Here is a 576716-nt window from a genome sequence, read left to right as displayed (position 1 = left end):
TCATCCTTATATATTTACAAGGGCAGCTGTAACTCGCAAATGAAACTGATGAGACCAGGAAATGCTGTTCTCGTGAGACGGGTATATATAAAAGCTCAGGATATGTGAGTCTTCGTTATTTCTTTAGTCGATTTTGCCTTGTGCTGGGCAAAAGATGGCCGCCAGCGTCTTACGTCATGTAGTGGAAGTATCAAGGTGTGACATATGCAGAAGGGCTTACAATTAATTCACTTTTGTTTCAGAAGCCAGAATAGAGTACATAGCTGTTTAGATAAAGATTGGTGCTGAGGGATGTCTCGCAACAGTCTAGCAGTGTTATTGTGATTGAGCTGCAGTCAATTAAGCAAAGTGGAGGTGAACCCGATGTACAAAATTACAGTAGTCCAGGCATGGCATAATCACCGACTGAGAAAGTGTTTTATGCTGCTCCATTGAAAGAAAGGGTAATGGATTGCGAAAAAGTAAAAGTTAGCAAATACAATTAGCAGTAACTTTGATTTGAGCACAAAAAGTGAGATTGCAATCAATGATCACAAGATCTTTTTCAGAGTCCAGACACATTAGAGGTTGACCTAGCCTCACCGGGCACCATTTGGAAGGCCAAATAGAAGGGGACCCACCAAATATGATGCCCTCTGTTTTTCCCCCATTTCATTTCAGAGAGGTAGTAGTCATCCAATAGGAAATTTTTGCATTGCATTACATACAATTACATTCTCTTTCACGGCACTTTCTGCCCGTCTTCCATCACCAGTAAGCAAACATTTCCACCATCCAGTGGCTGAGCGTTTACACAAAAGTGGGTAACTCCTGCACTCTGAGCTCATGCTTAGTGGAGTTTTTGGGGCGCTGACAAGCTCTCTGCCCTCACTAACAAATACATGATGATTATCCCCCACTGTCAGTAAATTCATTGTAACTCAAGTGTCCCTCGCTGAGGGCGAGCCAGGCCTGCTTCTCTCAAGCACCCACTGTGAAAATGTCCAATCTATTATCCCTCTCTTTGACAATAACTCATTCTGTTTAGGACCTGGCCCAGACCTTCCTGAGTGACTCTAGACATTGCTCCATGTATGTAAAGTTAAGGTGCATTTTATACATTTCATAAAGAGTGTGCCATGTCATAAGAAGAACAGTCTATATTAATCAAAGAGATCTTTTGGCGACTCTCCCCAGCTCTGCTGGAGTGAGAGAGCTGCCTGTCCTGAGTCCTGGTATGTTTGACTGTCCCACACATCTAGTAGACATTTAGAGACAAGGGGAACTTTTAGAAAGGCAGACTCTTCTTTGCATGCAGTATGTTTATACTGTGGCTATAGAGGTGCTCTGCAGGTCCATTCAGAAAAATGTTCCATCTCTTCTAGACTTTCAAAAGCACTAGTTTGGCACAGGGCACAGTATGTCTTACTGTGCCTTCGCACTCATTAATTTTTAGAGGCAACTGCCTGTCACAGACTTAGCTATGTGAGTGACTGCTCTGTTACGTTTGCCCTCACAAAGGGACCAGTTGGTCAATAATTTTCCCAGTTGCTTTAGTCTAATCCATCTCCTTACAAACAGGGTGACCGCCAAACTGTTGAGTTGGCCAATAGCAAAATTACACTTTTCCGAGGCAACACTGTAGTGCTGAACCCTATCATAATCTTACAGTCAGAAATGCATGAATGCATAGCCGAGCACTTGGGGAAATTTTTGGGTTGTCGCACACTTCGGATGATGTGCTTGTTGCCTGCCAAGCTTCTCTCTTTCACTGACAAGCTCCTCTGTTGACACTCCTGGATAAGACTGCTCCTCCACTGCTGCAATCTTTGCCGTACATAGATGTCTATTGGCATCATTGTCCAAATCACTTCTCCGTTAATACCGACCTTGCCTGATCCTTGACTGGGTATTTCTCAGCCTTCGCACTCTTACAGTGTATTTCTTTTGGGCCAGCCCCTCCTCCACAGGCTCATTCTCCCAGCATGCTCCTCCATTGACACACTCCTTACCTTTTCTCTCTCTCTAGCACACTGCTTGCCAGTCTCGACTCTGATCAGACTCTTTGCTCCACTGGAAAGGTGTTGACTCTGCTCTTAACCTTGTTTGGTCCTATTTAGACATTTTCCTACCCCAGCTCCTCGAACTCTCCTTGCTAAGCGCATCTGTCCATTTCTGCACCCTTTGTCTAGCCCTGTAATTGATTGTCCTGCTCAATTCCTGGTCCACCTAATGATAGGAACAAAGTGACCTTTGCCTGGTTTACTACTTATGAGGTATGCTCTTTCCCAATCCGGCTTCTTGCAGTTTTTTCCCGTTTCACTATTCTCATTGTGTGCTTCTTACTATCCTTCTACTCCATTGATGATATCCTTGTGTGGGCTTGGAATGGTGCCAGCTCAGTTGTTTAAATGGTGGGCTCCTCTCCTGTTCTACTTCAAGTCACCCTTTCTCTTTTGTTTGCACTCTTCCACCTAAGAGCATAAAGTAATAAAAAAAAATTGAATCAATCACAACTGTTGGTTATCACTATGTCCCTGTGGCTGCGGTGAATTAAATCATTCCATCCATCACTTTTTGTCCTCTCTTCTATCTGCCCCTCCCCCACCATTTGTTATAAAGCTGTTTGCAGAGTCTTCATCTGTACTACTCCTCTGTTGTCTTGCTCCAGTTACATATTGGTTCTTGTTAGAAATTGGAATTCTGGTTGGAAGCAGCATGTACCTTGTCCAAGCAGAAACCACAATCTTATTAGGGGTAAGTCACAACCACTGTTCCCACTAACGTGCGCGCGTGCGCTGGCGCGCACCTATATCTCATGGGGCGCGCACCTTAAAATACAACGCGGGCACAGGGAACCGTGGACAGTGCGCCGCCGCTTTTAAAATGCGTGTGGCGCGAAAACGGTCGTATTGAGTGCCTTTGTTAAAGTAATCATGTTAATCACTGCGCCTGCCATGCGCTGCAATTAAGATAATTACTTTAACAAAGGCACTCAACTGCCCTGTAGCTGTGTCCTATCAACAAATGAAAGCCAGCAAGTCTACAAGCATGACGTGTGCATCACACGTCGTGCTTGTAGATTTGCTGCCTTTCATTTGTTAATATAGAAGTGCTGGTAATTGCTAGCGATATCATTGGTGCCTTCTTGACCCGCCGCCAGTGTCTTCGTGTGTAACCAGGTCATCAATAAAAGTAGGAATTCGTGTTTTAACTCGATCATCCCCGCAATGTGCAGAAAACGTAGTCACTACAGATGGCCCTGGGAGTTTTTTCTTGCAAGCAGGTGGGAAACTCAGTATTCAACTTTTCAGACGAAGCTGTTGCACTGACTATTTTAGACAGAGTGAACTCTGTTGTGGTTCGTCGCAGGAACAAAAGAAAAAAATAGCTTGGAAAAGTAGCAGAGAATAAAAGGACTGAGTGTGTTAAACCGTGTCTTTGTTTATTACTTTATTTGCTGCTTAAACTGCTATTGCTGGCCTGAGTACCTTTCCCTGAATAGTTGTCTAGGAATGTTTTATGAAGTCTTCCTGCTGCAGAGTTGGGCTCATATTCTGTGCCGGAAAAGTCATTTTTTAGAGCACAGCAGTGACACTATTCCATTCCAGCGTGACCACAGTCTCATCAGCACTAACATTCATAGGGTGAACTCGACCGTAATCCGAGGCGAACTGGCAGAAGGCAAATCCTGCAGGAAGGAAGGGAGGTCAGTCAAAAGCAGCGTGGTGGACTCGGGACTGAGTTGTGATGTCCGCCGCATAAACTTTGAGAGAGTGCTGCCTGCACATTACCGGGCCTTGGACCCCGGACCGCAGCATCATGAACCAACACGGACTATCTCGCAGCATCATGGCTGTGCCTGAGAGGCCTGTTGGGCGCTCAGCTAAGGGGAGAGCTGCCTGCAGCTGTGCTGTGCCAGTGTGGGGCCGCGACCGACTGGACACGTCTTCATTGCTTGATTTTTTGCTCGCGAGAAGTGTCACTCATAGTCTTCGAAATGTCACTAATAATTTCACTGAATTATGAAAATGTCACGCATGGCAATCTGAAACCTTAGCAGCTATGGCACGTAGTTAAATTGTTTGTATTTCATGTGTTCTGGCCATTTAGTTAAACGAGTATTTTTTTATTGCAATTAACTTCATGGTTATTTAACCTTTACTATGGGTGACTCGCACTACTGGAGTCTGACACATGGTAAATTCATGGTAAGTGGAGTGAGCGGGTTTACTGCGAGTGTCTGCCGTTTTTAGTGTAAGAGGGACCAAGCTGGCTAAACGTGAACACATGTGAACACATGTAAACACATGTGTGTGGGCTTCACGTATGAAACTACAGTCATACACAGCCTTGTAATTGCACATAGCCATTCTGGCACAGAAGGTACTCTGCACTAATAGGTGCTGACCTGGAGTAGGCCCTATATTATTAGTGGGCATTCTTACTGAGGTCAGTAAGTCTTATTGGAAAATCTGTGGTGTTTTCATTATGTATTCATCTAGGCCAAATCTGCAGTGAGTTTCACTCCAAACAAGCTTCCACAGTCCTGCAAGATCTCAAATTTGTAAAACTCATACAGTGAGTTTGAACATACAGGGCTTCAACATAATACATCCACATCTTATGGCACTACATGAATTGTTTTATTTACCATACTCTGCTCCTCATCAGATTCCCAGCATTTGTACCCCCCCAACCAACTGGGGTAAGTAATTTACCCTGCTACCCAGCCAAAGGAACAAAGACCCCTCCACACAAAATGGTTGCTCTGAATTGCATTTCTTTATTGACAGTATTAATAATGAACAGTGAAATGCCTATACATTTTATGAACACATTTCAAAATGTTTATTAATTCCATTGGTTTAACTTATGATACAGGGGTAAATCACAATATAATGCTATTTTATAAACATGGTGAAATCGTGACAAACCTTTAGGCCTGCCTCTTACCTATTGACATCCCTTGCTACTTTTAATGTATAGCATTTACACATTATTACATAGTTTCAGTTATTAATTTGGTAAAGGTAATAACCTGACCAGACCAGTCATCCTGCTTTATAAATAATGATACTACCTTATAATGTGATATTATAACTGATACAAGTGGAGGTGATTCTGATTATGTGGTTCAGTACCCACTAAGGGTGAAATGTGATATGAGAATGCCACCGAAGTTATTTTTATCTACCGGATGTATCTATTCATCAGTTAATAGTTGCGTATGGTTGTGAAATAAGTGTACTTTTCCCTTTTAAAAGAAAAGGCACTAACTGGAATATTTTTGGGAGTATTGTTGTTGCGTGCCAGAAAATTGGTATTGCTAGTCCACACCATCTCTTCTAAATAGGCCTAGGACTAATCAACTTTGCTACCCTAGCCAAGTGCTACAATAGGGAACTTGGCTCCGAGTCAAAAGACAATTGCAGACTTATTACTTTCATCCTTCCCAACTAATAACCCAGTTTCTCTCAGTCTCTCTTAGTAGTTTTGACATGTTTCAGCCAATACTGATTTGCAGACATCCTCTGGAAAATCCTGCTGGGACTTATACCAACATTCTTTACTATACACTTGAATATTTCTTGTCTGTGCACAAACGAGTATATTATATGCGTGTGTGTGTTTGTGTGTATATATATATATATAAACATACATACATACACACACAGAGAAAGGGAAGGTGGCTGGGTATGTAGGCAAACACAACTCACTCAGTACAGGTAGAATATATTCATACGTGTCAGTTTCTTAAATGTCCATGTATCATTTGGTGGCCTGAAAGAGGGAGAGCCACCTAGTCTTCCTCTATTGGAAAGAGAAGTTTCCAAATTGAATTCAAAAGGGTTCTCAGAGCATTTAAAGAATGGATTTGAGGTCGCTGTGCCAACAGTTCATGCCCTGCAGGAACTAGGGGTGCATGCACACAGGGGGGGAATAACATGTGCCCCCCTGCATGTTTCCCCAAGTTATGCGATCATGTATAGGCTCTCAACATTTCCCCACCCTATGAACAGAGCTCTAGTTGAGAATCTTTAGTAAATCTTATCTTTGTACCACCGTTGGAGCCTTGTGCTTTTACTAAAGCCGAAGTGAGCTTGCATGTGTAACTAATTCATGTCATAGTGTGTGTATGTAAATTGCAAACCTGTCTTAAAACCCATCATGTGGCGCTTAATGTCTGGAAATGCAGCGTATTTTCACTTTTTAAGCAAAACGTTTAGGGGGATTTTTGCACTGATATTTGTCGCTGCACCCACATGCGCGGTCTGGTTCTTGGTGCACATAGCATTGGCTGCAGCGCACAGAGACCTTCCCCTGCCGCACATAGAGGAAACAAGTTAGAGGGAACATTGGTCACAACACACCCTAAATTAATCTATGCTCACCCTCTGGTAGCTTGGCACAGAGAAGTCAAACTTAACTTAAGATTGTGATTTTAGGCTGACCGATAATTGGCGCCACATGGTGTATAGTGTCCTCGGGGGCGTGGCTTGGCGCTGATGTAGGCGGCAGCGGGCTCCGGAGCTCCTCCGCGATCGCCTTCTCCCGCATTGATCCTGACACTTATACCAGGCCCCGACCCAGGCCTGAGAGCGGACAGCCTGGGGATCGTAGCAGATAGTGCGGAAAGCGCTAACAAGCGCTATTACCGGAATAAAATAACTTTTTCCCGTGAGCGCTGAGGCCAGCGACATAAGCGCTCAAAATGATGGCCGGCAGTGGCGAAAGAATTGCCTGACTAAGAATCGCCTACCGCCATGATAAGACCCCTGGGAGCACCCTACTAGTGCCCACGAGACCCGAACGAAGGGAGGTAGGGCACCTGGTACCTACTAGCAGTGGGGAAAACTGAAATTGGGCATTTGGACTGTGTGTGATGCCCGGAGGAGCTTTGCCTGACCCCAAAATGGCGGCGCCCACGCTGTGAGCTGGTGCCCATTTTGCTGGAGCTGGAGAAGTGTCAGGTTAGCGCCTGGAGGGTAGTAACCCCTGATTTATGCCTGGAACAGGAGGGAACGGACTGGTGTCTACTCTGTAGCTGGAGAGGAGAGACAATTAACTGACCCTATGCCTCCACACTGCCTACGAGCTTCTCCTGGGGGGCCTCATGACAGAGCTGACCTGTGTTATGGAGAGTGGCCCTGGGTGCAGGTTGCGCACCCCCAAAGCAGCATGATGCCCAATGTGACCACCTCAGTGACAAGGTTAAGGGAGGAGATCGGGGGTGACAATCCGAAGAGGTGCACTGGATAAGGGTGCAGGAAACTCCCTTGAGAGGCTTTTATGAGGAGGGGCACGAGACCTATATGGCTGGCATGATCTGAGGGATGCTAGCAGCCTTTACTGCGCAGTGCGGAGCTGAGGGAAGTGGTGATTCTGGGAGGTAGAGCGTTTAGGGACCATTGACCACTGGCATGCTCCCAGTTTGCCTGCGCTGAGAACTGGAGGGGAGCACTCAGACGAGAACCCCGCGCAGGACTGCTGGGACCTACGGAAAGAGACCAGGATCCCCGCCCGGAGAGAAGTGTGTGCATAGACTCTGCTGGGCTGGCCATCTGCTGCCAGCTGTGGTCCTCAAAATGGGCAGAGTGACCATAAGGAAAGGGTTTGAGGTGTTACAGGTCAAGGAACCGGGACATAACATGGATGAAGAGGAATCTGCACTTGGGGGTAGCCTGCCCACACAACCCCGGGACCCTTCCTTGGGTGACATTATGCAAGCCATCATACCCTCGGGAGAGGCTTTGGAGAAGAGGATGGATGCCATAGGTTCAGACCTTTCTCTGCTAAAGGATGACCATCGGAAGCTCAAGGAGCGAGTGGCGGCTAATGAGACCACCATGAACGACGTCCCAGACACGGTCACTGCCCTACAAATGACACTGAATGAGGTGGTGCAGAGGGTCCATGTGTTGGAGGTGAGAGCGGAGGACAGCGAGGAGCGCTCCAGGTGGAACAACCTCCGCATAGTGGGAATGCCAGAGCGGGAAGAGGGATCTGATGTGGTTCAATTCTTGGAGGCATGGATAAAAACAGAAGTGGCACTGGAGGGCCTATCTCCATTCTAATTGCTGGAACGCGTGCATAGGGTTCCGGCTCGCCCACTGAGACCTGGGGCCCCACCTTGCCCGATGGTGGTGAAACTCCTTCATTACCGGGACCGGGACCTTATCCTGCGGAGGGCCAGAGAGCTACAAAATTTGTGTGTTGGGAACAGCAAAGTAATGATCTTTCCGGACTACACCAGGGAGGTGCAGCGCCAAAGAGCCTCTTTTTAGCAGTTAAACGGAAATTGCGTCAACTACATCTCCCTTATGCAATGCTGTTCCCGGCCCGGCTACAAATGACTGCTGACGGGGGTACGCACTTCTTCCTCAAACCGCAGGCCACCTGGGACTGGCTAGAGACCCGAGGGGAACCTGGCGCGCGTTCGCCGCCTGCAGCCTCTCCTCACAATCGCTCCCCTGCCGCACTGACGATGCAGGGGCCCGTTTCTCCCACAATTTATAATGTGTATTGAATTTGCCGTTACACTGCTGTTATGATTGCTTTTCCATCAACAGTTACTTTCAGATGAAAATTTCATCTTTTTTAATTTTTGGGAGCTCTCGGTGTTATATATATTACGTTGACAACCCCTTTCAATGGGATTAGACAGTGTTTTAATTACTAATCTGTTATTGCTTTTAGGGTACTCAAAATATGAATTCCATGTCCTGAGGATGGTCTCCTACACGAAAGAATAGAGACCGAAACATCGACTTTGGCTTTACTATTGAATTTATAATTTATTTTGTAATAGGTAGAAAAGCTTGAGCAATTGATGCAGCAAGGGTTGTATAGATCAATGTATTTTCCCTTCTGCGTCATTGTTGTCTATCATGTACCCGCTAATATTTTAATTTGATTTGAAAAAGATTAAATACAAACCTTTTCTATATACACCTGCTTTTTACTTCTTTTTGCTCTCTCCATCTACTGATCACCAGTGAGTGACAACCTTGAATCAATAAAATATCTGTTGTTGCATAGCTAGCATTAGTGGGATCAAATCAGTAAGCCCACATGCTTTCATTCTGTAAGTGACTTTAAAACTTTTTTGTTTACTAAAATCCCTTGAAGGTATCTTTACCCTATCATATTCTTTGCCCAAGCCCTCAAGGGTATATTACCATCTCCCACAGACTGGCGTCAGGAGCAAGTCAAGGCGGTATTGGCGGTGGCTGCCATCAGCCACGGAGCTCTTAGCCCAGCCAGTAATATGTCGGAGCACACGAAGAGTGGAGCGGAGAGCCCCAGTTAAAGCAGCGCCCATGGGCTTTCGGATGCAGATCTGCCAGTGGTTACCCCGCAAATGGCGGATGGGGTGTTCGGATGAAGGGGCACCGAGAATAGTGTGGCTGACTTCAAGAGGTATCTGCGCTGCCTATTGGACCTTGTGATCTCTTACCTGTGTTGGGGCAGGCTGACTGGGAGAACCACAAGAGACATGAGGGGGGTCTGAGTGGAGGTATTAGTCTATGGGGGGCGGGGGCAGGAGAGTTTCTGGAGACATAGAATTGACAGATCAAGCAGCCTCCACTGGGTATGTTTTGTAAGCACAAATTTGTTGTTTGGATGGGGTTGCCTCGTTGGGTGCCTGTCCTGGGGAGGGGGAGTTGTGGATGTATTACTTATGAGGTTTTGTTAGGGGGAACCAGGCATGTCATGGGGGTAGGAGTAATGGAGTATTGGATATGTCATTGTAAGCAATGGGACCCACATTAGGCTACACATGTCTCACTTGGAATGTACGGGGTATGCACACAATGCATCGGCGCTACAAAATACACTCATTCTTAATCCTCAGGGGCGTACACATCGCATTCCTCCAGGAAACCTACCTCATTGCGACAGTAGGGAAAGCTTTACAGCGCCGTTGGAGGGGTCAGGTCTATTACACTACATACTCTGCATATGTGAGGGGGGTATTAATCTGGATTAGAGCAGGGGTTCCCTTCCAATGTACGACGCAATTAATTGACCCGGAGGGCAGATATGTGGTGATCCAGGGGAAGCTAGATGGTAGGGATTTAACGCTGGGATGTCTATATGCACCTAATGTGGACCAACCTGCTTTTTTCTCCCATCTGTCTCACAAGCTAGCGACTGTCCTTGCAGGGCCACTGTTATTTGGGGGTGATTTTAACTGTGTCACGGACATTGACCTAGATGCTCACATCCTCCCCTCCCAAATGCACCAGCACATACACTAGCAATGGCGTGTTCTACCTGGCAGCGGACTTGGGGTTTAGTAGACACTTGGCGAGCCCAGCACCCATTGGTTAGGGATTACTCCTATTTCTCTGCCCTGCACGAATTGCACGTCTGCCTGGACGCCTTCTTAAGCTCCCCAGAGGTGCACAATGAGATTTGCAATAGCGAGTATCTCACTAGAACTATATGGGACCATAATCCATTGCTGGCCCAGCTGGGTTGGTCGCAAGTTCGACCCAGAATCCCCACCTGGAGATTTACGACCCGAAGCGCTTGATGACCAGTTCTTTTGAGCCACCATTGCCACGGCTATTGCAGAATACTTCCAGTTTAATGAGGGGACTGCGGGGCTGTGACTGTGAAGTGGGACGCCTGTAAAACAGTCGTGCGTGGGAGATGTATTTCGGCGGTGGCTGGGTCTCAGAAGGCCCTCCTACAAGACATCCAGAGGGACGATGATCGCTTGCGCGTCCTAGAGAAGGAGCGCCCGGAAAATCCAGCTAAGCAAGATGACTTATTAAAAGCCAAAGAGGCAGTAGCAGCGAATGTGGAGCATCTGAGATGCTTCGATTACAAAAAATATATCACACGAGCGCACTCGGAGCGGGATAAGTCGGGGACCCTTCTGGTCTGGTTGGCCAATCAGGCCCGTCGCGGCTCAGTTATACTGGAGCTGAGGGACCAGTTGAGGGAGGCCCGCTATGATCAGCAGGGGATAAACGAATTGTTTTTCGACTATTACACTGAGCTTTATCACAACTGTGTTCTCCTGTCCGAGGAAGACTTACAGAGCTTTACAGAGGGACTGGACCTGCTGGAACTGGATGATGAGGACGCAAAACTGTTGGGGCGGAATATTGAGGTGGGAGTAGCCATCAAAAGTATGGCCCGCAATAAAACTCCAGGCTCGGATGGTCTTCCGGTACAATTTTATCTAACTTACGTTGACCTTCTTGCCCCTCGCCTCGCTAACCTATATAATGAAGCCAAAAAGATAGGTAGATTGCCAGACTCCACCAGGGAGGCGATCATTATTCCTTTACTAAAACCGGGCAAACAACCTTGGGATAGAACGGCTTACCGCCCGCTATCCATGCTCAACTTAGACTACAAAACCCTGAGCAAAATACTGGCCACTCGGCTGCTGCCCCACATGCCCATGCTAATACATGCCGATCAATCTGGGTTCATCCCAGCCCGCAATACAGCGCTTAATATACGACAGCTCCTTCACATTTTGGAGGCCGACTCCTTTGTGGTGGATACTGCGGCGGTGTTTGCAGTTGACATCCAAAAAGCTTTTGACAGTCTAGAATGGGAATACCTATTTCATGTAATGAGACAGTTGGGTCTTGGCCCTGACTTTGTACAATGGACGACACCACTATACGCGGATTCAACTGCCAGAGTCAGAACGGGAGGGGTGATTTCAGAGGCATGCAAGGTGGGGAGGGGCACGCGGCAGGGGTGTCCCCTCTCCTCTCTGCTATTCACTATAGCGGTGGAGCCTCTGGCTGCACATGCTCGATTGGAGCGGGCGTACCAGGGCCTAGACGTTTATGGACAGGTTCACCGTATTGTAACATGACAAGGAGAACAAGTTTCCCTTACCTAGAACATAGTTTTAATGTAGTAATAAAAGATTAATCAAATATTGGTGACATAGACTGAACCATGACTTACAATATTTCAAAAAATATATATTTTATTCCATGTTTATTAATATAAATTCCATAAATTTGCATCAATTAACATTCCTTTGTAAGTTCATCAAATATTATGAGATTTGCAATTTTTTATAAAGACAAAACATTTTTTCAAATATAAAAAGTGAAAACAAGGAAAAACATAATAAAGTGCAATTAAATCAGACATATATATCAAAATGAATGACTGCAAATTAGTACATAATTCAGTAAACCCCTGGAAAAAGGAAATAATACTAACATCTACACACATTCATAGCAATCTCTACATTCTCACTCAGAGTCCACACACTCCCACCCCATTTGAAACAAGGAAGTAAAATCATGAATACAGGTCTCCAAGATCAATGTGAGACCCCGCACTTGGTCGACGCGCGTTTCGGCAGCTCAAGGCCACCTTCTTCAGGACCACTCCCAATAGAACAACCCAGATGTCCAGGGGGTCTACAATATATAAAAGATTACATTGTCACCAAACAGTAAAAGACCATATTTACATATTTACATTTCACATTGTTGAAAGCAACAGAAAGACATCCCGATAATATCGACCAGAAGAACAGTTTAGAGAAGACAACAAAAGTAACACATAGTAACAGTGCTAATACGCATAGGAACAACAACACTGACAAATTAAAAAACATTTACTATCTTGCTCGATCAGATATTCAGTGGTCCTATCATTACTATCAAAAATCTAACCTCAGTATAGAGATCAAGGTCTCCCTGTTATGAGTTATACGTGCATGGGTACTTACACAGAGAAGCAAGTGTTGGCGATTCAGAAGGAATTCTGATGGAATAATCCAAATGTAAGGTTTCAGATGTTCACTTTATATCTATCTTCCAAATAACAATCTGAAAGTAGAATATGCAAAGAACCATGCCATAAGCCTAAAGCGTAATTGTACTATCATTTCAACAAAAGATGAACAAAATATGCACGGATAGCTCTTACCCCTATGTAAGTAGATGTTGGAGTAAGTTGGAATGTCCGTAGTTACTGCATGCAACACGATCCTTGAAATTCTATTTTTTTAAAAACAACAATAGTTGGTTCCCAGCTAAAGACAAAAATAAAAGAGGACTAAATTGAAGGGTCTTTGTTGATTTCTGACTATCTAAGCTGGTCTACGAATATCTTTTAGTACTTACCTCTGGTAGGTAACAAATATGTCCACAGGGTATTTATAAGTCCATGTTCTACTCAGAATCCTGAAGGTACGCCAATAAGACCTTTAAACTGTGGAAAATTAGGAAAAGTGATGTACATAAGCAGTGTTCATTTGCCCTTTTTTTCACTCCTCTCCCTGTAAGCACCATGAATACCATAAGATATTGACCGCATCACTCCGCCAGTAAAAGCCCGTGCCCACGTGTACATGACAGCCATTCTAGGCACCCTGGCCTTTTTCCCGCTCATTAGAATCACCGGCTTCCCTTCTGCGCGTATTTGAACCCCCCCCCTCTCTCACATGCATAGACCATGAAACCCTCTCCCTCTGCGCGACCCTGCCCTGAAAGGCAACCCTTCTGCTTGACCCACGCAAACCCCCCATTTCCTCTTGAAGAGGCGTCCTTCGCCTCAGCTGACATAGCCCTCCCCAGCTGCACCTGACTGCCCCCGCTCTCTCATGTACGGGTCATAAGACCTCTCTCTGTGCAACTCTGTGCCTGTGTACACCCTGGCTTCCCCCCTCCCCTTCTCCCTCACACGGGCAAGTCATAAACCTTCTTCTTCTGCAAGACCCTGTCCTTGGGAGTCACGGCCGCGCCTGACCAGCACCTCCTTTCCTTTCACGAATAACCCCTCTGTTAGTAAACCCTCCCTCCGCGACTGACTGTCCACACATGTCTGAGGTCATCGCCTAAGCCAGGAGATACTGTTTACTGCTTATTGAATGGAGTCACTCCTCTTCAAAGGACCCACTATTGATCCTGGCCACCCTACCCCCTGGGCTACGATCAGGCGCACACATCCTAAAAATTGGCGGAACACTCAGCTGCGTGATTACCCTCCCCTCTTATCAACAGGTCAAGGGTCCCTATTGTGAACATATGTGGGGTAGGATTGACACGAGGATTATGGGGATGTCTTTTCCTTGTTTCACAATATCGTGATTGTAATGCCAAGTGTTTTGTAAGGTATAAAAGACGATGTCTCAGCTCACTTGTTAGAGCACCTCCCGATGGCACCTTGTTTCGTGTCTGAAATGACAGGCTCTCCTCATGAGTAAATAAATCCTGTTCTTGTGATTCCTGCTCCCAGCGCCCGTCTCTTTATTTGGTAACTATTCAGAATGGGAACTAAGAGGCGCACAGCGCCAACAGCCTGGGCATCGATACTGATATGGGCTCCTGTTCCACAATTGGTGTCCCAACGCGGGGTCCATCAGTGACATAAGGTCCAGTAAGAGAGATCCAGACGATGAGGTGAACATCTAAATGATCGGAGTATACCTGCCTTGAGAGGGCCCTCGTCCGGCTACCGATTGAATGAACTTCACCGATTCTGAACGGACCTCTCTCGAGTGACCTACTGTCCTGACTGGAATCCCACAGGACTGCTGCGGTAAAATCATGGAGTAAGAGAATGATCGGGCGCTGGAAGGAGGAAGGCGAAGAACTGCCACACGGTCCGGTCCGGGTAAGGTCGCGTAAATGCGACACATTGTGAAATGATTGTTTGATTTGGATAATACTAGTATTACGCTTTGTTGGTACCTCTGGAGATTCACCGTCTGCAAACGGAGAAACAACAGGCTCTCCCTCTGCAAGCAGTGAAGGATAGGTAACGCAGACTTTTGTCCCTGTTGTAATCCGTCGTGCCTATCTTCCTCCCCCACTGTTTTCCCGAACTGTCGTTCGTGGATTATTGTCTGGAGATTCTTTGTCTGCAAACAGGGAAGAACAAGGTCTCTCTTTGCAGGTAGAGAAAGAGTGGGTAACGCAAACCTTTTCGCACCCACTTATTCTCCCCACTGATTGTTTGATTGACCGAACATTGATTGTTCGGTATTGGTTCTTTTGAGGTATTCACCGCCGGCAAACAACGGAGAATAGAAATATTCTGTCTAGTCTTTGCCCGCCGTGATAAGATAGGTAGTGCAGACCTTTGTCCCCGTTGTAACCCGTCATGCCTATCTTCTCCCCACTGATTGGTAGCCTATACAGCCCGGACCGCTTATTAGAGATGAACCATCCAGCTCCACTGGAGGGCACACCTAATAAGGACATGTTCATTAAGTGTGGACTAGTCGCTATAGCTCATAATAGGTTATGGCATAAAAATACAAGAAAAAGAGTTGAGCAAAATCAGTAGGCCACTGATGAGTTATCAACTTCGCTAAAAATAAAATAAGAAACGTTAGAAATAACCTGCAATAAGAAACATAAAAATGGCGAGGGAAGACAAGCTTGACACCAAGGCAGCCACGAGGTAGCTAGGCTCCGTTGTCTATTCCTGCCCCAAACATGTCTGCCTCATTGCCCACCACGCCCAAATAACGGTCACATGAAATAGATACAAATCAATAGGTACCTACCCCCATTCCGGAAGCTCCCAAAGTGCAACAGGTCCGCGGTTACGCCCATCCAGAAGGCGAGGCCTTGATGCGTGCAGGGCTCGGCTGGCCGCAGTCGGAAGGGGAGGCTGTAGGGTGGACGGCCCGAGGAATCATGGAAGTCTCTCCCTTTCCCCTCTTCTGCTGCCCTGCAGGCCACAGGGGGGGGGGGGGAGCTGTCTTGCCTCAGCCATCGACCACCCCCCACCCCCTCTCTTGCCTGATCTGGCCATCGACGAGGACCGGAGCCAAGGCGAGGTCGGACAACCCTGAGAGTTGCAGATAGTCCCGCCACATGACCACGCCTGAAGATTACAGGTAGTCCCGCCACATGTCGACGCCTGAGAGTGACAGGTAGTCCAGCCACACGGCAACGCCTGGACAGTTGCAGGTAGTCCCGCCACACGTCAAAGGGGGGGGATGTCTTGCCTCAGCCACCGACCCCCCCCCCATCTTCAATAGCTGGCACGGCCAATACCGAAGCGCTGGAGCCGAAGAACGGCGCGGGGTCGCTGGAAGGGGGAGGCGGCGCGAACGACCCTCCCCCACTTCCCTCCAGGTGGAGGCTTCCAGCGACACCCCAACGCTCTTGCTTAAAGAGGGTCAACATCGAAAAGCGGTCTTTTGCCCAGGACGGGCACACGCCCCATGCCTTCTCTCCTCAACTTTGAAGATTCTATGAGAGCCGGGGGGCCCCCCGATCCCTCCGCATGGGCGCCCCCGTCCCCCTCACTGGGAACCGCGACATCGGTGCACTCCTGCCAGCGCCAGCCTCAGTTTGGAAATGGCTAAAATACAGCTAAGGTACAGACTTGTTCAGTTCCGGTGGAACACCAGAATGACCCGGTAGGAAAAAATTGTTGCCGCCCTCCCCACTCTTTGACTGATGGTCCATATTGTTAGACTGTTACTGCATTGCGAAAAACTTTTTGAACTACCAACGGAAGGTTCTGGTCCTACTACGAGTCAGCGGAGGCAATCTGACTATACAGGGACTTGCCTGACCTCGCCCAAAATGGCGCCGACACAAAATGAGACTTTTTAAATAAACCTTGTTGCACCCTGATTGCTCAGCTTTGATGCCCGAGATATGTATGCAGTTTTTGGACAATGAAAGTAGATAAGAAGGATATTGAGTATGTGCTTGGAAAAGAAAGCGATATAAGATGAACATTGATTATGTGTTGGGATGATGAACTGATTTAGGGTGGGTACTAATTATGATTGGGAGCAATGAATTGGTGTAATGTAGGCACTGAGTGAGCATTTGGATAATGAATTAATGAATTAATTGAAAAACTGAGTTCTTGACATGCATCATGCTTGCCCTGTAGGAAAGTTCAATACGATTTTATTGCACTGCTGCACTTTATGCAATAAACGGCCACCAACTTCGTTCCTCTTATGTACAGTTCCAGTCTGCTCCGTGGCCGGTCCACTGGGTTGTAGGCCCGTATTTGTACATCAACACTTTTTATTAAAGGTATTTTGAAAAAGAAAGTATAATTGTAGCGGTTGCATTAATGAGTTTTGAATGTATTACTACTGTGAGCGAAGAATAAGTATAATTAAGGCTGAAGGTTAAAAAGGGCCCAATATTTAGCAGCTACATTATGTGTCACAGGCAGCCGGAAAAGTGTTTTAGACGCCCTTAAACGACACCACAGAAATGCCACCTGACCGCCACCCTTGCACGCAACCTAAAGGGTTCCCGACCAAGTGACTCATGTAGATACGCAGATCGTCAATGATTATCTATCTGACACTACTGGTCCCACTGGGCTTAAACGCCGAGATGGTAGAGAAATGCACTACATTGAGATAGGTCGAGTATGTGGTAAGTAAAAACATTTTCGGACTACTGCATGCTGATGTGGTTTGAATGCTGCCCCCACCCCCTTCTTTCTCCTCCCTTCTGCAGGTCGCGTCGGAACGACGACTGAAATGTGGAAGAGCGATGATCAAACAACTGACGAAAAGGGAAGGAGGGAATATGAGCATAGCCTTTATATTGATGAGTTTTTAAAGAAAAAGACGTAGACTTAGACATGACTGTTCCTCCTTAGAATGTAGCGACTGGGAGGATGGACTGACATAGAAACTTGACGGGTACTGTATGACGAAAATTGACTCGAAATAGCATGTTAAATAATGTAACTAGACGTTTGACTAGATAGGGAAAGGACAAAGAAGAGTGCCGGGGTAAGGATTACCAAGGCACCACCCGTCTGGGAAGTTAGGAATGTTGCTGATGTTCAAAATGTACCGCCTCCTTCTCACACTCTTATAGATATAACCAAGCTGTCCGACTGTTCTCCCGATCCATACCCGCCGTTGCCTCAGCCTGGAGAACTTCCCACCAAAGGAAGAAACTGAAAAATGGTTTAAGATCCAACCGTGGGTAAATAGCCCGACCAGGTTAATTTCTGACCGGCTGACCGAGGCGTAAGTATTGGCAATTGAGAACGTTAGCAAAGATAGCAAGCGAGAGGGAAAAGGAGGGAAAGCTAAAAAGAGCTAAGCACGTAGGTAAATAGGATATTAAAGATACGCAGGATGTAAAGATAGATCTTTCTGGCCAATATTTGTTTTATGTTTTGTCGTGAATGTCTTATATATGTAATACATGTACTGTCTTCCTTCGTCTGAGTTTGTGTGTGTGTACTGTAGGGATTTATGTCCTCCCTCTGTTTGCATCTCTCCGTTACCTGACCCCCTGCTGTTCTGTGTTGTGAGCGCACTAAATGACCTATTTTCGTACACGTCTCTCTCTCTCTCTCTCTCTCCCCCCCCCTTATCTATCTCTCTCTCTCTCTCTCTCTCTCCCTCTCTCTCTCTCTCTCTCTCTCTCTACATGTCATACGTGTACCGAATGGCTCGTTTAGATTGCGGACGACTCTCACTCTCTATGAGAGTCTCCCTATTTCCTCTTCCTTTTTGCGGTAAAATTGTGCCCCACCGGCACCAGTCTGATTGGATACTTATTGAACGCGAAGGTGTTCAGCGAAATTGACTGAAACTAAAATGATCGTATCTCGCCATATTACTACCTCTCCTTTCTGCAAAATGAATGAACTCGAATTGGCTGAGAAGGAAAGGACAGGTAAGACGACTAAAGTCCCCCAATCTGGCCTTTTATAGGGGAACTGTACGTCAATGGCACCTTATATTTTTAGTTCATCAGAGACGAACGCCAACGTCTAGATTGACCTCCAATGCCCAGATTACCCCACCCCCTTTGCACCCAAGCGCGAATGCCCGAAGCATCCCCGCCCCACTTGATCGACCCCAGCCGCTGTCCCGGATATAAACATGATGACCATGAGTAACTGTCGTCCCTCGAGAAAAACCTGTTTTACCCTGACTCTCGATGATAGCGCACCCGCCCTGTTTGAAAAGGTTAGCCAGCCTTGAAGGGAAATGTTAGACTGTTAAGGCTCAGGTTAGAAAGACGAGTCTACCTGGAGGTTCCGAAATGTTGAGTTTGATGAAATGCACAGTTGATAAGAGTCTGACTTTTCTCCATATGTGACATGTATAGACGATGAATAAAACTTGGCATGAACTCAGTAGGAATGCTGACATATGCACTGCTTGGTAATGAACCTCTGACTGTGACCGATGAGCGTATCTCCCAAGTGCGTAGGATTGAGGGAAGAATTCACATGCATAAATGTCTTCCCCTGACTAGTTCTCTAAAGCTTGTTTTGTGCCTATTTCAAAGATATACGATCACCGGAGGAGAAGGGTCGGACGTGACACACAGCCTGGCCGCAGATCATGGGACACATGCGACCTCGACCAAAGGTGGAGCCCCAGCACGACAGGAATACGGGACGAGGCAGCACTCTCCAATGTGGTAAACGAAAGGATGAAAGGCTGCCCTGAAGCCCTCTGTCCGCCTACCCACACGTGCCTGAAGCCTCCGTCCCCCCCCTTTTCAAGCCCGATTGATGGGCCTGCCTGCTTGTTATCCTTTGCTCCCTTGGTCCCATTGGTGTGTCCCAGGAAATCTGACCCCACTCCGCCCTCTCTCCTATCGACTATTTGAACAACATACCCTCTTTTCCATGTGACTTCTTGCCAAAAGGAAGAACAGCATTCAGGTGGGAATAGGGTGTTGCCACGGAAATATAGGGGCCAAGCATAAGGCGCCACTAAAGGGATTGGTTAGGGAACAGGACTGTGGTCTAACAGCAGAGGACTGACCGCACCCTGCAACGCGTAAGGATAGATCCGAGCTGGACCTATAGCTCCACCGCCGGTGCTCAACAGCGCCAACTGAAGGACACGGACTAGAGCCTACCAGTGATGGCTCACTGCTAAAAAGACACTGGGACGAAAAGATCTTGTGTATTGAACTGAATTCCGCCCTCAACTACTTGGTCAAAATGTTCATTGGTCACATTTTTAAGTCAGAAACATTTATGCTGTGTAGTGCGTTTGAATGTTAGGAACTCGACAAATGCAATTTCCTATGTGCTGCATTCTGGCCATCACATCAACTGTCCATGATTATATGCCAAATGTTAGTATTGACAAATGCTAATTCTTCAACCGCGCCTGTTTATATGTACCCCCATCAATTACAAAAATGAACTCTGTTATGTAAAAAGGGGCGACTGTGGAAAATTAGGAAAAGTGATGTACATAAGCAGTGTTCATTTGCCCTTTTTTTCACTCCTCTCCCTGTAAGCACCATGAATACCATAAGATATTGACCGCATCACTCCGCCAGTAAAAGCCCGTGCCCACGTGTACATGACAGCCATTCTAGGCACCCTGGCCTTTTTCCCGCTCATTAGAATCACCGGCTTCCCTTCTGCGCGTATTTGAACCCCCCCCCCCCTCTCTCACATGCATAGACCATGAAACCCTCTCCCTCTGCGCGACCCTGCCCTGAAAGGCAACCCTTCTGCTTGACCCACGCAAACCCCCCATTTCCTCTTGAAGAGGCGTCCTTCGCCTCAGCTGACATAGCCCTCCCCAGCTGCACCTGACTGCCCCCGCTCTCTCATGTACGGGTCATAAGACCTCTCTCTGTGCAACTCTGTGCCTGTGTACACCCTGGCTTCCCCCCTCCCCTTCTCCCTCACACAGGCAAGTCATAAACCTTCTTCTTCTGCAAGACCCTGTCCTTGGGAGTCACGGCCGCGCCTGACCAGCACCTCCTTTCCTTTCATGAATAACCCCTCTGTTAGTAAACCCTCCCTCCGCGACTGACTGTCCACACATGTCTGAGGTCATCGCCTAAGCCAGGAGATACTGTTTACTGCTTATTGAATGGAGTCACTCCTCTTCAAAGGACCCACTATTGATCCTGGCCACCCCACCCCCTGGGCTACGATCAGGCGCACACATCCTAAAAATTGGCGGAACACTCAGCTGCGTGATTACCCTCCCCTCTTATCAGCAGGTCAAGGGTCCCTATTGTGAACATATGTGGGGTAGGATTGACACGAGGATTATGGGGATGTCTTTTCCTTGTTTCACAATATCGTGATTGTAATGCCAAGTGTTTTGTAAGGTGTAAAAGACGATGTCTCAGCTCACTTGTTAGAGCACCTCCCGATGGCACCTTGTTTCGTGTCTGAAATGACAGGCTCTCCTCATGAGTAAATAAATCCTGTTCTTGTGATTCCTGCTCCCAGCGCCCGTCTCTTTATTTGGTAACTATTCAGAATGGGAACTAAGAGGCGCACAGCGCCAACAGCCCGGGCATCGATACTGATATGGGCTCCTGTTCCACAAAACATCCTCATGAATAAAGGTACAGATATCAGTGGACTAAAAATCTCATATAAAGTGATACCCTCCCTTTATAAATTGTCAATTAATAAAAAAAAAAGGGCTCTGAGCGACTGTTACCAACACCGGCAGCTTCCTAATTCTAATTGTGAACTGGTAACTCATCTCTTTCTGCGACTGTGTAGTTAGAAATATCTTACCTACTTGTGCCTTGCCAATAAGTGAATATACTATTTTCAAGGAATGGACCACAGAGTACCCGTGCAGCGTTGAACAAGGAAAGGTAACTAGATGTAAACCTATTCGGCAGCTACCTAGTTCTAACTGTGAACTATTAACTCATCTATTACTGAAACTGTATGATTAAAAATTCCTTAACTCATTTTGCCTTGCCAGTACACAAATATACTATTTTACAGGGAAGGGACCGCAAACTGACGGTGCAGCGTTGAACAAAGGATAGCAACTAGATGTAAACCTATTAGGTCATTTACTAAATATCAGCAAAAACGTAGCGCACATAGCTATTGATTACTTAATAAATCGTGCCATTCCGATTTAAAGATAAGTGACGTTGGTAAATGAAAACGCAAGAGCCCATCCCAGGGGAGAGCGGTTACATATACAGTTATACAGTTATACAGTTATAAAAGCAATCGGAACAGTATAGACGGCGCCCGTCGTCAGTAAGATTTACTGCCGTCCTAGAACCCGGAGTTCTTGTGCTCACCTGAAACGCAAAAACCCGTCCCAGGGGAGAGCGGCTTCATAAATATTATAAAAGTAATCGGGAACTTAGTATAGACGACGCCCGTCGTCAGTAGGACGTACTACCGCCCTAGAACTCAGAGTTCTTGTCTCACCTGAATCGAATAGGACCTCTGTTCTGGCGTATCCATAGTCCGTTCCAACAGAGGGAAAGAATAACGGGCATATAGATTCTGTTTTTAAACATACGCATTTACAGCGTATTATCGCGATATGTGGTATGATCCCGGGAGAGGATGACGCGAGGCACGCTAAATGAAAATGAAAAACGCACTAGGGTGCCAGAGTGGATCATGAACACGATTCAGCATACCTAGCAAATGCACGAAATAAGCAGTAAGTCCCCAAGGTAATATGATTGAGAAGCCACTAAAATAAGTGGCGCTCACAGCATAATGTCGCGCTTGTTATATGAGCCCGGCAGGGATTAACAAAAGACACGATGAATAGACTTAAAAAACGTACTAGGGCGCCACCATATTGGAGTGGGCACCGGAGTGAATAATACTATGGTCCAGCATACTTAATAGGTGCAGAAAAAGAGAAATAGTCAGTGCCATAAATATATAACTGGATAGCCATTTAGAGTAAGTGGCCTCAGTGATACAATAAAAGAAGAAAGTAAAAATAAAAAGATATGAGAATATTGAAATATAATGATTGATCCTATATGTAGATAATGTACATGTGAAGATTTACAAAACAGATTCCTGAAAGACAAAATCTATAAATAGTTGACTACTTTATGGAGAAAGTGACAGGTAGAATCAAAGTCACATAGCATGATAAAGATGTGACTCCAACAGATAGCATTGTAAGTGTAGACTGCGAAACCGCAGTTATCTAGTGACATACCAGTTTATTTCTTCGTTGAGGCCAGGTTTTACGCAATCAAGATGGAAAATCCAGAACGTTTCTCGTTTTTTGCGAGTGACTTCCACTGGTTGTCCTGGTAGAGATTGAACTTTTCCCAGAATTGACCATCTTAGTTCTTGTTCATTATGGTTCATGTCTACGTAGTGTTGCACTAGTGGTGCTGACAACTTCCTAGTTCTAACTGCAGACTTATGCTCACTAAAGCGTAGACGGAATTCCCGACCAGTTTCTCCTATATAGGCTAATCCACAACTGCAAAACAGAATGTATATAACATTATTACTGCGACAGTTGGAGAGATGACGTAGCTTGATTTCCTTTCCATTGTATGAGATACCATCTGCCTCACAAGCGTGGCAGGAGCAACACCTATGATTGCCTTGTATTATTGGTAGGCCTGTTATGGATGGTTGGTTCACGTGTAGTGGTTTCTTACTGGGGTGTGTATGAACCAACATATCTTAAAGGTTCTTATTACGTCTATATGCCAACAAGAGCAATGGTAGGGCTGGAACATTGTCATCATAGTTCAGGATCTTCCAATTTTTGTTGATAACATTCCTCATTTGAAATTGAGCGTAGAATGGTTAATTACGCATGTTATCCGGTCTTGTTTGGGGCGTATTGACCCCTGTAGTAATGCTTGGCGGTCATAATATTTAGCTCTCTTATAGGAATGTCTTACAAGCCTATGGGGATAGCCCCTCCTCAGTAGCCGCTCTTTTAGTGCATCTCCATGTATGTGAAAAGAAGTCATATCCGTACAGTTACGGCGGATCCGTAAGAATTCGCCAAATGGGCTAGATTCCCGTTGGCAATTCGGATGGTAGCTGTTGAATTCTAAGATCGTATTCTTGGCCGTACTTTTCCTAAACAGACTTACCTTTAAGTGTCCACTAGTGCCATCGATCTTAATGTCCAGGAAATCCACCTGAACCTGGCTATAATTCACCGTGAACTTCAAATTGGGGTCACTGGCATTGAGCCAAATGATAAACGATTGCAGCAACTCAACAGAACCACTCCAGATAAAAAAAATGTCATCTATAAAGCGTTTCCATATAGATTCATTTTCAAAAAATGGTGCCATTTCATTATAGATGTTTTGTATCTCCCACTCTCCCATGAACGTATTAGCCACACTTGGGGCACAAGATGCCCCCATTGAGGTGCCTTTAATTTGCTTAAATAAAGACCCATTGTATTAAAAAAAGTTGTTCATCAGTACCGTTTCCAGGCACTGAAGAATAAAGTTGTCAGGCCGATTGTCAGGGAATCTTTGAAGTAAGGCCGACACCGCAAGTAACGCTCGACACTGAGGGATGTTGGTGTATAAGGCCTCAATGTTGAGCGTCAACAAGATGTCAGTCACTTGATTGAATGGGATACCCTCTATTTTATTGATGATGTCACCGGTGTCGCGAATGTAAAAGGTGTAGTGATGTAGAGAGGTGTGGCTCACTGGTTAGAGGCGGCAGACCCGAGTGCAGAGAACGGCCCGGGACCAGGGTTCGATTCCCGACACGGCATGGTCTTGGACCAGGATCAGCGGACTGATAATTCTCGCAACGGTGCCTACTCCGACCAGGGAGCACACTCGGCAACTCTGGGCATTAGCTTGCCTCATCTCCACAACGGCCCCACACAAACGCCGGGGATGCCTGGTTTCACCTTGGAGACCCCCAGGAGGGACTATCTCACAGGGAAAGCCAGGACGGGTTCCCCAGCGGTCTATAGCGCTACGAGGCCTCCGGGTAGAAGTGCGCTTTACAAGACACAACAATTTACAACAATTTACAATGAGTTAGAGGGCACAAAAATGAGTCCACATATTTGGATAATGGTTCGGTACTGGAGCCAATAGTTGATATAATTGGTCTCATGGGGGGGTCAGTTTCTGATTTATGGGTCTTGGGAAGACCATAGAGTGCAGAAGCAACTGGACAGGTCCTGTTGAGAAAAACATATTTGTCATCACAGATATATCCCTCTGTGAGGGCTGCAAGTGTCATGTCACGAATCTGAGCATTAAGTCTGTCAAGCTCCCAACGCTGAGTTGGTCTATAATAATCGGTAATGGCAAGCATACCCGTCATTTTTTGATCATAGGTGCTTTTATCAAAGATGGCAATCCCGCCACCTTTATCGCAAGGTTTAATCATTAGACTGGAATCCTCTTTCTTTTTTTTCAAAGACATATTTTCTGACTTAGATAAGTTAAAGGATGGTTTGTACGGGTTGTTCACAATGCGAGCAGTATCACAAAGTACACTTTGTTCAAAGATATGTACCTCGGGACCCACCATATCAAGGGTGGGAGTAAAAGTGGATGGAGGTTTGCATCTGGATAAGTTGTTATCTTCCTCCATGGGGGCCCGGTCAAGGAAGAATCTGTTGAGTCTGACCTTCTTAAAGAAAGCAAAAAGGTCTTCATATAATTTAAATTTATTGAGACTGGTACTGGGAACAAATGATAAGCCTCTACTCAACAACTGAATATCTTCTGGTCTCAATATTGTGGATGATAAATTGTAGATTGGTAAATCACCCTCAGTATCAGTGGTAGAGACAGTGTTGTCATCTACCACCAGTACTATTGGTTGCGAGTCCTTACATATTGCTGTGGAGGTTGAGGGCTCATTTGTTGCTGAGCTCCCTGGTCCTGCCATCTTACATTCCTTCCTCAATATGGGCCCCTGGGTAAAAAACCCCTCCATGGAATGTTCTTTGAGTAGATCTAACTCTAAAAGGTCTAGAATTAAATTGACCACTGCCTGTATCTTGATAGTTATCACCATCAGACCCTGATGATCCTGAGTCAGAAAAATTAGTATACCTCCTGCGTTGATACCCATTATAGTTGGTATTATAGTTACCTTGACCTCCATCCTGATAATAGGTAGAGTTGAGGTATGGGTAGATTTTTTCTTTTGTGAACCATCTCACGTCTTTTCTTAGTTTTTCTGTTTTCTTATTTGTGAGATAGATGTCAAAGTCTTTCAATTCTGTTTGGATTTTTTCCAGACTGTTCTTAGCTTCTTCGACTGCTGTGGAGGTATTTAATTTAGCTTCTAGGTCATTAATTTCTTGCATGAGGGTAGATGCTATTTCCTTCGCTGTTTCGATAATGAGCATCATCCATTCCCTGGAGCAGCGGTTGGAAATAAGGGACCACCGCTCCAGGAACTTTCTGATCTCAACAAATAGTGCAGGGGCATTACGTACTCTCAATCCAGTTGGAATGACACCTTCCTTGAGGTACTCAAACATATAAAATGCATGAGACTCAATACGTTTGAGTTTTTTGCTCATGTTTATTAGGTTCTGCCATTCACTGTTATCAAGGTGATGAGAGGTGACAGCACCTGTATCCCCAGTGACTCTGCCCATTAAGGAGTTAAAATCATCATCCGTGAAACCAAAGGTTTGAAATTTATCCATGATTGTTAAATGCTAGCAGTGACAGATATTCTACTAAGCATATAAAGCTTACCTTAGTTAGAAATCAATCCAAATCCTGAGGGAATATAAACAAAAAAAGAAGAGGAAAAGAAAAAAGTTATAAACAAGAAACAGATACTAAACCCCAATCACCAAGTGCAACATGGAATAAGAAAATGTGAACAACTGGTCTTACGGGAATGTCAAAGTTAATATCAAAAAGGTAGTGATAAGATATCTACCACCTACAACATAGATCAAAAAATGAAAACAAAAACCAATTTGAATCCCACGGTTAAAAAACTGCGAATGCTATTAGCAAAAATGAAGGGACCCCCTCAAGACTTGTTCAAGCCAGGGAAGGAGGGGAATAAAGTAACATGACAAAGAGAACAAGTATCCCTTACCTACCACATAGTTTTAATGTATTAATAAAAAGATTAATCAAATATTGGTGACAGAGACTGAACCATGACTTACAATATTTCAAAAAATATATATTTTATTCCATGTTTATGAATATAAATTCCATAAATTTGCATCAATTAACATTCCTTTGTAAGTTCATCAAATATTATGAGATTTGCAATTTTTATAAAGACAAAACATTTTTTCAAATATAAAAAGTTAAAACAAGGAAAAACATAATAAAGTGCAAATAAACCAGACATATATACCAAATTTAATGACTGCAAATTAGTACATAATTCAGTAAACCCCTGGAAAAAGGAAATAATACTAACATCTACACACATTCATAGCAATCTCTACATTCTCACTCAGACTCCACACACTCCTACACCATTTGAAACAAGGAAGTAAAATCATGAATACAGGTCTCCAAGTTCAATGTGAGACCCCGCACCTGGTCGACGCGCGTTTCGGCGGCTCAAGGCCACCTTCTTCAGGACCACTTCAAATAGAACAACCCAGATGTCCAGGGGGTCTACAATATATAAAAGATTACATTGTCACCAAACGGTAAAAGACCATATTTACATTTCACATTGTTGAATGCAACAGAAAGACATCCCGATAATATCGACCAGAAGAACAGTTTAGAGAAGACAACAAAAGTAACACATAGTAACAGTGCTAATACGCATAGGAACAACAACACTGACAAATTAAAAAACATTTACTATCTTGCTCGATCAGATATTCAGTGGTCCTATCGTTACTATAAAAAAATCTAACCTCAGTATAGAGATCAAGGTCTCCCTGTTATGAGTTATACGTGCATGGGTACTTACACAGAGAAGCAAGTGTTGGCAATTCAGAAGGAATTCTGATGGAATAATCCAAATGTAAGGTTTCAGACGTTCACTTTATATCTATCTTCCAAATAATATTCTGAATGTAGAACATGCAAAGAACCATGCCATAAGCCTAAAGCGTAATTGGACTATCATGCCAACAAAAGATGAACAAAATATGCACAGATAGCTCTTACCCCTATGTAAGTAGATGTTGGAGTAAGTTGGAATCTCCGTAGCTACTGCATGCAACACGATCCTTGACTTTCTATTTTTAAAAAAAAAACTATAATTGGTTCCCAGCTAAAGACAAAAATAAAAGAGGACTAAATTGAAGGGTCTTTGTTGATTTCTGACTATCTAAGCTGGTCTACGAATATCTTTTAGTACTTACCTCTGGTAGGTAACAAATATGTCCACAGGGTATTTATAAGTCCATGTTCTACTCAGAATCCTGAAGGTACGCCAACAAGACCTTTAAATGTCCTAATGAATAAAGGTACAGATCTCAGTGGACTAAAAATCTCATATAAAGTGATACCCTCACTTCATAATATAGAGGTAACCTCTATAAATTGTCAATTAATAAAAGCTCTGAGCGACTGTTACCAACACCGGAAGCTTCCTAATTCTAATTGTGAACTGGTAACTCATCTCTTACTGCGACTGTGTAGTTAGAAATATCTTACCTACTTGTGCCTTGCCAATAAGTGAATATACTATTTTTAAGGAATGGACCACAGAGTACCCGTGCAGCGTTGAACAAAGAAAGGTAACTAGATGTAAACCTATTCGGCAGCTACCTAGTTCTAACTGTGAACTATTAACTCATCTATTACTGAAACTGTATGATTAAAAATTCCTTAACTCATTTTGCCTTGCCAGTACACAAATATACTATTTTACACGGAAGGGACCACAAACTGACCGTGCAGCGTTGAACAAAGGATAGCAACTAGATGTATACCTATTAGGTCATTTACTAAATATCAGCAAAAACGTAGCGCACATAGCTATTGATTACTTAATAAATCGTGCCATTCCGATTTAAAGATAAGTGACGTTGGTATATGCAAACGCAAGAGGCCATCCCAGTGGAGAGCGGTTACATATACAGTTATACAGTTATAAAACCAATCGGAACATTAGTATAGACGGCGCCCGTCGTCAGTAAGATTTACCATATTGCTCTTTATGCAGATGACTTTTTAATGTTTCTGGCAGATACCGGCTAGGCACTGCAGGGGGCGAAATCCCTACTGCGAGGCCTGAGCGCAGGAGCTGGATTGAAAGTCAATTGGATGAAGTTGTGCCTCTTTCGGTGCGCAAAGGCAGGCTTCGCCCCCAGAATGCTGACGGGGTAAACTGGGAAGAGAGATTTCCCCCCTACCTGGGCACAGTGATCTACCATTATTATTATTATTATTATGTTTCTTATATAGCGGCTGAATCGACCCCCGAAGGGGTATCTCCGCGCTTGCCTTGGGAACCCGTCCTGGCTTTTCCCTGTGAGATAGCCCCTAAAGGGCATCCCCAAGGTGAAAGCCAGGCATCCCGCCGCGGGGGGCCGTTGTGGAGATTAAGCAAGCTTAATGCCCAGAGTTGCAGAGTGTGAACCCATGATTAGGTCAGGCACCGAAGCGAGAATTATCGAGTCCATGGACATTTGAGCTCAAGACCCTGCCGCGTCGGGAATTGAACCATGGAATTGAACCGGGTCTGACCTCTGCTTCAGGGTCTGCCTGCTCTAACCAGTGAGCCACACTTCTCCACTCCAGTAACAGAAAGATATACTCGAAGGGAACATCGGAAAGGCGATCAGGGGAGCCAGATCTAACTTTGAATTTTGGGATACCTTACCAGTTGCGGGACGTGTGGCTCTACTCAAAATAGTGACTCTTTCGAGATTGCTATACTTCTTCCGAGCCCTCCCGATCTGTATCCCGGCAGCTTATTTTAAGAGGCTTAGGGAGATGATCAGCTCTTTTCTATGGGGGACGGGCAGACGCAGAGTGGCTCTTGGCACACTAATGAGATCTCAAGCGGAGGGAGGACTAGCGGTCCCTGACTACGAAATGTATTGCATTACATTATGTATTACATAGCAACCCAGCTCCAATGGCTTACTCAGTGGGTGGCGAGAGCCATTAGGGGTGAGGGGGAATCGAGCGAACTGTCGGGTCCCCTGTTGGCGTTATCTCGCATAGTTTTGCGCCTCCCGCTCGGAGACTTACATCTTACCCGGGAATTTGCCACGGCCCGCAGGTGCTGGAATAGGTATCTGCAGAGAGGGTCTATAGGGACCCCCTACGCACCTGACATACCATTGAAGATGTCCAGGGCTCTACCGCATGGGGCACCTGGCAGAGGTTGGAGAACTGGGAACAGCAGGGGTTGCAAACGATCGGTGACCTGTATGAGGAAGGCGCCCTAATCCCGTTTGATGACCTCCGAGACCGCTATGAGCTACCGGGAGGGGAATTTTTGCTACACACCGCTCAAGGCGGCGGTCCGGAAACACTGGAAAGCAGGCCTCACGGAACCACCTACTTCCAAGGGTTGCCAATATGTTGTGGTTGCAGCGGGCACCGTCAAGGCAGTAACATGCTTATACAGGCGCATGACGCAGGAAGCCCTGACCCCTTTGACAGCCCTAAGGATGAAATGGGAAACTGACATAGGGGAGGACATACCAGACACGGCATGGAATGCCATAGTGGAGAGGGCCTGGAAAAGTACGAGAAATGCGCGCTTCCAGTTAGTGCATTTTCACATTCAACACAGGGCATATTTGACACCAGTCAGATTACATAAATACTTTCCGGCCCAGTCAGCGTCCTGCCCAAGGTGCACAATGTCTGAAGCTGATTTCAAACATATGTTATGGGAGTGCCCGGCTCCTGACTCTTTTTGGAAGGGGGTGACAACCTTGTTGATGGATGTGACAGAAAGGGACCTACAACCCTCCATGGCCCATTGTATTCTACACTGGTTTCCCCACACCTCGAAGAACAAGATCACTAGTAAATTTATAGACCTGGTGTTCCTCCTAGCTAAGAGAACTATAACCTCTCAGTGAAAATCAAAAAAGGGCCCCAGCCTGGATAAATGGAGGACTGAACTTCGAAAATGGGCTGACTGTGAAGGTACTATCCGACTTCAAATTGCACACAGAACGGGTAGCGAGCAGGCGATGGAGAGGGCGAGAGCCTGGGGAAGGCTGGTCATGGAACTTATGCCCCCTGAGAATGAGGATGTTTAGGCCCCAGCTTATAGCCCTAAGACTCGCCCACTATAGTATATTACACTGCCTCTGGGGCTTCCTCATAAGCCGATGACAAACTGCTGCCCCTACCCGTGGGTGGGACACCTCATTCCACAACATAGTACTTGGTCACATTGCTAGATATGATCAGGAGCATAGTCCCACTTGTGTCCTAGGAAATACATACAATGGCACGTCTGGAGGTGGGAGGGAGTTGGGAGATGGGGAGGGGGGTGAGGGGGGAATGGTTGAGGGTGACTGAAGTTGGTTGGGACTGGTGAAGGCGGGGAGTAATGGTTTAATAGATACTGATACGGCGACCACACATGGATTGCACTGAAACTGAAAGGAAGCACGGAGACAGGTGGGACAATGGACTTTCTTATAGGAGAAGATGGTGTACCTTGTGCATACCTTGTGGAATGCGGATGACTATGACTGGGATGACATTTATATGTACGGCGTGCTATTTTGTTGTGAAACCAATAAAAATGTTTTTTTTTTAATGGTTTATAGTGTCCTCCAGCGCTGTCATGGCTCCAATAATGAAACAGTTTAATCAGCACCAAAAGACCTTTTTGGTGCACGTGCGCTGAACAAATGTCCTTTAACATAAAAATACTGAATCTCCTCTGATGCAATACTCGGGTGCCAGCACCTTGTTCCCCATTTAACAGTCACTGTTGTAGTGAATAATCAGGTTTATCAGTTGACGGTAACCAATATTCACCCTACATTTTATGATATTCCCAGGGTTACTGAGTTCAAGCTGTGGCGATGAGTCTTTTGCATCAATCGTCCGGGGAATTACTTTACTGTTGATCCCAAATTTGAACACCAACTACACCTCCTTACCACTTAATTCTCAGGATAGAGGGGCAGACAGGTCAAAATATTACTCTGGGAGATGGTGTGTGGTGGAGACTCGAAACCCAATCAAGCATTTACAACAGATGAGTGACAGTCCAGCCAATGTTTTTATTTGAAAAGAAAATGCACTTCAATCCTAGCACATAGGTTGAAACTATACAATAATGGCAGAGGATGAAAAAAGAGTATACACAGATATCACTTTGGAGTGGTGAAAGGAAGGGGGTTAGCTAATCCTGAATGTCGTCTACTGCCAGATATAAAAAATTCTTATGTGTTATGACAAGATAAATGCAGAATGTTTTAAGCCACTCTAAGACCAATTTGACAGTCTCCTTTCATGTCGTTTAGAATGCTTACACACCAATGCTTAAACTGTCAAGTTATGGCTCATTCTTACCTACCTATGTAACTTTCATTCTGTCTTTTACATTTACAGTAATCCTGGCACCTATGGTTACTCACTGTATCACAAAATGATGAAACAGGGTGTTCCCACTGTATATTGCCACCTGATTCAGAAGTGGTGTGCATGTTCTCACACAGTCCCTGAGGAGCAACAATCCTGACTGCGCCAGGCCACTGTTTATATCAACAACGTCCTGTAAGAAAGTGTCCCGTTCTGACTTGGACACTCCCATTTTGTCCCGGTCAATTGATGCAGTTTTGACAGAAGTGCACTGGGTTCCTGCTATCCAGGTCCACAGTGCCAGGTCCATTTCCCTAAATCTGTGCCATTGTGCCCCCAATTGACAATTCCTTTAGCACCCCTGTTAGTCCCTAGTAAATGGTACCCCTGGTATCTACGGCAGGGCTACTAAAGATGGTCTGTAAGGCCTGTAGCATCTATTTGACCACCCTAAGGGACCCCTCAGTACGCTCAGGCAGACTGCTATTGCAGGCTGCATGACATGGTGCAGACAAAGGTGAAGACACAACATGGCACACCTCCTGTGTGCAATGCCTGCAAACACTGCATGTAATATATGTAAGCCGTCCCTACAGCTGGCCTTACAGCTCTAAGGCAGGGTGCATTATAATTAGGGCTCCCGGTTTTATGGTATTTATTTTTCTCACATTTCCGTCTGTATTTATCCATATTTATTTTTGACGCAAGTAAAAAAAACACTAACGCAAGTATTTTTCCACATTTATTTAAATTGACATGCACACTTGTTTAAGCCACACCAGGCTCCTGAGGTGAGCACGTGGGCCTCGCCGAGCTAGTCCCACGGACAGGTCTATTCTTGTGGAAAGGCAGCCCTTCGCGCGCCCTCGTTGTTTCATCACCCTCTTCGCTCTGCTTCTCTCTGAACGGGCAGCAGGGTCACAGTTCATCATTTAGTGTTGATGCATACCTCATCTGTACTGCTTAGCCTGCTTGCATCTCCTCCAAAATTGGGTCATTCACAGGGCGGTTATTTGTTATTTTTACCCTGGTGACAATATACGGGTTTCATTGTAAAGAATTCTGTGCCATCCATAATGCTGTGTTTGCTCCAAGACACAAATATATTCCGATCATGCCACATGTAACTATAAAAAAATCCAGGGCACTCAAAGTACTTTGGGGCATATTATCAAGGGGGTTTATCTCCGCTTTTCTGGCTTTAAAAGCCAAGAAAGCGGAGATAAAATCATCTCCCTATTACCTAGCTGTCGCTAACACCAGTTAGCGACAGCTAGTAGGAGATAGCGACCATCTTGGGCCCCGCTTTGCATGTCAGTGATATTTATCCCTAATGACATGCAAAGTGGGCGTGCCAAGATGTTAGCGACTGGAAACAGTCGCTAACATCGCTATCTCCTATTACCAACTTTTGGAGATATTCGTGCTAAGCGCGAATATCTCCAAAAGCTAACACCTGACCTGAGCAGTTCTTAGCCATGTTATCCAATGTTAGTTGGATAACATGGCTAAGAGCATTAGCTCGGTAATGCATGAATATCGCTAACTTTTCAGCGATATTCATGCATTTCGGCCGATTTTTATCGCTTAGGAGATAAACCTTGATAATAGCAAGGTTCCTAAGCGATAAAAATCACCGCAGCTCGATGATAAAAATATCGCCGCTAAACCAACATAGCAATAATTATCGCTAGTTGTTGGTAATATGCCCCTTTGTTTTACGGAAACTGAATACAACAGGACTGTGTGCATCTGAAAACTAGTTCTTGTAGAACGTATTCGATGGGAGTAGGTATTTTTGAATTCCTGTGCAACTGTGTTCAGTGACTTGAGGTCACATTCTTTCGAGATAGTAGGGTAGGCATATGCTTCTCGCTATTATTCTGAATAGCTACTCCTTATAGACATATTTTCCAGTGCAAGGCGGACTGGTGGCTTCAAACAGCCGGACTGCCAGAGACTAATGCACTGTTCCGCTGGGAACGTCTCACCCAGTATAATAAGGAACACTGCCCGGTCTGTGCCTGCTGCACAAAGTCTGCGGTGCAGATCAGGGCAGTGCACCTTTTTGTGATAGTGTCCTTATACGATGCCCCCGGGGCGCTATCATGCTTGCTAAATGAGACGGCAGGGGTTCTGAAATAAACCAAGATTCTTGCAAGTTGAGACTATTGTTTCAGCTGGTGTTGTACACTTATCCCCCAAATAGTTTTGTCCTAAAGTTTCGGTACCTAAAGCCATGTCTGAGCCTCTTAATTTTTTTTCCTGAAAAGACTACTCCTGTAATGGAGGGGTTATGCGCGACTGCTAAACAGTTATACCCTCCCAAATGCCTTGTCTACTACCATCAGTACCGGTCTTCTCTCTGGGGCCTATTTCCCTTGAAACTGTGGTCCATTTTAAACCTATTAACACTCCTTTACCCAGTTCCAGTTTCGCTTCTAAAAGAACGTACCACCGTTTTTTTGCTTCTCTGGTTGTTCAGAGTCTTATAAAGTAATCCTTCTTTGAAGGGATAGTTCTGCTCAACATTAAAGCAGAATGCTGTCACAATTGTAAGCAAAGAAAAAAAAAATATATATATATATATATATATATATATATATATATATATATATATATATATATATATATATTCACAGAAAAAACCATAGGTTATAGTGGATATATAGTTAGGAATTTGCATTTACAAAACCTTGAAAATTCAATGAAAAAACCATAGGTTATAGGCCATATATAGTTAGGAATTAGCATTTACAAAACCTTATTTTACTCGCATAAAACCATTGAAATTCCATATATAGTTAGCTAACTATAAGCGCTAACTATATATCGCGCACCCGCAATCCACTGCTGATGATGTCACATATTACATCATTCATGACATGGTCAGTGACATCACTGATGACATCACTGATCAAAACAACCAGTGATTGTATGTGTCTGTAAAGTTTAAATATGTTTCACATATTGAAGAATGAGTGGATGTATAAGTGTCTGGATGAAGAATTTAGTAGGTGCATGACTGACTGTATGAGTGAGTGATTAAATGTGTCTCACTGAGTACATGGGTTAGTGACTAAACTGTCTTAATTCCTGCATCAGTATGTTTGTTGTTGTGTAAGCTGCTGCATGTGTTGATCAGTAGCTATAAGAGTGGCCATATGGGTTATTGATTGGTTGCCCAAATATTTGAATGGGAGGCTGAGTGTGTGTGTGGGTGGCTGGGAGGTGCATGACTCTGTGCATAGATGTGTAAGCAGTTGATTCACTAGGAGTATGAGTTCAAGAGTGCATGTGGAAACAGCTATATGGGCGATTGACTGTGCATGGGTGTGTTGGTGAGTGAATGGATTTCTCATTGCTACATGTGCAAGTAAGTACGTATGTAAAACACAATACATGTGAGAGTTGAGATATATAAATAACTGAACATAAGAGCCAGTGAATGTGTGAGTGGCTGTATCGATCACTGTGAGCTTGTATCAGGGATTATATAAGAGAGTAAATATGTGTTATTATATGTTTGAATAAGTAAGATGTGTATAACTGTATAGTTGAGGAAATGGAGGTGTGATTGATTCTTTGCATGACTGACTAGGTGTGTGAGTAACTCCATGGATGAGTGACAGTCTGTGAGTGTCTGTTTATACTGAGTGTATGTAAGGTTATATTAGAGTCTGAAGAGGTTCATTGTATTATCACATGAGTGATGTGATCAGTGATGACAAATGAGATGTCATCAGTGATGTCATTTGAATTGTCATCAGTGATGTCATCAGTGATGTCATTTGAGATGTCATCATTGATATCATTTGAGTTGTCATCAGTGATGTCATTTGAGATGTCATCAGTGATGTCATCAGTGATGTCACTGACCATGTCATGAATGATGTAATATGTGACATCATCAGCAGTGGATTGCGGGTGCGCGATATATAGTTAGCGCTTATAGTTAGCTAACTATATATGGAATTTCAATGGTTTTATGCGAGTAAAATAAGGTTTTGTAAATGCTAATTCCTAACTATATATGGCCTATAACCTATGGTTTTTTCATTGAATTTTCAAGGTTTTGTAAATGCAAATTCCTAACTATATATCCACTATAACCTATGGTTTTTTCTGTGAATTTCATTGGTTTTTTAATAGCAAATATGAAAAGCTTTAAAATGTCAAGTACGTGATAGATAAAAACATTTTCGTATTTATGCACGCTGATGTGCTTTGAACGCTGCCCCCCCCCCCCCTCCCCTCTTTTGCCTTAGTAGTACTCTCTCTTTGCAGATACAGAAGGGTAGTTAACGCAGGCCTTTACCCCCGTTGTAATCCGTCGTACCTCCTTGTCTCTCCATTTGATTGATTGTTGTCCAAGCATTTACTGTTTTAGAATTGGTTCTCTTTGGATCATTCTCTATTTACAAACAAGCACAAAGTCGCAATACTCTGTTTAGTCTTTGCAGATAGTGAAAAATCGTGTAAAAAAATAAAAGTAATCGAGCAAAATCAGTAGGCCACTAATTGGATCTCTTTTTGACCTCGCTTAAATAGAAATATTAGGAACAACCCTTCTTGAGAAATACGAAAATAGTGAGATGAACTGAGCTCCACACCATGAGGGCTGCAAGACAGCTCGGCTCCATCACCCATCCCGCACAAAATAATGACAAACCCTATGCAAATATTAAAAATATAGACAACACACCAGCAAAGAAACAGGGTAAAACATTTTATTAAAAAACTATTTACATAACGTTGGTTTATAAGATGATGTCAGTAGTGGACCGATGTGTGAATAGATCGAAAACAGCACAAGGCTCCAAGATCCGGATAGCAAGCTCCTGGATGTTGGGTGCCATAGTTTAGAGTTCTGAATTTCAGCCTTTTTCAATGCCTGTGCTTTGTTGAATCAAAATGGCGGCTTGACACAAAGCTGACTCAAGCGTTGTTACTGATGCTATGCAGACCAAAACTGGTTTTCAGTTTGTACATTTTTCTAGATTTTTCAATCCAAGTTTGGTTGACTTTGTAGAACGATGGCTTCAGATTTTCAACATACGGTGTGGTGGCGCTGACTGGGAGGGGGCGCTTCGCTCCTGCCCCCTCCCCAAGTAAGATTTTCATACGTGAAAGTACGTTAATGGTTTTGGTCCCTGAGATGCTTCGATGTCACTACCATTCTCAAATAGCATAAGTTCTGGATGTTGGGTGCCATAGTTAAGAGTTCTGAGCAGCGCTTGTAACACTGTCTGAAGCTTATTTCCACCTACTGCAGCTTCACTATTCTCAAAGTAAGTGACTGTCGTTTGTGGACCTGACTGCATTAGAAAACAATGTGATATGTTACCTTCCTAAACAGCTTGACGGAGGCCCCTGAGGGGCGCTGTGATGGCCATGGACTCGGAGAAGACGCTTGGCTCCGACACCCTCCCCAAGTCTTATAGCACTGGTGTAGCCTGAGATCGCCCCCGACATAGGCGGCCGGCTCCCGGGGTCCGGCGGTACTTTTTGCCTTTTGATGACTCTTCAATTCTGGACCTTGTCCCACAATCCGTTTGACCTGAAGACAAGCTGTAGTGAGGCGCCCCTTTATCGTTTTAGTTGCCATTCCGCCCGCTTTTGCTACACTGTGCCTCTTCCGCCATTCAGCTGTTTTCCGCCCGCTCTTGCGACTACAGCGTCTCGCTCACCATGTAGTTGAGATGCGCCCGCTCTTGCGGTGCAGCGATAGGCGGCTGCCACAGGACTCTCAAAATGGCGGCCGGCTCTTCGGTTTTGGGCCTGGTCCACTAAAATGGCCCTGGGACACCTTGGAACTCGGACGCTTGTCTGCTAGGGCTTGGGTCCCATTCTCGAAAAGCGTCCCCTCAGCCGTGAAGATTCTACAAAAGTCTTGGGGGCCTCCGACTCCCGCAGGCTTCTGGTTGGGAGCGGCTGCCATGATTGCTCGTGGAATGGCCACGACGGAGCTACGAGATGGTAGTGGTCTCATGCTGACGCCAGCTTTAGTCTGAAACATCCAGAAACACTGTAGACTACCAATTCGATCAGTTCCGGTAGCGCCCCAACATGACCCGGAAGAGAAGAACTTGCCCTCCCCTCTTTGACTGATGGTTCTTGTTGCCTGTCCCCTCTGTTGTCATTTAACAGAACTTTTTGGACTGCTGAAAGGGGTTGTGTTCTGAACGCTGGTTGGTGGAGACATTTAGACTATATTCTTGACCTACGTTGTCGCGTAATGCGTTTTATGACACGCCGCGTTAGCGCACCCGGAAGTGATCCGAGGCGCGGCGCGCAGCGCGTAACGTAAGCATAACAGGTCATGTGACTTGTTAATAAAACTTTTCATTGGTTCATTTTACTTTTGTTAATTTAATGATGAAAAGCTTGGTCATATGACCTAAAAATTACGCTTTTTATTATTTTCGAACAATATTTTTTTTTCAAACATATGTTATAATATTCCAGGCTAATGTACTTTCCCGGAAAATTTACAACTGTCTTGCAAGTAAAATATATTCCTTTTTCGAGAAAAAGGGCGTTTCTTCCTTCCATGACGGAGCCGTTGAGTAAAAGAGATTCGGCCTGCTGTCTTAGTCGCCGATACGCCTGATTATCAGATTCTTATCGATCACTTTATGTTGCAGACATGAAAAACACAACTGCCCTTGACCATTTATCTTTACTGCGTTCCTACATATTATACCTTTTATCCGTCATGTAATTGGACTGCTTTATTTCACTTGCCTTTTACTGATTCGAAAACAGTCACTAAAAGTAAAAACTTTACAAATGAAAATACTACTACCGTGTTTTGTTTTAAAAACCTTTATTGTGAAAATGTCAGTATACAAATACGGGCCTATAACCACGTGGGCCGGCCACGGAGCAAACTCAAATCGTATATGATGAGGAGACATTTACACTGTAGAAGAACGTAACGAGCGGGCCATTAGGTGACAAGAACAAAGGTGTCTAACAGTTGCGGAATCGGTGGACGTACATTTTGTAATTAAAATACGACAGGGCCACTTACAATAACATTTTCTAGATATACATTTGCGGGCAAAGAGTTACGAGTCCCATTTATACCGGCGCCATTTTGGGCGAGGCCGGGCAGGTCCAAGATATAGTCAAAATGTCTCCACCAACCATCCGCCAGACCAGAACCCCTTTCGGCCCTTTATGTTACAAGATGGTGTCTTCCATTCAGAAAATATTGGTGGCAGCATTTTGAAAGGAAACAGAAACAGCCGTTCTCCTAGTGAGTTTCACATTGTTACATTTAGGAAGAATGTTGAAGAGTAGTATGTGGAAAATCTGAAGCCATTTTTCTACAAACTCTCAATCAGACTTGGATGGAAAAAAAAACCTGAAGAATGTACAAACTGAAAACCAATTTTTGTCTGTATAGCACCAACAGTAACGCTTGAGTCAGCTTTGTGTCAAGCCGCCATTTTCATTCAATCAATAGCGTCCCCCTGCACACATTCAGGGACCTGGTCGTGTCTTCAGATGAAACGCATTGTAGGAAAAGAAGCAGAAAGGAAAAGGAAAAAAGTTCCGCCGGACCTAGTGAAGCTGCAGCAGGTGCAAATAAGCTTCAGACAGTCTTACAAGCACTGCTCAGAACTCTCAACTGAGGCACTCAACATCCAGGACTTGCCATTCGGATCTTGGCGCCTTGTATTTTTGTTTTGTTTTTGATGGAGGGGAAAGAACAAAAAACAGACATTGAAAAAGGCTCAACAGTGCAGGGCGCCTTGTGCTGGTTCCGACCTATTCACACATCGGTCCGCTACTGACATCACCTCATAAACCAACGGGGCACCCCACGCCGACTTTCGGCGCAGCATTGTAGGATGGCCACACCAGTGCGGCAATTTGCTGGACACCACCTCGGTGCCATCCAGATCTCGGCGCGTTCATTCATTCAATAGCGTCCCCCTGCACACATTCAGGGACCTGGTCGTGTCTTCAGAAGAAACGCATTGTAGGAAAAGAAGCAGAAAGGAAAAGGCAACAAGTTCCGCCGGACCTAGTGAAGCTGCAGCAGGTGCAAATAAGCTTCAGACAGTTCTACAAGCACTGCTCAGAAATCTCAACTGAGGCACTCAACATCCAGGACTTGCCATTCGGATCTTGGCGCCTTGTGCTGGTTCCGACCTATTCACACATCAGTCCACTACTGACATCACCTCATAAGCCAACGGGGCACCCCACGCCGACTTCCGGCGCAGCATTGTAGGATGGCCACACCAGTGCAGCCACTTGCTGGACACCACCTCGGTGCCATCCGGATCTCAGCGCGTTCGAGTCACTGTGCCGGAAGAGTGACCGGAACTCAGCTGAACACGCCGTCTTTCGGCGCAGCATTGTAGGATGGCCACACCAGTACGGCAATTTGCTGGACACCACCTCGGCGCCATCCGGATCTCGGCGCGTTCGAGTCACTGTACCGCAACAGTGACCGCAATTCAGCTGGACACGCCGTCTTTCGGCGCAGCATTGTAGGATGGCCACACCAGTGCGGCAATTTGCTGGACACCACCTCGGTGCCATCCGGATCTCGGCGCGTTGTGCTGCCTTCGGCCTATTCGCACATCGGTCCGCTACTGACGCCGCCTCACGTGCCAACGGATTTTCTACGCTTTTTGTAGCCCTATGTCGCATAACAGGTCATGTGACTTGTTTATAAAACTTTTCATTGGTTCATTTTACTTTTGGTTTCCTAAAGATGGAAGGCTTGGTCATATGACCTAAAAATAACACTTTTCATTGGTTTAGAACATTTTTTTTTCCCAAACGATGAAAGCCCCACCTTGTTTCTGGATCATTCAGACTGAAGCTGGCGTCAGCATGAGAGCACCACCATCTCGTGGCTCCGTCGTGGTCATTCCTCGAGCAATCATGGCAGCCGCTCCCCACCGGAAGCCTGCGGGAGTCGGGGGCCCCCAAGACTTTTATACAATCTTCACGGCTGAGGGGACGCTTTTCGAGAATGGAGCCCAAGCCCTAGCAGGCAAGCGTCCGACTTCCAAGGTGTCCCAGGGCCATTTCAGTGGACCAGGCCCAAAACCGAAGAGCCGTCCGCCATTTTGACAGCCATGTGGCAGCCGCCTATCGCTGCACTGCAAGAGTGGGAGCAACTCCACAACATGGTGAGCGAGACGCTGTGGCCGCAAGAGCGAGCGCAACTCAGCTAGATGGCCGCCACCTGGGGAGGCCCGTTCACGCCGCCCCCCCCCCCCCCCCGGGCCGCCGCACGCCAATTTTCGGAGCAGCATTGTAGGATACCAAAACCAGTGCGGCAGTTTACTGGACATCACCTGGGTGCCTGTCGTACATGTTGTGTCAGCCATGTGACACTGGACACAGACCGCTACTGACGAGGCCGCACCACCCGGGACGCCCCACGCTGTTTTTCTGTGCTGCATTGTAGGATCCCTAAACCAGTGCGGCACCCAGGCGACATCACCTGGGTGCCGTCCAGAACTCTGCACGTTGTGCTGCCTTGGGACTATTCGCACAACAGACCGCTACTGACGAGGCCTCCCCCCGCCCCACCCGGGACGCCCCACGCCAATTTTCGGAGCAGCATTGTAGGATCCCTAAACCAGTGCGGCACCCAGGCGACATCACCTGGGTGCCGTCCAGAACTCTGCACGTTGTGCTGCCTTGGGACTATTCGCACAAAAGACAGCTTCTAACCATTGTTGCTTTTTGTGTTAATAAATGTTTAAATGTTTTTAGTTTTTGTTCTGTTCATTATCGTTAAAAGTTAATAAAGTTTTATAACCTTAATTTGTTGGAGTGTTATCTATTTTTTGAAAAACGGGTGAATGGGGCCTTGAATCGGGTTATTGTCATGTGTGGGCTTTGGAAGTGTGCTGCTGCAGGATCGGACATTTCAAACTCAAATGCACGTTCTTTTTCTTACCTTTCCGAAGCATGGAGCGCAATAGCAGGCAGAGAAAGGGTGATGCACGTGTTGAACACTACCTGACCTGGCAAGTTGCTGGCAGTGCCCCCCCGCCCGCTCCTGAAAGAGGGCACACACACACCGCCGCCCCGAGTACTTCACAAATCTTTAAAAGACCATGCGCTTGTTCATGAGGCTTAAATGGTTTATCACCTCTTCTAGAACCCCTACATCGACCCTCTGACGTTTCATGGAAAAATTACCATGTAACACAATACCAAGCCATGTCAGCTGAAACCCCCAAGGAATCGTGGGGCATATTATCAAGGGGGTTTATCTCCGCTTTTTTGGCTTTAAAAACCATGAAAGCGGAGATAAAATTATTTCCCTATTATCAAGCTGTCGCTAACACCAGTTAGTGACACCTAAAAGGAGATAGCGACCATCTTGGGCCCGGCTTTGCATGTCAGTGATACTTATCACTAATGACATGCAAAGTGGCGTGCCAAGATGTTAGCGACTGGAAACAGTCCCTAACATCGCTACCTTCTATTACCAACTTTTGGAGATATTCGCGCTAAGCGCGAATATCTCCAAAATCTAACACCTGCCCTGAGCAGTTCTTAGCCATGTTATCCAATGGGAGGTGGATAACATGGCTAAGAGCATTAGGTCGATAATACATGAATATCGCTGACTTTTCTGCGATAATAGCAAGGTTTATCTGCGATAAAAATCGCCGATGTGCGGCGATAATTTTTGTCTCTAAACAAGTTATAGACAAAAATTATCGCTAGTTGTTCGTAATATGCCCCCGGGTTTTTGCTTGCAGAAATCGGGAGGCGGGAGACTAGCACTGAAATCAGTACTCACACGCCTGAATCAGGAGGATTGGCATGTCTGAATTCTCTACAGCTGGGGCCATAAACTACATCCGCAGGGGTAGGTGATAGCCTGGGACCAGCCTGGCATCTAAAATGGCTGCCGTGCACGACAAAATTGTGGCATTCGAAAAAAGGCAAGATGGCGCAGCCGCTGGAAGAGATATATCAACATATATCAGCCTCCTCAGCCACCCTCAGGAAACATAGGGGATTAGGATATGTCTCCCGCACCCCCTTATACCTAGTACTTTAATTAACGAAGCACAAAATGGCGAATTCCCGTTTCGCTACCAGTTTGCGGCCCAGTTCGCGGCCCGTGAAGCGCTTCTACCGTGAAAAATCATTTTTTTTTTATTTTCCCCACGGGACCCTTTAATAACCCCAACAACATTCCTAGGGGGTCAAGAGGGGGATACCTTGCCCCCTTTCATTAAATTCCCCCTTAGTTTTTCACCTTTTCTTCTCTCTCGATCCTACCGAGAGACAAGATGGCGGCCGCTCCGGACTGTCACGCAGCAAAAAAAAAAAAAAAGCTCACGCACAGCCGCTGGAAGAGATGTATCAACATATATCAGCCTCCTCACCCACCCTCAGGAAACATAGGGGATTAGGATACGTCTCCCGCACCCACTTATAACTAGTAATTTAATTTACGAAGCACAAAATGGCGAATTCCCGTTTCGCTACCAGTTCGCGGCCGCGCTTCTACCGTGAAAAATCATTTTTTTTTTATTTTCCCCACGGGACCCTTTAATAACCCCAACAACATTCCTAGGGGGTCAAGAGGGGGATACCTTGCCCCCTTTCATTAAATTCCCCCTTCGTTTTCCACCTCTTCTTCTCTCTCGATCCTACCGAGAGACAAGATGGCGTCCGCTCCGGACTGTTTAGAATGTTGACAGACACCGGAGAGCCAATCAGCTTTCTGCGCGCAAAGTTCCGATAAGCGAAAAGTAAGCGGACCGGATCGCTGCCCAGAGCGCTGTTACAGATATATATCTTGGTTTGAACGTTAATTTCTCAAAAACTACTGGAGCACATATATTGAGACCTAGCAAAGGCACATCGGGCTAACAGTCCCTACAATTTTGCCAAGTTTCGTGCAAATCCATTCAGCCGTTCGAGCTAAAAGTGAGTCCAACCGCCCTATGGAAAACTCAATGCAAAAAACGCGTTTTGGGACCCCCCTTTTTTCTCAGCCCCCCCTTGACGAAACCCCACCAAATTTTCAGGGGCTGCTCAGAAACAAAATGTGCCATTTTCCTGAAAATTTCAGCCGATTCCGTGCACAAACGCCAAAGTTATTAGACATAGAATTTTCAAAAGTCCCATAGGGAAAAAATTCTAACTATATATACCTACTGGCGATAGCCAGTAGGTAATATATATATATATATATATATATATATATATATATATATATATATATATATATATATATATATATATATATATATATATATATATATATATATTACTATTCTACAGGCAGTAAGCCCAGAGGATTACTGGGCTGCCAGTACTTACACAGAAATCCATGAAAACTGGTGGTAACCCAACTATCACCTGTCTTGGATATCCACTTGGGATAGTCATCTTGCAGTCCCGCTTTTAGTCTTAGCATGGAATGGGGATGGCTCTGCTGGGTCTGTGGAACAAAGTTGTCAAGTGTGTGGATGAGGGAAGTGCTGCATTTTGGTCCTGCTGCACCTCTCTGCAAGTCTCACTATGTGGGCCATTCTGTTGTAATTGAATGGTTAACCACATTGTCGAGGGCAACTCCTGCAACTTTCAACTAGTTCAAATAGTTTTAAAAAAAATGAAATAGTCTGCACATGATTCAACTTGGCTCTTTTTCTTCTTCATGCATCTTCATCTGTACAGAATAGTGCTTTGCTATGGACACTATGGAGAAAACGCAGGGCATCAGGTGTTGCAACAGTCATTTCTATTCTTAATTTTATTTTTGTTTAAGTAGCACTTAAATAAACTTTAAATGGAAAAATGAAGTCATGTTAACTGACTTGCTCTCCTCTCACTCAGCCTCACTGCCCAACAGCATGCATAGTGACTGAGAGAGGCAGCCAGGCTTTATGCTAATGGTTGTTGTTGGCTTTCTGCCCCCCTGCCCTGCCACATCAACCTCCGTCACCATCTCATACAACAAGAAACAAAAGGTTGCTGGAGCAGCAGCCAATGTCCTGGGGTGTTTTCACACCTCTTATGGACATCAGCTGCTAGCACTGCTCCAACAATTAGATTGCGTTAACTGCCGCTGTGAGGGGTGCTGGAGTGTCTCTGCAGACCCAGCGCTGCCAGTTCCCCCGTCTCTGGAGCAGCTTCAGGACAGCCGATTCCTGTTTCTTTTGGCCGCCCCTGTGCATCTTTGACTCGTATTTTACTGAGAAGCACAGAGGCAGGAGGAGCATTTGCTTTGTAAGTATATTCCTGTTTTTATATATAAATACAGACAAAAAAACAAAACGTTTTCCGTCTGTATTTATATGAAAAAATCTGTTTAAACAGGAAACCGGGAGCCTTAATTATAATATATGTAAGGACATATCTGTATGAGCGGATATGCCCCTCTCTGTGATGTCCAAGTCGATTCTTGGACATTACCAGTGAGCAGGGAAACCATCTTGAGTATATGTACTCTGGCACTGGTGAATTCAAGTTCACTAGCTACATGATGACTTCACTGAAAGCAAAGATATTTGGTAGCAAATATCTATTAATAACCCCCCACCCACAACCCGCTGGTCCACTAGTGTAATAGCTGACTGTTCCAGTCCAGCCTGCCACCACTGATCAGTTTCTGACCCCCTAGGAGGTGATAGCCCCGCTCTCAGAGGTCAGGATCAATTCCTGCTCTGGCAGGAGGTGTTTACACCTCTTTCAAACAGGATGACTAGCAACCAGCATATCTGGGATGGAGGCTACAAAGCCACGCCACTTTTGATATGTGATTCTGGCATCCCCCAGACCAGGTAGATGCTACCCACTGCCCTGAGGCCCATTTTTCACCAAGACAGGTGGGAAATTAATATATGAAGTAGGAGTGGAACACACCCAGGTCAGTCAGACCCTAAGGTGAGCTGCCAGATGTGCCCCACTCTAGAAAAATATCACCTTCTCGGTGATGGCAGAATTTAGGAAACTGAGACAGCGTTATGCCCACTTCCCACAATAAGTGGTCATATAGGCGGGTAGTGACCCCAAAAGAAGGTAGCCCATTGGCTACTACTCTCCACTCCCCTAACACCCCTAAATTTAATGGTTAAGTAGATCCCTGAATCCAAAACATCAGATTCCAGAGACTCTAAAGAAGAAGAGGACACTGAAAAGCTGACACAGCAAGAACTGAGGACTGCTATGGACTTTTGGTTCCAACCCCTGACTGTTGCACAGAGACTCAATAATTGCAAAGACCCAACTCATCCTGCAGCTGTGCATCATCCACAGCTCCGGAGGGTGCCAGAACTTTTTCCAGAACCAGCATCTCCCTTGGAGTAGAAGACCTACTCACCTGCAGGCACTGACAGCGATGTCTAGTTTGAAGAAGCTGCTGTCCGCTGCCCAGGAGAAGGTCAGTGCACTCAAGGAGGTCAGATCCGTCTTTCTGACAAGCCTGAAGATGCAAGTGCCTCCACAAGCCCTCCTGCACCAATATCCAGGGTACCGGGCCCTTGCCTTGACCAAAGCTTGTAGGAAGTCCAGTCTGGACTCCAATGACAGCACCGATGACCAGCCGACAAGAGATGTCAGCACTGCAGAGGCCAGCACTAAAAGTGCCCCAGCTGTCCTGTTTTTTACTTCCTTGCTGGTCTTGACCGACAACCATGAGAGCCTTGATGCACAAGAGTCAACCGACCACAATCACTCTGCACTTGAGTTGTCTGGTCCGGGCCTAAAGGAAGTGACTGCTTCCTGGACCCTCATGACCCGAGCCCACGTTGGAAGCCCCCAGACTTATTCCCAAGTCCCTACTTGCAGCCTAATTCAAAGTGGCTCCTTTCCATCTATCATGTAGCATGCAAGGCTACCAACCCATCCATCACTGCTGCACCCGGACTCACCAGGGCAGGTACGACTGATCTGCTGGTGGAACTTTGGTCCTTGTCCCCCCACCACCTCTTGACCAAAAGGGGTCCCACGGAAACGCATTGCAAGTATATGTATGCAGTAAATATTCTTTTTCCGATAGGAAATCATTACGCATAAAAACGCACTGCTGGTTAACTTTGCTAAAACCAGTGCCTAATTCGTAAAAAAAGAAGTGTTCTCCTCAGGAGACGGCTGCAGCTTACACCACCCCAAACCCCTGCCTGCCCTGCCAATGACAGTACCAACACAGCTACTAACCAATAACCATCACACTCCTACAAGAGTGACAATTCAGATTATTCCAGAACCCAAAGCTACGAGAATGGCTGTTGTGTGCTCAACTTTACCTCAGACGAACAGCGCCACCATGTGGCAGACTGTCATAAGTACAAGTGTTGGAAATTAAGTGCCAGTGCCGAGCACTGGAAACCACCAGCTCAAATTAAGCACTGGCTAAAGCTGTAAAAAGACTATTCGAAAAGTGTACCTACCTGATTACGAAGTTCTTGGGCTCAAAATATATATAAATATATCTGTTGTATTTCTAAATTGGTTGGGTCTCCTTTTTGAGTGTGTGCATCATTTGTTGACTGTGTGTTTGCAACAAATGTCTAACACTCCTCTTTGTTTACCCTAAGGCTGTTGAATCACACTACCCTGGAAAAAGCACCTTGGGATTGCTAGACCAAACCCCTGGCCACTCATAAGGGATACCTGGGGCCGTATTACAGAAAGTGCCCCAGGGGCTCAACTGGCATTTGCACCTGCTTTGCATGCCCCCGGGGCTCTTTGGTATTAAAGCAGAGGCTGCAAACGCTTGCGCAGCCCTTTCTTTAATACCAATAAGGCTGGCGCACATAAAGTGCCAGCGCTATCTTCAGGGGGCATTCCCCATGCAAATGAGGGAATCCCTTTGCCTCTGTGCTGATGCTGTATTACAGACGTGGGCGCAGAGACAAGAAGCTCTCAGGGGGCACACTCACAGTGCGCCACGTAGAAGGTGGCGCACTGTGAGTGCACCCCCGTGTGTGTGCCCACTGTGAGTGCTCCCACTGTGAGTACGCCCCCTGAGCAGCCCTCTGGTGGGTGGAAAGGGAGTCCCATGGACCCAACCCAGACATCCTCTTGCAGGCGGGTGCAGTCACTGACTGCACCCGCCTGCAAGATGATCTCTAATCTCCTTTAAAAGTGCAGGCAGGGGAGCGTGGCCAAGATGGCGGCCGAGTGAGACGCTTCTTCAAGTCTCTCTGGCGCCATCGTCAATTAGCTTCTACATAGCTGCCCGGTGCCGGCCATTATGACTGTGGGAGGTAGGTCACAAGGACACCTTTCAGTCCGGTGCGGAGGCTCAGAGTGGGGGTTAGTGAAACTGCTGTGGTGGATGAAGGGTTATAGAAGCTGGGACCGCATCATGGTCCCAGAACCCGAGAGAGAGAGAGGAAGACCTACTCCGGCGGGCGGCCTTGTGTAGGTCAATAGCCATAACGAGGGCAGCGGGAGCCTGTCAGGTAAAAAGGAAGACTTGGGCTGCTGCTGGACGACCAGAGATGCACCAAAGAAGGTGAGGCCACATAGCGATAGAAGCCTGAGCGTGACGGTGGAATCGCCCTGTGCAGGACCCGAGTGAGCAGCCGGTGATAGGCAGAGTGGGGGATGCTGCAGCGGACCGAGTCGGCATTTAACCAGACCAGGCACATACACCGGTGTCAACAAGAGGGGACGATCTTGCGGCGATTGTGGCCCCAGCCGAAAAACCCCACACCCCTGCGAATGCTTGGCGAGGCCTGGAGATATCGGACGCCCCTGCCGGGGAAAACCAACTTGTCTAATCCGACAGAGGCATCCCCCTGGACCCCTGAGAGTGGTGAGCTCCACTAAAAGGGACCAGAGCAAGTCAACGGACGACTGAACTGCAGCCATGGTGTGGCACTAGCGGTCGCGTGGAACGTCGGGGTGGTGAGTCACCCCCCGGGGGTGCCCAGCACAGGTGTGTAGTTAAGAGCGCTCACCCTCTCAAGATGGCGGGATTGCGTGCTGTGTGCGGGAGTAAGGAGTGAGAGCCCCAGGATCACAGAGCTGAGGTGCAAGGTCAAAGAGTCAGTCCCTGAGGCCCAGCGGGCCGCGCACCTACAGAGAGGAGCCTTGGAGGCGAGGTATCCGCCCACTGGCGGAGATCTGTCTGCTTAGGCGAGAGCCAGGAAGAGGACTGGCAATTAAAACAGCCTGTTGGTACCCGGGATAACTGGAGGGTGATTGCTGCGTGAACCAAGGAGCCTGGGAGGACACAAAAGGGCCTATAGCTGAAAGCTTGGTCTGCACTGACCCAGGTTGCGGCAGGCACCTCCTGCGCGGCCCATATGCAACGCTCAGTGGTTGGTCCAGATTTAAAATACAGAGAACCAGACAGTGCTGAGAGGGGGCCTCTGGAACTAGTACTCTACCGCAGACATCGCTGTTGCTCCCAACCCGGGATTGGACAGGGACAGCCCCAGGAGGCCTAGAAAAGATATTTGGGATCAGCCCAGCACCAGCTCTCAGAGAGGCTGTGAAAGGTGACACCGATTAGGGCTTCCAGACCAAGCCAACATCACCGATTTCCTCCCCCCATACAGCCGCCACCCTCCATGCGTGCGTGGGTGAGGAGCTTGAAGGTGATCCTCTTGTCGACTGGGAGCCAGTGTAGGTTTCTCAGGTGGGGGTGATGTGTTTGCAGCGGGGGATGTTGACGATCAGTCGGGCGGAGGCGATTTGGATGCGTTGTAGTCGTCGTAAGTGTTTGGCTGGAATTCCTGCGTAAAGTGCGTTTCCGTAGTCCAGTCTGCTGTTGACGAGGGCCTGGGTCACCGTTCTTCTTGTTTCGGTCGGGATCCACTTGTAGATTCTGCGGAGCATGCGAAGGGTGTTGTAGCAGGAGGAGGAGACGGCGTTGACCTGCTTGGACATGGAGAGGAAGGAGTTGAGGATGAATCCTAGATTGCGGCATGGTCGGTGGGTGTTGGTGCTGTTCCCAGTGTGGGCGGTCACCAGGAGTCATCCCAGGCTGAGGGGGTGGATCCGAGGATGAGGACCTCCGTCTTGTCCGAGTTCAGCTTCAGACGGCTGCTCCTCATCCAGTCGGCGACGGCCTTCATTCCTTTGTTGAGGTTGGTTTTGGCCGTTTGTGGGTCCTTGGTGAGTGAGAGGATGAGCTGGGTGTCGTTGGCGTAGAAGATGATGTTGAGGTCGTGGTGGCAGGCCATAAGTGCGAGGGGGTCCATGTAGATGTTGAACAGCGCGGGCTGAGGGATGAGCCCTGGGGGACGCCGCAGATGATGTTGGTGGCTTCGGATCGGAAGGGTGGGAGGCGGACGCTCTGGGTTCTGCCGGTGAGGAAGGACGAGGTCCAGTCGAGGGCCTTCTCTTGGATTCCGGCTTCTAGGAGGCGTGTCTTTAGAGTGCAATGGCAGACCGTGTCGAAGGCGGCTGACAGGTCCAGGAGGATGAGGGCTGAAGTTTCGCCTTTGTCTAGTTGGCGCCTGATGTCATCAGTGGCGGCGATGAGGGCAGTGTCAGTGCTGTGGTTTCGTCTGAATCCGGACTGGGACGGTCCAGGATGTTGTTGTCTTCCAAGTGGCGGGTCAGTTGCATGTTGATGATTTTCTCGATGACTTTGGCCGGGAATGGTAGCAGGGAGATGGGCCGGAAGTTCTTGAGTTCCTTGGGGTCTCCTTTGGGCTTCTTGAGGAGGGCGTTGATTTTGGCGTGTTTTCAGCTGTCAAGGAATGTCGCTGTTTCGAAGGAAATGTTGATGACCTTCTGTAGTTGGGGTGCGATGGCTGCGTCTGCTTTGTTGAAGGCAAAAAAGCCCCCCCCCCACCGGGCATACTTGTGTGTGTACATTATTTCCAGCTTAAAGAAACCATCCTCCGTCAAGCTAGAAAGGCACTCCCAGTACAGTTCAGGGGGCACACGTTGGTCTTCTTCCAGGACCTCACCTTGACCACACTCTTCAAAAAGAAGGCGTTTCGGGCTGTTACCACACTTCTGTGAGAAAAGGGTACAGCAAATTCCTGGGGCCACCTTTTTCGCATCATCTTTCAGCTTGAGAACAAGCTATGGCGAATAAAATCTCTGAAGGAAGCCTCTGAGGTACTGGGCCTCCCAGAAGAGTCTCCTCATGAAGAAACTACCAGGTGCAGGAGGACCATGAAACCCATCGATTCAAAATGGTGGTGTAATCATCCTGATCTTCTGCTGATTCTGACTTAGTTCATTTTTATTTCTAGGTCTCAAAGTATCTTCTCTCGTAAGCTTCAAAGCTTTTTGATATGCTTTATTTATAACTTTTTCTTTATATCCTCTGTTCTTGAATCTTAAAGTCATATCATTCAGATTCCTTTTAAAATCCATATCATCCGAGCAATTCCGTCTGGCTCTCAACATCTCGCCAAATGGAATCGCCTCAATTTGGCTTTTAGGGTGGCAACTATCTGCACGTAAAAGTGCGTTACAGCTTGTTTCTTTGCGATACATTCTGCTTCACAATTTATTATCTTGCACAAATAATTCAATATCTACAAATGTAATATGGGATTGATCAAAGTGTGTAGTGAATGTCATATTTTGGTCATTTGAGTTTAGGTAAGCGAAAAATGAGTTAAATTACAGAAAGGAATTGAATTTTTCTTTGGTAAAGGTAATTTTACTTTATTTCTCCCTCAATCTTGGGACTTTTGGGTCTCCTCTTGTGATTTGGTTTAAACACCAGGGTATGCACCGCTATTTTAGGTGAATCTTTAACTGCTTTACTATGAGTTACACGGTATCTTTTGAGGGTGACCCCACAATTGGTCTATCCTCTCCCTTTATTATATTATTATTTTTTGACTATTAGTTTTGACGAATTATCAAATGTTAAAAATATTAAGTATTACTGTTCTCTTGGCTTGCAGCCCTGAAGAAGTCGAAAGGCATGACATTAATGCCCGATGAAACACGTGTTGGCTGTGTTTTTGGTTGATGGAAAACAAACAGAAATAAATGGCTGTGTTTTTGGTTGATGGAAAACAAACAGAAATAAATGAATATGATGATTTGACAACAGACCTTGGTGTTGCTAATGAGAAGAGTACATCACTTTGGATACAAAGTTGCACACTTATCAATTTACCATTGTGATTTATATTTGCATTGAGATACAATTTGGACTTGTTACAATAACTACAATCTGCTCAGCTAAAGAATCCTGTGTATGTTTTAACCGGGGGGTTCCTTGGTGTTTGTGAGGAAGATTGATGACCTTCCTCTTCTAAGCTTTGTAGCAGAACTTTCTTACAAAGGATTTTCTACTGTGGCCATAATTTTTGTTGAGCGCCTGTACATTACCTGGTCATCACAGTTTATCTGTCACTATTGCGGAGATAAAGGGGCGGTTACTGGCTGTCAGGATTCAGTGGGAAACCTCGCAGTTTACGCTCACCAACATCTACACCCCAAATACACAGCAGGAACAATTCATCTGCAAAGCCCTGGGTGAGGTCTTATTGTCCACAGATGCAGAAATCTTAGTGGGTGGAGCTGTTAATCTGGTAATGGACTCAACTCTAGACCGCTCAGGATAAAGACACACACATACGGGCTCCCTGTTGGGCGACGGTCTGCGCTGGCTAAGGGAACATGGTTTTCTTGATTTGTGGCACAATCATTACCCGGATTTCAGGTAGTACACACACTATTTAGCAGCACACAAAACATACGCACGCATAGACCACTTCCTGGCCTGGTCATTGCTGGCCTCGACTCTATCGGATGAGGATCCCACCATAAAACCCCGCTCTCTGTCAGACCACGCTTGGATCATAGTCACCTTACAGAAGAAGACAGATACCCCCCACCTGGCGGGATGGAGACTGAGGGATACCCTCCTGCAATCCAAGTCAGTGGTAGAGGCGGTTCGCACCCATATCGTAAGCTATTTGCAGATCAATGAAACAGGGACTGCTTCCCTTGCGGCTGTGTGAGAAGCACTAAAACTGATGATCAGGAGGGAGTGCATAGCGATCTCTGCAGGTGAGAAAAAATTGTGCCAGGAGAAAAGGCAGAGCATAGAGTAGGCAGTGAGGGAGCTGGTGGCAATACACAAGAGGACTGGGGCACCGAGAATATGGAGGGAACTGGAGAAAAAGAGACTCTTGTTGTCCCAACTAGATCTTGATAGAGCAGAATATGCACTTTTACGATCCTGACATGAATATTTTATTAGCGGTGACAAGTACGGCAAAATGCTGGCGCAAATGCGCAGAGCAAAGACCTTAACAACTACGATCCGCTCCATTAGAACGTCATCAGGGAATTCGGTGCAAATAGATAGAGACATAGCAAGAGAATCAAAAAAATTCTATCAGTCCCTAAATGCGGAGAAAGACATGCCTCGGCCGTCCCCCTACTTGATTTTGTGGGACATACATGTCACTAGGCTGACCAAGATTATTGCAGAACAATTAGACTTCCTATCCGTACAGACAAAGTGATCGTGGCCATTGCACACCTCCAAAGACACAAAGCGCCGGAATTGGACGGGTTCACGGCCCAATTTTATCAATTATTCTGCCCAGAACTGGCGCCCCTTCTGACCCAAGTCTATAACTCTTTCCGAGAAAACGGCTCTCAGGCAGACCCGATGCTGGAAGCTTCGATCTCTGTTATCCTAAAACCAATGAAAGACCCAGCTGATTGTGCCTCTTATCGCCCGATCTCATTATTGAACATCAATGCTGAGATATTCGCTGGCATACTAGCGGCCCAGACCAATTGGGATTTATACCTACCCGGAAGAGCAGGGACAACACGAAAAGACTGCTACACCTTACAGATGTTATACATAGATCGGGCAGGGAGGCGGTACTCCTTGCAATTGACGCTGAAAAAGCGCTTGACCGGGGGAGGTGGTCCTATCTGTTTGACACTCAGCGACATTTCGGCTTTGGGGAAGGCTTTAGCAAATGGGTTTCTTGTATATTTAGTGCCCCTAAAGCTTTTGTTAGGGTAAACGGAGAGTCCTCGAATCGGTTTCCTATAGCAAGAGGCACTTCACAGGGATGCCCCTTGTCGCCGCTCCTTTTTACGCTCTATATGAAGCACTTCACACAGAAGTTCCGGAACACCCCTCAGATTAGCAGCATCAAGTTCAGTGTGGACACACACACTATCAGCTTATATGCAGACATTGTGATCCTCTCGTTAACGCAATTACAATCCTCACTACCGGCCCTGCTATCGTAGATGGACCATTTCGGAGAGGTGTCGGAATTCAAAGTCAGCCGGGGTAAATCCCTTATTTTAAGCATCTCGGTGGCCCCCGGCCAAAGGGACCTACTCGAGAGAACCTTCCCACGTTCCTGGGCAAAAAAGTAAATTGCATACTTGGGTATTCCACTTGCCTCTTCAGTTCCTAAAACCTCGACATTAAACTACACAGCACTGCTGGCACAAACAGGCTCTGGACAGCTGGAACCGAATGGACCTATCCAGGTTTGTTTGGGTGACCGCAGTCAAGATGACAGTCTTACCACGCATCCTGTACATCTTTCAGACCATTCCAGCTGCTCTGCCCCAAAAGCTATCCGCTCGTTGCAGTTAGCCATCAACAATTTTGTATGGGTTGGCAAGAAAGCGCGATTAGCAAATACCCAGCTGACCCAGCACAAACGGGAGGGGGGAGTGGGCCATCCCCTGATCCACAGATACCTTCAAGAAATGCACCTCAGGTATATATTTGAATGGAACCGGCCCCTTTCCAAAAAGTATTGGTCATTCATGGACCAAACGGTTGCAGGGGTCAACATCTGGAGGGAAATCTGACTTCCTCGTAAGCATAGAGCTTGGGGAATATACTCCTCCCCAGTGACCTCCCACACAATGAAAATTTGGGACAGTGTTTTGTGTGCCAAATACCTGACTACATTTCCCTTACAAATGACTCTAATCACGGGAAACCCTGACTTTCCGCTAGGCACATAACTCAACGATCTTCAATAGATGGCAAGGTCTGGGCTGTAAGCAGGTCAGTTCACTATTTGACCTTGACGGCCTAATTCCCTTTGACCGACTGAAACAAGACTATGGACTCTCTCAAGCAGACGCCTCCCAATACCACCAGCTACATCACTGGGTTACAGGGCCCACTTATCTAAAGGCGGCATCACGTAAGCTGACGGTCTTTGAGAAGTGGATAGTTTGCAAACTAGATGATAAACACCTAATCTCAGAACTTTACTCAATTTTAAAAAAGCGTGTGGGATGGGGGTTGCTCCAAGGGTCAACAATGGTGGGAGGAAGAACTGGGGCGGGCTCTCTCAGACAAAGACTGAGAGGACATACATTACAGGGCCACGCACACAGTGCATAGCACCGCAGGAGCAGAATCTACGTACAAAGTACTTTCATATTCGTAACTCACCCCAGCACGCAGTCCCTGTTGGAACAAGAGTAGGTCTGAGAAATGCTGGCGAGGATGTGGCCAGACTGGTCACTTGTCCACTTGCTCTGGCACTGCCCCAAGCTGGACCACTTCTAGGGGGCAGTTCTAGATGATATTGATAGAGCCTTCAACACTACCATCCCACGCTTTCCAACTTACACGCTCCTGGATTTGCAGAATCCGCTAACATTTCCCCTACGCTCCTTGAGAGGACGCCAAATCGCCCTTGCCCTATTAACTGCACGTCAGGTATTCCTGGCTAGATGGGGCACATCGAAAGTCCCAGACCATGTACACTGGCTACATAAATTATGGCTAACCCTAGCAATGGAGCTCTTATCACTAGTGGCAGACCACAAAGAGGAAACCTGTAGCGACCTCTGGTCCCCCTTCATTTAGATACTCTCAGTTAAACTACGGGAGGTCTCTTGTCCTCAATATCTAAGGATCCTGAGACTTAGCCCAAGCTAATTGGGTTTTGTTGTTGTCATGTGCTTATCTAGGTTCCTGATCGATACTGTGACCTTATGCCCCTATTCGGCTATAAAGCCCTTTATTCCCTATATTGGCATAACCGTTCAAGTACGATTTTCTGTAAAGTCATCTCTGGCCTCACACGAGCAGAGCCACAGAGCCACATTCCAGCATGACTCTCTGCTACTTCCTTTGCGACCAATTAGTGCAATGACAGAGCAGCAGTCACTATCTGATATTCCTAGATAACACTCCGAGTTCTTCAACAAGATAAAAACTTAGCAAACCTGGAAATCCCCGCTTGCTATGTTTTGATTAGTAATAGAACTCTAATGAGCAACTGATAGCTGCCACTTCCTAGTGACATCTTTAATTGACGTCTTATGTCCAGCAAACTTGCGTCAAACCCGGCACCTGTCAGGTATAAATATTACCAACGTTGCCTTAAGCAAGGAGCGAACATGTTGCTGATGCCAGCTGCCTGCATGACCCCGTGTTGGTAAAAACTAGCACTCTGTCGCTGCAGCCTGCTATCCTGTGGTGGTGAAGCTACTGATTACCATTATCGCCGCTACAGCGCGACCTATGGTGCAGTACGCTTGAGGAGCCGTGCAGCCGTCCTCTGCGAAGACATCCAGCCCAGCTGCCCGCGGACGCTGTCACCCCTCCTTCCTCCAGACGCGCTGAGAGAAGCCGCTGCCTTTCTCGTGCAGAGAAATCCAGTCCCGGCGCTTCCAGTTTACCCTCGCAGGTGACTGGAATATCGAGAGAGACCCCTGAAGGAGATACCAATCCTCCATCATTCTATTCAGAGGTATGGTGTTGACTAAACCCTTAGAAGAGAATTCTTGAAACAAACCTTGGCAAAACCAACTTAACTTAAGCTACTTACTTACTCCCCCTTCTCACGTGTTAGGCCTAGGTCAGGCACACTGGGGTAGGCTTAGTTAGAAGCACCAGTTGAGTATGTTAGCCTAATGTATATATGACTGTATAAATGTTTTATTACTTTTAAACCATTGTATGGCTAAGAAACCATATCAATGCTTTTACAGTTCTATTTCGCTATTCTTATCTTACTGTACGTACTTTTTATAATAACAGTTATTGCAATTGTGGCAATACATTTCTCTTGTACGAGAAGAAAGACTGTTCAATAAATGTTAACCTTTATTGATACACGCCCGTCTCTCTATTCTCTACATACCGTGAAAGTAAACTGCACTAGACTGACTGAGTGAAATCTATGTCTATTGTTTCACACGACCCTAGAGATCGACTCTTGATCTGAGGAGCAAAGTTGTCATGTTGCACGGTTGTTGGAAAGCTGAATCCCTTCTTGTCTGTGCCAAGGAAGCTGATCACTTCCTATGCAGAGAAGAAAGTTTCCAGTGACCTCTGAGCTAGTTGGTAACACAACCCAATTAAGTTTAGCATAGTCAGTGGAGGCCTGGAATATAGCCAGTTCCACGTCGATACTACTGTTTATGTTATTCCAATGCGCAGGGCCTAGTGGGAAACTAGGAACTACACTACATGGCGCCCTAACGTTTGGTAAGGCGATAAACTAACGTAAGACTTGTAGAGTAACTCAGTCGTGCATATTTCACACCCCTTTCTCCCTTAAATACTCCAATAGACGTCTGGAGTGGGTGAAAGGTTAAAATCCGCCCGACCTTAGTAGGAAGAGATTCCTATGTAAAGCTCTGGTTTATTCAACGTTGAAGGATACAGTGTTCCAAAATATTGTGCATCTAATCTTTGTCTCCTTGGAGACCTACTCTGCAAAACCTGCATTTTTAAAATGACAGACAGTGAAGAAGAAAGGGAAACAGCTAGGCTGGCTTCCATGCTAATAGAGGAGGACTCGAGTCTCCTACAAACAGACCCGGATGCTATAATCATCCCGGTCCAGTTAAGAAGATCTATAACTTTAAAACTTATAGAACACGGACTGACACCTCAAGGTGGTACAGTAATTTTCGTGATAGAGGCTCACGAGTATCGGCAGACAGAGGTATTCTATTCATGGATAAACTTTCCAGCGGTAAACGCTATAACACAAGAGTTTCACTATTACAAAATAGAGGAACCTCCGGATGAGTATGCCCCTTTCGAGGAGGTTGAAATTCCACTTAAATTTCAAGAGCACCTGCTCTGGTTTAATGGCGCCCTAAAACACAATGATCACATAACTAGGCTCGGTCCACTAGGTAGACCAGGAGCCACGTGGCCGGTTCTAGCCAGCTACACACCACATCCTGACATTACAAGAATGTCTAGAGAAGAGCTGTTAGCACAGCTAAACACATTAATAAAAATACATAGGCAATTAGTCCAATATGTAATACGGACTGCAACAGTCCAGCCAGCTGTTAATACACCACAGCTGACCCCTCATCAGGGGAACACAAATAAAATTACACCACAGAACATACAGTCATGTCTTGGTAAAACACCCGTAAAACGGGAACAAATTCCTTTCTGGTTAGCCCAGAAAATCACTCAAATAGAGGCAGTATTTCCTGATACTACCCCTATTGAGAAACACAGAATCTTGACCATCTGCCTTCCTATGGGAATCGCACCACACGTGGAGGACTGCGACACTTGGGGTACAGTCTTTGCTTCCATTTACACAAAAACACACGGTGTTCCGTCTATGGCGGTAATACCAGACGTGCTAAAACAGATTCAAAATGAATTCGGTCCAGAACCAGCTTTAAATCTAGGTATGAAATTACTGAAAGACTTCAAGCAGGTCACGGCTATATTATTAGCCAATGTAAAGGGAGAAGCAGCATCTGTGGCGATTCGCCAGAAGTTGAGGGAAACAGATATAAAAGATCCTGTTGAGCTTGCAAAAATCATAGAAAAATGCTATGAAGAATTAGGTAGAGACAGCTTGGGTGGGAAACCAGTTAAGCCCCAACTGCTCGAAAATCCAGAAAAATTATTTATTAAAAATAATTCAAACACTCCTAAAAAGAGCTGGGATGGAAATAAACAATCCACTCCCAAGGAAAAAGTTTTCCAGTCCAGAGGAAGGTCTCCTCGACGGAGGGAAAGAACTCCGACTCGAGAACGCCAGTCTCCCCAACGGGAGCCCTCTGAGAAAAGATATAACCTTAGAAATAGGGATAATATAAAAAGACCTGATAGATATCAAAGTATTGATACACGTCCCTCTCGATCTCTTCCACAGAATTCGGAAAGAAGAGGACGGTCAGACCCAGGAGAGCACACCAAGTCCAAAGACAAGGAACCTGCTCAAAATAAGAAATCTCAATTTCCTAAAAAGAAGGTAGCCAGTATTAGAGTAATCAACCATGCCGAGAATACTGAGGACACAGTTGAAAAACGGGGAGTGGGCATTGACAATGTTGGACAGTGCAGCAGAAATCAGTATAGCACGCAAGATCTTGATGAGTCATCTGGAGACAGTGGACACGAATGAATACATTCAGGTTGAAACTGCCGACGCCAGGCTTAGCGAGCCCCATAAAATATACGAAATAACATTGCGTATAGAGGGTGATAAGACTAGGAAAATTAAGGGTCTATTTTGGGATAAGCTCTCGAAAGGCTATGATATTCTGTTAGCTGAAAAAGATTGGCCCCCGGAGTTTGTCAGGGAGTGCCCTCGTGGCGAAGAAGTGATTATGCCTGCCTTCTCGAATCACATACCGATTCACAAAAAATACACATATGCAAGGAAATGGGCTGTAGCCCAGGCACCTGCATTGTATAAAAATCATGTAGGATGGGATGAGGATTCAACGCCTCACAAAATCCAACTAAAAAGTGAACCAACTGCCCAACGGCAGTATCCCATAAAGCAAGAAGCTAAAAAACAGGTCAGGGAGATCTTAGATCAACTTGAGTACCAGGGGGTGATTGAAACATGCACCTCTCAGATGAACAATCCTTTGTTTCCTGTCTCCAAGCCAGACAATTCATATCGTCTAGTTTTGGACTACAGACATCTTAATACATGTTGCAAAACCTTTGCAGTACAAAACTCGCATAGTGCAGCCCTAATGAATAACATAGTTAGGAAAAAATACAAAACGACATTAGACATTTCTAATGGTTTCTTTTGTCAAAACATTGCACCAGAAAGCAGATACTTGACCGCTTTCTCCGCATTTGGGTCACAGAAAAAATTCTGTCGACTCCCACAGGGGTTCAAGAACAGCCCAGGACTATTCTCAGCTAGGGTAACAGAGTTACTACAAATCTATGATGATGAAGCATTATCTTACGTAGATGATATTTATCTCACAGACGACGACTTGGATACTCACTTGAAAAGAGTGAACACCATCATACTTGGGTTCGCAGCAGAGGGTTACAAATTCAACTTTAAAAAGTCCCGAATTGCCCATCTGACAGTACTATTTTTAGGGTACGAATTATCAAGTGAAGGGAAAAGCCTAGCGGACAACTTCTTAGAGAAGTGCGCTGTACTCCAAGCTCCAAAAACGCTGAAGAATTTACAATCAATACTAGGTTTTCTGAATTTCGGAAGAACTTACATTCTAAATTACGCAGAGAGGGTTAAACCTCTCTACGAACTAATTAAACCTGATTTAAAACAAATCAATTGGACTCAAAAACACACAGAAATTTTGAGATCACTGCAAACAGACATGTTAGCAAAAACAAAATTAGATACACGTGACAACACGATCGATCTTGTAATCCGAGTCATCCCAGGAAGATGCGGATTCACATACCTAACCTCTAATGAGGGAGAAAAGGTACCTATTTCAATAAAATCTCACTTGTACACACAAGCAGAAAGAACATTCAGTCGCACAGAAAGAACTGTGAACGCAGTGCAAATCGCATTAGCAAATGAAAGAGAACTAGCACACGGCAAACGGATTAATATCCTTACAGCGGAATCCGCCTTCGAAGCGCTATTCAGCCCGGTAAACCTGCCTACAGTGTCACTGGATCCAAAATGGATACAGTGCATAGATTCTCTAGGAGCGGAAGATGCGAAATACTATTTCGCCCCGCAATACGAAGAACTGAATGATTTAGAATATGAAGAAGAATATCCTCTGCCAATCGAAATCCTGCCTCTCCCACTATATGCCTGTATAATCTATACAGATAGCTCTGTACAGCATTTCAACGTAGAGAGAAAATCCTACGATGCAGCATGTGCGATCATTAAATGTCGTTGGCTGTGCGGTAAAATCAAACCGAAAATAACAAAAACTGAATCAGTGAAGTACTGTTCGGCTCAAAGAACTGAAATCAGATGTTTAAAGATGGCGCTCGAAAATGCAGAACGCGAATTCCCCACACTTATCGTGTGCGATTCTCATTTTTGCGTCAATTCTTACAATAACAAACTGCAGAGTTGGATCGAAAACGACTACAAAGATGACACAGGTGCCACAATAAAGCATAAAAAGCTCTGGAACGAGGTAGCTCTTTTATGTAAAGAACTACAAAAGACTCACGTGATTCACGCACAGAGTCTTCAACGTGATGGCGTTCACGTTGCAGGGAATTCATTGGCTAATACAGCCACCGCGGAAGCAACTAACCCGGCTTCCGTAGCCACAAAAAAGCGTACAGATAAGTATATAGACGGGGAAACTATGCTAGCAGTAAAAACGACCGTAAAAGGCGACTGTGCAGCACTACCCGTAAACTATCCACTCAATTATGCATACATAATCGATGCAAACTCCGTTCCTTTTGCTCGAATCCCTGGAGTGGGGGATAGAGTAATTCCAAACAGGAGCAGGAGGGGCTTCCTCCTACTGGAAGCACACATGGGGTTGGGTCTGAAACACCAAACAATCAAAGCCTCTCTGAAAGAATTGCAATCAGAGTACTGGTGGCCAGGAATGAGTATAGATATTCAATGTTTTGCTCAAAATTGTGAAGACTGCAATAGAGATCGCAGTAATGAACAGGCCAGTGTAGTTTCAGGATCCCTTCTAGACAGCATAAGGCGGTCTATCTGCGCAATCAAAGAAGAGAAGCGCGTCCCAGTGTACAACGTTTAAGACGAAATGCACTTAAAATAATGAGGCCACCAGCACTCGGCTGACGCCTAGAACGGTTATAAAAGATTCGCGAGTCCATATCGGCACATGCGCAATTACCACGTTCCATTCTGACCAGGGTCCTGCTTTCAGCTCTCGAGCCTATAAGGAGGCCATGGCCAGCATGGGAATTGGGTTGCGGTATTCTTGTCTGTCGCACAAGTGTGGTAGAAAGAAAAAGCCGGGATATAAAGCAATCTATAACAGCGAAGGTATTAGGTTCAGGCGCTGGGTGGGTCAAACATTTAATAAGTGTCCAGACTAGTCTTAACAACATGCCAAGAAATTCTCTAAAAGGTTTCAGCCCATACGAACTATTGTTCGGAATAAGAATGCGCGTTCAGGACCTCGATAGTCAGATGTCAGTGGTACAAGCAGAAACAAAGCAGTTTGAAGTAAAAGACCGTTTGGCTGTTTTACAGGAACTGAATGAAACAAGAAAATCATTAAGCAACATAAAGTTAAAGCAACAGCCAAGTACCACTGACGAGGCACCACCCGCAACAGCCCCAGCAAGGCCTGTCTGGATTCCAAAGATTGGGGATCTAGTCAGAGAAAAGATCGCGGTTAAGAAGGAATTTGGGCCTTCTTACAGAAAAGCAGTACCTGTCTTAGCAATCACCGGAACAAGATCAGTTGTGCTACCGCCCCTTGCTGGTAAAAAGGAGAACAGAGTCGTGTCCATCGATCTGGTAAAACCACAAGCATGTGGCCTATAATCAACAGTAGGCCCAGTGGACTCCCAAGAAACAACAGAATACCCAAACTTGCAACAATACAAGAGGTTCAAACTGAAAGACTAATCACATTCGATCAGCCTGCAGTGCACAATGAAGGACTATGCAATACAGCCATGGAACTCGTGCCTCTTGAAACACAGATTGAAACAGTTCGTCAAGAAACAACACCAGTCTACAATAATGTGGCATCAGAAAGTGCTACCGAGAGACAGATTGAAAGAACAATCCCATCAATTGACAGAACTGCCTCTGGTTATTTCATCAACTTCGACAACTTCTCTGAAGATGAAAATGAGCCCGAAGTGATGCCAGAAACAAAAAAGTCTTTTAAAGAAAAAGCAACGAAACTCTTTCATCAACTGAAGGAAATCTACCTTGTTTCCCCTTGGCTAGAGTTCTGGTTCGGTCTAGGTGTATTTTTCCTCCTGCTTTGGCTCATCATGGTACTATGTTTGGGAAAATTCATTGAAGGAAAATATATTACAATGGACACAGCAAGTCAGAACATCAACCTAGTCCTGAAACCACACAGATCATCCCACGTGAAGAAAAGAGAACTGTCAACAGTAAATGTCACAGCAATTCCAATACCTGGTGGGGTAGTATGGGAGAAAACAGACTATGAGATCTATGGTCCGGTCGAAATCCTGAAGTATCCTCATCAACTAAAGGTTTCCTTAAGTGACTTTGTGACACCAAGTACATTCTCTGATAATTGGGACTTTAACAGTATTAATGACATGATGTCTGATTTAGTAATGTCAGCTAGATTCACAGATCATGATTATTTACAAGGTTCATCTAGTTATGAGCAGTTATTCTGTTATACCCACTATGGGGATCATTACTTGCATAAATCTGCACAGCCTAGAAATGTTTTTATGTATAACCAATGGGAACATTGTTCTACACCACCTAAAAGCAGTTCTAAAGCATTTTTTGAGAAATTCAAATATTTTTCAGGGTTTAACACCAGTGATGCAGAAACGTTTTATTATAAACTGTTAGATAAAACAGGAATGAAAACAATGCTGACAAATTCTAAATTGATATATTCAGAAGCATTTTATGACAAAATGATGACATTTGGTTTTGATTATTGGAAAAATAATATTGAAACGAAATCAATTTGGGGTACAAAAGATTGGCAGGTGCAAGGCATAGAAGCACTGTTTAGAACCTGCATGATACCAGAACAAATGTTATTTTTAAATGACACTGTACACCAAACATCTTGTCTTGGCCTAGCCAAAAACAAAGAAATGAAAACACCGTCTATACCAAAGCCAATAGCTGAGAATACAACTGCAGATAATGAGTTAGACGTGTCACACATTTTACATTTCAACAGAACACATCCTGATTGGAAAAAGTGGTTAATCTGGCCTACAGACACAAATAGCTGTCAAGATAGGTTCCTGAACAAAACACAGGGTTTAAAAATGACCAGATTAGACTCAAGATATTCCCAGAGACAACATCCAGGAATTATAACCACATACAGTGTAGGCAAACTCTGCCTAGAATGGCTAACTACATCCACACTGGCTGAAATTAAGCAACACTTGTCTTTATTAAAAGATGGTGCTGATTTGCGCGATTTCATTCTTGGACCACGCAAACAGCGTCAAAAGCGTTTCATAGCGACCAGCATCTATGCAGCTTACAACGAGGCTTGGAAAGTAAAGCAAATTGAAACTGCTGAAAAAATACGAGAAATTGATCGTATTAATTTGGAAAAATCACTTTCTGTAGTAGACAATGGGTTAATGACTCTGTCTTCCAGAATATATTCTTTGGACAATATTGTATCATCTGCCTTTGATGTGATAGACAGAGATTTGCTAATGTTACAACATGGCCAATCTCAATTACGCTCTATTATAGAATTAGGCTGGACGCTGCAAAATCTTCGTTCAGGCTATGTGCCTTGGCGTCTGATAAACACAACGTCATTATTTTCCATTTTTAACCTTACTGATAAACAGATCAGTTTGGCACAGAAAGGAGCAGACTATACAATCTTGAGCATCGAGAAACTCGAGAGATTACCATTGACAATGTCAGAGAGCCCTGTCATTGAATGGATAATACACGGAATTATCACAATTCCGATAACAACTTTCCGCTTTAAAAAGTGCCTTGAATACATACCTGCTGGCCAGTATGAACAATTGGGTAAGGGATATGTTAAATCCGAATGGAAATTACCATACACTCATTCTTGCTATAGTGACAGCGACAAAAATGTATTTCTTAGTGGTGACAACTGTAAACACTCACTAAGCGGTATACTTTTGTGTCAGGGTATTAATTTACACGGAGCATGTGATGGCAATTCAAACAACCTTTCATGCCACCAGCTAGTCACACCTGCAACTCAGATAGAGCCCTTCTTTATGCAACTCGCAAACGGGAGTTACATTCTAAGAACGGATCACAGGTGCTGTGGCCTCGCGCCCGGACTAAGTTATCTAGTAGAAGTAACGTCCATGGTCAAATGTTGTATGCAAGCATTGTTTCCGAGCGGGCCTCCAGACACAGTGACTCCCCTCTGGCCTCGTCTGAATCTCTATTCTATACGAATTGATACATTAAGCAAAATGAAATCTGTGCTTTTACAGACAACAGTGCCTATAACGTCATCTAAAGAGACGTATGATCTTCTAGTCGCAAGGACGGCTACTGAGGTCCATGACCTTTTATCAACAAATTGCCCCGTGCATTTCGTACAAATACTCGACCAACTCCTTAACATGTCTAGTGCTACGAGCATCCCAGGCATATTTAAGACAGTCTTTACGGGACTGCTAACACCCTTCCAGGCAATTTTGGGAATCTTTCCTAATTTTGTGCACTCCATCTTTGGTGGTATTCCACTATTTTTGGGACTCATCGCAGGGATTCTATTTTTGACCATCCTGCTACGTTATGGCAAACCTCGGCTCAGACATAGCTCCCATGGGAATGGAAGAAACAATCCTAGCAATGCGCTACAGGGACAGGATAACTAACGTCCTCGGATTGGCCAGGCTGAGAGATCTAAACATGACCTGGTTCCTTTCATTCAGACCGATATGGCAAAATTGCATTTTACCTGTGCTACGGTGTATGCTTTGCGGCGAGGAATGCGTGTTGGACATCTGTCTTTCACTTCCATCAGCAGTACCAATGGACGTCGATACTTTGCTAAGTCCAATAACGGCTCACGCATTGTGTTGTCCCCAGCGGCTACCAATCCTGATGACGGCATTCGTGGAGACTCCTGTACTACAGCCAAGTGGTAACAGTGGAGCGAGTGACAAAAGCAACATCATCCAGGTACAACGTTCTGTGAGCATTGCTGATCCTGCCTTCGATGACAGCAATCATTCTCACACCTGCCAAGTTACAGCGCTATCTAATTTGGTTGAACTATCACCTGATTTTGTAGACCAATTCTTTGCGAGCCTGTCTGATACGATGTTCTCACCCACAGAGAAACAATAACTTTTGAGAAGCTTTCCGACACACAGCGTTCCCATGAACTCTGAATTCGGCCTTCAGTTTTGATCAACATAAAACTGCCAGGAGCTTTGGTAAACTGATTTTTCTTTGAATTGGACAATTTTTCAAATATTGACCCTTTTCTTTTTGGCACGAACAATTCTTTGCTTAACGTAAAAACTATTCTTAGAGAACAGAAGCTTCACACTTCTATTTCTAAAAACACTTCTAGAGACATAACAACATAACACCAGCCTCTAGCACACATATTATTACAATGCATTTTTATGTGATGATTTATCTCGCATTTCTTCTGTCAGAGATACTTCATGTGTAATTCTTTATGCATAATCGTTCATTGACTTCATATGCAATAATTTTTGAATGATTACTATGCTTTTAAAACTACGTACAGTACCTAAATTCCATGTATTACAAGTACGCCTATTTCGAATGCATTTATGTATTTTGGGGTGGGCTATGTTACACAATGTTACACATGCATCTAATTGCTTAGTTTTAGTAATTTTGATGGACATGAATTCGTGGAGTGGGTGTCATGTGCTTATCTAGGTTCCTGATCGATACTGTGACCTTATGCCCCTATTCGGCTATAAAGCCCTTTATTCCCTATATTGGCATAACCGTTCAAGTACGATTTTCTGTAAAGTCATCTCTGGCCTCACACGAGCAGAGCCACAGAGCCACATTCCAGCATGACTCTCTGCTACTTCCTTTGCGACCAATTAGTGCAATGACAGAGCAGCAGTCACTATCTGATATTCCTAGATAACACTCCGAGTTCTTCAACAAGATAAAAACTTAGCAAACCTGGAAATCCCCGCTTGCTATGTTTTGATTAGTAATAGAACTCTAATGAGCAACTGATAGCTGCCACTTCCTAGTGACATCTTTAATTGACGTCTTATGTCCAGCAAACTTGCGTCAAACCCGGCACCTGTCAGGTATAAATATTACCAACGTTGCCTTAAGCAAGGAGCGAACATGTTGCTGATGCCAGCTGCCTGCATGACCCCGTGTTGGTAAAAACTAGCACTCTGTCGCTGCAGCCTGCTATCCTGTGGTGGTGAAGCTACTGATTACCATTATCGCCGCTACAGCGCGACCTATGGTGCAGTACGCTTGAGGAGCCGTGCAGCCGTCCTCTGCGAAGACATCCAGCCCAGCTGCCCGCGGACGCTGTCACCCCTCCTTCCTCCAGACGCGCTGAGAGAAGCCGCTGCCTTTCTCGTGCAGAGAAATCCAGTCCCGGCGCTTCCAGTTTACCCTCGCAGGTGACTGGAATATCGAGAGAGACCCCTGAAGGAGATACCAATCCTCCATCATTCTATTCAGAGGTATGGTGTTGACTAAACCCTTAGAAGAGAATTCTTGAAACAAACCTTGGCAAAACCAACTTAACTTAAGCTACTTACTTACTCCCCCTTCTCACGTGTTAGGCCTAGGTCAGGCACACTGGGGTAGGCTTAGTTAGAAGCACCAGTTGAGTATGTTAGCCTAATGTATATATGACTGTATAAATGTTTTATTACTTTTAAACCATTGTATGGCTAAGAAACCATATCAATGCTTTTACAGTTCTATTTCGCTATTCTTATCTTACTGTACGTACTTTTTATAATAACAGTTATTGCAATTGTGGCAATACATTTCTCTTGTACGAGAAGAAAGACTGTTCAATAAATGTTAACCTTTATTGATACACGCCCGTCTCTCTATTCTCTACATACCGTGAAAGTAAACTGCACTAGACTGACTGAGTGAAATCTATGTCTATTGTTTCACACGACCCTAGAGATCGACTCTTGATCTGAGGAGCAAAGTTGTCATGTTGCACGGTTGTTGGAAAGCTGAATCCCTTCTTGTCTGTGCCAAGGAAGCTGATCACTTCCTATGCAGAGAAGAAAGTTTCCAGTGACCTCTGAGCTAGTTGGTAACACAACCCAATTAAGTTTAGCATAGTCAGTGGAGGCCTGGAATATAGCCAGTTCCACGTCGATACTACTGTTTATGTTATTCCAATGCGCAGGGCCTAGTGGGAAACTAGGAACTACACTACATTGTCTGCTACTCATTAATTGCGTAGGCAACAGCCCTCTGCAGGCTGAGGGAATGGTATAGACTTGCCCAAATGTCTGTGCTCCGCTCCTGCACAGAGGGAGGGTGAGGGGTAAGGGGTGGGGGAGGGAGTTATGCCCTTTTCTTGCCGGGTTTCTTCTCTACTTGATTTTGTGTCTTCTTATGTTTTTTTTTTCTTCATGTTAACCTTAGTTCTACGAGATTCCTGATCACTGCCTGCCCCCTGGGTTGTTGGAATTCAAGCTGTGCACTCCACTTAATGTTGAGATTCTGCGGCCCCAGGGTTGTAGGCGCATAGCTGTGTTTATCTCGCGGATCTCCTAATAAAAAGAATGGTTCCATAAAAGATGGGCTGGTTGCCGCTTGCACCGTGAAAACACAGAGTGGCTGTAAAGCAGCCATTTTTATTTTTTCAATGAATGCGCTGCCACAGGGCAGCGCAAGTTCGTGGCTGCCCTAAGGGGTAGCGCATTCATCATAATAGGGCACATTTTTATTGTTTGCCCTGGGTGCACCCTTCAAAAGGTGCACCCAGGGCAAACGATGAAAATGCGCCTTGTCGGTAATGCAACCACTGAACTCTTTACACAGCATCCTCTTTTTTGGTATACTATATAAAGAGCCAGCTTCCTACATTTCCTATATGTGACTCTGTGGCGTTGTGTGCCTCTGGTTATGTAGAGGAGAGCTGCACTGGACCAAATACGCACTGACTGTCGGATTTCAAATGTGCATTGTCGGATCTTACTATATCACATCCGCTGGTGTTCCTTGGGAACGGCATGATGCTCAACATGTTTCCACCTCCCGGCAACACCGAGGTTGGGAACTCTTTTCCAAAAGTAATAAGACATGAGGGTATCAAGCGAGAGGCTGAGTTTTGGGATGGTTGACATCCAGGACGGAGATCCGTAAGGACAACATATATTCTGATATACTCTCATTTCAGATACCAGTTATTTTCCCTCTAACATTACAGGTATATACCTTTCTTTTATGAATTTCCTGTGAAACCCTTGATGTGAATATTATACGACTTCCCTCAATGGCTCATTTTAACAGGAAAGAATCCAAATAACATAATGTTATACTCTATAAGCAATCAGTAGTGAGTACCTTGAGTTACAAGTACATTCTTATTCATCAGTTTACCTGAAATCAATATCTTTCCTTTTTAAAAATATCACTGGCTGTCGAGGTTTCTTGCACAGGTTAGTTTCTCTCGGTTATATCTTTACAAATGTTCCCTCTTTTCACAGGTTATTTTACATACCCAAGCACCTAATTCGAGTTCATAAGGTAAGTTAAATGATCTTATAATATGTTAAATGGTTTTATAATTATAATGTTTTTGTATTTTAAGATGTTCTCTTTTCATTGCTCCATTAGTTTACAGTATTTTGTTTTGTGTTTCTAGAAGTTTGCCTTTGAGGTCCAGTTTTTCAGAGCAGATTTATTGCTTTGGGTTCGTGAAAGGTTAACCTTAAACTACAAGAAGAGTCATTTTCCTTCCTTTGGTCATAAATAATTTTTCTTGCTTTTAGATAAGTCATTTATGAGGAGTGCAGTTGCACCCTTACCTGCTTGATGTTTCTTCGCTTTTGAAGAATCTTTCTCTTGAGAAAGCTCAACCCCTTCCAAGATGCACTACAGTGCTTGAACCTGAAAATTCCTTTTCCAGCTCCCAGCAAGGTGTGATCTTCACTGTTGCTGGACTTTAGAAGCATGCCTGGATAGAGCAAGAATAACAAGCTTGTGGTCCTCTTTTTATAATGTGAGCCACCCAAGATGGCCGCCATTGAGGTATTGCGGGACAAGTATAATTTGCCATGCATGTCCAACAAGGATGGTGCAAAGAATCTGGATTTTGAGAGCTGACACACGATTTTAGATAGGAAAACGCAATAGATTACTCTCCATGTGCAATAAGTATACCATGAACTAATTCAATCTATAACATATAGTAAAACAGAATTTTTATTTAAAGGAACAGAGATAAAAACAATTCACATTTCTACAACATAAGGTTCCTACACAAGACAATAAAATGCTAACAATTAATACTATCTATTGTGACCTGCACAATATAAAAGACAGACAGAAATGTGTAAAACATAAAAAATTGTAAATTACAATTGGTACATTCAACGTTGCAGTTTGATCACAACCTTGTTGTATAACCACAAATTTCATATAAACAAGGGAGGAAAGAACTTGAATTGTACAGTAGTTGTGCGTTGACGCGTTTCGGTGGTACTGGACAGGAATTTGCTCCACCTTTATCAAGACTAAAATTTGTTGTCTGTCTGGTTACTGGGTCTGAGAAATTACCCTCTGCAAATCCAAAATCCTTGATTGGACAATTTGGAATGGGGGCCTGAACTCAATCCTGTTTCTTCTTTGCCGTGTAGGTAAAGCAGTCTTCTGTTTAAAACAAGGATTATTCAGAACATCTGTGTAGTCTGATGACTAGATTGAATAGAGGTGCTTTTCGGGATGTTTCGTGGATGTTTCCTGTGGGGTTAGGCTCTTGTTCTGGCTCCAAAGTCATAAAATACGTTCTCTCTAGATTACAGGAGGAGAAGGATACTGCACGATATCTGCAGTCTTGTGTGGAAAGAGCGAGTTTGGTGCCTGTAGCTGCTGTAAATTGCAGGTTGTTTAAGGGCTGAGCGCTCTGGTATTGAAGATAGAACTCTCTCCAAACAGGATTGGCAGGCCCTAGTTCTGCAGATAAATCTCGCCGTCTCGGGGGTTCTGAAGGAAATCATCACTGCAGATATCGTGCAGTATCCTTCTCCTCCTGTAATCTGGAGAGAACGTATTTTATGACTTTGGAGCCAGAACACTTTTGTGGTGTTTCTAGGCATATCTTTGGACCCAATCTGACATTTGTGTTGTATGTTACAAATTAACTTTAGCAGATGCAGCAGTATAGGTGGGGAAAGATGTTGAGTTATTTAGCTGCCAGCATGAATATGACATTGATTACGTTTCCTAGAGAGGGAAGGAAAGTACAAAATTAGTCGGGAGGAGCAGGAAGTGAATTAGAGGAGAAAAAAGATGAAAGAAAGCCTATGAACTCAAAGGAGGCATTTTGAGTATGATTATGCAGAGGAAAGAGCACTGGTGGAAATAAATGTGACATGACTGACATGATAGACTGGCAGTGAGAAGGAGGACTAGATTTGAGCGGTGGAGTGAAAATGAGAATTCCAAAGAAAGTAAATCATGACGAGACAACAAAGGTTGTAAAGGATGCACAGCAAGTGAGAAACACACATAGACATTCTGCTTATCTTGGCCATAAGCGAATAACCCCAGATTTATCATTCTACAAGAGGAAATTTGTTGCAGTTCTGATATGTGTTTCACATCAATATTTAGTGCACACATTTCCAATGGGATAACACACGTCATGTGAATATATGCCTCCGTGTCAAATCAGTGATATCCTTTCCTTCAAACTAGATAGCATTGCAGGATGTGTGACTTGTTGAGTAAATTTCGTTAGAATTACCAACTACTGTATCAGAAGTGTATATGAGCTAACAATCTCCACGTGCTGACAAGCCTCCACCTTTGTATAACTCACAATTGACGTCTTCAACAATGGCCAACGGTTTACAATATTGGTTATGATCTCAAAGGACATTCATGATAATGCTTGTCTGCCCCCTCTCACAAGTTATCCCATTTGCTAGTGAGGGATTGTGACCTTTCCTCATACAAGGTTGGTGAGAAATGTCACACACGCTGTGTCATGGTTACTGTGCTGTATTTTATTTCAAAAGGCTTCAAGACCTGATGAATGGGGTTGAATTGAAATAAAATGTGGTGCCTCTTATCAGAAGAACACAGATGTTTCCTTACAAAAAGGAAACAATAAAGGGATTTAGCAGACTAAATGGAAAAAAGGAAAATACACAAATCCAAGGTAAACATATATGATGCAAGGCTGAAAGACTTGGAAAACTTTGTCTGAATGTCCAAATCTTTTTAACAGTTTGTCCATCATATTCAGCAAATGACCACCTAATACAAATGCACCAATACATACATGAGAACTGATCACTCAACTAAAAAAACACACATCAACAAATATCACAATTATCAAGACTTGCTGCAAGCATCCGTTAATGTAATTAAAATATTTAAGAATAGTACCCCCCCCCCCCCTCCGTTCTAACTGGCAAACATTAAAATTGCTACCCACTTGACAAACATTGAAGCAGATCTTCCCACTCAAAGATAAACCAAGTCTTTAAACCCAGAGACGCACCACTTACAAGTTGTGTGTTTTCATTCCAAGTCATTAGTAACAGTTGTAGAATACTCTTGCATGACATATGAGCACACTGAAACATGACTCAACAAATTTCCAGGAAAGACATCAGGATTATCATTTTTAAGAGAGCTGATTGGTCAGCACCTCCCATAATTAATGGTCATTTTGACCAGGATCTTATTACAGAGTCTATCATCGACCAAGAAATTCAGCCCACCAGTGCAGTTGAGGATTACTGGGATCAAGTGTTGGAGTCTTGATTGATTGCGGTCTGCCTACCCTACTAGAGACAAGTTTGTCCTGCTTCCATATTGAAATGCTGCTAGACTGCTAAGAGAGAAGAGAACTGCATGCTCTTGAGGGAGATGCCATATAGCTCTCTCTATAGGGAAGAAACCTTCTACTATTCGAGTTCACAAGCACAGCTGCCTGCGAGTACCTGCAAGGAATTGATACAAGATCTGTGTCACTCCAGAAAATGAGGTTGCCCACCTTGCATTAATGAGGATATCCAAATGTCATTATCATTTTCGCGAGAGCCCAGGGCCCGTAGGAAGAGTTTTGCCTCCAGCATCTGTTGGTGTGATGCCGGCTGTCATGCAGGAAAACCTTTATATGAGTTGAAGCTACATCCAGGAACCTAGAGGGACACTTCAGCTACAACCACCAGTCTCAAGAGATAGCAGGAAGAGAGCGTCCTAGGTCTGGACATATTGAAAATATTCAGAAATGTCAATGAATTTTGGAAAAATGTACATTCAACTCCCTAGTCAGTAGTGTCTAGCTTGATCACGAGGGAGAGCGAGCTAGAGTCTGTGCCTCTGGTTCTCTGGTCACCCTTGGCACCGTCAATGTTCGAGGAATGAACAATTATCCTGTGAGGACCTGGAATAGATACTTGTTATGTCAAACTATTTCTCCACATAACTTAGCGCTTTTAACAACCATGAATATAGATTACTAGAGACAAAGAATATCACCAAAAGAATGAGATAGCATCGATAAAGATAGCTTAGTAAAAACATGTATCTAATGTCTCAAGAATAAGATAAAAAACAGAAATAAATTTATAGATCAGATTTAATAACAAGTGAGATTGCAAAGAAAACCACACAGCACATGAAATTTCAGGTTCAGTGATGCTCATACAAACCAAATCAATGTTGTATCAAGTTCTGTCCTCAAGAAATCAGTTTGTGTCTGTTATGCAGCTTCGATTGCCTCATCAGGAGTCAAAATTACCCCTCAGCCAAGAAATGTTATCTCCCTGCGACCGATTGCCAGCCGTAAATAGCACAGGATAAGGTCTCAGTATGCTTAAAGTTCAGTTCATTAGGGTCTGTGTCACTCAGAACGAGTGATTAGGGGCAAGGAAACAGGAAAGTTCATGACAAGCAACAAGCGTTGATTAAAGGAAAAACCAGCAGCATATCGAGCAGGGAAAGGTCAGACAGAGAGCCAGTCAGCCTGTCAGCAGCTCAACCTGTCAGCCTTTGACTCCTCCTTAATTTGATCAATTATACTCCAATGCATCCAAGTTTACACCCCTTAAACTAACAATTTCATCAATCCATGGGGGTTTCATTGGTCGCTCATGATAGTCTGTTATGTGGTGATCTGTAAAATATAAAAATCCAGAAGAATGAAGTAATCCTTTTCTCAGATTTTCTTTGGGATCATTATATTCCATTTAGTTAGTATCTAGTAACATCCTCGGAAGTAGGCAGTACATTTTGTCATAAGTCTGTTCTCAGGCGCCTTTCAACTGGGTTGCAACAGAGTTGTTACAATGTCAATAGAACGTGCTACATGTTAGAAACAAGACCATTGTAATTGAGAATTCCGATGGAAACCTTACAGAAAGTTCCCAAAGGGCTTGGGTGACAGTTTTCACATGACTCAACATTAGCTAAGGAAAGAAAACCTTTGATGCCTAAGCAGAAAACAGTGAAATAACAAAATATGAATAATATTAAAGAGCACACATTTCTAAATGCATTTAGCTTTTTCTTAATATTTCAAATAGAATTTGCTTATGAAGTGCATGCCAGTATTAAGCACTACGAAAAATAATTCTCTCTCTTAAGTCATTATTCCTACATTACCTTGTGTTAGAAATGGGATCTCTGGTTGGCTAAGGCTCGCGCCAAAGCCAGGCAGAGACCACCACTCTAGTCAGGGCAAGGGAGTTACACGCCAAGATAACCTCTGCTCACTCCCTTGGTAGCTTGTAACGAGCAGTCAGGCTTATCCCGGAGGCAATGTGTAAAGCGTTTGCACAACACACACACACACAGGTGCAACACACTAGGCGCACCACAACAGGATATATCAAAAATAGCCTTTGTATTATCATAAAACACATTAGATGGTAATCATACTATATACACTGTGCTAACTGGCACTGGGCAGTATCTACATGGGATTATATACACATGACAGGGCCACATGGACCACTATCAGAATCATCACTTAGTAGAAATAGTAGATGTCGAACATATAATAAATGTAATCAATCAGTAATAACAGCCAGTCGTTACTGGTAGAAGAAATTAACTTAGCATCATCCACTTAGGATAAATCCCATTAAGCATAACATCCTAAGCATAAATACACTACACATTAGGTATAAAATATATCCTGTACAAACCTCAGGGGCATAAATACATCATGCATAAGCACCTTGGCATCACATTAGGCATCACAAGCGTAAACACCCTAGGCAACAGATTAGCATAAAAACAGTGTGCCCCGATCGGGGGCACAACACACTGAAACTGGCCTCTCACAGGGGCTCAAATGCCCAATGTCCAGAATGTTCGGGCTGGCTGCGCATGCAGCAAAAGCAGCAAAGCAAAAGGGCTCAAATGATCAGGCCTAAATGTGGCAGCTGTCCACTAATTGCTGGGCAGCTGTGAAAATCAAAGAAAAGGCCTGGCACTTACTGTGCCCTCTGAACCCCTGTCCAGAATGTTGTAGCTGCCCTCTGTCCTGGCGCGACAGCTGTGAGTATGCAAATAGGTCTGGGCACACCTGTGCCCTCTGGGCCTCCCTGGGGCTCTCCAATTAACTATGCCCCCTCGTTTGAGTTGCCTGCGATCTCGCAGGACAACTGTGAAAATGGCCACCTGGGAGGGAAGGCACGGGTCCCTCTGGGCCCTTTAACTATAATTACGCACTTCATTGGAGTAGCCCGTTGCCAGGTGGAGACGCTCAGAAACTTAAGCACCGTTCATGTACCCCTTATGCAGCACCTTTCGGGGGCTCTTTAAATGAATGTCCCCAAGTTGGAGCACATGGGCTCTCAAACAAATATGCCTCCAAACGTCAGAGCGCACTGGATTTGAAAATGGGAGATGCCCCTTTCGCGGGGGTGGTAGTGAAATACGGTCATGGTCCTTTCTCAGCCCTCACTCACCGGGACTGTCTAGGGACGCACTTCTGGTCTCCAGACTGGTGCTTTCTTCTTTCCCAGTGCAGCTTGAGGCTCTCCGTCAAGATGCAGGGCTCTCTCCTAACATGGGAGCCCTACCAACAAGCCTTCGCCCGGCCTCACCTCACTTCATTCGGACCCCTCCTGGGGACCAGGGTTTTGTTATGGAGCCCGCCTCATCATGCCCACAACCAGGCAGGGCCGCCTGACTTCCCTGTCACGTTGGCAGCGGCCCGGCAACGTTGGTGCAACATCTGGGCTGCGGCGGTGACGATTTCCACGGCTAAGATGCGGGGTGGGCACCCGCGGGAAAGACAGCAATGCGGGGTGACAACCGCTCAAAAGTATTCCCAAGGCAGCACAGAAATACTGGGTGGGCACCCGCTTGCAAAATGAGCATACAGCGGGGTGGGCACCCGTTGTGTGAATTCCAGGCAGCAGAGAAATGAGGGGTGGGCACTCACTCGCAAAATGAGCATACAGCGGGGTGGGCACCCACTGTGTGAATTCCCAAAAAAATAAAGCACTCTCCAGAAATTAAAAATAAAGTGCTCCCAAGGTGCTAGAGTTTAAGTCCGGAGGGGGGCAAAGGCTGGACCCAGGCAGGACAGCACATAGGGCCCTCCAGCGGGGAGGCAGTCCCTTGTGATGGTTCCTCCTGGGGCCCAGCAGCAGCAGGCCCCCCTCAAGTCAGGAGCAACAGAGAACACCACTCTGGCATCACAGCCCCTACATTTATACACCCCTTTCCTTTGTCACACACAGCACAGGGCTGGGGGGAAACCAGATGGTTTGGGGGAGCTTTGGAGCACTTTGTTGTGCTCAGCTCCTCTCTTTTTTGTCAGGTGGGGGCTAGGTGCTCAGACGCACCACAGGGTGTGGAGCCAGGATTGTGGAGAGAAGGCACAACCCTATTCAGGTCCCAGGTGCAACTCCTCCCACCCATCTACATGCAGATCTCCCTATTCACCACTGGGCAGACTCATCCTGGCTCCTGGAGCCAACCACCCCATCCAGCACCTGTCAATCACAAGCCAGACATGCACTCCACATCAGGCAGGCAGACACACTGCACACAGAAATGCCAATTTCTAAAAGTGGCACTTCTCCACCAGTCACAGTAAATCTGCGCACACCATTGCACAGCATTTATTCTCACGAGTTCGCACATACTAAACTCGCTCCTGCACTCCTCTCATACCAGGAATTACCAGGCACACCCATATCCCCCATGCATTCCTTTAGTAGGGCAGGCCAATCTCACCACACAAACTCAGAGTGCACACGCACTTGACACTGGGGCACAGTGCTAAAGTGCGCAGAGGCCAAGAACTACTAATATCAGGTCATATAAAAGGCAAAAAGTTTAGGGGTGAACGTGCCAAAAGGGCCAAGTCCAACACCTTGCAAGTTTGAATTTCAGCATTTCACTTGTCAATACGTGTTCTTATAAGTAGGTTACAGAAGCTTCCTTAGTTAAATGCATTCTTTACACTCAATTACTGCCAATACACGAGTTTCTAGCGCAGTTAAAGGTAATACACTATTTAATGCACATTATTTATTTGTCAATGTAAGTTATCTCTTAATGTTACAGTTTGATTTTTCATATTTTCTTCCATGACATGTAAATACTTCAGCATAACTTTATCGTTTTCTTAGCATCATTTCTTATTGCTACATATATCATATATTCAAACATTCTGCATGCTATTACGATGCAGTATCGAAAACATGAGTGTGCAGATTAAATTTCTCTCAGCAGGTAAAAACATCATTTATTTTTTCTCATCCCTTTAACCCCCTTCCGCGGCCGGAATGCCGCTCCTGTGCGGCACATTCCGATCGCGGCGTGGTCGTGAAGGCTCCCGGCCGTCATCAGCACACGAGCACTGTGTGCCATGACGGACGGGAGCCGTCACCAGCACACAAGGGGTTAAAAGGTGTCCTAAATCGATTTGTCACATGTGGTAATTGGTGAAGATGGATGCATAATAGCATCTATGCTCCATCAGTGGCACCTGAACAATCTTTAGTTATTTAGCGACTGACACTTCAGCAACTGGACTCCAAGAAGACTGTTCTTCAAGATTAGACATAGGAAAGTGCCCCATTTATGTCCAGCAAGTGCCATTTTTACTTGATAAAGCTTTGAGTAAGTACACCGTGCTTTAGAAGGAGGGGCATGTGTAACTCTTTGGGTCTGGAAATGTTCTGTGGTAGACGCACCAAAATATTGTGAAAATTCGTACAACAGCACCTGAAACTGTAAAATGTGATGTACAAACAGATATGCTTTGCTTTGATGAGTAGCGAAGTGATTTTGTAACTTTTTGAAAAAAACCTTTAATGAAGCCTAAAATTCGATACTGTTTAGTGTTCAGCATCCTTTTGGAATGACTTTTGAGGACTAAAGATATGAACTTGTGACCATGCTCACAACTCGCCTCCAGTGAACCAAATGGTCATCTGCCTGTGTGCCTGGGTCCCATGTTCACAAGTTACGGACGAACTTTGGGCTACAAATGCCTAGCCCGCCCGGCTCAGGGAATATTGCTAGATAACTACCCTCGGTCTCTCACCGCATGGTCCTCGCCAAGGACGATTACACAGACAACCCTTTTACCACATTTTAAGAAACTGTTTTAAATGTACCAATTTACCATGTTCACAAGTTGGGCTGCTGATCATGAACACTTTGATACAGACACTGGTTTAGAATACACTGCTAAAGCAGTAAATAATTCTGAGCTCATTATTTCTATTATAGCATTTGGGGTCATATCTCCAGCTAGGAAGGAGGTTTTCTTTGATCAACAGTTTTTCATATACCTTATTTTGACTTAATTGTAGGATTTTTCAACTTTTTTTTAATAAAGTGAAGTGCTGACTAGGCATTTAATTATCGTGAGGTAATATTGTTTTTGTAAAGTCTAAACCTACACCATCCTCTTGAGTATGTCTTTGCCTGCTCTATGTACTACTCCAAGAGCGCCAAGTGCTAAAAAAAAGGGTAATTGGTTATAAAGTTTAGGGTCCAAATGTAATGCAGGCCTAGCTCATCAGGGATAAATGACTCCCAATTGTTACGGTTGCAGCTGAGTGGACTGGTCCACTAGAACGAGGTTTTCATACCCTGCATAAACATAGAGACGTATGTCATAGAAAGGAGATCTGATGAAAAAGAAATGCAGACACTTGTAACCTGGCAAGAGTTTTAAATTTAAGGATTCAGTCAGGGCAAACAAGAATTTACTGGCTGACACAGAGGGTGATTATATGTTGTTGAGAGTGCTGTAGGAAGGTTGTGAAATTTTATTTGCCCAAACTCCTAACAGTAAACATGGGGATTTCACGATGGATATAATTGTTGACTTCCAGAGTAACCTTTTCCAAATTTAATTTAGTTGGTGAGGTGAATGTGTTTTGTAGCCAAGTCCCCTTGTTTTCTAGGCTGTGATAACACATATAAAATAAATATATAAAAGGTTACAAATCCTGACAATATGACCTACACTTTGTCCTACTTCCCTTCTTTAGTCAAGCATGGATGCCCTGTTTTTCTTCTGTCACGTTTATGAATGTGCAGAGTCGAGGATTTTTGGATTGGGATATGGTTATTTCAGACTATGCAACTCTTTTCCTCGACATTTTCTCACTTGTTTCTGTTTGTATCTGTGCAATGGGGGCATCTTCACATCTATTTACTTTAGAATCATTCTATTTTGACTACATAAGGCACTGGTGACATTTTTCCTCTATAAATATATTTTACGACTCCGTTAAGGTCAAGGGATAATGTCAATTGTTTTTCCTCTAAAAAGAGAAGAAAAACTCCATAGGACAATTTGGTCTTGAATAGAAGGTTGCTCAAGTTAGAGAAGCAATGTGCTCATATTTGGAGCAATGAGGCTCTGTGTAATGTAGTTCACCTCAGAGTAGCTCATAATGACTTCCTCAAATGCAAAGCAGATTTTGCTCTGAGCAGAACCAGACAAAAATTGCTAATATTAAGTGCAGCACTCAAATAGGGCACTCTACCATTTGTCTGGTGTATAGGCATGGACAAGTGTTAAGTATTACCCATATCAATGTTATTCACTTTACTGACCTCACTAGGATAAAAGGAGTGCCTCATTGGGTTTCAAACATGTGACCATAAGATTACACACAAATGGGGGCGCCAGAGAGCCCGGAGGCAAGATGACTGCTGTTTAACCAGAATTACTGTCTATAGGGCACAGCAGACCTAAAAAAAAAGTGCCCGCCGTTCCTTTTTGAGACTGTGTATATGTGGCAAAGAGCGTTGAGCAGATGCTGGCGCCTGTCTGTGGCTGCCGTGTGGGCCTGCCCGGGGCACCCAAAGGCCGTGCATGGCACTGTCCTACACAGATGCTACTGACCAATAGGTGTGTCTGATGGAGCCCTGAGCTGTGTGGGAGAAGACCAAAAAGGGAGTCTTCAGTCAGACGTGCTATTGGACCAGTGCCAGTATTTATTTATTAACGTAAAGGCATATGATGCCACGGTAAATCTATTCATTAATGATTAGATATTAAAGAATAATGTCAGAAATATGCCATTTTTGGGTACAGAACTTGGTAAAAAATGCTAACCAACTTTCATTTTTTGTTGATGTTTAGATATTGCTTTCAGACTCTGGAGTGATTCCAGTGCCAGGAGCTGTTGGATTTTGCGGCAGGCGGTGGTTGAAGAGAAGCTTTGGCTGCCTGAGTGAAAGCACTGGGACATTGTTCAGAGCGCAGGTATGCTCACTCCCTGTGTGCCAGCTGCCTCTAATCTGGGGATCCATCCTTCCTTTGAGAGTTCGGATAATTCCCTCGTGTGTTTCTTTAACTATGCCTTGTCTGTGTTTCAAAATGATGCTTTCAAAAAGATGCCCCTCTTTCTAGGCCCAAAGTACAGCTTTATTGAGTTCACCATGTGAGGTGTCCATGGCTAGGACTAACCAGGCCCTGCCGTCCAAGTCAATGCCTGGGCAATTCAGAGAAGTGCAAACGTGGGAGGTAATTTTCTTTTGCACAACTGCCACAATAGGAAAATTGAAAGGAAGGGCATTTGGGAGCATTTCTGACATGTACAGCTGGGCAGCCAGTCTGCACCGAAGAGCATGCAGAGGGTATATGAGAGGCCAGAGCCCTGCTGCATGAATGCAGGAGTTTAGCTTCCATTGCTGGCCCTGATGCTGATGCCAAGGGAGTCAAGGAGGTGTCTGCAACTGTTGATTAGGATGTCCAGTAGTGGCTGCTACCGGTGGTGGTTGTGCGGGGGCAGGGGGTGGGGGAATGAAAATAAAAAAAGACTTACTTTTAACGCCATCTGCTGCCTCTTCTCCCTCCTCCATCTTCCTTGCTCCTGTCTTGGTCGGCAGCAGGAAGCACCCGGGCACACAGGCTCCTCTGTGACAATCTTATGATAGGCCTCAAAGCCGTGGTTCGGTGCTCAGATGGGGACAGGGCGCCTGTGCATGTTCTTCACCAGGCTGTGTAATGCAGTCAGGTGGGGAAAATGCAAAGTGCGCATAAACTGTTTGGTCGGACCAAGAGGGCCGGCTAACAGTTCATGTGCACTTATGGAGTACAAAACACTCCTTCCCTGGCCAGCCCCGCCCACCACTGACTGCAATATAAAAAATAAAATGATAGTAACAATACGTTAATTATATTTTATTTTTCCTTTTGAGCAGTGGGGTGATGCTTTAGTGGAGGAGCCGCTACTGAGGCTGTCCCCTGTGCACTTTTTCCGTTAATGTTCCGGGAAAGGAGTGCCGAGTTCACAGGGTTCAAGAAAATGAGCCACCCCTCTGTTGATCAAGTCACTGACTTCAAAAGAATGCCTTGGCCTCGTCTGCATTCAGTCTCAGGCTACTGGAGATGTGAGCCCACCTGTTGCAGACCTTTATTCCGATATGCAATCACCCCCTCCCACACATCTGCAAGAAATAAGATCACATTCCACTGATAGTTCTTTTTCATCTTTGAGCTTTTGTGCATCGCACTGGCATGTTTTCCTTTGCTGTAGCCTGGAGGAGGTGAGAGGGAAGAGGTGCTCCAGAACTGACAATCAACAGATGTGTTTTGCTGCTGCCAGAGGCAAGGAGGCTGTGGCTGTGACCAGGGTAAGGCTCAGAGGATACAGGTGTCTGCAGTCATAGTTATGATTACCATTTGCACCATAAATGTGGATGTCCCACTGCTTTCATTTCACTGCTAATCTGGACAACTGTATATGGTATTTTGGCAATGTTCCTAGCTGCTAAGTGGGCTCATGTTTTGTGAGAGACACCTTTCCTCAATCTCAGGTTTTAAGCAAACAACACTCTGCTTGCTGAGGTATTGAGCCAATCCGTACAATGATATAATATAAGCAATACGACATGACCTAGGACACAGAATGCTTTTTTTTTAGGGGGGGCGGGGGAGCTACAACAGTAGGGTGACCAGACGTCCCTGTTTTCCCAGGACGGTCCCTGTTTTTGGAGAAGTGTCCCGACACTTGTCTCCAAGTGACTCAAATGTCCCTGTTTTCAAACAGTGTCCCAGGTAAACACAGAAATGTCCCTGTTTTTCATTGGCTGCCCTTCAGCAATTTAGCATTCCGCAGTTTACCTCCCATGCTTTTCTGTCATGAGCAACTAAGCAACATAAGTGAGTTGTACTTTATGGGGTGCTGACGCGCAGCTATAGAAACGAGCATTATTAAAGCTAGTAAGTCTGGCGTTTGCTAGACTGTGATGTTTTATTGATTTTGGCAAATATATGCTATAGTCCTTCAAAGTGTAAATGTTATAAAAAGTACTAATGCTGCTGCGTAAAGGAGAGGGGTGCCAATAAAAGACCTCGGATTTGTTGTCTGTAATGCTTCATCTCGGTCTGTGGAGGGAGCTGTCATTGTAGTCCTTTTTCTATGTCTGCCAGCTATCAAATAGTCCTACTTTGATGTCGTTGGTTACTGCAAACCGTAGTCCCACTTCTATGCCAACTACATGTCCCCGTTTTTAGGTCTCGACTGGCGAACGCTGCGCAGCAGTGTCGCACAGCTCAAGAATTTTTGTTTTTCAGATACTGGGGTTGAACCCGCCTCTCTCTTCCATTGGCTAGCTCCATAAAATGGAGGCTAGCCATTGGAAGCAAATGATGTCAATCATTCTTGGAGCAGATTCGTGGGCGTTTCTGTCTTTTTTAAGCCCCGTCCCCTTTGTTTCGCCATTCAGAGGTGGGCCATTGTGGGCGTTTACTTTTTTTTTTTACACCTATGTTTTTTGTCATTGCTAACCTTGTCCCGGTCCCGCGTGATCATATCCTGCCCCCCTTCCCGCTGTCCATGCCCCCTCCTGCTGTCTGTGTCTTTGTTCCCGCCCCCCCCTCGCGGATCACTACAGTCGCCGCTTCGGGCAAGAGGTGCTATTAACATAACCGTGCGGGGAAAGCGGGGGGCGGGGGCTTGTTCTCATTACGGCTTCCAGATTCCGGGCGCCATCTGCAGCGTTGCTAGGATACAGAACCCAGGCGAAGGGGCTGCTCGGGCTCCCGGTACCCAGCACTCTCGGCTAATAGCTTACCCAGCGTAGCCATTGACTGGCCGCCATTTCAATCTTAAAAGCGTGCCCCTGGGTCTCTTTCAGGTAAAGACCAATAACGTTGAAAGAAAGGAAATAACCCCCCCCTTAGGGGATGCGAGCTTCGTGCGATGTCCAATATGGCGTGCGTATGATCGGCAGGGTGAGCGCATTTTCGTTTAATTTTCATGAAAACCATATTAGTGAGCTTAACAATCCCCCCGGCGCATAATGCTAATTGCTGCAGGGTGATTACCAATAAAACACTTCTCTTGGGCTGGCGGGAGCATGAAATGGAGGCCACATTTGGTTTATTAAGGCACTTGTTGATTAAGAACACTTCAGCAAGGGCCAATCAAATTTAAACATTGTAAGTGTAGGACACATTTAAGTAATTCCCGCTTTCCTGAGAACTCGAACTACTGGGATTTCGGAAGTTACGGAGCTGGTCCTCTCTCATGTCTGTCAAAAAGCAACTTTTGACAGGCAGATCCAATTAGAGTTCAGTTGCCTTCACAACTCAATGCAGGCGCACATTTGCCAATCTCGAACGCAAGTGCCCTTGTGCAATGACGTGTGCAAACATCACGTGCAAAGTCGGGAACTGCCCGCCTCCTGCTACCTCTTCCCACCCGTCCTGTAGGGTCCTGCCAAGTTGTGAGCCCCCCTCGTATATTAGACAGGAACCTAGCTTTGCCCATATGTCCTGCCCCCTTCGGCGTTCTCTCGGTTTCTTCTGCCCCTCCCTAACTGCAGCTCGAGTCTCCCCCTTCTGACCCTACCTTTAAACCAGCCCGCTCTTTATTTCTGCTGCCCCCTCCCCTTCTGCTGCCGTCCAACTTCAAACTCTCATAAAGAGGCTTCACCTCTACACACACAGCACACCGATGCTCCCTTCTCTCCGTCCCGCTCTCCCTTAGTTCACTTGCTGCCTCCCCCTCCCACCCCACCTCTCAGCCTCTTCCAAACCCCTTCTCATTCCACACCCACCTCACTACCCTCATTCGCGGTTCTCTTTTCTTCCATTCTCACTCTCTCTTTTCTTCCATTCTCACTCACTCTTTTCCCTAACATCTTCCCTATTGCATTCTTTACCCACAATCTCACCATTCACCTTATAGTACGCTCCATTCCTTTACTTAAAACCCACCACCCTTTCTTCCCTGCTCTTCCATCACCTTTAGGCTTCTCTGCAGTTCATCCTCTCATATTTCTTCGAACACTCCCCTAGACCCTTAGCCACTGCCCTTACGCCGCCTTCTCCAGTTTCTCTAGTGGCACGCCCTCTCTCCTATCACTCTCTCAGAGCTCACCTTGTTTGCGTATATGCTCGCGGTAAAGGTGGCCATCTGCAAAGTACAGACCACCGTGTCCAGAAATACAGCCACTGATAGGATGGCCTCACATGGCATAATACCCTACAAGCCAGTAGGCAGTATGCCAGTGGTACCACAGAAAACAAAATACTTTGCGCCTATTAAAAAAAAAGAAATATACAAATTTAGCAGAGGCCGAGGTCATCTGGAGAGAGACACACACACCACACACACCCCCACCACCCACATCCCCCCTTGCTGTCCCAGCCCTTTCAAAACAAGCCCCCTATTAACATATAATAGCCGCGCCAGGCCCAGGTCAGCGTGAATAGGGCATTGTCTGTGGGTGCAGGAGAGCGCCGGGGCCTGCGGCCCTTAATAGCATTTAAGGCGCAAAGAGGCCGCCAACGGAGCAGCACTTATAACCCTGCTGGGTGGCGGGGAGGGGCAGAGCGTCACCTGCAACATCCAGGGCTCCATAATGCACTTATGGTAGGGAGAGGGGCCTCTCCTGTGGAGGCTGGGGCAGCTCCCGCCTGCACGGACTGTAACACCGCCAGGCTTCAGTGGCAATCATTAATTCATCCTTGCGTCGCCTCTTCCTTCACTGCCGACAAGCTCCACAGCCTGAAAACAGGGGAGACCCAGGCTAGGCACCCGCGCCACACACATACCAAGGTTTGGATGCAAGCATATATAATCTATTTTGATATTCAAGTTTAAAACATGTTCTCAATAAGATTTTGCTGTCCATTATTCATTAAATTGTTTAAAAAGTTCATCTCAATTAAATAACAGATGAGTGTCAAAAAGCGCAAAAAATAAAGACACATTACATTCGCCTTTGGTTGACAAGTGCCAATTTTATTTCTCATAGTCTGTTTTCTTTTCATCTACAAAAGGAAAACTTATCTTGTACCAAGGAGGACTTTTCCTTAGTCTATACTACTATTATAAAGAGAGAACACAAACCTTTTGGCAAGGTAAACTCGGGAACCACAGCGCCAATCCACACACCCGATACATTGTAGAAATTGTCAGGGTGTGCAGATGGACATAGGCTACAAAAAATAAAAATAAAAGGTACATTTAAAAATATAACTTTTAAAAAAAAGTAGTGCCCTGAAAGTAGCGCCGGCCGCGACGCTGCTCTGGCCGTGACGCAGCGCTGGCGACGTGCGTGATGACGAGGAGGAGAGACATGGAGCTGCGGTGAAGTGAGGAGCGTGGGCGCGTCATGGCGAAGAGGAGCGGCGGTGAAGTGAAGATCGCGGGAAGGCAGCTCAGGTAAAGTAAATGCTCATTGAAATCAGGGCGGGAGGGAGTCGGGCCGGGAGGGGGGCGGGAGCGGGTGTGCACAGAGGGACAGGCGGGAGGAGTGGGGGCGGGAAGAGTTGAGGCGGGAGGGAGTGGGGGCAGGAGGGGGTCGGGGCGGGAGCCCAGCCCCTTTCTGCCCCAGGCAACGCTGGGGCGGGCTGCTAGTATAATATAAAAACAGAACTCCAACTTCAACTATGCTAATTTCACTTTGGTCGCAGTTATGTTTTCATCTGTTGACTTGTTTTAATGTGTCATCACTTTCAATCCATCCAATACCACCACCTTTTCTTCCTCCTCGCTACTAGGTTTTGTGTTCTTGTTCTCTTTGCAAACTTATGCCCATCCTAAGTAGTCTCTGTGTGTGGCTCTGTGTGTGTGTGGTTGTGTGTGTGTTTTGTGTGTGGCTCTGTGTGTGTGTGTCTCTGAGTGTTTGTGGCTCTGTGTGTAAGTGTGTGGATCTGTGTGTGTGTGGCTGTGTGTGTGTGTGTGGGCGTGTGTGTGTGGGTTTGTGTTACTATCCTTGTGGGGACTTGGGCATGATAACACACTCACGCTGTGGGGACTTGATGGCACTGTGGGGACCTGAACCCAGGTCCCCACAAGGCAATGTCTTCTAAATGATATAAAATGACTTCAGGAACATCTGTGTCAATTTTTACAACTTTTTAAAAAAATGCCTTGTGGGGACCTGTGTTTCATCAAGTGTGTTTATTTTTTTGCTCAGGTCTTCCCCCGTAGACCGGAGGTGGTACTGCAGCCTTAAACACACTTTGCATTTAAACACACATTGCTCACTAGAAACACATGCTATCATCAGAAAAGGACTGCCAAATTTCAATGGGAAAGCTGAATGATCCTGCATTTACCAACACTGGCAGACCCGAGAATGCATCAGTATTGTAAGCCCCCCACCAGAGGTGCACTGAGGAGAAATATCTTTATTTCTCCTCGTTATTTCCTCTTTTTAAGTGTGTTGCATTGTGCAGCACAAGTACAAAGAGGACAATGCCTCTTAGGATTGTTTTTATGCCAGGTAAAGAGCAGGAATGCACCATTTTATGTTAAATACAGTGCATTCCTGCCCTTTCATGCAGTGCACCGCTGCAAGATGACATATTTCATTGCATGAAATATTGATAGAAACAGGTGAGATTTACTTAGACTCACAGGAACCCAAATCTGGTTCCCCGGTTCCAGTGTTGCCAGCTCGGCTGTTCGACATAACCTCCTTAAATTATTCTTGCTAATATAAACAAAATATGATATGAGTCTACAAGCTGAAATGCGTATGTTTGCACAATCTTTTCATTTATTCAGCATTAGATTGTATAATTTCTGTAACATTGTTGAGTTTATTATGCCCAAATATTTAAATTACATTAAGCCCATTTACCAATAAGTGAATACTTTTCTCTATCTAGTTTAAAAGTAGATAAAAGTGTACCTTTTTTTCTGCTGAAAAAGACTTTCATACTTATTAAGAGGCACAATCGAGAGAAGTCCTGCTGAGGTGACACAGGATGGAGGGCAGTTGAGCTAGGGGCAACTTTTACAAAAAAGTATGTGAGAGAGGGGCTGGGAGTAAACATGCAGATAAAAGTGGAGGGGTTGAGGCAACCAACAACATGGGCAACATGGCGTCCCTGGTTTAGTAATGTGAAAAGTAGACAACCTATAATCGAATGCTAGTCTGTGCTTGTGAAGGAATGGTTTTGCAAATTTGGTATTATGTTGCCTTTATTGTGTTCGATATCAGCATTGTAAGTATGCAAAAATGTTTTCCAAAACATTTTTATGAAAACGAAATAGAGCATTTCGTATTTTAGATTAACTTAAACATGTCCATGTTTGTTCCTGCTGATAATAAAGCTCCACAGACATCGGCAGCTTACACAGGACTACTATCTCATGGTTGGAAATGTTCACCCCTTTTCTAATGCCACAAATATTAATTAACGAGTGCAAGATGAGTGAAAGAGTTGTATGGTGTCCAAGTGCACTTTAAATGCATTTGTCATATCTATTTTAAAATGGTTTGAGCAGCTAATGTATTTTTACTGAAATCAGTCAAATATGCGAGGAAAATAAAAAAACTATGTTAAGCATGAGCACTATGATGCAAGAAAGAGTGGTACTTAAGAAAAACACATGGGATAAAGTCTGAATAGCACAAAATGAGAACCCCAGTTTATTCTACAAAAAAAAAAAAATACAGCAAAGAGGGAGGTGAAACGATTCCGAAAGATACGGAAGGCTCTTCCCACAGGTTAAAAAAGACCTGCCAGCAGCCGGGAAAGTGAAGGTCTTTGTCATGCGGCATTGAGCTGAGCTCTTCTTCACACCTCTTCCTCGGCCACGGGCATGACAATAGAGGCTGACTTGCTTTGCAAGGTCCCCACCCTGCACACCCATTAGGGGGAAGGGCTGCCAAGGAGAACGGGCAGTGGAAGGGCTCTTCTCCGAGGTAGGAATAACATCTGCAAAGATACATGAAAAGAATCTACTGCCTTTTGTCGAAGGCACATTCCATGCATGCTATAGTTAAGAAAAGGACATTTGAGTTCCTCTGTTTTTCAGATCTCTATAAACTGGAATTTCTGCACTTTGATGTACTGGCTAGGAAATTTAATGCGAAAACAAACCAGCTACAAAACGCCAATGTAGGTAAATGTTTAAGCGTACATAACTCGAGGAACGCAAAATGCCTCATTTCAATTCTGCAAATAGTTGTATGTACTTCTGCATTACAGAGGGAGTGTTTTGAAAGTCACAGACTGAGAAATGTTTAGCATATGCTGGTGAGCGTTCACTTATTTTACTTGCACAGGTAAACTATCTGACTTTGTTTACAAACTTTCTATTGTGTGTTGCATGACTTCTCGACAGTAAGTTCTCGCAAGCAACTTCTTGATTAATGAGGAAAATTAGTACAAAAACACTGAATGCCAAAGAGTAGCACATCCAATTCTCCTTTTTTTCTTTTTGATTTGGGAGCTTTGTTTTATAACGGTGTATATGGGAACGATAAGCAACAAAATAAAAAAAAACCTGAACATTCCTTGAACACAAGAATAAGGCTATGACTTTGCATTGACCCAGGCAACAGATTGACTTAAATGGCATTGCTCACACAGGTAGAAAACACAGACAATGTGGCACAAGAAATTGAATACAATGATGGGCTGCAAACTACTTCTGCACGAGAACACATGAAAACTTGCTTCCTCTGTGTTCAGTTGCCCTTCTCTAGAAAACCGAACAGGTCCTAAATTTTCTGAAATTTGCAAGATAGCTGGTGAAAGGCCCCCAGATAGAGGATGCCTGGTTTCCCAAACAATATTTGATTTGTGAAATTAACATGCTCACTAGGCAATTTAATTCATTTTCTAGAAGGCACTGCAAATGCAAACCTGCATTTAATGAAATTGGCCCTTTGTCACTGGAAATTAGCTCATAATGAATCCCTGAATTTTTCCCTGGTGAGCTTGGAGTAACCAGTTTAATATACTATGGGGCATATTATCAAGGGCCCTATCTCTGCTTTTTTGGCTTTAAAAGCCAGAAAAGGGGAGATAATATTTTCACCCTATTTACAAGGCGGTGCTATCATGCATGAGCACGTGTTAGCAGCCGTTCTCAAAACGCCTCACCTCGCATCGCTAATGAGATGCAAATTAGGCGCTTCTTGTCAAAACACGGAAAATATCGCTAACTGCACTATTCTGTATTAACAAGTTGCCCCAGGACACCCATAGCGATATAAAAAGCTGCGCTAACCGCGGTTATCACCGTAAGCTAACGTCTGCAATATTTCTGACTTAGCTATATTTATAAAGGGAGGTGGATTCTAAAGCTAAGTCCACATCTCCCTATTACCAAGGATTCCCTTATTGCTGCAGTTGTATCTCTGTATTTCCAGCGATGTTCCCTCATTTCGCCACTATCGCTGGATTTTATATCGCTGTGGAGATATGCGTTGATAATAACGAAATATCTCTGTGATTAAATACAGCGATAGCCGGCGTTGGCCAAAATTGCGCAAAGTGGGAAATGCGATATTTATCGAGTTTCCTTGATAAAATGCCCCTATGTTCAAAGTTTCTAGAATTAAAGGATAGGGGAGGACCACATTTTACAGCAGGTGTGACAACATTTTGTGACAAGAACATGCACAATATGCTGCAGTGTGGGGCACATTTTGCGAGAGCATTACTTAATTGTTTTGTCATTTTTACATACTAATACAATCTGTGCAAAAGTTTCACTTCATTGGTACCAATTCGATAACCAAATGCCTCAATATTTTAAAAAGGTGACCAGTCACATTTTGCGAAGGGCCTTCTACTGCGATCCAACACGTGTCACTATGGAGCAAATGCATCAAGCAAAATACTTGTCGCAAACGGACCGGTTCGCAGAATTGGCACCATTGAGACCGGTATTTTGCAATTTGGGATGCATCAACCCAAAAGCAATTTGCAAAATAGATAATCACAAAATTTGCAATTACCTATTTTGCAAATGCAGTTAGGGAATAGCAAATTGGGATTCCCTCAATGCGTTTTCGCAATTTGGAATCGCAAATCACCATCAACTCCAAGTTGATGGTAATTTGCAATTCCTTTGAAAAATGCAAAATAATGCATTGTTCAAAGTGCATTGTGGTGCATACACATATCTTTAGGGCTTGCCCGTAGGGCATGTGTGTGCATCACATGTGCACACTTACCTTTTTTGTGGGTGCAGGAAGGCCTTTTGACCCCCTTGCACCCTTGAAATTGCATGCACAATTTGTGAGTACCTATTTGGTACTCGCAAATTGCTAATGCAATCCCATTCATTCCTGTGGGCCTCTAGGCCCATAGGAATATATGGGAAGCTATTCTCTAATTGTGAATCACAATTAGCATTTCGCTATTAGGGAATATGTAGGAATCATAATTTTTTTAGCAATTCCTACATGCATAAGGAATTGTGATTCCTTATTAGTGATTCCTTAAAAGCGCTATTAAGGAATCGCATTTCCTTACTTTGCTGCATGTGCCCCTATGGTTTAATTACTTTTGGATCGGTTTAAGCTTGAAACATTGTATTGTTAAAATCTGCAGATTCATTCAGCAATGAAGAATAATGGGATAAATGGGATTAATCCATAATATGTAGATAACGCCATGGTTTCAGAATCTCGTAATTTCTTTGGCCCTGACTATAATGCATAAGTGAATAGTCCTAGCATTTCCACTGATCTAGGTCTCCATCACACACATTTTCAAAAAGTGTTTAAGTGACTTTTGTTTTCGGAGTGTCCAGACAGGAGAATGCCACATTTCTGCAGTCTGACTTTTGCTGTAATGAAGGAAAAGAGCTGTATGCCTGGTCTTTCTTTGGTACGGACAGCCAAGAAGAAAACATTGATAGATTTTAACAAGGTGCAGCATGCCCTAGACCCCAGCTTTAGAGGCCACGCTTGTTTCTTAGTGGACTTTGTCACTACTTTCCTTTACGGTGAAATACAATATTCAATGTGCGAGCCTGGGACAGAGTCTCCTGTATCATAAATGTGAGAAGTGTATGACTGGGATATAGGCAAATATCAGGATCAATGATAAAGCAGCAGCATTTTACTTACCATCCTTTGGTGATACTAAAATGTTATAAATCTGGTAAATAAAGGACATGTTTCTTGGCTACATATATGCCCAATATGTTGTCTTTTGTTGAAAGTGAAAATTGGTGAGCATTGGTTATGGGTCACACTGTTCATGCAATTGCAAGACGGAAAACGGTTCAGTTTGTATCAAACCCAAATGCGGCCATGGTTTACAAGGAACAATACATTTTAAAGTACATCTTTAGGAAAAAGTAACCAATACCTCTATTTATCAGTGGAATACAAAGTCTTATTAATACACAAGCCTCCACTTGTTGAGTTCCTATGTATTGACCTACCTATGGTTTGAAGAGTTTCCTTCTTTTTCTATGTCTGTACACTTGAGTAGTTTACTCTTAACATGGTTAGTTTGCACTGCAAGTAGGTGAGTGCATACACTAAGGGCCATATGTATGACTCCAGTTACATCATGCTTTCACCACGCATCTGGGTTAAGCATGGGCGGAAAATCCGTTTCGCTCGCGGATTTTGCGGATTTTCGGTAAATTTGCAATCCGCGAGATTCGCGAATCTCCCGCAAAATCCGCAAATCCGCGAGCAGCGGATTTTATGGCTTGCTCGCACTGTTCGCGTGAGTTCGCGGCTTCCCAGTACAACTTCGCGCCCCGCGAATAAGCGCAAAATTGCAGAAATACGATCTTAGCAAAACTGAAACTACTTACCAGGTTCAAAAGTTCAGGCTCATCATTAGTAGCCATTTCCCGTAGTGCTTCCTGAGGGGCCCCTCCAGAGTTCAGTTGCCAGTTGCAACTATTATGTGACCCTGCTCTGAACCTCAGAATAGTTACACATATGCCACAAAGGTCCTGAATTACAGCTAAGGGAGACAAGCAGGAGCCAGGCTGGAAGTTCAAATCCATTAATCAGCCCCTAATTCATTATTGTCAGTTGGGGCAGGGCAGGTGTTGTAAATAATTTTGCAACAATGAAAGCACTTAGCAAGTGCAAAAGATCACTAATCAGGAAGCACTAAGGAAGCAGGTGCCAGCTAAAAAAATATTCTGTGACACATTAATCAGCCCCAAATTAATTCAGGTCACTTGAGGCAGGGAAGGTGTGCTTGCTTTGCCACAATAATGTACACTGACTGGACAACCAGAGGGTGCTGTGATGAAACAGATGGTGGCATGGGTGGGCCAGAGGGTGGCATGAGTAGTCAGAGAGTGGCAGTGGTGACAGAGAGTGGCAGTGATGAAGAAGAGTGTCCCAAACAGGCTGGACACGTAGAAACAACAAGTTCGCGAAACTTGCGACCCGACAGGTAAGTTCGCGTGTTGCGAAATTGTACAAAACCCTCGCGAACTGGCAGAAACCCGCGCGAACACAAAAAAAACCCCGCAATTTCGCGAGAATTCGCGGATTTTGCGGATTGCGAGTTCGCAAATCCGCAAAATTCGCGAACGCAAGATTCGCAAAATTCGCCCATGCTTAATCTGGGTGCACAACTGACGCAACTCTTAACGCAGGTTTATGAAGCCACACAAGAACACACCTTAAGGTGGCCTTGCATGGCTTCATAAATCTAGAGTAAAGCAGCACAGCACAAATTGCTGAACTTCCATCACCCTGCGCTAGGGAGGCGTTCCATGGGTGTTGCACGGGTGTTCCACACAACTCCCATGGTTTTAAATACATTCCACCCAATTTAGACACCCTTGCACCAAGGGTAAATGGTGCCTGCATTGCCGCTAGGCAGCCAAAAGGGCTCCGTATTGTTTTATGAAGGGCACATTCTTGCTCTTTCCCTATCACGCAGCATAAGCAAAGTTATTTGATGTGCTCACCTGCGTGACTTTGGCATAAATATGCTCCTTAGTTTTTTTCCTGAGTGACTTAGTCAACACAAATAATACACCCAATAAATGTATCAGGAAACTTTTTTTATTCACTTGGAATGACCCCTGTATTGAGTTAGAGGTAGTTTTTGTAATTTTATGTGAATCACCTGTACTTCACCAAGGTAAAAAACAATGTAACGTTTCCAGATATTACTCTAAAATACAACCAATCTTCAAACACTGTCATAAATGATTACAGCATTACATAACTTGGTGCTAATTTTATAGATCTCAGAAGCATTAAAGGTGGAGTCAGGGGAGCGTTATTAGGTAACGTGGCCAACAGAGTAACCATGGCCCTGCTGCATCCTGGGCAGAAATGGCGGTGCATTGAATATGAGAGTGCCTGAAATGCAAAATCGAAAACGCTACAATATAAATCTGCCAAAATGCATGGTTTTGGTCCTGCAGCTGCGGTGTGGAGAGAGGCTTCAATGAAAACGACATGGTGCTGTATCCCTCCCCAGGGCCTTTGCCTACCTGTGCCGTCCAACAGCTTTGACAGAGCAAAGCTGGCGATCAGTGCTGCTTGGGAAGAAATCTCTTTATCCAATGCAAAATTAAGTTATTTTCTAGTGCCGTACATATAGCGCTGAACTATATAGAGGATTTTCTAAAATAATGCGCTTTTGAACTCCATAATTGTACTCTATATGTTAGGTCACTGCTGCTAAATGAGTGATAGGGTTCTGAAGCTAGGAGAGGGTCAAGATTCGCCTTTTTCTAAAGAAGAAATAAAATGCCTTCTTAAGAGGTTATGTTTTGAAAACAAAAGGTCTTGGCAACTTGATGGTCAGGAGTGTGCATGGCTTCATGTCGGTAGGAATGAGGGTACTGATGCATAGGAAGATATATTGCTTGTACTGCATAACATGATGAGTTCCCTTGTGTTAAGTAGGTGCTTTCTATCTTAGATGTCTCAGCATCAATGTACACCCTGGTTGTTCGTCCTTCCTACATTCTCAGCACCTGATGCCTGAGGGAAGTTGCCATCCCCTTTTTACGTCACTTACTGGGTGAAATTCCCCCATTCCCAATTGTGTGGACGGGGATCTGACTCCCGAACTAGCATCCAGATATATAGTAGATACAGTTTTGTTAAATCAGATAGATAGATTGATAGATTGATAGATAGACGACACACAGGTACATAGATAGATGGATAGACAGATAGATAGACGGATAAATAGATGGATAGATAGATGGTTAGATAGAAGGACGGATAGCCAGATGTAGATATAGACAGAGGGATACATAGATGGACAGGTGCACATATGTAATACTAGGGATAGATTGAAGTAGAAACAAAAATAGACAAAGCTCGATCTATTTTATTTAAAGATGGCTATGTTACATGAAGAGGGATAGATACAGGTCAGATAGAGGTAAATAGATAGACAAATAGCTCTGAATAGACATGCATTTAGATTCGGTTCAGAGTATCTTTCCTTTCTTTCTTCCTTCTTTACTCTTTCCTGTCTTTCTAGTATGTCTCTTCAACTTGTCCCTCACCTTGTCTTGCACTTTTCCTGTCTCTCACTGCCTCTCCCCATTTCTATTTCATATTTCTCCCTCTCTTTCTCTTTGTCTCTCTTCCTGTCTTCTCATCTGTTTCTGTCTTTTGTCCACTGTTTTTGTCCCCCTTCCTGTCTCTCCCTCCTTATGACTCTGTCTAACTTTATTTCTCTCTCCTCAATTCTAACTGTCTTTCCTCGACTCTCTCACCCATATGTCTCATATCTCCCAAGATATCCCTATTTTCCCTCTTTCCTTGTCTCCGTTTCAGTCTTTCCTTTTCCCTGTCTATTCCTGTATACCTATCTTTCGATGTCTCTCACTGTCTTTTATGTATCTGCCTCTCCTGTCATTCCTGCGTCCTGTCTATCTCTCTCACTCGTTTTGTTTGACTTTGATTATTTCGAAATCTCTCTCTCCTGTTTATGCCTATCTTTCTATTTGTCTCTCTTTCTTTTACTTCATCCTTCTCTACCCAAATCTGACTCACCTTGGTTCTCTCACCGTCTCTCTCTCTGTTTTTTTCCCCTGATGTTGTCCATTCCTCCCCATGTTCCTTTTACTTTATGTGGCTGTTTTTTCTCCCTCTTCATTCTCTCCCCATCTTCCTTCACCTGTGCCGTTCTTACTGTCTTGGGCGAAATGCACATTAGAAGCTCAATGCTTTATTTTCAGGTGTTCGGTCATTTATACTAACTGAAAGGAGATGAAGAGGATGTGACATTACTGCCAGAGCTGCAGATTGCAGATATGGGAAGCCAGGTTCAACTCTAGGCGTACTCTTAACATCATGTAATTATGGACAAATCACCTAACTTCCCCATGCCTACCAAAAATGAATGAGTCTTTGTGTAACGTAACTGATGGTCATTTAAAGCACTCCAACACCTCACGGGCGAGTTCGTGCTATATAAACCTGCAATGGTTTCAGCCCTGAAAGGGTAGAACTGCAAAGGTTTGATTATAGTTGCTCTATATATGCGTCACACATAAAATGAAACACAATGACTGTTTGTAGGGGTACCAGATTTATTTGTTTGTCACTTTGTTTTCCGAGAGTTGGTCCAGAGTTGCGGGGAGCATGGGATAGTGGACAAGTTGCAAACAAATATACGTTTACATTGAAGGATGAATAACTAGAGTCTTGAATTATGTATAAGTATGTATTGCACCAAAGTCTTCCATCTCAATTGCTTCACTAACAAAAAGTACCAAAAATACAATTTATCAATAACGTTTGACTTTAGTTTGAGCGTTGTCAATCTTGGCTTTGTAGTGCATAATCATGTGGTTATTGGTAGACTGCAAAGAAATGAACAAATTGCAGTTTCTTGCTACTGGGCAGCCCTTGTCAAACACCTATTAATTGTGCAAACTGTCAAATGCAAAATAATTTTTTGTAAGGGGTCTTCCATGGTTGCGTTGTTAAATTCAGTGTCCGCACTTTGGGGCTCATTTACAAGTCCCTTGCGCCATCGGTGCATCACTTTTAATATGGAAAAGAGTAAGTACCGGCGGCGCAGGGGGCTCGTAAATAAGCCCCCTTGGTTTCAAGAGTGTTTCTCGTTGCTGCAATCAACCTGTGTTTGGAGGTTGGGGGAGGGGAGGTGTTCCCTTCATTCCTAACTTGAGGCTCACCTCTGTGATCAGCCGAAACACAAAGGCTGCGATCTGCATACATTAACACTTTGACGGCTACCCAGGAAAGTGCTCTGCCCAGAAGGAACTGCTAACGCCCTGCTCTTGAACCTGTCGCCTGAGACAGGATGGAGTTTTCATTTCTTAATTTTCTCTAAAGCTGATTTGTAGGGCCCATTATTACGGCCATGTTCTTGCTGTTGAAATTATAACGTGGTTTTACACGGTGTAGCATGAGGCAATTTTGCAGTTTTAGTGTTTGTAAACATGATACGTCAGTTTGTTTGACGTAATGTAACTATGAAAGGCAATATCAAGTACCCTCAATGTATTATATTTTAATTTTTTCAAAATATGCCACCTACAGTTATTTAGCATTTTAAAGAGAAGAAGACAGATGTTGGGAGGGGGAGGGGGGGTCGAATTGTCTCTTATGAGTGATAATGCCGATTTTGAGACCAATGCTACACACCCCAAGGCCTCACATTCTGTGGGAAGTGGATATAACTGTCTTTTTTCACCCTTTGAAGTACAGGCTGTGGGTCTGACAGCACAAGTCCACGGAGCACCTTTCAGCTCGTGATAGAGATCATTGTAAATGTTCTGAAGAAGCTTGCAGCAGGTCTGGTAAACATGTTTGCAAGGGTTGTGTAGAATAGATGTTTACTTTATGAAAAAGCTGTGCTCTGCAAATGGCACACTTCTCTCAAGGCACAGATTAGAAAAATAATTTGCAAATATGTAGATGTATTTTGGACGGAGCGCTTTTGAAAAACAGCACTGTTAGTTGTGTAGCTCAGATGTGTTGCAAGCGATTGTTTTGCACAGCCTAAATGGTAGACTGGTAAGATAATTCAGAGGGTTGAGCGTCTCTCCCCAGAAACGTACGGGTCACTGCTGGTTTGACATGGACAAGGATGTCTATACAAATATCTAGGGTTATGTTAGCATCTAGTAAGTGATAGGTTCGTTTTTTATTGTGCACTACATGAATAAGAAATATTGGTTACTGTTCCAATATTAAAGCTATGATTGCCCCAACAACAAAGGAATGAATGATTGACTAAGGCACCACTATATCCTTTTATATAGTAATATTGCGCCTAGCGCTTATCTCATGCACACATGATCTGAATAATTTATCTCACAATTCGCAGGTTCAAACTGCCCAAATAGCGAAGCCACAAATAAGTGTTTCCCTAGAGCATAGTACTTATTGGTGTACAATTGCCATCTATTTCTCATGTGCATCACCCAGAATAGGAAACTATACCCAATGTGCATATAATTAATCAATTCCCAGGTCCACAAACTGAAATTCCAAAGATGTACACACCTTGGACAATTTGTGTCAGGTTGTACCTAGCACAAATCACAGGTGCAAACTCTTGCTTCATGACCATTTAAGAATTGTTCCCAATGTGCTTATGGCAGAAATAATGTATGGAATTTGAATAAATCGGCCACATAAATACTATACCTATATTGGCCTTTACAAACAAAATCTTAAAACTATAACTTTATATGCACTGCGAGATATGGACATATGTGATTTTTCCTAATTCACTGAAAATTCCATTGTTCATTTGTCAAGCTGCCCAACGTGCAGGTTTCAGGCATACGTCTGTACAAGTTATGCAACCTTTTTTTGCAAGCCTTTCACAAGTACATACGTTTACACTCAGTACAATCTGTATTGGAAACACTTTTTTTTCTCATCTATATAGGGGAAACAATTCTCCTTGTGGCAAAACTTGCACTGAACCTAAATGATCACTGTGAATCTGCTCCAGTGTGTACAGTTCTAGATTGGAATTAAATGGATACCTCTTTTTCTATTTCAGTCATTTATTCGTATGTAGGACAGAATACGAAATACAGGCTATTTCAAGAAGAAAAGTACATGGCAGTCATGCTCATTAATGCATTTTTACACAACAACTGTTATGTTATGTCATGTTATTTGAGTTTATAACGCACAGAGATACTCCATGGAGTGTCCCGGCGCGAGCCTGGAGAGGGAGAAGTGGCAAAGGTTAAACAAAAAGATGAGTCTTAAAAAAAAATTTTGATAGACGAAAGTCTTGAATACTGCGGAGAGCCAGAGGAAGAGTTCTAAGCGGTAGCAGCTCTGACAACAAGTGTACTGCCCCCTACTCTTGTAAGCCAGAAGGGAGGAATGTGGGGCAGAAACTGGGAAGATGAACGGTGAGTCTGGTGGGGGTGTAGAACAGGAAACACTTCCGTAAGTAGGTGGGGCCGCAGGAATGCAGAGCATGATCGCTAGGGTCAGGGCTTTAAACTTGACTCGGTCGGCCACTGGCAGCCAATGGAGTGAACGCAGATGCTGTCTGATGCTGCTTCTCATCGGGATGTTAAAAACAAGTCTCGCAGCAGCATTTTGGACAACTTGTAGTTTATTAATAAGGAAGCCCAGCAAGCCAACATACAAATTATTAGTGTAGTCGATCCAAGAGAGTATAAGGGCCAGAGTCACGGTTTCCATAGCTGCCCTGGGGAGAAGTGGGAGAAATTTCCTAAGGGTTTCAAGTATTCCAAAGCAATTCCCGCTAACTTTTTCTTCTGGGTGGTAAAGGAAAGATTCTCCTCGAACCATAATCCAAGATTCTTAGCGGGTTGCCCCATTGAGGCAGGCATGAGAAATTCTGCTGGCCATAAGGTTTCTCTAAACTGAAGGGAATAAGTGCCTTAGTGGAGAATTTCTGAATTGTCACTGTTGCATTTGAGCTGTGCTGAGGAAAGCCATTGAAAGACTGTTGACAGACAATGTCTGGCCACTGACGTGGAACCCTCTGATTTTCTCTGGGTAAACAAGAGCTAGGTGTCATCAGCGTATGCTATAATATTGTCTACCAACTCTTCAGCCAGGTAAATCAGAGGGGTGACATAAGGATTAAAAAGGGTGCTCAAAGAGGACCCCTGAGGCACCCCAGTAGTCACCTCCTGAGGTAAGGAGGAGAATGGGGAGAGCCAAACCTGTTGAGTACTCCCTTCTAAAAAGGATTTCAGCAAACTCAGGGCAGCACCTGAGATCCCCACGTCCGCAAAGCAGGTAAGCAGCAGAGCGTGGGGGAAGGTATCAAATGCTGCTGAGAGGTCCAACAAAATGAGAGCTGACCTGCCGCCCGAATCCAGACACTGCCGAATAACTTCAGAGACTTCCACCAAGGCCGACTCAGTGCTATAGGAGGCTCTGAACCCAGATTGAGCTGGGTGAAGTAGGCCAGCACCCTCGCCAAAATCGGTAAGTTGTTTGTTTATTTATTTATTTATAAAGTTGTATATAGCGCAAACTTAATCCCTAAGGATATCAGAGTGCTTTACAAATTTAGGGAATGAGGTAACATCAGTACGAGAGTCAAATAGGGAATATACATAGGCAATGCAAAAATCGTGCACAAGAAAAGACCCGATATAGGCTTTGGCTTAGGTGTATGATGTGTTAGGCATTGAAAACATAGCGGAAAGGGGAGCAAAAACAATAAAAAAATTGCAGAATGAAATCCATTCTTGAAGTGTGTCCAATGCGCTAAGAGCTGACAATCGCTCTTCTTATGACGGTAGGAATTTGTTCACGAGAAATCTTTTTGCTTCCAGTTTGAAAACAACCTTGGGGGAGATTCTCTGGATTTCTGGTGGTAGAGAGCTCCAAATTTTTGGAGCAGATCCCGAGAACGCTCGTTTACAAATTTTCTTTTTGCAGAAGATCTGGGGTTTCAGGAGGAAGGAATTAGCACTCCTTGACGGTCTTCCCCCTCCGGAAAGTTTTAATTTCTACGCCAGGTAATTGGGGGTTTTGAAGTGGAAAAATGCATTTATAAAATGGTTCGTAAATACAGAAAAGAAAAGGTGCCGAAACCATTTCAGAATATATAAAACTGTTTGTTCTTAGGACAAGGTCAAATATTGTCTCTGGAAGTTTTCAAAGAATTCTAGTTCTCTATGACTAGTTCTACTTTAAGCAGATTACTTTGCCAAAAAATTAAAAATACAAATTAGGAAAAACAAAAAGTTAATCATAGGAAAAATAGAGTTCCGAAGTTAGAACTTTGTTTTGAAAAAATGAAGGTCGAATTCAGAGTCTCTCAGAACACTGTGTGCCAAATCAAGTCAGTGTTATTGTTTGGAGAAAACATAAAATCTTCTAAGTCTGTAAATAATTTGTCTCCCATTGTAGATGAGAGTTGGATTACCTCGTTGATCAACCGCACATAGATGTGAAGCATCGCCGTCAGCGTTGGTCGTATTAGAAATGTTCGAATTGGAAGGTACCTGTGGGCCTGTTTCCTCTCGTACCTCAGCAGTAGAATTTTGCGTCTGTGAGATCTCAATGAATGCCGTCATCAGAATTGGTAGCCGTTGGGGACAACACTGTGCATGGGCCTATACCGGGTCCCGCAAAGTATCAACATCCGTTGGCATGACTGATCGGAGTGGGAGACAGGTGCCTAACACGCTTTCTTCTCCACATAGCAGGCATCGTTGAACAGGTTAGATGCAATCTTGCCTAATTGGTCTGAAGGATAGAAACCATGTGGTATTCAAATCTCTTAGACGAGGTAGTCCCAAAATTAGGATGATACGCTCACAGCACTTCATAGCCAGTACAGTGGTCTCCACGGTGAACTGGGTGTCGCTGGTGACTTGGCTTGCCATATCGAAGCAGTAGGAGCAAAAATAGTATCCCTGCTGCGAGTCCCAAAATGAAAGGCAATCCGCCAAACACAGAGTGCAAAAAGTTTGGAAATATTCCTAGGACTGCTTCAAAGGGTGCTAACAGTCCCAAAAAAACTGTCTTACATACATGTACAATACCACTGGTATCTGACATGTTTAAGATACGACCTAACATTTCTGAGAAATGTACAGGGCAATTTGTAGTTAATAGGGTGTGTATCTCAGCAGAAGTCCTTGCGACTTGCAGATCATATGTTTCTTTGGCCGAGGTCAGTGGCACAGTTTTTTGTAAAAGAATGGCTTTCATTCTGCTTTAAGTATCGATTCATATAGAAGACATGTTCAGTGAAGGCCATAATGGTGACTCCCGGTCTGGCTTGGTTTTTGGAAACAATACTTGCATACAGCAAGTGACCCTGGCTGACACAGTTACGTGATAGGGTAAACCTGGCAACATGCCACAGCAGCTGTGATCATTCAACATAATGTAACTTCCATTAGAAAGTTGCATAAAAATTGGATCAATCACAGCAGCGTGTGAGCCTTGCAGGTGGCAGGATAAGTTGTTAGAGGAACCATCGCAGGCCCCGTGTAAATTAATACCCTGACAAAGGAGAGAACCGCTTAGTGCATTTTTTTGTAATTTTTACCACTAAGAAAAACTTATTTTCCCCCACTCCAACATTTGTGTGTGTATGGTAATTCCCAGGATGTCTTGATGTATTCTTTACCCAACCTTTCACATGTGCCTGCTGGTATATGTTTTAGGCAATATTGAAAATGGAAAATTGTAACAGGCAGAGTGATTGTTCCATGTATTATCCATTCAATGGCTGGCTTTTCAGCGACTGTAAATGGCAATCTTTCCAGTTTCTCAATGCTCAGCACCGTATAGTCTGCTCCCCTCTGTGCCAATTTGATCTGTATATCAGTGAGATTAAATTCTGAAAACAGTGACGTAGTATTGATTAGACAACAAGGCACATAGCCTGAACGAAGGTTTTGCAACGTCCAACCTAATAGCGTGACAGAACGGAATTGCGACTGACCATGTTGCAACATGACCAAGTCCTGTTCCATTATGTCTATGGCAGAGGATACTATGCTGTCCAAACAATATATTCTGGATGACACCATCCCAGGGGGGTGCCACTCCTCTCTAATTCCTTTGTTCCCTGCGTCCATCGCAACTCTTCGTGGAGAACTCCGGTATGGTTGGAGGGGGGAGGGAGGAGAAATCGATAGGGCACTACGTGCCCGTTCTTTTGTCTAGTAAACTCTCCCAGGAGGGGGTTAATTCATAGAGCTGACACGCTTCAGCTGCAGTGGGAGGCAAGGAGTCTCTTCTGCTAAAACCAAAAACAAACAGACACGCTTTCGGTTTTAGCAGAGGAGATTCCTTGTCTCCCACTGCAGCTGAAGCATTTCAGCTCTAAATTAACCCCATCTTGGGAGAGTTAGATAACAGAGGCACAGCAAGTGCTCCATGGACCCAATTACAAGCAATAGAAATATGCACATGATTTTAACTGGGTAGCTAACAAAAGGTAGAATTGAGGTGCCGTAACCAGCAGATTTAACTGAGGTTCAGAGACCAATGCTACCAATGCAGCTGCTACACTACTGGGAGCTACGCTCATGTAAGATAAGTTTAAAAAAGTTGTACATATCCCCAAAAGTCAAGATGTACATTCGAAAAGGAATGTGAACATCTGTATTGGATGGGAGAGAACGTCAAATATTTGCAAATTGGTAGTTTCGGTTAAAAGTGCATTCTTGGATATCAACATCCAATAATAACTCTGCCAGAACTAGGAAATAAGAGCCAGAGCAATCATTTCTTAAATTGTGACAACAAACAAACAAATAAATAAATACATACATCCATGCTGTTGTCCACATTTGTTTAGGTGGCTACTGCTGTATGTTGTAAAGCTGGTCCGAACAGGGACCCCGAAAATACATTTGGCCCACAGGTCCCAAAATCCTTAAAACGTCCCTGAAAGTTTATTTTAAAATTGCACAGACAGGCACGCAAAATGCATGCCAGCCATGTGTTTAAACAGCCTGCAAATTGCTAAATATGGCTATGAATAAGAAGTATGTATTCATTTGTAATGTGAATTTTCTGTCTTTGTTCCCTTTTATTATCAGTCATGGATCATTCATGCAGCTCTAGAAAACAATTAATGGTTCTTTCTACTTATATTTGCTGTTCAAAGTCTGCACAGATAAGTGCTGAAAATACAGCTTTAGGTGACTGCTTATTTTTATACCATCTGTGACAACAAAATAATGAGCTGGCAACCCTAATCATAAGACTGGAAGTTTGTTGAGGGATCAGCACATTATTTATTTCCTTGACCCTGATCCCTGGTTACTGCCATATTAGCAGTGGTTTAACACATTTGAAACCCTACGCTGCCGTCAATAACATGCTGAGTTACTTCAAGTGTCTGGGAATGCACCCTGCATTCAGACCACTCACTCCTCATTCTCGCCCTTCACTTTCACCCTCCCCCAGCACTCAAACTGATCCTGATGCACTCACACCATTCACCCACTTATCCTCCACTCACAGTGATCACTCTGCACTCACAGCGATCACAGTGTGCTCACACTGATCACCGTGCACTCACACAATTCACCCGCTCACCCTGCACTCACATCATTCACCCACTTACCCTCCACTCACAGTGATCACTCTGTACTCACAATGCACTTGCGCTGTTCACCCTGTACCTCACCCGCAGTCACAAGAGCACACTACTCAACCTGCACTCGTGACACTTCACTCACCTGTCCCCCTCAATGCTCCATCTGCAATCTCACTCCAATAAGCCTACCATTAACCATACATTAATTCGTCCCACTCTGCACTAACATGCTCACCCAAATTCATATGGTCACCTCACTCACCCCTGTACGGAATGTGCGCGTGGCGGTCAATTCCAGAAATTTCTGTCAGGTGGTGGGGGGGCCAAAATCTAAAATTCATCTGGGGGGGCTCAACCTACAAAAGTTTGAAGACCTCTGCTTTAACCCATTGTCAACTACAGAGATAGTTTTCTCTAAATTAATACGATCAATTTCTCGTATTCATTCTGCAGTCTCTGCTTGCGGAATCTTCCATGCTTCATTATACAATGCATAGATACTGGCATATATATAAAACGTTTATGACGCGGTCTAGTAGGTCCTTGCAAGAAGTCCCTTAGGTCAGTGCTATCTTTAAGTAAAGATAAGTGTTGTTTTACATCCTTTAGTGTAGATTTGTGTAGCCACTCAAGGCACAATTTCCCTATACTGTATGTTGTTACTATTCCTGGATGCTGTCTCTGAACATATCTTGGATCTGGCCTAGTGAATGTGAACCCTTGTGTCTTATTCATGAATCTATCTTGACAGTTGTTTGTGTCTGTGGGCCAGATTTACCATTTTTCCAATGAGGATCTGTTCTGTTGTGAAGCAAAATAGTATGTACGTCGACCTCCCTCTCTAAAGTGTTATCATTTTCAGGTGTATGAACGGATTGTTTAACTCTTTGATCTTGGCTAACCCAAGACAAGATGTCTGTTGGACAGTGTCATTCAAAAACATAATTTGCTCTGGCAGGATGCAGGCTCTAAATAAGGCTTCTAATCCCTGCACTTGCCAGTCTTTTGTGTCCCAGACAGTTTTTGTCTCAATATTGGCTTTCCAAAAGTCGAAACCGAAAGAAGACAGTTGAGCAAAAAAGGCTGCAGAATAAATTTGCTTGGTTTTTGTCAACATACTTTTCATTCCTGTCTTATTAACATTTTTGAAGTGAAATGATTCTGGATTGGATACATTAAAACCTGAAAAGTATGGAAATTTTCCATGACATGTTTTAGAGCTACCCTTCGGTGGCATAGGGCAAAGTTCCCATTGGTTATACATCAGTACATTTCTAGGATTTGCAGATTTGTGCAAGAAATTATAACCATAGTGATTATAACAGTACATGTGTTCATAATCTGATGAACCTCCTAAGTATTCATGATTTGTAAATACTGCAGACATTTCTAAGTCTGACATCATATTATTAACAGTCTTGAAGTACCAATCATCAGAAAAGGTACTAGATGAAATAAAGTCATTCAAGGAAATCTTGAACTGGTGTGAAATCTTCAACAGCTCTGCCGGACCAAAAATGTCATATTCAGTTCTGTCCTTAGCTATAGCACCAGGTATAGGAATGGCTGTGATGTTCACTGAAAAGTCTCTTTGTTCACAATGAGATGATTTGTGTGGCTTGAGTAGCAAGTTGATGTTCTTATTTACTGTGTTCATTATAACATTTCTTCCATTTATCAGTATTCCCAAAGTTATTACCAGAGTCAACCAAAGTAGAAGAAAAAGCACACCCAACACAATCCAAAGTTCAAACCTTGGTGAAACCAGATAAGTCTTTTCCAGGTGATGAAAAAGTTCTGTTACTTGTTCTTTGAAATTTCTTTTTACTGGCGTAGTTTCAGGCTCGCTGGGCTCCTCAGAAAACGTATCAAAGTTAATGAAATAGCCATAGGCAGTTCTGTCAATTATAAGGATTGCATCAGGATTCGTTGAAATCGCTGGAACTACTTGATCACTTGTTACATTTGTGTAGTCAGATGCTACTTCGTTGGAGACAGGTGTTTTTTGACGAACTGTTATTTGGGCCACAAGAGGTACAAGTTCCATAGCTTTGTTGCTTAGTCCTTCATTTCACACTGCAGATTCCTCAAAGGCGATGAGTCTCTCAGTAAACCTCTTGCAGGGCTAGAAAAATCTAAAAAATTGTACTAGTCCTGCAGGACTAGTACCTTGAAAAATCTCCTTAACCTAACTCCAACCTACTTGATCTCCGTCTCTGAAAGCGGAGCAAATGTGACTAGATAACAAGATTTAAAGGCATCTGTATTGCTCATTTCCTTTGTGAGCAATAAAAATGCCTTTAAATCTTGATATCTTGTCACATTTGCTCTGTTTTCACAGACAGAGGACAAAAGTTAGTTTGTCTCCTACTCGCCAGAAAGTGCGAGTAGGACCTAAAAGCAACTCGACCTTGTTAAATTGAGCTTGCATATGCGAGTGGTCGAGTGGATTTTTTGAGCCCTGTCTTGGATAGTAGCCAGATTAGAGACGCTGTGTGGAGAGACCGGCGGTGTCTTTGGTCGGCAGTGGGGGCAGGAAGAGACTCCAAGTCCCAGGAGACAGCGGGCCGCGGAGCGGACCAGCAGCCTCTCTCCCTCACCTGCGGGGGCTTCATCAACTCCTTGCGCCTCCCGCTTCGCGGGAGACGCTGCGTGGAGAGCCCGGTGGTGTCTTTGGTATGCAGTGGGGGCAGGAAGAGACTCCAAGGCCCAGGGGACAGCGGGGCCGCGGAGCGGACCGGCAGCCACTCCCCCTCACCTGCCGGGGGTATTAAACCACCTCTAGATTCCCGCGACGTGCGCGCGGGCGGACGCTGGGCTAAGCCCGGGCAAAAGGCTGTGGCCGTCAGGGGCCGGAAGAGGCCGGGCCGGGCCACCTCTCTTTGGTATTATGTACAAGGACTATCGACTGCAAAACTAAGGTACTGTGCTAACTATATAAAGCTACGGCGTTATTCTGATCTTTTTCCAAGACTTTGAACAAACTAATTGTAGTTTTCACTGCCCAAAAACCAAAACGGAAGGGGGTAGTTGACACACTTGACGATTTTATTATAAGGGCCGAATGGGTGCTAATTCACGAGATACAGGCAACCGAGAGACGTCTATCGTTAGATCTTGCCCTGCCACAATCACCTCTGTCAACCGGGGGCACTCAGGACCTACCTTTTATAGACCATCAGAGACCTTCCCCTTTGACCTTGAGCCCGGATATAGAAATTATAAACAGTTTACCTACATACACTCGGGCTATCCGGGACTTAAATGACCGCCGCTAGCTATACACGCGGCAAGGTAACCAGAGGGCGGACACCGACCGCTTTAGCACATGGAGGAAAGAAAAATCCACCTAAATCAAACCGGGCAAAACCCAGGCGAAATATAACAGATCCCAATACAGATGTCCCGAGTAGTGTTAATGGATGGAGTGGCAACGGAACAACGAAGGCAAGGTTGACTAACTCCATTTCCACTCAGACTGAAGACTTCCCGGCAAATGGACCGAACCCAATTGATATGGGCATTGAAATTTTAGACACTTTAATGGAAGGTTTTGAATCCAGATTAGATGACCTAATGGGAATCTTTGTAAAGAAACTTGACGTCCTTTGGAAGGAAATGTCCAAGAGAATTGATGTGGCAGTAGATACAAATATGGACGGGGGTGTACAAATGCTTTGCAATCCATGTCAGTTGGCCGAATAAGTTGGCAATTAATCTGTGACAAGGACCCGCACTCTCGCAGTGCAACGGATCCTATGGCGCCATTCCAAGTTGCCTCCGACGATCCATGCAGAGAAAAGGGGGCCTTATCATAGCCAAAAAGTAACACCAATACTAACAGTAGCGGTACGCTGTCAACAGGGAATGTTGGTAAAAATACCCACAAGGGAGGCACTAACCAAAGCAGGCCATCTAAGCAGGGCACAAGGCCAACCCACAGCAGCAATGGTGTTAACAGAGTGCCCCTCGAGTCTAGCCCCACCAATTACTCAGATGTTTTACACCTTCCACCGGCCTCTGCCCCATATGTAATTGTTCTAAGTGGCGTTCCAGCGCTTAGAGAGGGTCAAAGGGTCATACTGTTCATCAGGTCAAGATCAATTTCTTATTTTTTATTTCTCGGCATGGCTGCAGCTAGGTCTTGCATTACTAAGGAATGGATTAGTTCGGCTCCACCGTCTTTCTTTATGTGGCCTGAAAAATTATTGTTTATGTATAATATTGAATCCGCTATATATAAGTTGAAGGGGGTTAAAAAAAGAACTCTGGGGGAGAAAATTTGGGCACCAATTGCCGAATGGATTTAAGTTATTATGCTGTTTGATTTTAGAAGGCCCCAGATGGTCCGTCACCTTTTATCTGTTACTGACGAGACATTTAACACCCCTACTAACATTAGTACACTCCCTCTGGATTACTTTTACAAGCCACCGTTAACCCAACACAGAGGTGATAGAACAGCCACCCCCCTATCGAATGATTACCAGGCCTTTTCTAGTTTGGATCTGCAAGATTGACCATCAAACATGCTATCTGTCGTAGATGCTAGTGACATGCTAACCCTAAATACACCAGTTAGACCTAACTGTGCCCAAGGGAGGACAAATTTAGCAAAAAGTAACAATGGAGATAGTCTGAGTGTACTGAGCTGGAACGTGGCAGGTTTCCGAACTAAACTTGACAACACAGAATGGGTAAATTGGATAAAGGAATATGATATTCTCATGTTCCAGGAAACCTGGGCCACTGAAGATTTATATATTGAAGGCTTTCATTGTTTTAGTGTGTTATCCCAAACACCCAGGATGAGAAGACCATCGGGAGGATTGTTTTTGGGGATTAACGTGGCAGCCGGGGGAAGTTTTAAGGTAATCGCAACCCATAGTTTGGATTACCAGGCAGTATTGTTTAAAAGAGGGATCCAATTTTATCTGATAAACTTTTATAATAACGATTTTCAGTCAGTTCCAAAGAAGAGTCTTACAAAACTTTTTGATTTTATCTCAGATATGGATAACCAATCTAATAGCGGCGTACCCATGGGTATTGTAGTGGGGGTTGACTTTAACGCTAAAATCCATGATATGGGATCTAATAAGGTAACAGCATATTTCGCCCAATCTATAAGTAGAGGTAGAGAACTTGAACGGTTGACCAATTTGCATAATTTATTCAACCTCATGGATTTGGTTGCAGAGTCATCCACGAGCTTTCACCCAACTTATAGGGGACGGGCGTGCAGATTCATAATTGATTATATTTTTGTATGCCCTCTGATTGAAAAACAGTTGGTCTCTGCCGAAGTCGTACCCTCTGACTTCGGTGACCATAACCCCATTATGGTAAAGATACAGACAGCCCAACGGCCGCTCTTTCAGACCGAATGTGGGGCTGCAAATTTAGTTGTATCATCCAATAACCTAAGATTGTGCTGGAAGGGGGCCGATAACTCGGAAACTTTCAGAAAATTGGCTAAGGAGAATATGCCTCTCATTGATTCCTGCCTCTCTTTATATTCCCCATCAGCACAGTTAATTGAGGACTTTGGGAAGATCTGTCAGACAGTTAAATCCATCCTCTCTAACCCCCCCCCTAGGGTGGTACCCACTCCCAGATGGTTTAACCACGATTGTTCCCAAGCGAATAGGACCTATGCAGGGCTTTAACCCCATCCAGAGGTGGGCAACAGGAGTCAAACAGGCTAGAGAGGAATATAAGGAGGCTATCAGATGTAGGAAGAATGAACTCCTGAGGGAACGAAGGGACAAATTTGTTTGAGGTGCTAGTTTAAAAAATGGTAACATCTTCTGGGCGGCGGTCAGGGAAGTCCGTTCGATGGGCCAGTCTCTGATGCTGATCAGTTGCAATATCGCTAGCAACGCATGGGTTGAACATTTCTCAGCTATTTATTCCACCCCTTCTCCATGCGAATCAATCTTTACCCAGGTAACCCAACACCTATAGATATAAGTATTTCAGAAGTAGTGGAAGCGATTAATCAATAAAGCGCCAGGCCCAGACAGGCTCCCTATCGACCTAATTAAGTGGAACCTGGCTTTCTGGGCCCGCTGCTTCTGAATATTTTTAATAACCTGACACTGGCAAAGATACCTGAGACTTGGGCAAAAAGTATATTAGTACCGATCTTTAAGAAGGGAGATGGATCTCTTCCGTGCAATTACCGACCTATCTCCCTAATAGACAACACCCTCAAAATCCTAGGAAGAATCTTGTATAATAAAATTGTGGATTGGACAGAAGCAAACAACATCCTAGATCCTTGCCAATTGGGTTTTAGGGGCAAGGTAGGAATTAAGGAACAATGTCTCAACCTAAACCTAATTATTGGTAAATACGCTATTGCAAAGAGGTCCCCTTTCTACATGGCTTTCATGGATTTGTCCACAGCCTTTGACCTAGTGAATAGATCAAGGCTGTGGGCAATCCTTTTGGCCGGTGGATTGGATAAAACCCTGGTAAATTTTCTAGCATATTTGCACAGAGACCTCAAGGATCAAGTAAGGATTGGGGCAGGTGGAGAGGTTTCGGGGTCCATTGATATTGGCAGGGTGGTCAGACAAGGATGCGTGTTGGCCCCCTTGCTTTTTATCATATATCAACGGCCTCAATGCCTCTCTGAAATTGGCTACTCAAGATGTCCCATATATTAACAAAGAGCCCATCCCAGTGCTGCTTTATGCAGACGATGCAGTTATTATAGGCCGCACTCCAAATTCACTGCTTCTTCTTGTCCAACATTTTAATAACTATATGAAAGGTTTAGATCGGCGGGTACATTTTAAGAAATCTTTTTTAATGAGCAGTGGCCCGGGGGGATATATGATGTTACAACGCGTACTTTTAGCACGCATACCATTACAACGGATTTTTTACAACGCAGGTCATTTTACAACGGATACCATTACAACGCAAAAAACTACAACGCACATACTATTACAACGCATACCATTACAACGTAAGTATTGGTAAGTATATGATAATAATATATATTTTTAAAATATGTTGTAAATATTTATTAATGTAATATTTAATTTAATTATTTGTTATATATTATTTATTTGAAATTATTAATTAAATTAATTTTAATTTTTTAATTTGTAAAAATAGGTTATAAATACCCCAAAACCCAAACCCAGCCCTAAAACCTAAAAATACCCCTGTACCCCAAAACCAAAACCCAGCCCTAAAACCTAAAAATACCCCTGTACCCCAAAACCCAAACCCAGCCCTAAAACCTAAAAATACCCCTGTACCCCAAAACCCAAACCCAACCCTAAAACCTAAAAATACCTCTGTACCCCAAAACCCAAACCCAACCCTAAAACCTAAAAATACCCCTGTACCCCAAAACCCAAACCCAACCCTAAAACCTAAAAATACCCCTGTACCCCAAAACCCAAACCCAGCCCTAAAACCTAAAAATACCCCTGTACCCAAAACCAGCCCTAAAACCTAAAAATACCCCTGTACCCCAAAACCCAAACCCAGCCCTAAAACCTAAAAACACCCCTGTACCCCAAAACCCAAACCCAGCCCTAAAACCTAAAAATACCCCTGTACCCCAAAACCCAAACCCAGCCCTAAAACCTAAAAATACCTCTGTACCCCAAAACCCAAACCCAACCCTAAAACCTAAAAATACCCCTGTACCCCAAAACCCAAACCCAACCCTAAAACCAAATACCCCTGTACCCCAAAACCAAAACCCAACCCTAAAACTTAAAAATACCCCTGTACCCCAAAACCCAAACCCAGCCCTAAAACCTAAAAATACCCCTGTACCCCAAAACCCAAACCCAACCCTAAAACCTAAAAATACCCCTGTACCCCAAAACCCAAACCCAACCCTAAAACCTAAAAATACCCCTGTACCCCAAAACCCAAACCCAGCCCTAAAACCTAAAAATACCTCTGTACCCCAAAACCCAAACCCAACCCTAAAACCTAAAAATACCCCTGTACCCCAAAACCCAAACCCAACCCTAAAACCTAAAAATACCCCTGTACCCCAAAACCCAAACCCAACCCTAAAACCTAAAAATACCCCTGTAGCCCAAAACCCAAACCCAGCCCTAAAACCTAAAAATACCCCTGTACCCCAAAACCCAATGTTTAGAAAAAAAGAAAAACTTACCTATAATTATACTTACGATGTAATGGTATGCGTTGTAATAGTATGTGCGTTGTAGTGTAATACGATGTAAAGGTATCCGTTGTAAAATGACCTGCGTTGTAATAGTATCCGTTGTAATGGTATGCGTTGTAAAAAATCCGTGGTAACAGTTGCATACCGGCCCGGGGATGTGTGACATAGGCCCGATTGTAATAGATGGCCAAAAACTGACATCGGTTAAATCTTTTGTATATTTAAGGTTGGCCTTTGCTGCGAACGGCTCCTGGAGTGAGCACCTAGCTCACGCCAGGAGCAAGTTCTCAAAGGCCACCAATTCGATTTTAAGCTTACCCCGTCCAAAGAACACGGGTAAGATTTTAGCTATACAGAAAATCTATAAACTCCAGTGGCCACATTTGGCGTCGAGATCTGGGGAACGGTCAACTGCTCAGTAATCCAGCAGGAAGAAAATAGGTTCTGCAGAAAATTATTGAATATCCCTATCTCTACCCCCCACTATATATGTCACAAAGAGCTCAATATTAATTTTATAACTGATTTTATTCAGGCACGCCCTGCACTTATGTGGGTTGCAGTGCGGAAGAACGAAGCGGCATCCTTGACACAGCTAATTATTAAGGACAGTTTACGCTTTGACAAGGGCTTAGAAATCCCATGGCTAAGCGGCGTGCTGAGTAGTTTGCACAGTATAAATAGAGAAAGTGTTTTCCGGGATCCCATACTAGCAGCTTCAGCTGTAAAAAGGAACTGCAGAACACTTTGTACTCCCTAGATAATAATGAGCGGGAGGTGGCAGAGACCAGGAAATCAACTGTGCGTAACTACATGGCTATTGAACAGTATTGCTATCCGCTTCACACGTATTTGACTTTACCAATGAGCCGTTGGGAAATGAGCCTACTGCTGCTACTACCCGCTGCTCCGATCTTCAGCAGCGGTCGCCCTCCCGACTTCCATCTCGGTCGACCCCCTCATGCAGGCGACTCCATTTTCTTTGTTGCTTCGGCCTCCAACCGTCTCCCCTTTTTTCCGCCCGATAGCCTCGACGTATTCCCAACTCGGTGCAGATTGGTGACCCGGTTTGGTCCCCACGTCTGCTCTCACCGTCCGGAGGGGTTCGGGTTGGGTTTCATCTGTTTTTTCAGGATTTCTACGGGGTTTTCAGCGAAGCTCAACGCTCGAGCTGCCATCCATATCGGCCTCCAAGCCACGCCCCCCCGACACTGCATGATATAATCCGTGAATTGTTTTTAATACTTATATATATTGACATGATGGACAGTTTTGCACAAGGCACTTTGGAAATTTATATATTGAGGGTCGCAGCATCGGTGCAGGCAGCAGCAATGTATCGAATATTGTAGGAATGCACCAATTCCAAACAGACGCTTGGAGTCGAAGCATTGGTTTCTTGATTGCAGTGCTAAATTCACCTCCAAGGGCCCAAGACTGGATGGTATGGGTTTTTGGGTGGCAAGGGAATTTTTAGGGTTTAGGGATGGTGTGGGTTTTTGGGTGGCAATAGATTTTTGAGGGTGGGTATGGGTTTTTCGGTGGCAAGGGAATTTGTAGGGTTCAGGTTGGATATAGGTTTTCGGTTGAAAAGGGAATTTTTAGGGTTTAGGGTGGGTATGGGTTTTTGGATGGCAAGGGAATTTTGAGCATTTAGGATGGGTGTGGGTTTTTAAGTGGCAAAGGAATGTTTAAGGTTTAGAGTGGGTGTGTATATTTGGGGGCACGGAAATTTATGGTTTTGGGTGGGTATGGGATTTTGGATGATTAGGTGATTTTTAGGGATTAGAGAGGAGTTGTGTTTTTGGGTTGTCACATACTTTTTCGTGTTTAGGTTCTGTATAGTTCTTGGGTGACTAGTGAATTTTTCTGGGGTTAGGGTGGGTATGGGTTTTTGAGAGGCAAGGGTTTTTTAAGGTTAGGGCAGGTATGGGTTTTTGGGTGGTAAGGACATTTTTCAGGTTAGGGTTGCAAGGAATTTTTAGGATTTAGAGTGGCTATCGTTTTTTTGAGTGGTAAGGGAGTGTTTAGGGCTTAGGGTGGGTATGGGTCTTTGCGTGGCAAGGGATTTGTTAGGATTTAGGGTGCCAAGGGAATTTTTATTTTTAGGGTGGGTATGGTTTTTGGGTGGCAATGGAAATTTTAAAGTTTAGGTTGGGTGTGGATTTTTGGGGGCAAGGGAAATGTTGTGGTTTTGGTTGGGTCTGGGTATTTGGGTGATAAGGTGATTGTTAGGGTTTAGGGTGTGAATGGATTTTTGGGTGGTTTTAGGTGTAGTATTTGTATAGGTTTTTGGGTAGCAAGGGATTTTTCAGGGTGGTTATGGGTTTTAGGAGGCAAGTGAATTTTTAGGGTTTAGGGTGGGTGTAGGTGTTTGAGTGGTAAGGGATTTTTCTACATTTAGGATGGGGTGGGTTTTTAAGTGGCAAAGGATTTTTTAAGGTTTATAGTGGGTGTGGATTTTTTGGGGGAAAGAGAAATTTATGGTTTTGGGTGTGTATGAGTTTTTGGATAAGGGAATTTTTAGGGATTAGAGTGGATGTGTGTTTTTTGGGAGGTGAGGTACTTTTTAAGGTTAGGGTGGCAAGGGAATTTTTATTTCTAGGGTGGGCATGGGTTTCTGATTAACAAGGGATTTTTGAGGGTGGGTCTGTTTTTTCAAGTGGCAAGGGCATTTTTAAGGTTTAGGGTGGGTGTGGGTTTTTGGGTGATAAGGTAATTTTTAGGGTTTAGGATGGGTATGGATTTTTGGTTGGTAATGAATTGTTTAGGTGTAGATTTTATGCAGGATTTTGGGTGGCAAGGAATTTTTCAGGTTGGGTATGGGTGTTTGGGAGGAAAGTGCATTTTTAGGATTTAGGGTGGGTGTAGGTTTTTGAGTGGTAAGAGATTTGTTAGGGTTTAGGAATGGTATGGGCTTAATGGGTGGCAAGGGAATTTTTTGTGTTCAGGGTGGGTGTGAGATTTTTGGTGATATTGTAGATTTTACAGTGTTTATGGGATTTTGGGTCACAAGGGTTTTTTAAGGTTTAGGGTGGGTGGAAAAGTATTTTTTAGGATTTCGAGTGAGCATGGTTTTTGGGTGGCAGTGGAACATTCAAGGGTTAGGGCTAGTATGGTGGTAATGAATTGCAATTTTCCTAATAACATGACAAGAGAATCTGGATATCATTAAAGACATGGAGGCTAACATTATGCAGTTTCTTTTAATGCTAACTCCAAGCAGCCACTTAGAAGCAAAACATCATGAAGTGAAATAGATCTAGAATAGAATCTTCCAGATGTACAATAGCCATGCACATAGGATAGTCTGCCTCTTTTATATGCGAGGTAATAAGGTAAGTCTTTTTCTGTGTAGAATTTTCTTTCTTTTTTTGTGTGCATTCCAAATGGATAGAAATAATGAAGATTGAATGAAGGGGCACAGAGTTAATTCTTTCTGAACATCTTCCTTGCGGAAACAGCAGTATAGATGTTTAGTTATATTGAATTATCTGAAATAAGAAAGAGTATAAGTGTTCTGTTGTCATGTAACTGAGAAAGGTGAAATATCAAAGCGCGCAAGTTATATGACATTTTTAACAATCCATTGAAAAAAGATTGTATGAAACTTTCAACAATACATTGAATAAAGGTTGTATCATAAATTATGCATCTATTGGTCAGTAATTCATGTATCCACCCACGGGAGGGCTAGGGTGGGCTAATGTTAGCCTCCGTGCCTTTAATGAAATCCAGATTCTCTTGTCATGCTATTAGGAGAGTCGCAATTTCATTAGAAGACCGGAGGCTACCATTATGCCTGTTGGTAGTTTAGTAATATGACATCTAACATATGTTTAATAGGATTACAATAGTGTTTAGCAAGAGTGTTAGAATTTGACCAAACAGCTGCTTTGAGAATGTCATCTAGTTTACCCACTTTCTAATGTGATTCGCTAGCCATAGCGCCCCATATGAGTGTGCCTGGAATCTTTTAGGCCAATACCAGCTGATTGCATTGTTTATAGAACTCATCTTGCTTTAGAATCTGATGTAATGGGTTTGAAGGGTTTCACAAAAGAGAGAAAGTAATTGATTAACACCATTAGCATGATGTTCGCTTATTCTTGCATCTTATTCTTTCATACATTCTACCACAAAAGGATTTTTGCACACGTTAAACTTTGTGCCGAGAATTGTATCTGATATAGTCTTAGTTCTCTTAATATTCTCGAAATGGACACCAAATGCATCATAGACTGAGTTACTTCTAGTGTTTTAACGTCTGATACTCTACGGCAGGAGATTAGGAAGAGAAGAAATGCTAGTTTTTTGGAAAGTCTCTTCTTATTTAGGTATCTGTTCTCAGGCCAGGTATTGAAAGAGTATAGTAGAAACTTAACATCCCATAGGGTTTTATATTTAGGTTTAGGTGGTCTCCTTAGTTTGATACCTTTCATAATTCTGCATATTGTGGCATTTTTCCCTATGGTCTTGCCATTTATTACAGCATGGCCTGATGAAATAGCTAATCTGTAGCAATTATTTGATCTGTAAGTGACCCCTCTCTTATATTGTTAAACTAAAAAGTTTGCTACGTGTACAATAGTAGCCTCCATGGAATCCAGGTTCCTCTCCAGGCACCAGCGTACCCAAGTTCTCCAGATGCTATTGCATCTAGTGGGTTCCAGGAGCCCATAACACTTGCAGGATGTCTCCTAAAAGGCCTTCTGCGGGTGGAAGTAGAAAGGGTATTTCACAGGCTAATTCCAAGCTCATCGGAAACCATGCTTGGGAGGGCCAGAAAGGGGTTATTAGTAATAAGGAGCATTGGTCTTGTCTCGCGTTCCGGAAGACTCCCTGGGTCATTGCACATGGGGGAAATGCATATGCTCGAATTATTTTCCATGGCTGGAGAAGGGCATTGACTGCTTGAGCACCGGGATCTGGCATCCAGCTGAAATATTTGTGCAGTTGGAATGTCAGTCTTCTTGCGAAAAGATCTACTTTCAGAGGGCCCCAGAACTGATTTAAGGTTATGAAGGCTTTCATGTTAAGTTTTCAGTTGCTGTGGTCTAGGAGGAATCTTGAATTCCAGTCAGCAGTGACATTGCTTTTTTCCTGGTAAGTATGCTGCTTTTAGGGCTATCTGGTGTTCTAGGCAGAAAATTCAGAGTTTTTTGGCTAGATTTGATAGATCTGAGGATTTTGTACCCTATAAGCAATATATGTATGCCGCAACTGATATGTTGTCCATTTTTATACTAACCAATCAGCCTTGTAGGGATTGTTTGAAGCTCATCAGAGCGTAAAGGCCAGTAGTTAACTCTAGGTAGTTTATGTGGTGTGATCTCTCTGTATAGGACCATAGACCTCCCATGTTCTGATTCTGTAAGCATGCTCCCCAGCCATGATGGCTCACATCTGACTCTAGAAGGAATTCTGAGGAGTTTCCAAAAACAGCTTTGCCGTTCCAGGCATCTAAATTCTCTAACCACCAGTTCAGTTCTGGTTTGGCTTTGTGGTCTAGGGTTACTTTGTCTCCGTACCATAGTCAAGCATGGAGGGCTTTTGCCTTCACTCTTTGAAGGGCTACATAATGTAAAGGTTCTGGAAAGATAGCTTGTATATAGGAAGATAGGAGGCCCAGGAGTTTGGGTAGTTCTCTCAGGGACAAGAGGTCTCGTTTCAATAGAAGTCATATTTCTTGGCCTATTTTCATGATTTTCTTCTTGGGTAGTAGCAAAAGATGCTACAATGATTCCCAATAATTCCAGAGTTTTTGAGGGAGGCATGATAGATTTTTTTTCGTTTATTATGAAGCCAAGGCTCTCTAAGAGATTTACTGCTGTATTTAGGTCTTAAAGAATCTGAGAGTGGTGCTGGGATATAATGAGAATGTCACAGAGATAGACTATCAGTCATCTCTCTCTCTCTCTCTCTCTCTCTCTCTGTCTCTCTGTCAAGAATGATGTCTATAGCTCTCAATACCTCGGTGAAACACCAGGGAGCAGAATGTAGCCCAAAGGGGAGAGCTTGGAATTGGAATAGACAACAGTTCCATGTGAATTGGAGGTATGGTTCGAACTCTGAGGCCATGGTGATTGTGAAGTAGGCACCTTCACTAGTCCAACTTCACTAGCCAGTCCTTTTCTAGAAGCATGTCTCTCAGGAGGTAGATGCCATCCATTTTGAAGTGTTTGTAGATAAGATATTTGTTCAGGTCTCTCAGGTTTAGGACTGGTCTTCAACCCTTGTCTTTTTTCTTTACCAGAAAGAGAGTGCTTACCAATTTCATATGATCCCATGGCACTTATGTAAATGCTCCTTACTCTATCATGGGCATTACCTCTTCCTCTACTATTTTCTGTTCTGTGATCAGTACTAGGTTCCTTGGGGGTGAGGATTGTGTTGGTGTTTTCAAAAATTATATTTTGAAGCCTTGAATGGTTTCTAAAACCCAGGGGTCTTGTGTAATTGTTTTCCAATTCTTTAAAAAACAAATCTGAGTTGACCTAATCCTCATTGTCTGTAGTAGGGTGTTTGGTGGACACCGCCGGCAGAGCGGCCCCTTCTGTCAGGTCTGGCAAAAACACTAGGGTTGAATACTAGACGCACGCTGTTCTGGGCTTTGACTAGGGCGGTGGAGGTTGTGATGTATTTGCCTAAGATCTTGATCATGTCCTCTCCAAATAAGAGTCTTTTGGGGTTTGCTGATGGTTCTTTGTCAGCCATGTCTCTCAACTCAGGGTTGATCTTGGTAAGGACTACTCTTCGTTGTATGCATTTAGCCCTGCATTGGTGTTCCCTAATAGGATCAGAGTTTTCTGACTCCATCCTCTTTTCTTAGTAGATCCAAGTCTAACGGGGTACCGTTAAAATGGCTGTCTTACGCCACATCAATTATTCTAGTCAGCGGGCCTAAAATATCAAGTGATCTTGGCAGGCCTTCAGTTACCTTTTCATGCCCTTCCTGGGGTCTCTACCCACTTTGAATAGGAATTTGATTAATTCTGGGTCGAGGTTGGGTGTCAGGCATACCTTTCCTTGAACCACTGGATCTTGGGGCCACCATTCTGAGCTCCTCGGGTGTCTGATATTATGTGGAGAGAACATTTCCTCACCCAGTCGGTTGGTTAGAATTTCTTTGGAGGATGAAGGGAGCTCTTCCTCTGATAGGGGACTCTCGAAGTCTAGATAATCCTGGTCTAGGTAAAGGATATATTCATCCAACAGGTTCATGTTTTGGTCTCCTTGTGGTTCAATTTCAAGATCTTGTGTATCATGACGAGCACTTAGATATTGTGTGCCGCTTTGGACACTTTGATAGGTTGTGTCGCTAAGGACACCTGATACTTTTGAGGTGCGTAGACCTCCCTCACAGTTTGAGGTCCTTAGACCTCCTTTATACGATGAGGTGCGTAGACCTCCCAAATTATTTGAGGTGCTTAGACCTCCCATTGTGCTCATGGGGCTTTCTCATTCAAAGTTGTTTTTTCTCGTAAATCTTGTGCCCCCTTTTTTTTATTGCAGTCCACGTTTTGGCCTTTCTGGGTTTCAATAGTGCCATCTTCTTTCTCTATTAAGGTTTTTTTGGTTGCGATGAACCGGTTGAGTGTTTTGCACATGCAGGAGTGCATCTCTTGTTGAGTAATCTTTTTCATTTCTTCATTATTGATGTTAGGGGTAAGTACCTCAAGACCATCTGATTCTACATCATACATGTTAAATTTTATACTCCTTTACGGGTTGTAGTAGTTAGTAATCTATATAGATGACTTGGAAGGTAGGCAATCTAATTTATTAGTAAGGTTCAGAAGAGCTTATGTAAATTAGGGATTTGTTAGAGGAGCTTATGTAAATTAATGCATTTTATGCTCCTTTACTGTAAAATGAGGTATTTGGAGTAAAAATAGTTTGAGTAATTGCGGTCACAGTTAGCAGCTGATCACAGGAGTGTCCAACTGCCAGACTTCCTGACATCGGATAGCATTGGGAGCGATCAGCTGTTGATCTACTGCCCAGGTAGCCCCTCAACTGTAGATATGTTAAAGATTTTATTTTTATTTTAATTATTGATTTTTGTTATGAGCTCCCTACTTGTCTGTATTTCGGGGTAGCCCGTTATTGGGTGGAAATACAATGTGAGGTCCAGGGTGAGGGCGGAGAGTGGGGGGGAGCAGGATTTCCATAAGTTGGAAATCAGTTAGGTGTGAGCCGAAATTTAAGAGGAGTTTGAGGTCAAAGAGGCATAAGTCTATTCAGAAAGGTATACACATTAATTTAAAAAGGGCCCAAGTCTATTCAGAAAGGTATACAAATTAAATTGAGAAAACATACATACACATGTAGTTGCCCATTCTAGAAGACACAGGTCATACATGAAAGTGAAGAGAAAATGTACTTATCTGCCTGGAGCCACATTTAAAAGAGGCAGAGTATCCTATGTGAATGGCTATTGTACATCTGGAAGATTCTATTCTAGGTCTATTTCACTGTATGATGTATTGCTTCTAAGTGGCTTCTTGGAGTTAGCATTAAAAGAAATATGCATAATGGTAGCCTCGGGCCTTGCAATGAAATCATTTAAGGTTTAGTGTTTGTATGGGTATTTGGGCCACAATGGCTTTTTTTTTGGGTGGGTATGGGTTTTTGAGTGGCAAGTAAATTTTTCGGGTTTAAGTGGGTGTAGGTTTTTGAGGGGACCTGGGCATGTCTGTGATCACACATATTCTTTTTGACAACCGTGGTAATATTATAGTCACACACCATCTCTGTGGGGACCTGTGCATGTCTATAATCGCACACTATCTCTGTGGGGTCCTGTGCATGTCTATAATCACACACTATCTCTGTGGGGACCTGTGCATGTCTATAATTACACACTATCTCTGTGGGGACCTCAACATCTCTATAATCGATACGGTCCCACATGCCCTACTGATTGACAGACTATGTGCTGTTGGCGTCTCTGGGCTGGCCCTTGACTGGCTGTCATCATTCCTGAGTGACAGAACTCAACAGGTCTGGATGCCCCCCTACTCTTCGGCCCCTAAGAGATTGTCAACTGGAGTCCCGCAGGGTTCTACGTTAAGCCCGTTATTGTTTAACGTTTATATGACCCCGCTACTCTATCTGGCGGAACATCTGGGAGCCAAGATAATAGCATATGCTGATGATACTCAGCTGCTATTCACATGGCCTAAGGGTGTGTCCGATCCATCAGCAGTCCAACATTGTCTGTCGGAAGTCTTCAGGTGGCTTGCACAAGTCCAACTTAAGTGCAATGAAGACAAGTCCGAGGTCTTATTCTTCGGCCCCTTCCCTGACAATTTCAAGGACCAGATCTGGCCCTCGGACCTGCCTTGTCCCAGCGTGACGGGAGGCCCAGCTAAGAACCTGGGGGTCTGGTTCGGTCAAGACCTAAAGTTTGCTGATCACATAAAAAAATTGACCGGCATCTGTTTTGGCACCCTGCGTGCCCTGAGGAAATTCTTTCCTCTTCTGCCTAGGGCAGCCAAGGAGTCTGTCCTTCGAGCTCTGATTTTATCCCGGCTCGACTACGCCAACGCCTTATTTAGTGGTCTACCTGCGTACATGGTTCACCGCCTGCAGGTGATACAAAACGCTGCAGTACGTCTGCTTTTCTCCCTCCCAAGGAGATCTAGCGTGCGTAGCCACTTACGCAGTTTGCACTGGCTACCAGTACCTCATCGAATTTTGTTCAAAATTCTTGTGTTGGCATTCAGAGCAGTCCATGGCCAGGGACCAACATACCTGCAGAAAAGGTTTTCATTTTACACTCCCAACCGTGCCCTTCGATCGGCTAACCTCTGTTTCTTAACCACCCCCAAATTCAAATACGCACGTATAGGTGGCCAATCCATTTCAGTTAAAGCAGCCTCTGCCTGGAATGCTCTCCCCCTTTCTCTCAGAGCCTCGCCAACCATTGCTGTGTTTAAAAAAGATCTCAAGACCCACTTGTTCAATGCCCCTCTCCTGTAGTTCTCCCAGACTTTGTTTCAGTACTTCTGTTCTCAAAATTCACTCACCGCGCCAGGATACCCCGTGGTAACAGAGCGCGCTACAAAAGTTTTAATAAACATAATAAACATAAACATAATCACACACTATCTCTGTGGGGACCTGGGCATGTCTATATTCACACACTATCTCTGTGGGGACCTGTGCATGTCTATAATCACTATCTCTGTGGGGACCTGTGCATGTCTATATTCACACACTATCTCTGTGGGGACCTGGGCATGTCTATATTCACACACTATCTCTGTGGGGACCTGGGCATGTCTATAATCACACACTATCTCTGTGGGGACCTTGGCATCTCTATAATCACACACTGTCTTTGTAGGGATCTTGACATCTCTATAATCACACACTATCTCTGTAGGGATCTTGACATCTCTATAATGACACACTTTCTCTGTGGGGACCTTGGCATGTCTATAATCAGACTATCTTTGTGGGGACCTGGGCATGTTTATAAATACACACATTCTCTCTGGTTACCGTGGTAATACTATGGTCACACAACATCTCTGTGGGGACTTGACCATTCCTGTAATTACATGCAAGCTCTGTTTTGGCTTGAACATCATCAGCTTAGCATTCACTGTATGGAGCTTTGTGAATACTGAAATGTAGTAAAGTTAGACTTTTGGTTGAAATTTTACTTTGTGAATCGGGCCCTATTTTAATGAGGACTTCAAGACAATCATCTTCATGCACTATCTCTGTGGGAACTCAAACATCGCTAAAATAACACACTATCTTTGTGGGGCTTGAAAACAACTATAATAAAACACTATCTTTGTGGGGACTTGAACATAACGATAAAAACATACCAACTCTGTGGGGACTCGAGCATTCCTGTAATTAAACACATGCTCTGTTTTGACTTGAAGCACCAGGGGGTGCCATGAGGCACAGGGTCAAGACTGATTTGCATATAGCTGTGTCTGAACTGGGGTGGTGAAGTGAGCTAAAGAACGATGATGAATTGAACCCAGATCTGTGACTGGGGATGAATGTCTGAAAGGCTTCATCGCTCCGTCCGCCATCTCCTGGTGTTTGCCTTGACTTGAACATCATCAGCTTCACATTCTCTATATGGGGCTTTGTGAATATTGAAAAGTAGTAAAGTTAGACTTTTGGTCTAAATTTACCTTTGTGAATACTGACAAGAAGTAAAGTCAGACTTTTTGTCTAAGTTTACCTTTGTGAATTGGGCCCTATTTTAATGAGGACTTAAACACAATCACCTTCATGCACTATCTCTGTGGGGACTTAAACATCGCTATAATAACACACTATCTTTGTGGGGACTTGAACAACGCTATTATAACACACTATCTTTGTGGGGACTTGAACATCGCTATAATAACACACTATCTTTGTGGGGACTTGAACATCGCTATAATAACACACTATCTTTGTGGGGACTTGAACATCGCTATTATAACACACTATCTTTGTGGGGACTTGAACATCGCTATTATAACACACTATCTTTGTGGGTACTTGAACATCGCTATTAGAACACACTATCTTTGTGGGGACTTGAACATCGCTATAATAACACACTATCTTTGTGGGGACTTGAACATCGCTATATTAACACACTATCTTTGTGGGGACTTGAACATCACTATAATAACACACCATCTCTGTGGGGACTTGAACATCTCTATGGTAACACACCATCTCTGTGGGGACTTAAACATTGCTATAATAACATACCATCTCTGTGGGGACTAGAGCATTCCTATAATTACACACAACATCATTTGCTTCACACTCGTTATAATGGGATTTAAGTTTTGAATATACACACTATTTGTATGGAGACTTAAACACAGTGGGCCCGATTCACAGAATGAATTTAAGACTCAATCCTAAACTTACTACTATTTTGGTATTCACAGAATGCACTTACTACTTTTGGCATTCACAGAATGCACTTACTACTTTTGGTATTCACAGAATGAACTTACTGCTTTTGGTATTCACAGAAGTTAGGATTTTGTCTTAAGTCTGTCTTAAGTCTGTCTTAAGTTTGTCTTAAGTCTGTCTTAAGTCTGTCTTAAGACAAACTTAAGACAAAATCCTAACTTCTGTGAATACCAAAAGTAGTAAGTTCATTCTGTGAATGCCAAAAGTAGTAAGTGCATTCTGTGAATGCCAAAAGTAGTAAGTGCATTCTGTGAATACCAAAATAGTAGTAAATTTAGGATTGAGTCTTAAGTTCATTCTGTGAATCGGGCCCAGTGATCTTCACCCACTATCTCTGTGGGTACTTGAACATCTATTTTGGCAAAAATGTAAGCAGTTAATCAAGCTCTGGGTTCGACTTGACCATATTCTTTAGTTCCGTATGCTAATTTCTTTGTGTGTTAGTTCCCTTATCTCCTAAGATTTTAAGCACTAATAAATAGGTTAAATACAGCTTTAAGGGCCTTTTTTTAAGCATGATATGATATTTTCTGGCACATTAACATAATGTGTCTTTAATGTATACCCCTAGTATATATTCAGCAATTTATATACGAATAGATTATAATGCGGTTTGTGTTTATTGTTGATAAAATAAACATTTAGTCATGTGCCTTCAACTGTATACAATCACAAATAGTGTTACAGACTAGGTCCCCACAAGGATGGTAGCACATGTTCAAGTCCCCACAAGGATGGTGCTGTGCGCACGATTAAATAACAATATATTTCCTAATTTGAAGCAGGATCCTGTATCATGAATTTTTTCTCAACATTTTTCTGTTATTAGTGTGTTTTAAAAACATTGGGAAAGGTTAGTCCCCACAAGGCTGGTATTCACACATAGTCCCCACAAGGATGGTAACACGTGTATGTGTGTGTGTGTGTGCAAATGTAATAGGTGTCGCATTTGCGAGAGATTAAGCTTTTGACATTGTAAATGACAATGCCATTTATTTATCTGTTTTCAAAACCAACACATAAATAAAGTTTGTCATTAATGCCAATAGCTCTAACTTTAACAAAGGTGAGACTGTTGCATTGTAAATGCTTGTTTGTTTTGAAAATCTGGTCACCCTATACAACAAGTCCACATGACGTAGAGCTAGCTGACAGTGCCGAGGTCAAACGCCATCCCTGAAAAATACTGGATGTTGGCTCCCGTGGCGGCGTGGCGCCAGGGATGTTGCTGGGGTTTGCATGGCGCACTCCTTTCCTTCGTAGGATTAGGTAACAATAGGCTGCAATCTTCACCTTTCCTCCTCTTTGCACTCAGAAGTAGTGGTTTGAGGGGAACACTCCCTGATGGGTGTTATTAATGTCCGTTAGAGTCGAAAACTCGATTTCGAAAGTCTTAGGTGGTACCCAAGGTGTGGCACAAGTTAACTGACTTTTTCTGGTCTGAATAGGGGTTTCCCTGCTGTCTGGCTCAGGCTAAGAATGAGATGGAGCTGGAAGGGAACTCCTGCACACAAAGGGTCCGCCTCCTCCCTCGTCAGAAGAGAGCCCGCCAGCGCACGAGCTGTGAATTCATGGCGCAGCTGACAGACGCTTCACTTCAGGCGGGAAGGATCAGCGGGGTCTACGGACATCGGGAGCTTGCCCTTTCCGAGCCGGGAGCTGGAGGTGACGGCGCCGCTCAGGGGGGATGCATGATTGAGCGCTGAGGCGGTCGTGAGAACACAGGGGAATTGCAAGTAAGGGGAACAGGCAATCGGGAACCACGCAAAAACGCCCATCGAGACGGTTAGAGGCTGCACCCCTGCTGCTCTGCCATGCACGATCATTATCCAGCAACCTGTGATGCACACTGCAGATGTTTACACTCTGGCTAGACATGTGATAGATAACCTTACTATCAACATCGACGTGCTTGTTGAGTAGCACCCACAAATAAGGTATTTATTCTCCCCATTCGCTTGCACACATTTTTGAAAAACTTCCTTTGTTCAAAATGTCTGGAGCCATAAAACTGTAGTCATAAATCCCATCCTGTACCTTCTTTTGGTCACGAGGCTCCGCAATTTAACTCCCCCACACAAGACCTCCACAGCAGAGATAAGACTCCCTCCAGCAAGCTAGGGACTGGACTTGCTTGAATAGAAACTGAAACTGCACTTCCCTGCTCTCAAAGCAAAACAACAAAAAGAGGACTAACTATCTATCTTCACTATTTGGTGGCCATTTTAGATTGGTCTCTCTCCCTCTTGGGCGGCCATCTTGGACTAGTCATTCTCTCTATCCGACCATTCCCTAAGACCTGGCCTTGTTAGATAGCACACTTTACATAGCTTTGTATTTAAACCCTCATGTGACTAAGAGTCTACCTTTTATTGCAGTACTATACCTCTACTTGTATTTTGTACATTTTGTGTAACCTGCACAAACCTCACTCTTCTTACTAGTAATGTACAGATCGCTACCGCAATTATTTCTGGCTGCTCGCTAATGTCATTTCTGCTTCATGCAGCTTTTGGTTGCACCGGTACCTTGTATCAGTATATCATTCTTTGATTTGTTTATTGTACATTTTGTAAGCTGCACCTATTTCACTTTTATGCCTGGAATGCAACGACTGATACCTCACATATACCATCATGCAGCTTCTTGGTTGTACCGGTATCCTGTTCTCAGTACATCATTAGTACCATTCTTGTAGTTGTCTATTGTACATTTTTGTAAGCTGCACCTATCTCACTTTTATCCTGGAATATCTCACTTTTATCCTGGAATGCACCGATTGATACCTCATATATTTACGTATATTTTTGTACATTGTGTAAACTGTATCGTGTGCTACCGCATATTTTTTTGTATCCTGCCCTTATATACTATCAGTACTATACCTACACTTACACCTTGTACTTTGTAATTCACCGTATATACCGTATGCTACTATTGTGTATCAAGTGCACTTGCACCTATTGACACTATGGTTTTAGGGCATGTGACTCCCCATCCGAAATGGCCAGCTGGACTAGGAGTCTGCAAGACTTGTAGGGCGCCAGGCCAGTAGATATTTGTTGGTGTTGGAAATCGCTTTGCATATAGTATGTTCTCCGCACCCTGCCCTGAGCACCTCTACTGATAATCTTAAGATGTTGAGGCTGGTTTGCACACCTAGGCTTTGCTAGTCCCAAACGGCACATTAGCTCTGATATCCTCACCTTAACGTCCGGACTATGTGCCCCCTTTATGCCCTTCTATTTCTCTTCTCCACCGCTTTCCCAGTAACACCTTCCTCTTATCCCCCCCACACTCCTTCACCACTTTTCACCATCATGGCCACCCCCCGAGTTAAGGCTGGAACTAATTGCTACAAAATCATTTATCCTCCTAGCCTGTCTAAAGCCGCAACTAAACGATGGAAACATAACACTATTGAACGTTTCCCAGATTCCCTTTTTGTGGATCAATTTTACAATAGTCGTTTTGGGAGGCTAAAAAATGATTTCATTTTCTTCACTCATGACATCCCCTCCTGGTCCAACAGTTTTTACTATTCCCTCAACGTCACCTTCTCTTCCTCTATCCCCCATGGGGAAAAACTAAAAATTTCCCCCTCTGCTTGCTTCAAAGGTAACCTCACTATCTCACTCTATAACAACGGTACTGTCCTGATCCAAGGCACAGACAACTGCCTCTCGCTCTTTGACTGCCTCTTCCCCTCCTTACTCCCCTCCTCTGCAACCGGATTCCCCCATCACTCTCCTTCCAGCTCCACCCATTACTCCCTTTCTCCTCCGCAGACCCCACCTCACTCCAATTGGCGGCTCCCTCGAGGAGCACAGGTCGGCCCCCTTCCCTCCCCCTCCCTTGTGACCTCCTCTCCTATTCCTCCCCCCTCACAGTATATCCCTTCACACATCACTTCAACCTTACCACAAGCCAATACGCTCCTCGTCCCATCTGCACCATCCCGTTTCTCCAATCTCTTCTCCTCCCCCATCTTCCTTCCCATCACCCCCCTTTTTAGCCCACCTCTCCTCCGTCCCTCTCCCCAAGTGTACTTTCCTTATGCTCCCCTCACCCCTTCCATCCCTCCCCCCTACCCCCTCCTCCCCTCGTTATTCACCCTGTCCTCTCCTCAATCCCACCGCATCTCTCTCCTCCCTCCTACTCCGCCAGGAATGCTGCACTACTCCCCTTCCCCGCCCGGTAACCCCTTCAACTTCCCTCCCTCGGGCCCAGCAGAACCACTTCCTCTCTTCAACTCCCCTTTCTCCCAACACCCCTCACTCTGCCTGATGCCCGTTCCCTCGCAGCCACCTCTCCTAGCTGACAGGTCCTCCACAACCACCTCACCTCTTTTCCTCCCAAACCTCCTACATTCTCATGACGCCACACAGGCCTCTTCTCTCATTCTACCCAACCGCCGTGTTCCGCACAACTCTCCCCCTAAATTTGTCCTTAATTCCTCTCCCTCTTGCAACACCAACATAGACAACTCTCCCTTAACCTCTGTTTCACTAACTCCCGCTCTCACCCACCACCCTTCCCCACTTATGAACCCCACACCCAAAATTACCTCCTTTCCTGCCACCTCTCCCTGCCTGCCACCACCCACTCCACCCCCCCTTGTTTCAATACAGCCACCCAACCTTCCCCAACCCAACCTTCCGTGCTCTGCCCCATTCTCACTGGAAAACACACTAGGCTCTCTTATCACCTCCATCTCCCAGCTTACAGCTGCCATTTCACTTTTATGCTCTAAGATTGTCACCCCTTCTTGCACCGCTACTCCTTCCCAACTTCCCACGAGATGCACCTCGCCCCCTCACCCCAGTACAGCCAAGCTTAACCTGTCGTCGGGAAACTCTGTTAACTCACTCAAGCCCTTGAACGCCACCCCTCCTCAACCGGCATACCCTAGCAACCCCACTATCTACGCCATTCCGATCATCACCTCTGTCAGAACAAAGCATCCACCTAAACCCCCCCGAGCACCCCCTCATAAGTACAATATCCCGATCACCCTTCAGAGCCCTAGTGCCCCCGTCACCAAAACAGTCTTGACAGAGCTGCGCTGCATGCTTCACAACTGCAGATCTGCAGTAAAACACAAACTTGAAATCTCCGATACCATCACCCTTCATAATATTGACATGCTCTTCCTCACAGAGACCTGGTTCAAAGATACATCTCACTCTATATTTGATCTCCTATTACCCACAGGCTACTCTTTACTTAGGAATGACAGAACTGACAACACGGGGGAGGTGTTGCAGTCATCTTTAGAAACACCCTCCAACTCAAGGCCTCTCCTAACAGCTCCTCCAAAACCTTTGAATGCCTTTCTCTTGAGCTTCAATTGCAACACCGTTCACCCCTCAGATTCCATGTCATTTACCACCCGCCTCGTAGTGGCCCTTCGTTTATGGATGAACTCACCGACTTCATCAGCGACCAATACTCGCGAAGTGACAATCAGACCTTCGTGGGTGACTTCAATCTCCACTGGGGAGTACCGCAAGACTCCTCTGCGAACTCACTGGCCACTTTCCTCTCTACTAACGATCTTATCCAACACTGCACTGAATCAACCCATTCTAAGGGCGCAATCCTGGACCTTGTTATTTCTAAAGCAGGCATGCTTTCTACCACTACCCCAATTCATGTAGATTGGTCTGACCACCTCCTCATCCCATTCTCTCTTCAACTTTCACACTCTATAACTCTTGGCCAACCCAAGAGGGCCATCTCATGGTTCCGGGATGCTAAAAATATTGATGTCGGTCCCCTCTGTGAATCAGCTTTGTTATCTCTTCCAAGGCTCGACCCGAACCTAGATGTTGACAAACTCACCTCTCAAAGCCTCATAGTTCTTGCAGCTGAAATTAATAAAGTCGCTCCACTCAAAAGCAAAAGGTTAAGGCCCACTCCCTCAGCACCTTGGTTCAACAAATCCCTTTATGAGGAAAGGAAGCAGCTAAGATCCCTGGAGAAACAATGGAGGCAAGTGCCCTCCTCCGACAATTTGGCCAAGCTTCGCTCAGCAAGATCCAAGTACCACAAGCACATCTTCCTTGGGAAAGCGACACACTTCAATACCCTCCTTGACTCCGCCACAAATAGACCCAAAAAACTATTCGATCTCATCAAAATGCCTAACTGCTCCCCCCCCAACCTCCAAGGTGGATGATTCTACAAAGAGAGCAGCGGATTTTGCTATTTTCTTTGATGAAAAAGTGAAATCACTTGTGGATCAGGTCGCTCATCCTACCCCTCCAGAGGAGCGCAAATCCTTAGCCATTTGGCAGAGCTTTGACCCCATATCTGAAGATGCCCTTCTCAAGTGCATACGAGAAACGAAGCCATCCAACCATTCTCTTGACCCTATCCCCAGTGCCATTGCCATTGACTTCTATACCCATTCCCTCTCCTATTGGACCACTCTGATCAACCTCTCCCTCTGGCAAGGCTCCATTCCTGCCTCCTTCAAAACTGGGCAGGTCACCCCTCTTCTGAAAAAACCCACTGCTGATGCGAATGACCTCAACAACTTCCGCCCCATCACTAACCTTCCCTTTCTGGCGAAGATCACAGAAAGATGTGTAGCAAAACAACTCTCCTGTCATATCAAGGACAATGATCTTCTAGACCACTGTCAGTCCGGCTTCATCCAAAACTGCAGCACTGAAACAGCCCTACTGCAAGTGGTTGATGACGCGTTGAGGATACTCGATTCAGGGGGGTCCTGTCTGCTAATTCTCCTTGACCTTTCCGCAGCCTTTGACACTGTCAATCACAACACCCTCCTCAATATTCTTCAACAGAGAATGGGCATGGAGGGCACTGTGCTTAAATGGTTTGCATCCTTCCTTTCTGGCAGATCCCAAATGATCAAAATAGCGAACAGTCTTTCACCTCCTGTGGCGGTAGGTCAAGGTGTTCCCCAAGGCTCGATACTTGCTCCCACACTGTTCAATCTCTATTTAGAACCACTGGGAAATCTCCTAAGTAAATCCGGGATTCACTATCATCTTTATGCTGACGACACTCAACTCTACCTCAAGATTGCCTCTACTCATGATCTCTCCATCCTAAGCTCCACTCTCGACTCCATTCAAAACTGGATGTCAACTCATCAACTGATTCTGAATCCCTCCAAAACTGAATTCCTCCTCTTCTCCTCCTCACTCTCTCCTCCCCCGGTTCAATCATGGATGGATCAGATGAATCTACTAAACAATAAACCCATCATTGTCGACAGCGCCAAATCCCTTGGTGTCATACTAGACAAAAAACTTAATCTAATTCCCCACATCAATTCCATTGCGAAATCAGCTCGATACCAACTGCGCCTTCTTTGGGGAATCCGTCGCTTCTTCGCGGAGCGGGACCTTATAACCCTGGTGCAAGCACTGGTCCTCTCCAGACTCGACTACTGCAATTCTCTTCTTACTGGCCTCCCCAAATCCCACTTGCCCCCACTTAAGTCTGTTTTCCACTCAGCAACTCGTTTCATTTATGGGGCCAAAAGAAGAGATCACATCATACCGATGTTATCTACCCTCCGCTGGCTTCCCTTTGAGGCTAGAGCTATCTACAAGACCGCTTGTATCGCCCACAAAGCCCTGCACTCCTCTTCTCCTCTCTACCTGGCGAATAAACTGAAACTCTCTGGAGGTTCTAGACCTTCACGCAATGCGGAGAATCTACTGCTTGAACCTCCCACTTTCAAGAAGGAAAGAACGATGGCCCAATCCTTTTCAGGCAACGCAGTGAGAATCTGGAACTCATTCCCGCCTCAGCTCCGGACCACCGCCTCCTCCCAGGCCTTTAAAAGGGACCTCAAAGCTCTCCTCCCCTTAGAGACACCTCCAAAAGTAACTCTCTTTTATCTGAAGGAAGATCTCCCACTACTGATAATTTCTACCTCTCATGTCCATGGAAGTGCCTTCCCAGTGTGTTCTTGCGGTTAGAGTGTTTGCCTTTTATTGCAGTATTATCCATGTACTTGTATTTGGTACCCTCTTGCAACTTGCACTCACCACTTTGCCCCTGTAACACACGGTTTGCTTCCTCTCACATGTTTTTTACCTTTGATACTTGCACAAGTGCCACTTTTGCCTACGTAATCGTTTGTTCTTGTGCTTGAGTGTCTAACATATATTGCAGTATTATACCGCAAATTATACTCTATTTTCTCTTGTAGCCTGCACACTTGTCACTTTTTCCCTCCTGTGCACTTTTTACTACCTCATGTATTTTTGGTAGCCCACATTTTTACTACCTCATGTATTTTGTTTGCTCACAGGTGTCACAATTACCTTGTCTACCTCATGTATTTTTGGTTTCTCACAATTTTTACTACCTCATGTATTCTTGTTTGCTCACAATTATCACTTTACCGTTTGTAACGTAACGTATGCCTCTGCAATCTGTTGCTCGTGTAATGTTCTCAGTTTGTATCTTTTCTGTTTCTATTGTGAAGCGCTCTGACCCCTTCGGGTAAAGTCCGCGCTATATAAAATTGCATAAATAAATAAATTCAGGGCAACTAATTCATTTCGACGGCTGCCTGCTCAGCTCAATCCTGCACGTGCCTCTGCCGTTGAAAGCTGCAGGTGCTGTCCCTGCGCTGTAGTGTATGCGCCTTTTGATGCTGCGTAGACGCGGGCCCAGGATCGGTACAATGAGAACCTCTGTGTAGATTTGACCACTGCATATTTTCAGCACCACCACAGGTAGTTGTCAGCCATTTTAACAGGATGCATCTCATCGGCCTTGTAAAAATAACATGGCGATCCCTCCATGCTAGAGATTCCGACTGGTTACACAGTTGTAGCTGCAGCGCGTGCTTTTTTGCGCAACTCAACCATTTTACTGCGTAATATCCTTTCTGAGCATGACATGTCCTCAGAACAGCTCATTAAAGAAAGAAGCAGCACTGGAACTATTCAGTCGCTTAGGGCTAGTAAACAAATTACCCAGTTTGTGAACTTGTAAACATAATATAACATTTTGAAACGTGTTAGAGCACATTGTAACAGACGCGAGACAACGTCAAAGAAGACGGCGCTACGCTTTTAAAAGGAGTGTATATTTTCTGGTAACATCGCTCGAAGAACAAAAATGAGGAAATAACATAGGACGCAAGTCATTTAAATATAACTGAGCCCTGAATAGACCTTCATCACGGCTATAGGACTGCAGGGCAGGTTCCATGCAACATTTCTTGATATCTACCTCACATAGCACGAGTTTGCATACAGTGAATGTAATCCCTGTCCAGTGGCTTTCCTGCAGCCCCTCACTCAGGAGACATCTCCAACAATCTGTAGCATCATTCACTCATCCCTCACACCTGGTCGAGTTTCCATTGCCTGTAAGAAAGGTATGATGAAACACTTTAAACGATCAACCTTGAATTAAACGTCCACAAACATTATAGTTCCTTCATCTTCCTACATCTACGATCCTGCAGAAGCGCTATTCCAAATGGCATAGAAAACATTGGGAAGTCCATGCACCCTCCTTTGTATGAGTTTCAATCCCACGCAGAGAATTCTTTCTACCATTGAACTGCCTGGCACACATGTTGGGAGTCTTCGTGCTGGGCTTTGACCTCTTTTGATTCTGATGCTCTTGATCAGGGTCAGCTTAAGTGCTGGTGGTGCCCAGTACAACAATCTCTTTTGGTGCCCTCTATAACCTTCTTCTCCACGGATTCCCTCATTACCTCGATCCACCAGTGCTCTTCATCTCTCAGTAGTCACTTTCTCACATGCATTTCCTTGTTTTATAGCGCTACTTATACAAATGTAGGTATCAGAGCACTTTACATCACCCAAACACACACATTATATAGGCAATTATTTGTGCATGTGTAAATCAGGCTATAGGAAGTGTTAAATACGATAATGAGGATTTCAAGGTATGGGAATCATGTCTTCCATAATAGGTGACAGTATATTTTAAGAGTGTTTTGCCTGGAGAAGCACAAAAGCGGGAATTAAAACAAACCACATATGCTGGGGCAGGCTTTACCAATACAAATGTATTTCTACTTAAAAAACCCTTTTTAGCAACATTAGGCTAATTAAAGACTGGGTAAGAACATAAGGTTCCACCCTATGCCTTGCAGTTGGCATGCAGCTCTTTGTTTACAGTTCATAAGTCACTGTGCTGTATTAGGATTGTGTTTTATGAACTGCATGTAACAAAAGGATCTCTGTGACAAAAGCAGTAACCCACTAACCTATCCACATAAAATACATTTCTGTGGTCTACATGGTGGACCTTCTTTACTGCAGACACGTCATCCCTCTGCACTACTTTATGTTGAGTGCAAACTCCCACTAGACAAAACTCCATCTCTCCAGCAGGAATATTAATCACCTGAGCTATCTTGACAATGTTATTTTCTTCCTGAAAACTGTCTGACACACAAGGAACTCTGCAATGGGTGCTTTTAGACTCTGTCATTTCGAAACACAGTGCCCCCTCGCCCCTGGGTTCAGCACCAGCTGTGACTGCATCTGTCACACTGCCCTAAAGTCGGCCCTGCTCTTCATTGTGGATTTTGGAGAAGCATATCTCTGCAAAAGACTTAGGATGACCTGTCCTCCAATACCTTGAGTGGGGAAACATCCTTTACAACGCAACTTTTACAATGCACTACCATTAAGACGCAACTTTTACAACGCAAGTCATTACAACGAATTGCGCTGGAGGGCGCTCTAGGATAGGGAATAGTTTAATTACTATCCACACCTTCCCTACTATCCACGGGGACTGGAGTTGGAATAGTAAATTAAACTATTCACTATCCAGCGCCCCCCAACGCAAGTCATTGTAACGACTTGAGTTGTAAAAGTTGCGTCGTAATGGCATGCGTTGTAAAAGCATGCGTTGTAATGACATACATCCCTTGAGTGAGCATGCACCCATGGCCTCTCTGAGCTTTACTTGTTTATGCATTTGCTATTATGCAGCATGGAAGAGGAGTCATTCTTTTTGCCCTTTCTACTCAATCTTCATGTGGACCTTTCGGGTGAACCTTCGGTTCAAAGTTTCTTCCACTGCTCAAGGCTCTCAGCTTAATGGAAACCCGTTTTGCTTATTAGAAATGAGATCATTTATACTTATTTGGAGCTCAGCCACAGGGCAAGTTAAGTCTAAATCCTCTCTCCTCAGTAGTTTCTCAATTCGGTTCCCTACTTGTATTTTTGACATGGATATAGTAAGATGGGTCTGGATGCACCAAACTTTTCCATAATAAGAGTGGTACTCACCACTGGTACGCCACCAGCAAAGGGGACAAGGAAGTAGGAGTTGGATACACGGATAAAGGAATATGAGCGATGTGAACCTGAAGTTGTAGTCACCTTTGGCATGCCCATGCCCATGCCCTGAGCTGATAAATGCATGACTTAATCTACATTGCTTAGAGGGGAAGTGTGGACCGCCCTAGACTCACACCTTGAGACACACAAGCCCCCGTAAACCCACAACAGGCCGGCGAACACGCGGCATTTTCAACCAGAAACCACCCACCCCCTCTTCTTTCTTCCTCCTCTTCCTTCTTTCTTTCACACTTGCCGCTAGACCGCTGGGGCCAACAGACTTGTCGGCGACGTAGTTCAGCAAGCAAGACCAAATGTCATTGTATACAACGTGTTACCCTTTGACCATCTGTAAGTGCCCTGCATCGTTACTGTACTGTATTTTATTGTATATTTTTTTTAAAAAATACTTTGAACTAAAAAAAAAAAAAACACGTTTCAAATTTCACTCCTCAAAAAGATAGTCATCTACCTTCACTTGGTTCAGTCTGATTGGTTTAATCTCATGCGTGCTCACACACCTCAGCAATCTTGGAATAGTTTTTCTTAAACCAGAACAATGCACATTCCAAGGAGGCGGCTGCTGTATGTTCATGCACGACAACCATTTCAGGTAGCAATGCATTGTCAAAGCCAATAGGTCTGTGTCGGGTGTCACAAATGAGCCCTATTGTTTATGTCAATGTTTATTCTGCGTGCTAATTCACGGCAAAACTGTAACAAAACAAAACTTGGTTTATTGTTTTACGTCGTGCAACCCGGGTAGAACATTTCAAACATAGTCTACACTGTTGCAAAGAATTTGAAAAGTTAGCTTAGAGCACATTTATCAAAGTTGGTGACCTATACATATTCGAGGATGCTCTGGGTGCGGCAGCCGGTGCAGATACATAGATTTTAATGATCTCATCACTTCAGAAATTAAATCTGCCATGGTTAAAAAAGTAAATAATGAATTACAAGCAAATCCTGATTGTTTAAAATTAAAAGGGAAATGTGCAATGATTGCTGTAGTTTGAAGATTAATGGATGAATTGCATTTTGTTGCAATTTATTTTAAAAAAATCACGTTGTTATATTGATACATATGTTTTTTTAGAGCTAGTGCTCACTATTTAAATAGAAAAATAAAAATAAAAACCTCTGCAATAGTATCTAATAGTGTAGCCTGTAATGTACATTGCTTAGAAGTAGGCCCTGAAAGGCCATTCATTCCAATTGTATTTCATTTTGCATTTACTACCCCTGACCAGGCATCAAATCGTTTTTCAGCATGTAGCACACTACTCTAAAACCCAAAAAGGATTAGGGGTGAATTAGTATAGGGAATTATGAATGAATTTGAGTGGTGGACATGTGAGTCTGTTAGTTGGATTGAAATGGATAATGGAGGGATAGAAGAAGGAAGAGTCTAGAAAGGGTTTATTGGGAGATCGTGTAGTACGTTAAAGCAAAAGTTAATTCAGTGCCACTCACTTCTTGGACAGTGTGCTAAACATCTTCACCATTAGGACCATCTGCAGCTTTTGATTACACCATCAATTCAAAATGTTGAATCCTGCTCCAAAGTTCACTAATCCTGAGCAGAAAAAACTGCACACTATCTGTTTGTAGGGAGGAATGTAAAGGTCTGTAAGGCATGAATTTAAATATAAAAACTGTCCCATTTAGAGGGACCACAAGGGAGACAATGGCAACTGGGTCCCTTCATGATATGAGCTCAGTTGCAATTAGTATTCTAGGGTCTGTCCTACTGTGGACCTTCTACTAGGGCCAAGTGTGCCCTTTTTGCACTTGACTCACTGGGCTGTGAGGATGAGCAATTAAGGCTTCTCAGGGAGGTAGTTTGGAGGACAAGAGTTCAGAATTTAATAGTAAAACAACAGACCAAGTAACATATTGCCCAGCCCAGTTCTCCTGTATGAATAAAAGAAATTACTTTACACACCCACAAGAACATGGAGACAGAATAGAAGGCGCACTCAAAGGAATTACGCAGGTACTTGTAGTCTTGAATTTTCTTTTCTTTATTTAGGGAATTATACCAAAAAGGACATACACAGCCAACGTGTTTCGTTACGTGTTGTAACTTCGTCAGGGCTGAAAACAAACATGACATAATACAAATCTTCCATTTATCATAAATAACACCTAATGTACAAAACATTTACACGTCATAACTTTAAAACCTCAATTTAAGATGGAAGACACAGCAAAATCTGTGTATTGAAAAGAAGGATTGACATTAGCACACATAATGTGGACAGATCTCAGCAAATCTACTGGGGGGCCTAGAAACTGATAAAACATACTTCAGTTTATATAAGATTATCAAGCCATCTTTTAAAAAACATGAGACTAAGTTAAAAACAATTGATCCTAGTATATATATCATTATAAAGTGACATTGAGACTTCTAAGCTCAGGTAAACTATCCAAAAGGACATTGGGATTGAGGAGAGGGAGAAGAGAGGGGAAATATGCAGGGAAAACAAAGATAAGAAACATTGTAACACATGTCTCACTGGTATGAAGTTGACATCCTGATATAACAAAGACAGAAAAAGACTTTATACGTCTATTATGCCTACAGAAGGGTGGCCTTCTAGTGTATCTATTCGCGACTAGGTAAAGCCATTTACCCCTAAATGGACAACTGCCCATAAATAACTCTTGCTCTGCAAATGCTCACCTAGGTCTGTGATGTTGATTTAGAATAGTAAGTGACCAGTGGTGTACAGAGGATAGACGTAGTATGAAGCAGGCACCGTAGCAGGTAACGGAAAATCCTATGGACCAACAAGAACACGAGAGTAGAAGGAATGTATTAGTGTTCAGAAACATAAATAACAAATATGTGGTGGAGAAAAAACATGATAATTAATAAAAATTACAAAAGGTTAATATGTGTAAAAAACGAAAAAGAAGTGGGAAGACAACCAGCCTGGAACCAAGCAAAATATCATCCCCGCCCTGTCAGTTGCAGGAAGAGAAGCAGCAAAAATTGGGTCAATCCGAAAACATTTCTATTGAAACGGAACATGCATAAAGATGCTTAACTGAAAATCGAATGACAGGCCCAACAGCGCTTACTCTATATCTTGTCTTAGAAAAATGTAGAAAAGGGCCCAATCACTAGATGACAAGCACGTGGAAGTTAGAGAACAGGTACACAGAAAAATACGGGGCGCTCCAAACGTTTATGTATAGTGTGCGCCAAAATAAATCTAATAATCAGTTTGTATGTTGAGATGAATTAGCGATAAGTAAGGGATATCAGCATTAATGATTACGCTGTATCCCAACTAATCAAAAGCAAAAAAGCACTTACTAAATATTATACTTGGTAAAGCTGCTCAATATGCCTGGTTCCAAAAGAAGTGAAGCATGGCCTGCCGCCGTTGATGGAAATCAATACTGATAGGTACAGAAATATACAAACAAAGTGTACAATATAAAAAGACAGTTCTTACTTGTTTTATTATATTAGTATAGTCATATTTATTACAGACACTTTGAGACCACAAATAGAATAAATAAAGGGTCCAAAGGGGTCTGATTGGCCCATACATGATACGTAAACCTGTCTGTAGGCTGCTACATTTATTTAAAAAAAGGGGGAGAAGACAGGAAGGGGTATAAGGCACAAGGTGTCCACAGGATCTTACCTTGTCTCTGTGATACAGCTAATGATGGTTTCTATACCGGATGTCGCTCAGCAACATGTGTGGTATTCCTAAATAATTGGTACTATGTGTGCTCTTGGACCGCGTCAGAAATCAAGACAACGGCCCACTGGACATAATAGTCTCCTGTGTGGAAAGATGTATATAGGGAAAAAATATGTATTCAGTGGCATATGGTGAGGGAAACAATGCCACACAATGGCAAAATGTTAATAAGGTGTTTATATACATAATTACGTGTATCAAGAGGGAGAGAGAGGACCAGATAGCTAGTCCAGATCCCCGGTTTATATGTTCAATTAATCAAAAAAGGACTAGCTGGATGGGGTTGGTATGATATTATATTATAATCATAATAGTGACTCAGTATTGTTTTGTCAGAAGGAGATGGCACCTGTTGGGTGTCTTTTGAAAGCCCTCACCCACCAACCTAGTTGGTGGCATGCTTCATCATCGGGCCCACCCAGTGACACCTAGCGTGTCCCGGGTGTGCTACGACGCCTGACTACAGCGGAGCAGGTATGTCACTGTGTGTGCGGTGAAGGGTGTTAAGTAAGTGAGTTTAAAACGGCTTGGCGGGGGTCCCAGTACCCAAAGGGTAAGAAAACTTTATTAAATGGGCCTCCGCCAGCGGTTAAAAATAAGGCAGTGGGACGTTAAAGGCGGGTTACGACCTCCTACGTCCTTTGATGTGTCAACATGTTTCAGCCAGTGCCTTATCTGTAATCTGGCTTTCTTCAGGACTGATAAAAAGTGTGTGTAGTTAAAATTAGGGGATGTGTAGTGCAGGCTATGTGTCTACACGCCCTAAAGTGTATCTAACTGTGAGAGGGGGGATTCCCTTGTCAAGATCACGATTACCATTATGGTGAAAAATAGTGCGATTTTTCACCATAATGGTACCACCAGTACCATTACACTTGAGGCGTGAATAGCCTGCACCCCATCGCTATTTAGCCGGCTGTCAGTACCTATGATAAAATTCTCCTAGTGACTCTTTTTCTCCCATGTATGTTTTGTCTATGTCCCTTTATGCTATTTGTACAGGTGATCTTGAGAAGTGCGAGAACCCACAGGACTCGATAACCATTATTAAATACGGTTACGCTGGAACTTACCCCAATAAGGGATGACGGTCTCCCGGCACGGTAAAACGGGTTCGAAGCAGGATGCGAAAGACCGAACGCGTAATACTCATATTTAAAGGCCATTTCCCGCGTTATGTTTCAATTAACGGCACGCCCAAAAGCGAGAGCACCGAACATAAAGAAGGGACGTAATATTATACCGCTGATCAGAGAGAATGCGCGTAAGAGGAATGAAGGAAATAAACGAGAGACATCGCTATTAAGACTACCTTTAGAAGGAGCAACAAGGGCGGCCATCTTAGCCTAAGTAGATGGAGTGTATCCGTGGTTCCTTTGTGTAAATGAAAAGAAAAAAGAGATAAGGAAAACAAAAACAAAGTGTGAGCAAAGAGTAACCTAGACACCAGGTATGAAAGGGAGAGTTCAGGGAACACCAAGCATTACTCATTACCTAATATTCGTTATGTCAAAATAAAATAATATTTTCGATTCAATTATTTTGGAACATACAAGTGATATATTTCTTGTCCCACTGGTATGTACCTATAATATCTACACGGCATTATTAGATGATTGCACACAATGGCAATTGCAGTTAGCACAAAATAATGTTAAATCAATTTTCTATTATCAATTATAAATCATTGGCACCATTTGTGAGCAGTGTGTAAATAAGTATTTTTGCGACTAGCTGTTATGATTAATTTTGGACATTTGAGTTTTAATTTTGGACATTTGAGTTTTAGTTGTGAATAGGTTTTATGTGTGAATAACAAATGATATTCTAAGATGACTGAGTATATAGACAGCTGGTACATACATCGAGAGTCTCAAGTCAATCCTGATTCACACCTATATACACCAATCCAATTTTCCTGTTCACTGTAAGCTCATAGGAAGTGATGAAGCTCCCTATCTGTATTGTGTCCCTTTAAGGTAGCCTGTAAGCGACAAATTCATTTGGCCTCTTTCTGACACACCAATAGTTCCCGATTGCCCCCTCGATCACCACATGGAATGTGTTCTATGCCATGGAACCATAGGTTCCTGTCGTTGGGATGGACTTCATTATAGTGGGAACAGAGGGGGTAGTGACTGTCGTTGTTCATAAGTGCCCTGCGATGTTCTTGGAGACGTATCTTTAAGGGACGTATGGTGCTGCCAACGTAGATAATACCACATTGGCAGCCAAGTATATAGACTACGTGGGTTGTATTGCAGTTTATAAATTGCTGGATATCATATCTCTTCTTGGTATTGTAAAAAAAATTGGTTATTTTGTTACGACCAAATGGGCACATGTTACACGAGCCACAAACAAAAAAGCCCTTCGGTTTAGAAGGTAACCAGATGGAAGTGTTGGGTTTGTCATGTATGTAACTAGGGCACAGTGTTTCCCGCAGGGTCCTACCCCTGCGGAAAGTCAGAGTGGGGGTAGTATTAATACTCTTTTTCAAACCTGGTACTTCCAATAAAAGGCCCCAGTTCTTTTTTAGGATGCCTCTCACTTTTTCACTATTGTAAGTAAGTAAGTAAGTAAGTAATTCTTTATTGTTTAGGTTACTGAGTAACTAGGGTCACCGGTCGATGAGCTGTCCTATTAGAATCATTACTCAAGAACATACTACTACACAGCACAATAATGGAAATCATGCAAAGGTCTTTTATTCTGTTTGCAATGTTCCAGAAGTAGATCTTCTTACAGATGCAAGCCTCAGTACCCTCCCCCAGCATCTATAGTCGCTATTGTGTAATTAAGGTAAATGCACTGGTTAGGCACAGACTGAGTACTCTCAAATCACCCTCAAGGTGTAGGTGCTGCTAACAGATTCCGCAGTAGTTAAAACAGTTCAGTAAGCATTCACCTTTTGTTATTCTCTCAGTCTTAAGTTTATTCTGCAGATCCCTGTCTGAACCGGTGTAGTGCTATATGCACTCATATGTATTGGAACCACGTGATGACTTATGTGTTTTAACCTACTGTATCTTGAATGTACAACACCATTTTTTGTGCACTTGCATTTTAACTTGTGATTTCATGTTGTCTCATTATAGCCCTCAGAGTAGGAGGGTTTATCTTCTCCCCAGCACAGAACGAAACAGCCTGGCCTGGAACAGATCATATGGGATGTGCGTTTGAAAGCATAAGAGAGAGAAATGTGAGGAATGTACTTCTCTGTCTTGGAGTGTAGGCTGTAGGCAGTGGTGCGCAAATGTGCATTATGTTGTACATTGAGAAATTAAGTTTTACCTATTGACTTTAACGTGCACTAACTCCATCTTGAATTCTGACTCTGCCTGGTTTGAGTTCTACACACAAGCAGGCCCCAGGTTACTCATGGTTATTCAGGTCATTTGTGCGCAGAATATTTTTCATCTTTGACGTTTGTATGTACTCTATGAGATGTTTTCTACTTTCTCGAGCTTCACTAAGATAAGGGGCTGGAACATGTAGGTGGGACAGCTAGGAGAATGTGTGAGAAATCCTTTGCCTTGGAATGCTTGCAGGAGCTTGGCCAGCAACAGTAGATTTCCTTGCTGTAGAGGGGGCCTTTTCCAACCTTCTTGTGCATTGAGACTATTATAAAAAATGGGGGTTCTTAGCTTGAAAACCGGGTTCTCTCCTGAGAGGTGGATGCATCTGCTCAGTGCTCCATTTCCCTGCTTGAGGAGTCTCTTGACCCTAGGGACTGCAATTTGGGGTCCCCAGTCTTGTGTGGGCTTAGATGAAGATATTGCAGCCAGTGTGGTATTTTATATGATCATTGATATTCAGATATATGTATAGATATATAGTTCTCTTTGAATGTGTTTTTGTCTGTGTGCTTATAGTGGCCCGCATGTGAAATATTTCGGTTCTTAACTACATAATTATGTACATACAGTTATTCTCCTAAACATTTATTATTTGCTTGTGTTTTACTTTCTTGCATTTCATGTGTGAATGTTTCATTATTATCTGACTTGTAAATTTTCATTATTCACACGTGCTTTACCATAGTTATCAGCTAGTGTTTTTATAATCACTATTACTCGCTTGCACATATATATAAGTATATTTTCATTTGCATATTGTTTTACCTAATTCATTTGACATCTGTTAGATAGAATTACACTAATAAAACCCCACACTTTATTCTGAAGTTTTCTTTTGACATGCCTTATTTGGTGAATGTGAAGCCCCCCCTAGCCAGGTGTTTTCTTGATTTATTGAGTGCCTCTGCTAGGGAGTGCTGAATTTATTTTATTTGGGAGTGTAAAGCAAGACAAGTGGTCTTTCATTTTCCCACAGTTGTTAAGCATATGGTTACCTGCATGCTCTTGTTGCAGTCCAAGATAGTGTAGCAGCTCTTAACTATCAAGGTTGTTGCTTTCTTGGAATTTGAAAAATTGAATATCGCTTCATGGATGCTTCAGTAGCTGTTCTATTCTTTGGCAGCTGTGGTCTCTGTAGGTCACTTGCAGTCAGGAAGCTGGTACGGCAGGTGCAGACTCTGGGCCAAACTTGATCCGGTAGAGATATTTGGCAGATGTGACCTCCAGTCCAATGTGGGCTCTCACTCGTACATCAGCAGCCTTTTGCTGACAGGGTCCTCATTGAATTTCTAAAGGGAGCCCTCCTTCCATCCTCCTCTGCTTCGGTGCCTGGGTATTTACCCTCCAACCACAGGAATGCAGTCAGTACACCGCTACTGTCTGCAGAAGCAGCATCTTCCCTCCTATTTGTGCAATGCTAAACCAGGGGCTATTCTGAATGGATACCACTGAGCTCTGCACTAACTGTCTCTAGACACTTAGGGCCCGATTAGGACTATGGTGGTCTTATGGACTGCCATAGCCACAGTGGCAGTGCGGTGCCACCGGACCTGTGGTCCAACTACACTATTACAACTTGGGCAGCCAGACTGCGATTGCACCGCCGCAACTCACAGGTAACAGAGATCCCTGATGGTGGCGCGGTGGACTTGAGGCCGCAATATGCTTGGCAGGACCACCGTGGTCCTGCTAAGCATATTACGAGTTTCCTCTCTGTCACGGTTTTCATAGCAGTTCCTACTCCATGAAAACCATGGCAAGGAGGAAACAAAGGGGGCCCCACAGGGCCCCCTGTTGCCTCAGGGCCAAGAGGTGCATGCCGGGTGGCACATGTTGTGCCCCCCTGTGTGCATGCACCCCACTACCTGCACGGAATGGACTACACCAGTCCATGCCATTCAGGTACTACCTTTGACGTTCACATTACGGAGCCTATTTCATAATCTTTGGGACCGCCAAAGAACCACCCGCCAGTGACTGTAAAAAGTTTAATCTGGCGTGCGGTGCACACACGGATTTGGTGGTGTGAGAATCTGGCGGCAGCATGGCAGTATCTGTCCCAAACCGCCGAACTCGTAATCAGGCCCATTGTCTTATTGCCATATACGTGCTACATGAATTGTTCCATCTACATAGGAAAATGAAAACTTTTCCATTGAATTTACCCTGACTTGCTAGTGCTGCCGCAAAGTCTACAATTAAAAATAAATTGGCTGAAATGGCTTGAATATGTCTATCAGGCACCAGTTGCACCAAGGGGATGATTCAGAGTTAAAGGCTTTGGAAGTTATTAGTGCCCCTGAATTCTGAAATGAAATGAAATGAAATTAAGATTTCTAAAGCACACTACTACCCGCAGGTTTTTAGGCACTGACTTCCGAAGGGAGGACCAGGGTAAAGGATAGAACCAGACGTCAAGGAGGGACAGTAAATTAGTGCTGAGCTAATTGTGAAACAGCCAGGTTTTAAGAGCCTTACGAAAGATAAACAGATTTTTAAGGTTTTTAGTTTCAAAGGCATCAAATTCCAGAGTTTGGCAGTAGCCACTGCAAAGCTCTTTTGCTCCCCAGGTGGCTCCTCTAAATTTAGGAATGACCAAATTGGCCTGGGAGGAGGATCTTAAAGTCCTAGAAGGGATGTATTGTTGGTAGAGCTGTTTGATGGATTCTGGACCCTCAAGATGAAAGGCCTTAAAGGCTATGCACAAAGACTTGAACATTACCTGCTTTCTCACCGGGAGCCAATGAAGTAAGGGGAGAGACTTGGAGACCGATTTATGTTTTGGTATTCCTAGAAGCAAGCTGTCAGCCGCATTTTGGACCAGTTGGAGCTTGTCCAGAGCTTTTTTGTAGGTAGTCAGAAAAAGCCATTGCAGTAGTCTATTTTGGAAAAGACCAGTGTTGTGATCATAGGTCCAAAGGGATGAAAGGGAAGACCTTCCTACGTAATTTAATCATAAAGAAAAACAAGGAAGTGATGTTATTGGCGTGTCCCACAAAGGAAAGTTTTTCATCAAATTGGACCCCCAAATTTTTCACTTTGTGAACAAGAGTTGGGAGTGCACCCATTTCCTGAGGCCACCAGTTAGAGGACCAAAATGAGGGCTGATTGCCAAAGAGTAACACCTCATTTTTATCTGAGTTTAATTTAAGACAATTGTTGGCCATCCAACTACTAATCTGTGGCATGCAGTTGTGAAAACATTCTGCTGTGCTGTCATGATTTTCTGTGACTGACATTACGATTTGGCTGTTGTCAGAATATGAGAAAACTGAGAAACCAAAACTTTTAATCAGTGAGACTAAAGGAGTAACGTACAGATTGAAAAGAGGGGGACTCAATGTCGATCCTTGTGGTACCCCACAGAGTAGAGTAAAAGGTATAGACCTGTGACCGTTACATTCCACAAACTGTCATCAGCCTGTGAGAAAGGATCTGAGAAGCTTAAGAGCGGTACCTCTTAATCCTATCTCAGACAGACTATTAATAAGGAGTTCAGGGCTAACAGTAGCAAACACTGCCAAAAGATCTAACAGAATTAGGGCAGCGTACCCTCCCCTAACTAAAATTGTCCTGACATATTCTGAGGGTGTAATTAGAGGCGTCTCTTCTTGTGTTGGCTTCTAAAGCCAAACTGGGAGGAATCCAGTAATTTATGTTCCTGGATGAATAGAGAAATCTCAGTGTTCATAGCTTTCTCTATCATCCTGGCCGGAAAAGGAAGTTCAGAAATTGGCCTATAATTGTTGAGTTATCAGCATTCAGATTTGGGTTTTTTAAAAGAGGAAGAATTTATGCTATTTTCCAACTTTTGGGGAAGTAGCCAAGATGGAGCATTTGATTGAAAATCAATAAAAGGTATCCAGGAACTATGGCAGAGGCTAATTGTAAAACTCTGGCTGAGAATAACAACCTCTCTTGATATTCTCTAGACCAATGTAAAATTATCCATGCCACAGTGCATGGAACTAGAAAAATTATCGGATTAAGCTTTTCCCTATGCGTATTTATCAGCATATAGTGAAATATGGGAAGAATCTCCTGTTAATCCATCAACAGTTCCAACAGTGAGAATCATAAAACGTGAACTGGTTCCAATGGGGTGACTATTGCTAGATTCACTTGTTCCCACCTTGTTTGAGCTTGTGGCGTGGACATCTTCATAAAGAGATTAAATAAATAATTTAGACTGTCGGAGACATCGATACCCAAATTCTTTAGATCCGACCCCTAATGAAGAAGATGGTAACTGAGAAATGAAACAGGACACAAATAGATTTACTTAGACCCCAAAGTCTAGAAACGGTTATAAGTACTGAAGTGTGAAAAACTGCAATCTTGGTAGTTCCTGCATGATCATGATGTTTTGTATTCCTCCAAGATATTTTGCTTTGACTGAGGTACTGTGAAGTGAAGAGAACTCCCAAAAGCTCCTTGCTAAACCCATGATGGGCCTAGTTTCATGTTCAGACTTTGTATCTGGCAGATTTCGTATTATCTATATTAAGTGGAAGTAAGGAACATGTTTTGTGAACCTAGAAACAGTTCCAATTTATTTGTTCCGCATAAACCAAAAAAAGCTAAATTACCAGTATATCTTTCATCCTATGTTTTAAGTAAATTATCAGATGCTTGTGAATTTTGCAAAGGGCTCCATACACTGCTGGGAAGCTGTTAGTATTGCATTTTTCCAGTCTAGTCTAGTCCTGGAGTTCCATTGTCAATTTCATTCTGTCATAATGAAGCATTGGGAAATCCAATAGGTCTGGCCTTGGCACGCTGGTGCAATGGTGTAGTTTTTTTTAGATTTTTTTGTTGCAAGCATGTGGCGCTAAAAGAAAAAAAACTGCCCCATAAATGTGGCCAGCATATGCTCGCAAACAGAAATTTTACATTTAAAACACAATCGTTGATGTGGCAATTTTACTTGTGTTACTTAAAAAAAAAAGCCATCATGTGTATAATGCATGTTACCCTGACTTTTTATGAAGACAACAAAAATAAATGTTACCCAATGAAGCAGTCAAATTTCGATCAGTTAAAATTGCGTAATGCCACAGCAATGTAACAAAGAGACAGGAAAAACACAAAATATAAAAATTAAAAAATTGCAGCGTTTTGTCTTTGGAGAGAAAGGAACTATTTATAGGTAGATGTGAAACATGTGCAGAAGCTTACTACAGTCACACACAGTGAATGGAGCCACTGATTAAAGCGGAATGACCTGCTCCTATACTCAGTGGTGGGTAGAAGCTGGATTGTGAAGAACAGTTATACAGACCAATGAATTTAGCCTGTTGTTGTTGTTATTGTTATTGTCGTTTTGTATAGCGCCAATTCACCTACAGGTCTCAGGGCGCTTTGACCGCAAAACACAACAACCGAGTTAGCCGAAAAGGAGTGAAGGAACTGGGTAAGGCTATACTGGGCTAAGCGTTGCTCTGAATAGAATTGTTTTTAGGGCTTTCCTGAAACGGAGTAAATTGCCATCCTTACGGAGGGCCTCAGGCAAATCGTTCTAGAGCTTAGGTAGTAGGACGGAGAAAGATCTCCCGCCCTTTCTGGCCAATCTGAACCGGGGACATACCAGCAATTGGGCGTCGGAAGACCTGAGACTTCTTTCTGGTCTGTACATCTCTAGCCGTTCCTTGATATACGCCGGGGCTTGTCCATAAATGGATTTGTGGGCTATACAGAGGCTTTTGAAGACAGACCTTTGCCCGACTGGCAGCCAATGAAGGTTACGTAGTAACGGGGAGGCATGTGCTCTTCTTGGGAGTTTGAAAACGAGTCTAGCCGCGTCATTTAAGACCACCTGCAGTCTGTTGATTAAAGTTTTAGGTAGGCCCAAGTAGAGCGCATTTCCGTAGTCGAGCCTCGATAGTATGGTGGCAGAGACTACCGTGCGAAGCATTGACTGGGAGAGGAGTGGAACTAATTTGCGCAGCTGTCTTATGAGACCGGTGCAGGTTCCAACCACAGTGGAGATCTGGCTGACCATTGAAAGGGCACTGTCTATCTTAATGCCTAGACTTTTGACCGTGTCAGCTGGCTTAGGGGTGGGGCCCAATTCCTGAGGCCAGTACAAATCACTCCAGGGGGAGCAATTTGAGGAAACTATCAGCACCTCAGTTTTTTCGGGGTTTATTTTTAGGAGGTTCGTAGACATCCAATGAACTGTGTATCTAAGAACCTCCTGTGCGTGTAGCTGAGCCTGTATAGTGTTGTCTATGCTCAACAACAGCTGTGTGTCGTCGGCATAGTTAAACACACGGCAGCCCATCTCAGCTAGTGTGTTTTTCAGAGGTTGGAGATATAGGTTGAACAGGAGTGGGGACATTGCTGAGCCCTGGGGGACTCCACATGTCAGGTCTCCCACTCCTGATATCCTATCTCCCAGCTGAATCCTCTGTGTTCTCCCGGTTAAGAAAGATTCCAGCCATCGGTAAGCTGAGTCTCGAACCCCAAAACCGGACAGCCTGTACAAAAGTAGGGTATGGCTGACAGTATCGAATGCAGCTGAAAGATCTAATAATGTCAGGGCGCTCGGTTTTTTCCTGTCAGCCATCCCTCGGAGCTCGTCCAGCACCGAGAGCATGACTAACTCGGTGCTGTGATGTGCACGGAAAACTGCCTGCATCTCATGGAGAAGATGATTAGATTCCAGGAATGATGCCAGGGATTTCAGCACATGTTGCTCAAGCACCTTTGACAGGAACGGGAGCTGGGAAATGGGCCTGTAGTTTTTCAGAACTTTGGTGTCTGCCCCAGCTTTTTTTAGTAGTGGTTTCACTCGTGCTTCTTTGAAGCTAGTGGGAAGCCGTCCGGTATCTAATGATTTATTTAATATTGTCAGTATGTGATCCTCTAGACTGGGTCGGGCTAAGCAAAACACACTTGGGGGGCATGGATCTGCTGGGGAGCCAGACTTTGTCTTTTTCATCAGGGATTCAAGAATTAATGAGTCAATCGGGGGGAAATTTGACATGAGAATTCCTGTCGGATTTATGACAGCCTGTTGCTCAATGGGATCGACCGCCGTACTTCTTATTTCTTGTAGAATGATGTCGACCTTTTCCAGAAAATATTTCTGGAAGGTGTCACAGCTAATATTGGTTTCCGTATCTTGAGTTCTTTTGGTTAATTCTGTGAGGATTTTAAATGTTTCTTTCTGGACGTTGCCCGCCTTATTTATGCGGTTTTCATAGAATGTGGCTTTGGTGTCCTGAATACATTTTTTATAGGTACGCAACGATTTCTTGTATTGTTCACAAGTCTTGACATCTTTTTGCTTCCTCCAGTTTCTCTCCATATTTGGTAGGGTTTTTCTATGCTCCCTCAGGGCAGGTGTGAACCAGGGGGCTCCCTTTCTGCCACTATTCGCTCTTTGGAGCTTCTCGGGTGTGATCTGATCAATGGCTTTGGTCAGATAGCCCATCATATCCTTACACTCCTGATTTATATCCCTATCAGATGCTATGGGTTGGACAATGTCCGTAAGTGTCGTGGTCAATGTTTGTAGATCAACATTTTTCCACTGACGAATCCTTTTAGTTTTTGGCGGAAGGTGTGGAGACCTTGCATCTATAGGAATATCACAATAGATCAGATGGTGATCTGACCAGATACAGGGGAGAATTTTCACTAATGCCACCTTGGGGTCTGTAGTCCATATTAGGTCAAGAGTGTGACCTTTTATATGCGTAGGGGCATTTGCCAGCTGCCTGAACCCCAAAGAGGACATAGTTGTTTCCAAAGAGCTAGCTGTTGATTCTTTCTTCTCTTTGTCCCAGTGAAAATTAAAGTCTCCCGTAACTAATACGTTCTTATATCTTGAGCAGATGTCGGATATGTTGGCCATGAATGAGTCATTGAAACCTAGGGTGGCGTTAGGTGGACGGTATACAGTGAGAATTGTGAGGCACAAATTATCAAACATGATTTTAACCGCCAGCATATCAGCCAGATCAGTAGATTCAGCCAGGATTTTAGTTACGGCTAAGTTTTTCTTGAATAGTATTTCCACTCCTCCCCCTCGGGCATTCCCTGTACGGTTATGCCAATAGATATCAAAGCCTGATGGAACAGCGGCAATGATATCAGTTAGAGAGTTTTCCCCAAGCCATGTCTCGGTCAAGGTCAAGATGTCTATATCTTCATCTTGTAGTAAAGTGAATATCTCAAGGCTGTGGCAGTGTAGAGACCTCGTGTTTAAACTAACCAGCTTCAGGGTGTGAGAGTTTGGCGAGGACCTACCTATATATGGTCTCCGAATGAACAGCTCATGCAGAATGGCTAGTGTGGCTGAGGCTGGAGACAGGTTTCCCTCATTCAGTTGGTGTATTTCATCCCTAGAATAAGTGATTGTTGACCAAAAGCCTAGTAGGTCATCTGGTGAGACAGTTAAGGCAGTCTCAAAGGCCAGTCCTAAAACTTTATTCTTTTTTTTCTCCCAATTATGCGTGATGTAAGACTTCCACATCAGTATTCCTGCATCACTCAGATATACCATGGGGATTGGTTCTCAGGGGATGCAGGAATTCCAGCCCCTCTTTGGGTTTTCCAATCAAAATGGGGACCAGCATCTGGAGTCTGTGCTTCCACACCTATTCCTGAAGACTATTCCTCAATCTTTTTCTTCCCTTAGTCTTTTTCCAACACACATTAGGGGCTCATTACGATGTCGCTCGGAAAGCCTCCAACCAACATCGTCTTGGAGTCTGGACCAGCTGACAGGCCTTCTGCGATTCCAACCGCCAGATTACAATGCAACCGAACTCTGTTCGGCCAGATTCCCATTGCTCCCTATGGGAGCATGTGTTAGGGCCGTAAACCGGCTGTAACACAAGCTCCTATGGGGAAATGGGTGTGTGTGTGTGGCACCTTATGGTGCCTGCCACACAGTTCAGGGTTTTACAGGTGGTATCTTAGGTACCCCCTTGGATGGCAACTGTAGGCTCTGGGGGCCCTGCCAGTGGCCCCCAAAGTATTCAACAGCTTTTCCATGTCAGAAAGGCCGGCACAGAAATGCTGTCGCAATCCAACATCATAATCCCGATCGAGGAAAAGCCATTCACAGGGAGAAACGGTGCAGTTCCAACCAACAGGAATACTAAGAGAACCGGTCGGAACCGAATCTGAATGACCAGCCGGTGTACGTTCTGACCTCAAACATCGTAATCGGGCGGTCGGACCATAAACCAACTGAGTCGGTCGGAAGGGCTCGGACAAGGTCAGGAAGCTTCCGACTGTCGGTCAGAGGCTTTCTGACCGACATCTTAATGAGCCCTTTAGTCTGTATTTAGCAGGTGTAATGTCGAGGTGAAACAATGGAAATGCTTTGCAGAGTTTCTGTGAAAGTTTTTATTCCCAATTTAGCATACAGTAATGCTGCCAATGACAATGGAGATTATTCTGTCCTTTAAAATTAGTTCATTTTAATTTCTGACATGTATAGGCTATTAAACACAATTGATTAAAATCTCAAGATTGACCATGTGTAATCAGGCTTCTTCAGCTATATTTACAATTTTAGGCAAGGGACACACCATATTTAAAAGCCTGTCTTGGCAAGAGGACTAAGTGGGTTCAACACTGTTAGCAAATGTCCCACAAGACATTCTGATTTTAGTTTATAACCATCCAAAATAATCCTATTCTGCTATGTTTATACTTTTCTATATGTTCTGCCATCTCCACTCTGAAGAATGAGTATTATAGCAGAGGCTGATTGAACATTAGCACGCCAACACTTGATGGGAGTGAATCTCAGACCAGCCAACCTCAAAATATGCCTTGGTGTGTGAGAAGGGGGCATAGCTTGATGGGGCAGGGTCTAAGCCGAGAACTACCCGAAAGGCCCATCCCCTGCCCCATAACCTCCTTCCCCTCTCCAAAAAAGAAATAAAAAACAAAGGTTGGCTAAGGTTGGTACCAATCTTCTGGGGTGTTTTACACCCCCTAATTGACAACGGCTGTATACAGCCCCCAAGGATGAGGTGAAAATCCACTTTTTGCAGTGCCTTCTGGCTTGTCTTCCCTGCCATTGTGTGATTCGACTTGTGTGAAGGGAGCCGAAATCGTGTGACACATGGAGGCACCGTGTGAGTTGGCAGGTCTGACAACTCACTGCTCCTATACATATCTGGAAGTATTTAATTTGTCTAACCAATGTAATGTTTGGAATCTGATAAGTGCCTGGAGTGAGTCTGCACTAGCATCAGTAGCAGCATAAGTGTTCATCGCTATTACTGTCTGCCTCTGAGCCCAAAGTTCGAGGCCGTTGCAAACTAAAAAAGTAGTTTGAACCTGAGGTTTTCGAATGTTTCTCTCGTCTGCAATTGTATATGCCTTTCAACCTAATGGACAATACACCAGAACAAGCAAAATGCCAGCCTTTGTTTTTCCATACCTAGCATTCAGTAGTTGAGGTGAATTATGTTTTGTTCTCTGAATAGTAGAATGGATTGTAACAGGACAAGCCACTTGAGACAGAAACTTAACTTTAATTTAAAATGGACTTTGTGCAGGAAGAATTAGCTTGCACTATGGAAAAGAAAACTAATTATTACATTAAAAAAACAATTTACCAGAGAGGACTTGTTCCTCATCCATTATTTTCTTTTTGTGCTGTCACTTCCTTTGGACATATATTGAAGATTTTGTGACTGCAAATATTTACTGGGCGCAAATGTTTTTATTTCAAGTTTGTTTGGCAGCAATGGCAGTGTAAGTAAAGTTCCTGAAAATATGGAGCACACCATCCCTGAAGGAAAAAAAAAGCTGCTGTTGCTGCTTTCGGGCAGGAGCCGCTACTTTCCATTGCTTAAGCTTGATTCAAAATGGCAGTGATGAGCAGGACAGAGTCCACAATGAACCAAAACATCCACAGGGCTCCACACATGCTGCCCACTGACAGTACCACAGGCTTCCCTTTTTGAGGAAACTATGGAAAGGATGTATAATACTTGAGCCAATAGCTGTGATAGAGCGCATACAGCCTTCTATATTTTAGGGGTGCATTATTCTCATAGGTTAGGCACATTCATTTATATTTATATTGTGTGCAGTGTATTACTGTTCCCAAATGCATTTATTCAACTAAAAACTTAGGATTATAATGTGTATTTTTATATTAGGATTTATATATATTAGAAGACACCATTATTTCTGTATACACATGTGCAGAAAGACATTATATTCATATTAATGTAATTGTGTGTTGGTAAAGTTGCCTTTACTGTAGGCACAAAGTTAGACGTTGTTTACAGTTTCAAAAGCCTCAGCTACTGACAAAATAATTCAATGTATCTTTGTATGTGCCAGAACAGTATGCTCTCACTTCATTGCAGGTATAAGGAATTTACCATCATTATTTTTAGTTTAAGGAGATAACTGGAATGTCTTTAAACAGTCTGAGAAGTGAGAGGGGAGGATATCTTCTGTGCTTGGCCTATCTACACGCCAAGGTCACAAGAAGTGACGAAGATTTAATTAAAGAAGTCATGGAAAATAACTGCATTCCTGGAGAAGTGAAATACTTTGTCATGTGATACATTTAGGAGGGGGCTGAGTTTATCCTTTTCTATTGTGCGCAGGGACAGAAAGTCAGACTTCTAGATTTTCGGAGGAGAAGGAGCATCTTAAGAGCGACCTCCATAGCTTTAAGCTATTTTGACCCATTTGACGTGAGTACGTGAGTACTTCTAAGGAAGTCTACACGTGCTGACACCTTAGAGAAATGAGACAGTGGAACCAGTCAAAAACATCATTTATGAGAGTATTGTAGGGAAAGATATTTCATGCTTTCCTTCCTAATGAACAAGGATTTGGATTCCGCCTCCATCTTGGGTTGTGTACTAATCCTGTTGTTTTTTGTCCTGTGTCTCCTACGCTGAATCAATTACATGCGTAGATGTAGCTCTGTATTAATTTTTCCTGTACTTATACTCATTGATTTAGCGGTGTGTATACATTCAGCTATTTTAGGCCTTATAATAACACCCATAAACTAGAATTCAGAGTCTGTGATCTTTAAAGCATGATTACATTGCAAGTATAATCTTGAAGTGTTTATTTTCCTTGACAACTTTCAGCAGGCAAATAAAAGACCATCAGTGCTAAATTTGGAAGGTAAGGCAAGGTCCAAATTTGGCTTAATCCGCTACCATTGCAGAAGAGCCCTTGCACCAATTCTGAATTGTATTTGTTAATTTGTATACAGTGCAATTTGATCACAAAGCACTGCATAACAAAGGCTCACTTAGATAAGCCGAATATGGATATACATACTTTGTGGAGTAATACAGCAAGCTAATGTACAATTCTGGTCAAAATCAATATTGAAAGTGCCCATTATGTAGATTAGAATTCATCAGTTGTCCAAATGTAGTCACAAGAGCTACGTACATTTGAAGTCAATATGGGTAAATTATGTAAAGGGTAGATACACTTGTAATCATGCAGCAACATGGCACAAAGGGGACTTTCTAGTGGTCACTCAAGAATGACCACCCAGATTTCCTCGGAAGTGTAGAGTGCAGTTTTTAACTTTGAGACTGACTGACTTTCAAACGACAAGCAATAATGGAAGCATAATAGGTGCCCCTGGTCTTGCCAAAAAATTATATTTGAGGTGGATATGTTATTATCCGTGATATTTAAGGGTAAAAATCTGCTTGTTCTTTCATCGTTGTTGTAGGTTTTACAGTGTTAACTGCCTAAGCCAATATTTTTAATTATGTTATATTTATACATTATTTCATAATATGATAGACAAGCCTAAATAGCCATAATGGACAATCACGTAGGATTAATATTTTATTTGTCAAAAAAAAGTTTGGAAGTAATTATTTTGTGTCCGTGGTAACCTGACTGTCAGTCCAGCAACGATTTATGTAGTATGCTTTACCAAATGTTGCAGTGGACTAACAAGCTGCCAGGATCGGTTACATTAAAAAAAGGCTCTAATATGGTTCATCAGAATGATAGAGGCGGAATGCCAACCTGCCAGGCATTTCAGGGTCTGGCCGTTCTGGCTGGAGGGCTTCATGACACAAACATGTATCACATATGGTGTATAACTCTCACAATGCTGATGTGCCTTGGCTGTGCTGAAGAAGTAATTTAAAAGTGCTGCATTTCCTGATCGACAATCAATCACTCAGTGTCTGAGGATTCACTTAAATCAATTGGCACAGATCAGGTTTTCAAAGCTAGTTTAAAAGAATCCCAGTGACAAAGGAGGAACTGGAACTTGGTTAGGGGTCAATGAGGTAAATTCACAATCAGTTCATGCAGTGTGAGCAGAGAAGCATAACTGCAGTAGCTAATGACAGCTCACAAAAACATGATTGAGATGTAACGAGAGAGTGTGTGACTGCACTTTAGTTGGTTTCTCTGCTCCAAAGGTATGGAAATCCCAGTTTTCGATCTTATAGCCAGTCACTGAGGCAACCACTGAGGCTACTGCCTTTTGACCCTCCCTATTCCAGCTGGAAATTTAAACGATGCAACAAAAGTACACGTAAAATAACAGCTACGTCACCATAGCATCGTTTTTTGAATCAATACGCACTTAGGGCCTTTTTAAGAGTTTGGCGGTCAGTGAACCGCTGTACCTGTCGGTCGAGGTCCTGCCACCAAGGGCTCGGCAGTCCAACTGCCATATTATGAGTTGATCAGATTGCTATTGCGAGGACTGCAGTTGAACTGCCAACACGCAGACCACCAGGATCACAATCTGGGAAAAGCAGCTGCCATAGGGTGGCACAGAGGAGTTTAACCGCTGACCATACTATAAGTTGCCTTTCTGATGATCCCACCGTGGCTAGCTTCTAGTTAGCAGAAAAGAAGGATTTAGGGTAATTACTTATCCCTTCCCTGTTCTTCCCACCAGAGTTCAACATGGATCCCTTTCTTCAGGTCCCTCCTTCACAGTAACATTTTCACCCCAAGGATTACGACCATGTTTGCAGTGATATACAGGTGAGTCCTTTTTATACCATATACCCACTGCCTGGACGGCCCACATATGGGCCAGACTCCGGCGATGGGTCGATGGTATTTTTCCACATGTATCAGGCATATGTGTGCATTCGACACACATGCAGTCGAAATGTTCCCAGCCATCCATACATATGGACATTTAAATACCACGATCACAAGATCTCTGCAGCCAGATCTCCAGCACAGTGATAAACTCATAATACTGAGATCTGAAGACTGCCAGTGCTGTGGTCTACTGGTGGTGGTGGCGTTCAGGCGGTTGGACCACCAAACTCATAATCAGGCCTTTAGTCTCCACAGAGATAGAAGGAGTTATTGGATTTAATAAGCATTCTAAAAAACACAATGCCAGGGACCAGAGGTGAGGTTCAGGGCAGCTGGGGTTCTGATGGGGGGTGCTCCGAAGTGATAGCTAATCATTGGGCACCCTGTTGGACTCCACCTCGCACCACGCTTGCAATGGTGCAACCAACATATAGCAATATGTATTCAGCTCCCAACTCAATGACATCCACCTAACATCTAGCCAATAAATGCACATGCGTGGTTGATAACCACAATGGACATTACCAGTCTCTATCAGTGAACAGCAGCCACTACAAGATACATAACAACTGGTGTTCCCGTCAAAGAAGTCCCAGGAATATGCAGGGCTCTGCAGCACTGATCCACATTGGCCAAGTCAGGAGACTACAGAATTCTCCTTGCTTGAGAGGGCTCCCAACAAGGTGAACAACTGCTCCACTAATACGGAGTGGTCCACCATTTCAAAAGCTGTGGAAGGGCCCAGCATTAACAACAGTGAGAAGGCATTCTCCTTCGCGAAGTGCAGAGTGTCATCTTATTTACCTAGGGACACAGTCACTGATTCATGCTCTGCTTTAAAGCATGGCTTATTATGTTATAGAATATGCTGGGCTGCTGTGTGCTCCTGAAGTTGTCTTACCCCTGGTTTTTCAATATTTTGGCAGCCACAAGTGAGGTACAAAAAGGGGCAGAACCTACCTGGATCAGATGGTAACACGTTGAGCTACCTGATTACTTCAAAAGAAGTGTATAATATTTATTTTGATGGAAAAAAAGTTCTTCATAAGGCTCCTTAGAAGAGAGTACGTTAGGATCGCAGTGTATGCTGGCCAGGTCCGAGGTAACCAATATAAATAATACAGACGGTTAATTTCTAAAATCATCTCAATAGACTTTTCTTGCTGTTACAATGATTTATTTCATTTGTATCCACACAGAAATGTATTCCTCTGTAAATATGGGACTCCTTAATTGATTCTCCCTAATAAGATGCCATGCCATTTTAAAAATTGTAATGTGTCTACTCATAATCTTGGGTAAAGATTTCAGGCTTCTAAGAAAACTATGTTAAAAAAAATCTGACTAAATGCTGAAGCTTGAATGGAAACGTATGTTTTTAATAGAAGATAGCGCCCATCCAATTATATTAGATAGGTACTGGGTATCACTGTCTGCTGACAGTCCTTCATTGAAAAGGCCATGCACTATCATATCATTAGGCATATCATGTTAAGCCTTGAAGTCATCTAATATTATCATGGAAGAAAGCATACTAAGACTGGTGCTAGCAGGCCCAAAAAGGCTTGTGTATATTGCTTGTTATGGCTTGTGGGGGATAAAGCAGAACTCTTGTTTGATTTGAATACGAGACAGTCCAGACCAAGTCATTTTATCAGATTTCAAGATAACAAATCAGTGGAGACGCTTTAACAATTATTTCTGAACCTCCTCCCCTCCTCTTCCCATTTGCCTTGTCATTACCCTAGGCTTCCTAGCAGATTAATATTGTGACTGAAAATTGCCCAGGCCAAGAACAGTTAGCTGTCAAGTGTGTCTTGATGTTGGGGTTAGTCCGACTCAGGCTCATTAACTCTGGGGGTCGTATTTCCTTAGCATCGAGTCTGGGGGTTGTATACTCTAAGCACAGAAGGACGTTGGGTTGGTGAATGAGCTGCAAAGGAGGTTAGAGTGCCAATGTTTGTCATCCCAACCAGATTGAAAAGATTCAAAAGTCTGGCAGTAAAAGTCACACACACTCACACACTGCCCCAATACATGGTACTTTATCATCCCACCATCTGTCGGCTACCAGGGGACAAACATCTCAATGGTCCCTCAGATAGCCTCTTCTTGGAGAGGAAATGTCATGAAAATGATGCAACTGATGAATGCTGATGAATGTCAGAATAACTGACAACGCATGATGAAGGACAATACGTAGACACTAGAAGTAGATAAGATCTATTTAAAGGAGGGCATTATGTAGCATAATTAGTAATCCGAAGTATCTAAAGAAGTGACAAATTGGGATTTGTATGTATCTTTGCAGAAGATGTTACACAGCAAATGATGTGTGAGAGCCTTTATTTAACCCTGGGCGTAGTTTGCGTAGTAGCCCTACGTGTAGCTACGCGAAGTGCACTGCGCAAGCAACGCCTAGCACTACGCAAACTACGTAATGCGGTAGGGAAATGCTGTTCTCAATGATTGCACAGTGCCGGATGCTTGTCCGCACTGCGCAATCATTGCAAACGGCATCTTGCAAAGTGCAAGCAGTCATTTTCTGCCACTCGTGTAGATTTGTACTCGAGCAGCAGTTTTCTCAACGTGGACTGGTAGTTTCTCATCGCGAGCGGTGGTGAGCATAAGCGACCACTCGCAATGAGAAAGCCTGACCTCCCCACATTGAGAATCTAGCCGGGAGGTTTATTTTCAACGCTCGCGATCGGCAACTCGATGTTGCTGATCACGACCGAGGAAAATGTCTCGCCAGGATGTCATTTTGCACGCTCGCTGTCGCCAACTTGACGTTGAGGACTGCGAGCAAGCAAAAAATGCCCGCTACGCGTTTTTGCCCTGTGCTGCGTGCAATTCACGTAGCGTGTAGTTGCGCAAACTACGCAAGCGTAGCGTAGTTTTCCACCCAGGTCTACCTGTATTACTAACAGAAGGTAAGGAAACAAATGATGGTATTTATACATGAGGGCTGTAATGTATTTTTAATAAGAACCCAATAAGGACAATGTATTCATGTTTAATTTTGTATTACACAGCAATCAATAATGTATTAAATTATAAATAGGTCACATGGTTTGAATCGTTTGGATTGGTGTGGGGAGTTTTTCAGGGGTTTCAGGACAAACAGCGGTTACTATACTCAAAAAGTGACAATGAGATTATTTTACCACTGGTGTCAATATCCCAAGCCTGGAGCACAAAACGGTTTCTCAGATGCCATTGGTGAAGGACCCTTGATTCTGGTAGAGAAATCGTGACAAGATAGTAACTCATCTTTATGATAAGGTTGCAGACACAATTTGTGGATGCCAAGAGTACATTCTAGGATCTGGGTTTGGACTGTTCCTGCCTTTCGTGGGGTGGATTTGAGGCACTACTGTCAGCTGCCTCACATAAATACTTGTTAACCTTTGTAGGTGTAGCCATTCTAGGTAGCAGAAAACAGCAAGGGAATGCCCCTAAACTCCAGAAGGACCTTTTGTCTCCTCTCCCCCACATCTGACAGCATGGACCTCATGATTATCCTGGAGGAGGCCTGCATTTCACTTTTCTCCCCTGGGCTATTTTCAACTTTCCCCGTGGAAGCCATTTCTATTCAGGAAATCAAAATAGATTTCTCTGTAGCCACAGTTAGATGTAACAGACATACTTCATGCACAACCTCTACACACAGATGTCATGTCACACATACACAGATGTCAGCCATGTCCCACAAGGATGGAAGAAATGACCCAGTTGTGGTGAACTGAAAGACAAAGTTAACAAGCATTTGCAATGCAATAGGTCTCGCATTAGGAAAGTTTGAGCTATTGGTATTGTAAATGAACATTTTTTTATTTATATTTTGTTTTTGAAAATAACTAAATTAATAGCTTTGTCATTTACAATGCCAATAGTTATAACTTTCGCAAATGTGACACCTATAGCATTTGTAATGCAATATGTGTTGTATTTACGTGACTTACATGTATTGATATTACAAATAACAATGGCTTTTAATTTTTTTTAATAGTTAATAATTAAATAAAAGTTATAGTAATTTATAATGGCAATAGCTTAAAGTTTTGTAAATAACTTTTGTGAAGATTATGTTCAGTGTATTTTATTGTGACGAAATTCCAAGAACAGAAGTGAAATATTAACATGTTTTTGTTACATTTGTAATAAAGCTTCAAACATTGAGAGAGCATATTTGAACCAGGTGGTGTTGAATGGTCGCAGAGATTGATGATGTGGTGGCGCTGAGTGATGTTGTGATGGCAAACGAGTGATGCTGTGGCGTTCAGTGATGCTGTGGTAGCACATAGTGATTTTGTGAGGGTGAGGGGGTGTGAGGGTGAGGGGTGTGTGAGGATGTGTGTGAGGGTGAGAGGGTGTGTGCGGATGTGTGTGAGGGTGAGGGGGTGAGGGTGGGTGAGGGTGAGTGAGGGTTTGTGGGGGGGTGTGAGGGTGAGGGTGTGTGAGGGTGAGGGTGTGTGAGGGTGAGGGAGGGTGAGTGAGGGTGTGGGTGTGTGAGGGTGAGGGCGGGAGAGGGCGCCCATTGGCATCCAGTTTCTGATGCCTCCCGTGCACCGGCACTATACATGTACAAAAGCTACACATTACACAGTTTTGCCACCCAGCTGCATCACTCATCTATCACCAGCGTCCAGGCCCTGATCGCCAAGCGTTCGGAAACCCCGTCTTAGGCGCTACACAAATACCTCGAACACAGGGCTGCTTGTATACAAGCAGAACTATATAGCCGGGAGGGTAAATTTTCTTGAGCCAATGCTCTTAAACTAATAAAAAATAAGTACAGGCTCCAAGAAATAAATTCAACGTTCAAAACGAATACAAGAACTCATCACTGTTCTCCTAGCAAAACGGCACAGATTGGTCAAGATGAGGCACCTGGATTCAGCCCAACCGCTGCCCACACGGATCAGTGCAAGTTCTTTGTGTGTTTTATGGTTACGTTGGAAACTAATAGGCACAAAACGGCAATCTAAGGGCGTCTTTCTGTAGAGTCGGGTCTGGCTCGATCACTCACTCCCAGGGCTCCGTGGGTTCTCCGTTCACACCGTAGGCCCGCCGCCACCCCCTCTGTGGAAGTCTTATAGAAAGAGGACGCGGGACCCACCTGTGTACTCTGGCAGCGCCTGGTCCGCAGCAGGAAGGAGGCGCTAGGGTCCTGGCAGCCCGCGTCCTCAGCGCCGAGCCGCAGCCGGCTCCAGAGCTGGAATGACGGAGCTGGGAATCACACACTCACCTGCGCCGCTGCCACGCCCTGAGCAGGTACACAGCAGTCAGTGCGAGCCAGGCGCAGCGAGAAGGTGCAGCCGCCCAGGAGGCGTCACAACGGGGAGTGGTAAGCCATCCGGTTGAGCAGCTCGGAGTGTTCATGCACCGACCGCGGGGATCTGCATCGGACCTGAAGGCCACCTGTCTCAGCCGGCAGGATGGGGTTACCTCTGGGACCGGGCACATGAGACAGTATCAGAGCGCACAACTTGAGTGGGGGAGGTGGCGGGCTGCTCTCTGGGCGAACCACAACCAGTTGTGTTCTGTGCTGGGACTGAGGCACGTCAGCCGCTGCCCGGACAATACCAGAGCACAGGGACATAGGTATCCATGTAGCAGGTGTAGGGACGCCGGGGCAGACAGTAGAAAGGGCCACAGTCACCGTAAAAAGGAACCTGTTGCAGGAAGTGGAGTGAGGCGCTGCTTCTAACTTCCGCCACACATTTCTCCGGACGCTGTACGCCCGCTCCCCACCCTGGGTCAGCCAAGGGCAGTGCGGGGTGTTATGGTGTCTCTTGAAAGGTTGTTTTATATCCTACAAATATACCTGTTATTTTTTTTTACATAACCGCGTTATTGTAAATATAAAAACACTAATCAAAGGAGCCCTCGCATCAAAGTCCCCCAGACCAGCCCCCGCAAAAAGAACCATTTGTGGAAAAATAGATTCCTGTGATGCCTTCACATGTGGTATTCTCATTTGAAACGCTAAACGTGAACAACTCAATCGAAACAAGTTCATATTAAGGAGTGCCGCCGCGCTGCCCGCGGCGACCCGGAAGCTCTTGGACGGCCGGCGAATCCGGTCGCGGCCGACCGGAAGTCCCGCCTCCCGAGGTCCGCGAGCCCGATTGAGAAGAGGAGACGAGACGCGCCGCGCCGTGAGGAGCCCGCCGGAAGAGCGCAGTCGGTGAGTGGGCCCCAGGGCTGAAGTGAAGTGCGTGCGTGCCTGTGTGTATGCCTGGGAGGGGTGGGGGAAGTGTGTGCGCGCGTGTGTGCGTGTGTGCGTGTGTGCGCATGCGTGACTGTGTGTGATTGAGAGAGAATGTGAGGTAGGGGATAGTGTGCCTGTATGTGTGCCTGTATGTGTGTCGTATGCCTGCGTGTGCATGCGCGCGCCTGTGTGTGTGTGTGTGCGTGCGTGCAGAGGGGTGGGGGCTGCCTGTGTCTGTGTGTGAGCAAGGGATTTGCTTCGCGCATGCGCAGCTACCAGACGCTCGCTCCTGAGGTGAAATCTGACCTCGTCAAAGCGCGCGTCTGGTAGCTGTCCACATTCCTAAATACGGGCCACAATAGGTCTGAAGCAGACACCCTCAATGCTCACGCATTGAGCGTAGGTCTGCTCGACCTAAAAACCACAGGATTGGCGACTTTCCCAGGCATGTGACAGGTAAAAGGGCTTGTACTACCAAAATAGCCTGTTGCTCCCACCACCGTCTGTACTCAGTAGTCAATGTCACAGGAAGCCCACATACGTGGTTGTTGATTGTGCTGTGGGGAAAAGTAAAAACCTACTGAATGTGATATCTCAGGGCAGGGGTGTAGCTTCTCCAGTGCGATGCAGCAAACCATTTCTTTTCCAACAATTAATATTACGTATTCATTTCAATTTTCGTAAAAGTAAGTGATGGAGAATCTGCCACAGAAATGTCCCCACCACGCTGTCTAGGGTGGAGAACTACTGAGCACCATCCTCAAGCTTTTTATGTCTCAGACCCACTCAAACAGCATCAATATTTGTTCAAAATGAACAAGCTCACTAAACAACAAATCATTTATGCCAGATTTAGGGCAGGAAAAATATGTATTCATGGAGCTCATGCCACATTTTTCCGTTCTTTTAGTGCTGCTATATGTTCTGTGCCTTTAGGTTAACCCTGACACTGTTTCCGGATGTTATATAGTTTCTCTTGCTGCTAATAATTTTGCAGTATGTGTGAACTGGCTATTTTCTTCACCTGGGATTCTACTCTAAAGTAATTAATCACTTTGTAGTTTCTACTTTTGTTGTAATAAGTCACATACGGCGCTATGTCTTCCTGTCGTGGTACAAATGCAGTAATTATTAAGCAGTGCGTTGCATTAGTAGGATTTCATAAAACATGAAAGCAGTAGACTCTTAACTGGGCTTCCTGCTGTCCCCGAGAGAGCCCTGTTCTTGTTTTATTGACTACCTAACCTAGATTTAGGTCAGTGTGAAGTGTTTGCAGCCCACCTGTGTTTAATCTGTCATTGGATGTGTGCGTTTATTTAGAGCTGAAAAGAGTTTAAATGTGAAGAGCATATTTATCTGGTAAAACACCGTAAGGATTCATTTAACTGTAGACATCTACATTTATTTTACTGGTTTCTTAATTTCCTTTTTGGTGAGATCCATAATTTACTTCTTCTGACTTTGTAACCAAAGTCAAATATTTATTTCATATGTGAATCCGAATTTTCATTCGCAGTATCTGTTTCATTGGAGTGAAAACGTATATAAGTGTGTTGTAACAATTTGTGTATTTCCGTTCTATTGTAAATTCTTTTATCGGCCAAATGACGCTTTATTCATGTATTATTTTAAAGGGTGCATGTTACAGACATCATCTCACAGCCCTTGCCATTCACTGATTGTGCCCTCACATAATATATCACTTATGATAGGTTCTATGATATTATTGACAGCCTCGCTGATACCATCTGAAATAGCATCATTAATGAAGGGCTCTGTGCATGGAAAGTGGATCAGGCTGGGATCGGCATCAGCAGCAATCCGCTTGTCAGGTCTGCGTTCCCCCACAGCACCGGCAGCAGCCCAGCCGGAGAGAGCGAGCGTCAGCGGGATGGCGCCGAAACCTCCCACACGGACAACGCGCAACACAACAGCGAGCGGGAGAGCAGGAGCCTCGGCAGTTTCACTGTCGGTTACTGCAATCAACGAGATTATGGCAAGCAAGAAATCCATCGTGGACACGGCTCAGAGCACGGCTCAGAGCACTGAGCAGCAGATACAGTTTGGAGCAAGCGGGGGAACGGGAGCGGGAGCCCCGACGGCAGCGGAGAACATTGCTGAAACTGCTCTAAAAGACAATCAAGGTAACACAGACGATAGGGGTCAAATGGGAGGCAATGCTGCAAATGTAAAGGAAGGAGAGCAGAATAACCTAAAAGAGCCTGTGAAACAGTCCCAAAATGACGCTACCACAGTTACCACAGCTCAGGTTAATACTGATGTACTGGCCTTAGAGACAGCTCAATTGGGGAACGGAGCAAGTAATCTAACTCCTACCATTAGCACTACCGCTATTAACAGCACTAATAGTACTTTTGCCCATCATACCGACCCTCAAGCACTTCAATCTCCAATATCGAATTCATCCAATACGGATACTAACGTTAAGACTTCTTCTAGCGCTACTAATGCTACTAGTTTCTCCCTCGATAAAGGCTGTGCAGTGGAGGTGACAGAAACTGAAGGAATTGAAAATGATGATAACGTAGACATAGGTGAAACAGATGAAGAATATGTGGATGTTAATGAACAGGGGAGTAACATGCCCTTATGTGTGATCAAGGACAAAAATAAAACTTTACCTAAGAAGTCGAAGGGGAAAAGCAAGAATAAGATGGTTAAAATGGCGGGCAAAACTAAGACAAACGCCTTGAAGGCTATCGCTGAAAATAGCCCTATCAGACAATGGGTGCAGGCTAAGGGTGGTGTAAAAACTATGGCTCTGCGACTATCTGGTAATAGCCCCAATGATGTAACCACTGTACCCACAGACAAAACAAAAGCTGATGCTCCACTCAGCCCTACTCAACCTACTCTCTCTGAGAAATTAAAGGCTACTGGAGTTAGTACAATGGATCAGCTACTGCCTCACTCTTCTGCATCTACCCTGATATTTATAGGAGACAATCCTGCTTCGGCTTCTGTGTTAATTGACTGTAGCAATACCAGCAGTAATAGTGGGAATAGTGGCAATAATGGTAATGACAGCATAATTGAAGATATGTGTGATATGCCTAAGGCTACCACTCCGGAGGAATTAAGGACCCCATTAGGTGAACCTATACAACCTATACATGTAATGCAGTTGGGAGATTCTACTTCATCCTCATCAACTGGGGCAACTGAGTGGGTACCGCAGGGGGAAGTGACTGCTTCTTTTCAGACAATCTTGCACCTCTTAAATGAACAGAAACAAGAGGCCAAAACTCATTATCAGCAAATGAGAGAAGACAACATTAGAACTCAAATTTCTCTACAAGAAATGGCATGTAAATTGGGAGCAGTGTCACAGGACATAGAGGAATTGCAGCAGAGAGTGGTTGCTACAGAAGAGAAATCGCAATGTTCTGAGGCAGAATTGAATAGGCACGCCTCACAAATATTCCAGATGCAGGCCAAACTGGAAGATTTGGAGAATAGGAATAGAAGGCAGAATCTTCGTGTCTTTGGTATTGCGGAAGGGGCGGAGGGGGCAGATCCGAGGGCATACATTACTCATTTGTTTCAAAAGGCTTTTCCTGATCTCTCAGACTGGGACTGGGACTCACAGATCCAACGTGCGCATCGATTACCCTTATTCCAGAGAGATAAGAGTGGGAAATTTCCAAGACCAATTCTGATTTATATAGGCAACTATCTGCTCCGACAAGCCATCTCCTTAAAAGCACGCCCTAATACTCCAGTTACTATTGAGTCAGTCACCTTCTTTGTGAGATCGGATCTAAGTAAACTGTCGCTAGAAAAAAGATGGAAACTAAAACAATTTATAGATCCGATCAAAGAACTCGGATTTCAAGCTTATCTGCAAGAACCTGCAAAGCTGAAAGTGATAAAAAATGGCCGCTCATATTTTTTTTGGGATGTAGATGAGGTCGTTTTTGGATGTAGATGAGGTCGAAAAAGCAATTACCTCCTCGAAAGCTGGGAAATGATTGAGCTAAAGACCAATGTCAAGTAAATACGGGCGTTATAGGGGGTGATATGTCTCTTTCTTTCTGGTCTTATTAGATATATTGAAGTTAATATCTTTTTGGTTTCTTGCCACCCACTAAATTTTCACAGGATATTAGTTGATTACTTATATGATAATGATAAGGTTAAAATTGAAATAATGAGAAAATGTGTAAGTACTGTGTCGTATGGACTAACTATAAATACCTGGACCCGATTAGCGTCCTATCCACCCACCTACTGCCAGGTGAACGGCAGTCAACAGGAAGGGGGGATCCACAGGTAAACACGGGGTGGGGGGAGGTAGTATCAGAGTGTGGGGTGGGTTAAGGGAAGTAATGGTTTGGGGTAAAAATTGCATCAAAGGACACAAAAATGACAAAGAAAAAATTAAGACGTTTTACAAGGCATTGATGGTGATTATTTTTTATGGTTGCATGGGTAAGGAAATATATAATTTAGAATGCATTTAATAAAGTGTTTAACCTGGAATGTTTCAGGATTAAACAACAAAATTAAACGCCGTCTTGTCTATGAGGAACTTAGGATGTATAATCCACAAATAGTAGTTCTTACTGAAACACATATTGCCTATAAAGACAAACAACTGATCAGACAATTAGGATTTGATCCAGTAGTTTGCACGGAATTTAATGCTTCAATTAGGGGAGTAGCGATCTTAAAACATAAAGGACTGAAATGTGAAATAATCAAGACTCTAACCGATAAAGCTGGCAGATGGGCGATAGCGCAGATAAAGCTAGGAAATTTCAAACTTACAATATGTGGAGTTTATGCTTCTAATCAAGATGAGCCTATAATCTTTGATCAAATTAATATGGAATTACTTGGATGGGGTGGAGAGATTATTGTGTTAGGAGATTTTAATTGCATAATGAATTATAAATTGGATATCACGAGAAAAAATGCTTTTCAAAGGATGAGGAAAACTAGAGCAGCAATTGTGGATCTGACAGCAATTCATCTTTTAAAAGATGTATGGAGATCTTTAAATCCTGATATAGCTGGTTATACTTTTTATTCTGCTGCACATAAGGTATGCTCACGCATTGATATGATTTGGGCCTCAGGCTTGATTCTTGACAAATGCAAATGTTTAATGGATATACATCCAAGGGTGACGTCTGATCATAACCCGATCTCTATAACATTTACACTTACAACAGAGGAAAAAACTACTCGCTCCTTCTCTTTTCCCCGCTACTTATTTTCTGACGCAATGTTTATAAATCAGCTCAAAGAACATATAAAAGAATTCATTGATATTAACAGACAATCCAGCCTACCATGGATAGTCTGTGATTCGTGTAAGGCTAGCGTACGGGGATTTACCCAACAATACATTTGGCGACAAAACAAAGAACTCCGAACTATAAATCAGCAAAGGCTAAACGAAATCAGAGATATTGAACTCCAGATATCTGATGCTATTTGTAACAATGCTTTAAACTTAGTAGAAGAATTAAACTTCAAATTAATTGAGCTTAAAGCAGCATTAAAAAACCTTCTGAGGGACAAAAGCATTAATAAACTTAAAAAATATCATCTAGAACAGTATGAAAATGGAGATAAAAGCGGGAAATTATTGGCTTACAAAGTTGCGGAAGATCGTTCCATTAATATGGTTAAAGAAATTAAAGGGGACAATAATCAATTATTTTGCGATCCAAAATCGATTCTACAACAGTTTGCTTCTTTCTATCAAACCCTTTATACACCGGAAGCTGCTATCTCAGATGACTGTATTAATAATTATATTAATGTTAACAAAGTCAATAACTTAGATCCAGAACAATCGGCTCAATTAGAGGCCGATATCACGCCTTTAGAAATTAGGGGCGCAATTAAATCTCTTGCAATGGGTAAAGCTGTAGGGGAAGATCTTATTCCTTTGGAACTGTATAAATATTGCACTGAAGAATTAATGCCACTATTTGTTGATGTGATTAGTGCTATTGGTAAAGGGCAACAAGCACCCAGATCGTGAAATCTAACTCAAATTATTTTCTTTTTAAAAAAAGGTAAAGCACCACAAGAGAGGGGATCTTACAGGCCTATCTCACTTATTAATAGCGACGCAAAAATCTTTGCCAAAATACTGGCTACTAGACTAGCTCCGTATATGTCCCAACTTGTCTCTCCTCAACAACATGGATTCATCCCTAAGCGTGACACCACAGCACATATTACCATGGCTATATCAGCCTTCGATGCAGCACGGATTAAACACACCCCACTCGGTATGATTTTATTAGACGCTGAAAAAGCATTTGACCGGGTGGGGTGGGGTTTTCTGTGGGCCGCACTACAGGCATTTGGTATTAAAGGAAAACATCTACGATGGATCCAATCTCTATATGATAATCCTATGGGCAAGATCTCATATATGGGAAAATGCTCTTCTTTGTTTTCCATTAAAAGAGGGACAAGGCAAGGGTGCCCTTTATCACCATTACTTTTTGCTCTTGCAATAGAACCTTTTTTAATTGCTCTACAACGCCAAACACTAATCTGCCCTTTTTTTAATGGATTAGATAAATTAGATATAACAGTATATGCTGACGATATTGCAGTTTTTTCCCCAGATGTTGCTAAAACTATGAAAGGTATTTTAATAGAAGCTGGCATCTATGGCTCAGTTTCTGGTTACAGACTTAATACCACCAAAACTCAAGTTGTCATGAATTACCAACCAAATACTCCTGTCTCTCGAATTAGTAATGTAGCCACCTACTTAGGTGTTAAAATCTGCTCAGACATTGATTCCATCATAGGACTAAACTACGAACCTTTACTAAAAGAAACTGCCATGCAACTTAAGAAATGGCATAAACTTCCAATCAATATGATTGGTCGAATAAATTTAATAAAAATGAAAATTTTGCCTAAATTCTTGTATATGTTTCGAACAATCCCTCTGCGGGTCAACAATTCCTTCTTCATCAGACTAGAAGGTATCATTGGCAGTTTTGTATGGGGATATAAAAAAGACCGACGTGCTGTATCACTGCTTAAACTCCCCTTTAGTCAAGGAGGACTGCTTCTTCCGGACTTTAAATTTTACTACTGGTCAGCATTCATGACTCGGATCTGCAGTTTGGCAGTTCTGGATAAGTGTTTATACTTTCACAGGTTCCTACTAGGATTAGATGTCAATATGTTTCTGTATAGGATAAATGACCCCAACTATTTTAAAAGGGTTAAATTTAAGACCATAAGGGACACGGTGAGTGTCTGGCGATCTATTATGGCTAAATGCAATACATCTCTTTTTCACAGTCAAACACCTTTATGGGGCAATCCCGGCTTTCCTACTATTTTTCATGACACAGCCTGTCAAATGTTTTTAAACTCCGGTATTAGATTTCTGGGGGATTTATATGATCATCTTGGGTTTATGGCATTTGATAAAATGAAACTTTGCTACAACCTACCAGAAAGGGCTAGGTTTAAATACTATCAGATTCGAGATTACTTAGTGAAAAAAGTAGAACTCACTGCCGTCTCAGAATCTGAGATATGGGACTGTATCTATAGAGATGTTGATAAATCTATTATAAGCCTGGGTTATAAGCTCTTTTCTGATCTCAGGACCGGTGATGCTACTATTTTAACAGAGAAATGGAATAGGAAACTGGCAATGAGCATCCCAACAGATCTAATTGTCACATCATTTAAAAGCCTAAATACATCAGTTCAATCTTCCAGCCTAAAATTGCAGATGTTTAAAACAGTTTGTCAATTATATTACACGCCTGAAAGGATACTTAAATGGGCAATGAACAATAATCATTCAGATAAAACGAAATGCCCTAAATGTAATATGAGTGGCGTGGATATTGTCCACATGTTTTTTACTTGCCCTCACCTTAAAGAATACTGGGGAGGAATAACTAAGGTTATCACTGAGAGGCTGGAGCAACCCTTCTTATTCACAAATATTGATGTTTGCGTAGGCGTCAATGGGGGTGAAAGGTTTAGAGATCTGTTGAATATTCTAATTACTTGTGCAAGGTTAATTGTTGCCAGAGCATGGATTCAAAAGAATCCACCAATAGTTTTAGAATGGTGGAGTTTAGTAAAGGAGATCCATAGTATGGAAGCCGCTATTGCAGATTCAAGGGGATTGCAGGCCAGACGAAAAATTGACAGAATATGGGGTTTATTTATGTCTTAGTAATATTTCTTAAAATATATGTCTATCGATTCTTAACTTTATGTTTTGCACTGTTTAAATAATGCTATATATTTATCTAAATGCAATTATGTAATACCGTCATATTTTTGTTTCTTTTTTTTCTTGAAAAAATGAATTGTTTATTGCCTATGTGATCCTTTGATGCAAATAAAAAAACTTTGAAAAAAAAAAAAAAAAAGGAAAGTGTGCAAGTAGAAGTTACTTAGTTTTACGGCCAACTGGTCAATTTTACTGTTTTCTTTTTAGTCTGGGCTGGGGAGGAGGCCTCTACTGATGTCCCCCCCTCTCTCTCTGACACAGGTATTAAGGCAAGTCCTATGCCAAAACGCATTGGGTTGGTCAGTATTTGCATTAAAGTACCATCTCTTATGGAGAAATATCAGTCTAGAGATTTTACCTTGTATGAAGGGGAGGGCGAATGAGCGTTGACCGACCTCATTGCAGTAATGGGACAAGGAGTTGGAGGTCCCATAAGCTGCATTCGGATGCAACTGCCTGCATGGTGGTCGGATACATGCACTTTATTTTTGCGGCATGTGCTGGCAGTCGGAAAAGGGCTGCCGCACAAGCCGCATTGATAAAGTACATGTAAAGAAACATCTATGCACTGGGGGCCAGGCACCACATGGTGCCTGGTACACGGTGTAAGGTTGTTTGGGGGGCACCACAGGTGCCTCCCATGCCTTACAGCAGACTCCGCAAAGGAATTAAGGCTCTGCTAGGGGCCCTCAAAGTCTGTTTGCCGACAACCTTTCAATAGCTGTTAGACTGCCATTGAAAGGCAGTCAGAAAGGGACATTGCAATCCCTACAGCGGTGCCTGAGCAGGAACTACCCTTCTAGTAGGGAATTGCATTCTGACCAGTGGTCTGCGGGCTCCTCGAGCCCACCGGAAGCGTTGATCGGTCCCTCCTTAGCTGCCTCCGACCGCCGCACATCATAATGCGGTGGTCAGGACTGTGGCAGCAGATGTCGGTCAGATCGCACCCAACAGGCCATCCGTTGCGATCTGACTGGCATTGTAATCGGCTCCTAAATTCAATTTAAAAAGACCTTAGAAATTCACTTAAAATCCAAAGGTTACAGGGACACTATAGTTAGGAAATAGAATTAAAAAAACATAGAAATTCACAAGAAAAAGCAAAGGTTACAGGGATGTTATAGTTAGGAAATATATATATTTTTTAAAACATAGAAATTGACTGAAAAAAACAAAGGTTACAAGGATGTTATAGTTATGCTCAGATTTCACTCATACATAACTAGTGAAATTCAGCAGTTATAGTTACCTGAGCAAATTATAACTCACACCCCGTAATGTACTGCTTATGACCTCTCATAACTGCTGACATGTTCAGTGACATCACTGATGACATCTCAAATTACGTCACTGAGGACATCATCCTGTGTGTATAAGTATTTTATAAGAATTCATGATAGTTAAATGTATATAATAAGGTGCTACAAAAGTTAAATTAGTATATTACAGGTGTACTACTAATGAGTGATACTACTTCGAATATATATTATGTGAGTGTTACTGTGTATATGCTTGTGAGAGTGAGTGGCTGTATGGGGTAATGAGTGGATGTGTGAGTGATTGTATGTGTGAGTGAGAGGGTGTCTGAATGGCTATATGAGTGAGTGACTGGGTATGTAAGTGGGTATATGGGTGAGCGAGTGGTTGTATGAGTGGGTGTTTGGTTAAGTGAGTTGGTGTGTGTGTGGCTGTATTGGAGAGTGAGTGTCTGTGAATGGCTGAATGGTTGAGTGAGATGACATGGGGTGCTTGTATGGATGTGTGAATGGGTATGTAAGTGATTGTGTGGGTGTGTGAGTGCATGTGTGAGTACTTGTAGAGGTGAGTATGTGGCTATGTTTAGAGACTATTTGGGTGAGTGGGTGTGTGTGTCTATGAGTGAATAAGTGGGTGTGCGAGTAGCTTTATGGGTGAGTGTGTGGCTATGTGAATGGCTGTATGGGTGAGTGACTAGGTATATGAGTAGCTGTTTTGGTTAGTGAGTGGCTGCCTGAGTGTGTGTATGTAGGAGTAAGTGGGTCAGTTAATGGCTTTATAAATAAGCAAGTGTGTGTGGGTACCTGTATTGGTGAGTGACTGTGCATGTTTGAGGCTGTGTAGTTGTATGAGTGGCCCTATGGATGAGTTAGTGGTTGTGTGAGTACTTGATGGGTCTGCAAATGGGGTATATAAGTGGTAGTGTGAGTGGGTGTATGAGAGGTTGTATAGGACTGTGAGTGGTTCTGTGGATGATGTCATTTGAGATGTCACTGACCATGTCATGGGTGATGTCGATGTGTGGTCATAAGCATTGCATTGCAGGGGCGTAAGTTATATTTAGCTCAGGTACCTAAAACTCCTGAATTTGACTGATTTTGTATCCGTTAAATCTGAGCCTAATTAGAATGTCCCTACAACCTTTGTTTTTCCAGTGAATTTCTAAGGCTTTTTAAAATTTTATTCCCTAACTATACCATCCCTGTAACCTTTGTTTTTTTCACTGATTTGTAAAGATTTTCTAAATTCTATTTCCTAACTAAACGTCTCTGTAACCTTAGTTGTTTTCAGTGATTTTTTTAAATGTCATTATGTACTGTAACCTGCAACATTTAAGCGTGAGGGGGTGCATGAGTGTCTCAGTGGGTGTGTGAGTGAATTGTGAGTGGGTGTCTCACTGGATGTGTAACTGGATGCATGAGTGCCTGAGTGGGTCTGTGATTGGTTGTGTGATTTTCTGAGTAGATGCATGAGTGTCTGGGTCTGTGAGTGGGGAAATGGGACTGAGTTCGTCTGTGACTGGGTGCATGAGTGCTTGAGTGCATTCTGCTCATTTTCTTACTTTTTACTCCTCACTTCTGACCTTTATGTTGCCTTTTCCAGCTCATTTCCAACCTTGTATTGCCTCTTTCTGCTCGTTGGTAGCCTTTTTCCCTCTTTCTGCTTGTGTCTCACCTCAATTTTGCTTCTTTCTACTTGTTTTTGAACTCTACTTTTCCTTGTTCAGCTAAGTCCTGACCTTTATTTGATCTCTTTATGCTCATTTCTGAGCCCTAGTTTTCCCCTTTCTGCTTGTTTCTGACCTTTATTTGATCTCTGTTTGCTCCTTTCTGACCCCTATTTTGCCTTTCTGCTTGTTTCCGACCTATATTTTGCCTCTTTCGGCTTGTTGTTGACCACTATTTTGCTTCTTTCTGCTAATTTCTGTCATTTTACTTCCTCTTTCTGCTCATTGCGCACCTTTGTTTTGCCTCTTGATACTTGTTTCTGACCTCTATTGTGCCTCTTTCTGCTAGTTTCTCACCTTCATTCTGCCTCTTTCAGCTTGTTTCTCACCTTTATTCTGCCTTTTTCTGCTAATTTCTCACCTTTATTTTGCCTTTTTTTGCTTGTTTTGCACCTTTATTTTGCCTCTTGATGCTCGTTTCTGACCTTTAATCAGCCTCATTCAGCTCATTCCTCACCTGTATTTTGCCTCTTTCTCTTCGTTTCTGACCTGTATTTCGCCTCTTTCTGTTCGTTTCCAGAGGGACCTTCAGTGGACCCTCAAGACCGTCATGGTACCAGCTGACTCCCAGCCTCCTACAGGAGCGACATCACTCCTGCACAAAGGAAAGTGCTGGAAAGGCAGCTCCCTCTGTGCAGGAGCAATTGCTTGGTCTCATTCTCTGCCCACATGTGTGTGGGCAGGGAAAGAGATGAACCCTCGACTTCAGTGGGTCGGAGCACTTTGGCAACTCCCACATGCTAGAATGGGACTGTTTGCTTAAGCTTGACGGGAGATCTGAGCTCCTGCCAAGCTAAAGCATACAGCTCGGGACATAGCTGGAGCCAGCGCTGGCAGTTGGCGGTACGAGGACCATTTATGGCTCTAGGAGGGGGGCCCCTCTACTGCTTGCTTGGACAACCCCATGGAGGTGGCGGTTGCCAGTGCAATGAACGGTCGGGAGGCCCCCTCCGTAAAAGAAAGCCCTGGGAAGGTGGTGGTTCCCAGGGTGCTGGGTTCAACGTGGCCTGTTAATTTTTTTATCACCCCGTGGAGATGGCTGCCCACAGGACTTCTAGAAGCCAAGGAGGGGAGGAGTCTGTGCGGCCCACCATCTTTATTAAAAATAAAACCCCGGGGAGGTGGTGGTCTACAGAGTTTATAGAAGCTAGGAAGTGTGTCAATGCTGCCTACCTACATTATTTTAAAAAGTAAAAAAAAAGCCCAGGGAAGTGGTCATCCCTGGGGATCAAAGAGCCTCAGGACATGGGCACTGTGGGACCCCCTCCTTTCTAAAAATATAATACACCCGGGACCTGGCCAACACAGGGGCCCTAGTATAAATAAGCACGGGAGCCCATTTGTAATTTACTTTTTATATTTGCAGTGGAAATTATCATTATTATGCAAACATTGTCTCTGTTGGCCTGTGCCTGTACGTTCATAGTCCATGTTCTCACGCTAGCTTCTTCTTCTTCTCGTAATCCTTCAGGCTTCCCCCATACCCCTTGCAGACTGTCTGATTATTTTCCTGCTCCCCTGGTGGCGCGAAGAGAAAGGAGAGGTGTAGAGATATAGAGAGAGTGCAGAGAGCAATTGTGTCGCATAGTAGGTGATGCATGTGGATTGTGCAGTGTTGCCTAGTCTGAACATTCAGGGAGGCTTATGGGAGGATAGGTAGTTGTCTAGCGACATCCACATCTCGCTCTTTTTCCCTGAGTTTGGTGGGCTGTTGGTTGTTATGGTGTCGGCTGCCCGTAGGAAAATGATCCAGTTGAACCAGGCTTTGAAAGTTGCCTTTGCTGTGTCTTTCCAGTTGGTCAGCACCATCTTGACCGCCGCTGTAAGCAGGAGGTCAATCAGGTCCCTGTCATTTCCAGATGTTATGGATTGATCTGTGTACCCCAGTACCAGATAGTGAAAGTCCAGCGTTAGTGTGGCCCCAGGTACGTCATTAATTAGGGTGTTTATTGCGTCCCAGAATTTCCTGGTCTTGGTGCAGTGGAAGAGTAGGTGTGCCAGGTCCCCCTTCTGCTTGTTGCAGTTGTCGAGTGTTTTTAAATTGTGATAAACTGTCTAATGTTATGTAAGGCCTCATGAGTGTTTGATTATTACCTGAGACACTCTTTTGGCAGAACGCAACTCTCCAGTCCACCGCAGTCGTGTCTGACCATTGATTGAGTGGGGAGAGGCTGCTGAATAGGACCCTGTCAGCTTTCTGGGCACCATTTGAGAGGGGTTAGTGCTCTAGTGGTTGGGCCTTCTGGGGCATAAAACTACCGTGTTCACGGGCGCACAGCCGTGAAGCAGGCACACTATATGCAGAAACTTCTTCTAATTAGTTGTTTTTAATGTCGAGCATTTTTAAATTGTGAAAAACTGTCCAATGTTATGTAAGGACCTATGGGTGTTTGATTATTACCTGAGACACTCATCTAGCAGAACACAACTCTCCGGTTCACCGCAGTCATGTCTGATGACTGATTGAGTGAAGAGAGAATACTGAACAGGAAGAACCATGTCAGCTTTCTGGGCTGCATTTGCGAGCGGTTAGTGCTCTAGTGGTTGGGCCTTCTGGGGCATAAAACTACTGTGGGCGTGCAGCAGAGAAGCAGGCACACTATATACAGAAACTTCTTCTTAGTAGTTGGTTTTAATGTTGAGCGTTTTAAAATTGTGATAAACTGTCTAATGTTATGTAAGGCCTTATGAGTGTTTGGTTATTACCTGAGACACTCTTTTAGCAGAACGCAACACTCCGGTCCACAGCAGAAGTGTCTGATGATTGATTGAGTGGAGAGAGGCTGCTGAATAGGACCCTGTCAGCTTACTGGGTACCATTTGAGAGCGGTTAGCGCTCCAGTGTTGGCCCGTCTGCTCTCCCGTCCACGCCTGGATGCTGCCAGCTGTCGAAAGATGCTGCCTGTTTTCCCACAGATATATCCTTTGCCCACGCTAGGCTACTCAAAAGAGGTGTTGCTGGAGCTGGGGGATTTAGCTCCTAGTGCGGGGTGCAAAGATAACATACGAGTATAGGATGGCCTCTTTCTTGGAAAATGCCCACAATGTGACTGGTCTGTGGCCGAGCAACAGCAAACCCCTGGCCTCTTGCACTCCCTCTCCTCAAACATTTGATTATGCAAGGAGCAGTCCATAAGGGATGGGAAGCAGAACAAGGGAGGGCAAGTAGTTCACCTCCAAGGGCTGTATGTCAATGCAAGATCCATTCCAAAGCATGTGGCAAAAGTCTGGGATTTGTTGGACGATCTAAAACCAGATATTAGTATCTTCATCGAAACCTGGTTGCACAATGATACCACGCCTGTACTGACAATAGCATTCCCCGCCGAATACTCTGTAGTACGATTGGATAGGTCAGGTAAGAGGGGTGGAGGTTTAGCTATTGCCATGCGTTCACCTTTTTACATCAAGACTTTGGACACAGTCTTCTCCTCCAATATAGAGCTGTTGGTCTTCAGGGTGGAGCGGGCACAGGTGACTGAGTGGACGGGAGCCTTAGTTTATCACCCACCAGGAGGAAATAAGAAAGAGTTTTGTACATCGCTATCAGAAAGGTTGGCCCCTTACACACTGCAAACTGATAAGTTCTTACTGGTAGGGGATTTAATAATCATTTGGATGTTCTCTCTAACGCAGAGCTATTGAGTCGCTAGATCTTTCCTCCAGAGTACTTAGTCCTACACATATTGCCGGGCATATGTTGGAAAGCATTTTTACTAATATTCCGGAGTTAGCTGTAGAACCCCCCTGATATTAGGTGGCACTGAGCATTCGGCTCTAAGTTTCTCCTGGGCGCTCACGAAACCTGCCGGCCAGCCTCATGTCCGCAGGGACCTCCGCAGATCATGGAAAAAGGTGACATTTTCCGCCTTTAGTTTGGCATACATCTCCCCTTAGTTTATGAACTGTGAAGACAGTAATACAGCTTTGGAAAGATTCGAGGCGTCAGTAACCGAAGCCCTAGACTCTATTGTGCCGCTTAAGATGGTTAAAATCCAGACCAGGGCAGCCCCAGCCCCATAGTATCCAGAAGATCGTAAGAGACAAAAGGCAATATGTAGAACCAGGGAAAGAAAATGGAGGAAAACAAAATCAGAGAGAGACAAATCACTCTATTGAGCTGCACATTGAGCCGTGGTTCTCAAGTGAGCTCAAAGAGCAAAAAGACACAGAAAAAAATTGGAAAGAAGCTGGAGATTGGCCTACTGTCCCCTTGCTAAAATAGAAGGCCCAGAAAGCATACTACGTCTCCATAGGTTTGGCTAAAAGTCGGCACTATGCAGAGCGCATAGCCCAGTCCAGAATTAATTGCAAGGAGATTTTCTCAATTGTTCAAAGTTTTGTGACCCCTTGCGCAGAGAAAATTACCCTACCCTCTTCGGCTCTGTGGTGTGAGAAACTTTCGAGTTTCTTCAATGAGAACATTTAGCTGATACAGGCTAGTTTTGGATCACCTAAGTCCATTCAGGATCAGCTACTCCCACAGAACATTTCTGGTCTCAGTCTAGTTGCCCCCAGCTCGCTTTGACTGAATTTTCAAATGTTGCTCTTCAAGACATACTGATTATTCTGAAAGCATTGAAATCGAGCTCCCCAGCTGATCCCTGTTTTGCTCGGCTGGTGGCCACTGTCGCAGAAGTGGTTAACCCAGAGGTTAATTCCCTTATTGATATGTCCCTGCAATCTGCCACTGTCCCACTCGAGTGGAAGCAAGCCAAACTCCTCCCTCTGCTTAAAAAACCTTCTCTAGATCCTGCTAATCCTACCAACATAGCCCTTGACTTGCTTGCTAAGGTAGCCGTTCCTTTTCCATGAAGGGCCTTAAAAAAGACAAAAAGAGCTTTGAATTTGATACTTTCTTTCATTCTCAGCCAATGAAGGGATTTAAGGAGGGGGCACAAATGAGACCTTGGTGTATGTTGGAGGATCTCCCAGGCTGCAGCATTTTCTACTACTTGCAGGCACTGTACAAGGTAACTAGGATGGCCAAAATACCAGACATTTGCGTTGTCCAGCCTTGATGTAACCAAGGCCTGGACCACTATTTTCCTAAACTCTATCGTCAAGAGTGGTGGAAATGTTTCAACATATGTAAGGGGCAGAAGCAGGTGCCAACCAAAGTTTGGACCTGCGACCTCATGGACAGGGCGTATCCCAAAAAACTCAGAGGTTTCTCATAGCTGACTGTTCGGTGTACGGTGGAGAATATTCTTCCACCCACCATGCATTCCAGTTACTGACTGAGGGTTGGCCAAAGAAGACAATCTGGGATTTATCCAAGTTGCATTTGAGATGATTCGCCTTAAGGCACTGAAAAACCTTAGAGAGACAGGCTCTCATATTAACACCATCAAAATCAGCTCCTTTTTCGCAGGTGAAAATCAGTTGTGTGTCATCCGCGTAGGATATGATCTTTTCACTGTTTGCCTCTGCTATGGATGGCAGGGGGCACAAGTACAGATTAAAAAGAGTAGGGCAAAGAATGGAGCCCTGAGGAACTCCAACCCTCATGCCCAGCATGGGGGCTGAAAAAGGGGGAAGCCATATCTCCTGGGCTTTCCTCTGCAGGAAAGAGTCCAACCACGCCAATGCTGTCCCGCTGATTCCCATATTCCTCAATCTGTCAATGAGTCTCTTGTGCGGGACAGTATCAAATGCTGTAGACAGATCGAGTAATATCAGAACAACCCTTCCACTCTGATCCAGTATTCCTCTAAGATACTCAGTTACTTCCAATAGGGCAGTCAGTGCTAAAATTAGACCTAAAGCCAGATTGAGAAGGGTGCAACAGATTATGGCTCTCTGCATGGTTTGAAATTACGTTATTAACATGTTTTTTCCAGAACTTTTAAAAGAGCCGGAAGGAGAGATATCTGCCTATAATTGGCTGGATAATTATGGTAAGTCGAAGGTTTTTTTTAAATGTGGAAGGATTTTGGCCTGTTTACAGATAAGTGGCACTTTACCAGCAGAGAGAGAAGAATTCAGTACCATATTTACTGTGACATTAATCGTTGGGGCAAGAGAAACAAGTAGTTTAGCATGGCAAGCATCACTTGGAGACCCAGACCGAACACCTTTGAGATAGTGGAGCGAGTCGGCTAATAGTATTTTAGGGAACTCTACTAACGTAGGAGAAGGCAAAAAGCCAACCCTTAATTTAATTTAATTACATTTTCTTGTAGAGCGCTAACAATCATCCAGGGTAGGATATCACGGCGCTATGCTTGCTAATGTGCATGTGACGTGGGTGAGAGCCCAGTTAGATTTATTCAGGATGGGGGAAGAGGAAAGATTTTAGCTGTTTCCTAAATGCCAGATGGCATTCTGTGAGTCGAAGGGCTGTGGGTAGTTTGTTCCATTTGGCAGCAGCGATATGGGAGAAAGCACGCTCGCCCATCCTAGCTCTCTTTACCCGGCAGGTTTTTGCACGAGCCAAGAGTTGAGAGCGGAGGTTCCGAGTGGGATCATAAAACTGAATCCTATTTCTAAGGATGAGGGGACCAGTTTTGTGCAGTGCTCTATGAGTAATGCACATCATTTTAAAAGATGCTCTTTGCTTCATTGGTAGCCAATGGAGGTAACGCAAACAGCTCTTGGCCGAGTCGTATTTTCTTTTCATGCAAATGGCCTTGGCTGCTGCGTTCTGCACCATTTGGAGCTTGGTAAAAAGATACTCGGCCATGCCTACAAACAGGGAGTTTCCGTAGTCCAGCCTACTCATCAAGAGTGACTGGAGCAGGATCTTTCTGCACTCCATTGGAATCCAGGGGAAGACTCTCTTAAGCATTTTTAGGATTGGGAAGCCTTTTCCGCATATGGCAGCTACATGAGTCTTCATGGATAGGGCAGTATCTATGGTTATTCCAAGGTTCCTTGCTGTTTGTGACGGGGCAGGTGGAATACCTAGCGCTTTTGGCCACCAGCTGTAATTCCACAGCTGGGTGTGATTTCCGAACAGAAGTATCTCGGATTTATCTGCATTTGAGTTTTAGACAATGCTGGTGCATCCATTCGGCCAGTTCAGCAAGACAGTTAAGTAGCCTTTCTTTGGGATTGTTTTTTTCATCCAGAATGACAGTGAGTTGGGTGTTGTCGGCATATATAGCAATAGCACTCTCTCTCTCTCTGGGACAAAGATTGGTCTATCACTAGGTTCTGTTCTGTGATTTCCGCAAAAGGTTGTTAAATTAAGGCAATCTTATTGTGGAAACATAGAGCAACCTGCTGAGTTCATTAGGCTGAGTGAGGGGATTCTTTATTCCCAAAGGAGAGGTGAAGGATTTCACTATGTTAAAAATTAGTTTCCCCTTATTTTGAGGCATATCAATCTTTGCCTGTAAATAATTCATTTTGGCCTCTTTTACCGGAAGGTAATAGGATTTCTGGGCACTCCTTATAGATTTTCCTATCATCCACTGAATAATGTTTGCGCCATTTCTTTTCCATAACCCTATATTTAACCAAGGAGCAGACAGAGAACAACTTCATGAGGCAGCTATTTGGTCTTCCCCCCAGTACTCCACTCACTCGCTTGTGCTTGGATATAGGATCAGACCAATCACGGATAAGATTGGTCTTAGACTTCTAACTTTTTGGCAACGTATGTGGACAATCCCTGAACTGGCTTCTTATAGGTTAGTGTTAAAGGAGGTACTGAGACTTTTGGGCACAGGAAAAATACCCTGAGAAAGCATGCCCTGTAATCTCTAGAACTGAATCAGTAAGGTGCTACATGGTGGTCAAACTTGCTGAATTAGAGTAGAGCTCAGCAACTGGATCTTTCATGGCCAACTTTATTAGAATCAAGGACAGTATACAGGGCCGGCTTTAGAGCTGTTGGCGCCCGCTGCGACAATGCTTGTTGGCACCCCCCCATTGACCACTTCCACCACCGATTCCCTCACGACCACCCTTACCAGTGCCCAAGTCTCCATGACCACTCTCTCAGATGCATATATAGCAATAGCACTCTCTCTCAGATGCATATATAGCGCCACTCATACCAGTGTAGGGTGTCAGAGCACTTTGAATCACACACACATTACAGAGAGTCAATCAATCATACATGTGTAAATCAGTGTAAAGGAACTGTTACATAAGCCAGACGACAACAATGTGTAGGTGTGACATGTCATCCATACTGGTAGGCACTATAGTTTAAGAGAGCTTTGTCTGGGGAAGCAGAAACTCAGAATTTAAAAAGGAACACCATAGTTGGGGGTTCTCTTTAATAATGAGAAAAGATTTATACCCAATACCCAAATTAATCCTTTTTGCAACATTAAACTTTGCTCAAATCTATACTGTGCAGTGTGCCTTCAGTTCTTTAACAAGAGTTAACAGCTCTGTATTTAACTCATAAATTGCAAGTAACAAATTGATGTATTTTTTAAAAGGAGTATCCCACTGACCTATTTACATTCTATGCACCTTTTAACCTGCACATACTTGTTTTCTCCAACAGGCCTATTAACTCTCTGCTACTATAGTGAGTCAAACCCCCAATTATATACAACTCCGATCTCTCTTCAGGAAGAACATTATTCACAGGAGTTATTCTGACATTGGGCTGCCTGGAAATTGCAGAAGGAAACGAACGCCTCAGCAGGTGCTTTAATTTTGCAATAATAAACTTGCAAACACAGCGCCCCCAGGAAGTCAGCACCCAGTGCAGTGGCACTGGTCTGGCCCTCCCAATATATATTAAAGTCTATCCTGTAGACATCCAACCAGCTCTTACCGGGAAATTATATATCCAATTTAGATATGGGTCACTCCCGTTGCATGCATTTTCCAATAAATGGTCTGGCGCCACCCCTTCAGGGTATCCCGCCTGTATTGTGAGGTAGAGACAGAGATACACATCTTACAAAATAGCCAGGCATCGCTGGCTAAGCCAACTGTGCAGGAAACATAGGGTCCGAGCACTGTGAAGATGTATTTAGGATCTGAAATATGACACCCACTGTATTGATATCACAAACCAACAGTGGAGAGAGGGTCAAAGGGATTCAGAGTTTAAAGACCCATGCCTGGTTCAAAACTCCAGCTACACTATATGCACAACACAAAAGAACACAGGGGGTCAAGATGCCAGATAGTCTGACAGGGCTGCCAAAACGGACGTGGCGAAAAACAACAGACACTGTTTGGTGTCTTTACAGTGTCTGTTGTTTTTCGCCATTTGTTGTTGTTCACCTTTATCTTAGAGGCTGTCCCCAGGTGACCTAGGCACCCTTGTTACTTTGATAGTCCGTTTTGGCAGCCCTGTCAGACTATCTGGCATCTAGACCCCCTGTGTTCTTTTGTGTTGTGCACCCACTGTATTGAAGCAAGTGGTTGGTGACAATCATCATGTTCATCTCTCAGTTTTTTAAAAGAGCAGAATTAAATTACTCTTCAGTTGGGAAAAAAGTTTTGATTCAGACGGATCATAAACTTTGATAGAAATATTTACCAGAAAAGGGATTGATTGTGTCCACCAGAACAGGCAGATGGGTAGAAGCATCACAATAATTTATTTGAAGTACTGGATGACTGCTTCGCCAGGCTGGTTAGTCAAGAGTGTTCAGAGATAGATGAGGAAGTCGATGACCTGGTTGATAGAGTGAAAATGTGTGATTTGGTGAAAGCAGTAGAAGTAGTGGGGCAGATGGTGAAGTTATGAAAGAGGTGCTATTCAAACTGAGAAGATGGTGGATTTTGAATTCCAGATGTACTGTCTGAAGTTTTGGGACAAAGAAGGAGTTACTCAAGCAAGAGACTCATGATAAAGGTGCACTAGGCTCATATTCCATAACGAAGTTAGACTTTCCCTGATAAGAGTGGTTCATTAAGGGCATCTTGGCATCAGTAATATGAAAGAGAAAATAAGGCTGGACTTTTATCTGCCAGGTTTGGATGTACAAGTTGAGAGAGAAACCAGATATAGTGTAGAGTGTCTGCACAGTGACAAATTTGGTCAAATGAACTATAAGGCTACTGCCAGAAGGGCCATGGGAAGAAATATTGTTAAAGATCATAGGACCAGTGTCTAATAAGGGGAGCCTGCAAAACAGAATTGTTTTGATTGACTTGTTTTCAATGTGGCCGGAAAAATCACCACTAATAGTGTTGAGACCAAAAAGGCAGACACATTTTTTGATTGAGGTGTTCAGCAGGGAAGGTTTACCAAGGACGATCTTGACAGACAATGGCTTACAATTACAATTATTAAGTAAAAGAGGCTTCAAGCATACATTTATGCTCCTTAACATCCCAAGCCAGAAAGACTGAACAAAAGTACTTAAGGTAGCGATGCACATCATCATAAACAAAGGCACTATTCTACAGGATAGAGATGTCTAGGTTAATATCTCATTCTTCTACTGATAGGGGTTCCTTTTTAGTTGTTCACAGAGGGCGAAAACTAAATTATGTGCTGTGCCCACATTGGATGAAAGAAAAGGAAATAGGGTTAGAGATGAGTGATAAGAATGGCTCACCAAGGACATCTTGAAATAGAAAATAAGGCTGTACTTTTAGTTATCAGGTTTGGACCTGGACAAAACTAAACTCTGTGTTATGATTACGTTGGACGCAAGAAAAGGTAATAGTGTTGGAGATGAATGGTGAGTACAGAGAAAAGGAGATTAAGGAAACTAAAAAAAGGCAAAATTGGTTTGACAAATCGAAATCTGCCAAAAAGATGTTAGTGCATGTGGGGGACTTGGTCAGGATCAAGTGTTCAGTGTGGGGGAGGGGGGGGGGAGCACTCACACTTTTCAACAACTATGAAAGTTACCTAGTTGTTCCGCAACGCCATACAACCCAAACATTCCCATATCTAAAATCTAAACAGAGTTATAGTGAGCAAAAGGTGTGGTGAGGAGTAGTGAGCAAAAGGTGTGGTGAGGAGTAAACTTTGTGTTTTGGGTTTTATCGCGAGGATGAGGATCAAAATTAAACTTTATGTTCTGACTCGAAAGATAGTAAGAATGTGAGAAGAAGCAGTAGAGTGTTGAGAACCCCAAGGTACTAAGCCACACAGTTCAGCAATATTAACATGGGGTTATATTAATTCGGTTTATTTTGGAAAGAATTGTGTCTGCTTAAATGGGCTTAGTTTCATATTTTTCAACACCTCCTCTTTTTATCATAACATTTATATTTGTGTTAAATATAGCGGGGAGGTGTGTTGTAGCTTAAAAGTGTATAGATATTATCCGCAGACGAAGAATGCTGTGAGCTAATAAAAATGCAAGTGTTGCATCTTTTAACCAGCCAAAAGAGATCAGAGAGCACCTCCCGGTGAGACTGCCGCCGTGGCTGAGGTGTTTCTTCCATCAATGAATCTTAAATATTCAACAATATCTCCTCCGTCTACTTCTGTTGTAAAACTTGTACAGTGGTATATACGCTTTCATTAAAATGTGGCTCCACTTTAAAACATGTTTCAAGACACATTTGCCACCAGGGACAGCCTTTGCAAGTTTTGATTCCCATTGGCCTGAACTCAGTAGTCATCAGATCAATCAAGTACATCCTTGGTATGAGTTCATTGAGTGCTGGAGCATCCATCTTTATTTTCTTGCCTTCTATATTGCGTTTGGGGTTAGAATAGGACCCGCTTTGGAAGGCTGGGTATGGAGGACACTCTCTTGAGTGAAAATTTGCTGGTAAATGTTTATACCTGCAGAAAAATGCCATGAACCACTGCAGCTTATTCCTCTCTTGCTTTTCATCATCATAATCCTAAAGTGTCTTCCTCATCTCTGGATTCTCCTCAAAGTGCATTCAGAGATAATAATATGATGGGAATGCGGGAATTTCTGGCTGCATGTTGCATACATGCCAACAGACCCGAATCAGATGGGAGACTTCACATTTTTAAAACCAAAAATTACTTTATTTTAGCAATTTACGCCTAAAATTGCCTCTGTTCAAAAGTTAGTCAATCAAGTAAATATATTTCCCCGATTTTTTTTTCTATCACTATCTTCTTTACTGTTTCAAAATGTTTGCATGTTTGACATTATAAACCAATATGACTGCTTCTCTGTTGGAAAGGGGAATTACCATGAACATTATGTTTCTGCCCTGCAAATCCCAAATTCTGGGCCATTACCAATGACATATCCTTTTAGGTTTTATCTGATGAAATGTGCCCCCGAAAATGCGATAACACCGCATATCTTATTATACCTGTTCAGTTAGAAACTCCCCTTTCTGTCCAAATCAGTCATCGTGCAAATAAGGACTCTCACACGACTCTGCTTAAGTAGCATAAAAGGTCACTTTTATTACTAGGACAGCCAAAGACAGACCCCGCAACATTATCTTTATTCAACAATACTTTGTATGATTTCCCCACAACCTTTTTCCAATTGTATACATTTCCATTCCCCAATGCTTTATTCTTTGCCAACAATCCATAACTTGTTTTTCCATATCAACCAGTATTATTTCCATCTTTCCTTTTCTTTCCCACCTACCCTCACAACCCCTCCCCATAGAGAAAGGATGAATCCTCTCTAGATTATCCTATCCCTTAAAAACACGCCAACAACACATAACAAAAGGAGCCTGTCCATAGTGCCCTAAAGTGACATCTTTTCTCTGAGTTGTCTATAAACAGGACAAAAATACGGCAAAACATGGAACAAAAAACACCTTTCCCGACTTCTTTCAAAGCCAGGGTGGGTCAAAAACACAACGCCACCGCTCCTTCACTCGCATCGAGTGACGTCGCCCTCCCTCTCCCTCCCCGTGCTTGGACAGCCCCTCCCACCCGCCCGAACATCCAATCAGGTCGCGTGAGGATAATCCCATTGCGCGAAATACCCCAGGGGGACACCGGCTCCTGCCAAGTCCCCCTGGGACCCATTGTGCAAATAAGGACTCTCACACGACTCTGCTTAAGTAGCATAAAAGGTCACTTTTATTACTAGGACAGCCAAAGACAGACCCGGCAACATTATCTTTATTCAACAATACTTTGTACGATTTCCCCAAAACCTTTTTCCAATTGTATACATTTCCATTCCCCAATGCTTTATTCTTTGCCAACAATCCATAACTTGTTTTTCCAACCCCTCCCCATAGAGAAAGGATGAATCCGCTCTAGATTATCCTATCCCTTAAAAACACGCCCTCCAGGAAAACCTTCTGCGTTTTCCTGCCCCACCCAACCTCTCATCACAACCCCAATTGACGCCAATGTGCTTACATTGCTCAACTTTTCCTCAAAGCTTTTTTTTTTTTAATTTCTTTCTGTGAACACAATAAATCCACACACCACAAGTTAGCCAATGCATCACGTAGTTCCATGAGGTAGTATGCTTGCCCCATCTGTGACAGGTGTACACCATCACTTCGAAATAAATGCAGCATTTCGCTGGAAAAATGCTCATGAGCCAGCACCGTTATGCCCATAGCTGTGCAGAAAATTTTAAGAGCTCTGTTCAACTTGCGGCGAGCTTTCTCGACAGCCGCATGTACTCGGGCACCTCTCCATTGATGCCTATACACAAATTCAGTCCAAACCACCCGAGTACCCACGCAATTGGCTTTAATAACCGCTAAATCCAGCTTCATCTGTTTAATGAGTGTTAATCCAGACAAGTCCACCAGATCGTTTTCACCCAGGTGTATTATTAACAAGTCTGCTATTCCCCGAGCCGCAGCTAATTTGGATAGCAAGGGAAATAAATCCTTCCATTTCATTCCCCCCACACATTTCCATAACACCTCATGTTCCTTGCTATACAAACCTAACCCTCGTCCACAAATTTGCTGTTCAGCAAAAATTTAACTATGGAATGTCCAACAATCCAAGTCCTCTTTTTGAGAGGGAAATCCAGAACTCGACCTGTGATACAAAGACCAACATTACTACCATAAACACAGCAACAATTACATTACAATCTCACATATCTGTAGCAACAGTTAGATTTCCATTGCCCTATGCGTTGTAAGTCCTCCTTTCCCCAACCCAACTTAGCAGCTTCCGTAGCCGCGCCTATCCTAAAGGAGTGCGTACCAAAACATTTAGGATTTCCCCCCGCCAAATTCAGAGTTTTTCTCATGACTGCCAAAAATTGATAACAAGTCAACTGTTCCCCTTTCTTATGACAAAATATTGTTCCATCACGAAACACTGTTGACTGTAGAAATGATTCCCACTCTTCAACAGGGCAACAACCCACCACCCCACTCCTTTCCAATCTTACCAACATCCCACTCCCTGTTTGGTCTGTCCTTGACTGTCTCAACCTGATCTGTAAAATGTCTTCCCCAAGGATGTGAATATCCGACGTCTGAATCCCAACTTGGCTCCGTAACCCAAGTAGTTCAGAGATACGGAACGCTCCAAAGAAAAGCCACACTGTACATAACCTAAAGCGTACCAATTCCCATTCATTGTAACAACAACCAGGCAGGTCACCCAAAATCTGCCGCAACAAATCAAATGTAATGGGATCCCTCAACTGTTTTGCATGCAATTTGTTTTTTCTAAAGCCTCCCAACATTTTCCTCAAAAGGAAACCTATCCGAACCACTGTCCCCAACAATAACTGGCTGTAAAATGAAATACCTACAAGCTTGCCTGAAATCGTCGTATGGGACAAACCTTTGTCCATCAAATATAATACAAACTCTAACATAAACTGTTCACTTTCAACTGCTGTACCGTCCTTCTTCCGATCCGTAGCATAGCACAAAAAGTCAGACCACGCTTGCTGGTAACTCCGTCTCGTGGATTCCACTATAGACTGCTCAACCAGCTCTGCAATCCTCAGTCCCCCAGGTCCCAAATGTTCGAAGGGATCGCTGTCTTGTGTCTGTCTGCTCTTGGCGCCAACTCCCGGAACCTCTGCCAATTGCAACAAGATAAAGCGTCGGCAATTGAGTTGTTCACCCCAGGAATATGTTTTGCCTTAAAAACAATATTCAACTGAAGGATTCGCAACATGAACGCCCTCAACAAATGTAGAACCCTCACATCTTTTGCCCGTTGCCCATTGACCAGACTCACCACCGCCATGTTGTCTATATGAAACAACACACAGCGATCCTTAAACTCCTCGCCCCAGACTTGCAATGCTACCAAAAGCAGAAAAAATTCTAAGAAGGCGATGGAACGACCTTGTTCCAACCAATGAGCCAGCCAGAGCTCTGCACACCAACGTCCTTCCCAGAACAAACCAAAACCTTGGGCTCCAGAAGCATCTGAGAAAATTTGTACTTGCCACACCGTGTCTTCATCCACAAAATTGACAGACACTCCATTAAAGTCATCCAAAAACCTCAACCATATAAGCAAGTCCTCTTTTATTTTGTTCGTCAATCTTATGTGATGATGGGGCAAGGAAGCCCCCGCCATTGCAAAACCAAGGCACCTGCAAAAGGTTCTACCTGCTCTAACCACTCTGCATGCGAAAGTAAGGTAACCCAGAAGCCTCTGGACCTGACGTAGTTGTAACTTCTTTTCGCCAATGATTTCTTGTAGAAAAGACCTGATCTATTGCACCTTAGCCAAGGGCAAACGAGCCACCATTGCTGCGGTATCGATCTCTATACCCAAGAAAACCAATTTCGATGCCGGACCTTCCGTCTTGTCCTCCACCAATGGCACTCCAAACTCACCTGCCATATCCTGAAAGCAAGCCAAAACCTTTTCACATTGCCCAGTACCAGCCTCACCAACAAACAAAAAATCATCCAAATAGTGGCAGACTGCTGCATGCCCAGAACGACGAATAACACACCATTCCAGAAATTTGCTAAAGGTTTCAAATAGGGAACAAGAAATAGAACATTCCATTGGTAAAACATGGTCCACATAATATGCATTTTCAAAGTACATGCCCAGTAATTCAAAATCCATGGGATGTATGGGTAACAGACGAAAAGCTCCCTGAATATCGCATTTTGCTAGTTGCGCTCCCGCACCAGCCTGAAGAACCATCTGCAAAGCATCGTCCACTGATGCATAAGACACCGCTGAGTCATCCGAAGAGATAAATTCATTTACTGACTGCCCTTCTGGCCAGGACAAATGATGAATAAGCCGGAACTCACCTTGGGCCTTCTTCGGAATAACCCCAAGAGGCGAGACCATCAAATTTGGCAAGGGGTAGTGTGAGAAAGGACCAACTATTCTACCCAATTCCAACTCTTTCTGCAATTTGAAATGCACCACATTAGGCAATTCCTTCGCCGATTTGAGGTTATCAGCCCAGCGCAACACTCTAGGACCTTGATACCCAATACGAAAGCCTAACCGAAAACCCCAAATCAGTTTAACTGCCGCCTCACTATCTGGGTACATCTCCAGGCACTGCATCATTGCTTGCAGCCTAATTGGGGTTGGAGCCTTTTGGTATAAGTGGAGGCAGTGTACCTTGCCCCCTCTGTCCCCTCCCATGTTCTCCTTGGTGTTGATTAGGAAAGCACTGGAAGATGGCATGTCTACCCCCACACTGTGCACATTCGTGTTTGAACTTGCAATATTGGCACACACAGGAGCCTCGATTGAAACCCCAACAAGCTTCCGTGGTAGGCAATTGTTCTCTCCCCAATTCACCCGCCCCCACTGTGGCGGGACGCTGCAGAAAGGGCAGATAAGTTATTGTCAAACCACTAGACTTATGTATCGTGTTAGAAGACGGGTGCCCTGGCAACAATTGGAGCCACAACTCCTGGTCCACCTCTCCCCACGGTTTATCATTAAAGAGACTCACCCTAGCCCAAAACTCTTCATCATAATTCAACCAAGCATAGCCCCCCGCCTGTAAATGTGCCCTTCTGATGATATCTATGTATTTAAAAAGTGAAACTGCCCTTTCAGGATAACGCTCACAATAAATACTGGCTTAGATAATGAAAGCAGCCGTCCAATTATCAATTGTTTTTGGCACCTTGGGGCAGCGGGACAATTCCAGCTCCTCCTCCTTAGACCCCACCCTGGCTTGAAAGTCTCTATGTAAAAGGCGGAAAATATCCACATAATCGTGGCTCCAAATTCTCTGCCTCATTCTCTGTGACAAATGAGTGCCCAAGGGCATAGCCACCCCCATAAAAGGCAATTTTGTATGGCCACTCCTTGGATTCTCACTGCGCAAAGAACTGCTTACTGATGACACCGGGCTCGCCCCTCCCTCCCTGTCCTTCTGACCCCCAGACCCCGAGGTCGACTGCGGCGTCCCCTGTGCCCCCGAAACCAACTCCTGACCTTTCTCCAACACCCCATTTCCACCCTCCACAGGCCCAACGCTTGGGCCGCCTGCCAAAGGCCGTGTCCACGCAGCCCACCAGTCTGCCTTACCTGCTGGTAGCTGTGAAGCCCTCTGATGAAATTCCTTCAGACCATCACGCTGATGATGTCCGCCATGCTTCATACGGTCTGAAGAGAGAACCGCTCCAGATCTCTGAAATACACTAGCAGAGGTGAATTGACCATCCCCCCTCCCTCCCGACACCTGGCTGCCCAAACCAGCCGCCACCTCTGAAGACACCAAATCTCTTGGATAAATTTCATTTTCTTTATCAAAATCGTCATAATCATCATCATGCACATTTCGAAATCAGTACTTTCAAAACTCGTGCCTGGCATAGAGCCAGAACCAATGTTACCTTCAGACACAGGCCTCCGTGTAAAGCGCCTGGCCGGTGCCCCAAAATCCGCGCCAGATTCGCTTCGAGAAACTCGCCCCGCCCCCAAAGCCGCACTCTGCTTCGCTGTGACAGGAAAAGAACTCTGTACCTCAGAAATGGGCCCAGAGCCCGCCGCAAAGTTCCCGCCGCTTCAGCGAGGAACCGCTCCATACCTACCTTTTACCTGATCCACTGGAGTACCAGAAAATTATTTTTTGCGTATCAGCATGGTTCACCCAAACCCATTGCCGTTGCTGTGGACCAAATCCAGAATCAAAATCCACCCGTGGGTGACGAGGCGGAGGCCTAGATTCCGGAAACAACTCAAAACTTTTGATGTCTTGACTGCCAACCCCACTCCCACCCCGACCCCGCTCCCAACCATGATTTTCCCCAATTTCCTGATCCCACAAATCACCCTCAACCGCTTGACAGTCATACGTAACACCAGAGGAATGGGGCTCCTCATAACCAAAGTCTGCGTCATTCAAAGCCCGTGGGGTGCCTCTAGGCTGAGGTAATACAACCTCTTGACCGTCTGAAAACGCACTCTCTATATTTGGTTCATTCAACAACAGTTCTCCACCTATGGCGCCTTCACACTCCACCACCTCCAATTGTCCAAAGTCTTCATCCTCGCTGTCACTGGAATAGTCTAGTAAATTATTCTTCTGACCAATGAAGCAAACCTGTGGTGCAATGTCGACTCTATTGCTTACTTTGGGTACAGCATAAGACGCTTGAGATATCCCTCCTGACAATGCCTTTTCCAATTGCAAAACAGACACATCTGGCACCTGTGACGTTCTGTCAACTCCAGAGCCGATCTCACTGAAAGGAGCCTCTTCGCTTAACTGCACATGACGCACTCTAGTATCTAGCGCAAAACTGGCTCTACCTCCTCGCCTTCCTGCTCGCTTCCTGGCTTGAGGTGCAAAGACAAGCTGACCTCCCCTCACAACACACGGAGCTGAGGCAGAACGCGGGGGTGGGGGTTTCTTCCCTCTGCTACTCCTGCCCGAAGATCGCGCTCTCCCTGGTCGCGCAGCTGGCACTTTCTCCACACACAAAGTCTCTGTGGTACTACCTGCTCCGGACCTGCAAGCAGCAACAGCGCGACCCACCCCTTCCGCTGCTAGGCGACGAGGACGCTTCACTTCAACAGAAGTTTCCACCACAGCACCAGGCCGTAATAAATCAGAGCGCCCAACAGCCACCAGTGCTCTTATCGCCTTTCTGGCAATATCTTCTGCTGACATGGCTCGAGTATTCAACACTCCGCTGAAGAAAACAGCAACGCAATGTAAATAACTAAGCGTTGACAGGAATTCCTCTCAGCTGACCGTCAAAAACACGACGCCACCGCTCCTTCACTCGCATCGAGTGACGTCGCCCTCCCTCTCCCTCCCCGCGCTTGGACAGCCCCTCCCACCTGCCCGAACATCCAATCAGGTCGCGTGAGGATAATCCCATTGCGCGAAATACCCCAGGGGGACACCGGCTCGTGCCAAGTCCCCCTGGGACCCATTGGAGCTACACAGAATGAGTGTCTTTAAACATATAAGCTAGTTGTAATTAAACACAACCTTGTCTTTTGCCTTAGATCTGCCTACGAAAATCCAGCCAAAAATGTAATGCTGTTTATTATTGCTTTTGGTAAATAGTTAATGGTTCATGGTCTGCTGTCTGTAAGGCTATGAATAAACCCTTAAAAAATAAAACAAGTCTTATATAATACGTGCAGACACTATATTCATGCAGTTATGAAATGAGTAACTTTAACCTCTGATTGCTTGGTATATGTGCTCAAGCTGCAGTGTTCTACAATAAACTTTAACACACCAAACAATTATTTATTCAGACACTTTTGTGAAACTGTCCCTGGTGTGCCTCCATATGTACATGCATCTTACATGAGCAGGAAGGCACATTTCAACATATCATCAAACATTATGCTCAGGGGCTGCTGAAGCCTGACCTGTTTTGTCGAAGCATTCCACTTTGGAATCTTCTATAGGCGTGTAATAATTTAAAGGGTGTTGAACATGATATATACCGGTGGGCCTGCTTCTAAAAACATACCCTTCCTCTTTAAAATAGGGCATAGCTCGGTAATGATTTACAGTGTCCCCGAATAGCAGTACAAGAGGTCCCCAGTGAATGAAATTCAACATGTTATGTTTGTACGAATAGCGAGAGCAAGTAGAGGGAAATTATTCTTAATCTGACGTCATCGAAAGTTATGTCCTTCCAGTCCAAAAGGAGTTCAGTGTAAACTCCAAGGGCCATACTGCTGAGACTTTGCAGCGGTAAAACAAAGGAGGAAACATTCATTTTCAGAGTTTTTGATGCTTGCCTAGTAAGATAATCGGGAAAACTCTAATGGCACTCAGGAAACACATTAACTAAACACATTTTACTACATTTCTGCTGTATTTATAGTCTAAAAATGAAAAACACTTCTCTCATTGTAGAATGTAACAGTTTGACCGAGCTCGATGAAAAATAACTGTTCCATTTTCATTACATTAGTTGTAACAGTAGTGCACGCTCAATTGGCTCTGTTCTTGACATTTACTTATGGAGTGAGATATATTTATTAAAATCTTCTTTATGGCACATGTAAAATGATTTGCAACCAACGTCTGTGTCATACTTATGCTTCCTACAACTTTCACAATATATTCTTGGTTACTGCAAAATATATCCAGTTCAATGGACTGGAGCAACATTTGTGCTCCTTTCCTTGTAACACAAGCAGCAAAAAAAGAGTAACTTGAATGTGTCCTGTTTTGGCACCAGTCCTATGTTTCTTTAATATGTCCCCAGGATGTTTCTAAAACATTTTGTTTTGCTTGATAGTTGTCAGAGAAGTGGGCAAAAAATTCAGTTCTAGTCAAATAATTCTTCATTCAGCAGTATCAGAAAAAACCTTGTGTGGTACGAATTAATTGTGTCATTTAATAAATATGGTATGCCATTTCATTGATTCAGATACCTCGGGGCTTAATTTTAAGTTTGAAGGTAAAGGGGTATCTCTCACGGAATGGCTCACAGTTAATTTACCCTTTCATGCATTCATTTGGAACATGCTTATGGATTTGAACCAGTTTATTATTCTCTTTGCTTTGTCCCCTTTCTTCCTTTTCCTCGCTTGTGGAGCATGTGGCTCTTCCCCGCATGTAGACTGGCCAGTGACAAATATTTAAGCATCACGTTTCAAGGTTCAGGAACTCTGGAAGAAGGCTAGCTGGGAGTCAGTGTCCACCTGAACTCTTGAGTTTTCCGTATCTGAAGGTGTTTATGGGCTGCATGATGACATTTCCCCCAGAAATCTCTCTGGAAGAATCGGAACCTTACCGGAGCTTCACCAGACTAGCCTTACCACATGAGGATACCCTACTACACACTTGGTGGAGTGGTCAGATGCGATGGTTGACCATGTGCATAGACCAGTAGGGAAGCTCACAAAGTGCCACACACTAGTGCGGTAAATAAGAACGGCATATGAGTCATCCGCCCCTCTCTGCTGTTTTTAGGGCGAGCATCAGCGTGCATGTGCTGGGTGCAAGACCTGCTGTAATCACTCTACGGAGTGTAATTTCATCTGCTGTTTGCCATTGGTTAACTTCTGACCTGCTGTAATCACTCTACGGAGTATAATTTCATCTGCTGTTTGCCATTGGTTAGCTTCTGACCTGCTGTAATCACTCTACGGAGTGCAATTTCACCTGCTGCCTGCCATTGGTCAACTTCTACATCGGTCCTTATTGTCCGATGCTCCGATACATCACTTCAGTTTTTAAGCAAGGAGCACCTGCCAACTACAGTTTCCCCACACTGTAGGTCTATATGTTTTTCTTTAGGGACTACTTATTATTTATTTACCATGGTGTCCGCTTCACTTGCAGGCATACAAATACGTTTTGGGGCGCCATCCTTTGTTTCAGCACCGGTGCCTGCTTTTGTATTTATACACCTGACATGCTTTGGAGCAGGGGCTCTCCGCGGCCCATGAGAGAAAGGGAGAATCCTTCATCTATCCTTCCTTTTCTTTTCTATTGCAGGCACGGCTCGGTCAGCGTTTATTTTTATATAACTTTCAACTATTTAGCGTGGCGCCCATTTCACGAGCGCCGAGCTTTCAGCTTTAAAGCTCCAACTCCCTGTAGGGTGCTCTCCCTCGTACCACCAAAAACAGGCTACCTATTTAACTCTCCTTGGACCCCGCTGCCGGGTTAAGGAGTTCATCATCGGCCGGGCTCAGCCTCTCCCGTGATCACCTCTACAGGTGAGCCAGCCTCAGACTTGCCCGCGTCCCCTCTTACCCTGCAGCAGCTAATCGGCTGCCCACATCATCAGAAAGAGTTGTCACTGGCAGGAACTCCGGACTCTGTGCAGTAAGTATTGGATTGACCTTGTGCTGTTTGTTTCTCTTTTTATTTATTTATTCTTTTTGCTTAGTAATCGCTGAATTAATATATATTTTCTAATTACTATTCACTAAAGGATTGCATGTTTTGCTTCCCCCTTCTGCTTAATCATAAGCCCTCCCCATCCTCTAAGCACAAACGCACCGTTTCCCTACAGTAGAAGGCTTTGCCTCCCCCGCAAAAATCAATCTACATGAAAGGAGAGGACTTTGCTTACGCGTACATATGGAGGACTAGCCTGATGTCTAAACTATTTTATGTTACTGCTGTGTGGGAGCTGATGCACCTCTGTGCTGGGGGCGCGTAACTTAATTGATGTCCGCTTTTTACTGATTTTATGCCCCACTTAGATTTTCTACTGTATGTGGAATGTTATCCATCACTGTCATATTGTAATTGATTGTTCACATTATCAATAAGAAGCCTTTTGATCTGTAAGAAGCACCAAAGGTTTACTGTGCAAGATCTCATGCACGTCCTTAGGGGTCCGGGCTGTCGCTGCTCACTTTTGTGAACCAAATGGTAATTCCATAGCGTGTAGTGCCTCCCCTTTGGCACAACTGCTCAGCGAGCCTTTGGCACTCAAGCGGTGTCAGTGCTCTGCTTCAGACCAAGGTTACTAGCAAAGGCCTCATAAGTGTACTATTGATTTAACCCCTTCCATGCTCATGTCATGCAGTACACTGCTTGTGTGCTCATGATGAGCTGGGCTCGTCATGAACAATGGGATTCATAGATTATCAGCACAGAGGGGGAATTGCTGTAGCACTGATAGTGTTAAGGAATTGCTACTAGAAGCTGGAGGGAGGAACTATAAGGATATGGGGAGTTGACAGGGCCGGCAGATCCATGTGATTTGTGGCAGGCTTATACTTTTACTTGTATTACTTTCTCCCTGTTATAGCCTTTACGAGTGGCTCGAGCTCATAAGCCAGTGAGAGCCAATGATTTGTATTATTGACTGGCACCATGGTAATCATATAATTTGCAATCACTCTACATGTCAGTCCAAGGACCACACTTCTTCCAGTAGGCTGTGTTCAGTGCTTCTTAAGTAACAACTTCCACTCAGACTGGCTGGGATAATATCTCTTTCAGTCAGCCCAGGTTCAGCACCTCATGCACATGAGACAACAGGATTCACATGACACCACAGGGCACAGATTGCCCGTGTACACCAGATAAAGTCTAATGGCAAGCCGCAGTTGGTCCTTTCAATGGGATACAGAAAACGGTACACACTCCCTGCATTTACACTGCATTAACTACAACGAAAACAGCATATAACGCAAACAACAAGGGATTTGCAACATAATGTTTGCTCACAATGTTAATGAAGGCACACAGACGGCTCGTTTCCCTTTTCATACCAACCTGCTGCATGACCATTCACTTCCTTTTGTTTCTTTGGGATGCCCTGACTGGAATAAGTTGGAGTTAAACACACTTGAACTAGAGCAACAAACCCAGTCTCCACACCCAGCAACCCATGAAAGGAAGTAAAGTAATCCACTGCAGTGTAACTTTACACGAGATGATCAATTAATTTCTGGCAGGATACACATTTTTCTTCTGGCGCAAAGCTCCCTAAATACAAGTGTCAGTTGAGTGAATAAAGTAAATCTTAACTAGACTTTCCTTGCATGGCACCTAATCATGTGTACCTCTGATCGCATTAAAGGGACCTGGCATGCTTTATCTCCGACCCTTTATAGCAACTCCTTCCCTATTGCAAAGTCATACGAATGGCAATTGCGCTGTGCAAATATAATCACTCCACTGCAAACAAAAAAATCAGAAGTAAAAAACATTGTCATTTACATTGCCAATGTTTATAACTTTCACAAATGTGAGACTGATTGCATTGCAAATACTTGTTTGATAATGCGGTCCTGTTCCTCTTCCCCCAACGCTGTGGAAGCAGAGTTAAAATGGAGGAAGAGAAAGGCAAGATCCAGTATTCAGGCACAACAGGTGGCAGTAACCACCATCTGATCTGAGGTATGCCTTAATATCTTTGCACTCAGACTGTGATTCCATTGTACAAAGAGACATAGAAAAAAATCCTTTCTGTGCCATCTAGAGACAGAATCCAGCGGGACCTCTTGCACACCACAATTCTCTGTAAAGAAACTTAATTTTAATATTTTACAAGTGGGAGATGTAACTGGTCGTAAGAGGAAAGGACTGAAACTCATCTCCGTTTTAGTGAAACAAACTCCCCTTTACCTGTTATGTTATGCCATGTCATGTCAAACGTTTTTATATAGCGCATCTTATCACCGCAAGGTCTCAAGGCGCTTGCAGCATAAAAACCAATAGGAAAAAAAAAGAGGAGGCAAGACCCGAGAGAGAGAGAACTATTAGCGGCTAAACAAGAAAGGACAATTACTTGGGAAAGAGCCAGGTTTTCAGAGCTCTGTGAAATTGCTTATGATCAACGATGGAAAGAAGATGGGAAGGCAGTTTGTTCCAGAGAGAAGGAGCTAGGTTAGAAAAAGAGCGCTGACCGTACCTAGAGGTACGTGCGCGAGGTTGTGTCAGCAGAGACTTATTACTGGACCCTAATGATCTCTTGGGGGCATGCCAGTTAAGTTTCTTTTGGAGATATTGAGGCCCTTTGTTATACAGAGAATTGTGTGTTAAACACAAGATCTTGAAGTGGTTTATCTGACGAATGGGGAGCCAGTGCAACTTTTTCAAACATGGCGATGATGCAGTTGTGGGAGGCAGATCCAAAACTTCCCTGGCCGCCGCGTTCTGAAGGGTTTGCAGCTTTGCCAGTAGATCCTCATTCAGGCCAGAGTACATGGCATTACCATAATCAAGATGGCTAATGATGAGGCCCTGGACCAAAGGTTTTCTAGCTTTAATGGGAAGCAATCTGAAGATCTTCCTGAGACTGCGCATAACTGCTTAGCAATTGCTCACCAACTGCTCAAGCTAACTCTGAAGCATTAGTGCTGATACCTGTTAGCCGATCAGCCAAACTAAGACAGTTGCTGGGTGAAAAGAATAAGGGAAGTATCAGAAGATAAGGGTGGGTCCCTAAATGTGCAGTGATTCCTGAGACTTGCAAAGAAAAGTGATCAAAATAAGAAGCAATTTCCACTCTTAGTGCTAAATTTGCCAGTGACTACTAATCTGCTTCCAAGAGCTAAAATAGTTCAAGCACAGTGGAGAAAGCTAGGACACTCCCCAGACAGACATTGAGGCATTGGCATATTTTCAACTGAACTGTTTGGCACTCTGCCAGTGTTGCAAATGCCTAGATACTGAGAATTCATAAGGATTTAGAACAGATTCACAATAACCTCAGTGCCTCTCTAATAAGGCTAAAGAAGCAAGGGAGTTGAATTAAAAATTACAACTCTGTTTAGAGAACACTCTTGAAAAGCATATTTAATTCAAGAAGATCTGAGTAGCTCAAAGTGTAAGCCAAGTGACTCAAGGGAAAAGAATCAAAAAGATGATCTGGTGTGTTTTAAGGCATATGCAGATGCCTCTGTACTGAATGACACATTCAGTTTTAAAAGGGGAGAGGGGTCAAGACAGCAGGCACCACTGCGGAAGCCATTGCAGCTCCATTGGATAGATGCGCCTTTTCTGATGATGATGATTTTATGCAGATAATCATTTAGCGACCTGGACACCTTTAATTAAATAACATGTGAGCTTTAAAACAAAACCACAGCAGACCATATAGGGACTTTGGATGTGAAATAGCAGGTACCAATCTCATCCATTAGTGGGACTCTCCCTCTGGTTTCCACACTTCACCCTAAAGAACTGACGCAATGGTAAAAAAACAAAATTTTCACATGAATGATAAGAAAAATGTGCCTAGCTCAGGAGAATCATCTGAACGAAAATGTAAAAACATTAGATGAACTTCAAAACCCTACTGGTAGAGAATGACTCTTTAAAATCAGTTTCAATTTTAGTAGTTCCCTCTGGTTCTAAGTTGAGCACAGTATAGACAACAGCAGAGTGTGGCTGAAAAGCATGCCCCAGTTCAAAGTGCCAAGGAGGCTGTATCATGGGAGAGAGAGATGAGAATATCTAACACAGGCAACATGATATGAAATCTCTTCAAAGGCAATATATAGGACAATATTGAAAGAAGTAATGTAAATAAAAATACCTGCAAAATGTACGAATGGTACATGTGGAAGGTTTTGAATGATAAGGTAGCCAAACTATCTTAGAAGCGACTGCTGTAACAGAGGAGTAAATTAAAAAATTATAAGCTACATATCTAAGTGCCAAACTGTAAAATTTAGTAATTGTACAGATCTGGAAAACTTGCCCTGAATAGCTAATATTAGGATTGTTTGCAAGGATCAAGATACAACTGGAGCCCCACCTGTATCACTCAATTATTGCAACAGAATGTAGTAAGGAAAGAAATGTCCAGAGCTGCTGTCCATCTTAAGGACCCACCATGTCCCATGTTCTGCATCAAACACTGGACCTCCTCCACACACTTTTATTATCTTCTCCCAAGACTTCACAATCAAAGTTAACATACTGATAAACGTTAAGAACCTGAAGCAGTTTAAGACAACATTTTGGCTATATCGACCTCAAAGGTTTCATTGATTGGATGTTTTCAGGTATTTTAACTAAGCACGCAGATACTCAATTATTTTTGATGGAATTCAGAAATCCGATCCCTCACCTGCTAAGTGTCTGTTACAATAGACTGTCTAAATGTGTAAAGTTTTTGGTGCCTTACTGTATTCTACATAGTCATTCGGGGATACATAATGGGCGACCTATTAGATGTAACACAACAGATACATAGTCAGAAATGTTGGCTCTTTCATGAGCCCTGGGACGTATTCCAAAAAACAAAAAAAAAGTTTCATGGATATGTGGCTGAGATATTGAACAATAGTAACCACTTCCTCGGAATGCCTCAGAATGTATTTTCAAAAACATGTAAGGAGAAGAATACAGAGCTGAGATTGGACCCAGTTCCAATCTGACTCTGTCAGATGGGACACAAGAGTGGTGAGGAAGACACTGGATTGAAGGGAGGCATTAGGGTAAAAAAAGCAAAACGTCAAGCGAGGTTTGTCTATTTTCCTACTTTGGCACACAAAAATACATATATCTATGGTACACATTCTACCTTTAAAAATTAATTATCTATAGTCCAATATCTAGAAGTTTCTCACCAAAGATATTCATGCTTCAGGAGACCCAAATAACCAAAGATAGGTTGGAAAGACTCAAATAGAAATACAAATATAATTGGATCCAATAAATGTTCTAATTTAGAATGGCTGCACATAGAGGTACTGCCACTATGTTTTGTAACTTATAAGATTGACAGGTAATAAACTATGAGGCAGATGCAGGAGGGAGCTGGTCAATTGCATATGTGTGCATTGAGAATACATCCTTGAACATGATATTAGGGGATAATACAGTGGCATTTATTTAGAGCTGAAAATAAACAGACCAATAAAATCTTCGGGTTCGGGACTTGAAAGTGATCTTGTCAAAGCTAGACCACATACTCATGGGATTGGGTTAAAAGAAACATGGGATATGTCAAAAAGCTTCTATTGGAATTCATAAAAGTATACAATCTGACATATGTGTAGAGGGAAGAAAACAGGGCAGAGATAATATGCCTATAAAAGATGTAGACATGCAGCTAGTTTGGTCTATTTTACATCAGATATTTAGATGTAGTAAGTCGATATCAGGCCCACTATTCTTTGTATATAAAAATTCACAATTTTTTAGCAAATTGCTAATCGCAACTAAGGAATATTTTCCCATTAATTTCTATGGGCCAGGAGGCCCATAGGAAGGAATTGGAAGTTATTCTCAATTTGCGATTCGCAATTTCCTAATCCCAAATTGGGAATAATTTCAAGGGTGCAAGGGTGTCTCAAGGACACCCTGCTGCACCCCTGAAATTTACATGTGTGTGCATACGGCGCACAGTATGAGCGCCACATGGCACCTTTACAAATGCCAAAAAGTGCAAATTCGCAAAACGTATTTGCTTCTTACATAGCATTTAGGAATCACAAATTGCGATTCCTTTAATGCAACAGAGATCAGATGCAGAGTTCCCCAAGGATCCTCTCCCATGCTCTTCAACATCTACATGTCCCCCCTCGCTACCATCGTCAGAAACCATGGTCTCAGCATTGTCTCCTATGCCAATGACACCCAGCTCATCCTCTCCTTCCCCAAGGAACCCAACATCGCCAGGAGCAACTTCCAAGAAGGGATGGAAGCTGTCATGACCAGGATGAGCAACAGCTGCCTGAACCTCGACTCAGAGAAAACAGAAGTCCTCATCCTAAGCTCCACCCCCTCTGCATGGGACAACACCTGGTAGCCCCCCGCCCTCAGAAACCCCTGCACGCAACCTCAGCATCATACTAGACTCTTCACGCACCATGATTCGCCAGATCAATGCTCTAACCTTTGCATGCTTCAACACCCTCCGTGTACTTCGCAAGATGTTCAATTGGATCCCCCCACTCCAGGAAAAGAGTCACCCACGCACTCCTCACCAGCAGACTGGACTACGACAATGTCCTTTAAACTGGAATCATCGAAAACACTCCTCTGCAAACTCCAGACCATCCAGAATGCCGCAGCCAGACTTATCCTCGATATACCACAACACGACCACAACACACAACACCTCTGTGACCTCCACTGACTGTTTAAAGAAGGATTACGTTCAATCTACTCACACGTGCCTACAAGGCCCTCACAACATCGGACCCCAATACCTCAATGACCGAATCTCCTTCCACGCCCTCAAGAAAAACCTCAGCTCAGCCGACCTCTCCCTAGCCACCGTCCCATGCTATTACAGGACCAAAGCATGCGGAAGATCCTTCTCCTACCTAGCAGCCAAATCCTGGAACAAACTCCCCTTTCATCTCCGATCGAGCCCAATACTGTACCAGTTCAGGAAGGACCTCAAGACCTGGCTCTTTGACTGACCCCAACGGAGTTGCGCACCTCCTCCCCCAGCGCCCTGAGACCCTCACAGGTGAGTAGTTGCACTTCCCAAATACGGATTTATTGATTTAAGTCTGTGCCAGAAGTATGATCATATCCATTGTGGCTCCTGTGAAAAACACAACACATTTGAGATTTGTTTCCCTGGAGAACAATTTTGCTAAAACTGAAACCGCATTTATCCATTTACAGATCGATTTGCCCTCTCTACAGAAGGTAGAATCTGAATGCAACCCTTCTTACGCAGCAGATCAGGATACACTTCCTAATGATATAGTGAAGCATACATCTCCAAGCTAGACATAGCAGCTGGGCTTGGACATACTTCAACCTGAGCAGATTAAATAATGCCACCCTTGCAAATTATGGTATATGCCGCTAGGTGAAAATTATTTTACTGCGGCTCTCACACAGATGTACAAAAGCCCTAACAGGGCTAAAAGAAAAATAGGCAGTAAAGTATATAAGACAATTGTTATTTTAACCATATAGGGTTCAAGCGAGGAAAAATGGTCAGTTGGAGCACTCCGTTATAAAATGCAGATCTTGATCTAATATACATTCTCTTGCCTAATGCAAGTCAAGGTGAGATCAATGTATTAGTTTCATCGGAAACTTGCAGGTGTCCTAAACGTTTACTCCAAGGAAGCACTTGCAAAGCCTTGGAAAGAAGAGAGTGTCCATTTCCACAAATACTGACTCTATTCTTCTCACGAAAAGGAGGCTACACTAGCTAGATTGTACAATGTGGTTCACAAGACATAATGACTCCTGCTACCATGACCTATTATGATGCATATATGACAACTAAACAATTGCTTTCCTGCTGCACACAGGGTATACATGCATAGCAGTATAATATGTTTTCATGCAATTTATCTTATGAATTTACTGCACATAATCTTTTCTCCTAATACATGTACTAGGTGTAACATTGCATAATAAAATCTCTATGAAATTCTCTGCTGAGACTACAGGGGTTTTCATCATAGCCTTGGAGTAAGTGAATGGGTATGCAACGCCAAATGATATGGGCAGGGTTTGGTTTTCTTGTTGAACAGCTGTATTTTCCTACACAATTCTTTGTGAGGTTCTCAATATTGTGAGTAAATGACTGGCAGCTGAAACACCCCTTTACTTGTTATAGGATCCACAAAGTTGATTCATGCTCTCAACAAAATTTCTCCATGCTCCTGTGTGAGAGAGAAGTTTAGGGCTGCACAATAAGTATCTTTGTCTGACTAAGCATCTTCTATAGTCTGAATCCAGTTCTTGTCCTGGATGTCGATTCTCCTCTCTGCCCAACTAGTGTTCGCTGAGCTTGCGTCATACTATACCCAGACCGTCTGGAAGAAGTATGATGGCCCGCATATGGCTGGCCCACTGTGCGCAATGCTGCTCTGATACTTATTCCTAGGGGGCTTGCTAATCGGCTTCCAATGCAACAATCATTTAAGATGGCGTCTCTACATGGAGACCTTGCAGGTCCTAGTAGTGTTCTGTTTGGCTTCTTTCTGGGAGTTCTACTTACCCTGGCTCCTGGTGTTCGCTATAAGAAGTTCCCATAGAGTCTATGGTTCCGATCTTTCAGCCTCTATCCCGGGTTTCAGTCAGGATGACCCTCAGGCTCCTGGGCCTGATGGCTTCCTGCGTCCTGCTAGTGCAACATGCCAGATGGCATATGCGGGCTCTGCAGTGGGACCTGAAGTTCCAGTGGGCACAGCATCAGGGCAACCTGTCCGATCACATCCAGATCTCGGAGGGCACTGCACGACACTTGCATTGGTGGCTCACAAATCGCGCTTGGGTCAGTGGCAGATTCCTCTCCCTTCCCTTGCACTGAAAGCATTCCTTCTCTCTTACTATGACCAGGGTCTTACCAGACCCTGATCATAGCCCTCATCCAACATTGATCAGAACCCCATCCTGCTCACCCATCAGATCATTTATTCTGCGATCCTGCCCTTGACCGGTGAGACCTAGCTTTTGACCGTTGCCCGGTGGAGCTACCTCGATAGCTATAGGGGAGATAGACTGTGGACCCCCTCCACGGCCGTCACCTACCCAGCCGGTCATTGGACAGACTTTCCTTCATCTCTCCTGCCGCTTTCTCCCTCCTTCCCCCTACACCGCTCCCCCTTACCGCCCTATTTTTCCTTCCTCTATGCTCCTTTAATGTTTTTCGTATAACTGATGTAACCTGTAACTGTTATAACTGTGTAATAATGTGAAACCTAATGTAAAGCGCTCTGATACCCACGGGTCTAGCCAGCGCTATATAAAACACATTAAATAAATAAATAAATAACCTTCTAGGTATGGAATCCCTTGCTGTTGGAGCCCCCCCTATTCCTCGTGGGTGTGCTAAGACTTGCTGTATGTGGAAAGCTGGGAACACTGAATGCTTTTGGAACCGTATTCAAGGACCGAGATCCTACACATTTTTTGTGTGGCTATTAACAGATTCTGAACATTCTACACAACTCATGATTGCCTGTTGACTGCTCAGAGGGAATGTTTCTCTTTCATTAACTTCTTGCATTATGTCTCTATTCTTCATAACAACTAGGCTTTGTAGAGGGGCAGTTTAGTGTCTTGGTTAGTATAGTGCCTTTCTTAATATTCTCTGCATTAAAACAGAGTTTGAGTGATGAAATTGAACGCCACTTTTTGTTTTGGTCAAAACATGATGTTTTTGTTTTCCTGAAGTTCGAGTCTAGTTTTGTACAAATAAATTGCGAATCCTAAAGGAGCTAAAGTAAATGCAATCTTTCCTTGTGAACTGATACATTTTAATTTTACTCATTTTTACCATTACTCCAATTAAAAACATGGCTTATTCAGCAGTGGGCAGCCTCTTTAAGGTAGTCATAATAAGATTAGTTATGAATAGACAGAAGGTTCTTGTTTCTTTCTCTTAAGACATGTCATTGAAATGCAGAAACACATAAGTTTATTACAGCCTAGTGTGTTGTCGAAGTAGCAAAGGCTTTTCTCAGGCAAGTGCTGAGAAAACATTTTCTCCACTAAACACATCCAGAACGTATTTTGCATGTGAAGTAGAGAAATTAGGGAGAGATGTTGTGCACCACAACCATTGCTGTAGGCTGCGAATAATTATTGACTTGAGAGTGCGGCTATTGGGGGTAGGTAGAAGATGATTTGGGAGACCTTTTCCCACCATTATAGGAACTTCCAGCATGATGTAAGTAGATGATTGTTAAAATTGTGACTACAGCTAGAGTCCTGCAGATGGAGAATTCCGTTACTGCTTGAAGAAGGGAGACTGTTGGCTGTTGTAGGAAAGTGGAGTTGTATGTTTTGGTGATGGTTAGGCTTCACCTTGCAATACTCTCACAATACCCCAAAGATGGTCCTTGGATTCACAATAACATATCCTTAGCTCAGTCTGGTAGAGTGGCAAAAAGTAGTCAGGCTTTACTAGAGGAACATGTGTTAAGCATTTCAGAATACAAACATGGACATTAAGTAACAACAAAGTAAGGCGGTGTTTCTCTCAGTGCTCACCTGCCAGTTAACACTATGTATCAATATTCAAACAAGTAAAAGTGGTGCAAATATGGGAGGAATGTTCACCCCACATTCACAACTAGGAACCTCACAGAGGGTCTTGTACAAATTATATAAAGCCAATTGGCACACTAATCAGTATTTAAGCGTAATTTGCAGTCACACTATTCCACTCTACAGTTGCTGGTTTTTTTCAGATTTTGGACTCCACACGTCTGTATATTATTCCAAGTCTTGGACTTTACAAGTCATTTATTTTGCTTGTCCACAAAGTTGATTCTTTAAAGTAGCCAACACCTGTTTTGTCAGGAGTTTCGACTTTGTCAGGGCTACAAATATCAAAGAAAATAACAATGTAGGCATTGTAGACCATACTGAAAAATGCCCAGTTACAGGCAGTGTTTATTGCCACCACCAATAAATAAAGGTGTATTTTTATCACATGCTTACATTGTGAACAGACGCATGCGCATAGTGTGGGTAGGCATGCAAAGCGATAAACCCCCATATGTTTTTGGGCAGATAATTGCGTGATTACAAGTCAAGACAACCTAAGTGTAAAAAGGGCAAATGACATCATTACATAATATACTAAAAATTATTACCCTGTACGGAGCTACTGAAGTTGAAAATCATGAGCTCAGGGTGAGCTTAAATCGGGAACTCGCATGCAGGTGAAGACCAGAAGGGGCATTGGGCCCTTTTGCCTTATATTTCTGAGTAGAGTCAGGTTATCAGCACAGTCTTGCTATTGTAAGAAGCCACTGGTCCACTTAGGTGTAGGAAAAATTGTTCCTGTCACACACCTAACCTATCCAGAAAGACATCGCCATGTAATAATCTCTCATAGGTCTGAATATTTACACACCATATTCTGTTGAAAAAGACACTCAATTTTGAACTGTGTAGTTTTTCATTGTCGACAATCCCATGTTAAAACCTCAAATTGTAAAGCACTCCTTCGGGATCAAGTTTGCGCTTTATAAAACTTTATAAATAAAGAAATACATATTAAAAAACGTAATTAATACTTCTGTGCTATGTTCATTATGTTGCTGCAAGGACCCCACAACCAATACTAATACTCAAAGTGTGACTCACCAGTAAACTTAACCGCTATCCTGTGGCAGTTACTCAACAGTAATTATTAAATTGAGTATTCCTCAGGGTCCAAGTAGGCACTGTAGGGTAGATATATAATAAAAGCTATCAGTTTGGATGGAGTAAATGCTTGCCGATATAAGTGTTAGCCCGACATGTATACTTCATACAAAATACGAGGCATGAAACTTACCTACTCCTTTCAGTACCAATGCACGCTGAGAGTGCTCAGTGCGATGTGGGCGCCATATTGCCTCGCTGTTTTTTTGGGCAGGAACGAAGACGGACTCACACTTGAGAATACCTCCGTCCCAGGTGATATATTTGGACGCGCCATTCTGTAACATCCAGTAGTTCTGTTTGGGAACATTGACATTGTAACAAATTAAGTTAACTGGGAGATTACATTGTCTTGTGTTATTCTTCCTCCCGTGTTAGCAATTTAGGAGGCCTGTATGCACATCTGAGTAATTCTAGAAAACATACCATAGTTGTAAATCTTAGTCATACTTAAAAAAATTATAAGTGTATGCATATGAGGTTTAACAAGCAAAAGTCACAAACTTAAGTAACAGAGAAAAATGATATATACACCGGGCAATGCGATCCATGTAAAAACTAACAAAGGTCCAAAGGTTTCGTCTTATGTAGCTCCTTACCAGGTAACAATCTTTGCTATAATATGTAATGCTGTCATTTGCCCTTTTTACACTTAGGTTCTCTTGACTTATGATCACATAATTTTATCTGGCCAAATACGTATGCTGGTTTATCGCTTTACACGCCTATCCACACCATTCGCATGCATTTGTTCACAATGTAAGCATGCAATAAAAAGACACCTTTAGTCATTGTTAGTGGCAATAAAAGTTGCCTGTAACTGTGAATTTTTCTGTATGGCCTGGAATGCCTACATTGTTATTTTCTTTGATATATGTTGCCCTGACAAAGTCAAAACTCTTGAAGAAACATGTGATGGCTACTGTAAAGAATCAACTTTGTGAGCAAGCAAAAAAGATGGCTTGTGGAGACTTGGAATAATACACTAACACATGGAGTCCAAAATCTGAAGAAACACAGCAACTGTAGAGTGGAGTATTGAGACTGCAAATTATGCTTAAATACTGATTAGTGATACAGAAAAGGGGGTGGTGATGAACAGAGTGTCTGAATTAAGCAGACCACTCTTACCCAGTCCAAAGATCAGGGCTTGATCCATCACCGTTTTTTAGCTCACTGCACCATCCCAGCTCAGAACTTGGCTATATGCAAATTAGTCTGACCCTGGCCCAGTGCATCATGGGAACAGGGCAGACCAAACTACCAAGCCAATTCTTATACTGGAAAGAAAACAAGCTACCGGGGACCGGTTTCTGGCATTTCAGCCGTCTTCGGCCCGGCTTGCTTGAATCCTGATGGTGCAATGAGCTAGGGACTCATATCTGAGTATACCCTTCCACGCTTATGGTGGACAGAAATGATACAGAAAAGGGGGTGGTGATGAACAGAGTGTCTGAATTAAGCAGACCACTCTTACCCAGTCCAAAGATCAGGGCTTGATCCATCACCGTTTTTTAGCTCACTGCACCATCCCAGCTCAGAACTTGGCTATATGCAAATTAGTCTGACCCTGGCCCAGTGCATCATGGGAACAGGGCAGACCAAACTACCAAGCCAATTCTTATACTGGAAAGAAAACAAGCTACCGGGGACCGGTTTCTGGCATTTCAGCCGTCTTCGGCCCGGCTTGCTTGAATCCTGATGGTGCAATGAGCTAGGGACTCACATCTGAGTATACCCTTCCACGCTTATGGTGGACAAAAATGATACAGAAAAGGGGGTGGTGATGAACAGAGTGTCTGAATTAAACAGACCACTCTTACCCAGTCCAAAGATCAGGGCTTGATCCATCACCGTTTTTTAGCTCACTGCACCATCCCAGCTCAGAACTTGGCTATATGCAAATTAGTCTGACCCTGGCCCAGTGCATCATGGGAACAGGGCAGACCAAACTACCAGCCAATTCTTATACTGGAAAGAAAACAAGCTACCGGGGACCGGTTTCTGGCATTTCAGCCATCTTCGGCCCGGCTTGCTTGAATCCTGATGGTGCAATGAGCTAGGGACTCACATCTGAGTATACCCTTCCACGCTTATGGTGGACAAAAATGATACAGAAAAGGGGGTGGTGATGAACAGAGTGTCTGAATTAAGCAGACCACTCTTACCCAGTCCAAAGATCAGGGCTTGATCCATCACCGTTTTTTAGCTCACTGCACCATCCCAGCTCAGAACTTGGCTATATGCAAATTAGTCTGACCCTGGCCCAGTGCATCATGGGAACAGGGCAGACCAAACTACCAGCCAATTCTTATACTGGAAAGAAAACAAGCTACCGGGGACCGGTTTCTGGCATTTCAGCCGTCTTCGGCCCGGCTTGCTTGAATCCCACCCCATTTCTGAATTGTTAAATACTGATTAGTGTGTGCCAATTGGGTTTATATAGTATGGACATTAAGTAATTGAAAGAGCTCGAAAGAAATCTGATACCAATTTATACAAATTAAGCATATTTTGATTAGACAACAAAGCAAAGTCAGTAGAATAAGTATAACTGGAGTTATGGATTTTAGAAGCAATATTAAATAAGTGCGAAACAGTACTGCAAAACGTATCATTGCGGTCAATGGTAAAAAAGCACTAGTGACAATCAGTCACTTGCAGGTCGAGTTGAGTGGAACCCAAGGAGAGTAAAGGTGACGCGGGTCCCAGGACCAAAGCATAGCAGTCAGTTTGATTTTACCTGGCTCAAAGAGCCTCGGTTCAGTGTTGTCCTGGCTGTCCATGATTATTATGCAGAAGCTGCAGAAGAGCAGGTTTTACCACTTACACAGTGCTGGTGTGGAGCTGGGTGCAAACAGTTGACAAAGAAGTCACTGCTAACGTTCGATGAAGGTTTTACAGTTACCTCGAGTTGCAGCGAAGAGTAAATGGGGTTGTTGCTGGACTAGCGACTAACAAGCCGTGGCAGTGGCAAGCTCAGCAGAAAGGGATTTAGACATCCGGAGGAAAACTGTAGCTACCTGAAACTTGGTGAGGTCAGGACTAAGTTTCCCACAATGCACTGGACCATGTACTTTGGGCAATATCTCAGAGGGCCCGATCGGCAGCTATTCTTTTGTTCCAGTATGCTGTTTTTACCTGCAGGGTGCTAGTGCCAGTAGTCCAGGGGAGTCTGGAGTTACCTTTGGCTCTCAAAGGGGTCCCTCTGTCTGGGGGAACCAAGCTTAGTTTCAGGATGAGTTGCAGTCATGTAGTTCCACAAAGGTTGCCACAGGTGTAAAGTATCATCCCTTTGCTTTGTGTAGCTCCTAGTGTCGCAGACACAGGTATCCTCCTTGTTATTTGTTTCAAGTCAGATCATAAATGAGGTTCTGGGGTCAGGGGTAGCCCTTAAATCTTAAATGTAGGGGCGTCAGGGATGTGAGTGCAAGTGGCCAATGGACTACTAGCCTCTGCAGCTAATCTGTCCCTGAGGTGACCACATCCGGGGGTGTGGGTCACATTTTTTACTCAGAATCCTCTATTCTGCCACTTTTAAAAATGGCAGAAATCTTCTTCAGATGTAGAGACCAGGAAGTCCGCTCTACAGGTGTTGCCAAAGTTCTGGGGGTGTACACCTCCTGAATACCTACTTTTCTTCCCTGCCTGGGCGCATATGTACCTGGGGGCAGGGTGACGGCTGTTTCCTCCTTTGGGAGGCAGCCTGGTTCCATATCACAGGCAGTAAAGTCTTTGAAGCTCACCACCTTGATGTGCCACTTCACTACCCATCCTGTGAGGGAGAGAGGTGTGGCCTCTATCCCATCCAGGCCTTTATTTCTGACTCCTGGGGAGACTTCACACCTCTTGGCAGGAGGTCATATCCCTGTCTTCGTGCCAACATCTGCAGGCTGGTAGGCATAGTAGAAGAAAGGTTGGATGCATCTGACATCTGCTTCTCAACATGAGATTAATGTCAGTTGTGATTAAGAACGTTGTTTGATACCAAACATGACATATGGAGCTGCCAACCTCGAGTTTGCCTGGGTGCCAGCCCAGTTTAGCCTATGGACTGCCTATCACTTATAGTAGCCTTTAGTGGTAAATGTAAATGTAAATGTCAATGTAATTTATATTTATATAGCGCATTATCACCAACGGTCTCTAAGCGCTTGCTTTGGGAACCCGTCCTGGTTTTTCCCTGTGAGATAACGCGTACTGGGCACCCCCAAGGTAAAAGCCAGGCATCCCGCCGCGGGGGGCCATAGTGGAGATTAAGCAAGCTATTGCCCGTAGTTGCAGAGTGTGAACCCCTGATTCGAGCAGGCACCGAAGAGAGAATTATCGAGTCCGTGGACATTTTTGGGCTCAAGACCCTGCCGCGTCGCGAATTGAACCCTGGTCCCGGGTCTGACTTCTGCTTCATGGTCTGCCTCTTCTAACCATTGAGCCACACTTCTCCACACAAAGGCCACTATAGGAACATATAAGGTTGAAGTTACATGTCCTCACCTTTAATATAATGCACCTGCCTCCTGGGTTCAGGAGGCCTTCCTCTGGGGTGACTGGCATCTATTAAAATGAGTGCATTGACCTTGGCACACATAGTGAAGACAAAGGCGAGTTTGAACAGTTTGCACTGCTCCTGCAGTCTGCAATGTCAGGCCTTCTGTCTGTAGTTTACTTTGGTCAATCAGGGTGGCTCAAACAGTGCTTCAGGCCCTGGTGACGCTTTTAACACCCATGCCCTGGGTACTAGAGACTTATAAAGGGGTTACAGTTCTTGCCAAATGGGGTTACCAAGTCACATATACTATTTTAGGGAGAGGGCGCTAGTGTAGGAAAGTGCCCTTTTTGTATGGTGGCCTCCCCACTTTTTGCTTAATTTTGATGTACTTTAACTGAGGTGACCTCTGTTCCTGCCAACCAGGTACCCAGGACCTATGTTCTTTCCCTAAACTGTACTGTTGCAAAACCCAATTAACAACTCTCTGCAGCACTTATTGTGCCACACTTAGAGGCCCTGTACCTTTACACACACACACTGCCATTGCAGGCTGCGTGTTTTGTTGCAGAACATAGTGAAGAGTCAACATAGCACACATCCCTGTGTGCCATTCCTAAACACCACTGCTGTGGCATACGTAAGCCACCCCTCTAGCTGGGAGAAGGTACAGGTGCATGAGCCTTGTAACCCTACAGTGTCTAAGTCCATACTTAGACATTGTAAGTGCAGTAATGCCATAAAGAGTATATGGTCTGGGAGTTTGTCATTACAAAAGCCACAGCACCATAATGGCTTTACTGGGAAGTTTGGTATCAAACTTCTCAGCACATTAAACTGTCAAGTCTCACTCACCTGCACATCCAGACAGTTCTGCCCGAAGGATGAGACGATAATTCACACCCTCTCTTAAACCTCAATTCCCACTGCACTGCTAAAAAGCAAAACACAGTGGAGAAAGAAGCCCAAGGGAAGGGGGAAGTGGATAAAATAATACAAGAGAAACACTGCTCCTCTGGATTTCCTGGACTCTTCCTACCAATCAGCTTTCATGGCTTGTGAGCAAAAGAACCTCTTCAAAGTGGAGCGATGTCTTTAAAACAAAAGATAAGATAAATAACAGTTACTTCTTCGCAGGTGTTATTAAGGAAAGGATTAGCTCTACACAGGAATCCTTCCCACCAAAGTCAAACTACACATTAATGTACCTCTCTCTTCTGGTGTGTTCAGCCACACCAGACAGGGTGTCTTGGGGAAGATATGCAGCCTCTTCCTAAATAAACTAAATGCACAATAAAGAAAAGGAACAAAATAAAACCATACAGCCTATGTGAATTGACTCTAATCCTTTTTGAGACTGTTTTTTCAGCTTACATTTCTAATCACCCAGTGAGTATTCCAATTATAATCACATGTGCTGAAACAGTATTCACAATATCATACTGTTTTCAATGTGTCCATTACAAAGTATTGCCCAGCGAGTGAATACCAGATGCGGAAAGTTCAAGGCCAAGGCTGTAACAATTTCTGAAAGTTCAAAGTCTTTTGTTCAGATGCCTCCATCCAACTCTTGTTTATAATGCACTCCACGAGTTTTTAGTAAAGCTGAAATTCTCTTTAACACTTTCGCGCTTTGCTTAATAAATCGGTAAATGTACTTACAATTCAGAAGCCCTCGCTAATCGGAATTCTGATTGTTACCATTTCTTGTTTGATATTCTGTTCTTTACAGGGATAGTCTCTGGGTCACAGGAGGTCGGGGAACGGAAGGAGCAGTCAGCAGCCAGAAGACGTGGGGAAGGAAGTTGGAGACGGAGCTTCAGGAAATGCTTCTGCCGAGATGCGCTGCAGAGGAGTCTCCGGGTAAGTCTAGATGATGTTGCTGGATTGCAGGTGAGCGGCAAACTGCTGATGAACACAAGCGCTAGCTCGTGTTCAGCGCTGCTCTTTATAGGCGCTCAAGGGTGGGGTCTAATTAATGCACGTGTAACCGGCAGAGGAACGCCTTTCTGTTTACACATGAAGTAAAGGTAGTGTCAGAGATAGGTGGTTGATGCTGCTTGAAGCCCCCGGGCCAGATCCAATTGAATGGACAAACTTTATCATGAGGCAAGTAAATAGGATCACTAAGTAGATCGCATGGAAACAAAACATTTAAAATATATTTTCAATGTACATGACTCATGAATAAAAGATCAAATAAACCACTGGGACATATACACATTTAAATTAATGTGAGGTAAATGGACATGCCCTCTGTCAAGAACATACCCTAACATAAACCCACACTGATGCCAGTGTGTGATTTAATATAGAATGCACTCAGAGGGCATCTTAGAGATGCCCCCTGAAAAATGACCTAACTCTAGTGTCCTGGCTCAGTGGCTGTTCACTAGCTGCCACCACCAGACTGTGGAACAGGAGCCCATATTACCATCGTTGCCCAGGCTACTGGCGCAAGACGCCTCTTAGTTCCCATTCTGAATAATTACCAAAATAAAGAGACGGGCGCTGAAAGCAGGAATCAAGAACAGAGTTTAATTCTCATGAGGAGAGCCTGTCATGTCAGACACGAAACAAGGTGCCATCGGGAGGTGCTCTAACAAGTGAGCTGAGACTCTGTCTTTTATACTTTACAAAACACTTGGCATTACAGTCACAGCATTGTGAAACAAAGAAAAGACAACCCCATAATCCTCGTGTCAATCCTACCCCACATGTGTTCACAATAGGGACCCGTGACCTGCTGATAAGAGAGGGGGCAATGACGCAGCTGAATGTTCCGCTGATTATTAGGATGTGTGCGCCTGATCGTAGCCCAGGGGGTGGGGAGGCCAGGATCAATAGTGGGTCCTTTGAAGAGGAGTGACTCCATACAATAAAGGGCAGTAAACAGTGTCTCCCGGCTTAGGCAATGGCCTCGGACATGTGTGGACAGTCCATCGCGGAGGGAGGGTTTGCTAACAGAGAGGTTATTCATGAAAGGAAAGGAGGTGTTGGTCAGGCGCGGCCGTGACTCCCAAGGACAGGGTCTTGCAGAGGAGGAAGGTTTATGACTTGTCCATGTGAGGGAGAAGGAGGGGGTCAGGGTGCGCGCAGGGTCAGAGTCGCACAGAGAGAGAGAGAGGTCTTATGACCCGTACATGAGAGAACAGGGGCAGTCAGATACAGCTGGGGGGCTATGTCAGCTGAGGCGAAGGATGCTTCTTCAAGAGGGAAATGGGGGGGGGTGCCTGGGTCAAGCAGGAGGGTTGCCTTTCATAGCAGGGTCGCGCAGAGTGCTGGGTTTCATGGTCTATGCATGTGAGAGTGGGAGGGGGGTGCTCAAATGCGCGCAGGAGGGAAGCCGGGGATTTTATAAAAACGGACAGAGAGGCCATGGCCTAAAATGGCTGTCATGTACATATGGGCACGGGCTTTCATTGGCAGAATGATGCGGTCAACATTTCAGGGTATACGTGGTGCCTACAGGGAGGGGGACGGGAGAGGGCAAATGAACGCCGCTTAGGTACATTAATTTTGCTACTTTCCACAGTCGCCGCTTTTAACATAAGCGAGTTCATTTTCCTATTCTTCCTAGTTGATGGGCGTACATATAAACAACAAAGTTCATTTTCCTATCCTTCCTAGTTAAGGGGCGTACATATAAACATGTGGTTGATGAAATAGCATTTGTCAATACTAACATTTGGCATATAATCGTGGACAGTCGGTGCGATTGGCAGAATGCAGTACATAGGAAATTGCATTTGCAAACGTACTACATAGCATAAATGCTTCTGACTTTCAAAAATGTGACCAATGAACATTTTGACCAAGCAGTTGAGGGCGGAATCAGTTCAATATACAAGATCTCTTCGTCACAGTGTCTTTTAGCAGTGAGCCATCACTGGTAGGCTCTAGTCCGTGTCCTTTCGTTGGCGCTGTTGAGCACCGGCGGTGGAGCTATAGGTCCAGCTCGGGTCTTATCCTTACGCGTTGCAGGGTGCAGTCAGTCCTCTGCTGTTAGACCACAGTCCTGTTCCCTAAACAATCCGTTTAGCGGCGCCTTATGCTCGGCACCTATATTTACGTGGCAACACCCTATTCCCACCTGAATGCCGTTCTTCCTTTTGGCGTGAAGTCACATGGAAAAGAGGGTGTGTGTTGTTCAAACAGTCGATAGGAGAGAGGAGGAGTTGGGTCAGAGTTCCTGGGACACACAAAAGAGACCAAGGGAGCAAAGGATAACAAGCAGGCAGGCCCATCAATCGGGCCCAAAGAAGGGGGACGGAGACTCCAGGCACACGTGGGTTAGCAGACGGAGGGCTTCAGGGCAGCCCGTCAAGTTTCATTTTCCACGTTTGAAATTGCTGTCTCGTCCCGCATCTTGTTGCTCTGCAGCTCCACCTTTGGTCGAGGTCACACGTGTCTCAAGATCTGCAGCCAGGCTGTACGTCACATCCGACCCTTCTCCTTCGGTGGTCGTGAATCTTTGAATAGGTACAAAACAAGCTTTTAGAGAACTGGCAGACGAAGACATTTATGCATGTGAGTTCCTCCCTTAATCCTACGCATTTGGGAGATACGCTCATCGGTCACAGTCAGAGGTCTATTACCAAGCAGTGCATATGTCGGCATTCCTACTGAGTTCATGCCAAGTTTACTCATCGTCCTATTTATAACTCAAGTGAGGACAAACAAGATTCCCATCAACTGTGCATTTCATCATATTCAACATTTCGGAACATTTCCCTTCAAGGCTGGCTAACCTTTTCAAACAGGGCGGGGGCGCTATCATCGAGAGTCAGGTAAAACAGGGGTTTCTCGAGGGACGACAGTTACTCATGGTCATCATGTTTATATCCGGGACAGCAGCTGGGGTCTATCAAATGGGGCGGGGATGCTTCGGGCGCTCGCGCTTGGGTGCAAAAAGGGGTGGGGCAATCTGGGCATTGGGGGTCAATCTAGACGTTGGTGTTCGTCTCTGATGAACAGAAAAATAAGGTGCCATTGACATACAGTTCCCCTATAAAAGGCCAAATTGGGGGACCTTAGTCGTCTTACCTGTCCTTTCCTTCTCAGCCAATTCGAGTTCATTCATTTTTGCAGAAAGGAGAGGTAGTAATATGGCGAGATACAATCATTTTAGTTTCGGTCAATTTCGCTGAACACCTTCGCGTTCAATAAGTATCCAATCAGGCTGGTGCCAGTGAGGCACGGTTTTACCATAAAAAGGAAGAGGAAATAGGGAGACTCTCAGAGAGTGAGAGTCGTCCGCAATCTAAACGAGCCATTTGGTACACGTATGACATGTAGAGAGAGAGAGAGAGAGAGAGAGAGAGAGAGAGAGAGAGAGAGAGAGAGAGAGAGAGAAAGGGAGAGAGATATAGAGAGGAAAAAGGTGGGATAGAGATAGAGAAAGACAGAGAGATGTGTACAAAAATAGGTCATTTAGTGCGTTCACAACACAGAACAGCAGGGGGTCAGGTAACGGAGAGACGCAAACAAAGGGAGAACATAAACCCCTACAGCACATACACACGAACTCAGACAGAGGAAGACAGTACATGTATTACATATATATAAGACATTCACGACAAAACAGAAAACAACAGTTGGCCAACAAAATCTATTTTTTCTCTTTTTTTTTTATATCCTTCATGTCTTTACTATCCTATTTATCTTCGTGCTTAGTTCTTTTTACCTTTCCCTCCTTTTCCCTCTCGCTTGTTATTTCTGCGAGCGTTCTCAATTGCCAATACTTACACCTCGGTCAGTCGATCTGAAATTAACCTGGTCGCGCTATTTACCCATGGTTGGATCTTAAACCATTTTTCAGTTCCTTCCTTTGGTGGGAAGCTCTCCAGGCTGAGGCAACGGCAAGTATTGATCGGGAGAACAGTCGGACAGCTTGGCTAGATCTATAAGAGTGTGAGAAGGGGAGCAGTACATTTTGAACATCAGCAACATTTCTAACTTCCCAGACGGGTGGTGCCTTGGTAACCCTTACCCATGCACTTTCCTTTGTCCTTTCCCTACCTAGTCAAAACGTCTAGTTACATTATCTAACGTGTTATTTCGAGTCAATTTTCGTCCTACAGTACCCGTCAAGTCTCTATGTCAGTCCATCCTCCCAGTTGCTATGTCCTAAGGAGGAACAGTCATGTTTAAGTCTACGTCTTTTTTTTAAAAAACTTATCGTCATAAGGACTATGCACATATTCCCTCCTTCCCTTTTCGTCGGTGGTTTAATCATCGCTCTCCCACACTTCAGCCGACGTTCTGACGTGACCTGCAGAAGGGAGGAGAAAGAAGGGGTGGGGGGGGGCGGCATTCAAAGCACATCAGCATGCAGTAATCCGAAAATGTTTTTACCTACCACATACTCGACCTATCCCCACGTACTGCATTCCTTTACCATCTCGGCGTTTAAGCCCAGAGGGACCAGTAATGTCAGATAGATAATCATTGATGATCTGCGTATCTACAGGAGTTACTTGGTCGCGACCCCTTTTGGTTGTGTGTGAGGGTGGCGGTCAGGTGGCATTTCTGTGGTGTCGTTTTAAAGCGTCTAAAACCCTTTTCCGGCTGCCTGTGACACATAATGTAGCTGCTAAATATCTGGTCCTTTTTAACCTTCAGCTTTCATCATACTTATTCTTTGCTCATAGTAGCAAAACATCCAAAACTCATTAATGCAACCGCTACAACTATGCTTTCTTTTTCAAAATACTTTTAATAAAAAGTGTTGATGTATAAATACAGGCCTACAACCCAGTGGACCGGCCACGGAGCAGATTGGAACTGTACATAAGAAGAACGAAGTTGGTGGCAGTTCATTGCATAAAGTGCAGCAGTGCAATAAAATCGTATCAAACTTCCCTACAGAGCAAGCATGATGCATGTCAAGAATTCTGTTTTTCAATTAATTCATTAATTCAGTATCCAAATGCTCATTCACTGTCTAAATTACACCAGTTCATTTTCCAAATCATAATTAGTACCCACCCTAAATCAGTTCATTGTCCAAACACCTGATCAATATCTGTCTTACATTGCTTTCTTCTCTAAGCACATAATCACTATCCATCTTATCGACTTTCATTCCCCAAAAATGCATACATATCTCAGAGCATCAATATTCGAGCAATCCGGGTGAACAGGGAGTTCGAAAGTTTCGTTTCGTGTATCGGCGCCATTTTGGGCGAGGTCAGGCAGGTTCCGGTATAGTCAGAATGTCTCCAATGACTCATGGTTGGACCAGAACCTTCCGTTGGCAGTTCAAAAAGTTTTTCGCAATGTGGTAACAGTCTAACAATATGGACCATCAGTTCAAAGAGTGGGGAGGGCGGCAACAATTTTCCTACCGGGTCACTCTGGTGTTCCACCGGAACTGAACAAGTCTGTACCTTGGCGGTGTTTTAGCCATTTCCAAACTGAGGCTGGCACCGGCAAGAGTGCGTCGATATCGCTGTTCCCAGTGAGGGGGACGGGGGGCGCCCATGCGGAGGGGTCGGGTAGCCCCCCGGCTCTCATAGAATCTTCAAAGTTGAGGAGAGAAGGCATGGGACGTGTGCCCGTCCCGGGCAAAGGACCGCTTTTCGATGTGGACCCTCTTTAAGTAAGAGCGTTGGGGCGTCGCTGGAAGCCTCCACCTGGAGGGAGGTGGGGGAGGCTCGTTTGCGCCGCCTCCCCCTTCCAGCAACCCCGCGCCGATCCTCGGCTCCGCCGCTTTGATACTGGCCGTGCCGGCTATTGAAGATGGGGGGGGGGTCGGTGGCTGAGGCAAGACAGCCCCCCCCCCCCCTTTTGACATGTGGCGGGACTACCTCCAACTCTCCAGGGGTAGACATGTGGCGGGGCTACTTGCGCTTGTCCAGGCGTCGGCATGTGGCGGGACTACCTGTAACTATGCAGGAATTTGACATGTGGCGGGACTACCTGTAAGTGCCGCCGTTCTTGCTTTTGGCTTCGGCCTTCTTTGCGGGTCGGACCAGGCGAGAGACAGAGGGGGGGGTGGTCGGTGGCTGAGGCAAGACAGCCCCCCCCCCCGTGGCCTGCAGGGCAGCAGAAGAGGAGAGAAGGAGAGGCCATCACGGTTTTCTGGGCCGTCCGCCCCACAGCCTCCCCTTCCGACTGCGTCCAGGCGAGCCCCGCATGCCTCGAGGCCTCGCCTACCGGATGGGCGTAACCGCGGACCTGTGGCACTTCGGGAGTTTCCGGAATAGGGGTAGGTACCTATTGATTTGTATCTATTTCATGTGACCGTTTTTTTGGGCGTGGTGGGCAATGAGGCAGACATGTTTAGGGCAGGAATAGGCAACGGAACCTAGCTACCTCGTGGCTGCCTTGGTGTCAAGCTTGTCTTCCTTCGCCATTTTTATGTTTCTTATTGCGGGTTATTTCTATCGTTTCTTATTTTATTTTTAGCGAAGTTGATGACTCATCAGTGGCCTACTGATTTCGCTCAACTCTTTTTCTTGTATTTTTATGCCATAACCTATTATAAGCTATAGCGACTAGTCCACACTTAATGAACATGTCCTTATTAGGTGTGCCCTCCAGTGGAGCTGGATGGTTCATCTCTAATAAGCGGTCCGGGCTAAACAGGCTACCAACCAGTGGGGAGAAGATAGGCATGACGGATTACAACGGGGACAAAAGTCTGCATTACCTATCTTATCACGGCGGGCAAAGACTAGGCAGAATATTTCTATTCTCCGTTGTTTGGCGGCGGTGAATACCTCAAACGAACCAATACCGAATAATCGGTCAATCAAACAATTCGGTGGGGAGAATAAGTGGGCACGAAAAGTTATCGTTACCCACTCTTTCTCTACCTGCAAAGAGAGACCTTGTTCTTCCCTGTTTGCAGACAAAGAATCTCCAGACAATAATCCACGAACGATAGTTCGGGAAACAGTGGGGGAGGAAGATAGGCACGACGGATTACAACGGGGACAAAAGTCTGCGTTACCTATCCTTCACTGCTTGCAAAGGGAGAGCCTGTTGTTTTCTCCGTTTGCAGACGGTGAATCTCCAGAGGTTTCAATAAAGCGTAATACTAGTATTATCCAACAAACAATCATTTCACAATTTGTCGCATTTACGCGACCTTACCCGGACCGGACCGTGTGGGCAGTTCTTCGCCTTCCTCCTTCCAGCGCCCGATCGTTCTCTTACTCCATGATTTTACCGCAGCAGTCCTGTGGGATTCCAGTCAGGACAGTAGGTCACTCAAGAGAGGTCCGTTCAGAATAGGTGAAGTTCATTCAATCGGCAGCCGGACGAGGGCCCTCTCAAGGCAGGTATACTCCGATCATTTAGATGTTCACCTCATCGTCTGGATCTCTCTTACTGGACCTTATGTCACTGATGGACCCCGCGTTGGGACGCCAATTGTGGAACAGGAGCCCATATTACCATCGTTGCCCAGGCTGCTGGCGCAAGACGCCTCTTAGTTCCCATTCTGAATAATTACCAAAATAAAGAGACGGGCGCTGAAAGCAGGAATCAAGAACAGAGTTTAATTCTCATGAGGAGAGCCTGTCATGTCAGACACGAAACAAGGTGCCATCGGGAGGTGCTCTAACAAGTGAGCTGAGACTCTGTCTTTTATACTTTACAAAACACTTGGCATTACAGTCACAGCATTGTGAAACAAAGAAAAGACAACCCCATAATCCTCGTGTCAATCCTACCCCACATGTGTTCACAATAGGGACCCTTGACCTGCTGATAAGAGAGGGGGCAATGACGCAGCTGAATGTTCCGCTGATTATTAGGATGTGTGCGCCTGATCGTAGCCCAGGGGGTGGGGAGGCCAGGATCAATAGTGGGTCCTTTGAAGAGGAGTGACTCCATACAATAAAGGGCAGTAAACAGTGTCTCCCGGCTTAGGCGATGGCCTCGGACATGTGTGGACAGTCCATCGCGGAGGGAGGGTTTGCTAACAGAGAGGTTATTCATGAAAGGAAAGGAGGTGTTGGTCAGGCGCGGCCGTGACTCCCAAGGACAGGGTCTTGCAGAGGAGGAAGGTTTATGACTTGTCCATGTGAGGGAGAAGGAGGGGGTCAGGGTGCGCGCAGGGTCAGAGTCGCACAGAGAGAGAGAGAGGTCTTATGACCCGTACATGAGAGAACAGGGGCAGTCAGATACAGCTGGGGGGCTATGTCAGCTGAGGCGAAGGATGCTTCTTCAAGAGGGAAATGGGGGGGGGGTGCCTGGGTCAAGCAGGAGGGTTGCCTTTCATAGCAGGGTCGCGCAGAGTGCTGGGTTTCATGGTCTATGCATGTGAGAGTGGGAGGGGGGTGCTCAAATGCGCGCAGGAGGGAAGCCGGGGATTTTATAAAAACGGACAGAGAGGCCATGGCCTAAAATGGCTGTCATGTACATATGGGCACGGGCTTTCATTGGCAGAATGATGCGGTCAACATTTCAGGGTATACGTGGTGCCTACAGGGAGGGGGACGGGAGAGGGCAAATGAACGCCGCTTAGGTACATTAATTTTGCAAATTTCCACAAGACCTGTTTCGGGACCCCTGGGTAGAGAGCCTGCCACTCTTGGGGTCCTGAAACATAGCACATCCTGGGACAAGGTGCCAAACCTCCTCTCCCAGGATGGGCTCGGTCCACAAAGGGGAAGCTTCAAGGGCCTGCTGTCTTTGTTAGCTACCCCAGCCATTTGCTGCTCCCAGAAATTGACCCCCACTAGTTCTGACCCCCACTTAGTGCAGCAGAATCAGCAGGAAAGCCAAGTTAGGAGGAAAGGTGTGCACACCTCTGCCAACCCCACCCCTCAGGTGGGGTAGGCGAGGTGAAGCACAACTCTTATTCCCCTCCATCTTGAAGATGGGGGACCAAGCCAACTAGAGTGAGGCTTATGCCCCCCTCCCACTGGAGGATGGCATAATAGGGGGTTTACCCACCCCAAGGAAGGGACTCATTTGTCCCGACCTGTACCTACCTGTAACGCCCCTAAATTTAGTATTTAGGGGCAACCCTGAACATTGCCTCCTCAGACAAGAGGAAACAAGAAGGAGGACAGAACAGCCGTGCTGAAGAAGAAGAGGACAACATCAACCGACTTTTTCCCTAGCCCTACCGGCCTGTCCTGACCTCGACTGACTACAGCGAAATCCCAGTGTGTCCTGCAGCCAGCAACGCATGATTTGCAAACCTTTAAATTCTTCATAGTTGCACTACAAAAGTTTGAAAGTTAGATTTAATTATTTATGAAATAGATGTGCAATTTGTGAGAACTTTAAATTTGAGAATAATTTGCAGTAAATATTATTTGTATTTGATATGTTAATGTAACTATTTCACACATGATGACGATAGCCCTCCTTAACAGGAGTACTTATCTACAGAATGACAATGGCCAAAGGCTCTGCTCTGACGTGGCCTACTTCAATGGTTTACTGAAACAAAACATTGTTGCTATATAAACTGTAGCTATGGCAAACATATGTATCAATTCCTATGTAATTGTATGTAGCAATGGGCTAGCTTTAATCCAATAGTCCTAATTCTAAAAGTGTGAAACTCTTCAAGTGAACACACTCAGGGGAATGTAGAAATAGAAGATTTCTTTTTCAGTATAAATAGTTTATCAAAGTTACCATGTATGTTTTGGAATATACAACAATCAGGTCTCCGAGACTAAATTGTTTTAAGTGTCAACAGTAAGGTGTTAACGAGAGCAAAATTTAATAGCAAATGAAGAGGTAAAATATCAAAGTTGCTAGGAAGGTGAAATAAAACATTTCTGTGCATTACCTTGTTTGCTGCTTAATGCATGAGAGAAGACGTACTAGAAGCAAATGTAGTAACCTGACATACCATCATTATGGCTGAAAGATGAAGCTCGCGTGTCATGAATAAATACTCATCTAACGTTTTTGGGTATTACCTTCATAGCAGAATGGACTTAGGGTGCTGAGGATCAGAAACACCCTGCTAGAGTAGTAATGTTTTACATGGTACCTGACGCTGATATTACCTGAATATGAAAGTCTAAAAGATTTCATTCTCACTTATGCAATGTAAACAATACCACAATGAATTTTCATTTGCTAAACACGATCTTATGCTTTGACAGTTTTAGGTGGGTTAAGAAATGTTACCTGGGGTATGTAGATCTTGTAATGATATTGTAATTGAAGCCTCATCAGAGCACATGTAGACCGTCAGTAACTGGCAGAAAGAGACTTTCAATCAATCAATCAATCAATGACATTTATAAAGCGCACTACATACCCGTAGGGTCTCAAGGCGCTAGGGGTGGGGGGGGGAGGGTGCCGCTACTGCTCGAACAGCCAGGTCTTCAGCTTCTTCCTGAAGGAGAGGTGGTCTTGGGTCAGGCGCAGGTTGGGAGGGAGGGAGTTCCAGGTCTTGGCGGCCAGGTAGGAGAAGGACCTTCCTCCTGTAGTCGCTCTTCGGATGCGGGGGGCGGCGGCGAGGGCGTGGTTGGCTGATCGGAGGTGGCGTTTGGGAGCGTAGAAGTTGATTCGGCTGTTGAGGTAGCTCGGGCCTTGGTCGTGTAGGGCTTTGTGTGCGTGGGTGAGGAGGCGGAAGGTGATTCTTTTGTTGACGGGGAGCCAGTGAAGGTCTTTCAGGTGTCCGGAGATGTGGCTGGTTCGTGGGATGTCGAGGATGAGTCTGGCTGAGGCGTTCTGGATCCGCTGGAGTCTCTTCTGGAGCTTGGCGGTGGTACCGGCGTAGAGGGCGTTGCCGTAGTCCAGTCGGCTAGTGACGAGGGCCTGGGTGATGGTCTTCCTGGTCTCGGTGGGGATCCACCAGAAGATCTTCCGTAGCATGCGTAGGATGTTGAAGCACGCCGAGGAAACGTTGTTGACTTGCATGGAGAGGGAGGAGTCCAGGATGAAGCCCAGGTTGCGTGCATGGTCTGTCGGTTTGGGTGCGGTGCCCAGGGCCGGAGGCCACCAGGAGTCGTCCCAGGCGGAGGGTGAGGGGCCCAGGATGAGGACCTCCGTCTTGTCCGAGTTCAGTTTCAGGCGGCTGGTCGTCATCCACTCGGCTACCTCTTTCATCCCTTCGTGCAGGTTGGCTCTGGCGGTGGCGGGGTCGTTGGTCAGGGAGAGGATCAGCTGGGTGTCGTCGGCGTAGGAGATGAGAATTGCGCAGATTCTTTGAAGAATTTATAGGCTGTTACTCATTGTATGTAATAGATATTAAGTTGAATGTAGTTGTCCTTGACTAGCATTCCCCAGATTTGACTCTCTTGCTGTGAAATCTTTGCTCAGAGTCTGAGATGATTGTATTTGTAGAACCATCACTAGACTGACATCAGACCATGTGATAAGAGGATCATTTAAATTATTTGAATTTCGCAATAACGAAGGAGTGGAACCAGGTTAGTAATTTAACCCTTCTCTCATTGAAGGTTTGAATTCATCCAACAGATCCTCTGACTAGAGGGCATGCATCTCCTTTTTTCCTGATTTTAAGGATGTCTTTCAGAATTTGAAGAGTGGCCATATCACAGCTGTAATTTAATTTGAATACCTTTTCACAGAAAGCCAATTTGGTAACAGAATAGAAGTTATGGATGTTGTCTACCTCAAGGTTTTATTTTTTATGAAAAGGGACCTCTTGGTCAGACTTGATTGCAGAAGCAATGGTGCCTTGCAGAGTGTTATACTTTTTAGTAAAAGATGAGAGCTTTAATGTGTGCTGTTTTGAGCTGGAATTGCTGCCAGAGGAGTTCTGATGTGTTAGTGATAGTGATGATTTGTGTCCAGTTGTTGAAAGCGAAACCATCTGGTGACAGACTTACATTGCCTGCGGTGCTGAGAGGGTTATGGAAGAGTGCTAGGTCTTCATGGATCTTTTGGCATTTCACCGAGACAAAAATCATATTTTTTTTAAACATAGTAGTTTAGCTAGCGGATTTGGCTGACTGCTGGTATTTGTGCACAATTTTGTGGTTTGGAAGTGGGCTTTGTACAGCTGGTTCTGTGGTACTGCAAATTTGGACCCCGCTGTTTTACAGATATCGAGGTCCAACACTCGTGTCATAAAACATCATCGTACCCTGACGAATTTGGTATCTACGAACCGGTAATGATCAGGACATTATCCCTATGTATTTGCGTCACGATTGAGTGGTGCTAACACCCCTAAATCGTAGTTTCCGTCCCGAACCCTCGAACTCCATTTTGTAAACGGCATCCATCTTAGGACTTGCCCTCATATAAGTCAATTGATTAAAGTTGATCTGAAGGACACGTCCTCTGTAGCTGACTTCCCCATGACCTGGCCGAAGCTGCCTCCACTGCCTCCAGCCAAGCCTGCTCGGGCAGCTCCTCGCCCAGTGGCCGAGCAAGATATCATCAAGACACAACATGTCATAAACCATTCACTACATGCAGACTATGTTTTTCATACACACACACACCCGTCCATGATTCTTATTTATGACCCGTTTTATGATGGGAGGGTGCTCGACCTTATTGGCATTTCATCGATATCTGATGGGAGTTCTGGATTTGGCGGGGTAATCCATCACCAACTGGACATCTGAAATATGTGCTGACCAGCGTGACTTCGCTCTTTGTATTGTTACGAAAATATGTGTATAGCCATATCATAAACTCAAGAATTCTTGCCTACAGCTATTATTTATGTACATAAGGAGAAGGCTGGTTCTGTAAAAACGAACAGTCTCCTGAGAACTTACGGCCCGTGTTGTCGTACTTCTAGGACGCATGTTACTTGGTTGCAGCCAATAAAACTCGATCATTGACTTCACCTAGAATAATAATAATAATAATAATAAAAGGGATCTTGTCATGCGCAAACTTAGCCCAATGGGCGTCAAGGCGCCTAATTCGAAATCCAGCTCATAACATAGACCCTGCAGCTCAACCTGAATAAGCTCTCGAGAAGCACCACGTTTTCAGGGCCTTTTTGAACAGCGCTAGAGAGGGTAAGGTCTTCATCTCAATCGGCAGGGTGTTCCAAAGCTGTGGAGCAACGACGGAGAAGGCCCTGGCTCCCCATCTGGTGAGCTTGAAGCGAGGGACAACAAGTTGGAATAGTCCCGAAGAGCGCAAACACCTTGTGGGATGGTAACGGGTAAGGAGGGAGCTGATAGCTCCTTTAGATCCATCCTCGAGTGCTCTATAGGTCAAACACAGAATTTTGAAATAAATTCTGTGTTGAATAGGCAGCCAATGAAGGTCTCTCCTCGCAGCAGTAGCAGAGGAGGCTCTGGGAAGATCCAGGACGAAACGTGCAGCGGCATTCTGCACGATTTGCAGTCGATGTATGAGGCCCTTGTTGGACTCCATGTAGAGAGAGTTGCAATAATCCAACCTGGAACCAACAAGGGCGACTGCAATCTGCTTGCGTGCTTGAAGAGACAGATAGCTGCGAATTCTGTTGAGCATCCTGATCACGCTCCAGCAGGTCGAGACAGTCCGATTCACCTGTAAGGACATCGAGAGCGAAGTATCTAACACTACACCCAGATTTCTGGCAGACTGAGAGGGAGTGGGGCAGGTGCCAAGAGAGGGGGGCCTCGCTCGACCAAATGTCTTGGTCCTTCCCAAAGACCAGGACCTCAGTCTTGTCGCCATTTAGCTTCAGGAAGTTGGTAACCATCCAATCTGCAACATGTTGCATACAGGACCTGAAGCTAGAGGCAGATGTTGTGACAGAGGACTGAGTAAGTGAAACCATGATCTGGGTGTCGTCGGCGTATGATACCACCTCCATCCCCTGCGATCTTACTAGCCTAGCAAGGGGGGCCACGTAGATGTTGAACAGGGTCGGACTTAATGCCGACCCCTGTGGCACCCCACATTGCAAAGACTTAGCTGGGGAGAGGTGGTCGCCGAGCATCACTCTCTGTTCCCAATCAAGGAGAAAGGAGTTAAGGAGACTCAGGGCCGAGCCAGAGACACCTGCCTCCCTAAGCCGAGATGTTAAGATGGCAGGAGACAGAGTGTCGAATGCAGCCGTGAGGTCCAATAGCACAAGAATAGTTGTTTGTCCAGCATCAACCTTGCGTCGGATGTTGTCGACTACAGAGGTGAGAGCAGATTCTGTGCTGTGATGTTTTCGAAAACCATGCTGGGTAATATCAAGATACTCCGAATCTTCAAGGAAAGAGGATAGATGGCGGTTCAGGTGTGCTTCTAGGATTTTAGCAGGTGCAGGGAGCAAAGAAATGGGTCTGAAATTTTTCAAGAGGCCAGGATCGAGTGAAGGCTTCTTGAGGAGCGGCTTCACAATGGCCTTCTTCCATATTTATGGAAAGGTGCCTTGATCAATTGCCTTGTTCATTACTTCAAGTAGGGGAGGAAGGAGGCTGTTCCTACAATCTTTTAGCTTTTTGAGAGGCAAAGGATCAAGTGGAGAGGAGGATTTTGTCTTGTCTAGAAGAAGATTCAATCCCTCCAGAGACATAGAAGGAAAAACAGAAAGGAGGCTAGAAGGGGCATTCTCCAGTGCCTCAGAGGAGCTTATGCATGGAGGAAGATTTTCAACCAAGGAGAGACGTTGTACTTCTAAGGAAGTATGAATATCAGAGATTTTTTTATGAAAAAAGTCTGCAATATCTTCACAAAGACGTTGAGAGCTGACTACGGGATCTGGAAGTTGGAGGGAGCATAGAGAGTCAGCAATTTTGAAAAGCTCCCTAGAGGAAGTGAGTGAACTAGTAAGGTTGGAGAAGTACTCCTGCTTCTCCATTATCACTTTCTACTTATACTCCCGTAGAGCAGACTTGTGAGCATCCCTATCCATAGGATTCCAGGATTTCCTCCATCTCCTCTCACTACTTCTGCAGCCCTGTCTTAGTAGTCTAAGATGGTCCGAGAACCATGGCGCTGATGGTTTCCGCCGGGCTACATATCGCAGGGATGCAGGGGCAAGCTTTTCTACTGCATTAGTGATAGAATCCTGCAGAGATTGTGCTGCCTCATCTGCATCTTTTAGGGAGAGACCCTCTGGAATAGGAACAAAAGGGGCAAAAGCCTCATGAGTGAGGTTTCTAAAATTTCTTCTAGAGACGAAAGGGATAGTCCCTTTCTTAATAGAGTGAGAAGTAGAAAAGGCTAAATGCAGAGGAACTGCAAAATGATCTGTCCACACCAACGGTAAAGGTGTGCCGCTGGAGAGCCTTAGGTCATTAGAAAAAACCCCGTCCACAATGTGACCTGCTATGTGAGTAGCATTGGTAACAAGCTGAATGAGATCACAAGCTCCGAGAGTTTCAACCAGTGATATAGTGTCCTTAGAGTGGACCTCATCAAGATGGAAATTGAGGTCACCTAAGATGGTGAAGGAGGGCTTTCCGAAGTAGGGTTCAAGGATTCTCAACATGTCAGAGGCAAAATTAGCTCTGTGACCAGGCGGCCTGTAAATCAATATGCCCGTAAAAGAGACTGAGGGGGCTCAAGTAATACAGAAATATAGCGCTTCAAAGCGATCTTGGGGCGAGGAAAGTAAATTAACCGTACATAGCAAGGAGGATTTAAAAAGAATGGCAATGCCTCCTCCTCTACGTTTAGGTCTATCATGCCTATGTAGGGAATAGCCCTCAGGAATGGCTAGAAGAAGATCATGGCCCGAAGAGTCAGTGGCCCAGGTCTCTGTGATGAAAACCCAATCTGGCTGCCTTTCATCCACAAAATCGTGGAAGGCTAGATTGTGCTTAATTAGCGAACGCGCATTTAATAGAAATCCAGTGTTATGAAAAGCAGAGGACCGTGAGGAAATAGGACAGGGGCTAGTAGAACCAGTGACGAGGGGATGGAAAGAGGAGGAACAGGCCATACAGCGGCGAGAATGTAGTAACCCCAGCGGAGTAAAACGATGTAGAGAGGGGCATGTAGGAGGTCTGAGAGCCAAAAGCGCAGAAGGAGCATAGCGCAAAAATGTCTTACCAGGGAGTGACGAAGCGGAGACCAGGTCCAGCCCGACCTGCAGCACGTCCTCAGCGCGGACGGGCGCAGACGGGCTGAACTCTGGCGTAACTCCGGCATCATTCTGGCGTCCCCGCAGCGCGTGACCGCTGTGCGTAGGCATGGCTCAATTTATGCACTGCTCGCCTCCTAGAGAGAGGACTAGAGCGTGCAAACAACCCCCCAAACTAAGATGGCCGCCAACGAGACGTGGGCGAGGGACCCGCCTAAGGCGGTGATTCACCAATTAGAGTGCGGGAGAGAGGGGCAGAGATGCAGGTATGCGTGGCCGGCAATTTTAAAAGCAAGGTAAAGGCTTAAATTAAATTAAAAGTAAATGACCAAAACGGGATTTTAAAATATCCAGAAAGCTGCAAGCAGGTCGCGCTGCGAGTAGAGCGCTGCTGGTAATGCGCTGAGCGGTAGGAAGCGAACTGACAGAATTTGCCTCAATTTATGCACTGCTCGCCTCCTAGAGAGAGGACTAGAGCGTGCAAACAACCCCCCAAACTAAGATGGCCGCCAACGAGACGTGGGCGAGGGACCCGCCTAAGGCGGTGATTCACCAATTAGAGTGCGGGAGAGAGGGGCAGAGATGCAGGTATGCGTGGCCGGCAATTTTAAAAGCAAGGTAAAGGCTTAAATGAAATTAAAAGTAAATGACCAAAACGGGATTTTAAAATATCCAGAAAGCTGCAAGCAGGTGGCGCTGCGAGTAGAGCGCTGCTGGTAATGCGCTGAGCGGTAGGAAACCTCTATGTTTCTGTAAGTCCAGAACAGGGAGAACTCAGAGGTCTTTGGGTGTGATCCCCTGGCACCACCGGGTCTCTAAAAACCCGGCACCTCAGTTGGCGCCCAACGTGGGGCAATATCAAGCGGTGACGGTCCAAGCCAGATGTTCGTGAGGAGCTTCGTGTGAAAATTCCGGAGGACGGCCAGCCACTTCAGCGACCCCTGCATGTCGACCTGGTTCCGAAGGTCTTTGCTGCGAGGTTCCCCGCGTCCCGACGGCTACGAAGGACTGCTGCCCTGACTATCGCCCTGTTTTGGACCCAGTGATCCTTGGTAGAGCAAAACGATAGACGAGTCTTCTAGTGACGTCACCGATCTTCAATACTCAGTTAAGTATAAGTGGAGCGTCTCCCAGTTCTTAGTCTAGTCCTTAGTTTGGTTCTTAGCTTTGGTATCCTAGAGATACGATTTGTATTGGTTCTTGGTTCTTAGTTTGGTATCCTAGAGATACGGTTTGTATTGGTACTTGCAAGCACCAAAACCGAGGGGTTCGTGTGTTCACGACAATATCATAATTAAATAATCCCTTGAAGTTTGAAGCTAGACTAGTGAGCGAAGATGCCTGGTCTCAGCAGATTTGGAAACTTGTTTTGTCTTGGTTGTAGTAAAGACTCCCGATTAGAGGATTCGTGTCCGGTTCCTCCGATTGGGACTCTAACATATGAGTTATATATAAAGCATGAAGTAGGTCCTACCACGTATAACGAGGTATGGATGAAATACACCCGCAAGGATGGTGTCTTAAAATGGCCCCAACATGGTAGTTTTGACTCAGAAATATTAGACAACCTCGAGGTCAAATTGTTCAAGAAGAAAGCCCGGCCGGCGATGTTTGACTCTTTTTGCTTATGGCGCAAAGAAGCCAAACAGAAAGAAATGAAATTAGCAAGGAAAAACAAAAGAGGTATGTCGATGGTACAAGCTGCCATATCATACAGGGATAATGAGGAAGAGCAGGAAAGTGAACAAATGCTCAGAAGCAAGAAACTAGCAATAGATAAATGCTACCCGATGTTACCACATAGGGGACAAGACTCAAAGGGAACAACTGAGAAAGATCCATTAATGTCCCATTTATTGAACTCACCACCCCCATATACATCAAGTGTTGTTGGACCCCCGAGACGCATTGTTATACCGCGCCCTAGCGCACGAAAAGCAGCTCTTGCACAAGCACCAGCTCCTCTTCCGCTGGTTCCTACTTCTCCGGCGCAGCCTTCTCAAGGGACGCCGCCTTTGCTACATACTCCTTCTACTTCTACAACTTTGCCTACTGCTCCAACTATTCACTACGATACTACGTCTGCTACTGCCTCAACTTCCTCTGCTGTCGCCTCGACTTCCTCTTTACATCAGCCTGTCTTTTCTGGCGCATCTGCTTCGCCGCAAGCTTCTCCTTCTGTCAGACAGAGAGTGACAAGTACTGTCACTGGTCTGTTCTCGCCTTTCTTTGGATCGCCTAAAACGACCCCTAAACCAGAACGTAGACAGTTGCGTAGTCAACTACCCGACTACGAGGAAAGAGGAGTACTGAATGAGTTAGCACGCAAATGGGTCACTGATACTGTAAGGTATGATCTCCAGTCTGTTATGGAAGTTTTCCGTCAATGGGATCTAGCCACTCAAAGATACGTATTTGAAGAAATGTGTGTATACCTCTGGGAAGACGTACGAGACAATGACCCAAAACGCAGAATGCAGGAACTAGCCCGCATGCGATTCAAATTCTATGAAGGCATGATTATAGGCGCAGATGTTGAGAAAGCAATGGATTTGCTGTTATCTCATAGGAGCACAGGAAACAGCTCTAGGTCGTTTGATGAGGACGATGTGTCTGGTAGAAAAAGGGCACGACAGTACCCCATGAGAGAGGTTCCTCCGGTATGGAGGGAAGGCGATGCGAACGCGCAACCGCCTGTTCCACCGCATTTCCAGCGCGTATGGGTACATGTCCCCTGGAAAAGATCCGAAGTTTTAGCACTCAAACAGACACTACCCGATCCCCGTAAAAACACAGCAGGATATTACAAGGAATTGTCACAAACCGCCAGCTCACGTATAATGAATTTAGCAGATATAGACATGTTGTTTGGGAATGTTGTTCCGCATCCTTTATGGAGTAAAATCCGTCATGCAGATCATGATCAAGAACTAGGTGACTCATGGGCTAATATTACTGCTACAGATGCCAGACAAGTTGGTGGTTCTAAACCCGAGCCTTTAATAGCAGATCTTCCCGGTAGGATTATCGCGTACATGAAAACGTTGATGCCTGAATCACGCGTAAATTGGGACAAACTATCTGCGTGCAAGCAAAAGAAAGATGAGAATGTGTCTGACTTTTTCACGAGGTTCAAAGAGACTTTCACTGACCACAGTGGTCAGGACATGGCTACCGAGGGTGGCCAAAGATTGTTCGTAGACAAATTTGTACATAATCTGCTTCCTGAACTATGCAATAAATTGAAAGATTCAGAGAGTGCTTGGGCTGTCTCCACGTCAGCACAGATTTTAGCCACAGCCCAGTACTATGAAAATAGACGCAAAGACGAGCTAGATAAGTCTGAGAAAAAGACTAAAGAACTAAAGACTAAAGTTCTTCTCCAGCAAGCGTATCCGCCTCGCACTCCTAGTCAGCCCAATTATCAGCAACCGCAGCAGTATTCGAGAAACGCGCAAGGGAACGAGTTTTCCCACCAGCGTTCTCCATATGGCCCGAATCAATGTGCATATTGCAAAGAATGTAAATGTATTAGCATTTATATAGCGCACTACTTACCCGTAGGGTCCCAAGGCGCTTCGACCGCTGCAAAACCCTTCCTGGCTTCCCTGAGAGATGGTCCCTTAATGGGTATCTCCAGGGTGAGACCAGGCATCCCCGGCGGTCTGGTGGGGCCGTTAGTGAAGATGAGGCAAGCTAATGCCCAGAGTTGCCGAGTGTGATCGCTGATCAGAGTGGGCACCGAGGCAAGATAATTATCGAGTCCGCTGACCCTGGTCCAGAAACCTGCCGCGCCAGGAATCGAACCCTGGTCCCGGGCCGTCCTCTGCTCTCGGGTCTGCCGCCTCTAACCAGTGAGCCACACTGGTTAGAGGCGGCAGACCCGAGGGTCATTTCAAAAGTAATTGCCAAGCTCTTGCACGACGTTTAAACGGTGCCTCCGGCGCAAGAGGTAGAGGTGTTCAACAGGCTCCTAGAGGTAGGGGCCGTGGAAACTTCCCCCAGAACACCAATTCCTTCCCCCCTCAGAATTCTATGAATAGCTTTGACCAACAGAATAATGCGTCCTCCAGGTCAGCTCAGTACTATGCGGATGACTATTACGCAGAAAACGAGAATGAGGGTAATAGTTGCTAGGACAGCCATGGACAAAGAGAGGGAGTTGTTTCAGTTCCAGTAGATCAGAATGGACCTTATGTCGAGGTGATCACATCCGGAGTGTCGGAGCCATTTCTGCTGGATACTGGTGCTACAAAAAGTTCGGTTATGCACTCCAAACTTCCTGGCGCACCTTTGTCCGGCGAAATGAACGTTTCAGTAGGTTTTTCTGGCGCCCCTGTTAGAAACCCGATCTCCAATCCCATGCCCCTTTCTGTTGGCCCATGCGAATTAGAAGCACCCCTCATTCTTACAACAGGTTGTGGCGAGAATTTGTTAGGTTTGGATTTGCTGAAGAGATTGTATGCGACTTTATACTGTTCTCCTTCGGGAGTACAACTCACCCTTGGTAAGAAAGTGATTTCCCCGATGTATTTGGCAAAGGAGAGCATTCCGACGGAGTTGTCATCTCTTCCAGATGTACTTTGGGCGAAGGGTTCAAATGATGTAGGTCGTTTGGAGATAGCACCGTATGTCATAACATTGAAAACTAATGTCAGGTTGCCACGTATTCCCCAATACAGAATGTCAAAAGAATGTGAAAAGGCTTTGCTAGAAATAGTCCACGATCTAATTGCGAAAGATGTCATTGAAGAAACTACAGGCAACATTTGTAACAGTCCTGTTTTGCCTGTCTTAAAGCGTACCGATCCTTCACAGCCTCCTGTGTACCGATTTGTGATTGATCTCAGGGAAGTGAATAAGATCGTTGTACCGCAGTTTCCAGTCGTCCCCGACATCACTGCCTTATTGACAATGGTTCCAGCCTCAGCCAATTGGTTTTCAGTGATCGACCTGAAGAATGCCTTCTTCAGCATCCCGATCGCCGAAGACAGCCGAGACATTTTTGGCTTCAATTTAGGAGGTCGAAGTTTCAGCTTCAGGCGCGCTCCCCAGGGCTACTGCGAGAGTCCATCAATATTCAGTCAAGCTCTGAAAACGCAACTTGATACGATTACTCTACCTGGTGGCGCGACTCTGATTCAGTATGTAGACGATTTACTGATCGCTACAGATACTGAGGAGATTTGCAAGCAAGCCACGTTGTCCCTGTTGCGTCATTTATGTGACATGAGGCACAAGGTCTCGCTTTCCAAATTACAATTTTGCCGACAAGAAGTAACCTACTTAGGTCACATCTTATCGAAGGAGGGAAGGAGACTGACCCCAGAAAGAATACAGGCAATTGCAGAATTGAGTGTCCCAAGGACACAAAGAGAAGTGCATGCCTTCTTGGGCATTACATCATACTGTAGACAATGGATACCGAATTTCTCACTGTTGGCCAAGCCCTTACTGGCATTAATGCGTAAAGACACACCCAATCCTTTGCCTTGGTCTAAAGATTGTCAGACGAGTTTCCATGAGTTGCGTGAGGCATTATGTTCGGCTCCTGTGTTGGGCAACCCCGACTACAGCAAGCCGTTTACACTATACGTCCATGAGAAGGAAGGATGCGCATTATCGGTCTTGACACAGCACTTTGGGGACAAACAACGCCCATGTGCATACTTCTCCGCGACTCTAGATCCCGTAGCTAAGGCATTACCGAGTTGCTTGAGGGCCACTGCCGCAGCGGCTGTCTGTATTCGACAGTCGGCTGGGTTAGTCATTAATAATACTCTGACCGTTATGGTCCCGCATGCAGTAGATATCCTACTGAACAGGACAAAAACACAGCACCTAACTAGTGCTCGACTGTCCAGCTACGAATTGACCCTATTAGCAAGTCACATTCACATAAAAAGGTGTGGTACGCTCAACCCCGCTACGTTACTACCCATTCCACCTGTAGAGACGGATAAGGTCGACAAACATGATTGCTGCTTTAGGACAGAGGAAGAGACCAAAGGGAGAGTAGACTTAAAGGACACTCCCTTCCCTGAATGTAATGATAATTTATGGGTTGATGGTTCATGTTTCAAGTTGCCAAGTGGTGATACGACTGCTGCATATGCCGTGACAACATTACACACGATTGTAGAGACAGCTCGCATCCCCCACAATTCTGCACAAGCAGCAGAATTAGTCGCACTTACAAGAGCGTGCGTGTTGGCGAAAGGAAAACGAGTGAATGTGTACACTGATAGTCAGTACGCCTTTGGCGTCGCCCACAGTTTTGGAAGATTGTGGCGTGAACGTGGGTTCCTGACGTCGCATGGTGCAAAGATACAACATGGCCAGCTAGTACACGACCTTCTTGAGCCACTGACCTTGCCCCTACAGATTGCAATTGTAAAGTGCAGCGCGCATAGAAAGATCCGAGATGATGTTGGTCGAGGGAATGCATTTGCCGATGAGGTCGCGAAAGAGACTGCAAGGAACACAATGAGTCGGATGTATGTAGTAGGCCCTGCTAGATGGACCCCTGATATGGGTATGTGCGAAGACACCATTGAAAGTGTGAAGACTACACAAGCTGATGCTACCGAGAGAGAAGTGAATGAATGGAGAGAAAGCAAGGGTAGGTTAGACGCGAATGGTTGTTGGGTCGAACTGTCAGAACATCAGCGATGGTTGTTACCTGATGCTTATGTGCTCGCAGTGGTAACGATGGCCCACGGAATGGCACACGTCAGCGTGAAAGGAATATGTAAGCTGTTGGCCCCAGTATGGCAGAATAGTGGTATCCCAAAATGTGCAGAGAATCTGGTCAGAAACTGTATGGTGTGTTTGAAACACTATCCCGGTAGGGGAACCCCAACCCCAGCTGGTCATTTCGCCCCTCCAACATACCCGTTTGAGGTCTTGCAACTCGATTTCATTCACATGGAGAGGTGCAATAACCTGAAATATGTCCTTGTCGTCGTTTGCGCTTTCTCCAGGTGGGTGGAAGCATACCCCCTTAAGAACAACACTGCCTTGTCAACTGCTAAAGCCCTTGTCAAGGAATTCTTCCCTAGATTCGGCATGCCTAGGATTGTCTGGAGTGATAACGGAAGTGAATTTGTGGGACGAGTGATGAAGAGAGTGTGTGAGTGTCTAGGCATCCGCCAGAAGTTCCATGCTGCAAATCATCCCCAATCGGCAGGATTAGTAGAGTGCTATAATGACACTTTAAAATTGAAACTGGCCAAGTTCCAAGCCAGCACAGGCCTCAAGTGGCCAGATGCCCTGCCTTTAGCACTCCTGTCTACCAGGATGATTGTCCACTCCAGATTAGGACTTAGCCCACACGAGATCGTGTTTGGGCGCCCAGCTAATATATGGGGAGTACCGAGGCCAAGAAAGCTCAATGAGATCGAGTACCCTGTACTATTTGACTATTTGCACAAATTGACAACTAAACTGCATACTTTACATCAACAGGTCCACAGCTCCTCTCCACCGGCGTCCGACGATCCAGGCCACGCCATCGAGCCCGGCTCCTGGATCCTGATTCGGAATTTCAGACGTACCAAGAACGAGGAGCCTCGCTGGACCGGACCTTTCCAGGTTTTACTGTCTACCCGATCTGCAGTACGTGTCCACGGGAAAAAACATTGGGTGCACGGCGCCCACTGCAAAAGGATCCCGTTGCCCCTTCCATATGACCGATGGATCCAGCAAGGAGTCGCTGACTCCGAGACTGAAGTCGTACCACGTTTCGTCCCCTTTAGCGATGCACGATTAAAAGGAACTGGTACTGACAAAGAGAGTGATTGTATTTTACAAGGATCTGTGCCCTCGTCGATGCAGTTGGACATTACAGAACCTGAAACATTGTTTGAAGATCACGCAGTGCCTGGAAAGGAACGATATAATCTGAGGCCAAAACCGAGGAACTGACTTAAACGATTTTGTGCGATTTCCCCCCCCTCTTCCCATGAACTATTTTTGATTCCACAGCTCTCTCGCCCAGGGAACTAGCCGATGTTTGATTTTCGAACCGCCATCCGGTTCTGCTGCTAAGGCCGCGGTTGAAGTCTGAGGAGTGCAGCCGGGGACGCCTAGGTCAACGGTTCTGGTCAGTCTGAGGGAATCACCCCGGACTGGACAGAGCGCACATCTTGGCAGAAGCAACCTCCCACCGCGGGCAGCAACCAGAGGATGGAGTTTCCAGGGGTTGAGAGACCTGCTAGACACGTGACCTTTGAAAAGAAAATATGTACTATAATGGCAAGAAGACGAACTCTAGTGTTAAGCATCTTAATGTTGTGTAGTATTATAATGTTTTTGACTGGCTTTGCTCTGTCCATCTTTCGAGTTCCATTCATACACAACACACAACTCGCACCTTCTCCCACTGATCCTACACACTCCTTTCACCCTCTACCTGAACACGAGTCTGCCAGAAGACTAGAATTCGCAAATAATTCCTTTGTCCAGCTCCTACACCAGCACCAGTCTATTATGAACACCTCGAACTGTTGGATATGCGGACTCATGCCACACACTGCAGATAAAGGCATCCCTTATTTTGTCCTGCCATTTAGTTATTTCGGTTCCCTGTGGGCTTTCCAGACTATGTTCCTGTATTCCCTTGAACCCTACATTCGAGGGGAGAACTCAAACAATAAGGCACTAGTGGCAGGGATCCGAAATATGAGTAGAGATATTTACACGGTTAGAGCAACTCCCAAGGATGAGTTTACCCCATACAGCAGGTGGAACATCACCAAGTATGGGATTTCCTTAAGTGAGAGCCAGAAATCAACGAAATCCTCTCCAGTCTGGATAGTACCCCACCGAGGTCACTTGTGTCTGCAAGGTATTGGCAGGGATCCCAAGGCACAGTTGGGGAAGAGCATATGCACGGAAACATATGTGTTTGCCTCACGAACTTCCCCTCCATTCTTGGCGGCTAAAGGCACCTATTTCGTCTGCCATGACAAAGCCTATACATGGTTGCCCCCTGACTTCTCGGGCACATGTTTCATCTAGTTTCTGCTGCCACCCACCTACACGGCCGGGGCAGATTACCATCGGACAAGGATAGTTAGGGGTGTCGTGAGTCAAGACGACACAGCGGGTCAGGAGTTTGGAGACTTCGCGAAGGGTTTTCTGCCATTTTGGGGGCCCATGGTGAACAGCAGGAACATTAGACAACTGACAAGAATAGTTGAATCCGCCGTGACTGAAACGGCCGGTGCCCTTAGCAACTTAACAGCTGAGCTTCAGTTGGATCGACTTATGACCCTTCAGAACCGGGTTGCCCTAGATGTCATACTTGCAGACCGTGGTGGTGTATGTAGAGTGATCCAATCTAGTTGCTGCATTTTCATCCCCGATAATGCTCCGACAGTGTACCAGGCCATCTCCAAATTACACAAAATATCTGATTCCCTTCACACAGAAAAAGGGGATTGGTCTCTGCTAGGGTGGTTCTGGGAACTGATCTCTGCCTGGGGATGGAAAACTCTGATCTTCATTGGGATGATCTTAGCCGTTCTGTTTATGTTCTGCCTGTTTGTGCAGTGCGCTCCTGCAATATGTGGCCTCTGCGCCACTTCATGTGTAAGGAAGCCTGTGTCAAGCGACGAATTGAGCAACAGAATGATGCTACAGCAGCATCTCCGTGAATTCATCAATACAGACTTGGACTCAGATTAGTGTGAGTTATTGCCTAATATGAGGGCAAAAGGAGGGTCTGTGGTACTGCAAATTTGGACCCCGCTGTTTTACAGATATCGAGGTCCAACACTCGTGTCATAAAACATCATCGTACCCTGACGAATTTGGTATCTACGAACCGGTAATGATCAGGACATTATCCCTATGTATTTGCGTCACAATTGAGTGGTGCTAACACCCCTAAATCGTAGTTTCCGTCCCGAACCCTCGAACTCCATTTTGTAAACGGCATCCATCTTAGGACTTGCCCTCATATAAGTCAATTGATTAAAGCCGATCTGAAGGACACGTCCTGTCGTAATTTAACAATGGCTGCGTTAGCGCTAGCTGTAGCTACACGTTTTCCCGCTTAACTTGGCTATACACGGAAACTCCATTTTGAATGTTACGGCGGCCATCTTAGGTCATAAGCGGCCTCGTGGCTAGCGTGCCCTTTAGTCCGTTGTCCGTACCACTGACCACTTGAGTTTGCCCAGCAACAGGCTATTTTTAGTACTGGTCAAGCCTGTACATGCGCAGTCCCCACTGACCAGTCACCCCTCAGGAATGTGCCGCCAAACTGACCAGCGGAGTTGTAACCCCTCCAATGAGCTGGCTGTGTTCCAAGATTTTACCATATATGTACATAACGCTTTGTAATTTTGTGCCGCCTATCTTTTTTATTACCTGCAAATGTATAAAAGACCGAGTCACACCGATGTTCGGTGTGATACTTCTTGCATTACCGAAGGGTGCTGTAGGAATGTACCACCACCCCATGGGGTCTTAATAAACTTGTTCTTTGAATTTTACAGTTTCCGTGCCAATAGTTCTTGAATGTAAGTGGGTTATCTTCGGAACATGTAGGCCTTGGGAACCCGATACTACAAATTGGCGACCACAAAGGGACTCATCGGCGACTCGGATGCCCGAATGAGAGGTCGTGACGAAGGTTTGGAAACTCGCCATGGACGCATACGCTGCCACCGAGTGACCCGAGTCTTGGCACCCGCGGTGTTTCTTCCTTTCCTTCTGATCTGACCTTCCAGGTGGCGCCGGTCTCCGACTGAGTTCTCGATCGTCTGCGTTGCTGGGAAAGTGCCGTTTGGCTGATTCGATTACAAGACCTTGGCAGTTGGAATCTGGACCTTTTGAGATTTTGGGTAAGATTTGTGATCAGTAAGGTAGTCTGCGGACGCTTACTGAAGTTCTATGATTTGTGATCGGTAAGGTAGTCCTCGGACGCTTGCCGAGGATTCTATGACCTATGATTTTGATTTGAGTTAGCTAACATTTGTGAATTTGTGACCTTTGAATCTATATGTGTAGTGCACTTCACATAGGCAGGCATGTAGAGATGTTTCTCTAATTTTGTTTCCTTCCTTTGAACGGCACATTTGTGTGAAGTACTGTAAGTGCCATTTTATACGGTGTCACGCTTTCGTGATACTTTTTGAACATGCCTGTTTTAAGCACACTCCGAGGGATGTGCTGTCTTGGAAATGGTACCACAATTAGGTTAGCGGAAGCACAGCCGGCTCCCCCAGAAGGTACACCAAATCGGGAAATGTACATTAAATTTGGCCTTCCCCCTATAATGTACAGCAAATTATGGAATAAGTATACAAAATCGGATCCTGAATTGCAATGGCCTCTACATGGGTCGTTCGATTTACGTAAAGTACAGTTTGTGGAGCAATGTTTGTTTCAACGCAGGTCTAGACAAAACATGTTTGATTGTGTGCGAATGTGGGAGAAAGCGGTGCATGAGCGAATGAAACGTGAAGTTGCCTTGGCGGACAAAGAGCAGCGCAAGGCTGCTCTTGATAAGGCTTTACAGCTCGAGGAAAAGGAGGCTCAGGAGAATAAAGAGAGGGAGGAACGGGAACGTAAATTGCAAACGACTGGTCAATTCCCTATTCGCCGACCGCTTTATCCTGTCCTTAATAATGAAATTGATGATTTTTCATTGCTAGATCGATCACCGCCTCCGTACATTTCGCCTACGGCTCCAACTGCAGAATCGGACGATGAAGGACAGGACAAGCCTGACAAGAAGGGTGTATCTGGTACCAGGTTTTCTGCGGAGAGATCCGCACATTTACGTAGTTGGGCTCGTAAAGTGAATACGAATTTTGTTTCTCAGTCTGACGTTGTTAAGGAAAGGGGTACATGGACAGATCAAGAATTACTGTATTTTTTGGCTACTTTGGCAGATGAAGTTGTTACCGCATATCGTCAATTTTCAGATACATTAGAATCTAAGTCTGTGTCAGTTCATCGTGAGAATTTGGATAAAGGTGTATTTGATCTTGCAGATGTCGATGCCCTTTACAAGCAACTGGTCCAGCTGCGAGATGAGACTACCAGATTGCGGGACGAGCGGAAAAAGAATAAGGAGTCCAAGCCGGAGTCTAATGGGCAGTCTAAGGAGTGTTCTCTCCGGGGTTCAGATAAGAGTTCTGCATTGCATGTTATGCCTATGCGTGAAGCCGCACCTTTGTATGTTCCACCAAAAGGGGAAGGTACAGATGATGATAAATTGTCAAAGGATGCGAAGGGATATTTTATATATAACTGGGTGTATACGCCTTGGAATAGAGCAGATGTTATGGCATTGAAAAATTCTTTACCTGACCTTCGGAAAAATCCGGCGGCATTCTATGAAGGGGTGGAAGGGGCTATTTCGTCTTGTGTGATGACTCTTGTCGATATAGATCTGTTTTTTGGGTTAATTCTTCCGCCTGATATGTGGAGACAAATTCGTAAAAATAATGATGAAACGATACTTGGGGGGACTTGGAAAGAAATAAATGCTGCTGATTTAGATAGGGAACCGGCATGTAAGCCTTGCCAGCTGATTTTAGACCTCCCGTCGGCTATTTTGAATAAATTGAAAACGCTTGTACCTTCTAAAAAGATCGATTGGACCATGTTAGCTTTGTGCAAACAAAAGCCAGATGAAACGGTTTCAGATTTCTTTACACGCTTCGAAGAGGCGTTTCATGATTACAGTGGTCAATCTTTAACAGACGATACGGGTCGGCATTTGTTTGTAGATAAGTACGTGACTAATCTCCTACCGGAGATTGCAAAACGATTGAAATCAAGTGAAAGTTCCTGGGCCACGGCGACCCCTGCGTCTTTGTTAACTATGGCTCAGTATTATGAGCGGCAGGAGTTGGAGGCTAAAGAAAGTGTTGATAAGAAGACGAAGGAATTGAAAACGAAGGTGATGTTGGCGCAGGTTCGGGGAACACAGGGTAGAGGGAATGATAGAGGTAGACGAGGTGGAGGAAATACGCCGTATGGTCGTACGGATATAGCGGAGGATCAATGTGCCTATTGTAAAGAGTTTGGGCATTGGGCTGAAGATTGTCCGGTACTTCGTGAGCAGCGTAGCCAGCGTGGTCGAGGAGGCGGTAGGCCGAGAGGCAGTTATACGGGGGCGAGAGGTGGTGGAGGTGATCGTGGAAGGGCTGAGGAAAGGGGCCGTGGCCAGGACGAACGAAATACTTTTGATAGACGAAACCAATATCAGATAGCGGAGGGCGAGAATGTGGAGCATCAGGATTATGTACATGCGTAGGACTGCGTAGGATGGGGTACGGAATCAATTGAAGTGCCGGTAGATCAGAAGGGTCCATATGTAACAGCGGGTATTTTGGGTTCTACTGATCAATTCCTAGTCGACACAGGGGCTACTCGTAGCGCTTTGTCAAAAAACTTGGTTCCGAGGGCTCCCCTGTCTGGCGAAATGATAACATGTGTAGGGTTCGATGGCACACCCTCCCCTAGCCCATTGTCAAAACCCCTTGCACTTTGTCTTGACAAATTGTTTAGTTTTGGTCAATTTTTGCTATCGCCCCATACACCAGATAATATCCTGGGCATTGACTTGCTTAAATATTTTCGAGCAACGATACGGTGCGCTCCTGATGGAGTGCGGGTTATTCTAAACGACAATTACCCTGACTCAGATAGGTTTTGTACTATACTAGACATTCCAGCTTTGGCCTCTCTACCGCACACGTTATGGGCGACCTCAGACACGGATGTGGGAAAGATGCGTATTCCACCTATTCACATTACTGTTAAGGAGGGGGCCTCTCTGCCACGGGTGCCGCAGTATAAGATTTCGAGGGAAGGTGAAATTGCCCTGACACATATTGTTCAAGATTTGATAACTGCAGGAGTGGTGGAGGAGGTTCCCTATAATGTTTGTAACAGCCCTATTCTCCCGATTCTTAAGAGAGATACTGACGACAAAGTCTATCGGTTTATTATTGACTTGAGAGAGATTAACAAAATTGTCATTCCCCAATATCCGGTGGTGTCCGACATTACGACCTTGCTTACATTGGTGCCACCAACGGCCACGACCTTTAGTGTAATTGACTTCAAAAAATGCATTCTTTTCCATCCCTGTCCATCCTGATAGCAGATATTTGTTTGGCTTTACGTTAAATAATAAATCGTATAGATTTTGTCGTGTTCCCCAAGGTTACACTGAGAGCCCGAGTATCTACAGTCAGGCTCTGAAAAGACAGCTTGATTCCTTTGAGTTACAGTCTGGGGTTGTCCTTATCCAATACGTGGATGACCTTCTGCTTGCCGCAGATTCTTATGCACAATGTGAGGAGAGTACGATTGCTTTGCTTTCTTTTCTGGCACAGAACAACCACAAGGTTTCTAAGAAAAAGCTTCAATACTGTAGACCCAAGGTGACCTACCTCGGTCATCTTTTGTCTAAGGAGGGGCGTGCATTAACATCAGATCGAATTCAGGCGATCTTAGACACACCAGTCCCCCGCACTCAGAGAGATGTGCGCGCTTTCATAGGTTTAACGTCCTTTTTTAGGCAGTGGATCATGGGGTTTTCGCACATTATAAAACCTTTGCTAGCGTTACTGTCCAAAGCTACACCAATGCCCCTTGAATGGACAGATGAATGTCAGAATGCTTTTGAACAATTGAGACAGGCCCTTTGCTCTGCACCCGTGTTAGGTACACCAGATTACACGAAGATTTTCACATTGTACGTGCACGAGAAAGATGGGTGCGCGTTGTCAGTGTTAGTGCAAGCACACGGGGATAAGCAGAGGCCATGTGCGTATTTCTCTGCCATTCTTGATCCTGTAGCACGAGGGTTACCTGGGTGTTTTCGAGCAGTGGCTATAAGGCAGAGTGAGGGAATAGTGTTATCGCACAAATTGTTGGTGTTAGTTCCCCATGCAGTAGATGCCCTGTTAAATCAAACAAAGACCCAATATCTCACGAGTGCACGTTTAACAGGATATGAGCTTACACTGTTGGCGCCACATATCACACTGAAAAGATGCGCTACCCTGAACCCTGCCACTTTATTGCCCTATCCGGTCGAGGAGGGTCAGGAAGAAAAACAACACAACTGTGTTTTTCTGACCGAGGAACAGACAAAGGGTCGTGTCGACTTACAGGATATTCCACTTCCAGATGTGGATGGGGAACTGTGGGTTGATGGATCATGTTTGAGGCTGCCAGATGGCACGACTTCCGCAGCCTATGCGATCACGACACTTAAGACAGTGGTAGAAACAGCTAGAATACCTGTAATGGCAGAGTTTTTGGCTTTATTTAGCAGTGATATAGACCTTAATCTTGCTCACATCTAGTATAGGTATTCTTAGCCTGTGTTGGCCCTTTTAAGCCCTTTTTTCCAGACCTAGAAGAGGATAGCTGCTTAATATGATAATAGATCCTTTATTCTTGACTTTAACCTGTCTATTGCCTATTGGCTTTGACATATTAGACACATTGGTATGGTTTATGTAGGTATTCTGACAGAGCTAAGGGGCATTTCATCCCTTTCAGGCCTACAGGCCTAGAGCTAGAGGGACTCCATCTTGATGAAGCTGAGAGGCTTTTCAGGGTAAAGGCAATGTTTATAGTTAAGGCTGTTGTGTGCTAGAGGAAAATCCAGTTAGGACTGCTTCTTATCCGAGAAATGTGTTTTTCTCTTGGGCCCAGACGTAACAAGCAGATGGCCACTGCGGTTGCGTGGAAGCCTGGGAGCTGGCACAGGAATTCGGTAGGAGACAGCCCTCTGTTGGAAATTTCCATGAGGGGAGAGGAATCCATATTAGTGAGCTACAGGAGAGGAGGAGTGGTCAGTTCAGTTTGGTGTTCAGTTCAGCGTGGAGTTCATTCCAGCTTGTGTGCAGTTCAGCCTGGAGCTCAGAACAGCTTGGAGCTCAGAACAGCTTGGAGCTCAGAACAGCTTGGAGAGAGAGAGAGGATGTCTGCTGGAGCTGCAGAATAGAGTGCAGTTCTTAAATGGAGAAAGAAGGCAGACGATTGCTGAAGATGAGGAGAGAGAAAGCAGTGCAGAGAGCATCAAAGAAGGCTGTCAGCTGGAGCAACTGAACCAGAGGCGTGGTGATGTGGTGAAGGAGGGAGAGACAGAGAGAGCCCTAATCCCACCAGAGGCAGAGAGAGCCCTAATCCCACCAGAGGCAGAGAGAGAAATCTTCCTTCTAATAGGTGAGGTAGTCTGAATTAGTTACACTTACACTTTATGTCTAATCTTTTCCCTTTCAGCGGAGTGTTCCTGTTATGTTTAATCCTTCTCTTTCAGCATAGTTTTGTATATGTATGCTTTATTATTGATACAATAAATGACCCCATTAATTAGTGAATTAGTGTGCATGAGTTTTTTTTTATGATAAAGCTATCCTGGCTTCTAGCCAGTTGCTGTTGAGCCACTGATGGATCAGAAGGGAGCAGGAGCGCTTAAATCAAGAAATAACTCAATCACATAGTGTGTATCCCATACAGTGAGGGTAATCCCCTTTCCTAGTAGTATTATTGTTTGAACAGATGCTACCCCTGATCAGGTAAGTAATAGTGAGGGAGAGAGGAGACCTGCAACTAAGGGACCACACCCTCCCATAATCCTGTAAACAGCGTCTTCTGTTCCAAAGCGTAGGTAACCTTTTTCCTCCTAGTCAGATGTTATAGCCAGAACAGATGTTGCCCCTGATCCGGTAAGTCTGAATGGATAGGGAGAACAGGGAGCCCTTGAGCTAGGGAATTGTTGACACTAAGTAATTGGCTAACTCCTATTATTGTAGTAGCAGACCCTTAGTGAAGAGACTTCCCAATATATATATATATAGGTGTTCATAGGAATGTGGTCGTCGTTGATATGCGGCGTTAGTGAGAACGCTGGGTAGGAGACCAGCGTGTATACCCACAAGATTGTGGCTTGAATAAGTGAGAGCGTCAGGTGGGAGACTGGCGTGTAGGTTTGCCGGATTGCGAACCGTTTGGAAAAGAGAGCATTGGGTTCTGCAGGCCCATGTGTAGACGCACCGGATTGTGTGTCATATCTGCCCTAGGGTAGACCGGTCTGGGTCGGGGTGGCCGCGAGACCAACTGATGTGAATATAAGTGTGGTGTAGGGTATGGATATCCCTAGTAATCAGTGAGTATTCTTAGTATCCCTATAGATTTAGTGGTGTTTTTAATAATATGAGCTTGTATATTGCGAGTTCCCCATCCTCAGGTAGGTACCCAGGTGCCTGGATAGTTGGTCCTGAGGAGGGATGTGATTACGTTCTGGCTGGGTTGGAGGGGCCCCTAGGGGCTGATCCCATCTAACCAGAAAATCCAGCCATAACAATACCACAGAAATCGGCTCAAGCAGCGGAGCTGATAGCTTTGACAAGAGCCTGCGAATTGAGTGCTGGCCTATGTGTGAACATATACACAGACAGCCGGTACGCCTTCGGAGTAGCACATGACTTCGGGCTACTCTGGAGAGAACGCGGGTTTTTGACTTCTCACGGAGTACACATTATGCACGGAGAACTAGTGCGTGATCTCCTAAACGCGTTGCTTTGTCCAAAGAAAGTAGCGATAATAAAATGTAGTGCCCATAAAAAGATCACTGATGAAGTGGGTCAGGGAAATGCCTTTGCGGACAGCATAGCGAGACAAACGGCTATGTCTCGAACTGACTCCCCCATGTACGTGACACAATCACAGGCTGAGCGATGGAACGATGCTAGAGCAGAAATCTTAGATATTCAGAAATCAGCTACTGAATCAGAACTTGCGGCATGGGCAGCAGATGGGGTGCTAGATGATGAAGGTTGTTGGAGAAGCAAGGACATGGAGAAATGGAAATTGCCTACAGCTTACTTGCAAGCGATGGTCCAGATGACACATGGGTTGGCGCATGTGGGGGCTCTCGCAATCACTCGACTGCTAACACGAGTTTGGGAACATCCCGAGATTGCTAATACTGCCAAGAGAGTAGTGCAGACCTGCCTGGTATGTTTGCAACACAATCCTGGAAAGGGGACCCATACTCCGAAAGGAGGGTGCGTTCCACCTTCCGCACCATTCGAGGTACTCCAAATGGATTATATCCAGCTTGAGCGTTGCAACAATCTGAAGTATGTCTTAGTGGTGGTATGCGCTTTTAGCAAATGGGTTGAGGCCTTCCCCACAAAAGACAATACGGCTCTAACAACAGCTAAGGTGTTGCTTAAGGAGTTTTTTCCTCGCTTTGGAGTTTGCAAATTTTTGTGGAGCGACAATGGGCCTCATTTTGTTGGGAAAATTGTGGAGTATGTGCTGAAGGGGTTGGGGATTCAGCAGAAGTTTCATGCTGTGTTCCACCCTCAGTCGTCAGGTCTGGTTGAGCGGTACAATGCTACGTTGAAACTCAAACTGGCTAAGATTGTGGCATCCACGTCGTTGAAGTGGCCGGATGCTTTGCCGCTAGCATTACTCTCTCTTAGATCAGTGCCCCACTCGCGAACTGGCCTCACACCGTATGAGGTGGTGTTTGGACGGCCTATGAATATCTGGGGGGTGCCCAAGCCGCGATTAATACATGATGTGCCTTGTATAATGATGAACGATTATTTGGCACGATTAACAAATGATTTGCTTTCTATTCACCAACAGGTTCGAGAAGCGCTCCCTGACAACTCTACTGGAGAGGGCCATGATCTTCGCCCTGGTGACCATGTTATGATCCGGTCATTTGAGAGGGCGAGCAGCTTGGAGCCGAGGTGGCGGGGCCCTGAGCAGGTCCTTCTGGCGACCCGGACAGCTGTACGAGTGACCAATAGGAAGCGGTGGGTGCACTCGACACACTGCCGTCGTGTCTCTCCTGATCTGGTGAATCCTGCTGTGTTGACCGACTACAAAGAGATTCTGGAGAAAGAAAAGAGCCCAGCCGTGACGTCGGCCGAAGTTGAGGGAGCCTTCCCGGACCACACTGTTGCTGGACGAGAGCGTTATAATCTGCGGCCACGATAAGAAGATTTTTTGGTTTTCGAGACTGGTTGGTTACCGCTCTGGGGTTTGTGAAACGGAAACCGGGAATCTCAAGGGGGGGGGGGGGATCAGTTCTGCCAAGAGTAGCGACACCCGTCTTGACCCCGGAGAAGAAAACAACGGCTACCTCGGAGCTCAGCACCGTATTTTTCCTTTTTAGGTATATACATATGTATATTTGAGACTTTGTGAACAATTTGAACTATTTGAGACATTAAGAACTTTTTGAACTATGGCGTCTTCCGCATCACGAGATAAAAGAATACTTGGTGCCATCCTTTTCGTCTTGACCATTGTAGTAATAGCTGTGATAGCCTGGGTAGTTGAACTTGTGGTACCTGCACGCGAACATTTGCTGCCGACTACCCCGGCTCCATCTGAACATTTTCACTTCACCTTACCCTACCATGAAGAACGGCACCGACAGACTTACTTGAATAATAGCTTTATCCAGATTCTGCATCACACGCGTAATATGACAAATACGTCCAATTGTTGGGTGTGTGGGATGTTGCCTGGGCATCAGAAGAAAGGGGGCACTCCACTCATTCCACTCCCCTTCTCACATAATGGATCCTGTAATGCTTGGTACACTCTCCTCTTCACTTTGAGATGGCCAACCAAAGGGGGGGTGCTTTTTCGTTTGAATAAAATTTGTTATCACAACAGGGATGGGTTTCCACGGGCTGAGGGTACTCGATTTGAATGGGAGGAGTACCGGCCCGATAATGTGTCTGCCCCGCGTGTGTACAGCAATCAACGTAATATCAATGTATCCAGCTCACATGTCATTAATGTTATTGCTACTAAAGCTGATTTGTGTATACGAAATAAAGGTTCAATTCCGGTGGGGAAAAGTGAATGCAACACCACACTTACCTTTGATAGCCCGAATGGCATATCGTTTGTAGCATCTCGCAATACTTATTTCATTTGTGGAACGAAAGGTTATCATCAACTTCCGTTGGGATGGTTAGGCACGTGCTATGTATCTTTTGTACTACCCCCTGTATTCATTACCCCACCAATGTATCATAATGATTATATTTTGTACCACGACTTTGTTTTGAATCGGGTTAAACGGACTGTTGTTCTGGACGACATCGACCAGGCTGATACTGCCTTACAGCAATATGTGGACTTTAATTTGGGACTATTTTCCTTTGTGGGGGCCGCGTTGAACAGTCGGAAAATACGACGATTGACACGTGTTGTTGAGGCTGAAGCCAATGATACAGCCATTGCACTTGGGAATATTACTGAAGAACTCCAGATTTCTAGGATTGTTACGCTCCAAAATAGAATGGTGTTAGACGTAGTCCTAGCTGACCGTGGGGGGGCCTGCAGAATTATCGGAAGTAGCTGCTGTGTTTATATACCTGACAATTCACCATCTGTTTATGATGCCATTTCAAAACTGCATAAAATAGCTGCTGAAATACACCCGGACAATGGAACTTGGACACTTTCAGGATGGTTCTGGTCAATGCTTACTGCTTGGGGTTGGAAACTGTTAACGATTCTATGTATCATTGTGGGGATACTGTTCTTTGTATGCTTATGTATCCAATGTGGCCCGGCTTTATGCTCTATGTGCTTATCAGCTTGTGTACCATCAAGACGAGCTCTTGCCCATGATAAAATGATGCTTCATAAAGAAGTAACTCAAATAATGTTAATAGATATTGAGGATGAACACCCTGATTATGTTCACTATGAGGTAGCTTCAGCTAAACGCTAAAAGGGTCGTCTGTCGTAATTTGACAATGGCTGCGTTAGCGCTAGCTGTAGCTACACGTTTTCCCGCTTAACTTGGCTGTACACGGAAACTCCATTTTGAATGTTACGGCGGCCATCTTAGGTCATAAGCGGCCTCGTGGCTAGCGTGCCCTTTAGTCCGTTGTCCGTACCACTGACCACTTGAGTTTGCCCAGCAACAGGCTATTTTTAGTACTGGTCAAGCCTGTACATGCGCAGTCCCCACTGACCAGTCACCCCTCAGGAATGTGCCGCCAAACTGACCAGCGGAGTTGTAACCCCTCCAATGAGCTGGCTGTGTTCCAAGATTTGACCATATATGTACATAACGCTTTGTAATTTTGTGCCGCCTATCTTTTTTATTACCTGCAAATGTATAAAAGACCGAGTCACACCGATGTTCGGTGTGATACTTCTTGCATTACCGAAGGGTGCTGTAGGAATGTAGATTAATCAAAAAGAGACTAGCTATGGGTTGGGGTGGTATGATGTTTACATTGTAAAGATCATGGTGACTCAGGTAAGTTTTGTTGGTCAGGGGTGGCACCCATTGGGTGTCTTAAGAAAGCCCTCACCCACCAACCTAGTTGGTGGCATGCTTCATCATCGGGCCCACCCAGTGACACCTAGCGTGTCCCGGGTGTGCTACGACGCCTGAATACAGCGGAGCAGGTATGTCACTGTGTGTGCGGTGAGGGATGTTAAGAAGGTGAGTTTAAAACGGCTTGGCGGGGGTCCCTGTACCCGGAGGGTAAAAGACTTTATTAATAGGGCCTCCGTCAGCGGTTAAAAATAAGGCTATGGGACGTAAGAGGCGAGTTACGACCTCTCACGTCCTTTAGAGTGTCAACATGTTTCAGCCAGTGCCTTATTGATATGCTGGCTTTCTTCAGGACAATTAAAATGGGTGTAGGTGTGATTAAAACTAGTGGGTGTGTAGTGTGGACTATGTGTCTACACGCCCTAAAGTGTATCTAACTGTGAGAGGGGGGATTCCCTTCTCAAGATCACCTGTACATGTAACATAAAAGACATGAACAAAACATACAAGGAAAAAGAGTCACTATGAGGTATGAACTTCATATCATGGCAGCCGGCTTAATAGCGATGAGGTGCAGGCTATAAGCGGCTCAAGTGTAATGGTATTGGTGGTACCATTATGGTGACATATCGCACTGGAACTGCGTTAGTGGAGTGATAATAAAAACGAAATTTCTGCAATAGTGGTATAAAAGGTGAACACATAGAACACAATGAGGCGTAAGGACTGTGTCTTACGCTAGTTTTAAGTGGTGTCCTCTTCAAGGTACTTTGAAGTGGCAAAGGTTAGACCCTATGGGGAGATAAAGGGTAAACCACTGGGGTTAGGAGACCTGTAGGGAGAGAAAAGGCAGCGCTTACCCATGGTCGAGGTGGTAGTGGCAGCATACTCACAGGATTACTGGTCGATACCGGCTGTGGACCTAATGTGCCTCCTTCTTGGAACCGGTGAACAGTGGCATCTGTTCCTGGTTTTTATACTCAAGGTAGTTGGTGAGACGATTGGTTAATGGATTGCACCTGGAAAATGACAAGAATGGTGGAACGACTCGATTTCGAGTCATGCTCGCGCTCAGGTGGGTGCCCGGGGCGCCGCGTCGGTGCGCGGTGTAGCGGGCGTGTTCAGCGCATGCGCATAAGGATCAGTGCAGTGAGAGCATGCGCGGCCGTTCGGGGGCCGCCGCGCATGCGTGCGGCAAGCGCGATACACGCCACTTTGTTTACAGCACGTCTGCACATGGGTGCGGTGGGAGCGCTACTTTGTGTACAGCGCGTTCTGATCGGGGCATATACTGAAATATTGGGTATTGTGCTAGCGGCATAACGGAAAGGCTGGAAAATCCGTTATGATGTTCATGGATAATGAAGGAGGCTAGGTTAGGGCGCGCCAGGCGCCGAAGAGTGGATAATAAACGGGGGGAACAGTGCTATGCTGTGTGGCTATGAAGGGAGAACAGTGCTCCAGTTACTGAGTTAAAGAGGATGAATTTTAAAACTGCACTTTGTGGGCAATATTAATGTACAAAGTGAACCAATCATTATCAAGGGGAGTTCAGAGATCTGGGATTACAGGCTGGTCAGGGAGTTCCAAGGGATAGCATCATTCAGACCATGTGTAGCAGTAGAGAGGCGATATATCCATCTCTGCTCTTTACTGAGTAGGATCTTGTCATTATTAAAAGGGCTTTCGGGAATCTGCTCAATGACTGTCCAGGTAAAGTCATTTGGGGTATGGTGGTGGGTTATGAAATGGTTGGTCAGTTTACTTATGTTTTTCTTGCACCGCATGGTACTGCGATGCTCTGTTATCCTGGTTTTGACCTTGCGTGTGATGTCACAACCTACGAGACCAACTAGTCAGCACCCGACCTAAACCACCACCAAAACCACCGGAGAGCACAATACTCAATGCATGGGGCTTACCCAGGATAACAGGACACTACCCCTGTAATGACTGCAGCGTGTGCCACCTGACTTCTCACACAAAAACTCTGAACCTTGAACCCAATAAAACCTGGTCACAAAGAAGCCACACTAACTGCAATTCACGGAACGTGATCTACATCCTTACGTGCACTTGTGGCCTCCGATACGTGGGTATGACCACACGCAAGGTCAAAACCAGGATAACAGAGCATCGCAGTACCATGCGGTGCAAGAAAAACATAAGTAAACTGACCAACCATTTCATAACCCACCACCACACCCCAAATGACTTTACCTGGACAGTCATTGAGCAGATTCCCGAAAGCCCTTTTAATAATGACAAGATCCTACTCAGTAAAGAGCAGAGATGGATATATCGCCTCTCTACTGCTACACATGGTCTGAATGATGCTATCCCTTGGAACTCCCTGACCAGCCTGTAATCCCAGATCTCTGAACTCCCCTTGATAATGATTGGTTCACTTTGTACATTAATATTGCCCACAAAGTGCAGTTTTAAAATTCATCCTCTTTAACTCAGTAACTGGAGCACTGTTCTCCCTTCATAGCCACACAGCATAGCACTGTTCCCCCCGTTTATTATCCACTCTTCGGCGCCTGGCGCGCCCTAACCTAGCCTCCTTCATTATCCATGAGCGTCATAACGGATTTTCCAGCCTTTCCGTTATGCCGCTAGCACAATACCCAATATTTCAGTATATGCCCCGATCAGAACGCGCTGTACACAAAGTAGCGCTCCCACCGCACGCATGCGCAGACGCGCTGTAAACAAAGCGGCGTGTATCGCGCTTGCCGCACGCATGCGCGGCGGCCCCCGAACGGCCGGGCAAGCGCTCACTGCACTGATCCTTATGCGCATGCGCTGTACACGCCCGCTACACCGCGCACCGACGCGGCGCCCCGGGCACCCACCTGAGCGCGAGCATGACTCGAAATCGAGTCTTTCCACCATTCTTGTCATTTTCCAGGTGCAATCCATTAACCAATCGTCTCACCAACTACCTTGAGTATAAAAACCAGGAACAGATGCCACTGTTCACCGGTTCCAAGAAGGAGGCACATTAGGTCCACAGCCGGTATCGACCAGTAATCCTGTGAGTATGCTGCCACTACCACCTCGACCATGGGTAAGCACTGCCTTTTCTCTCCCTACAGGTCTCCTAACCCCAGTGGTTTACCCTTTATCTCCCCATAGGGTCTAACCTTTGCCACTTCAAAGTACCTTGAAGAGGACACCACTTAAAACTAGAGTAAGACACAGTCCTTACGCCTCATTGTGTTCTATGTGTTCACCTTTTATACCACTATTGCAGAAATTTCGTTTTTATTATCACTCCACTAACGCAGTTCCAGTGCGATATGTCACCATAATGGTACCACCAATACCATTACACTTGAGCCGCTTATAGCCTGCACCTCATCGCTATTAAGCCGGCTGCCATGATATGAAGTTCATACCTCATAGTGACTCTTTTTCCTTGTATGTTTTGTTCATGTCTTTTATGTTACATGTACAGGTGATCTTGAGAAGGGAATCCCCCCTCTCACAGTTAGATACACTTTAGGGCGTGTAGACACATAGTCCACACTACACACCCACTAGTTTTAATCACACCTACACCCATTTTTTAATTGTCCTGAAGAAAGCCAGCATATCAATAAGGCACTGGCTGAAACATGTTGACACTCTAAAGGACGTGAGAGGTCGTAACTCGCCTCTTACGTCCCATAGCCTTATTTTTAACCGCTGACAGAGGCCCTATTAATAAAGTCTTTTACCCTCCGGGTACAGGGACCCCCGCCAAGCCGTTTTAAACTCACCTTCTTAACATCCCTCACCGCACACACAGTGACATACCTGCTCCGCTGTATTCAGGCGTCGTAGCACACCCGGGACACGCTAGGTGTCACTGGGTGGGCCCGATGATGAAGCATGCCACCAACTAGGTTGGTGGGTGAGGGCTTTCTTAAGACACCCAATGGGTGCCACCCCTGACCAACAAAACTTACCTGAGTCACCATGATCTTTACAATGTAAACATCATACCACCCCAACCCATAGCTAGTCTCTTTTTGATTAATCTACATATAAAACGGGGATCTGGACTAGCTATCTGGTCCTCTCTCTCCCTCTTGATACACGCATGCTGTAGGAATGTACCACCACCCCATGGGGTCTTAATAAACTTGTTCTTTGAATTTTACAGTTTCCGTGCCAATAGTTCTTGAATGTAAGCGGGTTATCTTCGGAACATGTAGGCCTTGGGAACCCGATACTACAGTCCTCTGTAGCTGACTTCCCCATGACCTGGCCGAAGCTGCCTCCACTGCCTCCAGCCAAGCCTGCTCGGGCAGCTCCTCGCCCAGTGGCCGAGCAAGATATCATCAAGGCACAACATGTCATAAACCATTCACTACATACAGACTATGTTTTTCATACACACACACACCCGTCCATGATTCTTGTTTATGACCCGTTTTATAATGGGAGGGTGCTCGACCTTATTGGCATTTCATCGATATCTGATGGGAGTTCTGGATTTGGCGGGGTAATCCATCACCAACTGGACATCTGAAATATGTGCTGACCAGCATGACTTCGCTCTTTGTATTGTTACGAAAATATGTGTATAGCCATATCATAAACTCAAGAATTCTTTCTTGCCTACAGCTATTATTTATGTATATAAGGAGAAGGCTGGTTCTGTAAAAACGAACAGTCTCCTGAGAACTTACGGCCCGTGTTGTCGTACTTCTAGGACGCATGTTACTTGGTTGCAGCCAATAAAACTCGATCATTGACTTCACCTAGAAGACTCTGTGTTTCTGTAAGTCCAGAACAGGGAGAACTCAGAGGTCTTTGGGTGTGATCCCCTGGCACCACCGGGTCTCTAAAAACCCGGCACCTCAGTTCCTCAATTGAGATTATTTCTACAGTCGATTACTTTAGTTAGATGGGCTAGGTGCATGTCTAAGGATCTAATTTATTAGCAACTTTAATCCAGCTTCCTTCCTATTCTCTCACCTTATTGTAGGTTATTGGAGCACTAGGGTGTCTAGTCTTGTCTCTGATGGATTTAAGGATGAGAGGTGTAATGTTGTTCATGATGTTCATAGTTGACTCAATGTAGAAGTATGTAAGAGAGTAAGTAATCTTTGTAATGTTGCTCTGTGTAATGCCTCAGATTTTTCTGAGAGATGTTTGGGGGGAATGTTGTTGGGCTCCATTCCATATTTGGATGGATTTTGAATGACTGAGTATTTGGATATATAGCTTGGAGGTGTGGATTAGAATAACATGGTGGTTGGACCAGTCCATAATGATTTGTGCTCACAGGGGGATGATATTGGAATAGGTGATGATTTGGGCAAAGCTGTTGCCTTTCCTATAGACAGGATAGGTGATTCTATGAATGAGATGCTGGTGTGCACAAAATGCTTTTAGTTTCACTGTCAGGACATTTGTATTAATGTGACGGGAAGTTAAATTCACAAATTGAATTTGTTGAAGAAATGTAATTCATTCTTTGAGGTGATTTCTGAAGGCAGAGTTTGATCCGGAGCGATAGATAATGAGGGAAGCACCATATTATTTTGTGAAAAGGGTTGACTGTGATCGACAGAATTTTAAAGGGTAATGGTTGAAGAGCATTTCAAGGTGCCTGTGAATGTTAGCTAGTCACCTCCATTTTTGTGTAACCTATCTCACAAGAGCATGGAATATGCATTGGGAATTAGGAGCTCAAAAGGTGAAAGCGGATGAGGTGTGTTCCATGTCTCTATGATGATAAGCATCTCAAGTGTCTGAAAGGTTCGAAGGTAAGCAATCTCATGCACATAGTATGGCTGATTGATCAATGTGGATTGATGGGGAAAGGTGTGTGGGTGGTGCCAATGTGTTCCAGTTCTCACTAGCTATTGCTAGGGTTTATTGGTAGGGAGGGGTGTATATATCCATGTCTGAGAATGAGGATGAGGATGGGTAAGGGAGTTTAGAAAGGCATGTTTTGAGAGTTCAAGATGCTGAGAATGTGGAGGGATTTTGTAGCAGACACTATAACCTATAGGGGAAAGGAGCGAAATCAGTTGCAGTCCAGAGTAGGCAAACTGAATGGCATGGGAAAATTCATAGGTGGTAAAGTGACAGGAATAAATCAGGAGAACTCATGACAGGAGACTTTCAATAGGTTGAAGCACAGATGGGAAAGCTGAGTGGAGTATTATTTGACACAGTATGAGATAACAATGTATGCCTTTGAATTTGCAAATCAAAAACCCCAGTGGAAGTAATACTGTTGTCTGTAGTTGTGTCAAAACTAAAAGTGACCAACACAAGGTTGCTGCTTGAGGCTATGCTGGCACAAAGCATGGGAAGGTCAAGAGGAACTGAGTTTGTTTAAAGGCACTATTACTGCTGAGTAGACATGGAGGAAGGCCAGAAAGTGAGCCAGGTGCAGGTCATTTCTGAGAAGAAACCTCGGATGACCCCAAGACAGAGATAAGATTGCCTTGGATTCGACAAGGCAAAGTGAGTTCTGCTAGAAGAATGGCAGTCATAAGTTGTGCTGTGTCTTTAGTCTGGTCATATAGGAACACTAAGGTCAATTGGTCATTCAAGCCTTAAGTTAAATGGATGTGGGTATTAGTAGTCAATTTAGATTTTATAAAGTTATAGACATGTTGCTGAAATAGGATTTTACCTTAAGTAAATCAAAAGACAAGAGGCATTTGGCAAAGCTAGAACAAATTGGTTTAATTAAACACAGCGCTCAGGAGAGTATTGACGGAGGCAGTCGCAAAGTGCAGGAGTTTTTGCTGCACATATATACATTTTGTGGGTATAATAAAACACTTTGACATTCTTTGAAAAGCATCTTAGTCATGAAAAGCAAGGAAAACAATCAGATAAGGGGACGCAGATAGCTCTTAATCACAGGGAGAGCTAGTGTGGGCCAGTGAGTGCCTGTCCAGATGCCCGGTGTGGTGAGTGTGTGATCACCTTGTGCTGTGTGCATGTCTTATGTAATTGGCAGAGTGTTCCTAACTACATGTGGCATTATACTTTTGTGGTATTTTTGGAACTCACACCTTTGGTCAAATGTGTTTTATTGGGGCCAGTCTCCTAGGTCCTTTTTTCTAGTGTGACTACCTATCTGTGGGATCTATTAGGGTTTTCCCTGGTGCACGTTTGTCTGAGGGCAAAGTCTAACCCCACCTGTGACCTGTCAATCTGTAGGCTTGGGTTTGGGTCGTAGGGCCTGTCTGACCATGTATCTCTGACTTGGGGTTTATGCAGAGTTCTCACAGATAAATCCGACAGCAATTATACGAGTTTGTGAGTGTGAGCATGTGTAACATGGCGGTGATTGGTATCATATTTGCTGATATTCCTATTATTATATGTACAGTACCTCAAAATTGCTTTCATTATGAAGGCATAAGCTACAGTGTACACTGATAATGAATTTACTGGCATTCACATCAATTTGCATGCATTGGTCACAGCATACATTGGCATTGCATTTACTGGTATTGACATCATTGGGCATGCATAGGTCACAGCATACATTGGTATTGCATTTATTAGGACTACTGCTGATATGCGTGCTTACCACATGGTGTACATTGCCTTTTGTATTTATCACTCTCAACATTCATATGATCCTGCCTTATAATCCATGTCAGGGTAGTCTGTATACATGTTTGGTGCAACATAGGCAATTTGTTTGAAGATAAATACAGCCCAGGTAATGGCTCCTGCCTTAATGAAGTCAGAAAAATGTTTAATGTGACCCCTGACTCTTGATGAGAAAAGGCCAGAAGATCAGGTGCAAAGAAAGGTAAGAGATAGAAAAAATATAATGAACTGCTACAGTGCGGTGGTGGCATTGATTAGCAGTACAAGGCCTTTGTGGACTACGTAAGAGAGTTGTAGAGCACCATGTTATTAGTCCAGATATTGCCCCAACAAAGGGTTTGATTGTTCTGAGCAACACAGCCTTCAGTTTAAACAGGTGTTGGTAGCTTCTAATAATTTGGTTGGGAGAACACTGATTCACCTAAACCTAAGATTGCCAGTAACTCTTGTGAGAGAATTCTTTTTTTCATTGCACGCTTAAGGTGCAGAGATTTAGGATTTTCCCTGCCATAAGAAGAGCCTTATTGGCTGAGTAATATCGTTATTAATCTATACCATTCTGACATTCCAATGATGTCCTTCCTACAATGTTTATTACTGTACTGAGGACCCTTGTGGCCTAGTGTGACCGTCATTTAAACTTTATGGTCTCTCTTATGTAAAGGCAGCTAGAAGAAAACAGGGAAAGTGCGCCCTATTGCATGGAATGCACTGCACCCGGGCAGCGCATTCATGTGCAAAATGAGAGGCTGCTTGATGCCACTCCGTGTTTTCGTAGTGCAGCTAGCAACCTGCCTTCACTTTTAAAGGGGATTAGAGATTCCCTTGCAGGCGGGTTCAGTCAATGACTGCATCCGCCTGCAAGGGTATGTCCGGGGGGGGGTCCATAGGACCCCATTACCCCCACTAGAGGGCTGTCTCAGGGGGGTGCACTGACAGTTCACCTCCTGAGAGCTTCTTTGCCTCTGCGACCGTGTCTTTAATAAGGCACGGGAGCAGAGGCAAAGGTATTCCCTCATTTGCATGGGGCATACCCCCATGCAAATGAGGAAACACCCTCTCAGGATAGCTTTATGTGCGCCGGCGCTATTGGTATTACAGTCGGGGTCCCACAAGTGTCTGCAGCTCCTTCTGTAACTCCAAAGTGCCCCGTGGCATGCAAAGTGAGCGCAAACACCCGCTGTGCCCCAGGGCACCTCGTGTAATACGCAGGAGCGGCCATTCATATTGCGAAGTGGGCAGGCGGGGAGGGGGGAACACAAACAAACAGAAAAAAGAATTACAAAGAAAGAATGAAAGAAAAATGTACTTACCTGCTCCGACAGCTGCCCCCTTCTTACTGATCCTCGCCACATGGACGTCCAGGAAGTGCTGCACACTCCGCAGGCTCCCACCTCCCAATCCCAGCGCTGCTCACATGCTGGGACAACTATACCCAACATGTGAGCAGCGCTGGGATTGGTCTGAACACCTCGGTTTGGCGTTCAGTCATAGACTGGGAGCCTGTGTTGGTTTCCCCACCGAGCTGTCCAACCCGGCTAGGTGGTAAAAGGCAAAGTGCGCATGACAGTTTGGTCGGCTCTATAGGGCTGGCCAAACTGTCATGTGCACTTGGCAGTGCTCACCACCCACCACTTCCCCCTCCTCCCTGGTGTTTTGTAACTGCAGCGTCAGTGTAGGTGGCCAAGCCCTTCCCCCTCAGCTTGCAGTTCGGCCTGCAGGATGAAAAAGAAAACTTATTATCATTTTGTTTTTGTCCTTTGCCCCTGCTGTCTTTCAGCGGGGCGGGGGGCGATGCTCCTTTGCCATAACGGAGAAGCAGCCCTTGGTAATACAGCTCCATATGCCCTTGGCAAGCTCACCTTCTCTAGACCTGCTGCATAATTGTTTGCTTTGTCCTGATGATGGCCCATTGATGTATTGCCATTATGGTCGATATGCTGGTTAGACCCATTGACTTGGCTTTAACTATCTTGTTTTTTCTTGTAAATATGTAATCTCACCTGCTCGCTGTTGTGCAATTATACATCATTCTTGTAATTATCAAGCTCTGCACAGCATGAGTACTTGAACATTGATTCATCATGTACTGTTATTATATATATTGTTTACTGCATGAAAAATACAATTCAGCTTTTGACAGCCCATTCAACTTTTGAACGGCTCATTTATTTAGTCCCACTGTTTGACTTTAGGACACGCAGCCTGAGATGGCAATGCCTTTATGCGTCTACATTCTTCTTTTATGTTGAAGTTTTGGACAGACATGCCCATTCCTAGCATACAAGGCAGCCCTGTTTTTAATCCTATATTTTGTACAGTACAGTTGATTCAAAATGTATCATATATCCACCGTGAGTCAGTCTTCAAAGCTGGACTTTCGCAGTGGGAGTCACAAACCCCCGCTGGTTTCCTTTTCTGGTCCCGGAGTGTTAGTTGTACAAGTTTCTTATGATAGGAGCGTATATGCCGTTTCCAAATGTATTGTGCAGTATTCTTCATTCTAAAGGCCATTTGGGGACACAGCCCTGAGCAGTTGCAAACACTAATGGATCTTTATGGCACTAACTTGAAAGAAATGTACTCATTTCACGCTAATCATTTGACACCCCTGTCCCTGTGATGGAAAAAAACTCCTGAGTGACATTTATTTATTACTGTAACACACAGCTACTAAATCGTATTTGTTGCGATGGGTGACAGTCGAAGAAACACTACAACACTTATTGGTTCATAAAGTGAAAGGCATACTCTGCACATTTTGCAAACGTCTAACTCCTACCATATGGTTAACTCAGTCACGTTTCGGGGCGTGGCCAACGGCATGGCTGACTAGACGTGCCTCGCCGGAGCTTCGGCCGAGTTGCCCCAGAATCCGACTTTAATCCTTGCCATCGAGCCTAAAAACCACACCACCCTGCAGGAAAACCTCTCCGTTTCCCACTGTACTGGTGACCCGGGTGGTTGTGTGAGTTTTTTCGGATTTTCGAGCGCGGAGAGACTACGCCGCGGACAGGACGGCTAAGATGGCGGCGGCGAGGTGCGGAGAACGGCGAGATCGCTGCCCACGGCTCAACTGACGGGGGCCAGACCAAGAGACAGACCATGCTGTGCCGCCCCCTGGCTAGTCCACGCCTGGAGCGCTGAACCGGGGAGACATTCCGGACCCGCGTTGGACATTTGGCCGAGAGAGCCGTTGGACCAAGATGGCGGCGGGCGGTGAGTGCTACGACGGGATCCCGCCCAGCCGGGACACGGTGGAGAGCTGAGGGTTGAACGGGAGAGGCACGTCGAGAGAGCGGCCAGACAGCCGGACGCGCCCAGACCACCCTGACCGGGACACCTCCCCAACCTCCACCCACCGGTGCGGCGCACCAGCGGAGGGCACAGGCTGAGCGCGGGGCGAGCCACCCATCACTTGCTCCCCGTCTGCCCCCCTCGGGTCCCGGGGTCCGGCTCTTGCGGTATCTCCCCCTTCCCCCTGTCCACCTGGGGACCATGGGGAAGAAGGACATGGCCTCCAGGGCACTGAAACAGGTGCCCATGGACAACTTTGCAGCCCCGAGGACGGTGGCCGAACCACCGGGCTCCCGTCCCGACATGACGGTACTGCTGGAGGCCATCCAGGCGTCCAGGACGGATATACAAGCATCGCGCTCGGCGCTGGAGACCAAGATCGGCGAGGTTGGCGCGGAGGTGACTCTGCTCCGCCAGGACTTCCGAAACCTGTCCGAGAGGGTGACGACTGCGGAGGAAAGGCTGAAGGAGGACGGCGAGGCGATCACAGCACTTAGGAGAGACATGGCGGAACTCCAAGCTTCCCACCGCAACCTTCAATGGAAAGTGGACGATGCGGAAAATAGGTCCAGGCGCAACAACCTCCGTTTTGTGGGGTTTAGGGAAGGAATCGAGGGCAAGGACATGGCGGCCTTCTTGATGAACTGGCTCAAGACCACCTTCCCGGCGGCGCCATTTTCTTCCTGCTTTATTATCGAACGGGCGCATAGGGCGCTCTTGGCTAAACCCCCGGAGGGGGCCCGACCCCGGCCAGTCATCGCCCGCTTTTTGAACTTTGCTGATAGAGACCTAATCCTGCGCGAAGCCAGAGTACTGGGGGAGATCCGCCTGGAGAACGCTACGATCATGATCTTCCCTGACTATAGCCAAGAGGTGTTGAAGCAGCGCCGCTCATATGATGCGGTTAAGGCAAAGTTGAGATCCCTCCAAATCAAGTACATGCTCCTATTCTCCGCTAAGCTGAAAGTGATCTACAAAGACAAGGCGTTCTTTTTCGCCAATCCGGAGGAAGCATGGCAGTGGCTGGAGGAGCGCCCCATCCTGAACAGTAGGGAGGTGGCCGGCCGAGAGGCCATGGACAAAACCGCCCACAGCAAGCCGCAGTGGGAACTACCCCGGCCCCAGAGAATACGCTCCCGGCGGACCCAAAATAAGACCGCGGCGACTCCGTATAGAACCAGGGGAGCGGAGAACAGAAGGACTGGTGGATCGGAGTCCCCCAACCCGGCAACAGGTGCGAGAGCCGGCGCACCCCGGAGGGGCGCTAGATCGGAAGGGGACGACATGGAGGAGTCAGAGGACCTTTCATCCGGAGCTGAGGACATGGAACTTTTGCAAGAATCCTTACATCCGCTGGTCAAGGAGATCCGACACATGGAACTGGAACTGTCGGGCCACGGCCCATCAACGGACATGCAGGACTCCCACTCGTGAGCAATGTTACTCTTGAGACTCGATGGAGATGGCAACTCGGCGCACTAGGAGCACGCAAGTTGGCACGAAACCCCTCAAGTACTTTACTCTTCTTTCATCAGAGTTCGCTCTGATTGTTGTTTGAATTTGGGAGGGATGTGCGGGAGGGCGACTGACCTGCTCCCATTGATAGTGTGGCCCCATGTTGGGGCGCAGCTGGAAGGGGAGGGAGGTGGGGTGGGGGTGGGGGGGATGCGTTGGAACTGTTATTACCTCATGTTGGGGTGTTGGTTTGTTGAAGGGGGGGGGGGACAGCTCTACACCAAGCAGCGGAGTCTGGGAGGGCCACACTTTCTACATCGAGCAACACAATGGCAGGTACACTAACTGAGCCGTCTCGTGACGGACCCGGGGTGAAGGCGCTCACGTGGAACGTGAACGGCCTGGGCTCCAAAATCAAGAGGGGTCTGGTCACGGCCTACATTAAACGTGCAGCGCCGGACATTATCTTCCTACAGGAAACAGATCTGAGAGGGAACAGGTGCGCTTTTCTGGCACGGGGCCAATACGTAGTTCTAGCACATGCGGGATACACCATGGACTCACGGGGCACGGCCATACTCATTAGGAAAACGACCCCTTTCACTACCACGCGCACATGGTTGGATCCCCAGGGGACGTTTGCGGGGGTGCAGGGGACCTGGAGGAGGCGCAGATATACGCTGCTGTCGGTTTACGCCCCACCCAAACTTCAGGCGCGCACAATGCAGGAGATCACTAACATACTACTGGACACGGCTGATACGGTGCAAATCATAGGGGGGGATTTCAATGATGTGATGTGTACGGCACGGGATAGGTCCAGCAACACCCATACAGTAACTACAGACACGGCACTTGCACGTCAGATGAACACACTTGGCCTCACTGATATCTGGAGATGGCTACACCCCACACAGACCGAATACTCTTTCTTCTCCGGGGCATACAAAGTCTTTTCAAGATTGGACTACATCTTCACCTCGAGACAGGAACTATCATTGGAGGACCAGGCCGAGTATAGGGCGAGGGGCATATCAGATCACTCCCCACTGTTTGCACACATAGGGCGTAGTGGGGGTGGCAGACGGCCCCACTGGCACATGTCGGCATGGGACATACAGATACCTGAAATTCTGGGAAGTATCAGGGCGGATATTAGAGTGTATGTGGCGGAGAATGAGGGCTCGGTACAGTCCAGGGTTACATTGTGGGAGGCCATGAAAACAGTCCTGAGGGACCGCTTCCAATCTAGGGTGGGTGAGGCTCGGAGGAAACGTGATGAGGCTGTTGCAAATGGAGAGGCGACCATACTGACTCTAGAGGCCGAATACCATAGATCGAAGAGGGAGATAGACCTTAGGAAACTGCTAGACGCCCAAAAACTGTACAAGGAATTGACCACGAATGAGGCACGCACGCAGGCACTGGCCACCCTACACCGCCTCTACGATGTGGGCGACAAATCAGGGAAACTTATGGCCTGGCTGAGTAGGCGGGAGAGAGCGGCCAGGTGGGTGGACGGGATCGGGCTCCCTGGGGGCGCCCGGGCGTCCACGGATGACGCCATAGCGGAGGCCTTCGCGGCCTACTTCGAAAAATTTTATCGGGCTAGAGACCTAGGGGGAGCGGAGGTAGTGCAGGCGTTCCTGGGAGATATGGAAGTCCCACAGCTGCCCCATGAGGATCGTGAGACCCTGGAGGCAGACTTGTCACTTGACGAAATTACGGAGGCATTAGCGCTTTTGAAGCCCGGGAAGGCGCCGGGCCCCAACGGTTTCCCGGCAGAGTTTTTCAAACGGACGGGGGACCTCCTCTCGCGCCACCTGAAGGGATTGTTCGTCGAGGCGTTTGACGCCGGGCGGCTCCCGCCAGATTTGACCCTAGCCACCATAGTCCCAATCTATAAGGAGGATAAACCCAGGGAGGAGTGCTCCTCCTACCGCCCAATCTCTCTCCTTAATATCGAGACCAAACTGTTGGCCACCATTTTGGCGCGACGCTTACGACAGGTCATCCCAGATCTAGTGCACCCGGACCAATCTGGGTTTCTCCCGGATAGGGCCACCAAACTCAACCTACGGCGTACCCACAATTGGCTCCAGGAAGTCTGTGACAGAGATGATCCCCACTGGTTCCTCTCCCTGGACGCGGAGAAAGCGTTCGACGCGGTGCATTGGCCCTTCCTGATGGGCGCACTCGAACGCTTTGGGATAGGGCCCAAGTTTTTAGGCTGGGTAAAGCTGCTGTACTCGAACCCCAGGGCGAAGGTGCGGGTCAATGGAAGGCTCTCCAGAGAGTTTGCGATAGAGCGGGGGACACGACAGGGGTGCCCGCTATCCCCACTACTCTTCACCCTCACGATTGAAATCCTGGCGATCCGCATTCGGCATAACCGGGACGTGATGGGGTTTCATTGGGGGGAGTCGGACGCGGACCAGGAGAAACTCTCCCTCTACGCTGACGACGTTTTATTGTACATCACAGATCCGACTAGGACTATCCCTGCGCTATTTAAGGAGTTGGGAGACTTCGGGGCAGTGGCTGGACATACCATTAACTGGCACAAATCGGTCATATATGACCCGCAGGGGGCCCCTAGGGGAGAGTGCCTGCCCGACCAACTCCTGCACACCACAGAGGGCTTCCGGTATCTGGGGGTCTTCATCACCCGAGACACCCGTCGTTCCTATACTGCTAACATTGACAGGATCCTTGTGGCCGCGAAGTCGGAAATGGATAGATGGAGACAGCTCCCACTCACCATCCTGGGCAGGGCCGCCCTGTATAAAATGATCCTCTTACCGAAGTTCTTATACGCCCTCCAAAACGAATATTACCCGCTCCCAGTTGCAACTATACCGAAAATACACGCTGACCTCCGCTCCTTCTTGTGGCTGGGGAAACAACCACGAGTGGCACTAACGACCTTGCAGCGGCACCAGTACAGCGGGGGTATCTCGCTACCTAACTTGGAGGCGTACTACTGGGCTGAACACCTGGCCCCAATCAACGAGTGGATCCATGACCCCGCAGATCACCCGACCTATGCACTGGAAAAATCCAAATGGGGCGCAATGACGGTGCTCCACTTCCTCTACGGAGGAAAGGGAGGATGTAGGCTTCTCCCGGCGACTAGAATCACCCTAACGGCGTGGCGTAGAGCTACGGTGAAAATGGGATGGCAGAATAAACCCACCCGGCAAACCCCCCTGTGGTCCTGTAGCTGGCTGGCCGAACTCCACAAACTGCGGGGATTTAAAAAATGGGATGACATTGGCATTTCTACGATCGGGGATGTCGTGGCGAGAGGGGAGCTAAAAACCTTCCAGGCGCTGCAACAGGACTTTGGTCTTCATAACACACAATACTTCCGATACTTGCAACTACGGCATGCGTGGGGGGCACAAAACATCTCCCTTACTGACATTCCCCAATATGCACCACTTGAGGGACGCCTGCTCCAGGAACAGATACACAGGGGGGCGGTGTCCATGACCTATAAAACACTGACAAACAATATGCTGGGGGACCTACAGGCTCTAAGGGAGAGATGGGAGGGTGATGTGGGCACATTTGAAAACCTGGATTGGGAACTCATCCTCATGCACCCTAGGGAAGTGGCCATCAAATCACGGCTTCGCCTCATCCAGTTCAAGGTTCTGCACCGGGCCTATTTTGACAGGTCACGACTCTTCCGGATGGGGAGGGCCGCTAATGCCTCCTGCCTGCGGTGCCAACCTCCACTGGGTGATTTTTACCACATTATTTGGGGTTGTTCCGTGATTCAGGGGTACTGGAATGAGGTCTTCACTGAATTGTCAGCAGTACTGGAGGTGGACATTCCCAGGGACCCTAGGCTGGCACTCCTGGGCATGTCAACTGAGGTGGATGTCACACGGCACTCACTTATCTTTCTGTTGTTGGCGCTGGTAGTAGCCAAACAAGATAGAGCTAGAATGTGGGGAGCGCCAGGAAGGCCCAATCTGGATGACTGGAGGCGAGGCCTAGACATGTACATGGCAGCTGAGAGGGTTACGTATAAAGCGAGGGGGTGCCCGAGGAAATTTCGCAAAATATGGGCCAAGTGGCGGCACTATCACAGGCTCGAGTAGGGGGGTGAACAGTGGAGGGGGGGAGTGAGGGTAGCGATATCGACCACGGAGGTGGTCTCATGTACGAATGACATGCACCTGTTGAACCTGGAGGGCCTGGATGATGAGACGACGTATGTTTACGGCTTCTGTCATGCGGGGTGGGGAGGACACGGGGATTCGGTGGTGGAGTGAGGTGTAGGGGACGAGCTGCTTGGGGGGGGGGGGGAGGTGGAGGGCGGGAAGGGGGGCCTCGGATAGAGGTCTCTCAGTTGCCCGGGGATGTTTTTTGTGGAAGTTGGGAGGGAGGGGTTTGGGGTGAAAAGATAAAACACGAACTGATTTTGTCATGATAACTACCGTATACTGATGTGTTCAAAAGTTGCGTATAAACGGGGGTTGCGGAATGTTGACACTCCCCCCGGAATGCCACACTGTTTTTCTTGATGATCCGTATGATGCAACAATAAAAAGAAATTTACCAAAAAAAAAACTCAGTCACGTTTCCTCTCTGTGTTCACCTACATTAATGCTTTTCAGTGTGTCTCCAAAATAATGCTTAGTTCTTCTATGAAGCTCCGTTTTTTGTTTTCTGTGCTTTTTCTTCATATATTATCCTTTTCCAGCTAATTGTAAACTTCGGAATAGAGGAGGTCTCGTGTAGAATGTGTTGATTTTAGAATCGGCAGTCTAGGATTCTAATAACAGATTTGGTTTTTGTCCAACAAGCATTGGCAAAGCAAATAAGTTTAGCCAATGCAGGCTGCTGTGCAGCATGACATAAACATAAAAAAGAAAAATACTATGATGCAGCCAAGATTGACCAATTCATAGCGTGTTTTTTTCCCCTTGAAGCCATATTGCACAGCAGCCCGTACTGCTATGAAATATGTCTAAAAACAGCACAGGAGGTTTGAAGGGGGATCAAGCAACACATGGGAGGAGGGTGGGAAACACAATGGAGAACTGGAGGAGGATGGGAGAAAGATGAAACAAGAAAGGGCAGAAGGAGGGTGGGGTGAGTTATAAAAAACGGAGAGTGGGAAGAGTTTTAAAAACCACAGAGGCTGAGGTGAGGGGAGAGACTGCGAACACATGCACTCTCTACCTGCAGGAGCCTGCGCCAGGGGAAGGACACTGGCCACAGACAGTAAGCTGTGCTTGGTCCATGCTGCAAGGAAGGCAGGGACACACAGTGAAGCCCCAGGGGGAAGCTGAAGCAAGGAGGCTCTGACCAATGAGAAGCAAGCAAATAAGTGACTTATGAGCCAAACAATGGTAAATAATGGGCAGGCTCTAAGCTCGTTTTAATATTTATTTGTTTTATTTACAAGAGCTTTTGCAAGTACTGTGCAGGCGAAACCTAAAAATGTAATATTTATGGCAAATAACTGTAGCTCGCTGGGGATGTAAGGCAGGCCCAGGAGGGCTTCTAACCCTTCAGGGGCATTTATCAACGGGAGGCCTTTTTTTCTCCCAAGGCCAATGAATATATACACACATATATATAGCAGTGACTACTCAGGAGTCAAGTAGCATATATTGGGGTGAATGCCTTTTTGCACAAATTGTAAATATATGAAATATTTTGATAAGCAACCTTATCCAATCACTATGTACATATAAAATACCAATGTAGCTGTCCGCTTTGTTGCAAGCTTCTGTCATAAATTTGCCGGATATTGAATGTGTATTTATACAGAAATTTTTAAGCATTTGCATTTAATTGCCATACCTTGCCCCCTGGTTTGCACATATATAGAAATTGTGTTGACAAATGTGTTGTTAATTTGATTAATTAAGTTACAACCAATCAGTGAGAACGTTGTTACTGCACTAGCACTTTAAATACACGCAACTTTTTTCGTTGCGCCATGTGACCAAGCCCTCTGTGTAGGGCGAAACGTTATCCTGGCGTGGTGTGCGATAAAATTAAAAAACTCACCTGCACTCTGGGTCTTCCGTGTCCTTGTTGGAGTTGGCTGATTATTGATAGCTGGCACAGCAGCAGGAGCACAAGTGGTGTTACATTTTGAGCCGGTTGAGTGTTTTTCCGGCGTTTGGAAGACCCCTCCTTCGCAAGTGGCCGAGCAGCAGGAAACCGTGACCTCCGCTCAACCGGAAGTCTTTGCTTTCTCCCGTTGGGGAGTTACTGTCTCGGCCCCTGGACGTCTGGGACATTTGTTTGCTGTTGGGCTTTGTCGGATGCCTTTTGGGACGGCTGTCTCAATTTGCGACGTCCGCGTTCCAGCAGCGAGCCACAAAGAACGTTCCCGGTGGAGGAGTTGTGTACGACCGGAGGAAGGGCAGCGATTACTGCAGCAGCCTCCGTGCGGAGTGAGTACGACAACTGTTTTAAATTAAGCATACGCCATGGCAGCGGGCGCACGCAAAGGGAGAGAGGTTGCTGCTCTAGAAGCGTTCGATGATTCCCCGGCTGGGGGGTCCACAGTTACCGCTACGGAAGAGGCTGGCGCCGCCTGTGGGGACAATCTTCGAGATAAATTCAAGACTCTTGAAAAGCTATACAAACGAGAGCAGTCTAAGTGGTGGGAGCAACGCTCCCTCAGTCGATACTTAGAGGTCAACCGGATACCGCGGGGGCTAAGAGTCATGCTAGCCCCGAGCTATGAATATATGGACCCAGCGCTGTTGAAAGATTGGGCCGAATGGAGCCTTGATTCTTCCCGCCGGTTAGTTACAATGCTTGTGCGCTATGCAGAAAGTGACAGAATTAAGATCCAAGCGGAAATCGATGCACTTGAAGCAGCAATAGCAAGTATGTGCGAGGATGATGCCAATGTCACGCAGGAATGTAAAAAACACGGGGAAACTATGGAACAACGAGTGCAGAAAGAAGAGGATGTGATCAGGAAACGAAAAGCATTCAAGTTTCAACGTGACAAGAATGACTACAACGAAGGCAGAATTTTCACGTTTGCCCGTAAATATGATGCGATCAAAGCATCAAAACTAAAGAATTCTCGGGCAGGCGCCACCACAGCGCAAGGTACATCTCAAGCATGTTCTAACTCTCTTGAAGGATCAAGTCTCACCGACCTTAGCTTCAACATGGACAGCGGGTCTGAAGCAAAAGCCGGAAGACCCTCAGAGCGTTTGGGGTTTACACGGCTAACGGTGGAGGAGGAAATGGAATGTGTCCAGCAGGACAGGCGAGAAACATTGCGCCCCAGATTCCCGGCAGCCACAAAACCCCAAACGCAAAGCGGCGGGAGCGCAGGAAAAGCTGCGCCAAACGAAAAGCCAAAGAAAAGAAACTACAGACGATGGAATGCTAACAAAAAGCAGTGAATGGCACAGTACACACAAGGAATCAGACACAGGCAACAGACAATTGTTCATCTGTCATTAACCTGACTGATACAAACTTTTCGGAACTGGAAATTAATATTCTATCTAAAGGACTGTCGTACAGCCCCCCCAGCAACTTCAATTACGTGGATACAAGACTGGATCTTTTTAAATTCACGCGTAAATTGAAGCTTAAAAAACATTTTGCCAACAATAAAACGCGCAATGCTGGTAAAAAAGTGGTGGCAGCTGACACATCAAGTGGATTAGTGGTTAATGATGTCCCGCTCATGCAGGATTTGGCAGCTCTCCGGGTAGAAACATCAAACTCTCAGAGCACTCAGGGACAAGAAAATATATATACTGGCGGCTTAAGTAACCTTGAACCACGTTCAACATTCACTCCGGTCACCCCTTATGACAATATAGATATTTTCCAGGATGCAGTAGTGAAACAGGTCAAAGCACTACATGTGAAAACCTTGAAATCAAACCAAAGCAAATTTCACAGAAATAACAACTATCAGAAATTGGTTACAAAAATCAAAGCGGATGGAAACATAATAGTCAGGCAATCTGACAAGGGAGGCAACATCGTGCTTTGGCCAAGAACATTATATCTTGAGGAAGCCTACCTACAACTTAATGATCCAGATTGCTACAAACATTGTGATGCAAATGCCCTTAAAAAAGCACAAACAGACTTCCACTCTCTTCTCATGGGATGGCGGTCCAGCGGACTTATCAGCATGGACGAACTGAAATGTCTCAAAAATGACCATCCCGTAACCCCTGTGTTGTATCTTATTCCAAAAGTACACAAAAACCCAGATAGGCCGCTAGGTAGACCCATCATTTCGGCGTGCGGGGGGTTGCTAGAGAAAGCCACTTCCTACATCGATCTGTTCCTCCAGGAGCATGTACTGGCATTGCCATCATATATCCAGGACTCCAGCGACCTGATGAGGAAGTTGATGGACTTTGAATGGCAGGACGACTATTGGCTGGTAACCCTAGACGTGTCTTCTTTGTATACTAGTATAGTACATAAAGATGGGTTAAGAGCCGCCGAATTTTTTCTTGGCAAGCGACCAATAGAGCTGTTAGAACACAACAAAATGTTACTTGCCATGATGAGTTTTTGTTTGCATCACAACTATTTTATGTTTCTTAACCGCTATTACCAACAGACAAGAGGGGTTGCCATGGGGGCCTGTTTCTCTCCCAGTTATGCCTGTCTTCATATGGGGTACTGGGAGAGACAGGTCCTCAATGGCATTCACCAAGACACTTGCACTCGCCATATCATTCGATGGTATAGATACATCGATGATATCCTCATGATATGGCGAGGTACACTGGAGCAAGTTACCAGTTTCATTGAGGCTTTGAATCAAAACTCATACAACCTGTCGTTCACATCACACATCAGTCAGGGTACAGCACATTTCCTTGATGTGACGTTGGAGGTCAGCCAGGGCAAGTTAGAGACCAAGCTGTTTAGGAAGCCCACTGCGGGCAATACTATATTGCATGCAGAAAGCCACCACCCCCCGCATTTAATTCGTAGCATCCCCTATGGGGAGATGCTTAGAATTAGGCGGGTCTGCAGCACAGAAGCTCACTGCAGGGAGGCACAGGCAGCAAGTAAGCAAAGGTTTCTAGCAAGGGGCTACAAAGAACATCTCATCGATTCAGCGATTAGAAAAGCTAATGCCCTATCCCGCACTGAAGCACTGACCCATAGGAAACATCAGAAATCTAGTGCAACTAGCAGTGAGCAGCCAGTCAGACTCATCTGGGCCTACAATAGTCAGCATGGGGCACTCAGGAAAATCATTAATCAGAACTGGAATCTAATAAAATTGGATCCTATTATAGGGGAACATATGTCCAACAAGCCCGCAATCGCTTACAGGAAAGCGTTTGCAATGCAAAATGCTCTGGTCAAATCCAGCCCTGAAGTGATTCCCCCTAAAAACTGGTTAGCAGCAAGCCGCGGGTTCAGAAAATGTTCCAGCTGTAAGGCATGCTCGCAAGGACTCAATAAAACCGAGTTTCTAACAGCATTTTCTACAGTGCCGCGTAAAATCACCAAGCAACTGACCTGTAGATCAGAATATGTGGTGTATGTACTGGAGTGCCCGTGTGGCCTGCAATATATTGGTAGTACCAAATTGCAGGTACACAAGAGGGTGCTTCAGCACATCCGGGCAATTAACACGAGTGACGCCACATATCCTGTGGCCAGGCATTTCAAGGAGTTCCATAACAACAACAGTGGGCTCCTGAGATACTACGCCATTGACGCCATAGGTCCACTCAGGAGGGGAGGGAATCGAGAAGGGATCTTGCGGGCACTTGAGACCAGGTATATCTTGGAGATGGACAGTAAAAGCCCCAATGGGCTTAACTCCACGGAGGACTTTTACACATGTCTATAGCTCCACATATTCTCATTACCATCACCAATACCCTCCAGTTCTGCACTGCTTACTGCTCATAACATGCCTGTGTCCTGTATTCTTTGTTTTGAAATTGCTATTCACGGTGAGAACTCTTCCGTAGCTGAGTTAACTGTACCAGAGATTCTTGTACTCAGTGATACACGAATAGCATTGCTTTTTAACTTTCACTTGTTTATAAGGGTGTCAGTAATCAACGTCATGGGCATAGATGAGTTCGACATCTTCAGCAGGGTATGAGCTATTGTTGGAAGGGCATGTTCAACCTTGGGCCCTTCATGTCTATCCGGCATAACATTACCAGTTTAAATCCTAATGGTAATTACTGATAAATGTATGTAACATATTTGTTGTATATAGATGTATATATATGAATTTATGTATATATTTTAATTAGTAACTTTGCGGACTCTCACACTGTACATAAATTGGCTATTGCATTTAAGCAGTGACTACTCAGGAGTCAAGTAGCATATATTGGGGTGAATGCCTTTTTGCACAAATTGTAAATATATGAAATATTTTGATAAGCAACCTTTTCCAATCACTATGTACATATAAAATACCAATGTAGCTGTCTGCTTTGTTGCAAGCTTCTGTCATATATTTGCCGGATATTGAATGTGTATTTATACAGAAATTTTTAAGCATTTGCATTTAATTGCCATACCTTGCCCCCTGGTTTGCACATATATAGAAATTGTGTTGACAAATGTGTTGTTAATTTGATTAATTAAGTTACAACCAATCAGTGAGAACGTTGTTACTGCACTAGCACTTTAAATTCACGCAACTTTTTTTGTTGCGCCATGTGACCAAGCCCTCTGTGTAGGGCGAAACGTTATCCTGGCGTGGTGTGCGATAATATAAAAAAACTCACCTGCACTCTGGGTCTTCCGTGTCCTTGTTGGAGTTGGCTGATTATTGATAGCTGGCGCAGCAGCAGGAGCGCAAGTGGTGTTACATATATATATATATATATATATATATATATATATATATATATATATATATATATATATATATATATATATATACACATATATATATATATATATATATATATTCACTGAAAAAAACATAGGTTTTAGGCCTTATATAGTTAGGAATTAGTCTTTAAAAAACCTTGGAAATTCATTGAAAAAACCATAGGTTTTAGGCCTTATATAGTTAGGAATTAACATATAAAAAACTATTGAAATTCCTCCTATATAGTTAGTTGGTCTAACTATATATAGCGCACCCGCAATCCACTGCTGAAGATGTCACATATTACATCATTCATGACATGGTCAGTGACATCACTGATGACATCACTGATGACATCTCAAATGACATCACTGATGACATCACTGATGACATCACATCACAATTTCAAAGGTTTTTTAAATGCTAATTCCCGGCGGGCACAACGAAGGCTTCCCCCATGCAGGGGAAAGCAGAGCAACTTACCCGCATGACTTTCAAAAGAATTAGTTGTACATCTAGTATTGGCCCTAAAAGTCTGGCACCACCTCTCAAGGCTACTCCATATTTTCATGGATCTTCAAGGTGTGATTTAAAGAATACCTTTTTGTACTTCATTAATGCCTAAGGTTTAACATGTTCTGTATAATTGCATTCTCTCAGTATAATTTTTCCTTCGTTAGTCGTTTTGCTCCCCTCTGCCATGTATATCATTTGATTCTCTTCTAATTTTCTCAGGAACTACTGGAGGGATTTACGCTATTTAACCAAAAGCGTGATCTGCGTGCCAGACACTACCATTTTGACAAGTTTGGTGTAATTCCCTTCAGCGGTTCAAGCTGTAGTCGTGTCTAAAGGTCCTATGGAAATTAACATGGGGAAAACACGTTTTGGGACCCCCCTTTTATCTCGGCCCCCACTTGACAAATCCCCCCCAAACTTTCAGGGAAGGAGAGGAGCAGAATGAGCCATCTTCTTTGAGAAATTTGCGAAGATTCATCAACCAGCGCCAAAGTTATTCCCAATAGAATGTTGGGTATTTCCTATGGAAACTAGATCCTAACTATATATACCTACTGGCTACCGCCAGTAGGTTATATATATATATATATATATATATATATATATATATATATATATATATATATATATATATATATATATATATATATTTACTCTGTTTAGTCTTTGCAGATAGTGAAAAATAGTTTAAAAAAACAAAAGGAATCCAGCAAAATCAGTAGGCCACTAATGGGATCTGTTTTTGACCTCGCTAAAATAGAAACATTAAGAACAACCCCTCATGAGAAATACGAAACTAGTAAGATGAAATTAGCTCCACACCATGATGGCTGCAAGACAGCTCGACTCCGCCGCCCACCCCACCCCACCCAAAATAACGACAAACCCTATGCAAATATTATAAATATATACAACACACCAGCAAAGTAACAGGGTAAAACGTTTTATTAAATCTATACTACTATAATAAAGGAAGAACTTTCAGCCTTTGAGGCGGGTAACCTCGGGAACCACAGCGCCAATCCACACACCCGATACACCGTTGGAATCGTCAGGGCGTGTAGATGGTTATAGGCTATATAAATTTTAAAAAATAGTTATTTAAAAAATTTACAGTGAAAAAAAAAGTAGTCCCTCCGAAGTAGCACCGGCTGCGACGTGCGTGCTCATGTCAGGAGCGCGGGGAGGAGCGGCGTCCAGGAGCGAGCCGAGGAGCGGCGGACATGGCGCGGGGGAGGAGCAGTGACGTGAGGAGCAGCGGACAGGCCAGCGGCGGTGCGAGCAACGGACAGGCTGGAGGAGCGGCTGCTGAGCTAAGGGAGCGACGGACATGGCGCGGGGGAGGAGCGGTGACGTGAGGAGCAGCGGACAGGCCAGCGGTGGTGCGAGCAGTGGACAGACGGGAGGAGCGGCGGCTGAGGTAAGGGGACCCATGTCGGGGCAGGCGGGGGTCGGGGCAGGAGGGTGTCGGGCGGGGAAGCCTGTTGCTCCCGGAAAAGGTCGGGGCGGGCTGCTAGTAACTATATACATGACAGCCTGCTGCAACATCGATCCAAATGCCTTTTGGTGACTCTTCCATTGTCAACATTGTCCCACAATTCGTTTGACCTGAAACGATTACACAAATAAAACATTTGTGAGTTTTAAATTTCCGGAGAAGTATAATTCACCAATAGTTTTCTCTGTAGATCTTTTTCCATTAACAATCCCAGTTCCATCACCCGCCCAGGATATCACTACTGTTAGTTGTCATTGTTGCTTCTGTTTTAATAAAAAATGTTTTAAGGTGTTTACTGTTTTTGTTGCGATGTATATATTTATAAGTTATTAAAGTGTTATAATCCTACTATTTTTTTTATCGATTATTGCTGTTTGAGATATTCCCTGTCTACAAACAGAGAAGAATAGAAATATTCTGTCTCCCTTTGCAGATAGTGAAGGATAGGTAATGCGGACTTTTGTCTAGCCCTGGGCGGAGTTGGCGGAGTGGGGCTTCGCGGAGCTACGCGAAGTGGGCGAGAAACTACGCCCACCTCCGCACTCCGCGTAGCCCCACTCCGCAAACACCACTGGCCGCCAGCCCCGCCACCCGCCTCTCTCCCGCCCTCCCTAAATACTTTCAAATAAAGGAATGAAATAATTTAAAAAGCACTTACCTTGCCCGCTGCGTCCCCGGGGCTCGCTATCTTCCGTCTTCCGTCTTCTTTATTAATGCGCATGCGCGGGCGGCCGCGCATGCGCATTTTCTCATGAAAATGCGCATGCGCGGCCGCCCGCGCATGCGCAATAATAAAGAAGACGGAAGACGGAAGATAGCGAGCCCCGGGGACGCGGCGGGCAGCGGCGGGCAAGGTAAGTGCTTTTTAAATTATTTCATTCCTTTACTTGAAAGTATTTAGGGAGGGCGGGAGGGAGGCGGGTGGCGGCCAGCTACGCTCCGTCTGCGGAGCCTGCGTAGTGCCGCCTGGCTACGCCAGCTCCGCAAAATGCGGAGTAGGCGGCACTACGCACACTCCGTGCACGGAGCGTAGCTGGCCGCCCACCCCTACTTTTGTCCCCCGTTGTAATCCGTCATGCCTGATTGATTGATTGGCTGGAAATTTATTGTTCACGGAATAGTTCTTTCGAGGAACTCTCTGTTTGCAAATAACGTGGAATAGAAATATTCTGTCGAGTCTTTGCAAGTAGTGAAGGGTGGATAATGCGGACCTTTGTCCCCCGTTGTAATCTGTCACTCCCCACTGATTGAGAAACTACTTCCACCCGGACCATTTATTAGAGGTACATCATCTGACTCAACCGGAGAGAACCCCTAATAAAGAAGACATATGTAAAATACGAAGTAATCCCTGTATCCTGTTAAACAGAAACTTTAGCATGAAACACACTTGAAAAGGAAAGGAAAGAAATCGAACAAAATCAGTAGGCCTCTGATGAGTTTTTGACTTCGCTAGAAATAAGAAACATGAAAATGGTGAAAGAAGCCAAGCTTGACGTTACGGCAGCCACGAGGTAGCTAGGCTCCGCCACCCCCCCACTGCTCCAAGCATGTCTGTCCCACCGCCCGCCACGCCCAATAACGGTAACATGAAATAAATACAAATCAGCAGATACCTACCCCCATTCCGGAAACTCCCGAATGAGGTTCCGTGACAATTGTAAGTGGTGTTTTCGACTCGCACGAATATAGTCGAGTCTGGTATCTATGAACCGCAAATGACGAGTTTAGTGGGTGTACGCAGTTTCGCTGTGCTAACCTAAACCGTTCGTCTGTTACGTGGGTATTTCTATCTGTACCCACGGGTTCCATCTTAGAGACGGCATCCATTTTGTCTCTTGCCCTCAAGTAGCCAGCGAACGGACGTTGTCCGCTTCGCGACCCTGGGACTCCCAAGATATTTGCGGACGACACATGTCCTTTGTAAGTGTCTTTATGATGAGGGGGATGATACTGTAAGGCAGATGGCGCCGCTCGAGGCTCATCTTGCCGTATCGGCTTATTGTCTCAGCCGTGCATCTCATTAGGCACGTCCCTTTGATGCCTGTATCTCGTGTTTCCTGATACCTCCCCTTTTACACCCTTTCCGCTCTCCCCACTGTTTCCCTCTTCCTCTGCACCTGTCCTTGTTCCTATTTTCGATCTGTTTTACTACTGATTGGAATGCACTAATGGTGGGAAGATGGGTTTTTACAGTTGGGAACCGCCAAATGTTTCCGCACTTATGTCCCGGACCTTGTGTGTATCAAAGTGACCAAAACGACCCCTCTGGGGGATAATTGTGGGAACCGGGTCATAAACTTTTGTGTTCAATGTAACTCTATGGGAAAATCGTGTATAAAAGGAGCGATCCACAGAACCAATTTGAAGCAGTCTCCCCAAGTTGCACGTGTTGTACTTGTCGTGACTTCTGTGTTCCCTGCAGCAAATAAACCTTGAATCTTTGACGCCGAAGGAAGTGTCCCGTGTCTCTGTCATTCGTACGCCGGAGCAGGTTACCCACGAAGGTTTCAGGTGTTGTGCCCTGGCACCGCTGGTTTCTAAATAACCCAGTCCTTCAGTTGGCGCCCAATGTGGGGCTGCATCAGTGGTACCGGTCCAAGCCCGACGATCGTGAGGAACTTCGTGTGAAATCTCCGAGGGAAGGTGCACCCCGCTTCATCGATCCTGTTGTCGAAACAAGTGGCCCGAAGACTTTTCCCGCGAAGATTCCCGCCTCCTGACGGCTGCGACGGACTGCTGCCCTGACTGTAGACCTGTTTTGGCGCCTGGCGTAGACCTTGGTAGAGCGAGACGATTGACGGGCCTTCCTGGTGACGCCATCGATCTTTGAGTTAAGTATTTGTGGGTCGCTCCCAGAGTTCTTGGTTGTGGTTGCTTAGTGGTTGCATGGTTCCATTGCATTTGTAGTTCTTGGTACTTTGTTGTGTTGTTTGACGACTGCAGCCGCCAAAAACCGAGGGTTTTGTTCTTTGCTGGGACTTGGTAAATCCCGTAACCCTTGACGTTTGTGAAACTCGGCTAGTGTTCAAGATGCCTGGTCGCAGTACTTTGTTTAGTTGTTTCAGGCCTTGTGGTATGGATTCCCGACTGGAGGACTCGTGTCCGATACCTCCGGTTGGAACTCCCACTTATGAGCTCTACAATAAACATGGGTTAGGCCCGATTACTTTTAATGAATACTGGATCCGATATACGAAGAAGGACGGTGTCCTTAGTTGGCCACCTCATGGTAGCTTTGAGACCCCGATTTTAGACAATCTAGAGGCTAAATTGTTTGAGAGAAAGTCAAGGCCGGCCATGTTTGATGCCTTTCGGTTGTGGCGTAAAGAAGCCCGACAGAAAGAAATCAGACAGACTAAACGAAATCAGCGAGATAATGTTGCTACCATAGTGAAGAAAGCAGAGCAATTTCAGCGCGATAAGGAGGTTAAGGAAAAGGAAGTGTTTGATAGACTACAGCGTATGACCGTAGATAAATGTTACCCTACTTTGCCTACGGAGTCGGAAAAGAAGGAAGAGGCAGTTGAGAATCCTTTAATGTCTTATCTTATGAAGTCGCCACCTCCGTACGTACAGGGTGCCGCAGCTCCTGTGGTTCCTCCTGTACCTATTCTTCCGCCTATTCTTCCTTTGCCTGTTCCTCAACCTGCACCCGTTCTTCCGACTGTTCCTGCTCCTTTGCCTACTGCTATCCCTACTGCTCCTCCGCTTCCACATACTCCTGCTCCCGCTACTGCTCCTGCTCTGTTAACTCCTGCTGTCGCTACTGTTTCTACCCCTTCACTTGTTAGTCCTGTATCCTATACTTCTCCCTCTACTCGTTCTTGTACTACTCCTCTTGCGGCTAGCTTCTTTCATTCGCTCAGACCTGTTCTTGGGTCCGCTGGTTCCGATGGTCCTCAGAGACGTAGTCAGCTTCCTGGTAACAGAGAACGTGCTTCGCTATACAATATGGCGATGGGTTGGATGACACATCCTCTTAGAAATCCACCCCGTATTGTACTCGACACATTTTGTCAATTCAATATACCAACCCAAAGATTCGTGTTCGAAGAAATGTGTAAGGTCCTTCGCGATCAGATATCGGCTGATGCACCTGACGAGGTGCTGACCGCTTTGTCTGATCTTCAGCTTCAGTTCTCGAATGGACTGATAGTGGATACCAACGTTCGACGTGCTGTTGAGCGCTTGCTATCTTTCCGTCCCACTCCTATACCTCAAGCCTTGTTTGTTGAGGATGTTGAACGGCAGTCAGATGAGTCTGGTCAGTTTCCCATGCGAGAGGTTCCACCAGTATGGATGCCAGGCGATCCCAATGCTAACCCCATTATTCCACCATACTTCCAGAGAGTGTGGATACATCTCCCATGGAAACGCTCAGAAGTGTTGCAGGTGAAGCAATCTTTGCCTGACCCTCGCAAAAATCCTACAGGGTATTACAAAGAATTATCGCAGCTTGTAGATGCTACGATAATGAATCTTGCTGATATCGATATGTTGTTCGGCAATGTTGTACCGCAACCGGTATGGGCTAAGATTCGTCAGGAAAATCATCCGAATGAATTAGGTGGTGATTGGGCTGCCATCGTAGCGTCGAATGCTTTACAAACTGGTGGAGCTAAACCTGAGCAGATGATTACTGCTCTTCCTCAAAGAATAATAACGTTAATGAAAACTCTTATGCCAGCTATGAGGGTGAACTGGGACAAATTGTCAGCTTGTAAGCAAAAGAAGGACGAGAGCGTCTCCGACTTCTTTACGAGGTTCGAGGAGGCATTCATTGACCATAGTGGACAGGATATGGGTACCGAGGGTGGTCAGCGGTTGTTCGTGGATAAATTTGTTTCAAACTTATTGCCTGATTTGAGCAATAAATTAAAAAATTCAGAAAGTGCATGGGCCGTTTCTACCTCAGCTCAGATACTGGCCACAGCGCAATATTATGAGAATAGAGAGAAAGAGGAGAACGACCGTGCTGATAAAAAGACGAAAGAGCTCAAAACTAAAGTGTTGCTGCAACAAGCGTATCCTCCGCGTTCAAATCAGAATGCACCCCAACAGAATAGATCGCAGTCGCAATCTAACCGATCACAGCCTCGTAATGACTCCTCCTCCCAAAGATCATCGTTAGGGTACAATCAATGTGCTTATTGTAGACAGGAGGGACACATTAAATTCAATTGCCCTGTTCTGAATGATCGCAATAGTGGTAATTCATCTAAAGGAGGTCGTGGTGGTTCGCATCAGGTATCACGCGGTAGGGGCCGTGGTGCTCAGAATGATCGTTCTGATAACTCCTCTAATTCTAATAACTGTTTCGATCAACGTGGATCATCGCAAGGGCGATCTGCGCAGTACAATGTAGACGATTATTACGTCGATCAGGGAAATGACGACAGTAATTACTAGGACAGCCAAAGACAAGGAGAGGGAGTGGTATCAGTTCCGGTTGATCAGAGAGGGCCTTACGTCGCAGTTGCTACATCGGGCGTCGTTGAGCCTTTTCTGTTGGACACTGGTGCAGCGAAAAGTTCTATTATGCATTCGAAACTCCCTGGCGCACCTTTGTCTGGCTTGACAAATGTTTCCGTTGGATTCTCTGGCGCCCCCGTTAGCAATCCAGTTTCGCGCCCTTTGCCCCTTACAATTGGGCCACGTGAGCTTCAAGCTCCGTTGATTTTGACTACTGGTTGTGGTGAAAATCTTTTGGGCCTGGATTTGCTTAAACGTTTGTATGCAACTTTGTATTGTTCTCCTGCGGGTGTAAAGCTTACGTTAGGAGAGAGGGTCGTCTCTCCTATGTACTTGTCTCTCGATAAGCTTCCACCGGAATTGAGTTCTCTTCCTGCGTCTTTGTGGGCAACAGGTCCCAATGATGTGGGCCTGCTTGACATCTCCCCTTATGTTGTTCAGTTGAAATCTAATGTGCGACTGCCACGTATTCCCCAGTATCGTATTTCTCTTGATGGTGAACGAGCACTGTTAGCGATCATTTATGATCTGATCGAGAAAGACGTTATTGAAGAGACTCGGGGAAACGTGTGCAACAGCCCTGTACTGCCCATTCTTAAACGTACTGATCCTTTGAAACCGCCTGTTTATCGCTTTGTTATCGATTTACGGGAGGTGAATAAAATTGTGATTCCTCAATTCCCCGTTGTGCCTGACATCACGGCGCTACTGACTCTGATTCCAGCTTCTGCATCGTGGTTCTCGGTGATTGACTTGAAGAATGCGTTCTTCAGCATCCCGATTGCCAAGGAGAGTAGAGACCTTTTCGGTTTCTCTCTCGGTGGACGCAGCTTCCAGTTTAAACGCGCTCCTCAGGGCTACTGTGAAAGTCCCTCGATTTACAGTCAAGCCTTGAAGGGTCAACTGGATGCGTTTAGGTTGCCGGCTGGTGCGGCCTTAATCCAATACGTCGATGACCTATTGGTGGCTGCTGATACTCAGGACATTTGCAAAATTGCTACGGTGTCGTTGCTGCAACATCTCTGCGAGTTAAATCACAAGGTGTCCCCTTCTAAACTCCAATATTGTTGTCAAGAAGTAACCTATCTAGGTCACTTATTGTCAAAGGAGGGAAGGAGGTTGACCCCAGAGAGGATTGCAGCGATTGCGCGAATGGCTGTGCCAACAACCCAAAGAGATGTGCGTGCCTTTCTAGGTATCACGTCGTACTGCAGGCAATGGATTCCTAATTTTTCATTGCTAGCGAAACCATTGGTGGCTCTTACGTGCAAGGATGTTTCAACTCCTTTACCATGGACGGAAGAATGTCAGAAAAGTTTTTCTGAATTACGTGATTCATTGTGTTCGGCTCCTGTGTTAGGTACTCCTGACTACAGTAAGCCGTTTACATTATATGTTCACGAGAGGGAAGGTTGTGCTTTGAGTGTTTTAACGCAACCTTTTGGTGGTAAGCAACGTCCATGTGCATATTTTTCCTCGACCTTGGACCCGGTAGCTAGAGCATTGCCGAGTTGTTTGAGCGCAACAGCGGCAGCTTCGGTCTCCATCCGACAATCAGCAGGACTGGTCATGGATAATATGCTTACGGTGATGGTTCCGCATGCAGTCGACACTCTTTTGAATCGTACGAAAACCCAGCACTTGACAAGTGCGAGATTGTCTGGGTACGAGCTGACGTTGCTGGCAAGTCATATCCAGATAAAACGTTGCAATGTTCTGAACCCGGCGACTTTGTTACCAATTAGCTCAGAGTCAGATGAAATAACAGAACATGATTGTTATTTGAGGACAGAGGAGGAAACAAAAGGTCGAGTGGACCTTAAAAACACCCCATTGGAAGACCCAGATGGAACACTGTATGTGGATGGTTCATGTTTTAAGTTGCCGAATGGCGATGTGACTACTGCTTATGCTGTTGTAACGTTGAATACTGTTGTTGAGACTGCAAGGTTGAATCAGAATTCTGCCCAAGCTGCAGAGTTGATCGCTCTCACTAGAGCGTGCGTGTTAGCAAAAGGGAAATGTGTGAATGTGTTTACCGATAGCCAATACGCGTTTGGTGTTGCCCATAGCTTCGGACGATTGTGGAGAGAGAGAGGTTTTCTGACATCGCATGGTACGAAGATTCAGCATGGCCAGCTTGTGAATGATCTTTTGGATGCACTGACGTTGCCTAAGCAGGTAGCGATTGTTAAATGTAGTGCGCATCGTAAGGTGACGGATGATGTTGGTCGTGGTAATGCGTTTGCGGATGAGATTGCTAAGGAGACTGCCCGGAACCTTAGCACTCGAATGTATGTGACGAGTTCGGTTAGGTGGCCTACAGAGTCGAGCATGTGTGAAGATACTATTGAAAGTGTGAAAGAAATTCAGAATGAGGCCACTGAGACTGAAAAGACGAAGTGGAAAGAAAGTACGGGAAAGTTGGATGCGAATGGTTGTTGGATTGATTTGTCGGATCAGAAAAGATGGTTGTTGCCCGATGCGTATGTGCTGGCCGTCGTGACAATGGCGCATGGGTTAGCACATATTAGCGCGAAAGGTATTTGTAAGTTGTTGTCTCCTGTGTGGAAGAATGACGGTATCACGAAATGTGCTGAACGTCTGGTTAAGAACTGTATGGTGTGTATGATGTACAATCCTGGCAAAGGAACCCCAACTCCTCCTGGCAGTTTTGCTCCCCCTTCATGTCCTTTTGAGGTGATTCAATTGGACTTCATCCATATGGAGAGATGCAATAACCTGAAATACGTCTTAGTTGTGGTTTGCGCATTCTCCCGATGGATCGAGGCCTATCCTCTCAAAGACAATACTGCTTTGTCTACTGCGAAAATCCTACTGAAGGAATATTTTCCTCGGTATGGAATGCCTAGAGTCGTGTGGTCAGATAACGGAAGTGAGTTTGTGGGAAGTGTGATGAAGATTGTGTGTAAGGGCCTTGGAATTAATCAGAAATTCCACAGTGCCAATCATCCCCAGTCAGCTGGTTTGGTTGAAGGGTATAACGGTACCCTTAAACTGAAACTAGCAAAGATTCAGGCTACGACTGGTCTTTCGTGGCCTGACGCTTTACCTTTAGCATTACTGTCAACTAGGGCGACTGTACACTCCCGAGTAGGGCTTAGTCCCTATGAAATAGTGTTCGGCCGCCCTGCGAATGTGTCGGGGGTTCCTAGGCCAGGTGCGTTCTGTGATCTTGAGTACCCAATGTTGATCGATTATCTTCATGACTTGACTGCTAAACTGAGGTTAATTCACCAACAGGTTTACGACGCACTGCCGACGCAGACGGAGGGTCCAGGCCACCAGCTCCAGCCCGGAGATTGGGTGGTGACGCGGAACTTTTCGCGCAAGAACAATTTGGATCCGAGGTTCACTGGACCCTACCAGGTTCTCCTTGCCACGAGGACTGCTGTTCGTCTTGAGGGACGGAAGAATTGGGTGCACGCCACCGACACCAAAAAGGTCCCTATTCCTTTGCCGGCAGACCCGTGGGTGAGGAGAGGCATTGCATCAACTGAAACCGAAGGATTGCCGGCGTTTGTACCCTTTAGCGACGCACAGCCTGTTGGAGAATCCTCAGTGCAGCAGAAAGACACTGTTGAACAATTGTCACCAAAAGACTCAAGACCAGAACACTCAACTGATCAGCCGGACGCTGTCTCTTTAACGGATCCTTTGTTTGACGAGCAGACACGTCCTGGGAAAACTCGATACTTTTTGCGATCTAGCATAAAGACTAATAAAAGATCCTGCTTTGCTGTATTGACAACTGCATTTATCCCGTTTTCCGTGATCAGTTTGAACATTCATATTACTGTGATTATTCCTGTATATATATATATATTGAGCTTCGTTCCTTATACTTTTTGCTTCCACAGCCGAGAGACATTGTTTTCGCATATATATATTGTGAAATAAAGGCCGTAGGGCCGCGCGCGTACTTCCTTCTGGTTAGTAGGTCTTGACGCTAGGTTAAAGACCGTCGGTTCCTGGGAACTCCTAGGGATTGACTACTGCTACACAGAACGAAGTGCATCATGAAACGTTGCGGACGGTCGTAGGGAATGGCATTTTCGAAGCTGATGGACTTGGAAGAAGCTCAGATACAAAGATTCAAGCTGCAACAACTCAGTCGTACGAAATGTTTTATATTCCAAGTGTTTGTATTATTCTTGACTGTTTCTGCATTTTTGGCGGGTGGGGTGTATTATATGATCTCTGGTTTTCTATCTCCTGTTTTACCTACTCCTACACCTGATCCTAAACTTACCACTGTTGCCTCTCCCCATTCTTTTCATGTCCTACCTGAAAACGAGCAGGCTAGACGTGCAGAATTCCGCAATAATTCCTTTATTCAGCTCCTTCACCAGCATCAGTTAGTGGTTAACACTACTAATTGTTGGGTGTGTGGGTTGATGCCACATACTACGGATAAGGGAATTCCATATCTGGTGTTACCGTATAGTTCCCAAGGGTCTGCTCGAGCATTTCAAACAATGTTTCGAAGCGCACTAGGTTTCCACCCCATTCGAGAACCACGTTCCCCCTACTCTGGTCCTACCTCGTATCAAAAACCTTTGTCGATGGCAATAGAGGACTTAGACAGCGATATCTATGATCCCTCGCTTATTCCCGAAGAAGAGGTACAAGCTTACAGGGTCCTGAGTAGAGGCGAGTATAGTGTGTTCACTAGTGAAAAGCAGCTTAAAAGCTCACCTCCGATATGGGTCGTACCCCACATTGGTAATTTTTGTCTAATGGGTCGTGGCCGAAGATCGAAAGCCCGACTTGGAGAGAGTGCTTGCACTGAAAATTACATTCTGCCGATGGTCTCGTCCCCTGTGTTTCTGGCTGCCAAGGGTACATACTTTATCTGTCATGATCGTGCTTATGCATGGTTGCCCTCTGACTTCATGGGCTCATGTTTCATTGCAAATTTGTTGCCTCCGACGTTCACTGTAGATGCCGATTATCACAAGACTAGAGTTGTGAGAGGCGTAATTAGCGAAGAGGATACTGCGGGTCAAGAGGCAGGAGACTTTTTCAAGGGTTTCCTCCCGTTTTGGGGACCTATGGTTAATAGTAGGAACCTGAGACAGTTGACTCGAGTGGTAGAATCGACAGCTAATATTACTGCCAGTGCCCTTGGTAATATCACCACAGAACTTCAGGCGGATAGACTTATGACGTTACAAAACCGTATGGTTTTAGATGTTATCTTAGCAGATCGAGGTGGGGTATGTAAGGTGATCCATTCGAGCTGCTGCATTTTCATTCCTGATAACGCTCCGACTGTCTATCAAGCCATCTCTAAGTTGCATAAGATCTCTGAATCCATACACGTGGATGTAGGGGATTGGACGCTACTTGGGTGGTTTTGGGGCCTAATGTCGACTTGGGGTTGGAAGATTCTGATGATTATCGGAGTTGTCGTGGCGTTCCTGTTCACGTGTTGCCTTTGTGTGCAGTGCGGTCCTGCCTTATGTAGCCTTTGTGCTACAACGTGTATGAGACAGCCGCCTGTTACCAATGGAACTCGGTTGGACAGAGCTATGCTACAGCAACATCTAGATGGTCTGATGAATATCGAGTATGATTCTGACTAGTGCTTGCCTACATGAGGGCAAAAGGAGCGTCTGAGGTTCCGTGACAATTGTAAGTGGTGTTTTCGACTCGCACGAATATAGTCGAGTCTGGTATCTATGAACCGCAAATGACGAGTTTAGTGGGTGTACGCAGTTTCGCTGTGCTAACCTAAACCGTTCGTCTGTTACGTGGGTATTTCCATCTGTACCCACGGGTTCCATCTTAGATACGGCATCCATTTTGTCTCTTGCCCTCAAGTAGCCAGCGAACGGACGTTGTCCGCTTCGCGACCCTGGGACTCCCAAGATATTTGCGGAAGACACATGTCCTTTGTAAGTGTCTTTATGATGAGGGGGATGATACTGTAAGGCAGATGGCGCCGCTCGAGGCTCATCTTGCCGTATCGGCTTATTGTCTCAGCCGTGCATCTCATTAGGCACGTCCCTTTGATGCCTGTATCTCGTGTTTCCTGATACCTCCCCTTTTACACCCTTTCCGATCTCCCCACTGTTTCCCTCTTCCTCTGCACCTGTCCTTGTTCCTATTTTCGATCTGTTTTACTACTGGTTGGAATGCACTAATGGTGGGAAGATGGGTTTTTACAGTTGGGAACCGCCAAATGTTTCCGCACTTATGTCCCGGACCTTGTGTGTATCAAAGTGACCAAAGCGACCCCTCTGGGGGATAATTGTGGGAACCGGGTCATAAACTTTTGTGTTCAATGTAACTCTATGGGAAAATCGTGTATAAAAGGAGCGATCCACAGAACCAATTTGAAGCAGTCTCCCCAAGTTGCACGTGTTGTACTTGTCGTGACTTCTGTGTTCCCTGCAGCAAATAAACCTTGAATCTTTGACGCCGAAGGAAGTGTCCCGTGTCTCTGTCATTCGTACGCCGGAGCAGGTTACCCACGAAGGTTTCAGGTGTTGTGCCCTGGCACCGCTGGGTTCTAAATAACCCAGTCCTTCACGAAGTGCAACAGGTTCGCGGCTACGCCCATCCAGAAGACGAGGCCTTCGGCACGTGTAGGGCGAGTCCTGCTGGCAGCCGTCGGCCGGGGAGGTCATCCCGTAAGGTGGGCCAGGAGAGGAGCCGAGGCCGACGGGATTCTTCTTCTTTCTTAGATAATGACTGCGACAACGGGGGGGGATGTCTTGCATATGCCACCGACCCCCCCCCTCGTATCTCCTGGTCTGGCCCCGGCTTGATATGAGCTCCCCGTTCGGGCCTGAAGCGGCGCCCTGCAGGCCACGGGGGGGGATGTCTTGCCTCTGCCTCTGACCCCCCCTCTTATCGCCTGGTCCGGACATCACGGATGTCAACGCCAGGTGTCGGCGTGGGGTGCGCTGGGAGGGAGAGGCGGCGCGAACGAGCCTCTCCCACCCCCCCAGGTGGGGGCCCCTCAGCTGCACCCCCAACGCTCCACTCACCCAACAAAAGGGTTCGTCCACTCTTGCGATACAGCGACGCTCCACTCGCCCAACAAAAGGGTTCGTCCTCTCTTGCGATGCAGCGACGCTCCACTCACCCAACAAAAGGGTTCGTCCACTCTTGCGATGCAGCGACGCTGCACTCACCCAACAAAAGGGTTCCCCCACTCTTGTGATGCAGCGACGCTGCACTCACCCGACAAAAGGTCTCGTCCACTATTGCGAGGCAATGATGCTCCGCTCACCCAGCGGGGGTCTCATCCACTGTTGCGGTGCAACGGCGCTTCTGAGTTCAACTACAAAATTAGTCCTGCATCCAGAAACGTTCTCCTCAACTTTGAAGATTCTATAAGAGCCACGGGGGCTCCCGACCCCCGATGGGGAATGACTGCCATGATCACCCACGGAACGACCATGACGTAGCCCCGGGACGTCGGCGCGCTCATGCCGGCGCCGGCCTCAGTCTTGAAATCACCAAAATCCTGCAAGACTACCAACTTGATCAGTTCCGGTGGGACACCAGTATGACCCGGTAGGAGAGATTTTTGCCTCCCACCCCTCTTTGACTGATGGTTCATGTCGCCAGTCCCCTCTACTACCCTTCAACGTAAACTTTTGGACTGCCGAAAGAGGTCCTGGTCCAACAACGAGTTGGTGGAGACATTTTGACTATACTTGGACCTTCCAGACCTCACCCAAAATGGCGCCGGTACAAATGAAACTATTGTGCCCCGATTGCTCAGCCTTGATATCATGAGATATGTATGCAGTTTTTAGCACATGAATTGATATGGGATAAGACTGAATATATGTTCGGAAAATGAATTGATCCGGGATGGGTATTGATTATACGTTCGAACAATGAATTGACATGGACAGGTACTGATTACACATTTGGACAATGAATTGATATTAAGTTCTAATACATCATTGATTACTGTATTTATTGAAGTAATACTGATCTCTCCGCATGAAATTAATTTTCCACATGCTACACAAGTCAATCTCATCTGCCCAAAGTTCTTTTGCAGATTTGGAACCGTTTATCCCCCAAATCTCGAAGTTGTGCTTTAGAATAATTAAGAGGGTGCCACCTCTCCATGTGCCGATGCATGGTATGATTACCATAGCGCTATTTTTTTCGGTCCCTCTCGAGAGATTTTTTTTGCAGATGAGGCAGGTAACGAACCTGGCTTTAACTTTCTTTTCATGAGAAGGAAAAGAAAAAAATTGCCAGATAAGATTCACTTTCACATGGGACGTTCTTGGCATTTCTTTTAGTTTTTTAATGTACATGTTCATAAAACGATTACACAAATGAAACATTTGTTAGTTTAAAATTTCCGGAGAAGTATAATTTACCAATAGTTTTTTCTGTAGATGTTTTTCCATTAACAAACCTAGTTCCATCACCCGCCCAGGATATCACTACTGTTCCCCATGTCATAAACCATTGTTGCTTCTGTTTTAATAAAAAAATGTTTTAAAGTGTTATTTTCCTTCTACTTTGTTGGAGTGCTATATATTTTTAATGGGACACATAATTGTAAAGACTTTGATGTACAAAAAGGCATCCCTGGAATCTTCCGCTTCAGGCTCGGTCCCACACACCCTCACAGTGAGAATCCCCTCTCCAATCACAATACAGGATGGTTATCAGATTGCAGGAACGCGTGTAGTGTGACGGATCTCATCGGGTGGGGGCCTTGATCTACTGTAACTTCTTTGAAGAGGGGTGATTCTTTACAGTTGAGGCCATAAACTACATCTGCAGGGCTAGGTGATAGCCTGGGACGGGCCTGGACAATCGGACACAGAGGAAGAGGAGTGTCAGAGGGTGCAGTAGTGAATAGGGTGAAAGGCAGGTGTCGGGCGGGCACAGGGTGTGATTCTCAGAGAAGAACAGCGCAGATGGGAGGAGGTTTCTGACCCATGATTGAGAGAGAGAGCGGGAGTGACCAGTGCGTGGGGGAGATGCTTGCGAGGGTGCAGACAGTGGGTCTGGTCAAGGCATCTAAAATAGCTGCTGTGCTCGACAAAAGTGTGGCATTGCAAAAAAGGCAAGATGGCGCAGACAATGTTTATCAATAATGATTTATTTATAACAAATAAAATATTTACTCGCAGTGACAAAATGGCGGTCAACACTGGTGTGTTGACAGACGTCACGCAGCAAAAAAAATAAAACCCTCACGCACAGCCGCTGGAAGACATGTATCAACATATATGAGCCTCCTCAGCCACCCTCAGAAAACATAAGGGATCAGGATACGTCTCCCGTACCCCCTTATACCTAGTAATTTAATGAAATCGAAACACAAAATGGCGAATTCCCGTTTCGCTACCAGTTTGCGGCCCGGTTCGCGATCCGGGAAGCGCTTCTACCGTGAAAAATCAATTTTTTTTTATTTTCCCCACGGGACCCTTTAATAACCCCAACATCATTCCTAGGGGGTCAAGAGGGGTCTACCTTGCCCCCTTTCATTAAATTCCCCCTTCGTTTTTCACCTCTTCTTGTCTCTCGATCCTACCGAGAGACAAGATGGCGGCCGCACCGGACTGTTTAGAATGTTGACAGACACCGGAGAGCCAATCAGCATCGCTTCGCAAAGCTCCGTGACGCGAAAAGTACGCGATCTGGAGCGCTATCTGGGACGCTGTCACAGATATATAAATTTTTTAAAACGTCAATTTCTCAAAATCCACTGGAGCACATATATTGAGACCAAGCAAAGGCACATCGGGCTAACAGTCCCTACAATTTTGCCAAGTTTCGTGCAAATCCATTCAGCCGTTCGAGCTAAAAGTGAGGCCAAACGCCCTATGGAAATTAACATGGGAAAAACGTGTTTTGGGACCCCCCTTTTTTCTCGGCCCCCCCTTAACGAAACCCCCCCAAATTTTCAGGGGCTGCTCAGAAACAAAATGTGCCATTTTCCTGAAAATTTCAGCCAATTCCGTCCACAAACGCCAAAGTTATTAGACATAGAATTTTCAAAAGTCCCATAGAGAAAAAATCCTAACTATATATACCTACTGGCGATAGCCAGTAGGTAATATATATATATATATATATATATATATATATATATATATATATATATATATATATATGTCCAAAAGGTCGTCGTAGTTCACTCTGCCTCCGCGCAGAACAACGAAGAAAGCGAGACCACAAGATAAGTGCAGTTTCTCAGTGCAATTTATTTCGTGCCAAAGTTACAGCCTGCAATTCCGCCATGAAGCGTTTCACCTCGAGAGAGGCTTGTTATATATATATATATATATATATATATATATATATATATATATATATATATATATATATATATATATATATATATATATATATATATATATATATATATATATATATTCATTGAAAAAACCATAGGTTATAGACCATATATAGTTAGGAATTCGCATTTACAAAACCTTATTTTACTCACACAAAACCATTGAAATTCCATATATAGTTAGTTGCACTAACTATATATCGCGCACCCGCAATCCACTGCTGATGATGTCACATATTACATCATTCATGACATGGTCAGTGACATCACTGATGACATCACTGATGACATCTCAAATGACATCACTGATGACATCTCAAATGACATCACTGATGACATCACTGATGACATCTCATTTGACATTACTGATCACATCACTGATGATATCATTCATGTGATAATACGATGAACCTCTTCAGACTCTAATATAACCTTAGATACAATCATTGTAAACAGACACTCACAGACTGTCACTCATCCATGGAGTTACTCACACACCTAGTCAGTCATGCAAAGAATCAATCACACCTCCATTTCCTCAACTATACAGTTATACAAGCTTTACTTATTCAAACATATACTAACACATATTTACTCTCTTATACAATCCCTGATACAAGTTCACAATGATCCATACAGCCACTCACACATTCACTGGCTCTTATGCACAGTTATTTATATATGTCAACTCTCACATGTACTGTGTTTTACATATGTACTTACTTTGACATGTAGCACTGAGATATCCATTCACTCACCAATACACTCATGCACACAGTCAACCGCCCATACAGCTGTTTCCACATGCACTTTTGAAACCATACATCTAGTGAATCAACTGCTCACACATCTATGCACAGAGTCATACACCTCCCAGCCACCCACACACACACTCAGTCTCCCATACAAATACTTGGGCAACCAATCAATAACCCATATAGTTACTCATATAGCTACTTATCAACACATGCAACAGTTTACAGAACAACAGACATAATGATGCACAAATTAAGACAGTTTAGTCACTAACCCATGCACTCAGTGAGACACATTTAATCACTCACTCATACAGTCAGTCATGCACCTACTAAATCCTTCATCCAGACACTTATACACCCACTCATTCTTCAATATGTAAGACATATGTTAACTTTACAGAAACATACAGTCACTGGATGTTGTCATCAGTGATGTCATCAGTGATGTCATCAGTGATGTCACTGACCATGTCATGAATGATGTAATATGTGACATCATCAGCAGTGGATTGAGGGTGCGCGATATATAGTTAGTGCAACTAACTATATATGGAATTTCAATGGTTTTGTGTGAGTAAAATAAGGTTTTGTAAATGCGAATTCCTAACTATATATGGTCTATAACCTATGGTTTTTTTCAGTGAATTTTCAAGGTTTTGTAAATGCTAATTCCTAACTATATATGGTCTATAACCTATGGTTTTTTCAGTGAATTTTCAAGGTTTTGTAAATGCTAATTCCTAACTATATATGGTCTATAGCCTATGGTTTTTTCAGTGAATATATATATATACATACATATATAAACATATATCATCTGTATATCTATATAAATACAAACATAAATGCATGCATACATATACTTATATGCATACAGATGCATGTTATTTACATGAAAGTTGAAAAAACACTAATAAAAGCAAAGCTAAAAAGCCACCTCATTACAAACAGAATGGCTTTAACTTAAACGAGGGCGAGATCTATTGCATTTTCAATGCTTGTTTACTTTGGTTCCATCAAGAAGGCATTCAGATGTGTCACACATTTGCCATAAATTTTGAATGTTAGCACTCTAGTTGCACATTAGATCACTGTAGTAAAGCTAATGCTCACCAGGGACGTCTGCTGCTGGTATTCAAAGTGCATGTTTCAGTCTGCATGTCAGAATTTTTTTAATGAAATAGAAGAGGATTTGAGAAGTCACTCAATATGATCCCTAATTTTTCTTTCTGAAGCACTAATCATACTTTCTATGGCAAAATTAACCCCCTCATGTTGTTCCTTTTTAAATTGAGTGTTTTCAGACTTACCACTTCATTCCAATCAAGATGGCTTCTGGTGTGCCATACTTTTGTCATAAGTAAGACTGTTAGCGCTCTAGTTGTTCTTTAGAACACTCTGAGACATTCTGTCATTGGGCTATACTTGGGGTACATCTGGGTGATATTTGGGCTACATTTAGGCTCTTTTGTCTCTGGTGGCCATCTTGGGAGACTGTATGTCAGAATTTTTTAATGAAATTGAAGAGGGTTTGAGAAGTCACTCAAAATGTGCCCGAATTTTTCTTTCTGCAGCACTAATCATAATTCATATGGAAAAATATACCCCCTCATTTTGTTCCTTTTTAAATTAAATGTTTTAAGAGTTACCACTTTATTCCAATCAAGATGGCTTCAGGTGTACCATACCTTTGTAATAAGTAGGACTGTTAGCGCTCTAGTTGTTCTTTAGAACACTCTGGGACATTCTGTCATTGGGCTATACTTGGGCTACATCTGGGTGATATTTGGGCTACATTTGGGCTCTTTTGTCTCTGGTGGCCATTTTGGGAGACTGCATGTCAGAATTTTTTAATGAAATAGAAGATTATTTGAAAAGTCACTCAAAATGTGCCCTAATTTTTCTTTCTGCAGCACTAATAACACCTTCTATTGCATAATATACCCCCTCATTTTGTTCCTTTTTAAATTAAATGTTTTAAGAGTTACCACTTTATTCCCATCACGATGGCTCCAGGTGTGCTATACCTTTGTAATAAGTAGGACTGTTAGCGCTCTAGTTGTTCTTTAGAACACTCTGGGACATTCTGTCATTGGGCTATACTTGGGCTACATCTGTATGATATTTGGGCTACATTTGGGCTCTTTTGTCTCTGGTGGCCATTTTGGGAGACTGCATGTCAGAATGTTTTAATGAAATAGAAAAGGATTTGAGAAGTCACTCAAAATGTGCCCTAATTTTTCATTCTGCAGCACTAATCATACTTTCTATGGCAAAATATACCCCCTCATGTTGTTTCTTTTTAAATTAAATGTTTTAAGAGTTACCACTTTATTCCAATCAAGATGGCTTCAGGTGTGCCATACCTTTGTAATAAGTAGGACTGTTAGCGCTCTAGTTGTTCTTTAGAACACTCTGGGACATTCTGTCATTGGGCTATACTTGGGCTACATCTGGGTGATATTTGGGCTACATTTGGGCTCTTTTGTCTCTGGTGGCCATTTTGGGAGACTGCATGTCAGAATGTTTTAATGAAATAGAAAAGGATTTGAGAAGTCACTCAAAATGTGCCCTAATTTTTCATTCTGCAGCACTAATCATACTTTCTATGGCAAAATATACCCCCTCATGTTGTTTCTTTTTAAATTAAATGTTTTAAGAGTTACCACTTTATTCCAATCAAGATGGCTTCAGGTGTGCCATACCTTTGTAATAAGTAGGACTGTTAGCGCTCTAGTTGTTCTTTAGAACACTCTAGGAGGCTGCAGTAGAACACAAAGGAATCAACTGACAGTCTCTGTCCTTGTTGGATGTACATGTTTTACTGAGAATGTCAGACTTCATTTTCACATGACTGAGAAAGATAATGTGAATTTACAGAAAATATGCTTTCAGTTTAGCTTATAGAACCCCTTCCAAACCACTGTGGGAAAATCATGAGATATTAGTTTTCTTTCAAACAATATTCATGATATCACAGCAGAAGGTTGTTTCACATGGTAAAATCACCTTAGAACCCACCACAATTCCTAAAACGAGTATGGTACCGTCAACAAATGATTTATAATGTAACTAAAGTCCTAAAACCCTCTATTAACTACAATGCTTTTTAATGAGGTGCTATCATGTATATTGGTCCCAAGATGGCTGCCAACACTTCTTGGATGAAGTGCTGACAGCCAATCAGATCAGATGTGTGGTTAGGCTCCGCCCAGATATATATCTTTTTTTGAACCTAAATTACTCAAAATCCACTGGAGCACATATATTGAGACCTAGCAAAGGCACATCGGGCTAACAGTCCCTACAATTTTGCCAAGTTTCGTGCAAATCCATTCAGCCGTTCGAGCTAAAGGCCAACCGCCCTATGGAAATTAACATGGGAAAAATGCGTTTTGGGACCCCCCTTTTTCTCGCCCCCCCCTTCATGAAACCCCCCCAAATTGTCAGGGGCTGCTCAGAAACAAAATGTTCAATTTTCCTGAAAATTTCAGCCAATTCCGTCCACAAACGCCAAAGTTATTAGACATAGAATTTTCAAAAATCCCATAGAGAAAAAATCCTAACTATATATACCTACTGGCGACCGCCAGTAGGTAATATATATATTAACTACTGGCGGTCGCCAGTAGGTAATTATAGTTAGGATTTTTTTAATGCAAAATCTCAACATTCTATTGGGAATAACTTTGGAGCCGGTTGAGGAATGTGCCTGAAAGTTTCCTCAAATTTGCCTTGCGGCGCTTCGGTCCTTCCCTGAAAGTTTTGGGGGGATTCGTCAAGCGGGAGCCAATAAAAAAGGGGGTCCCAAAACATGTTTTCCCCATGTGAATTTCCATAGGGTGGTCGACCTCACTTTTAGCCCGAACGGCTGAATGGATTTCCACCAAACTTGGCAAAATTGTAGGGATTGGTAGCCCGATGTGCCTTTGCTATGTCTCAAGATATGTGCTCCAGTGGATTTTGAGAAATTTAGGTTAAAAAAAATATATATATCTATGGCCGCGCTCCCGTACGTGCACCGGGGAGCGCTCCGGGCGCGCTACGCGACTTGCGCGCGGAAAGCTGATTGGCTCTTGGGTGTCTGTAAACATTCGAAACAGTCCGGAGCGGCCACCAACTTGTGTCTCGGTAAGATCGAGACAAAAGAGGAGGCAAAAACAAAGGGGGAAATGACCATAAGGGGGCAGAGTAGACCCCCGTGATCCCCTAGGTTTGATGTGGGGGCCATAAAAAGGCCCCATGGGGCAAAAACAAAATGTTTTTTTTTCGATTTGCGCGAGGGGAGTGCCCGGAACGCGAACCGGGGAGCGGACCGGGGAGCGTACCATTATTTTTTTAATGTTTTTGGAACATTTTGTACTTTTTTTGGCTTTTATGAACTATTTTATATTGTTTTTGTTATTTTTATGGGGAGAAACAAAAAACAGGGAATTCAAAATGGCTCAACTGGAGCAAAAAAAAAATCAGGAAAAAATTAGGGTTTTTTAGGGGCAATTGTGGTTGTCACCAGAAAGGAGGATGAGCTTTATGCTCTTTTCACCATAGGAGATGGTCTTACCACAAAAAATACTAAATTCCCCAAACCGTGGTTGTATGCAAGGGATCGTCTCCCTTGTCTCTGGTCCCGATGGAGTGGGTTGCTTTCTTTTGGAGGTGGTGGTTGAAGATTGGGGAGGGTTACTGGCCAGTTCTCTCATCTCTGCAGCAGAATAGTTGTTCGGATGCTTGCGCTGCATGTGTCTAATCATGGTATTATTACCAAAAGAATATTTTTTGTTAGGGTTCCCCCTTGAAAGTTCCATGCCACGGATTAGGCAAGTTACCTTGGGCGCATTGACTTTCTTCTTGCCCTCTGGTATAGAAAAAAACTCCCATACAATGTGCTGCCTTGGCTTGTATGGGGTATTGTCTTCTTACAGCCACCTTCTCCCCTCCTCCTCCTCCTCTTTGTCTTGTTGACCACCAATGTAATTTTGTGGTGGTCCTCTTGGTGGTGGTGGTGGTGGTGGTGCAGATGCTCCAGCTGCTGCTGCTACTGTAGCCATTTTAAAGTACAAAATATTTCTCAAAGATGTTCAAACAGGTCTTCCTCAGTCAAAGGACAAAGTCAGAATAAGGAAAAAAGGTGGGGTCTTTCATCATTTGGAAAAAAAAACTGTCCTGAACCAATGAAAAGTGTTATTTTCAGGTCACATGACCCGGGCTTTCATCATTTGGAAACCAAAACTGTTCTGCACCAATAAAAAGTGTTATTTTCAGGTCACATGACCCGACGCGCTTACGCGACGCACTCCCGGGCGCGCCCGGGGGCGCGCCCCGGGTCACGTCGCGTAAGCGCGTCAGATGTTCAAATGCGCGGATTCACTCGAGTGCTTCCGGGTGCGCTTACGCTATGCGTATTACACGGACGCGGCTACGCGATACGTCACGATGATGTTTTCGTTCGCGCCAATAACGCTAACGGGACGCTAACCGGTGCGCGCCCCGGGGCGCACCGAAAAACTGCGCTTTCCGGTGCACACACCGGGACGCGCACCGGGAGCGCACCAAGGCAAATTTTTTTTTTACAAAAATATATATTATTATATAAGTATACAATATAGGATTGATTATAAAAAATATTACATTTCAGAGGTTTGAGGCCCTATATATAGTAGGCATATAACGTGCAATTCGTCCCACCATATTTTGCCCCCCACAAAAGGCACCATACAAAGTGGCTGGTCTTCACTGCATAGCCTTTATTAATTCTCTTAGATAACGCCTTTTTTATTTGTTGATGCATTGTCAACATTAGACCAACTTTATTAAACAATCCAACACACATTGATAAACAAAGATTTGTGCAGTATTCATTTGACCACCGTTTACAATTGTATTTACAATTCAGTATCTCCAGATCCACCTTGGATGTGGGTTGTACCAGCAGGACACAACCCATCTCCATTGCTTCCATTCCATTCCAGGTGACCACCAGTCGTCTACCCCCTAGACGCGGCCACCTGGTACTGCTTTGCGCCTTTCCTTGCGCCCCAGCTTTCCCCAAATTGCTTCTTCCAAGTACTGGCATCTCGGGTAGGGCCGGAGAGTCCAGGACCACCAGCAGGACGGCCCCCTCTCCCGCCAGCCCGGAGCCCCATTGACTGCCCTCCTTGTTCCAGGATGAGCCAGTGCCCGCCAAAAAGGAGTCCCCGACATTTTTCTTGGCCGGGACCCCGCCACAGGGCGAGGAGCCAACTGGCGCTCTCGCCCTTCCCCCAGTAGCTGCTCCTTTCCCATTTCCGGCTCTACGGCCCCCAATTTAGTGTGGTTGAATTAACCAACCCAGCATTCCTCATCGCCGGAAAGTACTGCAAAAACCTTTTTTGTACTCGCCCCAATCTGTTATTGTTGGTTAATTTATGGGGCATGCCATATTGCTGCAACGCAATGCATATGTTGTATATCCCTTGATGGGGCACCCGCTCCCAAAAAACTGCCCCCTGCTGCTTATAGGAGACGCTTTATTTATTTATTTCTTTTTCGCCCATTAAACCCAGCAGTGACATCACCCTACTAGAAAATCATGCAACCAGGTAACATGTGTGAAATTGATCCAGATCATATCAGCTTTCCACCTTCAGCACTGCCTAAAGTCAGTAGAAATTGCAATTGAGTGCAAGATTTACTTACTGGCATCTGCTCCATCCATGCTAATTCCGAATCCCCAATTCCAGAATAACTGAGCCTGGTTCCCTCTCTGTGCCCCAAAGCGAATGCCCCCTCCAGTATTTCCCGCACAGAACCGTCACTGTGTCAATGCCCAGGGGGAAGCTCCCGCATATGCCCCATATCCATCAAATTTACCTACATGTGGCTATGCCCCAAGTGGGTACCTTGTAGCGTTCCTTACGCCCCTGATGATAAGCGCTACCCTTTGTTCTTTTGCTCCCTTAGGATGGTGACTGAACTATGGCCCATGACAAAACACATAACTGTTACAGCACACCGCACCAAACCCGAAGACATCCACCATTGTGTGCCGGGACTGAATGCTGGCTTTCCTGAAGTTTCTGCCAGTTGCCATCCGGAGATCATGTTAACGCCCTGTCAGAGCCATGCGCCTCCCACAAGCATGTGGAAAAAAGGAAAAGAAAACAGTCAGCGTTTGAAGATCCACCTTCTTGAAGGAGCATTTATAAATATATAGCCAACAGTACATTAATATAAACCCATGAGTCATTCCCTGGCAAGCGAGATGATAATGGCTTCCTGCATAGCAGCGAAAAAGTTACTCGTTCCAAAATGCTTTTTTGGCCCCATGTCTAACCTGCCGGGCTGTCCGCCATTTAATGTCACTGCCCCCACTAATATTATAGTAATGTGCAGACCTGCCAGCTATTTAATGGAAGTGCGCAACTTGTCTTTTGAGATTAACCTGTTGATTAGCCCACCATTTAAAGTAATTGCCCCCTTTGGCATTGAAAAAGAAACAGATTGAAAAACCCTTATGCTCGTATGAATACATAACCAAACAGTTATTGCTAAGCCAAGTAGAATCCAACTGAACCTTTCAGCTCCCACCTGGCAAACCCATGACATGTTACCAATTAACTCCAGAGTAACACGGAGTACTAAGTTACTACACTAGCAAAGACTGACACGTCTATTGTCTGTGCCCAGCCCCGCCCTTCGCCTCGAGTAATAGAATCTAACCTCCCCAGTCTGGGTGTCAATTTTGTCGCAAGATACACCAGCCATCATTAAACCTGTTCTGTCGGGTCCGTTTCATCCACTCAAATTGCCAACCTGAGAACCCTTAAGTTGGGTAATGACAACCGCTGCTACTCAGCACCAAAACACCCACGAGTGAACCTAACATATGACCGCTTACAATGCAGAACATAATCTTGTTGATTATTAACGGAACCACCCAACTCCGTTTCCAAAGGCAGTGATAAAACTGTCATGCTATCCCAAAAAGACGGCAACACCATTTACTTGCAAACAACTTAGGAGTGCAACAGGTTCTAAATGGCCCCCGTAATCTGACGCCGCTTACAATTATTGCCCTACCAACTATGCAGATGTGTACATAACGTTGCATCCCCGCCCCTTAGTCTGCTACACCACCCGTACAGAATTTTCCTTTGTTCATACAATTGTAACCAACAACCCCATTTGCCGTAACATTGAAAAATGTGAACCCAAAATGACAGGATCTGAACTCATAACTTGATGTAAGAATCCGGGCTCTTGACCATGAGCCCCCCATGACTCCTTTGAACACTGTTGATTAATTGTGCCATCGTCTGCCACCCCAATGCGCCTGTCACCAAAGAGTGAACCTGTCATCTTGTTTCATTGAGACAACTGAGAAGTGCCGCAGATCTCATCGGGCATCTGCAATCCGAAGCCAAAACATGCCGGTCCCTTTTCAATCAGTAGTCACTTTCACAGAAATACCAAAACTGTGAACTCAAAAGACATGATTTGAACGCATAATCTTTAGATTGAGTGTCAATTACCTTAACCACGCGGCTGAGGTGACTCATTACCCCCCCTGTTCTTGAAATGTGCAAGTCTTGACATTGTGCCCCCCCGGGAACAGACTCGCCCGCACTGACCCTCCATTCCTTTAACAAAGTGGCTACTCAAAGTGAAAAGCCCAACGCCGTGCTCTCTAGCCACATACTTGTGACCGAAATAATGTATAAAAAAGGCCCCTTACATTAAACTTTTCTTGCACCCTTGACAACCATCGCTTGCATTATCCTTTTAGCTCTGCAAACCAGGGGCTCTTACCTGTATCCCATCCGTGACCCAAGGGCAAAACGAAAAGAAATCCCCCCCGCCTAATGTCAGCAACTTACAATTCTAATCATTCCTGAATCAACTGAAGATCAGCCCTCTATGTGTACCAACTGAATCGGGCCTGCATGACAAGCCATGGCTGTATTTAAGCAGGAGTAAAACCCTGGACCGAGGGTGGGACCTTCCTCCTTCTGTCAAAGTCCCCCTACCGGTCTTGCTTTCAAGTCCCAGTTGCCCTGCTCCCTATTCCCGCTGTGCTTGCTCTTCCTTTCTTTGCACCAGCCCATTAAACTCCAGACTCACATTACCGAGAGTTAAGTAAATGCATCCCAATAATGAAGCACGCACACTGTTAAGTGAAAATACCTATGAACCCAGATGACCTAATAGCTGCGTCAACCACTAACGCATTCACGAAGGCAGACCACGCATGTGGTTCAAGAGGCTGCCATTTATTGCAGTATTATCCTTCTACTTGTGTTTGGTACTCGTTTGTGACATGCACCCGTCACCTTTCTCTTGTAACACTATTTTTCTACCTCTTACCTTTTGTTTGTTTTCAATACCTGCACAAATGCCACCAGTGCCTACGTAACGTTTGTTCTTGTGTTTGAGTGTCCCCCCTATTTTGCAGTATTATACCGTTATGTTTACTTTGTACGCTTTTTTTAACCTGCGCACATGTCACTTTTTCCCCCTGTAATGGACCGTTAGCTACCTCTTGTATTGGTTGGCTCACGATTTTCACTTTTGCCTCATGCAATATAACGTTTGCTTTTGTAATTTGCCTACTTGTAGCTTTCTCATGTAACCGCTCCCCTTCCACCGTGACCCGCTCTGACCCCTGCAAGTAAAATCCGCGCCACACAAAAAGCGCCGGAGCGCTCACAGCCCTGCCTGCTGCCCCCACGGTCCACGCTCCTCACATTCCAGCCTCTATTTTTTATCTCCGGCGCGCTGTGCCTCAGATATTCACCTTAGCTAATCGCCTAAGTTTCCCGCTTCCTTTCCACTGTAAAAAGCGGGCGCTTCGCCCCACGGGGGGCTTGGGGGAGGGAGCCGACCGAAGGGAGGTCTCCTCCCCCGGGCGGTTTGGGAGGGCTGCGAGGGGTTATTTCCAGAAGTTGCCAGAATGTTCTAGTTTTTGGGCTGGTCTAGTAGGACCAGCCAGCCCAAGTATAAATTCCACCTTTCCCGCTAACCGCCACCATTTTAGGTTTGGTGACCTGGTGGCTAGGTGCTTTAGCTTTTTTGTGAGAGTATCTTGTGTGTGTGTGCGATTCTTTTTCATTCTTTGCCGGTAGCGATCTTACTTCGAGCTTAGTAATGGAAGACGCACGAGTTCTTGAGGCGATGCGCTTATTGGCTGATGCCGGTCGTTTGGATTTGCTCGCAGGAAGTGGACAGGCTAGGCCTCAACGCCAGGCCTCCGCCGAGGTGGTGGCCGCAGTAATGGCATGTTCGTCGCCGAAGAGGAGACGTCCGAGTCAGGTAAGCGAGAGGGGCCGCTCCCGGTCTAGGAAGCCGGTCCCACAACGGTCGACTCGGGGAGAGCCCGGTGCTTCTGAGGCTCCGGAGGCCCCGGGTATGTTGAGTGGGGGGAAGGGTGTGCCTTTACAAGCCCCGGCGCTTCAGCTGGGTGTTGCTTCTGGAGCGGGGGATTTTCCGTTAATGGCGGGACGGGGGCAGGGGTCGAAGAAAGGGGGCAGGAGTGGACGGGGAGGAAGCAAGAAACGCTCTGCTTCGGACCCGCTGTTTGAGCGGCGGGGGCAGTCTTCGGAAGGTGCCTCTGTGCGCGGAGGTCGTAGGAGTTCGGTGCAATTTGTGTTACAGGACTCCGAGCGGGACCAGGTTGTACTTGGGGCCCAGGAAGACATGTTGGTTGTTAGTGAAACTCAGTTCGCCCCTGAAGATGGTCACCGGTTGTTGTTAACCCCTTTAGGTCGTCTTCCTCACACTGTTCGGGTTGGGGAGGGACATGAGGGGGGAGCAGTTGGGCCCAGGACTGGTTTGTCTTCTGGTGTACAGGTTGTGGCGCAAGAGGCTGAAGCGGGGGTGGGTGAATTTGGAGGTAATGTGGGGAGTCCGTTATTGTTTTCGACCCCGGGCTCGTCGACTGGCGAAGTGGTTTCGGTGGGCGGTGGATCTAGAGGTGAGGGTGAATGGGCCCAAATGGGCGAAAGTGTTTCGTTTGGTGGTGCGATTTCTGGTTTGGAGCAGGGTGAAGGTTTTCGGGCGGACGGTGGGGGTGTTCCATTTCTGAGTGGTGGGCCTTTTCAATCGGGATTACAGACTCGCCAGCCAGCTTTTGGTGCAGGTTCTGCGGTTTTTGGCATGGCTGGAATGGGTATGGGTAGGTTTCCGGCTCCTGGGGCCTTGAATGCGGCGGGGGTTAGCTTCCAGGGCACTTTGTTGGGCCCGGATAGAGGTTTTGGACAGGTGAGTGGCGGGCCTATGCAAGGACCCAGGAGTACAGCTCCGCACTTATCTGGGGCCTCTGGGGGTCCGTATTTCATGTGTGGTTCTCCAGGCTGGGAACATTTTGGCGCAGCGGGCCTTGCACAGCGTAGTTTTCAGAGGGATTCAGCAGGCCAGGACTTAGTCTCTAGAGCTGTTAGTCGCGCTTCCTTTTCGGCACCGGCACCTGATAATTTGGATCATAGTGAAGACGAGGAGGCGGTAGGTGGTTCTCCGATTCGGGTGGTTCCTTTGAGGCATGAAGCACGTGGCCGTTCTTTGGAGAGAGGTCAGAGGATGGCTGTTGATTCTACTCGGAGGGAGAATGTGTATGGTTGGTTTGTGGATGATAGGAACCCTAGCACACCAGTCCAAACTTTTTCTTTACAGGACGAGGTTAGGCGCGGAGTTCCAGACTTGGCAGGGCGCAGTCCAGTCCCTTTTCGCCAAGGGGAAGTGAGGAGAGTGCCTAGCGCGGCCCTCTCTGTTCCACCGAGGGAGCCCGACGCGGCCAGCACACGAGGGTCTGGCGTGACCCCGCTGGCCCCAACGAGTGGCAGGTACAGGTGGCAGGCCTTGCCGGCGGCTATGGAGCAACAGAGTCAGCGCCCAGGGAGGTACAGGCGTGTACAGTCTGCTCCCCCACCTGGAGTTTCAAAATCTTTTAAATGTACAGTGGTTGATACCGGGTTGGGTAAGACCCGTGGTGATTTGATGCATACTAGTGTGGACTCGGTGGTATTGGACTATGATGAGGAGAGTTCCGAGGAAGGTGAACTGCGGGATCTTGAGGGGGGGTGCCCTCTCATGCTTCTCATAGTGTTTTACAGGCTCCAGTGGTCCAGAGGCAACTGCAGGGGAGAAGAGAGCGCGGCCCATCGGGTAGGGCACCTCGCAGACCGGATGCATTGTCCTCGGCGCCACGGGCGGAGCCATCGAGAGCTGTATCTCTGTTGCCAGGTGAGCAAACGGCCCCACAGGCCAAACCTGTTATGGTGTCTGTGGGTACCGGTGGTGAAATTGATGTGGTCATTACGGATGGCCGTCTGGTTAAAGGTCGTTATGTCAAAGACACTGCAGTGGGCACTGACGAACTGTTTATATCAAATAAAGGGGACAGTGGTATAGCTGGTGCTTCCAGCAAAGTTACACAACAAGGGGACAGTGGTGTTATAGCTGGTGCTTCCAGCAAAGTTACAGACAAAGTGGACAGTGGTGTTATGGCTGGTGCTTCCAGCAAAGTTACAGAGACAGGGGACAGTGGTGTTATGGCTGGTGCTTCCAGCAAAGTTACAGACAAAATGGACAGTGGTGTTATAGCTGGTGCTTCCAGCAATGTTAAAGAGCCAGCTGCCAGTAAAGAGTTGAAAATCAAAAAATTGCCATACATGGGGGTTACGAAGCCTCTGGGTGCTCATCTAATGCTAAGTACTAAGGAAAGAATTTGGAACGGTGAGTACGTGGAGCTCCTTAAACTTCTCCACCGGGAAGTCCGGTCTAAGGAGGGTTCTAAAGAGGAGGAATTCGAGTTGGCGAAACGCCCTAAAGTGCCTTTAAATATTGAAAATTGGACGGCTGCGTTTTTGATTTATGCCAGTGTGTATTGCGAAAAGTTCCCTGAGCGCAGCGTTTCCCTTTTTAAATATATGGATGTGATTCGTAAAGCTCAGATCACCGGGGGTGGTTTTTTGCCTGGTCTCAATACGACGAGGAATTTAGGGCCAGGATGGCGTGGGACCCTGAAGCGAAATGGGGTGAGCTAGATATGGATTTATGGCAACACACAATGGGGTCAGCAGCTGGGGGGAAGACCGTTTTTACGGCCAGTGGTTTACCACTAGTTTATCGGCCCTTTCAGGGGAAGCCCACCCGGGGAGGGGTGGGGGCCAACACAAACATTCAATCAGGATCTGGTTTCTGTTGGGAATTCAACAGGGGTTCCTGTATTAGAGAGTACTGTAAATTCAGACATGAGTGTTCAGGTTGCGGGAGGAAACACCCGTTATCCAAATGTTGGGACAACCAGCCATCGGGCAGCCAACAGGGGAAGCAGTCGGGGTCAGGAAATTCCAATTCGTCAACACAGTTTTCAGGGGGTCGGGGATCCAGAGGTGCTAAGGGTTCTGGGGCCAAAGGCTCGTACACCGGTTAAATTGGACAGGTTACGGATTGCCTTGCAAGGTTATAACGATGAGTCTGCAAAAATGACATTATTAGACGGTTTTCAGTCTGGTTTCCGACTGTGTTATCTAGGATCCCGGGAACGGAGGTGGTCTGCCAATTTGAAATCGGCGTCGGAACACGCCGCAGTTGTCCAAGACAAACTTACTAAGGAGGTTCAGGAGGGTAGGATGGCTGGCCCGTTCAAAGATTGTCCGTTACTCAATTTGATTGTTTCTCCAGTCGGTGTTGTCCCTAAGAAAGAGTCAGGTCAGTTTAGACTCATTCAACATTTATCATGGCCTGAGGGGTCCTCAGTTAATGACTTTATTGACCCGGAGGCAGTGTCGGTCTCCTACTCTTCGGTTGACGTAGCCATGTCACTAGTTGTGACCGCGGGCGCAGCCGCTGAGAAGGCCAAGTGTGACATCAAATCTGCCTTCCGGCTGTTGCCTGTCCACCCGGACGATTGGTGCCTTCTTGGTATACAATTCGCGGGTAACTGGTATGTGGACAAAGCTCTACCAATGGGCTGTTCAATATCTTGTGCTCTGTTTGAATGTTTTAGCACTTTCTTACAGTGGTATTTTTCACATCAGTCCGGTCATTCCCTGGTGACGCTTTACCTTGACGACTTTTTCTTTGTTGGATCCCCGGGCTCCGCGGAGAGCCAGACCGCTCTGGACACATTCCATGGGCTCATGGAGGATCTGGGAGTTCCTTTAGCTCCGGAAAAGACAGTGGGCCCCAATACGGTCCTTTCCTTCTTGGGTATCGAAATTGATTCTGTACTTATGTCTGCTCGCTTGCCTGAGGATAAAAGGAGCAACATGGTGCAACTGCTAGAGACAATGTTGGCCAAAAAGAAAGTGTTGGTGAAAGAGATTCAAGTGCTTTTGGGTCATTTGAATTTTGCTTGTAGGGTGGTGAGAGCAGGTAGGACTTTTTGTAGGAGACTGGGTAGGGCATTAGCAGGACATCACTTGCCTCATCATCGTGTGCGCTTGTCTGCTGGTGTGAAGGAGGATTTGAGAATGTGGAAGTTCTTTTTGACTTCTTTCAATGGTGTTCCCTTGGTCAGAGACGTTGATTTCCAGTGGGACGTACAGATGTTTTCTGACGCGGCTGGCAGTGATGGTTTTGGCCTCTTCTGGAATGGCAGATGGTGTGCGGAACGTTGGCCGGATGAATGGTTGAATGGTGGTCGCAGCATCACTTTCTTGGAATTGTTCCCTCTTTTGGTGGCCTTGACACTGTGGGGGGAGGAATTGGCCCACAAGAAGGTGTTGTTTTGTGTGGATAACATGGCTGTTGTGGAGATAGTGAACCGACAGTCTGCCAGAGACGAACAGGGGTTGAAACTGATGAGAGTTTTCGTTCTGGGTTGTTTGAAACACGACATTCATTTTCGTGCTTTACACATTCCTGGCGTGGACAATGGCATTGCGGATGCTCTGTCTCGTTCACAGTGGGGGAGATTCCGTGGACTGGCGAGGGATGCAGACAGATCCCCGACTCCGATGCCGACTCATCTGTGGCGCGTAGGCGAGGTAGGGTCGTACAATTGGTGGTAGGTTCTTTATCTGTGTCCACGCGTACTGCTTATTCCTTGGCCTGGAGGGAATTCCTGGCCTCTGGTGCTGTCAGACGGGAGGATCTGTCTCAGCGGTCGGATGATGTCGTTAATTTCATACTGGACCTCATGGATAAGGGCCTCACTAAAGTGACTATAGCTGGGAAACTAGCGGGCATTGCTTTTATGGGAAAGTTGTTATGGGGTTACACCCCGTCAGCAGGAGAGATAGGCAGGAGGATGCTTGAGGGATGGGCCAGGGAACAGGGACATGTTGTTCGATCCAGGGCTCCATTATCTTGACAAATACTTGCTAGGTTAATCACAGTCTTGCCTTTGGTATGTTCAGATGATTTTGAGGCATGTGTTTTCTCAATGCTATGGCGTTTATGTTTTTTGGTGCTTTTAGGGTCTCGGAGTTGTTGGGGTCCAAACATAAGGGTGGTTTGCATTGGAGGGACGTTTTTTGTTATGATGAAGGTGTTCATGTCTGGTTATCCAGCTCCAAAACTGATCAAACGGGTAAAGGGAAAGGGGTTTGGTTACAAGCGCGCGACCCAAAGCTCACTTGCCCTTTATTGCTGGCGCGGCGCTGGCGTTCATTGTGTGGAAGCGGTGATGAAGCCCTCGTATTCCAACACATTAATGGTTCCCCTGTCACAACTTATCAGTTACGGATGGTTTTACGTAAAGCTCTGCAACACATTGGTCTTGATAGCAATTTATATGGTACTCATTCTTTCCGCATAGGTGCAGCCACGGAGGCCTTTCACAGAGGTTGGACTGAGAGGGATATTATGCGGTTGGGGCGCTGGTCTTCTAATTGTTTCCAGCGTTATGTGAGGAGCCCGGCAGAGGAAGCGCAGGCGTTACCATCCTAGTCATGTGTTCTAATTGTGTTTTCTTTTTCAGGATCCGTTGCTGGACCTCGCTCACCAGTGGTAACGGTCTGGATAGTGGGGCATTCCTTCGTTAAATGGGCCAGAGTCCAGGCGGCACGGAGCTACTTTGGAGAACAACTTGGCTTTAATGATCGAATGTTTAACGTTGTATGGAAGGGTAAAGGTGGGATGCTCTGGAGAGAGTTAATCCCTTGTTTAAACAGTAACATGGTGGGCGGTTTATGCCTGGATATTTTGGTAATTCATTTGGGTGAAAATGACCTTTGTGCCACGAAAGGGGTTGTCTTACTGCGTGCTATGAAGCGGGATTTAGGCCTTATTAAGGAACTCTGGTCTGGGTGCCATGTGTTTTGGACAGAGTTGATACCGCGTAGAACATGGAGAGGGGCTGTGAACCCCAGGGCTGTGGATCGGGCGAGGAAGAAGGTGAATTCAGAGGTGTCTCGTTGCTGCAGGGGCCATGGTTTTAGCAGGATATCGCACAGGGACATTAAATTTGAGTCAGTTGAGTTTTTTTGGGATGACGAGTCCATTTGTCACGGGTGGGCATGGACCTTTATCTATTGGAGCTTTGTGAGGTGTTAGCACGGGCATTGGCCATGCAGCGTTGATTCCACTTATCTTTCCTTTCGCTACGCGGTTGGGGGGCAGAAAGGGAGGCGCTGTGTGCTCACCCCCCCCCCCCCCCCCACTTGCCTACCTTTCTGGGTGGCGGGGTCTTGGTTTATCAGTTCGGTTTCAGGCAGATTGTTGGTTGTATTTTCGTTAGATTTTTCTTGGACTGGGGCCGGGGCAGGTTGGTCATGGTTTGACCGTTCAGTTTGAAAAAGGGGTATCTGCAGGAGTGCAGGGTCAGGCAGGGTCGATGATTACGGAGGACATGACAAATGTTAATTCAGTTGTGGTTTGATGAATAAAGTTTTATTGGTGACGTATGTTTTATATATATGACGTAATGTTGATTGATGATGTAATGTTTTATTATGACGTAATGTATAATGATGTTATAATGTGTATTGATGTATTGTGGGGAGGGCCCAAATATGTTAGGGGTGGGGGTTGGGGGCCCGATTGGTTAGTTATTTATTTATTTAGCGAGGTTTAGTTTTGTAAGGCGTTTGCCAAGGTTTGTATTTGTAATGTGCACCTGTTTCCTAATAAAGCGGCCTTTTACACACACACAAACAATTTTTGGCCTACTTTTCTCTCACCCCTCGCCCTCCCTCCCAAGGGGGGCTTGGGGGAGGGAGCCGACCGAAGGGAGGTCTCCTCCCCCGGGCGGTTTGGGAGGGCTGCGAGGGGTTATTTCCAGAAGTTGCCAGAATGTTCTAGTTTTTGGGCTGGTCTAGTAGGACCAGCCAGCCCAAGTATAAATTCCACCTTTCCCGCTAACCGCCACCATTTTAGCTTTGGTGACCTGGTGGCTAGGTGCTTTAGCTTTTTTGTCCCACCCTCCCTCCCTATTTTTCTGTAAGTTTTTTCTTCCCCCTCGCTCTCTCGTTTTTTGCCCCTTTTTGGGGTTTTCCCCTTTTTAATATTTTTTATTTTTCAAAAGGCTGTTTTTATGGGTTACCGGTGTGCAGGGGTTGTTTCTTGTACTTGTATTTGTCGCTAGGAGCAGGTGCAGTGCGGGGTCTTGGTTTATCAGTTCGGTTTCAGGCAGATTGTTGGTTGTATTTTCGTTAGATTTTTCTTGGACCGGGGCCGGGGCAGGTTGGTCATGGTTTGACCGTTCAGTTTGAAAAAGGGGTATCTGCAGGAGTGCAGGGTCAGGCAGGGCCGATGATTACGGAGGACATGACAAATGTTAATTCAGTTGTGGTTTGATGAATAAAGTTTTATTGGTGACGTATGTTTTATATATATGACGTAATGTTGATTGATGATGTAATGTTTTATTATGACTTAATGTATATTGATGTTATAATGTGTATTGATGTATTGTGGGGAGGGCCCAAATATGTTAGGGGTGGGGGTTGGGGGCCCGATTGGTTAGTTATTTATTTATTTAGCGAGGTTTAGTTTTGTAAGGCGTTTGCCAAGGTTTGTATTTGTAATGTGCACCTGTTTCCTAATAAAGCGTCCTTTTGTGGATGCTGAGAATTTCTCGGCCTGCTTGGTGGCACTTGATGGGTGGATGAAGCATAACTATCTCCGCCTCAATGGTAATAAGACGGAAGTTCTTATCGTTGGTCCCTGTCCCTCCATCTGGACATCTGCCTGGTGGCCCATAGAACTGGGATCTGTCCCTGCCCCGGTGGACACAGTTAAAAACCTTGGCATTCTTCTTGACTCCAATCTAGCCTACACTAATCATGTTGGTAATGTGGCCGGTAAATGCTATGGCATTTTGAAGGTCCTGAGGAAAATCCTGGACCTACTGCCCCCCAGCACCAGGAAAACAATGGTACATGCCTTGGTCACCTCCCATTTAGACTATGGGAACTCCCTACTCTGTGGACTCAGCAAAAAAGGCCTAGCACAGCTGCAACGCGTCCAGAATGCAGCTGCCAGGCTTGTCCTGAACCTCCCCAGGAGGGCATCTGGGAAACATGCATTACGTTCCCTGCATTGGCTCCCAATAAAGGAACAAATTAAATTTAAAACTATGTGCATCACCCATCGTATAGCTCACAAAAAAGCTCCTCCATATCTCCAGAATTTGCTCCCAATCTATCGTCCTTCACGCCATCTTAGGTCAATGGGCAGCATGCTATTAGTGGTTCCGCAGATCCACAGAGCAAGGATGGGAGGACGGTCCTTTAGACACCTTGCCAGTAAAGACTGGAATGACCTACCCATCGAATTGAGGATGGAACCATCTGAAACAAGGTTCAGACAGAGGCTGAAAACCCATCTCTTCCCCAAAACATAATCAATACTGTTTCCCCTACTCCTGAGTTCATCCTCTGTGAGCTAAGCTGAAGAGATGTTTAGTGGGACTGTCAGCGCGGGGACGCACTGTTCCTTGTGCAACCAGGCGCTTAACAATTGCCATTAAATTAAAATTAAATTAAATTAAATTTTACACACACACAAACAATTTTTGGTCTACTTTTCTCTCACCCCTCGCCCTCCCTCCCAATACCCCCCGAAATGTATTCCCACTTGTAGTGTACTCGTGTAACAACTCCGCTCCCAACGTGAAGCGCTCTGACCCCTGCAGGTAAAGTCTGCGCCACACAAAGGACGCCGGAGAGCTCGCAGCCATGCTTGCCGCTCCCACGGCCCACGCTCCTCACATACCAGCCTCTATTATTTATCTCCGGCGCGCCGCGCCTCAGATATTCACCTTAGCTAATCGCCTCCGTTTCCTGCTTCCTTCCCACTGTAAAAAGCGGGCGCTTCGCCCCACTACCCCCCGGAGTGCACTCCCACTTGTAGTGTTTTCATGTAACAGCTCCCCTTCCACCGTGAAGCGCTCTGACCCCTGCAGGTAAAGTCCGCGCCACACAAAAAATGCCGGAGCGCTCACAGCCCTGCCTGCCGCCCCCACGGCCCACGTTCCTCACATTCCAGCCTCTACTCCGACGCGCCACACCTCAGATATTCACCTTAGCTAAGCCCCTCAGTTTCCCGCTTCCTTTCCCCTGCAAAAAGCAGGCGCTTCGCCCCACTATCCACCTGAGTACATTCGAAATGTCGCCCTCGGCTGAATACTGTACATAACAGGTTTTTATTTTACGCATTCCCATACAGCGCAAAACCCTTCCCAAAGGTGATCAAGCGCCCCACAACAAGAACATCATTGCTACATCAGGATAAAGCGAACTCACGCCCCCACCACAATCTAATTTCAACCGCAATCTATTCCTAATAAAAAGAGGCTCACTCCCAGATAAAGTACAGAGCGAGAAAAAGTACCGCCAGGACCGGGGAAACAAACACGGACAAAATGTCAGTCCGGGTCCCAGATGTGGCACACCACCCACAGGAACGGCGAAACACTGTTCTGTACCTTGTGCAGGACATTGCAATTTAGTCTAATGTAAGGTCGGGGATACATTAGTCCATCGATCCTGTCAGAATTGGCTTTGAGGGGACCCACTGTAACCCTCTGATCTGTGTATGTTTCCTGTATTCCTAGCGCCTGCCATCGGTTGCCCTGCACCGATACCCCCTTATGCCACTTCAACATGTAGTTAACCGGTTCTGTTCTCATCTACTTGGATAGTTTATAATCTTGCTCACATAATGCGGTCCTAACTTGTTGATCTCTTTCGTACTATTGAGACACAGTAATTAGATATCCCTGTTTTCAGCACCAGTGTCCTTTCCCTGACCTTCGATGATAACATATTTTTCTTCCTACAAGACGCAGCTGTTCCTCTATGAGGTTATCCTTCCCCATGATCTGTTTAAGTCACTGCTATACGTTGGACGTTGTGCACTAGCTATTTACATATACACAATTCAAAATATAACTTTTGTGTGTATTCATAGTCATTTGTTCCTGGTGTAGCTCCCCTGGCTGTTGCACCCTCTCCTCGGAGACATGACTGATAATAGCTCCGCGCGAAGCAGTGTGCTCCAAATTATTTCTACAAAACGCTGCCTAACACCGCCTACTCCTCGATCGCCTGTGCTCCCCCCGATGCCCTAAAACCATCGCACTCTATCATGCACTTTTAACGATCCTCCTCATTCGACAGTTATTCCACAAAATACTTGAAACAGTTCCCGCCGGCCCCCTGCGCATTCCGGATTAACAACATAATCACGTACACTTGCCAAAATTAAAAGCCCTGAGTCAATACGAACCTTGCCTGCTTGCTACGCTGTGAGGCCCCCTCACCCCGGTGACCGCCGCAACTCGCAACTTTCTTCTATCTATGACCCGCGGCACCCGAGGCAAGAAGACAAAGAGGGCTTCTGCCTCATGGTCCGTGCTCTTATCCTTTTCCTTGGGGGAGGGGATCGCCTGCGCCCCCTAGGTGACGCACTGATGGCTCGCCCTACCTTCTCGCTTTTCCTTTTAACCCCTCCCACTACCCTTGACCACATGCCTAATGGCCAGCCTCTTTCTTGCCGCCTCTTGCCCGTAATGCCACTAAAGGCCCCCCTCCCCTAGGCGCGGGGGGGCCTCTCATACTTAGGAGTTAGCATTTAAAAAACCTATGAAATTCACTGAAAAAACCAAAGGTTTCACACCAGTTATAGTTAGGAATTAGCTTTTTAAAAACCTTTGAAATTCACTGAAAAAACCATAGGTTTCAGACCAGTTATAGTAAGGAATTAGCATTTAAAAAACCTATGAAATTCACTGAAAAAACCATAGGTTTCACACCAGTTATAGTTAGGAATTAGCATTTAAAAAACCTATTAAATTCACTGAAAAAAACATAGGTTTCACACCAGTTATAGTTAGCATGAAGTTTTTCTCGCATAAAACCATTGAAATTCCCACGTTATAGTTAGTTGGACTCACTATAACTTACGCGTACTGCTGATGATGTCACATATTACATCACTCATGACATGGTCAGTGACATCACTCATGACATCATATATATATATATATATATATATATATATATATATATATATATATATATATATATATATTGTGAGACTACCCCCCCCCCCCCTCCCCGTTTTATGTTATGGCACTATCTTGCTGTACCTCAAAGTGTAACGTTGTCTAAGTCAGAGGCGTAACAAAGGCCACTGCAGCATTTGAGGCACAAGGGGGACCACAACCCTCCAGGAGGCCCCAATTCAGACCAAGGAAAATGAGATGTTGGAGACTCAGGGGCCCCTCTTCACATTCTGTAGGGTTGGGGGATGCATCATTATAAGCTCTGCCACTGTGTGACATGTAATGTCAGTATAGGTAATGTAAAAGCGACTACCAGCTGCCCGGTGTGCTGTTCATAAATGTCCCAGTTACCTGTTTCCATCGAATCCTGGTACCTCTAGTCTGATTTAACTTGGGAGAGATGCACACAAACACACTGCCAGAGCACCCCTGTAAACACGCCCACATGTTCTCATGCTGTGCATCATGTTTGACAGGCTCCTCCTACTTTAAAAGCTGTACTCTGTTAAGTGTGCCTCTGTTCTCTGGAGCTCGAGTTGTGCTGCATTACAGACGGAAAAAAAGAATCCTTAACTTTGCCTCCCTTTTTTATCATTTGAAGATATTTAACTGCCAGTAGGCTAGCTATGCTGCTACCCCATTAGCAAGGGTAACACTGCACAGCAACTATTGTAATGATAAATAAATGCGAGCACTAATTGAAGAAACAGCACGGCCCCGGAAGCTGTGTTGGGCTACTTTAACCCAATCTGTTTATCCTGGCAAGAAGGTAGGCGTCCTTTTTTCAGCTACAGTTGCATCTCAGAAGTGTGGACTGTTCTGTGAAAACTGTGTGACCTTCATCATGTGTGAGCTACATCATGTGGTTGTTGTGCAGTATCGGTGTGGGGATCCCACTGCTTTAGCAATTAGGCCAGGGTGGTGTTGACTCTATAAAACCTAGTTCGTTATTTATGTGCCTGTTTTGTTTACAGCTATGCAGGCAAAAGTTCTTAAAAAAACATTATTAGGAAAACCCATGACAGAGGTTAGGGATGCAAGGCCTATAATGGTAAACGAGACCCATAAGGACAAAGGATGAGAAAGAGCGAACAGAAAGAAAGGCTGAAAAGGAGGACTTATGGAAAGAAGGAAACAACTGAGAAGCAGGGCCCCAAACGGGGAAAGAATGATTGCAATGGTGAAAGGAATGACGGATGGAAGGGATAAAGAACATTTACCCATGTTAAAGTACATTTAACCATGTATGGATGTGCGAAAGCAAAGATAGGTGGAATGATGAAAGTCTGGAAAATTGAGTGGATGGATGACAGCTGGATGGGAGAGTGAAAGGATGAATGGATGGATTTATAAGATGATGAATCGATTGATGCTTACAAGGAATGGATGGGCAAAAGAAGGAATGAATGGATGGAAAAGTGAGTGGAAGGATGGATGGACCACTGTAATGAAAGGGTAGATGATAGAATGGTAAAGAAAAGATGGGTGGAATGATCAAAAGGTGGAGGGATGGATGAAAGGCTTAAAGGATATATAGATGGAGGGAGGGAGGAAGGAAGGAAAGTACCTCTCATACAGTCGCTAGTGCTTACTCGCTATGCTCACCTGATGAAATTCAAGATATGGATCTTAGTGGGAGGATATGATCATTTTCTGCATGCTCTCATGAGGATTTGTATGCATCATTATAACACAACATACATAAGTTACATTTTTGTAAGCACAGGACCGTGCACTGAATGAGGGTAAAAGTTACTTTTTATGAATAATATTTGAGTATAATGACAGCTGATCTCCAGGCAGCTGCAAGTTTACCAGTTTCAGAGAGAGCTCACTGCAAGGGTCTCGTGTAACCCCAAAGTGCCCCTACTTTTGGTTTTCGTTATGATAATGTACTCACAACTGTGAGTTGGCTCTGCCGATGTGAGGGTTCGTTGCAGGGCGGACTGGCCATAGCGGGCATCCAGTGTTCCCCCGGGAGGCTGGAAGGCTGGCGTCCATTTTTAATAGCCGTGGGGGCCGGTTTTGTTTCTGAGGGGTACTTCTGCTACTGGGGCTGGTTTTGCATCGGTGCTGCAGTATTGGCCTCCAGTATCAAATGCAGCAGAGCGAAACTTGCTCAGCCGTGTCCCCCTCCCATCCAACCCCCTTCCCGAGGGCCGGTCCGACACAATTGTCAGGGCTGCTGTGGGTTTCCAGACCGGCCCTGGCTGCATGCATGGCTGATTGCACTCCAGTAGAAAGGATGAAGGAGCAGAAAGGCGGGCTGAAAGAAAGCAGGTCGAATTTGCAATTGCACTTTTCAGCGCAGAGCTTCAGGTCACAAGATGCAAGACCGGAGGTGAGTCATCCGGCTGACATTTCACAGGACTCGGATTCCCGGAAGATGTTGAAAGCAGAGCACGGAGCCACAGAAGCAGTGTGCCCAAGTTTTAGTTGGCAGTGGGCTGCCTTCGCTGACATCTGAGTGTTGAAAAGAGAGATCGAATGCTCGGAGATAATGTGGGCAATGAAACATACATTTTTTTCAATTATTTTTTGAGCTAAATGGAGTGGGAGGCAGGCTTATTTGGATTAAATGGGCTGTGTAGAAGATGAAAACTGTACTATTTAGTTAATTGTAAGAAATGCGAGAAAAAGCAGAAAGGCGTTCATCAAAGCAAAGCTGTCAGACTTTTAGAAGCTTTAAGTACTTTTATAACATTGTTCATAGAGGGCAATTCAGACATAAATTTAAAGCATGGCTCGCAGCTGAGCTATAAGGTTATATTAAGTGAATTAGATTTTATGAGAACACATGAAATATTTCCTAGGCTTGCTAGTAAATATTTATTTAATAGAAAAAAATCACAATTACAATAATAACGTTAAATAGTATAATAAAGCATTTAGGTGAGAAGTCTCCGAACTTTTCTATAATGAGAGCTACGGAAGTCAAATCAACTTGTGAATTGTTACCAGACAATCTCACACCCAGCTTAATTGAATATAAGCCTAATGTCCATAGAGCCAGATACTATGGTGTGAACACAATACTTTGACTGGGGCACTATTACATGGCTGACATGAGTGTTAGTGAGAGTGCGTATACAAAACAGTGATGAATGAAGTACTTGAATTAATCTCAGCCACCGGTAATCACTCCGGCGCATCCCAATCCATCATTATTTTGCACACCAAGCCACCTTAGTTTGGATCCAGCTATATGCAAATCAGTCTTGACTCTGCTCCAGTAGGAACAGTCGAGCCTTCAACTGCCGATCCGGGACCTCCCTGAACTAGAAAACAAGCAACACACGACCGGTTTCACCCTAGTTATGGGCTCATCAATTGGGTACAGCTTGATTCCACTGACAAAGTGTCCATTGGACCCACGTCTGGGCATAACTGTCCCACTTAGGGCGACACAATATGTATACAAAACAGTGATGGATGGAATGCTTGAATGCTTGAATTAATCTCAGGCACTGGTAATCACTCAGGCCGCATCCCAATTCATCGTTATTTTGCACACCATGCCACCTCAGTTTGGACCCAGCTATATGCAAATCAGTCTGGACCCTGCTCCAAGTGAGATGTCAGTGAAAGAGTGTTTTTTGGGAATGTATGAACATGTGTGCATATGAATGGGATATAGGTGTATGGGTGACTGAGAGCCTGTGTCATATGGACTTGTAGCACAAGACATACCTTTCACCATATGTCGCATCATTTGATGTATTACACAAACATACAACCATTTTTGTTTTACGGTGAGAAATTTAAAGTGCAGAAAAATATTCTGCAAAAATGTTCATAATATGAACATTTTTTCTGCAATTAAAATTTCTCAGCGTAAAAGAATGGCTGTATTTTTCCATTTTAAAAATGGTATCATTTCTACAAACCACTGAGAGCAAGATGTCTGCTGTGTGTAAGTAACCAGAAATTAGCAACCCGATATACCCTTGAGGGTTTGGGCAAAGGATATGGGAGGGTATAAGTACCTTCAAGGGATTTTGTTATTATGTATTTCAGACAAAATTTCAAACAGTACTTGGCGGCCTTGTACACATAAGACCGATAGTGCAAAGCAACAACCACAAATATTCAGTCAATTTACGTAAGTCACTTCAAGTGATCAAAATGGAAGAGAGGGAAGAGGTGTGTATGAAAAATTGTATTTAATACTCAAAAATCGATTTGAGAAAAGGGTACAGAATAAATAACAATGTTATAGGAAGAATATTTCAGAAATAGCAATCAAAAGAAAACTCTCTATAACAATTGTATGCGCTTATCCGCCTGTTCACAGTTGATCTATTAGTTAAGCAGACAAAGCGTATATGTCGACGTTTCGGTCTCTTATCTTGAGTTGATGAGACCATCTTCAGGACATATGAATCATATCTTGAAAACCCTTGTAGGATGAAATCTTGTTGTCTTCAAAAATAATGGTGCTTAAAAAGGCGATCAATGATGCCCTACTGCACATAGTGAAGGTTGCTTCACTTTGGGTGCATGCTGTTACGCTGACGGCTTTAAGACTTCTCCATGCAGATCCTTCGTCTCCCATAAAGAATTACATTAAAGCGGAAGACGTTCTGCGACATCTTTTTGCGCAGCCAACATTAACCAATTATCTATATTAAACTTGGAGAGCACCTAGAGTCGAATCTACCGGAATTAATTTAAGCGGAAGATTTCCTCTAATATTTATTGTGCAGTAGGGCATCATTCAAGAGTTAAATACCTCAGTGCTTCAGTTCTTCTCCTGTGTGCACCAGTCTAGTTCATAAATCTGCTGAACACTGCTCAATTTCAAGCCCTGCTGTCTGCAACCTGATGATAATAATGTAAAATAAATACAACCTTCCCTTAACTTTAAAAGGAAAATGTGACCATGTGCTTATTTCAAAATGAACTCAAGGCTGCAGGCTGCTCTTAAGTGTTTGAGAGCTACTGGTTCAGAATGTACATGCAATGCATTAAGAATTTAGCAATCAGTACACTGACAATAAATATAATGTAAGAAAAACACACACAAGCCTTTACTGGTCAGTTTTATAAAAAATATATCTGTGCATTCTAAAAATGTCATACGTTTACAGATAAAGCTATGATTCTTTGCAGAAAAGCAGTACTCAATCACTACCTTGATAGACCTGATGTTAGCCTCAATGAATGATGCCCATAAATAATTTTTCTGAGCCCTAATAGTTTAGGGGAAACACAGATAATCTGGTCACAGGTTCCGTTTTTTAAACCACAAACCCTGCATTCGTTTGAGGTTAGATATTGACCATTCCACAATACTTTAAACTGACTTAGTAGATTATCCATTAACCTAAATCTTAAGTACTCAAGTTTTCAGGTGGCCTCTAGTTTGGAATATAAATATTCCTGTGTATCCGTTGAGTCGAATATAAAATCAGAATATTCAAAATTCTGCAGTGCAGATAAATCTTTCACATGATCACTGAACCTCAATATTTTCCTAATAATTACCTTCCACTCAGTTTGAGTACTATTCATCAGCAAATCTAGGCAATGTAGGTTGTTTTCAGTAATACCCTTTTCAATGTTTGCTGGGCTCAAATCCATATTAGGTCCTGTATTACCTCTTACTTCCTCAATAATCATCCATTGTAAGGAATTTGCGTTTGCTCTATCACAATCACAAACATAATTTAACATTGCTGTTTTGTGTAAAGTTGTCAATTTTTAAGATAGTTCCAGAAGTAGTTGGCAGTATAGAGTAACAGAGCATATATGCAAGAAAGAGCTTATCTCTTTTATGTAGTTCTTAACCAACTCCTTGACCTTTTTCAAATTAAGGTTTGAGGCTTTCAATAGTGATGGCATGAGATTTTAATTTATTACAGTGATCAATTTACTCATTGCACGTCTGCCATAGATATTCGAAAATCTCTTTATCAATTTAGTGATGATGCACAATGTTGTTTTCTTGGTTGAAATATAGTCAATCCATGAAAATTTATTAATAATGAACGGTCACAGGTAATCATATTTATTCAGTTTATCAGTTTTCAGACTATTGCCCCGGACAGCTGGATGGAAGCTTTACAAAAAGACATGACTTTAGCTTTCCATAGGTTCACTGTTAGATCATTCTCGAGAATGTGATATTTAATTTTGAAAGCTGGACTTGCAGGCCTAATGAAGTTAATGACATAATTAAATCCTTCGCAAAGTCTAAATAAGTAATGGATCGTGAGCATAATTTTGGTGGAAGTAAGACAGTAAATCTGAGATGTATAAGAAAAAAGAAGGTAAGACAAAATGCAGCCTAGTTTTAAGCCGTTCAACATAGGCATAATTGGGGAAAGACTTGTTTTTGGTCAATTTGATTTTCAAACATAATTTCATCATGCCGTATGATAAAAAAATAATGCAGTGTGGTTGATTCCCTATTCTTTGCAGTTGTCCCACAGTGTGCTACGATTAACTTTGTCAATATCTGCGCTGTTGTCAATGTAACAGACATCAATAGAGTCCAGCCTAAGAACCCCAGTCAGTGGAAAAGGTGTCTAAGCAAAATCATATTGCATGATCTGACTGCTCTCTGTGATAACATTCTGCACTCTCTTGTGAACATGTCTGATGTCCATGACCTTATGGCCCATTATAACCGCTCCATGTCAATTGTTCTAGACTCATTGGTGCCGCTACAGCTAAAAAGATTATCCTCCAAAGTCTCCAAACCGTGGTACAATGATAGACTCAATGCTGAAAGACGGAATTGAAGACTTGCGGAAAGAATGTGGAGAGCCTCTCCCTCCCTTGAAGATTTCAACCATCTGAGATCCCTCAGTAGCATCTAAAACAAACACATCAGATGCTCGAAAGCCTCCTTTTTAAAAATCAATTAGATCAAGCGAAAAAAAGTTACTAAAAATTGTTCAAACGCATCAAGTCTCTAGCAAACAATCAACCTAACCTCTCTTCATCGGGTCACCGGCCACAGCCGAACTGCGAGGAGTTAGCTGATTTCTTCTAGAATAAGACGACTAAGATAGGAGCTGAACTACAGTCAGCCTTGGAGCTCCAGTCTATCTGTCTACCTAACACCCTGCTTCTTCCCTGGTCAGATGTCATCCTGCCTGCTGAGCTCTGCCCACCACAAAAACAACGCATCTTAGAGCTTATTAGAAACTGTTGATGAAAGCCCTATACGCATAACGCCGGCTACTATGAAACCATCTAATAATTTCAACAACCCCCTGCATTCGAACCTCTTCTCTGAAATCAGAACCTCCATACTCCCACTTTAGACTAAGATTGTCAATGCTTCACTGCTGTAAGGTGCTATTCCATACTGCCTAAAATCTGAGCAAGTTACCTCTATTATAAAGAAAACATTTCCAGATCCCACTGACCTACATAACTTCTGCTCAATTTCTAACTTATCCACGTTAGCAAAGCTCCTGGAGAAATGTGTGCACATCCAACTCTGTAACCACATTGATCAATCCCAACTCCTGTACCAATTTCAGTCTGGTTTCCGACAGGGTCATAGCACAGAATCTGCTCTCACCCACATAATAGATAATGTGCTAAGATTGCTTGATCAAAACGAGTCTTGTCTACTGATCCTCCCGGACCTTTCGTCAGCATTTGATACTGTTAAACATGATAACATAATCGACCTCCTGGAGCATAGGATGGGGTTATCTGGACCTGGGCTAAACTGGTTCTCCTTATTCCTCCACAATAGAACCCAAAGCTTCAAGGTGAACCAGTCCCTATCTGGTCACGCTGGGGGTTCCGCGGGGATTTACACTCTCACCCACGCTCTTCAACCTGTTCATGGAGCCTTTAACAGTTATCCTTAAATCATCCAGCATTCACTATCACATGTACGTGAATGATACCCAACTTTACCTGAAGATCTCCTTCCCTGATGACATCAGGTCCCTCAACTCAGTCCTGCTGGAAACACAAAGATTGTTGACACATAACTACTTGAAGCTCAATGCTCTCAAAACGGAATTCCTCCTAATTGCACCACGCAAGCAAACTCCAATCATGAAACAATGGATGAATCAGCTATCAGCTCTTAACTGTACACCACACATCATTGATTCCGCAACCTCTTTGGCAATAATGCTAGACAAGTCTGAACATGCAGAAGCACATTAGTAACCTCACCAAAGGGGCAAACTTACAACTCAGCATCTTAAGGAAAATAAAACCTTTTCTCCCTTCATGTTAGACCTGACATCATTGGCTTGAGTCTCTCCTCCATTTTTTCTGTTTGCCTCCACTGTTTTACAATGTTTTGCTGGTATATGCTTTGGGCGCTGTGACACTGCTGATCAGTGCCACAGCGCAAGTGCTCCCTGTGTTAAATTGTTGTATCTAATGTATCCATGTTTGGCTTATTTGGTTTACTGTCAGTCCCTAGTCTAGTGCACCAGGAGTGCCGGGGCTTGTAAATACAAATGCCGCTCGTGGGCTTGCAGCACGTGTTGTGCCACCCACAGGAGCGGCCTCGTAAAAGAATGTCTACGGGTCGGTCATTGCAAGACCCACATACAGCCTCGTGCTGTCACGCAGGCTGCGCAGGTATACCTACTTGCCAGCCCCTTGAACCTTCCCTTGACTTCATGTTAGTCACCCCTATGGTAGGCCCATGGGCAGGGTGCATTGTAAGTATAAGGTAGGACACGCCTGACCAAGTTGGCATGTCCTAATAGTGAATTACCGCCATCTTCGTTCTTCACTATTGCGAGGTAGCCTGCTCTCCGTTGGGTAGAATGGGCCGCCGGGATTATTAATGCTATAATCCTAGCTGGCTCGGGGAGCATGGTGCAATGTCGAGTTTGGTATCCCTGAACTCGGGGTTTAATTACGCATCCGTTGATGTGGATGGTTCTTGGACTCTGGGTTTGAAAATAGCACTTTTAGAAAGTGTCAATTTTCTTGTCTAACCATTTCTGGTTTCTGCTGGTCTTGCGTGTGTGTGACAGGAGCTGGGTGGCTCCACAGGTCTGGATGAGTCAGTATGGGATGAGTGGGACATTTGCGTTGAGAGTAGGGGGAGAGTAGTTGTTGATAGCCTGCCCTGCCTGATACAATGCTGGCTCCACCTCCTGCCAAGCGGCTGATGGCTCTGTGCCTGCCATGGACGATCCTAGCCCCACCTCCTGCCAGGAGGCTGATAGCTCTGCTCCTGCCAGTGACAATGCTGGCTCCACCTCCTGCTGGGCGTCTGAGGACCCAGCCCTGCTCAGTGAATACGCCAGGTGCTTCTGCCTGGCTTCACCCACAACAGACCCAGGATGTTGGGAAAGTCCCCGACATGGACAAAGGGATCAAAGCCGGAAAGGGGTATAAGAGAAGGACCCCTGAACTAAAAAAACAGATCACTTCAGACAAGGAACCCTGTAACCAAGGACAAGAGGCCTGCTGATCTGAGGACTTGCCTACCCCTTCTGCCAGTGTGCTGTTTGCTGGGGGGAATCCTGCAGTGCTTCTTTATTTTTGCCAAGGAACCAGGAGAGAGGAACTTTGTGTGTACTCTCACGCTTGCTAAGAAAAGCTCCAAGGACTGGAAGAGTGCCAGTCTCCTGCTGAAGTCACAGGGCTAAAGGACTTCATCTGCTAAAGTGCTATTTGCTGGAACTGTGAATCCGGCACCTCTGAAAGAACCAGCAATCTCGACGCCGACGGACGTCGCCGAATCCAGCTCGACGCAGTGGGAAACGGCCCCAGTGTCCCGCTTCCTCGACGACCGGCCGCCGGGCCCGACCGACGCCAGCAGCAACGCCAGTGAGTGGGAGTACGGCTCTAGCTCCAGAGGACCTCGTGTCTGCACCGCTGCTGATCGCATCAACTGTGTGCCCTCTCGACGCCGTGAGCGCTGCTCACTCTGTGCAACCGCATCATCGACGACGCCTGCTGAGGCCTGATCGACACCGAAGACGCGACGCCAGATTGCTCGACGCTGCTGATCATCGTGTGCTTCATTTTCTGAAGGTACTGTGTTGTTGGGGGTCCGTGTGACTCCAGGCTCGACGTAGCGCTCCTCGCGGTCGACGCCGAACCTTTGGATTAACTTTGCCTCGACATCGTGTAGCCCCCGTGTGGGTTACCCTGTTGCTAAGAACTGTATTGCCAAGAAGATTTGCTTGATACTAAAGACTTTTGTGCTAAAGAAGAACCTACCTTTGAACTATCCTATTTCCCTTCCCCTAGTATTTATTACGATTGTGTACATTTTTGTCGTTATTTGGTCTTGTGCTAAGCCTTATATAAAAATACTTATTTTTATAATACTACTGTGTCGTGTCCATTTGTAGTGTATTCACTGTATTACTGTATGTGGTCATAAATGCTTAACACACAGCCTCTGAGATAAGCCTGTTCTGCTCTGTCAAGCTACCAAGGGGGTGAGCAGGGGTTATCGAAGGGTGTGATCCCCTTGCCCTGACTAGAAAAGGTGTGTCCCTATTTGTCAGAAGTATATACCTCTGCCAACTAGAGACAGCCGGTTCTAACATTGGATGCAGCGGTGAGGATTTGGACCTTGCATTTATGACCCATGTGCAGTGATTAGTGTGCGCTACATAGTGAAAGCAGACCATAGCGCAGTCACAATCTAATTGGGAGGGATCCTATTTTTGGTTCTCCGCTTTTCTGAAGCTTGATTTTTTGAACACTGCCAGTTTTGACCATGAGTGACACCGGAGTCACTACCCCTGTTGTTATTGTGGAGGAATTTGATAAAGAGAAGATGAAGGGATACGGGAAAAAGCAGCTGCAGCACTTTTGCAAGCAGTTTAAAGTTCCTACCGCAGGCATCTCCAGAAAGGATGGATTTTTCAAAGCACTGGAGGCCTGGTTGGAGTCCAGAGATCCCACTGATCCGGTGGTGGTACCGCCAGTGGAAGGGGATGAGGAGGCGCCAGCGAATGGGCCTGAGTCCTCTCCCGGAAGCAGTGTTTCCTCCAAAGGTCTTTCCCCTGAAGAACGAGAAGAAAGGGCGAAGGAGCGAGCATACAACATGGAAATGGCAAGGCTAAAGATAAATGGGCAGTTGGAGTTAGAAAATGCAAGAGGTAGAAGAGAAGCTGATTTGGAGATCAAAAAGTTAGAGTTTGAAAGAGAGAAGTTAGCTTTGGAGCGTGAAACCAAGTTGAGGGAGTTGGACATCCAAGCTAAGCAGTTAGAATTGAATCCCTCTGGTGGCAGCAACCCATCCGAGCCTGCAGGAAGTAAGTTTTACTTTCCCAAAGATGTGATAAAAGATTATCATAGGAACGAAGATATTGGTCAGTGGTTTAAAGCATATGAGTTAGCATTGTTGGCCCACCAGGTCCCTGAGAAGAATTGGGGAGCGGGGTTGTGGGGTCGCTTTGTGAATGAGGGGAGAGATACCCTGTTAGACCTGCCTGTTGCGGATAGGATGTCGTATACTCATATGAAGGATGCTTTAATGTTGCGGTATGGCCTAACCCCCGAGAAGTACAGACAAGCTTTTAGAGAATGTAAGAAGTTGCCTGGTACGACGTGGGTTGAATATGTGTCTTATTTTTGCAGAGCCATGGATGGTTGGGTGAAGGGCAGCAAAGTGGAAAGTTATGAAGCTCTTTATGATTTGTTTGCTTGGGAGCATTTGTCTAATAACTGTTTTCCAGAGCTGCGCCAGCACCTTATTGATAGCAAGATATCTAACCCTAGAAAACTTGCTGAGGAGGCGGACCGCTGGGTCAGTACCAGGGTCCACAAGGGTCCAGTGGGAGACTCAGCCAAAGGTGGGCAGGGTCCCCAGCAGAAGAGTGGGGGGGACAAGGGTAAACAGAAGGAGTCTCAGAAAGGGCCCCAAAGTAATCTCCAAGGGAACCAAGGGAAAAGTTCCCAGCCTCCCCCTGAGAAGAAGCCAGGGGCCCCGACAGGTAAACCTGTTCATAGGGGCCCCCTAACCTGCTACACTTGTGGGCAGGTGGGACACCGGTATTACGATCCCCAGTGTCCCATGAAGAAATCGAATGCACCGCCGAGTGCACCCCCCTGTCAGTTGGCGAGTGTAGCCCTGGGAGGGGAGGAGATGGTTGTCCAAGGTGGGAGGGGTCCCGCAGAAATGTCCCTGGTCTCGCTAGGAGACATGCAAATGGTCTCTCCACCCCCGCTGCCTAGTAACACTAGTAAATATAGGCAGTGGGTGACCATTAATGGCCATAGAGTGGAAGATCTCAGAGACACCGGAGCGAGTGTGACAGCTGTCAAGTGTCACTTGGTGTCCAGAGAGCAGGTGGCTCCCCACGCATTCTACCCTGTGATAGCTGCTGACAACTCCCAGAAAGAGTGTGAAGTAGCTCAGGTTTCCTTTGAATGGGGGGAGTTTCAGGTACTCTTCAGGTTGCTGTGAGGCCCGCCATGCCTGTCGATTGTCTCCTGGGCAATGATTTAGAAGACTCCCCTTGGGCTAAGGTGGAGAGAGAGGCGCACTTGAAAATGTTGGGCGTGCCATAGTGGGTGTGTGCAACCACTCGATCGATGACAGCGAGTAAGGGTGTTGATGGGGTCCCGGAGCCTGAAAGTACGGCCCAGGACCCAGCTGTGAAGAGAAGAGGCAGGAGGCGCGGGAAACCGCCCCCGTAGTTCCCGTGGTCCAGGAGGAGGTAGACCCCGAGGGGGATGCCCTGGAGCCCACAGGGGAACAAATTGCCGAACTGGGAGACCTGCCCGAGCTGACCCATTGGCAGCAGGATGGTGGTCCCTCCAGGGAGGAATTCTGTGCGGAACAGAAAGTGTGCCCTTCTCTTGTGGGCATGAGGCAGCAGGCCTCAGCCCAATCCTCAGGTGATCAGTCAGGGTCACATTTTGTGTACTGGGAGAACGACCTCCTGTATAGCGAGCCTAAGGCTGCTGAGCCTGGGTCAGCCCGTGTGCTGGTGGTACCCCAGCGCTTCAGAGCCTTCCTACTGGGTTTGGCTCATGACGTTCCGTTACCTGGACATCTGGGGCAGGACAAGACCTATGACAGGCTTGTCACCCATTTTTATTGGCCTCAGATGCGAAGGGATGTAGACATCCATTGCAAGACTTGTCACACTTGCCTGGCAAGTGGGAAAAGCGGAAGGAAGCAGAAGGCTCCCCTCCAACCTTTTCCAGTGGTCAGTACCCCCTTTGACCGGGTGGGTATTGACATTGTTGGGCCCCTGGACCCCAAGACAGCCCTGGGCACCAGGTTCATCCTGGTCTTGGTGGACCATGCCACACGGTACCCGAAAGCCATCCCTCTCCGAACAGTGACGGCCCCCGTGGTGGGACGGGCACTGATGGGTGTTTTCTCCCGGATGGGGTTCCCCAGAGAGGTGGTGTCAGACCGGGGCACCAACTTCATTTCAAACTATATGAAGTCTCTGTGGAAGGAGTGTGGGGTAACCTACAAGTTCACCACTCCTTACCACCCTCAAGGATATGGGCTGGTTGAGAGATTCAACCGGACCCTGAAAGGCATGATCATGGGTCTCGAAGAACCAATGAGGCGGAAATGGGACGTCCTCTTGCCTTGCCTGTTGTTTGCTTACCGAGAGGTGCCGCAGAATTCTCTAGGGTTCAGCCCCTTTGAGCTCTTATACGGTCACCCGGTAAGAGGGCCTTTGAGTCTGGTCAATGAAGGCTGGGAGCAATCTCCCAGGAAACCTCCCCAGGATGTATACAGTTACATGCTGGCCTTTCGGAACCAGACTCGGCGCTTCAGAGAACTTGCTCAGGCAAATCTGGAGGCCCGCCAGGAGGAGATGAAGCGTTGGTACGACCGGAATGCCACTCTGGTAGAGCTTCAGCCTGGTCAGGAAGTGTGGGTCATGTCCCCTGTGGAACCTTGTGCGCTCAAGGACAGGTGGACTGGACCGTTTAAGGTTGTGGAGAAGAAGAGCGATGTCACCTACTTGGTGGACTTGAAATCTCCCAGGAACCCCTTGCGGGTCCTGCATGTCAACCGTTTGAAGCCCCACTTAGAAAGGTCCGAAGTGGGCATGCTCCTAGATACAGATGCTGGAATGGAGGAGGAGAGTGAGCCTCTTCCTGACCTCCTGTGTGCTAAAGAGCAAGACGGGTCAGTGGATGGTGTGGTCCTCTCTGACACACTGACCCTTGAGCAGAAACCGGATTGTCGCAACCTGTTGGGACAATTCCCGGATCTGTTTTCCTTGGTTCCGGGTGTCACTCATTGGTGTGTCCATGACGTTGACACCGGAGACAGCCCTCCTGTGAAGCACAAGGCTTACAGGGTGACTGACAAGGTTAGAGCATACATTAAGGAGGAGGTCTCCAAAATGTTTGCGTTAGGGGTGATTGAGTCCTCTAGCAGTCCTTGGGCCAGCCCAGTGGTCTTGGTCCCGAAGGCTGCAGCGCCTGGTGCTTCACCAGAACTCCGGTTCTGCGTGGATTACCGAGGACTCAATTCGGTCACGAAGACTGACGCGCACCCCATCCCCAGAGCTGATGAGCTCATCGATCGGTTGGGGCCTGCCCGGTACCTCAGTACGTTTGATCTAACGTCTGGGTACTGGCAGATCGCCTTAACCGATGGGGCAAAGGAGAGGTCAGCATTCTCCACACCAGATGGGCTATACCAGTTCCGGGTGATTCCCTTTGGGATGAAGAATGCCCCTGCCACCTTCCAGAGGTTGGTCAACCAGGTCTTGGCTGGACTGGAGGATTTCAGTGCCGCCTACCTGGATGACATCGCAGTGTTCAGCGCCAGCTGGGAGGAACACTTGCGCCACCTCCAGGAAGTGTTGTTGGCCCTGCGCGGAGCAGGCCTCACAATCAAAGCCAGTAAGTGCCAGATTGGGCAGGGTTCGGTGGTGTACTTGGGGCACCAAGTAGGGAGCGGCAAGGTTGCCCCCCTGCAACCCAAGATTGATACCATTCTGGCTTGGGCGCCGCCCAAAACCCAAACTCAGGTGAGAGCCTTCTTAGGACTCACGGGTTATTACAGGAGGTTTGTCAAGGATTACGGTAACATTGTGCACCCCTTGACTTCGCTGACTTCCACGAAGCAGCCACGAAACGTGATCTGGACTGATGCCTGTCAAACGGCCTTCGACACCCTGAAAACTGCAATGTGCACAGCACCTATACTCCAGGCACCCGACTTCTCGAAAGAATTTATTGTCCAGACAGACGCTTCAGAGCATGGCGTGGGGGCTGTTCTAGCTCAGGTGAATGAAGAGGGCCGAGACTTGCCGGTAGCCTTCATCAGTAGGAGGTTACTTCCCAGGGAAACGAGGTGGAGTGCGATAGAGAGAGAAGCATTTGCTGTGGTCTGGGCACTGAAGAAGCTAAGACCCTACCTGTTTGGGACTCACTTCGGGTTCAGACAGACCACATGCCCCTCAGATGGTTGATGCAGATGAGGGGTGAGAATCCGAAACTGTTGAGGTGGTCCATTTCCCTACAGGGGATGGACTTTACGGTGGAACACCGCCCTGGTACAGATCACGCCAATGCTGATGGTCTGTCCAGATTTTTCTGCCTTAGTGATGAGGACTCCCTAGGTCAAGGGTAGTTCTCCCAACATTTCAGCAGGAGGGGACACGTGTTAGACCTGACATCATTGGCTTGAGTCTCTCCTCCATTTTTTCTGTTTGCCTCCACTGTTTTACGATGTTTTGCTGGTATATGCTTTGGGCGCTGTGACACTGCTGATCAGTGCCACAGCGCAAGTGCTCCCTATGTTAAATTGTTGTATCGAATGTATCCATGTTTGGCTTATTTGGTTTACTGTCAGTCCCTAGTCTAGTGCACCAGGAGTGCCGGGGCTTGTAAATACAAATGCCGCTCGTGGGCTTGCAGCACGTGTTGTGCCACCCACAGGAGCGGCCTCGTAAAAGAATGTCTACGGGTCGGTCATTGCAAGACCCACGTACAGCCTCGTGCTGTCACGCAGGCTGCGCAGGTATACCTACTTGCCAGCCCCTTGAACCTTCCCTTGACTTCATGTTAGTCACCCCTATGGTAGGCCCACGGGCAGGGTGCATTGTAAGTATAAGGTAGGACACGCCTGACCAAGTTGGCATGTCCTAATAGTGAATTACCGCCATCTTCGTTCTTCACTATTGCGAGGTAGCCTGCTCTCCGTTGGGTAGAATGGGCCGCCGGGATTATTAATGCTTTGATCCTAGCTGGCTCGGGGAGCATGGTGCAATGTCGAGTTTGGTATCCCTGAACTCGGGGTTTAATTACGCATCCGTTGGTGTGGATGGTTCTTGGACTCTGGGTTTGAAAATAGCACTTTTAGAAAGTGTCTATTTTCTTGTCTAACCATTTCTGGTTTCTGCTGGTCTTGCGTGTGTGTGACAGGAGCTGGGTGGCTCCACAGGTCTGGATGAGTCAGTATGGGATGAGTGGGACATTTGCGTTGAGAGTAGGGGGAGAGTAGTTGTTGATAGCCTGCCCTGCCTGATACAATGCTGGCTCCACCTCCTGCCAAGCGGCTGATGGCTCTGTGCCTGCCATGGACGATCCTAGCCCCACCTCCTGCCAGGAGGCCGATAGCTCTGCTCCTGCCAGTGACAATGCTGGCTCCACCTCCTGCTGGGCGTCTGAGGACCCAGCCCTGCTCAGTGAATACGCCAGGTGCTTCTGCCTGGCTCCACCCACAACAGACCCAGGATGTTGGGAAAGTCCCCGACATGGACAAAGGGATCAAAGCCGGAAAGGGGTATAAGAGAAGGACCCCTGAACTAAGAAATCAGATCACTTCTGACAAGGAACCCTGTAACCAAGGACAAGAGGCCTGCTGATCTGAGGACTTGCCTACCCCTTCTGCCAGTGTGCTGTTTGCTGGGGGGAATCCTGCAGTGCTTCTTTATTTTTGCCAAGGAACCAGGAGAGAGGAACTTTGTGTGTACTCTCACGCTTGCTAAGAAAATCTCCAAGGACTGGAAGAGTGCCAGTCTCCTGCTGAAGTCACAGGGCTAAAGGACTTCATCTGCTAAAGTGCTATTTGCTGGAACTGTGAATCCGGCACCTCTGAAAGAACCAGCAATCTCGACGCCGACGGACGTCGCCGAATCCAGCTCGACGCAGTGGGTAACGGCCCCAGTGTCCCGCTTCCTCGACGACCGGCCGCCGGGCCCGACCGATGCCAGCAGCAACGCCAGTGAGTGGGAGTACGGCTCTAGCTCCAGAGGACCTCGTGTCTGCACCGCTGCTTATCGCATCAACTGTGTGCCCTCTCGACGCCGTGAGCGCTGCTCACTCTGTGCAACCGCATCATCGACGACGCCTGCTGAGGCCTGATCGACACCGAAGACACGACGCCGGATTGCTCGACGCCGCTGATCATCGTGTGCTTCATTTTCCGAAGGTACTGTGTTGTTGGGGGTCCGTGTGACTCCAGGCTCGACGTAGCGCTCCTCGCGGTCGACGCCGAACCTTTGGATTAACTTTGCCTCGACGTCGTGTAGCCCCCGTGTGGGTTACCCTTTTGCTAAGAACTGTATTGCCAAGAAGAAGATTTGCTTGATACTAAAGACTTTTGTGCTAAAGAAGAACCTACCTTTGAACTATCCTATTTCCCTTCCCCGAGTATTTATTACGATTGTGTACATTTTTGTCGTTATTTGGTCTTGTGCTAAGCCTTATATAAAAATACTTATTTTTATAATACTACTGTGTCGTGTCCATTTGTAGTGTATTCACTGTATTACTGTATGTGGTCATAAATGCTTAACACACAGCCTCTGAGATAAGCCTGTTCTGCTCTGCCAAGCTACCAAGGGGGTGAGCAGGGGTTATCGAAGGGTGTGATCCCCTTGCCCTGACTAGAAAAGGTGTGTCCCTATTTGTCAGAAGTATATACCTCTGCCAACTAGAGACAGCCGGTTCTAACATTGGATGCAGCGGTGAGGATTTGGACCTTGCATTCATGACCCATGTGCAGTGATTAGTGTGCGCTACATAGTGAAAGCAGACCATAGCGCAGTCACAATCTAATTGGGAGGGATCCTATTTTTGGTTCTCCGCTTTTCTGAAGCTTGATTTTTTGAACACTGCCAGTTTTGACCATGAGTGACACCGGAGTCACTACCCCTGTTGTTATTGTGGAGGAATTTGATAAAGAGAAGATGAAGGGATACGGGAAAAAGCAGCTGCAGCACTTTTGCAAGCAGTTTAAAGTTCCTACCGCAGGCATCTCCAGAAAGGATGGATTTTTCAAAGCACTGGAGGCCTGGTTGTAGTCCAGAGATCCCACTGATCCGGTGGTGGTACCGCCAGTGGAAGGGGATGAGGAGGCGCCAGCGAATGGGCCTGAGTCCTCTGCCGGAAGCAGTGTTTCCTCCAAAGGTCTTTCCCCTGAAGAACGAGAAGAAAGGGCGAAGGAGCGAGCATACAACATGGAAATGGCAAGGCTAAAGATAAATGGGCAGTTGGAGTTAGAAAATGCAAGAGGTAGAAGAGAAGCTGATTTGGAGATCAAAAAGTTAGAGTTTGAAAGAGAGAAGTTAGCTTTGGAGCGTGAAACCAAGTTGAGGGAGTTGGACATCCAAGCTAAGCAGTTAGAATTGAATCCCTCTGGTGGCAGCAACCCATCCGAGCCTGCAGGAAGTAAGTTTTACTTTCCCAAAGATGTGATAAAAGATTATCATAGGAACGAAGATATTGGTCAGTGGTTTAAAGCATATGAGTTAGCATTGTTGGCCCACCAGGTCCCTGAGAAGAATTGGGGAGCGGGGTTGTGGGGTCGCTTTGTGAATGAGGGGAGAGATACCCTGTTAGACCTGCCTGTTGCGGATAGGATGTCGTATACTCATATGAAGGATGCTTTAATGTTGCGGTATGGCCTAACCCCCGAGAAGTACAGACAAGCTTTTAGAGAATGTAAGAAGTTGCCTGGTACGACGTGGGTTGAATATGTGTCTTATTTTTGCAGAGCCATGGATGGTTGGGTGAAGGGCAGCAAAGTGGAAAGTTATGAAGCTCTTTATGATTTGTTTGCTTGGGAGCATTTGTCTAATAACTGTTTTCCAGAGCTGCGCCAGCACCTTATTGATAGCAAGATATCTAACCCTAGAAAACTTGCTGAGGAGGCGGACCGCTGGGTCAGTACCAGGGTCCACAAGGGTCCAGTGGGAGACTCAGCCAAAGGTGGGCAGGGTCCCCAGCAGAAGAGTGGGGGGGACAAGGGTAAACAGAAGGAGTCTCAGAAAGGGCCCCAAAGTAATCCCCAAGGGAACCAAGGGAAAAGTTCCCAGCCTCCCCCTGAGAAGAAGCCTGGGGCCCCGACGGGTAAACCTGTTCATAGGGGCCCCCTAACCTGCTACACTTGTGGGCAGGTGGGACACCGGTATTACGATCCCCAGTGTCCCATGCAGAAATCGAATGCACCGCCGAGTGCACCCCCCGTCAGTTGGCGAGTGTAGCCCTGGGAGGGGAGGAGATGGTTGTCCAAGGTGGGAGTGGTCCCGCAGAAATGTCCCTGGTCTCGCTAGGAGACATGCAAATGGTCCCTCCACCCCCGCTGCCTAGTAACACTAGTAAATATAGGCAGTGGGTGACCATTAATGGCCATAGAGTGGAAGCTCTCAGAGACACCGGAGCGAGTGTGACAGCTGTCAAGTGTCACTTGGTGTCCAGAGAGCAGGTGGTTCCCCACGCATTCTACCCTGTGATAGCTGCTGACAACTCCCAGAAAGAGTGTGAAGTAGCTCAGGTTTCCTTTGAATGGGGGGGAGTTTCAGGTACTCTTCAGGTTGCTGTGAGGCCCGCCATGCCTGTCGATTGTCTCCTGGGCAATGATTTAGAAGACTCCCCTTGGGCTAAGGTGGAGAGAGAGGCGCACTTGAAAATGTTGGGCGTGCCAGAGTGGGTGTGTGCAACCACTCGATCGATGACAGCGAGTAAGGGTGTTGATGGGGTTCGGAGCCTGAAAGTACGGCCCAGGACCCAGCTGTGAAGAGAAGAGGCAGGAGGCGCGGGAAACCGGCCCCCGTAGTTCCCGTGGTCCAGGAGGAGGTAGACCCCGAGGGGGATGCCCTGGAGCCCACAGGGGAACAAATTGCCAAACTGGGAGACCTGCCCGAGCTGACCCATTGGCAGCAGGATGGTGGTCCCTCCAGGGAGGAATTCTGTGCGGAACAGAAAGTGTGCCCTTCTCTTGTGGGCATGAGGCAGCAGGCCTCAGCCCAATCCTCAGGTGATCAGTCAGGGTCACATTTTGTGTACTGGGAGAACGACCTCCTGTATAGCGAGCCTAAGGCTGCTGAGCCTGGGTCAGCCCGTGTGCTGGTGGTACCCCAGCGCTTCAGAGCCTTCCTACTGGGTTTGGCTCATGACGTTCCGTTATCTGGACATCTGGGGCAGGACAAGACCTATGACAGGCTTGTCACCCATTTTTATTGGCCTCAGATGCGAAGGGATGTAGACATCCATTGCAAGACTTGTCACACTTGCCAGGCAAGTGGGAAAAGCGGAAGGAAGCAGAAGGCTCCCCTCCAACCTTTTCCAGTGGTCAGTACCCCCTTTGACCGGGTGGGTATTGACATTGTTGGGCCCCTGGACCCCAAGACAGCCCTGGGCAACAGGTTCATCCTGGTCTTGGTGGACCATGCCACACGGTACCCGGAAGCCATCCCTCTCCGAACAGTGACGGCCCCCGTGGTGGGACGGGCACTGATGGGTGTTTTCTCCTGGATGGGGTTCCCCAGAGAGGTGGTGTCAGACTGGGGCACCAACTTCATTTCAAACTATATGAAGTCTCTGTGGAAGGAGTGTTGGGTAACCTACAAGTTCACCACTCCTTACCACCCTCAAGGAAATGGGCTGGTTGAGAGATTCAACCGGACCCTGAAAGGCATGATCATGGGTCTCGAAGAACCAATGAGGCAGAAATGGGACGTCCTCTTGCCATGCCTGTTGTTTGCTTACCGAGAGGTGCCGCAGAAGTCTCTAGGGTTCAGCCCCTTTGAGCTCTTATACGGTCACCCGGTAAGAGGGCCTTTGAGTCTGGTCAAGGAAGGCTGGGAGCAATCTCCCAGGAAACCTCCCCAGGATGTCTACAGTTACATGCTGGCCTTTTGGAACCAGACTCGGCGCTTCAGAGAACTTGCTCAGGCAAATCTGGAGGCCCGCCAGGAGGAGATGAAGCGTTGGTACGACCGGAATGCCACTCTGGTAGAGCTTCAGCCTGGTCAGGAGGTGTGGGTCATGTCCCCTGTGGAACCTTGTGCGCTCAAGGACAGGTGGACTGGACCGTTTAAGGTTGTGGAGAAGAAGAGCGATGTCACCTACTTGGTGGACTTGAAATCTCCCAGGAACCCCTTGCTGGTCCTGCATGTCAACCGTTTGAAGCCCCACTTAGAAAGGTCCGAAGTGGGCATGCTCCTAGCTACAGATGCTGGAATGGAGGAGGAGAGTGAGCCTCTTCCTGACCTCTTGTGTGCTAAAGAGCAAGACGGGTCAGTGGATGGTGTGGTCCTCTCTGACACACTGACCCTTGAGCAGAAACAGGATTGTTGCCACCTGTTGGGACAATTCCCGGATCTGTTTTCCTTGGTTCCAGGTGTCACTCATTGGTGTGTCCATGACGTTGACACCGGAGACAGCCCTCCTGTGAAGCACAAGGCTTACAGGGTGACTGACAAGGTTAGAGCATACATTAAGGAGGAGGTCTCCAAAATGTTTGCGTTAGGGGTGATTGAGTCCTCTAGCAGTCCTTGGGCCAGCCCAGTGGTCTTGGTCCCGAAGGTTGCAGCGCCTGGTGCTTCACCAGAACTCCGGTTCTGCGTGGATTACCGAGGACTCAATTCGGTCACGAAGACTGACGCGCACCTCATCCCCAGAGCTGATGAGCTCATCGATCGGTTGGGGGCTGCCCAGTACCTCAGTACGTTTGATCTAACGTCTGGGTACTGGCAGATCGCCTTAACCGATGGGGCAAAGGAGAGGTCAGCATTCTCCACACCAGATGGGCTATACCAGTTCCGGGTGATGCCCTTTGGGATGAAGAATGCCCCTGCCACCTTCCAGAGGTTGGTCAACCAGGTCTTGGCTGGACTGGAGGATTTCAGTGCCGCCTACCTGGACGACATCGCAGTGTTCAGCGCCAGCTGGGAGGAACACTTGCGCCACCTCCAGGAAGTGTTGTTGGCCCTGCGCGGAGCAGGCCTCACAATCAAAGCCAGTAAGTGCCAGATTGGGCAGGGTTCAGTGGTGTACTTGGGGCACCAAGTAGGGAGCAGCAAGGTTGCCCCCCTGCAACCCAAGATTGATACCATCCTGGCTTAGGCGCCGCCCAAAACCCAAACTCAGGTGAGAGCCTTCTTAGGACTCACGGGTTATTACAGGAGGTTTGTCAAGGATTACAGTAACATTGTGCACCCCTTGACTTCGCTGACTTCCAGGAAGCAGCCACGAAACGTGATCTGGACTGATGCCTGTCAAACGGCCTTCGACACCCTGAAAACTGCAATGTGCACAGCACCTATACTCCAGGCACCCGACTTCTCGAAAGAATTTATTGTCCAGACGGACGCTTCAGAGCATGGCGTGGGGGCTGTTCTAGCTCAGGTGAATGAAGAGGGCCGAGACTTGCCGGTAGCCTTCATCAGTAGGAGGTTACTTCCCAGGGAAACGAGGTGGAGTGCGATAGAGAGAGAAGCATTTGCTGTGGTCTGGGCGCTGAAGAAGCTAAGACCCTACCTGTTTGGGACTCACTTCCGGGTTCAGACAGACCACAGGCCCCTCAGATGGTTGATGCAGATGAGGGGTGAGAATCCGAAACTGTTGAGGTGGTCCATTTCCCTACAGGGGATGGACTTTACGGTGGAACACCGCCCTGGTACAGATCACGCCAATGATGATGGTCTGTCCAGATTTTTCCGCCTTAGTGATGAGGACTCCCTAGGTCAAGGGTAGTTCTCCCCACATTTCAGCTGGAGGGGACACGTGTTAGACCTGACATCATTGGCTTGAGTCTCTCCTCCATTTTTTCTGTTTGCCTCCACTGTTTTACGATGTTTTGCTGGTATATGCTTTGGGCGCTGTGACACTGCTGATCAGTGCCACAGCGCAAGTGCTCCCTATGTTAAATTGTTGTATCTAATGTATCCATGTTTGGCTTATTTGGTTTACTGTCAGTCCCTAGTCTAGTGCACCAGGAGTGCCGGGGCTTGTAAATACAAATGCCGCTCGTGGGCTTGCAGCACGTGTTGTGCCACCCACAGGAGCGGCCTCGTAAAAGAATGTCTACGGGTCGGTCATTGCAAGACCCACGTACAGCCTCGTGCTGTCACGCAGGCTGCGCAGGTATACCTACTTGCCAGCCCCTTGAACCTTCCCTTGACTTCATGTTAGTCACCCCTATGGTAGGCCCACGGGCAGGGTGCATTGTAAGTATAAGGTAGGACACGCCTGACCAAGTTGGCATGTCCTAATAGTGAATTACCGCCATCTTCGTTCTTCACTATTGCGAGGTAGCCTGCTCTCCGTTGGGTAGAATGGGCCGCCGGGATTATTAATGCTATAATCCTAGCTGGCTCGGGAGCATGGTGCAATGTCGAGTTTGGTATCCCTGAACTCGGGGTTTAATTATGCATCCGTTGGTGTGGATGGTTCTTGGACTCTGGGTTTGAAAATAGCACTTTTAGAAAGTGTCTATTTCTTGTCTAACCATTTCTGGTTTCTGCTGGTCTTGCGTGTGTGTGACAGGAGCTGGGTGGCTCCACAGGTCTGGATGAGTCAGTATGGGATGAGTGGGGCATTTGCGTTGAGAGTAGGGGGAGAGTAGTTGTTGATAGCCTGCCCTGGCTCCACCTCCTGCCAAGCGGCTGATGGCTCTGTGCCTGCCATGGACGATCCTAGCCCCACCTCCTGCCAGGAGGCCGATAGCTCTGATCCTGCCAGTGACAATGCTGGCTCCACCTCCTGCTGGGCGTCTGAGGACCCAGCCCTGCTCAGTGAATACGCCAGGTGCTTCTGCCTGGCTCCACCCACAACAGACCCAGGATGTTGGGAAAGTCCCCGACATGGACAAAGGGATCAAAGCCGGAAAGGGGTATAAGAGAAGGACCCCTGAACTAAGAAATCAGATCACTTCTGACAAGGAACCCTGTAACCAAGGACAAGAGGCCTGCTGATCTGAGGACTTGCCTACCCCTTCTGCCAGTGTGCTGTTTGCTGGGGGGAATCCTGCAGTGCTTCTTTATTTTTGCCAAGGAACCAGGATAGAGGAACTTTGTGTGTACTCTCACGCTTGCTAAGAAAGTCTCCAAGGACTGGAAGAGTGCCAGTCTCCTGCTGAAGTCACAGGGCTAAAGGACTTCATCTGCTAAAGTGCTATTTGCTGGAATTGTGAATCCGGCACCTCTGAAAGAACCAGCAATCTCGACGCCGACGGACGTCGCCGAATCCAGCTCGACGCAGTGGGTAACGGCCCCAGTGTCCCGCTTCCTCGACGACCGGCCGCCGGGCCCGACCGACGCCAGCAGCAACGCCAGTGAGTGGGAGTACGGCTCTAGCTCCAGAGGACCTCGTGTCTGCACCGCTACTGATCGCATCAACTGTTTGCCCTCTCAACGCCGTGAGCGCTGCTCACTCTGTGCAACCGCATCATCGACGACGCCTGCTGAGGCCTGATCGACACCGAAGACGCGACACCGGATTGCTCAACGCCGCTGATCATCGTGTGCTTCATTTTCCGAAGGTACTGTGTTGTTGGGGGTCCTTGTGACTCCAGGCTCGACGTAGCGCTCCTCACGGTCGACGCCGAACCTTTGGATTAACTTTGCCTCGACGTCGTGTAGCCCCCGTGTGGGTTACCCTGTTGCTAAGAACTGTATTGCCAAGAAGAAGATTTGCTTGATACTAAAGACTTTTGTGCTAAAGAAGAACCTACCTTTGAACTATCCTATTTCCCTTCCCCGAGTATTTATTACGATTGTGTACATTTTTGCTGTATTTGGTCTTGTGCTAAGCCTTATATAAAAATACTTATTTTTATAATACTACTGTGTCCTGTCCATTTGTAGTGTATTCACTGTATTACTGTATGTGGTCATAAATGCTTAACACACAGCCTCTGAGATAAGCCTGTTCTGCTCTGCCAAGCTACCAAGGGGGTGAGCAGGGGTTATCGAAGGGTGTGATCCCCTTGCCCTGACTAGAAAAGGTGTGTCCCTATTTGTCAGAAGTATATACCTCTGCCAACTAGAGACAGCCGGTTCTAACACTTCACATGACCTAAAGATTGTGGTACAAGCCTTAGTGATCTCAAAGCTGGACTATGGCAGCACAACCCTTTGCGGCCTTCGAAGATGGAAGACGGCTCCTCTCAGGGCTGCCCTCAATTCTGCTGCTAGGCTCCTTACAGGTACCAAGAGATACAACCATATCTCACCAGCTCTTATTTCCCTGAACTGGCTACGTTACGAAGCTCAGATACAACTAAAAATCGCATGCATGGCACATAAAGCCATTCACTTCAATACTCAATGTACCTCGCTCAAAAACTTGAGCTCTCAGGTGGATTGAGAGCCTCTAGAAGTGCCAGCACTCTACTGCTCAAACCACAAAAATTCAAGAAAAGAAAAACGTACAATCGAGCCTTATCCAGTATCGCCCTGAGGATTTGGAACTCCTTGCCCCCCAAAGTCAGACTGAATCCTTCTACTGTCCTTTTCAAAAAGGAAGTCAAAGTGTTATTGATGAAGACATGTCTGCCTTAGTATGGGTGGTTACAAGGAGACTGAGGACACCCTAGCAAGTTTGAGTCCCAGCTGCCAAGCTCCTTAGGGCACCTAACCCTACAAACGGTTAACTTTGTGCTATCTGTTTTCTACCTCCTGTATCCTTCCAGAGGTATTTAACTGTAAAGAACTCTGATACCCTCTGTGGTGATGTTGGCACTATAGAAAACTTTCTAAATAAAAAATAAATAAATAAACAGTGAAAGATTTTTCTTTGTTTCTTTGTTGACTAATAAGTTCTGGGCAATGATAGTGATAGTGTCAGTGCTGGAGTGTTGCAAGGTGAAAGTATTTTGTGATATGGCTTGTAGGCCTTACCTTACCATGTAATACTAACACAAACACAAACACAACAAGCATTTACAATGCAATAGGTCTCGCAGCATTAAAGTTTGAGTTATTGGCATTGTGTATGGCAATGCGTTGCATCATTTTTTTTTCAAACGTTGAATTGGTGTATAAATGAACACCTGGGCTTGGTGGTGCATAGCATGGCGAGAAGGGACAACATGATATTACGTGGTGTCCTAATATAGTGTGCATAAGTCCTAAATCCGCCTTGGGGCGCTAAGTGACAACAATATGTGGAGGAAAGGAATGACAAGGTTAAGCTATTGGCATTGTAATTGTCCATGCTTTTTATTTACATTTTTAAAACCAATACATAAATGAAAGGCATTGTCATTTACAATGGCAACAGCTCAAACTTGCATAAATGCGAGATCTATTGTATTGGAAATGATTGTTTCGAGTTGGGTGAGCTGCGTGTCTCATTAAGCGCGGCAGCCATTATTAAGCATGTAAATAAAAAAATAGAAAAACAACGACCCCTTATGCTTTCTTAACATATTTTTTTTATGTGCTGCCTTTACTAAAGACTGTATGGGTTGCATGCAATATCTCTTTATACGGGTTAATTGACAGCTGCTGGATCACATTCAAAGGAATGCTGATATTTCAGTACATTAATACTGAAGCTTACTTATGCGTTGTAGGACTAGCCTAACAAATAAAATACAAATATGTATTTACATATTCAGAGATGCTTTGGCAACACTCTTCATACACTAGTCTCTTCAGTTGCCAGTCACGTCTTACATACATCGATCACAGCTAACATCACGGGGCACAGATTAGTCAACTTTAGGCAATGTCTCCCTCGCCCTGAGTGGCAGCATTTTGCCTGTTCATATGGAATAAATGGCTAAAGAGAAGGTGTACAGACATGCTGGCCAATATTTCCCAAGACCATTTTCTTTCCATATTTTTCCCACATATTGTTATATTTAAATTATATATTCATGTTATAGCAATTCAAGCCAATAGCACCACTTCTTTGTGCTACGAAGAAATCCATTTCCTGCAATATACGTTCAAACTAAAAAGAGTTTCTTTATTTGGTCTAAGCCCGCCTACCTGCTAGGAAGCAACCTTACTGTTAAAATTACACAACTCTTTTTTATTTCAAATTATGGCCACCACATGTAAATGGCAGCATGTTTATTTTTTTTTGCTTTCTATTTTTGTGGAGTATGCTTGCAATAAAAAACATATAAAAATGCACCAGCCAGCCTAGGCGGGACCTACTGGCTTCGCCACAGCTTGTTTAACTAATGTAAACCCTCAATGCTTTATTAGAACGCGGCCCTCCTTGAACAGAAGAAGCAACCTTAGTACTACACATAAGCAGAACTCGAGTCATGAAGCATGCATGTCTCTCTCCTACTACCTGCGCCCCAGTCACATCTTATCATTTTATCTCCAAAAGAAACAGCATGAATAAAGATAAACTTAACAAGGTCTGTGATCTCACACAAATATGAAAAATCCTGCCTTTCAGAACATATGCAGATTACTGCATAAAAAAAGAAAACTCTATGGAAGACTAACATAAAAACAGAGTTCTAGATGCAGAGATCTAAAATGCAGATGTATTTTAAGGTGTATGCAAATACTTCTGTAATGCAGCCAAGAGCCTTAGTTCTTCAGAAACAAGATATCGCGGCACAACGAGTACCAGAATCGAATGAAGCGAGAGGCGGTGAGTTACAAGAGACGTGGCAGTGTACATCTGACATTGATTTTGAGAACAGGAGTTATGAAATCACTAGGGTTTCTCCAATCTCTGTTCAAATTTGAAGCCTGGAAGCAGAAAAGCAGCACGCCACCGCCGGCTAATAAACGGTCCCATTAACATCTTCAATATAACTGTGTAAAAAAAGCTAGCTCACTTCAATATAACTGTACCCAGTACCCAATGTAAATTAGAGGTTGACAAAGAGTAAGGTAAGTGAGTGCCAAAACTAAAAGCCGGTTATTTCAGTATAGCGAAGGAGGTAGTGTCCCCCTCCTCCCCTGCACAGGAGCTGCTTAAGGATTTGACCTACTCAGGTGTCTGCAGGGAGACCTGCTTCAGGCTGATGTGAGCCTGCAGTCCCGTTCTCCTCTCGAAAGCGTTTCATTTTAGGGGTCAGGCTCTCCGTGCCCAGTGAAACGTTTGTGTCACTAGTGGCTATATATATAAATATATATCCGACGCACGTCATCTGGAAGGCATAGACTGCCTACGACAAAGCATGGCATGAGAGCATGGCCCGCAGCACACCACACAACAGCTGCTGCTCCGGTCACATGCGTCAACTGAACGAGTGTGCCCCAAGCAGTGGTTGGAAAGACAGTGCTGACGTCACATTGAGCGTGAAAAGCGTCTGCATTAAAACCTCACTCCACCAGAACCGACAAGAGAGGGCTGGCTGTGCTTTCATGCTTCTGCCTTGTGCTTTCGAGTGAAGGGGAACTTTTTCATCACAATGTTTGTTGGGACTTTTCAAGCACAAAATACAAACAAGTGAAACGCATGTTTAACAAGCGGAAGTGCTACTCCGAGTACATCAGGCACTATCACTGCATTGAAAGATAATTATTACAAGGAAGTCAGGCATCCTTGCCCGTGACATGGGCGGAGCCTGTGACGCGGCCGGAAGAGGCCGGTGTTGCGCGTTGATGCGGGGCTCCCATGAGGAAGAGAGAGCCCTGCGGTACCGGTGGAAATGCAGAGAAGTCCCGGGTCCCAGGAGGGGGCCCGGGTGAAGTGGAGAGGCGGGGTGTGTTTCGGCATCGCACAGCAGCCCGGTGAGTGGGGCCCACTAGTGCGCTTAGGCATGGAAAGTGGGGTGTGAGGGGGGGAATGTGTGCGTGTGTGTGTGTGTGTCTGTGTGTGCGCACATGTGTCTGTGTGTGCGTGTGTGGCTGTTGTGTGCGTGTGTGTGTGGGTGCCCGTGAGTGTATGTGTTCTCAGCTTCCTGGCAATCTGATGCAGGGGATGGGCACGGCGCCGGCCTGGACGAGCTCGTCCACGAGGTGCAATCGGCGCGCGTGTCCGACCCCTGTCTCAGATTCCCAGGAGACTGACAACAATAGTTGTCGAGCTAGACGCATGCTTCGCATGCGCAGTCTAGCGCGACCTAAAAATGGTCCTCAAATTTTCCCTTAGCAGTCTTAGCTCGGGTCTAGTAGTGTGGCACAGAGCAGGCAGGCATACCAAGAAGAAAATGCGTAAAGCATTCCACATTAACAACATTGACAATAAGTAAGGGGCACAACTTGAAAGAAACCTTGACACCAATTCATGAAAATAGACTGTATTTTTATATAAATATACACACCATAATGAACTTTGATCATACATACAACCGGAGTTGTGGATTTTTGAAGAGTTCAAAGATAAATGCAATAACTCTTTCAAACTGGTCCCGTCCCATTGAAGTCAAGGGAGGAAAACAAAGGTGACACTCGGTCACTTGCAGGAACAGCTCAAAGTAACACTTTTGTGGTTAAGGTCATGTGGGTCCCTAGACCAAGTTCCAACAGTTGATACTTCATTACCTTGCCAGGGTGTCAGAGTGCAGAGGTGACTTGGCTGTCCTTGGTACTGAACGGTAGCTATCCCATATTACTCTATTGACTGCCAGTCACTTAGAGTAAATCTTTGCTTTATAGGGTTACTGTAGGGCTATATATGTATAAACATACATAGCCACACCTTTAATATAATGCACTCTACCTCCTGGGCTTAGGAAGATAACCTTAAGAGTGATTTATTTACATTAATGCAAAAACCACAGTTGATGGACCGAATGCAGAACAATGTCATACATTCACCCCAGTACAGAGATCTGGGCCTAAATCCATCGTTTTTTTGCACTCCACACCACCCCAGTTCAGACATGGCTATATGCAAATCAGTCTGACCCTTTGCCTCATGGGAACAGTCCAGCCCAAACTGCCAAGCCATGCCTTCCCTGGACCGGAAACAAGCTTCCGAGGACCGGTTTCTGGCATTCCAGCCGTCTTCAGCCCGGCTTGCTTGAATCCAGTGGTGTGGAGTGCATGAGACTCACGTCTGAGCATACCCATCCCACTCGGGGTGACAAATGCAAAAACCATAGTTGATGGACAGAATGCAGAACAATGTCATACATTCACCCCAGTACAGAGATCTGGGCCTAAATCCATAGTTTTTTTGCACTCCACACCACCCAGTTCAGACATGGCCATATGCAAATCAGTCTGACCCTGTGCCTCATGGGAACAGTCCAGCCCGAACTGCCAAGCCATGCCTTCCCTGGACCAGAAACAAGTTTCCGAGGACCGGTTTCTGGCTTTCCAGCCGTCTTCAGCCCGGCTTCCTTGAATCCAGTGGTGTGGAGTGCATGGGACTCACGTCTGAGCATACCCATCCCACTCGGGGTGACAAATGCAAAACCACAGTTGATGGACAGACGGCTAGACTGTTCCCATGAGGCATTGCTATTTGTAATCTTTAATGGCTCCCAATAACACAATGATACAAATGACCACTATTATGAAGGTTTCAAGAGGTACCCAATGATTCCTTGTCCCAGACTTCCAAACCAGCTTCCAATCTTCCCAAATCCCTTGCCAATTTGTTCCCAAATGCCATTGTCAGCCTAATCATGTAAATCTTGATGTATCTCTGAGATGTTACTAATATATTTTCATATATCACGACTATTGTCAGGAATATACGTGCAACACTGTTAAACTTTCAATAATTTACAGACTCTTCCAGCTTTTGCTAAGGGGACGTCTAAAGCAAGCGATTCTGAAGAGCCATAGCCTTTATTAAAACCATCTCTCCATCAACAAGTAATAAGATTTGAGCTGTATTCACGGAGAGTTTATCCACTATCGGCGCCAATTTGCTCATCATTCAAAATCACACCCACACTCGGTATCATGGCTCCAAATTCATCTCCAACAATTTCTCCAGCACTTGCACCACGTTTACCTCTGTGAGCCCCTTTTCCTTCCAAAGTCCATACATCATCTACATGAAAGATTTTGGGAAATACCACCGCTAAATAACATGTACCATACCAATTCTTTGGCAATTTCACATAAGCACTTTTTCAACACACAAAATACACATTTGGTACTATGGTTAATTTATCCAATAACGCCTTTCTTTTTATGACTCCTCAATTAAGAAAATGTGTTCACAATCACTCTCACCCACAAATATTTTGTCATAATATGTTGACGGTTTATAATGCACAGCTTTCCTCTTTGCTGAAAATCCAAAGCTATTGGATCACAACTTCCGTTAGCCTTATGATCTAATTCTTCCTGTGTCCATGGGATAACCTTATGATTTGTATCTGGCCTAAACAAAGTCTACCTATGTCGATCTTCTATTTGATCTATGAATTTTTTTTCGATATCAGATAACATGCAAGTCAGATTGTGTCTATGAGCATACGCTGTATCCAAGGTAATAGTGGGTAAAAAATACTTAGATGTCCTCTCTACCTCCTTATAGTAATCATATTTATTCATGTAGTTAAGAACTGGAACTTCTTGGAGTAACTCATCATAATTTGTGAAGTAATACTGAAAATGAGCCTTACTATAAAACATGCTCAACAACAATACATGTGATGCCATGGGTTACTGATGCTGGCAGTTGCATACACACATAGCAACCTTTGCTTCCATTGTATCAACATACTCATATAATAAGCAAGCATATGCATTCAGCGTGAAATCACCTTTTGACAAACCTACATGTAACATTTGACAAATTTTCACTGATCATATCCCTATCTTTGGCAGATGCTCCCCCTCCTACATCTGAGGTAGATGTCACTTGTTCCTCATTCTTTTCAGCATCGTGAGATCCGACCAAAGATGTAACAATCACCACAGTTACTCAGACAACTGATACTCAGTTAATAGTCCCTGGAGTTCATGCTTTTGGAATTCTGACTCTGACAGTTCCTGATCTGCCAAGGTTGAGTGGTTTGCGATTCTTGATCCTTAACCCAGTTGCTTTCCCTATCTTTGGTCGACAGCCTACCACACAAGAAATGGGAGAAATTCGTGCAGAGATTCTGCAGCTTGTTCTTGCTATGCTTGGCTCTAACATCATAAATGATGAAGCTTGAACTGTGAAAGAAAAACTTATTAGCCTTAGAAAGAAGATACCTAGGCCCAAGTGGAATAAGATTTAAAGCAGGGACTTTCATTAGAAGAAGAACTGAGGGTTAGAGCTGAATCCATCTCTACAATAGGTTTAATATAGTTGGACTGAAAATTTCAAAAATCTAATCGAAAACAGAACATAAAAAGACATCGTAATTAACAAAATCAAGCAAGAAGAAGAAGAAAAGAGACTTTATTGAGTTCATTTATGTTTCCATTCAACTGTGGTTTAAAATGGAGTCTGAAAAATCAGGACACAAGCAAAAATGCAGTGCTTATTGTCATAGCTGTGGGAGCGTGAATCGGTATATCCAGGATATCGAGCTGATCTGGCCGTTTCGGGTCTCTGAGTTTGTATAAATTTACAAAGAGCGCCCAATGGTCATGCTAATGACTTTCCTGCGGTAGCGATAGGGTATTCTGTAAGTCCGAGTCGTTACAGGATTCTATATGTCTTGTCACTTGATATTTCCTTGATGTAAAGGTAGAAAGACATGCCGGAACAGTGACCACCACCATTTTCCGCAAACCAACTGACCGTAACTCAATGTTACATTATCAGAGCTTTCACCGACTTGGATTGAAACAGAACTTACCTCTTTCACAGTTGATGCGTGTCAAACGCATCGTCACATCTGAAGAGACTTGTCAATTGGAGATGACCAACATGATTGAGAGGTTTAAGGCTCGTGGCTATCCGCCACAAACACTTCAAAAGGCCGTCACCCGGTGTGGGAATATGACTCGTGACAAACTTTTACAAGTTCGTCCAAGAACGGAGAATACCCGGATGGTAGTTGTGTCTAAATATACTGTATTGAGCAAACAATTCAAAAACATCATTTCCAACCACTGGTCACTATTGAGTTTGGAGCCTGATTTTCAGGGAGCCTTTTCACAACAACCGTTGTTTGCATACACCAGGGGACGAAATTTGAAAGAGATGTTATGCAAACCCAACCCCAAATGTCAACCTTCTATCTTCAAGGGCCTCAGACCTTGCTACAACTGCAGCAATTGCAACAATTGCACCATGGGTAACACTGTCAATCATCCCATGAAGGGTTATCCCATCAAACTTCGTGTAAACGCTACTTGCAATTCTGCGAATGTCATTTATTTGTTGAAGTGCCCATGTGGTAAGTGCTATATCGGTCACACCGAGAGAAAAGTTAGAACACGCTTATTGGAACACAAAAGCAACATAAGAACTGGCAATTTAAAATCTACGGTTGCCGCACATTTCTTGGATCATAAACACACAATTGCCCAGTTGAAATATCAAATATTGTAGCAAGTACCAGTGACACATGACAACAAAAAAACACTGTTGAAGAGAGAGAATTTTTTTGGATCCGCTTTATGGCGACCATGCAGCCACACAGGCTCAATGATCGCATGGAATTTTCATGTTACCTTTAACCACTGACCCATCAAGTTACTGCTTATCTGCCTTCACCTTGTTGGTTATTTATATGTCTCGTTTACCTCCTTGATGTTGTCTTTTTATCATTGTTTTTCTATTTTTTCTGCTTACTAGATTGTCTAAGTATATTTCTTTTGTGGGTCGCACCCCTGTTTTTGCCTAACCTTGATTATTGTTTCTCCCACACCACTCTAAGATGGCGCCCAGAGTCGGGCGTTACACTGTCCTTTATCTATTTCTAATCACATCCATTAATCTCACGCACACGCGGCGCGCTTGTATCATTTGCCACCTAATGCCGATAAAGCTTACACACGGACAGCGATTTCAGTAAGTACCTCCTCGGAGGACTGCCTTTAACTCGGTCACTCGCACTTAAGCGGTCCGTCACGGGCTTCACGTTGTTTAGTTTTTGGGATTGCCGATTCACATTGTTTTCACCATTCGATACACTTTCGGGTGCTTGGAATATCATGAGCCTTGGGTTTTAGTGGTCTTTTCATTGTTCTTGAAGCACACCATTCACAGTGTTTTTCAGCATGTGCACCAACTCGTGAACTAGGATCTTTATTTTTATGTCTTTTCTCAACCTTTGGTATCTATTTTGGGAAGTTTGGTCTTCGTGTTTTTTAATACCCTGGTGTAGATTTGTTTGTTCACTTCGAGCTGTTTTTTTAACATTGATGGTTTTGTAATCTTGGTATGTGTATGAATTTGGCCTCATTACGTTGTTTCCTTTGTTTGTAGAGCTATCCCCTGAGGAAGGGCTACATATTAGCCCGAAATGCATTGGGATTATTATGTATTGGATTACAATCTTGTGGATTATATGTATCTCATACATCTTGAAACTGATGATCTATACATGAAGTATAATGTATATGGATTAAAGATGAAAAACTACTGAATCTTGTGGATTGAACTTTTGAATGAACATTGTCATAAAACTTTAGACTCTTCAGTCAATATTGTGCTGTGCATCGGGGAGTCTTCCTCTCAACGGGGAAGCCTTGTATTAGTCTTTGAATCTTCACGCTGACCGGCACAGACAGCTTCATCCCTGGTAGCACGCCATACTTCGTCACCAGGTGTACCATTGATCACCATTAGCTGTGCAAATACCTCCTTCCAATCTTTGTGAGTCCACTATCTTTCTGTCCCGAGGATTTAGCACGCTACCTAATTTTGAACAATGAATTATGATTTGGTGTCCAATATGACTGAACTCAAGGCCGACACCTTCACCTTCACGGCGGGGGATGCCGACAAAATCTATGGCATGATTCAGGAGGATGTTGCCGCGGCCACCAGTTCGAGGAGCGCGGAGAGTAAAATCAAACAATTGCTCTACCTACTTAAGAAGGAATCTAACCAAAAACTGCACACATGCACCCTCGTGCGGTATCATCGCGCCCAGCGGATCCCTAGGGGCCTACGGGTCCCTCTCAAACCTTTACTTTGCAAAAACAACACGAGATTTGTTGAGAGATGGTAGGCTATCCTCAACAAATGTTCGTTGGATTTGATTCTGCTTATAGTTGAGGAACTGTCTAAAACATTGGAGGATTTAGCACAAGAAATCAAAACCGTACGTACTGAGCTGGACAACGCCATGGATCCGGCCGAGCTGACTAAGATGTTGGAAGACGTGAATGCCCAATTGGAGAAGCACACCCGGGAGACTCAGGAACGGAAATTCCGGAAATACAAGAGGGACACCATTGATTATAAGCTCGGCGAGGTGTACACTTGGGCAGAAGTGTACGCCCGCCGACGCCCGAATCGCCCTTATAATCCTTACTCGGAGAACGAAACATCGTCATCGGATGGTGACACCATGACACGCAAAACCACCAAACCATCTGCTGAACAACAATCACAGCAACCTGGCACTTCGGGCTCTGCGGTTCATTTTTTAGAGCAGGATCAAGATCAAACCAGCGACCCAGGAGGGGCAAAACCCGCAGAGGTGGAAAAAGAACAGGCAAAAGCCAAAAGGAGCAACCGCCGAAAATGATGGATCATGAGAACTTGGTGATTAACATTTCATCTACCCAGTTGAGTGATGAAGAAACTCGTGTATTACAAAAAGGACAATCCTTTGTTCCCACTACTAGAACCAACACCTTGGAACTTGAAGTTAGCACCTTCAAACTGTTACGCAATGTACGTTTGAAACACTATTTTCAAAACGTAGTTACTACACCCATGCGAGATGATGACCTGTTGAGAGGACTACGTCCCCACAGTACCTTCATGGCTCCCGTGAGTCACAAAATCATTGACACTTTTGAAAATTTAGTGAAATGCGATATTGCCAAACTTCCATTTCAATCCAAGGTTAAACGTGAGAACTTAACTAAATCAGAGAAAAACATCATACAGAAAATTGCCAACAATTCTTCGATTGTGTGTCAAACGGCTGATAAGGGCGGCGCCCTGGTGATCATGGACGCGACTTACTATGCTGAACAAATTTTGATACACACCTCTGATCCCAACACGTATGCTCTTTTACCCACTGATCCGACCAACGAATTTGCCTCTATCCTCATGAAAATCATTGGTCAGGCATTTGATAATGGCACCATCAACGACAGAGTAAGACGTTACTTGACACCCATTAAATCGAGACCACCTGTGTTATATATGTTGCCTAAAGTGCACAAGCACCCCACCAGACCACCCATGAGACCCATTGTCTCAACCAGAGGGAGCATTCACGAGAACACTGGAAAGTTTCTGGATAAATATCTCCAGCCCTTAGTTTTGAACACAAGATCACATGTTAGGGACACCACTGACTTTTTGATCAAGTTGCAACAAGCCATTGGTGCATTAGAAGATCAAGATTTGATATTGTGTACGGTGGACGTCTGTTCACTATACACCTCGATACCTCATGACCTTGGCTTAATGGCTGTTGAACACGAACTTTCCAATTCTAACCTTGACCTTGACATGCAGGTACTGTTGATGGAACTATTGGTATTCACGTTATACCATAGTTACTTCACAGTATCTGATAAATGGTTCCACCAGCTTTGCGGGACGGTCATGGGTAATTGTACAGTGCCGTCGTACGCGAACACCTTCATGAAATCATTCGAAGAATCTCATATACTGAATCAAACAGCTTGGATCAATTGTGGGAAGCTTTATTTAAGATTTATCGATGACATTTTCATGTTATGGTCTGGAACAGAACATACGCTTTTGGATTTTTTGAGTTCCTGGAATGAAATCAATGATCGTATACAATTTACCTGGAACTTTGACAGAACATGTATTCATTTCCTTGATGTAAAGGTAGAAAGACATGCCAGAACAGTGACCACCACCATTTTCCGCAAACCAACTGACCGTAACTCAATGTTACATTATCAGAGCTTTCACCGACTTGGATTGAAACAGAACTTACCTCTTTCACAGTTGATGCGTGTCAAACGCATCGTCACATCTGAAGGGACTTGTCAATTGGAGATGACCAACATGATTGAGAGGTTTAAGGCTCGTGGCTATCCGCCACAAACACTTCAAAAGGCCGTCACCCGGTGTGGGAATATGACTCGTGACAAACTTTTACAAGTCCGTCCAAGAACGGAGAATACTCGGATGGTAGTTGTGTCTAAATATACTGTATTGAGCAAACAATTCAAAAACATCATTTCCAACCACTGGTCACTATTGAGTTTGGAGCCTGATTTTCAGGGAGCCTTTTCACAACAACCGATGTTTGCATACACCAGGGGACGAAATTTGAAAGAGATGTTATGCAAACCCAACCCCAAATGTCAACCTTCTATCTTCAAGGGCCTCAGACCTTGCTACAACTGCAGCAATTGCAACAATTGCACCATGGGTAACACTGTCAATCATCCCATGAAGGGTTATCCCATCAAACTTCGTGTAAACGCTACTTGCAATTCTGCGAATGTCATTTATTTGCTGAAGTGCCCATGTGGTAAGTGCTATATCGGTCACACCGAGAGAAAAGTTAGAACACACTTATTGGAACACAAAAGCAACATAAGAACTGGCAATTTAAAATCTACGGTTGCCGCACATTTCTTGGATCATAAACACACAATTGCCCAGTTGAAATATCAAATATTGGAGCAGTACCAGTGACACATGACAACAAAAAAACACTGTTGAAGAGAGAGAACTTTTGGATCCGCTTTATGGCGACCATGCAGCCACACGGGCTCAATGATCGCAATGGAATTTTCATGTTACCTTTAACCACTGACCCATCAAGTTACTGCTTATCTGCCTTCACCTTGTTGGGTATTTATATGTCTCGTTTACCTCCTTGATGTTGTCTTTTTATCATTGTTTTTCTATTTTTTCTGCTTACTAGATTGTCTAATTATATTTCTTTTGTGGGTCGCACCCCTGTTTTTGCCTAACCTTGATTATTGTTTCTCCCACACCACTCTAAGATGGCGCCCAGAGTCGGGCGTTACACTGTCCTTTATCTATTTCTAATCACATCCATTAATCTCACGCACACGCGGCGCGCTTGTATCATTTGCCACCTAATGCCGATAATGCTTACACGCGGACAGCGATTTCAGTAAGTACCTCCTCGGAGGACTGCCTTTAACTCGGTCACTCGCACATAAGCGGTCCGTCACGGGCTTCACGTTGTTTAGTTTTTGGGATTGCCGATTCACATTGTTTTCACCATTTGAAACACTTTTGGGTGCTTGGAATGTCATGAGCCTTGGGTTTTAGTGGTCTTTTCATTGTTCTTGAAGCACAGATTCACAGTGTTTTTCAGCATGTGCACCAACTCGTGAACTAGGATCTTTATTTTTATGTCTTTTCTCAACCTTTGGCATCTATTTTGGGAAGTTTGGTCTTCGTGTTTTTTAATACCCTGGTGTAGATTTGTTTGTTTACTTCGAGCTGTTTTTTTAACATTGATGGTTTTGTAATCTTGGTATGTGTATGAATTTGGCCTCATTACGTTGTTTCCTTTGTTTGTAGAGCTATCCCCTGAGGAAGGGCTACATATTAGCCCGAAATGCATTGGGATTATTGAGTATTGGATTACAATCTTGTGGATTATATGTATCTCATACATCTTGAAACTGATGATCTATACATGAAGTATAATGTATATGGATTAAAGATGAAAAACTACTGAATCTTGTGGATTGAACTTTTGAATGAACATTGTCATAAAACTTTAGACTCTTCAGTCAATATTGTGCTGTGCATCGGGGAGTCTTCCTCTCAACGGGGGAAGCCTTGTATTAACACTTGATAAAGACGGCATGATTGGGCTATATTCCGGTCCTTCTGGAGTGTGTCTGATTAAAAACGTGGCCCGAAATTGGGGGTCCGAGTACCGGCTTGCTTGCTGTGGAAGGAGTTAGTTGGTCCTTTTTAAACCAAACCGCCTGGAGTCAATCACGGCGGTCTGGCGGCTGAAAACAGGGGTCCGAGTGCCTCGCTGCTTGCTGCTCTCACTCTCTCTTGGTGAGAGCAGCGAGCTATACCGATTCAAGCTCCCACTACCCTGTCCAGATGGATTGTCCCACTAGCATATCCAACTAGATATTTCAGGAAGCTCACCAGTCCTGAAGACGATCTAAAATTAATATAGATCGAAACGTCGTCGTACCCACCCAAGGAAATACCCCCACTCTATTGTATATATATTCTTGTGGTTTATACCTTGTTGTTGTGTGACATTCTGTTCCGTTTTCACTATGTTCACTTGTGTCACGTAATGCACTTTGTCACTCATATGAGCACCTGAAACGCCATGATATATGCTAAAAATGAAAATAAATGAATGAGTTTATGTTTACCTACACATTTAGCTCTTCAGCGTGAAATAATTTTACGCTCTATTCTCTTAAGGACCTCATCAGACCACCCCTGAACCATTGTTTCTCTAAAATACGTTGCCACCCCAGGTTCGCTTTATGGGGTACCCTTGTTTTCAAAATATATGTTGGCAAAAACCGGCAAAGACTACAGAATAGCCTTTCCCATGGCATATCTAAATTTAACACATTATTAAACGTGTCTAATAGGAGCATACCAAAAACTTCTAGTTTCTTTCTAATGGATTCAGCACATTGTCCTTGCTTCATTTAAAAATGTTCCACAATAAACCAACGAATATCATCCGGTGTATGGTTATTTTCCATAAAATGTAATACCATGGGTGACAACACCTTTTTCGTGCGGATTGCTCATCTATGTTCCGTCAGTCTAACATTTAAAGTCTGTGAAGTTTCACCCACACAACCTTGATTACAGGGACATATCAACAGATAAACTATCTTTTTAGTTTTACAGTTGGTCATTCTAGCAGATGTAATTGTTTGGCCATTGAAAACTAGCTTGTCTGTTTCCATGGCCAGAGGACACACTTTACAGTTCCCGCATTTAAAATTACCTTGAACTGGTAAACGGCCTTCAACACTTCTCTATATTGGCTCGTTTTTCATAGGCATACCTGATCTGACAATTAAATCTTTCAAAGTTCTGTTTTTTTGATAGGCAAAGAGGGGTTTCTGGATTTTGTCTGTTTGAGTTTTGTTTGTGTTAAGTAATGTCAGTTAGAGCATATAATCTGACAAATCTTTTCATTCAGCAAAGAGTGCCGGGTCACAAAAACCAATTCAGAGTTTTGCTTTTTATTATCGCTATGTAAGAGATGTTGCCTGTCGTAAAATCTGGCTCGCTTATAAGACTCTCGTTTGAGTCTATGTGGGTATCCTCTATCAATGTCATGTCAATGGCTCTCAGATCGGAGTCTTCAATTTTGGTACAGTTGAGCCTAAGGAGGAAAAACTGTCCAAAGAGTATACTATTTTTTTTAGATGTAGGATGGAAACTTTGATAATGAAGTAGGGTATTTTTTGCTGTAGGTTTAGTGTATAGATCAACTACAAGCTACAAGCACAGTCATGTTTAATTAGGATGTCTAAGAATTCAATCTGCACCAACTAGTCTCTCACCCCCGCTCATGCGCAATAGACACAAGCAGCACCGCTCATGTACTAGTGACTAGTGTCTTTCCACCGCCCATGAGCAGACAGCTACGAACACGCCCGGGTTGTCTTTCTACTATTACTCCCAGCTACAGGTGCCGATAGTTAATCCAATTAGCAAGCATATAAAAACGAACAAGAAATTCCAGCTCTTTCTACCGGAGTACGAGGACGGTGTAACAGGTACAAGGCAGGCTCTGACCAGAAAAGCAGTGAGTATGACAACCTCCGAGCAACAATCTCTGGGTAAGCGCTTTTCCCTCCTTACAGGTCCCTAACTCCCAGTGGCCAACATTATTTCCCTACAGGGTCAACCCCTTACCACTTCACTCCTGGAAGCATTGACTGCAAAATCTAAGAGTGTTTACTTATGCCCCATCACACTTTGTATCTCATGCATATGTGTACCTGTGTTTTAGCGACACCACCCCCAATTATTTGCGATATCCGCTGTAATCAGGCGTCGCAGCACTCCCGGAACACATTAGGTGTCACTGGGTGGGCCCGATGATGAAGCATGCCACCAACCAGGTTGGTGGGTGAGGGCTTCATGAACTCACCAACAAGGTGCCCATGACAAATCTAATCAGAGTCCTAACAATATTGGTCATATTTAAGCTAGTCTCTTTTGATAACACATCTGAAATAATATACCAGCTGGATTCGGTACCATAGGCCAACATGGGTTCACAATTTCATTGACCCTGCACAAATCTTGCACTATTCTGTACTTGCCCCTAGGCTTCTGCAGCCCAATAATAGGCGAGTTACAGGAACTTCCTCTTATCTCCGTCAGAATGCCTTGTGCAATCATAGACTCGATAACAGGTCTTATTCCAGCCACAGTTTCTGGAGTCAATTTATACTGTGGAGTTGGTGGGCATTCAGCTTTCCGTTAGACCCGTATCTCAACAGGTTCAACCCCTCAAATCAGTCCTATCTCCTCACCTGTGAAATCCCACACTCTCGGAGAGAACGAATCTCTCAAATCGTGAGGTAGGTCTACTATTGTGAGAACCACGAACAGCTCTGCACATAAGCTCATATTGGCCATCTTAAAATCGTCATCATCGGTCTGCAACTCCACACCTTTCGGAGTGCAAGATATGTTACAATTTAGCTCACACAGAAGATCTCGTCCCAGTAGACAAATCGGGTTGAATTGCCACCCACGAATTGATGTTTGTCTCGAAACTGTCCTATTCTCACAGGTAACTTGTGTGTCAACGGGTTAATCATTCTTAGATTTGTAACTCCCACCACTTGGATCAATTGTCCTGAAAAAGATAAATAAATCTGGGACAACTTCTGTCCTTACTGTGGAGCATGCAGCCTATATTGTGTTAAGTTAGCATGAGTTTATTAAATGTTTAAACAACATATTTTCCTTCGGCTTCAGTTTGCACACGACACATAATTGTTATTGTAGCTTTCAACCTAGACGAAAGATATGATTTATTTGAGAATAATATGTTATTGCTCTGATATCAGTCGTGCTTGGTACACTTGGTACAGTGTCTGCACACTGAGAACTGCACCCTCTAAGAATAACCTAAACACAAGGTTGCTGGGAGGCCTGATCCTCGCACCACATTAGACATAACACAAATAATGTTGCTGCCAACATTGGGCTCTAAGCGGGTTTAAGATAGAGTTACAGAGAATGCAAAAACACACTTGATGGTGCTTCGCATGCAGAGAGCTGGTAGCTGATGATGTGATCTTCTCCTACTGACATTTAGAGGTATGGGCCCGCCCTGCTAAAACCCAAATGAGACCTTCTTAGATATAATATAGTATGCTAAATAGGATGCGCAAAATATAGGTGATACAGATTTCTATAGATTTTGCATTATAATATGCTATCACCGTTCACTTACTATGGATTGGTGACTATGCTGATAACTCTGATTTTTATAATATGCATGCTGGTATTACATAAGATACTGCGTTTGAGAACCTTGCATTGAAAAATAAATATTTCAAACTTGCATGTGTGTTCTTTTACTCCCCGTTGTGGTTTGAAATGATTATAGAGCGAAAGAGTGTTCATGTGTTTCACGATTCCTGAGGTAACCCAAGTTCATGTTCTGGTTTGTCTAAGTCATTGGAAGTTTGTTATGACCAATGAGACACTGTAGCTAGTTCGGTAAGGGGATTTTGGATACTAAGGTGGGTTTTGGGTCACCCTAATTCACTGATGTTCCTGATCTCTGTGCACAGTTCTGTGGGAGAACGAAACCCTGCTACATGGCGCCCAAACGTTGTTGGCCTTATATCATGACACTCGAGTAGTATATCATTCAAACCTTAACCCCTGCATTCCCGTTTCCGGAAAACGGTGGTGTCGGCGAAAACCTACCTATTTTTGAAATAGGTCTTTTCAAGCTTGAATCTATCTAAAACGGTTTCCTTGAATTGCTACCCAGTTGCGCTACAAATTAATCTTTGTTTTTTCACGTTCCTGTGCAGTCATGGCACAAGCCGTGGACATCCCGCTTTATAGTCGCATTGCGGTGCGTGATCATTTGCGGGCTTATGATGTCCCTGCTGAAGGCTTGGCTGTGGTTCTGGTGGTGAGTGCGGAACATGCGTACCCATACGAACTGTTTTATTCGTGGGTGACATTTCAGGCAGTGGACGCTAATTCTGGTGTGTTCCACTCGTACACTCCGTCACCTGTACCTGCTGAATATGCTCCATACAGAGCACAGGAAGTACCTATTGATGTTTGGCAGCATGGAGTTTGGTTTGGTGGCGCCCTACCACACGCTTTAACCGCTCCGAGGTTAGCTCCTTTGTCCATTCCGGGCACAAATTGGCCCGCTTTGGCTGGATTTACTCCTCTACCTAATCACGCCACTTGTAATGTGGCTGACCTTAGGCGACTTCATGTAGTCGCCATTGCCGTGATAAGAGCCCTTGTACATTACACAAGTCGTAATGTTTAGGGGGCAGCCCCTAGAGGTGCAGCCCTTCCGGCAGGGCAGGCTGGTTTGAAAATCAGTCCTGTCATAGTGAATTCCGTTATGGGCAAGAAGCCCCAGGATAAGGATGATTTTCCTTTCTGGCTTGCCGAGAAATTTGACCAGCTGGAGGCGGTGTTTCCTAATACGACTCCTGGTGAGAAACACCGGATTCTTACGCTTAGTTTGCCGAAAGATTTGGCCCCTGAGCTTGTTGACTGTGAGACCTGGGGTAAGACTTTTGCGGCTGTATATTCGAGGTGCTTCGGCTCCCCGTCTGTGTCCAATCTGTCTACGGTCCTTAAACGTGTTCAAGATGATCACGGGCCAGAATCGGCTGTTGAGTTGGGTTTGCGCCTATGTGGCTCCTTTGATGTGGTTCGCGATCTAATCCTTGCGAATGTCAAGGGGGATGCAGGGAACTTTCAGGTGGCTAACGCTTTGGCGCTGGTACCCAATGCCGAGAAACCCCGACAGTTAGCAAGGATAATTGTGGCGGCTTATAAAACCGTGGGTTGCAATAGTAAGGGTAATAAGCCTTTTTCTACTAAGGAGAAGAAGCAGCCCCAGGGACAAGCTTCGGAAACTGACGTTCAACCCAAGTCCAGGAAACAAAATTGGCCTAAAAAACAGAATCAGGGTAAGCAACAGCAACAACAACAAACACAGGTTTCGCGCCCTGCGTCTCCGTTGCCTGCACAGTCGGAACGAGTTTATGATTTGCGCGACCGCGCGATGATTAAATCACCTGAACGTTTTCAGGCTTCTGACCAACGCTCTCCTCGTTCCTTTCAGGACTCATCGGCTCCGTCAACCGATGGTGGAGGGGGTGGCAGGGGCCGGGGTGGCCAGCAAGGACGTGGCCAGCCCCGCCCGCGCAACGGTGCAGACAAGCAGGAGGGCTCTACGCCTCTGAGACCGCAGTTTGCCAAGAAGAAAGTCGCAGCCTTAACGGCGCATCAATATGCCCCAGATTGTGAGAACGCGGCTTCGGAATCTGACTTGGGCTCTGACCTTGCTGGACAGCGCGGCGGAGATTACCATAGTGAGAGAGGCCCTCCGTCCAATACTGAAGGTGACAGCGCTGACACTTATGTTGTGATTGAAACAGCTGATACAAGAGTTGCTCCCCCTGATAGACTTTTTGAAATTGTCCTGTTAATTGAAGGTGACACACAGCGTACCATAAAAGGGGTATTTTGGGAAAATCTTTCGCCTACATATGACATTTTGCTTTCGGAGGCTGACTGGCCCCCACCTTTTGTGCTCGCAGCTCCACGTGGGGAGGAGGTAATCCTCCCCAGTTTCGCGAACACTGTTTCGAGAGTGGAAGCGCTGCACTTTGCAGAGGAGTGGGCTCTGGCGCTTGCACCGGCTGTGTACCGCAATCAAAATGGCTGGGATAAATTGTCCCCAAACCACGAGATTCCTTTACGGTCTCAGCCGCAGCCTCAACCTCAATATCCCATACGACGTGAAGCCAAAGCTTCAGTCGCAGCGATCCTTGAACAATTGGAATATCAAGGTGTAATTGAAACATGTGTGTCACCGATGAATAATCCCCTTTTTACTGTAAACAAGCCGGACGGCTCATACCATTTGGTTTTGGATTACCGGCATTTGAACTCGCATTGCCGTAACTGTGCAGTACAGAATACTCACGGCTCTACCCTTGTAAATACTCTTGTGTGTAAGCGGTTCAAAACCACGCTTGACATTTCCAATGGTTTTCATGCCCATTCATTGGACGGTCTAAGTTCCCAATGGACTTCTTTCACATGCGGCGGTGTCCAAAAAATGTTTCGGCGTCTCCCATTGGGCTATAAGAACAGTCTTGGAGTATTTTCCGCCTGCATTGTCTCTCTGTTGGAGAGGGTCGACCCAGACCCTATGTGGATGATATCTATCTCACAGACAACGAACTTTGGGAGCATCTGTGTCGAGTGAACAGTATTATTTGTAACTTCGCAGACATGGGTTACAAGTTTAATTTTTCAAAATCGCACATTGCAGAGTACACAGTGTTGTTTCTAGGCTATGAACTAACTAATGAAGGAAAGGGCTTGGCTCCTCACTTCCTGGAGAAATGCGCAGAATTGCACTCTCCGACAACACTGAAAAAATTAAAGTCTTTACTGGGCTTTTTGAATTTCGGAAGAACATACATTCCGGAATATGCCCAGCGTATCAAGCCTTTGTATGCTTTGATACAGCCATCTTTTTCCAAATCATGCTGACTGCCTGAGCATTCAGCTATTCAGCAGTCTTTGCAAGCTGATTTGCTCACTTCTGAATACTTACAGACTCATGATAACCAGACCAACCTGGTGATAAGAATTGTCCCGGGGACGGTAGGTTTCACGTACCTAACTTTTAATGAAGGAGATACAGTACCTATGGCTTACAAGTCACACTTGTACACTTCAGCTGAAATGCGCTTTTCCACTGTGGAGAAAGTTTTGACGGCTGTGCAGATGGCAATTCTCAAGGAACATGCCCTGTCACAGGGAAAACGCATGTTGGTTGTGACCCCGTGTCCTGCCTTGGAGGCAGTTACGAAAGCCAGTGTACCAAATTCTAAAGCTTTGCACCCTCAGTGGATTCAATGGGCTGCATCCTTGTCATCCCAGGATGTCACGTTTATTTTTTACGCCACTTTACGGTCGCAGGAGTACTTGCAGTATGAATTTGTTCATCCTGCTCCTTTAGCAATGCGGCCGTTGGAGGATTTCCATTGCATCATTTACACTGATGGTTCGGCGCAGGTTGCGCATGGCTCTAAACATGCCTACGTTTCCGCTTGCGCCATTGTGGTCGGTGCCATGGTGAACGATGAGTTCAAGTCCAGTGTCGTGCACACGCAGACACTTGGGGACTGCACCGCACAATTGGCAGAGCTTCGTGCTTTGATGCTTGCATTGGAGTACGCGGATCCTAGTGTGACGACTTCTTTGATCGTAAGTGACTCAAACTACTGTGTCCAGTCTTACAATGAGAACTTGTTCTTTTGGATTCAGAATGATTTTCGTGATTCCAAAGGTAGCACAATAAAACATAAAATGATCTGGGTCCGAGTGGCGGAACTCAAAGAAAAGTTGCCACTCGTGTTTGTGATTCATACTCTTGGCCATCAGCGCGTGGGAGTCCACGCTGTCGGTAATTCGCTAGCTGATGAAGCAGCGAAGTCAGCAGTATCAAAATACTTAGTTGCAGCAGTCACGAGGTCTAAAAGTAAGATAGATGATGACATCTTGGCAGCAGTTGCTGCTACTGAGAAGGGAAGTAAATATCCTGCGGGGTTCCCTTCTAAATACACATTCCACTTAAGTCCCGATAAGGTTCCTTATATGAAAATTCCTGAAGTTGGCGAACGTTTAATTCCCGACTCGGATCGCAGGGCTGCTTTGATTACAGCGGCTCATAAAGGTGTGGCGTCTGCGCATGCGGGCGTCTCTTCCACTGTAACTCAGCTACAACAGAGGTTCTGGTGGCGGGGACTGTACAAACAGACGCGCGATTTTGCCAGCAGATTAAACCTTCAACTGCTGCGCAGCCGCCTCAGTCACAGTTGTACATTTCTAATAAACTGCTGGGGTGTGTTTATTTAGATCACTGCGGTCCTTTTTCTTCTGATACTGCATATAAGTACATCTTAGTAGCAGTTGATTCATGCACACGCTTTGTGTGGGTTTGGCCTCATCGGAGCGCTGATTCACGGACTGTCATTAAGGATTTGCGAGTCTTTGTAGGGATTTTTGCCTGTGGTACCTTCCATTCGGATCAGGGTCCGGCTTTCGCCTCTAAGGCGTATAAGGATGCTATGGTTTTGTTGGGGGTCAAAGTCAAGTTTTCGTCTCCGTACAGACCCGAGGGAAATAGTGTAGTCGAACAAATGAACCGTGACTTAAAGCAATCTTTGACAGCTCGAGTTATAGGCACTGGCAGAAACTGGTTGTCCCACCTAAATGGCGTGCAGCGTGCGCTTAATAATCTCCCTAGAAGGTCTCTGGGTGGGCGGACCCCATACAAAATGCTCTTTGGTATCAAGATGTACGTCCCTGACCTCGACAGCCTAGACTGCAAGGCCCAGGCCACGGCCTTTGACGTAGATGAACATTGCAATGTTTTACAGGATCTACAAAAGACCAGAGACAGTCTAGCAAAGGAACATTTGCCCTCCACATCTGATGATGCGTTGCAGATCCCGGTAGTTGGCTGGCTACCCCAAGTTGGAGAACTGGTTCGAGAGAAGATCGATAACAAGAAAGAGTTTGGTCCCTCATATCGTGCACCGGTTCGAGTTCTTGGAGTGAAGGGCACAAGAACATTCATATTACCACCACTTCCAGGTCGTAAGGAAACAGATTTATCTCTATTGACAATGTCAAGACACACAGGGTGGCCGATTCTTCATAGCATGACACCGGCTGTATCCTGTCCTTCCATGGTGAGGCATTCTGTGCTGGCTATTACTTCTGATGCAGAGCCGGAGGTGTCCCTCGAGATGCCTGCTATATCCAGTCCTTTATTAAATACTATTCCTGTTACTAACATTGATGAGCTGAACTACACCTATCCTGCTGATTTATCTATGCCAGATTTGCAGACTCGTTTGGCTGACCAGTCCAGATTGACTCTGTTTCGGAAATTTCAAAGAAACCCTCAACTATTGCAAAATATGCCACCTTATTTAAAAGATATTTTTTAATTCCCCCTTGGACATACGTTTGGTTGATTCTATTTTCATTTTACCTTTTTATGTCAATTGGTTTTGTGTTTTATTTTTTCCGCCTGATCGATGGCCACTATGTTAAAGAAAGAACAGGAATTCGGTACCTTAATGGAATATTAGCCCCTCTTTCCTCTTCACATTCAGCACACAGACTGAAACGAGACTTGAATACAGTCAACATTACTGCTTGGCCTGTCCTTGATGGGATTGTGTGGGATGCGGTTAGATTTCAGATACATGGGCCCACTGAAGTGATTAATGTTCAGAATGTGCTTAGAGTAAACATGGGGGATGTGATTAAACAAAATATACGTTCTGATGATTGGGATATTCAGGCCGTGGAAGCATTATTCTCTGATTTGAAATATTATGCAGCTTTTGATGCTGAGGATTTATATTTAGATTCTGTTAATTATGGTGATTTGTTTTGCTTCCAACATTATGGTAATCATTTTCTGCATAAGACGAATTCCAGGAGGGTTGCTGTGAATTACACACAGTGGGAACACTGCCCAGCTCCATTAATAGGCAGCTCCAGTACATTTCTGAAAAAATACACTTATTTTACAGACTTTAATCAATCAAATCCTAAGTCTTTTTATTTCAAAATGAGACAAAAGCCCATGTCCAAAGTTAGACTTACCGATACAAAATTGCTGTATTCGAAGTCCTTTCTAGACAAATTAGCTGTAGATGGCTATGAATTCTGGAAAGGAATAATTGACCTTAAATCGGTTTGAGGTACCAAAGATTGGCAGGTACAAGGCACTGAGGCTTTGCACCGTGCATGTCTCATCCCGAATCACATGTTGTTTCTAAATTCTACTATTTCCCAAACAACATGCTTTGGATTAGCTACTTCTAAAAAATTAAATACACCAAGTATCCCCGGATTGGAGGAATATTCAGGTTGGGGTAATTTTTCTGAATTGTCTATTCGTGAGTTACAGACTCTATTAGACAATTCATCCTTTAATGTATCCAGTTTGGATCCAAAGGGTCGGCTGATGTGGCAAAGAAGTGCTGATTCTTGCCAACGTCGTTTTCTGGGTTTGGCTGAAGGGTTCACACAAGTCAGACCTGATCCCCGTTTTGAAACTGATTATACTGTCACCACCTACTCTGTGGGGAAACTGTGTCAGAATTGGTTACAACATTCCACTTTACCTGCAGTTAAACTACATCTGTCTCAGTTGACTGATAATGTGGATTTAAATGATTTTATAAAAGGTGCGGCTAAGGGTAGGTCTAAACGGTGGATTTATGCAGTTTACAATGAAATTTGGAAATTTTCGCAAATTGAGGCTGCTAAGCGCCTAAGGGCGATTGACCAAGCAAATTTGGAAAAAGTGCTTGCAGTTGTCGATAACAGTATTAACATGCTTTCTTCCCGAATTTACACGTTGAACAATATTGTCTCTTCTGTAGTTGACATTGTGAATGATGAAGTGTCTGTATTGTACCATGGACAAAATCAATTGCGTTCTGTGATGCAGTTTGCATGGACACTACAGACTCTGAAAGCGGGTCGCGTGCCCTGGAGTTACATGAACGTGTCATCCCTATTTGCCCCATTTAATTTGACTGACAAGCAGCGCATGCTTTCCATGCGAGATGCATCATTTTCTATGTTACACATTGAAAAGTTAGAATCTTTGCCCTTTTCTGTATCTGAGGCAGCTGCTGCTACATGGCTTTTCCATGGTGTTATTACGTTGCCATTTGCTTTGTACAAATTTACTAATTGTATGCGGTATATTGCAATAGGGCGATATGAACCACTAGGCAGTGCTTTCCCACATGAGGCATGGTCTTTACCATACACGTACAGATGCCTGAAGGATGGAAAGTAAGTGAATGTGAATGGTGAAGAATGCACACAGTCGCCTGACCGTTCACTGATATGCAGACACATCCAGTTGCATGGTTCTTGTAATCAGGAATGGCCTAATTTAGCCTGTGTTTTAAAAGGCACACCGGTTCCTGCAATATTTCCCACATTCACTTTATTGACAAACGGTAGGTATTTACTTTTGAATAACGAGGAGTGTTGTGGGTTAATGGTCGGTATCGCCTATGTGGTTACTGTATCAGAACGTGTGGTGTGTTGCAAGAACGTGTTATATCCACCCACGCATGGGAATTCAGATGTTTCCATCTAGCCGCGCATCCCAACCTTGAAAGCGGAGTTCAATGGTATGAGCCGAATAAGGGCTCTTTTGTCTCAAAAGGAAGTGGCCCTGAGCTCGGCCCGTGAAACTTATGTCCTTCACATAGCTAACACACGCACAGAGGTGCAGGCACTTTTAAATACTGACTTGCCGTTTCATTTCTGCGAATTAGTTCATCAAATCTTTAATGCCTCCTCCACGTCTGGCTCAGCTAATTTTTTTTAATTGGTTAGCAGTGGTCTCGTGACTACCTTTGAAAAGATTTTTGGTGTTATCCCTGCTTTCTTCCATTCAATATTTTCGAGTTTGTTCAGCGGCTTCCCTGTTTTGCTGGCTTTAGCTGCAGGCATTTTGATATTATTCTGCTTCCTGAAACATGGATGCCTATCCTGCACAAGAAGCCGCTCAGCCCCTTCTGACACTGTTTCGCAACCGGATGCTTGATTACTATGGCACCCTGCCGCTTGCGACTTTAAGCAAGGCATTTGGATTATCGTTTCGATTTTCCAATTTCACATGTGTCCAGCCTGTGTTTCATTGCCTGAGCTGCGATTTTGACTGGGCCATTGATTTGTGTCTCTGCTTGCCGTTATCTCCTGAAGTCGATTTTAATCACCTGATGGGCCCCGTAGTTGCTCACGAGTTGGTTTGTTCTGGCGAAAGGATTATGGCCTTGGCAGCGATGCATGGACTAATGGGTCAGTGGGACATCCCCGCAGCGGCGCATGAGTTTCTGGCACATAGCGTTCTTGAGAACCCACTGAGTTGTCCTCTGATGTTGCTAGAGGATTCTGTGCTGGAGGAGCACGTATGTTCTTTCCCATTGCTTAATTGGATGGCTGAACTGTTTTCGGATGATGACAGTGATTTCATGTTGGAAGCTGTGGCTACCTATTTTGCATATTCTATCCACCCATGAGTGGCTTTGAAGACTTTCACTATACTGGCACGTGACTTTTTAGTAATTCTGAATGGTGCCTTTTCTCTTACGGACATTCGACTTTTATATGTTCTAGGCCTATGATTTTATGATTGGCCTCAAGTTCAAGACTTTTATTACATTTATGTTTGGCCACTATAGGCATTCATACATATTTTGTATTGTTAATTTTTATATACATCTACATACATTTAGCTTGGCTCAATATTGTTGAACTCTGCTTTCATATTATGCCTTTATTATAATATTGGCTTGTTCTTTTTGACCGTCCTCGGATCATTGGGGGGGTGTCATATAGTTAATGTTTTTCTATATATTGTGTTAAATTAGCATGAGTTTATTAAATGTTTAAACGACATATTTTCCTTCGGCTTAAGTTTGCACACGGCACATAATTGTTAATGTAGCTTTCAACCTAGACGAAAGATGTGATTTATTTGAGAATAATATGTTATTGCTCTGATATCAGTTGTGCTTGGTACACTTGGTACACTGTCTGCACACTCAGAACTGCACCCTCTAAGAATAACCTAAACACAAGGTTGCTGGGAGGCCTGATCCTCGCACCACATTAGACATAACACAAATAATGTTGCTGCCAACATTGGGCTCTAAGCGGGTTTAAGATAGAGTTACCGAGAATGCAAAAACACACTTGATGGTGTTTTGCATGCAGAGAGCTGGTAGCTGATGATGTGATCTTCTCCTACTGACATTTAGAGGTATGGGCCCGCCCTGCTAAAACCCAAAGAAGACCTTCTTAGATATAATATAGTATGCTAAATAGGGTGCGCGGAATATAGGTGATACAGATTTCTATAGATTTTGCATTATAATATGCTATCACCGTACACTTACTATGGATTAGTGACTATGCTGATAACTCTGATTTTTATAATATGTATGCTGGTATTATATAAGATACTGCGTTTGAGAACCTTGCATTAAAAAATATATACTTCAAATTTGCACGTGTGTTCTTTTACTCCCCGTTGTGGTTTGAAATGATTATAGAGCGAAAGAGTGTTCATGTGTTCCACGATACCTGAGGTAACCCAAGTTCATGTTCTGGTTTGTCTAAGTCATTGGAAGTTTGTTATGACCAATGAGACACTGTAGCTAGTTCGGTAAGGGGATTTTGGATACTAAGGTGGGTTTTGGGTCACCCTAATTCACCGAGGTTCCTGATCTCTGTGCACAGTTCTGTGGGAGAACGGAAACCCTGCTACCAGGTAACAGGCTGTCCATTCACCTCTGCATCTACAAATGGTCCAATTTGATCCATTTCTAGGGCAGCACCCAAAGTGCCCACTCCCTGCACCCACCTCTGATACTCACGAGGACATTGAATTTTATCTAATCTGTCTTGTATCTCAAAGTAAGGCATCTGATGATATACCTGATTACTCATGGGTATTCCTTGAGGCTGAGGTATCTGCATTTGAGACTCACAACCTCCCCCATATATGGATCCAGGTCTTGTCATAGTGTTCAAACCTTCTGACATCTGTCCCTCTCCCTCATATTGCATTTGATTTGCTGGTTGCAATCGACACTGAGGCTTTCAATGCCAGTTTTTGTGACAATATTGGCACGCTTTGACCTTTTTTCTGACTTGCTACCCAATCACTTCCCATACCAGCCTCCGTACCCCTGACCTGGTTGTGATACCGTCTGTTGGTTCATTCCTCTACCACTTCCTCTTCCTCGGCCCATTGCTCCTCCAACCCCTTGCACCCAATTAGACCTTTCCGCATTCCTCAATTGTGCCAATATTAATTTCTCCTTTCTTTTCTTTTGTACTGCCTCTACCTGTTCACTGCCATATTTTGCATAATACATGATTTTGTCTACAGATTTGTTTTGCCAACATATCAAGTGGTGCTGTATCATCAAACTGATATCAGATCTCAATCCGAACACAAACTTAAAAACAAACTGTCCCATATCTTTTGACTCAACAGTATCCAATCCACTATGTTGTTTAAAGGCCACCAAAAGTATTTCATAATAGTCATGTATCGATTCTTTAGGATCTTGTGTTTTACGGTCAATTTTAAGCAATTCAACAGTCTCAGGAGCCACTTTAGACTGCATCCACGTAATCACCTGTTCATATTTCTTTATTACCTCAGACGAAGGACCATGAGTCACTGCATCTCTAGCTGGTTCTGCAGTGGGCCAATCAACAGCAACCTTACAAGCTATCCTTAAATCACCTGGAACCACTCTATCAAACAAGTTATTCATATCAATCCATAACACCTTAGAAATCTTGACAAACCGATCAATTTGTTTATACCAGTCAGCAGGTTTTTCCCTCAGCCGAGAATAATCATTAGTGAAAGCTGCCAAATCACCCCTGCTCCATTGCACATGTGCATACCCCCATTCTGTACTTCTTTCATAGGGAAATTTCCTGCTGTTTCCGTCCCTCCACCTGGAGGCGGAGTAACTCCTATCACTTTCTTGGCACTTTCTTTTTAGACCATCTTTCTTCCCACTTATCTAGTTCTCTCCATGGTTGCATCACTATTATCAAATGTCTAATTTGTGCCTTTAATCCTGTTGTTTGCTTTTCTTCTAAATCTTGATCAGTATAATTCAATCTGCAGCTGCCCTGCACCACTTTTGTCTTGGTCAAATCCACCTCATACTGTCTTGCCAATTGTACCAATGCTTCATGAGCTCGCTTTCCCTTTCTAGTAATATCTTTAGATACAAATAGCAACTTGCTTGGGTCATATGGTTCAATCTTGTCCAATGACAGATTCCCTTCTATCACTTCATCTATTTAAGCTTTTAATCGTACCACATCTATCAATGGTGCCTTTAGTGCTACTTGTATGCTTCTCTGACCTCTCTCACTTCCTGTTTCTTCCCTGCCACAACTTTGTGCTGTCCTTGGACCTACACTCTCCTCCATTCTCAACACTGGATGACTTTCTCTCTCACAACTTCGACTTCTCCAATGGTTACCTTCACACAAATTCTGGGGTTCGAACAGTACCCTACTCGTTTCTCATCTCATGTCCAAGTCCTCTCTCTGTATCATTGACTCCCTTACTGACAGAACCCACAATCTAATATCTGACCTAAAATTTGCCAAAGCTCCTGTTTGTCTTCGTTCTGATCCACTGTCCATTCTTGATGGATCAGCATTAGCTGGTAATGGAGCACTAGCTTCCACTGGCATCTGAGCCATCCCTGTACCACTCATTGTAAGACTCCCTTCAGACATAGTCTCTTCTCCTCCTGTTAGATGTTGACTTCCCCTGGCCTCTCTCTAGAGTCATATATTGAAACCACAGGTCTAATGGTAACTGGTACCGTTAGAGACTCTGGTAATCGCATGTTACATGCTGTTTCATCTAGCTCAGGAGCTTTGTACCCTGCCCCTCCAGATCAACCTGGAATTCGTATCCCCATTGCCATTCTCCCACTTACTCCTGTTGTCTGCTTATCTGAACCCATTCGTCCCATTCCTATACCTTCCCCCGTTTGCTGCGTTTTCTCGAGCTCAGATCTGGAGTCATAAGGAGGAGGACGTTCTGCTAACAGTCTTTCTAGGAAGCTATCATCTGTATCACTGTCCTCCTCTTTCTTAGTCTTTCCTTAGAACCTTCCTTCTAGCAACCTGAATAGATATAAGCGTTCTCCCTCTATGATGTCTACTCTCCATCTTTTCAATTGTGCATCCCACCTGGCATCCTGATATTCCTTCTTTGCTTTCTTCATTCTTCCTTGTAAAGCTTCTCTTAGTTTTGCCATTGCTGCTCTCATCCATGCATCTGAAGCCTCAAATTGTGTTGGTCTAGGGGGAAGTTTCAGAGAAACCATCACTCCTCTCAGCTGGTACAGCACCTCCATACAAAATGACCCATATCAAGGGAAAGCCAATTCCCCCACTTTCTCTGTGATTTTAAGCCAATTTTACAGCTACACTATAGTATGGAGTCCTACATTGGTTGCCATGTAATGTGCCGGGTTATCCTCTGGTGGAGCTTCTTCTCCCACCCTAATTACCACCCCTGTGTCGCCTCTACACAAATCATGCAACACCTTAAAAGTCTCATTAAATATTCCTGCCGAGCAATCAAACTTATTGACGATATTTATAAACAACAAATATAATGTTTTTCAAAATTCATAAAGCAAGTGTGAAAGCAAGAGTCCAAAGTCTCATCCAATAACGTTCCAGACTCCCGGGTCTTGTAATGAGCTGATCCGTATTTTAATTTCAAATCTCAAAGTTCAATCCAAGTTCAAATTCATAGATCCAAAGTCAAAATTCAATCCAAAGTTCTAGATACAATGTTCAAATCAAATTCAAACTTCCAAGGAAAAACAATCACTGCAGCCAACACGTGTTTCGTTGGGCATTAATCTCATGCCACATAACTTCATCAGGGCTAATTCACAATAAGGTTTTCATCAATTTCAAACTCCTCCCAGGAGATGTATAAATCGAAAATTAACAATATCTTTTTATCTTTTTCTTTGTTCCCCACGTGTATTATAGCATCAATCGGTTCTGTGTTTTGCAGGGATTATATCTCAGCAAGAAGGCGTGTTGCGATTCGCTTCCGTATCCATTAATGTCGTTATCTACACCATATCATCATTAGAGGTTTTGTATCCCTCTTTCTAAGATTCCATGTATCTCCTTCTGGCTCTATCGAATATCGGCCGATATAGATGGGGAACAAAGAAAAAGATAAAAAGATATTGTTAATTTTCGATTTATACATCTCCTGGGAGGAGTTTGAAATTGATGAAAACCTTATTGTGAATTAGCCCTGATGAAGTTATGTGGCATGAGATTAATGCCCAACGAAACACGTGTTGGCTGCAGTGATTGTTTTTCCTTGGAAGTTTGAATTTGATTTGAACATTGTATCTAGAACTTTGGATTGAATTTTGACTTTGGATCTATGAATTTGAACTTTGAGATTTGAAATTAAAATACGGATCAGCTCATTACAAGACCCGGGAGTCTGGAAACTTATTGGATGAGACTTTGGACTCTTGCTTTCACACTTGCTTTATGAATTTTGAAAAACATTATATTTGTTGTTTATAAATATCGTCAATAAGTTTGATTGCTCGGCAGGAATATTTAATAAGTTTTATCTTGAACCAGTTCAGGATATTCAAGGGGGCCAGGTAACCTCTCTTTCCAGCCTAGTAGCAATAAATTTAGATACACTAGAATTCTACTTTATAGCCATACTCTTAGCTGTGCGCCCTATTTCCCTGTTACCTAACTAGTGTGTTCACACCTTAAAAGTCTCATTGCGAAAATCAATTATTTGCAATCCAAACTTCAATATTCACCTCCAGATGAACTTCCACCAATCCCAGCGCGGCGTTACACCAACCGATCTATCCCACTGCAGCGCACACTGATGTCACAACTCCCTCTTTGCAGCTGCTCACCCTCTTTTACAATTTTACTTCGTACACTCGCTTACACATTTATACACAAGTACCTGTATATCCAAAAGTTATTAAACCAAGTAACTGCCTCCTAACAAGCCACAATAACTTTCAGTCACATAAAACAAGTAATTTTCCGTCTGCTAAAAGATCGATCAAACACTCTTACAAGAACATCTGGTCTGACCCCCGACCTGCGTCGGTCACTCAATCGCCATAGTCTACCCCTGGTACCTGAGGCTTTCTACTGCGAAGTACTCTTAGGTTCACACAAAGTTCACTATCACCAGTGAATTGTCGATAGCGCTTCACGACACCCACAAAATTCAGTTATATACAAAATTATCTCGGGATCTTGGACTTCTTTTGAGTCCGCTCACCAAACTTCCTGATCCGCAAGTGTCCGGACCAGTAAACGGATTAACCCACTATCACTCAACTTGCATTCCAACTTCGCAAGACATCACACAATTAATTCACCACTGCAACCTAACACACCACACAGTTTCATACTCATGCTACCATTGTTTCCACCGTGCCATCAGCATCCGCCGACCTCCATCAATCTTTGTTTTTCGCTGTTGTGCACTCCAAGTTCAGAACCCAAATTCTCTTCCACTTCTACTCTAATTGCTCATTCTCCCCTCACTTTAGAGGTAAGCCATTCTCTGCTACAATTTGATTACGCTAAATTTAGTCCTTGCCTTCCCTACTAAATTCAGCACAGATGGTCTTTTATTTGCCTGCTGAAAGTGGTTGAGGGGAGTAAACAATTCAAGATTATACTTACAATGTAGTCATACTTAAAAGACCACAGACTCCGAATTCCTGTTTATGGATATTATTATAAGGCCAAAAATATTTGAAAATAAACACACCTTATTATCAGAGAATATAGGTACATGAAAATCAATACAGAGTCGAGTCTACGAATATAATTCATTCGGCATAAAAGTGATGAACTCCAAAATCAAGATGCAACACAGAATTGAAGCTAAGTCCAAATCTTTTTTCATAAGGAAGGAAAACAAAATGTATCTTTCCCTGCACTGCTCACACTGAGGTTCCCCCCTATTTCCCTTATATCATACCCCAAAAGGTGTCAGCACATGTTCACTTCCTAAGAAGTACTCACGTTAAATGGGTCTAATAGCTTAAGGCTATGGAGCTCTCTCTAAGATGCTCCTTCTCCGACGAAAATGCAGAAGTCTTCATACTCTGTCCCTATGCATCACACGAAAAGACAAAGTTCAGCCTACCCAAATGCATCACATGATGAACTGTTCACTTGTAATGTTTTTCCAGTAGATTTCCATAAAAGCTTCAGTTTCATTTTATAAACTTTATTTCGGTTTGTTAAAAAAGCCACAAAAGTTAAAACAGCATATACTAAGTGGCCCGGTAACAGTAACACACCCTATGTAAGACAATAGAAAAAAACGTAATATGTAATTGTCAACCCGGATACGACAAATAAAAGATGATAAATAAGTAAAATATATACAAAACAGATGTATGATTATAAAAGACTTTAAAAAAGATAAATATTGGTGTTGTTTTTGTTTAAATTATTGACAGATTAATTACAGAAATATTCTTGATTGATCAACATGATAGACAGTTAATGAGAACTCATAATTTTCCATCTAATCACCCATACCCAACCCAGAAACTTGGCAGTAGCAACCACAGTCGAGCCTTCAACAGATGTTTTTCAGATTCTAAAGGCCTCACTGCTAGATCTAGTACCCAGGTTGACCCATACAGGTTTAAGCCAAGTATGTCTAGATTTAGCATAAGCATGACAGACAAAGAAAACATGGGCCATGGTTTCACTTGCATCAGGACAAAAGGGACAAGCACTAGACTTAGTGTTGCCCCATTTAGAAGTGAAAGAATGTATTGGCAAGGAACCTACCCTAAACTGGAGGAATAATTTCATGTCACGTGTAGATGTAATAAGGTCCCAGTAGCCCTCGAATTTGGGTTCGTGTTTTAGATCAATAAAAACCTTAGTCAGAGAGCCATTTGAACAAGAGGCAAATCGCTTCATGTTCATTTGCTTCCAATAGACTGCCTTCAACTCAGATTTACTAGGGAAAGTACTCCCCATAGGAGTAGTCCACAAATGGGCCAGCCCTAGCTCACATAGTGACTTTTTCAGGAAACTAAACCAGACGATTTTTTGATTAACATCTAAATCCCTCTCTTCTAGAATGGCCTGGGCATAGTGAGCAAGTTCAGGGGTGACCCAGATACGCCTCCAATAGGCTAAAAGCCTATATCTGGCCACACCCCTGACCATAAAAGCTTTAATTAAGTTCTTCATGTGTTCCAGTGACCTTGGGTTTCAGATAGGCCAGGCATGGAAGGCATCCTCCCTTCTCGCCTTTCAGTCTTCTTCAAAGACATTCCGGGATTTACTTAAATCTAAGAATAACGAGGTTGAATTCCTGCACCTGCAGTAGATTGAGAACATACTGTCTTCGCACACAAAAAGGATTCATTTAATTATTACTTGAGCAACCAAGGATTCTAAACCAACAACAACCTGCAATTCTGGGTCTACAGTGCAGGCAACGTAAACAACACACAATTACATTTTAATGGATATAATGCCATCCTGCACATTATGCATACAAGAATTATAATTGTCTCTAATCAATGTAATCCTGCTTGAATGTGTACACTACATTTCAATACATATATAGCGTGAATAAATGCATCTTAATATGAATAAAACACTGAAAGCGATTAATATATATGTGAGTGCGTTTAAACCATGAGTATAACACACCCATACATTTTAGAGTGCTGTAAGTGCTCTATCAGGTCTGAAATCAATAAATCAAAATTATTCAGCTCCCAGATGCTTCAGCAGTGAACATTCACTTTTCAAATACACGTCATGTTAAAATGTCAACACAAGGTGTGTGGTGTAGCTTCACCATTCCCGTTTTATGGCTTGTGAAACACCCCTAGAAAAACCACTATCTCTGGCTTTGAGGCTCGGGAATGTAAATAGTGTTTGCTTACTTTAGCACTTTAAAGCCAGACCTATTGTCTTTGTTAACATTGCTGCACAGACCATAGGAAAGGCAATGGGAAAGCTACACTTCCACGTATATCAGAAATGGCACTGATGTTATCCCCTCAGAAGGATGTGAGAGCAAGTGAGTGCATTTGCAGGAATTCAAACCTGTGCTCCTCTGATCAAAGAGAAATTCCTGAAGTTGATATATTGGTAAGCTGACCCACCGCAGCGTTTTTAATATAAATCAATGTGCCACCTTAGTTGCATTCGAGTAATGACATCTAATGGCTGCAGAAACATTAAGTAGCCAGGAGAAATAAAAAAAGCAAAATTCCAGCAGACTAAAATGCTCCTCACTGCCATAGGAATGGAAGCAGAAAAGGGGGAAAATATACACAGGAAAATAAATACAGATGCACCCTAAACAAGTGTTTAAACTCATGCTGAAATAGAAATGCCATTTACTACCTCTTTCGCATTTTTGTGAAATAGCGCTATTAATAGCTAAGGGAAACAGATCAATTAACAGAGTATGCCGCTGCCACTGACAGCGCTACAATTGCGTCCATACTTGTGTAAATATATTTAATGCAACATGATTTGTTGAAGACAGTTGATAATTGTAGCGGGATACGTTTGCTCTCCTTAGCACATTGCAAAGAAGTGAAACCTCTCTTAGTAATCAAAGTGGCGCATTGTAATTAAAAGCTCATTTACTTTATATAAAAAGAAATGCTAGTGCTGAGAATGAAGAGAGAGGAAAAAAGCAATGTTTATTAAAAGTCCCTGTCACTGTAGTGTAAGCAGCCGTTAAATGCCAACGAAGTGAGAACTATTGGAGCCTTCAAAGTTCAGCCTTCCAAATAGTACATTCATTAGTGTTGCCTTTGAAGTACTTGATAGTTAATCTAAACAATGGCAGGGATCTCATCAGGAAGGGAATCTGGGTAGAGAGTCTATGTGAAAGGAGAGGGATGCAGTTTCACAAAGTTTGCAATGAATCTGTATGTGCGTGATTCATTGAAATAGCAGTAGGGTTCAGCTTTTGCATAAACGTTATTTTCTACTTTTCCTATAGCTTTATAAACCGGTATATACATCACAATAAAGGCATGCCTGCTAATGTTTATACAGTCAAAGTTCAGAACTACAGCTCTGGGAGATTTATTATTGAGATTCCTTTGACATTCCATCTAGATGCTGATTGTCTACACTACGGCCCTCATTAGGATGTCGGTGGGACTGCCACCGACAGTCGGTCGGTGACAGTCCCACCGACAACCGTGATAGCGGTCTTATCGCTACATTTTAATATACATGTGGTGCCCCCTCAAACATCTATGTGTCCGGCACCACATGATGCCGAGCACATGGTGCATGGACGTTTGTACACATGCCCTTTGCTACTGCAGCTTTTGCTGCAGACCTTTCCGGGCTATAGCACAAGTCGCAATAGTAAACTGCATGTTTATGACTGCCTACACGGCGGTCGTATCATAATATGGCCGCTGAAACCATCAACTACATGTCAGAGGTACCCTTTTCGCAGTGATGGTGGTTTGACTGCCATCGGAATTAAGCCCTGAGAGGGACTCTATATGACGTTAACTGATGATTGATTGCTATAAACAGATCATGGCACTGAAGTGATTTTCTTGGGTGGCTGTGCACATGTGCACAGCAAAAAGGCCGTCATTCACAGGGAAGAGAGTCAATGGTTGAAGAAGTCTGACTCAGTGTCCCATGCTGTATGTATGGTGTGGTGAGCGGAAGCAAAATATGAATGCCACTATAACAGACCACTGGAAAAAGAGGGCTGACCTTCTCCACACACATGGAGGTGGGCTTGGACCACTCTAAAAGGGTGCCATGGTTGGCCTACCTGATGAAGTCTTTTACATATTTGGGACGCCCGGAACTCTTTACATCCCCCCTGGATATTAAGAAACATGATGTAGACACAATCAAGAAGCAGTTCATGAGCAGGGCAAGAGTGAGACGGGAGGAAAGGGAACTGCATAATCCGGCAGTGAGGAATCATTATCAGCTTGTAAATTCCATTGCAATAGCACCTTACCTTAGTTTTGTTACGAAGTCATTTCACAGGTTTCTCCTGACCAAGTTTAGGTTTAACCTGATACATTTTTATTTGGGTAATTTCAAAACGTGGATAAGACCAGATTCAGCCCCCCTGTTGCTGTAATAACTTTTCTGTTCAAGATACCATGCATTTTGTTATGTTTTGTGGCCTCTTTTTGGAGCCTAGGAAAAAACATCTGATGCCTGTTCTTAAGGAGGCTGGCTTCACGCAGGTGAGACCAGCCCTGCTTTATCTTCAATCACTGAACAACATTCGTATTACATTTTGCATGGCAAACTTCTTGGTGGAGGTAGCTAGAACTAAAAAATGCAATATAGTAATGGGCCGGCCCAAATTAGCTTTTTCTTTCTTAGCCTGGATAAAGAACCTTATTACACGCACTGATTTGTATGATATTGTAAATAGTTTTTATTTGTATATAATTGTTTTTATCTCTTTGTATGATTTTTAACTAAATCGAATAAAGATTCTTGACTGACTGACTGAAGAGGGCGGACTGAAAGTCCATCTCTGTGAGTATTATATATGCAGTTCATATTTTTGTGAAAAGAAACGGCTTGGCTAATGCCAGACCTAAAAAACAGGATCATGTTTAATCTGCCAGTATACCTCTGTACCTGAGTCCAATGAGTCCATCTCTACAGTGAGTAAATCCATCATATATTCAGGCAAACCCATCAACATTACATGTTGAAGTAGTTCTCTTAAAATGTATGGAGCATGCAGACAGGATGGAATTACATGTGTGATCTGCTTTCTATAAACTGTGACATTCCTACACTCACACTTTCTGATAGTGCCATATTTGTACAGTCGCTAAGTGGAATGGCCCAGTGGTCCCTTTGTTTATGAATCCACCAATTAATGAATAGATTTATACCATAATTCAGAATGGTCAACGCAGGATTTAAGAAAACAGTAAAGCATTGGTGACCCACCTTATAACTTTGTATTAAATCTGAGCAGAAAAACTGACTCTGCAACAATTACATCTGATTATTTTTTATGCCGATTTGCAATTTATATGGGGAAATTGGGCTAATTGCATGCAATATGTTGAGCACTTATGTTGTGTGTATTACCAGGTTCTCCCATATTCTACTCTGTTATGTAAACTTGCTTGTGTGTTTTACCAAGAGCAGAACGAGAGTGGGCAAAATTGTTGCTCATTTCTAAGTGGACACTCTGTGCTCAACAAAAAATATTTATTCTTTTTTGAGCTGCACCAACTTCTCAATGAGTCTGAAGTGCCAGCTTGCTTTTGGTGGTGAGTATTGTTCGAAAGTGGAGCATAATGTGAGGTGGGGGTTATACATCACCTCGTAATACTATCACAAAACCCCGAAGATGGTCCTTGGATTCACACTAATAAAACCTGAGGTCAGTCCTGGTAGTGTGGCGAAGAGCAGTCAGACTTTACTAGAGGAACATTTGTTAAGCATTTTAGAGTACCGATATAGACGATAAGTAATTGACATGACTCAAGTAGAATCTGACACCAGTTTATAAAAATAGTTTGTTTTATATCTTAATTTAGACACCAAAATGGACGAATTAGCATAGAACCAGAGTAAGAGATTTTTGAAGCAATATAAAAGCAGTGCAGAATGATACAGTGAGACTTTGTCATTGCGGTCAGTGGGAAAACCACTAGTGACAATCAGTCACTTGCAGGTCGAGTTGTGTGGTGCCCTTTAAGGGTAAAGGTGATGCGGGTCCTAGGACCAAGCCATGACAGTCAGTTTGATTTTATTTGGCCCGTGGAGCAGAATTGCAGAGTTGTCCTAGCTGTCCCTAGTGCAGAACAGTAGCAGCTGTAGAGCTGCTTTTACTGCTGAAACAGTGCTGCAGGGGAAAAGGATGCAAAAACAACGGGGTTGTTGTTGACATCGGTCGAAGGTCAGATTGCTTTCCCTATAGATGCATTGAGTAAAGGGGTTGGTTGCCGGACTGGCGACCAACAAGCCTTGGTAGTTGTAAGTGGAGTAGAAGGTAACTTAAAAGTCTGTGGGTCCAGGGGAACACGTTAGCTGCCTGTAACTTTGTGGAAAGTAGGACTAAAGTTCCCACAATGCACTTGACCATCTAGATTTGGGTGATCCTGCCAAGGGCCTGATGATCAGTGATTCTTCGGATCCAGAACGTTGTTTTACCTGCAGTTTGTCAGGGACTAGTTTCACTTGTCCAGGGGAGTCAGAGGGTGCTTCAGGCTTTCACAGGGGTCCCTGTATGGAGGAAACATGCGATAACCTAGAACAAGAGTCGATCAAGCAGTTTCTGGAACATTGCCACAGTGTAGGGTATCCCTCATTTACTGTGTGCAAGTCCTGTTGTCGCAGTCAACGGTCTTTTCTTCTGTCCTCTTTGATGCAGGTTGTTCAGAACAGAGGTTCTGGTGTCATGGGGTTCCTTAACTTTTCCTACATTTAGGGGAGTTAAGGTTGAAAGAGCAAGTAGCCAATGGGCTGCTATAGCTAGTCCATTCCTGAAATGACCACATCTGAGGGTGTGGGACACCTTTTCTACCCAGAACCCTGTATTCTGCCACTTTTAAAAATGCTAGAACCCTTCTTCCACTGTACAGACTGGAGTGTCTACTCTAGAGGTGTGGCTAGCCTTCTGGGGGTGCACACCTCCTACTATCCAACTATATAATTTTCCAGCTTTTGGGGTACAAATGTGCCTGGGGCAGGAGGAGGGCTGTTTCCTCCTCTGGGATCAGCCCTGATGTTTATCGGAGGCAGTGCAGCCTTTAAAGCTCACTACCTAGATGTGTCACTTCACTAGCCATCCTGGGAGGGAGGAGGTATGACCTCCTTCCTGCCTTTGTTCCTGACTCCTGGGAGTGATCACACAGCCTGGCAGGAGGTCAGAATCCTGTCTGGGCAGCAGTAAGCGTGGGAAGTGTGTGCTGGCCAGCCGGAGCCCAGTGAGTCTGGGGTAACCAGGTGGGCAAGCTCTAAGGTAGCTACCTGGGTGCATGCCACATCACCCTCAACATGAGATTTTTGTCAGAGGTGAGAAGGTACATTTGTGATACCAAACATGACACATGTAGGTGTTACCATAATGGAGATGCCAAACCTGTTTGTGCCCGGGTGCCAGCCAATGTTATCCTATGGACCGTTTATCACTTATGGTGTCCTTTATTGGTAAAGGGCAGAATAGGGTCATATAAGTGTTCTCTTACATGTCCACGTCATTGCTACAATGCACCATGTTTCTTGGGCTTCAGGAGGCCTTCCTTAGGGGTGACTGGAATATATCAGAGATAGTGCATTGACTTTGCTACACATGGAGAGGGTAAAGTCGAGTTAGAACAGTCTGCACTGCTCCAGCAGTCTGCATTAGTAGGCTTGCTGTCAATAGTGTATTAGGGTCACTGAGTGTGACACAAACAGTGCTGCAAGCTCTGGGTATCACTTTTCCACCCATGCCCTGTCTACCAATGGTACCATATACTCAGGACTTATAAAGGGGCAGAGTCCTTGTCGATTGGGATTGCGAATTTACATAGAACAGTTTTAGGGAGAAAACACTGGCATTGGAGCCTGGTTAGCAAGCTTCAGTGCACTGTGAGAGTCGAAAACCAACATCTAGTGGTCCAAAGGGGGGCAACAAGTGGAGTTCAACTGCAAAACCCCCTGTTTTTACACACACCTATGTTTCCTTACTGTAGGGCAAAGATTAATCATTGTAATCTTTGCTATCTGCTCTATGTGAGTAAAAGTAGTATCTTCATATCACGTTTCTTCTCCCTAAAACTGTAAGATACAGACCACTGCCTATTGTTATCTTTAGATAAATCTTCCATTGTCTCAATGCACAAACCTTGATTCTCCAAACTCAGTACTGGAGGGCCAGTTTTATGCCATGTTTTTAAGAGAACTACATTTATCTAAATGGGTTTATGCTAAAAATCTGGCATGGGTGGGCCCTCCAGGACCGACTTTAGAGAACCCTGCATTAAACATAGAAGAGCACATGTTCATATATTTAGGGTAGCTATCTCCTGCAATGAATGCTACCAAAACTGCTTTTGCCCCTTTTGTCTTGATGACAAAGCGCTTAATCACCATACATGGTTGTAACATTGACTGTTTGTCATTTGGACTGCTATTTATTAGATCTTTTGTTGACCCCTATACTGACAACTTATCAGTCATGGGGTCCTAATTTTAACTTATATATATTAGCCAAACCCTCATGCTTTTTTCCATATACATTTTGCAAGAGTTGTGAATCATTAGTGAGCAATAACATGCCAAGTTTTGTGCACATTAGTGATTCATCACTGAGCAGTAAGACCTTTGTTCTAACAACGTGTACATAAGATTACAGTGCTCTAGAAAAAGGATGTGCTATTGTTCTATTTCTCTACATTCATGACTTATGTACTTGTGCATGAAACATATTTTATTTGATCTTAGATGAAACCACAAGTTTGAATAGTTTAACATGCTAGCCTTCAAAAATGAAAAACTCTTGTAAAATAAATCTGCAGGGATGAACGTTGCCACTTAATAGTAGTTACCCAGTTTCTTTCTCAGAATATAGAATAGCTCTGTTATGTTTAAAACCATCTGCAGAACAAAATACAGCATGTGAGAAAGTGGCTCTATATATACTGGACTAGAATGAAGTACAGTGTGTATAGAGTCCACCAACCCCAGAGGTATAACAGAGGTTAAAGTCAGAACTGACCTTACTCTCCAAAGTAGTAGCTTGGTCGAGCAATAAGGCAGTACCAGATGACCGTGTAAAGCATTTGTTGTAGATACCCAGTCAGCAAAAGGTTTCACACACTCAAGGACTGAACTCCAGGCCAATTGTTTTTGTATCCACAGATATAGGTGTTTTATTTTTAGAACCAACAGTTATAAAAATATACTTTTCTTGTTATGAGTTCTCTCATGTAATTACTTTTCAAAGGAGCAATAAAGTTTGTGCACACAATTATTAAAGTATTGACAGTAAGCAACACAATCCTAAAACACACTATAGCATTACTATATTGGTTACTTTAGTAGTCCCAGGACTAGATCCTAGATTAAATCCTGGGGTCTAAGCTGAAACCAGATTAGCAAAAAACATTTTAGTTACTGTAGTGAATTTTCATGAATATAAAGCCGTTTTAAAAGTTCACACTTAGAAACTTTTCAATGGAAATCTGACAATGTTATTCAATGGGAGAAAATTCAGGTTGCAGGTAAAGTACGAGCGCGTTACTTTTGTAACCCAGCACTGGTCTCCTAGGTCCAACACTGGGGTCTTAACTCAAAACAGGTATTAACAATTTTTGGTGGGCTGTACTAAACACAATGCAAGCCACGATGAAAGCACTGAATGACCATGCCAATAAGATGGATATACAAATTGCCCTGCTAAATACTCTTGCTGTTTTCATGTCAGGCATAGACGGAAATCTGGGGAATATAAATGGCCTGATTAAAAGAGTTCAGGAAAGATGATGAACTCACAATGCGTTCATGCAAGGAAGTTAGCAATACATTAGCCATATTACCAGTTATTTTAGAGGAATTGGTTGAGGAAATCAGCAATGTCTCAAGCACAATAAAAATTAACAATGAGCAACTTGGGGATACAAGAAAAGCACCCAGGGTCTGGGAGGGGCAGACATTTGTGCCGGTGCAGAGTCTGGCACCGATTATCCCAGCCGAACATGAGGAAATAAAAAAGGATTCCCCAAGCTAGCACAAATAAGCAAAGGGACTCGGTGCCCTCAAAAGACATGAGAGACCAGGTGCATAAGCAAGGCCCATTGGCCACCGAGATCAAACCATCCAATGGTTATGCACCTCCTTGCAAGACGTAATGGGAAAGAAAGTGAACAAGGAAAGTCAGATACCAAGTATATCCGATCAAGAAGTATCATAGTGCAAGCCTTTGGTGTACCCAGTACTGAGGTTACTGTCATTGGTTCCACATTGACAGGTGGTCAGCAAGCAGTATTTGAAACTGAGCATCACAAGTCCAGAGAGGACTGGGAAAAGGGTTGCCCCCCCTGTCTTTGGATAAAAGGACAAGAATGAGATTTGGAATGAGGCTAATAGTAACCCTGAAGCAGACACTGACAAGGAGCAAGAGGCCGAAATACATCTGCCGACAGAAAATGTAATCAGAGCTGCAATCCTGCTGGTAGTTCAGTGACCCACAAAAAGTAATGTGTACTAGGGATAACATTGACAAGAGCACAACCGCTCCAGAACCTTATGGTGCCTGATGTTCCCGGAAGCTGTAAACAGGCACCGAAAATTCTTGCTGCCATCAGAGTTCTGTCCTAGTGCATACTGATCCAAGGCAGGCCTAAGAAAAAAAGTTCTCATCACCGAATCTTACAGATGTAAGTATTTCAAAGTGACAGTATGAAACCCTGGCTAAGAAGACACCAGATAACAGTACACTGTGCCCAAGGTAATATTAGGGTTGGTACACAAATGAAGGAGAGCACAGGATCCGGTCCTGGCTCTAGGTTGGTCTGTTCGTCCTGGCTTTAGGTTGGTCTGTAGCCAGTGCAGGAGGCAGCTAGAAGAGAGGCTTGTGCAGCACATAATGCCATCAAATGCCCAAGGGGGCGAAATCCAGGAAGAGATCATATGCTTCTCTAGAAAGATTACCAAGAATGTTAATGCTTCCGCTGAACATCCAGGTTAAAAGGCAAGTCTGCTGTGGATTCCTGAATGAAGATCTAGAGGAACCAATGACATCTTAAATAAATTAAACCTTTTAAAGATAATTAAGGGCCGGCCCAGCCTAGTGGAAGTAGAATCACAGGACATCTTTTCCATTAAATTTGTGGCGCCCGACACAAGCAAGTATCAGAATCGACATTGGTCACTTTTTAATTTACAACAGATTCAAGCAAAAGTCATGGCTTGTATAAAACTGCTAAAGAGGTGTGGCATAATATAGTTCACTCCCAGTGGGGTTACTAGCCCTCCACCCCCGTTTTTAGCAACAAATAAACCTGCAGGTAAGGGCAGAATTTATACTGTAACCCATTAAAGACAAAAATGGGCCAGTTGCAACGGGTACCCTAAATCCCAAAAGTTGCAGTGGGTTGGTCCTTGTCCATGAGGGTTTCTGGGCTGATAATACAACCTGCAAAGGCCCATGCTGAGGAAGGCACAAGGTCAAGACAAGTAACCAAACTGAGTAGATTGGACAATTGGAGTTGAATGCCATCTATTTTGTCAGTGGGGTGCCACAAAGACTGAAACAAGAACGCCACAAGCATCACATAATAGAACATGGCATGTTGAGTATCTGTGCTTGAAATTTGGGAGGTCTTGCCCCAAAAATCGAAGATGCTTCAATGTCTGAGTACTTTTATAAGTTCAATATTATTGCAGTACAGAAGACATGGGCTCAATCCAGTGTTCTAGTAATTGGGTTTGTTGAATATAACAGATTGACATGTAAAGGTAGAACCCATGGAAGAGCTGAAGGTGGGCTAACGACCCACGTGCACTCCAAACTTACTGCAAAGGTCACAATTATAGATATAAACGAACCCTGGCAGTTGACACTGCTCCTGGATGAGTGGGATAAGCAGCTGACAATCCCACTGGTCTGGATCAATAATTACATCAGTCAGAGAGAAAAAACAAGTATAGTGGATACGTTGATTCATCTGATCTTGGAGCTGAAAGGAAAAACTGGGAATGGCAAACTTGGTAATCACTGGTGACCTCAGTTTGAATCTTTTTCAAGATATATATGAGGCTGGTGATAAAGTGCCAAATGCTTTGCTTGCTCAAACCATCCCCCATATTGAAGAACAGATAACCTAGGGGAAAAGTTCTTCAGGGCTTGGGAATTAGCTGGACTGGTAACGTGAACCGCTGCCTCCTAGGAGACATCCCACCAGCCTGGAAAAGATCCTCCTGCAAGACGACTTCCTACATTGATTATGCGATGGTGAGTGCTAGTTTGTATAGCCGGATAATTAATTTCAAAATTGATCAAAGACCTGATAGGGATCATCACCCACAAAATGTCTGGTTTAGCACCAGTACTCTAGACTGTGCCCAGATAGTGCAGGTAGATGCTCCCACAGACAATTTAAAACACCTTAAATGGAGTTCGGATAATATTCAAGACCTTGCAAGTGAAGCAATGGTAATTTTGAAAGAAGTATCAGCTAACAAGCAAAATTCAATAAAGGCATGGGAATATCTCCCGTAGAGTCTAGCAGTAAGGTATCTGGCCACTAACTCCCAGAATGACATATGTTTTCTGCATAAGAGATCAAATTAATTATCCAAAAAACCAAGTGCCTTATCAGGTCCCGGATCAACAGAACGCTACCTCGACTGCCGTGCTCATTGCTGGACTCAGCATTATTAGACTGTCTATGATCTAAGCGAATGAGGTTAAAAGAAGTATGGTTCCACAAAAAAGAAACATCTGAAGCATTGTGGACCAAGTTACTCTATTCCTCCAAACAAAATGATCACATGGATTTTTGGAAACTAATTAATGTGCTTGACAAGGTCCCCAGGTTGGCAAACAATGGCAATATATGTGACAATGAATGGGTGAACTTCTTAAGAGCACACTAAAAGGGATGTATAGATGCCCCTTATGCCCCGGGTCAAAGTCCAGGCTGATTCAATATGGGACATTGTACGGGTCCATCTGATAAGGCACTGTTAGAAATGGGATTTTTGGCAGGCAAGGGCATGTGCCAAAGTCAGGCAGAAACCACCACTCTAGTCAGGATAAGGGAGTTATACTCCTAAAATATCCCCTGCTCACCCCCTTGGTAGCCTGGTACGAGCAGTCAGGCTTTTCCTAGAGGCAGTGTGTAAAGCATTTACGCATAAGCAACATTAATACAGTGTAAGCACTACAAAAGGACACCACATCAGTTTAGAAAAATGTCCAATATTTTTATATACTCAAGCCAAGACCAAAACCGATAAAAATCCACAATACAGTACTTCAATCTTCACTTATCAAAATATGCTTTAAAATAGTTCCTTGATGTCGATAGCTCCGTCCGGGGCTATTACAGCATGGTGAGCAAACAAATCCAAATTGTTCTGGCTGACTGCGGTGTCGCGGGCCAGCTACGGTGTCGGGAAGACCCGCAAACTGTACCTTTTAGAAATGCTGGGCGTCGGCGACCTCTCGTTAAGCTTCCGAAAACACGGCATCTGCAGGCATCGGTTCCGGAGGACAGTGCAGGAGTCGTCGTGGGCCCTTGAAGTCACACGCTGTGCAGGTCGAACTCCTTTCTGATGGAGTCAGGAGCCCTGGCGTCAGCCAGCGTCGTGTGCTGCGGTGCAAAGTGTAACGCTGTGTTCGGTGCCCTCAGGTTGCGGTGCGAGCAGCGGCACTGTAGTGGCGTCAGATGGTGTCGCCGGTGAGACCAGGGTCGCGGTGCAAGATGGAGGCGGTGCTTGTCACGGTGCTGGCAGGTCACGGTGCAAGCAGCTGCGTCGTGTTTGCTGAAGCGCTGTCATCGGCTGACGAACTGGAGTCGATGGTGCCGGCGTCGGTAGGCCAAGGCTGCAGTGCAGGATGAGGGCGGTGCGTCATGTAACTTTACGAGCTGTGCCCTCGAACCACGGTGCAAGCAGCAGCATCAATTTTGGCGTGGAGCAGCGGCCTCGAAAGGCCATGGCATCATCGTGAAGGGGGGTAGTGCAGAATGTGGTGCCCACAGGTCGCGGTGCGAGCAGCGGCACGGTGGCGGCATCAGTTGGAGTCGTTGGGGAGACCAGGGTCGCGAAGCGGCGTTGTGGCGGAGTTCTCTGCAGTGCTTACAGGACACAGAGTCGGCAGCGGCGTCATAGACGTCTTCGGTAGGCTTTTCTTCTGTTGCAGCACAAAACACACATTTCCCAGTGCTGAGGGCAGAAGAGCGTGAAATCTTTGTTGTTCCTGAGACTTCAGGATCAGGGGGCAAGCTCTACCTCAAGCCCTTGGAGAGACGTACAAATTAGGTTGAAGAAAGTCTAGTACAGGATTTTCACTGCCCAAGACAGAAACAGCCACTGCAGGTCAGCCCAGCAAAGCACTCAGCACAGCGGTCGTTCCTCCTCACAGCTTCTCTGGCTTTTTTTCTTGGCAGTCTTCTTGATCCAGATGAGTTCTAAAGTTCAGGCGTCTGGGCCCCTGTATTTTTGTCCAAAAATCCTTTGATCCTCTAGGCAGAGGGTGTCTGTGCCCAGCCAGAACCAGTTCTGCCTTCTCTGGTGTGAATTCTTGGCAGGAGGTGGAGACGGCATTGTCAGAGGCTGACCAGGCCCGTTGAGGTGCAAGGAAATCTCCTCCCCCTTCCCCCGTTGCAGCCCAGGTCTATTCAGCCCTTTCTTGACCCTACCTAGACTATCTGGAGCAATCCTGCCCCCCAGCCTTCTGTCATCCGAAACCCAGGCAGGCAGTCCACATTCCAGCAGAGGCACATGGGATGACTGAGCAACAAAATACTTACTTTCTAGAAGTGATATTTTCAAACACAGAATGTCAAAATCACCTTCACTAAAAGATTTATTTTAACATTCTGAGTTCAGGTATACTAAACTCGAATTTCTAATGAGTTCCCTGGGTCAGTTTAGGATTATAAGATGTTATAATCAAACTGCCCATTCTGGCCTATGAGAACAGATAGCCTTGCAATAGTGAAAAACACAATTGGCTGTTATTCACTATCAAGACATCAAATATCCAATCATGGAAACACCAATCCATAATACAATTTACACAGAGAGCATAGGCACTTTAGCACTGATTAGCAGTGGTAAAGTGCCCAGAGTCCTACAACCAACACAAACAAGTCAGGAAAAAATAGGAGGAAGAAGCAAAACGTTTGGGGATAACCCTGCAAAAAGTGCCATTTCCTACAGGCATTTATTAAAAACACCAACAATGTTGACCTAGACATCCGTTTTGTCTTTGGTTAAAGATATCAAGAACTCACATACTAAAAGAGCACCCGGCGCTAATGGAATTCCGCTAGCACATCTGAAACAAAATGTTACGATGTGGACATGTTTCCTGATCTCCATGTTCAATCACATATTGCTGACTGAAAGCATTCCGGAAAGTGGAAGAGACTCTGTTATTAACCCCATTTTCAAGGGCCAGGTAACTTAATACCCAAGTAACTATCAGTTTGTATCCCTGCTCGATGTGGACCTCAAATATTTCTCAGCGCTACTACTGCAAGATCTACTAGAGTGGGCAATAGAGGCAATGCGGTTGCAAATGAATCAAAAAGGGTTCACTAAAAATCAAGCAACCTGATTGCAGTGGGCCTCATAATGAAAAGGACGAGTGATACACGTATGCTGCTATTCATGTGTTTTGTGGATTTTAAAGCAGCCTTTGACTGTGTCCCTCGAGATGTGCTTTGGGAAAAGTTACAACATTGGGGAATCCCACAAAAGATTTTGAGGGTGATCTGGTTGCTACATACAAACATCTGGATAGAAATCAAGGTGGGGAACAGGCATTGCCTGTCTAGAAAAGTCAACACCTCCCTAGGATTGAAGCAGGGATGTGTATTGACACCACTGTTGTTCAACCTGTTTATCTCAGATCTCTCACCATCTCTTTCTGAATTGGTGGCACATGCAACGAGTTTCGGCAGCCATCAGTTGTGTAATATCCTATATGCAGATGATCCGCTCCTGTTAAGCAATACTCGAGTAGGCCTGAAAGGAATTGCTGAGTACTCGGTTAACAACCAGTTGGAAATCAACTTCAAGAAGACCAAAGCTATACTCTTTCCTCAATCGCCAAGTGACTAAACAGGAGAAATGGCACCGCAGTCAGTCCAAAATTGAGGAAGCATAACCTACACATACCTAGGGTTTAAATTGCACTTGAGGGACTCTTTTGCTGCGCACAAAAAAACATTACTGCAAAATCAGATGTGTTAAACTTTGCCATTTCTAATTTGAGCAAAAGTCTGTGGGGGCACAATTTAAAGGCGTTGATACCAGTGATAACATCAACATTGATCCCAGCTATATAATATGGAGGTGAGATAATGCTGGGTGAAGATGTTGATTTTCTAGAGAAGCTTGTAATTCAAACATACAAATGAGTGTTTCAGCTACCAAAGTCTGTTTTCCCAGTTCAAGTAAGACTCAAATTGTCTTCAATAAAACAATCACTATCTAGAAAAGGGGCTTTTGTAAAATGTTGTCATTGATTGAACAGTGCCCCTGAAGGATCATTCGCACATATTGCTTGGGCGTAAAGTCAATTTGCCAAGTATCTACAAAGAAGCATAAAGAATTGAGATATTACAGATTCATGGCAATTGAACACAGGGGCGTCACTAGGGAGGTGCGGGGGGTGCGGACAGCACCAGGTGACACCATCACATGGGGTGACACCGTGACACCTCCGTGAGGCCAACTTTGTCTGCACCGCGGACGTGTGCGAGCTGCAAAAGCTCACACACACACACATCCTGCGCTCCACGCTCCAGGAGCATGAAGCTTTGGGGCGGCCGGTGAACGTTGCAAACTTGAATCGTCAGCAAAGAAGGCAGCGTGACTGGAGAAGCTCATCTCACGCTGCACTTAGAACTAGAGGGAATTACCTGTTTATTTCAAATACTTTCTGGATTGAAACATTTTCAATTTTAATTATTCCCAACACCTTTATGGTTATCGTTAATCTAATACTGGTAATAGGGATTGACAAAGCCAATAGTGTATGCTTATATTCATTGTTGTGTGACGTATCTAAATGCAAAACTAAAATTCTCAAAGACAGACACTCGAATACTGGTTGTGTGGCATATGATGCAATCAATGGATTTTTCTAGTTCACTTGCTTACGCTACATTCTTAATCACATCGGCCATGCCTCTTGGATGCGATATCCAATTACCCTTCTTTGGCACCTCCTGTTTAGTGACCCCTTCCCCGCCTTTTTCATCGCACTTAGAGCACTGCCTGGAACGGACTAAAAGCTGTCTGTAAAACTCAACTCTCATACTGGGATCCCGGAAAACCAAGCCACCCTCCAAGGGGTAGCCTGGTACGTTGTGGTTACGCTGTCATATATGGTGGGATTGACTGATCTCAAACTGCCAGCACCATCTGCCTTCCAATCAGGATGGATCTGAACCAGATGTTTCCCCTGCCTTTGTCTTGACAGATGCTTTGGCGTTCTTTTTAGCTTAGGAAGCCAGAGCTCAAAATTCACAATTCAAAACGAGCTTTATTCGATTTTGAGCATTAAATCATAAAAGCAGACACATAAAAGGAAAAAATTCATTCAAAAATACATTTGTATGCAGCTTTCGAGCGGATAGTACTGATAGGTTCATAATGTACTTATAAACATGCTATGATTCCCTTAGGTGGATTTACCAATGCACCCTTCCCAAAATTCAATTATTAATTGCTTTCCTTATTCTCAATACATTTTTTAGGCAGACCCCCCAGGATATAGCGGCATGGGCTAGCAAATTTAGCGGCACAAAAATGGAAATTTAGCGGCACAAATATGGAAATTTAGCGGCAATTTTGCGGCATTTTATTTGGCCATTTTTCCTACAACAAACACAGATATTTTAGTTTTTTTCGTTATTTAACAACATGAAGCTATGTAGGTATACTAATGTAAGCATTTCTCCCTAGAAACACTCTTGATTGTGGGTTTAAGTAATTCCCTTTTCCTACAGCTTGACAGTTACACGAAATGAATGTCCACAATGTAGTGGTAAAGCTCTGGTTTAGGGGTTACTTTTTGTTAAAACCTCCTGAACCTCCATCTCTCCCTTCATTCTCTGCTCAACCTGCCCTTCTTTCTGTACTTGGCCTTTCCATCCTACCTTCTCTCTTCCTTCCTCCTTTCCTCTCCTCTCCTCTCCCATCCCCTACCCCTCTTCTCCTCTCCTCCTCTGCCGGTCACCCTCCCCAGCCCAGCCCGCCCCTCCTCTCCTTAGCTCCACTTCCTTCATGTACTCTCCTCCCCTTCTCTACCCTTCCCACTACCCTGCTCTCCTTCCCTACCCTCAATTCTCCTCTCTCTACTCTTCTCTCTCTTCTCTCCTTCTCCTCCCTCCCTCCCATCCTGTCCCCTCCCCTCCTCAGCTCTCCTCTCCTTCTCTTCCCTTTCTTTCTTCCCGTTTCCAGAAGGGGCCCTGGCACTCGTCTCGCAGGCCTCGGTCAGTTTTCCAGGCCTCCTCCTAATGTTCCGTTTCGTGCTGACACGAGTTTTATCTTAAGAGGTGCGAGCCGGCAATTAGTCTGCACGAGTGTTGCAATGAAGGACAACATAAATAGAATAACTTCAAGTGTGGCGTTTATTGCAAGATAGAAAAGTTGAGGTGGTCACAGTGACGACGTGACGAAGCCAGCCAGCAGTCAGACTCAGCAGACAGTCACTGAACTCACTACACGCCAGCACAAGGTCTAGCGTGACTCTGTGCGCGCCGGTGACGTGGCTGCACTGCGCCTGGGGGGGCACAGTTAGTATTCGCCCTGATCGCCCATCAGGGCCTTTCTTTCCCATACTTATTGACCCTCGGCTCCAGGGGAGAGGGCAGGGCCTCGCCCCAGTCACCGGGAGGGTCTCCAGCGGAGACCCAGGCGCGGGAGGGGCACTTCAAAGCCCTTCACAGTGAGCTGCTAATGCCCCATTAAGCTGCCCCATTAAGCCCGGAAAGTTATTCTTTTGTGTCCTTCCCGCCTGCCCCAATATATATTTTTGAAAAAATGCCGCGATTCCTACAAGAGTGCCAATTTCGCGGGCACTTTTGTAAAAATCGCGGCATTTTTCTGAAAGTGCCGATTTCGCGGCAAATCGCGAAATCGCGAAATCGCGATATCCTGGAGGGTCTGTTTAGGAAGCCCATCATAGAACTAATGCAATAGAAACTATCTGTAGGAAGGTGGATACCTGACTATGGTTACCCCAGATTTTTTGCCTAGTGGTTAGCTGGTTTTTGACTTAGTTGGCCTGGGATCCTGCTAAGCAGGGCCACAGGCTATCTGCTCTCTCTGTAAAATGGACTCCATGTACTTTAGGTACATCTGCAATTGGACATTGGGTCACCTTATGAACCCCTGTACAGTGTACTATAGGTACCCAGGGCATAGATGCAACCAAGGCCTACCACGGGCTGCAGTATGTATTATGCCACCCCTGGCTGGCCACTCACATTGACACAACTGGCTGATCACTCAGCTGGGGCAAGGTCGAGTAATCACCCCTTGCTTAGATATATTACTCCTATATCTAACCTTATATCTAGACACATATGCACCTATAAGTCACTCCTATGGCAGGCCTTAACAATCCTGGAGGCAGAGTACTTGGTTTTATGTGAGATGGTGCTCTAGCATGAGCTGAGCCTGTCTGCAGCTTTCGGAACCATGTCCTTATAGCTGTTCTAGGGTATAGCCATACCATATACTCTTAAGTGCATTATGAACCTCGCGGTTAAATGCTAACTCTGGTTTGGCTTTATCAAAACATGTCGAGTAAGGTGTCATATGTTTTGGAATACTACCCCCTCGCCAGTTCTGGCGACGGGGGTAGCATTCCACCCTTCTAGAGGGAGAAGGAATGTTGTTCCTACTAATCCCGGTTAAAGTTAACCAGAGCCTCAGCATCACAAAATGGATGCTGCTGCCACAGACACAAGTCTGACCTCCTGCTGCTGGGAGTCGTTCCAGCGAGGAAGGCTTGGACAATAGGTTTCCTGTCTTGGGAGGTGCTAGCACCACCCCAGACAGGCTCTTGTGTATTGGGGCAGGGAGGGCTGAAAGAAATGAGACACTGCCTGGGGCGCACAAGGTGTCCCATGCGTAGTCCAGTTCAAACCGGTGCTGAGGCACTCCAGACCCAGCTCTGGTGCAAAACTGGACAAAGAGAAAGGGGTGTAACCACCCGCTTCCCTGGTCCCACCCATAGGAGGGACCTAGCAGGTAATCCAGACCCTAGATTTGGTATATAGGTAGGAGCTGAGTCCCAAGACTTTAGATTAGATCCTGACTGAAACTTGAAACGAAACTCTGGACCTTCGACATTCTACTCGACTTAGAAGACTGAAGAATCTCCCTTGTGCTCAAGGAGTGACCACCCTGCACAAGCAGGTACCCTCCAGTGATCAACAGCTTGCTTTGTCGATGCTCCCACAGGAGCCCGAGCACAGAACCTGACAAGAACCAGACTTCCAGACTTCCTTCAGCCTGATCTACAGTCCCAGCAAAGCTGAGACCCGTGAAGGCGATGCGAGACGTGGGAACGGCCATCTTGAAAAGTCAGCGACTTGCTTTCCGTGCAGCTTCTAAGGCTCCCTCGAAGCTGTGCATAGGGGATTAAGAAGCCCCAGCCCCGAGCATCATCTGCATCGAAGATCAGCCCTGCACACTCCAGGAGTTCTGCGTGGGGCTCTTCTGCATTTTCCTGCATGACGCGTCTGTCCGGTCACTTGCCCGTTGGCTAGTGGCCATCTTGACAACGACACCTTGAATTTACACCACTGGTCTGGTTACTCCAGACTGGCCCCTGCTTTCCTGAAAAGAAGCAGCCCATCAGACCTTGCTGGGCTAATTAAGAAGCCAACTTCGATTATTGCGTGGGTTGCCTTTGCCAAGGCTTGTTGACTCCAATCCGGAAGCCGACACCGCCAACAGTGACAGCCTTCGTGGGACAGTCCGTGCCTGACTCCTGGTTGCCGTCAAAACCTCCTGGTCCACGTGGCTGCAGAGACAAGCTTCACGACATCAGCTGATTGCTTCACGACATCGCCTGGTTCCTTCCTGGTTACTGGCTAGTGACCCAGACTCTGTCCCCTCTGCTTTCATGTACTCTTCATCCTCGATCCGCCATTGGATCCACCCGGACACTCTCCTGGTCGCCTGCAGCATCTTTCTTCACGGCTCCATAGGATTCATCGACGAAACCCCTACATACTTTGACACTTATGCACCCGCTTCCTGTGGGTGAGGTAACGCGAGTACTCCAGTGCTCCTGTGGGTATTGACTATCCAACTGTCTATGTTTCAAGTAACTTTCATCAAGTCCACTCAGAAGTGCCCTAAAAGAACTAGTTTCTAACTCTTTCTTTCACATTCATTCTTTATGCTAACTTGCGTGTGAGTAAAGACTCTGCACACGCCTCACATGGGCCTCCTGCTTCCTATCCCTTGGTAGTACAGCATAGCCCCAGCGATTCCCTAGGCCCTAGGCCTATTCATTTTCCGAGCAGTGGTACTTATACCACTATTTTAGTATATGGTTTAGCGTGCCCCTAGGGCCCTACTGTATTTTGTGCAACTTATTGTATTTTAATTAAGTATCTTGTTATGTGCTTGTGCCTCTGACCTCATAAAGAGTTCAGAGGGATTGTCTAGAAATAAATACATATATATTTTATATATAATTTGTGTAGAGTCCTTTCATTTGGTATTAAAGGGGTTACATATGGTAAAACAGCTGGCTTCACATGCCCGCTTGAGTTTAGCCTAAGACTGCTTTGTCCATGTGCCACTAGGATAGCTGGTCTATAAGGTTGACTTTACAACCATCATCATAAGGGTTGTTTGGACTGATGCAAGGTGTTCACTAGAATAGTGAACATCATATATCAGGCCAACTTCTCACACCATCCAGCATCTGCAAATATGTAAAAGCACTGCGGCATTGCCTCCAACCTCCCTGTTTTAATAATATCTTTAACCACCTTAACCTCTCAATAGTATAGAACTTACAGAATAAAACCACATGTATTTTGCTTTGGGGTGAAACATTATCACAGGGGCATCAGCAGAGTTCCCTAGACCAGTCATTAATAGCTGGATATGTAATTAGGTGGTGAAAAGTCCCAAACCTAAATCTGGTCAGGAGGTATCTGTCTTATCTGCCCAAGACGTGTTGCAGATACGTTTGAATATTACACGTAGTAGTGATCAATTGAGGATGGATTACCATGGGTTTATTCAGTTCAAGAGTTAACCTGTTTTCTTCTAGGTGATTCATAACAACTTTTTAAAACTCTTTCCGTTTAATAACATTCATACTATCGGGCGAGGTAAAATATTCGCGATGGTCAATGTCCTGCATAACATTTTCAACATATTTCAGCCATAAGATTTTACGGACATTGTCTAGTTTCATTGCATCCCTTATTATTTCCCTGTTAAGGCCAGCACTCTCAGTGGTACAAATTTTTTTACATAACAACACTGGCTGGGCCTTAATCAGGTCAGAAATGTATGTGACTCCCAGCTCAGAATGACAATTAAAAACTGGTGCACTGATTGAAACACTTAAAGGGACCTCAAAAAGGCATTTTCCGTGCGTTGAATTGAAGTGTAGTCTTGGAATACCCAGATTCCTGCCCCACAAACCTCTATGCTCACACATTTTGCATGATATATCTTTAGTAACATTTCTAGAGGCCTTTTTCCACATTTTTTTAGAAAAGTTAAAAAGAGTTGCTATAGACTTCATAAAGAGTAAGGACCTAGCCTTAACAGCAGGTGCCCAGGAGCCTGATCTATCAAAAAGCACGCCCAGATAACAAAACAAATGGATGATTTCCACCTTGCTCTCCCCGCCTGGAAGCTTCTAATCTTGTTTTTCGTTGTCCCGCATGACATCGCAAAGCTTTTCTTGGGGTTTAATTTTAGGGTACAGAGCAGGAATATCGTCGTAAAAATATCGACTAACCTAAATATCGCCGCAAAAATATCTACAGGAAGAAATATCGGTGACAAAAATATAGTTTGACCAGGATATCGACAGACAGGTAAGTAATATCGATAACTTTAATATAGTTGTAATAAATATCGTTTACAAAAACATAGTTTACAAAAATATAGTTTTTTAAATAATTATAAGTAATGTAGTGTTTTTAATGAGTATTTGTTGTCAAAGTAGAATTTTTTGTAGCATTTTATTAGTTATTAATGTATTTTATGTTGAATTTAGTGTTAATAGTTCCGTAGCGGGTTGTGGGTTTATAGGGGAGTAGGGTGGGAAGTAATTTAAATATAATAAAATAATAGATTAATTAATTTTTTAAATGATTATAATTAGTGTAATAAATAATAGTTAATTAATTTCAATTAGTTAATTGATTAATAATTATGTAATTAATTATGTTAATTGTTTGATTAATTTTAGGTATGTGTACTGGAATTTCTTAGTGAAAATGTAGTGAACTAATTACATTTTAATTGAATAATTATTTAATTAATGATTAATTAAATAAAAAAAACGATTTCTTATTTTATAAATGAGTAAATACATTTAGTAATGTTTACACCTACACTATCCAACGCTTTCCCTACTATTGCACCTTCTGGAGTGGGAATAGTAATTTTTACCCCTACGCTATCCAACGCTTTCCCTACTGTTGCACCCTCTGGAGTGGGAATAGTAATTTTTACCCCTACGCTATCCAACGCTTTCCCTACTGTTGCACTCTCTGGAGTGGGAATAGTAATTTTTACCCCTACGCTATCCAACGCTTTCCCTACTGTTGCACCCTCTGGAGTGGGAATAGTAATTTTTACCCCTAGGCTATCCAATGCTTTCCCTACTGTTGCACCCTCTGGAGTGGGAATAGTAATTTTTACCCCTACGCTATCCAACGCTTTCCCTACTGTTGCACCCTCTGGAGTGGGAATAGTAATTTTTACCCCTACGCTATCCAACGCTTTCCCTACTGTTGCACCCTCTGGAGTGGGAGTAGTAATTTTTACCCCTACGCTATCCAACGCTTTCCCTACTGTTGCACCCTCTGGAGTGGGAATAGTAATTTTTACCCCTACGCTATCCAACGCTTTTCTTACTGTTGCACCTTCTGGAGTGGGAATAGTAATTTTTACCCCTACGCTATCCAACGCTTTCCCTACTGTTGCACCCTCTGGAGTGGGAATAGTAATTTTTACACCTACGCTATCAAATGTTTTAACTAAGAATATATTGTATATTTTAATTATATGTATGTATTATTGTTGTTATATAAAGTAATGTGTTAAATATATGTATATGTACACATTTATTAAGTTTATAATGAAAAAGTGTAGTTAATTTGTTTTCAATAGTTTAAAAATAAAAGTAATGTAATGTATTTTGTTAATAGTACTTATATTTATTTATTATTTAATGTAAATTTAATTAATTTAAAAAGTCGATATTTTTTACATCTATATTTATTACAACGATATTTTTGAGTAGATATTTATGTACTTACCTGTTCAAGTATAGGGTGTCGATATTTTTGTAAACGATATTTTTACAACTATATTTATGTCAACTATGTTTTTGTAATCGATATTTCAACACCCTACCCAATTTTAGGCCGAGCCTGTCCATTAAAATAGTATAAAAAGAGAGTGCCCTTCGTAAACCTACTTGGGTACGGGCCATAAGGACAGCATGATCCGCATAAAGGAGGGATGCGATCGGGCGGGAATTTACAGACGGCGGATCCCTAGTATGTGGCACCAATTCCTGTTCCAAAGCGTTGGTGTGTAAGGAGAACAGGAGTGGTTCCAATACCATCCCTGCCTTACACCATGTTCTATTTTAAATGAGGCTGTGCACTTGCCCTTGGTACTATAGCGGACCTTTTCTGTGGCTCCGTTATATAACTGTCTTAAAAACTGAATTAAAACAGGGTTGACTTTCAATACATTTAGGACCCCCCATAGCTTTTTGTGAACTGCGCAATCAAATGCCGCGGAAATGGTCTACAAAGGCCAAATAGAACTTCCCTACTTTGGCCTTAGAATATTTACCAATTAAAATACTTACGTTTACGATTTGCTCGTTGGTTCTTAGGCCAGCTCTAAAACCATATTGGACATAGCTTAAAATACCTTTTTCTTCGGACCATCCCTGTAATCGATCAGAACAATCCTGCCTGCCACCTTCATCAAGGAATCCAACAAAGATATCGGACGGTAGCAAGCAGGGTTCTCTTGATCGCCCTTTTTAAAAATGGAGACTATAACAGATACGGACCATGTGTTAATAAAACCTCTTTCGCAACATGCTTGTAAAATCCTGCTTAAAATAGGGCCCCAAACCTCCAGATTTCACTTGTAGAGGTCAATCGGTATCCCGTCAGGGCCGGCCAAATACCACTCTTGATTGCAATGACTGCGGCATTTAAGTCCTGAAGCGAGATATTAAATTTAATAGGTGTGAAGGGCTGGTCTGCACGCCCTATTCCGGGCCTCTCTGGAAGTCCCTCATTAGACTTCTGTCTTGCATATACATTAGAAAAAAAGTCAATCCAGGTCTGTTCAGCTGTAGCCAGCTCGATGGCTGGTACATCTGTTTTATTAACAAGGAAGGGTGCGTTTACTGCTGCCCAGAATTTCGCGCTATCTTTGGACTCAGCGGCCTCACTGAGGTCCTTCCAGGTCTTATCTTTCAGCTCAGACATCCTATTTTTCCTTGCTTCATGATACAGTTGTCTGCATACCTTTATCTTGGTCATATCTCTCGCCTCACTATGTAAGACTGTCTTTAAATTTGTATAGCTTTTGGTACAGTTTTTATCAAGCCAGCCTTTCTTCGTGTAGGACATGCCTGTTAGAAAGATCGGGAAGCCACCGAAGCCGCCAACCGGAAGTGGAGGAAAACGGGTGAGGACTCCCTAACCAGACCGGAAGCCGCCAGCAGTCCAGCTCTGGGTTGTTGTTATGATTTTGTTATGATTTCTTGTATAGCGCATGACTCTGCCGGGGGCATCTCAGGGCTTACCAAGGGTGATGACGTTGGTGGGCAGAAACAGAAGAGGGATGATAAAAATACAGCCCGAAAGAAGGAGGCACGGCACAGTAATGAAGCAGTGACTTGGAGGTCAGGAGGAAACGAGGAGCCAAGCGGTGGAGGAGCCCAGCTGTCGGAGGAGCCAAGCAGTGGAGGAGCCCAGCTGCCGGAGGAGCCAAGCAGAGGAGGAGACCAGCTTCCGGAGGAACCAGCAGGGGAAGAGTCGCGGAGGGATTGGAGAATGGAGGAGAACCACCCAAGAGTACGCAAAACGCGCATACCCGGCAGCCCAAGGAGGGGAGAGGACGCCCGGGGTCCATACGCCAAGGCCCTGTTGACGGGTCGTGTCCCAAGGCAAGTGCCATTAAGGGGCGCCTTCTGGTGGGGTTGGTGGGGTGATAAGGGGTAACACGCACAAAGCACTGGTATTGCCGGCCTCTCTTCTTGCACACCCTGCCCTATTACTTTGAACCCCTTTGGTTTTTTTTCTTCCCTTTTCACTAAATGGTGATGGTAGCACACGGTAACCATTAGAGAGAAAGACAGGTGTGATTAACCCCGGTCCCTCTTCTTTCTGCCCTTCTCTTGCAAGTAGACCAAAGTCCTGAAAATAAAAGTTACTTTGCAAAGATTCTAAAAGGAAAACACGACCCGTTCCTTTTCTTTTTATATCGGACACTCAGGCATCCTACAAAAGTGGTGTCAGAAGTGGGATTTTTGTGTCCCTGTTTACGTGTCTAACCATGACACAGCCCATACCTCTGAACGATATGGTCACACAGTTGGCCGAGGGACAAAGGCACCTACAGTTGGTGCTTGAACAGCAATTACAGGAAGCACGAGTAGAAAGGGAAGCCTTGCAGGGCGCTCTGAAGGATCAGGCCGCGATAACTTCGACCAATCAGCAGGTCCAGGACACAGCTATTTTGAGGCTCACAGATGCGATAGTTAATGCCCGGGTTCACCCGAATTTCCCTGGAACAGTATTACAGAAATATCAGGAAGGGGAAGACCCTGATTATTATTTTTTTTAACTTTGAACAAGTGGCCTCCACAGCGGCCTGGCCCAGAGAGAAGTGGGGCCAATACATCGCCCGCTTCTTTCAGGAGAACTGCAAGCGGCGTACCAAGCCGCCAATCCAACTGGAGCCACCGCTTATGACGATTTGAAAAAGGCAATATTAGAGAGATTAGGATTTGACCAGGAACACTAGTGCATTAAGTTTAGGAAGGAAAAATGGTCTGCTGCAGACAATCCTCATGCATTGTATTATAGAATACCTGATATGGGAAACAGATGGCGGACTCCCCACATATCCCCTATGGGAGAAGTGGTTGAAAGGTCTATTCGGAGCAATTTTTAGAAGCATTGCCACCCTCTACCCGTTCATGGGTGGAGCAGCATTCAAACCTAAATTCCTTCTCCGCAGTAGACATCGGATGTGCCTTCCATAAGTCCCCGGATTTTAGAGCAGGCAACACACAGCCCCAGCTCTCTCTTCCCATGATTCCATCTCGCCCTGTCCCAAACCCAGCCATGACCCCCTCTAGTACTAGCGGACAAGCTCCACAATGTTATAATTGTGCAGAGTGAGGCCACATAGCCAGACAATTTCCTCTTAAACACCCACCTTTAGAGCCCATGGAGGTAGCATATTCCCGGGGTAGGATTTTCCTAACCAAAGAAGGCCCCCAGCGATATAAGACAGAAGTGTCCCTAAATGGTAGAAAAAGACAGGCTTTACTCGACACTGGGTGCCATGTTACGGTAGTAGACAGGTCCCTCCTCGGGGTTCCCAACTACAGAGCATGGAGCAAGTAAGGGTAACAAGTGTTCATGGGGTTACAAAGTCCTATCCCGTAGCAGAGGTCCTACTAGAAGTAGATAACGACCCCACCTTAAGAAGGTGGGAATAATCCCCTCCCTACCAGAGGCGGTGATTATAGGGACTGACCACCCTAAATTTGAGACTTACCTAGAGGGAAAAAGAGGAAACATACAGACATGGCATCAGGACGCCCCATTTTCTTCTACAGACCTAGAGCACTCAGACCGCAGAGCCAAGAAAAGTAGGAGAGAAAGAGGAATGGAAAAAAAAGATTTCCTCCATTCTCAGGTACCTCTTACCGCTCTTCCTTTTTCCCTTTCAGACACAGCCAGAACAGGGCACTGCAGCTTCAGAACACCCAATGAGAAGACAAATCACTTATACACGCCTGGTAACAGGTCCACGAGCAGCCACCAGAGGAGGTAGAACCTTATTTCATTATGAAAAAGGGGTTGTTATACAGAGCAGAAAAGAAAGACTCTCATGTTAAAACTCAGCTTGTTGTGCCATCCCTTTTTCCTGAGCATGCCCTTCTGCTAGCTCATAACAACATAGTGGGGGGACATTATGGGAAGGAAAATACTCTCAAGTACCTGCTAGAACGATTTTACTGGCCTGGGGAATATAAAGACGTTGCCAAGCATTGTGCGGCTTGTGTGAGGTGCCAGTACACCTGTCCAGGAGCAGTCCAAAAAGCCCCCCTGCAACCCCACCCCATTATTGACGTCCCTTTGAAAAGGGTTGGGATGGACCTCGTAGGACCCCTGATACCAACCTAATCAGGAAATTGCGGAAGCTCGTTCCCTTACTCTCATGGAATATGCTGCGAACCATTGTCTCGGCTACAATAGTGTCGAGAATTGATTATGGCAATGCGCTATATCTTGGCCTCCCAAAAAATCTATCCAATCGTCTTCAGGTTACTCTGAATGACGCAGCACGCCTGATATTTGGTGTGCCAAGGCGGACTCATGCTTCCCCCTTGCTCTACAGGCTTCATTGGCTGCCTGTGGTGCAAAGAGTTGAGTTTAAGAGCATGTGCATCTGTCACAAAGCAATCCATGGACAGGCGCCAGCCTATATAAAAGAGAGACTTGAATTATACAAACCCAAGCGCGCCCTACGATCCTCCGGTTCCTTTCTGCTGTCCTGTCCACGCTTCAAGCTGGCAACTAAAGGAGGCAGATCTTTCTCAGTTCAGGCTCCGATCATCTGGAATAAGCTACCGGAGGTGCTTCATAGAGAGCCCAACCTTCTCCACTTCAGGAAGTCTTTGAAGACTCTACTCTTCAAAGACGCATTTACCTCCTAGTATCTGGTATTCTAGAATCTCTCTATAGTCATCTTGCTTCTTGTTGCTGCACTTGGTTAGTAGCGCTTTGAGACCTGTCGGTGAGCTGGCGCGATATAAAACCCAGTACAAATACAAATACAAATACCCTCAGCTAGAGGTCATCGCTATATATTGGTCATAATTGATTACGCTAGCTGGTATCCAGAGGCCTTCCCGCTGTCAAGCATGACCACCTCAGCAGTAGCCCAAGCAATGATCACCCTATTCTCTAGAGTAGGCTTCCACTCAGAAATACTAACGGACCAAGGGACCCCTTTTGTTTCTCAAAGGATGGGTCAAATCTGCAACATTCTAGGGATACATAGAATCTGAACATCAGTCTATCACCCACAGATGGATGGTCTTGTGGAACGATATAACAAAACAATCAAAAACCTACTTCGCAAGGCGGTCTCAGAGACCGGGAGGGACTGGGACCAAAAGCTACCCCTGGTCCTCTTTGCCCTAGGAGCCCATGAACAGAGGTCTACATGATTTTCTCCTTTCAAATTACTGTTCGGAAGGAAGCCAAGAACACTGTTAGACATGGCGGTTGAACAGTGGGAACAGGAAGATGAGGAAGAGATATGCCACAGACCTTAAGACCTCTCTGACAAAACTCAGGGAATGGTGCACGATAATATGCAGGAAGCACAAGAAACACAGAAGAGGTACTATGACCGGAACAGTAAACTCAGGGAGTTTCAATCAGGGGATAGAGTCCTTATATTGCTTCCCTCCACAGAGGATAAATTGTTGATGAAGTGGCAAGGACCATACACCATAGAGAAAAAGGTAACACCAGTCACTTATAGTGTACTTCTACCCCATCGTACTACAGGTAAACAAATATACCACGTAAACCTGTTAAAAAAATGGGTAGACGCCCAACCCTCCCCAGGGGTGACGAGTACAGCCTTATTAGTCTGTTCCTCCCCACCAATAGACATTCCCCCCTCGCCAGTTCAGGAGCCCTCTAACCAGCCTGTACCCACTGGAGAGGTGTTGACGAGTACCCAGAAAACCCAGATTGAGGCCTTGCTAACAACTTTTCCTGGTCTATTCTCTACCCGTCTAGGACTAACCTCCTTAGTCCAGCATAAGATCATGTCCCTGGTCCCTGACATTGTAAAACAGAAACCCTATAGGATCCCAGAGGCGCCGAGAGGCTGTAAAAAAAGAAGTGTCCGAAATGCTACAAGCAGGAATTATAGAACCGTCCTAAAGTAACTGGTGCTCTCCAGTGCCATTGGTGTCAGAACCGGATGGCAGCATACGCTTCTGCATTGATTTTAGGCAAGTAAATGCCATCACTAAATTTGACACTTACCTGATGCCTAGAATCGATGAGATGGTAGAACGCCTGGGAAAAGCACGTTACATGTCAACCCTTGACTTAATGAAAGGGTATGGACAGATCCCGTTAGCCCCCAATTCCAAGGAAAAGACAGCATTTGCAACCCTTTCAGGCCTGTATCACTTTTGAGTGCTTCCCTTTGGGTTGCACAGGCACCAGCAACCTTTCAGAGGTTAATGGGCCACCTCCTAAAACCCCATCAAGCATACGCGTCTGCTTATCTTGATGATATCATGGTTTTTAGTCAAACATGAGGAGAACACTTAGAACACCTGAAAGCCATCTTATCCGAAATACAGGGCGCTTCCATTACCATCAACCCGAAGAAGTCACTGTTAGGCACGAACGAAATACAGTATTTGGGTTACACCATTCATGAAGGACACCTGAAGCCACAAATAAACAAAGTAGAGGCCATACAGTCCATCCCTAGGCCAACCACAAAAAAGGAAGTTCGCTCCTTTTTAGGCTTTATAGGGTACTATAGGTGATTGATACCCAATTTTTCTGCCATCGCTAGTCCTCTTACTGATCTCCTGTCCAAGACCAGTCCCACACGCATACATACATGGTCTAAAATCTGGTTAAGAGAGAATTTATAAAATGTGGTTTGGTCTCCTTCCAGCTCTTGACTTTATACCCAAGTAGCAGAATAAGGCTCAACTGGTGGAGCTGGTGCGTAAGGTGCTTATAGCCCTAGGAGTAGGAGTCTGTGAGTCGGCTGCCAAAGAGTTTGCTGTACATTGAACTGGTGCAATTCTAGCATTTTTTATAATAATATAAAAACTTTTTAAATAGAGCTATATTCTATGGCTTAGACAAAGGTGCACACAAATGGGATTTTAGAAGGTCATTATTTTTTATGAAGGGTTGCTACAAAGCCAAAAAAAAAAATGACTGAACCCAATCCCAGTGTTTTTGTGAAATGACTATTTGGAGGGGCTGCTAGGGGATGAGTATGAGGGATCCTATCCCCTACCCCTATCCCATCTATGGTTGTGTACCCAGCATTGGTCAGTTTAAACAAAGTACTATGGAGTGTCTATGAGGAAGGATTAATTATTATACTTATTTGGACAGTATTTTTGATGATGTTTGCACAATTTTTTTTCCTTAGGCTGGTAAAATTAGGATGATCCATGACTTTAAACCGTTAATGCTCTTTTGCACAGTACTCCGTTGATGCTCGCACAATGCACATTTGAATGATTTGCCAGTGCTTAGCCAGGTTGACATAGGATGACCTATGATTTTAAACTGTTCATGCTCTTTTGGACAGTATGTCATTTGATATTTTCACGATGCACTCTCTGCATGATATTCCTCCACTCCGCTACAGGATATAGGATGGCGTATGACGATAAACTGTTAATGCTCCTTTGCATAGCATTCTGTTGCTGCTTGAACAATGCACTCATGAAAGATTTTCTTGGACCTCGCCAGGTTGACACAGCATGGTTCTTGATATAAACTGTTTATGCTCCCTGGCACAGTACGTCCTTTGATGCCCACACAATCCACTTTCTTCATGATTTATTGGTGCTTACTCAGGTTGATGCAGACATTGATTTTAATTATTCAGCTTTGTTAACTAATGTGAAGATGTAGGGAGGATTTTACATCGCTTGTATTTTGTATGTTTATGTTTTTTATTAACTAATAAAAAATTGAAGTACTGTGTAGTGGTGTACAGTGGAATAACATAGACTGGAATGTCATAAAATGTAGTAGGAAGAGTGAGGTAAAGTGAAGTGGGGTCAAGTGTTTTCGGGTAGATTGTAATGACATACAGTGAAATAGTATACTGAGGAGCGTTCTAAAGTGGAGTGGCGTAAAGTGTAGAGGCATACAGTGAAGTAGCATACAGTGGAGTGGTGTAGAGTGGAATAACATTCAGTTTTATTGGAGTACAATGTAGTGACGAGTGGAATGGCATATAGTGGAATAACGTAGAGTAGAGTTGTTAGTGTGGAGTGTTGTACCGTTGAAAAGTGTAGAATGCAGTATGGTAGAGTGGATTGGTGTACAGTAGAATGGCGAAGTATGTTGTGTCCTAAATGGAGTTTGTACAGTGAAATAACAAAGAGGCATAGAGTGGAATAGCGAACATTGGAGTAGCGTAGAGAGGAACAGCATACAGTGTATAGGCGTGCACTAGAGTGTCATAAAATGGAATGGTGTAGAGTGTAATAGCATACAGTGTAGTTTTGCCCAGTGATGTAGAGTGGTGTAGTTTACAGTTGATTAACAATGAGTTGAGTGTATAGAGTGTAACCGCTTAGGGGGGAGTGGCATAGAGTGTAGTGGTGTACAGTGGAGTGTGGTCATTGAAACAGACTAAGGGGCTGAATACGATGTCTGTCAGAAAGGCTCCGAATGTCATTCAGAGTTTCCTAACTCGTGTTGGAACCTATTTTTCCGACCGACTCAGAAACATTTCCCACCGACCGATTACATTGAAAAGATAACCGTTCGGTCATTCCGAATCAGTTCCGATCGGCATTCGGGACTCCGAGTAAGTCGGAGCTGAATTGCACAGGTCTATGGACCATGCTTCTGACTGACGTATTACTATGTTGGATTCGGACAGTCTTTCTGAATCGGTCTTTCTGGCATGAAATGGCTGTCAAAAACGGACTTTGGCGGCCCGTAACAGGCCCACCTTCACACAGAGGCCTTCGGTTGAGACCCGGGTGGGTACCTATGGGTCCCCTCTATTCAACCATGCACAGGGTGGCAGCCACTATGTGGTGCCTGCAACAGGTTTCCGTAACCATCCCATTTTTTAATGGGAGCCTGTGTTGTCACACAGGCTCCCATTGAAGTCAATGGGAGTCTGACGAATGGTGTTCAGAAACATTGGAATCGGTTGGTCGGGCTCGCCAAACCCGAGTAAATCGGAATCAGCTCCTACACAGAGTCGGTCGGAATGCTTTCCGACCCACATCATAATGAGGCCCTAATTGTGAAAGTGTGTAAATGGATGTAGATGCAATGTGACAGGAAAATATATCATTTGGTGTAAATTTTATTTTTTGGTAGAATGTGTGAATAGTGTAAGTAGTATTTTTAAATACTTAGGGGCATATTATCAAGCCTGTGCTCTAAAATTATCGCCGCTTTATCGGCCGAAAACGGCCGATAAAGCGGCGATAATGGGCTTGATAATATGCTCTGTGGAATTCCAATCGAAGCCCATGTTAGATGTCTTCACATCTAACATGTGCTTCGATTGGAATTCGATAGAGCATATTATCAAGCCCATTATCGCCGCTTTATCGGCCGTTTTCGGCCGATAAAGCGGCGATAATTTTAGCGCACAGGCTTGATAATATGCCCCTTAGTTATATATTTAATCGTATTATGTGGTTAGTTTGTAGCATACGGTGGTACATGCACATGTTAAAGCACTACGTGATTGGCTAATGGCTGTGTTTACTAAATGTGAAAGGCAGCCATGTCATTTTCAGCACATTTTGTCGGAGTTCTGCATTTCACTGCATTCTGGATTAGGGTATTAGATGTAGGTAAGTGGTAGGTTTTATTGTTGTTCTCTTTCTATTAATACTTTATCAATGCGTTAATAGGTATAAAAATGCATTTATAATTTTCCATATATTTAAACAGCTGTTTAGGGTGAACTATGAATTTTAAAAAAAATTAAGTAGGTTTACTGCAGTACTCCGTAGACTTTTTACTGAAGATTTAAAAATATTAAAAATGGAAATACACTTGAGTACACTTAATTTGTAAAATATAGGGCACAAGTGTGTGTTTTAAATCTATATATTTAAAAAAAAACATTTTTATTAATATTTCAATGTAATTTTATTACCATGGTACTCTAGAGGCAGTACTGCAGTACCAGGTATTTTAAAAAATATATATACAGAAAGTGGTAATAGGTAGGGGACAATATCAAACCTAATACTGACCTATATCTAAGGGCGAAACACAGAACACAGCAAACTGTACCTAAAACCAGCATTGGTCCTTTTTAAGTTTTGTAGAGACAGTCAATACCAGTCACATAATTACTTATCATCGCCATGTACTGCAATACTACTGTAACAACAAATATAAGTATAAGTCGCGCCCTTGCCCTGCACAGTATTCGCTTCAATAATTTTACATAAAATGTTGCAGTAATATTATCGATCATGTCATAGAAGATATCATGAATTATGTAATATGTTGGGTAATTAGCAGTGAATTGCAGGGGCACAAGTTATAGTTACCTTAGGGCACACATTTTAGTCACATTGATGTGTTTTATCTAGGAACCCGATATCAATATTGCTATTTTATGCCCTTGTACGGAAACAGTCAGTGGATGATGTCATCAGTGATGTCATTTGAGATGTCATGAGTGATGACACTGACAATGTCATGAGTGATGTAATATGTGACGTCATCAGCAATGCATTGTGGGGGCACGAGTTAAAATGTCAGCCTAACTATAACATCCTTGAAACCTGTATTTTTTTAGTGAATATATGTGTGTGTGTATATGTATTTATGTAGGCATAGAGTACTGTGGACTGCCTTGGAGTAACCACAGGCCCAAAAAGTATTTTACCAAATGTTAAATTTATAAGTTTCCTTATAGTACACTATATTTTACAAATATAATATACTGACGTATAGTTAAAACTTTTAACACATTTAAATAAGCACAAAAAATATCTAGGGAGCACGGCGGTTATAACTATATATGACATAGCTACTTAAAAATAAATGACTACCATAAAAATATATTGAAAAATGATACTTAAAATTCTCTCCATCAATTTCATTTCTATCAGCTAAAAAAAAAATGGGGGAAATACTTTTCAACATAATGCCTTGCTCACACCCAGAAACAAACACCCCAGATTCGCTTCTTTTTTAAATACAATATACAGAATAGAAAATTGGCACATTGTAACATAAGCAGCACAACTACAAGAAAGAAGAAAACAATTAGTTCCGGGTGAGTTCTAAACGTACGCATTGTACATGAGAAACCTCACAACGGTCATTTCCTTACTCGCTTATTTTCACAGTGAAAGGAGATCGCATATATTCCACCAAACTGAGCCTCACCCAGCCCTGTATCTTAATAAATACTCTATTATAACTGGAAGGAGCAGTTAGACCAAAATCTAAACTTTTTATCAACAGATTTGAGGGCCTTTTCCATAGAGGATGAACTAATTTTGAGTGGTAAAGCCTTACAAGCAGCAACTGTGCTGAAATGTATACACCACTTCCACAAAATTAAATGCATCACTTCTTGACTGATTTGAGGAAATGGCAAAACCTTTTGCTCATCCCCTCTAATAAACCGTATTGATTGCTGACCATGAGCGACTACGGTTGCTATGGCAACAATTTAGGTTTGCTCTGTAAAGAAGTTATTGATTATATCATGTTGACTCCTTGATTGTGTTTTTAATAACTAGATTTGCAATGAGAACATTGTGTAATATTCTGAATAGTGGTTGGCTAATAAATGATACACCCCTTGAAGAAAATCGTAACATAATTTTTGCAAGGCATGAAATAATAAAGACAAGATTTATACTTGACATTCAGACCGAAATAAAATACACCTAAAGAAAAAGCCTGCAGAAAATCTAGGACAAAATGTTCAAACCATGTATTGCCCCTTAAGTGTTATCTTTATTTTTTCCATTACATGAACTAAAGTCAGTAAATTGAAACGTATAATCAAGAAGGGAAATTAGATAGTGGTCCTGATACAGTACTATTGTGTAATCCACAGATTGGTTTAAAAACACAGCACCAATGTCAGAAAACTGGAATCCTGTCGCAAAGCAGCACACATTAAAGTTGCGTGATACAACATAAGATTTAAAAAAACACAAGAAAATCAATTACATTTTCAATTTGCCTCTGTATTGTTTCTAGCTCAAACTATGATTTGCTTTTCTTTTTTCCTCACCTGTGGACTAAAGCCCAACAAATAGGCGCCAGCACCATGTGTTCTTTACATACATTACCTGTTTATATATCACCATACTGTAGGCCTGTCCTGCTCTGACAGGGCACTAGTTGGTCCCAGAGACCTGTCTAAGTATCCATAACGCATTTCTAAAGACATTGGGTTATGAGTTGTAAAGGATGTGAGTCTTTCACAAATAATAAGTCTGCAGGTGTCTCTTTACTGGAAACCAATTATCCATCTTTGCCACTTGACTCTCTCAAGGCCTTCTCGGGGAAGGTGGTTTGGGCTCAACTCGATGGTACGCAACAACAACACTAAAAATAAACAACCATTCAGTGCTTTTTCTTAGAAAAAAATAAAATAACTTTTATTGCATGCACTTGAAAATAATATACACTCAATTTACAAATGTGTAAAACTTGGTAGATGAAAATATATTTAGTACCAACCTCATATCACGTTAAACCCCACTAGTTCCTGAGCCCTATAACCACAATACCTCACCAATACCAGGTGCAATATCGCCGTATGAGGGGGTGTCATTATCCAGCAGCAGCAACATGTTATAATTCACCATTGCAATACCAGTGAAATCAATGGGGATAGAACCAACATTCAATAGCATTCATTGCAATATAAAACTGTGCATTGGCAATCATTTCCAGTGTCAATAAAGCATTAGAATGAATAACATGGGTTTTAGAGATGTATTTCTACTCTTACTATGGCTATGCTGCTACTACAGCTTTAGGACTAACCAAGAGAGATCTCCAAACTGAGGAGCTTATGTGCAAAGACTTCAGCTCCAGGAGTGCTTGGTAACACAGACACCACTAACAGGGGTCAAGGATTCAATCCCTATGGAGGCTTTAAGGTATCTGTCATAATCCAGATCTCTTCAGGGGAGCTACCACATCCCTGGAAGCCCCTCAAACACAATTCTAAATTCATTTGGTGGTGCCCTTCCTGGAGCAACACATCTCCCAATATGCGAATTAAAAGGCAGATGTGATGGCCTACAGGTGGTGTTTAGACCCAGTGCATTGAATATTAAATATGAGACTTTGACAGCTCTGAAATGCTTTTGTTTTCACTGTACTGCTGCCATGCTCCCCTTTGTCTTTTAAAGAGAGAGCTGTGTATGGTAGCATTTTAGTGGGGCACCCTATGCATGCAAAAGTTTGGACCAGCATGGCGAGCCCACTCCTGTGCTGGCCAGCAGGCGCCCTGGACCTGTGCCCAGCTTTAAGGAAGCTGGCACATGAAGTTGCTCCGTTCATCTCTGCCCATGTGTAGCACAGGTGGGAACACCTGACTGGTGATCCTGCATCTTCCAAATATAGGCACAGGGGATGCGGGAGAAGCACTAGTCACACTACAATCATTGGTCCCAGTGCGTGAGGGTCTCTAGGAATATATATGCGTCGGACCCCGGGTGATGGAATTCCTAGGGCCCTAGGAGATCTTGGGGAGGCGAGACTCATGCATGCTTCATCCCCATTAAAATATAATAAAATGGGGATGTGCCAACCCCTGGAGCCATGGACCTCACTGGGCTAGATTTTGAAAGTTGTAGCAGAGCATTGGATGTTCTTGTTCCTGCCTGGTCCCTCAGGGGACTGAGCTTCAGATGCTTGGTTTTTTGGCCCATTGGGCCAATTTGCATGATTGTGGGCTTGTTTTACTCTTGGTGGCGAATCAATGAATGAATACATTTATTGTGTGATTACTTAAAATAATTACAATATAAAGTTAAAAGCATATGACATAGATTAAAACGTAATCAGACTTTAAAATCATGGCAGCAAAAGGGTGTGTAGCCAGCCTGTGCTGACAGCATGGTTGACAAATAAAGATAAAATATCACCATAGTTCATTCTTTCAGTCCCTGAGAAAAGTAATCTTTGTGGGGTGGAGTTTTGTTGTGGTGGAGCACATCATCCTGTTAATCGTTCCCTGCGTGTGGCATTTTTTCTTTCAAGAGTGAACGTGCTTAGTAGACGAATTTGCCATGTTCTTCACTGTATCCAAAGTGTAAAGCTGGCAGATGGTATCCTTTGCAGTACATGTGCCCAGAGGAAGGAGTATGGGCCTGAGGGCTTGCCTCAGAGCCAGGCAGCATAGGGGTATGTGTGCCAGGGACTCCCTTGTATAGTTGCATATTCGGCATGCATTAATATCTGTAAGCGCTTTCCAGGTTGGGGATTGTTCTTTTATGGGAAGCGGGTGTAGTCTTATAGCTAAGATGTGATATAATGCCTGGCTTCCCACAGCCTGCGTGAGATGGTGCTTGGTTGTTTGTAGAATTTGTGGAAAGCACAGAGTTCATAAAAATCACTGGCAGCAAGGGCTTTCTATGTCCAGTTTGCTGGAACAAAGACGCAGCTGCTTTTTGATAGTTAATTTGATTGTTGCATAGTCCATTATACTCTAGTCCCAATTCTCAATGGCTAGCTGCAGTTGCTCCTTTGATGCTGAAGGTTTAACAGACCAGTGGCATGTCCATGTTGGGTGCCACTGGACTTTCCCCTGTCACTTCCGCCCTGCTTGGGCCGCCAGTGCCCGTCGTTGGATTCGGGCCTCTCATTCCTGCGATGTCAAAGCTGAGTTTTGGTTGCGGGTACCCTGTTTACCCATGATGTCGTTGCTGTCCACGGCCGAGTAGTAGCAGCGCGACCAAGCAGCGCCTCTCAGTACTCGCACTGTTGCCTCTCCACTACACAGCGTAGGTGCCAGGGACTCGACGTCGCAGACACCTCTGCATGCGCCCTCGGCGCTGCTCTGGCTCTATTGCAGTCAGTTATATGTGTGTGGGCCTACTCTAAGGGTGCCTGAGTCTCAATGCGTGCACTCCGCCGGGCTCACGGGCATACAAAGTCCCTCTCCGTTGCAGTGCCTACATCCAACAGCCAGCTAGTTGTACTGCAATATGACTACTGCGCCCAGGGCAGAGCAGGCGGTGTACAGTCACCACGATGTCCAGGCATGTAGAGGCGTCCAGTGGTGGCGAGGAGGTGCCTCCCAAGTCACTTAGGTAGCCTGCGTAAATAGAGCCGCTCAGTCACGGAGGTAGTGGTCGCCTAGACCTCTTACCCCAGCATGTACCGGTTATTTGCTTGTCTGTCGCGTGGGTGCGGTGGGCTGCTGTGCTCTCGCCCGAGGCGGATATGGCATTCTCAGGGTGGTGATCATCGGGCGGCCTCTGTCCCCTCTCCGCTTCACAGGCTCTCGCGCACCTCTCCTTCTCCGTGGGTGCTCCCGTCTTAGAGAACTAGGCAAGAGGCACTCGTGAGCGAGGCAGGCACTGGTGTAAAGGCCAAGGTGCTCAGTGTCGGACCCACCCGCGCACTGCTCCGTCCAAGGGAGGAGGGCATGCGCTTCTTTGCCCTATATGAAAAATCAGTTGCTGCAGGAGCTCCCAAACATTGCCCATCGCGCAATAACTACACTCCACGCTGTTGCTTGAAGTGTAAAAGGCCATTTATTAGGACAAGGTTGCAATCATTTTAGACTTATTAACAGTACATCAATGCATGAAATATACATTTCCATAATCATTTAGACTTATTAACAGTACCTTAATGCATGAAATATACATTTCCATCCCATACCCACACATTCTCCTTTCTGCCTTTCCAAAACCATCTCACCTGTTTGACTCTTCACCCATTCACTCGATAACCTCCTTCCTTTCCCCATTCTCACCTTCACTTGCCCTCCAAGCATCCTCTGTTGACTTTGCCTTTATTGCTCATTGCCTCCCATGCCCCACTATCAGTCACCTGTGTACCGTTTTCCCCCCACCCGAGGGGTGGATCTGCCCGTATGTGACTCCCCACCCCTCCAAAGTACCGTACAGCCTCTGCTCTGCAACCTGCCCTAAACTGGCACCCCAACCCTCGAAACACCCCCGGTCCTACCCTAAATCTGCAGGGTGGGCGGGTGGACAAAATTAACAACACCCTCCCGGTGGTGCTAAGGTGTCAGGAAGAGGCCGGATCTTCCTCTCCTGACCCTTATATGCCCTCCCCCATCCCACCCCTTCCTTTAACCCCAGTAGTCCCGCCCTCCACCTTGTCCTTCCGCATTGCGCGAAAACCCCGGGGGAAGACTGGTCTGCGACCTTCGCTTCCCCCGGGGGCCGCATCGCGCAATAACTACACTCCACGCTGTTACTTGAAGTGTAAAAGGCCATTTATTAGGACAAGGTTGCAATCATTTTAGACTTATTAACAGTACATCAATGCATGAAATATACATTTCCATAATCATTTAGACTTATTAACAGTACCTTAATGCATGAAATATACATTTCCATCCCATACCCACACATTCTCCTTTCTGCCTTTCCAAAACCATCTCACCTGTTTGACTCTTCACCCATTCACTCGATAACCTCCTTCCTTTCCCCATTCTCACCTTCACTTGCCCTCCAAGCATCCTCTGTTGACTTTGCCTTTATTGCTCATTGCCTCCCATGCCCCACTATCAGTCACCTGTGTACCGTTTTCCCCCCACCCGAGGGGTGGATCTGCCCGTATGTGACTCCCCACCCCTCCAAAGTACCGCCACCCAGGGAACCCCCGGAGGGCGGTTACCTGCCCCACCCCCCCTGTCCTGCGCACCTTTCGCCTCCTGCCAGCGACCAGGCAGCCACCCAGTGGATGACAATCCACTACCTCCCCCTGCGTCCAGCAGCAAAGCACCACTCTCGTTGCCAACGTGAACCGCGAAAGGTGCCCTTTCCAGAAGGGGCCCACGCGCCCGTCCTTTCATTGCCGAAAGGCAGCCCCCCACAGCAGCACCCGGTGAACGACCGTCCACCCAACATGCGTCCCCTGCAAGGCAGGAACGTCCCCAGGACAAAAAACCCCACCATGAATGTTGGTCGCAATGCAGTGAGATTCCATCACTCCCACCTGTGTCTGTGTGTCGGGCAAGCAAACCCCGCCTAGGGCCTTCCCCAGCCGGAAAAAACAGCACCCCCCACAACTCAGTGAACAGCCATCTACCACCTGGACCACCTCCCAAATAGACCAGCCACATGTCCGGTCACAATCCTGTGAACCGACTACTGTCCCCCCCCCCCCCCCCCCCGTGGCGAACGGCCATCCACCACCAGGCCTGCTTCCATCACCTGTACTCATGTCCAGCAGGACAAGCGACCGCTCCGGACCACTCATCGTTCATCCAATGCGCCCCCCTTTCTGAGGTGAACGACCATCCACCCCTGGCGCCACCATCCATTACCCCACCGGCAGCCAATAAACTATTCTGACCGCCCTTGGCCCATAAAAGGAGCCCCCCCAAAAGCCGAGGCACATGCCACCCCATATGTTCCCCCCCATATGTCAGTGCATCACTTCTAAACAGAAGGAGTAGCCCTAAAAGCTCATGGAGACAAAAAGCAGCCAAGAGTGTGACGCGAACATCAAATGCACAAGTGACGCCAATGAAAACAACTGTGCACGTAGGTAAGCAGAAAACAGGCCCGCCTGTTTCCCTCACGTCATCCAGTATATCTACGCGAGTCGTACATTCCCCCCCCGCGTGGTGAACGACCGACCACCACGCGTCCTTGGCTCACAAAGACCACCACCGGTCCAGGCCATACATTAGGCAACCAAGGTGCCCCCTCACATGTCCGAGGTGAACGACCATCCACCCCATACACCCCCCTCTTTTGCCTCCCTCGGCAAACCATTGCATCCGTAGACCGCTCGCGGTCCAAAAAGGAACCCCCCATCAAACCAAATCGATCATTGTTATAACCGAAATCCTGCACGGTCATGCACACCTCATTTCCCCATGCATCGGATACTTTACTGCGGCTCCCACCACACTCAGTGAACGGCCATTCACCAATCCGTGCCTGCATTCCAAACCCAAAATGAACTCAGGCCAATCCTGGCCATGGCAGGCGCCCCTCCCCCCCCCCCCCGTGGACGACCATCCACTGCCAGTACCATCACCCCCATGTACATGAGCATCAGTCCCCACCATTCTTGGACCATGACAGGCGGCTCCCTTTGACCAAAGGCCCGCATCATCGAATCACACCGGACCGTCCCCATCACCCAAAGCGTCATGTCTTGGACCTCCAAATCCTAAGCCGACCAAACTGTCTCCCCCAAGCCCAAACCCTGCGCCCGACCAGGACGCCCCATGCTCCGTTCCTTGGAAACACCTCCCCTGCCAAGCACCTCAGGATATTGCCAGCTTGACACACCCCAGCAACCATCCCCCTGCACGTGTCCCCAAATCAACACAACCGCACATCCCCTGCGCCGTATGGCAAACCTAATGGCACCAACACCTACCCATGTCCCTCGCCCCAGTCTCCTACCGTCCACCACCCCATCATCGGGGAACCTGCCCCCAAAACGTCCACACCTCGCTAGCGCACCTCTTGTGTTGATCACCCGCTAGGAGAAACCCCCCCCCCCATCCCATCCAGGCATCAAACCTGGTTCCTATCTTACCTCCTGACCCCTTGGTAGAAAAGAAAAAGTAGTCCCATAAGAAATACACGGTGATCCCCCAGCCCCTTTACGGCCTAGTCACATAGAAGGAAGCAGGTAGGAAAATCGCTGCCTGCGTCAAACAGAGAGCAGACCCGGCAAGACTCCCATAATCATGTGCAAGACACTCTTACCATTCGTACAGACTACTTCTATAGTCCCGAGATATGCAACCCCGGAGCCAGGTCTGGAATTAACAAAATAATCTACAAAGCAATCAACTGTGTGTATAGAATGAAATCCATTGAGCCCAATACTAAATTGCGTACAGAAATGTGTTGCCTACTCCAACCCCTGTACCTACTGCCTTTACAAAGTGCATCGGCTTACTGCAAATAACTCCACTGAGACCTCCCAAATTGCGAACAGTATATGCTTGATACCAGCTGGGTCTAGAAAGAAAACAACTCTATTTCTGATACAAAAACAATTGGCCTGGAGTCCAGTCTGTATGCGAAACATTATGCTGACCGAGTGCGCACGACAAATGCGTACACCGTCCCCTGGCACCGCCTCACTGCTCGACCAAGCTACAACTTCAGAGAGTAAGGTTACACCTGGCTTTAACCTCCGTCATACCTCTGGGATTTCCGGACTCTATTCACACTGCACCTTATCCTGGTCCAGCACACCCACCTAACTCCTGTCACAGACTATAGACTCACTTGGAATCCGAACGCGCGCTTTCCGATTTGTGAAACTTACATGAATGTAGTGCCACCGGAAACTGGGGCAGCAACTCCAAAAGAAACATGTCGGAGATCAGAAACTGAATGATCACTAAAGAGGCCATTATAATTTGGTCTTACCATGCCACAGTTGCTGTGTTTTGAAGGACAAAGGTGAAAATGCCCGGCTATGATAGAGGTCAAAATTCTCGCAGTTCGGTTGCTATCCTATCAACAAGTACCCTTGCGTTTACATGTCAGTATCCCATAGCAAAGGTAGAGACGTTTTGAAAAGGTAATTCTCTTATAATCCTGCCAGACTGCACTGAGTCGAAAGGAAAGTTGCGGGATGTCAGTTTATATCTCAACCACAAAAGGAACTACATAAACATTCCAGAACACGTCAGCAGTTAGGCAAGCACAAATGCCATACCACCAAAAACCTGAAACGAAAACCTCTGAACCTCCGGCATAGCCCTGCACAACCATCCCCCTGCCCGTGCGCGAGCAGCCTCCCCTCCCCCGGCCAGCCCCACCTTCGCGCATCCGCTAAGTCAAGATGTGCAGCAGTCCTCCACCTACATGGTACACCCAAACCTGGCCAACACCCCAGGAGCATCCAGGCCCCGCCTCCACCTTCTCCAGTCCACTCTGGCGCCCGCGTGACGCCGCCACGCCTGCCCGCCCGTCATGAGTAGGGCAGCGTTGTATCCCGCGGAGGACTCTCCGGGGTAGAAACATCCATCCCAGAGCCCCCACCAACCCGAGCAACCAAATGCCATATCACCAAAAGACCACATGGGAGCCGACCGGCCATCCCCGTCAACCCTGCTGTTGCACTATCCACTGTGAAGCTCGCCACCAACCCGGGTCCCGTCAGTACTCCATCCAGCAGCCGTCCTGGCATCCCCCAGGGCACCCCCACTCCTGCAGCGCCCTGCAGCAGAAGCGCCATGATCCCCCCGGATCATACCTTATCCCCAGGCCCCAGCCACAACGTGTACCTAAAGGTGCTCCAGCACAACGCCCTTCTGCTCCTGGGCGCCGTCCCATCTCGGCTGTGCCCGCGGATCCTACCACGGCCGCCCATGACCCCCGCCACCATAAAGAAACCGCACAGCCACCATTTGTCTCCCTGAAACAACCCAACGGCCCCCAGCCCCGCTCACACAAACTTCCAATCGACCCAACATCCCCACCACACAACTCCCACAGAGCCCACAACTCCTTACACCATCACACCCACCGACCCCCAGCACTGCTATCACGCCAAACACACCGACTCCCACACCCGCAAACCGAACAGGTCACACCATACATAAGTAAACATTGCTTGGACAAAGAAAAACGTTGCATTGGACGCTGCGCGAATCCCACGACGGAGGGCAGGCCGCCGCGGACCCCCCTACTACTTCGGACCAGCGTTAGGAAGCCGTAGTGCGCCCCACTGGTGTCACACCCGCTGCCGAGCCGGACCGCCATCCTCAGTTCGCCTCCTCCACCTGGTCGCCAGAACCAGGTGAGCCCCAACACCACCGGGCCTCGAGCCGTCATGGCCGTCCCTCACACGTGACCCCGCTACCCTACACAGTGCCGCCCACCAACACACCAAGGGGCAGCTCCGTACCAAACCCCCACCCCCCAGCCAAATTGGGGCCGTTCCCGCCCCCCAGGCACCCAGCAGGAATCACCCCCCAGAGGCCGCCGGCGACGCAAGCACGCACACCCCCCCCCCCCGCCCCCGCTGCGGGGCCCCCATCGGCCTCGCACCGGTCGCGCGCCACCCCCCACCCGTCCCCCGCCGAGCAAAGGCAGAGCACCCAAAACCCGGGAAAAACTCAGGGAAAGCCTAGTGAAAGCCTAACCAGGCACACGCGGCGCAGGGCCCCCGCCCGCTCCCCGCCAGGAAAACCCCTCACTACCAGCCCCCACCGGCGCGCACAGTAGCAGGAAGGCCGCAGTCCCGACCCCCGCCTCCGCACCCGGCCACTCCCCCGCACGCGCACCACTTACTACTCGGGTAGACCCCCAGGCCAGGGGCCGTGCCCGAAGCTGCCTCTCCACTCGGCCAGCCCAAGCTCCGCAGTCTCCTCGGGGTGGAAAACCCAGGTCACGCCGCAAAAATCCCCAGGGGCATCTCCACATAGCCGCAGGGCTAAAATCGCTAAGGCCAGCCACAAAGCCGATCGACAAATCGGCCCCCCCATTCCAAACTACCCTACGGCTACCACAAAATTAACAACACCCTCCCGGTGGTGCTAAGGTGTCAGGAAGAGGCCGGATCTTCCTCTCCTGACCCTTATATGCCCTCCCCCATCCCACCCCTTCCTTTAACCCCAGTAGTCCCGCCCTCCACCTTGTCCTTCCGCATTGCGCGAAAACCCCGGGGGAAGACTGGTCTGCGACCTTCGCTTCCCCCGGGGGCCGCAATATAGTGCGGTTTGCAGCTGGTAGGTCGCGCCGCAGCAAATCAGGGGTAAGCACCCAGTCCCGCAGCTGGTCCTGGTGCAGCCTACCTCCCTCGTGGTGAGCCGTGGGTTATCGTAGCAGCAGGGTGTCGCCTCCCTCGCATCACCCACCTCCAGCCAGGGCCCAGCAGCAACTCTCGGACCTCGCCAGTTCTCACCGCCTTTACGGATCGTCTTCAAACTTTCGCCGATGCTGGGGAATGCTTTAACACATGCCGTACCGTGTCAACAGCAAAATTATATGCCACTTAAATAGGATAAATTAAGGATAAAGCATCCAGGCGGCAGGAGCCTCACTAAAGTGCGGCCATACTGCGTGTGCGCCCTCTAGCGCCCCCCCTTCTAATAAACCTACTTGTGCAGTGATTATAGGGAGCACAGGAACTGGAGTAATTTGTTGCGGCACTTTTGGAATTAAATACATAGCCGGAGTAATGGGGTTTTCAGTTCTTAAAAAGTTGTGTTCTTCCTTACTGATTAAGCCCTCATGCTTCCAAAGAGCCAATTCTTTAAAGACCTGCTCTTTAACCCTGGTTAATTCAGCAAAAGAGGCTTTTTTATAACAAGTGTCGCTTAGATGTTTCATATCCTCCTCCATGTACATTGTACCGGGCCAAAGGACTATATTCCCACCCTTGTCAGCTTTGTTCACAATTATGTTTTTATCATCACTGATTTTTTTCAAAAGGCCAAAATATTGCTGCTCTACATGCTGGCTATGTTTATTTTTCTGCAGACATTCCTTATGAAGAGCTTTAAGGTCTTCAATAATGCAATCCCCAAAAATATCTATGGCATCTCTAGCCATCATGGGCATGAATGTAGAAGGCGGACGGAAATGCATGAGGGCTGCCCTCGTATTTGTAATACCCATGCTCTGGAGAACCTCTTGTGTGTTAGAAGGCAAAACATCATTGCACCCAGCCAATGCATTTACAGTATGGCTGAGATACCCGCCACCCCCTCTCAACACAATCCCCAAAAGGAGGGAAACCGGAAACAGTTCTTAAAGTTTTTGGATGTGGGAGGGAGTGACCCTCCCGGCCGTATTTATTAAAACAAAAAATTAAAACATTAAACGTTTCATGTTATGTACAATTTCATTATCACATTGCGATGTTTGGCTAACCTTAACATATTCTCTAATACAGAGGTTCTCCTAGCCGAACTAGCATCCTACAAAAACATTCTCTAGAAACACTGAAATTGTACATCCTAACGTTTAAGGGCCAACAGCAAGGTCATAACCGGTGTCAAGATCCCTAACCAGACTTACCCCTCCCACTTGGGAGGGGCGACAGCACAGAGGCTTACCTCAAGTGCAACTACTAACAATTTCCCTTGACTTGACGGGGGCACTTAAGACTCGACGCCATTTAAAGGTCGTTCGAAGACTTGTGTGTGGTATCTAGAAGGTATCGTGGACCTCCCCCCACCCCACACAACTTACCGCATCTGCCGTCGCAGATGACACTGGCCCCGGGAAATTCCCCCAGGAGGGGGCTGTAACCCCTCCTACAAAGGAAGGGGCCTTGACCGCCTTTCCTTTACTTCCGGCGACCCGCCCTTAGACGGGACCGCCTCCCCATTGAGGGGCCAATGGCCACCTCTCCCGAGCGCTCCCATCCGTGTTGGGTGACGCCCACTCATAGGGATCTACCAATTAGTGCTCACCGATCATGACCTTACCGCCTACCAAAAAATAAATACGACAATTCTTACTCAAACCTAAGAAAACATTGGTCGCTACGACCGAAAGAATATGCTTAAAATGCAACACTACATCAAATCATTTTAATCGTAACAATTTACACGATATTCACCATACTTTATTATGATCAACAACAAACTGATCCTTTCACAGCCTGTAAACGAAACGGAAAACATACTTATAAAAATTCACTTTATTGCACAACGACTTGCTGTCCTCAGGGGCTGGTGGGTGGGTCAAAATTGGCTCTTCGTTCTGTCCCGAGCTCACGGGTAGCGAGGAGGTGCAGCTTCGGAGCACAAGAACAAGAGGACGTCTTCTGGTCTTGCGTCTCTTTTTATCCGTCTTCAGGGCGGGCGAGAACCCGCCCCTGCCTGCCCCTAGGGCGGGGCTGGCTACGTCGGTGTCTAGGCCAGCCCACTCTAGGGCGGGAAAAGGCGCGCCCCGGCTACGCCGCTTCGGGCATACCAGCCGAGACGCGCCTCCCGCCCAAAAAATGGCTTCCCGGGGGGATCGAGGCACTCCGCCATACGTTCGGGGGGACCGAGTGGTCGCCCCTTTCCATATGGCTGAGATACCCGCCACCCCCTCTCAACACAATCCCCAAAAGGAGGGAAACCGGAAACAGTTCTTAAAGTTTTTGGATGTGGGAGGGAGTGACCCTCCCGGCCGTATTTATTAAAACAAAAAATTAAAACATTAAACGTTTCATGTTATGTACAATTTCATTATCACATTGCGATGTTTGGCTAACCTTAACATATTCTCTAATACAGAGGTTCTCCTAGCCGAACTAGCATCCTACAAAAACATTCTCTAGAAACACTGAAATTGTACATCCTAACGTTTAAGGGCCAACAGCAAGGTCATAACCGGTGTCAAGATCCCTAACCAGACTTACCCCTCCCACTTGGGAGGGGCGACAGCACAGAGGCTTACCTCAAGTGCAACTACTAACAATTTCCCTTGACTTGACGGGGGCACTTAAGACTCGACGCCATTTAAAGGTCGTTCGAAGACTTGTGTGTGGTATCTAGAAGGTATCGTGGACCTCCCCCCACCCCACACAACTTACCGCATCTGCCGTCGCAGATGACACTGGCCCCGGGAAATTCCCCCAGGAGGGGGCTGTAACCCCTCCTACAAAGGAAGGGGCCTTGACCGCCTTTCCTTTACTTCCGGCGACCCGCCCTTAGACGGGACCGCCTCCCCATTGAGGGGCCAATGGCCACCTCTCCCGAGCGCTCCCATCCGTGTTGGGTGACGCCCACTCATAGGGATCTACCAATTAGTGCTCACCGATCATGACCTTACCGCCACAGGTCCGGATAGTTGACCGGCTATCCGGACCCCCCACAAAAATCCTACCTAAAGGTCATGTTTTAACGATTTTAACCAAGCTAAGAAGTCACCTATGAGTAACTCATTCCCCACCCTCGACAAGTGCACACCATCCCCCAGATACATACTGTCATCATTAATACAACTATGCGAGATCGAATGCAATGTCTTGGAACGGAACAACCTACTCACTTTGTTATTCAATTTTCTAACAGAATGATTCAAAGCAGGGATCGAGATAGCCCCCCGCCACACTTTTCGTGGGATCATATGAGACCACGCAATTATGCACCCCGGAACTCTCCTCGCTAACCAACTTACTGTGGAAAGCATAGCCTCCAGGAGAAGTCGTCTACCGGTGGTGACCAAATCATTGCCCCCCAAATGCACTATGACTATGGACGGCGGTGACCTCATCCGCTCTAACAAACCCTCAAAAAATTCCTGAAACTGGTCAATACAGAGACCGCCCCTTCCGTAGAAGGACACTCTGTACCCGTATTCCCCAGGTACGTGAAACATGTCACCTGCTTTGAATACGTCTGCGGCCCGTCTCACGTATGAGTGGCCCACGACCCACACCTCCTTCCTCACAGCCGGTGACGTGCGACCGCTGGCCTGGTGTTGGGTCGACTGCACAGTCCGCCCTGCCGCGTAGGCTTGCGCAACTGAAAACAAACAAAAGACAAGAAGCGTGAGTACATGATTACAGCTTCACAACATGTGCAATCGCACATACCTCTTATAACAATTGGAGGACCAGCGCCCCACACGTTTCACTTGTTCTACATTAAGACCCCTGGCTGTAGCTTCAGTGGCAGCCCCTATTCGAAAGGAATGGGTCCCAAATTCGCCCGGGTCCAAGCCCGCTGCGGCAATGGCCATTGCAAGCACCCGTTGAAACTGAAACCTCGTCAGCGGGGTGGCGTCTGCATGCCTCAACAATGTCCCCCCCCATGATGCCACCCTTCGTGCTAGGTAATCTTCTAAGCACTGTACCGGACACATGGATGACTCGGGGTTCCTGCGAATGATCGTGCAGTCCCCTCTCCCATCTTGGTCAGTCTTGGACCTGAGAAAGGAGACAATCATCGCATCACCCCTGATCTGAACATGTTCCCTGCACAAGCCCCCCGTCACATCCTGTTTGTTCCTTGCAACTAGCTCACTAACTCTCATAGCCCCGTGAAATGCCAGCGTAAATGCAGTCCGGAACAAACAGGTCTCGAAAGGGGACGAGCATGTGTTAGGGAGTGTGGCCAGTAACTGGGACAACCTGTCTAAACCTATCAGTCGTCTTACGTCTACTCTGCGACCCTCTAGGCGTTGCCACCCACGCAGCGCTTTCTGTACTGTAAAAGACGCTGTTGGGTCCAGGATGCCATGGGCCCTGGCAACAAAAGAAATGGCGGCACGATGCCTTTGGGCCGTAGCCACCGATTTCCCAGCCCTACGTAAGGACATCAGAAAAAGTACAACCCACTCTTCCTGACCCCAAAGTCCCCCTCTCTCTGCCCCCAAAAAGGCTAAATAGGCCTGGAACGCCCCTTCATATGCCTTCCTTGTGCTGGGTGCTAGACTCTCTCCCACGAGGTGACGAAGTTCGGGGCACCGAGAGACCAGAGAGCTTCGGGGAAGGGTGCCGGCTCCGGGTCCGCTGAAGGAAGGAAACCCGAGAAAGCCTGCATGTGAAAACGAGACAGTGCATCAGCAGCCTGATTCATCACCCCTGGGACATGTTTTGCTCTGAATACCACGTTCAGTTGCATACACAGTAGGACAATTTCTTTGAGCAGCCTCAAAATCAATTTACAATGGGCTGCCTGACTATTGATGCATTCTACCACGGTCATATTGTCGGACCAGAACACGACAGAATGATCTCTGAACCCTTCTGGCCAGGTTCTCAGGGCCACCAGAATGGGAAATAGTTCAAGGAAAGCAATACTACTCGTTAGCCCCTTCTCGTGCCACCATAGGGGCCACCTTTGAGCAGACCACTTTGTGCCGAAGATGGCGCCAAAGCCTATGCTTCCTGCTGAATCTGTCCATAGCCCAAGCTCTTCTGAGGACACGGCTGGCTTGTTCCAGACGACTCGGCCATTGAAGTCCGCCAAAAATGCTAACCAAATCCGCATGTCCTGGCGGACCTCAGCCGATAACCTCGTGCGATGATGACCCTCCTTTAGGCCAACCATCGCTTGGGCAATTGAGCGGGAAAAAGGGCGAGCCATTGGGATCACCCTCAAGGCAAAGTTCAACTTTCCCACTAATTGTTGCAACTGATGCAGTGTAACCTTAGATGCATTCAAACATACTTGGAGGGCTGCCCTGAATTTTAACACTTTGCTAGCTGGTAAACGGAAACACCCCTCCCTTGAGTCCAACTCGATCCCCAAAAACTCGAGGCAAGTCGTGGGACCCATAGTTTTACCCGGTGCCAATGGCACGCCAAAATGACCCATCAACACACAGAATTCAGCTAAGGCCTGAGCACATTCGGGATGTCCGGCGGGACCAAGGAACAAAAAATCGTCAAGGTAGTGCATTACATTTCGGAAACCCGTTTTCTTCGTGAACACCCATTGCAGGAAAGTACTGAATTGCTCAAAATAAGCACATGATATAGAGCATCCCATTGGCATACACCTATCCATGTAAAATGACCCCTGGAACCCGAAACCCAAAAGACGCTGATCGTCTGGGTGTACCGGGAGCAACCGGAACGCTGACTCGATATCTGATTTCGCCATCAACGTCCCGGGCCCCAGGCGATTCAAGATGGCTACTGCCTCATCAAACGATGCGTATCGCACCGAACAAACTTCTGGATCAATTGCGTCGTTCACCGAAAGGCCGTGTGGAGCAGACAAATTATGGATCAAACGAAACTCACCTGGGTCCTTCTTGGGGACCACCCCTAACGGAGAACAAACAAAATCCGGTACCGGGAGTACACTAAACGGGCCAGCGACCCGTCCCCGGCTAACCTCTTTCTGAATTTTTTCTTGCACCACAGATGTATGTTGTAAAACAGAAAGTTGATTTTTGCAAATCCCTACACCCTGAAAGTCCCCTACCGGGATGCGGAAACCATGTGAAAAACCGTTCCGCAGCACCCCAGCAGAAGTACGATCCGGGTATTCACTGAGCCAGGGAATCATTGCCAAGGTATCAATCGGGGTTGGTAAAGGCGCCCCTCGGACTAGTTTAGACCTGTTTGGCGCCTCCCTTACCCCCATTCTCACCCGTTCTGGCTCTGCACGATGACTCAGGATGGGACGACCCACACGTACTACACTCATGTTTGAATTTACACGATCCCGGAGGTCTGGTACATTTCCCTTTGTTGAAATTAAAGCAGAAACCCTTCCTCCCTGTATTGCCTGCGGGCCTCGACTGATCGTCGGTGCTCGTACTTGGTCGAAAGGGCGTCCCCACATTTTGGCGGGAGTAATCTACAACATTGCTCCCAACCAATGGCATCTTTAACATTCCTGATTCTTTCATTTTATCCCATGTTACAGAATCGTAACAATCCCAAGTCAAACCCTTGTTATGTTCCTTTTCTTTCCTGAACAGATTGTCATAACAAAACCAATGGTTACCTTGATACGCTGTCGAGTAACCCATAATTCGTGATTGATAAATGGGAAATTCAGAAAGCAACTCGGGCCTACGTTCCCCCAAAATCGATGTAAAAATACCCCACGCATTGCCCCAGTTGCCAATATTCTCATTTACCTTAAAGGCGGCCATTTTTGCGCGCCAAACACTCGGATGCATTAGGTCCTTCTGACTTTTAACATGCTCCACCTCATAATGATCAACAAGCAAGGAGAAAATATTCACGTACTCCCCAGCCCAGATCTTTTCTTTTATAGCTAAAGGCACATGTTGTCCCAATCTCTCTCTACGAGAGGGAGCTGACTCGTCCCTTGCAATCGGCAATGGCCGCTTACCTGCACCGGACGCAGCTTCGGCCGCTTGCGGCTTGTCTATTCCCGCCAACGGCGCAGTCACTTTAGCTGCATCTCTCTTCTCACGAAGCCCTTTTATCAGCGCCTGTGCCTCGGCAGCCGTGGCGCCATCACTACTATCCCCCAACCAAGCTGCTAGCTGTGCTGCCAGCTCGGGGGGCATGTCTTCTTTGGATGTCGGGGTGACGACAACGGGGATTGGATTCCCCTCCATTGGTACTGGGGTCGGCGCCTCGAGCGGTACAGAGGGGACCGGGACGTCTCCACCGGCTGGAACCCTTCTCGGCCTCTTAGGTCTCCCTCCAGCCGGCGCAGGGCCCGAACCCTCCTCCCCGTCCCGTTTCGCCAACCGTTTCTTTATGTCGGACATCTCTTTGCAAAGGGCCCGCACCATCTGGTCGGTCGTCATTCTCTTTGCGACTTTCTTTGGCATTTCTCCGACGAAGTATCTAGAAGACAAAGAAAAAGATCAAAACGCTCAAAATTGGCTCTTCGTTCTGTCCCGAGCTCACGGGTAGCGAGGAGGTGCAGCTTCGGAGCACAAGAACAAGAGGACGTCTTCTGGTCTTGCGTCTCTTTTTATCCGTCTTCAGGGCGGGCGAGAACCCGCCCCTGCCTGCCCCTAGGGCGGGGCTGGCTACGTCGGTGTCTAGGCCAGCCCACTCTAGGGCGGGAAAAGGCGCGCCCCGGCTACGCCGCTTCGGGCATACCAGCCGAGACGCGCCTCCCGCCCAAAAAATGGCTTCCCGGGGGGATCGAGGCACTCCGCCATACGTTCGGGGGGACCGAGTGGTCGCCCCTTTCCATTCTCAGCACAGGAACATCAGACACTTGAAACTGCAAGCTTTGTTGATTATCAGCATTAATAGATAAAGCTCGTACATTTGCATTATTTAGCTTGTGATATTTTAATAGCTTTAACTTTCTAATACATTTGAATACATCAACACAAGATTGGACATATTTGAAGCCTGTCTTAGGGCAAAATGAGAGTCCCAAAGCCAAAAGTTGCATTTCTGCCACATTTAAATCCAAGTCAGTCAGATTGATAATAGTATTAGCCGCCGCTGTACTGTTCATTCCAAGTTCTGGTTCCCCATTGCTCTTATTTTCTTGTTGAACCCTCCGCGCTTTGCGCCTCTGTTTGCGCTCTTCATACCTCCTGCGGCATTTGTGTTTTGGGGTATTCTCGGCCTCAATGTTTGCCGGCGGTCCTTGATTATAAACCCCAATTCCTCTGCGGGGCTATAATTGATGGCATTTGCTGTTGTTGATTCGCCTCACTCACATCTGATTCTGCACTGCTAATTATTGAACTGGCTTCAGAGTCAGAGGACAGCACATTGTTTTGACTGGTATTGGTTTGTGGATGTTGCAGTTTCCCACTCATTGCTTGCCTTTTGACACCATCAAACCGCCTTGAAAACGTAAAGATACGACCTGTTTCATAATCCAGTTTATCACGGGGAAACTTTGTCACTTTCCGATTTGTTATCACGTTTTCATGCTTTTCTAAGCGCTTTCTGATGTCATCTCTGCCCTTGTTCACCAGATCTTTTAAATTAAGGGCATCTAACTCCAGGTTTAGTTGGTCATTATGAGCCACAATATCGTGTTTATCGCTTTCGGCATACTTGATTAAAATGCACACCATGTTCATTGATGCCTCCAAGTTATTAGTAGCCCATTCCTGTAGCATTAAGGGGTTGGGGTTCTCAAAGGATGGATCTATAAGGACCCGCAACCCCCTTGGGTACTCTGCCAGCCTCCTTACACTTTTCCAAGGATTTCTTTTCCCACCAATTGGTGAGCTCGGTACGTTGCAATTGTTCAAGTTTTTTTAACATGCTTTTTACATCCTTGATGTCGTTATCCTGTACACTACTCTGCTGAGCAGTTATCACTGGCACATTCGCAAATAATGCATCCGCCACTTCCTCGCGGTTTCTCAGCACGTCTGTTGCGGTCGCCATAGCGCTAATTTGGAGTATATCTGTAATGCACAGTTCAATAATACTAAAAGCCCCCGCCAAACACAGTGTTACTTTCAGGGGTTTAAGTTTCCTGATATCCTCACACCCGCCAGCTATTTGAAAGATGCTTCGGCTCCCCACGCGTATTAGGAACGGCTCACCTCTTTGGAAAAACCGAGACTCTCCCGGAGTCCTCCGACGCCAAGAAAACCACTCGGTCTTTGCTCAAGGCTTCACAGCTCTCCAGCGCGGCCTCTAGCTTCCTGGTTGCTGTAATGCGGGGGGCTGGGCTTGAACAAACTCCTTCCGGGTGAAGTACAATTCGCACACGGCGTTGACTGCTGCCAAATCCCAGCCACTTAGGTGAAAGGGGTCTGTTATAGAGGTGACAGCATAAACCGCTAAATTCACATAAACCACCAAGTCTTGTCCAAACCAAAATGCTGCAACACTTTATAAGCGATGCTCACAGGAACGGACCACCACTCAGGTTACGATTTTCATCAAGTGCGTTTATTGCTCCATTCTTCCCAACATGAAGCGTTTTGACCGGGTCTCCCGGTCTTGATCACATGACATGCTTTAGTTCCCGCGTTATTTAAATACTCAAAGTTGCAATGCTCTCCCTCTGAAAAATGATCATCATAGAGGTAGTAGGCAGACTGTAAGTGTATGGGGTAAAGGTTTAGAAGACATACCAATTTACACAATATTCATGTTGTACAATTAGCGAGTTTTAAAACACAAAGCTTCCTAAAATTAATAGACACTTTGTTATATATAGAAAAACTATGCTAAAAAGGTAAAGAGGTAATACTCCCAAATATTTACACAGTGTTGTAAAAAGAACCAATTATACACAAATGTGTAATAAAGGGCAAGTGCCCAAATCCATATTCAGCACTGTCCGTCCAATATTATCAGATCAGGTAAAGGTATTGGCAACCAGAGCATTAACAAAGATTAATAATAACCACCAAAATGCAAACGTGTATCGGTCAACTATAAATTTCATAGAAAACACGATAAAATAAGAAATAATTCTAAAAATAGGACTAACTGATGCATTTCAGCTTTCATATGAATAAATATAATAAGGTGCATAAAATGACAGATGTGCGAATATATGCCATATAGGGGAAACAGGAAACAGTGGAAGTAAACATGCAAATCCAATGTGCACACTATTGACCACTACCGGACTTCAATACCACACAGACACCGGATTAAAACCAGTAAATCCAGAAAACTAGTAAAACCAGTTAAAACCACAGTAAAAGTGAAGCTAAAATCCAATAGATAATCAACCTGTACACAATGTATAACACAGATTACATATAAATACTATTTAAATATATTCAGGATACCTAGAAAAATAATTAGAATAATTTCATTTCATCATTAGCAGCAACAATGGGTTTTACACTCAATTATATTAATGTAAACACAAAAATCAAATATATAGTTAAATTGATATCAGTTCGTAATATGTCAGACTCAGTAATTTTCTTTAAAATGTAAAAGGTTAAAGGAAATTGTACAAATCCTCTCCTGTGTTGAGTCCATTCGGCATCTTAGTGTCTAACCGTATAATATATTGACTCTCAAATTTGTGCAGTTTTTTCTCCCTGTTCCTACCTCTAATAGATTTGGGAACTGCGTCAATCACAAAATAACAGAGGTCTTTAAGATTATTTTCATGCACCAATTTAAAATGACGGGCGACTGGATATGAAGAATCCGAATTAACTATCGCCCGCAGGTGCTGCAATATACGGTTAAAAACAGGGAGTTTTGTACTACCAACATACTGAAGTTGACACGTACATTCAAGCACGTAGACTGCATGGTCAGTTTTACATGAATAGAGGCCTTGAATTTTATATGACGTAGAAGAGAAAGCATCTACAAACTCCTGCTTGTTAACTCCAAACTTACAAGACCTACACGAGCTACATTTGTAGAAACCCTTTCTGTTGGTCAACCAATTGCTCGTGTTACTTACTTCCGGACTGGTTCTAACAAGAGCGTCTCTCATAAAAGTTATTGCCGGATAAGATTCCAGTTCCGGAGCTAGAGTCATGTCTGTCTTGAGAATGGGCCAATGTTTATTAACAATCTTTCTAACTTGCTTCTCTTGACTACTAAAAGTGGTGAATAATCTGACCACCGGTTTGGCCTTACGCTTGGTTGTAAAATTTCTAATTGAGTCAAGGTCTTATTGCCGGTTTTAGGTCGAATAACCTGGTCCTGTATTTTAACCAATGCGGACTGCAAGTCCTTTGAACCATATTCTATAGCTTTAAACCTTTCTACTGATTCAGACAAACACTTTTCCAGATCTTCCTTTTTGCTGCATATCCTTTTGATTCGTAAAAATTCCCCATAAGGGATACTTTTAAATGTAAATGTAAATGTATGTGTCTTGTAAAGCACACTGCTGCCCTGAGGCGTCGTGGGTCTTTAGACCGCTGGGGAACCCGTCCTGGCTATCCCTGTAAGATGGTCCCTACTGGGTATCTCCAAGGTGAAACCAGGCATCCCCGGCGAATGTGGGGGGCCGTTGTAGAGATGAGGCAAGCTAATGCCCAGAGTTGCCGAGAGTGATCCCTGGTTAGAGTAGGCACCGAGGCGAGAATTATCGAGTCTGCTGACCCTGGTCCACGACCCTGCCGCGTCGGGAATTGAACCCTGGTCCCGGGCCGTTCTCTGCTTCCGGGTCTGCCGCCTCTAACCAGTGAGCCACACCACTTTTAATAAGGTGTCTTGGGTGGGCACTGCTGGCATGCAATATAGAATTGACAGCAGTGGCCTTTCTATGTAATCTGGTATGTATGGTATTGGCTTCCACACATATATATACACTTGAACAAGGGCTTACGGGCTTGAAATGTGTTGTGTTTGGGTCACTTGTAAAATAAACATCTTTGCCCACTTGAAAACCTCGAGATCTGTGTGTCTTTCCTCGCCTGTCTGCTGTCGCGGAAATCAGGAAGTGGTTCGAGTTTCCAGGGGATATGTATGTATATATATATATATATATATATATATATATATATATATATATATATATATATATATATATATATATATATATATATCCAACAAGATGGTTCCTTTTTTTTCCCTTGTAGCGCTACATAGTGGTGTGTGGCTCTTGCGGTAGAACCAAGCCGCTTCCAATGTCAACAACGTTTTTCAAGAAAAATGAATGAGCCGCAACTCCAGCCACTGTTCCTTTTTAGACAAAAAATGATTTATTCTCTTTCAAAGCACAGACAAAAACCAACGCGTTTCGGTAGCTCCGTCTACCTTGTTCACGGTTAATTAATACTATGATTAGACACTGTTTAAAAACACCCTCGCCCCCAGGAAACATGTGATCTCCAAACTTCCTGTTTGGCCCAATACTGGGAATTCTGGACTTAGTAGTTTTATACATTTAACCATTTCAATCATGATTATTTCTGTCATTTCTGCGCATTGCGGAATTGTAAGACTTTTTCAAGGTTACTACCCCTGTACTTTTATAACTTAATATTCTTAGAGTCCCATGTTTCTAATTAGTGCGTTGCGCTGCACATTCATTTTTACTCATAGTTAATCATGCCCTCCTGTGAGCTATTTACAAGTTACAAGGCTGCGCAAGGCATGATCAAGGGATATTCCACTTCATACCCCAGTGGGTTTGCAACTCTAGAATTATGATTCCATGTTTACAAAACTATATTTTCACTTTTTCATACAGTTTCGCTGCGCATTTGTGATGCTTAGTCAGCGATGCCCTCCAGTGGGCCAAGGAGAAAAGGAGAGTCGGAGATGGGTGTGGAGAGAGGTGATGGGATTAGAGAAGTCTGATATAATTTTCGTTCATCAATGAATGTACAGTTCCTCTGACTGATTCAAGCCGAAGGGAGTCATGGTTCGAAAATTCAGGATGTGTCGTGACTCTTTTTGACGTAACAGTTTTTCCCGATGGCCACCTCGATCGGAAAGGGACATTGTTTCAATGCCCCAGAACTTCAAAAGTTTCCAATTTCCTTCATGATTGCTCTCCATATGTTTGGCTACCGCGTTGTTTCTGTCCATGTTGACTGTAGCACGAACATGTTGCAAGATTCGTATTTTTAGTTCACATATGGTACTCCCTATGTACCTTAACTTGCAAGGACACTCTATCATGTAATAATGTACTGGCTTTTACATGTGATTAATTCCTTTATTTTCCAGATTTTCTTGTTTGCCATTGTTAATTCTTTTGTGGGTTTAGCAATCTCACACACCTTACAGTTATAACATTTTATGAAACCTTTCGTTTGTAGCCATGTAGTTTTTGACTTCTTGTTTTGAAAGTGGCTATGGACCAGTTGGTCTTTTAGATTTTGAGCTCTTCTGTAAGTTATGGTTGGGTGGTTCCCCATCCTTTGTCCCACGGTGGGATCTAGTTGCAAGATCTTCCAATTTTTCTGTAGAATCTGAGATATCCTTTCGGATTCTTGGCTGTAATCCAGGATTAGTCTTATTGGTTCTTCCTCTGATTTAGTTTCTTCATCCTTTGGTTTAAGACAATCCAATCTTTGTTTTTCATTTACTTTTTCCCAACATTTATTGATGGTTTTTTTGCCATATTTTCTGTTTTGAAATTGTTTAATAGTTCCTGCACTGTGTTTTCTCCACTCTTCCTCTTCATTACAAATCCGTCTCAGACGGAGGAATTCCCTGTAGGGGATGCTGAAGATCAATGAAGGTTGATGGAAGCTTGTTGCTTCCAGAGTTGCATTTGTGGCTGTGGCTTTACGATGTAAAGTTGTTTCCATCCGATTGTTCTTCACGTACACCTCTGTGTCCAGAAATACTACCTTGTTCTTGCTTCATTTGTAAGTACATTTTAAACATGGGGTGCTTGTGTTTAGGATGTCAAAGTATTGTTGGAACTCTGATTCACTTCCCTTCCAAATGATGAATAAATCATCAATGAACCTTTTCCAGGTTACTATATGTTGGGTATTGTGTTCGTTTTGGATGTTCCATGCCACTTGCTCCTCCCACCAGCCCATAGCTACGCACGCATAACTAGGGCTGAAGGAAAAGCCCATTGCAGCTCCGTTTCGCTGACGATATAGTTGGTCTCCAAATAGGAAGAGGTTGTTTGTCAGACATAGGGAAATCATATCCATTAGCATGTCATTGTGTTCTTTGTAATGGATATTGCGTTCTTGTAGGTAATATTGGCATGCTTTCAAACCTAGATCATTGTCGATGTTGGTATATAGGGCGATTACGTCCATTGTTATCAACAAATAACTGTGTTGCCAAGTCAAGTTTTGTATGGTACATAAAAAATCTGTTGTGTCCTTGATGTAAGATTTCAGTTTTTGGACATAAGGATTTAGAAAGTGATCGATGAAGTTTGCCATCGGTTCTAGTATTGAGCCCTTTGCCGAGACTATCGGCCTCCCTGGTGGTCTTTTTGGATCCTTATGTATCTTCGGTAGAAAATACATTGTTGCAGTTCGAGGAAAATCCACCACCAAGTATTTCTCTTCTTCTGAATAAATCACTTTCCTGGTCTCCCAAGCATCAAGTTTTTGATCAATTTCTCTTTTGATTTTACCCATAGGGTCTGTTGAAAGTTGTTCGTAAAAAAAGGGGGTTTTGTTAGTTGATTCATTGCCCCTGTGGTATATGCATTTCTGTCCCATAATACCACATTTCCCCCTTTGTCCGCCATTTTGATTTCGATCTCTTTATCATTTATCAGACCCAATAGGGCTTCTCTTTCCTGTGGAACGAAAATTATATCAGACTTCTCTAGTCCCATCACCTCTCTCTACACCTATATCCAACTCCCCTTTTCTCCTTTGCCCACTGGAGGACATCACTGACTCTAAGCGTCATAAATGTGCAGCAAAACTGTATGAAAAAGTGAAAATATAGTTTTGTAAACAAGGAATCATAATTCTAGATTTGCAAACCCACTGGGGTATGAAGTGGAATATCCCTTGATCATGCCTTGCACAGCCTTGTAACTTGTAAATAGCCCACTGGAGGGCATGATTAACTATGAGTAAAAATGAATGTGCAGCGCAACACACTAATTAGAAACATGGGACTCTAAGAATATTAAGTTATAAAAGTACAGGGGTAGTAACCTTGAAAAAGTCTTACAATTCCGCAATGCGCAGAAATGACAGAAATAATCATGATTGAAATGGTTAATTGTATAAAACTACTGAGTCCAGAATTCCCAGTATTGGGCCAAACAGGAAGTTTGGAGATCACATGTTTCCTGGGGGCGAGGGTGTTTTTAAACAGTGTCTAATCACAGTATTAATTAACCGTGAACAAGGTAGACGGAGCTACCGAAACGCCTTGGTTTTTGTCTGTGCTTTGAAAGAGAATAAATCATTTTTTGTCTAAAAAGGAACAGTGGTTGGAGGTGCGGCTCATTCGTTTGTTGATATATATATATATATATATATATATATATATATATATATATATATATATATATATGTCAGTAATTTCGCCAATCGACTCGAGGCAGCCGCCCCAGCCCTGTCCCAAATGACGAAAGAGCAGACCCGTGATTTCGTGCTTAGTCAAGGTGCTTTATTTCCTCCAGCAAGCCAACCACCATTACGCATTTTGCTTTCCACAAAGCTTGATCACATGGCAAGTTGCTTAGAGCTGGTGCCGTTATTTAAAGTGCTAGTGCGCGGGCAACTACAAGGTACAGCAAACAACATAGAAAAAATACTGTCAGATCATGTTGTGCATCGAGATTTTTGCATAAATGCAATTTACACATTTGAACAATTTATAAAATATATAAATATTTAAATATTTTAAAATTCATTGTAAATTCATGTATAAATACAAAGATACTAGAAAACATATGTGTAGTATCTCTACCCAGTAGGACATTGTTAATTAAAATGCTGTTTAAGAGTTTATATGATATTCAGCAATTAATTCACGTGTCTGAATCCGATTAAAGCCATATTTCATCTTGGGTAGTAGAAATTAATCACTACTTCGACTGTGTACTCAACATTTATCAATCGAATAAAGCCCCAGTGGGCATATACTCTATATTTTTGAAAGTTAAATTCATAAAGGCTGTCCATTGCCCTAGACAAATACCGGCATCAAAGAGGTCAACGAAATGTGCATAAAAAATAAGAAAAAGTGCTGGTGCAAGTGCAAAAACTATATAGAGCCAATACTAGTTTCCCCAGGATCACTCCTGGTACAACCCTCTTAAAGTTGCTCATTAAACATAAATCATGAAAAGTAGAGGTGCGGACCCCTATATAATCAGAAAAAATTCTGAAATTGATAAATCCACAGCAACATTTGAATACAGTACAAGCTGCCATAAAAACATTTTACACTTACGAAACCTAGAACGCTTGACCCATATACTAATCATTATCGGTCTGTTGAACCCTTGTTAATGTTAGCCACTGCAACATTTGCAAGACAAAACTGTTGTCTGATGTGGCAGTTGACCTTTTTCCATAGATGTTGTTAGGTTAAAGGCATGTGTGTAAGTCCTCCGTTGCATTCAGCCCGTTCGGCTGTTTGCTGTCAAATTCTAGAATGTACCGGGTTTCGAGAAAACGAAGCCTCGCATCTCGATCCCCACCTCTTTTCATAGGCGATACAGAATTGATAACAAAATATGATAAATACAACGGATTTGAACTATGCGAAGTTTCAAAATGTCTTGCCACAGGGTAGGCTTGGTCCTTGTTGTTAATTGCCCTAATGTGCTGGAGTACACGCTTGTGGGCCGGTAAACGGGTACTCCGCACATACCTAAGCCCACAGGTGCACTCCAGCACATAAACCGCATAGTCCGTCTTACAGGTCAGGCACTTAGTAATTTCACGAGGTTCTTGTGAAAAAGGGCTAACATATGTGGTCTTGTTAACCCCATGCCTGCATGCCTTACATTGGGTTCATTTTCTGAAACCTCTGCCCAGTGCCTTCCATGTGTTGGATATTTGGGGTTCAAAGGTGTTTTTGACCAATGATTTAGCTATATATATATTATGGCCGACTGAGTAACAGCTCAATAAACCGACAAACTTTTTCACCTACCTGGGTCTGTGCTCCATGTTTCTTTTCGTGAGGAGAGAGCGCCTGCATCCTGCTTGTGTAGTGGAGTGGCAGAGATATATATATATATTACCTACTGGCGGTCGCCAGTAGGTATATATAGTTAGGATTTTTTCTCTATGGGATTTTTGAAAATTCTATGTCTAATAACTTTGGCGTTTGTGGACGGAATTGGCTGAAATTTTCAGGAAAATGGAACATTTTGTTTCTGAGCAGCCCCTGACAATTTGGGGGAGTTTCATCAAGGGGGGGCCGAGAAAAAAGGGGGGTCCCAAAACGCGTTTTTCCCATGTTAATTTCCATAGGGCGGTTGGCCTCACTTTTAGCTCGAACGGCTGAATGGATTTGCACAAAACTTGGCAAAATTGTAGGGACTGTTAGCCTGATGTGCCTTTGCTAGGTCTCAATATATGTGCTCCAGTGGATTTTGAGTAATTTAGGTTCAAAAAAAGATATATATCTGGGCGGAGCCTAACCACACATCTGATCTGATTGGCTGTCAGCACTTCATCCAAGAAGTGTTGGCAGCCATCTTGGGACCAATATACATGATAGCACCTCATTAAAAAGCATTGTAGTTAATAGAGGGTTTTAGGACTTTAGTTACATTATAAATCATTTGTTGATGGTACCATACTCGTTTTAGGAATTGTGGTTTGTTCTAAGGTGATTTTACCATGTGAAAAAACCTTCTGCTGTGATATCATGAATATTGTTTGAAAGAAAACTAATATCTCATGATTTTCCCACACTGGTTTGGAAGGGGATCTATAAGCTAAACTGAAAGCATATTTTCTGTAAATTCACATTATCTTTCTCAGCCATGTGAAAATGAAGTCTGACATTCCCAGTAAAACATGTACATCAAACAAGGACAGAGACTGTCAGTTGATTCCTTTGTGTTCTACTGCAGCCTCCTAGAGTGTTCTAAAGAACAACTAGAGCGCTAACAGTCCTACTTATTACAAAGGTATGGCACACCTGAAGCCATCTTGATTGGAATAAAGTGGTAACTCTTAAAACATTTAATTTAAAAAGAAACAACATGAGGGGGTATATTTTGCCATAGAAAGTATGATTAGTGCTGCAGAATGAAAAATTAGGGCACATTTTGAGTGACTTCTTAAATCCTTTTCTATTTCATTAAAGCATTCTGACATGCAGTCTCCCAAAATGGCCACCAGAGACAAAAGAGCCCAAATGTAGCCCAAATATCACCCAGATGTAGCCCAAGTATAGCCCAATGACAGGATGTCCCAGAGTGTTCTAAAGAACAACTAGAGCGCTAACAGTCCTACTTATTACAAAGGTATGGCACACCTGAAGCCATCTTGATTGGAATAAAGTGGTAACTCTTAAAACATTTAATTTAAAGAGGAACAAAATGAGGGGGTATATTTTGCCATATGAATTATGATTAGTGCTGCAGAAAGAAAAATTAGGGCACATTTTGAGTGACTTCTCAAGCCCTCTTCAATTTCATTAAAAAATTCAGACATACAGTCTCCCAAGATGGCCACCAGAGACAAAAGAGCCTAAATGTAGCCCAAATATCACCCAGATGTACCCCAAGTGTAGCCCAATGACAGAATGTCCCAGAGTGTTCTAAAGAACAACTAGAGCGCTAACAGTCTTACTTATGACAAAAGTATGGCACACCAGAAGCCATCTTGATTGGAATGAAGTGGTAAGTCTGAAAACACTCAATTTAAAAAGGAACAACATGAGGGGGTTAATTTTGCCATAGAAAGTATGATTAGTGCTTCAGAAAGAAAAATTAGGGATCATTTTGAGTGACTTCTCAAATCCTCTTCTATTTCATTAAAAAAATTCTGACATGCAGACTGAAACATGCACTTTGAATACCAGCAGCAGACGTCCCTGGTGAGCAGTAGCTTTACTACAGTGATCTAATGTGCAACTAGAGTGCTAACATTCAGAATTTATGGCAAATGTGTGACACATCTGAATGCCTTCTTGATGGAACCAAAGTAAACAAGCATTGAAAATGCAATAGATCTCGCCCTCGTTTAAGTTAAAGCCATTCTGTTTGTAATGAGGTGGCTTTTTAGCTTTGCTTTTATTAGTGTTTTTTCAACTTTCATGTAAATAACATGCATCTGTATGCATATAAGTATATGTATGCATGCATTTATGTTTGTATTTATATAGATATACAGATGATATATGCTTATATATGTATGTATATATATATATTCACTGAAAAAACCATAGGTTATAGACCATATATAGTTAGGAATTAGCATTCACAAAACCTTGAAAATTCACTGAAAAAACCATAGGTTATAGACCATATATAGTTAGGAATTAGCATTTACAAAACCTTGAAAATTCACTGAAAAAACCATAGGTTATAGACCATATATAGTTAGGAATTCGCATTTACAAAACCTTGAAAATTCACTGAAAAAACCATAGGTTATAGACCATATATAGTTAGGAATTCGCATTTACAAAACCTTATTTTACTCACACAAAACCATTGAAATTCCATATATAGTTAGTTGCACTAACTATATATCGCGCACCCGCAATCCACTGCTGATGATGTCACATATTACATCATTCATGACATGGTCAGTGACATCACTGATGACATCTCAAATGACATCACTGATGACATCTCAAATGACATCACTGATGACACCACTGATGACATCTCATTTGACATTACTGATCACATCACTGATGATATCATTCATGTGATAATACGATGAACCTCTTCAGACTCTAATATAACCTTAGATACAATCAGTGTAAACAGACACTCACAGACTGTCACTCATCCATGGAGTTACTCACACACCTAGTCAGTCATGCAAAGAATCAATCACACCTCCATTTCCTCAACTATACAGTTATACAAACTTTACTTATTCAAACATATACTAACACATATTTACTCTCTTATACAATCCCTGATACAAGTTCACAATGATCCATACAGCCACTCACACATTCACTGGCTCTTATGCACAGTTATTTATATATGTCAACTCTCACATGTACTGTGTTTTACATATGTACTTACTTTGACATGTAGCACTGAGATATCTATTCACTCACCAATACACTCATGCACACAGTCAACCGCCCATACAGCTGTTTCCACATGCACTTTTGAAACCATACATCTATTGAATCAACTGCTCACACATCTATGCACAGAGTCATACACCTCCCAGCCACCCACACACACACTCAGTCTCCCATACAAATACTTGGGCAACCAATCAATAACCCATATAGTTACTCATATAGCTACTTATCAACACATGCAACAGTTTACAGAACAACAGACATAATGATGCACAAATTAAGACAGTTTAGTCACTAACCCATGCACTCAGTGAGACACATTTAATCACTCACTCATACAGTCAGTCATGCACCTACTAAATCCTTCATCCAGACACTTATACATCCACTCATTCTTCAATATGTAAGACATATTTTAACTTTACAGAAACATACAGTCACTGGATGTTGTCATCAGTGATGTCATCAGTGATGTCATTTGAGATGTCATCAGTGATGTCATCAGTGATGTCACTGACCATGTCATGAATGATGTAATATGTGACATCATCAGCAGTGGATTGCGGGTGCGCGATATATAGTTAGTGCAACTAACTATATATGGAATTTCAATGGTTTTGTGTGAGTAAAATAAGGTTTTGTAAATGCGAATTCCTAACTATATATGGTCTATAACCTATGGTTTTTTCAGTGAATATATATATATATATATATATATATATATATATATATATATATATATATATATATATATATATATATATATATGTATATTAAGCTCAGTCACTGATGCTTGCCCTGAATGGGCTTTGTGTGCTGGCGTGCCTTGATTCCGGTGTTGCTCCTTAGCCTGCTCGGAAAAGCAGTGGTGACTGTTCTAACTCGGCACCCATCACGGGTAAATTTGTGCTTAACTACGGATACCAGAAAGCAATGGGAACCTGCGGCCTATCAGAGGGCGGCATCTTCGAATCCTACTTAAGCACGCATTGCCGACTTTCTACAGAAACGGCCTTTGAAAAAGCAAAGTGCGAAACGCGTCAGGCCGCATCTTGTGAGCTGCTGAGTCTCGGGGCATAGTTGTTCCCGGAGTGCCCCCAAAACATGTTGGGTAACCTGAGCTTAATTAATATATATATATATATATATTACCTACTGGCGGTCGCCAGTAGGTAGTTATAGTTAGGATTTTTTTCAATGTTAAATCTCAAAATTCTATTTGGAATCACTTTGGCGCCGGTTGACGAATCTGCCTGAAAATTTCCTGAAAATGGCCTCGCGGGGTTCCGGTCCTTCCCTGAAAGTTTGGGGGGGATACGTTAAGCGGGGGCCGAGATAAAAGGGGGGTCCCAAAACGCGTTTTCCCCATGTTAATTTCCATAGGGCGGTCGATTTCACTTTTAGCCCGAACGGCTGAATGGATTTCAACGAATCTTGGCAAAATTGTAGGGACTGGTAGCCCGATGTGCCTTTGCTATGTCTCAAGATATGTGCTCCAGTGGATTTTGAGTAATTTAGGTTCAAAAAAATATATATATCTATAGGCGCTCTCCCGTGCGTGCACCGGAGTGCGCTCCAGGCGCGACACGCGACTTGCGCGCAGGAAGCTGATTGGCTCTCAGTTGTCTGTAAACATTCTAAACAGTCCGGAGCGGCCGCCATCTTGTGTCTCGGTAAAATCGAGACACAAGGGGTTTGAAAAAAAAAGGGGCAAATGACCATAAGGGGGAAGAGTAGACCCCCTCTGACCCCCTAGGTTTGATGTAGGGACTAAAATAGGGTCCTGCAGGGCATTAACATTTTTTTTTTTTTTTTTCGTTTTGCGCGGGGGAAGCGCATGGTACGCGCACCGGCGAAGCACGGGGAAAATCCAGGACCATATTTATGAAGGCCTTGCGCTGTTAGTTTTGCGCTTCCTGTGCGTCAATTTTTGTGACGCACCAGCGGTGTAAAAAAATGCGCATTGTTATGCAATATTTAAAAAGTGACGCATCTATCTAGATGCGTCACTTTTTAAATATAGTGCAACGAGGTACATTTTATTACACTGCTGGTGTTATGCGTCACTTTTCTGTGCGCACTCCTTATGACATTCCAGATGTGTCATATTTAATGTATGACGAATCATGTTGCAAGGAGTTACAGATACGTCAGTATTTCTGACATATCTGTAAACATAAAAGTGATGCGAGGCAGGTGCAAGATTTTGACGCAACAGCATCCTAAAAGTGACGCAGAGAAATCTTATAGATTTCAGTACGTCGTTATTACCAAGCTTTTTGCGGGGGAATGCCCCCTTTGCATACATTATACCTGACGCAGATATAATGTGGCGCAGAGTTTTAAAAAGTGACCCATGTACCTAGATGTGTCACTTTTTAAAAATAGCGTCAGGTATAATGCATGCAGAGGGGGTGTTCTCCCGCAAAAAGCTTTGTAATAGCGATGCAGTGAAATCTTTGAGATTTCACTGCGTCAGTTTTAGGATGCTGTTGCGTCAAAATCTTGTGCCTGCTTTACAGCAGGTGTTAGACTGAGGCAAGACCTTTCACATGCTGCTTTCCACATTTGAATGGACACATTACTGGAGTTGCGTCACTTTTGTGACGCACTCCAGCAATGCGTTACTTGGAATGTCATAAGGAGTGCGCACAGAAAAGTGACGCATCGCACCAGTGGTGTAAAAAAATGTGCCTCGTTGCGTTATATTTAAAAAGTGAGGTATCTAGGTAGATGGGTCACTTTTTAAAATCAAGCGCCACATTATATCTGCGTGAGGTATAATGCATGCAGAGGGGGTGTTCCCCCACTAAAAGCTTTGTAACAGCGACGCAGTGAAATGTTTGAGATTTCACTGCGTCACTTTTAGGATGCTGTTGCATCCTTTAAATATAGTGCAACGAGGCACATTTTATTACACTGCTGGTGTGATGCGTCACTTTTCTGTCCACAGTCCTTATGACATTCCAGATGTGTCATATTTAATGTATGACGAATCATGTTGCAAGGAGTTACAGATACGTCAGTATTTCTGACATATCTGTAAACATAAAAGTGATGCGAGGCCGGCGCAAGATTTTGACGCAACAGCATCCTAAAAGTGACGCAGAGAAATCTCATAGATTTCAGTACGTCGTTATTACCAAGCTTTTTGCGAGGGATTGCCCCCTCTGCATACATTATACCTGATGCAGATACAATATGGCGCAGAGTTTTAAAAAGTGACCCATGTACCTAGATGCGTCACTTTTTAAAAAATAGTGTCAGGTATAATGCATGCAGAGGGGGTGTTCCTTGCAAAAAGCTTGGTAATAATGACGCAGTGCGTCACTTTTAGGATGCAGTTGCGCCAAAATCTTGCGCCTGCTTCACAGCAAACCTTTCACATGGTGCTTTTTCCATGTGAAAGGACACATTACTGGAGTTGCGTCACTTTTGTGACGCACTCCTGCAATGCGTTACTTTTGTGTTTACAGATATGTCAGAAATACTGACATATCTGTAACTGCTTGCGAATTGATTAGTCATATATTAAATATGACATATCTGGAATGTCATAAGGAGTGCGTCCAGAAAAGTGACGCATCGCTGTTTTCACGTAGCGATGCGTCACTTTTCAGAAATGAGGCCTCCAGTTTATTCACTGTGTCATAACTTTCTTTTCTAACACTCACCTTCTTTCATTCCTCCTACTTCACTTCCTTTCACCTCTCATACCTTTCTGTTCTTTCTTACTCATTCTCCTTTCAATTATCAATGCACTATATTTCACTTACTCTTCATTTTTTAAGATTATAGCTCTTTGATGAGAATTGGAGGTAGTTCTGAAAAGAACTTTTGGTTTTCTTCTTTTAACTGAACAGGAACAAAAACAGGGAATAGAAACTGCTCAACAGGAGCAAAAAGAAAAGAAAAAAATTAGGGGTGGGAAGGGCAGTGATGGTTCTCCAATGCCCGAACCATGAGCAGGACACTTTGCTCCCCATAGGTGAGGAGTTGATTGCAGTATCTGCATCTGACGACCCCATGGTTAAATGCAGGTTGAATGTTTGCTACCTGCCCCTGTGATTGTTCTCTTCCAGAAGAAGTTGCTCCTCCTGTTGATGTAGAGGCCCCATCTCTGGGAACCTCTTGTGCCAGAGCCCTGACACTTTCCCAGGCAAAATTCTGGGGGTGCCTCCTCTCCACATGGCGAATCATGGTGAAGTTGCCAAAAGAGTATTTTTTTTGGGGGTTACCCCGTGACAGGACCTGTTTGCAGATCCTGCACTCTACTTTTGGTGCATTCACCTTCTTCTGGTCTGCTGGAAACTTAAAAAATTTCCAGATGAAATGTTCTTTGACCTTCGGCTGAGGAGGCTCTTCATCAATGAAATCATTGGAGTCATCTTCACTGCTGGATGGTCTGGCAGCCATGATGAATCCAGGAATATGGAGCAGCAAAAAAGGCAGGTCTTTCAGTCACAAAAGTGAAAGAAGAAGTGAAGGAAATGGGTGGGGATTTCATTCATTGTAAAAAAAAACTGTTAGCAACCAATGAAAAGTGTTATTTTAGGGTCACATGACCCGACGCGTTTACGCTGCGCGCCCCGGAGCACTTCCGGTGCGTTTACGCAGCGCGATCGTAGGCGCTTCCGGGGCGCAAACGTGGCGCGATCGTAGGCGCTTTTGCGTGCGTTTACGCGCCGCGAACGTAGGCGCTTCCGAGGGCACTTACGTTGCGCGCCGAAGTGACGTCATCAATCTTTTTTAGAAATGCATAATCATTTTCCATATTAAAAAAAACAAATTTTATTTGTATGGTACGAAATGTTTTGCATTATTATTAACTTTTCATTCATATTTTTTTTTTCACGAACGACAGTTGCGCTCTGGGTGCGCTTTCAGATGAGCTCTCGGAGAAGCTTACAGTAGAGCTTAGCTGAAAGCTTCCCGGAGCGCGCACCCAGAGCGCAAAAGAAAAAAATTATATAAAAAAAATGGATACTTAAAAAAAAACAGCAAATTGTAAAAAAAAAAAAAGGTTAGAAACTCGATATACAAAGGAATTAGCATTTAAAAAACCTATGAAATTCACTGAAAAAACCATAGGTTTCACACCAGTTATAGTTAGGAATTAGCATTTAAAAAACCTATTAAATTCACTGAAAAAACCATAGGTTTCACACCAGTTATAGTTAGCTGGAAATTTTACTGATATAAAACCATTGAAATTCCCACGTTATAGTTAGATGGACTCACTATAACTTGCGCGTGCAATGCACTGCTGATGATGTCTTATTAAGCCAGTTAACCAATCAATTTTTAAAAACCATCCATTTAGACACTTATTTAAACATTTATTCTACCATCAACTTTTACATATACATATATAAAATATATTTATTTTTCAGAAAGACACACATTCACTGGATGGTGTCATCAGTGATGTCATGAGTGATGTCACTCACCATGTCATGAGTGATGTAATATGTGATGTCATCAGCAGTGCATTGCACGCGCAAGTTATAGTGAGTCCATCTAACTATAACGTGGGAATTTCAATGGTTTTATATCAGTAAAATTTCCAGCTAACTATAACTGGTGTGAAACCTATGGTTTTTTCAGTGAATTTAATAGGTTTTTTAAATGCTAATTCCTAACTATAACTGGTGTGAAACCTATGGTTTTTTCAGTGAATATATATATATATATACATATATATATATATATATATATATATATATATATATATATATATATATATATATTTTTTTTTTTACTTCACTGAAAAAAACAAAGGTCATAGGGAAGTTATAGTTAGGAAATTGAATTAAAAAAGTGTGAATAAATGTACTACAAAAACAAAGATTATAGGGACGTTATACTTAGGCTAACTCTTCACTCATACAAAACAAGAGAAATACAACTATCTTAAAAAAAGAAAAAACTCAGTACTACACAAAGTAATCTAATTTAACTTTTTTCATACCTTAGAATATATGTTTAACACAAAAAACCTTTAGAAAACACTCTCAATGGATGGTGAGTCCATTATAAGTATGATGCTGTTGCAGTTTTTCTTTCTTTCTTGTGATTTCCATTGTTTAATATAATTATATATTCAATTTGTAATATGGAAGATATCAAATACAGATTATATGTTGAATGTCATTTTTCTCTAATAACATGTTATTATTCACGATGACACAGGTCGCGGAGATGATGATGTTGTTTGCGACTACTTTGAATATTGCGACATGTAGAATTTGGTATTGCGAATATCTGAAATACAGCTTTTGGGGAAAAATATGTATGATAGACATATAAAGAATCAAAATGACATAGTGAGGATAGTACTGTATTTGTGTAACTACTTTTATGATCAAGTAGTTTTTAATTCTAATTCCGCGTTCGTAATGATGCCGGTCACAGCAACAATGACTTTTTCCGTGCCACCGCCAACTGTTGCGTCATGTAATATCCGGTGATGCCGTTACCATGAATATCACAGTTTATATAAAAGTTTCATACGCGTACAAACAGTCATGCTAAATATAGTTTGAGGAAATTAGTTTATGGATATAGTGTAAGTACATGTTTATGTGTAACTACTTTAATAAAAAATATACCTTTTAATTATATTTACGCATTTGCGATGGCACCGTTCAACGTAATGTTCCCGAATATGGAGCGAAAACGCAAAACAAAAGCAGACATTAAATAGCCACCAGCACATTTAGAATTTATAACAAAAAAAATTGATTCTAACCATCACGCTACATACATTGCTATCTTATCAGGTTTAAAAAATATAACTGTCCCAATGTGTCTCTCACAGCATGTATGACTTAGTGGCAAGTGTGACTGGATGCATAAATGTCTGAGTGGGTCTGTGATTGGGTACTTAATTGTCTGCCTGCATCTATGAGTAGGTGTCTCTGAATGAATCTGTGAGTATGTGTGTCACTGTCTCAGTGGATATCTGAGCGGATGTCTGAGTCTCTCAATGGATGTGTGAGAGGGTACATCAGATTGTACATACATCTGAGTGGGTATCTTGCTTGCTGAATGAATCTGTGAGTGCATGCCTCAGTTTCTGAGTGGGCCTGAGAGTGAGTGTCTGAGTCTCTGAATAGCTCTGTCAGTGGGTGCTTCGGTTTCTCAGTGGGTCTGTGACTGGTACTTCAGTGTCTGAGGAGATCTGTGACTGGGTATCTAAGTCTCTGAGTGGGTATGTGTGGGGGTGCATCAATTTCTCAGTGGGAGTGTTAGTGGTGCATTAGTGTCTGAGTGGATCAGTGAGTGGGTGCATGAGTCTCTAAGTCAGTGTATCAGTGGATGCGTCAGAGTCTGAGTGCATCTGTGAGTGGGTACATGAGTCTCTAATTAGGTCTGTGAGTGAATGTCTAAGTCTTTTAGTGGGTCTGTGAGTGGGTGAATCAGTTTGAGTGGGTCTGTTAATGGATGCATAAATCTCACAGTGCATTTTTTTAAGTGAATGTATTAGTGTTGGAATAAATCACTGACTTATTTTTTCTTCGCCAATATTCGCGGATATGTTGCGCAGATGGATGCGGCACCTTCATGAATATTGATTGTGGGGTAAACAGACCCGATTTTAAATCAATAGCTTGTCTTCTTAACTCCCCTATATCTGAAACATGGAGTCAGGGTACCTCTACCCTGACCTGTTACATCTCTTTCAGCTTTCAATTTCAGCCCCGGGAGACCAACTCCTGGTACAGAAAATGGCAGCCCCAACTCTCTTCTCAGGTTGAAGCCAGCCAGGTACAGCATTTCTCTTGGCACGCGCATTCGGGATTAAACAGGAAATCGCTGCAAAATATCCACAGCCACATATATCACAAACTGATTTTTCTGATCTGTGATCTACGTAACCAAATCTTCCTGTCTTCTAAATTTAGTGTAATTCCGTCCAGTGCTTCGGCTGCAGGTTTGACTAAAGGTTCTATGGGAATTAAAATGGGAAACACATCTTTTTTTACGCCCCTTTTCTTGGCCCCTGCTTGACAAATCACCCAGAAACTTTTCATATGCAACAAGACCCAACTTGACACTTTTTTGGGAAACCTTTGTGAAGATTCATCAAACGCCATCCAAGATATAGGCAAGAAAAAAACACTTTTCCTATGGAAGCATGGTCCTAACTATAACTAATTACTGGTGAACTATATACATAGATACCAAAATACTTTCACAGTGAAGGCACTCCCAATGTCACATACCATGCAGTGGAGGTACTCTGCAATTTAATGTCTCCCGATGAAAATGAAAGCCCACTAACGGCTAATGAATGGGAAAACTATTACCCTGAGCTCAAGAAATTAATGCACTACATACATTAAGAAGAAAACTAACTTGAGCATGGACACAACAATGTTTACAGGCAGCATAGTGAGAGTTACATTAAAAATATTGAGTGCACATAAGAAATAGTTTTTCTCTGTTTATACAGAAGAGAATTGAGTAAACTGGGATGCGGGAAGCACTGCAGACAGAAAAACAATGTGCATGCAGAATGGGAAGAAAAGTGGCTAAATGCAATGTAAAAATGCCAACAGTATTTGAATTCAACCAATCATGAATGAACTCAGGAGAAACAGTTCAGCAAAATGCAACAATGGGAACGATTTTCAAAGTAAGAGATTAATAAATGGTGTGAAGTGATAACTCTACAAAACAAAACAAAAATATGTGGAAGTACAAAGAGTGCCTCAAGGATTGCATATATCATTAATGCCCAGTCATCAGGGTACAAGTGGAGAATTGTTACAAGAATGGGGAGAACATATATTGGAGGCCTCAATTAGATTGGTTGTAATCCTAATTAAACATACGGAAAAAGCATTAATTGAAACACAACAACAGTTAAGAGAATTGGAAAAAGAGTTGTATAAAATGGAACTATCACAGGAATTGAACATTTAAAACAAGAAATAACATTTAAAATTGTAAAAATGAGGAACAAGTGAAGAAGAGAAAACCAACAAAGTTCCAAAGGGATAAATAAGATTATGAAGTGAGCAGAACATTCACCTTTATGAGAAGGTATGACACACTAAGGAAAAAAGATTAATTGGATTCAATAGCAAGAGAACTTTCTAGCTGTTAATCTTTAACAGCTTCAGATAATAGTGAAAATTAAGGCAATGCACCTCCATCAGTCAGTAGCAACAAAAGGCAACTTTTGTAACGGACATGTGACTGGCACTGCAGCAGCAGCAATGGGATAAATCAAAATTCTCCACAAGGAGAAGAGGAGGAGGACAAAGCAATACAGGAAAACATGGAGATGCCAGGGGGGAAAGGATCGAGAAAGGCCAGGAGTCCAAACCAGGGGCAGTAGGAGACAGTGAAGAAATCAAACCCAAAGAGACACAGGAATTGAGTGTCATCAATTTTTCAAATAAAAAAATAACAAATGAAGAAATACCGTTACTAATGGAAGGATTCCATTTTTGTCCGACATCACGATTGGATATTGCACAGACTGGAATTGACATTTACAAATATAGGACAGGACCTCACAGGGTGGGCAACAATTGGGAGAGGAACAAATAAACTCTCCCTTATCATCAGGGATAAATACCTGGAACACATATAAATACAAACACAACCCAAAGCCTGAGTGAACATGTTGAAATTGACAACAGCAATAGAAATAGCATCAGCATTAGCATTAGTAATCGTAACAGCCCTGAAGGTAATAACGATATCAGAAACTATTTCCAACAATTGTCTAAACAAGGTAACTCCACCGTCTGTGGTAAAACAGTTGACACATCCTTTTATGCAACTAGCATGGGAACCAACAGAACTATTGCAAATATACCAGCAGGTGCTTCCAAGAATAACATATTGAATCAAAACTTTTTATTGACCATACCTCTTTCACCAAAAGTTTCCATAGTGAAGGGCAGTAGCGCACAAGCTGAAGAACACTCAATCGCTCACAGCTTGTTTCGCTTCAACTACTCAGGAATTGGTACATCAGTGCCCACAAACTTGGATAATGGTCTCACGGAAGCTCCACTCACCTCTGCTCTAGAGGGAAGTGAGACAAATAAGGAACTCCCCACTTTAATACGACATACCATGGGCATCATGGATAATATTATACTTTTGAAACCTCAGTTGGACTCCCTGACCTTTCCGTTTATACCCATTAAATCTGGTGATGATGACGAGGGCCTATTACCAGAAGAGAATCCTGACCTAGACTTAGAGCAAAGTCCAATAAGCGCAAACGAACCACGGCGTCCGACTTGCATAAAACCGAAAATTTTTAAATCATCTTGCATTGATCAATGAAGCTTTGATTTCAATGGCAAATGCAGCCATAATGCATGCAGATAAATTAGACACTCAAATAAATATACTGCAATCAGTAGCCAGCCTGATCTCTGGAGTGGACTTAAAATCGGAACATTTAAACTCCCTGATACGTAGATCACAGGAGAACACAGATGTAAAGGTAAAACCAAACGATTGCGGGTGCTCCTCAATTCTGAAGACCTTGGGAAAACTCCCAGAAATAATGAGCACACTAGCAACAGATCTTAAGTGTGAGGCCAACAGATAGAAAAGTAATACACCACATCCCTCTCTCCATAACTCAACTCAGAGTCCAAGTGCAAAGACCACATATAAAGAAAAAAAATACGATAAAAACCACACACGCTCCAAGATGGAAAATTGGAGATCAAATTAACAAAATAAGTACAAGAGAAATGCAGTCCACATTGGACCCACATCAATGGCTGCAGGATTATCAGGATAGTTCAGAGAAAATGCAGGAAACCCTCAGGAATGATATAATGACCCCAAATGCCCATTGAGCATTAATACCTTGGCTCCAAATTCACAGTCAAAACTACAACCTTGCCACATTACCGATAACAGTCCTGGAAAACCTGATGATCCAAAACCATCTTACTTAGAACTCCAACCTTTATCAAGGAAAAACAAGAAAAAACTGAAAAAGTTAAATAAAACAAAAAATGATAAAAGATATTCAAAAGGGACCATTAAGCATTGGTTTGTGTCAGTAAATCAGGACAAGAAAGATAATAGCAAGGAGAATCAGAACGGTTGTGACCGCATACAAAAACAAACCCCTGCAGATCAAAATAGAGATACACCGATACATGGTACAACCGCTGAGGAGGAAATATCTCCTCAGAGCCTCTCATGTACCTCAAGTGGGAATTCGATTAAAATCTCGACCAAAAGATCTCCTGCTCCCAGTGACCATTTAAGCAACGCACAGGGCCTACTGATCAACGAGCCACACCAAGACATCATAAACAAACTTGATGCTGCACAGACATGTGTCTATAATAAGCCCCAATTTGAAAATACACTTAACTTCCAACGGGAGAGGAACATCGTCCAAGTAAGCCTTAAAGATTGTCAATCCGCCCGGACCGCACTTTCACCTTTAGGACTGACTCGCAAATCCGTATCTCAAATACAAATTGGACCGGGGGAATTTGCTCTTTGCGAAAATTCAACTCGGAATTTAAGTGGGACTTTGGAACCCACAAAGGCTCTTTCCAACTTACTTAACCCCCACCAGGCCCTTGGCACAGACTGTGAAAACCTGAAAGTCTTGTTATATCCCGAATACACTTTGCAGGGGAGCTGAGACATACTCAACAGAGGGAACCTTCTGAAGCTCTACGAAAAAATTCCAGGTCTGGAGAACATCAAAGCAACTGATATTGAGAGGGTGGCTTTTTCCGGCCCAGGGCAGGGTTAATAAAACAAAACAACTGAGATAACCTTCTCCAACCAGATCATGGCGAATGTTCTGAAAGAATACAAAACACAACTAGATAACTGGGGCATAAAAGTTAAGCCTCCACATGTTACCAAATACCCAGAGATTCTGAAAAATAAAGGGCCAACTGCCCCACAGCGAGAACAAGACCTGAACGGACAGAAAAAGACAAACAGCAAACACCTAATTTAAACAGCCACCGGATCGATCTTACACGGCTCTATAGGTGGCACACAAGCAATACAGCGGAGCAACAATTCAATCCAAATCATCAAGCATATGGACAGAGGCAAGGGAAACAGTACCAAAGATTGGACCTGGCCCCCACTGGCCTTAAATTCTAGCTCCTAATATCAGCTATTTGTTGGGTAATCATCTGGTACCATCAAAGATCACCTCCGGCCACGCCCAGCACAATAGCTCTACTGCGAGTAATCGAACAACCAACATAATGTCCTGGAACGTTGCAGGGATGCATAAAGTTTTGCAAAGTCCAGGGGCAAGTACATTTCTAGCAGGAGCAGATATAATCTGTGCCCAGGAAACATGGGCAACTTCTCCAACACCGATAGGGGACTATGCTGAATATTTCAAACCCGCAATAAAAGCCAACATTTTCGGGATACATTTTTCAGTAATACAGAATACATCAAACATGTTTTTGGCTGGCATTTTGAAACCTTTGATCACGACAGATGGCCCAACATCAATACTCCTAATCAATGTCTATTTCAACCGCCACAGGCCGGGTTCAAACGACAAACTCAATCATCTATTAAACGAGATTGAAATTCTTTTGTTACGGTATGCAGGCATGGATTCCATGCACCAACCTTGATTCAGACCAGTAATCAAAAGCAAGCACAGCACAGTTCCTTGCAACAGAACCTTTTTACCGCTTTTCGTGAAAAGCGGGAACTGCTGCTTGTACCTTGTCTTCGCGCCCAGAGCCGCCAGAAGCCTTCGACGCGGCTGGGGCTGCTTGCTAATTGGTTTCGCGGCTGGAGTCGCCTGAACTCTGCTTTGCGGTCAGAGCCGCTTGTACTTTGTTTTTGCGGTCAAAGCTGCAGGAAAACTTCGATGCGGTAGGGACCGCTAGTGAATTGTTTTCGCTGCTGGAGCCGCTTCTACTTTGTTTTCGCGGCTGAAACCGCTTGTACCTTGTCTTCGCGGGCGAGGCCGCAGGTTAATTGAATTGCGGCCCAAGCCGCAGGGAGTATCTAGCGTGGCTGAAGCCGCTTATGCATTTGAAAGGCGGTTTCAACCGCAAGGAACTAAGCCGTGGCAGAAGCAGCGCATGTACCTTGCTGAGCAGAGCTGCCGTGAGTTGCCGCTTCGCATCACTGAATTTGGATTGTCGGATATTTGGGCTACCGAGCTCCCCTGCCGCCTGCCACCCGCCAATATTGCTAACCCCTGATGGCTGCTGTTCCCCGTGCCTGCAGTGCCTGCCCAGTTGCGCTGCTGCTGTGTCCCGACATTATGCCACACGCGCTGCCTTCTTGTTTGGTGGTCAGCTGATCAGCGGTTTTGGCGTTTCGGCGTTTGGGGCTTTGGCGGTTTTTTCCTTGCGACCGGGTCTGCAGGAAAGTGAGCAGACAGGCTGGGGGGTGGAGACGGCTTGTCACGGACCACTGTTACGGAACACTGCAGGTGTGCTGGAGCAAGTGGTTCACTGGCTGGTTCACCAGTTTTCTCCTCCAGTGCAGCAAAGGCAGAGGTGAGCTGAGGTGATTTGAAGTGTCTCCTGAAGGGGCACAAAAAAAACAAAAAAGCCACGGAGCCACAGTGCCTACTGGATGTGGATGCAGTGAGGAGTTTTTCAGTTTATCCTCGGATTGTTTATGTTGCTAGAGTGCGGCCTGAGAAGAAACACTGGCAAAGTACAATACACAAAATGCAAATATACAACCGCACTAAAAGTACAATACAAGTAGTAATTAGTAAAGGCTGTGTGGAGCAGTTAAAAGCCTCTTTGTGTTTCTTTCTCTTCAAGAGGCAGTATATTTGGGGCCGGTTAAGCAAAACTGTGGCAAACAGTGGCTGAGTTGAATAAGATTGTGGCTGAGCTGAATAAGTCTGTGGTCGAACTAAGTACGACCCCACAAAATACTAGTCGAACCAGAGAACGTGGACCCTGACCTGGCAGCCCCAGCCCCAGCCCCAGTCCCAGTCTGAGTTTTTAGAGATTGGGGGAATTCTGCATCTGGGCACATTTTTAACCGGTTGAACAGCTCCAGATGTCTTCCTCCCCTGTTCTTTTCTAGTCTTCTAGCTACAATTAGGAGGCCTCATCCACCTGCAACTGGTGGTGAATTTGCCGAACCTTGCACAATCTCAAGAGAGAGGAGGAGGAGCTTGTGCGGAGCGGTGTTTGGTGCTTAAGGATGAGGTCTGGTCATCAGCGTGGGGCCCCACAAAACTCTATACAAAGCCAGAAGACAGAAGAGATAACAGTTGCTCCACCCCAACTGGACAGGCACAAGGAAAATGGAGAACAGGAGGGAAAAATGTTAGTCAGTAGAGGCAGAGCCTTTATAGAGGGGAATTTGTGTATTCCAGCCGAGGAAAAGGCTATATCTGCTTCTCTTAGAAAGGACTGTGTTGTTATATGAAGTCTCCATGTGTGGCGCAGTCATCTATAACCACTTCAAAGCTGCCGCATATTCCCGTCCTGTGCTGCATTTCTCAAAATCCCATTGTTTGTGACAAGGTCAACTCGTCATAAGCACAGGGCAGGTAAAACCCATGACGAGTTGACCTTGTCACAAGCATGGAAGTGGTTAAAGAGCTACTTCTTTAAGTACCATCAAAATCAATCTGATAAAGATAGACATAAAAGAAAGACCACCGAAAAGGAAGAATCTAGTGGGAATGCTAGTGACTGTTCATTGTCCTCTCCTCTGTCGTCCCCACTGTGTAAAAAAGAGAAAAAAAGTGGCTCTGTTAGTGATCTGACCCAACCAAAGTTGCCTGAAAAATTGGATGCTGTAGTGGTCAATCAGGATTGGAGTGTAATAGGTGAAGGTGTTGTAGTGGAGAAAGTGTTGGCACCCTCGCTCCAGCCTTTAATTGCAGCAGGGCAGTTACAGCCTCAGGCGCAAATTCACGTCTGTGTCTCTACTGCCGATCAGGTGAAGTCACAGCTGGTCGATGATTTTCAAATTACCAGTCAGGTGTCGTGTTATAAAGGGTTGGATGTAGTGTGTGATTTGTCTCCTGGTAGGACACTGAACGAAAATAAAGATGTTATTGTGTTCGACCTTGGAGCTGAAGTTGGAAATCCAGCTCACAAGGATGGGTCTAGTGAACCAATTTTGGTTTCAGAGGACTTACTTCCTAGCCCAAATAGTTGTTCTGTTAAAGGTGGTAATGTTAGCTTTTTTAACCTGGACCGGTCGAGTATAATAATGGAGAATAGCTTTATTATCAATAATTCATTGTTCGATCCATGTGTTGGTAGTTCTGAGAAGATTATTAATACAAATACCCAATGTAGCTTAGACCTAAGTGGTCAGTTTAATCCAGCTGATATATTGTTATTGTCTAAACCAGAGGTCAACCCTCAGGCTACCCCAGGTGATTCAAAAAAGAGTGAGGCTAGTCCTGAGCGGGGTTTATGGGATTGTCTTTTACATACCATGGGCTCAATTACTAATTCGCTTAATTTCCACTCAGACAAATTGGATGTTCAGGTTGATATTTTAAACACACTAGCATCTCATGTGGTGGGTATTGACACAAAACTCCTGCATCTAACTTACCTGATTACAAAGGTGCAAGCAGATAAAGATAGTCCGTTTATAACTTGCACCTGTGCACAATTGATTGATAAGATTCCTGATTTGCCTTCAATAGTAAGTTCAATGGTGCAAGAAGTTAAATAGTTGTCGGGTAGAAAAGCGCACGGCAACAATAAAATTATTGATCCATCTAACAGCATAAGTAGCTCAGTTGATGACGGTAAGTCACAATCTGTAAATCATGATAGCAAAATACAAGCTACAGAGGTCCCTCATCCTAAATCGGAATGCGATATAATTAAAGATGGCTTGGTAATAGCAGTTGGGAGTAGTGACTATTCAGTGTCAACTCACCAGTCAAGCAGTATGAATAAGTCATGCCCGAATCAAAGCCATGAAATAAGTGTTCCATCAAAATCAGTAATTCTCTCGAAAAGGGCAAGAAAAAGGTTAAGGAAAACTCACAATAAGAAAACGCATGACTTACAATCATTTAGTAAGAATGTGTGTGAAGATCCTAAAATCCTGGAAGAAATCGAATCTGAAATAAAATCATATTTCCCAATTTTGGGCCGTAATAAAAATTCAGGATTTAATGTAAAGGAAAATCAAATAATGGAGTGTGGCTTCAAAAAATTAGGGGATGTTGATGCTAAATTTTGTTCTGGTCCAATAGTGGAAGCTTCAAAAATAATATAGGAAAAAGTATCAGAACAACGGATAAGTGTAAGGGCGGAAGCCCAAAGGGAGCAATTTAGTCATATTCAGAAATTAGTAGATTTTAATAGTTATTTAGGTAGTATTAGTAATGAACAGGGGTTTGAATTAACCCTGAAACCAAGTAATGAAGTAGTGGTAGATCAAGGTGTTCATAATAATATTATTAACCAGAAACTTGTAAATCACACTCATCAGCAAGGTGGTAATAGGACCGATCAGGTGGCCCATTCTGGTACACAAGAGAGATTAATAAAGGAAGTTAAAGATGTTAATTTCTTGACTGAAATGGTTCTGGGGCGTGCTATTGAGAATACCTGTCCACCTTTTTTTATGGATAAGGATAATATTGAGCATTCAAATCTGTTGTTTGATATGAAGAAAGTAGCCTTCTGTCCCCAATATATGTCAAGAGGTCCTCATGATATCTTAAATCGTGGTAACATCTTGAAATTATTACATGCAATTACAGAACTTAAAGATGTGGTAACTGTGGATCTGGAAGCTGTGGAGTTTAAGAAAGAAGGTGAACACCTTGACAGAGAGATACCAATTACAACCTGGTTAAACATGGAAATTGATGATAAAACAATGGCCAATGGTATAATATTTGAGAAATGAGGCATTAAAGTTTGGCGACCACAAGGACCTTGCTATCCGATGTTTCTGATTCCAATTAAGCCACTTGATACAAAGGATGATAAAAAAATAGCCACTGAAGCACAAAATATAAACGATAAAAAAATAGCTACAGCAGCACAGGTTAAAGTTTAAAAAAGTGCGTCAGGCCCATGCACGGAATTAAACTTAGCATATGACATCAAGATAAGGAGTAGCCAGTCTGGTTTGCGAACATGTGAGGCGTTGAAGAAAGTCCCAGAGTTAGTAGATGATTGGAGCTGGCTTCCAGAAATATTAACAAATGCAAATCCTGAAAAGAAGGATTGATGCTGATCAAATCCTTTGAATCTTTGTTCCTGGAACACTAATGGTTTAAAATCATTAATTGAGGATCAATATATAATAGATTTCTTGAAGGCTTTTAGTATATTAATGTTTCAAGAAACCTGGAACACGTGCAGTGAACTCTTTATTGGTTACTTTGAATACTGTAATGTCGCAACACGTGAAGCTAACTCAGGTCGCCCCTGTGGTGGTCTTTCCATATATGTTTCTTTGAATCTTAAAGTAGATCACTTTGAAATTGACCTTCAGGTAAAATGGCTACAGTGTGTTAAATTAATAGCTGGTCATTCCATTATTTTATTAAATGTGTATTTAAGTTGTAAAAAGAAGGTTAGATCCACACAAATCACTCACTTATGGGGAATGATAAAAACTTTATATTTTGATCATTTGGACTCAGTATTTATTATCGCAGGTGATTTTAACATGTGCTTTGTTGCTTTTAAAAAGCAGACACTTGACTTAAAACGTTTAGCTCAATGGACAGATTATGAGTTTAAAAAATACAATTTAAAGATTATGCATGACCCGGATAATATCCCGACTTTTAACAAAGCAGGTAGCTCTTCTGTAATAGATTATACTATAATGTCTGAGAAATTATATAATTTAGTAGAAAGCTATCAGATAGTCCCAAGGATTGAAAGTGATCACAATCCACAAGTGATTCTCTTTGATCTAGGTCTGGACTATCTGCCAGAAACTAGGACTCTGGTAAAAGCCTTAACAACTTTTAATCTTAAAAGGTTAACATGGAATGAAAAAACTGAGGAAAATATTTTGGGAGTCCTTGCCTGTTTAATACAGGATGTGCAGTCTGCTCACGGTGAAGGGAATTCCATTTTTGATTTATGGTCACATTTGTGTGACGAATTGTTAGCTAAATTTGCTAAGGACGAGCCCTCTAAAGGTATAACGCTGAACCCTAGGAAACCAGGGTGGTATTCTTCCCACCTACTATATCAAAAAAGAAAGCTTAATAAAGCAATAAGATTACTGCACAGGAATAAAAACAGGCTATCATTTTTTATTATATCACTTAAAATTAGAGAGTTAAAACAGGGATATAAGAGGGAAGTTTGGAGAGCAAAGCAAGCTTATTATGAATCAACATGGGCAAAGATACATCATGCTTGTAAATCCAAAGTACTACGGCTATTTTGAAGCATCATTAACAACATTGAAAATGGTAATAATAGAAGCAATAGTGTTAATGTAGATGAAGTAAGTTGGCTGAACTTTTTTAATCAAAAAATTGATACCCAATGTCCAGATTAAGACAAGTGTAATAGTAATAGTCCTACTGATATGCATAAAGCAATAAATAGAGGGAGGCCGGATTGTATCCCTCCTCCTCAATGTAGTGTGGATATTGAGCCCTGGTCGCTCGATAAAGTAAAAAAAGCGATAAATAGGATTAGATCCAATGGAGCACCAGGTCCAAATGGTATTCCGAATGCAATATTTAAAGCTAAATTAAGTAATTGGCCGGAGTTATTAATGCTTTTGTTTAATGAGGTACTTAAATCAGGCCTTATTCCGTTATCGTGGCATGGAAGTATTATACAACCAATATATAAATGTGGCCCCCAGGATAATCCGGCTAATTATCGTTTAATCACACTCACAGACGTGGATGCAAAATTATTTGCTAGTTGCCTGTTGGATGAGTTAGAGGCTTGGGCCACAAAAGAGGAGCTGATTCCTAACTTTCAAACTGAGTTTAGAAAGGGTGAATCAACCCATACCAATTTGATTTTATTAACACTATTAGGTGAGAGAGCCAAAACTAGTATGCAAAGATTATATGTTTGTTATATTGATTTAAAAGCCGCTTTTGATTCTGTGCCGCGAAAAACTCTCGTGCAAGTTAAGGAATTGCGGTATACTGGAAACTCTATAAAACATTATTATACTTTTATACTCCGTCACCTGGGTGCAGATCAAAATTGGCGATGGAAAACATATGTCCCATCATTTGGCTACTAATGTAGGATTAAAACAAGGCTGTGTCTTGGCTCCTTGCCTTTTTAATCTTTTTATGGCCGATTTGCCAGCTCATTTTAAAAATATTAATTCGCATTCGCCTTCGATCTATGGTCAAGAGATTAAATATCTGCAATATGCAGACAATACCATTTTAATGAGCCAAACAGTTATAGGGTTAAAAAGGTTAATTGATTCTTTTAATTGTTATGTCATACAAAATGGACTAACAATTAATATAAAAAAGACAAAAATAATGACTATGGGAAAAGGGAAACCGAGGATTAAACACATCACACATAGCCTATTGTCAAAAACTAAGTGCTCCCGCGTAGTTCGTAGGTCGCAGCACGCCCCGTCCCGTAGAGGGACGGGAATACCCCTATGATGAAGCATGACACTACGGGATTCTTAGTGTGTGAGGGGTATTTTAAAAGCACATATGCTCCCCCTTTGCCATTTGCAAAGAGAGCCTTTTCCACCACCTTTAGATATAAGACCTTCACCAATAATTGAAAAAACAATAAATTATTCACTCCCTTCACATTGATAGAATCTCATTGGTTATGTATACCATTTAGGAGGGTGATTCTATCACCACTGCCTCTACACTTCCTCAATTGTTTTTTGGATGTTTAGAATAGACCTACATGCTCAACTAAGCTGGAAAGGAGCCCTGGTATATCGCCCTCCAGGGCCACTCCTCAATGCCATCACCATACTTATGGAACGGATATCCCCTTATGTTATTTCCTCTAACATTTTTTTGCTTCTTGGTGATATGAATGTTCATAGCGAAAACCCTAACAACCCTGATGCCGCCTCCATTATGACAGAGCTATCCGCGCTTGAGCTGACCAAAGTCAATAATGAACCTTCCCACGTAGCAGGACACACACTAGACTAAATCCTTTCAAACTCACCCAACATTGTTTGCCCAACATTGTTTGCGGAACAACATGAGACCACCCAAAAATTGACTTCAGAATTGTGGGACCTAAAGAGCACAAAGCCCCCAAAACACAAATTACGAAGAGCTAAAGACAGTGGCACAAATTGAAGCCCACTCTCTATAGAGAAACTTTTGTCCTATAACAGCATTCCAACTCCAACACAGTAGAAAAACGTCTAACAGCCATTTCAGTCAAGCATGAAGACCACTATAGACACGTTGGTACCCCTGAAAATGACTCCCGCAGTCCCTAAACACCCTCAGTCCCCTTGATACATCCCCTATCTCCGTACAGAAAAAAGTCAGTGTAAGAAATTAGAGAGACAGTGGTGACGCACTCATGACCCCCAAAATAGAGAATGATTTAAATCCGCCCAGACCAAATACCACAGCAGTTTGAAAACCGCACACAAAATGTTTATAGCAAATCAACTTGATCAGGCAGATAACACTACCAAAGCTTGATTACCGGTCCTCAAAGCATTTACTAATCCAAAAGCGTGCAACTCGGAAGAGGCGCCATCTCAGACGCTATGCGACAACATAGCAGAACATCTCACACTAAAAATGGATAATAACTACAACAAGATAACGGCAAACATGTGCTCCCGTTTAAGGCACACACCTGACCCCTCCCCCTTTATCTCGGCTAGCAATAATAAACTTGAAGAATTCCCCACACTTTCCCCAGGGGAAACTGAATCTTTATTAAAAAATAACCAAATCTGGCTCCCCTCTACCCCTGATTTCAGCCAAGATCTCAGGCTCGCTAGCCAATCAGCTTCCTACTCTCATTTGTTCCATTTTAAATACCTCCTTAAAAAAAGGCAGTCTCTCCAAGGAATGGAAAGCAGCACAGATCTTACCCATCAGGAAAAATGCCAAACTACCCCTGACGTTATCACTAAATATCGCCCCATCACACTACTCCCTCTGCAAAGCAAATTACTAAAGAAGCACGTAAATAAACACCTGTACAAATACATAGAATCCTCCAACTGCCTAGACCACTCACAGTCAGGATTCTGACCTAGACTCAGCATGGAATCGGCGCTGTTGACAGTCACAGACAACATCCAAATGCTTGCAGACAATGGTCAGGCAGTACTTCCTATACTGCTGGACCTGTCTGCAGCTTTCGATATCATCTCTCATCAGATCCTTCTGGATAGACTCTGGGCTTTAGGGATCCAGGGGAAGGCCCTGAAATGGCCTTATTTAACAAATATGTTACACCACTTCCATCTCTGCTAAGAAACCTAGGGTTCATACCAATTTCCCATGCCGATGACACAAAACTGCTTCTCTCTCTTGACAAGAATAACACAAATAATCAGGATACATTCTCTGAGGGCATGAACACCATCACTGATTGGATGAGTAACAACTTCCCTCAGTTAAATGCTGGGAAAACAGAGATTATGTTATTCAAAGAAGCAGTAACTAGGTGGTCACCTAACTTTTGGCCAGGAGAACTGGGCCCGGCCTCGTCCCCAAAACAAGTGGTAAAGAACCTACAGGTCCAAATCGACAAGAAGCTCAGCCTGGAAGAGCATGCCAAATAAACCACCAGGGCCTGTTGCCATGCACTCAGCCTTCTTCGCAAAATTTTCCCCCTACTCACATTATCCACACGAGAAACCTTGATTCAAGCACTGGTCTTAAGCCGTCTGGACTACTGCAATCCTCTGTTAATCTCAACCAAGGAATGTTCCTTAAACAGACTGCAGGTAGTCCAGAATACTGCAGCCCGCTTAGAGACCAATTGTAGGAAGGTGGAATCTGCCTATATGGTTACCCCCACTTTTTGCTGGATTGGTGTCACTACAACGCATGCTTTTACATCGCATGCCTTTACAAAGCGGTTTTTACCACGCAGTCCATTACAACGCATAATGCTTTTAGGCGCTGGATAGTGAATTATTTAATTTACTATTCCAACTCCAGTCCCCGTGGATAGCAGGGAAGGTGTTGGATAGTAAATTAAATATATTCCCTATCCTAGAGCGCCCCCCAGCGCAATGCATTGTAATGGTATGCGTTGTAATGGTTGCGATGTAATGGTAGTGCGTTGTAAAAAATGCGTTGTAAGTGATGTTCCCCCTTTTTGCTCGGTGTTTTGCTGGTTTTCGACTTAGTTGGACTGGGACCCTGCTATTCAGGGCCCCAGTCTATCTGCTTTCTCTATAAAATGGACTCCATCTACTTTAGGTACATACCAGATTGGTTACTGGGTCCCCCTTGTGAGTCCCTCTATATGGTACCTTAGGTACCCAGGGCATAGGTGCCCCATAGGCCTACCAGAGGCTGAAGCATGTATTGTGCCACCCCTGGGCAGCCTTCCAAAATGGCACCACAGGTCTGCACTTGCAGCCTGGGTAAGGTGGTGTAAGCACCCCTTACTTTGATATAGTATACCTATATCTACCTTTACATATAGACACATATTAACCTATAAGTGACTCATATGGCAGGTCTTAACATTCCTGGAGGCAAAGTGCTTGGTTTTATGTGAGAGGGTGCCCTAGCATGAGCTGAGCCCCTCTGCAGCCTTCGGGACCATCTCCTTATAGCTGTTCTATGATATAGCCATACCATATACCCTTTAGTGCATTATAAACCTAGCGGTTAATGCTAACTTTGGTTTGGCTTTATCAAACATGTCGTGTAAGGTGTCAAACACTTTGGAATACTATCCCCCACCAGTTCTGGCGGTGGGGGTAGCATTCCACCCTTCTAGAGGGAGAAGACATGTACATACTGGTAAACCTGGTTGAAGTTTAAAAGAGACTCAGCATCACAAAATGGATGCTGCTGCCACAGACACGAGTCTGCCCTCCTGCTGCTGGACAAAACTCTGTCAGGGGAGGCCTGGACAATAGGTTTCCTGTCCAGGGAGGTGCTAGCACCTCCCCACACAGGCTTCAGTGTATTGGGGCAGTGTGGGTTGCATTCAGTGTATGCTTTTTAGACACTGCCTGGGGCAGACAAGGTGCTCCATGCATTTCCCAGTACAAACCGGTTGCTGGGGCACTCTTCCCCAGCTCTGGCGCAAAACTGGACAAAGGGGAAGGGGTGTAACAACCCCCTCCTCTGGTCCTCCCATAGGTGGAACCCTGAAGTTAGTCCAACCCCTAAACTTGCTATAAGAATAGGTTCCCAGTCCCTCAGAGTTTAGATTACCCTGGACGAAACTCCGATACATAAATCTTGGGCCTTCGATATTCCACATCGACTGGAAGACGGAAGAAATCTCCCTTGTGGTTAAGGAGTGACCACCCTGTTCAAATAGGCAACAAAAGCATCTTTGCTGGTCTGCATTTTTGAGGCTCCCGCCGGATCCCGAAGAATCTGTGACACAGGACATGAACTTCCAGACATCTCTGACACTGACCTGCGTTCCCAGCAAAGCTGAGACCTGTAGCAGACACGTGAGACGTGGGGCCTGGAACCCCTGGACATCCTGCATTTTTGCAGCTGCACCTACTTCCTGAGGTATCCCGAAGTTGTGCGTTGAGGTATTTGAAGCCCCTACCCCGAGCACCTTTTGCACTGAAGCTCAGAGGCATGCACTCCATGAGTGTCCCGTGGGCCCGCTTTGTGCATTTCCCCTTGAGGCCCCTTTGCGGTTCGTAGTCCGTTAACTAGCAAGCCCCCACGAAGGGCCATCTTTGACTTCCTGAGCTTTTCTGGTTGCTCCAGATTTGCTCTCACTCCTCTCCAAAGGAGGAGTCCCTCATACCTTTCTGGTCTGAACGGAAGCCAATCTTGACATCTTGCTTGGGTTGCTGTTGCCAAGGCATGTTGGATCCAATACGGATTCTGACACTGCAGCACTCAACATCCTTTGTGGGACAGCTCGAATCCAGCTCCTGGTTGTCGTTGACACCTCCTGGTCCTCGTGGCTGAAGAGTCAAGCTTCACCTCTTTCACCTGAAATCACCCGACATTGACTGGCATCTTCTCCTCACCAACCTGCTCACTTGCTAGTGACCCAGACTTTGTCCCCTCTGCTTTCAGGTTCTTCACATCTCCGATCCACCCTTGGACCCACCCGGACACTTTTCCTCTGGTCGCCTGCAGCATTTCTTCGCAGCTCTCCATTGGAATTTACGGCAAAACCGAACATCAAAAGACACCTACGCACTCGGCTTCCGTGGGTGAGGTAACTCGAGTACTCCAGTGCTCCCATGGGTATTCACTCTCAAAATGTCTAAGTCTAAAAGGGTTCCATTGTAGTTCACCTCTAGGTGCCCTTAATCTTTAAAATAGTAACTTGTTCGTTCTCCATAGAAAGTCATTGGTGATCCGCGGCTGTGTTTAGACACTGCACGCGCTCCCCGTGGGCCTCCTGCATCCCAACCTTGGGTGGTTTCAGGTAGCCCCAGCGGTTCTACAGACCCTAGGCCTGCTTTCTAACCCTCATGTGGTTCTAATACCACTATTTTAGTATATGGTTTGTTAGGCCCCTAAGGCATAACGTATACTGTGCAACTTATCGTATGCTAATTAAGTTCCTTGTATTGTACTTTTACCTCTGACCTCATAAAGAGACCAGAGGGGTATTGTTTAGATTAAATACATATATATTTGATATATACCTTGTGTGGTGTGCTTTCATTTGGTCATTCAAGAGATTATAATTGGTAAAACAACTTGCTTAACTTGCCTCTAAGTCTTAGCCTGAAGGCTGCTCTCCACAGCTACCATTAGGTTAGCTTTCTATAAGGTTTACTTTACAACCTACCATCAATAAGGGTCGTTTGGACTGGTGCAAGGTGCCCACTAAAATAGTGGACATCATATTCCAGGCCAACTTCTCACTCCAATGCCCCCCCAGAATAGCTTCACTTCCCCTACTCAGGAAACTGCACTGGCTGCCCAATCGCAAAACAAAATACTTCAAGATTTGCTGCATGGTGTTCAAAGCTCTGAACAACACAGGACTAAGATACATGTCGGACAAGCCGGTCAGATATACGCCCTCTAGGACTCTCTGCTCAGGGTCCAAAGATCTCCTCCATATTCCTAGGATAAAACAAGCGAGGTAAATCCTTTTCGTATCTTGCTCCATCTCTATGGAACCAACTGCCTATCCACCTACATCTCTGTACCAACTACCTATCCTTCGGGAAGCTGCTAAAAACCTTACTGTTCTGATCTTTCCCACTTGATTGCCCCAGGATGTTGCAGAGCGGAGATACCCCAGTTGGGGTGATTCATGCAATCTATAAATAAAAGGAGAATAAGTATGAGATTTCGAACTATTGAAAACTTGCGTTCTGAATGCAGTGTTGTATCTTGGTAAAAGGTCAGTCCCTGTAAACTGTTATAAGTGTAATGTAGGAAAGAATATAGGTGAAGGTTTATGAAGTTACCTGGGCCTATCTCAGGGTATCTATGTGGAATATAACAGCTGCTCACAAAGAGGAATTTACCACCAAGCTGATGAATACAGCTGTGCACTGGCTAGCACAGCACTCCGGGTTCTCTGCCACGAGAATACCGTGATATAATGATGGCACAGTGGGTGGCCTGGATAGGCCCCTCAAGAAAGACTTTTGAGGGAGATTGTATCATCATCTCAGTACGATACCAAGAGCTAGCTCGGAGGATCCTCTTCGGAGCACCTAAATAATTTTTTCCAGGCTCATGCATTAAATTATTCCCGCTAGGCTTTTTCTATAGACCGCCTCTGAGCAATGTGGAGGGGGAACCTTCTAGGAGGGGCAGGCTCGATGACATGGGACTGCTGTTGAGACTTACCAATTCCTATGCCCCCCTAGCTGACTTGAACGAGTTGGATTTACTTCAATTGACTGAGGTGGCAGATACCCAGTCGTCCCATCAACTAGGCCCTTTATGTCAGGGTGTAGAGGTTGTCAGTGCCCCTCTACTATTGAACCCAAATGAGATCTCATTAAACCCTCTTTCTCTTGTGCATCCCATGGTCAAACCGGACCCCCAGGTGAGGCCCCACACGCCCCCCCTCTTTCAGCCTCCCCTGGTAGTATTAGCTACAATCCTGGTAGAGAAATCAGTCTTATCTTCTAGAATGTGGCAGGTTTGTCCTCCACAGCTTCTGATGATAGATGGCTATCGTATATTAGGCAATACAAAATCATATGTTTACCGGAAACCTGGGAGACAAAGAATAATATTTTTTTCTGGAAGGGTACAAGACTATTTTTTGCCTAGCGAAAGACTCCATCACGGGAAGAGCTGGTGGGGGGCTTATCACATTTGTCAATTTCCAAGTTTGTAAGGCATTACAAATTTTAAATTGGGACTCCCAGGAGTTCAAGTGTATAAAACTGCACATGTGGAAAGTGCTCCTAATTATTATAATTCATTTTTCAATGCGAAGAAGGGGAAGGGCCACCCTTCCAATTTAAATGCCTTAACTAGTGCTTTAGACTCCCTAAAGAAGTAATGTTTGGGGCATATGAACCTTATTTTAGTGGGATAATTTAATTGTCACTTGCGTCCGTCTTTTGTAAAGAACCAGTTTATTGTTCAGACTTGTCTGCTTTCAGAGGATCTGCACATGGAGCACACAACAGATGGGGACGAGTTAAATAATCTTTTACTCACTCATAATCTGATACACACCCTAGACCAGTGGTCCACCGGGCCTATTTCCCACTTGCCCCATCTTACAAAAGAAGGGGTTCTGCTACCATCATAGATTTTATTTTTGTGTCAGCCCCCTTGGGCGTGGTTCCTAGTTCTTTCAATATAGAACATAACCCATTTAGTGACCACAATCCACTGACACTCTGTCTGATGGGGTTGGGTATTCATACATCAAGTCCCTGAAAGTCTCAGCATGAGATAGGTTTATGTCTGAATCTTTATACACCAAGTGAGGACATTTTAAGCTTGTTTTTCTCCATCCCCCAGGTAGTATTTCGCCTTTTAACCTTTTAACCTCACAGACAGCGAGGCATTACCAGGCTTCCCCTTCATGGTTGGAATGCAAGTGCTTGCAGGCACTGAAGGGGTTAAAGGTAGCATTGAAACAGGTGCCCCTGGAAAAAGACAAAGTGACTTTGTGCCAGCACTATTACAAAGAGATGCTGAAAGAGCACAGGCACATGTTGCATAAGCAGATATGGGAGGACCTTTTTAAAATAGGTGAATTGAGGGCCACAACTCTATTTTGGAAGATCCATAGCCCCTTCTTTTGCTGAACCACTTAGACTGACTTTGTGCCATCACATCACGCCAGTGGGTCACTCATTCTGAAAAGGTATATAGTGCAGGTTTCCGGATGGAGCCATGTGTAGATATGCTTTTCAGATTGGATGGTTCCCGTATTAGCTTCTCTCTGGATGAGGTTAACACAAGTATTACGTTGCTATCGATAAATAAGGCCCCAGATCCCGATTGAAGACCTCCGGACCTCTTCTGTGACAATATTGAGATCTGGGCCCCTATAATGACTCAAGTCTAAATGCGGCAGCCTTGAAAGGGATGTTTCCCTCCTGGTCCACTGCTATAATATTACCAATTTTCAAAAAAGGAGATAAGGACAACCCCCAATCTTATCACCAAATCTTACTTATCGATGCTGTAGTTAAGGTCTTGTGTCTGGTCCTTTTATATAGATTGTCGTTGTGGGCCACAGACAACAAGATTTTATCGAACGTCCAATTGGGATTCCACGAAGGCATGTCAACCACAGACCAAAGTCTCAATGTCCACCTTCTAACATCTAAATACACACTGACACATCCGGATGCCTTGTATCTAGCCTTAATGGACTTTACATCTGCTTTTGATTGAGTTAATCTGTCTAAGTTGTGGGATATTTTAATTTCCTTGGGAGCGGATCCCTTCATTGTTCATTTACTCATATCACTTCATGCCCAGATGAAAGCGGCAGTGAGATATTCATACGAGGAGGCTCTCACAGGTCATTTTAATTGTGCACAGGGTGCACCAAGACTGTATTTTAGCTCCATTTTTATTTTCGGTTTATGTTAATGGTCTTGAGGCAGCTCTTTTGGCACTTCAGTCGAATTCCCCCAGAGTGGGTAGGAGAAGTCTGACAGTTTTATTCTATGCAGACGATGCAGTGCTTATGGCACACACGGTGCAGGCCTGAAAGTCCTAATAGACGGCTGTGTTGTTTTTATAGACAGGAGGGACCTGTCAACTTCACCAAGTCCTATGTATTAGTTGCTGTCCCCCAGGGACTTCAGACGAAAAGTACCTAGGAGTGGTATTTGATGACTGATGACAGTGCAGAGTCCTCTTAGAGGGGAAGCTGAATAAATCTGTTGGGGCTATTACCAGCTTTGCCAGTAGATTGGGTTCATGGGCACCGGAGGATATTTTAAACTGCACAAGTCCAAAAGCATTTGCGAAAGTTTTATACAGCAGTAAAATCTGGTGGTATGTTTCCACCCACAGGTTACAGGTGGCTGAGAACATTCTTTGGCACCGGATCTTGCAAGATCCCAGAGGCACGCCAGCCTGGTTCATGCATGAGAAACTTAGGGGCCGATTATGATCGCGGACACTGAGGAGGAGGGTTCGTCTGCATGGGCTGCGGAGTACCCTCCTGTGCGATTAGGATGTGACCGCCACCCTGGCGGTCACATCCTCTATTTTTAACATTGCGGCGGGTGCGGCTTCAAGCGGCACCCGCGGCAATGTTAAAAATGCAGTCATTGCATTTGCATGCAGAAAGAGGCAGGCACCTCGCAGTGCCTGCTGCTTTCTGCATACAAATGCAGGGGGGTACCATAGGTACCCCCCATGTGCACCCACCACCCCCCCTTCACCTAGGGGGCCCGCAACGGGCCCCCACAGTGAAGTTACACATGCTTTTCCAAGGCGGAAAAACCGCAGCGGAAAAGCATGTTTTACATCCCATCCTAATCTGCCTGACGGTGTCTGAGAGACACAGTCACCAGATTAGAGCTTTTCCGCCGCGGTTGTAAGCCAACCGCGGTGGAAAAGCTGCGGACGGAAACCAGGACCCACCAGCCATCCTAATGTGGCGGTGGGTCTTTGGTCAGTCCGCTGCGGTTTTTCCGCATCCTCTGGGCCGGCGGTGGCTTCCGCCGGCCCCGAGGATGCGGAAAAACCGCAATCCTAATGAGCCCCTAAGTGTTGACTATCTGGTGGATACAATTTCAATTCAGCCCTTACTGTGCTGGATAAAGATATGACATGCAAGGAAAAGGGTTTAACCCGCCTGATCCCATCGGATTGATAGAGCTTGGAGCATAGTAATAAAATCCTCTGGATAAGATATGTAAAAGTATTTTCAGGCTATAGGCAGGCCAGACATTTTCTTTGCACATGACACTTTAAGCCCCAGGGATGTTAACATTACAAAACACTTATACCATACATTTTCCACTGAGCATAATGAAAATACTGAGCTTAGTAAAACCCCAGTGAGGGCTTATGTTAAAGTCTGTGCAGGGTATGGAACCATACCTTTTTGCACTAACTAGCGCTCCTGATAGATTTTTAATCACACATTTTAGACTTAATCAACTACACCATCTTTTAGCATTCCCGTCTGGATTTCTTTCTTCAACTTAAAGAGGCCCTTGTAGAGCGATCTTGGATCTCCACAGGACACGCTTCATTTTGTTTTATTGTGCAAATTGTTCTCTTTGAAAAGAAAAGGATTTCTCCCGCCCCTACTAAAGAGTTTGAAGTTCAGGCAGGCCAAAGTGGCACTCATGTACTACAGTTGTTACCAAATTCCTATACCCGTTGTGCAGTGATAAGCTTTCTGCGGACCGCTCACAGATCAAGGCTCTCTAGACTTGATTGATCCCTAAATGGCCTACATTCATGATGTCACTTTTAGCGCAATTGCGCATAAAGCTCAAACGCTTAGTGCTCTACTAATTTGTACTGTTTTAATGCTGGTGATGTTTTAGTGGTTTCCAATGTATTTACATTATGACATGTTTTCTTTTATATTGATGTATCTTTTATGGATGTGTTTGCATCCAAATAAAAAAAATAACTATTATTATTAGTTTATCTACACCTATAACTATCTATATATATCTCTCTCTATATATATATATATATATATATATATATATATATATATATATATATATATATATATATATATATATATATATGTATCCAAAACTACAGGTTGCCCCAAATGGAAGAAGCCGCAAGGTAGGTATATTACTTCACCACATTTATTGCTGGCAGGGAACAGCAGGGTAGCAGTCATCAAATCAATAGCCAGCCAGACCGGTTTCGGGAGTCCGCTCTCTTTCTCAATGGCATTCTGCTGAATCGAGGCAGTTTTCTTCGCGCACTTTGGTCTTCAAGATCCTCCCTGTGTGGGCGTGGCCGTACCAACAGCCTTTTGGGTCTTGTAGTGACACGAAATATTTATCTCCAGTGAGCCTATCTCGTGAATTCAGCAGTGAGTGAAAAGCATTTAAAAACCCATGTGAGCTGATGAAAAGTCCCTCTGAAAGTGCCTGATGTCTCTCTCAGCTGCCAGCGTGAGACCTCCTCTCGTTTCACTAATGGCACCGGGTGGCGTCATAACGAGTCTGCACTTCCGCAGCAGGCTTCTCCCGCGGCTGGGCTCAGCCGCTCATATCCAAAACTACAGGTTGCCCCAAATGGAAGAAGCTGCAAGGTAGGTATATTACTTCACCACATGTATTGCTGGCAGCTGCATACAGGGAACAGCAGGGTAGCAGTCATCAAATCAATAGCCAGCCAGACCGGTTTCGGGAGTCCGCTCCCTTTCTCAATGGCATTCTGCTGAATCGAGGCAGTGTTCTTCGCGCACTTTGGTCTTCAAGATCCTCCCTGTGTGGGCGTGGCCGTACCAACGGCCTTTTGGGTCTTGTAGTGACACGAAATATTTATCTCCAGTGAGTCTATCTCGTGAATTCAGCAGTGAGTGAAAAGCATTCCTGCTCTGATTTGGATGTAAAAAACGGCCGCCCCGGTCGTGGAGAAGAAACCTGATGCTTACGCAGAACCAGTGCTGATACCTACTTAGGATCAACAAGGACACAAATTGACCTGGGGCTCAGCAGGGGAGCCCTTGTGTCACTCCATCGTCAGCTGCAAAGCGGGGCAGGCATCCTTCATTGTGTGTCTTCACATCCACTTGGATTTTATTTTGGTTTCATTTGAACTGAGAATACATCCACTTGGCATAGAAATCGGCACTACAGATCCCACAACGCCGCTTTGAGGAGCACGCCCAGGGGGCGGGGACTGTTGAAACATGTGCCCTAAATAAGGCATTCTTTTGTGACTGGTTACCTGTAAGCCACTGAAGAAGAGAGCTCAGCTCTCGAAACGCGTCTGGCGAAAAACCTGTTGATGACACCGATGCTGGACGCTTGCTGGCAAGCTGACGATAGTAAAGGAGTTTTTGGATCCATTTCGTGTGTGGTTTCTTCCCTAAAGGTTTTCCTGCTCTGATTTGGATATATATATGTATGTAAATATATATAAAAAATGTCTTTCCTTTTGTGAAATGCCCACTTAGGCTGGACTATGTATCAATGAATGAGTGAATATAGGCAATGCTCTGTATTTGGCAATTTATTGCAGAGCCAAGACCTTTTGTACTATAACAGATATATGTTGGGTATAGGGTATGATTAATATAGAAATTGGTTAATGCCCAGTAGGGCTGTATTATCCACAATTAGTGTGTATATATGCATATATAATTGTATATATAAGTGTATATATGACTGTATATGTCACGTATACATTTTCATACCGGAGTTTAGCTCAGAAGAAAGCCTTGTATAACTGTGTTGACACTCGTCAAAGTTGAGGCTCTGTTTGCAATCGGGCGTGCAACAAAATGCATGCAACAATTGTACATAATGTAAATTGGGTAATTTGGGCCAATTCATTCATGTAATGCACAAAGGATATTTATTATGAATTTGTGAAATTATGTAAAGACAAGACAAACTACTATATCCGTTGTAAAAATTTAAAAATATAACGGTAGTCTTTTTTCACTATCTAGACGGGGTTGAGACAACGTGACACGGAAATGTTTTGTTTTTAAAGGGCGTTCTCTGTGAAGCTCATTTGTCGGTGAGCAAGGAGTGCAAAGATCCAAAACGCGTCTGACGGAAGCCTGAATAAAAGATTTTAACTGCACCCCACATGATGTCGTCCTTCCCGATAGGGAAACAGTGGATTTAATATATATATATATATTACTCCATAGCAATTTTCTTGAAAAAAAGTACTCGCGCTCAGGATATGCCAGTTTATTAAGCAAATTGCTGTGGAGTAATTAACTGGCGAGAGACCTGCTCGCTTTCTCTCGCCATCTGTCCACGGGCCGCGGACTTCGTGCAAACGGGTCACTTTGGAGTAAAAAAAACATATATATATATATATATATATATATATATATATATATATATATATATATATATATATATATATATATATATGTATATATAAAAAATTATTTGCATACTAAAGGCACTCTAAATGCCACATACCATGATGTAAAGATACTCCACCATTGAATGACGCCCGATTAAAAATACAAGCACATTAACAGATAATTTACTTTTTCAACCAGCCAGTTTTCTGAGTCATAAGTGGCTGATGCCAATAAATGGAAGCTATTTTAGATACGAATGCCACCGGTATGCCAAATTTATCAGTAATTTTCCTTCCTCTGATTTTGGCACCAACCTAAATAGAAATAACTTGGTGCCCAGTGTGGGCAGTTTTGTAAAAATCCTGGCCAACTCCACACACCAAAATTCCTTGATCTATTGGTACAACCATGCCATGTGTGTAAATCCTGCATCTATAGTGTATCACAGGCACTCTGTTTTGCATTTAGTTATATTTTATTCAGTGCCGTCGGGGTCATGTTTGTTCTTCGTAGGTTCTGTGTCAGTAGTTACACCAGTTTACCCTGTTATTGCTTTGAACTTGCTTAAAATGAGAGCAAATAATTAGCAACAAATTGACTAGGTCCACATTGTTTTAATCACAACGAGACTGGGTATATCAAATATACACAGGAATAGATCAATAAGTACAATTGGTTGTACGGTGCCCCAGGGAGGGAAGGGAGGGTGGTGGTAAGTGATCAGGTGAGGATAAGGTCAACCTAGTCAATTTGTTGATAATTATTTGTTTTGAGTGTACAACATTAATTTATACAGACACTGGGACCCCTTCCTCTCAGTACATATTGCACCCAGGTCCCAGTGACTATGTTTGGGTAAACCCCCCTGTACATACCCTAAAATGAGAGCAGGCCTTAGTCCTTTCTTCATCTGTAACCCTCTTTGTCCATTGCCATTACTCCATTACTGAGCTGCAGTTACCATTTCACCAATGGTATTGCCAGCACTAATTTTCTTTTTTAGCTTAGTTATGTCTTCAGTTGAGAAATTTCATCCACCCTATATGGTGTTTTTTATTTCATATTAAATCTAACCATTGTTGCTGAGCCAGTGTGTTGTAAAATGCCCTATTTTGCTTATCACTTTTTCCAGGTATTGATTTGGTGTGAAGAAAACTGCAAAGCAGTCCTTCATTCGGGCAGTTTTGTCCACTATTACAAAGGGTTACATTCCATAAATTGTCAATGTTTGCGCACAGATTATTCTGGAAAAATCCCAAATGTATCCTCTCTCATACTCCTGGATAAGTCATAAATTTCTCCTCACATCACTGAAGATCAAAACTTGGTATAATTAATTACCAGAGAATGGTTTTAGCATTACATTTCGGTGGTGGACATAGGTGTGAAAGTTGTATATTGTGGCCCTCTAGCCAGGTAGCCAATTTCACGAATGTATTACAGAACAACACATACCATTACCACACATGTTTTTACAACGCATGTAACTACCACGCATTTCCATAGAGAAACATTATAAGTACCTTTACCACGCATACCATTACCACAAATACCAATCCAATGCACGTCATTAAAACACACATAAGGAAACTCATGAGAATCAGCTTTTTATTTTATCAGGAAATTATGAGAAAAATATATATAAATATATAACAGTCAAGTGAATTAAACGGTACCCAAGAAGACATTTCCCAATTTACATATATTATTCATTACAAAAAACATGAAAAACTCAATTGCAGTAATGCCAAGACCAACGCATGCATTACATTACATATACAACATATACTACATATATTACAATTCTAGTGTCCTTCCTCTATTTAAACTCTATCCATGCCACCAGAGTCTGTCTGTCTATCTGTCTGTCTGTCTGTCTATCTATCTATCTATATGTCTGTCTGTCTGTCTGTCTGTCTGTCTACCTAGATGTATATATAAATATTTCTACATATCACTGAAAACAATAAGGGGCCTATTACAATGGGGGTTGGAAAGCCTCCGACTGACCCCCATCATTGGTTTCACTACCGACCGGCTGATTCTGTATCAACTGGTTGGATTGAAACCAGCTGGTCATTCCGGCTGGCTTCCGATGGGCGCAAGGACTCTGTCGGCCAGTTAGAAAGGGCTCGCACTCCCAAAGGGTGGGCCTTTCCGCCCTTGGAATTACAGTGCCTTGTTTCTGGCATGGTTTCCATGCCGGCCTATCCGACATGGAAACCATGTCGGAATGCATGTTTGGAGGCCCGCAATTGGGCCCCTTGTGTGTTTGGCCTTCGCTTTGGAGCCGAGACGTCACCTATGGTGTGTCCCCTGTTGATCCCTGCACCCTGTGGCAGGTACCTTGAGGTGCCTGCCACGGGTGCAGGGATGAACAACACCTCCCATTTCCCTATGGGAGCATGTATTACAGCGGGTTTATGGCCGTAATGCATGCTCCCATAGGGAAATGTTAGAATTGCTAATGAGGCAGTTGGGACCAGAGATCGGGCAGTCCCGTTTACGAGACGGTGTAGGCAGATGCAAGTCTGCCCGACATCGTAATTGACCCCTAAATGTACAGTCCGATTCAGATCCAGGTTAAAAAATACATTCAAAACAATTTTTTTTTTAAATTATGGAACACCTCAAAAATGTGTATAAATACAGCCGACCACCATTTTGTGCTCAGTGGTACACTTCGCTGGTGAACACCCTCTACTGAGATAGGAGGAGTCAACTATTGCTCGCTGTTGAGAGAGTGTCACCTATATACTCAAGTAAAACTGTAAGCATTAGTGCACAGCTTTCCAAACGTTTCATGTTGTTTGCAAACTTTTTGGGGATGCATCATTTTGGAACACAGTCAGGCAGTGTAGGGAGCAAGCATAGTGAGCGATCCCAAACCACTTAAGCGGGGTTCAGGGGGGGTTCTCCCCCCGGAAGAAAACTTTGAAATAAAAGTGGGCGAATGGGCATTTTCAAGCAAATTTAAGGCCATGAGGTTGAACACAGGCCCCTTCAGCAGATGCCTTTGTCCACTGAGCCACCAGACCCGGCATACACACATCTATCTCTCTGTCTCTCTCTCTTTCTCTTTCTCTCTCTCTCCATCTCCCCCTCTATCTATCTCTCCCTCCCTCCCTCTCTCTGTCTCCCTTCCCTTTCTCTGTCTCTCGCGACCTCCCTCTCTCTATCTCTCCCTCTCCCTCTCTCTCTCTCTCTCCCTCCCTCTCTCTCTCTCTCTCTCTCCCTCCCGCTCTCTCTCTCTCTCTCTCTCCCTCCCTCTCTCCCTTTCTTTGTCTCTCTCTGTCTCACTCACTCTGTCTGTCTCCCCCTCTCTCGCTCTCTTTAACGGTCTCCCTCTCTCTGTCTCCGTCTCTGTCCCTCCCTCCCTTTCTTTCCCTTTGTCTCCCTTCCTCTGTCTGTCTACCTCCCTCAGTCTCCCTCTATCTGTCTCGCTCAATCTGTTGCCCTCCTGCCTCTGTCTGCCTCCCTCTCTGTCTCCCTCTGTTTCCGTCCCTCTGTCTCCCTCCCTCTGTCTCCGTCCCTCTATTTCCATCCCTCTGTCTCCCTCCCTCTGTCTCCATCCCTCTCCCTCTCTCTCTCTCTCTCTCTCTCCCTCTGTCTCCCTCTATCTGCCTCCCTCTGTCTCCCTCCCTCTGTCTCCCACTCTCTATCTCCATCTCTCTTTCTCCCTATCTCTCTGTCTCCCTCTATCTGTCTCCCTCTCTCTGTCTCCCTCTCCCGCCCTCCGTATACCCCAGACTCCTTTCCTCTGTCTCCATCCCTCTGTCTCCATCCCTCTGTCTCCCTCTCTCCCTCTGTCTCCCTCTCTCCCTCTGTCTCCCTGTCTCTTTTCTCTGTCTCCCTCTACCTCTGTCTCCCTCCCTCTTTCTCCCTCCCTCTGTCTCCCTCTATCTGTCTCCCTCTCTCTGTCTCCCTCTCCCGCCCTCCGTATACCCCAGACTCCTTTCCTCTGTCTCCATCCCTCTGTCTCCATCCCTCTGTCTCCCTCTCTCTGTCTCCCTCTTTCTCTCTGTCTCCCACGGTTTCCCTCTCTGTGTGTCTCCCTCCCTCTGTCTGTCTCCCTCTATTTGTCTCCCTCCCTCCCTCTGTCTGTCTCCCTCCCTCTGTCTGTCTCCCTCCCTCTGTCTCCGTCCCTCTGTTTCCATCCCTCTGTCTTCCTCCCTCTGTCTGCCTCCCTCTGTCTCTCTCCCTCTCTCTCTCCCTCTGTCTCCCTCTCGCACTCCCTCTGTATCCCTTTCACTCTCCCTCTGTCTGTCTCCCTCTGTCTGTCTCCCTCTGTCTCTCTCCCTCTGTCTCTCTCCCTCTGTCTCCCTCCCTCTGTCTCCCACTCTCTTTCTCCCTCTCTCTCTTTCTCCCTCTCTCTCTCTGTCTCCCTTGCTCTCTGTCTCCCTCTCTCTCTGTCTCCCTCCCTCTGTCTCCGTCCCTCTGTCTCCCTCCATTTATCTCTCTCTCTCTCTCTCTCTATCTCCTTCCATCTCCCTCCCTCTCTCTGTCTGTCTCTCTCCCTCTCTCTCTCTCTCTCTCTCTCTCTCTCTCTCTCTCTCTCTCTCTCTGGCAGTCTCTATCTGTCTCCCTCCCTCTCTCTCTCTGTCTCCCTCCCTCTCTCTGTATGTCTCTGTCTGTCTCCCTCCCTCTCTCTCTCTCTCTGGCAGTCTCTATCTGTCTCCCTCCCTCTCTCTCTGGTTGCCTCCCTCTGTCTCCCTTTCTCTGTCTCGCTCTCTGTCTCCATCCCCCTCCCTCTCTCTATCTCTATCTCTCCCTGTCTCCCTCTGTCTCCCTCCCTCTCTCTGTGTCCCTCCCTCTGTTTCCTTCCCTCTGCCTCATCCCTCTGTCTCCCTCCCTCTTTCTCTCTGTCTCCCTCTCCTTCGCTCTGTCTCCCCCTGACTCCCTCCCTCTGTCTCCCTCTGCCTCCCTCCGTCTCCATCTCTCTCTGTCTCCCTCTGTCTTCCTCTCTGTCTCAGTCTCTGCCTCTATCTGTCTGTCCGTGTCCCTGTCTCTGCCTCTATCTGTCTGTTTGTCCCTGTCTGTCCCTGTATGTTCCTGTCTCCCTCCCTCTGTCTCCCTCTCAGTCTCTATGCCTCTGTCTGCCTCTATCTGTCTGCCTCTCTCCCTGCATCTATCTGTCTCTGTCTCTCCCTGTCTCTGCTCTATCTCTGTCTGTCTCTGTCTCCCTCGCTCTCTCTGTCTCTCTCTCTCTGTCTCCCTCCCCCTCTCTGTCTCCCTCCTTCTCTTTATCTATCTCTCTCTGTCTCCCTCTGTCTCCCTTGCTCTGTCGGTCTCCCTCTCTGTCTCCCTCTCTCTGTCTTCCTCCCTCTCTCTATCTCCCTCTTTCTTCCTCCTTCTCTCCCCCTCTGTCTCCCTCCCTGTCTGTCTCTGTCTGTCTCCCACTTGTCTGTCTCCTTCCCTTTGTCTCCCTCCATCTGTCTCCCTCTATCTGCCTCCCTCCCTCTGTCACCCTCTTCCCTCTGTCTGTCTTCCTCTGTCTGTCTCCCTCCCTCTGTCTGCCTCTGTCTGACGCCCTCTGTCTACGTCCATCTGTCTCCGTCCATCTGTCTCCGTCCCTCTGTCTCCGTCCCTCTGTCTCCATCCCTCTGTCTCTCTCTCTCTCTCTCTCTGGCTGTCTCTCTCTGTCTCTCTCTGTCTCCCCCCCCTCTCTCTCTCTCTCTCTCTCTGTCTCCCTCCCTCTCTCTCCCTTCCTGTCTCTGTCTCCCACCCTCTCTCTATCTCTCTCTCTCTCTCCCTCTCTCTCTCTGTCTCCCTCTGTCGCTCTCCCTCTGTCTGTCTCCCTCTTTCTCTGTCTCCCTCTCTCTTTCTCCCTGCCTCTCTCTCTCTCTGTCTCCCTACCTCTCTCTCCCTCTCTCTGCCTGTCTCCGTCTGTCTCCCTCTTGTCTGTCTCCCTCACTCTATCTCTCACTCTCTCCGGCTGTCTCTCTCTGTCTCCCTCCCTCTCTCTATCTCTCTCTGTCTCCCTCTCCCTGTCTACCTCTCTCTGTCTCCCTCCCTCTCTCTCTGTCTCCTTCCCCCTCTCTCTGTCTCCCTCCCCCTCTCTCTGTCTCCCTCTGTCTCCTCTCTCTGTCTCTCTCTCCCTCTCTCTGTCTCCCTCTGTCTCACTCTATCTATCTGTCTCCCTCTCCCTCCCTCTGTCTACCCCGGACTCCCTCCCTCTGTCTCCCTCTCTCTCGGTCTCCTAAAGTTTCCCTCTCTCTCTGTCTCCCTCCCTCTGTCTGTCTCCCTCCCTTTGTCGCCCTCCTCCCTCTGGCTGTCTCCCTCTGTCTGTCGCCCTCTGTCTCCTTCTTGGTCTCCCTCTGTCTCCGTCCCTCTGTCTCCCTCTGTCTCTTCTCTCTGTCTCCCTCCCTCTGTCTCCTTCTCTCTCTGTCTCCTTCTCTCTCTGTCTCCCTCCCTCTGTCTCCCTCTGTCTTCCTCCCTCTATCTCCCTCTGTCTGTCTCCCTTGGTATGTCACCCACTGTCACCTCATCCCATCTTCCCGGGCACACACACAGCCGCACCAGAGTACTTCGCAGGTCTTTAAAAGACCATTTACTGGGAGACCTTTTGCAAAAGATGAGGCATGGTGAGAACAAGGCTTTCAAAGAAATGCCTCTTAATTAGCAGCAGTTATGTGCTAAGTGCCCGTTATTACCGGTGTCATCCCACAACACACCCACCATTTGCAGGCGACACAGTACTGTGTCGGGACACCCAGTTTGGAAAGCTCTGCATTAGTGCATTTGGTAAAATAAAAAATTGTCCCAACACATTTATTTAATATTTGTTTCGTTAAAAATGTGTAGATTAATTTCAGAACAGCTGGAGGCCTTCAAAATATCAAGTCAGCCTTCAGGAGACCCACAAAAAATTGAAAGGTAAAAACATTTTCTACCCTAATATTTATTTTAGTTATTTTAAGTACATTTTTTGTTTTACTTCACCAGGTGATGAATTCAGGGTAGTGGCTGCACAGAATTGGGGGATCATAATTACTATGATATGTCCGCTGGGGGCTGACCTCAGGGATGGTACTTGACAGTGCTGGGGGACACATATACTATTACTATTCTGCTGGGGCTGACCTCATAAAAGTGCTGGATAGTGCTTGGGGATTGCATTTGCTTTTTCTACTCTGCAGGGGCTGGCCTTAGGGAAGGTGATGGACAATTGTGGTGGTCAAAATTATTATAACTTCCTTGCTGGGAGCTGAGCTCAGGGAGGGGGCTAAGCAGTGCTGGGGTGTCAAATTTACTATTACTACTCCACTGGGGGCTGACCTCGAGGAAGGTGCTGGACAGTGGTTGGTTTTTTAATGCAAGATATTTTCAGTCAAACATACTGATATCAGTTTTTTTACAGACTTTGCAATTTTTCTAAATTCAAGGAAGTTAGCAGTTTACGATAAACTGAACTCCGAACCATCCGCCCAAACACTTGTTGAAAAGAGAAAAATCTTCAAAGGTATTTTGTTCTATAATCCCATTTTACAAATAAAGTTAAGAAAGAAATACCCAAAAAGAACACAAAAATATCTTAGTCCTTTTTTGCAAAAAACTAAATATTCAAAAATGTGTATTTCCATCAAACAAAATGTCTGAAAATAAACATAGCAATATATTTTCTATTTTCCTAGCTCACAGCTAACAATAATAATGGACTTTAGATAGCGACCAATATGAACTTTCCTTTAAAATGACACAATGGCTGGGGTCAGAACTACTATTCCTACTCTGGCAGGTGCTTGCCTCAGGGAAGGTGCTGGATAGTGGTTGGGGGCAAAATTACTCTTCCTACTCCACTCGGGGCTTGTCTTGCGGAAGGTGCTGGACAGCGGCTGGGGTCAAAATGACTATTTCTACTCCACCGTATGCTTGCCTCAGGGAAGGTTCAGGACAGTGGCTGGGCTCAAAATTACTATGCCTACTCAACTGGGTGTTTGCCTTAGGAAAGGTGCTGGACAGTGGGTGGCCATGAAATGGAATACATTAACATTACAACATACTGATATTATATTTTACATTACAGGCCGTTGCAGAGGAAGTTTAAAATCTTCAAGACTGATATCCATCAGCACCAGCACTTGTTGAAAAGTGAAAGATTTTGAGAGGTAAACTGTTTTTTAAACTTCACTTTAAAATGAAAACCAAGCAAAATCTTTCTCAGGCATACCCAAAACAGAATTCAAAGATCTATCAGTTCTCAAAGAAGTATGCTAAATAAATAAAAATACTATAAATGAAATGTATGAAAATAACAATGCCATTATCTTTTTTTTTTCCTTTACCAGGTACAGTGCTAAACATAAAAACTGCAGTTTAGTTAAAAAAATCTGATTATTCCTGCTCTTCTCATTACAGATCAGATCAGAGAACCTCTGAATGGAGTATTCCATCAGAAAAAACCTCCAAAGAAATTTCCTTCCCTGCATCAGCCACACCTCACAGAGAAATAAACCAACGGAGATACGTTTTGACCAAACAGTTCTTTAAATTAGCCATTAATTGACCTTTTTTTCACAGGTGTCAACCACTAATACATTTCTTCCAAACAGAATACAACCATTGAATTGAAAGCATGAGTTTCAGACAGTCCATAGGCAGTCAAAAAATGATGCCATAACACATTTTACTTTGCAGGTTGTAAATGAAACACTTATTTGATACAACACATTTACACAAGCCTCTAGGTTTCCCCTGTTTCTACAGATATACAGTGTGGCATCTAGAAAGCAGGCCAGATAGAGGAAATTGACTCCTTAAGTATGGTGGATACCTTTATTGTAAGGAGAGATGAACTGAGCCTATGAGTCATTGGAGGTTTGTGCAATATTTTCCCATTGCACAGGCAGAGCAGTTACTCTGGGTGACACATTTGAAAGGACCAAGTCAAGTCAAGTCAAGTCAGGAGATTTGTATAGCGCGCTACATACCCGGAGGGTCTCAAGGCGCTTGAAGAAGGGAGGGGAATTACTTGTCAAATATCCAAGTTTTAAGTTGCTTTCTGAATGCTAGGTGGTTCTGAGTGAGACGAAGGTGAGTGGGGAGTGAGTTCCAGGTTTTAGCTGCGAGGTAGGAGAAGGATCTACCTCCCATGGTGGTTTTATTGATGCGAGGAACAGTAGCAAGAGCTTGGTTGGAAGATCGTAGCTGGCGAGAGGGGGTGTAGAAGGAAAGTCGTGTGTTGAGGCATTCGGGTCCAAGTTCGTAGAGTGCTTTGTGAGCGTGGGTTAGGAGGCGGAAAGTAATCCTCTTATTGACGGGAAGCCAGTGGAGGTTTTTCAGGTGGCTAGAGATGTGGTCTTTACGCGGAATGTCTAGTATGAGTCTGGCTGATGCGTTCTGGATGCGTTGGAGTTTTTTCTGGAGTTTTGCAGTGATACCGGCTTACAGGGTGTTTCCGTAGTCCAGGCAACTTGTAACCAGTGCATGGGTGACTGTTTTTCTGGTTTCGGTGGGGATCCAGGGAAATGTTTTTTTGAGCATGCGGAGAATGTTGAAGCATGATGATGAAACGGCATTGACTTGTCTGTTTATAGAGAGTGAGGAGTCCAGGATGACGCCCAGGTTCCATGCGTGGTCCGTCGGGATGGGTGCTTTTCCAAGGGCCTTTGGCCACCAAGAGTCATCCCAAGCGGAGGGGGAGGTACCTAAGATAAGGACTTCTGTTTTGTCTGAGTTCAGTTTCAGATGGCTGTGCTTCATCCACTCGGCTACTTCTTTCATTCCTTCATGTAGGTTCGTTTTAGCGGTGTTAGGGTCTTTGGTGAGTGATAGGATCAGTTGGGTGTCATCCGCGTAGGAGATGATGTTGAGGTTGTGTTGGCGTGCGATGGTCGCGAGGGGGCTCATGTATACGTTGAAGAGGGTGGGACTGAGTGAGGAACCTTGGGGTACGCCGCAGATGACTTCAGTGGCCTCAGACTTGAATGGTGGGAGGCGGACTCTCTGGGTTCTTACGGTGAGGAACGAGGTGATCCATTCCAGTGCTTTTCCTTGGATTCCGATGTTTCTGAGGCGCTGTAGAGGGGTGCTATGGCAGACTGTGTCGAAGGCTGCGGAGAGGTCGAGGAGGATGAGGGCGACTGTGTCTCCATTGTCCAGTAGAGTTCGAATGTCGTCTGTTGCTGCGATGATGGCGGTCTCCGTGCTGTGTTTGGCTCGGAAGCCGGACTGTGAGGAGTCGAGGGATTTGTTGCTTTCGAGGAAGGCGGCAAGCTGGTTGTTGACGGCTTTCTCGATGACTTTGGCCGGGAATGGAAGGAGCGAGATGGGGCGGTAGTTTTTGAGTTCGGTGGGGTCCGCTGTGGGTTTTTTCAGAAGGGCGCTGAGTTCGGCGTGTTTCCAGCTTTCCGGGAAGGTGGCGGAATTGAGGGAGCAATTGATGACGTCTCGGAGGTGTGGTGCTATGATGGAGTCTGCTTTGTTGAAGATGTGGTGAGGGCATGGGTCTGTGGGGGATCCTAAGTGGATGGAGTTCATCAGGTGGATGGTGTCCTCAGTGGAGATTGGGTTCCAGTTATTAAGGATGTTCAAAGGGGGTGGAGGTACGGCAGAAGGTTGGGTGGGATGGTCTCCGGGTTGGTTGTCGAAGCTGTTGTGGATGTCTGCGATTTTGTTGTGGAAGAACGAGGCTAGGGAGTCGCAGAGGGCTTGAGAGGGGGTGATATCATTGGAGTTGGCTGAGGGGTTGGTGAATTCTTTGACGATGTTGAATAATTCCTTGCTGTTGTGGGCGTTGTTGTCTAGTCGGTCTTTGAAAGCGGCTTTCTTGGCAGACCGGATTAGTTGGTGGTGTATGCGGGTGGCGTTTTTGAAGGCGTCCCTGGTGCTGGTGTTTGGGTCTTTTTTCCAGGCCTTCTCGAGGGAGCGACAGAGTTTCTTCGATTTCTTAAGATCATCGTTGAACCAGGAGGCGTTTTTGCTGCCTAGTTTGATTTGACGTTTTTTCAGCAGTGCTAGGATGTCGGCGCTGTTGGATAGCCATTGGGTGAGGTTAATGGCTGCTTGGTCGGGGTTTGAGGAGTGGGCAGGGGGATTTTGAAGAAGCGATGAGGAGATCTGGTCAATGGTGATTTTGTTCCAGTTTCTTCGCAGAGTAGGTTGAGGATGGTTGTGAGTGGTGGCTTTATTGTAGAAAAAGTGTACGCAGCTGTGGTCCGTCCAATGGAGAGTAGTGGTGTGACTGAAGGAGACATGTTTGCTGGAGGTGAAGATAGGGTTGAGTGTGTGACCTGCGATGTGGGTGGGCGTAGTGACAAGTTGTTCGAGTCCGAGGTTGGCGAGATTGTCCTGAAGGGAGGTGGCGTTGCTGTTGCTGCTGTTGAGGTCTCCCAGTAGAATGTATTCCTCGGAGGGGAGGGCGTGTGGGGTGATAAAGTCAGTGATAACGTCGCTGAATTGTGCACGGGGTCCTGGAGGCCTGTAGAGGAGGGTGCCTCTGAGTGTGGTCTTGGGGTCGGTGTGGATCTGGAAGTGAAGGTGTTCGGCGCTAGCGAGGTTGACGTCTGAGCTGGTTGAGATGCGAATGGAGTTCTTATGGACGATAGCGATGCCTCCTCCTGTTTGGTCGGTGCGGTCCTTACGGATGATCTTGTATCCTTCCGGGATGGCAATGGTGATGTCAGGGGTGATGAGGCGTTCATCCATGTTTCTGTTAGGAAGGCGACGTCGGGAGAGATGGTGTCTAGTAGATTCCAAAGTTCGATGGCGTGTCTGTGGACTGAGCGGGTGTTGAGCAGGATGCATTTTAGGTGGGTGGAGTCAGATATCTGTTTTGTGTTCGTGGATGAGGAGTTGTTCTTGGTGCCGTCGAACTTGCAGGATTTGCAGGAAAAGGGTCCATGGGTGTGTCCAGGAGTGGCTTGGGCGCAGTTGGGGAGTCGGCCGGGGTTAAGGGCTAGGAGGGTGGTGGCATCGTAAGTAATGCGGGTGGGGTGGGTGGTATGGGGGCCAGGGGGTTTGGCGCTGGGCGCGGTCCAGGCGCGGACGGGCGTAGACGGGCTTACCTTTGGCGCACCTTCGGCGCGGCCGCAGCACGTGGACGCTGCACGTTGGTTCATCTGCTTCAAATGGAGAGTGGGGGGCGGAGTGTGGGAGGGTCAGCTGGGAGGCGGGATCTAGGTGCAGGGAGGGTCTGGGACGGGCCAAGGGGTCAATGCAAAATGGCTGCAGGGTAAACAAATGCACGAAGGTAAAATACCAAAGCGTTACACACCTCGAGGTGCACCACAATGAAAGCGCTAGCTGTGATTAATGTGTGCCAAGTAGCGTTATTGAGCGCTGCACCCAGAGCTATTTATTTCCAAAGTCAGTTGTCCAACAACACGAGCGCTGCACAAAGCTAATTAAATGATCCAAGCGCTGCACAATGCTAATGAAATGAAACAAGCGCGTGGGTCACGAGCGCTGCACAAAGCTAATTAAATGATCCAAGCGCTGCACAATGCTAATGAAATGAAACAAGTGCGTGGGTCACTAGCGCTGCACAATGCTAATTAAATGATATGGACAGTACATCAAGATGATTAGCAGTAGCAGTAAATTGTACAATACCACCAGGAGAGGGAGGTGAGGGGAGCGACCGTTTCTGCGTGGAGCAGGACGGTCACAGTTCTCCATGAGGGCAAGCGTAGGCTCTACCTCTGCGGGTGGGTGGGTCAGCTGGGAGGCGGGATCTAGGTGCAGGGAGGGTCTGGGACGGGTCAAGGGGTCAATGCAAAATGGCTGCAGGGTAAACAAATGCACGAAGGTAAAATACCAAAGCGTTACACACCTCGAGGTGCACCACAATGAAAGCGCTAGCGGTGATTAATGTGTGCCAAGTAGCGTTATCGAGCGCTGCACCCAGAGCTATTTATTTCCAAAGTCAGTTGTCCAACAACACGAGCGCTGCACAAAGCTAATTAAATGATCCAAGCGCTGCACAATGCTAATGAAATGAAACAAGCGCATGGGTCACGAGCGCTGCACAAAGCTAATTAAATGATCCAAGCGCTGCACAATGCTAATGAAATGAAACAAGCGCATGGGTCACGAGCGCTGCACAAAGCTAATTAAATGTTCCAAGTGCTGCACAATGCTAATGAAATGAAACAAGCGCGTGGGTCACGAGCGCTGCACAAAGCTAATTAAATGATCCAAGCGCTGCACAATGCTAATGAAATGAAACAAGCGCATGGGTCACGAGCGCTGCACAATGCTAATTAAATGATATGGACAGTACAGCAAGATGATTAGCAGTAGCAGTAAATTGTACAATACCACCAGGAGAGGGAGGTGAGGGGAGCGACTGTTTCTGCGTGGAGCATAACCACTCAGCCATGGAGATTGAAGTTAGGCAAACTTTCCAACAATTAAAAATACCTTTGTCGACCTGCAATGAACCCTGTTGCTTAGTCTTGAGAGAGGTATCCCTAAAACATCTGTATGCATGCAGCAAGTTGTATGCCACTATTCCTAAACTTCTGTAGAGTTATACAGAGACAAAAACAGGCAAGTAATCCCCAACATGTAACTCCCCAGAACCTACTTTGATATTACCATCCCACCTGAACTAACTGTAACTTTCATTAATTAAACCTTCCTTTTACACCCTCTGAAAAGAATTCTAATATTTAGCACACCCTCATAACCTTGTAATACTAGAGAATAATGATATTTGGATGATGGATGGCAACTTTAAGTCATCACCCCATCCATTCACCGAAATATACACTGTTCATGCAAACAACAAAAACACCGCAGTTCCTTTAGTTAGCAGTTGACTGCCTGGTAAGCAAACTACAAACCACACTGAATTTGTGACAGTGGTCAAAGCTAAAAGAATGAATAAATGTCCTAAAAAAGTGATTATTGATTTTGAGTTTTCCATGATCAATACTGTTGCTAATTTTTTTCCGAATACCAAATTCAAGGATGTTTCTTTTTCACTTTTCTCATGCTTTTTCATGCAAAATCCAAAGAAAATTCTTAGTTGAAGATTTCATAAAAGACAGTAAACTACAGTTTGAATTAAAGAAACTACCGGTGTTATGCTTTGTAACTCCTGACAGTATGGATGAGTTCTACACTTCAATTATAGAATCAGTTTCCCACCCAAAATGAAGATACATTGGCACCATTACTAAATTATTTTGATGAAGATGGATTGGCCAATTAAATAGGTTGCGTCAGAGGAGGAAGTCAAGGTTTCCTACTGACTGGTGGAACTGTTACACAACCTGCTTAGAGGGAGGAGCGAATATTATTAATTCCATTGAAGTATGGTACAACTCCTTCAACAAATCTATTAGTAGACCTCACACTAACTTTCATGATTTCTTGGAAATTTTGACGAAGGAGCAAAGTTTTCAAGAAATGAGAATAGTGCAACCATTGACAGGTAGTCTTATATCATGTGCTCCTATAAAAACTAAAGAGATGTTCGAGCGACAATTGGGCCAAATTGAACAGTTTTCATTGATGGTGGTTTCTGACTGCCTGGACATTCTTGTACACATACTACGTTTTAAAATCTTACTAACACCTGATAACACCTACTCTAAGTTACTTGATTGTTTTGACTACTTATTGTATCAATTAGAGTGGTATTTTTTTAATTATTTTTGAAAAGGGAAGGGATATCATGATTCCTACCTGATGATGTTTCTTTCTTCAACTCCTGGTGATTTTTCAAATACATCAGTCATCAGGAGTCTTTTGTACTCCACTAATTCAAACTGTGTGACACATATTCCTTGAAAGTGATGAACACCCAATCGAAAGAAAAAAGCAGAGGCTTGCAAAGACACCATTTCCAATAACTATATAGTTGGATAAATACCTGTGCTATTTAAAAAAATGCAAATCCCAAGAAAAAAAATCCCAAAACACTTTTGTTTTTGTCAAAAAACTCAACAACAAATTATTTTGCGAAATCCTCGTTCCACAGAAAAATACCACCATCCAAGTCATTGTTGAAGCTCTTCCAAGAATTCACCAATCTAATAATCCTGAAGGAAAGATATGCTGGGTTTAAAAAAAACTATTCATAAAAAGAAAAATATAACAGCAACCAGTTTCCCTATTTTTCAACTAACTGTAGCCGATCTTGGTAATCCATTTTCTTCTCGTACCCATGTGTTTTGTCAATATTTCAAACATCTTCTAAAAATAATACTGCATGTATTTCAACTTGGTTTAAAAAATTACTATACCTTTTCTTAGATTTCTGTTTTTAAACCGAATTTGGAAAAAATGCAATCATCCCAACATGGGCCTACAACTGGTACCTGCATAGGAATGAAAATGAGTTTAAATTGTTTAAAACATGCATTTGACTACTATCCTACATCTAACTACTTCCCTCCTCTCTCCTTACAATAAACTTACCTACCTATAAATTTAAAATATTAATTTCAAATGTTCATACCTGACTGTAGCTCTTCCTTCCATCGATCTTGGCTGCAACTCTCCACCGACTGTAGAAACAGGTGCACAACCACCTACAGGAACTCTAAAGGTAAAGAGTAAAAAAGGACAATTTTCCCCATTGACTTCAATGGGAAAAATCAATAATAAATGTGTTTTTTTAAATGGTATTGTTGTAAAATATTTAACTTATTTTAAAAAAATACTTAATAATATTAAATATTTTTTGTATTTCTTTGAGAATTTTGCAAATCATTTGCTATGTTCTTAAACTAAAATAAATTGTGTGGTGTCTTTATATTGTTAATAAAAGTTTTTTTTAAAAGTAATAAGTTTGTCACATTTTGGTTTTCATTTTCCAGGAGTCTTATGTAACTATATATACATCATTAACATGTTTTCCAATCTTTGCAACAAACGAGTTTACATGTAAAATGTAATGCTTGGGTATTTAAATGTATGCTTGAGTATTAATACACTTCCCCAGACAATACCCGTATATTTCTCGCATTCCGTGCCTAAAGATGGGTGTTACACCCTTAGACATATTTTTTATTTTTGTTATAAATTACAGTAGGTATATTAAAAATAGCTTATACATTAATACTCTGGTATTATAATTAATGCCTGAGTGTTTTTATAACTCCCCTTTCACTACCCCTATATCCCTCACAAGCTGTACCTAATGGTGGATGTTACAGCCTTAGATTTTTTTCGCTTTTTTTTTATATGACTAGATATATTAAAAGTAGTGTATAAATTAACACTTGGGGATTAAAATTAAAACCTGGATACTAATACACTCCCCTACCCAATACCCCTATGTCCTTCACATCCCGTGCTTAAAAATGGGTGTTACTCCCATGCATTTCTGTTTTTTTTCAATTTAAAAGTCACATTTATAAAAAGAAAGTTATAAATTGATAATCGGTATTTCTATAATTCTACACTACCCCACCCAATATCTCTAAATCCTTGATAGTCCATGCCTTACTGGGTGTATTACACCCCTAGATATATTTTTTGGTGTTTCCAAATGTAAACAAATATTTTTAAAATTACGTTTAAATTAATACACCGGTAATAAAAATAAAACCTGACCATTAAAAACCTTCTGCCCCTCACATCTGTGTGTTATACACCCTTACAATATTGTGTTAAATAGTTCTACCATTAATTTTACTTTTAAAGCATAAAATACTACTTATATATTTAAGCTACTAAATAAATATAAATCAAATGCCATAAAAATAGACACAAGCATACACTTATCCACAAGTACGGGGTAATGGCATACGTGGTAATGCCTTTTTCGTAGCAATGGCAAGCGTGGTAATGGCATGGGTGGTAAAGGTAGCTGCGTGGTAAAGGTAGCTGCGTTGTAAGGTATTTGTTGTAAAGGCATGCCTTACTGGGTGTATTACACCCCTTGATATATTTTTTATTGTTTCCAAATGTAAACAAATATTTTTAAAATAACTTTTAAATTAATACACCGGTAATAAAAATAAAACCTGATCATTAAAAACCTTCTGCCCCTCACATCTGTGTGTTATACACCCTTAAATTAATGTGTTAAATATTTATACCATAAAGTTTACTTTTAAATCACAAAATACTACTTATATATTTAAGCTTCTAAATAAATATAGATCAAAGGCCATAAGCATAGGCACAAGAATACACTTATACACAAGTACGTGGTAATGACATACGTGGTAATGCCTTTTTCGTAGCAATGGCAAGCGTGGTAATGGCATGGGTGGTAAAGGTAGCTGCATTGTAAGGTATTTGTTCTAAAGGCATTTCGTTGCAATGCCTGCGTTGTAAATGTTGTTTCTTGGGAAGGACATGGATAAACTTATTTTTTTACACATATGCATGCACGCCTTGTCGCAAATTACAAACATATCTGAAAGAAGTTGCAGTTAGTATAATGCATTACAGACGACTTGGTGGGGAATTATGGCAGTATTCTACCTAAAGTCAAATGATGAGTACACCGCCTGAAGCTGGCTGCTTAAGTGACCTTTGGCTTTAGGGAGACGAATAAAAAGAATTTATTGAAAAAAACATCCACTTAGAGCGTTGTATATTTAGGAAGTGTAGCTCCTTGCTACACTTAATATTAAACAAAGATTGGGTTCTTTTTTGTGCATTCTGTGAAATTAAAATGTAAATCAAAACGTAATTGCCTTTTTTCTGTGCCTTGTTTAGAAAGGGTTTACTTTAAAAGAATGACTTTGTGTTTTAACACAGCACGCCCGATGCCAAGTGGAAGAGTTGCACTTAATAATGGCAACCAATCTTGTCCATAAATATTGCAAACAATGCAATTTGAACACGAAACCCCGTGAACCGTAATAAAACCCCTGTGTGATTAATTCCAAAACTGCTTCATTCATATTAAACCTGCCGTGGCCTCCCTGATGAGATCAGTGCGGCGTGGCCGAGTGATTCTAATAGAAGTGTTATTATCTGTTAATCTTCACGCCAGCGCCAGCCTATAGAATCCTTCAGTGTCCAGGCGGCTGATTTTCTCGTGACAACCTTCAAGGCAGTTGTTTTCAGAAATGAAGACGCATTAGAGTCGTTTCAAGGATTTATCAATACCAGGACATGGTCAGTGTTTGCGGAGCAGGCAGCTAAAAGGCGCATTTGTATGCTGGGACTAGCAATTGGTCCCGGCGACCTTCTCTGTCAGCTTCGCTTTTCTCAGCAGACAATTGCTTCAGAGTGAACGAGCAGTGAGGGACGGAATTACTGAGGAAAAATGAAAACACCTTTGCATTCAACCGGATCCTCTTATTGTAAAACTGTCTTGGCCGCCTTAGATATGTCTTCATGAGTACATGAGTCTATTAAGTACACGGTATATTTGTTATTTGTAATGTTAGGTCATTGGATTGGGTTTTTCTTTAAAGACAATAAAAGCACATAGCCATTAATGCCTGGTACAGACATTCGATGAAGGCTGAAAGCCCGAAACCGGTCCTAGGATGTTTGTTTCCATTCCAGGTAGCACCTGGCCTGGCAGTTCCGGCTGGACTGTTCCCATTGGGCGCAGGGTCAGGACTGATTTGAGTATGGCTGGGTCAAAATCGGAATGGCTCGGTGAGCAAAAAACCTATGGATTTAGGCCCAGATCTCTTAACTGGAGTGAATGTATGACATTGTTCTGCATTCTGTCCATCAATTGTTCTTTTTGCATTGGTACAGACCGCCCACTGCAACAGTCCGATGCTTGTCTATCTGTGTTCCGTCTAATTTAGATCTGTCTCCATAGGTGGAATGTTTCAATACCGTGGTAGCCTTTCAATCCTGGGCTGTACCAGTTGCCAAAGTCTCTCTCACTTGCCATTAGCCTCGCATGTTACTTGGCCCCATATCTGAAGTAGAGGGCTTTTAATAGTCACTAGAGGCCTTGACTTGGGATTACTTTACCAAACATATGTAGTAACTGTTTCTTTAGGAAAAACTCTGCCCTCAAACTTACTCACTGTGCCTTGGATCCAAGCTGGCCTGACTGATGAGTGGATGATACCCCAAAATCGGTCCCAGAATGCTTGTTTCCGGTCCAGGGAAGACCTGGCCTGGAAGTTCAGGCTGGACTGATCCCATGAGGAGCAGGGTCAAGACTGATTTGCATATAGCTGGGTCTGAACTGAGGTGGCGTAATCAGCAAAAGAACAAACAAATTGAACCCGGATCTCTTGACTGGGGGTGAGTGGTTGAAAAGTTTTAGCACTCCATCCATCGTCATGTTGTGTTTGCCACAAAAATGGTTGAAACACTCATGTGTGTTTGTTTGTAAAATAAAACAATCACTTTGTACAACACCTTGATTGTGTTAACTAGTTGTCAACTTTTATTTTTTTATTCCTATCTAGCCTTCTATTTCCCAAACGTTATCCTGCACTTGCTCTTGACTTTCCATTACACTATATCGGAATGAACGATCACTTTCCTCAGAGCTTTGAACTGGACATTAGTCTTCAGAGCAAGCCTGGTTAAGGGCAATCCACGCCTGCTGCGGAGAATATAGTACTGCCCCGTTCAAGCGGTTTTACCCTGCCTTGGCTCATGGTTGACCCATCTCGATTTTTACAGCAAGTCATTATGAAACAGAGTAGGGCTTTTGAGGTCTGTTTGGATGAGACTGATGACGCTAGTATGGTCGTGGAGGCTTTTGGACACATTAGTGAGGAGATTAGTGGTGGGTTGATTACCAAACAGATTAGATGGGCAACGAAAAAGCTAGGATGGTTTGACCACGCTTGCACTTCTGCACACAATAAGTTAAAGAAGGCCTTGAAGGAGTCGCCTAGGAATAACATAGAAGTACAAAACTGTAGGCGGTCCTATAAGCTAGCACTAAAACATCGCAAAAATGTTATTAAAGAGGAGGCTTGGGATCGTCTGCATTAAGCAAGCCAGAATAAAGATTCTAAGTCATTCTGGCGCATTGTAAATTCTCCCTTCTGCTGTGACGATGATAAACCCAAAGTAGAGGCAGCAATTACAGAACAAGAATGGGTGGCCCATTTTGCGAAATTATATATGGGTTCATGTGTGGAGAAGTGTAGCTCAAGTGGTTGGAGCGGCAGACCCTGATGCAGAGGTCTGGCCCGGACCAGGGTTCAATTCCCTGCCTCGGCGGGTCTTGGGCTCAAACTTCCCCGGACCTGACAATTCTCGCCTCGGCGCCTATTTCAATCAGTCCCACTCTGCAACTCTGGGCAATAGCTTGCTTAATCTCCACGACAGCCCCTCGCAGTGGGATGCCTGGCTTTCACCTTGGGGATGCCCAGTAATGGGTTATCTAACAGGGGAATACCAGGACGGGTTCCCTAAGCAAGCGCTTAGAAACCGGTCGGTGATACAGCGCTATATAAATTAATCTACATTTACATTTACATTCAGCTGAAAAGGACCAAGAGAACTCCGTGGCCGGCATGAGAGATATCTGCCCACTCCAGTGTGGAAGTATTTTGATTTTAGCTTCACACTGGAGGAGGTGATCCGGGCAATTGGAGCTAGCAAGGGAGGGAAGGCTCCTGGCCCCGATGGGTTCCCGATTGACATTTTAAAAGACAACATTGATCTCTGGGGGCCTCTTTTGACCCTGGTCCTGGAGTTTTTTCGGGAAGTTGGTTTTCCAGCATCCTGGTCGAAATCATATATCGTGCCTATATTTAAAAAGGTAGACCGCAACTGTCCCGCACACTAAAGACCCATCTCCTTGCTGGACTTGCTGGTCAAGGTGGTGGGTCGTATTGTGCTGGACAGATTGCAGGAGTGGGCAGGCTGTAACAATATTCTGTCCAACTTCCAATATGGCTTTCGCCAGGGTGTTGGGACCACAGAGCAGGCCATCAACTTGAGCTTGCTAGTGAGCAAGTACACACATATAAAAGGGGGCAACTTGTTTGTGGATTTGACCTCCGCATTCAACTGATAAACTGATTCCATGATAAACTTTGATCTATTATGGCCTTGATGGGCGTTGACCGTGCTATCGGCAACTTCCTCAGATACTTGTATTCAAGGAGCTCTGCCAAGATCCGATATGGTATGAATGGTGAATGCGCAAGCCCTGTTGACATTAAGAAGGGGGTTCGTCAGGGGTGTTTGCACATGCCGTTATTATTTAACTTATATATCAATGGTTTGGGCAGCACCCTTGTGGACTCCTGTATCGATCTGCCCCAAATTGGCAGTAGGCCAGTACCAATATTATTGTATGCGAATGATGCTGTACTTATGGCCCGCACCCCCAATGCCCTTCAGCATCTTTTAGATACATTTGTAAATTTTATGGAGAGCCTAGGTCTTTCAATCAATAAAGGTAAAACCTACGTTATGAAATCTAGTCGAAAGCTAGCCAAGGCATGCAAGATTTTACCAGGAAATGAGATTTTACCCCTAACATCAACTTTTTCATATTTGGGAATCCAGTTCGATAGTAATGGTAAATGGAAAAGTGCAGTGAAATCGAGAAGAATGCAGCTCCTCAGATCAATTGCGGGTCTGAAGAATTTATCCAGGTAAATGGGACGTAAATCTCCCAGGGATATGATGAGCATTTATAACGCCAAATGCTGATCAGTAGCCATGAACGGCTCTGAGTTGAGTTGGGGACACGTAGATGTTGAATCCTTACTGCTGGTAGAAAATAGGTTTCTTAAAAATCTTTTGGGGCTCCCAACTAGTTGCTCAAACTTCGTGTGTTCAAGTTCAAGTTCAGGAATTTGTATAGCGCACTACTCACCCAGAGGGTCTCAAGGCGCTTGGGGGAGGGTGTGTGCATTACTTATCGAATAGCCAGGTTTTAAGCTGCTTTCTGAAGGAAAGGTGGTTCTGTGTAAGGTGGAGGTGAGTGGGGAGAGAATTCCAGGTTTTGGCCGCTAAGTAGGAGAAGGATCTTCCTCCCATGGTGGATCTGTGGATGCGCGGAATTGCGGCGAGGGCTTGATTGGATGATCATAGTTGGCGGGTGGGTGTGTAGAAGGACAGTCGTGTGTTGAGGCATTCGGGTCCTAGGTCGTAGAGGGCCTTGTGTGCGTGGGTGAGGAGATGGAACGTTATTCTCTTGTTGACGGGGAGCCAGTGGAGGTCTTTCAGGTGACCGGTAATGTGAGCTTGACGGGGGATGTCCAATATGAGTCTGGCTGAGGCGTTTTGGATGCGTTGGAGTTTTTTCTGTAGTTTGGCTGTGGTTCCGGCATAGAGAGTGTTTCCATAGTCCAGTCGGCTAGTGACCAGTGCGTGGGTGACAGTCTTTCTTGTTTCGGTGGGGATCCAACAGAAGACTTTTTTGAGCATGCGAAGTACGTTGAAGCATGAGGATGAGACGGCGTTGACTTGTCTGGTCATCGAGAGGGAGGAGTCTAGGATGAAGCCCAGGTTACGTGCGTGGTCTGTAGGTATGGGTGCTGTACCCAGGGCCGGTGGCAACCATGAGTCGTCCCAGGCAGAGGGGGATGATCCTAGGATGAGGACTTCCGTTTTGTCCGAGTTTAGTTTTAAACGGCTGTTCTTCATCCATTCGGCTACTTCTTTCATTCCTTCGTGTAGATTGGTTTTGGCGGTGTTAGGGTCTTTGGTGAGGGAGAGGATCAGCTGGGTGTCATCTGCGTAGGAGATGATGTTGAGGTTGTGTTGTCGCACGATGGATGCGAGGATACTCATGTAAACGTTCAAGAGGGTGGGACTGAGTGATGATCCTTGTGGTACTCCGCAGATGACTTCGGTGGCCTCTGATTTGAATGGGGGGAGGTGGACTCTCTGGGTTCTCCCGGCGAGGAACGAGATGATCCAGTCCAAAGCTTTTTCTTGTATTCCGACGTTGCTGAGGCGTTGTATGAGGGTGCTATGACAGACTGTGTCGAAGGCGGCGGAGAGGTCAAGTAGGATGAGGGCAACTGTTTTTACGTTGTCCAGTAGCGTTCGGATGTCGTCGGTAGCTGCGATGAGGCCGGTTTCGGTGCAGTGTTTGGCTCGGAAGCCGGACTGTGAGGTGTCGAGGGAATTGTTGGATTCAAGGAAGGCGGCGAGCTGACTATTGACAGCTTTCTCAATGACTTTGACAGGGAATGGGAGGAGTGAGATGGGGCTGTAGTTCTTAAGTTCAGAGGGGTCTGCTGTGGGTTTCTTCAGAAGGGCGCTGAGTTCGGCGTGTTTCCAGCTTTCTGGGAAGGTAGCGGAGTTGAAGGAACAGTTGATGACATCGCGGAAATGGGGTGCGATGATGGAGTCTGCTTTGTTGAAAATGTGGTGAGGACATGGGTCGGTTGGCGATCCTGAGTGGATGGAGTTCATCAGGCGGATGGTGTCTTCAGTAGTGATTGGGTTCCAGGCGCAAAGGTTGTGAGAGTTCTGTTTTGGTTCGGAGGTGGGCGGAGTGGACTGTTCTTCGGACTGGTTTTCAAAGCTGTTATGTATGTCGGCGATTTTGTTGTGGAAGAAAGAGGATAAAGAGTCGCAGAGGTCTTGGGAGGGAGTGATGTCATTTGTGGCGGCGGTGGGGTTGGTAAATTCTTTGACGATGTTGAATAGTTCCTTGCTGTTGTGGGCGTTGTTGTTGAGTCGATCCTTGAATGCTGATTTCTTGGTGGATCGGATCAATTGGTGGTGTTTGCGGGTGGCGGCCTTGAAGGTGGTCAGGTTGTCAGTGGTTGGGTTTTTTCTCCAGGTTTTCTCGAGAGTACGACATAACTTCTTGGATTTCTTACGGTCATCGTTGAACCAGGGGGCCTTTTTGCTACCTTGTTTGATCTGGTGGTTTTTCAAGGGTGCTAGTTCGTCAGTGCTGTGGGTGATCCATTGTGTGAGTTTGGTGGCAGCTTGGTTTGGATCCGATGATATGGCAGGAGGGTTTTGGTTAAGCGATGTGAAGGGTTGGTCGGTGGTGATTTTGTTCCAGTTTCTTCGAGGAACAGGTTGTGGGGGGTTGTGGGTCAAGGTCTTTTTGTAGTTGAAGTGAACGCAGCTGTGGTCCGTCCAATGGAGAGCTGTGGTGTGATCGAAGGAGATGTGCTTGCTGGAGGTGAAGATAGGGTGGAGCGTGTGTCCGGCAAGGTGGGTGGGGGTGTCAACAAGTTGTTTGAGTCCGAGATTGGCCAGGTTGTCCAGAAGGGTGGTGGTGTTGCTGTCGTTTTTCTTTTCCAGGTGGAAGTTGAGGTCTCCCAGTAGGATGTAGTTCTCGGAGTTGAGGGCAAGTGGGCTGATGAAGTCAGTGATGTCTTCGTTGAATTGTGTGCGGGTTCCTGGTGATCTATAGATGAGGGTGCCTCTAAGTGTGGTCCTGGGGTTGGTGTGGATCTGGAAGTGGAGGTGTTCGGCGGTAGCGAGGTTATCGTCGGAGCTGGTCGCGATTCGGATGGTGTTCTTATGGACGATGGCGATGCCTCCTCCTGTTTGGTTGGTGCGGTCTTTTCGGATGATCTTGTAAGCGTCCGGGATGGCTATGGCGATGCCGGGCGCTGATGAGGTGTTCATCCAGGTTTCTGTAAGGAAGGTGACGTCCGGCGATACCGTGTCGAGTAGGTCCCAGAGTTCAGTGGCGTGTCTGTGGACCGAGCGGGTGTTCAGCAGGATGCACTTCAGGTTGTTAGAGTCGGAACTGTGTTTGGAGTTAGTGGATTTGGTGTGGGTCTTGATGCAGGCGAACTTGCAGGAGTGGCAGGCGAAGGGTCCATGGGAGTGTCCTGGGGCAGCTTCGCATTGTGGTGTGAGTCCGGGGTTAAGGGCAGAGAGGGTAGCGGCGTCGTACGTTATGCGGGTGGAGTGGGTTTTGCCGGGGTCAGGGGGACTGGCGCTGGGCGTGGTCCAGGCGCGGACAGGCGTAGACGGGCTTACCTTTGGCGCACCTTCGGTGCGCATGGGGCGCGGCTGCTGCGCGTGAACGCTGCGCGCAAATGCATCTGTCATAAGTGGAGAAGTGGAGGGGCGAGGGAGGATCAGCTGGGAGGCGGGGCGGGGTGTAGAGGACGGGCTCCGAGGCACATTAACAACAAAATGGCAGCAAAAGTGAAACTAGAGACAGGCTGGGGCACAAAGACAAATTAAAGAACTTAGACAATCTGTGATGAAAGCGCTACAAATATCGATGCACAAAACAAGCAATGCAATTTCCAGTCAAAGCAACACAGCGAGCGCTACAACTGGGACTGCGCAAATGAATAATATAGTGCTTAAGTCAGCTAAAGCGCTATAATTATTTCTAATACTCGACAATTCTTATCGCACTACAGCGCTATGACAGACAGCAGCCAGCAGTTTTTAAATGAGCAGATCAGAGCAAAGAGCGCAGCCCAACGATACCAAAGGAGAGCAGGGAGCGTGGGGAGCGACCGCTACTGAGAGCGTCAGGACGGTCACAGCGCTTCCGAGGGCGGGAGCAAGGCTATGCAGTCAGTGGGTCATGCAGAGTTGGGCGTAACTTATCTAGAAGATTTAATAAGGGTGCAGCCAGTGATCCTATGGCACAAGCTTTGGACATCGGACCACACAGGCTTTAACAGAGCCATCATACAGACTGTTGTGGTGCTGACCATGCATTGAAAATTCCATGGCTGAAGTACATAAAGAATTTTATGCAGGATATGTGTCATTCTGAATACTACGATAATCCTAAATCTTGGTTGCACTTATGAAGAGCATCCTTAAAGAAAATATGCCTGAACAACTTAGAGGAAAAGAGATTAACTACGGAACTGTTATACGATACAACCATATTTAATTGGTGTTTTAAATGCTCAACATAGATTTGTATTGACATATTTTAGGCTAGATATTTTTCACCGTTTGACAACCTTTCCCACTACCAACAATTGGTCTCGTCAATTAATATGCTGTCCTTGCGATCAGATCTCTAAACAATCAACTATTCATGTACTGTTTTTCTGCAACTTTTATAGAGACCTAAGGACTATTTTTATAAAGCCTCTAATGAAATCGTTAAATTATAGACAATGCCAACCAGCCTACTGATACCTACAATTTCTTCCGGATTTGTTTACATGTGTGGTAGTGGCAAGATACTTGAGGTCTGTCATCACTAAAAGGAAGTTTTTAACTGCTGTATCTTAAATTGGCAATCGTTTTCACTGTACCTGTTTTTTAATGAATTGATTAACTCTTCTCATTTTTAAACCTGTACTGAACTGTAATCTTTTATGATTCTTTTTTTGAATCGAATAAAGTTGATTTGACTTGGATAATGCAATCAAGAGGTTTTACCAGAATGTCTTGACTAAGTGCAGAAGTAATTGTTGTTCAGTATTACTGCATTGGCCAACAACAATTTTGTATTAAGAATATCGACTGCCACCAAACCGTTAAGATAGGTATAAATAGTTAAATATAGTATTACAATTATTAACACCACATTTGCTTACAGTTGGATGTGGCCTTCTCTGGAGGGCTATCCCCAAATGTTGTGCCTTCATCCCTCCTTTTTTCTGAACCGGTTTTTGTTGGCTTTTAGGACTCTGTGCACATTACCACTGCTAACCAGTGCCAAACTGCTTGTGATCTGTCCTTTAAACATGGTAAAATTGGCTAATACCCTATTGGCAGATTTAAATTGCTTGTACGTCCCGAGTAAAGGGGTATTACAATGTACCCAGGGCTGTCAATTAAATGCTACAAGTTGACCTGCTCAGACGTGAATCCCAGGCTCTCCACATCACTGGAGTCAAGCTATCCAGGCTGAAGAAGGCTGATAGCCAGAAACCGGTCCTTGGATGCTTGATTCCGTTCTAGGAAAGACATGGCTTGGTAGTTCCGGCTGGACTGTTTCCATGAGGCACAGGGTCAAGGCTGATATGCATATAGCCATTGTCTGACCTAGGGAGGTGTGGAGTGCAAAAAACGATGGATTTAAGCCCAGATCTTTGTACTGGGGTGAATGTAAGACATTGTTCTGCATTCTGTCCATCAAGCGTGTTTTTTGCAATTTTCACCCCGAGTGGGCTGGGTATGCTCAGACGTGAGTCCCAGGCTCTCCACATCACTGGAGTCAAGCTATCCAGGCTGAAGAAGGCTGATAGCCAGAAACCGGTCCTTGGATGCTTTATTCCGGTCTAGGAAAGACATGGCTTGGTAGTTCGGGCTGGACTGTTCCCATGAGGCACAGGGTCAAGGCTGATTTGCATATAGCCATTGTCTGAACTAGGGTGGTGTGGAGTGCAGAAAAACGATGGATTTAAGCCCAGATGGGGTGAATGTAAGACATTGTTCTGCATTCTGTCCATCATCTGTGTTTTTTGCAACTTTCACCACAAGTTGAACTGCAGCACTTATTGTGCCACCCATTTAAGTTGCCCTTTAAAACATGTCTCAGGCCTGCCAATGCAGCCTGTGTGTGCAGTTTTTACCTGCCAATTGGACATGGTAAAGTAGACCATTGCCAGGCCTAAACCTTGCCTTTTATATATACGTCACCTACTAGGGCAGACTGAACCAGCCAATAGGGCTGGGTGTGTTGTATGTACTTTTATTTTTTACATGTCCTGGTACTGAAAAGCTCTGAAAATAGTTTTTCACTTTTGCAAGGGCTACCTCTCCCAATGGATAGCATTGGGTTGCCTTATTAACACATATATATTTTAAAATCCTCTCGAATGGTAAAGTCAGATTTCAAGGTAGAATTCTGAAAGGGCCACTTTTACAAAGTTGTCATTTTCTTCTCTTAACCATTTGCTTTCTGCAGCCTGTTTCTTGAGTCATATGATTAGGTGCAGTTGGCTTTTGTGTACTCCTCCAAAACTGCCACACCATAGAGTGTATGGTTGTTGTCAGAATAGCAAGTTGATGCGCTATTTCCCTTGGGAGTAATGTCTCCTCAATGCACTCTGATTGGATTTCTTTGTCTTTGTATTCCTTTATTTCGGCAAGATTTGTCATAAAAGATATCATAAAAATATACATACAGGTTAAAACATATCAATTAGTTGTATTTACAGTCAGACATTTAGGAGCAAGGAAGTAAGATGGCAATGTCCCGTAAACAACACAGTATAGATATTAGTCAGTTTATAAATGTAAGAATCTCTCATAACTAGTATATTCGGGTAAAAAAATCCCTACAAGTGATAATTAAAGCAAATGATTTTTCATCCAAATTGTATTAAAATCCTTCGCTTATGCCACTTGGCTTCTAAAAATTGTGCAACAGCAAAGACAGTCACACTTGCTAAATCTGTTTTAAAAATTCTGTACGCCTGCATACAAATTTTAAAACCCATATTTTTACAGTATGGAACAATCCAGTGTCTTCTAGATTTGGAGTAAACTGGACAGAAAAACAGTATGTGCAAATCGTTTTCCACGACACTATCGCAGCCAGGACAATTTTTCGGAATGGAAGAACTCCATTTGCTTGTAAAACTCCTGGTTGGAAGTGTTCCATACCTCCACTGCAAAAACACTTTCCTATTAGCACTGGGATACATGTTATCTAAAACGCGCTCAAATCCATAAACATCCTTGATCCTTAAGAATATTTCTGTTAGGGTTCCAATCTGCGCATTCTGTATAGAAACCATAAGTTTGTATTCATGATACAGTTTTGCTAGATTCTTATGTGTAACCCTGGAGCAGGCATACTCCGGCTCGGACCATAGTGATTGGAGCCCCAGTTTCCCAAGTTCAGTTCTTACATAGGTGAGCCACGGCATTTTCTCCGAATTTGGAAGGGTTATGGTTTCCCGTAGCTCCATCCTGTAATTACGAAGCTCTGGAATTGTCCAGAGCCTCTGCCAGTAAGCTGAAGGTTTGAAACTCAAGCGGTCTGAGGCCAAGGTCAAGCCTCAGAGGCAAGAGAGGTGTATTTTGGGGTAAATTGATTGTCCCATTGAAAATAACTGTGAAACAGAGAAAAATGCATTAGTTCCATTAGCAGTAATTTCAATTTTTTGCACAATGCTCTGGTACTTCGATGGGGAATTGTGCAGCCCCATCGTATGCAAACATTTTCATGGATCATTTTGAAACCGATCACATACTCACCAAAACAGAATGGACCAAGAACATCATTTTATACAAACGCTACATTGACGATATCTTCATCCTATGGAAAGGATCAGCTACCTCTTTGGAACAAGCAATTGGAAATCTCAACAAGGTCAACAACCGAATTAAATTCACACACAATATCAGTGAAACACAAGTATCTTTTCTCGACGTTATGATCACCCATAGGAATGGCATCTTACAAACCAGCATATACCAAAAACCCACCGACAGAAACAAGCTTCTTCATTTTCAAAGCTCCATCAACCATCCTTGAAAAAACATCTTCCATTCTCCCAGCTAGTAAGGATCAAACACATTGCATCATCTTCAACCATTTATGAACAACACCAAAATCTCACCATTACAAAATTCAAAGAAAGAGGATATCCAAGAACCCCTATTGGAAGAGGCCGTTAAAAGAGCACAAGGATTAAACAGAGCCCAATTGTTATCCGCAACACAGAGAAATGACGAACCCCGAGCAGTGTTTGTGTCCAAGTACTCCACCAGAAGTCATCAGATCAAAAAAATCATTCTAAAACACTGGCCGTTATTGGCTTTAAAGGAGGATTTCAAGGGCATATTTACACATAATCTGAGATTTGCATATGAACGAACTAAGAATATTAAAGAATTACTGAATTCACGGAAAACAGAATCTATGACAGAATACAAAGGAACTTTTCCGTGCCACAATTGTGGCAATTGTAATGCCATCATCAAAAGTAACAACATTACACACCCACAAACTGGCAACAACATAAAATGAAATGTTACTGGGACCTGTGACAGTACAAATCTCATCTACATGTTAAAATGCCCATGTGGACTAGTATACGTGGGCAAAACCACCAGGAAAATCAAAACATGTATAATCGAGCATAAAAGCAATATCAGACTAAAATCGTCCAAATCCACTGTGGCAACACATTTCGATGAGTTCAAACACAATGCCAGCCAGTTACGATTTTGCATACTGGAACAAGTACCAGTATTACGTGGGTGAGACAATGACTAACTCCTACTCAGAAGAGAACTATTCTGGATTCATCGTCTATCATCGGTACAGCCGAAATGACTCAATGAACACTTGGAATTTAGTTGTCATCTTTAAATTAGTACATTTTCATGTCAGACTTATATCCACATTTTGTACCTAGGATGCAATGCATTTTATTTTATTTAGGAAGTATGTTATTCACTCACATATGTCCTGCTGTCACCTTTTATTGGCACATTCATCATTAAATCTACCTTCACTCCATGTACCCAGAATGTTATGTATTTTCAGTTATTTATATTACAAGCTATTTGAACACATCGTTTTTCCCGCCATATTCCCTCTGTACCGTCAATTTTCTTTAGTATGTTTTTTCTTTTTGTACACGGGTAATCACTTGACACTTTCTTCACTTTTACCGCGAGGACACTGGTCAACTAGTTGTTTACCTACACTTTAATAACACACTTTTGCACATGCACGTATTGTGTGCGGTGTTCACCGTGCACTTTTTAAAAGTTTTAGAAAGTTTTGTATTGGAGTTTCCAACTTCATGCGTTACTCCAGCCTACCCACGGATGGCTCACGTAGAGCAGGGTCACCTGATTCGATATGCCAATCACATCGAAGATCTCATATATCTAACAGCGTCACAACGTGGCGCGTCACAGGCCACAACTGCGGCCGCAGTCGGGGGCCGCAGAACCAGAGAAAGAAGTCTCTGATTTCACCTTTTGGGTAAGCGTTTCGCTGGCTCGACCTAATATACGTTTACAGACCGCGTTTTTTACTCTTCGAGTGACTTTCACACTCCATGTTTTTTCAGGCTATTCAAATTCTCACACCGGCATCTGCCGTAACGGATATCGGATTAACATATGAAACAGGTTAGATTTCACCTACCGACTAGAGCGTATGGTCAAATAAGTTAACTCTAATGAATGTCACACTTCATTAACTAGTAACACCCGATAAATTCACCGCATTACGCTCTATTTCACGCGCATGTTTTCATTCGCCGAAATCACGCTCAACACTGGGTCTTGGTATAACTTTTTTTTTCACCGAGCACTAACAGAATGTAACTCGTTCTCGACACGTTTTTGTATGCACCAATATACAGAAGTCACGTCACATTCACCGAATGCATCCTCACATCCACGGCCCGGGCTCAGTCCAGTGTTTCAAATCTTGATGCATCAACAATGTTATTTTAAGAATGCACTTTGCATGTTGTAAACATCATACATATTGATAACCAGTTATTCTTGTTTCGCCTTCATAATCTAAGTCCCCTGATGAAGGGCAAAGGCCCGAAATGCATTGGGCACAAAGGATGAATACCATATGATGAATACATATTATGATGATAATAATAGGAAGAAATTAAATAAACATAAAAAGACCAAGTGATGAACTTTTATTGAACATTCATTGAATTTTTGAAATCCAATCAGAGTGCATTGAGGAGACGTTACTCCCAAGGGAAATAGCGCATCTACTTGACATTCTCCCCCGCAGCGCGGGCGGGTTCATCTCGATAGCACCGCAGAAAAGCACCAGAAGTTTGCGAACAAACACACAAGTGTGCGATTTTCACACGCCGTTTATTGGTCTATCTGTTATCAGAATAGGCCATCCTGACTTGATGGGAGGGCCGTAGCTGTCACCTGTCACACTTGCAGTTCAAAAGACCCTGCTCAGTTAACACACAAAGTACTTCACACTAGCCTGTTATACCTGCAGGCAGACTGGGACCATGGCAGGGAGGCAGAAAATCCATGCACTTCTGAAGGAGGAAAACGCCAGAAGATTCTTGCACTTCAAAGGGGGTGCAGGTATGAAAATAGGACCCTCAGAACCCCTCTTCAGTAAATTCCAGGAACTGTGTATATTATAGAAGAAGGACTGTCCTGCTGCAGAGGACTACCCTGCTTCTTAAGGCCTGCCCTTTTGTCTGAGAAGGCAGACTGATCTGTACCCTTCATCCCAGGACCACCTGACTCCAGGGGTCCGCTGACTGACCTCTTGTTCCGAGCTACAGGGACACAACATTCTCCACAGTCCTCTCTGCAACTGCCCAGCTGACCTGCTGCAACTAGACCTGCAATTGGACCGGCTTGAGCCACGGTAGTCTCTTTTGGAGTGAGTTCCTGATCTCCAAGAGGTGCTTCCCAGGGCTTGCATCCTTGGTGTGACATCACTTGAGCTCCTCCTTGAAGAAAAGAAAAAATCCAGAAGTTTTGGCTCTTCGCAACTGGAAATGGGCCAATCTGCTCCAAGGTCTTCCCGTTCGTGCCAATCCCCAATTTGAAGCGCCAGTGAATCCGACTCTTCGTGCTACAGCTACCACCAGTGATGACTGGCAATGCAAGATCTGTGCTTAATGCTACAGTATCGACAGCCCTGTGGGACCTCCATTGATATCCATGCTCCTTGCAAGCTCCTCCACCGTGAACTGGATTTTGAAAAGGTCAATTTTTCACTGGGACTAACTTGATCCCTGTATTCGGCCCATGCTCCATGGCGGTCAGCCTGAACTTGTGACTTTCACTCGGTCTTGGAGTGGCGCTTTGTGTGTTTTTTTTGTGTTGTGTTTTCCCTTTATTACTGTTTATGGGCTGCAAAAATACTTTACACATTTATAAGTGCTACTTTTAAATTTGTTAAACATAGTGTTAGACGTTGAGTCACATATACGTGATAAGAACTAAAAATGGCTGATTGTGAGCAACCACCAAATTTGCAAGAGTGATTGGCCTCACTTAAATGAAAAACACATTTGAAAAATGTTTAAAATTATTTGAGCTTTTTTTTTAGATCCTTACTTCTACCTAATTAGATACCGTAGATGGCTTGTGCTCAGTTTTTGGCAATTCCTGTTGAAGATATTATGATTTCTAAAAAACGTAGTTTTAATACAGCATTTTTACCATGAAAAACGTGTGTGTAATATAAAGTAATGAAAGGACTGAGTCCAGGCACATTTACAGCATTTCAAAGATCAGTTCTTATGCCTGATTAAGAGTTGAGCTGAAATTGAACACCATTCAATTTCTAGAGGAAAATGTTCAGTTCAAGGGGGATTCTAGTTTAATTTTCTCCTCTATTCTATCCATCGGGTAGCAGGACGTCACGCAATATATCGTCCTACTAATTTAGCATTTGCTCCAGAAATTGGAGGATTTTTAAGTACCACCGAAATCTCTAACTCGAGAGCAAGAAAAAGATATATCCTTTGCAAATACACCAATATTTATATGATAAACAGCAACAGGGAAGTAATATAAAGCATTTTCAATATATTTAATATCAGCTTTACTTATTTAATATCAACATTACTTTTCCCTTTTAGCTAAAAAGTGTTTTACTCTAAAGAAAATAAAAAAATGGTTCTGCAAGATCCCTTAATTACCGCCCGTAACTCAATATTTCAAACTCATTATGCCCAAAATGACTTAATTTAAACAACCAATGATATCACTAAAGGTTTTACATTATTTGATAGGTGTACACTTGTCCTGGCTTGCTAGTTGTAGATGAAATATGGCTGTTGGGATGGAGCTGAGGGTAGCTGAAGATATCAAGAATGAACATTGGGAGGGGTAAACAAAGATGAGCCAAGGGTGGTGAAGGCATGCATATTCCCCTACAGTGCATGTTTGAAGGGGCATTAGATGCCTTGTCTGTGTGGCAGGCATATGTGCACCAACAGATAATGTAGAGAATAAACATACTTAAGGGCCGTATTACAGAAAGTGCCCAGGGGGCGCAACAGGTGTTTGCGCCCGCTTTGTGCGCCGCTGGGACACTTTGGTGTTACAGAAGGGGCTGTATACACTTGTGCGTTCCCTTCTGTTATACCGATAGCGCTGGCACACATAAAGCGTCAGTTCTATCTTCAGGGGGCGTTTCCTCATTTGAATGGGGGCATGCCCCATGCAAATGAAGGATTTCCCCCTGAAGATAGTCCTGGCACTGTATGTGTTATAGAGTTATCAGTGTTAGAGAAGAGGCCACACATGTGTCTGCGGCCCCTTCTGTAATACCAAAGTGTGGCAATCTGTGTAATGAATTCCATGTTGAATGAGTCCATGTTGTAGAAACTGCTGCTTTTTATGCAAATTTTAGCTTAAACCCCCACAGCAACCATCCATCTCTGACCTCCATCCATTGGATCCACCAATACAAAAGCTCCCCGAGCGGCCTATTCTGGTATCTCGAGGTGACCTGCTGACAGGTGAGGTGCACAGGAGAGAGCAGTATTTCTTGCCTGACAATAGGGCACCATTCTAGCTCCAGCACATTTCTGCTTGGCTCGTAGTCTATACAGCGTGCAAATTAAAGGACAGCCATGATGTTCTGCTTATTTTGTCCCTTGAAGTTACTGCTGTTCAGGCCGTTGACAGCGTTGCTACATGGGCTCATTGAGTAGACTTGTTTATAGTGATGGAAAGATAGACTTGTTCCCTTCTGGAATGAATTGGGTGTATTTAATGTCCATAGCTGGTTTTAGTGTATCTATGTATCTAAAGGGCTCCAGATGCAGTGAGTCCACTGGTCTGCTACATGTTATGTTATGATATGTTAAAAGTACCTATTTAGTGCACGTACACCAAATGGTTTCATGGCGATAAGAGCAAGAGGGATGCAGCATCGACGAGACAATAAGCTTACTGATATGCCTGGGAAAACAGCCAGGTCTTAAGTTTTTTCCTGAACTGTGCATAAGGGGTTACCGGCCTCACTTCAGCAGGAAGCAAGTTCCAAAACTGTGGGGCCAGGTCCACCAATCTATGCCCTGGTTTTTTTGCGTTTAAATGAGGGAGTGGTCAACAGGTTTAGATTGGCAGAACTCTGTTCCCAGGAAGGGATATAGCGATGAATCCTTGAGGAAATAAAAGCTGGACCTTTCCCGGCTAGGGCTTTAAAGATGGTATATCCCAACTTAAAGGCACAGCGTTTAGCCACTGGAAGCCAGTGTAGACTCTTCATCAAAGGTTTGACATGATGTCACCTAGGCTGGCGGATGATTAACCTGGCTGCATGGTTTTGCGCTAAATGCAAACGGTGTAATTGATATACAGGAATGCCAGTATGTAATGAGGTGGTGTAATCAATACGTGTGATTACCAAGGCTAAGACGACCAAAGTCAAGTCCTCAGTGGTCAAGAATCTACTGATCTTCCGGATTCTTCGCAGGTGGAAAAAGCAGGCGGAGACCACTGAGCCAATCTGGGACTTCATGGTCAGATCATTACTAATCACAATCCTCAAGCTCTTAATAGAGCTTGCTGGAAGTGGGGGGCTTCCCAGCATAGGAGGCCAAAAGTTAGAATTCCACTGGTTTGCTGGTCCACTTCATTCATTCTTTTAAACTTTATTCGGCTTCAAAAATGAGAACCATAAAAGTTACATTTACACAAGTGAACAAGTGAATTTAAAAATGGACATCACGGATCAGGTTACATAAGTTCAATAGGGTCGGTACACATTAAGTAAGAGTATAAAGGCAATATATAAAGTTAAAAGCAATTCATAGTAATATATTTTATCCTAGTCAGTTGAAATCCAGACTTTTTCTGTATCTTTTAGAGCATTTTAAAAACCCTGCAATCAGCGGTATACAGTCGGGTTTTAACAATTGCAGATAAAACAAAGCTGGGCATGCCTGTGAAAAATTTAGTTTTTTTAAGAGAGATTTTAAGAACAATCTACGGTGGCCGCATAAAAGGCGCAAAAAAGGACAACGTGTAACAGATCCTGTGGAGACAGGTTGTCACAGCCACAGGGTGCTAACACCTGTCCTTTATGGCTCCCCCTAGGTACTGCCAGTAAGAGGTGAAAATAGTCCAGTCTAAACCTTACTAGCAGAAATCTTTCGTGCATTGATAGAGGCCATGCAAGATAGTCCTACATTCCGGGAGAGGTTTTGAGCATTAGATGTCTGCGTGCTCCAGATTTCTGGAGTTCCTGTTCCTCACGCTTGATCTGCTTACGCTCTAAATAAGATTCTTTTACAAAGGATACGTCTTCCTTTGTTATGCACTCTGGAGTTAAGAAAATATCCAGGCGTCCCAGCTCATTAATCTCATTAAGTATTTGAACCATGGTATTACAGGCATGTTGTCCAAATTCAACAAATCCCTGCATATTTTGTGTGTAAGAACAAGATCTTTGTTTAGCCACATTATTAGCCAGAAGAGCATGGGGCGCAAGCCAAGGGTGCCGCTGATGTATTGAACACCAGTTTCTTCGTGAACGGAGAAGTTTGATGTCCCTTGGGGGACCCCCAGCAGTTGTTTTAGGAAGGTATTTTCGGCCACCTGAATCCCTTCAGCTCTGGTGTACCCCCACAACTCACTCCCATATGTGGCTATGGCTACGCTCCTGGCTTGATAAATTTTCAACATTGCGCCCACTGGGCGATTGCCCATCTTGCTCGCAAAGTTAAGAATTGCAGCGTTGCTCCTGGTCACCTCCCCCACTTCTTCTTAATCAAGGGGGCCCAGTTTTGTCTGTTGTCTAGGAGAACGCCCAGATACGAGAAGGTAGAGGCTGTTGGCACTCTCGTTCCATTTACCATTAATGGGTATTGACGCTTAGATCCAGGCCCTACCTGCGTTATAAAAGATTTTGCATTGTTTATGGACAGATCTCTTTCTGCCATAAACCCCCGAAATGTATTTAGCACAACTTGTAGGCTTTTAGGGGTTCGTGCTAGGAGATCCGCATCGTCTGCGTATAGCAAGACGGGCAGCCCCCTGTCACCCACATACGGATAGTCCACCCCAGTTGCCTGCAAGATTTGGTCCAAATCATTTATATAAAGATTAAAAAGAAAGGGGGCTAGGATACAACCCTGACGTACCCCCCTTTCTGTGCTAAAATCCCTCGAGACCCTTAGATCCTGCAAGTACCTGACGTTTGCCTTAGTCTCTTTGTGGAGATCTCTCAAGAAATCCACCAGGTTAGCGTCAACCCCCATGGCATCCATGGACCCCCACAGCCCCTCCCGATTAACACAGTCGAAGTCTGAGGATAGGTCCATGAATGCCATGTAGATTGTTCCCCCTCGGGCTACAGTGTATTTTCCCAGTATGAGATGTAAATTGACACATTGGGCCACAGTAGATCTTCCCGGGCGAAACCCATACTGCACTTCTGATATAATGTTATTTTCTTCGGCCCAAGCACCCAATCTGTTCAACACTATTCCCCCTACAACTTTTACGACTGAATCGATCAAGGAGATGGGTCAATAATTCATTGTAAAATTTCTGTCCTCCTTTTAAAACACAGGGACTATTGTAGACAATCCCCAAGATTCAGGGCATCTAGCCTTTACTGCTGCATTCAATACTGCCACCAAGACTGGCACCCACAGGGATAAATTGGATTTGTAGAGATCAGGTGGAGCACCATCAGGGCCTGGAGCCTTTTTACACGTAAGGTTATGATTGCTATTTTCCACCTCTTGTGCTGTGAATATGATATCATTTCCACGCTCTGAGTTTATTTGAAAAACGGGGACAGATGTTGTGCATTCAAAGATAAGCCTGAAATGGTCCACCCATTCCTCCTCTGTTATGTTAGTTCCCAGATCTTCAGATTTTTTAGATGGAAATAACGGACTAATAATAATATTCCAGAATCTGGAACTACTTGATAGAGTCTGGGGTTCTAAGAGTTCTCGCAATATGCTGGCCCACTTGTAAGAATCTCAGTTTTATCAGGATTTAATTTCAGTTGATTGTCATTCATCCAATCTCCGATAAAGCTGAAGGTAGACTGGAAATTAGACACAGAGGAAGTGGAAGAATTAATATCAAACACCAATCGTAGGTGGTCAGCATACTTAAAGGTTTCGACCATTCTTTAGCGCGGAGACCAGATCAAGGGTAATAGGTACAAGTTAAAAAGGAGGGGTGAAAGATAAGACCCCTGGGGTACACCACAAGTCAATTTCATTTTTTTAGAAGAGAAATTGGAAAGGCGAACTGCTTGAAATCGATTACTAAGAAAGGAGGAAATCCTCTTCAGCGCCAGACCCTGGATCCCGGCATTGCTGACACGGTCAATCAGGAGTCCATGATCGACTGTGTCAAAGCTAAAGATAAATCCAGGAGTACCAAGGCCTGGGTGAGGCCCTTGCCAGACCCCCTTCTGAGCTCATCCATGACTGCAAGGATAATTGACTCTGTTGAATGTGCAGGTCTAAATCCTGCTTGATGAGAGTCAAGAAACTGAGAATGTTCAGTGAAGGAGCTAAGGCAGTTTGCTAAATGAGCTTCTAACATTTTTCCTAGGCAAGGCAGCAGAGAAATGGGGCGATACTGAGAACCAGGGGATCAGAGTTGGCTTTCTTCAAAATCGGGTGAATTTCACCCCTTTTGAAGGTGTTGGGGACAATACCAATTTTAAGGAAGTTTGTTAAGGAATGAAAAGGGAGGGTCCGGACAGGTAAGCAAAGCTTCACGTAGAATGTGAGATGGACAGCAATCGGGGGGGGGGGGTGACCAGAACTAACTTTTTAAAGTAGAACAAAGAAGTTTTCCTATGAAATTGGGAGAATTTGATCTAATGAAAGTGAATTTTTTACATAAAATTGGGGAAGTAATAGTGGAAATGGGAGGAGGGATACTGGCCTTCGTGAGTAGCAATTTTCTCAATGAAATAGGAATTGAGAGAGTTGCATAAGGATTGCAAGGGTACAGGTTTTGCCATGACTCCATCCAGGTTTGGCGAGTTCATCAACTATGGAAAAGATATCCTTGGACTTATTAGCCGAGTTTACGATTTTATTTGAGCAGAAATATTCTACCTTAGTCTGGAGCAGAGCATTTTTATATTCTTTGAGCAGTGTTACATAAGAGGCCTTTTTGTCCAAGGAATAATCTCGTCTCCAACTACGTTCAGCTTGCCTTAAGGCTAGTTTCTTTAATTTTAAATCATTAGAGAACCAACGTTGGGAGTCATGGGGTCTCATAATCTTAATTTTCTTAAAACGGGCAATGCGATCACTGGCTGATTCAAGCCACGTCTTGATGCATTTTGCCTGAATGTGAAGGGACTCCTGTGCAGTAGGGGCCGCAGCAGTTAATAATGAGCACAATTTGCCAATGTAAGCAAGGTTCCAGTTTCTGGCCAAACGATTTCTGGTCTGTGAATTTTTAGTAAGGGAGATACTAGATATCAGTTCAAGTTCAGTTCAAATAAACTTTATTTCGGCTGAAAGCCATAAAAGCAAAGAGAGAATATATATAAAAAAACACAAATACATCGATTTCACTAAAATGTAAAAATAATTGTGTGTACATTTTTGGGGGGCTGCAGGAAAATAAACAGGGATAAGAGGATATAAAATGTATACAGATGCCTCGATATGGGCATCATAAAAAAACATAGAAAAAGGATCTACTCAAACAGGGCAGATATACACATATTAAAATGTATAAGAACGGTTCAATAAATAGAGATAAAAATCCTATAAAAACAGTAAAGAGGGATAAAAATAGCAGAGTAGCAATTCCAAATTTACATGAAGAATAGAGAGAAGTTTTATTCCTATATAGGGATAGCAGCATAGACAATTTATTGGCACTCTTGAATAGTTACGGAGCTCTGGCTCTTGATAATAGCTCTACGCATGTGCCATATCGATAGCAAGAATCTCGAGGTTGCAGAAACAAATAATTGACAAGTATTGTATTTTAATAACCTGTAAACCTCAGTATAATCTCTTATCCCCATGTTTTTACATTGCTGGATCACCCATTTGGCCCTAGGTCTACTATAAGCTGGGCAGAAGAGAAGAACATGAAGGTCTTTCTCTTCAGTCGACCTATACCCTGGGCAGTCCAGCTTGATGCTTCCCTTCCAGTTGTTTGTAAAAGCTCTGAGGGGGAGCACCCCATGTCTGAATTGCAGTAATAGTTTCTTGGCAAGGAGTGGTTGGATGTTATTTAACTTGGGTTCTAGCCTACCTTACGACCCCTCAATTGCTGTAAGCTCCATGTTGTCCAGGTCCTATGATATACTACGCTCTATACTACTTTTTGACTGTGTTAAGCGCTCTGATACCCATAAAACCTTAAAATAAATAAATAAATAAATGTGATTTAGCATCCAGAAATCTATGGGTCAGGGAGCTAGTGCTAGTACTCTGAAGGAGTTGTGATGAATTATATTCTTTATTGATGTGCTTTAAGGTTTTATTTAACCGCATGCGCACTAGCGGTTTTCCCGCTGAGCGCTGAGATTTAAAAAATTGCGCGTTACGTGACAAGGTCAACTCGTCACACGCACAGCGCAGATAACGCCCATGACGAGTTGGCCTTGTCACACGCATCGAAGGGGTTAAGTAAGGGAGCAGGTCTCCTCAGGAGAAGACCACAGGGTTGACAGCTCCAGTAAATGGCATCTAGATTTAATATAAGATATCCAGGGTAAGTTCCCCGCTCCCAGAAGAGAAAGTACGGCCTTCAGTTCCTCCCTATAATTTGAGAGCTCTGGCGTGCTCCATAAGCAATGCCAAAATAGGAGCGGGCGGGAAGCAATTAATTCACTTATCGGGCCAGTCCCGAGATCCATCCTCAGAGGTGATAAAGGAGTACTCTTCGGTAGATTCAAAAGTTGTCTAAGAAAAGAGTTCTCTATTGTTGCGAGGACATTCAGATCAGAAGGGCCCCAGAGTTCGACACCATAGAGGGAGGACCAGGGTTTTATACATTTCAACAGACGGACCTACAGCTTTTTAGGAGCAGCTTTTATAAACTTTTAGAATGCCCCCAATGGCTTGCGTGAGTTTTAAATTTGCCTTCTTTACTTGTGTTCCCCAATTCATCTTGTCTTTAAGGGTGAAACCCAAGTAATCAAAGGTAGAAACCCTTTCCAAGGACTTTCCATTCATTTGTGGCTGTTGGCAGTTTGTGATTTTTGCATTAAAAACCATATATATCTTTTGGATGTTAATTTCCAAATCACTGATCTTGCTAAATTTACAGAACTCCTCTAAGACCCGCTGCATGCCCATTAATGACTTAGTCAGTAGCAGCGTGTCCTCCGCGAACATAAGCGCAGGTATTTTGTGATTGGCCAACCTTGGTGAATCTATATCTTTTATTAACCCATTTAAAAACAGGGAAAACAGGGTCGGTGCAAGCACACAAGCCTGCCTCACCCCCATCTCTACTGGAACGGGAGCTGTCAAATCCCTAACTGAGCCTCTGCCCGGACAACAGGTTTATTGCGGGCCCAGCGACATCGCACAAGTGCACATGGTCCTGGCCCCCGGCAGAGCTCCATGCTGAGTTGTTCGCTAAAATCAGGTGTACAACTCGAGAGGAAACACCTCTTGCACATATAAGCACCGTAGCGTGTGCTTTACACACATGGCTCTGACAAACTCATACTAACCCCTGTAACACCCTACACATATAAGGTCCTGACGAAAGCCAGTAGAAGAAAAACGCTGGCTGAAACTAGTTGACCACACAGGTCGTGGGAGGCCATAAGCCTACCGCGCACGTCCGATACCCTTTGTTTTTATTTACTGCCTGGGGCCAACCATTAAAACAGTCTTTGGGACACCCAGGACAGTATTTTAAACCTCACTCAGAGCACACTCACAGCACCCTCAAGAACCAAAAAAACCCGCTCCGCAGTAATCTGGCATCGAAGCACACCTGAGGTACAATCGGTACCTCGGGTGGGGCCCGATGATAAAGCATGCCACCAACTAGGTTGGTGGGTGAGGCCCTTCATAAAACCTAATGGTTTTCCTCCACCCGCAGACATACAAACAATTTAAACCAGAGCTATTTCTCATTGATTGCTAACATATCAACTGGGGAAACGGACTAGCCTCTCTAGTTCTCCTCTCTCTTTTTTATTACAACAAATCCCCTTTTTTGCCATATCTAATTTTCACATACGGGTCTTTAACAGCGATTCACATCGTTATATATACAATCGGGCTAATTTGCTTAGACACGCTTGCTTAAATAGCCAGCGCAAGCCGAGTTCTCGTTTACTTCATCTAATCATCGCTACGAGAAGGCTTGAGGTTGCGTTACTCCTGGCCGGCTGCAGTCTACACAGAAAATCGGTAAGCACTTGATAAACCTCAACATCTAGACGCTTGGATGGCCATATGCGATAAACGCCTAGCAATAATACGTAGCCCATGTTATTCTTCCCTAGTATGAGAGCGGACCATTATCCTCATATTCGGAGAACCGTCTCAACAACGACGTTTTACCATTTGAAACCTAAAATACAGGTATCTAATATTATGGGTGTAAACTTTTGTCTGTATCACTAGGAAAATTGTGACATGCTTTGGAAATCTGACGTTATTTTTACCTTCCTATAGTACATCATTTAATCTACCCCTTGCGGCCAGGAGTTTAAAACAACACCAAATTTCTCTTTAAGGTAAATTCTTACTGCTATATATCCTTTCGTTTATGTCTATAAAATTGTTATCTAGAGGAAACTCATTAGGTTCTAGTAGCTTAAATCGGTTTGCGTGCCATAATCAACATCGAGAATTTAGGCAGCAACCGCTTACTTAATATAAGGTAAATATGCAGGCTTAAAAACATATATTGAAAGGAATCTGAATTATGCTTGCTTAACTCACTTATCACTTAAAGTCTATATATCTATACCCTTTGATTTATCAAGGTTCAACAAAAACCTTTGAAATAACTGGAATCAGAGATGTCTCTATACACTATTATGAACGCAGGGTGTATTTTGTAATGATTGAACAATAATGAACCCACGTCAATGAGCATTGTTAACATATAACCTCACCCTACAGATTCTACCCAGAAGAGAAATCTTTCTCAGAAGAGGGAATTTTCCCTTATTTTTATTTCGATGAACCAGTAACATATCCAGATCAGCTCAAAATGTAAGTCCCTTGCAATATCAGTTTTAGGAGTTATCTGAATTAAATCGATCCGTAAGTAACAAATCTGCCTAGAAAAATATCAAACATATTTGTGACTATGTTATCCCTCTCCGTATAGTTTAACCATCTTTAGTCCACGGATTATATCATCTTTCCTCATCTTTGAAAAACTGCTAATACAGTAAATATAACTAAAAATGATAAGAGTACATTAGTTATCATCAACTATCATCAAATAACTGTTACCCTCGAATATATAATATAGGTATAAAAGAAGTTTATTGGTTACGAATATGACTAGCGAACTGATTAAGACCTGTTGCCCTTTATGTCTAATTCACTTGACCCCATCCCATAAGAACATTGGTGAACAAGAATGAGCAATTAAATTAGGCCCTTTTGAACGCAATGGAATATTAGTTTTTGAGTATTATTGAGTGACAACAGGGGAGACATGTTGTAATATGCAGAATCAAAATCAGTGCTTCTAGAGATCTTTTTAGGGATTTGTCTTACCTAATGGTTGTTTTTAACGAAGAAAATGTCAAAAACTGTTGCTTATGTTATTTTTTAAAATTCTTTTGTTATCAGATTATTCGTGGCTACTCCAGAAGAAGGCGCTGGTCGCCGAAACGCGCGTCGAGAAGCATTTTAAGCCACTTTTCTTCTGTCTCCTGATAAAATTCTTTTTTTTATATAAAGAAACTGTAATTTTAAATTTTATTGCGATGTTATGTAATGTTGATTTTCTTATGTGAGTATTTATATTTGAGAATCAATTTTTAATTATTGTTTTTTATCTTTTCATGAGAATAAACTGAAAGTCATTTAATTTTCTCTCTAGTTATGCTCTCTCCATTGTCACTTTCCTATTAAGTATTATGTATTGAATTTCCTAGGTTGTTACATATTTTGTGTTGTTTATCCCTGACCTAGGAATTATCATATCCAATTACTCAGGGGGTCCTTGTTACCTACAAATAATTTCCTCCACCCGCAGACATACAAACAATTTAAACCAGAGCTATTTCTCATTGATTGTTAACATATAAACTGGGGAAACGGACTAGCCTCTCAGGTTCTCCTCTCTCTTTTTGATTACAACAAATCCCCTTTTTTGCCATATCTAATTTTCACATACGTATCCTGGTGCAAACGTATCAGTAAGTGGCATAGATACATTGGAACTCCCACAGCTGGTCACATTGCACCATATCGATTGCGGATTTGAGATCCACAAAGGTTAAGTACAGGCTGCCACCGTCCAGGATGACGGTTTCCCAATGGATCAGTTGAAGTCTAAATAACTGATCGATTGTTGAGATTTTACTTCTAAATCCGGCTTGGAGTGGAGTTAAGATATTATGTTCATCGATCCATGACTGCAGCTGGCCCAGAACAACGTGAGCAAATAACTTTTGCATCACGTCGATTAAACTTATTGGGCGATAGTTAGCAAGGTTCATTGGGGAGCCTTTCTTGTAAATAGGGATAATTTCTGCACCTGCCTAAGTTGGAGGAAGTTCCATGCCTTGGAAGATAGCATTAAATAACTTCCTTAAGTAGGGGACCCACACAGAGCTTTCATTCTTAAATAGGTCCCCGGGAATATTATCCAGGCCAGGCGCTTTGCCAGGAAGCATTGTACCCAAAGCAGCAGTAACTTCTTTTACAGAACAAGAGGGAGTATTAAAACCAAGGGAGTATTGTGTTCTATGGGGTGCCTGGCAAGTGCATCTCCCTCCACAGACTTTGAATATATTGTTTGGAAGTGCAACCTCCAGACTTCCTCCCCTAGCTTCGGTTCTATTGCCAATTTGCCTTCGGACTTCCCGGTTCTCACCAGGTTCCAGAAGCCCCTTGTGTCTCGATTCTCTAGGCCCAATTTAATTGCATCCCATTTGTCTGATTCCCATGAAGACTTAGCCTCTGCTGCAGCTTTTTTGTATTAGATATCACAAATTTGATAAGATGATGGTCCGACCAAGTACATGGGGAAAATAAGAACTTAGGGCCGGATGTAGGTCGCCCTATACTGGTCAGTAACGGCCGAAATTACCGAATTTCTGTAGTTACCGACCGGTATTAGGCTTTTCAGATGTAGAGGCCTAATGTTAGGATTCAGTAATTTACCAAATTGGTAATTTAAGGAATCTGTAAATTACCGAATTCTTAAATACCGATTCAGTAAATTCCCGAATCCTTAATGTAGGGAGCACTCAAATGAGTGCTTTTCCCATTTTAGGATTCGTTATTTACCACCAACTACAAGTTGGTGGTAAATATCGAAAACCCCAAAAGAAGCAATTTTTTGCAAATTATTACAGTGCCATGTGGTAGACATACATGCCCTTAGGGCATGTATGTGTGCCACATGTGCATCCATACACTATTGAGGGGTGCAACAGGGTGTCAAAGTGACACCCTGCCACCCTTCAATGTGTTCCCCCTTTTACAGAATCAGTATTTACCAATTCGGTAATTCACATTCATTCCTATGGGCCTCCAGGTCCATAGGAATGAATGTGAATTACCGAATTGGTAAATACCAATTTGGTATTTACCAAATCTTAACGATTCGGTAATACTTACGAATGAATACCTACATCCCATTTACCGATTCTAAAATACCGAATCAGTAAAATTCGGTATTTTAGAATCGGTAAATCTGGATTACCTACATCTGGCCCTAAGAAATTTCCAGATTAGATATCGAAACTTGGTCCAAAGTGTGCCCCTTTATGTGAGTAGCTGCATTCATATGCTGGATACAGTTCATTCCAGAAAGGAGATCGGTAAATATTATAGAGTCAACACTTTTCTGTGCATCGTTAGGCCAATAATTAAAGTCTCCAAATATTAGAATTCTGCCAAGGTTAATAGCTATGTGGGAGATCATTTTGCCTAGCAATTGAGGGAATGTGGGCATGTGATGAGGGGGTCTGTGAAATAAAGCGCAGATAAAAGTGGACTGGGTAGATTCAAATTTCAGTATTAGGCTGTCAAATGAGGGAATGCCTGTAATCCCCAATGAAGTGAACTGAAGTTGCTGGTGGATGATGGCTTTACCCGAGGACCTTTTAGTCTGAAGAATATAGTAGGTATCAGTTACTACTGCCAGGATATCGGGGACAGACTCAGCAGTAAGCCACATTTCAGAAAGGAGGAGGATTTCCGGTTTATCACAGTCGACAAGCTGGAAAAGTTTGAGCTGATGTTTTACCATTGAACGGGTCTTCAAATAACTAATTGTGATTCCCTTCGCCTTCTGTTGATCGGGGATAGCTATAACTGGCTGGACCTTATCGTTGACTGGAGACTCCTGACTGCTGGGTTTATTGGAGACGTCTTGATGTGTGTCTCTATGTGTCAGAATCCATACTTTGTCAAGATTAGCCCGGGTCTCAAAATCAACATTCCGATTTCCCTGCAACCGCCTCAAGTCTGGTGCCGGATAGGTGAGAAAACTGTTATGGTGTGTGGCCCTTAGCCCCGGTCCGTGGCGGACAGGCGCAGACAGACTGCATTTGGCGCATCGGCGGCGCATCCCGCTGCGCTCGTCCGCTGAGCGACGAGGAAGGCATGCTGTTTATGTAGGCTGCAAGCGCTGGAACACTAACCGCCCTGCTCCGCCCCCCAAAAGCCCCCAGCAACCCGAGACCAGGATTCCTAAATGCAGACACCCTCCACAACAATTGGGGAATCCCTGTGGTAGACCGGGGTGTGGGCGTGAACATAGTTGATGAGCGAAAGTGCAGGTAAGAGATGTAGCAATACACGTTTTAAAAAAAAGTTAATCAAGTAAAAACAGTGGGCTAAAATCAATGCTAGGCTTTAAAGTATCACCAAGACTTAACCAATTTCGCCAACTGACTAGTGTCTACTCGCGTCCGCGCGATGAGGGAGGCATGCTATTTATGTAGGCTGCAAGCGCTGAAATGCTAACTGCCCTGCTCCGTCTCCAACAACCCCCAGCAACCGGAGACCGGGATCCCTAAACGCCAACAACCTCCACAACAATCGGGGAATCTCCGTGGTGGACCGGGGTGTGGGCGTGAGGGTGCGGGCGTGAACACAGCTGATAAGCGAAAGTGCAAGTGCGGGTGCGAGAAGCAGCAATACATGTTTAAAAAAAAAGTTAATCATTAAAAATCTGTGGGCTAAAATCAATGCTAGGCTTTAAAGTATCACAGAGACATAATCAATTTCGCCAACTGACTCGTGTCTGCGCACATCCGCATGTTAAGCTTACCCTGCACTAGAGCAGGTCGTGCAACTGTGTTGCAAGTGGGACGTGCTCCCATCTGCCCGAGATGCTAGGCACTTGTTGCAAGCTCCTCCTTCTGGACACTATTGTTCTTTTAACTTGGACTTTGATGTAAGACAGATCTGATGTTGATGTTGCAGCCTGCTATTTATTTAATGTATTAATTTTATTATAACTCTGATATATTACAAACCTGCATCCAAGTTAGAATACATAACTGTAATCCTTTTGTATAGCATCTTGCCATCAATAATAAGGTATTTTTCCGAATTTCATGTCTTTTCTTAAGTTCTGAAGTGTATTTTGAAATTCGGAAAGTAGTAAAGAAGTTTTTAAAAGGGTACACTTTTTTGTTAGAAATCTTGAGGTTTTAGGATCTCATAGAACTTTCAATTGAAAGAAAAGCTTTACCTTTCAAGGAAAAGAAATAATTAAGTAGAGAACATTCTTCAAAATGCGTGTTTATTAACACATGGTTTGTTTCATGCTGAGAAGGTGGTCAAAATTCATGATTTTAATTTCAAGACGGGCATGCCTATCACAGGCTACCACCAACATCTTATACTTTCTCTTATTACTTAACAATAAGCTTTTTTCCAATTTTGTCCTGGTACTCAATATCTGCAGTTCATACACGCATCAGCTAGCTGCAGTTATTTCCTCGACCTGGAATATAATTCACATTGCCTCTGAAACTCTTTTTGTTGGGTATAATTAGATCATCCTTTTCTGAAACTGTCCTCCCTGACTTCCCTAACCCCCTGTTCTTTTTTTGAACAAGAGATGGTCTCACATAGCCGTATCCCATTAATGATTCTCATTGCTTAAATGTTAGCCTCTTTGATCAGATGTTTTATCTAGCATCTATTCAAAGGCCTCTATAGATGTTTCTTACGTATGTTTGCCCACTGCATTTCAAAAACTGTGTGCTGTTTCTGTTTTTTTATGGTAATTATAATTATCATTGGATTGGATATTTTAAATACTGTATAGTATGCAATTAAAATTATGAGCAATTTGCCATTCATTTATTGAATTCACATTGTGCAATAGGTTTTTCGTAAACATTTAAATAATGTGCTTTTTAATGTCTAAAATAGTTATGAACTCTTGATCTTGTCAACATTTTAATTAGGTTTTAAAGTGAATAGTAAGTTATTAATTACATATGAATAGTGTGCAAAAACAGAAAATTCATACCTTTTTGGTTCATGAGTATGAATTTTCTGTTTTTGCATATGCTGACGACGTTGCCGTGACTACTGTGGACCCTGCTAGGGCAATGGTTGAAATCGAGAGGCTAGCTTCAGAGTTTGGTGCGAAGTCAGGGTATAAGTTAAACGTGTCTAAAACACAAATTTTGTGCTCAAATACCATTCAGTATAGAGACGCGCGAGTAATTAAAGAAGTAACATATTTAGGCATACAAATACGCTCTGCCATTAATGAGCTGATGGAGGTAAATTGGAATTCGTTGATAGGGAATATTAAAAACTCTTTAGATAGATTGGGCCAGCTGAATTTTACAATAATAGGAAGGTGCAACATTGTTAAAATGAAGATTTTGCCCAAGGTACTTTACTTGTTTCGTTCCATTCCTTTTGGAAGTAACAAAGGCTAGGTTACAAAACTTACAGTCAATTTGTGCCAAATGTATTTGGCGACCAGGGAATCCCAGGCGGGCGATGCGCTATATGACTTTGCCTTTAGAGAGAGGGGGTTTAGCAGTCCCGGATTTTGCTTTGTATCATTATGTCTGTTTTTTGTTGAAAATGCGCTGGATACCCATGGGGGAAGGGCCCAGTAGCAGGGCTAATTCGCCTTCTATTTTTGAAATTTTAATGGGTCTGATTGCTAGTCAATGTCTATTTACTGAAGTAGACAGTAGCTACTACAAGCGAACACGGTTTAAGGTTTTAATCAGTGCCTTCAATGTATGGAGACGAATTCGTGCATGTATTAAAATGGGGAAAATCTCTTATTATACACCCTTGCATGCAGTGAAGTTGCTACCAGGAATATGTTTGGATAATATTGTCTCAGTTTGGAGGAAAAAGGGTATCACAACTTTAGGTAACTTCTATTACATGGAAGGGGTTTGTAAATCTTTTGATGAATTGGCTTTACAGTACGGTATCCCCAGGAAAAAAAAGACATGAATAGTGTGATTCTTAAACAGAAACACTTGTGGGCCCTCATTCCAGGTTGACTGGAATAAGGGAAAAAAGCACATGCCATATCCCAAGGGGAGGTAATGTGGGAAAATATCTCTGTTCTACGTTTGCAACTTGCAAATGAAGCATAATATGCAAAAAATGTATTTAACACACAGAATCCTGCATGCTTACCTTTATTACAAGTCTTTCCTCCAGTAAACATTGGTGGTTTTTACATCCAAGAGTCTATCAGAAAAAAACGGTGGAGATGATATAATTATCTAACAACTCCCTGGAAAACAAGCTTTTGTATGTAATCAAGAGAGGACTAGCCTATTTATATGTGATACAGGATTCAGGACTGTATGGGGAAGGGAAAGAAACTGTTGGTGGCATTCTTCATCATCGGGCCCACACAGTGGCACCAAATGTGTCCCGGGTGTCCGTAGGAGAACCACTGCAGTACAACCGGTTTCACAGGGGTCCTGACCAACAAAGTCGGTCTGAACCACTACCAGAAATCTCTATAGGGGCATTTGCTGCAATATAAATAGGCTAGTCCTCTCTTGATTACATATAATAAACCTGGGGATACGGACTGGCTACCCAGTCCTCTCTCTCTCTCTGATAATTGAATACAAACAAGCTTTTGCACAAAGAGCAAAACTTGTAATGAGGGCCATAGAAACATACTTTGATTTGAAATCGTAATGCACCACCCCCCACATTCCATGGTGTTGGTAAATTGGGAGTGCCAGTGCCTTTTAATATCACAAACAGTTCATTTCTTTCCAACTTTAATGGATAATTTTCATATTTCATTGAACATTTGTTTAGGGGGACCCAGACCCATAGGAAGTAAACCTCAAAATGTATTCAAGGTAGACCTTCAATAGGGTTTCAAATCGTTCAGTGGGATTTTTAGACTATCCATGTAATAGGTTTACAATCAGAGATTAAACTCCCTTCATGGAGAGCGTATGTTCCCCATTGAAAGGCAAGCTGTGTGATATTGCAAAATATTTGTAGACCTAAAACATTGACTACAAATGCAAGAATGTGTAAACAGTTACCAACAATAGGAATTTGGGAACGATCCTGCTTGATGGTGTCTGCTTGATATTTTGGATCTAATTTGATATTATTCACAGATAGTCCCTCTAAAACAAAGGAGTTATCAGGACCTCTCATCACATTCAAAGGACTTCCCCGTAGTATGAATAAGATCATTTACTGATGTATTTAAATCTTCAACTATAATTTCAGAGTAATATATTTAGGAGAACTGTTAAAGTAAATATACATCTGGCAGTTAATTGCTGTACCTCAAAGAGGACTGACTGGGTGGTAAATGTAGGAGCAATTGTTCTTTAGCATCAGGGGTGTCTGTAAGCAGACTTAATAATCACTGGTATAACACTGGTACAATCATGTTCAGGAGCTACACTGATTGTGCAACTGATTTATATTGGTTGTTCTGATGTGTAATGTATTTAACTCTTGTTAACAATGGAGGGAAACATACATTATCTCCCACTTTAAAGGCTTCCTTTGGCCTACTGTCTTCTGAAACACTTAGTCAATTCCCATTCACCCCAACCAATCCACCTCTTAAAAACAGGTAAAATAGTTCTTATGCAACCTTAGTGCTATATGATGGAATGTCAGGACTGCTTCCCTTTTTAAGTCGATCCTGGGCAGTGCATAGGGTATCTCTTTGAAACATGCTGTATTAACTCTGTGGGCTTATAGCCAGCCCATTGCGATTTTATTCTTCCCTAAGATTGTAATTCAAACATGCTTGCTTGCTAGTGGTTAATCCTTCATCTTTATCCCCCTTTTTTGTGTTTGGTTTCATCCCACAAAGCACCTCCCACTTACTGTGACCATTACACTTCTGTTTTTGTGTTCATTTGAGAACTATTTTTTTTCTATGATTCCTGCTTGTGTCACTGTTTGCTCGTCTTTGGTGGTTAAGCTTTGGCACCTCTCACTGAATCTCCCTGTCTCCTTCAAATGCTGAAATGAAATGTTAACGCTTCAGACTCTGACTTCAATGTGTGAGGATTTCCCCCAAACCCTCCTGCTTCGCTGCTTATTGCTTTAGCAAGCATGGGTCACCGGACCTTCAGCAGCTCAACCATGCAGCACATTTAAAGGCAAGGCTGGGGCAATTTCCAATCGCATTGTCTCTGACACTTGTTTATGTAAAGTGATCTCGAGAGACCCAAAAGTGGTGGAGCACTTTACTTGAGCGCTACTTATATTACACAATGTCAGATTAACTTTTAAGGTCATTTTTATAGAGCACAATCTTGGCTGACCCAAAAGTAGTAAAGCACTTTACAGATGAGTCAGGTTAATTTTTTTGATTTAGGTGCACAGAGATTAAGTGATACCGATGCCACAACTGTTTATTCTTTAATTCCTGTCTACCTGTCAAATGGGAGCAACATAAGTCCCACCCACCTCCTCGCAGGTCGCTGCATGCCTGCCCCGCTGCCTCTTCCTTTCATCCTCCTCTCTCAGAGCTCTAATGTTAAAGCACGTTCACAGTAGCTCCCCAGGGACTATGAGGTATTTTTTACTATATAATGTGAGGTCAAGCCACCCGAAGGTGTTAGAGCGATTTACATGATCGCTAGTTACCTTACACAATGTCAGATACATTTTTGGGGGCATTTTTATAGAGTGCAATCTTGATTGACCAAAGCTATTGAAGAGCTTTATAAAAGCGGCAGTTACTTAACACAAAGTTAGGTTAATCTTTTTGTTTTTAGGTGCGCAGAGATTAAGTGATTCCACCACCGCCCCTGTTTATTCAATATCTCCCATCTACCTGACAAATAGGAGCACTTTGTTGCTGTTGCTATGTCTAGCGTGTAGTAGAGTAGGATCTGCTTCCTATGGTTACCCCCACTTTTGCTGTGATTCTCTGGTTTTTCGACTTTAGTATGGCTGTGGTCCTGCTAATCAGGCCCACAGCCTAGCTGTTCTCTCTCTAAATTGATACCATGTACTTTAGGTACATACCAGATTGGTTACTGGGGCACCCTTGTGAGCCCCTGTATAGTGTGCCATAGGTACCCAGGACATAGGTGCACCCTAGGCTACCAGGGGCAGCAGCATGTATTGTGCCACCCCTGGTTTGCCTTCCAAACTGACACCACAGGTCCGTTCTTACAGCCTGGGTAAGGTGGTGTAATCACCCCTTACTTAGACATAGTATACCTATATCTATATACCTATATAGACACATATAAACCTATAAGCCACTCCTATGGCAGACCTCAACAATCCTGGAGATAGAGTGCTTGGTTTTATGTGAGAGGGTTCCGTAGCATGAGCTGATCCCCTCTGCAGCTTTCGAAACCATCTCCTTATAGCTGTTCTATGATATTGCCATGCGATATACTCTTAAATGCATTATAATCCTCGCGGTTAATGCTAACTTTGGTTTGACTTTATCAAAACATGTTGTGTAATGTGTCAAACATTTTGGAATACAACCCCCCTCCCGCCAGTTCTGGCGCCGGGGGTAGCATTCCACTCTTCTAGAGGGAGAAGACATGTAGTTACTGTTAAACCCGGTTAAAGTTAAACAGAGCCCCAGCATCACAAAATGGATGCTGCTGCCACAGACACGAGTCTCCCCTCCTGCTGCTATACGAAACTCCAACAGGGGAGGCTTGGACAATAGGTTTCCTGTCCAGGGAGGTGCTGGCACCTCCCCAGACAGGCTTTAGTGTATTGGGGAGGAAGGGCTGCATTCAGTGACTGCTTTCCAGACACTGCCTTGGACACACAAGGTGCTCCATGCATTTCCCAGTTCAAACCGGTTGCTAGGGCATTCAGCCCCAGCTCTGGCCCGAAACTGGACAAAGGGGAAGGGGTGTAACCACCCCCTCCCCAGGTGCACCCATAGGAGGGACCTTAGAGTTAGTCCAACCCCAAAACTTTCTATAAGTATAGAACACCAGTCTTTAGATTACCCTGGATGATACTCTGCAACATATATCCTGGACCTTCGACATTCCATTTCAACTGGAAGATGGAAGAAATCTCCCTTGTGGTCAAGGAGTGACCACCCTGTTCAAACAGGCATCAACAGCATCTTTGCTGGTCTGCATTTTCGAGGCTCCCGCCGGATCCCGAAGAATCTGTTACACAGGACATGAACTTTCAGACATCTCTGGCACTGACCTGCGCTCCCAGCAAAGCTGAGACCTGTGGCGAACACGAGAGACGTGGGACCTGAACTCTTGGACATCCTGCATTTTGCTACCTGCATCGACTTCCCGAGGTATCTCAAAGTTGTGCATTGGAGTGCTTGCAGCCACAGCCCCGCGCAACTTTTGCACCGAAGCTCAGAGGCCCACACTCCACGAGTGTTCTGTGGGCCCGCTTTGTGCATTACTAGTCTGTTGGCTAGTAAGCCCCCAAGAAGACCAATCCTTGATTTAATTTGCTTTCCTGGTTGCTCCAGGCTTGCTCCAACTTCTCTGCAAAGGAAAAGTTCCTCAGACCCTGCGATTCCGCACCGAAGCCAATCTTGACATGAGTTGCGTTTGCCAAGGCTTTCTGGGTCCAATCCAGATACCGATACTGCAGTCAACTAGATCCTTTATGGGACAGCTCGAATCCAGGTCCTGGTTGTCTTCAACACCTCCTGGACTTCATGGCTGAAGAGACAAACTTCACCTTTTCACCTGAAATCACCCAACATCTGATGGCATCTTCCTATCGCCTCCCTGGTCACTGGCTAGTGGCCCAGACTCTGTCTCCTCTGCTTTCAGGTTCTTCGCATCTCTGATCCACCCTTGGATCCAACCGGACACTTTTCCTCTGGTCATCTGCAGCACTTCTTTGCACCTCTCCATTGGAATCGACGACGAAACCTGACACGAAAAGACACCTATGCACCGGGCTTCCCTGGGTGTGGTAACACGAGTACTCCAGTGCTCCTGTGGGTCTTGACTCTCGAAGTGTTCTAGTCTAAAAGCGTTCCACCGTAGTTCACCTAGAAGTACCCTTATAAATTTGTAACTTGTTTGTTTCCCATTGAAAGACAATGGTAACCCGCAGCTGTGTTTTAGACACTGCACGTGTCTCCCGTGGTCCTCCTACATCCTAACCTTTGATTATTCCGAGAAGCCCCAGCGATTCCACAGGCCCCAGGCCTGCTTTCTACCTCTTAATGTGGTTCTTATACCACTATTTTAGTATATGGTTTATGAGGCCCCTAGGGCAAAACGTATACTGTGCAACTTATCGTATGCTACTTAACTTCCTTGTATTGCACTTTTACCTCTGACTTCATAAAGAGAGCGGAGGGGTTGTGTTTAGAATAAATACATATATAGTTGATATATACCTTGTGTGGTGTGCTTTCATTTGGTACTCAAGAGATTATAAATGGTAAAACAACTTGCTTAACTCGCCTCGAAGTCTTAGCCTGAAGGCTGCTCTCCACAGCTACCACTAGGATAGCTTTCTATAAGGTTGACTTCATAACTTACCATCAATAAGGGTCGATTGGACTGGTACAAGGTGCCCACTAGAATAGTGGCCATCATTTACCAGGCCAACTTCTCACAGAGTGCTCCTATACCCAGGGAGTTGGGACAGAGGGAGGGCGGGGGGCTTGCTGGTAAATGGATGATGCGAGTAGTGTTTTGATTGGAAAACTCTGGAGAAGGGTCCCTGGTGAAAAGAAGCCTGAGGCAGGAAGTATGTGATGTCTCTTCCATTCACTGCTTTTTTTCATACGTTTTTTAATACTCTAGTGATGCAGTCGCACCCATAAGGTTTTAGTGGTGTTGGCTTGCATCAAAACACTTGTCTTTATGTCTCTGCATTAATTTTCCTTGGAATGTGTCCATAAATGTTTCCTGAGGCAAGCAAGTATTCTTGAATCACACTGCATTACCCGGCGTGTAGTAATTGTATGGCTCTTCCATCCCTGGCAGCACAGCACCCAGGATAACGTGCTGCATGGCTAACCACTTAAGAGGTTCCAAATGTCAGACCTATTGGCTATGCCAACTGCTTCATCCAGAAACAAACTGAAACACTTTATCAATCAACACATACATGTGGAGTACACACCATCTCACTTCTGCTCCCACCCTTTTTATGTGCTCCCTATTAAAACAGTTTAGGTTTAACTGTTTCTCAAATCTAATGTTGATAACATGCAGCTGTTGTCCCTCCCAGCATCAACCCATACTCGCAACTATCACCTGGAGACAAAGTGAGTGTCTGATGTGGAAGAAAAGGGATCCACAAGGTGAAGGAACCAATCAATCAATCAATCAAAGACATTTATAGAGCGCACTACTTACCCGGAGGGTCTCAAGGCGCTTGAGGGGGGGGGGGGTTGCTGCTACTGCTCGAACAGCCAGGTCTTGAACTTCTTCCTGAAGAAGAGGTGGTCTTGGGTCAGGCGCAGGTCGGTCGGGAGGGAGTTCCAGGTCTTGGCGGCAAGGTAGGAGAAGGACCTTCCTCCTGTTGTCGTTCTTCGGATGCGGGGGGCGGCGGCGAGGGCGTGACTGGCTGATCGGAGATGGCGTTTGGGAGCGTAGAAGTTGATGCGGTTGTTGAGGTAGCTCGGGCCTTGATCGTGTAGGGCTTTGTGTGCGTGGGTGAGGAGACGGAAGGTGATTCTTTTGTTGACGGGGAGCCAATGCAGGTCTCTCAGATGTCCGGAGATGTGGCTGTGTCTCAAAGCAGTTTCAGTGCAGAATACACAAACCATGTCTGAGAAAGGAGTATAAAAAAAGGACTGAATCTGCCAGTCACTGTTCAGGCCTAGGTATCTGACAACTCCACAGGATATTTTGGAAATATTCTGCGATCCAGGGCTGAGGTTCTGGATAGCTTTCTGGATAGAAGGGGTGGACGTCGGCTGAAGGACTTTGCAACACTCTGCTGAAGGAGCAATGCCTCTTTTGGAAGATGGGTTTGTCTGGGCTGCTGAGGTTGGAGTGCCAATAAGTATCCCTACAAGAATGAATCTGCCTTGAAGAAAGATCCAGGAGTAACTCTCCGCAGCAGAACTGTCCAGACGAAGATGCATGAGTAAAGCAAATTGGACACATAGCACCTAGGGTGACAGCGGCGCTATCCAGAGTTTGTGGCTGGCTCCCTTAGTTTTCCCCAGATTGCCTTGATTAGCACTTGAGGATTTCCTTGGCCGCCTCCCTATCCTGAGAGTGATTAGCTGGGTTGCTGGGGAAAGAAGAGAAGGGCATCAACTAAAGCGAACCTGAAGGAGTTCCTCTGTGCCCTCGTGCACTACACCTCTTTCACAATTTGAACCTATGATTGTGTGCCCAACATTCAGTTTGTAATGCTGGAGGCAGTGAATGCACATCCAGTGGTGGTGAAGAGCTTAGCTCTGGCCTGAAACAGGACTGAGTGCAGTGAAGGGCTGCATGACAAATTTGTGTGGTGCCTGTGAGTGCATCAAATCCTTAGTGACCCCTGTGATACCATGAAGGCTTTCTAGAGCCGGGGCTCCAGAATCAGCTATAGTACCCCTATGGGTGAGCTGCGCTCCTTGTTTGGATGCGGTGTTATCTTTTCTGTGTGGGAAGCACTCTGATCACACTCCCTGTCAGTGATTCTCCATCTGGAAGGCTGTATATCTTCTGGAGGTGGCAAATTGGACAGCAAACTGAATGCAATGGCAGTGACCTCAAATTGGACAAGAGTAAGTAAACCAGACTTTCTGTCAATGCAAGACCCATTTGGGGAGGAAAACTGCAACTGACTAAATTGGTTTGCCCACAAGCAATACAACTTATTAGACTTACCTTGGGTCCCTGAACTTGTAGAGGACTCCTCACCGAGCATAGCTTGAGGGGGACTTGTATAGATTTTCCTTCAGGTTGCATATTTCATTAAGTGCCAGATAATAGTATATAACCAGCGTTCATGCATTATGATGTTCCATATCTTTGTGTAGTATTAATAAATAGCACATTATATCTTACTTTTTCTTGCAAACAATTGGCTAGACATTGCATTACTGGGTGATATTAGGTCCATTGTTGTCTAACCCCACACCAACACCCTGAGTAAGCCTTGGACTGTACGCCTCGCTACCCTGAGGGTCAAGTTCTAAAGCATTGTTCTTGGTGCATAGTTATCAGTGTATATAGTAGGCCAGGCCCTATGGGTTTTGTGATAAATGGAATTCCCCACCTCAGTACAGGGCCCAATCACCCATGTGTGCACTGGTACTACTGAATAGAATGTGAGATCATCTCTTTTTCCCCCACGTCTGCTGCTGCAGTTCATGCTTTTAAGAAGCTTTGCTTCACAGAGGCTCCCAACTTTAGAGGGGAATGTGTCAGTACACTATATCAGTAAGCCAGCCCTACAGCGTCATTTGATGGTGGAACATTTCCTAAATGTCCTAATACCGTAATATCTTCCAAAATCTAACGATAGTGGAATGTGCGATAAAAACACCCTAATGTAGTATATTGTCCTAAAATCAATACATTGTGCGAGATTTACGAATTCCTTAAATGCATTTCAACAAACACTACAGCAAATAATATGCTCTAACTCAAAATATTGTCTTGTGATGTCAACAGTTTCACTATACATCAACAGTAACCAAGAATTCAAGATAATAAGTCGAAATCATAACATTGTGTGAATTATAAAACGTCTGTCAATGTCAAAACATTCTTTAAAGAAGACAAACTGTGAATAGATGCTTGGTATGACAACATTCCCTGTAAATAAAGAAGGAGTACTAAACACAATGAGCCGCTCTAGGGTTGCTAAAATTCATATGATATTCGCAATGGAATGCACGAACATTCAGTGTGTCGGCTGAAGAGGCAGGCAGAGTAGAGAGAGCTACGCCTTTCACAAATATAACCTACAGATGGAGGGATCCAAGTTCCAAAGTCGACTAGGAAGGGGCACAGGTCAGAGGTGAGGTGGTCAAAGGTCAGGCACAGCACCTTCACTGTACTCACATAGAGAGACCGAGGCGCACATGCATCAACCTATTTAGGAAGTGCAAACGGTGCGAATCGGTAAATTCGGCCGTTTGCGCTTCCTAAATACGTTTTTGGGATGCATGAAACAATTGTTCAAAATTCGGGTTTTTTTGCATTTCCTAAAAATGTGAATGCATTTAAGGAATCGCATTTGTGCGATTCCTTAAATACAATGCATCAATTTTTTAAAAAATGCAAATTTTTAAATAGGAAGTGCAAATTAACACGAGGTTGACCCGCGTGTTAATTTGCGAAATTGTTTAAAAAAGCAAAAAAATGCATTTTGAAAAGTGTCATGTTTCAGACACACATGTCCTTAGGGGATGTGTGTGTGAAACATGCACTTTAAAATACATTTCAGGGGTGCGGGGGGGGTCCTTTGGACCCCCCTCTGCACCCTTGCAATGCATCAATAGATTGCGATTTCCTAAAAAAAGAAATGCAAAACAGCATTGATTCCTAGGGGCCTCTAGGCCCTTAGGAATCAATGTAATGCCATTCCTTAATTGCGATTCACAATTAAGAAATCGCAAATTCCGAAATTTAAGAAATCCTAAAAAAAATTAGGATTTCTTGATGCATAGGATTTTGCAATTCCTAAATAGCGATTCCTTAATTTTCGCTATTTAGGAAATGCAAATTCCTACAATGATGCATGTGCCCCCTAGCCAATAAGATCCCTTGTTGGGGAAGCACTCCAACTACTTATCATTATTCTGTGCCCTCTTACTCTGCATTTTTCCTGATTCACTCATAACTTTCACAGGCCCCACTTATATTGGAAAAAAGAACAAATTTCTGCTCTGTTGTTCTCACCAACTAATGGTTCATCACATAGTTATTCATCATGTAAATGATTTAGAAAGTCCCTATCTGACTGTAAGCTGTACCATTTTTATCTCCCTGCTACATAATTAATGGTTGGATTTCAGAGCAATGAGTTGGCAACTATTCAGGCGGTTGATGACAAACTCATTATCATAATGAAAACTTCTGTCTGCTTGTCCTGCTTCAGTACTCTGGTTCCTTCCACATCCTCTCATTGAACCTAATCCAAATCCTGTGGACACGTGGCATTTGTTGATACACATGGAATGTGTCTGTACTGCACTATGCTGGCTCTCTTTAATTCCTATCTCTCCAATTAAAAAGGGATCATCCAGATACAGATCACTATGTCCCAGCAAGTACTGGTGACTTGTAAACAATTGTGGAAAGACAGACTGATTGTCCTCAAACACATAACTGTTACTTTAGTATTACAAATTCACCAATCCAACAGCCTGGTTTTAAAATCAAATTAATCAATCCGAGAAACGCAAATGGCAAATGGCTCACACGCCCACTTAAACATTACAATAAAACTAAGCAAAACTCATATGTTCTTCATGCAGCACATGGTCTACCAATACCCCAAGGAGATGGACTGGCATCACTAACACTGGTTAAGCAGATGGACCAATGACCTGCTTCGTCACCGTGATACACCCTGTGTAGACAACCCTAAAAGCTGCTGAACACAAATGGGTTTGGTTGACATGTAAAAATATCCTCCGCACACTGCTTTTGGGGCAGAAATGCCGGGAAAACTCTACTTCCAACACAACACCACTCATAAAACATTGAGCACGGGTTTTCCACACAGATATTATTCCATGGACAAACCCACAGATGCATATATCTGTGAAGAAAAACACTAAAGTGTCAAGTAAGTGAAAGGCTTGTATTATACTAATAAAACGGCTTAAAATATCATAATGGAACCTAATTTGGTTCACAAGGAACACAATAGAGCATTTGATTTTCAGTGTGTGGAGAATTGTGAGCCTTGTTTTTTTTCTCTCCTGTATCAGTGGTTCAGAAAGTGCTGCACTGACGATTTAAATAAATACAAATAAAATAGCACCAGTGGGCAGTGGACAATTCAAAGGAATTGGTGTGGTGCATACCCAAGAATATATCCTCAGAACTTACTTTTTAGTACTGACTATATATATATCTTGTAGGTGTTAACATGTCCGTTCTGTAAGAAGCCCAAGGCTAAAACTGTGAACAGTCTATGCACCAGAAGTCCTGGGTGTGTGTAAAGTTTTTTTTTTTGTCTTGTACATTTTGTAAATTTCCTGAGTTTCACACTTTGTGAAAATGGTAGTTTATTTTCCCCTTTGTGGTTTTTCTGCACATATCATGATCTTTTACAAGTTATATCAAGATCATTTTCTCTTTAATCAAGCTCTGCTAATCTGGACAGAACACAAACACTAAGGGTCCTTTTGGATACGCTCTGCAAATCCTAGCTGGAACACATATGGGAATTTTTCCTTGATTGAATTGTAACCACTAGGATGACGCCACAACCGTGGATTTTTACCAGCTCCATTTTTTTTTCTAGTGGAAACTTTTTGAAACTTGTGGGTGCAAATAACACTCATTTTGAGGAGTTGCACCTCAGAAAGGCGGGAAACCTCACACTATTTGTTTGGCTTCCCCAATTCTGAGATGGATAAATCACATGATGTAGTATTAGAACATCCAGTAAACACTTAACAGCTATTGCCTCCCATCATTGTACACGGCTTATAATGAGCTAGTTCTTTGCAGTGTATATCTTAAGTGCAACCATTATGTTAACATGAAGATATTTGTGGCATAAACTGTTGCCAAAGCCACCATTTTCTTGGTGAGGTGAACAAGTGAAAAGAAAACTCTACAACTTTTGTGAAGTAGAAAGGATTTCTAGAGAATTTTGTGAGAGATGAAAAACACTTGGAAACTATGCACAAAGCTGAGACTGAGTATAGTGATCTTTCCAAAGAGGATAACTGATTTATTTAGACTTGATGTCCAATTTCCACCACATAAACCTACTGAGCAGACCGTTGCCACAAATCTTGCTTCCTAATGACTCGTACAGTACAAAAGTACTAGGGGATAACAGCAGGTGCGTTTGCAGGTGGGATAAAATACATTTTTTAGGGGGAAAATCCAAAAGTCCAAGAAGAATCCAGCCCGATTAAGTAAATGGGTCAATGGTGTAGCAATCATTGATTGGCAGAGAAGCTAATATTGTGCCATTCTACTGTGATTTCAAATGATAGAAATGGCATGTGAATGTCATTGCACCTCCAAAGTTGAATTTGAGTCCGCAACGGCTAAATACAGTGGAGGGTTCTCCGAGGGGAGAGTTGCCCTTCACCAGCTGCAAGAAACCTGTGAAAAATAAAATGGTAATGAAATACATTATTTAATTGCTCTTTTATTTTTCCAATGTGCACACGGCAAGCACTGTCCCGAGCCAAGAAAGCGGCATGTCCTCAGCTGCCGATTAGCACCATAGAGGATTGGAGTGCTGACCAGATGCTCCAAATTGCGTTCGTCTTGTGACAGCCAGCCTGACATGCACACTTTGCAGCTCTCCAATCATCTGTCTTAGAAAGCTGGGTTGAGAGCAAGCATAGGCCTCCAGGTCCTAAAGAAGCGTCCGACTAACCCACTCCATCCAATCCTGGTGCTTCTCTCAAGCTGGTTAACAGCATTAGAGTAGCACCAGGATTGGTTAGGGGAGCACCACAGCAGATTGCAGTTTCCCTGCGGAGGACCAATGACATGTGGAAGCAGGTAAGTACCGTTTATTTACCTTTTACTTATTTAAAATGTTAGTGTTATTTTGGGTGAAGTGAGGGGTTGCTTCACAGTAGGCTTTTGGTGGGAGTGTTTATTTTGGGCTTTTGGGAGGGGGTGTTTAATTATGGACTTTTTTTGGGAGGGGTGCTTTATTTTGTTTTTTGGGGCAAGTGGCGGGGGATTTCGCTCGCCTCACCACTTTCAAAAGATGCCAGCCAGCACTGGTCAAATGGCAAAAATAGAATAAGCGTGATGCAACACGTCATGGTTGTTCTTACTAGTTACAGATTTCTTATTCGCAACTGTTCCAATGGCAAATTGTTGCACTTCGATGAGATGACGTTTGCTATAATTTTCAAATGCATTTGCAGTTTGTAAACCATTTGCAATCCTCTGATTGAATTGAAAACCTTCACGGATGTTCAAGAATAACATTTTAAGGATTTGATTTTCTAATTTTATCTTGCTATTACTTTCCTTTTTATGACTTGTGTGAGAAATAATTGCATATATATATATATATATATATATATATATATATATATATATATATATATATATATATATATATATATGTATATATATATGTATATATATATTCACTGAAAAAACCACAGGTTTCACACCAGTTATAGTTAGGAATTAGCATTTAAAAAACCTTTGAAATTCACTGAAAAAACCATAGGTTTCACACCAGTTATAGTTAGGAATTAGCATTTAAAAAACCTATTAAATTCACTGACAAAACCAGTTATAGTTAGCTGGAAATTTTACTGATATAAAACCAATGAAATTCCACGTTATAGTTAGTTGGACTCACTATAACTTGCGCGTGCAATGCACTGCTGATGACGTCACATATTACATCACTCATGACATGGTCAGTGACATCACTCATGACATCACTGATGACACCATCCAGTGAATATGTGTCTTTCTGAAAAATAAATATTAGTGAGTAATGTTTAAATATTTAAATATATATATTATTGTTTCACTTTGTGTATAAGTGGCTACATGTGTTGGTAAGTAGCTACATGCGTATGTATATGGGTTATTAGATGTTTCTCTTAGTATCAGTATGAGTGTCTATATGGTTTGGTGGGGGTATTACTTAGCACATAGATGCATGAGTGACTGACTCGCTGTTTGTATGTGTTTTGAAGACAGCATATGTGCAGGACTGTATGGATGGATGAGTGTGTATATGTGTTTGTTAGTGAGTGAATGACTGTCTCACTAGTGTCTTTATCAGTAACTACATATGTTTTAATCTAGTATATGTGAATATTGATGTATATAAGTGAGTATATGTGAGAGTAAGAGATTGTAAGAGTTCCTGTTTAAATAAGTATGTGTTTCTATAAGTGATTGTTTAAGAGAATAAATATGTGTAATTTTCAATACAAGTAAGGTGGAAGTGTGTGTATAACTCTATATTCAAATAAATGGATGTTCAATAGTTTATTTGCACGTGTGAGTATGTGTGTGAGTAACTTTTGGATGACTGTCGGTGTGTAACAGGATGTATAGGTGTATCACTTCATATGATAAGTGAGTATATGTATGAGTGACTATATAGAACTGTTGGTGAATGACTGGATGTGCATATAGATGGTGGAATTACTGAATTGCTTGTTGTAACTGATATGGGTATCTCCATTTTTTTTTAAATTTCAGTTTCTATTTTTGAATATGTGTTTCAATGGTTACATTACAGTGAAAGGAGGTCTGTCACTATGTCACAAGGATGGTGTCATCAGTGATGTCATGAGTGATGTCACTGACCATGTCATGAGTGATGTAATATGTGACGTCATCAGCAGTGCATTGCACGCGCAAGTTATAGTGAGTCCAACTAACTATAACGTGGAATTTCATTGGTTTTATATCAGTAAAATTTCCAGCTAACTATAACTGGTTTTGTCAGTGAATTTAATAGGTTTTTTAAATGCTAATTCCTAACTATAACTGGTGTGAAACCTATGGTTTTTTCAGTGAATTTCAAAGGTTTTTTAAATGCTAATTCCTAACTATAACTGGTGTGAAACCTGTGGTTTTTTCAGTGAATTTCAAAGGTTTTTTTAATGCTAATTCCTAACTATATAAGACCTGAAAGCCCACCAGGAATCTCCAGTATGCGCCAGGGGACTGCATTGCAGAGAGGTGTAATGAAGCCACAACCCTTTTTACACCTCTCTGCAACGCAGCCCCCGTGCATGTTTGAAGAGGGGAAACTAATTCCCCTTGCATACTGGGGGCCCCTGGGGGCCTATTAGCCCACCTGGAACCTCCAGTATGCGCCTGGGGCTGCATTGCAGAGGTGTAATGAGACTATGCCCCTTGTTACACCTCTCTGCAACGCAGCCCACTGCCGCGTTTGCAGAGGGGGAACTAATTCCCCTTGCATACTGGGGGTCCCTGGGGTCAACTAGTCCACCAGGAGCCTCCAGTATGCACGAGGGAGCTGCATTGCAGAGAAGTGTAATGAGGCCACACCCTTGTTACACCTCTCTGCAATGCAGGCCACTGGCGCCTTTGCAGAGGGGGGACTAATTCCCCTTGCATACTGGGGGTCCCTGGATCATATCTGCCCAAACACCGATATTCCGAACGATTGTAAATGACTTTTCTTGAGAAACATTTGGATTTGGATTATCATGTCCTATACTTTGGAATTTTTGAAAGACTGACTTTGAGGATGCTATAAATTACTCAAGTCTGCCCGAATTGTGTGGGTAAAATTGATACCTAGTCACTTTTAATAAGAATATACTTATGTCTCGTCTAACATTTGGAAGAAATATCTAGTTATATGACAACGGGATACCGACATAACTTGAAGGAAATAAGAACGCCCTGAAGAAGTTCTGTTGTACAGAACGAAACGTTTCGGCTGGCTGTGGTACATAAACTTAAGGAAAATAAAAGCATTTGAATATACACCAAGATTCAGCGCTTCAATAAGTACTCTAAGTGATATGATTTGATTGGACTCATTGTGAAAGTGGTGCTGTGCCAAACTTTGGAATATTCTCCACTACTCTCTACTACTTACTCTCTCCCACTCTCTACTACTCACTCTCTACTGCTCTCTACTACTCACTCTACTACTTACTCTCTACTACTCTCTACTACTCAGTCTCTACTACTCACTCTCTACTACTCTCTACTACTCACTCTACTATTCACTCTACTACTCTCTACTACTCACTCTGCTACTCTCTCTACTGCTCTCTACTACTCTCTACTACTCACTCTCTACTCTCTATTACTCACTCTCTACTCTCTACCTCTCTTCCTCTCTACCTCTACACCTCTACCTCTCTACCTCTCTCTACACGCACACATATAGACATATATGCATATATATATGTGCATATGCATTTATATATATGTATGTGTATATATAAAAAAACAACTAAACATTTTTTTTTCTAATCAGCTACTTTTAAAACTGTCATTCTTTTTCCCCATGGTACACTCCCCGGTACGCTTACCGGTGCGCGTACCGGGCGCTCACCCCGCGAAAATAAAAAAAATTTTTTTTTTTTTTTTTGCCCCGTGGGGCCCTTTTATGGCCCCCACATCAAACCTAGGGGGTCAAGGGGGGTCTACTCTGCCCCCTTATGGTCATTTCCCCCTTTGTTTTGGCCACCTCTTGTGTCTCGATCCTACCGAGACACAAGATGGCGGCCGCTCCGGACTGTTTAGAATGTTTACAGACACCCCAGAGCCAATCAGCTTTCTCCGCGCAAGTCGCGTGACGCGCCCGGTGCGCGTACCGGTGCGCTTACCGGAGCGCTGCTATAGATATATATATTTTTTTGAACCTTAATTACTCAAAATCCACTGGAGCACATATCTTGAGACATAGCAAAGGCACATCGGGCTACCAGTCCCTACAATTTTGCCAAGTTTGGTGGAAATCCATTCAGCCGTTCGGGCTAAAAGTGAAATCGACCGCCCTATGGAAATTAACATGGGGAAAACGCGTTTTGGGACCCCCCTTTTATCTCGGCCCCCGCTTGACGAATCCCCCCCAAACTTTCAGGGAAGGACCGGACCGCCATGAGACCATTTTCCTGAAAATTTCAGGCAGATTCGTCAACCGGCGCCAAAGTTATTCAAAATAGAATGTTGAGATTTAACATTGAAAATTATCCTAACTATAACTACCTACTGGCGACCGCCAGTAGGTAATATATATATATATATATATATATATATATATATATATATATATATATATATATATATATATATATATATATATTACCTACTGGCGGTCGCCAGTAGGTATATATAGTTAGGATTTTTTCTCTATGGGACTTTTGAAAATTCTATGTCTAATAACTTTGGCGTTTGTGGATGGAATCGGCTGAAATTTTCAGGAAAATGGCACATTTTGTTTCTGAGCAGCTCCTGAAAATTTGGTGGGGTTTCGTCAAGGGGGGGCTGAGAAAAAAGGGGGGTCCCAAAACGTGTTTTTCCCATTCATTTTTCCATAGGGCGGTTGGACTCACTTTTAGCTCGAACGGCTGAATGGATTTGCACGAAACTTGGCAAAATTGTAGGGACTGTTAGCCCGATGTGCCTTTGCTAGGTCTCAATATATGTGCTCCAGTAGTTTTTGAGAAATTAACGTTTAAATCAAGATATATATCTGTAACAGCGCTCTGGGCAGCGATCCGGTCCGCTTACTTTTCGCTTATCGGAACTTTGCGCGCAGAAAGCTGATTGGCTCTCCGGTGTCTGTCAACATTCTAAACAGTCCGGAGCGGCCGCCATCTTGTCTCTCGGTAGGATCGAGAGAGAAGAAGAGGTGAAAAACGAAGGGTGAATTTAATGAAAGGGGGCAAGGTATCCCCCTCTTGACCCCCTAGGAATGCTGTTGGGGTTATTAAAGGGACCCGTGGGGAAAAGAAAAAAAAAATGATTTTTCACGGTAGAAGCGCTTCACGGGCCGCGAACTGGGCCGCAAACTGGTAGCGAAACGGGAATTCGCCATTTTGTGCTTCGTAAATTAAATTACTAGTTATAAGTGGGTACGGGAGACGTATCCTAATCCCCTATGTTTCCTGAGGGTGGGTGAGGAGGCTGATATATGTTGATACATCTCTTCCAGCGGCTGTGCGTGAGCTTTTTTTTTTTTTTTGCTGCGTGACAGTCCGGAGCGGCCGCCATCTTGTCTCTCGGTAGGATCGAGAGAGAAGAAGAGGTGAAAAACGAAGGGTGAATTTAATGAAAGGGGGCAAGGTATCCCCCTCTTGACCCCCTAGGAATGTTGTTGGGGTTATTAAAGGGACCCGTGGGGAAAAGAAAAAAAAAATGATTTTTCACGGTAGAAGCGCTTCACGGGCCGCGAACTGGGCCGCAAACTGGTAGCGAAACGGGAATTCGCCATTTTGTGCTTCGTAAATTAAATTACTAGGTATAAGGGGGTGCGGGAGACGTATCCTAATCCCCTATGTTTCCTGAGGGTGGCTGAGGAGGCTGATATATGTTGATACATCTCTTCCAGCGGCTGCGCCATCTTGCCTTTTTTCGAATGCCACAATTTTGTCGTGCACGGCAGCCATTTTAGATGCCAGGCTGGTCCCAGGCTATCACCTACCCCTGCGGATGTAGTTTATGGCCCCAGCTGTAGAGAATTCAGACATGCCAATCCTCCTGATTCAGGCGTGTGAGTACTGATTTCAGTGCTAGTCTCCCGCCTCCCGATTTCTGCAAGCAAAAACCCGGGGGCATATTACTAACAACTAGCGATAATTTTTGTCTATAACTTGTTTAGAGACAAAAATTATCGCCGCACATCGGCGATTTTTATCGCAGATAAACCTTGCTATTATCGCAGAAAAGTCAGCGATATTCATGTATTATCGACCTAATGCTCTTAGCCATGTTATCCACCTCCCATTGGATAACATGGCTAAAACCTGCTCAGGGCAGGTGTCAGCTTTTGGAGATATTCGCGCTTAGTGCGAATATCTCCAAAAGTTGGTAATAGAAGGTAGCGATGTTAGGGACTGTTTCCAGTCGCTAACATCTTGGCACGCCACTTTGCATGTCATTAGTGATAAGTATCACTGACATGCAAAGCCGGGCCCAAGATGGTCGCTATCTCCTTTTAGGTGTCACTAACTGGTGTTAGCGACAGCTTGATAATAGGGAAATAATTTTATCTCCGCTTTCATGGTTTTTAAAGCCAAAAAAGGGGAGATAAACCCCCTTGCTAATATGCCCCACGATTCCTTGGGGGTTTCAGCTGATAGGGCTTGGTATTGTGTTACATGGTAATTTTTCCATGAAACGTCAGAGGGTCGATGTAGGGGTTCTAGAAGAGGTGATAAACCATTTAAGCCTCATGAACAAGCGCATGGTCTTTTAAAGATTTCTGAAGTACTCGGGGCGGCGGTGTGTGTGTGCCCTCTTTCAGGAGCGGGCGGGGGGGCACTGCCAGCAACTTGCCAGGTCAGGTAGTGTTCAACACGTGCATCACCCTTTCTCTGCTTGCTATTGCGCTCCATGCTTCGGAAAGGTAAGAAAAAGAACGTGCATTTGAGTTTGAAATGTCCGATCCTGCAGCAGCACACTTCCAAAGCCCACACATGACAATAACCCGATTCAAGGCCCCATTCACCCGTTTTTCAAAAAATAGATAACACTCCAACAAAGTAAGATTATAAAACTTTATTAACTTTTAACGATAATGAACAGAACAAAAACTAAAAACATTTAAACATTTATTAACACAAAAAGCAACAATGGTTAGAAGCTGTCTTTTGTGCGAATAGTCCCAAGGCAGCACAACGTGCAGAGTTCTGGACGGCACCCAGGTGATGTCGCCTGGGTGCCGCACTGGTTTAGGGATCCTACAATGCTGCTCCGAAAATTGGCGTGGGGCGTCCCGGGTGGGGCGGGGGGAGGCCTCGTCAGTAGCGGTCTGTTGTGCGAATAGTCCCAAGGCAGCACAACGTGCAGAGTTCTGGACGGCACCCAGGTGATGTCGCCTGGGTGCCGCACTGGTTTAGGGATCCTACAATGCAGCACAGAAAAACAGCGTGGGGCGTCCCGGGTGGTGCGGGGGGAGGCCTCGTCAGTAGCGGTCTGTGTCCAGTGTCACATGGCTGACACAACATGTACGACAGGCACCCAGGTGATGTCCAGTAAACTGCCGCACTGGTTTTGGTATCCTACAATGCTGCTCCGAAAATTGGCGTGCGGCGGCCCGGGGGGGGGGAGGCGGCGTGAACGGGTCTCCCCAGGTGGCGGCCATCTAGCTGAGTTGCGCTCGCTCTTGCGGCCACAGCGTCTCGCTCACCATGTTGTGGAGTTGCTCCCACTCTTGCAGTGCAGCGATAGGCGGCTGCCACATGGCTGTCAAAATGGCGGACGGCTCTTCGGTTTTGGGCCTGGTCCACTGAAATGGCCCTGGGACACCTTGGAAGTCGGACGCTTGCCTGCTAGGGCTTGGGCTCCATTCTCGAAAAGCGTCCCCTCAGCCGTGAAGATTGTATAAAAGTCTTGGGGGCCCCCGACTCCCGCAGGCTTCCGGTGGGGAGCGGCTGCCATGATTGCTCGCGGAATGACCACGACGGAGCCACGAGATGGTGGTGCTCTCATGCTGACGCCAGCTTCAGTCTGAATGATCCAGAAACAAGGTGGGGCTTTCATCGTTTGGGAAAAAAAAATGTTCTAAACCAATGAAAAGTGTTATTTTTAGGTCATATGACCAAGCCTTCCATCTTTAGGAAACCAAAAGTAAAATGAACCAATGAAAAGTTTTATAAACAAGTCACATGACCTGTTATGCGACATAGGGCTACAAAAAGCGTAGAAAATCCGTTGGCACGTGAGGCGGCGTCAGTAGCGGACCGATGTGCGAATAGGCCGAAGGCAGCACAACGCGCTGAGATCCGGATGGCACCGAGGTGGTGTCCAGCAAATTGCCGCACTGGTGTGGCCATCCTACAATGCTGCGCCGAAAGACGGCGTGTCCAGCTGAATTGCGGTCACTGTTGCGGTACAGTGACTCGAACGCGCCGAGATCCGGATGGCGCCGAGGTGGTGTCCAGCAAATTGCCGTACTGGTGTGGCCATCCTACAATGCTGCGCCGAAAGACGGCGTGTTCAGCTGAGTTCCGGTTACTCTTCCGGCACAGTGACTCGAACGCGCTGAGATCCGGATGGCACCGAGGTGGTGTCCAGCAAGTGGCTGCACTGGTGTGGCCATCCTACAATGCTGTGCCGGAAGTCGGCGTGGGGTGCCCCGTTGGCTTATGAGGTGATGTCAGTAGCGGACTGATGTGTGAATAGGTCGGAACCAGCACAAGGCGCCAAGATCCGAATGGCAAGTCCTGGATGTTGAGTGCCTCAGTTGAGATTTCTGAGAAGTGCTTGTAGAACTGTCTGAAGTTTATTTGCACCTGCTGCAGCTTCACTAGGTCCGGCGGAACTTGTTGCCTTTTCCTTTGTGCTTCTTTTCCTACAATGCGTTTCTTCTGAAGACACGACCAGGTCCCTGAATGTGTGCAGGGGGACGCTATTGAATGAATGAACGCGCCGAGATCTGGATGGCACCGAGGTGGTGTCCAGCAAATTGCCGCACTGGTGTGGCCATCCTACAATGCTGCGCCGAAAGATGGCGTGTCCAGCTGAGTTGCGGTCACTGTCAGTAGCGGACCGATGTGCGAATAGGCCGAAGGCAGCACAACGCGTCGAGATGCGGATGGCACCGATGTGGTGTCCAGCAAATTGCCGCACTGGTGTGGCCATCCTACAATGCTGCGCCGAAAGACGGCGTGTCCAGCTGAGTTGCGGTCACTGTCAGTAGCGGACCGATGTGCCGAGATCTGGATGGCCAAGTTTCAAGTTTCATCTGGCAGTTTTTCTCCATCCCTCCTGGATCAAAGAAGGTGAATGCTAAATATGCCACCTGCCTCATCTGAACATATGAAGTTAACTTGTATACACTGTGGTGCTATGCTGTCCTATGGCAACATGAGCACCAACCTGATGAATACGGCATTCGAAAATCATAAATGCCCTAATGCACCCAAGAAGTAATTTTTTTTTTGCTCCAGTTGAGCCGTTTTCAATGCCTGTTTTTTGTTGTTTCCCCTCCATCAAGAACAAAACAAAAATACAAGGCGCTAAGATCCGAATGGCAAGTCCTGGATGTTGAGTGCCTCAGTTGAGAGTTCTGAGCAGTGCTTGTAAGACTGTCTGAAGCTTATTTGCACCTGCTGCAGCTTCACTAGGTCCGGCGGAAATTTTTTCCTTTTCCTTTCTGCTTCTTTTCCTACAATGCGTTTCATCTAAAGACACGACCAGGTCCCTGAATGTGTGCAGGGGGACGCTATTGATTGAATGAAAATGGCGGCTTGACACAAAGCTGACTCAAGCGTTACTGTTGGTGCTATACAGACAAAAATTGGTTTTCAGTTTGTACATTCTTCAGGTTTTTTTTCCATCTAAGTCTGATTGAGAGTTTGTAGAAAAATGGCTTCAGATTTTCCACATACTACTCTTCAACATTCTTCCTAAATGTAACAATGTGAAACTCACTAGGAGAACGGCTGTTTCTGTTTCCTTTCAAAATGCTGCCACCAATATTTTCTGAATAGAAGACACCATCTTGTAACATAAAGGGCCGAAAGGGGTTCTGGTCTGGCCAATGGTTGGTGGAGACATTTTGACTATATCTTGGACCTGCCCGGCCTCGCCCAAAATGGCGCCGGTATAAATGGGACTCGTAACTCTTTGCCCGCAAATGTATATCTAGAAAATGTTATTGTAAGTGGCCCTGTCGTATTTTAATTACAAAATGTACGTCCACCGATTCCGCAACTGTTAGACACCTTTGTTCTTGTCACCTAATGGCCCGCTCGTTACGTTCCTCTACAGTGTAAATGTCTCCTCATCATATACGATTTGAGTTTGCTCCGTGGCCGGCCCACGTGGTTATAGGCCCGTATTTGTATACTGACATTTTCACAATAAAGGTTTTTAAAACAAAACACGGTAGTAGTATTTTCATTTGTAAAGTTTTTACTTTTAGTGACTGTTTTGGAATCAGTAAAAGGCAAGTGAAATAAAGCAGTCCAATTACATGACGGATAAAAGGTATAATATGTAGGAACGCAGTAAAGATAAATGGTCAAGGGCAGTTGTGTTTTTCATGTCTGCAACATAAAGTGATCGATAAGAATCTGATAATCAGGCGTATCGGCGACTAAGACAGCAGGCCGAATCTCTTTTACTCAACGGCTCCGTCATGGAAGGAAGAAACGCCCTTTTTCTCGAAAAAGGAATATATTTTACTTGCAAGACAGTTGTAAATTTTCCGGGAAAGTACATTAGCCTGGAATATTATAACATATGTTTGAAAAAAAAATATTGTTCGAAAATAATAAAAAGCGTAATTTTTAGGTCATATGACCAAGCTTTTCATCATTAAATTAACAAAAGTAAAATGAACCAATGAAAAGTTTTATTAACAAGTCACATGACCTGTTATGCTTACGTTACGCGCTGCGCGCCGCGCCTCGGATCACTTCCGGGTGCGCTAACGCGGCGTGTCATAAAACGCATTACGCGACAACGTAGGTCAAGAATATAGTCTAAATGTCTCCACCAACCACCGTTCAGAACACAACCCCTTTCAGCAGTCCAAAAAGTTCTGTTAAATGACAACAGAGGGGACAGGCAACAAGAACCATCAGTCAAAGAGGGGAGGGCAAGTTCTTCTCTTCCGGGTCATGTTGGGGCGCTACCGGAACTGATCGAATTGGTAGTCTACAGTGTTTCTGGATGTTTCAGACTAAAGCTGGCGTCAGCATGAGACCACTACCATCTCGTAGCTCCGTCGTGGCCATTCCACGAGCAATCATGGCAGCCGCTCCCCACCAGAAGCCTGCGGGAGTCGGAGGCCCCCAAGACTTTTGTAGAATCTTCACGGCTGAGGGGACGCTTTTCGAGAATGGGACCCAAGCCCTAGCAGACAAGCGTCCGAGTTCCAAGGTGTCCCAGGGCCATTTTAGTGGACCAGGCCCAAAACCGAAGAGCCGGCCGCCATTTTGAGAGTCGTGTGGCAGCCGCCTATCGCTGCACCGCAAGAGCGGGCGCATCTCAACTACATGGTGAGCGAGACGCTGTAGTCGCAAGAGCGGGCGGAAAACAGCTGAATGGCGGAAGAGGCACAGTGTAGCAAAAGCGGGCGGAATGGCAACTAAAACGATAAAGGGGCGCCCCACTACAGCTTGTCTTCAGGTCAAACGGATTTTGGGACAAGGTCCAGAATTGAAGAGTCATCAAAAGGCAAAAAGTTCCGCCGGACCCCGGGAGCCGGCCGCCTATGTCGGGGGCGATCTCAGGCTACACCAGTGCTATAAGACTTGGGGAGGGTGTCGGAGCCAAGCGTCTTCTCCGAGTCCATGGCCATCACACCGCCCCTCAGGGGCCTCCGTCAAGCTGTTTAGGAAGGTAACATATCACATTGTTTTCTAATGCAGTCAGGTCCACAAACGACACTCACTTACTTTGAGAATAGTGAAGCTGCAGTAGGTGGAAATAAGCTTCAGACAGTGTTACAAGCGCTGCTCAGAACTCTTAACTATGGCACCCAACATCCAGAACTTATGCTATTTGAGAATGGTAGTGACATCGAAGCATCTCAGGGACCAAAACCATTAACGTACTTTCACGTATGAAAATCTTACTTGGGGAGGGGGCAGGAGCGAAGCGCCCCCTCCCAGTTAGCGCCACCACACCGTATGTTGAAAATCTGAAGCCATCGTTCTACAAAGTCAACCAAACTTGGATTGAAAAATCTAGAAAAATGTACAAACTGAAAACCAGTTTTGGTCTGCATAGCATCAGTAACAACGCTTGAGTCAGCTTTGTGTCAAGCCGCCATTTTGATTCAACAAAGCACAGGCATTGAAAAAGGCTGAAATTCAGAACTCTAAACTATGGCACCCAACATCCAGGAGCTTGCTATCCGGATCTTGGAGCCTTGTGCTGTTTTCGATCTATTCACACATCGGTCCACTACTGATATCATCTTATAAACCAACGTTATGTAAATAGTTTTTTAATAAAATGTTTTACCCTGTTTCTTTGCTGGTGTGTTGTCTATATTTTTAATATTTGCATAGGGTTTGTCATTATTTTGTGCGGGATGGGTGATGGAGCCGAGCTGTCTTGCAGCCCTCATGGTGTGGAGCTCAGTTCATCTCACTATTTTCGTATTTCTCAAGAAGGGTTGTTCCTAATATTTCTATTTTAGCGAGGTCAAAAAGAGATCCAATTAGTGGCCTACTGATTTTGCTCGATTACTTTTATTTTTTTACACGATTTTTCACTATCTGCAAAGACTAAACAGAGTATTGCGACTTTGTGCTTGTTTGTAAATAGAGAATGATCCAAAGAGAACCAATTCTAAAACAGTAAATGCTTGGACAACAATCAATCAAATGGAGAGACAAGGAGGCACGACGGATTACAACGGGGGTAAAGGCCTGCGTTAACTACCCTTCAGTATCTGCAAAGAGAGAGTACTACTAAGGCAAAAGAGGGGAGGGGGGGGGGCAGCGTTCAAAGCACATCAGCGTGCATAAATACGAAAATGTTTTTATCTATCACGTACTTGACATTTTAAAGCTTTTCATATTTGCTATTAAAAAACCAATGAAATTCACAGAAAAAACCATAGGTTATAGTGGATATATAGTTAGGAATTTGCATTTACAAAACCTTGAAAATTCAATGAAAAAACCATAGGTTATAGGCCATATATAGTTAGGAATTAGCATTTACAAAACCTTATTTTACTCGCATAAAACCATTGAAATTCCATATATAGTTAGCTAACTATAAGCGCTAACTATATATCGCGCACCCGCAATCCACTGCTGATGATGTCACATATTACATCATTCATGACATGGTCAGTGACATCACTGATGACATCACTGATGACATCTCAAATGACATCACTGATGACAACTCAAATGATATCAATGATGACATCTCAAATGACATCACTGATGACATTACTGATGACAACTCAAATGACATCACTGATGACATCTCATTTGTCATCACTGATCACATCACTCATGTGATAATACAATGAACCTCTTCAGACTCTAATATAACCTTACATACACTCAGTATAAACAGACACTCACAGACTGTCACTCATCCATGGAGTTACTCACACACCTAGTCAGTCATGCAAAGAATCAATCACACCTCCATTTCCTCAACTATACAGTTATACACATCTTACTTATTCAAACATATAATAACACATATTTACTCTCTTATATAATCCCTGATACAAGCTCACAGTGATCGATACAGCCACTCACACATTCACTGGCTCTTATGTTCAGTTATTTATATATCTCAACTCTCACATGTATTGTGTTTTACATACGTACTTACTTGCACATGTAGCAATGAGAAATCCATTCACTCACCAACACACCCATGCACAGTCAACCGCCCATATAGCTGTTTCCACATGCACTTTTGAACTCATACTCCTAGTGAATCAACTGCTTACACATCTATGCACAGAGTCACGCACCTCCCAGCCACCCACACACACACTCAGCCTCCCATTCAAATATTTGGGCAACCAATCAATAACCCATATGGCCACTCTTATAGCTACTGATCAACACATGCAGCAGCTTACACAACATCAAACATACTGATGCACGAATTAAGACAGTTTAGTCACTAACCCATGTACTCAGTGAGACACATTTAATCACTCACTCATACAGTCAGTCATGCACCTACTAAATTCTTCATCCAGACACTTATACATCCACTCATTCTTCAATATGTAAAACATATTTAAACTTTACAGACACATACAATCACTGGATGTTGTGATCAGTGATGTCATCAGTGATGTCATTTGAGATGTCATCAGTGATGTCACTGACCATGTCATGAATGATGTAATATGTGACATCATCAGCAGTGGATTGCGGGTGCGCGATATATAGTTAGCGCTTATAGTTAGCTAACTATATATGGAATTTCAATGGTTTTATGCGAGTAAAATAAGGTTTTGTAAATGCTAATTCCTAACTATATATGGCCTATAACCTATGGTTTTTTCATTGAATATATATATATATATATATATATATACATATATATATATATATATATATATATATATTGGTATTTTTAAATTGCAGCCTTTACTTTGGAGCATTGTGCATGAAGGGAAATGGGGAAGATTTTTCAAGTCTGGGACAAATATTGAAGGAGGGACAGGGGAAGGCGGGTGTCTACCTTGTGGATCCGGCATTGGGGTTTGAAGGTGGGAAAATCTTTATGATCGGAGAAGGAAACGCTCCTCGAAGCGAAGGAGGGCATTTAGTATATCCCTGACCTGCTGGAGTTGTGAACCAGGGCTGAGATGGATGTTCCTTAACAATCTACTGGTAAAGACAGTAATAGTTAGGCTTGTTTTTCTGATGCTTTTGCAGTTCCTCTTGGATACGGCTGAATTTCATCTCTACTCTAATGAAGCTTACAGCAGCGTAAATGACCTTTGTTAGTGGGATCAGTATATAGAATGGACCCCATTATGAAAAGTGTTGCCACCATGCAGGTGTCAATGGACCACAGCGTTGGCTTTGATTTTAAGGTCTGCTTCTGATGGATTGACTTGACTTTCCATATGAGTCAAAGTTGGTGCTAGACAGCTGGTTTATGTTTGATGATATGAGCATTGAAAGACAGGTTGAACTCAATGGTGAATTTCAATAATTTTATATTTGTGGTGAGTTGTGATGTGAATCAGTCGACAATTCATGATAGCGTGCCATTCTCAGATCTGAGCTTGTTTGATTTGACATTTTATAAAGCGCAGCGTATGCCTGAGGGCGTCTTGGCGCTGAAATAGTCTGGAAGACTAGAGTACCAACTAAATCCCATTTTGAATGCCTGATTAGTTTATAAGTAGCCATGTTTTCAGCTGACTTCTGAACATCATCAAGGAGTTGCTGTTTTTAATCTGTAAGGGAAGGGAGTTCCATATCTTGGCCGTGCCGACGACAAAACTCCCCCCCCCCCCCCCCCCCCAGCGCAACTGCCTGTACCTTGCAAGTACCAATAGGTGAGACTGCGCTGATCTTAAATTTCTGGAAGGGCGCATTTCCTGAAATGTGTTCTGAGAAAAAGGGGTTCTTTCCCCTGTAATGCTTTAAATGCAAGACACTGCAACTTAAAGATGATTCTCTAACCTACCGGCAACCAGTGGAGATCCTTCAGTCGATTAGTTACTGGTACATATTTAGGAATATCCAGTATTAGCCTTGCCGCTGCATTTTGAATCCGCTGGATTCTAAGCAGGAGCTGTGTCTGAAGACCTGTATACAGGGCATTTCCATAGCCTAGCCTCGATATGGCTAGTGCTGTTACCACAGTTTTTAGAGCATCCATAGGAATAAATGGACGAATCTTCCTGATGATCTTAAGGATACCCCAAAAAGTGGAGGTAAGTTTGTTAATTTGACCTTCAAAGGTCAATCTTTGATCAAATATGACCCCCAAGTTTCTCACCTTTGACACTGGTACTGGACAATCGCCAAAATCATCCGGCCACCACTTTGGGGACAAGGATATGTTATTGTTTGAACAGGGTTTGCTGTGTGTAGTTGATTGGCATCAATGATTGGATGACGGAGATGCAGTTTTGAGGCACTTATTGTTCCTGGGCATGGAGACATTCAATGTGCTTGTGGATTTGGTCCACACAGTCCATGGTTGGAAGAAGGGCCACAAGTGTCTTGATGTGTTGGGTGAAGTACTCTGGTGGGAAGACCACACACTCCACTGGACTAAGGTGCACCTAAAATATTGCCACACAGGTAGTGAAAAAGCGCCAGCTGCCGGCCCAGGAGGCTTTGAGGAGATTGACTGTTGTTGCACTTTACTAACAAAGTACAGGCACAGTCTAATAATGTGGCCCCTTAAGTTCCACAAGGGAATTGTAGGAGTGAGGACAAATGATAATCTAGCAGAGTGACATAACTTCCATTTCCCCACTGCCATTCAGGTGTCTCGAGGGCATTCCTGCAGCCACTTGATTCATCCATGTTGTGAAGGAAACCCAGCTGCAGGGGATAGGTGAATGTAATAATCCAGCCGCAGTCAAATTCTGGGACCTCCGTACTTCTTGACAAAGTGTAGAGTTCCTTGATTTTGATTCATTGAATGGACGTTATTTAACATTTCAGTCATGTCTACTGGTTAACCAGGTTGAGGTCACAATCTGGTGGTATGAAAACAGATCTACACTACTTAATATTAACCCTCTCTGGTGAAGTCCATTTATTACCTGTTAGGTTTCTTGGTTACAGTTTTATTGCATTTCCTGACAAAATATCTAAATAACTTTTTTTTTTTTTTTGATTTCAAGAAAATTTTATTGATAAAGAAGTGATAACGAATAGAAGGAACAAAATACAATACAAGTGATACAATTGAATCAAGAGAAATATACAATCAGGGGCTAAAATTGAGAAGTAAGCAAAGTAAATGCATATAAAAGTAAAAGTAGCCTGTTATAGAGTATAGAATCCGATTAGGTAAAAGTTACTATCAAAGCAATAAACAAACGTATCACTATCAAATTTGGAGATGGGGACAGGGGAGGAATTAGAATAAAAGAAAAGAGGAAAGAAGAGAGAGAGCAATAGAAAAGATGAAAGGGAATAGAGGACAGGAAAGAGAAAAGAGAAGAAGAAAAAAGAAGAAAAAGAGGAAGGATTCCCACAGGACTAACCCAACCTAGAAAATTATAAGACAACAATTAGACAGACAGATCAAAAGGAAACTGAGGAACCAACCCTTTTGAGGACAACTCCATATAGTCATCCAAAGCTTTCCAAACCCCACTAGAAATAGATGGAGAGAGGTGACCTTGATCAACCGAAGTGTGAGCACTGCGTAAAAGGAGACCCAAGCCCACCATGTATGATAGGAAACCGAAGAGAAGGATTTCCACTCCATAAGAATGATTTTCACCGCAACAGTCAGGAGAAGATCCATCAACTGTAATTCCAGTGGATCTAATGGGAGAGGAGTAGGGGCAGCCAGTGGGCCCAATAAAATTAAAGGGAAAGAAAGTTGGAACTCAATACCAAAGATAAGAGAGAGATGTTTATGGATGAGGTTCCAGAAAGGTTGAAGCAAGGAGAAACCAAAAAACATATGATGAAAATCGCCTGCCAACAAACCACAACTCCAGCATAAGTTGTCATCTTTAAGATTTAGCGAATGAAGACGCACCGGCGTCCAATGGAGGAGATTCATAGAGAAAAACTTAGACTGTATTAAAGATGGAGCGATTTTATTACGAAGAGAGAGTTTAACAATTAATTGCCAAGTGTCTGAGGAAATATGATCCGTAATGGCATGATCAAAATGGTGTAACCATTTTTGATATCTAAATAACTTTTTAAAGACTTTATGCTCACACAGTTTAATCAAACAGTGAAGATCGTAGGTATGATTAAATGGTTTTTATGATTTTTCAATATAGCATTTCCGTAACCTTACCTGTGGTGTGTCTTTTAGGAATTGTTTAGTTTGAAGAATAATCGTATGTTGTGCGTAATGTTGTTCTATTTTTGTATGAGGCATGGTTACATTGAACATACTCAACTATCTTCTGTCTAATTTATTCTAAGATTCATGTAGATTCTTGTCATTCACACTGGGGTGATGGCGATGCACTATTTGAAATACTCAATTTCCTGGACTATGAAGACTTCTGGGTGAGAGTGGGTTTTTCTGCATTCTGGTGGAATTTGACACCACAACTGAGACGTGAATTGAGGCCGCTCACTAAGGAGAAAAGCGCAATATTGTTATGGCCTGCTGCTGTAAGCAAATTGCCCAATCTTTGATGCTGGAAGGTAACTATTGCCTCCTCAAAAGAAGACAGCAGTTCTGTGCAGAAAGTTACTATGTATGTCAGGGTCATTCAGCATCATGCCTTCATCCCTGGGAGGGTGTCGACAAAACTGCTGGTGAATTCCGTACAATCCCACATAGCCTAGGCTAGGCCCTTTCGTTTTCCTCCGATTCCATGTTGAGTGATTGCGCCTATCGTTCATTAGGCATTGAATTGAGAGGCCCCTCTCCAACTAAAAAAAATGATGAAAACGATAAAGCCAGCTTTTGTTTTGTGACCTCCCTCAGCAAGAACAGAAGGTTATCAGAAAAGTACATTGTCTATTAGTGTTTATCCAAATCTTTCACACTCCACACCAAATAAAAAAAAAGATGAGAAACCCTCCTCAGTTTTCATTCCTGCTTCAGGAGGCATTTGTTGCAGGAGCTCTTGTTCTTTAACGTTCAAACAGCGTGTTCTATTGATGCATAAGTCTAGCGCCCCTTAGAGCTTCGTTGCTCTCATAGCACATCCATAGTGCTTGTCCTCCCAGATGGCAGCCATGTTTTTGGCGGGCCTGATGCAAAGTGACAAAAGTAGCTGCCGCGGCACGCAATCTGTGTTTAACCTGCTATTTTACACATGAAACGCCTTCATAAACCCCTACCTGTAAGGTAAACGTGATAGTAAATGTGCCAGCCATCTACAAATATACTTTTTCATGCTGAATATTCTTATAGCAGTACGAAAGGGGGTGGTGATGGACGAAGCATCTGAATCAATCAAACACTCACACCCAGTCAAAAGATCTGGGTTTAATCCATCACCGTTCTTTAGCCCACTCTGCCACCCCAGTTCAGACATAGCCATATGCAAATCAGTCTGACCCTGTGCCCCATGGGAACAGTCCAGCCCGAACTGCCAAGCCATGTCTTCCCTGGACCAGAAACAAGCATCCGAGGACCGGTTGCTGGCATTCCAGCCGTCTTCAGCCAATATTATTATAGCAGTTAAAAAATGACTGGATATTTACTTTTATGTAGTTCATTATTTAGTTATAGAAGCCTTCAAGACAATTCAGATACTTTACTGGATAAATACATTCCTATTTCAATTTGATTGCCCCTCTCCTCCACACTCAAAGAATTGCCAATGACTTAAGTATCTTCAGAGGGGTCTTCCAGTCAGAATTATGGCCCCATTGTAATGGATCCCATAGTCGTTAAGGAGCTCACATCGACAGAGCTGCAGTACCTTTTAGCTCTCGTCCTTTCCCTCATTGAGAGCAGGACTCTATTGTGACTGCCCCAAATCTTGAAACTATTTTACATTTATGTTACTGATTTACAGCACTACATTTGAGCTCTTTATAGTACATTTAAAAGTACATTTTATTTTATTTGCATTTCATTGTGTTCTTTCCTTCACTTATTATTTTGATGAGCATGACATGCCACTCTGTATTACTTTATTTTATTGAGTTATGTGTGGGTGTAACAATGCCACACATACCAGACAAGCAGTTTCGCTTAAATGCATTTGACATTTATTTCCAAATAAAGTTCTTTGCGAATAATGTTATATCTAGGGCTGTATTTGACGCAGTGCGGCCTTGTGCCACGTCTGTATTTGTGCATATACTGGGACTGCTGTTTTGCAATGTGTGCTCTTGTGCAGGTCAATTTATTTATTTATTTTATTCATGCGATTTTATATAGCGCAAACTTTACCCGAAGGTGTCAGAGCGCTTTACATAGGAACCAGTTGAAAAACATAAGGACTTAGGATTACATGCGTTACAAAGAGGAAACAAACAGAAAAAATTGCAAATGTACAAGATGTAAAGTCACACAAGGAGGAGATACAAATGGATATACTCTAAGAGTCACATAGGAATGGTAGCTAGTACAAAGGTCTACTGCATATGCTAGTGTCTCTATATACATAGGGAAGGGATACACATGGATATACTCTAAGAGTCACATAGTGGTGGAGTTTTTGTGAAGGGTACCTCATATGCACAATGACACACAAAAGGATGTTCTGGTCTTCTACACTGTATGATCTTAGGCATAGTCTGTGCTTGTCTTTGTGTAAAATCAGCTCTTTATTTTCTGGCACCTATTGTTGCTACACCACTCCCTAACACCTCATCCTGGTTCAAGATGCACACCAGTGCTGAACGGGTCCACCAGTTTTCAACCTCATGCAGACTTCTTCCTTCATTTCATTCTTATCCAGAGTTAGAGAATTGACTTACCTGTCACAACAATAGAGCCAGGTTCTTCCTATGTTGTTAACCTCATAAGTGCTGCGCCCAGTCCAACGGCCGACGGCACCACTACCTCGGGAGTGCTGCCGTCGGCCGTTCGAACCTCACCTGCGCAATGGAACGTTCAGCACTGGAGCTGGACGTTCCATAGCTGCTAAGGTGTTAAAGCAAGGCAGAGTAGAAGAACGTGAACTGAAATGATTGTGAATCCTCTGAAAGTCAAATAAAATCCTCGATTCTTAGATTTTTTATTTCAATAAATATTTTTGTGGTCACATGTATTATAAGAAAGTGTGACCCTTCATACTATTTAGATTTCATTTGCAGCCCTCATATTTAAATAGGGCCCTTCTCTTTCAGGAATCATCCTTCCTCAGCAATTCCGGCATTGACAATTTGATGTGGGTTTCTAATTTTTCAGTAATTCACAAAATCTCCCAGCCGCCTACATCAAAATCTTTGCACGTTGTGAATTTTCACGTTTACTCCTACTGCCCTGCAAATGCCAATGCACATATTCTTTGGTATGACCCAATACTGGTTGTTGCTCGAAGTACATGGCTTCCCACTTATTAATTGCCAATAATTTTGGGCACTATGTATTGGCAGGGCATGAAGTTCTTGAGGTGTTTTTCTCTTCTAATCTTGCTCAGTGGGCTGTCTGTTGTGTTTATAAATGGGGTGATTGGTAGTCGGCGTTCAGGAGTGAAACCTATTTAAGAAAGTTCAGTCCTACCCTTCATCTTGAATCTGTGGTTGTTTGTTTGGAATCAGAGTGATTGTTCCATCTGATCCTGATCCACAGTTGATCTACTTAGTAGCTCAGTGTTTTTTAACCGGGTTTTGTCTGACATGTTCAGTTGCCAGACGGGGGCATATTTCCAGGAGCTTAGGAGACTTCTAGGACAAAGTGGGCCTACCTTGCTCAATTGATTGTGTCATGTGCAGATGCATTTAATTTTACATAGGTCACTAGATATACAAATAAAATAAATCCACAATATTTATACTTTTTTAGACTTAAAGGGAGGAATCTTGTTAGCTTACTTGGAAAGTTTCGTGATAAAATACTGTGTATTCACTAGCAGATGATTTAACCCCTTCCGTGCACCCATCGGCCACTCCCCAGGGCTGCGAACGGCCAACGGCTGTCGCAGCCCCGCCCACTTAATAGAAGACCTGCACCGCGGCGGAATTGCCGCCGCGGTTAAGGCGTTAAATTAAAAAGCACTTACTCATGGAGCACAACCTCCAGGGCTGGAATGGGAACCGAAACCGGCCTTGGCAAAAAGCTTGACTCTACTGGGGTGGGGGTACAGCTCGTAGAAAGCTTTGTACTGCTTTTGTTGCTGGGGTGATATTGCAGCCATGCTGCAAAACTAGCCCCTGGTAACAAAAAACGGCTTCCCATGGGTCTAAACCAGCCCCTACCCTGGCAGCCTACCAGGGAAACTCCTTGTGCACACAAGGCCAGTCCGGCCCTGGCAACCACCTCCAAGCTTTCATTCATCTATGATCTGTCCATTCACCCTTTTACTCCAATTTATCCTACATGCACTCATCTACCTTCCCTCACAGATATTTATCCGCTTCTCCACACTCATCCACACCCATCACCTTGTGCCCATCATCCGCCCTCAAGCAGTCATATATCTGGTAACCCTCACATAAGTTTTCATCAATCAACTAACAACCAAACATCAATCTGCACCCAGCTGCATCAATCCTGCTATACGCTCACACCCATCTATCAAAACACCTACTAATCACTGTTAGCACCAACAAGCATTTAACCTTCGATTCATCCTTTTCTACACCCACATAGTTACCAACCCACCCATGCATGCAAACAACATCTACTTGTGTCTGCATGTGCCTTTATATGTGTTATCTGACTGCATCCTGTGCATCTGTGTTACCTCCTTGTATGTGCGTTTATCTGAAAATTGTCTCTGTACACATGTTTGATATTAGGTGTGTTTTCTGTATATGCATCCAAACACAAATATGTATCTTCAAATAATCACAACAAAGAGCATATGCACCTAACAAACAAAGGCTGATTGGCTTAGAAATATTTTGTCTGCATGGTGATTGTCCCCTTTATTCTTTTCTTCATATTTTGTTGTCATTTGTTTTGTTTCACCCTCATCTTCTATGTCTCTTTTCTAGAATTTGCTTTGAGATATGTGCCTTTTATTTTTATCACTTGCCCCTCATCTTTAACTTCTGCTACTTTTTTAGGTCTTGCTTGATAGGGCAGTTGTCACCAAACGTTATGTGATCCTCCTAAAACAAAAGGCTTTCAGCCGTAGTACAGAGAACAACTTTGGCTCCGCACACATGTTGTTAGGCAGGAGTACATTATACGATTGGGTAGAAGTTGTGTGCTTCCACAGAAAAAAACGCTTCCTCTCTACACATCTGTGACTATTTTGTTCATTTATCCCGCTGCCTGAGCAAACTGCAGTGAGGCTGCATGAGCTTGAACCTTTAAGGGCACACAAATTACACTATAATGTGTGATGTTTATGTCTCAGATAACTAGTTAACTGGATAATTTACTTTATTTGTTTTTCTATGGCAGCAGCCCAGATCCCTTCCCCTACCAACATTTACATTAGACTTTAGAGCGCAAGTTTTGTATATGACAACAGAGGTACAGTACTCTACTTGAAATTTTAGGTCTGACCTGAAAGAACAACGGTTAAGTGACCTGATGTGTGGAACAATAAATACCTCTCAGAGTACGACTGAAAGAGAGGCATAGGCTCCACCCTCATGTTGGTTCTCCTTAGTATGGGATTTGATTGGGCCGAATATGTGCTTCCACTAAAGAGACTGCTCATATAGTACTTTTTAGTTTGTGGTCAAATTTACATTTGGTACAGCAGGACTAAGATGGTTATGCTGGCAGGTCAATGGTCATGGCTGAAGGCCTGATCTATTTATTACGGAATGTTATGATAAAGGCACCAGGCCTGACCCATTTATTGTGAAAAACTGAGGTTCCGTGACAATTGTAAGTGATGTTTTTGACTCGCACGAATATGGTCGAGTCTGGTATCTATGAACCGCAAATGATGGGTTTAGTAAGTGTGCGCAGTTTCGCTGTGCTAACTTAAACCGTTCGTTTGTTATGTGGGTTTTTCATCTGTACCCACGGGTTCCATCTTAGATACGGCATCCATTTTGTCTCTTGCCCTCAAGTAGCCAGCGAACGGACGCTGTCCGCTTCGCGACCCTGGGACTCCCAAGATATTTTGCGGAAGACACATGTTCTTTGTAAGTGTCTTTATGACAAAGGGGTTGCTGCTGTAAGGCAGATGGCGCCGCTCGAGGCTCATCTTGCCACACGGGCTTATTGTCTCAGCCGTGCATCTCATTAGGCACATCCCTTTGATGCCTGTATCTCGTGTTCCTCGACACCTCCCCTTTTACACCCTTTCCGATCTTTCCACTGTCTCCGTCTTCCTCTGCACCTGTCTTCGTTCCTATTTCGATCTACTTTACTGCTGATTGGAATTTGTTAATGGTGGGAAGATGGGTTTTTACAGTTGGGAACCGCCAAATGTTTCCGCACTTATGTTCCGGACCTTGTGTGTTTCAAAGTGACCAAAGCGACCCCTCTGGGAGCTAAATGTGGGAACCGGGTTGTAAACTTTTGTGTTTAATGTTATCCTATGGGTAAAAACTGTATAAAAGGAGCGATCCACAGAACCAATTTGAAGCAGTCTCCCCGAACTACACTCGATGTACTTCCTGTGATTTCTGTGTTCCCTGCAGCAAATAAACCTTGAATCTTTGACGCCGAAGGAAGTGTCCCGTGTCTCTGTGACTTGTACGCCGGAGCAGGTTACCCACGAAGGTTTCAGGTGTTGTGCCCTGGCACCGCTGGGTCCAAAAGAACCCAGTCCTTCAGTTGGCGCCCAACGTGGGGCTGCATCAGTGGTACCGGTCCAAGCCTGACGATCGTGAGGAACTTCGTGTGAAATCTCCGAGGGAAGGTGCACCCCGCTTCATCGATCCTGTTGTCGAAATAAGTGGCCCGAAGACTTTTCCCGTGAAGATTCCCGCCTCCTGACGGCTGCGACGGACTGCTGCCCTGACTGTAGACCTGTTTTGGCGCCTGGCGTAGACCTTGGTATAGCGAGACGATTGACGGGCCTTCCTGAGGACGCCATCGATCTTTGAGTTAAGTATTTGTGGGTCGCTCCCAGAGTTCTTGGTTGTTGACACTTTAGCGAGTGTTTTTGTTGTAAACGCTGTGTGAGTGTTTTTGTCGGTGACACTTTGCTAGCGTACTTTGTTGTTGTATTTGTTTGACGACTGCAGCCGCCAAAGACCGAGGGTTTTGTTCTTTGCTGGGACTTGGTAAATACCGTAACCCTTGAAGTTTGTGAAACTCGGCTAGTGTGCAAGATGCCTGGTCGCAGTACTTTGTTCAGTTGTTTTAGACCTTGTGGTGCGGATTCCCTGCTGGAGGACTCATGTCCGATACCTCCGGTTGGAACTCCTACTTATGATTTATATAGCAAACATGGGCTAGGCCCGATTGCTTTTAACGATTATTGGGTTAAATATACAAAGAAAGACGGCGACCTTCGTTGGCCACCTCACGGTAGCTTCGAGGCGTCGATCTTAGATAATTTGGAAATAAAGTTGTTCGAACGTAAATCAAGGCCGGCCATGTTTGATGCCTTTCGGTTGTGGCGCAAAGAAGCCCGACAGAAAGAAATCAGACAGAATAAACGTAGTCAGCGAGATAATGTTGCTACTATAGTGAAGAAAGCTGAGCAGTTCCAGCGTGATAAGGAGGATAAGGATAAGGAAGTGTTTGAGAGACTACAGCGTATGACCATAGATAAATGCTATCCCGCTTTGCCTACGGAGTCAGATAAGAAGGAAGAGGCAGTTGAGGATCCTTTAATGTCCTATCTTATGAAGTCGCCACCTCCGTACGTACAGGGTACCGCAGCTCTTGTGGTCCCTGCCGTACCTGTTCTTCCACCTATTGTTCCTCCACCAGTTCCTCAACCTGCACCCGCTCTTCCGACTGTTCCTGCTCCTTTGTCTGTTTCTATTCCTACTGCTCCTCCGCTTCCACATACTCCTGCTCCCGCTACTGCTCCTGTGTTGTTAACCCCTGTTGTTACTACTGTTTCTACTCCTTCTCTTGTTAGTCCTGTGTCTTACTCTTCTCCCTCTACTCGTAATCGTAATTCTCCCCTTGCGACAAACTTCTTTCAGTCGCTCGGACCTGTTTTTGGGTCTGCTGGTTCTGATGGTCCTCAGAGACGTAGTCAGCTTCCTGGTAACAGAGAACGTGTTGCGCTATATAATATGGCGATGGGTTGGATGGTAAACCCTCTTAGAAATCCACCCCGTGTTGTCCTCGAAACGTTTAATCAATTCAACATACCGACTCAGAGATATGTGTTTGACGAAATGTGCAAGTTCCTTCATGATCAGATAGCGGCCGATGCGCCTGACGAGGTGCTGACCGCCCTGTCTGAACTTCGGCTTCAGTTCGCAACTGGACTGATAGTCGATACTAATGTCCGACGGGCTATTGAGCGGTTGCTATCTCTTCGTCCCGCTCCTATTCCTCATGCATTGTTTGTTGAGGATATTGAAAAACAAGACGAGTCTGGCCAATATCCTATGCGTGAAGTTCCACCAGTGTGGATGCCCGGCGACGCTGCTGCCATTCCTATTGTTCCGCCGCATTTCCAGCGGGTATGGATACATCTCCCATGGAAAAGATCGGAGGTGTTACAGGTGAAGCAATCTTTGCCTGACCCTCGCAAAAATCCTGTAGGGTATTACAAGGAATTATCGCAGCTCGTAGACGCTACGATAATGAATCTTGCCGATATCGACATGTTGTTTGGTAATGTCGTACCGCAACCGGTATGGGCTAAGATTCGTCAGGAAAATCACGCAAACGAACTAGGTGGTGATTGGGCAGCCATTGTAGCGTCAGATGGGTTGCAAGTCGGTGGTGCTAAGCCTGAACAATTGATTACTGCTCTTCCTCAGCGGATAATAACATTAATGAAAACGCTTATGCCAGCTATGAGGGTAAATTGGGACAAGTTGTCAGCCTGTAAGCAGAAGAAAGATGAGAGTGTATCAGACTTCTTTACGAGGTTTGAGGAAGCATTCATTGATCATAGTGGACAGGATATGGGTACTGAGGGTGGACAGAGGTTGTTTGTGGATAAATTCGTGTCGAACTTGTTGCCCGATTTGAGCAATAAATTGAAGAATTCAGAGAGTGCATGGGCCGTTTCTACCTCAGCTCAGATATTGGCAACGGCACAATATTACGAGAATAGAGAGAAAGAAGAAAATGACCGTGCTGATAAAAAGACGAAAGAACTAAAAACTAAAGTGTTGTTACAACAAGCGTTTCCGCCGCGTTCTAATCAGAATGCGCCTCAGCAGAATAGATCACAGTCGCAATCGAATCGATCGCAGCCGCGCACTGATTCCTCTTTCCAAAGATCTTCGTTAGGGTACAATCAATGTGCTTATTGTAGACAGGAGGGTCACATTAAATTCAATTGTCCTGCTTTAAATGAACGTAATAGTGGTAATTCATCCAAAGGAGGCCGTGGTGGTTCACAGCACGCATCACGTGGTAGAGGTCGTGGTGCTCAGAATGATCGCTCTGACAATTCATCAAATTCTAATAACTGTTTCGATCAACGCGGATCATCGCAAGGACGATCTGCGCAGTACAATGTAGACGATTATTACGTCGATCAGGGGACTGACGACAGTAATTACTAGGACAGCCAAAGACAAGGAGAGGGAGTGGTATCAGTTCCGGTTGATCAGAGAGGGCCTTACGTCGCAGTTGCTACATCGGGCGTCGTTGAGCCTTTTCTGTTGGACACTGGTGCAGCGAAAAGTTCTATCATGCATTCGAAACTCCCTGGCGCACCTTTGTCTGGCTTAACAAATGTTTCCGTTGGATTCTCTGGCGCCCCCGTTAGCAATCCAGTTTCGCGCCCTTTGCCCCTTAAAATTGGGCCTCGTGAGCTCGAAGCTCCGTTGATTTTGACTACTGGTTGTGGCGAAAATCTTTTGGGTCTGGATTTGCTTAAACGTTTGTATGCAACTTTGTATTGTTCTCCTGCGGGTGTAAAGCTTACGTTAGGAGAGAGGGTAGTCTCTCCCATGTATTTGTCCCTCGATAAGCTTCCACCGGAATTGAGTTCTCTTCCTGCGTCTTTGTGGGCGACGGGTCCAAATGATGTGGGCCTACTTGATATCTCCCCTTATGTTGTTCAGTTGAAATCCAATGTGCGATTGCCACGTATTCCCCAATACCGTATCTCCCTTGATGGTGAACGAGCTTTGTTAGCGATCATCTATGACTTGATCGAGAAAGATGTTATTGAAGAAACTCGGGGAAACGTGTGCAATAGCCCTGTATTGCCCATTCTTAAACGTACTGATCCTACCAAACCGCCTGTTTATCGTTTTGTTATCGATTTACGGGAGGTAAATAAAATTGTGGTTCCTCAATTCCCTGTTGTGCCTGACATCACGGCGCTACTGACTCTGATTCCAGCTACTGCTTCATGGTTCTCGGTGATTGATTTGAAAAATGCATTTTTCAGCATCCCGATTGCCGAAGAGAGCAGGGACCTTTTCGGTTTCTCTCTTGGTGGACGTAGCTTCCGGTTTAAACGCGCTCCTCAGGGCTACTGTGAAAGTCCATCGATTTACAGTCAAGCTTTGAAGGGTCAACTGGATGCGTTTAGGTTGCCGGTTGGTGCGGCTTTAATCCAATACGTCGACGACTTATTGGTGGCTGCTGATACTCAGGACATTTGCAAAACTGCTACAGTGTCGTTGCTGCAACATCTCTGTGAGTTAAATCACAAGGTGTCACCTTCTAAACTCCAATATTGTTGTCAAGAAGTAACCTATCTAGGTCACTTATTGTCAAAGGAGGGAAGGAGATTGACCCCAGAGAGAATTGCAGCGATTGCGCGAATGGCTGTGCCACAAACCCAAAGAGATGTGCGTGCCTTTCTAGGTATCACGTCGTACTGCAGGCAGTGGATTCCTAATTTTTCATTGCTAGCGAAACCATTGGTGGCTCTTACGTGCAAGGATGTTTCAACTCCTTTACCATGGACGGAAGAATGTCAGAAAAGTTTTTCTGAATTACGTGATTCATTGTGTTCGGCTCCTGTGTTAGGTACCCCTGATTACAGCAAACCGTTCACGTTATATGTTCACGAGAGGGAAGGTTGTGCTTTGAGTGTCTTAACGCAACCTTTTGGTGGTAAGCAACGTCCATGTGCATATTTTTCCTCGACCTTAGACCCAGTAGCTAGAGCATTGCCGAGTTGTTTGAGAGCAACTGCGGCAGCTGCGGTCTCCATCCGACAATCAGCAGGATTGGTCATGGATAATATGCTTACGGTGATGGTTCCGCATGCAGTCGATACTCTTTTGAATCGAACGAAAACTCAGCACTTGACGAGTGCAAGGTTGTCTGGGTACGAATTGACGCTCTTGGCAAGCCACATTCAGATAAAACGTTGTAATGTCCTAAATCCGGCAACTTTGTTACCAATTAGTGCAGAGTCAGATGAAGTAGCAGAACATGACTGTTACTTGCGGACAGAAGAGGAAACAAAAGGTCGAGTGGACCTTAAAAACACCCCATTGGAAGACCCGTATGGCACTCTGTATGTGGATGGGTCATGTTTTAAGTTGCCGAATGGCGATGTTACTACTGCTTATGCTGTTGTGACATTGAATACTGTTGTTGAGACTGCAAGATTGAATCAGAATTCTGCCCAAGCTGCAGAGCTGATTGCTCTCACTAGAGCATGTGTATTAGCAAAAGGGAAACGTGTGAATGTGTACACCGATAGCCAGTACGCTTTCGGTGTAGCGCATAGTTTTGGACGATTGTGGCGAGAGCGTGGTTTCTTGACGTCGCATGGCACGAAAATACAGCATGGCCAGCTTGTGAACGATCTTTTGGATGCATTGACTTTGCCTGCACAAGTTGCAATTGTTAAGTGTAGTGCGCATCGTAAAGTGACGGATGATGTTGGTCGTGGTAATGCGTTTGCAGATGAGATTGCTAAGGAGACTGCCCGGAACTTTAGCACTCGAATGTATGTGACGAGTTCGGTTAGGTGGCCTGCAGAATCAAGTATGTGTGAAAATACCATAGAGAGCGTGAAAGCAATTCAGAATGAGGCCACCGACACTGAAAAGACGAAGTGGAAAGAAGGTACGGGAAAGTTGGATGCGAATGGTTGTTGGATTGATTTGTCAGATCAGAAAAGATGGATGTTACCGGATGCGTATGTGCTGGCCGTTGTGACAATGGCACATGGGTTAGCACATATTAGCGCGAAAGGCATTTGCAAGTTGCTGGCTGATGTGTGGAAGAATGATGGCATTATAAAGTGTGCTGAACGTCTGGTGAAGAATTGTATGGTGTGTATAATGTACAATCCTGGCAAAGGAACCCCAACTCCCCCTGGCAGTTTTGCTCCTCCTTCGTATCCCTTTGAGGTGATCCAATTGGACTTCATCCATATGGAGCGATGCAATAACCTGAAATACGTTCTGGTTGTGGTTTGCGCATTCTCCCGATGGATCGAGGCCTATCCCCTCAAAGACAATACTGCTTTGTCTACTGCGAAAATCCTACTGAAGGAATACTTTCCTCGGTATGGAATGCCTAGAGTCGTGTGGTCAGATAACGGAAGTGAGTTTGTTGGAAGTGTGATGAAGAGTGTGTGTAAGGGCCTTGGAATTAATCAAAAATTCCATAGCGCCAATCATCCCCAGTCAGCTGGATTGGTTGAGGGGTACAATGGCACCCTTAAACTAAAACTAGCAAAGATTCAGGCTACGACTGGACTTTCGTGGCCTGATGCTTTGCCTCTAGCACTACTGTCAACTAGGGCGACTGTACACTCCCGAATAGGGCTTAGTCCCTATGAAATAGTGTTCGGCCGTCCTGCGAATGTGTGGGGGGTTCCTAGGCCAGGAATATTCTCTGATCTTGAGTATCCGATGTTGATTGACTACTTACATGACTTGACTGCTAAACTGAGGTTAATTCACCAACAGGTTTACGACGCCTTGCCGACGCAGACGGAGGGTCCAGGCCACCAGCTCCAGCCCGGGGACTGGGTGGTTACTCGTAACTTCTCACGCAAGAACAATCTGGACCCCCGATTTGTCGGACCTTACCAGGTACTCCTGGCCACGAGGACTGCCGTTCGTCTTGAGGGGCGGAAAAATTGGGTACATGCTACCCATTGTAAGCGAGTCCCTATTCCTTTGCCGGCAGACCCGTGGGTAAGGAAAGGCATTGCGTCAACAGAAACAGAAACATTGCCGGTGTTTGTACCTTTTAGCGACGCACAGCTTGTTGGAGAACCCTCAGCGCAGCAGAGAGCCACTGTTGAACACTTGTCAGCAAAAGACTCAAGACCAGATCAACCAACTGATCAGCAGGACGCTGTTTCTTCAACGGATCCTTTGTTCGACGAGCAGACACGTCCCGGGAAACATCGATATTCTTTGCGATCTCACACTAAGGACAAATAAAATTTTCTTGCTTTGCTGAAATTGATAACTGCAATATCCTCGTTTCCCATGATCAATTTTGAACATTCGTATCATTGAAATTTTTTTGTACATATATCAAGCTTCTTCCTTGTATCTTTTTCCTTCCACAGCTGAGAGACATTGTGCTTATATATATACATATTGTGTATTGAGGGCCGTAGGGCCGCGCGCGTACTTCCTTCTGGACAGTAGGTCTTGACGCTAGGTTAAAGGCCGTCGGTTCCTAGGAACTCCTGGGGATTGACTATTGCTGCACAGAACGAAGTGCGTCAAGAAACGTTGCGGACGGTCGTAGGGAATGGCATTTTCAAAGCTGAATGATTTGGAAGGAGCTCAGGCATACAGATTCAAGCTGCAGCAACTCAGTCGTACCAAATGTTTCATATTTCAATTGTTTGTGTTGTTTCTGACTGCTTCTGCATTTTTGACGGGTGGGGTGTATTACACTATGTCCTACTTCTTACCTGCTACACCTACTCCTACTCCTTACCCTAACCTTACTTCGACTGCTTCTCCTCATTCCTTTCATATGTTACCGGAACACGAGCAGGCTAGACGTGTAGAATTCCGCAACAATTCCTTTATTCAGCTCCTCCATCAGCATCAGTTAGTGGTTAACACCACTAATTGTTGGGTGTGTGGGTTGATGCCACATACTGCGGGTAAGGGAATTCCATATCTGGTGTTACCGTATAGTTCCCAAGGGTCAGCTCGAGCATTCCAAACAATGTTTCGAAGCACACTGGGTTTCCACCCCATTCAAGAACAACGTTCCCCCAACTCTGGTCCTACCTCGTATCAGAGGCTGCTATCGATGGCAATAGAGGATATGGAAGATGAGATCCATGATCCTTTTCTTATCCCTAAAGAGGAGGTACAAGCCTATAGGGTCCTAAGTAGAGGGGAATATAGTATGTTCACTAGTGAAAAGCAGCTTAAAAGCTCGCCTCCAATATGGGTCGTACCCCACACTGGTAATCTTTGTCTTGTGGGTCGTGGTTCGCAAGCCCTACCTGGAGCAAGTGCTTGCACTGAAAGTTACATTTTGCCAATGTTCTCGTCCCCTGTGTTTCTGGCTGCCAAGGGTACATACTTTATCTGTTATGATCGTGCATACACATGGTTGCCCGCAGACTTCATGGGCTCATGTTTTATTGCAAATTTGTTGCCTCCGACGTTCACTGTAGATGCCGATTATCATAAGACTAGAGTTGTATGAGGCGTAATTAGCGAAGAGGATACTGCCGGTCAAGAGGCAGGAGACTTTTTCAAGGGTTTCCTCCCGTTTTGGGGACCTATGGTTAATAGCAGGAACCTGAGACAGTTGACTCGAGTGGTAGAATCGACAGCTAATATTACTGCCAGTGCCCTTGGTAATATCACCACAGAACTTCAGGCGGAGAGACTTATGACGTTACAAAACCGTATGGTTTTAGATGTCGTCTTAGCAGATCGCGGTGGGGTATGTAAGGTGATCCATTCGAGCTGCTGCATTTTCATTCCAGATAATGCTCCTACTGTCTATCAAGCCATCTCGAAGTTGCATAAGATCTCCGAATCCATACACGTGGATGTAGGGGATTGGACGCTACTTGGATGGTTTTGGGGCCTGATGCCGACTTGGGGTTGGAAGATTCTGATGATCATCGGGTTTGTGGTAGTGTCCCTGTTCACGTGTTGCCTTTGCGTACAGTGTGGTCCTGCCTTATGTGGCCTCTGTGCTACATCGTGTATGAGACAACCATCTGTTACCAAGGGGACTCGATTGGACAGAGCTATGCTACAACGACATCTTGATGGTCTGATGAATATCGAATATGATTCCGACTAGTGCTTGCCTACATGAGGGCAAAAGGAGCGTCTGAGGTTCCGTGACAATTGTAAGTGATGTTTTTGACTCGCACGAATATGGTCGAGTCTGGTATCTATGAACCGCAAATGATGGGTTTAGTAAGTGTGCGCAGTTTCGCTGTGCTAACTTAAACCGTTCGTTTGTTATGTGGGTTTTTCATCTGTACCCACGGGTTCCATCTTAGATACGGCATCCATTTTGTCTCTTGCCCTCAAGTAGCCAGCGAACGGACGCTGTCCGCTTCGCGACCCTGGGACTCCCAAGATATTTTGCGGAAGACACATGTTCTTTGTAAGTGTCTTTATGACAAAGGGGTTGCTGCTGTAAGGCAGATGGCGCCGCTCGAGGCTCATCTTGCCGCACGGGCTTATTGTCTCAGCCGTGCATCTCATTAGGCACATCCCTTTGATGCCTGTATCTCGTGTTCCTCGACACCTCCCCTTTTACACCCTTTCCGATCTTTCCACTGTCTCCGTCTTCCTCTGCACCTGTCTTCGTTCCTATTTCGATCTACTTTACTGCTGATTGGAATTTGTTAATGGTGGGAAGATGGGTTTTTACAGTTGGGAACCGCCAAATGTTTCCGCACTTATGTTCCGGACCTTGTGTGTTTCAAAGTGACCAAAGCGACCCCTCTGGGAGCTAAATGTGGGAACCGGGTTGTAAACTTTTGTGTTTAATGTTATCCTATGGGTAAAAACTGTATAAAAGGAGCGATCCACAGAACCAATTTGAAGCAGTCTCCCCGAACTACACTCGATGTACTTCCTGTGATTTCTGTGTTCCCTGCAGCAAATAAACCTTGAATCTTTGACGCCGAAGGAAGTGTCCCGTGTCTCTGTGACTTGTACGCCGGAGCAGGTTACCCACGAAGGTTTCAGGTGTTGTGCCCTGGCACCGCTGGGTCCAAAAGAACCCAGTCCTTCAAAACATATGTTAAACTTAATATGCATTTTAGTGTGGATTGTTACTAAATGATATCAAAGCCTACAGATAGGTATTTCTTACATGCAATCCCAAAGTTTACAGTGATAGCAATGTTTTAGGTGTTGGGTACCCTGTTTTGTTCTGTGAGAATCCTTGTTATGCTCTTTTGAGAAAGATAGTATTTTAATTTTCCACCTGTAATGTTGTTTTACTGTGTGATTTTATGAGTATGCCTCATGGTTGTCTTATGGGAAGTTTATTCTCATTACAGGAGGCCTCAGTGGGTTATGGTGGAAAGCAAATGATAACAGCTAGAGGCCGGATTGGTTCACTAGGGAACATATTTCTGATGCCAATGGTCTGACATGTTTATTATGAAAGGGCATGATAATCACGGTAGGCTTGGCATATTGATTGTGAAAAGCATATGTTAAATTCAATGAGCATTTAAGAGTGCCTTATTATTTATCTGCATTAAAGCCCACAGATTAGTATTTGGTTACATGATATGTCTTTAGAGTTTAGATTACCTTTATTGGGAAGGATCTTGGTGCTGTATATTGACTCTGACAAACTCTAGAGGGGAAAGGTTTGCAATGTAATAATTCTTGCTAGTATTACTTCTTAAATGTCTGATAGGTCTTGTAATAATATATCATTATATGACATAATTTCATATTTATAAATATATACCCATATAGATACATAAATGGCTTTTGGTTCATCTCTGTTCTGCTATTGGTCTGTGCTAGTGTCATTTACACTCTGCTTCCATCAACAACAGCGTACTGCATGGGGGTAATAGTTCTGGACCATATAAGTCAATGGCTTGGTTGAACTTTGAATGTTGGCATTATCTGATCATTTGTATACATCCACCTGAAAATGAGTCGGATTCAGTATCGTGGTTGGTAGGTCAGTCCTTTAGTTTTCGATGTTCTCCTTTTAAAGTTCTCCTTTAATTTTAGATGCTTCTCTTCTTTTTATTTTAATGTTTCTTAAAAGGATACTGTCGCTCACCAGGTCAGGCAACTTGCTCTTGCTCATTTAATTTGCAGTGTGCCACATCCCAAATGGCCCATCCCTCTAAACCAGAAGACCATTATGGAATGCATAAAGTAACCTTGTTTTAATATTCCAAGATGCATGATGGTTCTAAATGTGGCAGCCTTTGCCAACCTAGTACTTTAAAACAATAATTGACTATTTACAATACCCCAGGAATACGGACACCATCTTCTATGTTTAGTGTCATTACTGCACGCATATGCCCGCCATATTTAGATGGCAGAATGTTTTGTTCCTACTTCTGTTCTTTTATTATTTTGCAAATGTTGGTGAGTTTGTATGTGGTTCACTGTGGTTGTGTCAGAGGGCGAATGCATGAATGGACGAGTGGATGCATAATGATTGGATGAATAGTTCAAAGATTAGTTACAGAGTGCATGCGTGATCAGTTATTGATTGTCTAAACCCATCAAAACCACAAAAGCCAATTCACTCATACGCCAAATCTATTGACTTTTCCAATGCTTGTTGTTTTTGCTACTCCCTCCCTCTTTCCTATCCATGGAAACAGAGCCCTTTTCTTAACTCCGGCACCCTTGCTCATAATCAACGGCCTATGTTGAATATGTGGCAGGGTTTTGTAATGTCAGAACATCTGAATCCTAAGATTTTTTTTAATTCAAATGTAGCCTGTAATAAAAATAATAATATACTGTTATCACAATACTTCGTGTACCGTAGCTGCATCATCGAAAACTGTTAATGCTACGAGAAAGAACAGCTGAACATTGTCTTCGAGCTTCCAGTGCGAAATAAAGAACAGGCCGAATCCATGTTTAATAAGCATGCTTTTTGTATAAAATGCCATATTAAAGTACTAGCTTGCAGGTGCCCGCGAGACCATAAATCCTTGCATAATAGAAAATATCTTTGTCTACATCAGAAGACTGGACGCTTGCAGATGTCTATGTTCAATGGATTTAAAAGCAATTTGTTCTGAATCAGAGGACCTGAATGCTAACGTTCCTAAATCTTGAGCAAATTCCATTTAAGCTGCCCCTGCTTTGATTGTTGTACCTCTATATATTTTGTCTGACATCATTTTCAGTAACTAAAGCTCAGTGTCTTTACCTTGATATAACCTCGAACTTATTTCACGGCCAACGCACCTGCATAGTATTCGCACTGCAGCAGAGTGTTGTGTATCATACAATATTTGTCGCATATTCTGGGTTGCACCAACCTCGTGCAAATGTTAGGGAGTTAAACTTCCTTCTCCATAATAATCGAAAAGAAGTGGCCATGCAAATATTTTCATTCAGACTCTAACCCATACAGAGACAATTGTTTTAGTGTAGATACAAATTGTATTACTTCGGTCTAGTAAAGGACATTTAAATAAAGAATTGCTTAGTTCACCCCTGCACAATTAAATTAGTATTTCTTAACACACCCGGGCCACATGCATCAACCTATTTAGGAAGTGCAAACGGTGCGAATCGGTAAATTCGGCCGTTTGCGATTCCTAAATAAGTTTTTGGGATGCATCATGCATTTTTGGGAAATTCGCTATTTTTAGCGATTTCCAAAAATGCGAATGCTTTTAAGGAATCGCGAATTTGCGATTCCTTAAAAGCAATGCATGACTGTTTTTGAAATTGCGAATTCGCAATTAAGGGGTGCAAATTACCACGAGGGTGAACCTCGTGGTAATTTGCGAAAAAGTATTACATTGCTCAAATTTGCATTTTAAACACTGTCATGTTACAGACACACATGTCCTTAGGACATGTGTGTGTGAAACATGCACTTTAAAATAAATTTCAGGGGTGCAGGGGGGGGGGGGTCCTTTGGACCCCCCCTGCACCCATGGAATGCATTAACAGTTTGCGAATTGCTAATTGAAATTCGCAAAATGTCAATGCCTTCCCATTGATTCCTATGGGCCTTTTGGCCCATAGGAATCAATGGGAATTGCGAAATCGCAAATTGGAATTTGCATAATATTTGCGATTCGATTTTTACCGAATCGCAAATATTATGCAATTAAAATCATGCATCCCATTTTGCGATTCCTTATTTGCGATTCCCTAAAAATCGCAAATAAGGAATGGCAAAACCTTACAATGATGCATGTGGCCGGTAATCCCTAAGGAAGACCAGCTGCATACATTTGTCCTGATTAGAGCTCAAATTATGTGGAGTCACACAATTCATACTTTATAGCTCTTACTGGTGTTTTCCCGTTTGTTCATAACTGTGTTTAGTACAGACATAGCTGTTTCTATAAACAACTTCGCAGCACAATTAAACTCTCTTAAAGGAAAAACAAAATACATCTCTAGCAGCTGCTGGAACTAATATCCTGCGAAAGTCTGTAAAATCACACGTTGTTGCTGAAAAGTTAACTTCATACCTAGAGCCTGAACTTCACACAACTGCAGAGTGCAAAAAATTAATTTACCTCAAAAACTATTGCTTAATTTAGTTCATGTGTTTGTACTTCATTTATTTGCGCATCCCAGCAGAAGGACCTTAATTCCAAATTTATGATGCACAATCATGTCTTCCATGACCAGGGCTTAAGGTGTTTCATTAGCTGGGAAAAGTAATTGTTGTTGTAAATGTTTACACATATATCAATTATTATTAAGCACAGACCGAAAGGTCACATTTAATCCTTGCAGGCATCGAGAGGATGCTTTTGAGAATTCAGGAAAGAACAAGATGGAAGAATCTCATTAGTTAAAGACTTTCTGAATGTCGTATTGACAGCCAAACCACAGAAGGGCCACATATCTTTGCTGTGTACTATTATTTGCATTTAAATGATTGTCCTCTGAGTAATACAGCTATTTGGTGATCCAAGGTCCGCTGATTTAGGGACTCTCTCCTCAAGCTGAATACCTATGCTTACGCTGCACAGTTGTGCACTTGAGTTTCTCTACAAATATACTTTTGCTTGTGTCTATATATCAGTGATGCCATCAGTGATGTCACTGACCATGTCATGAATGATGTAATATGTGACATCATCAGCAGTGGATTGCGGGTGCGCGATATATAGTTATTGCATCTAACTATATGTGCAAATTTCAATGGTTTTGTGCGAGTAAATTAAGGTTTTGTAAATGCTAATCCCTAACTATATATGGCCTAAAACCTATGGTTTTTTCAGTGAATTTCAATGGTTTTTTAATAGCAAATATCAAAAGCTGTCAAATGTCAAGTACGTGATAGGTAAAAACATTTTCGTGTTTATGCACGCTGATGTGCTTTGAACGCTGCCCCCCCCCCCTCTTTTCTCTTAGTAGTACTCTCTCTTTGCAGATAGTGAAGGGTAGTTAACGCAGGCCTTTGCCCCCGTTGTAATCCGTCGTGCCTGCTTGTCTCTCCATTTGATTGATTGTTATCCAAGCATTTACTGTTTTAGAATTGATTCTCTTTGGTTCATTCTCTATTTACAAACAAGCACAGAGTCGCAATACTCTGTTTAGTCTTTCCAGATAGTGAAAAATCGTGTAAAAAAACAAAAGTAATCGAGCAAAATCAGTAGGACACTAATGGGATCTCTTTTTGACCTTGCTAAAATAGAAACATTAGGAACAACCCTTCATGAGAAATACGAAACTAGTGAGATGAACTGAGCTCCCCACCATGATGGCTGCAAGACAGCTCGGCTCCGCCACCCACACCGCCCAAAATAACGATAAACTCTATGCAAATATTATAAATATATACAACACACCAGCAAAGTAACAGGGTAAAACATTTTATTAAATAACTATTTACATAACTATTTTATACTTTTTGTTGCCTGATCCGGCTAGCTCAATCGATCGAGCATGAAACTCATGCACTCTGATAGCAAGCGTTGCTGCTGATGCTATGCAGACAAAAACTGGTTTTCAGTTTGTACATTCTTCAAGATTTTTCCATCTAAGGCTGGTTGAGAGTTTGTAGAACGATGGCTTCAGATTTTCAACATACGGTGTGGTGGCGCGGACTGGGAGGGGGCGCTTGGCTCCTGCCCCCTCCCCAAGTCGTGTTGCCCTGGTGTGGCCTAAGATCGCCCCCGACATAGGCGGCCGGCTCCCGGGGTCCGGCGGAACTTTTTGCCTTTTGATGACTCTTCCATTCTGGACCTTGTCCCACAATCCGTTTGACCTGAAGACACGCTGTAGTGGGGCGCCCCTTTACCGTTTCAGTTGCCATTCCGCCCGCTTTTGCTACACTGTGCCTCTTCCGCCATTCAGCTGTTTACCGCCCGCTCTTGCGACTACAGCGTCTCGCTCACCATGTAGTTGAGTTGCGCCCACTCTTGCGGTGCATCAATAGGCGGCTGCCACAGGTCTCTCAAAATGGCGGCCGGCTCTTCAGATTTGGGCGTGGTCCACTGAAATGGCCCTGGGACACCTTGGAACTCGGACGCTTGTCTGCTAGGTCTTGGGGCCCATTCTCGAAAGCGTCCCCTCAGCCTTGAAGATTCTACAAAAGTCTTGGGGGCCCCCGACTCCCGCAGGCTTCTGGTGGGGAGCGGCTGCCATGATTGCTCGTGGAATGGCCGCGACTGAGCTACGAGATGGTGGTGCTCTCATGCCGACGCCAGCTTCAGTCTGAAACATCCAGAAACACTGTACTACCAATTCGATCAGTTCCGGTAGCGCCCCAACGTGACCCGGTAGAAAAGAACTTGCCCTCCCCTCTTTGACTGAAGGTTCTTGTTGCCTGTCCCTTCTGTTGTCATTTAACAGAACTTTTTAGACTGCTGAAAGGGGTTGTGTGGTCCGACCGCTGGTTGGTGGAGACATTTTGACTATATTCTGGACCTATGTTGTCGCGTAATGCGTTATATGACACGCCGCGTTAGCGCACCCGGAAGTGCTCCGGTGCGCGAAGCGCAGCTACCCGGAAGCGATCCGGGGCGCGGCGCGCAGCGCGTAACGTAAGCAAAACAGGTCATGTGACTTGTTAATAAAACTTTTCATTGGTTCATTTTACTTTTGTTATTCTAATGATGAAAGGCTTGGTCATATGACCTAAAAATTACGCTTTTTATTGCTTACGAACATTATTTTTTCTTAAACATATATGTTATAATGTTCCAGGCTAATGTACTTTCCCGGAAAATTTACAAGTGTCCTGCAAGTAAAATATATTCCTTTTTCGAGAAAAAGGGCGTTTCTTCGTCCCATGACGGAGCCTTTGAGCAAAAGAGGCTCGGCCTGCTGTCTTAGTCGCCGATACGCCTGAATATCAGATTCTTATCGATCACTTTATGTTGCGGGAGTAGAAAACACAACAGCCCTTGACCATTTATCTTTACTGCGTTCCTGCGTATTATACCTTTTATCCGTCATGTAATTGGACTGCTTTATTTCACTTGCCTTTTACTGATTCGAAAACAGTGACTAAAATTAAAAACTTTACCAATGTAAATACTACTACCATGTTTTGTTTTAAAAACCTTTATTGTGAAAATGTCAGTATACAAATACGGGCCTATAACCACGTGGGCCGGCCACGGAGCAAACTGGAATCGTATATGATGAGGAGACATTTACACTGTAGAGGAACGTAACGAGCGGGCCATTAGGTTGCAAGAACTAAGGTGTCTAACAGTTGCGGAATCGGTGGACGTACATTTTGTAATTAAAATACGACAGGGCCACTTACAATAAAATTATCTAGATATACATTTGCGGGCAAGTACCATGGGTGACGGTCATTCGAACTTTCAATAGTACAGTAATCAATAACACATCAGAACTTAATATCAATAGGGATGTCGAAATATTCAATCAATTCTCGTCCCCGCCCGCCATGTGCTTCAAAACTGCATACGTATCTCGTGATATCAAGGTTGTGCAACCAGTACACAACAAGGAGTTACGAGTCCCATTTATACCAGCGCCATTTTGGATGGAAAAATCCTGAAGAATGTACAAACTGAAAACCTGTTTTTGTCTGTATAGCATCAGCAGCAACGCTTGAGTCAGCTTTGTGTGAAGCCGCCATTTAGATTCAATCAATAGCGTCCCCCTGCACACCTTCAGGGACCTGGTCGTGTCTTCAGGTCAAACGGATTGTGGGACAAGATGCAGAAAGGAAAAGGAAAAAAGTTCCGCCGGACCCCGGGAGCCGGCCGCCTATGTCATGGGTGATCTTTGGCCACACCAGGGCAATAGTGAAGCTGCAGCAGGTGCAAATAAGCTTCAGACAGTGTTACAAGCGCTGCTCAGAACTCTCAACTATGACACCACCTCGGTGCCATCCGGATCTTGGCGCCTTGTGCTGGTTCCGGCCTATTCACACATCAGTCCGCTACTGACACCACCTCACTGGCCAACGGGGCACCCCACGCCGACTTTCGGCGCAGCATTGTAGGATGGCCACACCAGTGCAGCAACTTGCTGGACACCACCTCGGTGCCATCCAGATCTCGGCGCGTTGTACTGCCTTCGGCCTACTGTAGCCGCAAGTGCGGACGCAACTCAGCAGGATAGCGAGTGAAACTCCAAGGGGCGCCCCACTGCAGCCGAGGAGCCTCCATCTTGGGGGCGACGCACAGCATCACATTGCTTCCCAATGCAGTCAGATCCTCAAACAGCCCCCACTGACTGACGCAACCTCACAGGCCAACGGGGCGCCCCACGCCGACTTTCGGCACAGCATTGTAGGATGGCCACACCAGTGCGGCAACTTGCTGGACACCACCTCGGTGCCATCCGGATCTTGGCGCGTTGTGCTGCCTTCGGCCTATTCGCACATCGGTCCGCTACTGACGCCGCCTCACGTGCCAACGGATTTTCTATGCTTTTTATAGCCCTATGCCGCATAACAGGTCATGTGACTTGTTTATAAAACTTTTCATTGGTTCATTTTACTTTTGGTTTCCTAATGATGGAAGGCTTGATCATATGACCTAAAAATAACACTTTTCATTGGATTAAAACATTTTTTTTTCCCAAACGATGAAAGCCCCACCTTGTTTCTGGATGTTTCAGACTGAAGCTGGCGTCAGCATGAAAGCACCACCATCTCGTGGCTCCGTCGTGGTCATTCCGCGAGCAATCATGGCAGCCGCTCCCCACCGGAAGCCTGCAGGAGTCAGGGGCCCCCAAGACTTTTGTAGAATCTTCAAGGCTCAGGGGACGCTTTCGAGAATGGGGTCCAAGACCGAGCAGACAAGCGTCCGAGTTCCAAGGTGTCCCAGGGCCATTTTAGTGGACCAGGCCCAAAAAGGAAAGAGCCTGCCGCCATTTTGAGAGTCCTGTAGCAGCCGCCTATCTATGAACGGCAAGAGTGGGCGCAACTCAGCTGGATGGCGGATTTTGGCACAGTGTACCAAAAGCGGGCGGAATGGCAACTGAAACGGTAAAGGGGCGCCCCACTACAGCAGACGAGCCTCCACCTAGGGAGGCCCGTTCACGCCGCCCTCCCCCCCCCCCCCCGGGGCGCCCCACGCCGTTTTCCGGAGCAGCATTGTAGGATACCAAAACCAGTGCGGCAACTTAATGGACATCACCTGGGTGCCATCCACATCTCAGCGCGTTCTGCTGCCTTGGGACTATTCGCACAACAGACCGCTACTGACGAGGCCTCCCCCCGCACCCCCCGGGACGCCCCATGCCGTTTTTCGGAGCAGCATTGTAGGATACCAAAACCAGTGCGGCACCCAGGTGACATCACCTGGGTGCCGTCCAGAACTCAGCACGTTGTGCTGCCTTGGGACTATTCGCACAAAAGACAGCTACTGACCATTGTTGCTTCTTTTTTCAAAAAAATGTTTAAATGTATTTACTGTTTTTGTTGCGTTGTATATATTTATAAGTTATTAAAGTTTTATAATCCTACTACTTTGTTGGAGTGCTATATATTTTTAATGTGACACATAATTGTAAAAACTTTGATGTACAAAGAGGCATCCCTGGAATCTTCCGCTTCAGGCTCGGACCCACACACCCTCACAGTGAGAATCCCCTCCCCAAGCACAATACAGGATGGTTATCAGATAGTAGGAACGCGTGTGGTGTGACGGATCTCATCGGGTGGGGGCCTTGATCTACTGTAACTCCTTTGAAGAGGAGTGATTCTTTACAGCTGGGGCCATAAACTACATCTGCAGGGCTAGGTGATAGCCTGGGACTGGCCTGGACAATCGGACACCGAGGAAGAGGAGTGTCAGAGGGTGCGGTAGTGAATAGGGTGAAAGGGAGGTGTCGGGCGGGCACAGGGTGTGATTCTCAGAGAAGAACAGCGCAGATGGGAGGAGGTTTCTGGCCCATGCATGAGAGAGAGAGCGGGGGTGACCAGTGCGTGGGGGAGATGCTTGCGAGGGAGGGGAGCCATGCTGAGGATGGGCGGCGTGCAGAGAGTGGGTCTGGTCAAGGCATCTAAAATGGCTGCCGTGCACGACAAAAGTGTGGCATTGCAAAAAAAGGCAAGATGG

This window comes from Lissotriton vulgaris, chromosome 12 (genome assembly GCF_964263255.1).
Source record: "Lissotriton vulgaris chromosome 12, aLisVul1.2, whole genome shotgun sequence".
Taxonomy (NCBI): Eukaryota; Metazoa; Chordata; class Amphibia; order Caudata; family Salamandridae; genus Lissotriton; species Lissotriton vulgaris.
The sequence above is the reverse complement of the archived record's forward strand: the minus strand, read 5'-3'. Positions refer to the sequence as shown.